This window comes from Oryctolagus cuniculus, chromosome 3, assembly GCF_051225735.1.
Source record: "Oryctolagus cuniculus isolate XC-2025 breed Fujian yellow rabbit chromosome 3, ASM5122573v1, whole genome shotgun sequence".
Classification (NCBI taxonomy): Eukaryota; Metazoa; Chordata; class Mammalia; order Lagomorpha; family Leporidae; genus Oryctolagus; species Oryctolagus cuniculus.
In genome coordinates this window covers 174,901,774-175,478,489 of record NC_142869.1, presented here as the reverse complement: position 1 = coordinate 175,478,489, position 576,716 = coordinate 174,901,774, and the positions used below count along the sequence as shown (strand labels likewise).

The 576,716-nt window shown below is 43.4% G+C and overlaps 3 protein-coding genes, 2 long non-coding RNA genes and 2 pseudogenes across 10 annotated transcripts in view; 4 read left to right on the top strand and 3 right to left on the bottom strand.

Moving 5' to 3' along the window:
- The window catches only part of CNTNAP2 (contactin associated protein 2), a 2,149,916-nt gene extending 1,935,276 nt beyond the window's left edge, over positions 1-214,640 (top strand). Inside the window, exons 15-19 of the mRNA XM_089329590.1 lie at positions 19,569-19,696; positions 164,140-164,310; positions 188,978-189,196; positions 212,744-212,980; positions 214,026-214,640. Coding sequence (XP_089185716.1) covers positions 19,569-19,696; positions 164,140-164,310; positions 188,978-189,196; positions 212,744-212,980; positions 214,026-214,039 — 769 coding nt within the window. The 3' untranslated portion in view covers positions 214,040-214,640. The remainder of the gene's footprint in view (positions 1-19,568; positions 19,697-164,139; positions 164,311-188,977; positions 189,197-212,743; positions 212,981-214,025) is intronic.
- On the top strand, positions 100,268-102,518 carry LOC103348627 (anoctamin-10 pseudogene; annotated as a pseudogene). Its single transcript, XR_016231788.1, has one exon. The product of XR_016231788.1 is annotated as an anoctamin-10 pseudogene (transcript).
- On the bottom strand, positions 102,155-121,389 carry LOC149127617 (uncharacterized). Its single transcript, XM_089329709.1, has 3 exons — positions 120,619-121,389; positions 115,652-115,744; positions 102,155-102,478 (listed from the first exon to the last, which is right to left on the bottom strand). The coding sequence occupies exons 1-3, from the start codon at positions 121,387-121,389 to the stop codon at positions 102,320-102,322; spliced, it is 1,023 nt and encodes a 340-aa protein (XP_089185835.1). The 3' UTR covers positions 102,155-102,319.
- LOC149127616 (uncharacterized) lies at positions 137,353-145,080 on the bottom strand. Its single transcript, XR_016231294.1, has 3 exons — positions 144,880-145,080; positions 142,153-142,325; positions 137,353-137,779 (listed from the first exon to the last, which is right to left on the bottom strand). It is a non-coding gene; the product is annotated as an uncharacterized LOC149127616 (long non-coding RNA).
- A 93,860-nt stretch (positions 214,641-308,500) lies between the features above and the next one.
- LOC149127615 (contactin-associated protein-like 2) lies at positions 308,501-480,392 on the top strand. Of its 4 annotated transcripts, none has more exons than XM_089329591.1 (5): positions 308,501-308,987; positions 310,781-310,874; positions 448,631-448,870; positions 470,896-470,976; positions 474,834-480,392. In XM_089329591.1, the coding sequence occupies exons 3-5, from the start codon at positions 448,825-448,827 to the stop codon at positions 475,031-475,033; spliced, it is 327 nt and encodes a 108-aa protein (XP_089185717.1). In that variant the 5' UTR covers positions 308,501-308,987; positions 310,781-310,874; positions 448,631-448,824; the 3' UTR covers positions 475,034-480,392. The 4 variants fall into 4 exon arrangements, with proteins under 4 accessions (XP_089185717.1, XP_089185718.1, XP_089185719.1 ...); XM_089329592.1 differs by lacking the exon at positions 308,501-308,987 and adding an exon at positions 310,080-310,281; XM_089329593.1 differs by lacking the exon at positions 308,501-308,987 and adding an exon at positions 310,208-310,361.
- Positions 480,393-481,528: 1,136 nt separating this feature from the next.
- LOC149127614 (uncharacterized) lies at positions 481,529-549,402 on the bottom strand. 2 transcript variants are annotated; one of them, XR_016231796.1, is made up of 4 exons: positions 548,943-549,402; positions 541,432-541,558; positions 540,772-541,118; positions 481,529-481,779 (listed from the first exon to the last, which is right to left on the bottom strand). It is a non-coding gene; the product is annotated as an uncharacterized LOC149127614 (long non-coding RNA). The 2 variants fall into 2 exon arrangements; XR_016231797.1 differs by lacking the exons at positions 540,772-541,118; positions 541,432-541,558 and adding an exon at positions 514,007-514,291.
- LOC127491826 (sal-like protein 4 pseudogene) lies at positions 537,851-538,982 on the top strand (annotated as a pseudogene).
- Positions 549,403-576,716: the final 27,314 nt, after the last annotated feature.

Genomic DNA, 576,716 nt, shown 5'->3' with positions numbered 1-576,716 from the left:
CTGTCAACACGGAACAGTTTATTTCTACTTCAAGAATAAAGTGAAGTCGTTTTAGAGCAATTTAGGTGAACAAAAATATGAGAGAAATTTTCCACGGAGTTGCTCTAAAGGAAGCACTAAAGGATATTATTTGGAGGAGAACACAGGGCGATGATGGTGCTACTGTTCTAAGTTCTTGCATGATTGAGATATCACTCCATCAGATTTAGGTTGGGATGATCCAAAGCTCAGCTGCAGGACCTATGGTGGCAGATGTGTTTCAGGTCTACCCTTAGCCCTACAGTGAAGCCCCTGGGGTTCCCAGTTAGAGCACAGGAGGTTACCAGAGAACCTGACCACCTACCCAAGCCCCTGGACTCAGACCCTGTTCTCTTAGTCCTTTTAAGCTCTCAAAGGCACCTTTTGGCCTCTCAGCTGTCATCTATCTTGATAGCTCTTATACTTGTCTATATTCATCCAGTTTCCTCATGGTCTTTAGCAGGAAGATTGGTCCAGTTCACCAGACTTGCTTTTCTGCTTCTCTGTTTTTTTTATTTTTGTTTGTTTGTTTGTTTGTTTTTTGGGTTTTTTGTTTTTAAGAAACAAGTATGGAGTACACACTTCAGGGATTTTTTTTTCTCTATAAGGAATCAAAGAGAAATGGGATAATAGATAGAGGGGGATAAGGCTCTATGAGAAATTTTTATTATGTTTCAAGATGAGAACTACTGTAATGTATTTTCATGCTGGGACTAATGAGCCAATATAAAGGGAAAATATAAAGACAAAATGACATAAGGTACATTGGCAAAAGTAAAGGACTCAATCAGGCAAGAGGTGATGGGGTCTGGTGAATGAATGGTAGGTTGACTCCACATAGGGAAAGGCTGAATACAGGGATCCAGATACAGATAGACACAAGGGCACAAAAAATGACAATTTTACTTGAATTGACCTTATTTATTATCCAGAAATAAGAGATGTGGTCATCTGTTCATCCTCAGATATAGAGAGCAAAAAGTATTGGCTACACATTTGTAGAGAATGAAGGGAAGTTGGAATTGACTACAGCAGGCATTGGTATTGTCCTGTAGGACTGAGGACCCAGTGGATACTTGTATTTGTAGTCTATGTGCAAAGTGCGTCAGGCCAGCACCTTCTGTTTGTTTCTCTCCAAGCTCTCTCAAGTTTTACTCTCTAGATAGATATAGGGAAAAAAAAAGGCAGCTTCTCTGAGTTGTATTTCCAGGTGATATTACCTACTGAAGTAGGAAGGAGAGAACATGTTTGAAGTTTTAGGTGAGAGGGAAAAGAGTCTCTTAAGAAAACAAAAGTGAGGGACAGGTGTGGAGCCTCGCAATTAAGACACCCATGTCTCACACTGAAGTACCTATACTGGATTGCCATTTCCAGCTCCTACTTCTACTTGCTGCTAATACAGACTCTAAGAGGCAGCAGTTCTGGCTCTAGTATGGGGTTCCTGCCACCCACATGGGAAATATGTTGACTTCCTGGAACCTGGATCCAGCCTGGCTCAGCCTCTTCCGTTTGGGGCATATAGGCAATAGGAGTACTCGCTTGTGCTTGTGCGCGCGCTCTCTCTCTCTCTCTCTCTCTCTCTGTGTATGTGTGTGTGTGTGTGTGTGTCCTCCTCTGTCTCTGTGCCTCTCTAATTAATTAATCAATTTTCAAAAGAGAATAGGAGTGAAAATTACTAGACTAAATTAGTGGATTGTCTCAGGAAACTAAAAGTCCTTGGATTAAAAGAGATTTAGATTTTAAGATGGACAGGGATTTACTGGAAAACACAATAGAAGGAGCTAAGGGTGTTTGTTTTTGCGAATGAGTGACGACAATGGCATTGGGATCCATGCTAGTAAAGAAAGAGAGTGAGGATAAGAGGGAATAATAGAGAGTGAAAAAGTGGTAGAACCAACAAATTGAAAGTCCCATTGAAAGAAATATTGGATTAAGGAACAAAGTAAGTGAACTGGAAAATTAAAAGCAGTGATCAGAGGTTGGGGTAATTAAAATAAAAATTTGAAAAAGATTGTCAGGTCAAGAGTATCACCAGAGGAGTAGCTGGTTGGAGAGTAGTTGGATGAAAATTGAAAAGGGGTTGAAAGTGAGAAGGTCAAGGAAATGTGAGGTTCATAAGTCATTCTGGCCCAAAATTGTAATGATTTTGTATTAAGTTTTAGTTAACAAAGATATTAAGCATTTTGTCATTCTAAAATTGTCACTAGAATTGTCACTATAATAAAAAAAGTCAAAATGTAACTAGCTTGTCTTATGTATACAGAATATTAAATTGAAGTCAAATCGGATATATAAAATATGTAGAAAGAATAAATATTAATTAATACTATGATCAAATTAAAGATTCTTTACCTTCCCTTGTCTGTACAATATGTAGTTTGAATTAGATTATCTAAAAATTCCTTCCTTTGTCTGGAATGTATTGTTTCTTTTACTCAGTACAACTCATTGATTTTAATGATCACCAGAAAAAAGGAGATAATTATTTGAATACTGTAGAGCAAGTACTGTTGAATTTTGGAAGTACAAGTCACTTCTTTGTAGAAACTATTTTGGTCTTGTTTATACATTTATTTACTAGGTTGGAGAGAAATAGTATCAATCATTTTTCTATTTGGCCATTGGGACTTTTATTTCCCCATGCCACATAAGTTTAATAATAATAATATAAAAATGCATTTCTCTGATTCCATCTGAAATAGCAAACTTGGAAATTTAAGCCACTCTCAGATTCTGTTCAACTATGTTAGAGTTCCCCAAAGTTGACTCAAGTGTTAGTGCAAACACAGATTCTCCACTTGCCTTGTAGCATCTGAGAATGCTCTTCTCTCCTATTAGAGCTGCAATGTGGATGTCTCTAGTATTGTCCTAGGACAGATATGGGATTGCCAATCCTCAGGATATTAGGTCTGCCCAAGTATCCATCATCACTTGAAGAAAATTACCTGAATCAACTTTTTTATTGCAACTTAACAATAATTTGAAACTATTTGCGTGGCATCTCATTGTATCGAAAATTACTCCCTTCATGAGTTTGATCCATTATCCTAAAAGCAAGCTTCAGCCCTCAACTCTCCTCTTCTGCTAGGCCCAGAAGATTGCCACTTTATGCAAATACAGCCTTGAAAAGCCCCCACCCCTGTGACCCACTTGTGTCACAACAAGCCAAGTCGAATCATCAGAACCATGGAGTGCTAAACTTTAGACTCTAAGTGATCATAGACCCTGTTACCTGGTGTTCCTGCATGAGTAAGGGAAAATAATAGCCAATTTTTATGGAGGCTAGAAGAGACAGATGTGTTGTATGGTGAGGTACATAAGTCAGCATCTGTCACTGAAGAGTGAGTAGGACAGTCAGGGTGTTTGAGCAAGCTTTGCACCACTACCACAAAATTTGAAGCAGTAGAGGGCAAAGAAAGCTGATGGTGAGATGATTAGCCACAAGGTGGCACTGGCTCCAGCAGTGTGTAATTAAAGGGTCAGCTGTATTCAACTTAAGCACGTAGCTAAATCTTGGATTGTAAGAATTAGCCTTCCAAATATGAGAAAATTCCAGATGGACCAGGAGAAAGAATACCATCCAACAGTGCTGGTAATGGGTCGTTTTGACCAGCATCAACTAGAGTATTATTTCCTACCCAAAGTAAGTTAAAAACTTAGGATTAGTCCAACATGGTGCGATACACCGCGGAGTGGGTAAGGGTGGGTTAAACTCTCCCTTAGAGGCACTCAGGGACTCTCTGCCAAAGATAATATATCCAAGGACCTTAGGTTCTTTCATAGTTGTGAAGCCTTGGAAGTAAGCCTTTCCTTTCTTCCCTAGAAATGAAGATGAAAAATAGCTGCCCATATGCAAGTAATTCTTGAGTATAACAAAAAAAAGCCTACTTGATGAGGTTAGCTAAGGACACAAATTACGTTCAAGGGGGTAACTAACTGCACATCCATTATAGAAGTCTGATGTATCCTCATTTGGAAAATTTCTTTTCACTCAAGTCCTTGGTTCTCTACACTTGTCTTCCTCTCAAACCTGACTTACTCATCTCAGAGACCTACTTGGTTCCTTGGGAAGTCTGGGTTTTCTGTCTTGCAATTATTTATGTTCCCTCTACTGAACTTCCGTTTCCTACCTACTGGAAACTAGCTTCTCGTTATCATTAGAACATACTGAATTAAAAGCCCCTTTTCTCTTTCTTCTGCTTTCTTCTAAATGATGTGCTTCCTTTTGATTCATTTTGCTTGCTACAGCAGAGATGTTTGATATCTCCTACAGAAGTAAAAGAGGTTCATCTCGTATGTCCATTTTAAATGAGTGAGAGTGATCATTTAACAGAAAAATCAACACTGCCCAGATGAGCAAATGATGCGCGTGGAGAAAGGTATTCTCCAACCGACAGGGCCGATTTATATCTGTGGGTTAATGCCATTTCCCACCTTTTCAAAGGACCATTGGGTCCAGGAATGCCATTATTAGTAATGTGTTTTACAGTCTTCCAATAAAAGACATAAGCAAAGGAGAGAATATTGATTTCCACATTCACTTGCTTTAACCTGCTTGAGTAAATTAGTTATTCCCAGTGGATTATTCTCATTGGCAATTCCATCATAAAGATTCTACATACTGTGTGTTATCATCACTGGCATTACAATTTTGTTTCAGAATCTCAGTAATTGAATATTCATTATTTAATGATAATTAAAATGCAAGGTTCATTTAAGAATGCTTACAATTATTGAAACACATATGAAGTTTATTAAAAGAATTAGGAGTTAAGATCATTTTCATTCTTAGAGAACTATGGAATTGCAATATTAAAAAATAAAGAATTGTGAAAAGCAAAAGGGAAAAAAACAGTAAAAGAAATAGAAACAAAATAGATCCCTGTTATACTATGGTGGGAGAACAGAGTATTAATTTAATGATTCAGTCATGAAAAAAAAATGCACAAGGCGTATAAAGTCTAGTAAATTTCACCCTCCTTGAATATTGAACATGGAATTTATTATTTCTTGCATCCCTCACAAGTCCAATGGCAGCACCTGGAACCTAGTGGACACTCCATAAATATTTGTTGGATAAATAAGGAAGCAAATTCTGTCTGTTATAACAAGTAAGGTCATGAATACCTTTTCTAGTCAGTGTAAAGCTGTAACATTTAAGGAAATTTGTATTTGGACATAGTTAGAATATGTGTGCTTTATTGGAGTGTTCTTTTATGTGCTGTGGTACTTAGTTGTCCTAATGAAGCTACTCAGGAGGCAGCCAGGCTCAGAGGAGGGGCAGGAGACCTGCTACCTTGTCCCTTTCTGTCCTCATCTCTTTCCCATTATTGGCTGAGATCATTGCTCATTACCTAAAAAGAAAACATGAGCCCAGAACAGAAATAGTCTTCTTTATAAGCACGTTGGATTTGTGTCCTCATATGAAGTACTAAAGCTAATAATCATGAACTGTTTATGGAGCATCATCAATGATGATTTTAGTAACAACTAACATTAAATTGAACCATATGAAATTGCCATTTTTGTAGGCTAAACACATAGGTAAATACTGACAATTTCATGTTTTTCAACCCAATATTTATTGAGTTCGTACTATGTGCTAGGCAGCTAAGTAATTTAGAGTCAGGTCACTTGTTTAGATTTTGCCAAAATAGAAGTGCTTTAACCGATGAAAAAATGGAGTTAAGGAGCTTACCCAGCACAGGAAGAAGACATAGAACTGAACAGAGTTTGACATCAGAACCTCTTTTCTTAACTGTTTAAGGATTATTCTCATTGGCAATTCCATCATAAAGATTCTACATACTGTGTGTTATCATCACTGGCATTACAATTTTGTTTCAGAATCTCAGTAATTGAATATTCATTATTTAATGATAATTAAAATGCAAGGTTCATTTAAGAATGCTTACAATTATTGAAACACATATGGGTACTATCTTACCCAGGAAAAATATGGGTGTTGTAAGTGATGCTAACAAAATCTTGCCTTATAATCTAATTATGTCGACAAAAAGGTGGCAGTAAAATATATTATTTTTAATTCTTAATACAAAGGTTCTGCCTTTAGAAAGGTGAAATTTACCTATAATACAGAGAGAATTACCACTGTAATGTCAAGATCAAGTTCTTTTTTTTAAAAAAAATATTTATTTATTTATTTGGGAGGCAGAGTTACAGGCAGAGGGAAAGATGGAGAGAGAGGTCTTCTATCTACTGGTTCATTCCCCAAATGGCTGCATTGGCCAGAGCTGGACAATACAAAGCAAGGAACCAAGAGCTTCTTCTGGGTCTGTCACATGGGTGCAGGTAACCAAGCAGTTGGGCCAACTTCCGCTGCTTTCCCAGGCCATCAGAAGGGACCTGGGTTGGAAGGGAAGTAACCTGGACTCTAACTGTTATCCTTAGGGGATGCCCACACCATAGACAGAGGCTTAGCCCGCTATGCCACAGCTCTGACCCCGAAGGTCAAGTTCTACGGCTATAAAAATGATGTCGTCTTTACTTAAGGAGGTCATATTGCAATAGGGAGGACAAAGAAATATAAACTTCTACCTCTACTATATGAAGATACTCAAAAAGTTCATTGAAATGTAATTAAAAGATAAGTTTATTATGGCACAAAAAATTCTGAATTCCATGCAGAGTTTTTCTGTAATACACATTTTCCAGAGTTTTTTGAAGACCCCTCATTTGCATGGATTTCAAAATTTGTTTCAAACCAAAATAAAATTTTCTTTTGATTCCATTTCCATGAACTTTGAAAGTACTTTCCTGTCATTGTAGTTGGATTTTTTTGTCCATTTTGTCCCAATCCACAAAGGAGAACACATGGTAGGAATATGAATGGAGATAAAGACATGAATAGATGCAACCAGGAGGATCCCATGAAATTTGCAATCTGTGTCAACCACAACTGGAATAGCCACGTAAGTCAGTCACTATGGGATCCCAGGAAAAAGTAATCAATCCACCTTTTAGGGATCAGGAAAAATTTCACAGAAGAAATGACAACTGCACAAGAACTTCAAGATGAGTAGAGCTGCATCAGTCAGGAGAAAGAAGAATATCCCAGAAAAGCCAATAGCAGAAGCTCAGGAGTTGTTCCCTCCCAGTTCACTAATCTGAGTGATGTGAGCAAGCACGCAACAGTAGACGTTGCATCCATAAGCAAGATGTTAAGGGCTCACCAGTACTCTGTACTTTTTTGTCTTTTGATCTCATTTATTACATTCCAAAGCTCTGGAAATGATTTCCCAATAAAGTTACGTGTGAGAAGCCATAGATTGCCAAGATTTATGCTTCATGGAATGGCTTAATGTGGAAGATTATTTAATTTATTGCACTAATATGTCTGCTGAACAAAAAAAAAAAAGTTTATTTTTCCAGGATGCTGTGTTAACAAAGTTAAATATCCAGTGCAAGGATCCCCATGGTATTTATAATGTAATTTGTTATCTTGGGTCTCCAAGAGTGAACTACAGAATGTATATAGCATCTCCCATACCTAGGAAGCCAAATATTCTTTCCCCTCAAGCTAAAACTAAACATAAAAATTATATATACCTCATACAAACTGAATTTTGAGTTATTTATATATGAATTTTGTACCCCTAAAATGTGTGTTAATTCTCTAATCCCTAATGTGGACTGTACTGGGAGACAGGGCCTGTAAGTAAGTAATTGCCATCAAATGAGGTCATAAGGTTAGGGCTGGAATCAGGTAAGACTGGTGCCCTTGTGAGAATAGGAGGAAACGTGAGAGCGCGCTCGCTCTCTCCATGTGTGCACATGAGAAAGAACATGTGAGGACACAGTAAAAAAGGAGTCATCTGTAAGTCAGGGAGAGAGGTCTCAGCAGGAGCCAACCCTCAGGGCACTCTCGACTCCGGAGCTAAGAGTAGGGTGTAGGCTGCCCAGTCTGTGGTGTCTTGCTATGGCAGCCCAAGCAGGCTAATGTGAGTGTACCTCGACAAAGTGGGGGAAACAATGAATTTGAAAGGTAATTTTATTTTGCTTCCAAAAACTTATGAGACCCATGTGCAGTTTGCTTCATAACATGCATTCTCCATGATCTTTTTGAACGCCTCTTCATACAACAATCTCTAAGTTATCAGTCATCCAAATGTTGTGCACTTCAAAGAGATGAAATGACTGCTCCTCCACAGGCTTGCTTGCATCGCTTCCCTTCTGTGTTCAGATTATTTGCAAACTGAAGACTGTGCCCTGAAAGAAGCATGTGGCAGTTTCCCCTTTTGGATCTTCAAGAGAAAAATGAATTCACACAAACAAGACACTCATACTGTATTCTCTCCATAAAACTGTTGCTAAATTGAGTTTTGCAGTGTTTGAGATTTGCATAGCTCTGTAATTCCTGGCCCTTCTTTTCTTTGCTGATATTTGCTATCCTTCAATTAATGATGATGGATTTTCATTGCTTCTCTTCAGAGGGGAGGATTTATATGTCTTTTAATTTATGTAGGTTGGACTGCCTCATAAATGGCTCCCCCTCTAAATTACTGAGTAAGCTTGCCAATAGAGATGACCTTGTTTATTAAAATCTAATTAACTGAAGTTTTAAAAAGCCCCTGAGTGCGTTACTGCATTTCTGATTTTCTCCAAACCCAGTGAAGATCAAAGATCCAGCTGGCTGTTGTTCACCAAAAAGCTCAACACCTCACTGGGCATTAGTTTGTTCCTCTTTAGTCATTTTCCTCAAGGCTACAGGCCCAAGAATCTCTTCTCAAAATATGTTGGTTATCGTATTTCAGAAAGCCCATGTGCTTGGTCATTTATGGTTTCAAGAAAAAAGCCCAAGTGCTATTTGTTCACTGTATCTGAAATAAGAGTATACAGAAATAAAATTGACACAAGTATCCCTAAGCAGTGGTCAGAAGGTTCCTGATTATGGGCCACTTAAATCAACCTCTGGACAAACTTGTATGTTATCCATATATAAAAGACAGTAATATTCATGACTTTTTACTGCCAAGCTTGGAAAATAATGTTGGCAAGTTGATTGGAGGCACATGTGATTAACCATAATGGATTCAGTTCCCAATCTGGACACAAAATCTCTGAGTGCTAAAACTCTTTTAGTTTCTCCCCTGATGTGTGTTTAATTTCTCATTCTAATTTTGAAACAAGAGCTTAAAGTTTATCTCTACTTTCTCATTTCCCATTTAATTATCAACCATTGAACTTTTCATTACCATGTTAGAACTTGTGATACATCCACCAATGATCTCCATATCAATGTACCTGGCACTCACTCTACTTTCCAACACGAGGGATTTTTGCAATACTGAACATACAAGTATTCATAATGAACTACCTTTTTCCTGCAGAAGTTCTGTATTCTCTTGGCTTACATTTCTCATGAATCCTTTGGCTGTCTACAAAAGTGTAGATTGTTTATTTTCAGTTTCCATGGTTCATCCTTCTCCCTTCATGCTTGGGACTGATAGCAATCTTGAGACTCTCATTATTCCCCATTATTAAGAAGTGGTTTGGAATTTTATTTTTATTTTGACCATCTCATCTCAAAGAGTAAGTGCTTGTCGTGATTGTAGCCGAGTCCGTGTGTCTTTTTCAGATGTTAACATTCTACAGCCTCTTCAAGATATTGATAACATAAAACCAAATATTGATCATCTTAAGGGCCTGACAGAGTTCATAGACTAGCAAAGGAAATGGCTTCCACCTTCAAACAAGGCTTTTGTGTCTACTAGGGGAGCAAAATGACCTGCTGAGAAGCAGTAGGTCTGACAAAGTACAGTGTGATGTTTGTAGAGAAGACTGCAGTGGTAACCAACGTGAGAATCATTTATATGGATTTGTGTTATATGGAGGGGGCTTTAGAAGTGGTAATAGGAAGAAAAAGCAATGTTTCTCAGTTAAAAGAATGCTTGTATCATTGAAAAATGGTACCTATTAGGACAGTCACGTCCATAAAATAAAAATGCAAGGCATATTGCACTCCTTTCTGAGGCCAAATGCATCAGGATTAATGCTCTTTTGAACAGACCACACTGTTTAAGGAAGTATATGGAGAGTGGAGAGTCTTTTGTTATCTTTCATAATTGTGGAGATCCATGGAAACAGAGAAGGAATACTTTACAGAGAATAAATTAGATAAAATTTTAATGTAACCAAAATAGACTATCTCTAGAATTATTTTTCATACCTGAGGAAAAGTCAAAAACAGTTTCTCCAGGCTGTGAGCCAGACTAAGGCATTGGTTCCCCTACATTCCCAATCTGAATGCCAGCCCTGCCTGTGTTAACTAATTAATAGCCTCCGGAAACAAGAGAAGCCCAACATTCCAGCAGAAGTCTAAGAGATAAGGGGGAAGATTCATCTGCTGAGTTGTGAACGCATTCTATCTGCCCCAATTGCCACCGCCATCATGAGAGTAGGGAGAGGGAACGTAAGGGTTATCAGTCAGAGAGCTTGGCCTGTATAACCTGAATTTTGAGAGACACAGGGGACCATCAGGATCACATCAGTCCAGAATATCCCCACCAACTTTCAAGATGAAGGTACATGGAGGTGTTGGCAATGGCCTCCCTTGTCAAGTCTTTGTGGGGAAAGATGCAGGGCTGTGCTTGGAGGGTAGACATAGGACCTATGGAATGAAGCCATCCAGGAGCAGCCTCGTGGATCCCACTTGAGAGCCCCCACGCCTTGAGAGAGAAAGGCAATGAACCCTGTGCAAGCAGAGAGGGGCTAGGTAAGCAGGCAGGTACGCTGTTCCAAATCCACACTTGTTTGTTGGTTGAAATAAAGCATCACAAACACACAAAAGCTCGAACTGTTCATCCTAATTTTTAGACATGTATTGGGCCAGTGTGAGGAAATGCTTGCCCTTTGAGTGTTGAGATGCCAGGGGTTGGCCATTAATTGCTAGAGATGAAAATACAGGGAAATGGCCAGGAGAGTACACATCAAGTACTCCCTCTTTGCTAATCATAAAATTTATGAGCCATGATTTACAAGAATATAAGGAACTCTTAGGGAAAATATGAATACAGAAGAGCAAACTAAAATAAAAATAGCCCTACCTAGTCTTTAATCCAGTCAATTTTCCTATTTGATAAAAATATTAGATTTTCATATCATTTAAAGAAAATCAATTGAAAGTATTTTAATAGAATTTGAGAAATGTAAACATCTTCTCTTCTTAAACTACAGAGCATTAAAAATTTGGTCAGTTTTTCCTAACTTAGCTACTAACTAGTTGCAAACATTAGTCCAAACATTCTTTTATTCATAGTCTATTACTTCTGAAAGATGACGATGGTAATCAGATAACCTTGCAAAATAAATGCTGGATTCTGTCATAACAGTTCCTGGGGAAACTATATAGGACCACAAAGTCCTATTCTCAAAAGGCTTGTGCCTTTTGGAGTCTCAATTAACTCCACTCCAGGAAAAATAGATCTCACACTTTTGGTATCTTATGCCACACTCAAGTTTGTCAAATTTTTTCAGTTGCTACTTCTTGCTCTAGAATTGAACACACACACACACACACACACACACACATGTAGAATCAAATAACCAAGACTTATCTGTGTGGAAAACAATGACTCAGATAAATTAACCAAATTATTCTTACATAGATACAAAACAGGTTTAGAATTTGTCTTTTAGATATAACTGTTATGGCCTTTTCACTGTGTTAATGATTTAACTATTGCTTTCTACAGAAAATAATAAAATGTCAATTACAAAAATATTTCAAAAATATTCAAATAACTCAGTGTAAGGAAGGTTTTCTTTCTCATCTCACTGATCGTGTGCACACTTTGATAACAACCGTAGAATGAGGCCTTAAAGCTTTGTTTATTCATATGTTTATTCCATCACAAAACATACTACGCAGTCACCAACTTTTAAATGCCTGCTTATGTTTATTTTATAAAGTTTTATAAAACTATATATCTGCCCTCAGGGAACTTGCATTCCAGGACACTTTGTATAAAATTTAAAAATGGTTCAGTGTAAACTGAACTGATAATTGTCTTACATTTATAAAAGGCCAGAGCTATTCCCACTGAAAAGGAGTAATTGAATATGTAATTACTACCATTTCATAGGGGACATAAGCATAGATTCGAAAGATCTAATTGTGATGGTTGTTTTCTTAATTACTCTAATTGCTTTGTAGGGAACTGTACCTTGTATCCGTTAAGGAAAGCTCAATAGTCAATGGTGACTTAGGATGCCATCAGATGAATTTATAAAGTTCTACCTTATTGAGTATCAGATGGCTCTGTTATTTATTTTACCTTCTGATGATGCAGCCTTTCTGAGATAACCCTTGTGTGTTCTGTGGACGGAAACATTGACTGCTGATAGAGAAGTGTCTTTTGTCATGATCACGGGGAACTGGCAAATTGATGGTGGCCATCCCTTACTTAGGGACACAGTCATCTCCGTACAGGCCTCTCAGTCATGCCAGCAACATTCCTCTTCCCAATCCAGTCTCCAGCATTCATGGACACCTGGATTCTGGAGCAACCCTTTGTCTTGTCAAAAGGCAAAATTACAACAAATTTAATTTAAAGACCTAATTGAATTTCATTGATTCTAAAATCAGGCAACATCTCATTCCATCAAATAGAACAGGCACATCACTGAAATGAGCAAAAAAGGGTGGCTTTATAGGCAGAAAAGGGTGTAAGAAAGCAGAAATAGAGAACAAAGATAGACTGGTGATCTTGAAGTTGCTTCCCTTAGGGGATCAAAACAGAGGACTTCTATGTGCCTACTCAGGTAAACTATGCCCCTTCTTATTGGTTGTTATGAATCTCTTGCATTTTGGTAAAATGACCCAATTCATGGGTCAGTTTGGTTACCTAGCACTTGGTACAGGTGACTCCAGTTCATTGTGCTGGGGTCTTAGCACAGCAGCCTTTTCTAAAACAATGGCCTCCCAAAAGCTTTGTTTAACAGTCTGAGTAGTATATTGCTTCCACTAAAGAAATGATTAGGAACAAACAATTTTCCTGATTATTTTCTGAGACTGGGTTTTAATAGGGACTAGGACAGATGACATTTGTGGGGCATTTGTTCCCTTTTTGGTGAAAAGCAGTGGGGTTATGTCCCAATTGCAGACAAAACACAGAAACAGAGAGGTGAGGAAAATAAATTAAAAATTCCTAATTTACTTAAAAAATTATTTAACTAGATCTAGCCTTAACTTCACTTTATGGTTTTGCTGGGTTTCTTTCCTCTTCATTTGAAAGAAAGAGCAAGGGAGAGAGCATACCCAAACTCTGATTCCAAATGCCTACACTGGCTAGGGCCAGGTTAGCTTAAAGCCAGTAGCAGGGTAGCAGGGAATACAGGTGACACTGTATTCCCAAACACTGTATTCCCAAACACTGGCAGCATCCCTGCTGCCTCCCAGGTACTCATTAGCTGAAAGTGGAACGGGGAATCAGACCCAGGCACTCCAACGTGGGATGTGGGTGTCCCAACTGGTGTTTTAATCATTAGGCCAAATGCCCACCCCATCCTTCCTTTTTAGATAACATTAGGTGCAAATTTTCAGTCAGTTAAGTAGTGTTTCATAATATACCATAAAGCAGGATCCCATTCCTAAGTAGAGGCTATCACTGTGTATAATGGATGTGCTCTGGATTAATTATTTGAGAATCAAAATTTGTTAAATTCAACTGCCTATTCCTATTCCCTTGTACCTCCAAAGCCTATTTACAAAGTTAGGAGGATAACTGAGATAATCTATGGGGAAATTTTGAATATTTTAAAACTTTGCAAGCTATTTATGTACATTTTAACTGAAGAGGTAGAAAGAATAATAATCTAAAGACCCCCTTAATAAAAATAACTATATACAAAACAAAAATCATTAGTGCAAGTTATTAGTAAAATAATAACTTTCCAGGATAGTTTTGTAGATTTTCACTTTTTAACTCATTTTTTATGAATCCTTGCCATGAAAATCTGTGTCTAGGAATGGCTATTAGAAGGCAGTAAATATGGAAAGAAAACACACAGATTTGTAAATAAATTCAACTTAATTATCTGAACTAAAAATCACACAAAAACTTCCAAAAAGTTTAGAAACCATCTTTGAGAGAAACATTTGATGCTGCAATTGTTGACATTTTTAGGATAACACAATTGCAAGTGCTGACAGTTGAATAGACTTGTACTGTTAAGCATGTCCTGGAAAACCAAGCATGCTTGATTTTCTTTCTTCTTTAAAAAATAAGATTTATATATTTATTTGACAGAGTTACAGAGGGAGAGGCAAGTGGGAGGTCGGGGGGCAGTGGAGTGAGGAAGAAAGATCTTCTGTTTGCTGCTATACTCCCTAGATGGGCAAGGCAAGCCAAAGCCAGGAGCCAGTAGTTTCATGCAGGTCTCTCTTGTGGGTAACAGGGGCCCAAACCCTTGGGTAATCTTCTGCCATTTTTTCCAGGCCATTAATAGGGAGCTGGATCAGAAGCATGGTAGCCAGGATATGAACTTGCACCCATATAGGATGCCGGCATTGAAGGAGACAGCTTTACCCACTGTGCCACAACCCCAGCCCCTAGATATTCGATTTTCTGTAAATTAGGTACAGCCCCTTTTATAGAGCTAGTTTAGGAATCTGAAAGCTGATACATGCAGGAATAAAGAAGGCAGGTTCTGAATGATGAGTGGAGAAGAAGCTGGGATGAGGGTGAAATTGGGGGAGTGTCTTGTGCCAGAATTCAGAGGCCAAGGGTGAGGAGAGAAGATTGAACAGGGGTGTTGTGGGATGCTATCAAGGAAGCAGTATCAGTGGAAGATGTACATATTGATGTCAACTTTAAAATGCAGGGACAAGTACCTTCTAAAAAAGGAATTAATGAACATTTAGTAATCCAAGGTTTACGTCACAAAGTGGATGACTCAAAACCAGGAAATATACTACCCCATAATTCCATACCCGAGTATCTTCAGTGACATATATGGAACAGAATTGTCTTCCCTGTTGCCAATAGACATTTATCTTTCTTCTTTTTAAAAATATGTATTGATCCATTGACATACTATAATATTGACTCACTTTAAGTGCACACTTCCAGGGATTTGTAGTAAATTCACTGTTTTGTCCAATAAATCACCACAATCCAGATATAGAATATTTCCATTATTCCTATGAGATTTAGTCTACTTTAATGTTTCCACCCCCAGTTCCAGGTAGCCTCTAATCCACTTCATGTCTGTAGATTGCCTGTTCTACTGGAGAGTTCATGTAATTGGAATTACAGAATTTGGAATCTACCAGGGCATGTTGGTTTTCCCATAGTGCCTTTGGATATTTCTTCATATTGTGATATGTATCCTTGTTTCATTGGTTATTATTACTGGAATAGTCCATTGTATGGATATGCCACATTTGTCTAGCCATTCATTAGTTGGTGGACATTTGTGTTGTTTGCACTTTGGAACTATATTATAAATAAAAGTGCTATAAACACATACCAAAAGTCTCTGTGTAGACATGTTTTTAAATTCACATTTCTTTTTGATGTATATCTAGGAGTGGAATTATTTATTGCATCATGCAGTAAATATATAGTTTAACTTTTCAAGGAACTACTAAATGGCTTGTAAGAATGACTCTATCAGTTTATATCCCCACCAGCAATGTGTCATGATTACAGTTCCTGCAGATCCTAGTGAATGTTTGTTACCAGGGTCAAACAAGCTCTCCTAAAACTTTGCAAAGAAAGCCTACCTACTCTGCTGAAATTAAAGGATGGATTCATAGTATGAACATTTCCATAGCATCTGGTAGAAGATCAGGCTCACAATTAAAGACGCTCGGGTGGTTCATGGTCCTTTAGGAGTGTTTTGTTTTTCACTGAGCTAAAGGCAAGGACCACCTAGAGGCTTGCTTGCTTTCTCAGCAGGATGGAGAAAGTAGGCAAGGGAACCACAGCAAAGACAGTTTCTCAAGAAAACGGTACAGAAGAAAAATAATAGTAGTGCCAGGTAGAGAAGCAAAATCTATAAAATCAAATTTTATTTTAGTAACAATGATGGTAGATTTAGGGAGAGTCTGAGTCTAGGACCTAGTTGAAATGGGTGGTGGAATTTCTAAAATCCAACCAACGGATAAATTTAATTAGATTTGTATGCTAACATGATAAATAGATAACAAATATCTCCCTAAATTAGATGGACCTCAGTATGTAAGGACCAGCACTTCCAAGGCTTGTTTTTCTTGCTGCAAAAACTTGAACAACATCCTAATATGGATAGCCTATAGGAACCTCCCCAGATCTCACTTGATCTTTCAAAAGTGGGGTGGCACAGGCGTTTAGAACAGTGATCAAGATGCCACTTGGGGCCGGCGCCGCGGCTCACTAGGCTAATCCTCCGCCTTGCGGCGCCGGCACACCGGGTTCTAGTCCCGGTCAGGGCGCCGGATTCTGTCCCGGTTGCCCCTCTTCCAGGCCAGCTCTCTGCTGTAGCCAGGGAGTGCAGTGGAGGATGGCCCAAGTGCTTGGGCCCTGCACCCCATGTGAGACCAGGATAAGTACCTGGCTCCTGCCATCGGATCGGCGTGGTGCGCTGGCAGCAGCGCGCCAGCCGCGGCGGCCATTGGAGGGTGAACCAACGGCAAAGGAAGACCTTTCTCTCTGTTTCTCTCTCTCACTATCCACTCTGCCTGTCAAAAAAAAAAAAAAAAAAAAAAAAAAGATGCCACTTGGGATGCTTACATCCCAGATAGGAATACCTAGATTTGGGTCCTGGCTCCACTCCTGATTCCACTTTCCTGCTAATGTGCACCACGTAGTTGGGTCCATGCCCCACATATAGGAGATCAAAACTGAGTTCTCAATCCCTGGTTTTGACCTAGCCCAGCCCCAGCTATTTTGGATATTTGGGGAGAACCCCCAGATGAAACATCCGTGTGTGTGTGTGTGTGTGTGTGTGTGTTTGTGTGTGTGTCTGCCTTTCTTATAAATAAAATATTTTTTTAAAAAGGAGGTGTGCTGTAAGAATACAGCAGAAAATTTGTGTCAACTAAGCCACTTTATTCCCACCAACACATTCATTTCTACAATCATAGAATTCAGTGCTTTGTGGGCATCAGACACAGTATTTTATGCAATGTCTAGAGACCTTTCTAGACCATTGATCAAATATTATTGAGAAAGAAACTTCTTGCTTTCTCTGCTGACAGTTTTTCCCTATTTTTCTTTTTTTGGTTTGATATGGAATATCTGAGTGTTATAACTATTAGCTATTCGGCACCATATTATAAATTTGAGTATATCATTAAAAATAATGGTTGCTTTGGGCATAAGGTAAGCCTCCAGCTCTCTTGCACTGTCTATTGTTTGTAGAGCAAGTGTAATTAAAACATTGAAGATACCTTTGAACTTGTGATTTACACATGACTTCAGCATTTTAGACTGGCTAAGTATGTCTTAAAAGGTACTTTTCCACCTCAACTGTCAGTGAGCATTAAGAGAAATAAGACTTTAAATTGATATTGTGGGTTTTTTGAGGTCTATCTCTGTTTTTTTGGTTTGTTTGTTTGTTTGTTTGTTTTGTGGAAAGCTTAAGGATGGGGTTCAGGTGGTCTGGATTTGAATCCAGACTCTACTCTTATGAGCTAGTGGTCTTGGTCAGAATAAATTCTTTGTTTCTCATTTCCCTCATCAGTAAAATGGGGATAATACATAAACCAGTAAGTACATCTAATGAAACATATTAGTTTTTCAGTTACTTTCAACCAATAATGGAAAGATTTTGATAAAATCTGAGTTTTTCTTGCAAAACCAATGAACAATGCCCAGTTTTAATTTTAAAAAAGCACAGAAGCTCTACATTTACAAAATACTCCAACAATTTAAGAATCTTATTTCCAAATTGTGAAAGTATGTAGATATGTGAATCCCAATAACGTTATGCCTGCATCAGTTTGGGTAATACAATTACATAATTGTTAAGGGAGTATTCACAAACATTTGTTTTTAAAATATCCTTACCTGAGTTCTAGTTCCGTTATAAAGCTCTTAACTTCCACTCATCCTAAATGGATCAGTAGCACCAAATATTGGCAAGGATCTTGAGTAACTTGAATTCTCATTCACTGAGGATAGGAACGTAATTTGTTACAAGCTCTTATGAAAGCTGTTTGTAAGTACCCACCAAAGTGAAGCGTAAGTGTACTTCACGAGGTGGCGTTTCTACTTTTGGGCAGATACTCAACAAAAATAATGCTAATAAGAAACTCAAGTATGAGAATGCTCATAAACAACATTATTTGCATTAGCCAAGAACTGGAAACAACAAAAGGACAACAGGAAAAGGTTCATTCTCATGTTCCTTCCTTTGCCCCTTCTTTAACCCCATGCTCAGCTCCTGGCTTCTGGCTTCAGATTGGTGCAGCTCTGACTATTACGTCCATTTGGGGAGTGAACCAGCAGATGAAAGACTCTCTCTCTCTCTCTCTCTCTCTCTGCCTCTCCTCTCTCTCTCTCTCTAACTCTTTCAAATAAATAAATCTTTAAAAAAAAAGAACTCTATCATTTTTATCATTACTTTTCTGTAATTAGTTCTATGTACAATTTCAAAATTTTTAATTTTTGAAACTTGACAGGATAAAAAAACACCTAAAAATATAAGGTGATAGAATGACTTCAGCCTGATTTGTGCCTCCCACCCATTCAGCCCCAAATGAGGGGACGCCTTACCTGTAAAGGCAGGAAAATAGGGGAGGGCCAATGATTTTTCACTAGCATGAAATCTGGGCTGCACACAACTCAATTTGCAGTCATCCCCAGGAACAGACCTTGGGCTTCTGTGTGCCACTCTAGAAGCAGAGCTTTGTGATTAGCCTTGTCCAGTTCTTCATTTAGGGTAGGCACAGAGTAGAGTCAGGAGACTCCAAATGAGGTAAGTGCAAACCGGGGAACAATTCTGGAATGAATAGCAATCTGGGCTTGAATCTCAGCACCGCCCCTATTACAGATGGAAAGAGACACTTGATGAACCTTGTGTTGGAAGCTTCACATGAACTATTTCACTCGTGCTACTAAGAAAACATGAAGAAACGAGATGTTCTTCATTTTGCTGATGCACAGTGAGGAAAAAAAGCTCCAAGAGAACTGCTTCAAAGCAATTAGGGAGACGAGGGGGTATTGGCAGGATTTTATGTCACATGTTATTGAGGTTGACTTTGTCGAACATTTGATTCCGTGACAACAGCAAGCTCTGCTTGTAAGCTCAGTGTTGAGTGTGTGCCCTGGTTTATGATGAAGCTAGAGTAGCCTGCACTGTGTGGGTGGTGCTCTCTGGAAATCACAGTGTCAGTTCTGCTTTCCAGAAGACAAGGGTGCCAGAGCTCTTCCTGAGTGATGTGCTGTGAGGCCACCTACGGAGGAGGGAGACCAATGCTGGTTTTATTTGGTGAATTTCTGAGCAATTACTGAAATGTCATCAATTATTAGACAACTTGAACAATGATCAGAAAAGACATGCTTCTAACCCCTCATTCTTTTCTGTGTTTCCCTATGATTCAGGAGGAAGGATGCTGGCTTCTTATCCTACAAAGATCACCTGCCCGTGAGCCAGGTGGTGGTTGGAGATACCGACCGGCAAGGCTCAGAAGCCAAACTGAGTGTGGGTCCCCTCCGCTGCCAAGGAGACAGTAAGTTTGCCCAACATCTGGGGCCATGCTTTCTTAATCACATTCAAGTGGCATTCCCAGGCTCCTCAGAGGATGACAGAAAACAGACATTTCTGTAGTTCCTGCCGAAATACACGACACAAGCACAGCCAGATGGAGAGTTAGATGGACATTAGTATGTAGAGGAGGGCAACAGTTCTAGTCTCCAGTACAGGAGCTAGATTTGGGAATAAGATGCAGAATAACCATCTTTCTCATATATCCACATGTAACAAGTTAGACTACCTAAGTTTACGGTAATATAAATAGCAATGCTTATAGCATACAAGCAGCAGTCAACAGCTGTGATTCAACTGAGTGCTGCTGTTAATGCCATTAGCATGACTATTTATATCACCATAAACTCAGTTTATGGTGATATAAATAGTAGCATTATGGCTTAATGTATCATTGTAAACTTGGATTATGGTCATATAAAGTTTGACATTATTACTATCAAACTTCATCATCATCAGAGCTTGATGGTCCCTAGGAAACCAAAGACTGTTTCTGCAACTGTGCCTTGCCTGAAGGACTGGGCATCACAGAGAGGACTTTGGGGCTGCTAGCTTGGACAGTGGGAGGTAAGGGAGTTGGCGTTATGGTCCCACCTAATTAAGGGTACCATTAGGGTTTATGTTTTTGATACCCTTCGGTGTGCTTTATGTGCAGTCAGAGGGAAACGGGTGACAGGTTGCCATGGGGACTCTGCAATGAGCATCCTGGGTATCATTTTCCCTCTTCTTTTCTGCACCGTGATTTGGGTGACTCTCCTGGGAGTTCTAGACTTTTGCGATTATGTGCTAGGCACCAGGAGCCCCAGATTCTGCTCCCTCAGTTGCTGGCTTGCTGGGAGACCTCAGGCAAACCTCTCCATTTTCTCAGCTGTGGTAACGAGAATACCACCTGCGTCCCAACTCCTCGTGGGGAGACCATAAAGATTTTAGTGCCTGGATTTGGATTCCTCCAAGCAAAGCATTGTGTGAGATGGGATATTATTGCCACTTCTGTAAATCAACATAGAATTAGACCTACTTGATAATAAATTATTGCATCGACTCAAAGAGGTGTCCTAAGGAATGTAATGATGCATGCTTAACAGTTCACAAGTTAGTAAATCGAGGCTGTCAGCAATTAAGCAATGCAATGTTCCTAATACTAAAGAGAGATGCTGTTTGTACTGATTTTTCTCATGTTGAGACAATGAAAGTGCTCTCAGCAAAACTAAGATGGGTCAAAAAAAATCTTTCTCATGCATTTAGTGAACAATAATGCTTCAGGTTGAATTCTGTACAACTATGCAGTCAGAAAATTAATTTCAACTGCTTAAGAAAAACATTGACATAAAGTAGTAATATATATGCATTTTTATTAATTTGAAATGCAGAGTTATAGGGAAAGAAGGAGACAGAAAGAGAGAGATCTTCCATCTGCTGCTTCACTCCTCAAATGGCATCAAGAGCCAGGGCTGGGCCAGGCTAAAGCTCGGAGCCAGGAGCTTCTTCCAGATCTCCCACATGGGTACCTGGGCCATCTTTCACTGCTTTCCCAGGCCATTAGCATGTAGCTGAATTAGAATGAACAGCAGGGACACACTGGTGCCCATATAGGATGCCGACTATGCAGGCATAGGTTTAACTACCTTGCCACAAAGCCAGTCCCTAAATATGCATTTTTGAACAACTATTCTGAGAGATGACCTATAACGTTGCTGTAAAGTTAGTCAGGCTTTCATGAGTTGTCAAATGAAAATCAGTGTTGATGTATGCGTGCAGCTTAGCAATTCTAATGTCAAAGTTAGCTTTTAATTAGATACAGGGTTTCATGAAGTAATTGGTTAACTTAAATATTTATAAAAATTCCACTTATTGCAAAATTTTATTACCATTCTTAAGAAGAAAATTATAGGCGCCAGCGCCATGGCTCACTTGGTTAATCCTCCACCTCCAGCGCCAGCATCCCATATGGGCGCTGGGTTCTAGTCCCAGTTGCTCCTCTTCCAGTCCAGCTCTCTGCTGTGGCCCGGGAAGGCAGTGGAGGATGGCCCAAGTGCTTGGGCGCCTGCACCCGTGGGGGAGACCAAGAAGAAGCACCTGGCTCCTGGCTTTGGATCTGCGTAGCTCAAGCCATAGCAGCCATTTGGGGGGTGAACCAACAGAAGGAAGAATTTCCCTCTCTCTCTCTCTCTCTCTCTCTCTCTCTGTCTATCTATCTCTATCTCTATCTCTATCTGTCAAATTAAAAAAAAGAAAATTGTAGCAAGATGAAATAGTATATGCTGGGTATATAGATGACTACGGTTAATATTAGGTTGTTGTCTTTTAATCAGTAAAACAGTACTCAGGAAGAATTTATTGTGGGCCCATAATTTGTCAAGGACTTTGTTAGATACTTTGGGGAATAAGGAAAAGATGCTCAAAGCAGGTTTAAGAAATGCACATTAAAAAAACTGGAAAACACAAAATGGCTTCTAGTTTAATATAATATTTTGTGTGATATAAAATGATTGCAACTGATGCTCAAGAAAAGAGAGATGGTGTATTTCTCTCACCCAGATTTTATTTTTAAAAAGAGAAAATAGGAGTAGTGACTGGTGCTGTATTTGTGTCTCTGTTCCAAGGCTGTTGCTCTAAGAATCAGTTATGAAACCCATTAATAGAACACACAGCAGCCTTACTCAACTGTCACTGTCTGATCTTGGTGTTCTCACAGTACTAGAGCTCCAGAGAACCTCTTCAGCACCGTCTTGCCTGATACTTCATAAAAACAAAACTTCTGTCCGTAATTGCCAGCAATTATGTGGAATACTTTTGTGTTTGTGAGACAGAGCAGTGACCTCTTTCCCCAGGCAGCTGAGAAAAGGTTTGACAGAGTGCTTGGACTGTCAGACAGCAGTCAGCACTTCGAGTCACAGGTTCCTTTTAAGAATGTTCTGACCTGGATGGATAATGTGACAGGTCTGCACCAGCAGCATTTCCAGTCATGCACAGTCCCCTGCAAGGCATAAGGCAAATATTAGCCTTTGTGTTTCACAAATGAACTCAATGCTCATTTGCAAATGGCATTTACCCAACAAGTTTCTGAGTACTCTTTTAGTCTTGGAAGGCTCCAGGGGCAGAGATGGAGCAGAGAAAAGAAATAGCTTTCTCTCCGCAAGGTTGGAGTTATTTTCCTGACTCATTGTCTTCCCTGAGTCACTTGCTGATTAAATTGAAATGTCTTAAAAAGAGCTCCTTGGAGTTTTAGCCCACCACGAGCCCCACCCACATCCATGACCAACAAAGCAATGATGAATAAAATTTTAAAAGCAGTATTAACGCATTGATCCTATTGTTTACAGAGATTGACTTACTTTGTATCATTGACTGGAATCTATTCATAACCATAGTTTCAAAAAAAATTCTATTGTTGAAAAATCTCTCTTTCTCTCCTTGAGGAGTTGAGTGATGACAGCTCTCAGAAGCTGTCTCTTGAATTAGGACCTCTCCTATCCCCTAGTTTCAGAGAATGAAACCATTTTTGTGGACTCTGCCCAACCATTTCGGTGGTTTCGGTTGATTTCATCATGCCTGCTGAGTTTCATTTTTACTTTGATTCATCTGAACTCATAGACCCATATAATCAAAATGCTAAAGAAAATCAGTGAGTTCCACTCAGGTCTACTGCCTCTGCCATATAGCACTGTGAAATGCTTATGCCTTTGCAGGGCTTTTGTGTGTGTTTTTTTCAAATCTGTCCAAATGGAAACCTCAGATCTAAATGAAACTGAAAGTGTGACTGATGATGGATGGTTTGCTAAGATAAAAAGTGCAGAGAAGTTACAAATTTCCCTTTAAAGCACAATGTACGTCTGTCCCTAGCAAGAAACAAAGAGTTATTTAAGGATCAAAAACCAACAGATATTGTTTCCAAATTTAAATATGTAATCATTCTGAAGGGGGCTATTACACTTTCATGGAATTAGTTCAAAAATAAAAGATTTCAATGTTTAGAGGGAGACATCATATTCATCCTATCTGTAAAGACTATGATTAATTGTAAGGATACAATATTTGCTAGATAATTGCTTTATTCTCAGCCATACACAGTAAGAATTTACCATAATCTCTCTTGGGTGATAGGGACTCTAAACAATTAATTAGGGGCAAGTTTGCTACAAAAGCAAATGATTTCAGGAAAGCTGGGTAGAAACGATTAGGAAAAATGTGTTACTCAAGACTTCTTCTGAGTCTTGCCAGAAGTCCACTCTGGCTGTCAGTGGTGCCAGGCAGAGCACTCAAGTCCCACTTCAAGTTTAAGATGTAAATTCAGTTTCTTAGAGCTTCAGTGGTAGCTCAGAGAAGCAGAAAAGAAAAGGCACAGAGGACGACACATGTGGTTCCTGAATATGTGGAGGGCAGCGGCAGCGGTGCGTGGGAAAGAAACAAAACTGGTGATGGCATTTTATCCAAATGGAGGTGGACATTGCATATTTGGGAAAGTGAACTTGTGTGCCACCGTAGTGGAAAGGCCAGGCTGTCTTCAGTTCAAGAACTGTACAAACAGGAGCACAGCCTGCCACTGGCTGCCAAGAAAGTCCAGGCAGTTCCCTGGGTCTACACAATCTCCTTTTTCCACACACCAAACACCTCCACTGCAAGTACAGATGAGTCCAAGGCCATGTCAGATATGCCCATGAGGACACCCAGGCCACACTATCTATGCACAAGCCTCTGAGTATGAAACACACAGAAGCTCTTAAAGGCTAGAGAAGGAGGGAGGAAGAGCTTCTCACCTGGGCTCGGGGTACAGCTTTCACTATGGAAAAGCAGGTACTCCCCAAGCTTTATTTCCTTTTTGCTTTACCACTTCAGGAATGGAAGAGACAAGAAAGGGATCAGGGACCCAGGCTGCAGGTGCTAAACCAGACCCCTTACATTCAGTTTGTCCCTGGATTCTTCCAACATCCCATGTGAGGTGGTGTCCTCAACTCCAGGGCATCTAGGAAGAAAGAAAAAACAGGGTTCCTGGAGGGATTTGCTGAAAAGTGTCAGGGATGCGGCTGCAGAGAGCCATGTGGCCCAGAGTCTTTGTTTTCCGCCACTCACTCAGAGTAGATGTTAGGGTTACAGTGCGAAAGAAAAACATCCTCTTTTGTTCTTATGAGACAGGTCTAGCCATTTGCTAAGAAGGATGAGATAGCCTAAAATAACCTCCCTCTTCTCAAAACCTTGAAATCTTTCTTCCCAGCTTCCCATGTCCCTGGGACTCTCTCCTTGGTTCTCATCTAGCCAAATCCCTCCACAAATCACCCACCCCATCTGGAGCCCACGCCCTGCTCAGAACACTGCGTGTTCCAAATATTGCTTCAACATCTCCAGATATCGCTTTCCCTCAGTACTAAAGTCTCAGTTCCTCAGAGCAGTTGTATGTAGCTGAGGAAGATGGTATTTAACCCTGGAGCTGGACTAACCGCATCTCAAGTATGAATGATGAACTTACACAGTGCTAATTGGACAGAGGTGGTCTTGGAGAAACATGGAAAACGAGGAAGGCGAGGTGGTGTGAGGGTCGCAAACTCTGAGATCTCAACAACTTAAGACAAAAAAGGGTTTGTATTTCACAAAGGCAAAGTCCCATTGGGGTTCAGTAGCCCTTGTCCATCTCATGGCCTGCCCTCTGAGCTCCAGGGTTGCCATCGTGAGAGTAGAGGGAAAACTGAAGTGTACAGTGGGGAGGGTGTCTTTAAGGGCTGACTTCCATGTGGCTTGGACCACTTATGTGCAGATTCAGTGTCCCAACCTCAGCCGCATGGCAACACTGTAACTGCGAGAAAGGCTGGGAAACTCAGGCTTCCATCCTGCCCTGCAGGCTGGAACAGTGGTGCCCAGTCAGTGTGGTTTCTGGCAAACTGCATCTTCTAACTTTACTGTCAAAAAACACATTAGGACAGCTCAGCTGAGTGATCTCACTTGGCTTTGTTTTTATAATTCTAGAATCAGGCAACACTGCATTCCACAAAGCAGAGAATGTATTCCAATGGGTTGAGTAGAAGAGGTCGGCTTCATAAACACAGGGCTGAAGAAAGCAAGAGCAAAGAACAATAATAGACAGCTTGCCGAAAGTTATTCTCTTGTTAAGGTGGGGACAGTGAAACAGAACAATGGAAAAATACCTGGTTGGTTAACCTTGGGTTACTTTCTGTGAGGATGAAGGGATGCAAACACAAAGCAGAGTATGCCCTTACAACACCATCCACCCAGGGAGAGAAACCTCAGAGCCTGCAGGCTTGTGATTCCTTGACAGAGTCACAGGTGGTAGACTGACTTTCCATGTGGCATCCTGATTCTAGAGCCTGTTTGCCCAAGACCCTCCACTCTACTCCTTCCTGGGTATAGTTTTCCTCTGCCCCTTTCTTTTCAAAGTTCTTTGCTGCATAGTGACCTCTGCTATCCAGCGCAGTTTGCCTCTCTACACCTCTGTTTAGTCCTACTCGGAAAAGAGATGGCTTCTGGGCAGCCCAGGAAGGCACACCCCAGGTTGCTTCTGTAGCATCCTGATCTGTTCAGAAATGATGAGGGAGCATTCATGCCACAAATCTCGGAAAGGATACAGTTTAATTGCAATCAATCATTATGTCTTGAAATGTTGCTCCAAATCCTTTTCCTTTCTCTACTTCTTACCACAACAGGTAGCCATATACTCAAGCGTAGCTCAAAGCGAGAACAAAGCGTAGTTTCCTATGGGTGGGAGCATCTCAGAGAGCACTAAGTGCAGACTCCTCATTTCACAGATGAGAGAACTGGGTCTAGGGAGGCTAAGTGACCAGCAAAGGATCTCACAGCTGCCTCTGGCAGATGAAGGGATCCTTTGACAAAAGCCTTCTTGAATAATTCCCAAGGGCCAAGATGAATGTTGAGACCTGGAGAGGAACCTTTGGTCCCAGGCCCTGACCTGAGGGCTCTGCCTATCAGCAGCTGAGTGGTGTGAGAGCCTGATACTAGAGCTCCTAATCTTACCCAGCCCCAAGATCATCCATCTGAAAACTTTGATAGAAAACCCATAGCCACAGGGGTCAGGGGTCAGTGGTGGAAAGTTGATGACTTCTGTTTTTTTATTCTTTTACTTCTAGCTCTAGCAGTTTTCTGGTGATAATAGAAGGCAGGGGGAAAACCTTGGAGCGATGTGTAGAAACCATTAACCTCTTTTTTTCTTAATGACCCTGTCTCCTTGCTAGTGCCATGGGCTCCTAACAACAGAGGAGCAGGAGTGGCTCTAAGAACAAGTGGAAATGGTGGCCTTTTCAGGATCACAACCTAGCCTGATTCCCATTAAAGGACTGAGCCCTCTGGGCATATCTGAGGTCAGCTCCAATTACAAAGGCAGCAACTTTTGCTAGAGAAAGGAGCCTCAAAAGACAAAAGTCTTCCGGAACAATTAGGAGAAATGGAAAATTCCCCAGGGAGGAAGCAGTCCTGGAGAATTATTTGGTCATTCAACTTTCACTACAACTTCACTGTTGAAATGGGAAATAAAATGGTTTACAATTTGAAAAAATAATGGTGCTTCTATTTTACAATTGGTATGGTATTTGTGTGTGTGTGTGTGACAATTTCTTACCCATCCTTTCAAATACCACTTGTATTTGGAGAAATCATCATATCCCACAGAGGAGATAATCAGTGTGAGGGAGATTGATGCCAAGATTTGATTTTGCAGGTCCCTCTGACAGGGTGAGTCCCACTTCTTCTTATTCTCTCTCTGGGCACTAGCCTCTTCCTGACCTTGGCACTCAGCAGAAGTAACAGCGTCCCCAGATACAGGAGGGAATATTTTCTGTAAATTGAATCTCTGTAGTTGTGTTCCTCTTCTGAACTCTCCAAGAGATCTTTCTTACTATTTGCAAGTCTTGTGATAGGCTAAATCTATTGGTTCTAAAAATTTCCACTGTGCAGCACCCTTGGAATTGAAAAAGCAGTAAGTGAAACAGATCTTAACCTCTTCCACCATCAGTGCCTAGAAAGAATTCATCCTTACAGCCTTTGCTAAGAAAAATAGAACAGGACCTCATCCTGCATCATTTTATACTTTAATGAGAGTGGAAATTTTAACAAAGTGAGGAGGATGAGGATGGAAGTTTGAATTTCTAGTAGGAATTTGAGTGTAAAGTTTGGAGGCTGCATATAGTAGTGCTTTTTTAACTGGAATTTGCTTAGAAGTCTCCTGGAATGGTTGTCAACATGCCGATTTTGGTTCAGGAAGTCTGGGGCAGGACTTGAAATGCCCTAACTGCTCTGTCCAGAAGCTCACACTTAGAGTGGCAAAGGTACATAGCAGGGTATTGAATAGCACCAGCTTTGGAATCACGCACACCTGGGTCCAAATGCCAACCCCTCCTGGAACATCATTCAAGTCCTTTGACCTCTCTAGGCCTCTACTTCCCACCCACAACCTTACCACAGCTGCAGGTGAGAATTCCTGTAACCACATACCTGAGGTTGCTCTTATAAAGCCTGATTCTCCTTAGCCATCCCATGTGGTCAGTGTTCTGTTAGCGTCATCATTTCATATTATATTAATTCAACATACAAAGAGTAGCAGATTGATACCAGAAAACTCTGTCCATCTCTCAGTTCTGTGTTCCACTACCTCTAACCTTTTCCCTTCACCCCATTTTTAGAGATGGAGAAGACTTTTAGCCACCCTCCTAATTTAACACCCTCCAAATTTGGAGTGATGGCTGGAATAATTGTCTAAAACTCAACTGCTAAAACTAGCTGTCCAGAGTTAACATGGCCTGCACAAGTTAAGAACAAAGTCTACAGGGCCAGCATTGTGGTATAGTGGGCAAAGTCTCTTGCCTCTAACACTGGCATCCCATATGGGTACCGGTTCATGTCACAGCTCCTCTACTTTTGATTCAGCTCCTTACTGATGGGCTGGGAAAAGCAGAAGAAGATGGCCCAACTGTTTAGGCCCCTGCCAACCATGTGGGAGTCCCAGAAGAAACTCCCGACTTTGTCCCAGTATAGCCTTGGCTGTTGCAGCTACCTGGGGAGTGAACCAGCAGATGGAATAACTCTCTCTCTCTCTCTCCCCCTGCTTCCTCCCTCCCTGTAACTCTTTCCAATAAATAATTATCCTTTTAAAAAAGAAAAAGTAAGTCCACAACCAGCTTGCCTTCACTTCAAACTCCAGCTGCAAACCACTCCTGCTTCCAATAATAGACTACAAATTTGGGGGTTCCCGCTATCCCTTCAGAGTCAGTAATTCACTAGATAGGAAAGTGCTTTAGTTACAATCACAGCTTTTCTGTGTAGACCCCAACTAATGTTAGACAAAGGAAGAGATACAAACTCTGGAAATCCCAGATGCAGTGCTTCCGTATCTTCTTCCTGCGAGGTAAATGTGTCCTTCTCCCATCCCATCAATGTGCAGCACCAACCAGTAAAGCCTTCTTGAACTTCAGGGGTCCACAGTTTTTACAGGGATTTCATTATATGCACTCAATTGATTCCAGCCTTGACCACATGATCCAACCCAATCTCTAAAGGCTTAGAAGCTAAGTCCCAAGAAGCTGGAGTGGATTAACTAAATACATAAGTAAATAAATAAATTTATTAGACACCAGCCTCATTTCTCTATTTGCATTATTATCACTCTTACTCCCAACAGTTCTTGGGAACCTCAAAGAGAGGTCTATATCCCAGTGCCAAAAATAGTGCCAGGCACGTTGAGACAGTTCAATATGTGTTCATTGTGGATACAAATAGTTAAATAGACACCAGATTTAAATAAGCATTCAGACTAACATTGGAGGCAGCCCCACCAAGTACTTTATGATAAATTGTAGAAAATTTATAGAGACAATAATTGAGAAGAGCTATCACTTGATTTATATGCACAACTATTTTTAACCTCCACAAGGTTTTGCACATTTGTTCTTTTTAACTAAATGAAAACTTTTTATTCCTTTGTACCTTGAAAATCCCTTGAATCTGATGATTATCTTCAAATTAAGGATTAAAAAAAACTCTTGCTATGTTTTTATACTTTCTCTGGAAGTTCTAAATTAAGATGCACATGAAGTATTAAATTTATAGAACTCATTGTTTAATCTAAATTAGATTAACCCCCTTGGCTCTTCACAGATCCGAGTGGAGTGTTCCACACTTTTGTTTATCCATGTCTCAAGGTTATTACTGACAAAATTACAATTAGTCAGTACTTCAAATCTATTGTTAGGGTGCTAAGCTGTGAGCTATAAACTACCTTACTCTGGCATAATTAAAACCGTGTTCCAGTTCACCTATTTTATGATGCCTACTTGGCTTTTCATCAAACTTCTTTTCACAATCTTCACTGCGTGCAAGACTTAGAAACTTGGAACAGCTGAAGAAGACTTTAAAAGTAATCCTCTTCTTAGGGTTTGCTGGCGGTTCTTGTCATAGCAATTTTAGTATTACCAGGATTTTTTTAAAGTGTACTAAACAATTATAAATATTATATAATATTTGAATTACTTTCTTTAAATCTTTTTTTTTTTTGACAGGCAGAGTGGACAGTGAGAGAGAGAGAGACAGAGAGAAAGGTCTTCCTTTTGCCGTTGGCTCACCCTCCAATGGCCGCCGCAGCCGGCGCACCGCGCTGATCCGATGGCAGGAGCCAGGTGCTTCTCCTGGTCTCCCATGGGGTGCAGGGCCCAAGGACTTGGGCCATCCTCCACTGCACTCCCTGGGCCATAGCAGAGAGCTGGCCTGGAAGAGGAGCAACCGGGACAGAATCCGGCGCCCTGACTGGGACTAGAACCCGGGGTGCCGGCGCCGCAAGGCGGAGGATTAGCCTAGTGAGCCGCGGCACCGGCGATCGGCCCACTTTCTTTAAATCTTAAGTCAAAACTCATCTAGTGTGTGTAGATAGGAAACAGTTCATTTGAATCGGTATCTACCTATTGGCATGTTATACTCATTTTCAGAGTAGATGTCCACTCCCAGATTCAGAGGAAAAGGGGATCCTGTGTCCTATTCCTGTGCTTCGTCTTTGAGTAAATCCAAGAGCTGGTTGTCTTAAAGTAAATGGAGGCCTCCAAGCTGCCTGATGTGAGGAATTACTAGTTGCTATAAAAAAACATGGGCAAGAATTTCTCTGTCCCCAAGAGGGAATAGAAAACAACAGACTTAGCAAGGATTACTTGGTGGTTGGTGCTAATGTTCCAATTCAGATTCTTGGCATGCTTCCTCCTCTCAGGGTTTTCTTGACTTCCTCTCAATTTTGACAATAAGTTGCTTGCCAATCATTTCTATCATCCCTACCTCTAAGCTTAAGTATTCTATGGTGCAGTTGGAACTGATTACCCTGATCAATTTTGTTGACAGTATTTTGACTTCAGTTTTGTTTTACTGAATAGGATGCATATTACCACTTGGGCTTAAAATGTGACCTGCAATTTTACAGAAATCAGATAGAAAAGTCTCAGCTACTCCACTCTGGTGCCTCAGAGAATGAGTGCCACCAGCTCAAGAAGTCAGGATTGCCAGAGATAATCCCATTTCATTTGGTTTATTCTCCCTGGTTTGACCAAGAGACTAAGTTATCTCTGCCTCATTGCTTCTCCAGACGGGGGAAAGATGGCACCTTTTATTAAATAACTTCATATCTTGGGATTAGATGTGTAGAGATAGGACATGATCTTAACATTAGAGCTGAGAAGATATTTAATGCATTTTATTTATTTTCTTAAGTGTCTTTATATGTTCTTTGCTTAAATATTTCAAAGACATATATAGTCTTCTTCTTAATCCTTCAAATTTATTTATGGAAAATTTCACATTATTTTTTAAGAAAAATATATATGTTATTGTTTAGTGCACCAAAATTATGTTGCAGTATGTTTTTTTTTTTTTTTTTTTTTTTGCCTGCAACACTGAGCCCAAAAAGAAGTTGCCTGTGTCTTGAGAAGCTACAGGAAGTAAGACCAGAGTTCAGGGTAGTATCTAGAATAAAAAAAAATTACAGCTTTCCTTTGGGGTAAAGGAGCTAGAATGAGCTGTTTAGCCCACCCTGGACCTTAGGTGGCTATAAATGTTAAACCTAGGTTTCATCTGATGACTGCAAAGCAGCAAGTTATGTTGTGGTGATGACAGAAGCCAACAGGATCCCAGCTTGGAACGCCAGTTCCTCAGACTTCATATTTGAGGACACTCCTAAACTACTCTTTTAACTCCTCTGTATTATCTAACTCCAGTGGCTAGGCATCCTTCCTACTTGTCTACTTCCCATTTCCCGAGGACTAGCTGTTATGAAATCAAGAAAAAAATGGGTGACACTAATTTTCAGAATAAAATAATACAGGCCCTATGATTTTTGTTCTTACAGATTTTCCTATCCTTCTATTAAACACACATACACACAGATACACATATACAGAGACACACACAGAGATACACATACACACACAAACATACACACAGAGACTCACACACATACAGACACACACAAACACACACACATGCTGAGACACACACACACACATATAGAGACACACACAGAGATACACAGAAACACACAAACATACACACACAGAGACTCACACACATACACACACATACAGACACACACACACATACACACACATACAGACACACACGCATACACACACATACATGCCTAGCCATGGAATTCAGCCTTTGTTACTACCACTCCTGAAGTCACCTCAACCCTGAATCTGTCTTTAGCCAAGGTAACCATAACCCCAGACTTCAAACTGCTTGAGACTGGTGTAGTTGGAAGCATCCTTGTTGGATGTGGATAGGAAGACAAAATGAAATGAGAATGACCTGTCCCATGTGTTCCGGCAGCAACAGGACCATGGAGATGCAGTGCCCTGTGCTCAGCTCTGAGAAAGCTCGGTGCCCCGATCGGTTTGTATGTACTACAGACTTAAACTCAAAGCTCAGGGCTTTATGCCAAGAGGGAAATCACCGTTCCCACTTAGAAGCTAAAACATTAAATTAACAATGAGGTAATCTTTTATTTATTTATTTATTTATTGACAGAGATAGGAAGACAGACGGAAAGGTCTTCCTTCCGTTGGTTCACTCCCCAAATGGCCACTATGGCTGGCACACTGCGCCAATCCGAAGCCAGGAGCCAGGTGCTTCTCCTGGTCTCCCATGGGGTGCAGGGCCCAAGCACTTGAGCCATCCTCCACTGCCCTCCCAGGCCACAGCAGAGAGCTGGACTGGAAGAGGAGCAACCGGTGCCCATATGGGATGATGGTGCCACAGGCGGAGGATTAGCCAAGTGAGCCACAGCGCCAGCCAGCCCCGATGAGGTAATCTTTAATTCAGAAAAGTTATATGTATGCTATGTCATGCCATTTCACCCCATAAGCCACTAAGAAGTTAAGACAGAGCTTCCATCTATGTGATCCACTCTCCACTGGGTGTGAGAGGCCACATTCAGAAGCCAGAACTGTGCTTTTCTGTTGGTTATAATTTCTAGGGTAGCACTGCCCAGTAGAATTTTTGATAATGATGGAAATGTTCTATCATCTGTGTTTTCCATGTGGCAGCCGCCAGGCGCATGTTTCTTGGGCACTTGAAATGTGAGTAGTGTGAATGAAGACCTGAATTTTATGTTTTTATTTAATTTTAATCATTTCAAATTTAAATAGCCATGTGTGACTGGTGACTACCTTATTGCACTGCGTGGCTCTAGAGCAATAGTGAGAGCCCACTTCAGAGAACCCAAGAATTTGTCCCTACCTAGAACTGAATCTTACTTGTCCACCTGCTCTGATCCCCTAGAGTAACAAGGAATTCAAGTTGAAGGGGGAAAAGAAGTGAGATTTTCCCTCGGGATTAAACCTTGGTTCAGACAAGGACGGAAAGTTTATGGGATAAATTTCACTCCCTGGAAGATACATAGAGTATTTTCTCAGGTATTCCATCAGGCATCATTTACATTAGCTAGGAAAATGGGACAGAATAGTAAATTATAACCATAGAACAAGATTTTTTTTATGAGAATTTCTATTTCCTTTATCTATTGACTCCTGGAATAACTTGTCTGCATGTGGGAATATGTTTAGAGCCTTACTAAATCAGTTTCATTTTTAAAAAATTCTGTTTTAATTTTAGATTGTATGAAGGTACTTCAAAGAGTTTGTGGAAAATAGGATTAAAAGCTAAGTTTATTTTGGTGCAAAAAATTTTTAAATCTATGCATAGCTTTTTCGTAGTATATTTTCCATGAACATTTTCGAAGACCCCTCATTTGCATGGATTTCACGCATTTCAAAAATGTTTTCACACCAAAGTAAACTTTATCATTTAATTCCATTTTCCATGAACTTTTTGAATTCTCATATTTTAAAATACAATAGAATCTCAATTTTTTTCACTGGCAAAAAATAATAGTCTTTTGAAAGGAGATACAGTTACACGCTGCATGCATACCTCACACGCTGCAAAATAAAAATAAAATGGGAGACTATAAGTAGTTCTCAGGTGGAACTACCTCCATGGGCGTTTGTGTTCATCTGCTCCATGGCTGGATTTAGCCAGTGAGAAACACAGAGGCAGTGAGCTTCGCTATCCCCACCAACTTTCCATTTCTGTGTCCTTCTCATCCTCAAGTCCCCCCCTCCTCCCGCCATGTTTTCCCCACCATCCATAGCTGTGGCTTCTTTCCAATGTACTAGTTAAGTGCCAGTCATCGACACTTACAGATGCCCTGAACATCACTCAGAGGGCTGTTAGGACACGGCTATCTTGATGCCTAACTGCTAAAGAACAGGTTAAGCCAATTGAGGAGAGGTTGGAGTTGGGAAGATAAAGTACCAAGATGGTAGTTCCCAGGACCCCCTGGGAATCAAGGACACATTGGAGGAATCATGGGACCAACTGAGAACTGGATTGGCAAACATGCTACCTTGGTAGAACTGAAAAATCAAGGAGCATTATGTGGTAGAAAGCAAACTATATATGTAACACAAAGCTTTCTTCTTTAATTAATTATTTTAGATTAATTAACTAGTTTTATTTGAAAGAGACAGATTTAGATGGGCAGGGGAGTGATCTTATATCCACTTGCTTGCCCCACAAATGCCACAGCAATCAGGATTGGCTCAGACCCAAGTCGGGAGCCAGGAGGTCAATCCAGGTGTCCCGAAAGGATGCTAGAGGTCCAAGCACTTGAGCCATCACTGCCGCCTCCCGTGGTGTGCACCCACAGGAGGCCAGATTGAAAGTAGCATCAGGATTTGAGGCTCGTAGTTTTGACCTGGGATGTGGGCGTCTTGACTATGGAGTCAGACACTCTCTGGGGCCTTCTTCTAAATACTGGCAAAGTACATCACATTGTTGAGTGTTTCTTAAGTTTGAGCATGAAAGTTACCTGAGGTGCCGATCAGTGTGTGGGTCTGTGTGCAGCTGCCTCCCTCAGGGATTTTGAATTGGAGCTTCCAGAAGTGGTGCCTAGGACTCTGCTTTTAAGAATTTTTCTAGGTTTTTGTGACCAGGAAATTACAGAAACTTTAGCTAAGAGCACAGCATTGAAAACAGGGAGACCTAGGCCCAAACTCTTTGCTTATCAGCTGTGTGACATTGGGAAAGTTACTTAGCTCACTAAGCTTCCAATTCCTCATCTGTAAAATAGAGATAATTATGCTTAGTACAAAAGGTTGCTATGGGAATAAAATGGGATAAATGGATGTAAAGAGCTTAAAACAGTGACTGGTGCAGTAAGTTCTCAATAATGATAGTTATAAATGTTAATCAAAAGGGTAGCACTTTTTTAAACCTGTAGTTTTGTAAAACTAGATGAATTATGCTTAAATACAGACTGCTAAAGGCGACCATTATTATTTCTGTCATATTAAACTCATTCAGAAATAATGAATTATAATCTGAAATGAGCAAAAGGATCAATCCGTTACCAATGGTAAACACGGCACTGCTAGGGTTTGCATGCTCCCAAGTTCATATACTGAAAGCTAACCCCCAAGGTGATGACATACACAGTGGAGCCTTGGAGAGTGACTTGGTCATGAGGGCAGAGTTCCTATGAGAGGTGCCAATATCATGAATCAAGGAGACCCCCAGGGAGGGCATTTCTCCATTCTGCCTTCCAATGATGCGGCTGGAAGGCTGCATCTCTGAGTCAGGAAGCAGCCCTTGCCAGCCACCAATTCTGCCTTGATCGTGGCCTACCAATCTGCAGAACTGTGAGAAGCTCTGTTGCTTATTAGCCACCCGGTCACAGTACTCTGTTACAGCAGCATGAACAGACTAAGACAGGTACCAGCTGTACATAGGGTATTCACAGGTTGCAGATACAAAAGCACCACCAGTGATTTTTCCAGTGGGGCAATTTATAGTCTAATCAGGGATGATAAACTGCATCTCTTTGGAAAGAACCACATGAAGGCAAGCACAGAAGGTGCAATCATTACCTTAGCAGTATCTTGAGAGGAAGAAAGAGAGAAGGAGGAAAAGACATTTTCTGTGGGGATCTGTAGAGTGGGAAGAAGGTTAGAGTTGGAGAATATGAGACAACAATTAGCCAGAGCTAAGCAAAAGGTTCCTGTAGGGAAATATGCACATAGGACATAGAAAGTATCTGGGTGAATAATTGAATCAGGAAAATGAGATGTGAGTTGGAATGAGAAGAAGCTACACATGCTGAGAACAGAACTGAAAACATTCTATAAATGGCAGAGAGTTTCCGAGCCAATAAAGGAAGAGGTGCATGGGCAATCTTTGAAGTCTCAATTTAATATGACATTAAACTAATCATTAATGGTTATTATGCAGAGGTCTGTGTTCTTGCAGTTTATCCTTCTCCAATGTGTTTTCAAAAGAAAAGGAAAACCAGTAAAAATGGGGAGGGAGTTTCTGATCCAGCAGTTAAGCTGCTGCTTGGGATGCCTGTGTCTCACGTCAGAGTATCTGGGTTTGTGCCTCGCCTCAGCTCTCTGTCTTCCTGATAATGCATCTGGGAGGCAGCAGATGATGGCTGAGATGGGATTCCTGGATCCTGGCTTTAGTCTGGCCCAGCTTCAGTTGTTGTGGGCATTTGGGGAATTAATTAATGGATAGGAGAGATATCCTCTCTCTCTCTCTCTCTCTCTCTCCTTTACTCATATATTCATGTGCACTCTACCTTTAACATAAGCAAATAAATAAAACTTATTTTAAAAAAAGAAGGAACATAGCTAGTGAACTCTTCACAATCAGTCCACATCCAGCAATGGTATAACATAAACATACATTTAAAGCGTATCGTCAGGTCCTTATAATACCTTTGCTTTCAAGACTTCTAAAAATAATTTTAGACAACCTGTTTTCCTGTGTTATAAGTGACTACCACAAGCTGAATAATTTATATAAAATCGAGGTTTATTTGGCTCAGCGTTCTGCAGCCTGGGAAGCTCAATGTCAGGTGGCTGCATCTGGCAGGGACCTTCTTGCTGGTGAGGACTCTGCAGCATCCTGGGGCAGTAGAGGACATCCCCTGGGAAGACAGGGCATCCAGCCCCAGTACCTCTTCCTCTGACTGTAAAGCCACAGTCCCCTTGGACTCAGGTCACACCCACATGCCCTTCCTACTTACCTACTAACCCTCCAAACATCCCATATCCCAATACCATAGTCAAGCAGTCCCCACCTTCCTAATACCTCACAGAGGGATTCAGTTTCAGCATGAGTTGTGGTGGGAACTCAACAGGGCATCGCATAGCATTTCTGAATTTGATGTGCACTCTCAGAAAAGATCATGTTACTCTTTGTAGTAAATATGTAAAATTGTTGGTGACTGGTGTCATTTCTGCTTTGTTTTGTTTAAACAGGATGATTGTTGTGGTGGAATCATGAATCGTGTGCACCCAAAAGGCATGTGAAGTCCTAACCCTCAGTGCCTGTGACTATGACATTATTGGGCGGTCGAGTCTTTGAGGATGTAAGCAAGCCAAGACGAGGTCATTAGTGCCATACGACTGGCATCCATGGGAGTGAGAAAACAAAAGCATAGACAGAATGGAGAGGAGGCCTTATGAGGATGGAGGTGGTGATTGGTGTTGCCCTGGCTTGAGCCAAGGAGTGAGTAAGATTGTCCGTACCAGGAGAAGCTGGGAGAGAGCATGATATGGACCCCCCCCCCCCGCCCACAACCCCAGATAGAACTTCTGCTGCCAATACCCGGAGTTGGTAATTCCAGGCTCAGCACACTGGGAGAATAAATGTCTGTTATGTTAAGCCAGTCAGTTGGCAGGACTTTGTTAAAGCAGCCTAGGAAGCTAGGCAGCAACTTCTTAATTGTAGAAAACAGGCACAGTTCAGGTAGTCCTTTCAACTCTGCCAGCAGTAGGCTGTGTTCCTCATTTAAAGGACAGTTGAAAATTGTCAGCCAAAATTCAGTTTAGAACTGTTGAAAGAACAAAGTGAAGTAGTGTGATCTGATACAGTCAGGGAGGACACTCACCTCCCCCTGTAGGGCAGTGCCCTTAAGAGAAGAGAGCTCCTTCTGCGAGCTCCCCAGTGTGATGAACCCACCTGCATGAGGAGGGAGCCCTTCATGGTGAGACCCTGGAATAACGACGAGAAGACTAATCATATAATAGTAATTTTATGATAGTGATTATAGGACCATCTGCTGTGTGTCGACTGTGTGTCAGGTGAAGTTAAACCCTTTACAGATTAACTCATTTCATCCTCACTAGTATTGTATGGAGAAAGTAATATCATTCCTTTCCCTTATTTTACAGATGGGAAATCTTAGAGGTTCTGTAATCTGTCCCAAATCACATTGTGAATGACAGAGCTAGAATTTCACCCAGGTAGACCGGCTGTCAGCCTTTATAGTTTAGCAAGCCTGCACCAGATCTATGCCAGAAAACCAGTCCTTTTGTGTAACAAGGGAAAGATTCCCTGGCTACATTCTAACAGACTCCAAGCTCTGGAGTGCTGTGGTAGCTGCAGATTTGGAAACATGAAAGATATTGGCTGCATTAGTTTCCCAGGGCCGACTTGACACATTAGCACAAACTGGGTGGATTGCACTACAGTGGTTTCACTCACTTGGGAGACCAGCAATTCCAATTCAAAGAAAGTGTCAGCAGGGCCATCTTTCCTCTGAAGACTTTGGCGGAGAATCTGTCCTTGAATTCTCTAGATTTCGTGGGCTCCTAGCAGTCTGTGGCTTTTGGAAGTGTAGTTCCTATCTCTACCTTCATCTTCACAGTGCATTCCTCACTGTGTATCCAGGTGTCCTTTTCCGTTTCATAAGGACACTCTTGTTGAATTTGGGGGCCATGCTAATTCAGTAAGAGCTCATCTTGATGCTTACCTAATCACTTTAGGTAAGACCCTATTTTCAGATGAGGTCGTGGTGCTCTGAGGTTCTGAGTAGACGTGAATTTGGGAGGCAGAGAGATGCTCTTCAACCTGCAGCAATGGCCACGGGGCATCTGGAAAGTGCAGCAGAAAACAGGATTTCCTGACAGCCTCTCTGCTGTTTCTCCTGCTTGACCTTCAGTCCAGTGCTCAGCACAGCTCTTTGCTCAGAACATCCTTCCAGCAGCATTTGCTCAGATTTAACAGGAGTGACCAGCTAGCCGGGGTTCTGTGTGGAAAATCCCATCACATCATTGTCACTGCGAACACCACATTCACCATTGTTAAGATTCACCATTTAGTGCCTTGTAATCCATGGGCTTTGGACTCTAACAAAATTTGGTAGTTACTGTTACAATTGCAGTGAGAGTTGCCAGTTAAGGAACAGCATAACACAAAAGAATCATATATGAAGGTAAATTGAGAGTTATATGTATTGGACTGTAGGCAAGCTATATGTTAATATGTATCTGGATTAATGAGAGTTTCCTCTATCTCTTTATAAGCAACGTATCTACTATGCCTTCTATTTAGGTGCTTGTTTTCAGAAAGATTTTTACATCTTTGCGTATACAGGGAATCTTCAACAAGTTCATGAAAATTGTATGTTATGAAAAATCCCTACATGAATTTCAAAAGCATGCATTAAAAAGAACTTAAATTTTTATTCCATTTTCCATGAACTTTTAAAAATACTGTCATCGAAGGTTACAATAATATTTTTGCAGATGGTCTGGCCTATCATTTTCAAGTTGGTATCGTTTTAACAGTTCAGCTACTAAATAAGGCTCATCCATTGGTTTTTGTTCAGAAATAAGCTTAATCATTCATCAAGTCACATTCACTTTATATTTCATAGTCTTCCCAATGAATGACATTATCTATGTCTGTACATTTTTTATTAAATGTAAGTCATTTTATGCCTATAAAGTCTACTCCTGAAAAAATAATTGTGCTACTAAAAAAGACCATTAAGTTCACAAATTCTCTCTCCATGGATTGATGCTATCTTTCTGCATTATAATTAGCTGCATGTATGATTCATCATTATGAGAAAAACAGAACATCTCCAAATTTCATCCAGGTACTGCTAATTGGAGGGTTTAACTATGTTTTTGCCTTCAGTTCACCATCTCACCCTTACCACGTGCCTTTCATGGTAGGAAAACAATAAACATATGTTTTTTCAAAATGACAGCAAAATTTTGATAAGAACTTCATAAAGCTTTGATAGACTGCATACATATTTAAATCAAGAATTTCAATGGCTCTTTACTTTTGCTTTAGTTAAGATTTCCCTTCTGTCTAATCTCTATTGCTAGAAAAATACACATTTTCATATAAGCACAAAATTTTACACATAATTTTAGAAAGAGTTGAAACACTCTGAAGGCCATCTATTGTCTCTAGACTAAGAATGCCAGCTTTGCAGACCAGCAATCAGGATCTTGTTATTATGATAATCATTTCTCTTAAAAAAAAAAAAAAAAAAAAACCTCAATCAGCTAGAAAATTTCAGCTAAATCACACAATTTTGCCCAACAAGTTTTTAGCAGAAAAAAATAATATAAAAATAAACAGTATTAGCTGGATCCTCAAATCCTCACACTAAACCCAGTACCAGTATGATTTCAGTTCATTCACTAGGCTGTGAGTGCTTTTGGAGCCTTGGAGGGGTTTAGTCATCTCTGTTTCTGTGATGGAGCCCAGAACAATGGTTTATCCATGGAGGGAACTCAGATAATGTTACTTTGTTATTTGACCTTAAAGTTTAGAAATTATTCTAATGTATGTAGACAAAAACTAAAGTGCATACTATAAAAAAAAAAGGTATTTGTTTCTAAGCAGCTATGAAACCTAATAAAGGTGAAATTAAGACTTGCACTAAACAAGGGAAGGTGTCAGTGGCCCCACCCTTAGATCCTTTAGAAAAAACAAAAGCCAGTTGACCGACCCATCACACAGTGCAGAAGGGTGATGAAGATGACCCAAAGCTCAGTGGCTACGTGGAAGAGCTCTGGAGAAGATTTTGCTTCACACGTCTTCCCCAAGAAAGCAAGGGCTCCAGACCAGAGGACGTCAGTACAAAGGGAGGTCAGATACTGTGACCATTTCTTGTCCCACTCATGTGCAAGGATGAGATCAGAATTGCCAGGAAGTAGGAGATGTGCTTCCAAGGCACAGTAGTCACTCTTATCCATGTTTTCATTGTCTGCAATCAAACTACCTATGTATCTCTGCATCTCCAATGCCTACATTAGTACCTAGCACAAATACTGAGCTCAGTCAAGATTATTACATGCACATTTCCTGAATGAAAGTAACAAAATATCTATTACGAAGCTAGATGATTTATTATTAATTGCTTCAATAAAGAATTTACAATAACATAGAAAAGTTCATTCAATCAGATATAACATAAAATTCTGAAGCCACTGCAAGAATGAATTAGAAATATGAAAAGCAAATTAAATGTTGTGCAGTTTACGAGTTTATACTTCTAGCAAATATACCATATCTCTCTGCACATAGTTTGTGTACTGCCAAAGTACCCATGTTTTAACCCATGATGGAGTAAATATTCCATTATCCCAAATTCTTCAGGTGTTATGCCAATCCTAGAACACATTTTTTTTTTTTTGACAGGCAGAGTGGACAGTGAGAGAGAGAGACAGAGAGGAAGGTCTTCCTTTGCCGTTGGTTCACCCTCCAATGGCCGCCGCAGCCAGCGTGCTGCGGCTGGCGCACCGCGCTGGTCCGATGGCAGGAGCCAGGTATTTCTCCTGGTCTCCCATGGGGTGCAGGGCCCAAGTACTTGGACCATCTTCTACTGCTTTCCCAGGCCACAGCAGAGAGCTGGACTGGAAGAGGAGCAACCGGGACTAGAACTGGCGCCCATATGGGATGCTGGTGCTGCAGGCGAAGGATTAACCTACTGAACCACGGCACCAGCCCCAAAATTGCCTTTTAAATCTTAAAAACATAAACAAGGAGAGCCCAGTTATGTGTGCACCATGTTCATCCTCTTAGTTGTGGAAGGTGGACACGTTTTTCGACACATGAGAAACCATTGATTGGCCCTTCCATACAGGCGCCTTAGCTCTGATACCAGGTGTTTCTTCTTTCCCTGTCATGTGGAACCTCCTAAAACAACAAATGACCAGTGGACCCTCTATGCTAAGCATTAGAAACAAACACAGTTTCCTTCTTACCCTTGTTCATTCAAATTTAATTATTGTGTTTCATCTTTCATCAGAAAAATGGTTAATGTTCTAACCTCTTCACCTCATTATCACAGTTTGGCTGATTTTGAAAAAGACCTCAAGTTTTCCCAGTGTTTCAGACAAGAAACAAGCACACCACATAGAAGATCTGTCAACCTGTACCAGGAATGAAGCTTTTTTTTCCCCCTAAGAAACCTTTTATTTAACGAGTACAAATTTCATAAATATAAATTTAGGAATATAGCAGTTCTTCCCACTACACATACCCACCCTCCCATACCCACTCCCACCCCTCCTCCTCCTCCCTCTCCCTCTCCCATTCCCAGTCCGGTTCTCCATTAAGAGTCATTTTTCAATTAACTTTATATACAGAAGACGAACTCTATACTAAGTAAAGATTTCATCAATTTGTAAATAAACACAAATTCACACACACAAAACTCTTTGATAACAAGTCTTATAGTTAATTCTCATAATACAACTCATTGAGGACAGAGGTCCTATATGGGAAGTAAGTGCACAGTGACTCCTGTTGTTAATTTAACAATTAACACTCTTATGTATGACATTAGTGATCAGCCAAGGCTCTTGACATGAGCTGCCAAGGCTATGGAAGCCTTTTGAATCCACAGTGTCTGTCAGTATGTATTTATTTATTTCTTTAACGATTTATTTATGTATTTGAAAGTCAAAGTTACACAGACAGAGAAGGAGAGGGAGAAGGGAGAGAGGAAAGGAGGGGGGAGAGAGAGAGAGAGTGTGTGTCTTCCATCTGCTGGTTCACTCCTTACTTGGCTTCAATAGTCGGAGCTGTGCTGATCAGGAGCCAGGAGTTTCTTCCAGGTCCTCCACATGGGTGCAGGGGTCCAAGCACTTGAGTCATCTACTGCTTTCCCAGGCCATAGCAGAAATCTGGATTGGAAGTAGAACAGCCGGGACTCAAACCAGTGTCCATATGGGATGCCGGCACTACAGGTGACGGCTTTACCCCCACTACACCCAGAGCTGGCCCTAGCCAGAGCTTTAACTCACTGTGCCACAATACTGGCTGCTCAAGTAATTTGTGTGTGTGTGTGTGTGTGTTGATTTTATATCCTGTTACTTTACCAAACTCTTCTATGAGTTCTAATAGCATCTGTCTGGTTCCAGATTTCAGTGGGAATGCTTCCAACTTTTCCACATTTAATAAGATGCTGGCCATGGGTTTGTCATAAATTACCTTGATTGTGTTGAGGAATGTTCCTTCTATACCCAATTTGCTTAGTTTTCATCATGAAAGGGTGTTGTATTTTATCAAATGTTTTTGCTGTATCTATTAAGACAATCCTATGGTTTTTGTTCTTCAAGTTGTTAATGTGGTGTATCACATTGATTGATTTGCAAATGTTGAACCATACCTGCATACCAGGGATGAATCCTACTTGGTCTGGATGGATGATCTTTCTGATGCGTTATTGGATTCAATTGGCGAGAATTTTGTTGAGGATTTTTGCTCAGGGAAATTGGTCTATAGTTATCTTTCTCTGTTGCATTTTTTCTATGTTTAGCAATTAAGGTGATGCTGGATTCATAGAAAGAATTTGGGATGATTCCTTCCCTTTAAATTGTTTTGAATAACTTGTGAAGAATTGGAGTTTAAATGTCTAGTAGAATTCAGCAGTGAAGCCATCTGGTCCCCGGGCTTTTCTTTGTTGGGAGGGTTTTTACTATTGATTCAATTCCTGTGCTGGTTATGAGTCTGTTTAGGTTTTCCAAGTCTTCATGGCTCAATTTAGGTAGGTTGCATGTGTCCAGGAATCTATCCATTTCTTCCAGGTTTCCCAGTTTGTTGACAGACAGCTCTCTGCAATAATATCTGATGATTCTTTTTATTTCTATGAAGTCTGTTGTTATATTTCCTTTTTCTTCTCTTATTTTATTAATTGGGGTCTTCTCCTTTTTTTCTTTAGTTCAGTCAATGGTGTGTCAATTTTGTTTATTTTTCAAAAATCTAGCTCTTCATTTTGCTGATCTTTCATATTTTCTTTTTGGTTGCAATTTTGTTGATTTCTTCTCTAATTTTAATTAGTTCCCCTCTAATAGTTTTGGCTTTGCTGTTGTTTTTCTAGATCCTTGAGATGCATTGATAGCTCATTTATTTGGTGCCTTTCCAAGTTCTTCATGTAGGCACCAATTACTATAAACTTAACACTGGTTTTTATATATTCCATAAGTTATGATATGTTTTATTGTCCCCTTTATTTGTTTCCAGAAAATTTTTTATTTCTCTTTTGTTTCTTCTGTGACCTACTGTTCATTCAGGAGCAAGCTGTTCACTCTCCATTTGTTTGTACATATTCTAGAGTTTCCTGAGTTGCTGATTTCCAGCTTCATTGCACTGTGGTCTGAGAAGATGCATGGTTTGATTTAGACTTTTTTGAATTTGCTGAAACTTGCTTTTTGCCCTAGTATGTTGTCAATCCTAGAAAAACTTCCATGCACTGGCAAGAAAAATTTGTATTTTGTGGCTGTAGGGTGGACAGCTCTGTAGATATCTATTAAGTCCATTTGGTATATAGTGTCAATTAATTCGGTTATTTCCTTGTTGATTTTCTGTCTGGTTGATCTATTGCTGAAAGTTGGGTTTTGAAGTCCCCCATTTCTATTGTATTTCAGTCTACATCTCTCTTTAAATCCATAAACATTTATTTTAGATAGCCAGATGCTCTGTAATTAGGTACATATAAATTTATAATAGTCACTTCTTCCTACTGAACTGATCCTTTAATCATTATATAGAGTCCTTCTTTGTCTATTTTAATAGTTTTTGTGTTAAAGTATACTTTGACATTAGAATGGCTACATCAGCTCTTTTTTTGGTTTCTGTTAGCATGGATTATCTTTTTCCATCCTTTCACTTCAGTCTGTGAGCATCTTTGTTGGTGAGATGTGTTTCTTATAGGCGCAAATAGATGGGCTTTCTTTTTTAATGCATTCAGCCAGTCTGTGTCTTGTAACTGGAGTGTTGAAACCATTCACATTCAGGGTGAGTATTGTTGAGTATTCACTTTGCCCTGCCATATTTGCGTTAATAGTCCTAATTTTTTACTTTGGCTTACCTTTGTACTTTCATTTGGTCATTTTCTGTGTTCATCCTCTTTCATAGTATGTTCATATTTCTGTGCTTCTGTGTGCAGCACTCCTTGAGCATCTTTTGTAGGGCTGGGAAGGTAGTTACAAATTCTTTCACTTTTTGTTTCTTGTGGAATATCTTTACTTCTCCATTCATAAGTGAGAGCTTTGAGGGGTACAGTATTCTGGGTTGACAGTTTTATTCTCTTAGGACTTGAAAATATTTTGCCATTCTCTCCTTGCCTGTAGGGTTTCTGATGACAAGGCTGTAATGAGTCTACTTGGGGTTCCTCTGAATGTGATTTGGTGTTTCTCTCATGCACATTTTAAGTTCATTTCTTTATGTTTTACTATGGAGAGTTTTACTACAATGTGTTGTGAAGATCTTTTCTGGTCACGTCTATTGGGAGGTCTGTGTGTACTTCCTGTACCTGGATGTCTCTTTCTTTCTCCAGATTGGGGAAATTTTCTGTCATTATTTCATTAAGAAGCCTTCTAATCCTTTCTCTCTTTCCTTGCCTCCCAGAAATCCTAGGATCCGTATGTTGGGATGTTTGATAGTATCTTGTAGATCTCCAACAGTGTTTTTAGTTTTCTAATTTCTTCTTTCTTTTGGTCTGACTATAATGCTTCCAGAAATGTGTCTTCTAGTTCTGGTATTCTTTCTTGTCTCACCTATTCTGTTGTTAAGGCTTTCCAAAAACTTCATTTTTTGTTTGATCTATTTAGTTCTTCATTTTTAGTATTTCATTGTGACTTCTCTTTAATATCTCAATTTCATGGGAGAACTTTTCAATTAGATTGTGAATTTGATTCTGATTACTTCTAAGTAATCTGATGACTAATTTGCTGAATTCTGTTTCTGACATATCCTTGATCTCTTCATCTTCACCTTCTATTATTTATGTGTTAAAGTATTCCTTTGGGGGCTTATCGTGTCTTCCTTATTCTTATTTAGGATTTTTCCTTTGTTTTTCGGCATTTGTGTATTTTTTTTGTCTGGTCGCCTTTCTCTTTAATTTGTGTCTTTGTGATTTAGTGGGACATTTATACCTTTGGTGAGTTCCAAGAGGTTCATACTGGATGTAGCCTGGGTGCTCTAATCAGTATTCCAGGGTGGCACAGGTATCCAATGTAAGGCCCCCATGGGGATTTGTAGTTTTCCTCTGGTTTTTTGGGTAGAAGAGGTTGTTCATTTTCTATTGATGTGACCTGTCCTTTTCCTCACAGTTGTGGGATGCCCTGGTGTTAGTCTCTGGCATGTTCAGGGTTATATCACCTTGCTTAACAAACTGCACCTCTAGCCTTTGGAGACTTTCTTGTGGTGAGGTTTCCATCTGTTATGAGCTGCTGTGGGTCTGTACATTGCAAGTGGAAGCACAGAGCCCTGCCTAACTGATCCTGGCTCACCGCTCAGTTGTGAAGGAGGCAGGTAACAGCTCCAGTGTATGGAGCCCTGCCTACTGGAGCCAAGCTCACTTCTGAATAGTGCTTGGAGCAGGCTCGAGTTTTTGATAGATAGGACTTCTCCCTGTTGTACAGCTTGTGTGGTGGGGAAGAAATTCTTCTGAAATGTTGTCATTTTTCCTGGGTGGGGGTGTGGTGAGGTGGCCCTTGCTATTGATAAATATGTGCAGAGGAGGCAAAGGTAGCAGTCCCCAGCTTACATTCAAAAATGTAAACAAACAAAATGACTTCTCCTAGCTGGCTACAGGTTCCTGTGTGGAGGGGGGAGAGGGAGGGAGAAGGGCAGAGGTTGCCTGGCCTCTCTATTTGTTCCTCTATACTTGCTCTTTTTTCTTTCATGGAACTTCAAAAGCAATTTGCCAAGTGCACCCTCCCACTGCTATTTGAAGCTCTGTGGACCTGCAATTTCCCATCTCACCTGGTCTGCGTGGGGGTGGTGCCAACCTCCCTGGTCCAATTCTCCGCCGCTTCCCTTTCTCATTTGCTCTTTCAGTGAAGACCTGCCCAGTCTCTGTTGCTCCCGTGGGCTTCCTTTCATGAATTTCCCATGGCTCTATCTCTAGGGTGTATCTTCTCCCCTTTTTAACTATCTACTTTGCCCCTCATGACTGACATCATCCCCTATTGCTATACCACCATCATCTGCACTGTTATAGATCCATTCCCAGCAACAAATCTTTAAGTGAACATCTATCTCCTCTTTCTTAGCTAATAGAGATAGCTACAAAAGCAGGTATATGTGCGTTGCAAACCCAAGTCCACTGAACTTAAAAAACCTGAATTCTGCATTCTCATCTTGAGAGAAAATATCCCTAAATGGACCAAGTTCTGGTCTTCCTTATGTATTATCTCCAAAGGAAAAATTGCAGATTTTCTTGATAACTTATTGTCTTCATTATTGTGGGTGGCTATAACAAAATGCCATGGACTAAGTGACTTATAAGCCACAGAAACTTCTCTCTTACAGTTTCAGAGGCTGGAAGTGCAAGGCCAGGGTGACAGCACCATCGGGTTCTGGTGAGGGTTCTCTTCCAGGTTGCAGATGACTTCTCCTGCATCTTCACATGGCAACTGATCTCTCTGGAGTTCCATTTCTAAATAAAATGTATATTTCATTTATTTTCATCTACTTGAAATGCAAAGAAAGAGAGAGAGAGAGAAGGAATTTCCCATTACTTGGCTTACCCAGAAAATACTAACAAACAGGGGATAGACCAGACCAAAGCCAGGAGCTTCTAAAAATCCATCCAGGTCTCCCATGTGAGTGTCAAGGCCCAAGTACTTGAGCTATCATCTACTACTTCCAAGGATGCATTAACAGGATTCTGGACTAGAAGCAGAGTAGCCAAGACTTGTGCTGGAACTCCAATAAGTGGCTTAACCTGCTGTACCAAGACAGCTGCACCTGGAGTCCCCTTCTCTTCAGGGCATTAATGCCAACCATGATGGCTCCACCTTCATAACCTAATCCCCTCCTACAGGTCCCACCTCATCTCACTGTCCCACTGGGGATTATGGTCCAGTGTGAATTTAGGGGGAACACACACATTTAATCCATAACAACAGAGAATAAGGGCTGTTGTGCCAACTTCCCAGGCTCCGTCCTGCCGTGTAATTGCTGCATCTCCTAAAGTGCGAACAAGTGCTGCTGCGCTCTCTTCCTGAAGCCCTGCTATGCAGCCTGCTCACTGGCCCTGCAGACAGTGGAGGAAGGGGTAGAAGCTGAAGGGCATTTGAATAGCTTAATGGCACCAAGAGGAATGTGTAGATGCCATAAACTGGAAAATTGGGGCTAAAGGTGAAGCAGCATCATACCAATATCTTCTCTCAAAAAGCTTAATCTTATTTTAGGAATATATGATCCATGGAGGACTTTATCACAAATTGATCTGAAAGAGCCGATAGCTTCTGAGGGTCCCTGTTTTCCAATGAGCGCAGTGTTCTGCTGCTTCGGTAGCCCAGCACGATTTAAAAGTATTATTGCTTCGCTACCGAAGAGACCTTTGTTTTAATCCAATTGCCACTGTTTTCAAAAATGGTTTAGAAGTATTATTGCTCTGCTACTGAAGAGACCTTTGCTTTAATCCAATTGCCACTGTTTTCAAAATGGTTTCACTTGAGCCTGCGCACTTAACTGTAATCCTATAGCTCTTCTTTTCCTGGGGTTCGTACTCCCTGGGAAACCATTGCTTTCAATAACTTCTCGCGAGAGTCCATGACCCTTCTAGACAGCACTGGCTTGAAGTCTGTATCACCTTTTTAAAATCCTATGACTACATCTGGTCTTGGAAAAAATGGACATAACATGGAGCACAAAATGATGAACCCATTTCTAATAAATCTGTGCATGTCCATTTTGAATAAATGATGCTCTCTAAGCAGTAAGTTTTATGAAAACTCTTGGTTGGGCCAAGGGACAGAACCAACAGTGTCATCAACCTGTGACAGCAAGACTATTTGTGTCACCAAATAAAGGATAATAATCTTTATGAGAAATAGCCTATGCTTTATGCAAATAAGCTTAATTGTAAATTTTATGTCCCAGAGAACTAAAGCCAGAGTTAGACTTCATAGACTAGATGCTACAAAGTTAATGGTAATGATTTTTATTTTTTGTCTTTGGTTTGTTTTTTATGGTATGTTCCAAGGAGGGGGAAGAATTGATGGAAATATTTAAATCATACTCTGCTCTTTCATGAAAGTGGGCAATTCAGATAATTTCACTCAGTGCTCTAGTAAGGTTTTCCAAGTAATTTTTTTAAAAATTTATTTGACAGATAGAGTTAAACAGTCAGAGAGAGAGAGAGACAGAGAAAAAGGTCTTCCTTCCATTGGTTCACCCCCCAAATGGCCACCGTACCTGGCACTACATGAATCCAAAGCCAGGAGCCAGGTGCTTCTTCCTGGTCTCCCATGCAGGGGTAGGGGCCCAAGCACTTGGGCCATCCTCCACTGCCTTCCTGGGCCACAGCAGAGAACTGGTCTAGTACCCAGTTCCCACATGGGATTCCAGCACCACAGGCGGAGGATTAACCAAGTGAGCCAGGGCGCCGACCCCATATTCCCAGTAATTTGTACATTCAAGTCAGGGATAAGCTTCATTGAGCACCAGGCTGTCATCATCATGGTAATACATGGAACATTCTAGCAAATATTTCTGAAGTGGTTACATTGTTGGCTCACACATTTGTGAAGATTCATCTGTACTTCTGATTTGCCATGAATAAACAGAAGGAAGCAGTCATTTCTAAGGACAGTTTTGCAGAAAAATATACTTGGAACAGCCTCTGAGACAAGCAGTTGAGTTGCTCTTGCAACATGGAATCAACAACATGCAGTACACGCTCACTACACATTTCATTATTTAATCTCTACTCCTTGTGAGCTTATTGATGGAAAATTGTGCCTGTCTTTTAACAAGTAAACACATTTCAAAAGACATCCAAATGCTATCAACAAAACAGAGTAAATTCAGAAAATATAGGGCTTTTTCATTGGACTTGGGGGATTGCTTCAATTGCCTCAATAGTCTAACACAGTCGAAATATCATATTTTTAAAGTTCAGATAAATAAATTGCACTGCTTCTGTAGGGAAGTATGATATTCTCCCCTGTAAGCAGTCTTTTACATTGACAATATAGAAACAATCTGTCTCATTATAAGCTAGACTGGATCCAAAGCCCTGAAACTACAGATTTATGTGCACTTCTGGCTGGAAATGATATTGAAATGTGAAAATGAAACTTCTCACCGAATCTCCAGGAACATAAATTTGAGGCTGGTTTTGGCAATGCACAAAGTTCATTTATTCTCAGTGTGGATTATGTACCACAAAAACTGACCATGAGACTTTACTGAGTTTGTGCTCTGGGGCGGATCATATTGATGGTGAGAAAGTGGTCATAGTGATTGCACTGCTCCACACTTTGTTTTAGGGTAAGATGCTGGCTTTCTTGATATCATCACTCAAAACACCAGAAAAAAGTAAAGAGTGAGTTTACTTGCCTTCTGCTCTCATTAGCTTCATGATACAATAAAACGTCTAGGTCTTGTGCTAGGATCCTGAATTCCTGCACAGCTGGTGGCTTGGAAAGATACCTGAAACAGAGTACTGTCAAAGATACCTCCTAATCTTCAAAGCCTGCGACTACATTACTCTATAGGACAAAAGGGATTTTTGCAGACGTGGTTAAATTAAGGATTTTTCAATGGGGGGATTATCCTTGTTTGCTGGGTATGTCCAATCAGATCTCATTGATCTTTACATGGAAGGGCGAGGTGGATGATGTAGATCAAAGGGATGTGATGTGAGTACTCAACCCATTCTTGCTGGCTTTGAAGAGGGACCCAAGACACCATGAGTACAGGATGAAGGTGGCCTCTGGAAGATGAAAAGACAAAGCAAGGGACTCTCCCCTGCAAATTGTTGTCACCTTAATTTTGAAACTCATGTCAGCTGACTTACACAACAGATGATCAATTTATATGGTTTTAAGCCACTGAAATTATAGTAATTAGTTACAGCAGCCATAGGAAAGGAATCCCAGGTCTACAATTTGTTTACCCCACTAAAGAAAATGACCATGCAACAGTGTTCCTTAGAATAACGGAAACTTGCCTCTGTTAGTGCATAAATTGGGGTGCTTTCAAGCTAGAAATACATGTTTTGTTTCTCATGTCTGAGATTCCTTTGTGACTTTCTTGTAACCCAGCAGCAGGATACTGAGATCTCCCTGGGGCATTCCTTCATGGTGAACATCTTAAAACCCATAAAGTCTGATGTGCTTCAAGAGTGGCTTCTGAGTTCAAGCAGAGTTAGTTCTTGAAATCACATTAGCAGCCTGTAAGTGGACCAGAAGGGGCTAGTTGAGCAGGTACTGTTTTATTTCCTCACTGTTAGTAGCTTATAATCAAAGAAACAGTGGGCTTTCTGGAGCTCATATTTTTTCCTTAAAGATTTTTCACTGAACTTGCAAGATAGACAGCCTAAGTCAAGAGGCTAGTTGCATTTTCCAGGATTCCTGTTATTACTCACATTTTCTAGAAAGGTTTGCTTCTTTTTTGACATGGCTATTATTTCTTTTTCTTGCACTAAAACATTTTGGACTTACAATAGCAATAATAAAAGAATTTTCAAATAGGAGCCACTACAAGATAAAACGTTAAAAACATTACAAAAGCTGGAATATTTTCAATGACTACCAATAGAATTTATGCTATGACTGTATAGCCACTGGCCTGAAAAGTTATCTGAGACAGAATAATGTTAAAGATCTCCCTCTCCCTTCCCTCTCTGTACCTAGTTCCTCTCTCCTCCCCCTTTTCCTCTCCTTTCTCTGAAAGTTAGTCCTCTCAGTGTTCCAACTTCTTCTCCTACTGTGTATATCTATGTTTTTTCTAAGTTTCCTATTGTCTTTAAGAAAGGACTGTCTCCATAATACTTGCCCTCTTCTGTAGAGAATTCTAAATCCGAGGAAATTAGAAACCCTGTTAAGACATCTGTGGCTGTGAAATGCACCCCTGTTTTCTTTGGATATTCCCGAAGCTTCTTCTTTAACATCATCTTTCTGGGATGTTTTCCTTGCTTTTGATCTGGGAGTTGGGCACTCTGCATCTGCTGGGCTCCTCTCCCTCTTTGATCTGGCTCAGGTAAGTTGCAGACTTCAACTCTTCTCCAGTATTTGTTTGGTTATTTTCTTTGAAGGTTGCTTTGGAGTTCAGTAGTTTCTGCCTCAGAGCCCTCAGATCTCAGTCTTTCCATTCTACAGATGCTCGTGGTGTTTGTCCATATTAAACTCTCTAGCCTAACAAAGCTGTCGTTTGTTTCATTCTACTTCACCTATATCTATTTTAAATATTTAAGACGTACTCAATGCCACTCTTAAAGCTAGGATGGGCATATCTTTCATGTTTCAGGAAATAGGCCAGGTTTTATTCAGAGTTCTTGAGAAACTGAAATATTGCAAGTAAGTTTTACTCTTTATAATACTGGATACATTTTTTAATTCTTTCTTTTATGGTACTGGACCTACTTCAATAGCTTTTGCTGCTTGTTCTTTTGTTTAAAATTCCACAAAGACAAATCCTTTTATATTTTCTGTAGATTTACAATGTTGGACTACTTATAAATAACATTACCCCATTTCCCAAATACTCTTTAAATTCAGCTGTGATTAACATTTTTCAGAAGCAGCTCCTAAATTAGAAGCTGTACCAAGTATATAAGGAATTAATAATTAGAGCCTAAGCTTTTCTCAATTCCTACACCTAACTCAAACTGTCAATACAAATTAACTTGAATGCTGAAAAAATTACAAATACAGTTGAAGCCCTCTGTGTATCTATCCTTAATCATGCTTTCTGTGTATTTCAAAGGGAATTGTAGTACACCAAACTGGTCATTTTTTATTCACGTGCATATTTAATATTTTATTATGTTTATATTATATGTCATATATGATAGTTCTTCAAAAGGCTCATGGAAGAGGGAAATAAAAGATTTTTTAGTAAAAAAATTTTTGAAATACATGCATAGCTTTTTCATAGCATATATTTTCCATGAACATTTTGAAGATCCCTGATATATGTGGATTTCAAAAGTTTTTTGGAGGGCAGACATTGTGGCACAGTGGGTTAAGCTGCTGCTAGCGAAGCCTGCATCCTGTATCAGAGTGCCAATTTGAGTCTTGGCTGCTTGATCTCTAATCTAGCTTCCTGTAAATGACAGTCCACACATTTGAGTCCCTGTCACCCACTTGGAAGACCAAAAAGGAGTTCCAGGCACCTGGAATTCCTGACTGTTGAAGTCATTTGAGGAGTGAACTAGTGGATGAATGAACTCTTTCTGTCACTCTGCCTTTCAAATACATACATATATCTTAAAAGATATTTCCCCCAAATAAACTTATATTTAATCTTTTAACTACATTTTCCATGAACTTTTGAAGTAACATGTACATATATATATATATATATATATATACATACATGTAGGCAATATATATAGATATATTCTCTTTGCTTTATACAAGTAGTAGGACATAAAATAGACGTGCAAGTTGCAACCATTCGAAGAAATATTAATAATCAGTGGCAAAAATTACAAATGTTCTGTGATCTTTAACATTTTGTCAAAATATTAAAAGCTCATCACCATGATGAATGTATAAGAAAAGAAAAACTGGGCCGGCGCCATGGCTCACTTGGTTAATCCTCCACCTGTGGCACCGGCATCCCATATGGGGGCCGGGTTCTAGTCCCAGTTGTACCTCTTCCATTCCAGCTCTCTGCTGTGGCCCGGGAAGGCAGTGGAGGATGGCCCAAGTGCTTGGGCCCCTGCACCCACATGGGAGACCAGGAGGAAGCACCTGGATCCTGGCTTCAGATCGGCGTGGCTCCAGCCATAGCAGCCATTTAGGGAGTAAACCAATGGAAGGAAGACCTTTTTCTGTGTCTCTCTCTCTCTCACTGTCTTAACTCTATCTGTCAAATAAATTAAAAAAAAAAAAAAAGAAAAGAAAAACTTAGTGAAGCTAATGTTTACTTGACACACTGTATTTTAAAACATTAGAAACATTGAGATTACGTTGCTTTATTTCTGGGTAACAAACCTACTAGTAGTAGTTGGAACAATGCCTCCCTTCCTTTTCTCAGCATGCAACTTATGATACAAATTAAGCATTATTTTTTCTTGTATTCCTGTCTAAGTTGGGATCAGCTTCCAACAACTTATCTTTTGTATTTTCAACATCATGAAGAATCCTTGAAAATTCCTTTTACACGTTGTATTGTACATTGCTGTCTCTGGGATATTGTTGTTTCATTCTGCTTTTTGTCACAAACTCTTTCTTCATTTATGGAGATCTGTTTGCATCCTTAAGTTTCTCTGAGTGCAGATCTAGAGTCCCTCAAACAACAGCACCGTCCTCCACTTCATCTGTATCTTCACTTATGTTCAGTTCACATTTCGTCACCAGCTTGTTTTTTGATGCACTTTTATTTTAATTGTCCACTTCCCTCTTGCCAGTGCCCCTTTTGTAAACCATCGTGTAGGTTTAATCCATGGGAATCAATAAGGCAGCACAACCACACACTTTGTTGGTCGGTGCCTACAAAGAATAATAGATGTACCATGATCATTCACACACAGATTTTGAAAGAAGTGATGTGACTGATCCCTGATAATGATGCACACCTATCACAGATGTGCTGTTTGTGAGTAGAAGAAGTAGCAATGAGACTGGAACATCATGCATCTACATAATGATGTTTATGCTTTATGTAATGAGTCTTAATGTGCCATGGTAACTGAAATTTGGATCATATTTTTGGGAGACTGATATAATTAACTAAATCAAGGTAACTGAAATTTGTGCTTATCAGAACTATGCAAAGCAAAGACAACCTATGTGTCAGTATAGATATATATGTATATAATGTATTTCATATATTTTTAAACTTTAAAAAATGCCATAGTATAATACATAATTTTCATTCAAAAATATTATGTTCTGAGTTACTCATATTAATGTATGCAACACTCAGTAAATTTTTGTGTTTTATGGTATTCTAGTCACATGATTATACTTCAAGTTATTTATATATTCTTTAATGAAGGGTTATATTGCCCCTAGTTTCTTGATTATTGCAAATATTACTCCTGTGAGAGTTTATTTACTGCTCCTGTAAAGTTATATCCAATATTTTCTCTAATGTAACTGTAACTGGGAGTAGATACAAGATCTTAAATCTTATTAGATATTTCCAAATCATTCAATCAACTTATACTTTAAAGTTTTTTGAAAGTATTTTGGTTCAACTTTCTCCATAACAATGCAGCCTCAAAAAAAAACTCAGTTTTATCAATGTTATCATTTAAGCTAATCAGAATAATCTGATACGATTTGGATTTTACTGATTAATAGTGAAATGGGCATATTTTCAAGGTTCTTCAAATATGAGTTGTTTGTATCTTCTGGTAATTATATTTTACATAGATAGTTATTAAGAGTTTTAATACATTATAGTTATCATCTCTAAGTCTCTGTCTCATCTTTTCACTTGGAGTACTCTTTTTTTCTTGTACAGCAGAGTTTGATGAGAATATGATAAAATTTACCAATTTTCCTTTTGCATTTAGACTCTATGGGTCACACAAATATTTCTTTTTGTGCCTCACGCCATGGAGATAACATCCTCACTTTTCTGAAAGTTTTAACTCTTGGGGCAGGCATTAGCCTAATGGTTGAGATGCCCACATCCCATAACGGAAAGCAGGGGTAGGGGTCCAATCTCCACTTTCAATTCCACTCTCAATGCCTGCTAATGTGCACCCTAGAAGGTAACAGGTGATGGTTCAACTAGTTAGATCCCTGCCATTAATGTGGGAGGATCTAGATTGGATTCCCAGATCACAGCTTTCACTTGATCCACCCTGAGCTGTTGTAGCTATTTGGGGAATAAACCAGCAGATGAGAGTTCTCTCTGTGTGTCACTCTCTCAAATAACTTTTTAAGAGTTTTAAAAGTTTTAATTCTTACTTATATTCTAGTCACTAGTATATATGGAGCTCATTTTTATTTTATTTTTTTAAAAGATTTATTTTATTTATTTGAATGACAGAGTTACAGAGAGAGGTAGAGACACAGAGAGAGGTCTTCCATCCACTGGTTCACTCCCCAGACGGCCACAACAACTGGAGTTGCGCAGATCCAAAGCCAGGATCCAGGGGCCTCTTCTGAGCCCCCCACGTGGGTGCAGGGGCCCGAGGACCTGGGCCATCCTCCACTGCCTTCCCAGGCCATAGCAGAGAGCTGGATTGGAAGAGGAGCAGCTGGGACTAGAACCGGTGCCCGTATGGGATGCTGGCATTTCAGGCTAGGGCTTTAACCCACTTTGCCTCAGTGCCGGCCCCATGGTATAAGATATTATCTTCTTTCTTATTTTTTATATATTCACAACCAAATTTCCCATCATCAAACATGTGAGAAAAAACATTCCTTCTCCACAGAACTGTAAAACCATTCTGTCGTTCATCAAGATTCTTTGTTGTTGTTGTTAGACTTTACTTTTCAGAGCAGTTTTAGACTCAGAATAATTCACCCCCTGAATGACCTCCTCCATTATCAGCATACAACAAATTTTTATGTGCACAGGGTCTCTTTGCAGTTCTAGTTCATTGCTCATATTGCCAGTGTTGCACAAATCTTGTATTAGTGAGACACATTTATAATGGGACTTGATGTTGACAGAGCTAGCCCCCACATCATTGATTTTTAATATAGTTCTTAAAATGTCTAGGTAAATTCATCCATATTTTGTTGGAATTTCCAAAGCCCTCAGCTGTGCATTAAAATAGTACTTGTTATTTTTATGCAACAACTGAAGAAATATTTTTGAGATGTTTCAGAACCCCTGGACTGTCATAATTCCATAAGTAGAAAATGCTATGTCTTCTTTAAAGAACTGAGACTAAACAGAATGGCATGGTAGTTGCTGGGAGCTGGAAGGAATGGGACATGGGGAGTTGCAGTTCAGTAGGTGTGAAGTTTCAGTACTGCAAGAGGAACAGGCTCTAGAGATTTGCCATACAGCGTTGTGCCCAGTGTCAACAGAACTGTGTCTTACAATAAAAAATTTACATCGGTAGATCTCATGTTAAGTGCCCTTACCACAATTAAAAATTTGTTTAAAGAACTGAAGGCTATCTTTTGACTAAAAACAAAACAGAACTTCACAAATGAGTTCATAGTTGCCTAGAGAAGTGAGTCACACTGCTTATAAATAGAAATGTAACAACATTCACAATCATTGCTTTCAGTTAGTTATCAAGAATTAATTAGACATTTATCTTTTTCATGAATTTCCAAGTTCTTGACATCTCATTTCCAAAGGTAAAAATATTATTGTCTTTAAACAAATAATAAGTAACTCTTAATATTAATATTGAGATCTTAAATAATAAATAAGCAACTGTTTTGCTACCATAAATAATAAGTACAGCAACACCTCAGTATGCACTCTGTGGATATGTAGAGTATGTCCATAGGAAACATTGCTGGAAGTAGAATTGCTGGGTTAAGAATAACAGGAATTTAATTTTCTAATTTTCAACTCATACCAATTCAGTTTCCTTTATGTAAACTGTAGCAATGCCTCTTTTCCCACACCCTCAACAATGGCCTTGTCAATAATAGCCTGAAAGGGGGAAATGGCCTCTCATTATAATTTGAATTTCCATTTTCCCTGCTGTGTACAAGAGACAATTATTATCCCAGTTAAATGAGCAAATGGCTGGAAGTGCTCACAGAGGTGAAAACCCACAGTGCATATGCGATTCAGGAGAAGTCTGTGCAGTGCACTCTCCTCTTCCTGCTCTCCTGCCCCAGCATGCTGACAAGAGACCCATTCACATACTGACCCTACTCAAGGTAACAGAGGAACTGTCCCAGTGTGTTAGTTTTGAGGACTTTCCTTCATGCTGAATAAATAGTGCAGCTAAAATATCACTAAAGCTCTAAGTAAGAAGATTATGTGCTGTCAACAGTGAATGCCCAATATATATACACACATTGCAAAAACTTAAGTAGATAGAGGTATTAACTACCATTATGTTTGAAAGAAGGCAAAATCCCAGCATTTTCCGTAATACCCTATCCTTCCAAAATGGCTGCCACAGTCCCAGGTACCTCATGACTATGGAGACACAATATGTTCCCAAAGAAAAGAGATTATTGCTTTATTTCTTCTCTATTTTTAAAGATGGGATGTGGGAGAGTTTCAAGAATCTCTAAATGGACCTCCTCTTAGGTGTGACTAGAATTGAATCATTGAGCTACATGCCAACCCCCAAGCCAATCAATTATTGGTGTGACTAATAGGGCTTCCTTCATTGTTTTAGATTCACCCTTTTCTATCCATTACTTCATGTTCTGCAACAAAGGAGAATGGAAGAATGGCTACTGGTTAGGGTTGCATAGCATCAGATACACAGCAAATATGCTTGGTTATATTGTTTCTAATAAAGTTAAGTAACATCATGAGTAAAATGTAATTATGTGGGATTACTTGGTGGTACTTTCTTGGAGGAGTATTCAAATTGCTTTAAAAAGAAGTGCTGTGAGGGTCCAGGCTGTGGCGCAGCAGGTTAAACCCGAGGCGCTAGCATCCCATGTGGATGCCCGCTGCTCCTCTTCTAATCCAGCTCTGCTGTGGCCTGGGATAGCAGTGGAGGATGGCCCAAGTCCTAGGGCCCCTGCACCCATGTGGGAGACCCAGGAGAAGCTCCTAGCTCCTTGGCCAAGGTATTCCATTTTATTAGCAGAGTTTGACATGTCGATTTAGGGAAATTAGCCAAAATTATGGCAAATGGTGATTAGGATCTCTGCCAGATATCTATTAAGAATCTACAATAAAAAATGATGGCATCAGGGCTAGTATTGTGGCATGGTGGGTTAATCCTCTGCCTGTGGTGCTGGCATCCCATATGGGCCCCGGTTCTAGTCCCGGCTGATCCTCTTCTGATCCAACTCTCTTGGGCCCCTACATCCATGTGGGAGACCCAGAAGAAGCTCCTGGCTCCTGGCTTCGGATCAGCTCGGCTGTAGCCACTGCAGACATTTAGGGAGTGAACCAGCAGATGGAAGACCTTTCTCAGTCTCTTCCTCTCACTGTCTGTAACTCTATCTCCCAAATAAATAAATAAAATCTTCAAAAAAAAAAAAAAAGATGATGACATCACATTCACCAATTGCCCTTCCTCTATTTGTCTGTGTGAAGTTTTATAGTTGCTTCTCATGTGAAATAAAACTATAGTACTGGGCCAGCACTGTGGCATAGCAGTGCCAGCATCCCATATAGGCACAGATTGAAGTACTGGTTACTCCACTTCCACTCCAGCTCCGTGCTAATGCACCTGGGAAAGCGGTGGATCATGGTCCAAGTCCTTGCGCCTTTGTCCATGTAGGAAACCTGGAAGAAGCTCCTGGTTCCTGGTTTCAGCCTGATCCAACCCAGGACATCAAAGCCATTTGGGGAGTGAAACAGTAAGTAGATGGAAGATATCTCTTTCTGTCTCTCCCTCACTCTGTAACTCTGCCTTTCAAATAAATAAATAAATCTTTTAAAAAAACCACATTAGTACAAAGCTCATTGCAAGATCACATCAGACAGGTGGGATTCTCTCGTATTTCCTTGCTTCTGTTTCTTTTTCCACTTACATTCAAGTATCAAGTTTAAAATCCAGAAACACAGGTCAGCACCCAGACATGAATGGGTTCTGTTTCAAATTTTTATTTGTGAACTTATTTGGAATTCAGAACCCCTTTTTCTATAAATGCTATAGTGATCAAGATCCAAGTGAGGATTTTAACATATTTAAGTCCATGGGAGGGAAACATGAAAATAATTTGTGCCAAGAATTCAGTCATTAGGGACATTAGATTATTATATATATTTCCGAGTACCTACAGTTCAAAATCTAAATCTAGGTTAGTTTCCTTATACCAGGCTGTATTAGCCAATCTTATTATGTTATCGTAATCATAGCACTTCTTTTTTCATTTTTAAAAATTTTTTTAAAGATTTATTTTACCTATTTGAAAGACAGAATTACAGAGAGAGGTAGAGACAGAGAGAGAGGTCTTCCATCTGCTGGTTCATTCCCCAGATGGCTGCAATGGCCGGAGCTGAGCCAATCCGAAGCCAGGAGCCAGGAGCTTCTTCTGGGTCTCCCACATGGATGTAGGGGCCCAAGCACTTGGGCCATCTTCTACTGCTTTCCCAGGCATAGCAGAGAGCTGTATTGGAAGAGGATCATCCGGGACTAGAACCGGAGCCCATATGGGATGCCAGTACCACAGGCAGAGGATTAACCCACTGTGCCACAGTGCCAGCCCTGATGCCATCATTTTTATTGTAGATTCTTAATAGATATCTGGCAGAGATCCTAATCACCATTTGCCATAATTTTGGCCAATTTCCCTAAATCGACATGTCAAACTCTGCTAATAAAATGGAATACCTTGGCCAAGAATGATAGCTCTGTTACTCCACAAATGGTAGCAAAACCTTGGAGCAGCCTTCTCCCATGTTCCTGTTTGAACACAGTTACCCACTGCCCCTTGTGGGTATAAAGACCTTGAGCGGCAAACATTTTTGAAATGTGCTGGTGAAACACTGAGAGTTCACCCAGCACAGCTTGCAGATCTCAACAGCAGCCCTAATTAAAGAAAGAAAAGCTGCAGGTAAAAGGAAAGCACCCCAGTGGAACCAACTAGAAAGTATCCGCCAACTAGACTGTGGCGCTGTGCTGGAACTGGGGCAGGCCACAGTCCAATGCCTGCTCACCTAATTGAAGGAAGCCCAACAGAGAGAGGAGCCTTCAGTAAAGAAAATTAGAGAAGAACTTGTGAAAGGGATCTTAGGACAAAACATTTTGTGTTATTCTTGATTATCATGGAGCACCATGAGCCTGCCTGTGAGTTTCTGCAAGCCCGGGTAGCATTTTCTTTTTTTTTTTTTTTCTAGGAGTAAGCACTTTTATTTCTAACAGCATTGTCCAGAGCTACCCATGTATCTGATGAGAAACGCCAGCCATCACAGGCAGAAAATCCATGGTGTTCCCCCTTTAATTTGCAGAACATTTAAAGCAGGGGGGAAAATGTGCATAGCACCTCCAGGTTCTTTGCTGTTACGGAATTTTCATGGCATTTGTCGCTTATCAAGTGCGGAGGGAGGGGCTGTGTCCTCCATGCTGAGCTGGCTCTCTGGGGTTCCCTGAGGCTTCTCTGTGTCACCTTCACCTCAGCGTGTAGAGGAAAAGGCTCTCCTACCTGCAAGCGGCACTGTGGGCCCTGTTTATAAGTCCAAGGACACAGAAGCCCCCAGGAGAGGAACATCTGCAGCAGGACAGAGATCATTACAAGATCCCACATCACAGAGGATGCATCTGTGTGCTGCTACTCTCAGGTGCAAATGCCCGCAGACTGCAGGGAGCACCTGATCCCCTGCATCCACACTTCTAAGCATCATTTCATCAGTAGCCACAGTGCCAACTGACCTGGAAATGCCAGGACCCCACTTCCCAGTTTCCTTCAGTTGTCCCCGTGCGAGCATGTAGCACTTTCTTCTTCACTTTGGAGACCAATCCTTCGGCGTGTGTTTTGCCTTACCGCCAGTGGGACAACTGACTTCTTTTCTTCAGGATTTCCATCCAGAAATCAAAGAGATTAATAAACACCTTCCAAAATGAAAGTTTCCAGGTGAGAGACTTCAGCATTTTGTAGATCTGGTGGATTAAGATACATATTTTCAGTATTTTAGAAACTCAAATGCTAATCTTTTCCAATTCACCAACTCACTTTATCCAAAAAACTGATAGCAAAATGAAAGGGAACATTTCCTCCCAAGTCCAAGCTTTCCTTACAACCACATTTATAAGAAGGTTTTTGAAACGTAGAAAATTGACAAGCCCTGTGACTGATCTATATATATATAGTTCTATCTTCTCTGAGCTCCAAATGAAAAAAAAAATTCTGTTATTCAGGAACTAGTTCTCTTTTTTAAAAAAAATTATTTGTTTGGAATGCAGAATTATAGAGAGAGAGGAGAGGAGAGACAGAAAGAGAGATCTTTCATCTACTGATGCACTCTACAAATGACTGCAATGTCCTGGGTTGGGCCAGCCAAAGCCAGGAAGCAGGAGCTTCTTCCAGGTCCCCAACGTGGGTGCAGGGGCCCAGGGACTTGGGCCATTTCCACTGCTTTCCCAGGCATGTTAGCATGGAGCTGGATGGGAAGTGAAGCATCTGGGACATGAACCAGCGCCCATGCAGGATGCTGGCATCACAGATGGCAGCCTTCCCCACTATACCGCAATGCTGGCCCCAACAGTTCTTTTGTTGAAAGGTTTATTCATTTTTTTGAGAGGCAGAGTTACAAAACGAGATGGAAAGAGACAGATTTTCTATCCTCTAGTTCAGTCTCCAAATGGCCACAACTGCCGGGGCTGGGCCAGGCTGCTGCAGTCAGGAGCCAAGAACTCCATCTGGGTCTCCAACATGGGTGGCAGTGGACCAAGCACTTGGGTCATCTTCAGCTACCTTCCCAGGTGCATTAGCAGGGAGATGGATCAGAAATGGAGCAGCAACTGTAAGCTGCACTCACACTGTGTGCTGGCATCGTGGGCACAGCTCTTTCACCTGCTTTTGAATCTCTGTGTCCTCTGCTGAGGAACAGGGCTAGTAAGTTTGTCCCCTCCTATGAAAGTCTGTTTATGCTGAGGGCTTTGCAGGCCCCACATGGAGTTGGTACTACGGCACCTGCCTGCCTGTGCTGACCCTGGAGCCTGATTTGTGGTGTTTGATCTAGTCTCATGGCTTTGACATGACCTTCCCCTGTGCGCTGCTTTCCACTGTGGCCGCCTGTTGCTATCTCTCCGAGCTGCTGTCACCTGGAAGCTCCAGGGACTCCAGTTCCTGCACATTATCACTCCCAAGCAGTGTTCACATCAAACTGTGGGTGTCTGGCTTATCTGGGAGAAGCGGTGAAGAGAGGCAGAGGTGGGGAGATAAAAGGCAACAGCAAAATCTCAAGGCTTCACAACAGAAACTGCTTGCTTAAAAAGAATTTCATTTCCTGATTACAAAAGTCATGCATACTTATTGTCAGAATTTTGGGACATAAGAAGTTGGAAGAAGGAAAATCACCATAATCAATTATACTATCTGGTTAATGATGTGGTGTGTTTGTAATAGCAAAATGCCCAGTTGTCAAGTAAGAAGGTATCTTTCCCTTAGTCGTGTGGATTTTTAAACACCCTTGGGTCCTAAGTTATAGCATTTCAAATGGGAGATTTCTGAGAAGGGATGTGTTTCAGAATATCATTCCTTCTCTTTCTTCAACAAATTTGTTGAATTATTCAGGTTTGTTGAAAACTGGATGTTAAGGATAGAACATTCCCCTTTCCAAAATTCTCAAAAAAAAAAGGCAACATATTCATTTGACTTGAAGAGAAATATTCAGGAAAGATACTGCATGGATCCCGAGTCACCTTGCATGTACTGTAATGATGCGAAACACATAGATGGTCAGAATAAATGACACTGGCAGCATTTATTCAGCAGCAGCCTGCCCTCAACTCAGTATCTTCACTTCTGGTCTGCATAAGGTTGCCCACCTTGGTCACTGAAACATACCAAAGGGAAATGAACATTTTCTGTAAATAATTAAATACTTTCCTAAATCTGTCACTATGTTATGAAACTGACTGATGTTTTCACAGTTCATCTAGTAAACAAAAGAACTACATTTAATACATATTTCAAAGTGAAGCAAATATAACACAGATAAGAAAATTATATTTGCATGTGACTTAGCCTTGTTAAGATGTTTCCGTATCTATAATATGAAAAGGTTGCTTGTACTGTTGGCATTGTGGCATAGTGGCTTAAGTTGCCAACTGCAACACTGGCATCCCATATTGGAGCACCTGTTCTGGTCCCAGCTGCTCTGCCTCTGATCCACTTCCTTGTTAATGGCCTAGGAAAGTAGTGGATAAGTACTTGAGCCCCTGCAACCTATTTGGGAAACACAGATAGAGTTCCTGGTTTCAGCCTGATTCCTGGTTTTAGCTTGGCCCAGCTTTGACTGTGGCAGCCATTTGGGGAATGAACCAGCAGATGGAAAATCTCTTTCTTCGTCTGTTCCTCCCTTTCTCTCACCCCATGCCCCTCCACACATACACACTGTGCCTTTCAACTAAATAAAATAAAACTATTTAAAAATGATTACTTTTGTTATAAAATTGATAATAACTAAATAGCTGATAAGATGAATTAAAATGAAATCTTAGGTTGGTCCTACAATCTATAAAATTTGGCTAAAATTCAATTTGTATACATGTTCTAGTTTTAGAACCTAAACTAGAACTGAAATCTAGTATCTCACTAGTAAAGTAGTTTAGATTCTAATACCATTGCAGCACGACTCAGAAAAGCATGTTGTCAAGCTCTGCCACTAGAAAGGTTAATAAGAAACGTCCATCTACATTAGAGTGAGCTGCAACCAACAGAGGTAGCATGCATTCCACCGAAGGGCATAGATTATCCTTTGTAACTCCTTCTAAATATCTATATTTGTGAAAAATATTGCTTCAGAACAGGTAAAAGATTGTCTGATAAAAATAAGACCATCTAACCAACATTCTAATGACCTGAGCCTTCCTTTTGGTTTTTGTTTTCCTTAAAAGGCACTGATAGATGGTTTTTAATCTTCCTGTGCGAGATTTTATAAGACATAAATGCTTTCTAGGAAAACTCACTGCAAAGAGAGAAAGGGAAAAGCATTCACAGATACATTCAGCTCCCAAGCACTCTTTGTGCATCTCAAGAGCACTTGCTGCTCCCGAGAGACTGTGTTTTTCATCATATTGGAAAAAATAATATGATTGGTACCTGCAATTTCTGACACCAATCTTGCACCTAATCTCTGTGGCTTTATGAATATCTACAAGGGACCCAAGGCCTAATTGAAACTGCTGCTAACTATTGATTTATTGAGCTGTTAGTACCAGGTAGTTTAGGAGGACTCTGTAAATATGAGCTGATGGTAGGAATGGTCAAGATCCCATGATTTCTTAATGTCAGTTTATTTATCTGTAATATTTATGGTTGTGAGATAGAATCTAGTGATTATCTGTGTTGCGGGCAGAAATTCACTTCTGAAGGATGACAGTAAATATAATATGTAATATATTTATATATATAAATATAATATTATGATATAATATAATATAATGATGTTTGTTGAAATTTCAAGAACCAAGTCCTAACAGCTAAGAAAAAAACAAAGACAATGAAACAGAATCATTCTAAACAAGGAAAAATGGAAGAGGGAAAGATAGGAGGGAGGGGTTGAGGATGTTACATTGTTTTTGAAATCGAACTGAACCTTCAGGGTGTGTTGGGGAGGAAAGCTGAAGAATTGCTTACATAGGAAACAAAGTGACCAAGTTCCAGGGGTGCTGGGACCCAGGTACATCCCCCACATTGATTTCCAGCCCAGACCTTTGCTACGAATGCAACCATGCACTTTGATTTTTGTCATGGAAAGAGTTTTATTCACCCAACAAAACATCAAACAGTATCACAGGCTGAGATTCCTAAGATTTTTATTGGTTGGCATAGTTCATTTTTCCTGAACTGAAAAGTTACGGAGAGACACAGTCATGTAGTATTCTTCTCCCTTTAAACTCATGCAGCGCTACCAGAATTCTGGAGATGAGAGAACTCCACATCCTTGCCAACCTTATGGTTGTCTGAAACTAGTGTTTCAGACAATGGCCTCCTGCCATCCTCATCCACTATTTCACTTTTCACACTTTCAATAACCCAGGGCCAACTGAGGTCTGAAAATACTAAAGGGCAAATTTTAGAAATAGACAACTCATAGATTTTAAAATGTGTGTGATTCCAAGTAGTGTTATGGACTCTCAAGCCATCCACTCCCTTAGCCCAGCGTATCCAAGTTCTGTTCACTCCCCACCCACTAGTCACTTGATGGCCTTCTCAGTTAGGAGATCTGCTATTGTTGTATTTCAGTGCTTGTGTTCAAGTAACCCTTATTTACATAACAACTGCCCCAATGCAGAAGAGTAGTGATGTTGGCAATTCAGAGAGACCAAAGAAAACCCGTGAAAGTACAATAAGATATTTTGAGAGAGAGACTACATTCACATAACATTTATTACAATATATTGTTAGAATTGTCCCATGTTATTATTGGTTAGGCTCTCACTGTGCCTACTTTATAAATTAAACTTTATCAAAGGTATGTACATACAGGAGGAAAAAACAGGTTGGGGTACACATGTGTAGAATCCAGTACTTTGGCAAGGTTCAGGCATCCACTGAGCTCTTGGGTCGTGTGGCCCCGTGGGGTGGGGTGGGGGGATGACTGCATTCCAGCAGCCCGTGTGCGTCCTCTTCTGGCTCTCCTTGCCTGATCCACCCTAGTGCAGTCTGCAACAGCATGCGGCTCTGCATACCTGCTGGATTTCAGCATGTCAGTGCATAAATTAATCTCTTATTGGTGTATAAATAACTTTACGATGAGTTCCCTCTGCATTCTTTTTAGTGTGACATTCACATTCCTCCTTGATGTGTCCCAGATCACCCCAGGTCTCCCTTTTTGGAGTTCCTTAGAATACACCTGCAGCATCACCCTGGGAATTCTCTCTCATTTCTGGGAGTCAGGACCTGCACAGTGATTGGTATCATCCTCCAAGGCCTGAAACTCTCCCACCGGGAGGCTTGCAGACCTTCCTCTGCATCCCCCTGATCTGCATCAGATTGTCCTGATTCTTCAGTGCCTCCTTGTGATCTCCCTCATTCCCAGTACTCTTTACCCACTTCTCTAGGCAAGCAGAAATCACAGTACACTGTTTGACCTTTAATGTCCCACACTCGAGGTTCCTGTTATAATTAGGAGTTTCTCTGCTGGATGCCCACACTAAATTACAAACCATTTGAAAACAAGGGCTAGTTTCATTCTACTTTAGATCTTTACCAGCACCTGGCATCCTAAAACAATGAAAAGAGAGTTCTGTATTCTGTACTAAAAACAAAGAAAAGCAAGAGCAATTCATCTTACTTTTATCGCTAGTCTCAGATAAGCAACATTTTCAAGTTTACTATATATCTGTGTGGTCTAAGCTGGCATATTTTCCCCCAAAATATATAAAAGAACACAATAAAAGTACAGGTTGTGCCTTGTGAAGATAAATGACTGGACTTCTGAACTTTTACTGTTATATCCTCTTTCTCTTGATAAATCATATTTGAAAATTCATATTAACTTTGGCCAAGAAATGCATTAAAGCCATTTGGTTAAACTCACTCAGTTATGTTAAATTGGAAAGATTAACTGAACAGAAAAGAGTGGGTTTTGTGATTGTATACCACATAATTTCAGCAGAACAATATTTTTTCCACCAATATATTTATTATTTGCTTTAAAGCCACAGAATCTGACTTCAGCCTAAGCAACTATATTTTCCTTTTTTTTTTAACAATAAACACCTTTAATTACCTTCCTTCAAACTACTTTGCTGTAACACACAATGTGTTCGTCTCCTGAGGTGAGCGTGAAAAAGAAGCCCAGCATGACTGAATGCTACCGTAATTAAAGAAAAACTAAAAAGGTCACATCCTAGGATGGGGTAAATCTCAGGCAGCTTCAGAGAATGAAAGCCAGCTACCACTATGTACTGAGACAGCCAAGCATTACATTGGTTATTGAGTAATTCCTTGCATTTCCTCTTTTCAGCCTTGTGCCCACATTAAGCAGGAAGGCATCCCATTTCAATTAGTACCTGTTTTATTTCTCAGCCTCTGTAGACTGTTGAGTGCATTTCTAACAAAAGAGTCAGAATGAAAATTAACGCCAATATGGTTGAGTGAGCAGTCTCAGATTCAAGGTAGGATGGTTGTTTGTTTGTTTGTTTGTTTTTCTGGATATAGTGTCCTGCATGTCAAGTACTGATACCAAGTCCTAAAAGATGAGAAGGATTTGGGGGATGTCTGTAGTGACTCATGAAGACCACTAGGGCCAAGGTCCACTCAGTTGATCAGATACTGCTAAGCAGCTCTCCATGTGGGTGAGTGAGCTAACCCAGGTCATGCAGTAGTGACTTGGAAGGGCACTGGTACCCTCAGAGATCTTAGTATAGAGAACAGAGCAGGGGACCAGGAAAGCTGGCACAATGCAGCAACAGGACTGCTCACTGAGCACAGCTTCCCCCAAAGACCCAAGACCCAGAGGACTCCTCCAAAGCCATAAAGAGTCAGGGATGGAATCTGGAATGAGGTTGAGGAGAAGACTATGCTTGCTCTACCTTTTTTTCTTCGTATTCGTTGTTGCTAGAGGTGTTATTTCACTGCCTCCTCTCCTTTGTGGAAGGGAAGGGTGGACCCAGAGCAGAACATGTTGTCATTCTACTCTCTCTCCCCACTCTCTTTCCATTCCTGCACCCTCCCTCTTCCCTCCCTGCTTTTATTACCTCTGCCCTAACCTGATTCAAATATTATTTGTAGACTTAACTTTAGAGTCCTGTACATTGGGGCTTTTGGATGACAATGTTTTTGATTTATTTATTTTAGAGCACTCCCATCTGCTGGTTCTCTCCCTAAATGCTTGCCATAGCCCTGACTGGGGCCAACGCCGGAGCCAGGAACTCAGTCCCAGTCTCCCGCTTGGGTGGCAGGGACCTAAGCACATGAGCCATCACCCCTGCCTTCCAGAATCTACATTAGCAAAAAGCTAGAGTCAGAATTTGGAGCCAAGAATTGAATGAAGGTGAGACACAGGCATCTTAAGTGGCACCTGAACACTAAAGCTAAATACTCACCCCCAATAGGTGCTTTTTAATGACAAATCATGCATTCCAAAATAAGAACTACATAACCCCATGTACAGGGTTATACCAGAATCTACAAAGGCTATCCAGTGTCACTGTTCCCTGTGAAATGGGTAATAGCCTTAATGACTGTAGCTGTGGGAATACTTGGATCCTGTCAGTGTGCCTTATGCTTATGTTTCTGTCTGGGCTATATATTGTATGTCTGTTCATCAAGCCCTTATTTCCACTTAGGGAGTGTGCTCGTCTTTTTTTATGAACTCTGGGAATGGCTGTGCAATGCTCTGTGTGCCTGTCATCAGGAGTCCCATGTCTGCAGTCTCTCTTGCAGCCATCATGCCTTCCAGGTCTTTGGTACAGGAGAAATGACTATGGGGGCAGACCTCTTTAAAGTCCAAGTGTCAGAGACTGGCTCTGTGGCACAGCAGGTTCAACTGCCACTTTGAACGTTGCCATTCTGTATTAGAGTGCCAGCTCCAGTCCAGGCTCCTGGGCTCCCAATACAGCTTCTTGCTAATGCCCTGGGAAAGCAGCCAAAGATAGTGCAAGTTCTTGGGCCTCTGCCACTCACCTGGGAGACCCAGATGGAGTTCCTGACTCCTGGTTTTAGCCTAGACCTGGCTGTTGTAGCCATTTGGGGAGTAGATCAACAGTTGAAAGATACCACTTCTCTCTGTGTGTTTCTACCTCTCTCTCTGTCACTCCTCCATTAAAATAATAAGTGATAAATACATCTAAAATAAATGAAGTGCGAGTGCCTGGAAGAGTTTCTTCATATTTGCAATCTGAACATAGAACACACTTGCCCAAAGTGTGGCACCATGACATTGGCCAGGTAGCACTGTTAACCACCCACAGGCAGGAACAGCTGAAGACTTTACTGCTCAGTCACTTCTTTGGGTTTCTCTTGTGCCAGTCCCATCCCTGCCATCATCATCATCACATGGCACTGCCACAGTGACTGTTACAAAGATATCAGAAAGCTGGGACAAGTTCTGAATAAATTTCAGCTCTGTGGTTTCTCTGGGATTATCTGTTCCCAATATCCCCATCACTCCTCTACCCCCGAGAGAAAAGAGGAGACAAAAGTCTCTTGAGTAGTGCACAGAATGCATCATAGGCTTGGGAATAATCAACATTAACTGTGTTCAGCAGAGAGAGATGCACTGTGACTAAGCTTCACCGAATTTTAATGGCATGATTTTTAGCCCAAAAAGCATACTCGTATGTGCCAAAGTGATTAATGATACAGTTTATGCAGCTCATTGGTCATACTTAGGTTAGTTTAAATATTCATCTGTTGTTTTGCTGTGATGAATCTCCCTGTGTTTCTTTTTATTTGTATTCCCCCCTGACTGCTTCCTCTTGTCTGGTTGGAAGATTTTTTGCCTGAATTTACAAAGAAATGCCAGTGTCCTTCTAGGTTACAGTGCATAGAGGCTGCCAAAGTGTAAGGTAGACAGGCAACACTCTTCATTGCAGGTGGTGAAGTACACACACAACTGCCCCATTTTTCTTGGGTAAGATGCCCTAATGGCCCCAGTGGGAGCCAGGTCAGGGGTTCAGTATTCTGATTTGTGGCAAATGAAGCCATTAGTGAAGTCGGAAGTTACTTAATGTTCTGAGAACTTCCCTTAAAACATTTTAATGTCATCCCTTATAAGTCCTCTTTCCTTTCTGTGTATTTGTAATTTAAATTTTGATTGGCAATTTCAGGAACTCTGCTTTCTAGAATTATATGAATTTTCCTCCCAAATGAGAAGCTCTCTAGATGTTGAAACTGCATTTATGGTGAAGAACAGAAAAGCTATAGAAGTGATATAAGAATAACATAATGAGACCTTTTATGGTAGAAGTCTATGATCTTTCAAATTTGATGCTTGCATTGGACACTGTCCTGATCTGACTATAGCCATACCCAGATGTAGGAAATGTTGCCTTTTTAAGCCATGATGTTGAGAGTACAATTTCCAAATTAGTCTACACCATTCTTCTATTTATGAGTCACCCATTCAGTCCAACCTTTCAAATGTAAGAATGGACTTCATGTCAGTTTGAGACCTTGGAGAGCTGGCTAGAAGTAAAATGGAAAATTCTAGACACTAAGATAGAGCTCAGCTTCCAGGATATTATGAGCTAATTTGGAAGTTGCGATCTCCCTGCCAGTGAGGCATGTGTCTTCATCTGTTGGTCTTCCCTCTTATCTCCCAATCCCAATTAGAGGAAACAAGGTGTAGTATATACATACCTCTAGTATACATGATACCAGAACCACAGTGTCTGTAAATTTTCCAATCCTGGGGGCTGCCTTCTCTCTTAATATCTGATTAATGACATCTTATATTAGGAAATCCAGTTTTGTTCCAAACACTATCAGTGATTCCCAAGAATGTTTGGGGAGGACATATATCCTCCTGGGGGTCAGCTGTCCTCCTATTCCCGAGGCTTCAATATTCAGCACTGAACATATTACCATCCCTCTAACCATTAGCTTTCTTCTACATTATTTAGCCCTAAACACAGACACTGTAACCCAACCCACCTGTTTCTGTTATAACATGTTAGAAGTTTATGCTGGTGGAAAGCCATGACATGGTGGCAAAAAACAATCTAAATGAAGGATCCTGGTGAACAACACTCCAGCAGAAGGATCAGGCCATCAAGGAGAGAGGCGCCTTTCTCTGAAGGGAGGAAGGAACCTCCACTGTGTTATGGCCTTGACTAAACAAATTCAGAGTTGGTGAACTCAAGGGGCTTCCATAGCCTAGACAGCTCATAGCAAGAGTCTCGGGTGATTGCTGACGTCATAAATAAGAGTGCCAATTGTTAAATCAACAACGGGAGTCACTGGGTTCATGCTCCCCTTGCAGGATCTCTGTCCTTAATATGTTTATCTATGAAACTCAAATACAACACTACTAGTCGAACAATACCCTATACCTGGTTCGGTTGTGTGAGTGCAACCTGTTGAAATCCCTGCTTAGTATATACTAAATTGATCTTCGGTATATGAAGGTAACCGAAAATGAAACGTGATGAAGGGGGGGGAGGGGAGAGGAAGTGGGTGAGTGGAGGGCCACGGGAGGGAGGGAGGTCGGGGGGAAGCCACAACAATGCAAAAGATGCATTTTGTATTCTACTTAAAACTATTGGTTGAGCTCTGTAATTAATACACAATTACTCTTAGGTGTTTAATTAATGCTATAACTAGTACTCAAATAGTATTTTACACTTTATGTTTCTGTTTGGGAGCAAAATGTGGTAATCTTTACTTAACATACGCTAAATTGATCTTCTGTATATAAAGATAATTGAAAATTAATTCTGATGTGAAGGGGAAGGGGAGAGGGAGTGGGAGAGGGGAGCGTTGTGGATGGGAGGGAAGACACGGCGGGGGAGGAGGCTATTGTGGTCCAGAAGCTGTACTTTGGAAATTTATGCTCATTAAATAAATTAAAAAAAAAAAAAGAAGAAGTTTATGCTGGAGATCAAAATAATTAAATTCCATGTGGGATATTATTATTATTTATCATCCATCAAGATATAGGATCAATCAAACAGATCCATCAAGTTCTGTTTCCTTGGACCACGCCATGAGCTGTACTCTTGCATTCTCTTTCTTCTGAGTACTAAGCATCCAACATTGCATCTTTGAAGCAGCCAGAGGGGAAGTGAAATAGTTCCTGTTATCCTATTACTCAAAACAATCTTGAGTCCCTCATCCAAAACTCTTTTCTTTTTAGGTTATTTCACCACTGTTACCTTTTTTACACTTACTTGCCGTTCTCTGCAATAGCCTGCAGGTTATAATTGAATTGTGAGTAACCTCTCCCCAAAATCCATTCTATCTCATTTTAACTCTAATGAATGAGGGTTTGTAATTATCCATAATGAGAGAAAAACAGCAGCATCCTTTTCATAAAGGGATATGTGAAAGCAAATGTTTTTGGAAATCATATTAAAATGTCTGTTTGCCTGTATGGCAGATTCGAATGTGTTCAGAGCCTTGCTAGTATGATTATGTGACAAGCTCCTTCTCAGAGTTGTCTTACTGTATTGTTTGCTCCACCCCAGAATGCGTAGCACTTTTTGACCTGGGAATAAGTGGAAATATAAAGGCAGAGCTTTGGGCCCACATTGCTTAGGACAAAACAAACAGTCATGTTCCATGTTACCACCTTGGTGGCTTACCTCAAGAAATAGAGGAAATGTCCACATATTCTCACATTTCTATTTCTGCCTAATTCTCAGTCGAGAAAACCACGGAAAACATTCTGTGTAGAAGACTAAAGTTGGAGTTTGAGCAGTATAAAGAGTACAGAATCTGGAATCCAGAGGGTCAATTGGGTTCCTGGCCAGTCTTTGATAATCTTTGCAATTTTGGAAATTTTTTTACATTTTCTGGGCTTCAGATTCCCCATTTTTAAGATTCAGAGTCTGGACCAGATACCCTCCTACCTCTTATACAGCTCTATAATTCTGTGAGACTAATGTTTAAAGCTCTAGAACCCTAATTGTTTGGAAATAATGACTGTATACATTCTTTAGTAACACTTATTTAGTAAACCTGAGGTGCACTAAAATTGCATGTTTGGTGGAAACTCCGTTGTTGTCTAACCACTTGAAACCCATCGTAGCTCCCTTCCCCAGTGTTCACGTCAAGTGCACCTCTGAGCAGAGGCAGCAGTCACTGTTGTTGAGCTTCCCCACTTACTGCAAGGGGCTTGGATGCAAAACAGAGAAGTTCTCAACCCCAAGAGTTTTGGACTAACAGAGAACTGCCCCAAGTCCTAATTTTCTCTCTGGGTTTTCACCCAACTGTCTGAAAAAAGCAAGGACTTTTGGGTTTAAGCAAGGCCTACTATAGGAACTGGTTTAAACAGCTCTGTGGCCTACTAACAAGTCTAAATCAGTACTTCTATCAAAGTTTTCTTTCTCCAAATGCCTATTCAGGTTAATATCTAATTTTCTCCATATTACAGCATATATGAAGGTTGTCATGGCAACCACATAATGTTTTTGCCAGTAGAATCTATGTAGCACTTTTAGGCTTCCCCTGCTGTCTGCATATTTTTCTTAGTCTACTTTCATTTTTTTATAAAAACAGATTTATTTATTTATTTGAAAGGCAGAGTTACAGAGAGAAGGAGAAAGAGAGAGATAGAGCGAGCTTCCATCTGCTGGTTCACTCCCCAAATGGCTGCAATGGCCAGGGCTGTGACAGGACAAACCCGGGAGCTTCACTGGGTCTCCCAGCTGGGTGCAGGGGCCCAAGTACTTGGGCCATCCTCCCCTGCTTTCTTAGACACATTAGCAGATAACTGGATCGTAAGTGGAGCACCCAGGACTTGAACTGCTGCCCATATGGGATGCCAGCACTGCAGGTGGAGGCTTAACCTTCTGTTCCACAGTGCTGGCCCTAGTCTACATTCAAATCTCATCTACCCAAAGTTTTGAGAATCCTGTTTATCAATCATGACAAGGTTTGGGGTTTTGTTTTTTTTTTTTTTTTTTTGTCTTAATGTGTCTTTTTTTTGCCATCCATTGTGGACAATGATTATAAATTTATAGAATGTTACAACCAGAAGAGTTTATAAGAATCATTTTAGTCTCTTAGTTTTCACTTGTCAGTAGAAAACAATTATCAGGGACCTTGCTAAAAACACAGTTTCTTAGTCTCCATACAAGCCACCAGATCAGAATTTCATCAGAGACAAGAGAATCTATATTTTCAACGAACATCCCCGTCAATCATACCATTGATTAATTTTGATAAAATCAAGCCTAATACCATGATTTCCTTTACAGACATGGATGTTCATTTTGGTTATGCATGTCACAAATGAAAATAAAGAAAAACATTATATAGCCTTGTCAGGATTAATAATTGAAACATGTCAATTATAAAACATATACTGGAAATTATAATAAGACTGAAATGCTCAACTTAGACCTCTCAGTCTCCAAACCTCTAGACTTTGCCAAGCTTTAAATAACCAGGATTATTTTATCTCCATCAGCGCAGTCACCTTCCGTGCTTCTAGAAGCTCAATAGCACTGTGTAGATAGATATCCAATCAAGAGATCTAGAGCCTTAGATTATTTTAGGAATGTGAGATTTCTTCACACTCATAAGCATTCTCTTATCCTTAAAGCAGAAAACAGTCTCCAAATCTTCACAAAGATGAGTGTCCACCTCCACTAAAGCTTGTGTACCTTTGAAAGTGTAACTGTGCTCTGTTCCTTCCACATAGACAAAATTAGAATCAGAAGGTGTCTTTCTGAAGCCAACTTCCATCAGCCTACAGCCATTGGAAAGTCACAGGAAGCAGAGGGAATGGTACTGTCAGGAACAAATTCACACTCCCCAAGAGAGGCCAGGGGCAAAGTCCATAGGGTACTGTTAGGAGAGCGGGGTCTAACAGTCAAAGCCACCACTAGGTGCATCTAATGTTCCACACATATGGACCGCTTGGCTGATTTCCGGGCTGTGGAGGAAGCCCGTTTGATCCAGGCTGTCTGAACCCGTGCCTTAGACCAGCCTTCTGACATCCTGGACAAAGCGAGAGAGATTGAGAATTAGGCTTAGCTATCACTTCATATGCCAAGACCAATGGAGTGAACCCTGTGCAGCCCAGGGTTAGGTTTAGCAAGGATTTGAGGCAAGAAGAAAAGAACACCAGTATCCCCAGCTCATTCCACACATCTGAAGCTGTGTAGCTATTACAGCTCTTGAAATTCCCCTGTTCCTGGATAATAAACCTCCCATTTTAAATCTGGGGAAAGAAGAATCATACTAGTATGATGATTGAAAGAAATTCATATGTTGGCTTTCATATTTCCCCAAATAAAATCTCAATTGTAATTTTAGGTAGTTTGCAGTTTTTATTATTAAAATTTTAGAATTTGGAGGCAGCCATAGAGGAAGACAGCACTCTGCTAGAAAGATTCGGGTCTCCTTTTGGGCAACACGTTTCACTTCTTTTAAAGGAAGATGCCGTTTATGGTGGATTTTTGTTGTTCTGTCTACCATGTTTGTTAAATTTTCCATTTTGATTATTCTAGTCAGGTAATGGTGAGCTCAGCAGAGTAAACACATGTGCAACTCCAAAGTTCTATGCTTAATGTCAGTTATAAATTTTACCAAGTAGCTAGAAAAGCAGCTATAATAAGGAATATTCTAATTAGCCTTAGAGGTTTTATGCTGTGGAAAATATGAGATTTTTTTTCTTTTGCAGAGTTTACTAATTGCCCCCAACAATAGGCATGAATCTCTCTTGTTGCACTTGCAGATAATATATGGATTTCACTTCCAGCTGTGACACAACAGAGGAATGGAGGAACTTGCATAAAATTTTCATGTCATAAACAACTAGAGAAAATAGTTACACGTCTGCTAAAATGAAAATCAATAACAATATTCTCTATGTGCACGCTAGCAATGCTTCAGCATTAATGAAGCTATTGTTGACACTCTACAATTGATGATTGCCATAAATATCAGTATGATATCTATCCTATGGTTTAATTACAATTTTAAACCTAAAAATATATGAGGAATACCTTGTCTTGAAAATAGTCTCAAGGAATATATCGAGATATTTTATTCAACCGTGTATACATTTGTAGAATAATTGTTAGTAGCTAGTGCCGTGAAAACTACATAACTGCTGGATAACAAAAATGAAGTGTGACCAAAATATGAAAATAAGGCCAATTGTCTGAAAATAGTCTTCAAACAGTGCTGTTTCATGTTTGGCAGAATTCTAGCAGGGAGGAGGAAGGAAAGGTTTTATGTGTTTGAAACAGTTTACATTCCAGAATCATGTCTCATGATTAATATTAATATTAATGTTGAGATCATGATACCTTTTGACTGGAAATCTTCAGAAAACAGACTCCCGTGCACAGCCTGTGGCTAACTGCTAACTCTTAAGTACACTAGGAAAATAGCATTTTCTTGGTTCTTTTCTAGGGGCTGATTTCCAGCTCCAGTAGCCCAGTCCAATTAGTAAGTCCTGCTAGTCTTCTTGAAGTTTTTCGTAATCCTCTTTTGACCTCCCTAATTTGAATTATTCTGTGCTATCAACAAAGATTTGACAGTTGGGCCTCAGTGAAGTCAAAAACTACAATCTCAATTAGAGTTTCTTAGTCATTGTGCATATTGTATTGTTGCATGGGGAAAATATTAGAATCTAATTAAAAGAAAGGGGAATTGTCAGTGTGCTTATTAAACTTGACTTAAAATAGAGTTAAAGAAAAGTTTGTCTTTAATTGTTGTGGATATCTACCAGTGCAGACCACTGAATAGACAACACTGATATTCATTGTAAAAGAATAACATGTGTTTCAGGAACACACATGGAGAATCACAGAATTTGAAATGGTCCAAGTATTTTAAAACATATTTTTATTTTTTCTGGCTCTTGGCCAAGACCTTTATTTGCAGTTACAAAAAACATGGTTACATATTTAATAATTTCCTTTATCCAACAATTTCCAGCATGTGGTAAAGCGTCTTATAATTTAATATGAAATAAACAGTGCATTTTCATGTGTTTGAAAACATACAAAAGTAAACAAATAGTTTAGGGTTGTAGTGAGTGATCAACTATAAAGAACATTAAAGAAATCCTACCTAGCAGAGAAATATCGTTTGATGGGGCAGAAATGGATAGGATCAGGTCAGAACCTACAGTATCAAAGATAAACTGAACAAGACACTTGTTAAAAGTGGCAAGAGAGTCTTTGTTCAAGGCTATTGTAATGTGTGGGTCAAGACTGTTGCATCAGGGGACAGAGACTCATCTCACTTCCATTGACAGTAAAGGTTGGAGAGTTTTTAATCACTAGGGTGAGCAAGGCACCAAGTTCTGCAGGACAGCACAGTATAATTAGGTCACGTGTGTTAAGTGGCATTTTTGGGAGTAAGACTCCTACCCTGTGACACAGACTAGGAGACAGGGGCCATACCTTTCCTAAAGATCAGATTTTGAAAGGATGACTTCCAGGTTCTGGAAAGAGACATTCATCAGCTATACTTGGTTCAAAAGTTTTGTGGAAAAATGGAATTTAGGAAATAGGCTTATTTTGGTATAAAATTACTTTGAAATTTATATGTAGGTTTTTCATTAGAAAAGTTCATGGAAATGCGTGTTATGGAAAAGTATGTATAAGTTTCAAATTTTTTTAACCAAAATAAGCTTTTAATTTTTGATTTCCATGAAGTTTTTGAAATGCCCTCCTAGAAGGAAAGACAGAGTAAGAATCCACAACATTGCTGCTTCTAAAGTAAATGCTCCAGGAAGAAGGATGTCAGGGCCTCGAGCCAGGAAGAAATTTGGCTTCTGGGCACGTGAGGGCCTCCTTGGTCAAACAGTGCCTCGGCGGCCGTGCTGAGGCAAGGTCAGGTGGGTAGAGAGCCTGGTCCTTGTATCCTTGCATCATGTTACCTTACATATATTAAACATTGTATTTTGTATTTAGTAAAGGCATAAATGGTATTACATACCACTTAATAGAAAGCAAATTAATAGTACTCACAGAACCAGGAATCGTACTCAACAATATTTAATAGAAATATTAATAATATCAATAGAAGTAGAAATGGTATTGGGCTCTGGCCAAGATGGGTGGTGTTGCCTGGTGGGATAGCCTTACTGGCTAACACATGGCAAGTTGCTGGGTGGACGATGCTTTTGCAAGAAGAGCAGGCACAGGTTCTTCTCTATCATTTCTGCTGTCTATACTTGGTCTTTCTGAAGGAAAGGACAATATTTTCACACTTGATTTATTGAGGAGACTCAGGCAGCGAGCTCATTAATTGCTTCTTCCTAATATCACCGTAAACCCTCATTCCCTAAGGCTACATCACTCCCTAGAACCAAGTCACCTACTTAAGGGAGATCATTCAACATTTTCAGGTCTCTGGGGTACCATTACCGACTTTATTGTTGCAAGTCGACAAATCGCCTCCCATCTGTCAGCTGTGTGACTGTAGCAGCAATGCCCTCGATGTCTCTTGAGTGGTCGGAAAGAATTAATGTGCCTCCCTAAGAATCTAACTTAATGCTAAGGAATGGCTCAAGCAAGGGAGACATCTGCCTGATGAAGAAGTGCTGGAATATAGAATACACTGTGCTTATCTGGCTGTGGCTGTGGCTCTGCCCAGGAAGATATTGATGCCCCTCTGTCTTGCTTAAATGTCCTGGTGACATCCATGGAGCTACTGGGAAGCTAACATTCAGAGAAAATAGCAAAGTCAGCAGGTACAGGTGGTCCTCAGAGAGAGCTTCTGGCCCCTCCATGAAGCTTGACATTACAAAATCAGAGTATGTGCGATGCTGTACGTGCTTGGTGAGTACAAGGGCAAGAGACAGAAAGAGGGGCCAGCCGGAGGGAGCTCCTGTACTGGATGGAGCTCAGTGGGAGGTGCCAGGAGAACTCACAGCTCCTCTGCTCAGAGAACACAGAAGAGCCAGCTGAACTAAGGTTGCAGGGGAGCAGGCATTTGGGAGGAGATAAGCAAGCGTAATGTGCAGAGGTCTCAGCATGACACCTCATTTGCAGAACATCTCCAAAAGCAAAGGGATACCCTGCATGCTCTCCCTCTCATCTTAGAGATGACTATGGCCAACTCACAGAAGCAGGAACCCTGAGGCACTAAGCAGAAGAGAGAACCACGAGGATCCAGTCTCCACCCACTGTTGTGGGACTGCTTGCCAGTGTTAGGAGTTCCTTCTGTTGGCAACCACTTTGGCTTTGTATAAGAAATGCCTCCTTGATATAAAGCCAAATCTTTTAAAGTATATTTTATTTATTTTTATTTATCTGAAAGGCAGAACCAAAGAGAGAAAGATCACTCAATTTTGCATTTGCTGGTTCACTCCCCAACTGCCTGCAACACCTGGGTCTGGCCATACTGAAGCCAAGAGCCAGGGACTCCAACTGGACCTGTCACATAAGTGGCAGGAATCCAAGTACTTAAGTCATCACCTCCTGCTTCCCAGGTGCATTAGCAGGAAGCTGGATTGGAAGCAGGGTCAGGAGTCAAACCCAGACACTCCAGTATGGTGTGCAGGCATCCCAAGGGGTGGTATAACTCACTGCACCACAATACCCACCCGTGTCACTTGTGAATTCATGGCAGACACTTGGTGGCCAGATGATGGATGTCAGTCAAGTTCTGTGTCATAGGCAGTGCAGGGCACAGTTGGATTCTGATGGATGCTTCATGAGCCTTGCATTTACCAAGCTCCATAGTAGTCTAGAGTCACACTTAGTCACAGACCTAGCAGTGTCTCCTACATAAATATATAGTACATATATACAATACATAATACATAAATAAATATATACTGTATAATAAATAATATATATGTAATATATTATTATATATAATATTATAAAATATATAATACATAAATATATGCAACTGAGGACACCTTTGTGTCTGTGTCGGCTGGCCTGCAAGCTTCCTTCTTCTTCTGAACCACTGATAGGAAATTTGAAAGTACCTCTAAGTCTAGATATGTTGAAATAGGATAAAAGGAATAAGAATTTATAATTTAGAATATAGTTGTTTCCCTCCTGCTTTCCTCTTACTGCACCCCAAACTCCCAGTAAGACATTTTTACCACCAAGGTTCTGAGCAAGACAATATAATTCAGGAGGTGTCTATTTCTCAGAATGCATTAATATGCTAGATTGTTTAAATACACATATTGGTTGTAGAAAATAGAATGAAACTTTGACATGTTTGTTTAGCTACTAATTTCTCCACTAATTATGTCAGATCGCATTTTTGACTGTGTGTGTGTGTGTGTCTGTACACATACATGCAAAGAGACTTTGACTTAAAGATAGAGGATTGCCCACATCTGTTTAAATCTCCTCCCTTGGCAGCCTCTATTAAAATGATAATAAAGGAATAAAATACACCTATAAATTCACAAGGACAAAATGAACATGCAAGAAGACAAAAGCAGGTTAGAGATTTCAGCTCATCTTTAGAAAGTCGAAAGCTGATTCTAGGAGAAGCAATAGATGCAGGAGTGTAGATAAAGAGTCTGCATAATGGGTTACAGAAAACAAGTCTGGCTCTTTGTCATGAAGACAGCACCTGGAGACACTAGGTATTTTAGAGGGAAGATATAGACAGCAGATGAACTAAAGGCTATTGAAGGTAAGCGTGCACAACTCTGCTTATCTTTTTGTATCCGATACCAAAAATGTGCTTATTCCCACATACCCAATATCTAGGCTATCCATAGAATATTGGGCTACTAAGAGTTGAAGAACCTGAATAAGGAGACCCAAGATAGAGAAGGTAGGCCCAGCTGAGGTCAAAATGCAGAGCTGCAAATGGAGGAATGTAGAGAAAGCCTATGTCTCATTCCAATAGCTGGACATACTGCCTCTCCTTGCCCCTCCTCCGATTGTCCTGCCAGGAAGGAAATTTCAGAGGTCTTTCATGGAAAAACAAAAATCCAAGGATTACTAAATATTACAGAAAAGCATTCAGTATTATAGGGAAAGAAGAAAAAAATTTAAAAAGAAAAAATCCTGGTATAAAGAAAGCTCTAGCAGGAAACAGAAGAAAACCTCTCTTACAAGCACTGCTGACATGTTTGTCTCTCATATCGTTATTAGCAGAGAAGCAGATGTAAGATCCTACACATATAAGGAGTCCTCAAAAGCTTATGAAAAAGTCATGCATGGATTTCAAACTTTTGCACCAAAATAAACCTATGTTTTAATTCTGTTTTTCCACAAACGTATCCAAGTACCATTGTATATGCACTAGACTCTGCCTGGGTTTTTTCTATAGTCTCCGGCTTCTCCACCCATGAGTTACTACCCACATGGGGTCTTTCCGCAAGTGCTAAGAGGTGCATGGAAGTGATCATGATAGCATTGCTGAGCACAACAGGGACACACCCCTAAAGTGAGGAATTTCCACCCCTCTTCTGGAGGACACTTTCTGGGACTGTTAACTTTTACATGTCAACTTGACTGGGCCATGTGATACTCAGACACCTGGCCAAACATTGCTCTGGGTGTGTCTGTGAGGGTATCCTTAGTCGAGATTAACATGGGAATTGGAAAACTGAGTAAGGCAGATTTCTCACACTGGTTGGAGGACAGCTTGGACTGGAAACCATGAGTCTGTTCCCACCCTCAGACTCCAGCTGAAACATTAGGCTCTTCTTGGGTATTGCATCTGCTGAGAGCTTTTGGATTGGAGCTACAATTATTGGAGCTCTTTGCTTCCTTCCAATTTAGCAGAATTTGTTGGCTTCTCTTCATTGAAGTTCCCATAACACTTTATCCAGACCTTTATGAGAGCATTTCTCATGGGTGTATCGTCTTTGATATGTCTGTCTCCCTCTCTAAATGGTCAGCTCTCCTGGGCCTCCAATCAGTGGACTGACGCTCTCGAGACTTCTCAGTCTCCATAAACACATGAGCCTTAATTTGAAACCAGATTACTGAACTTTCTTCTTAGAGGATGGAAAGTTGGTCTGAGTGATAGCAGAATTCTGAGATTACGTCACAGGAACACCAAATCTGGAAAACTTGAGAGTCCCTCTTTGAAGGGGAAGGAGGAGTGATCAGGAAACTGTAAGGAATAGTATTAGTTTCTCTTTTTAGAGTATCTCAGCATAGTCACTTATAGAATCAAAGAAACGGAACCCTTTTATTCATGTAGAATTCTGGGGAGAGGGATGTCCTAACATCTAGAAACTTCTTTTGTGGCAATAGCATCTGCAGAAGCAGATGAAACACTTTCCCCGCTCCATTTTCCTAACAATTGAGATGCCAGCCTGTGAGCATAGTTACCGATAGCAAAGCTGGATTCTGTTCTCCTAAGCTGATTTGTTGTTCTTTGTCTTCTCCTCCTCACCTCAGAATGAATTAGATTTACCGTTCACCAAACCAGAACCCAGAGCTGGAGGTGATTGGCTTGAAAGGAAGTGATTTCTCTGTGCTGCATTTTTGCATGTACTTCCTGAACCACCTTTTGTTCTAAAGCACTTTCTCTAATTCTCACTTCTCTGCACTATCATACCTTGTCCACCCGAACCTTATATGTCCACCTGTTACTTTGTGCATGTGATAAATCTTAATGGATCACATTGAGGTCAATGATGAAAAATGAACACAATGGTCATTCAGCTCCATGAACTCCAACTCCAGCTACTAGTGTTCCAACTTCTCTAAAATCTGTAATGACATAGAAACATAATTTTTAGAACTTCAAAATGTAATTAGAGAAAAAGGAAAATAAAAAAGTCTGCACTCATAAACTCAAGGTATCTTTTCAGTTCACATGTGTAAAGACTCAGCCATAGATGGTATTCTCCTATCAAAATGTTTCCATATATTTTATTAACTAGAAAAATACACTTCAAAGTATGGAGCATGATACTTGAGGCACTTCACAGTCTGAATCCTCATCTGTTCCACCCAACTCCACCAACAGCCATTGTTTCATTTCAGTCCCAGATGCCAAATGAGTCCAGCTCACCAGGGCTCCCTTGAACACTGCATGCATTTCATGCATCTCTACCCTTCCTAAGTTCAGTCTGCCAGTTAAAATTCCATGGCCCTTCCAGATTCAGTTCAGGTATCTAGGGTCCCAGGAAGTTTCTTCAATACCTCTCTTTGCTTCCTTCCAATTTAGCAGAATCTGTTGTCTTCATTGAAGTTCCCATAACACTATCCAGACCTTTATGAGAGCATTTCTCATGAGTGTATCTTCTTTGATATGTCTGTCTCCCTCTCTAAATGGTAAATCGCCAAAAGAATTTAGATATGTAGTAATGACCTAGCATACCAAGACTTTAACCTGCTTTTCCATATGGGAGTACCCATTAAATATTTCCTCAGTTGGACTTATACAAAAGCCTAAAGAGTGTTTCCATGATTTCATCTAGTTCCAATTGCAATTCTGTTAAGCAGGATGAAGAAATATCTATAACTAGCTCCAGTAGCTCAAGGAGGGCAACTGTATTATTCAAGATTCCCCAGAGAGACAGAAACAATAGCTGATAGGTAGGTAAGTAGGTAGGTAGATAGATAAGAGGGGATTTAGATTGGGAATTGACTCACATGATTGTGGAGCTGTGATGTCCCATAAGAGACCATCTGCAAGCTGGGGATCCTGAGATGAGAGTAGCATGTGTCAGCTCAAGTCCAAAACCCTCAGAAGGAAGATTAATGGCACAACTCTCACCCCAAGACCAAAGGCCTGATAACATAGGTAACCACTGATAACAGTTTCCAGAGTACAAAAACCAGAAAGCATGGGATTCTGATGTCTGAGGGCGTGAGAGAGAGAATGTCCCTGCTCCAGGAGAGACAGGAAAAAACCACAGTTCATCTGCCTTTTTGTTCTATCTGGGCTCCCAACCAATTGGGTGGTGCCTGCTCAGTCCACTGACCCACATATCAGTCTCCTCTGAAAAATCCCCCACAGTCCTTCCAGAAATGGTGCTTTACTGGGCCTCTAGACACTGCTTTACCTAGTCAAGCTGATACCAAAAATGAACCATTGTAGCAACTGAACACCAAACAGAGAGAAGTAATTTGCCTCACGATCATGTGGGCAATCAATGTCTGAGCCAGGATAAATCCTTGGGTTTCCAATCACCAGGCTCAGGCTGTCTACCATTGGCACTCAGCATCCACTGAAAACTGGGGACCTGATAAAGAACCAAGGATGTATAGTAGTCCACTTTTCAATATCTGAGAGGAGATTCTTGGAAGAAGACAAGTCTTGTTTCAGCTTATAGGTTGGAGAAGACAGTTCAGGATCAGGCAGCTGGTGTTTGTGGACAATCATAAGGTGAGCCAGGAAGGAAAAACAGAACCTAGGCCAAATGTGAGCTCAGAATAATCAGCTCTCTCATGAGAACCACCCTCCAAGGGCATGCCCCCAGTGATCTAAAGAATTCCACTGGTCCCACCTCCTAATACCACAATTAGATAAAATACTCACTTTCAGTCTATCAACCATTAACATTAATACATCAGGTTAAGCATTTTGCATGAGTTCTGGGGACACAAGTTCTCCTGTGTCCATAACATTCTGCACCTGACTCCCCAAAACTCAGGTTCATCTCACATACAACGTACAATCAATCAATTCCATCCCCCAAATTCCAAAAGCCTTGATTCAGCCCAACATTAACTTAAAAGTATTCCATGGTCTCATCCAAGACTCAAGGCACACTCTCTTAGCTATGAACCTGTAAAATCAAAAACAAGTTACACACTTCCAAGAGACAGTGGTGATCCAAACAGAACATACGAGGCCATTCCTAACTAGACAGATGGATTGGTTCAAAACAAATCACAATTGCAGAGGTCAAACATTATGCCCCATCATTCCACATCCAGCATCCTAGGCACTGACTGAATATAAGATCCTTGTTGTGACTCTGCCCCTGGAACTCATCTCTGTTGGGGCCCCTGATTTGTTGGAAATACCTTTATAGTGTAGGTGGAACCCTTGGTACTTCCTTGGCCCTAGTAGACTCTGTCTGTGTGGCTATTCTCTGAGGCCATATGCTGATGTCTGTGGCCTGCCCAGGATGACCTGCCATACTGCTTGCAGCTTTTCTTGGCAGGCGTCTCCCAGCTCTGGCAGCTCTACTATTTGGGGATTCCTTGGCAGCTCCACTCTCAGAAGAGCATAACTACACACTGCTGCATGCAGGGGCCATAGCTCCACTACACCATTCTGCCTGGCTCTGCAAGTGTTACTTTGAAATCTTTATGGAAGCTTCCCTGACCCCATAGCTGTTGCATTCTGTGTGCCTGCAGAGCTATCCTCGTGTGAATAATGCCTCTAGCAGGAGGCATGCCTGGATCTAGCAAGCCAGAATCCAGAGCTGGTCAGAGGCAGGAGAGGAGGGCACCCTGGGACTCCTTCATGAAAGGACTCCACCCTGAAATATCTTTGAAACAACATTCACTTCACCTGTTTGGGAAGGGCATCCTCTAATATCTCTGGAATGCCTTTGAGGACTTTCTCCCATTGTCCTGCTCATTAACAGCAGGCTTCCTTTTGTCTGAATTTCTCTCTCTGCTAGACAGGTTCTCTATGGCGGTTTCCTGCCCCAAACACACTTCTTTCTTTACATTCTTTTTTCTGTCCAGTCTACAAATCCTTTGCTGCAAATTCTCACTGTAAAACATTCTGAGAGCAGTCATGCACACCCACGCTGCAGCCTGAACACTTTGCTCCTTGAAATCTTCTCCACCAAACAACCCAGTCCACCATGTTTAACTTCATCTTCCCACACAGTCTCCAGATGGGGACACAATACAGCCAGGTTCCCCAACACAACTTAGCAAGGGTGGCCTTCAGTCCAATTCCCAAAAGTCCCCATTTCCATCTGAAACCTCATCAGCATGCCCTGCACAGTCCACATTTCTAGCAGCATTCTGGTCTTCTGAGCTCCTAATACTGAGCTAACCAGAGTCTACGTTTCCCCTACCCTGCACCTCCCAATTCTCCCATCCTTTCAATGCAAACCAATCCCAAATGCTCCTCCACACCTCCAGGTATAGTTAATAATAATGATCCTACACCTGATACCAGTTTTTCATATTAGTTTGCTGTTCATTTCTTTAATTAACTCATCTGAGAGGAGGTTCTTTGGGAATGAAAAGGTTTATTTCAGTGTACAGTTTAGAGACTACAGGTCAGGATTGGGTGGCCCCACAGTCTGGCATCTGTGGAGACTGGCCATGGCAGGTATGGGAAACACAATTATATTGTGAGCCAAGAAGAGGGAAAACTTGAACTCAAAACAATAATCAACTCTCTTGAGAACTACTTTCAGAGGACACACCTCCAATGCCTTAACCTACCACCTCCTAGCTGCCACAGCTAAATCTCCACTCTTAATCCATCAACCATTAATATTAGGACATCAGAGTTTAAACATCTTGTTGCATTCTTGGGAGACAAGTCTCGCTGCACTTATAGCAGGATGGCTGTAACCCAACATTTGTGTCGCCTTTCACAGTTTCAGCAACTCCAGAGCACACGTCGGCTTAGTCATTCACCTGCAAGAATCCTCAAGCTTTTTTTTCTTCCAAAAGAGTTTCAGAGATGCCAAAGCAACAGGACTAGAGGCCCAAAGATGCTTTCATTTCTAATATGTTTCTTTACAAACCAATTCAAACACCTTACCGTAGTGTCTGCCTCCTGAATTACTAAACAGAAGCTTTGTTAGGAAGGATCCTCTGTTCTTTTCACCAAAGCAGCTTTGTTCCTTAGGCATAAACAAAACTATCCCTTCTCTCTCTAAATTGGCCAGAGAGCCAACCTTGTATAAATAAAGACTTCTTAGCTTTGGTTTCAGATGCCGACTCCTTCTCTTGGATTTTTTTCTTCATCTACTTAAAATTCACTTGTTGCTCTTCAAATTCACATGTAGCTTAAGGCAAATGTTTGAATTTCTAAAATGAAACTATGTACCCAAAATAAGCATAGGGTTAAAAAAAAAGTCAAATAAATGGAAAATTTTCCAAAATAAGCAAATGTATTAAAATGATAATGCTTTAACTGCTTTAACGTTCTGAACTAACTTTGGGGGAAAAATGTGGCTCAAGATAAGCTTAAAACCATGGAGAAACTCTCATCTATGAATCCTGAAAGAAAAAGCAAAAAAGGACTTCCACTGAAATGTTATTATGTGTCATTTTCACTCCTAGGCTCCACCTTCAGATCTTCTGACTTAAGTGCCGTGGAATAGAGCCCCAACATCAGTGTTACTCAACTTTTTTCAACCAATTCTAATGTGCTGGCAGGACTAAGAAACCTACTTGAACAATACTCAGAACCTGTTCAAGAGGGCATTGATACAAGCCCCTCCCTTCCACAAATCCCGCCTTATATGTGCCCCTTCTCTCAAATAGACACAGAAGCAGTAGCGTGCGCACACACATGCACACACAGACCTTGTTTCACTCATTATTGTATTATTTCAATTTCAAATTTGAATTTTGTGCAAGGAAGTATGAGAATAAACACAAACAAGAAACTGGTTTTGACTCCAAAAAGCTCCCAGTGTAGATGTAGAGGACATGAGTAGGAAAATGGGAATCACTTGGCGGAGGGGGGAGATGGAAAGCAAGTAATTTTTTATGGATAATTTCTAATTTGCTCACAGTTCTGATCCTTCCATACACCACCATTAGTTAGGCTAATATAGATTGGATAGGCTCATATAGTGAGTAGGAAAATGAGAGGAAACATGGAAGCATTCTGGGGAAGCATTCTTCCCCAGTTTAGATAATGTATGTCTCATACTTCCACTTTCCACCATGACTTGTGTTCATAGTTTATAGGACATAAATGGAAATAATTCCTAAATCAACAGCATTTCTCTGATAGCCTACTGTGTCTCTGTACCCCTGCTAGCCTGTCTCATTACCTATCTGAAAACAAGATTGACACTACTACGATTAGTCTGTAGGAAGGGACGTTCATACTTATTTAGCCAACTACTATCTTTCAGGAAAAACAACCCCTTGGAAATCCCAGGCAGATGAATAGATGCATTTCATTAAAGGCATCTTGCAGAGATGGCCAGCCCACAACTGCAATTAACAGGGAGCAACTGATGCAGTGTGACAGCAAGTTTCCAAACCTTAATGGAAGGGTTGACCCTTAGCTGCACAGAGATATGGCTAGACAGGAGATAACATGGATTTTGATAGGACACTAGCTGGAAAGGCGTGAAAAGCCATGCTGGACCACAAATAAGGGGCCCTCTTGGAGTGGACGTTAGCAAGAAGAACAGAGGTCATGGCATCCCAACCTCAAATTAATCTGGGACTTCTTTTTATTGCTGTTCCCCAATAGGAAAAAGAATGCAGAGAGTAAAACATTTTCCTAAACTGTAATATTTCCTCTGTTCCCATTTTTCTCTTCGTATTAGATTGTTATAATTATGCAAAGTCCATGCAGGTGCCCACTTAACCTAGATTGTAAGAAACCTAGATTATAAAAAATTAGCCTAGATTATAAGCAATTATACAACCTATGATTAGGGGGAGAATATCATTGTATAATTCCAGATAATTCCTTGTCAATTATCTTGAGTTTAAAATAATCACACCAGTCAGCTAACAATCAACTAATGAACATTCTGTTTACCAAGAGTTATGTAGGTGCCAAGATGAAAAAGGTAAAATGAGACAGAAGCCCAGTTGTATATATACAGTTACAGATGATCAAAATCAATCTGGGATATACCTGGAGAAGCCCCTTGACAGATATTCTGGAGTGAGCTGCAGTTCATCATGTATTCAGAAATCCTCCTAAGCCAAGTATCAAGTTCTGCACTTGGCTTTGTAAACGCTGAACGACCAGCTCAAGATAGAAAGGGCCAAGGTGATCTCACAGCTGCAGCCTCTTATTTTCTCTGGTTACTTTTTTGTTTTGATTTGTTAATAGCGGTAAAAACACATAATACAAAAGTTACTATCTTAACATTTTTAAGCATACCACTCATTAGTGTTAAATATATTCACATTGTTTGGCAACAAATCTCCGTAGTATTCTTCATCCTGCAAAACTGAAATTCTGTACCCGCTAACTATCACTCACCTGAGATACCCAGAGTAGTCAAACCCATGGGCACAGAAATGGGTGTGGTTGCCAGGGTCCAGGGCAGGGAGGACTAAGGAGTCGGTGCCTGATTTCTTTTTACATCTCAGCCCTCCCTTCGGCTCCAGTTCTGAGTACGAGGACATCATGGCTCCCCTTCACTGCTTGGAAGGATGCCACCAGCCCCTGTTCCCAAAGTGTTGCTTTCTACCTGGTAGGGGCCCACATCCTACCTACACCCAGGTTCTACCCATTTGGATCTGCCCTCTGTTTTTCTGCTCAATCTTAGGCCTGCTGTAATTACTCAGCCAAACTGACTTGTTTCCAGCTTTCTCAGGCACACACCACTCCAGTCCTGGGATTCATTAGCTGTGCCTAGCCCGGCTGACTCTCTTCTTCTAGGCTGGCTGCTACTTACCTTACCCCTTTGCAGGAGCATACTGCATAATACACATCCATTTCCCCCAAATTAACAGCCTTAGACACCACACTTCCAAAAATGCCCCAAACCCCATCTTTACATTCCAGGAAGCAAGAAGCCATGAAAATGTAAACCACGAACAATCTCAAAAATCGGTGTGGCTCCTTATCCAATCTATAAGAATTTAGGGCTCCAACACAAGGCTGATCATATATCAAAGAAATGTCCTATAAAGTGTTGTTGAGGATTATGTGTAAATGTAAGGGCTCTCTAGACAATTCTAAATATCATTGTCAATGTGAGACTTTACCTGCTAAAAGCATCTATTTTTGGTTTGACACTACATCTCTGACATTTTGACATGATACATATTCCATCAGTCTGATACATTGCCACCTCCCAGTGAGTCACAGTGTCACTAACTCAGAATTAAACATGTTGCTAAACCACTTTACAGCCCTTGCAAAGCACATAAAGGCTGTTTGACAATTAGCTCCAGGAGGGTAAATAATCAGCACACCTCTGGTTCCCTTATTATTAACCATTATAAAATCATGTGCTGTGATAAACGTTCATAACAAAGACATTGATTTTTACAAGACTTCCCAAGAAGCAAATACATAGACTGGATATAAGAAACCCACAGGGGGCCTCCCCATTTTCCTTTGTGTCTTCAATTTACTGAGAGCTGTTCCTGGTGCTGACTTTCATCTGTCAAGCTATAACGTTGATTTCTGAGTTATGGGAAAACCGTTGTCCATTGTCTTAACTACAATATTAAGGGAGCTCTTACAAAGGAAAATAAATCTTTTTCATTGTGGTTGCTGCTTGGTAGTTAGATGACTAATTTCAACCTGAACATTTCTGTTTCTCTCCCTGATTTTCCCTTTCTTCCTGTTTAATTGTCGGTTACACAAGCAAGTATGCACCTGCCCTGCACCAAAAGGTGCTGGAGAAGTCCCTAGTGTTTTGCTTTACTTTGCTCTGTTTTGTTTACACACGCTATCGAGACCACTGTGCTAATTATTCTTTCCTTACTTGAAGTAGCTATTCAACCTTTCTTCCCTGGTTTCCTTCTGACCAGGCCAGGTACTTATTTTGGAGTCCCAAGGATGATTCTCTAGATATTTTCATGAGCCCTTCTAAGTCTTTACCTGATTTCTTGCATGTGGCCTCTGGTTGCACAAAAGGGTATATTTGACCATTGAGTGGCAAGTTTGATTTTGGAATTCATAAGGCATTTTTCATGCCCCAAATGTTTAAAGATATGTCTCACTTGAAGTTGCAACAAAGACAGTAAAATGACCCATGGTAAAGCTGTATGAAAAATTTAATCAACAAAAAACAAAAGGAGAATGCACAGCAAAAATGAAAAGAACACAGGCTTTAGATCCATGTGGATCTGAGTTCAAATCTAACTCAGTCCACTAATGGCTTACTAGTTCTATGGCCTTATATTGTCTTTTTCCCTTCAACTTGGCCTTGAGGTCTCTCCCTAAGAGTGACTGTAACTTCTAGCCCTGATGTAACAGGCCTTCAGTGGAAGTGGTTGTGGGTTTTACAGTGTTCCTTTCGTAGGATTCTTCTTCATCCTGGTGGACAGCCTAATGCCTAAGTGTTTGACGCATGACCAGGAATCCCTTTTGTGGGAAATGTATTTACACCAGCAGATGCCCCTATGTCTAGCTATAGTCTAAATGTTCTGTGCCCCAAAAAACTCACAAATTGAAACCTAAACTCTAATATGATGGCATTTTTAATTAAATTTTTTATATGAAGACTTCTTTAAAAATATTCATTTATTTATTTTTACAGGCAGAGTGACAGAGAGAGTTCTTCCTTTCTCTGGTGCACTCCACAAATGATCACAAGAGCCAAGGTTAGGCCAGAACAAAGCCAGGATCTAGGAACTCCATCCTGGTCTTCCACATGGATGGCAGAGACCAAACATTTGGGCCACCCTCCACTGCCCTCCCAGGTGCATTAGCAGGGAGCTGGACCAGAGGCAGAGCAGCTGGGACTTGAATCAGCATCCTGATAGAGGATCCTGACATTGCAATGTAGGATGCTGGCTTAACCCACTGGCCCACAACACTGGCCTCAATATGATGGTATAAAGAAGGGAAGCCTTTGGGAACTGATTCAGTCTTGAGGGCAGGACCTTTGTACATGGATTAGTATTCTTACCAAAGAGGAATGAAAGAGCTTACCCACCCCTCTGCCACATGAAGACACATCAGAAGGTACCATCTATGAAGCTGAGAGCAGTTCTCTCCAGACACCAAATCTGCTGGCGCCTTAATCTTGAACTTCCTAGCATCCAGAACAGTGAGCAGTAATTTTCTCTTGTTTATAAATTACCCAGCCTATGATATTTTGTTAAAGCAGCCCAGATGAACTAAGACAAAACTGTTGTCTGATATGTGTCCAGTTTATTTCTACCTAGATAGCCATTTCTAGGAGAGCCCTGACTGGAGACAATTAGGTCTCAGTCTGTTCAGGTGACACACAGAGAAAGGCATCGCAATAAAACACACAAAATAACAGAGCTTGAGTGGGCATTGGGCACAACAGTTAAACTGCTGCTTGAGATTCCTATATTTCATATCAGAGCCTGGTTCATTCCTCCCCTTCTGATCCAGCTACCCACTGATGTGCATCCTAGGAGGCAGCAGATGATGCATCAAGTACGTGGGGTCTCTGCTTTAAATGGGGGAGACCTGGACTGAGTTGCAGGCTCCTGGATTTACCCTGACAACCCCTGCTGTTGAAGACATTTGGGTATTGAACTAATAGATGGAAGATATCTGTCTCTCTGCTTTTCAAATAAAGTTAAAACAAATAAATAAAATTTTACAAGAGAAAGAACAGAGCTATGTATTACCGAAGGAAATAATCAAAGGGCCAAAAGAAAAGGGAGAGCCGTCTGGAACACAAATGCTCAACCAGAGGGTAGAGAACAAGAGAGACAGCAAGGGACCTGTGGGCCTATGCCTTTATTGTGTCAAAGGCATTGCTCAAATTTTCTGCAGGAAGTTCTGCCTGGTGGTTTATAGAAAGCAGGCACAACTTCTACAGAGTCCCTGCGTTACTTTGGTTACGGCAGCACAGCTGTGCAGTCTGATCAAATAAGCCATATCCAGCTGTCCCACAGGAAGGGAGCCACAAGGGCACCGATCTGTAAGATCGATATCAAAATCAAACACCTGCGGAACCAGGAGGAGGCAAAGAACTCAAAACTGTGCCAAGGGAGAGGAAGTCCTGTTTCTGGTATAAGAATGTCTGATTTATATTCCAAGTGGATACAAATGCAACACAAAATTATGAGAATTTGCCACACTTAAGTGAGGAAATTTAGTTTCAATATTCTAATTTATAAAAATAAAAGCTACATAGTAGCTGTCTTTGTCAACTTGAGCTGCTATAACAAAATATCACAGACTGGTAGCTTTTAACAACACACTTTTTTTTTTTGCCATTCTGAAGGCTGAGAGTCTGAGACCAAGGTGCCACCATGGCCAGGTTCAGGTGAGGGGCCTCTTCTGAGTCATGCAGTGGGAAGACAGTGAGTGCTCTCCCAGCGGCCCTGTGACAAGTACATCAACACGTTTATGGCTCCCCCACACCCACCCATGACCTAATTTTCTCCCCGAAGGCCCCAACTCCTCCATCTGTTGCATTGTGGGTTAGAGTTCCTACTTGTGAGTTGGCAGGGGACCCACACATTCAGTCCACAGCAGTAGCTCCACACACTGGATGTCTACTGCGGTACTGTGCTAAGTGCTTTCTGGGTATCAATGCTCTTCATCCTCACAGCAGTCCTACGTGATAGGTACAATTCCTGTTGGCATTTTACACAGAGAGGACAGGGAGTCACAGGGCAAGTGAGCACTGTTCTCAAGGGGACACAGTAAGCGCTGGAGCCAGGATTTTGAACCCAGGATATTTGTCCCAAAGCTTCTATTTTAACTACTAGGCAAAACCTCTCTTAAATAAGATAGTTCCTGAAAATCCATCGCACTGCATTTGGCAAACTGGAGGTGTTGTTAAGAGTTAATGTCCTTGTTAAAAACAGACAATAGTCTACTTACTCTACAAGAATAATGGTCTTTATATAACTTAATATATATTAAACAATATTACCAAATTTGCCAAAAATATCATCAAAGCATCATAATTGTGATAGCTACCTTTTATTGCATGCTTATTATGTTTACTACCTTATTTAACATTTAAAGCCTTACCAAGTAGTTATTATTGTACTTTTATTATAGAAAAAGAAACTGAAATTTAGATCCACAAGGCCAGCAAGTGATAGACAGAGACCATGATAATCTAACTACTGCACTATATTGTATCATGTACCATCAGAAGTATGGAAAAACTTATTATCAAATTCAGAAGCAAGACATATGGAATAACTTTTATAAAATTATTATAAATGATTGGTGTTCCTATTTAGTAATGACTTAGGTTGCTGTTGCATCTTATCAGTCTGAGACTGCCAGGGAATAGCCCCAACCACCTCTACAATTTGTACTTGAGAGCTCTTAGATGCACAGGCATTTCTCCTTGTTCTATAACTACATAGTGAGATGTCACCATAAAGTAATATGGCCGATATTTGGATGTTTACCAATGAAACCCCATAAAAAGAACAAATTTTTATGGCAAATATAAACAGTCTAGAAGTAGTTTCTAAACTAGACATTAGTAAATAAAAACAGTCCTCCTGTTGAGAGCATTGAATTCTGTTACATCAGCACTAATGTAGGACATGCAAGTGCACAATGGCACTTTATTTGATGTTATGGATGCTGTGGGGCCATATGAGATATGGTCTCTCCTGTTGAGAAACTTAAAAAGACCAAGGGAAGTTATTAGATAAGCACTTAAGTATTAAATAATATATCAAAGCAGTAAATTGAATAAATATGAACTCTACAATTGCAAATATACTTCCTTTAAGAAGTTCAGATGAAAAATCATTGTAGGCTGTCATGATCTTAGACAATACCATGGGAGATGTGGGGCTTAATTTGGAAGACACTTTAGATGGAAAGTATATTACCAAGCACATAGTCGAGAGACAGTAAAGAGATTGGCATGATTGAATTAGAACATTCATATTGTAGAAAATAATTCCAGATGGATCTGTATCTTCCCATTAGAAATGTTCTCAGTCTCTATCAATTGAAAATATTCACTTCCATAATGTATTACCCTGGACACATCTGGAATTTTGCTTGGTTTCTAGTTTTTTGGCTACAGTCCATTTTTTTCTCTCCTCCTCAAAGAATAGGAAAGTAGGTAGGTATAGCCTTTGCAGGAAACAGTAGGTTCTTTAATAAATTAAAAAGAACCTGATGATCCAGCCATCCTTCTTCTGGATACATAGCCAGAGAAAATGAGATCAGTAAGACCAAGAGCTATCTGCACTCCCATGTTCACTGCTCTTCATTGCTGCATTATTCACAATAGTCAAGAAATGGAATCAACCTAGGTGTCCACTGGCAGATCAGTGTATGAAGCCATTGTGGTAAATACAGCTGTTCTTGTGTAGGGTAGTCCTGTCATTTGTAACAACATGGATGAACACAGAGGATAGCATGCTAAGTAAAACGACAACAACAAAAAAAGCACAGCAAGCAAAATGCTATAGGAACTCACATATATGTGGTGTTGGCTTCCCAATCATTAGCAACTGGCCAGGAAGCCAACAAAGGGTTCAACAAAGGAGAATGAGAAGACTCAGGTACACACCTTAAAGCTCTTTATTAGGGCATCTAGAGGGAGAGACTACTCAGCCAAACTCCTGTGGGCACAAGGCGCTATGGACTGGGGAGAGAAGCTGAGCAACCTCTGCTTACAGAGGGTCCACTTACAGTTTTGAAAGGTCAGCCCCACCCAACCGCCGTCCTCCCAGGGTCTCGAGCTATGGTGATGAGATTTTGAGGTTTGGTGATTTCCTCTCGCAGGGCCGCTTAGAGTGCAGCTTCTTCTTTGTCTTAATTCCCTGACATGTGGAATCTTAAAATGTTGAACTCATAGAAACAGAAAGTAAAATTGTGGTTAACAGAGGCAGGACTGGGGAGGAGAAATGGGGAGATGTTAGAGAAGACAAAATCCCAGTTAATAGAGTGTATAAGCTCTTGAGAGGAAACATACAGCATGGTGACACTATTACCAATACTGTACTGGCTCCTTGAAATTTGCTAAAAGAATGTTCTCACCACACACACAAAAAGGTAACTATGTGAAGAGATAGTTATGTTAATTAGCTCCACTGTAGTAATAAATCCACTGTGTGTATGTACTAGGAAGCTTGAAAGGGTTTATGGGGAAATGGGATTAAAGGAAAATGCAAATTTCTCAAGAATTTAGGAAGTGGTTTCAGTGGTCAAAACATCATGTTGTACATCCTAGGTAAATTTCAGCATTTGCAACAAGATGGATGGAAGTGGAGGTCATTATGTTAAGTTCCATAAGCCAGTCAGAGACAAATGCCACGTGTTCCCTCTCACTTGTGGAAGTTAAAGAAGAAAAGTCGATCTGGACTGAGGCTAGTGATTTCTAGAGTGTGGGATGGGTGGCGGAAAATGTGCTGGAAGGAGGTGGGGTAATGAGTACCAACACCCAGTCACACAGAAGCAGCAAGTGCTAGTGTTCCACAGTACAATGGGGAACTAGAATCCACGACAGTGCATTATATTCTGTATAAAGAACTGAAGAGAGGAGCTGGTGGGTTCCAAACATGACAAAATGATACGGAGATAGAAAAACTAATTGCTTGATTTGATCAGCTAACTATGTAGAAGTGTGATGCAATATTATTACACTAGACCTGAATAATTCAATTCCTAGCTGTCATCCAGCCAAGAACAAATTCCAACAACAGAACCTCTTCTGATTCCTATGTTATTGTATTCTTTAAATGTTTTTATTTATTTGAAAGGAAAAGAGTCAGAGACAGAGATCGATCTTCCATCTGTTGCTCTACTCTCCAAATGCCCACAATAGCCAGGGATGGGCCAACTAAAAGCCAGGAGCCCAGAGTAGCAGGCACCCAGCTAATTGAGGAATCATCTCCTGCTCCCCAGGGTGTACATTAGGAGGAAGCTGGAACCAGGAGCAGAGCCTGGACTCAAATCCAATATGAGATGCAGGTGTCTCAAGTGGCACCTTACCCACTGTGCTAACCATGTGCTCTGATTCCTATTTTAAATGTCCTCACTTCTCCTTCCTCATTCTCCATCAATTTCTTTTTTATTTGTTAGGAATCTTAGTAGACAGCTCTCAGGACCAACCTGCCTTTTTCTTCTCTGAGTTTCATTTCCAAATGCTGATTTTTGCTTATGAAGTGTTGAATTTAAATATGATCATTCTTGTCTTGGTCAACATTGAGTATACTTGAAGGGGATGGTAGATATTTCATCACAGACCTTAGCATTTATGAATTTTATGGAAGTATTCTTCATAAATTTGAGTTGAAATACAGAGAATAATACTCTAAATATATAATTTCTTGGGAATAGCTCTGTAATCAGCATTAATAGACAAATTGCTGTTTTGACTTGAATATCCAGACTACAAGAATACTGTTCAGTTTTACATGGGTGAAACTGAATAGCCTGTTTGAAAAGAATATGCAATATATTTCATTTTATGAGTATGAGTCTTTAAAAAATGATTATACTAAAATTTAGATACAAGTGATGTAGTACCAAGTCTTTGTGCAGAATAGCTGTTAACTATGACAGTTGGTGAATTGGGAATAGACCTAAATGATGTTTCTCCTTGAGCCCCACCCTAACTCCCACCTGCCATGAAAGCTGGCTGTTTCTATCAGAACTTCCTTTTCTTATTTGTCAGTCCACACTATATAACTGTTTGCCACTGGGCATTAATTACAGTCAGTTCTCATTATTCACAGGAGTTATGTTCAATCAAGTCAGGAAAACACTGATTAGTGAACACTGAGCCATTGTATCCTGGGGAAATGTGCTGTTAGATTTCTGCAAACCTCTGATTGCATCATTTTCAACCCATCAGCACATTATATTGTTTTATGTGTGTTTCTGCTTTAAGGCACCCTATTTAGTATTTCTTTTTGGTTCAGTAACATTGAACTCATGGCCAACAGCACTATAACTCATGTCCAAACAAAGCTTATTTAATATATGTATTTTCTCCGTAAGGCATATCACAGCCTTCTTGTGCTTACAAACAATAAACAATACTTCAGCACTGTCATTTTAAACAGTGACATCACCAATAAAAAGCACAAAAATGTGAAAATGTGTGGCACTAGATGGACCATTAAAAGACACTGGTTTTCAGCATGGACTAAAACAAGGAGGCAGTCTGTCAGGTTGTTCTACCTCAACTGGAAACCTGCATGTCAAGTGACCCAAATTTTTTGCTACTCTGCTCATGCACACATCCTCAAATGACCATGAAAGCACAAAAAGTATTGATTTTATGACTATAAATAAGTTTTAGCAAGTAGGTGAGTTCATAAATATTGAATCCATAAAAAAATAATATCAACTGTTTTATTCTTTTACATAAAAATAAAAGCCACAATTCAACGTGGGATTGGTGGTAGATGGCAACTAGCATTTGTTGAGTACTTGCTGTGAGTTGTGTGCCCTACTTTTCGCAACACATTAATCAAGGACACGGTCAACTCACCACTGTCATGCAGTTGCATTGAGTTATGTTATTTGGCAGCCAAGGGTTTTAAGTCATGTATTAATTACATCTTTTATACATATTGAGTTTAAATACGAACAGCCCCTATCCCCATCAGCAGCTCTCTCCACACTTCTCCCTTGTTAGAATGAACCACCTGTGAAAAGAGGATTCACACTTCTTTGACATTTCTTTCTGGAATTCAATCCAAAGACAGGGAGATTAGATGAGGTTCAAGCCCAGCCAGTGATGAATTTATGGCATGGGGACATGGACAGAGCATCTCTTACTGAGAATAGCAGGTTCTCTGGAGGCAAGAGATGTGCAAAATTGAGCCAAGACATAGAGAGAAATCTGAGCATATCACCAGCATATCACTGCAAATCAGCAGTAGAAGGAAGTTCAGTTCTGACAGCCTGGGAGTCAAGAACTAAGAGAAACTGGTGAGCCTAATAACCAGAAGCAAATCTGGGGAACTGGCTGGGGATGGAGCTGTTGCCTGAGGCTGACTTTCTGGGATCTCTTTGATGTGAGTCTTAGTGGAGGACCTGACATATAACGTATTCCTTATATGTTCTATCTTATCAGTAAAGCGATGACTATAAAAATGTGGTTAGGTCAGTTTATAATACGATCAGGTGGTGAGGCTATGATACTCATGTTATCTTTCAACTTTTGAATTTTTAACAAGTCACTTATGGATACCTTTAAAAGGAAAAAGTTATGGACTGTCCTTGATAACCAACTAACATTACAAAACTAGCTAAAACCTGTATGAAAAGAATTCTTGATAGAAACTCATCAAGTTAATGGGCCTGTAAGATTTTTAAATTTTTATAACATATAAACTTGGAAAATTATGAAACCAAGAAACCAGTAATGTGAATTTAATGAAACAAATTACACATTAGTGAACTAGCCACTTTCAATGACACTGTTTGTGAAAGCTCAATTTTGTTATTACTTATTTCTAATCAAACTACCTTCCAAAATTTCACCCACAGAGTCTGCTTTGATGCGATTCACTTTCTCTTTGACCAAACATCTTTTCTCAATAGGTGATCAAAATTAAAGTAATGACAGTTGGCACCAAACACAAACAAAAATGAGACCGCTATGTCCTAGCAGAGCATGGTGGTTAGGGGATCAGCCAGAAGAAGTACCATCTGTTTTCTTTCTTTATTAATTTTTTTTAAAGATTGCCATTGAAATAAAAACACAAACTGCACTAGTTGAATAAAGAGAGAAATGCAAAGTTATCATCATTAAAATTGTGTTTCTAATTCAAGCATAGGTAGAAGGATCATTGGAACGGATTAGAATGTTAGAAAACTGTTTGCATAGGAATTTGTGCATACTAAAGCTAACAATTCAAATGAGTGTGAAAAGATAATTTTGCTTTTTAAAATTGCATGACTTGTTTAAAAAACTAAAGTGTTTATTGCACGTTAGACTAAAATAATTTCCGTAAAAGTAAAGACTTCAGTGTTCAAAGAGGAAGAATGCTTGGAAAAGTGATACTAAAACACTGAGTATTTCTTTGAGATCTACGTGAAAAAAGAAAACCTTGTAAATGTAAAGACAAAGAAATTTCAATAGCTGTTGACAGCATAACAATTAAAATTGCATGTAAGTAAAAAAAAAGTCAACAAATTAAAATAACAAATTGGAAAATGCATGCAACCTATTGACATAAAAGTCACGGTGATCCTGGAGGTGTGGAAGCGTGGCTGCGCCAGCATGACCTACAGGTGGGGCACTCTGGTCATGAAGAGGCAGTTTGAGGAGCCCCGGCCGGGATTCCACGGGGTCCTGGGTGTCAACTCTGTCACGGGCAGGGAGGAGCCCCTCTACTCCAGCTACAAGAGACAGTTGCGCATTTACCTGGTCTCCCTGCCATTCGTCTGCATCTGTCTCTATTTCTCCCTGTACGTCATGATGATTTACTTCGACATGGAGACCTGGGCCTTGGCTCTGCATGACAGCAGCGAGTCGGAGTGGACCAGCGTCTTGCTGTACGTGCCCAGCATCATCTATGCCATCGTGATCGAGATCATGAACCGCCTCTACCGCTACGCCGCCGAGTTCTTGACTTCCTGGGAGAGTCACAGATTGGAGTCTGCCTACCAGAATCATCTGGTTCTGAAAGTCTTGGTGTTCAACTTTCTCAATTGCTTCGCTTCGCTCTTCTACATTGCCTTTGTCCTGAAGGATATGAAGCTTTTGCGACAGAGTTTGGCCACTCTCCTGATCACCTCTCAGATCCTTAACCAGATTGTGGAATCGCTTCTCCCTTATTGGCTGCAAAGGAAGCACGGCGTGCGGGCGAGGAGGAAGGTGCAGGCTCTCAAGGCAGACGTCGATACCACCCTCTATGAACAAGTCATCCTGGAAAAAGAAATGGGAACTTACTTGGGCACCTTCAACGATTACTTGGAGCTGTTTCTGCAGTTTGGCTACGTGAGCCTTTTCTCCTGCGTCTACCCACTAGCAGCTGCCTTTGCTGTGTTAAATAACTTCACGGAAGTCAATTCAGATGCCTTAAAGATGTGCAGGGTCTTCAAACGTCCATTCGCAGAACCCTCGGCCAATATCGGCGTATGGCAGTTGGCTTTTGAGACCATGAGTGTTATCTCTGTGGTCACTAACTGTGCTCTGATTGGAATGTCGCCGCAAGTGAATGCCCTCTTCCCAGAGTCAAAGACGGACCTCATTTTGATTGTGGTGGCAGTGGAGCATGCCCTCCTGGCTTTGAAGTTCATACTCGCGTTTGCCATACCTGATAAGCCCCGGCATATCCAGATGAAACTGGCCAGGCTGGAATTCGAGTCGTTGGAGGCGCTCAAGCAGCAGCAAATGAAGCTCGTGGCCGAGAACCTGAAGGAGGAACCCCGGGAATCTGGGAAGGAGAAGCCGAGCTGAGCGCAGGCCGCCCCGTCTGCCCCAGGCCTCTGCCTGCGGTCAGCTGGTGCCTGTGAGGGCAGGGGTGGTCCCCAGGACAGCGTGGAGGCCAAGTGTGGCCACCACATGGCTGGCGCCCTCCGCACTCTGCCACGTCCTGGCTCAGAGCGGGTAGAAGAGGGCAGTCATCCCCCCTCCCCCACACCCCCACCCTGCACACCCCTCTCCTGCCGCGTCACTTTGTCCAAAGCCACTGCTGGGTCAGGGTCACCAGCTCTCCACGTTGTCCTCACAGAAGGCGATGGCTGCTCCCGACCCCACCACAGCCCAGGGATTGTGGCAAGGTGGTGCCTGTGTGCCATGCCCGTCACAGGAGCCATGGGGGCGGGGGGCCTGCCGACCCTGCGCCAAGAGTGACCGAGGTGTCCCCCGCGGCTCGGCCTCGGCGCGTTCTGTCCTGCGATGTGTTAACAGACTCCTCACCAGCACAAACGCTGGTGGCTGAGCCATTAAAGCCTGTGCCTCTCTGGAAAAAAAAAAAAAAACTAAACTTTAAAAAAAACAATAAAAAACTGAAAAATAATGAACAATTAACTCAAAAGAATATTCAAAACTGTTCAGTGAACAGATAAGATGGTTGTTTTCAACATAATAAATACAAACAAAATTAAGAAAACAACATTTTATTTCTATTTTTGATTAATAAAAATAGTAGGGCATTTCTGCTGGGCAGTTTTGCAAGACAATCAATAATCTTTCAAATGAATGTAGTTCTTGGGGCAGGAATTGTCTCAGCAGTTAAGACACCACTGGTGATGCTCACATCCCATATCAGGGTGCCTGAGGTAGAATCCTGGCTCAGCTCCCAATTCCAGCTTCCTGCAAATCACACCCTAGGAGACAGCAGTGATAAGTCAACTGATCGGGTCCTTGCTACCCATGTAGAAGACCCAGACAGCTCTAGGCACCTGGCTTCACCTGGCCCAACATAAGCTGTTGTGGGCATTTGTGTAGTGAAATAGCAGATGAGAGCTCTCTCTCTGTCTCTTGGTCTCAGCCTTTCAGATAAATAAAAAATAGAAATAAATTGTAGTTGTTGAAAAAGATTTTCACTTAGAAAAATCATATCCCAAGAAAATTATAGGTAACATGCAAATTCTTACAGATCATTCATCCTATGTAATTTTGAAAAATGTAAATCAATATCTTTTCCCCAAAAAGAAATAGTTAAATACATTTAAGTCTAGTCATACAATGCTGTTCCCCAAAAATAAATACCTTAAAAGTGTGTGTGAAGATTATTGACATGGAATCGTGATCATGTAAAATTTTAATGAGAAGTTATGATAGAAAACTCATTGAATATTATCCCCCATTTATAAGTATATATTTTCACATGTATTTACATGTTGCTGGGAAAAATAAGATGGAGATGTTAGCCAATGATATCTCATCAGTGAGTTCATGGGAACTTTATATTCATATATTCTTCTTTATAACTTTCTATCTATCCCAAATATTGTATAATGTACACTATTCATTTACTTAAAAAAAGTATGGAAGTTAAAAAATTCAACTCACAGATGTAGGGAGTGAAATCGTACCAGGTGTGGAGGAAGCAGGGTTAGGAGGGCAAGAAAAAGGAGAGGTTGCCCAATGGGTAAAAAAGAAAAAAGACAGGAGGACTGATTCCTGGGGTCCCATTGCACAGCAAGATGACCACCGTTAGCAATGATGTACTTTACATGATTCTCACCACAAAGAAATGATAGATGTTGGAGAAGGTAGATATATTTATTACCCTTCTAAGACCATCCCAACAATGTATTCTTCTATTAAAACAACACATTGTACCCTAAGCTTTATAATTATTTGTTAATTTTAAGATAAGTTTTTTAAACATAGACCTTAACTACTACTTTTTCCTTAATTTGCTTTTCACCTTTTCTAATCCAATAAATTTAAGATTGTCAAAACCATCAAACTGAATATTTAACATCATATAGAGTAATGTTTTATTTTCTTCCTACTAATAATTTATATGTTTAAATATTAGCAAATATTCAGCTACTGCTCTGCCTACTTAAAGCCAAAACTCCTTCCAATTTTTATAGAAATTTGAAGTTGTCTGAATTTTTGTTTCTGGTATGATAAATAAATATCTTGCCTGTGCTTCATCTGCTTTGTGAAAGACACATGACAGAAGAGGAAATTGAATAAATGACCAATAAACAACTAGAGAAAACCTGGGACATTTTTTGCTTTTTTTTTTTTAAATTACCTTTTAGAAAAAATGTGCTCTTCTAAGAGATTTGTTGTTTTATCACTCCAAATTTTAGGATTATATTAGAACTATAGAATAAGACATAATAAATGTATAGATCATCAGATAATCATGAACAAGATTCAATTTTCTTTATAATGAAGGGTAAATTATTTAGTCATGGAGACAGTTTTCATCCTACTGCTTTGCAACGTATCATTACAGAAGAGTACGATGATAAATAAATAAATAAATAAATAACTGCACCGGGAACTAGGGGGCTGAGTATGAGTCTTCAGCTCCACTTCTCATTAGCTCTGGGATTGTGCACAATGTCTCAGAGGCAGAGCGTCCTCACCCATGAACAGGTCTGTGTTTAGCAAAATGATTTCATCACAAAATGGGACTGCATTATATAGTCCTTAAAGAATCCATCCATCTAACTTGTCTCAGTGACCTCATTTTCAGAACTGGATGATAAAGGGCTCAGAATTTTATACTTAAAAAGAAATGAGACTGCTGAGCTGCCCACACTGCTGTTGAGGCTGTGCACGTGAGCTTTAGCAAGTACTCATCAGTGTTTGGAAAATCACCCTGTGTTCCCGAACTACAACTTAGCTGGCATGGGGAGACCTTTAAGATATGGACATGAGTGGACACTCAGATGTGTCCGTGTGGCCAGTGAGCTCCACTGTGCTATGAAAACTTTCAAATCTGGTCTGACAAGTTACAAACCACAAGCAGAAACAAAAAACTTCTCAAGTCAATGCCCGTTTTGTGCCATGTAAAGTCCAGGTAGGTCGGCCACGGTTAGTTAGGTACAAAATGCACTCCCCTGTCCATACATACACAGCCAGGGCTGGGCCAGGCTGAAGCCAGGAGTCATGAACCCCATCCAGGTCTCCCAGGGCTGTGGCAGGGACCAAAGTACTTGAGCCATCCCCAGCTCCCCATGCTCACATACCCTTGTGATTCCTGTGAGCCTTAAATGACTTTCAAAACACTTACTACGACATCTCCCACCTAACAAGAACCACGGCTGTTAGCACAGTCCTGAGTTAAGGGATTCAGGGAGAGGAGGACAAAGTCATAAGCCTTGAGGCAGTACTGGTCTTGAGGAAGCAGAAGCCATGAGGCGGTGACCAGGGCAAAAGTAAGAGCTGTTCCATTTCCCGGTCTCCTTGAGGACTCACTGTGGGCAATTCAAGTCATTTCAAGACTTCAATTGTGGGATAGTCTGCATATGGATAACACACTGGCAGAGAACAGAGACAACTCAGTAAAAAAGACTGAACATTGCTACGGTCAGAAGGTCCTAGCATAGTCTTTCATCTAATTCAAGACTTTCAATCAGCCTGAGAGGCACCCTGGGTAAAATAACACATGCCCCTTTTAACCTAAGTTATCATGTTTATGAATGTGAAGTGAGTTGCAAATGATAGTGCTCTCTGAGGATGTAAGATGGTAGCAAATTATAAATATTAATAGCCTTTCAAGTCAGATCGCATTATTTCAGTATGAATGAAAGAGAAGAAAAAGAGTATGGATGTGCAATACTGTACTTAAATGGCTGCAATGATCATATTCTTACTATTTTTGTTGTTTCTTCTAAGCTACAAAAGTAGATATTTTGAAATGAAACATGCACCATTTTGCTGTACACATATTACCTTAGCTTGATCAATAGAGTTTAAAAGTGATAATTTAATCTGTTACTTTTGGTTCAAAAAAGTGCCTCCTATCCTCAGTTAAAATTTCCTGAAGGTAGTGAAGGTTGTAGATTCTTTATTGTTAGCCATTATATTTCTGCAGGGTCTGGGAGTATTGCCTAGGGCATAAGCCTGAGTTTTAGAACATAGCTTACCTTAGCTTTAAATCAGTTCTGCCATTCACTGGCTGGTTGACCTTGGTGAAGTTATTTAACCTTTCTGGGTCTCAAATTCCTTGTCTCAAATCTTTCCTAAGAACTAAGTTAGGTAACATAGTAAAGCCAGTTTTAAGGTGTCTGTTCCTTGTAAGTACTCAATAAATGGATAGATGTTATCATTAACCTGACTACAATTTTGAACTGCACAGGACAGATCAAATGACTGCTTTCAAACTTTGTTAATCAATCTAAAGTACTACGTGTAAAGCAAAATGATCCTTAAAATGTGCTTGATTCATTTGAAACTCTCTTCTTAAGTAGCTTAAAATAAACTGCAAAAATAGCAACAATATGGTCATTGCGGCTATTCCAGAATTAAACTGTCCAGAAACGCCAAGTCGATGATGCATTTTGTTGTTCTCTAACATTCTGCATAATCAGTTACCACAAAGTCAAGTTCATTGGTATAATGATGCTGAGGAGTGCTTAACACAAACACTAGCCATTCACAAGACAAATTCAATCCATATCCTCTGGAGTGTATTAATGATGCTTCTTGATACACCTGCAGACAGCATAGCATTAAATTGTACAGTTCAGCGGAAGGCAGCCTTCTGCGCCACATCACTGGTAATAGATTCCCATGAAGAGCTGGCATGCCATCAGTGCTCAGGCACTCCTGGAGCAGGGAAAACAAGCCATGCAAATGTGCCTGCCCCAGTGGTGGGTGTTTATGCCAAGAGGGTGAAACACCCCCTCCACACATGGTTAAACAACTCAGTGTGCAGCCTCACTCTACAGGGCTTCTCTCTTGGCCTGGAAATGTCCTAGCTGGCCTATGCAACTTGAAGAGACAGCCAGAAGCAACCAAACCTGGAGCAGGTCCCAGGCAGGATAATTCATGTGGCACTCCCTGGCTTTTGCTGGCCTATATTTTCATACCTACCATTCTCCCCACACAGAAAACTTCAGCGCAAATGGAGCATGCACAAGCAGGTGTGTGTATCAGACAGAATGGCCGCTTCCTGCCAAAGTGTGCCATTAGGGTGGGAGGTGGCTAGGGGCTGCAGAGGGGTGGTCAATTTTAGGGACTTTGGTATAGGTACAATGCAAACAGATGTAAAATGGGAAGAAGAGGAGCAGGACCTCACCCAAATTTAAATTCCTGTGAAATGTTCTCTCTGTAGTGTCATACATCTAGTAGGATTAGAGTTATCACAACGCAGCCCAGGTGTTCACAGAAGCACCTCCTTACCCTGCAAAGGGGGGATGAATACATGGGACACAAGGGGGTGTCTGGGGGCAGTTGTGTTCTGAGTCCCCACTGGGCTCAGTCTCATGACTGTGCTCTCTTTGTGGAATTCATCATGCTGTAAACCCAGGAGGAGAGAGCATTTTTCTTCATGTAGGTTATCAACTTCAGTTGATATTGGAAAATAAATCCTTCTCTCAAAAGAAATTTTTAATATATATAGGTATATATTTAGGAAAGGAAGGGGATACGTACATCTAGGTACAAAGTCTATTCCACGTTAGAGTATTTTCATAAAAGTGAACATTCAACTGCCTATTAAAGTACATTGAAATTTAAAAGTTGGTTAGCAATAGTCATTGCTTAGGAAGTTACAGTAACAGTTAGAGTGAAATAACAGAATTATTATTGTCAGGTTCCATTTTATAATATACTTCCCGGAACACTCACTTCTCATACATAAGTTATATCCTTTATGGTTTCATTTATGGAGTGTTTGAACTAAGCTGTGACTGTACATGTTTGTCATAACACTCATTGACTGTTTCAACAAAGTATCTTCACTCAGGCATTAATACGATCCACTAGTTTTACTCCATTCGGAATACATCCATGTTCACTTTTTAAAGTCATCTTAAATAAGCTTGCTATTAAATAGAAATGTTTCTAAACTTTAAGATATTAAATTATTTTAAATAAATATGTTATATTTAGGTCTGATTGTATAACCGTCACTTTCTTATAGAAAGTTTGCTAATGGTTTTGAAGTGATTTATTTATATATATGGGTTTTTAGGCAACATGAAATTAAGAGTCAGACAGTGGTCTAGAACTTTTGAACAATCTGATGGGATGGATGACAGCAATCATCAGTTGGCACTCAGAAAACTGAACATTTTACAAGTACTCGATAAATACTTGCTAGTCAATAATTATACCTCAAACTCCCTTAGCCCTTAAATAATAGAATTTTCCAGACACCAGCGTTTTGTTATTTCTCCTTTGTCTTCCCTGAGAGGTATCAACATGGTAACCCCTATCATAAACATATTTCAAGGTTTAAAGCAGTTCTTCGATTAAAAATGTATGTTTGTATTTTATTGGTTAAAAACCAGGGTAAAAACAGCTTATTTAGTGTTTTCAGTACTTACTGACTGGAAATTAAGTTTAGAAATGAGAGTGTGTTTTGCTGCAGAGTCTCGGGACTGTTGGAAGTATTATTTGATGGTGACGTGCACACTGTTCTCAGACAGCAGGTTGTAAGTCAGGTTGCTTTTTGCCAGACTGGAGCTCTGAAGGGGGAGAGGGAGGCTTAAATGCAGGAAGAGAAAAAAGTACCAGTAGGTAAAATGGAAGCAGAATTCTCAGAAGCACAGTCGAAAGACAAGACTGCACAGTGATGCCTTCAAAGTGTTGAGCCAAAGACGAACAAACATGAGAGAGCTTGAGACCAAAAGGCTTTCACTAAAGGAACATCGGAAGGACTTAACTCACTGAAAACAAAGTGAAGAAGTAAAAATGATTCTTGAGCAAAGAAGCTGAAGAATGTATAGATAAAGCTTTAAAAGCTGTCTACTGAAATATTGATATCTAAATTAGTGCATTTTAAAAGCAAGGGAACAAGTTAAACAATTAAAAATGAAGCTGAAGTCAGGAAGGGACTAATCAGAGTTAAAGTTTTCTAAGACTCTTGTATTTTAAGAGATAATAAAAGACTGATTGAATTTAGACTTCTTAACTGCACATGATATGCTCCCAAAGGTGCCCACTTAATAATAAGTACTCTATCTCTTCAGAGCCAGGATGGGGAATTAAATGGAATAAGAAAACAAAAATAATAAATGTGGAAAGTAAGAATAAGGGAAAAAGCAATAAAAGAAAATTGGGCAGGGAAAAGCAACATAACACAGTATAAAGATGTCTGTCTCTCTCTCTCTCTGTCTCTCTCTCTCTCTCTCTCTCTCGTGTGTGTGTGTGTGTGTGTGTGTGTGTATGAGTGATGCCAGTAGGCTAAAACACATCAACTATAAATCATCATATTGAGATTAGAAAGAAGAAGCTAAATTGTTTATGAACCATATCTAAAAAAGGAGGACTCTGAAAGGCTGAATAAGAAAAAATGAAAAGAGACATAATATGCAAATAATAGTTAAAAACTGGGTAAATATATCATGCAACAGGCTTCAAAATAAAAGCCTTCAGAGGGACAGAGGGTGTCACCGTAATAAAAAAATCAACTTGTCAGAACCCCTACATAGCAACTCCAAAGTTGAATGCACTAAATAAAGGATCCTCAAAATATGTGAAGCAGAAATTGACAGAAGTACCGGGTCCCAGTATCATAGAAGGAAATTTTACATACTAATTTCAAAACTTATAATTTAAGCACATAGACACAAGTAAAAATAGAAGTTTCTGGAAACATAATTAACAAATTTGGGGGCTATAGACTGAACAAAGAAAATAAAGGTTACACAGTCTCCTAATACATAAATTATCACTTTCCATGGCAAAAAAATCTTAAAAGTACTTAGAAGTGAAGACAAATAAATAATCCTATAAAGACAAATTTATAAGAGGCAACACAAAGAGAGTTATAGTTTATTTTTATAGTTTAATGCTTAAATTAGAAATGGGTTAATGCTGGAAACCAACAGCTAAACTCAAACTTGAAGAATGAGATAAGAACAAAGCTTAATGAAATAAAATTTGACGTTTAAAAAGGGATGATCAACATAATCCAAAGTTAGTTCCTTGAAAATAGAAAAACTTTTGATCTGGCATTGTGACTTAGAAGTTAATGCTGCCAACTGTAGCGCTGGCATCGCATTTTGGCACCAGTTCAGGTCCTGGCTGCTCTACTTCTGACCCAGCTTTCTGCAAATGGCCTGGGGAAAGCAGCAGAAGATGACCCAAGTGCCTGGTCCCCTGTACCCATCTGGGATACCTGGAGGAAGCTCCTGGCTCCTGGCTTTGGCCTGGCTCAGCCCTGGTTGGTCTGGCCACTAGAGAGTGAACCAGCAGAAGGAAGATTCTCTCTCTCTCTGACTCTGACTTTCAAATAAAGAAGCAAATCTTTAAAAAATAGAAAAAAAATCTTTTAACATAATTGGTTGAGAAAAATGAGAGCACCACACAAAAAATTAAAAACTGGAATAATTATAGGCAGCAGACATTTTAAAACAATGAGAGAACACTAGAGAAAACTTGGTCAACACGTTTGGACCAAGTGTGTGCATGTCGTCAGGAAATGATTCTAAAGTTTTGAAAGCTGTTTTCACTGAGTAGAGAATTCGAGGTTGACGGATTTTTCTTTATTTTAAATATGACACCATACTGTCTTCCGGCTTGCATCACTCCCTATAAGAAATTTGCCTTCAGTTATTTATTTCTTTTTCCCTGTGTGCTTTGGGTCCTTTCCTGTACTGCTTTGAAGCAACGTGCTCATGATGTCACTCAGTATAGTTTCCTTTGGTTTGGGGTTTTGCTTGAGGTTCCTTGTTCTTGGGTTCTGCAGGCTTATCTATCGTGTTTCATCAAATACAATGTGAAGCCATTTTCTCTCATATTTTGTTACTTTTCTACTCTACAGTTTTGAATTCCATTGTTCATATTAGATCACAGTTCACTGATGCTTTCTTCACTTTTTTCAGTCATTGTTTCCTCTGTTTTTCTTTTTGGATAGTTTATATTGCTATTTCTTCAACTTAACTAATCTCATCTTCTATAGCATCTAATCTGCTGTTAGGCCTTTCCAGTATATTTTTAGTTAGAATTTGAGTCTCTACAATCTTTAATGTATACAAAATAATAACTGTTAACTATTCATTCTAGCATCTCTGTCAGTTCTGAATCTGTCTCCATTGATTTACTTTTCCCTTTATTAAGGATTTTATTTCTTTGCATGCCTAGTGAATTTTTATTGGATTCCAGGCAGTGTGAATTGCACCTCCTTAGGTGGAGACAGTTTTATATTCCTATAATACTCTTGAGCTTTGTTCTGGGATGCAGTTGTCTTACCTGGAAACAGTTGTCCTTTTGATATGTTTTAGACTTTGTCAAGTGAAACCAGAACAGCCTTTTTCTAGAGCTAGTTTTGCCCAAATTCTGATGCAATCTCATTTTGGGTGCTGGTACTTGATGCCTTGGATCACATGGTTTTTCACTCTGACTGGCAGGGATATGAACTATTGTTGGTCGCATGTGAGGAAACTGTTTCCTCATCTCCTTTCAAGAAACACTTTCCCCTGGCCCAGGCAGTGTCCATGCGCACATCAACTTACGTGTGCTCAGCTAAGGGACAATTTCTGCAGGGACCAAAGCTTGCTCTCTGAGCAGCTCTCTCCTCTCAGCATTCAGGGCTTTGAACCCAACCCCACCAACTCTGTATCCGCAAGTAATGGAGCCCTACAGTGCCTGAGTTTCCTGTCACGGCACTGAGGCCTGGAAAACCCTATCAGGCAGTAAGATGAGGCCATTGTTGGGGTCCCATTATTTGTGTCCATCTCTCAGATGTACCTGTCCTGCCCTATGTGATGGCCGATATCTTTCATTTTTTTTCTAGTTTTTTTGTTTGTTTCAAGCAGAACACATCATATCCCTGTTACTCCATCTTGGCTGGAAGAAGTCTCTAAATCTTGTGATTTTAAAATGCTAATGGCTAATTAAAATGTGAAGTCTCGTAAGGACTTTGTGAGTGTACACATATGCTTTTTTTTTTTTTTTTTTTGACAGGCAGAGTGGACAGTGAGAGAGAGAGACAGAGAGAAAGGTCTTCCTTTTGCCGTTGGTTCACCCTCCAATGGCCGCCCTGGCCGGTGCGCTGCAGCCGGCGCACCGCGCTGATCCAATGGCAGGAGCCAGGTACTTCTCCTGGTCTCCCATGGGGTGCAGGGCCCAAGCACTTGGGCCATCCTCCACTGCACTCCCTGGCCACAGCAGAGAGCTGGCCTGGAAGAGGGGCAACCGGGACAGAATCCGGCGCCCCGACAGGGAGTAGAACCCGGTGTGCCGGCGCCGCTAGGTGGAGGATTAGCCTAGTGAGCCGCGGCGCCGGCCACACATATGCTCTTAAGACTTTCCTGGATAACAGCTGAGACCCTCAGCCTTGAGGGGTAAATTTCGACCAGTATTCTCAGTGGAAACAAGGAAGAGAGGGTGCAGTTTTTGTGTTCTAAGCAATCTAATAGGTGATTTCTGGAGAAGGTGAGAGAAGAGTGGCACAGGAAATCAGCAAGGGAGGGGGGGAGTGAGAAGGGGAGGACATGTACGCACCACCAAAATCATCATCAGCTCTCTAATACTAAGCCTCAGAGAACTCAGTGAAAAGTATGTGTCTCATAAAGCCCTTCACTTTAACAATGAGATCCTAGTAGCTAGTGTCTGTGAGTCACCATTCAAAGCACTTCACATAGACTTAGTTAATTCCTTGTCAACTTCATGAAGTTGTTGGCAACCCCATTTTACAGATGAAGAAATAGAGTAAGCACATTACCCATGATCCCATAGCTAGAAAATGACATGACTTTAACCCTTCACTACGGATTTAAATCTAGGCTTCTAGATTTAAATCTAGGAAATGCATATTGTAAGGAGCCATGTATGAATTTCAGCAGTGTTTTGCACTAAATTAAACTTATATTTTTCACATCTGCACAAACTCTTTGAAGCCCCCATGTATTTTGTACTGCTAAGACTATCCATCTGATCAAGTTTGGTTCTCTGGTTTGAAGCACACAACATATTACCAACAGAACTATAGATGCTAAGGTGAAGATACTTTTGAAGATAGTTACAAATACTACAAATACAAGGAAAAAGTAAAATCTCAATCAGGTAAAAAGGGCAAAGGCATAGACTCCTGAGAGGTAGATATCACATTGAGAAGCTCATCACTAGCACATTATGGAATGAAGGGTCAAATAATGACCCAATCGTTAAATTAAAATACTTCAACCTATAATAACTTCCATTAAAGTTCTAAATATGGTTTAGAGTGTTTCCATATTAAAAATAATTATTTATTTGAATGATTTTACTCCAGGATAGACCATAGAAAAGATGCTTGGTAGAGGTAGATTTTGTTATACACAAAACTTATTCCTGAGCAGTGCCAGATTAATAAATTAGGAGTTATTTGTACACATTAAATGATCTCCTCACATCCCCAGTGTGCTAAAAGCAATACAACTTCAAATCCGATTTAATCATTTCTGGTTTTTCTTTCAAAATTCTTCCCAGCAAGTACAGGAGTAGAATTAGGTCTCTGATTTCAAAAATAAAGGATTTTGTAGCAATGCTCTTGGAAGCTTCTCGTGCCTCAACAGTAGTCATCCTTTTTGATGATTTTTCCATCCTTAGCCCCAAACATATTCCAATTCCAAGCAGGAGCAGATACATCTATCCTTATGCCATATGTCGTTGTGAGACTCTCACTTTGGTTTAGAATGCACATAAAATATCTGCTGTGAGAGAAGCAACACACAGAAAAATAATGATGGAGAAGATCAGCTGTGAGTACTTCTATTTGGACAGCTTCACGGGCAGCCTTGTGGCTCAGTACTGTTCACAACGCTCCCAACAGCGGAACAATAATAACGCTAACATCATTTCTGAAGGTGCGAATTATGGATTTGGATTCTTTTCCTTTAGATACTCACTATGTGAAAACTCCTCTGCAACCACCACTATCAGTGAGTTTGATAAATGCCACACACAAGCCTTTGATTCACCACTGCCTGCATGGGGTTGGTTTGTTTTTGAAAAGGAGAAGCTGGAAAAGTCATTTGAAAATTCATGGGCTGGTTCACTCGAAAAGATCATAGTTGCTCTTGGATTTGCTATAAAAACTTATGCGAGGGCCGGCGCCGCGGCTCACTAGGCTAAACCTCCACCTAGCGGCGCCGGCACACTGGGTTCTACTCCCTGTCGGGGCGCCGGATTCTGTCCCGGTTGCCCCTCTTCCAGGCCAGCTCTCTGCTGTGACCCAGGAGTGCAGTGGAGGATGGCCCAAGTGCTTGGGCCCTGCACCCCATGGGAGACCAGGAGAAGCACCTGGCTCCTGGCTTCGGATCAGCGCGGTGCGCTGGCTGCAGCACACAGGCTGCAGTGGCCATTGGAGGGTGAACCAACGGCAAAAGGAAGACCTTTCTCTTTGTCTCTCTCTCACTGTCCACTCTGCCTGTAAAAAAAAAATAAAAATAAAAAATAAAAATAAAAACTTCTGCGAGATTGCACATTGCCCTAGGTTTTCCCATCAAATGGCTTTGCTTATTCATAGTCTGAATCACATTTGTTAATCAGGTGAACAGTTATCTTTCTTGTTAAATATTTGAAGAGAAACAAATATATGCCCTGATTGGACATTACACAATGTATAAATATCAAAACATCACATAGTAGCCCATTAAAACGTATAATTTTTATATGCCCGTTATTTTTCTTTTTAAGACTAGGGACAGGTGTTTGGCCCTATGGTTAAGGGGCCACTTTGCTCACCTGCATTCCATAAGTGACTGCCTGGGTTCCAGTCCCAGCTCTGCTCCCAATTCCAGTTTCCTGCTAATGCACACCCTATGAGGAAGCAGCTGATGACTCAAGTACTTGGGTCCCTGCCACTGACTGACATGGGAAACCCGAACTGAGTTCCAGGCTCTTGCCTTCATCCTCACCCAGTCTGGGCTGAGATAAGCACTGAGGGAGTAAACCAGCAGATGAATGAATAAAACACTTCTGTTTCTTTTTGGATGTCACAGCATGCTGCACCTCACACACACACATCTATCAATGCAGACTGCTTTGTAATTGTGTTTCGGGATGTCCTATGTTCTCCCTCCCACCCTCACCTCTAAGTTTAGAGAATAACAACACTTTAAATCTCCAAATAATGGAAATCTTCCAAAGGCGAGCCAAAGTCTGCCATATCACCTTCTTTCCTGTATTAATGGTAGGCCGTCTGATGTCTTTACTGCAGGCTTCAGGGAACTTTTCTCTGTAAAGGGCCAGAGTCCGTATCTGAGGCTTTTCAGGCATTGTTGTCTCTGTGACAATTGCTCAAGTACACACCATGATGCCAAAGGAGCCACAGACAATCTCTGTAGAATAATGGGGATAGCTGTCCCCCCCCCAAAAAAAAAACACATGAAAACAAAACATTTTTTAAAGACACTAAAATTAAATTTCACATCCATCATGTGTCATGAAATAGTATTCTTTTGATATCTCTTCCTCAACCATTTAAAAGGGCAGATACCACTCTTAACTGTGGGCTGCATAAAACCAGGTGGCAGGTGGCTCTTAGCTGTGGGCAGTCGCTTACCTGGAGAGATGGTGAGATGAGATGGTGAGATGGCTCATCTAGGGCCTCTAGTGATGCCTCAGGACGGATCATTCCTTGCTGTGGGGCACTGCCCTGTGTATGGAAGTACATTTAGAAACATCACTGGCTTCTTCCCACCTGATGCCATGTGCACTCACACTCCCCCAGTTGTGACAACTAGAATGTCCCCAGACATCAAAAGACACCCTTCAGTGACAAAACTGCCCAACTGAGAACCGTTGACTGAATATCCTGGAATCTTATGCATCCTACACATGAGAGATGGGGTGTGTGGCTCTGAACAGGGACACTCAACACCGAGACTATCCATACAGTCCTTACGTGTTTCATATAGGAAAGACAACTCTACTGCTGCTCCTCCGCACGCGGAGGAGCCGCACCGGACCGGGCGCTTGTTGTTCCCTTTTTTTACAAGTCCTTTCTATAGTAAAGTAAGAATAAGTAAACAGCAAACTCCCAAAGCAAGAATGAGTAGAGAGAAATGAGAAAGAACGAAGTAACGAACTTCCCCGCGAACTCTCCAACGCACTCTCCAACCAACCCACACCACCATGCCGTCTCTCTCCTCCTATATAGTCCTCTCCACCAATCCCAACTCGGCTGCCCACACGCCGAGCACGCCGCTCTCCTCCAATCAGGAGCAGCTCCTGCAGCTTGTCAAGTTGGTGAGAGGCAGCTGGGTAGAAGCTGTTTACTTCTCTCCCAGCGCCATATTGTGGGAGAGCAGATGCATAGAATAAATCTTAATTCCAGTAACAGTATAGTCCGAATTGCTCCCCACAGATCCCCCTTTCTTTTTATTTTTTGGCGTTGATACGCGCCTGTGTACAGTTCAGTGTGATCTTCATGCTATTGACTCTTGTTTGTCGTGCTACTTCAGAGTTTGTTGAAAAAATGTCCCGTATTCCAAAGATTCCAGGGATTGGTTATTCATTGTTTTCTTCCTCAAATGGAGTTTTCTTCTTCTAGATCTTCTGCTGGCAGGTTTATCAACCGAATTCTTCTCTCAGGGGTCCATATTGGTTGTGCCGCACCCTGTGGAAAAAAACAAACGGCGCCTCGTACTCTTCTGAGTAAGGGGAACGGGCCTTTCCATTGGTTGTCCTGTAAATCCTTCCACATTACCCACTGTATTGATTCCTTATCAACTGATTGAGTATGCATTTCTGCAGGTGTTTTACCGTTCTTTTTCTTGTTCAAAAAATTAATTGTATAAAGAGCTAGGGCCAAGACATCCTTGTTGGATGTGGCTATTTCCCCTATTCCCCCTTTTTGTTTAATTATTAAATTTTTTAAATATAAGTGAGCGCGTTCTACCACAGCTTGCCCCTGTGGATTGTATGGAATACCGGTAATATGGGAGATTCCGAATTCTTTCAAAAATGCAGCAAAACGCTTTGATGTATACGCTGGGCCGTTATCCGTTTTGATCACATGAGGAACTCCCCAGGCTGCAAAAGCCTGCAAGCAGTGTTGGATTACTTGTTGTACTCCTTCTTTATTCATGGCTGTGGCCATAATTACACCTGAGTATGTATCTACAGTGACGTGAACACAGCTTTGTCGCCCAAAAGAGGGGATATGTGTAACGTCCATCTGCCAGATATGTCCTGGTTTAAGGCCACGGGGATTGGCTCCCGCAGGAATCTTTGGAACTATGGTAACAACGCACTTTTCACAGGATCTAATGATATCTTCTGCTTGCTTGCGGGGAATATTAAATTTAAAACTTAAAGTGTGGGTGTTAACATGCCATTTAGAGTGATATTCTTTAGCTTGTTCCAAAGCGGTGCATGCAAGCAAGAATCTTGAATAGTGATCTGCCATCATGTTTCCTCGAGTAAGTGGGCCAGGTAAATTAGAATGAGCTCTTATGTGGCCTATGTAAATAGCATGCTCTCTTTGATTTAATAACCCCTGAATTTCACTTAGATAAGAATAGACTGAGGAGGATTTAAGAATAAGGCACTGTGTAGCGAGCATCTGAACTGCATTCACCACATATGCACTATCAGACAAAATATTCATGGGTGCACTCTCTGCGTAGTACTGTTGCGATAATAGCTAATTCTGCATGTTGTGGAGAAGGGGATGCTGTTAAAACGAAATATCGTTGATTGTTAAATATAGCTGCTCCTGTTCCGCCTTTAGCTCCATCCGTAAATACGGTAACTGCCCCTTGAATTGGATCCCTTCGCACCTTCTGCACCCGTTTTATTGAAACCTGTGTGCAGAAGTTAACAAATGGATGGCGAGGGTAGTGATTGTCAATCTCTATTTGTAGAATGAGAACTATGTATGCCCATTGCCAGCATTCCCTTGTAAAGGCTTCTACTGCCTCTTGAGCAAAGGGAACTACACATCGCTTTGGAGTCTTCCCCGCCATTTCTGTCGCCTTTTTTATTGCTGTTAATATTAAATCAGCCACCGCAATGCCTTGGGTGTATAGTACACGTGGTGCATGTGAATGTGGGTATACAAACAACAAGGGTCCTCCTTGCCAAATGACTGCGAAGGGATACAGCTGTTCCATAAAAATTAATATTTCTAGGGCTTGTTGTGGATCACATCTTTCCATCTGCATTGCTTTAATTTGTTTTTCAATTTTCTGTAACGCCAAGCGGGCTTCTATTGTCAATCTACGAGGGGAATCAAGCTGGGCATCTCCTTCTAAAATATTGAATAATGGCATCATATCTTCGGTACTTAATTTACAATAGGGCCTCAACCAATTTAAATTGCCACATAATTTTTGGAAGTCATTAAGGGTCTGTAACCCATCTATTGCAATTTCAAATTCTAATGGGGTTACCTTTTCAGAAGTTACTTTAAGTCCTAAGTACTGTACTACTTCCCCTTTTTGTATCTTCTCTGGCGCTACTTGTAACCCAACTTTTTCCAAATATAATAGCAGCAGCTTATATGCTTCCATTAGGTGACTTTCACTTTCGGCCGTTATTAACAAGTCATCCATGTAGTGTAAAATTTGTACCTTTGGGCACTGTTGTCGAACCGGCTCTACTGCTTGGTCAACATATAGCTGGCATATGGCAGGACTGTTGGTCATTCCTTGGGGAAGCACCCTCCATTCATATCTTTTGTCGGGACCTTGATGATTAATGGAAGGTACGGTGAAAGCAAACCTCTGAGTGTCTTGTTCATGTAGAGGTATGCTAAAAAAGCAGCCCTTCAGATCGAGTACTATTAGTGGCCAATGCTTTGGGATCATAGTAGGAACCGGGAGTCCGGGTTGCAATGCCCCCATGGGTTGCATCTGCTGATTAACAGCCCGTAAATCATGCAACAACCGGTATTTCCCTGATTTTTTCTTTATCACGAATATTGGCGTATTCCATGGGGAGGTTGATGGTTGCAAATGGCCTGCCTCTAATTGTTGTGATACTATATCATTTACCGCAGCCAACTTTTCCTGGGTAAGGGGCCACTGTGGTATCCACTTTGGCTTGTTGTCCAGCCATGACAATGGCAGCGGCTGCATCTCAGTGGCCCCCACGAAAAACCCGTGTCCTGTCTTTTAAAATCGCCTTTGGGCTGGGCTAGGTCCCTTCTGCCTTCTCTGGAGCCTAATCCTCTCTCCTGATATCCCTTTTTATACATAATACGCCGTCCTGTAGAACTCTCCAATTGATCCTCATTTGTTAACGTCAGTCCCAATTGTTCTAAAATGTCTCTTCCCCATAATGTGATGGGGAGTGCACTAACATAAGGTTGCACATTTCCCTTGTTCCCTTCTTGATCCTGCCAATAAAGCACCTGAGCACTCCTTGATGGTGTCATGGCCGCACCTAGGCCTACTAAAGTATTATCTCCTGGCTGAAGGGGCCATGACTTCGGCCAATCATTTTCCGAAATTATACTTACATCCGCACCTGTGTCTAGCAGGCCCTGAATCGACTTTCCTCTAATGGTTAAGGTCCACAGAGGTCGATCTGCTAGAGATAGGGACAAGGCTGCAAATTTCTCCCCTTGGGGTCCATGAACGTCCTGCGCTCCAATCATGATCAGTATTTGAGCCACAGGTTCTTCTGGCTTGATTTGAATAATACCCTTTGTAGATTGTATTAGCACTTTTAACTTATCAAAAGGTAACTGAATGACTCCGGTGATGACCATTAGGCCTCTCAAAGCATTTGTTTCTTTTCCTACGATTATTCCAAGTCCGTTATGCTCTGCTGAAATTGCTTCTGCCCTCACCTCTATGGCTTGTGGCCCCATTTGAGGTGTTAGTACCGAATATTCGGTGGCTCGTAACTCTGCGCGGTAAATATTTGGTTTTGGGACCGTGGCACCCACCGATTGTTTTGGCCCCGGGGTGCAGGGGCCCACATTCCGTTTTTTTGCTGTTGACCATATACACCTGATCTTCTTATGGGGCCCGGCTCATTTGGCATCCTCTGGGGATTGCCTGCGCTGTTTATTTTAAAGTAACATTCGCTGACCCAATGATTTCCTCTTCTACAGCGTGGGCAAAGGCCTGGTCTTCTCGAGTTCTCTATGCCCTGCCGATCTCGGGCTGGAAATCTGGCCCTACATTCCCTCATTAGATGCCCTTCTCGACCACATCTAAAGCATATACGTCCCCTCATGTTCTGTCTAAATTGTCGGGTTACTGCTACTGCAGCATGTGATCCAGAAACTACATCATCCATGACATCCCTACAGATTTTCAAAAAGGTAGGGATGTCCTTATGCTGCCATGGTCTAAGAGCTTCCCGACATGTTTTATTGGCCTGTTCATACGCCAATCTTTTGACTAAGGGCATTGCTTCTTCCACGGTTTCGAAAATGTTTCCTGCTGCTTCCATTAATCGGTTCACGAAATCAGCGTAAGGTTCGGTAGGGCCCTGTACTATCTTAGTTAGGCTGTGTCTTACTTCTCCTTTTCTGGGTATCACCTTCCAGGCTCTTCTTGCTATCTCTCTCACCTGTAAGAGGACAGCTGTTGGTAATCGGGCCTGCTCATCGGGACAGGCAAATCGCCCTTCTCCATTTAACATTTCCTCATCCCATGCTTGATTCCCTGTTTGATAGTTCTGCTTTGAATATTCTCGCGCAAATTCTTTATAGGCAGCTAGCCACAAGAGGAAGTCACCCCCGCCTAACACCGCCTTTACTAAGTTTCTCCAATCCTCAGGTATTAGGCCTTGCTGCCCGATGTTATCAAGGATTGCCTGAGTGTAACTTGCATGGGGCCCATACAATTGTACTGATTGCTGCAACTCTTTAAGTAATTTATGGTCAAGAGGCGTCCATCCCCTGTTTCCCTGTGGATCCTGAATTACAGGAAACACCTGGCCTGGTTCCCGGTACTGCTCCCAAGCAGGTTTTCTATAAACAGCTCCCCTTTGCTTGTTTTCGGTTCTTGGCCTTTCTAGCTCCTCCTGCATACCTACTCCCTCCATCACTCCTTCTTCCTCCCACTCTTCTTCAATCTCATGGGGAAAAAAGGGGCTTTTCTTTACAGGAGGAAACTTTGGTAGTACCAATGGGCGATACCGGGGTGGTGATTCATCCTTTATGGTTGAATTTGCCAGCCTTGTATGGCCAGGCATCTCTCTCGGGGGCGAGGTTCCCTCCTCAGCTTCCTTCTCCCCCCCATAAGCTTCCTGGCTCTCTAAATCCTTCTTTGATTTTCTTCTCACTTGTTCGTTACAATAGTTGCTCGTCTGGCTGCCCTGCCATAATTCTTCCTGCATTTCACTCCCCTCATTAAGCAACAACTCGATCCCTTCCGTGGGGTTCTGAAGCACCTGATCAACGAGTTGCCACAGCTTCAGCACTTCTATCGGTTCCCCAGCCTCGCGCATTTTCCGTCCCACCTGCCTCCACTGCTGTGGAAACCAGGGGGACGTCTCTACGATTGCTCTTACGAATGCATGAATTTTCCTCCCCCCTCGTTTCCCTTGCTTAGAGGAAAAGCTGCGACGAGGTGGGGAGTAGGAAGAGAGAGAGAGAGAAACCATATTTAGCCCATAGATGATCTTTAGGGAGAAACAGAGGATGGTGCCCAGGAGGAGGAAGAGGTAGCCAGTGGGCAAAGAGTAGCCAAAGAACTCCATTGTCTGTACCGTCTGTGACATGTTGGAGCAGTGAGCGTAATGGAAGACCGAGTCTCCCAGACGTTCCCAGTTAATACCTCCTTCCTAGCTTCTAATTTTCTTCCCCCGCGGCTTTTTTCCTAGGTTCTGACTAGCTTTTTACCGGCACTCTTTCCGTCCGGCCTTCCCCTAGGCTCTTTGCTAGTCTCTCTCTCCAGTAATTTCCCACTTCTTCCCGGTCTTTCCCTCCTAGGTTTCCTATCCGAGTCACGGCACCACTTGCTGCTCCTCCGCACGCGGAGGAGCCGCACCGGACCGGGCGCTTGTTGTTCCCTTTTTTTACAAGTCCTTTCTATAGTAAAGTAAGAATAAGTAAACAGCAAACTCCCAAAGCAAGAATGAGTAGAGAGAAATGAGAAAGAACGAAGTAACGAACTTCCCCGCGAACTCTCCAACGCACTCTCCAACCAACCCACACCACCATGCCGTCTCTCTCCTCCTATATAGTCCTCTCCACCAATCCCAACTCGGCTGCCCACACGCCGAGCACGCCGCTCTCCTCCAATCAGGAGCAGCTCCTGCAGCTTGTCAAGTTGGTGAGAGGCAGCTGGGTAGAAGCTGTTTACTTCTCTCCCAGCGCCATATTGTGGGAGAGCAGATGCATAGAATAAATCTTAATTCCAGTAACAGTATAGTCCGAATTGCTCCCCACACTCTACTGACAAGTTAACAGCTGTGGAGGACATATAATACCCAAGGCAAAGCTTCATGTAACTCACATGGTAGGTTAGCGTGGTACCAGAGGGCTTTTTCTTTCTATACCCCTTTCCTATCTGCTTTCTACCTCCTCACACTCACACCATGCAGTATGTACCCAGCTGTAGACTACAGGGATGAATCTAATATTTTAGTAAAGGATTTCACCTGTTCAACCAGGATATCTGAGTGGGGATGGACATAGTCACAGATACATAGTTTATGTTAAATTAAAAGCCTAACTTAATCTATGGAAATTCTCTTCCCACATAAATTTCCATTCTCTCTAAGCTTCCTTATGATGGGTGAATTGTGAGAAGTCAAATCTTATTGTTTTAGATAGTTATTTTGGCCAAAGCAACACAGGAGACGTTGTTCTGACATAATGTCACAAAAGCAGTGTCATCTCTTAGTTTTCAATACCTTTTTTCATCCCCAGCTTTAAATTGTTGGTATCAACAAACTTCTATCCTCACTTTAGAATATAATTTTATAATTTTTATAATTAATCAAAATCAGTTTTTCTGGATTGGTTTTAAAGTCCGTCTTTAGAATATTAGACTATATATTCTTTTAAACTTTTTTATACTTTATTTTTCATGCTAATGTAATATTAATACAAAAAGCACAGATTCTGTGTAGTTCATAGATAGAGTTTTATGATAGTCCCTTCTTCCTTCACACTCTCCCCCCCCCCATCTACCCCTCTCTCTGTCTCTTTCTTCTTTGTTTTAGAGTATTTATTATTAAAAACATTGTTATCAGTCATTCTTTGCAACATTATAAATACCTATGCAGTATCCTGAAACTTTACTGAATTTATTTACCACTTGTAACAACTTTTTAGTGGACTATTTAGTTTTTTCTGGGGACAAAATCATGTCATCTGCTAACATGAATATTTTGGCTTCTTCCTTTCCAATTTTGATTCCATTATTTCTTTCTGTTCCCTAATTGCTCTTGCTAATCCTTCTGATGTTATATTGAATAAGGATGGTAAAGGTGGACATCCTCATCTTATTCCAGATCTGAGATGAAATGTTTTCGGTTTTTTCCCATTCAGTAAGATATTGACTGTGGGTTTGTCATATATAGCCTTTACAGTTTTGAGGTATGTTCCTTCTATCCATAATTTGTTGAGAGTTTTTATCATGAGGCATGCTGAATCTCATCAAGTGCTTTCTTCGCATATATTAAAATGATCGTATGGCTTTTGTTCTTCATTCTGTTGACATGATTTCTGCCATTTATTGATTTGTAACTATTGAGCCACCCTTGCATCATTGAGATAAATTTCACTTGATTTGGGTACATGATCTTTTTGATGTAGTGTTGGATTCAGTTTGCTTATATTTTGTTGAAAGTTTTATATCTATGTTCATCAAGGATGTTGGCCTGTAATTTTCCTCTGTGTTGTGTTTGGATTAGGTAATCCTGACCTCATGAAAAAAGTTTGGCAGATTTCCATCCCTTTCAATATATTAGAATATTTTGAGAAGTATTTGACTTAGTTTCTCTTTAAATGTTTTATGGAATTTTGTTATAAAGCTATTAGGTCCTGAACTTTTCTTTGATGGGACACTTTTAATACTGCTTAAATGTAGTTCCCTTTTATGGCTCTGTTTAAATGGTCTATATGCTCTTGGTTTAATTTCTATATGCTGTATATATCTAAGAATGTATCCATTTATTCAAGGCTTTCCAATTTGTTAGCATATAGTTGTCCATAGTAGTTTCTTTTAATCCTTTGTATTTCTGTCTTATCAGTTATAGTGTCTCTTTTTTCATCTCTAATTTTACTTATTTGAATTTTTAAACAACAACAAAAAAACCCTATTGATCCTTGCTCTTGCCACATGCACTTGGCCAGGAGAGAGTTCTTTAAACAATCATCTCTGTCCCCACATTCTCCAAAACTTCGGTGGGTCTGGTGAAAAGCGTGTCATACCCAATTATGAATCTTTACCTTTCTGAAAATTCCCGTGGATACTTAATCATTTGATATCCCCAGGTAAAAAAAATTGATGATGCTCCTTTTGCCTGAAATACATGATTCCTGGTGAGGGAAGGATAATTTGTTCAGCATGTGTGTTACCTCAGTGCAGCAACGGTGTAAGTATAACTTGTGAAGGGACAGAACAATGTGCTTTGAAAAGGATTTTCAATTTTAGCTTCTGGCTGCTTGGGCTGACCAGACAGTTTTTGCCTTTTGTGAACCTTAGTTTTTAATCCCCGAATTGAAAAGTTGGACTATGTAATTTCTAAAAATCCCTGGGTACAGTTTGTGAAAGCAATCACACAGTATCATCATGTAGCTATTCAAATGTTGGTATCAAGTGGTACCAAAATTCTGAATTAAAAGTTTGGAAGAATTTGTTAGTAAGTTGAAAGTAGCTTTTATGTCTGTGAATTCTTTAGTGTTTCCTAGTTTCCCCTTCTTCCCATAAACTATACACATATGGACCTCTAAAATGTAGGACATAAGAATGAATATAAATGCTAAATCACATAGTTTAACGTATTGACAGATTTAGTGTTATTATGGAAAACTTAGAAATAAACGGGAGTTCACAAACAATTTCTTAAGGAAGTGAACAGTTCAGATTCAAGCACACCAAATATTCTTTGTGTAGACCAGTTCTCCACTGGAGGGAGATTCTGCCCACTAGGGGGCATTTGACAATGACTGGAAACATGGTTGTCATCACAACTTGGGGGGGGGGGGTTGGGTGTGTTGAAAATATTCAATGAATAGAGATCAGGGATGCTACTGAACAACCAACAACACACAGGACAAAGCTCCACAAGGGGTTAAGTGGCCCAAAATGCCAACGTGGAAAGATCCTGGTGTAAACCTGTGAGAGTTTTGATTTCTAGATCCACACTGTTCAGCAGTTTCATATCCTGTCTCCCACTTTCCACCACCACAGAGCGGTAAATGTTAGTAGCGTCCTTGAAACAAGAGTTCTTGGTCTAAGTCTGCTGCACCTATCAAGTTTGACCAAGACAAACTCCATATGCTTGGGGTAGACTGGATCCAACAGAGCAATCGGTGCCACATATCTGGTGTTCTTGATGCCTGAGAAATATTACGCTGCGCACTAACAATGCGAAAGTTCTCATTTCTATTTAGAAAAAAAAAAAACCATGATATTGTACATATGTATCTGTCTGCATCCCTAAAGATGCATCCCGATTTTTATATGGTTATCAGTTTTCAGCCCTCTTTTTCTCTCCCCTCAGAAACTTTCAGCATTGTTGCTTGAGAGCTGGATCCCACAGGCCATCGATACAGTTCTTCCCATTTGGAGGACCACGGAGGAAATTTAAATAAATTCAGAACACTCCATCAGAGTCTCTCCCAGGCCAGGACTGGCACTCTGTTTGCTTGAAATCTTTCTTTCAGAGATAAAAGTGAATGCCCAAAACTAAATGGAGGTAGAATCATTACACATTTTGACTGAATTATCTCGTCAATAAAATATCACCTGGCTAATTGCATCTCATTAGAATTGGCCCAGAATAGAAAATAAACAAGTGCCTTATCCAAGTATTTTAATTTATGTTACACACATACTAACTCCCATTAGTTGACATACACCTTAATTTATTTAAAAATAAAATTCAACAAGCTGTGGATGATTTATTCTGATCTTGTTTTTCCTTTACGTTTTATTGCCAAAATAAATTCCTTCTCATGCAAAGCAGAGTTAGTAAGGTTGGGTTTAATTATAGCATACTTCAGAATATAGTTTCAGATATAAAAAGACTAAACAGTGCACCTAAAACCTAAGCATTTATATTTCTAATTGCATAATCTTCCTGGCCTTCATTTTATCCATCAGAAATAATGAAGAAAAAGTTTTAAATACTTATTTTTATTTTAAATACTTATTTGTAATATTCTTAACTAGATTTTCCAAGAAGAAAACATTATACTTTTCAAAAAATTCAGGTTTCAAAATATGTTTGCTTTCTCTCACATTTAATAGTCTTCTTTGGCAAATGTCTGTGTTTCTAGAAGGGAAAATAGAGATGGGCACATTTTTCCAGTCATTGGATATTGCTTTGAATACTTTGAATACTTCCCACTGGACGTTTGTCTTCCTGTTCATCAATATTCTGGTTTTCCTCCTTCCAAACAGCACGTGGTTGGATAACATTTTCCCTCTTGTATGAATCACAGTATGGCCATGTGACTTGCTTTGGTCTAGGATGTGGGAGCAGAAATCATATGGGTCACCTTTTTGCCAACGTCTTTAAGAGCCAGTGTGCAATTCACCCACCAGGTGAGCCCTTTCTGCACTAGCCATCGCAGTGGACTGCAGCACTCTGGGTGACAGCAGTTCTGCCAGCCTCACCATGCGTCCCAGAGAGGGCATGACGAATACCAAACCCTGTCGTGCTGTGGAAAAACAGCAGGCACAAGAAATAAGCATGCACTGTGTTCAGTCAGAGATGTCAGGGTTGTTTATTCTGCTGCAAACCCCAGCCCATCCTGACTGGTAAACTCCCCTTTCAAGACACTGACTTTCAGTATCATTGCCCTCAAGGAATTAGGGAAAGCCTGAGAAGAGATATTTTTAAAAAATTCTCTATCTGTGCCTCCCAAAGAGTAGCAATAATCCAAGAGTTATTTAATTGAAACCCTCTCAGTGCAAAGTATATTTTGCCAAAGCACTTGTTTACTGCTCTCAGTGATGAAAATTAAAGATCAGGAGCCGGCGCCGTGGCTCACTAGGCTAATCCTCCGCCTAGCGGCGCCGGCACACCGGGTTCTAGTCCCGGTCGGGGCGCCGGATTCTGTCCCGGTTGCCCCTCTTCCAGGCCAGCCCTCTGCTGTGGCCAGGGAGTGCAATGGAGGATGGCCCAGGTGCTTGGGCCCTGCACCCCATGGGGAGACCAGGAAAAGCACCTGGCTCCTGGCTCCTGCCATCGGATCAGCGCGGTGCGCCGGTCGCAGCGCGCTGGCCGCGGCGGCCATTGGAGGGTGAACCAACGGCAAAAGGAAGACCTTTCTCTCTGTCTCTCTCTCTCTCACTATCCACTCTGCCTGTCAAAAAAAAAAAAAAAAAAAAAAAAAAAAAAAAAAAAAAAAGAAAATTAAAGATCAGGAAAAAAAGAAACAAATCCACAGATGCCAACAGTTGTGGAGATCTGGGTTGTCCTCTCATCCATACACCTTGCTTTGCATATGGAGAAGTAGGTTCCCACATGGCTGTGTGAGTTGTCCTTATTTTCACTGTATTTTTCCACAGATATATGCATGAGCCTGGTACGTGTTTAGGGGTGACCCAGGAAGAGTAAAGAGGATCTAAGGCATAGATGGAAACCATGTATACATGTGGTATCTATTTATGTGTTGAGGATTTGTATCACATACAACTTCAACCTCTGAGGTTGCCTCCAGGACACGCATCCCTGAAAGGGCAGGCACATGCCCCAAGCACAGGATAAATGGGAATGCTTTTGGAAGACTTGATGGCCTGAATGCATGTGGGAAAGTGGGTTTGGCGGAGCAAGGCTGCAGGAGCCAGCTGTGGGAAGAGAAAGAAGCGGTGATAGGTCAGGAGAGTGAGCAGAGTGGGAAGTGTGTGGGCAACAATGAAAGGAAAAGATGAATGGAGAAAATGTGTGAGCCGCTCCAAAGCAGGATCCAGGCGTGGGAAAAGCTGCAGGAAGGCAATCAGGGTTGGGCCCAACAGGGCGAGAACAGTAATGGGTATTTTGGCCCAGGTGGCCAGGGCTGGAAGGTATCCAATGAACACCTGAAAGGCAAGGATGCTAGATTATAGCCCAGGAGAAGAATTAAAGCCCTTGATGTCTTTCTCTCATGAGCTGTAGAGGGGGCAGCTTGGAGGGAGGCATTATTGGCTGAATCTTTTGTAACTTACACAGCAAAGGAACATCAGGAAGGGCTAAGGGAGGAGCTGGAAGGAGGTGTGGCCACAGAGACAAAAGTCACCAAGGAAAATTGAGGGCCAGGAGGGCCAGGATACTCACATGATGCCAAGGTCTGGAGAGGCAGGGAGCCCGCAGGATGAAAGGGAACGAGGATGAAGACATGACACTGCCTCTGCACTTTGGGATTATCTTGGTGGATAGTGAAAGCCAAGTTACACAGGCCGGTGGGGAGGGGCAGTGCAGGACGCTGAGCCCTGGTGCATGCTGTCCATTTCAGAACTGTGGGAGGCAGCAGAGGCTCCAGCCCTGGGAGCAGTGGCTTGGCCAGGTGTTTCAGTGAGTGTGTGGTCAGGATGGGTGATCTCTGAAAGCAGAGGGACCACAGCTTAGAAAGACACTCGAATACAATGAATTTCTTACCTGCACCTAAGAATGTATGGTCTGCATCGACATTCTCTCGTTTACCATCCACTGTAAAGTCAGAGAGAAATCACGATGAATTGCAGGGTGAGGTTCCTTTCCTTTGCAGCAGGGACATGTGTGCAAGGAAGAAAACCATCTTGGAGAAGATACAACCCCTGACTCAGGGAGTTGGGGTTGGAGAGCCCAGGTGGGTTAGCATTACAAAGAAAAGCCAGCCGGGGGTAAGACTGGAGGCTAGCAAGGCTTACCTTTTACTCACTGAGGAGGAACAGCCCTTCTCCCACCCGCAGCAGAACCGTTCCAGCATTCTGCATCTCTGTCTCCCAGGCATGAAGCAAAATACCCTCACTTGAAGGAAAAGACAGCTTATGTTTATTTCCAAAAACATTCAAGCTTGGTGGCTGTGTGACTATTATCTCTGGAAACCCTCGGGAATCTTTTGTCAATATGCATGACAAATCCAGTTACCTAATGCAGACCTACTGTGTGCTTAGCACACCTTTGGTTAAACAGCTGTGTCAGTTCTCAAGTTACAGGATGAAGGGTCTTCTGTGAGTTGTACTAGTTATTTCTAGAAAAGAAAACAGAAAATAATCTCCACCTGTCCTTAGCTTATCATTTAGGCTGGCACTTTCTAAACCAAGGGGTCGATGCCTCTGGGGTGGCCACAGACGCAGTATCACAGAGCCACCCCTGTCCACAATGTACATTCCTACATTCCCACCTTAAGCCCATCCGAGAGTTGAAACTTCTCTTTTGTGGCAATAACTTACAGCTGAGGAACATTTTCACAAGGGACTTTATTTTCTTAAGGCAATGTTTCTTAATACGAATTCTCACAAGACTGGGAGAAGTTTTTCCTTTAATATATTCATTCCTCTAGCCCAAGAGCACAACATGTGTGCAAACCTTATTTCTTGCTGCCACCTGGTGGAAACCACATGAGAGTGTTAGGGAGGCAGGAGAGGGGCCAGGATCCCACACGGTGATCAAAGAGCAAGGCTTCTATTAAACTCCCTGGCAGTGAAACAGCAGAGGCTCGGCTCCCTGCCCCGGGACTGTGCAAAATGTCACATGTCGGACGCCTACAGCATTTTCTTCTTCTTTTATCTTTAGACTCCTGTGGTTCTCAGATCTTGAATGTAATTCTTTCTCGAAAATTCTTTAAAATCACAATTTGTTCTTTCTTTCTTACTTTCTCTTTTTGAGATGTACTGAAAGAGGGAAGGAAAGAACAGGCATTTTGTGTAAAGAAGATTGTGTGAAAATTATATTACTTGCTTAATTTCATTAACTCACTGCAATTGCAATTTAATGATATGACAGGTCATTTGTGTTTTACTCATCTGAGTCTCTTGTGCAGAGAAATCATGAGGAGAGGGCTTGGAAGTGCTTTTAGTATGATCATAAAGGATGTGCACTCACATAAAGGAGCAGTCATATACAGAAACGACATTGTTTTGTTTAATAAAGTTTCATTCAAGGCCATTTGGCTGGTTCTTCTATCAAGTGTAATGGGGGAAACAAGCCAGTCCTGATATTAAACACCCCAATGGTCCCTCAAGCCTTTTATTCTGTAATAAGTCAATGCACAGTTTTACAGCATTATGGGTTACTCACAACAGTCATTGAGTCACTCAATTTCAGACCAGTGATAAAACTTTGAGTAATAGGAAGGCAGGGTTGGTGCTCCATGCTCTCTGGGAGGAGATGTCAATAAATTAAAGTTCCCAGGTACACACTCAGTTTGTAGTTAACAGCCATTTCCGAAAGTAATATCTAAGTAAAAGTGGATTATGGCCTACATAGAAGGAAACGTAATTAGAGGTGGTGGAAGCCACCTGTTTCTCTTGGATTACTTATGAAAATACACTGAGATCTGAAAATGCAGTTCAAGTCAGGTATGTCTTTGTTGATGACTATGCCATAAAGTTAAGAACATTTATGAGGAAGATCGCAATTCTTTAGGATCGAGCTCTGTGAATTTTCCTGTTTTTATAAGGATATAACTTGCATTATTAAACATCAGTGCTTTCCAAAATTGCTTTTGATTCTCACAAAAAGGCCTTATAGAATCTTTTTTGTTAAGTATATAATTTGTGTTAATTGGTTAGCCCCTCTGCTCTGTGTGCCACATCCAGGCTAATCTTAAAAGAATGCCAGTGCCTCTTTGGGTCTCAGATGAGAGGATTATTAGCTAATACTGTGATTTCTCACCTTTTAATCAAATTTCTATTCATTTCAGAGTTTAAAAAATTGTGACAACCTGAGACTCTGCTAGGATTAAGCACTTTCTTCAAAAAGAAAGGAACCCTTTCTAGACAGAGTAGCATCTGTGTTCTCCATGTCTGGTCTGTGTTTACCCTGAAGCAGGAGGGCTGCCTGTGCCTCTGTGGGTGCTATGAGAAAGTGGGAGGAGCAAAGGATGAAAGCAAAACAACCAATTATGGAACTGACAGAGCAGATGGAGGGAGGCAGCAGCATGAGGGTGGGGTGAGGGAGATATGCACATCCTAGACTGGCCAGGCACTGGGTGCAGCAGGCTTTCTGCACGGCCTGATGCACGGTCAAGCTCCATGGGTGAGTGCCCACCCCAGGGATGGATGCAGTAGGGGACAATGGAGAGAACGTTAGTGTGCCTTCAGTTTGAACAATTCTCCAGAAATGCCTGCTTACTTTCACATAAGTATTTATTTTATTGTTGTTATTCATAATAAAATTAAACTTGGATATCCTGCAGCCACTACAGTTGGCAGGTCATCCAAGTGCATTTATTTTGGGGTGCTCCATATAAAAGTAGGAGGGGAGGAGGTGTAGAGAAGACTTGCGAGGTCTAAGAGAATTGAGTCTCTCTAACCCTCCTTGGTGTCTCTCACTCATTAGTCACACCCCTTAACATAGGGCACAGGCTAGTCTATTAGCAATTGCAGGAAATTGGGAAAATGTCATCAACTGACTCTGGAAGATACGCACGCCCACATTGGTATCTTCATAGGGTCACACCACACCCACTGTAACTTGAAGCTCTGGACTCACTCTGAAAAATCCAGTGCTAGAGCCCTTTGAAACCACGAACCTGTTAACTCCCTTGGCCACAGGAATCAAGGAGCCACAAGACCCCAAGTTCTGATGACGCTTTTGAGAAAGGAAATAGCCTGACCCAGACAGCCAGTTTCCAACCATACTAAATTTTCAATAAATTGTCTTTCTACTCTTGCATTTACTGAGTTTCTAATGAGTTACTAGCTCTAAGCTTGGGTCTGCCCCTATGAAATCATTAAATAGTGCTCAGAAGGGGTTTAGTTTGTCCAACCAGAAATTTGTCTTAATTGCTTGGATTGTTGAAGGGATCTAAAACTAGGTAGTTATGATGATGAATATTTTAATATCCAAAGAGTGTTACTTCTTAAGGTTTATTTGAAAGAGTTACAGAGAGAAAGAGAGAGGGAGGATAGAGAGCTCTTCCTTCTGCTGGTTTACTCACAAATGGCTGCAATGGCTGGGGCTGAGGCAGGCTGAAGCCAGGAGCCAGGCTCTCTCTCCATGTCTCCCACGTGGGTGGCTGGTTTCTAAGTACCTAGGCCATCATCTGTTGCTTTCCCAGGCACATTAGCAGGGTGCTGGATCATAAGTGGAACAGACAAGACTAGAAGCAGAGCTCATGGGTTGTGGGCAATGCAGGAAGTGACAACTCACTGTGTCATAATGCTGGCCTCTCCAAGGGTTTTTACATAGACCATTTATTTAGAAATAATACTAATTTCTCTTTGTGCTTTCCATAATGCCTATATTTAATGAATTAAACAGTATATATTTGTTTAAATAGAATTATCAACATTTCCCAAATCATCATAGATTATCCTCTATTTGTATAACTAACAATCAAACCTTAGAGATCTAACAGATCAAATTTCCCAAGCACTTAAACATGGATTACAAACTTCTTCCATCAAATGGTTATAAGCAGCGAAATAAAAAAATTCTAATATATAGTTTTCCTAAACATTTTAAATTACTTACAAGTATATAAAACTCTGACAAAAATATTACAAATATTATCAGATTAAAATTGGTTGTGAGGGGCCAATGTTGTGGCACATTAAGTTAAGCCACCACTTCCATCCCAAAGGGCAGTGCTGATTTGAGTTCCAAATTCTCTGCTTCAAATCCAGCTCCTGTTAATGCACAAAAAAAGCAAGCAAGAGATGGCCCAAGTGCTTGGGCCCTGCCACCTACATAGAAGAACTGGATGGAGTTCCAGGCTCCTGGCTGCTGGCCCAGCCCCAGGGGTTACAGCCTTGGGGAAGAGGATTTCTCTCTCTGTCACTGCCCCTACCTCCCTCTCTCTTGATCATTCTGCCTTTCAAGTAAATAAATACATTTAAAAAAAATTGGTCATGAATGTGATAATGTATAAATTTAAATTTTCCCTTTATCCTAATCCTGATGTATGTTTTTTTTCTTTTGCTTTTCCTGGGTTATACTGCTGATATATCAAATATGTTACTGTTTTTGTGGCTTTTTAGAATCAAAAAATATTTCTAGATGGAAAACAACCATCTCAGAGTAGTCAGGGATGACAGGATCTGGGTTAGGAACCAACTGATTGTAGATGAGAACACAGAACCTGGTTCCCAAGGAAATTTAGACCCCATTAGTAATCATCAGATTCACAGTTCATTAGTACCAGAGACCACACTGTGCAGAAAAAATAATGGCAATTTAAGAAGTGATAATGTGGACAGGGGTCTGGAAGGGGAAGTTTAAAGCACAAATTCAACACAAGTACAGGAAGGCAGTGCTTCCATGTAGCCCCAATAATCCTAACAAAATACCTAAATTCCCAAGGGGCTGTAAAACTTGCTTTTATTTTGACAACGATGTTTCCTCATAGTAGATTTGACCAGCATCACAAGTCCTATTTTATCCTCCCATCATTAGGAAATAGAGTATCCCCCTCTTACCTATGCTTCACTTTTTTTTTTTTAATATTTTTTTTGACAGGCAGAGTGGACAGTGAGAGAGAGAGAGACAGAGAGAAAGGTCTTCCTTTTGCCATTGGTTCACCCTCCAATGGCCGCCGCTGGCCAGCGCGCTGCGGCCAGCGCACCGCGCTGATCCGATGGCAGGAGCCAGGTACTTATCCCGGTCTCCCATGGGGTGCAGGGCCCAAGGACTTGGGCCATCCTCCACTGCACTCCCGGGCCACAGCAGAGAGCTGGCCTGGAAGAGGGGCAATCGGGACAGAATCCGTTGCCCTGACCGGGACTAGAACCCGGTGTGCCGGCGCCTCAAGGCAGCGGATTAGCCTAATGAGCCGCGGCGCCGGCCCTATGCTTCACTTTTACAGTTTCAATTCCCCGTGGTTAACTTCAGTCTGAAATATTAAATGGAAAATCCCAGAAGCAATTCATGAGCTGTAAATTGCATGCTGTTCTAAGTAGCATGATGAAATCTAATGCCGTCCCACTCCAGCCTGCATAGGATGCGAGTCATTCCTTTGCCCTTCGTGTCCACACTTGATACACCACCTGCCCATGATCCACTGAGCCATCTCAGTTATCAGATCCACTTCTCACAACATGGCTACGTGGTTATGATTGTTCTGCTTTATTTTTAGCTTTGTAGTTATTCTATCACGGTGCCTACTTTATCAATTAAAGCTCACCACAGCTAGGAATGTACAAGAGAAACAGAGGACTGTAACGTATACTCAATAGGATTCAGCAGCATCTGCTTGGGGTCTTGCCAACCAGCTCTGCAGATAACGGGGGACACCTGTATTGATTTGATCTGTCAGAACACCCCCTTCGGAATTCAAGTATTTTGTTAAGATTATTGGGGTTACATGGAAGCACTGCCTTCTAGTACTTGTTGTGTTGAATCTGTGCTTTAAACTTCCCCTTCCAGACCCCTGTCCACATTATCACTTCTTATTGCCATTATTTTTCCTGCACAGTGTGGTCACTGGTACTAATGAACTATAAGTCTCCAGCCCTGCACAGCCATCGTGTGGGGCTTCAGCTCCTACCTAGTCCTTTCTGCTCTCCTTATAAACTTGCCATCCTAGGGTCATTTGGCTACTGGTTTTGTGCCTGCTGACTAGCTACTACAGAAACTACATAACTTACAGTCAGGAATGTGGATTAGAATACAGAGGAAATGAAATTTCCACATAGGTTAACTTTTTCCCCATGAAACATTGCCCTTCTTTGTAATCAACTACCTTTTATGCCTCTTACGTTAACTTTTTAAAGTATCATTATAAGGCCTGTCCCGTGGCTCACTAGGCTAATCCTCCGCCTTGCAGCGCCGGCACACGGGGTTCTAGTCCCCGTCAGGGCAACGGATTCTGTCCCGATTGCCCCTCTTCCAGGCCAGCTCTCTGCTGTGGCCCGGGAGTGCAGTGCAGGATGGCCCAAGTCCTTGGGCCCTGCACCCCGTGGGAGACCAGGAGAAGCACCTGGCTCCTGCCATCGGATCAATGCGGTGCGCCGACTGCAGCACGCCAGCCGTGGCGGCCATTGGAGGGTGAACCAATGGCAAAAGGAAGACCTTTCTCTCTGTCTCTCTCTCTCACTGTCCACTCTGCCTGTCAAAAAAAAAAAAAAAAAGTATCATTATAAGCTGTGGTCTGTCATGGAATAGACTCAACTTTTTTTGTTCAACCATAATTCATCCTTTTTGAATTCTCTCTGCCTGCCTCGCTGCTCACTCTCTCTCCCTCCTTTCTCATAATCTCAAATCATCAAAACTTAGCCAGCAGGAATTCCTGTAACTTGACTTCATCCTTCTTTTTAGAATTTTATAATGACTTCCCACATTCTTTAAAAAAATGTTTGCCTTTTTTTAATAACAAGATGATCCAGGCTTATTCCAATTTGTTTTTGTTTTATTGCCTGCAAAATATGGAACCAGCTCCTCTCTCCACAAGTAGCAGAGAATAATATTGAAGTCCAAACTCTGGGCACTAGGAGTAACTAAGAGAATTCATGGTTAAGTAAATAATGCTGCTGTTTGATCATATTTACAATGACAGAGATGAGAAAAAAGTTTTTAATGTCATAGGTTCATGATGACTTTTTTCAAATAAAATTACATATTACTGAATTCTACTTTTCTCAGAATATGTGATTGCATTGGCTACTGAGACATTTTTAAATCATTTTTCCTAGCCTTTCTGATTAGAAAAATTACACTGGGAGATTTCTTATACCCAACTCTGTTAGAATCCCAACCCGTGTGTGCCTCACAGAAGGTGTATGTCCCAGTACATATGTACACAAGGGGATTTGTTTGAAGCAGTAGATTGTTTCCACTTACCTAGCACTGATGGTCATTATGTGTTGTATTTTGTTGTCCCACCCCAAATGAGTTAATAAAGCTGTGGCCCTTCATTGATTTTTTTTGTTTATACTTCTGAGTGAGGTACACTTATATAACAATTTATACCTTTTCAACAAATCCCAAAATTACTGGAAGGGATGAAATGATAAAGATCAGAGTGTAAGTACATTAAAAAGACAGTAATCAATCAACAGAAAAAATCGATAGAACTAGAAATTGGTTTTCTGAAAAACAAAAGCAACAAAAATTTAAGTAAATTAAGAAACAAAGAGGGAAGATTCAAATACATCATATATGATAGAGAAGACATTCCACTTAACATCCCAGAAATACAAAGAATCGGAAGAAACTGCTGTGAACAATTATGCACCACCCTACTGGATAACTGAGAAGAAATGGATAAATTCCTAAAAATGTACTGCCTGGTAAGAACTCAGCATGAAGAAATAGAAAGTCTGAGCAGGTCAATAAAAAGTAACAAGACTGAATCCGTAGTAAAAAGTCTCTCATCAAAAAAAAAAAGCTCAGGAGGCCAGCACTGTGGTGCAGTGCTGTGCAGCACTGTGGAGAACAGGATGGAGCTACTGCTGCCTTTGGCTTGGCTCAGCCCTGGCTGTTGCAACCATTAGGGAATGAACCTCCCTCTCCCTCTCCCCTCTCCCCTCTCCCCTCTGCCCTCTGCCCTCTCCCTCTCCCTCTCCCTCTCCCTCTCCCTCTCCCCTCTCCCCTCTCCCCTCTCCTCTCTCCCCTCTCCCTCTCCCTCTTCATATGTGTATGTATTTGTAACTCTGCCTTTCAAATTAATAAGAAAAAGAAAAGCTCAGGACCTGATAATTTTACTGCTGAATTCTACCAAACATTTAAATAACTAATGCAAAAAAAAAAAAAAGAACTAATGCCAGTCCTTTCCAAACGCTTCCAAAAAATTGAAGAGGATGGGATACTTCCAAGCTAATTTATGAGGCCAACATTACCTGAATACAAAAGTCAGACACCAACACTGCAAAAAAAGAAAACTACAGGTAAAATCCCTAATAAGCATAGATGTTAAACCCTCAACAAAATACCAGGAAACAGAATTGAACAGCATTTTTAATGGACAATTTACCATAATCAAGTGTAATTTATCCCAAGGATAAATGATTCCAATGATGATTCAATATACATAAATCAGTAAATGTGATAGATAACCATATGACCAAAATGAAGGACAAACACTATATGACCACCTTAGTAGGGGTAGAAAAGACACTTGACAAGATTGAACTTCCTTTCATGATAAAAGCTTTAGGGCAAGTGTTTAGTGCAATGGCTAAGATGCTGCTTGGGATGTCCACATCTCACATGAGAGTGCTGGGTTGACATCTGGCTCAGCTTCCAGTTCCAGCTTCCTGTGAATGTGCACGCTGGCCGCAGGCGATAGCTCGAGCACTTGATCTCCACCACTCATGTGAAAGACACAGATGGAGTTCTAGGTCGCTGGCTTTTGCATGGCCCAGCCCCAGCTACTGCAAGCCTTTCGGGAATGAAGCAGCAGGTCCAAGATCTCTGCCTATTTGTCTGTCTTTCTCTATTCCTGTGTGTGTGTGTGTATGTGTATGTGTGCGTGTCCCTCTGCCTGTCAAAAAAAATGAAAATTATTTTTAAAAGATAGCAAATTGGGTATAGAAAGTATGTACCTACACACAATAAAGGTCATATATGACAAGTTCAAAGCTAACATACTCAGTAAAAAGTTGAAAGGTTTTTCTCTAAAATCAGAAAGAACCTGAGGATGCCCAGTCTCACCACTTCCATTCCATGAGTACTGAATGTCTTCACCAGAACAATTAAGCAAAACAGACAGAAATGAAAGTCATACAAATTAGAAAGGAAGAAGTTAAACTGCCTCTGTTTGCAGACAATATAATCTTACATAGAGTAAATCCTAAAGACTCCACCAAATACTGTTTGAGTGTTTTTTTAAAGATTTATTTTATTTATTTGACAGGCAGAGTTAGAGACAGAGGTCTTCCATCTGCTGGTTCACTCCCCAGTTGGCTGCAATGTCAGGAGCCGCACTAATCCGAAGCCAGGAGCCAGGAGCTTCTTCCGGGTCCCCCATGTGGGTGCAGGGTCCCAAGGGCTTGGGCCATCTTTTACTGCTTTCCCAGGCCATAGCAGAGAGCTGGATTGGAAGAGGAACAGCCGGGACTATAACCAGCGCCCATATGTGATGCTGGCGCTTCAGGCCAGGGTGTTAACCCTCTGAGCCACAGCGCTGGCCCCTGTTTGAGTTTTTAAAAACATTTACCAAAATAGCAGGATACAAAGTCAGCAATGTTTCTATATAATAACAATGAATTTTCCAAAAAGGAAATCAAGAAACCAATCCCATTTACCATAGCTATAAAAGATAATAAAATACTTAGGAATAAATTCAACCCTCTTCAGTAAATGGTGCTGGGACAGCTAGATATCCACATGGAAAAGAATGAAATTAGACCTTTGTCTTGTATATATACAGAATCAACAAAATGAAGACACAGGGGCAGGCATTAGTCTTGGTATTTAAGGCCCAACTTGAGGGGCCAGTGTTGTGACATGACAGGCTAAGGTGCTGCCTGCAAGGCCGGCATCCCATCTGGCTGCTCCACTTCTGATCCAGCTCCCTGCTAATACACCAGGGAAAGCAGTGGAAGATGCCTCAAGTTCTTGGACCCCTGTACCCGTGTGGGAAACCAGGATGAAGCTCCTAACTCCTGGCTTCCGCCTGACCTAGCCCCAGCTGCTGTGGCCATTTGGGGAGTGAACTAGCAGATGGAAGATTCTCTCTCTCTCTCTCTCTCTCTCTCTCTCTCTCTCTCCCTTTCCAATAAAGTGAAATGCATTTTAAAAAAAAATCCAGCTTCATAACCCCACATTCCGTGTTAGTCTAATCCACTCCCAATTCCAGCTTCCTGCTACTGTGTACTCTGGGAGGAAGCAGGCGTTAGTTCAAGAAGTTGGGTACCTGTCATCCACATGAGTGATCTGAATTGAATTCCTAAATCCAGGATTCAACCTGACCCATCCCTAGCTGTGGCAGGTATTTGGGTAGTAACACTGTGAGTTGGAGATTCTCTCTCTCTCTCTCTCTCTCTCTCTAATAAATAAAAATTAATTAACTCAAATGAAGATACATATATGGCTAATAGGGTATATAAAAAATTCTGAAACTTGCTAAAAATCATCAGGAAAATACAAATTAAAACCACAGTGAGTACTACTTTATATCAGTTATAATGGCTAGCATCAAAAAAGACAAAAGATAAGTGTTGGTGAGAATATATGGAGAAAAGGGACTACTTATACATGATTGTTGGGGATATAAATTAATACAACCATTATGGAAAACAGTATGGAGTTTCCTGAAAAAATTAAAAATAGAACTACAATATGACCCAATCCCACTCCTGGGTATATATCCAGGAGAAATGTAGTCAGTGGGTTAGAGACATCTGCACTCCCGTGTTTGGTGCAACAGTATCCATAGTAGCCTAAGCATGGAATCAATCTAAGTGTCCATCAATGTATGAATGGATTTTTAAAATGTGCCATATGGTGTATTACTGAGCCCGGCTATTTGCACACCAAGAATGAACCTGGAGGAGATTATATTGTGAAATAATACAGGCACAGAAAGATAAACATGGCATGATTTCACTTTTGTGTGGAATGTAAAGAAGTTGAAATCATAGAAACAAACAGTACAGTGGTGGTTCAGAGGCTGGAGAGTGCTGGGATTGGAGAGGTTTTAGTCAAAAGACACAAAATTGGGGCCAGCGCTAAGGTGCAGTGGGTTAAAGTACGGTCACAAGGGTTGGCATCCCATAGGGGCGCCAGTTCAAATCCTGGCTGCTCCATTTAGGATCCAGCTCCCTGCTAATGTACCTGGGAAAGCAGTGGCAGGTGGTTCAAGTCGTTGGGCCCCTGCACCAACATGGGAGACCCAAAAGAAGCTCCTGGCTCCTGGCTTCAGCCTGTTCCAGCTCTGGCCACTGCTGCCATTTGGGAAGTGAACCTGCAGATGGAAGATCTCTCTCTCCCTCTTTCTCCTTCTCTCTCCCTCACTCTCCCTCTCTCTCTCCTCTGTAACTCTGACTTCCAAATAAAATAATAAATAAATCCTTAAAAAAGATACAAAATTTCAGCTAGACAAGAGGAATAAGTTCAAGAGATGCACTGCACAGCAGTGACTGTAGTTAACAATGAAATGTTATCTATATAAAACTGGCTGAGGGAAAATTTTAAGTGTTTTCACTAAAAAAACAAGTATGTGAAGTAATGCATATGTTAAATCGCCTGAGTTAGCATTCCACAATACACACGTGTGTGCATATATACATATATGTGTATACATACAATTATATGTGCACAATTACATATATGCACATAAATGTATATAGGTACACTCATAAATATTATATGTGTTTTGATAAGTAAAAATTATGAATGTATAAAAATTATATAAGTGGACTTATATATGTACAATTATGTAAGTATCATTTTTAGGATTTTTTAACTTTTATTTAATGAATATAAATTTCCAAAGTACAGCCTATAATTTTTACTTGTCAAAACACATTCTTATTATTCATTTATTTAGAGCAGAAATTTCTCTTTCAATGGTTTAGTTCAAAATGCCCTCAAGGGCTAAGGTTAAGCCAGGCCAAAGTTGAGAGCTGGAAAATCCATCCAGGTCTCCCACATGAGGGGCAGGACCCCAGCACCTGGGTCATCACTAGGATCTACACTAGCAGAGCTGACGGCAGAGCCAGTGCCAGGAATTGAACCAAAGCACTCCAAGGTAGGACACAGCGTCTTAACCACTGGGCCAAATGATTGCCCCTTTAATTAAAAAATGGAATGTTACTTTTCCATAACTTCTCTTTGGAATAGTGCCCTTGTTCTCAAAATTGACAAGCCATGAATTGAGGATGAAGTTATGTGATTTTGCATATGTGGTTCAGAGAAGGTAATACATACAAAACAAAAGCAGGATGTGTAAAAAAGAATTTTCTTTAGATTAAATAAAGTAAGAAATAGAAGTGCTTTCTCTTCTAAGGGAACATTGATATTTAAAGAAACAGAAAGGAACAAAGTTGGAAAGGGTTCGTTCTCCACCGTTTTTATGGTTTTCATCTTAAATGATTTTAACTCATCCCATTTGTTGGCATGTCTGTTGCATCTCACTTTGAATTGTTTCCACCGAACATCTCCATGGATCTGAGACACTACAAGCAAAGGAGAAAGTCTGAGCTAACTGGTGGGGAGGTGATGCATTATGGACACAGTGGAAGTAAAAGACTAGGCTTAAAGGCCCGGGATCCAGATCAGACAATTGCCCTCAGGTTCCAGAGACATAAAAATGAAGCATTTACATTTATCAGGTAGGAGGTAATTTGCTGAGATCCTACCACAAATTCAAAAGAAACGAGGCATAGGGGTTTCACATGGCAGTTAAGACACAACTGTGGATGCACACCTCCCACCTTAGAGTGTCTGGGTTCAAGCTCTAGCTCCAGCTCCTGATTCTGGATTTCTGCTGATGCACACCCTAGGAGGAGCAGGTGATAACTGCTTGGGTCCTTGCCTCCCACATGGGAAGCCTGGGTGGAGTTCCCAGCCCCGGGCTTCTGCCTCGCCCAGCCCCAACCATTGCTGGGATTTTGGAGTGAGCCAGCAGATTGGGGAGTTTCTGTCTGTCTGTCATCCATCTCTTGCTGTTTCTCTGCCTTTCAAATAAAGAAAATAAATAAACAAAAGATGCAGATGGATGCAGACATGTTAATAATCCCATCATGGCCTGGGAGTCTTAGTTTGCTAATATTTAACTGAAAATAGTACATGCACAAGAAAAACACAGTAAACTTGCACAGGCTCTGCTCTGGACCTGGAGACCCGGTCAGCTTAACTTCCTTGGGAAAATGGTTTTCCTAATTCTCACACGACATCTGCTTAAATACTGACCAATGAAAGCAAATGCTGTATTGTGTTTGACAGGAGAAGAATGTCCTTATTTTCCATTTAGCTTGGTGAACACAGACAGCATCCATCCACAAAGGAAATGCATCAGGTGTTTCCATCTTAACGAATGGCACAGTTCCAAGAAGGCAACGAGCCAGGAGAGCGCTACAGCCTCCCTGAAAAAAAAAATGGGGAAACTCATTGTGCTTTGCACTTGGCTTGGAAGGCTGAAAGCACAGGCAGGTGGTCTCCACAGAGGCTGCAAATCAAGAACACGTTGGAGCTCAAGAGAAGGCTGAGTGCACACGGAGTGAGCCAGCGACCCCTGCTCTCACGAGGCACTGAGGCCTCACCGCCCAGCCCCAAATCCAACAGCTGCAAGAAAAGAACTTTCAGAACATTTCACTGTGGTTTAAAAATTCTTCACTGCAAGTACGCCCAGCTATGTTCTCTTGATGTACCTCCAATTTCTCAAGAAGGCATAAACTGGCCATGCTGGGGCTGCTACTTCCCTGTGTGCTTTGATTAACACAGGGAGAAGAGAACAACAGAAGGCAGATTCAGTCCCTGCTGATGAAAGAGCTTGTTCAAGAGCCTGTGAATGATTTATTAGATATGCAAAGAGGGTCGCAAAGAAGAAAGACTCGCAGTATCAATTTTTTAAAAATCAAGCTCCGTTTCATGTGTCCACCTCCTGACAACACAGATAAACAGGTTAATTGATAATACTCCACATCTTCTTAAACTCAGCAATTTGTTCCAGTTATCATACTTTCTAAATAGAATAAAACACGGTGACACTCATTAATAACATACATGGTGTTTAGATAAAAAAAAATAAGTAGCACAGTCTACATGCTTCAAATACAAAGATGGAGGGTGTATGAACGGCAATGCTGGGTAGCTTTTTTGATGAAGCATTTTCCAGACTGGGATATCTTAGAGCTCCGTTAGGAAAAGAAGAAAAAGGAGAAGCCGAAGTTAAGTCCTGTGGTCAAGCGTGCACACCAACACCCATGATCTACTGCTTTCACAGAGTCTCTAGGCACCCTGGGTCTTGCTGGAGAGACACTTGGTTAACATTCTTCAATCTAGCATTTCTTATAAGTAAGTGACTACAAACACCTTTGTTGATATGCTAACCATTGGCATCTCCCAGGAATTAGTATTCTATGGAACATATTTAGTAAATAAAAAAATCTAACCAAACTATATACAGTGGGAAGAGTTCCAATGTCATGTGGCCTTTAACAGCTAATACATTTGAAAGACGTCCAGCATAAAAGGGAAAGTGAGATGTCAGGAACCCTGGGCCCTGGGTTCTGCCCTCTTGTTCATGCCTGGATTTCACGGGTGACGCAGAGACGAGCTCACCTGACCCAACTGATCAGCTCGACAAGTGGGTAGGAGAATGCAGGTGGGCTGCCTGATGCCCATCAATAGCTCCCATTCTCCATCTGGAGACAGTCACTGGAAATGTGTGTAGTAAAAATGCTTTCAATAAGATTATTTTAATTACACAGAAACTGGTTGTGGAGGGAAATGATTGAAAGTGCAGAGTTTGGATTCAGATAGACTTTCTCTGCGAAGGAATCCCTCTAAGTCTCAGCCACCTCAGCTGCACAGGGGAATAATAACAGCACCTTATGGGGGAGCTGGCTGAGTATGAAACTCAGAGAAATGCATGACTGCCTAGCACAGTGAATGACACACAGAAAACTGCTGATAAATATTGGCTGTTGTCCCATGTCATCACTTTCCTTACAAACGAAGATGAAAATGTCTCTTGCAGATGGGGGGAGTAATGAGTATGCCCACAAGATCTGTAGCTGGTGGAGCTCACTGGGTTGTGCTTAGAGAGCCCTCCAGGTGGCTGTGTGGACCATGACCTGCAAGGGCAGGAGTAGAGCCAAAGAGATGAGAGTAAGGGGGACAGAGAACAGGCCAGGACCTGAGTGACATTTGAGCTGGAATCCACAGGTTGGCACCTGATTTTACATAGGCATGCAAGGTATGGCTCAGACTAGACCCTACAGCATTATAGTGTGAATAGGATGCCACCGAGAGAAGCCAGCGTGGGGATACCGCGTTTGGTGTTGCTCTGTTATAAGCTCTGCAGCCTGACCCACTGGCAGGCCCTGGGGCATTTGGGCACCAGTTCTAGTAGAAGTGGGGTTGGAAGTCTGCGCTGGAGGCATGGATGGGATTACTAAATGGAAAACAGAGATCCCGCCGAGAGAGAATACCCATCCACAGACAAAAGGGCAGAGTGGCAGGCCGGGGCCCTGAGGAATGGAAGGCTGTAGAAAGGGGTCTGAGGCTGCCACCACTGAGCTGGACTAAGGCTAACGTGGCAAGAAGAGAACCAAAGATACTGCGCCCCGAGCTTGGGTAAACAGAGAAATCAAGGATAAAGGCCGCGGGCCAAGCCTCTGAATGCCCTCCCTCCCGCACCAAGGACTAAGCCCGAGGTCTCACTCCCCGCGGAGGACCAGGGAGAAGCCAGCTTGGCGGCCACTGTGCAGCCTCGGCTGCGGGAGGCGGCCGTGTCCTTCTGCATCAAAGCCCATGAGCCGGCTGGGCTCAGTGTCTGCGGGGTTCGCCAAGCCCTCCCTGCTCATCCAAACCTAAATGGGGAGCGAGGCGCGAAGCCTTGGCAGACGCTGTGCGCTGTCCTTGGGAAGCCTCTGATCTGGCTGCACCAGCGACAAGAAGGAATGTCATGTTTACCCTCCAAAAAGTGCGAAGTAACGCAGCTTCCACAATTAGCCAGGCTGCTCGTAAGCGATCCCAGAGGGACGCAGACTCCAAAACTGAGTTTACAAAGCGTCCGTGGAATAGATGATCTGCATCGAGAACAGCTGAGACGCGCGTTGAAAGGCTGCGATTCCTGGGCTCAGGACAGAGTGATCCGAAATAGCTGGGCTGGGGCTCGGCGAGCTGCACTTTAGCAAGCCCTGCAAATGATGCTAATGCTAACCAAAGTGTGCGAGCCATTGATTTCGCAAAAGAGTAGAGTATCAGACTGAAATGTGCAGAAAAGAGCACCACCTGGGAGACATAATCCACAGGAAAGCCTACGTTTTGACTCATGGTGAATAATCCTTAGCAGGACTGCTATGCTTTGCGAAGACTAATCAAGCCTGGTCTCTCCGTTTCCAAATGATTTCCGTGAAGCTGTGCCCCCTTCCTGCTCCGACTTTCTGATTAATACACAGCGGAATGCTTGATAGTACTTCAAGCGTGCGAAGCAGAGCAGGAGCAAATTTCCCGTGCATTTTCTTCAAAGAAAGATAGTTTGAAATCTAGTATTAAAAGGAAAAGTCACGAAATAGTTTAACCTTTTTTCATAGGAAGCAGTGAGTTGTTTTTGCACTGTTATTTTTATTAAGCACTTTTCAATTTATACTTCATTTTCCTCGAGGATAAAAATTGACCCTCTTTTCCACTTGAAAATATCAGTATCAAAATTCATTGTCACAGGAAACTTTAGGATTATCTGATTTCCATTAGAGGAGAAATGGCAACAATTTATGTTCCACTATGTTATCCTAACCTTGTCTCCTCGTTTATCAAGATTCCTAAACTGAACATCTTTCTACATGGATCTGCGTATGCTGGTAGTGAAATGGAAATTGTGGCTGAAAAGGTTACTACCAGATAATTATTATAGGATATATATGGACTATGGCTATACAGATAATTTGGGTATTATTTAGCCATAAGCAAGAATGAAATATTGGCATTTGCAGCAAAATGGATAGAAGTGAAGACTATTATGCCAAATGAAACAAACCAGACACAGAAAGACAAATGCCACATGTTCCCTTTCATCTATAGACGTTTTTTAAAAAGTCCATCTGAACTTAGAATAGTAATTCCTAGAGGCTAAGAAGGATGCAGGGAGGTGAAATAGAGTGAGGTTGCACAATGGATACCAAACGTTGCATGGTACCCTCCTAAGTGCACAGATATTACATGCTAACCAAACCTTTTGAAAATAAATATAGACCATAGATATTGATATAGTCACCCCCACTCTTTGTTGATACTCAAAATCGTACCTTTGGAGACTCATTAATTTGGATCTTAAAGGCATTTCAATCTTCAAGAAACCCTCATTAAAATAATTTTAAAAATAGGAGCAAGTATTCATTAATTCACTATCTGCCACCCTCCTAGGAAGGTTTGGTTGATAAATAGGTGACAGCAGCCTGGAGACAGGTGAAGCTGGAGGCACATCAAGGGAATGAGGGCTGTGAGAGGCAGAAGAGCATGCAAAGCAAACAGCACCTCTCACATTCCCCAAGACCCCAGGGGAGGTTCTCCCTTCATAGGACAGCCAGTGCTCAGAAGGCAAGCCAAACCGCCAAGGACTTATCCTCACTGAACACCGAGGCACACACCATACCAACACCCTGCCCTCCTGGAAAAGGTCAAGATCGTAATAGGACTAAAGTAATCCTTAGCCAACAGAGGACCAATCTGGTCCAATGCCTGACCTTCCTTTAATATGAAGCTACTGGTGATAACAAAGCTGGAGAATGCCATCCGCTGGCCAGATCCATGCTCCAAGAATTCAGAGCAGAGTTGCAAGCTACAGATCAATGGTTGATCATGATAAAATGTCTTCATGAGATATTGCAGCATGACCTTGATTCATATGGGAAAATTAAAATCTTGTCACATGATCCATGGACACCTGGATTGAACACATTGTGCTCAATTGCACATTTTCAGACAACTTTTTATGAGTCCAGGGCATTAGGAAGCTGAACCATCCCAATCAATTCAGAACAACTGGCCTCTCTAGCAGTTACACTCTACCTAAGAGCTGCTAAGCCCCTCTCAGTGTGTCACATGCAACCAGAAAATGTATGATTTAAACTCAGCTTGATGTCATTTGAAAAAAATAAGCAGGTGCTTTTGGGAAGGTATATCAGAGATTTTGAAATAAAAAATTCATAACAATATCTTGAGTGTTTTATCACATGAGATCATTTTTAAGCTACTTTTTCTAAACTGTATTAAATATTACTGATATAACAACAAGGAGCAACTGGTCAACCAGCAACTCTATCTCTGTGGAAATTAGCCTTTAGACATCTTCCTTTCCTGCTAGATGCACAGCTCCTAAATGGGTGGACCCAAGGTGGTAGGTTTCATTCATTCAACAATGTCTAGTGAGTCTAGGTGCCAGAAACAGTGAAGAAAGAAGCAAAGTGATTAGACATGTGCGGGTTACAGGCTAGTTCAAAATAAATAAGCCATGTATAAATAATGTATAAATAAACTTATGTATGAATAAATGTATAAATAAACTTGAAAATACATCAAACAAAAATGAAATTGATGTGTGACTGAGAGTGACTTCAGAATTTCTTCTTTGAGTAGCTGGCCTTGGCTCTTAGTGCTGCTCAAAGTTGACCATGCAGCCTATGGGTGTCATTCTAGGCAGAAGGAGCAGATCCTGAGGCCAGAACAAGCTTGAGACTTTGAGGAATGGAAAGAATATTGGTGTGCCTGTGGTCCAGAGAGCAAAAGGGCAAGCAGAGTAGGGTGAAATCAGAAGCAGAGTCAGAACTAGGAGATCATCGGATGCTATAACGTCTATGAAGTCCAGGGCTGTGCCTGACATATGGTAGGTTCTTAGTGAAGGTATGAGACACAGCGTGGCGACTGTCTTCCCCCAGGACTCCTGTGCCTTTCAGAAAACTCTTCTGAATTTCCATTAACTGAAATTTGAATAGAAGGATCAAGTACCATTTTCAGGTGCACTTTTGGCACCAGGAATGCCCAGAACACAAGGCTCAGAATGCTACAGCGGCACCAGTTTCCAGTGTGCCTTGGCCATCAGTGCCATAAGAGTGTTTTCTAATAGACAAGGATGGGGAATGGGAAGGGTGGAGAATTGCTTAAAGAAAGGAATGAGGGGGCCTGCACCATGGCTCACTTGATTAATCCTCCACCTGTGGCACTGGCATCCCATATGGGCTCTGGGTTCCAGTCCTGGTTGCTCCTCTTCCAGTCCAGCTCTCTGCTGTGGCCCAGGAGGGCAGCGGAGGATGTCCCAGGTGCTTGGGCCCCTGCACTCTCATGGGAGCCCAGGAAGAAGCACCTGGCTCCTGGCTTCGGAGCAGTGTAGCTCTGGCCATAGCGGCCATTTTGGTGGTGAACCAATAGAAAGAAGACCTTTCTCTCTGTCTCTCTCTCACTAACTCTGTCAAATAAATAAAAAAAGAAAGGAATGACAGCAGCATTTTTTATGGAAAGAGCCCTGGTGTTACAGCCATGAGACCTAAGCTTAAAATGAAAATTAAGTGTTCAAACTAACCTTTTTTTTTCTATTTTAAAATTTTATTTAAGGAATACAAATTTCATGTATTTAATATATACAAATCTGGGGACATGGTGATTCTTCCTCCCATCTCCCTCCCTCCCATAATCCCACTCTTCTTCCTCCTCCCTCTCCTTGTCCCATTCTTATTTTGTACAAAGTTCAGTTTTCAGTTAATTTTATACTCATAAGATTAACCCCACACTAAGAGAGTTTGCTGAATAGTAAAAAGAAAAAAGAAAAAACAGAAACAAGATAAACATTGTTCCTCAACAGTCAAGACAAGAGATGTTCAAAGAAATCACATCTCAAGGTGTCAGTTTTGCTCCTATAGATTACATTTTATGTACTATATTAGTTACCACAGATCAGAGAGACCATATGGTATTTGTCTTTTTGTGACTGGCTTATTTTACTGAGTATAATGGTTTCAAGTTGCATCCATTTTCTTGCAAATGACAGGACTTCTTTTTTTTACTGCTGTGTAGTATTCCATAGTGTATATATACCAGAATTTCTTTATCCAGTCTTCAGTGGATATCTGAGTTGATTCCGTATCTTAGCTATTGTAAATTGAGCTGAAGTGAACATGGGGGTACAGGTCAGTCTTCCACATGCTGATTTCATTTCCTTTGGATAAATTCCCAGGAGTGGGATGGCTGGGTCATATGGTATGTCTCCATTCAGCTTTCTGAGATATCTCCATACTATCCCCCACAGTGGCTGTACCACTTTGTGTTTCCACCAAGAGTGGGTTAGGGTACCTTTCTCCTATACAATAACCTTTTTGTGACTCAGTTTCCTCAAATGAAAAATGGGGATGATAACACTTCAAGGGAGGTGAGGATTAACTGAGATAAAACTGCTTAGAACACGGAAAGGGCTGGATAGATTTTCTTTTAATTTTTTGACAGGCAGAGTGGACAGTGAGAGAGAGAGACAGAGAGAAAGGTCTTCCTTTGCCGTTAGTTCCCCTCCAATGGCCGCCTCGGCCAGCGCGCTGCAGCCAGTGCACCGTGCTGATCCGATGGCAGGAGCCAGGTGCTTCTCCTGGTCTCCCGTGGTGTGTAGGGCCCAAGCACTTGGGCCATCCTCCACTGCACTCCCTGGCCACAGCAGAGAGCTGGCCTGGAAGAGGGGCAACCGGGACAGAATCCGGCGCTCCGACCGGGACTAGAACCCGGTGTGCCGGCGCCACAAGGCGGAGGATTAGCCTAGTGAGCCATGGTGCCGGCTTTAAAAGTTTTACAAGTCACCAAGGCCACTGAAGCACCAAACCAAAGTGGGGTGTGTGTGTGTGTGCATGCACACGTGGTATTCTACTTGAGATGGAAGGTGAAAGATTAAGGAGAAAGTCAAGTGGATTGAAATCAGCAATAAAGCGACCATTCTCCAATACTAAATGTACTTGAAATTTATTCCCCTGCATCTGTAGGTAAATGTCCTTCTGTTCTAGAAACAATAAATCCCCATAAACTTCCCATAAAGTTTTGCAGAGGTGAAATGTGAGATTGGTTCCGTCAGAATCTATTCGGCGCTTTGTTTGTGCACCTTCCCATCTGAATTTTAAAGCCCTCGTTCTTTCTCTGGAGCCCCTAGCCCAGGAAAAGGTCAGAATGCAACATGTTTCAAAGCTGCTGTGCTCTGGGCGGCTGCCAGACTGTTGGAAATAATTGCTTTCAAAACCCAGATTATGCCACCATCTACTCAGTTGCAAATTAGCATAACCTACAGCACCATGCTGTGGCAGTTGGAACTTTAGCTTTTGCTTTTTGTTATCATCTAAATTCACTTTTAAACATATTGGGATGCTCCAGCAGCTCAATTCTGAACATGCAATCTTCCCCGTTGCTCTCAGTAACCTCAAAGGCAAGACAAAGAGACCAAAACTCCATTTTACACCTTGAAATGTCAAAGCGGGAATTATGAGTCTAATCAGAAATCGGCCATCCCGAATTTCATTGTAATAATTTATTTGATAGTTCATTATCCAGATGTGTACTTTTATACCACATCATGCTCGGTAAACATGAAGTGAGTTTCTACCATTGGGTCTGCAGTACCTCTTTATGCAGAGGAAAGCTGCGTGGTGGCCCACACAGACCCTCAGAGCAGTTTGCACAGCTTCCCGGGTCTACCGCACCCTGGAAGCCATCCTCAAGCAACGTCTCCTGGTGAGCACACTGCTCCTTATTCAAGACAGTCCCACAACCAGTTGCCACACAGGCCATCTGTTCTTTCCTTGTACAAATTCTCAGCATCCCACGAAACTGACACTGATCTATGTCAACTTGCTGGCTATCATGTAGTCTGCCTTGTATCTGCTTGGGCATGTAACACAAAGTGTGAAGACTCTTCAGTCATGTACAGTCTTAGTAATTGAGACTAGTTGCACCTAACCACAGACCAGTGTATGTTCTTTGTAGTCACTTTGAACTCCATTTTTTCCATCTTTACCCCCAGGGTGCTCTGTATCACAGGGCAGAAGCAGCAACAAAGGAGAACAAAAGCAAAATGGAATCCATTTTGATGCACTATTTATTTTTCTATCATAAATTATTTTCACTAAGCAGCCCTATGGAATTTGTTTTCAGGCACTCTTTTGACAGTATTCTCTGCTTCCAGAGGATATGTGATTTGTAAAGAAACTGAAGCACATAAGAAAAATTCCAGATCAACTCCCTCACCCTGACATTCATAGAAGTCTCTGTTATTTTTCTGTTATTGTGGATAAATACAGGCTTTTTAAATCTTTTTAATAGTTATTTTATATTTTGAAATGCTTCTGAGTGATGGTGTTCCTTTAAGTCATTACAGCAGGGGTGGGCGTTTGTCTCAGCAGTGAAGTCACCACTTAGGACGCCCGCATCCCATATCAGAGATCTGGGTTCAGCTCCTGGGCTCTTTCTGATTCTAGCTTCCTGCTAATGTGTACCCTAGAAAGCATCAAGTAACAGCTCGAATGGTTGGATCCTTGACAGCCTTGTGGGAGACCATGATTGAGTTCCAGGCTTCTGTTTTCAGCCTGGCCCAGCCCAGGTTGTTGTGGGCACTTGTGAAGCAAACCAGCAGATGAGAGCTCTCTCTTCGCCTGTTTATCTGTCTCTGTCTCTCTGCCTTTTGAGTAAGTGTAATTCATTAATTAATATTTTTAAAATAATTACAACTAAGTGGAGAAGGACTGATTTTTTCCAATTTACAAATGAAAAAACAGAGGTTTTGAAAGGTTGCATCCATTTCCTCTGCTTGTGCACTTTGCCCCAATGGGTAGAATCCTGCTTTCCTGGTGCCCCTCTGAGACAGGGGAACAGGTTATTATCTCCAATAGGAAAACAACAGTAGCTATCAGGAGGATCCGTGGATCTTTATTTCCTGTAATGAAAAGAGCACGAAAAGGAAACTTTGATTTGTGTAACATAATTGTATGGAGCATATCAATCCATTACCCTGAGCGTAGAGCACTTTCTGATTCTCCCATGGGTCATTCTGCTACAATGGGTGGCTTTTTCCACAGCTTGCTCACCTAATGGATTTGATATAAAGTCTGTTTTTCTTTGGATGTGGGGCTCTGGCAGTTTTGTAGTCTATCAATACATAAAGGCTGCCTCCCGTTGCAGCCTGCCTTCTGTGCACGGCAGCTGAGGGTGCCTAAGTGCATCGCAGTCTTTAAAGTCGGCTATGACCATTCTTCATTACAACAGGACTGGCAATAAAGTGAGACTTAATGGCATTAGGCTATGAATTGCAATGATATGAAGAGAGGAAGGGATCAGAGGAAGCAGATCCACAGGGAGACATAGTAAAGATAGAAGTGATGTGCACAGGTTGGCAGTTGCCTGCCATTGTTGGTCCTGGCGGGGGACCCTGGGGCGGTAATGACAGCCACCTTATCAGATCTCGGAGAAGGGAAGTGTTGAAAATGCCTAAAAGCCAACATAATGCCAAACATAGGAAAACTTTGGTCTGTACCCTGTAAATAACTCTTCAACCCTACAGCCATCTAAGGTAGGCTTTGTAAATGGTCATGTCAGTGAATAATAATGGGTAGTGGGATTAGCAAACATCCCAATGATTTTAAGACACATTTTTTCACATCTTCAAAAGCACATATTGAATATCTGTGTTTCAAGATAGACATCATTGATAGAAGATGAAAAAAGCTATCTCTGCTCTCTGAAATATGCAGCCTAGCAAAGGAGAGGAACCCATGAAGCTAATTATAACATTGCAGTAAGTTGACTACAGTGATAAATTCAAGATGTGCTAGGGAAAGAGTACCACCCCTGGCCCACAGAGGGGTCGGAAGAGCTCTCCGGAGGTGGTAGTGCATGAACTGATTCTTAAATAATGAGTAGGAGAGGTGGATGGTGTGGCACAGCAGGTTAAGCTGCTGTCTGGGACACCTGAATCCCTGATCAGAATGCCTGGGTTCAAGTCCAACTCTACTGTGACCCAGCTTCCTGCTAATGCACACCCTAAGAGGCAGCAGATGATGACTCAAGTATTTGGGTCCCTGCCACCCACATGGGAGACCCAGATATAGTTTCTGGCTGCTGGCTTTGGTCAGGCTCAGCCCTAGCTATTGCAGGCTTTGGGAAAGTGAAGCAATGGATGGAAGATACCCTCTTGCTCCCCCTCCCCCTTCCCCCTCACTCCCTCCCCTCCCACTTCCCCTCCCCCCCTTACCCTCTCTCCCTCACCCACCCCCTCTCCCTCACCCCCCTCCCCCTACTCCCTCTCCCCCTACTCCCTCTCCCCATCCCTCTCCCTCTCCCTCTCTCCCTTTCTCACCCCAACCCCTCTCCTCCCCCTCCCCCACCCTCTTTCCCTTCCTCTCCCCTCCCCCTCCCCCTACTGCTCCCCCTCCTTCTCTCCCTCTCCCTCCCCTTCCCCCTTCTGCTCCCCCTCCCCCCTCCCTCTCTTTTATAAATAAAAATAATAAATAAACCTTTAAAAATGTTTAGGAATCAGGCCAAATGAGATGTGTAGAAGAAAAAGGTGAAGAAAAGAATAATCCAAAACATGAAGTAATGCAAATGAAGACATGGAATCCATGGTGGTAGCTGCAATTGCTGGAACAGCCACCAGGAGGCAGGCAGTGTGAGGAAATGAGACTGGTCTGGAAAGCAAACCTGGGGTTCCTGTGCCATGCCCAGAATCTAGCAATGTATGCTTCAGGCTCTTTGGAAGCACTGGAGGTTTGTGCAGGAAGGTGAAATGTGCAGTGTTGCATTTTAGATAGGTTCCTCTGTTGTCTTTGTGTAGGATGGGTGTAAGGTGGAAACAGAACCGTGTTAGGAGTCTGCTGTGGCACCTAGCCGTGAGAACATGGCCTGGGCCAAGGCAAGGAAAGCTAACAGAGAGCAAGGGACACTCTGTAGCATATTTAGGAAGTGCTGTAATCAGGCTGTGAGGATAGACTGGACACTGACAGATGTCTTCCAAGTTTCTGGCTTTAGGATGGGAAAACTTTACCTTCTAAAATGGAGAGTAGTGGAGAACACTGCAGGTAGAGTTAATTTGGAAGGAAAATATGTCCACTTTCAGACATTTAGAGTTTCAATGACCTATTAGGTAGCTGTCAAGCAAGAAATACATATTAAAACTTTAATGGTAGAGATATAATTATATGCATAAATTTGGAAATCACTAACCTGCTAGAAATCATGATATGGGTGAAATTACTCAGGAAAAGAGAGAAAAGTAGAACTATTCATTCCTGGGTCGCTGGAGCATTAAAAGACAAGCAGTCCCCAGAATGACCCTCCCATGGCAACCTCAGAGTAGTACAATATTTGTGAAATATGTTTAATATCGACCTGTATAGAGTGGACATAGATTTGTTCTACAGCCTCCACATGCAAGAAATATGACATAGTGGGTGTTTGTGGTTTTGGTTTTTGCTAAATCAAATACACCTTCCACACCTCCCTTCAATCTCATTTTTGTTGCAGCATGAGAATCAGTCTTATTGGTTCTTCTTTTTGAGAATCTGTCGCCTAGAAAGCTTCAGGACTTTCCTGAAAGAGAAATTTGAGTGAAGAACAGGAAGCCCCAAAGTTTTCATTCTACCTAGCTTTTCATTTCTCCACTTCTGGTGTTATTCGAATTATAAGGAACCTGGAACTGCTCATGACAGACTCAATAAAGAAAGCTTGAGGAATTAGGGACCTAATGTGGATGGCCAGAAGAGCTTTAGAAAAAAAGGTAGACTTGTTCCCCATCATGCAAACATGCAAACACACACAACTGTCCCAAGCACCCAAAGTAAAGTAAAATTACCCTCTTCGGTATCAATTATATATACCATTAACAGATTCAATATGTGTAGCCTCCATGATTAATTTGCACACCAGTTTACTCACACTCCTCCAGAACCAGGCTATCCATGGGCTCACACCAATACAAGAAGCTATCTAAGCACCAAAACTTCTAGGATTTCACCATCATATTCTTTTTGCTCACACACAGGCCCCATTCTATAATAAGGAAGCAACTCCCAGAGACACGCAGGTTGAAATATTTATATGGCTGGCTCCTCCCTGAAGTTTGTAATAATTATCCTTGGGGTTGCAATAGTGGAAAAGGCTTGCTGAGAGCAGCCAACTCAAATCCAAGGACAGTATCTAAACATGCAGCTCTTCATTTTGAGTTCAGCTTGCCCAGAAAAATGAGCCTTAACACCAAACAAAGCAACTCAAACCTAACCTGAATGTTCAAAAAGGTTTGATTAAAGAAGTAATTTTGTTCTATGCATAAAGAAACCTCTACAAATAAACTGAAATCTGCATGCAAATGAAGCCATCTGGCTTATTGATATAAATACCACCATCCCCTAATAAACAGTAGAATTCTTATTGCCTATGACTTAAATTTTAACCTTTGGATCACTAATAATGTCCAGAGTAATTAGTCTCTTCGAAGCTGGCGTTTACATTGGAAAGTGCTTATCATTTAAAGCACAAGCTATAGATGTGCTTCTCAGTGCTATGCCAGTTCCAAGCCCTTTGGTGGCCTAAGGAAAAGAGAGAGAGAATGGATAAGACCTTTTTGGCAACCAGAGCCACCTCAGGAGCCACACTCCTCACCAAACCACAGCTTAGAACACCCTCATATGGTCCTCTTCTTATGAGCCCAGTGAAAACCCCACCACCCGCTGTCTCCTCCCCTTTCTAACTACTGCTCCCCCATTTGGTGGAGGAGGAAGACAGCAGGGTTGAGGCTCAGCTTTCCCTCATACCTGTCTTTCACTCAGGCTGCTGTACAGGCAGCTGGGATGATGACCTGTTCAAAGGCAATGATTCCTATTGTTCGTGTAACTCTACCTTCTTAGCTTCCAGTCGCTCCTTTCATTAGATTTTCAGAATTTTATTTGATGGCCACTCTCCAAAACCATCTACCACTTTGCCAAGGCTCAACAATAATTCCCATTTGTGTTTCCTGAGTGGAATTATTTTTAAATATCAGTGAGGAGCTGAAGGAACAGGAATCAGACAGTAGGGAGCAGAAGAAAAAGGATGAACCAGTGATGGGCCAGCAGATTAAAGACATTGCCATCAGGAGCTTAGCTCAAGCCAACTGGGTGAGTCTTGCTGCTCCCAAGAAGAGCTCTGGTGGTCAAGCAGCCCCAGAAATAGACTCAGAGCTTGTATTCTGTTCTCTCTTTACAGAAAGAAGGCTCCTTTTCCATCCTTTCTTGCTAGCAGCCAAGTCTTTCCTTAGAGTGACTTCAAGTGATATCTAAAGCCATCCATTCAGTACTGATCTATAGCAGTTAATGATAATAATAATAATAATAGTGCTATTGCTCAGCACTCTGCCACATGCATGTTGTGGATTATCACCTGTGATCCTCACCACACCCTGGAAGAGAGGTTTCATTGTTGCTGCATTGAACAAATGAGGAATTGAGATTCTGGAAGATCAGGTCATCTGCCCTAAGTCACCCAACGGGTGGAAGTGGTCACACCGGAATGGAAACCAGATCCTGTGATTCCAGAGCCTGCCAGAGATTCAGTACAGCAGCTCTACCAAGAGACAAGCAGACCAGAGCAGCCCCCGGGACTCACTGCCTGCGCCCTGCGCCCCCACCCTGCCACCTCCCAACCCTGAGCCCTCATAGTACCACATCCACCAAGGCATCAGCGCTTCTTGCTCTGTTCAAGTTGCATCCTGGACTTCCTCATGTATCTGTGCCTCTTCCTTCCCCATGAGGAAATCCTAGCACATCACAACCTGAGATGCTACACGAATGACAAAGAAAATCTATAAACCTGACCACTGGTGGTGGTAGATGAGAAACAAGCTGTAAATTCCAAGAGGTGCAGAGCCTGCAGTCAGCAACAGGCAGCTGGGGGCGAGGCTCAGAACTGCAGGAGCTGTTGGAAGTCTGCGTGAGGGCAGTCAGATCCTCAGCTCCCTTGTCTGACCCTACTCTACCCAAGCAGAGGGCAGAAGATGCACCCTCCAGACACAGGACACCAACGAAAATGGGCACAACACAGAGTTAAGAAGTACAAATCTTCATAAGGATGAACCCTCCACTTAAGGTCCCTCCTCTCAGCTCCCAAAAGATGGGCCACCAGACATACATTCCTCATGAGGAAGCTGGAGCATTCTTTTCTCTAGAAATTAAATGATCTGTAAGCCAAGTTAGACACTGAAATTTGGGCAGCCTTTGTGTTGCAGGGAAGTGCAGTCATCAGCAACCATGCAGACACACACACACACACAAACCCCACCAGGCATCACAGTGCACCTTCTAGTTCACGATGAATACACAGGCAAGACTCACCAGGCATGCATTGTGATGTCACAGACCTCTCGGAAGAAGGAGTCTACACAGTCATGGGCACAGGGGATCTCAGGAGCAACAGACAGTGTGGGAGGAAGAGGAAAACTTGTGAAAATTAAATTCACATTCTCAGAGAGAGAAGAGTTATTGCACCCACAACACTAAAACAGAGTGTTATTTAAAAAAAAAAAAAAAGACTATCCGAAAACAAGAAATAAAAATATGGTAGATAAAATTAAGACATGATGGCAGTGTTGAAAATAAAACTAAGGAGATGTCCAAGGAAGGAAAATACAAAAAAAAATCAGAATGAGATGGAAAATGAGCAAGAGGAAAAATAGAAATAAAGATAAATCTATACTTAGTAAGTATTTGAGAGAGGTCAAAGAATTACTGAAATTTCAGACCTGATTTTGGGTGAAAAAAAATCCATACCTAGGCAACCATATGAAGTTTCAATTGAAAGAGTTACCAAAAAGATCCTAAAAGTTTCCAGAGGAAAAAAAAATACAAGGTCACATCCAAGGCACAGCCATCAGAAAGCATTAGCTGTCTCCACAGCAGCTCTGACAGCCTGGCAGTTTGTTTGTAGAGTTTCGTGGTTAAGTGTGAAGGTAGACTAATGTCGCGTCAGAAGAGTGAAGACTTAGCGAGTTAACCTTGAACACCCGTTTCTCAGGAAGTTATCTGAGGATGTGTTCCAGGGGAATTAGGTTATAAACCGAGGCAGAGGAGGTCATGGTGTCCTGAAACTTGGGGATATAATACTAAAGAGTGGCCAAGGAAGTCCTCGCAACCATGGCAGAAGGAGTTCCCAAGACCAGAGCTGTAGAACAGTGCTCAGGAGAAGCTGCCCAGGTCTGGAAAATACACCTCCAGGGGACAACAATGTGACTGCAGATTCTCTGATAGGTTCAACCTGGGGAAGAACTTACAGAGAGTTTTGAGGTCATGTTAGTTTGGTGAGAATTTGTGACAGATACATAGAAAATTAAGCAAATTAAAAAAGAAAAAAGTGCATATTACTGATTCTAGAGGAAAAAACAAAAAAAAAATACAAAAAATCAGCTCTAATTACATTTTACTACCTGGCTCATTCCTGAATAATACTTATATCACCCTAAAAATATACTGGACTCCTTTATAACTGAAAATCTGGATTTGGCTATTTGGGGAGAATATCAAAAAAGAGTGTAGGGAGGCAGGCTTGTACATGTGTTAAATCCTCACCTAGCATTCAGGAAGGTCGATAAAGGGTTATCTAAAAGGTACAAATTGGTGGATACCTACACAATTTTTAAATACAGAAGTATACCTGAAAGAGATAAAACTATTAGAAGGGGGACGGGGGAGTGGGGAACAGGGAGCTGCTCTTTGCTATAGCCCTTGTAGCACCACCAGACTTTCACAACCACGTCCATGTAATAGCTTGTCAGAAATGAACATTCAACAGATAATTAAATGTTGGCCGTCAGAAAACACACTTAGAAATTTTCAAGGGGAATCCCACAGCAAATAATCATGAGAGTTGATTCGCTGTGTGTCTCCAGCCCGTTCTCAGTCACTAGCTGGAGGTGCCTTCCTGGTCCCTCTCACCGTGCACGATGAGCCTTGGCTGTACTCAGCATGTGTTTACAAAGCTTCTCACACAACTGAGTCATGTTCAAGCTTGCAGACATTCCAGGGTCATCCCAGCCATCATGCCCAGCTTCCGAGGATTGTTGCTCTGGCTCCAACCTTGGTCCCTGGCCCTGTCTACCTCTCTCATCATTCCACCTCTGGTGATTGCTCCTTCCAGTCTCAGAGACTTATTTCTGTTGGTATCACACTTTCCCTCTCGGTTTCCAGCCTTGCCCTCCTCATCTGTCCACTGTGCCCAGTCCCTGCCGCTTACTCTGACTCTGTCCTTGCTGTACAGTAACTCTCTTATTTCCAACTTAGCATTCTCATAGAATGCCACTTCACCTTCCATAGCACTGACCTTGATAGCAAGTGCAAATGGCAGCTATTTCAATACCTTTCAGGTTATGAGACCATCAGTCTTGCAAATGGATGGCTTTGGTCAATGAAGTCTACAGGGAATAAGAGGAATAAATTCATGTATAAGGGAAATTACAGTGTGCTAGTGGAAGGTGTCCGGCCATCAGTAGGTGCTAAAGCAGCACTAACTTTTATTTATATTTATTTAGCCTCTTCAGTACTCAGGTTACCATGAAGTACATTTTAGCCCATAAGGAATTTGAGTTTGGAGTAGAATTGGACACAAATGAGAGCAGCAAATAAATACTTATTCATTGACTAAATTATTTATTCAATACTGACTATTTTCTGAAGCCAAGTGTTACAGAGATAGAATAATTTTATCCCACCCTTCATGGATCTTGTGATTAGTTGAGAGCGATATAAATGATAGGAATACTTTTTGTATCATGAAGTACAATGAGCACTAGCGGCAGCACTCAAGTGGTTTTGTCATAACCAAAAATTCCAGCTGGACAGCAGACCAGTCAAAGGCTGCCAGGCTGGCGTGGAAGCATCCCAACTTTTCATTTATGACCCTGTGTGCAAGTCTTTAAGTCCACACCCCATTAAGTGTGTTTATTTATAAATTCTACCCATGTGCCACTGGATTTATATTCCATGCATTATAAAGTTTCACTAAAATATGTGTCTAAAAGGATGAGATTTTAAAAATGAATGTAAACAGGAGCACTGATACCCTCTGCCTGGCCCCAGTGAGCTCACCTCCAGGATCTCCTTAGTAGATGACCACCAGCCAGGTCTAGAGGACAGTCCTTCCCGTTACTGGTCAAGAATCTGGATTTAATAAGCTCATGCAGAGATCTGGGGCAAGTCCAAGGAGTCATGCGATAATCTAGGCATTTCCAGAAAGATCCTAGTTACATACCATTTGCAGGAGGCATGATTTCCCTGTGATTAAGTCCACTCAAGAGACCAAATTAGATTGAAGTTGGTTAGTGAGCATAGAATTCGAACAAATGGAATCATGGTCTGTGGAGATATTTCATCAAACCAGAATGACTGATTGAACTGCCCGTCTCTTCTCCCAGGATAATTCTGTCTGAATAACCAGAGCTGGACCTCAAATAAATACTGACATGTTTTACTTTTTCTTTTCCTTTTTCCAAAATCATTTTAGACAACTGCCCTTCTGCTAATACATCACCACCCCAGAAAAATAAGAATGTACTTGATTGGATTGAGATTTTAAAATGTTAATTACATTCATGTCCTGAGGATACAGCTTAAAGAGACAGAATTGCTTTCCTTAAGGTTGAAGAATGGTTGGGGACTTTGATCTGTGCAAGCTCTTAGGATGCTAAAGGGCTCTCCCCCAGGTAGGATGAGCTCAATCCTTTTGGCTTCAGAGATTCATCTCCCTTTCCAGCTTCAGGGACCCCTGATGGGTGAGAGGGTTGCAACTTTTCATATGATTTAGGTTTTCCAACAAAAGTCCTTCATTTTCCTTAGCTGACCAAGGTGAGGCTTATCGCCTGCCACTGTGAGGTAGACCAGATGTTGAACCAGGAGGGGACTCTCCCTAAGATGATAGTAAGTTCAGTGGTACTAAAGATCTTCTTTTCCAGTATTATCCTACCCAGCATCACACAATATTTTTCTTCACAAAAAGAAACTAGCCTGTTTTTCTCCTACTGAAACCTATGGTTTTGCAATTCTTGTTCTTGTTGCTTAAAACTACGCTAAGACTTCCGGAGCCCCTAACAGATAGTCTATTTTCCATCACCACCTCCTCACAACTTTTACCTGAAGATATTTACAGGCAGATTTTGAACCAACTTACTGTTTATGCATCCCCTGTTAAAAATTAACAGGGAGGGACTGTGTTGTGGTGCCCCAAGTTAAGCTGCCACCTGTGACACTAGCCTCCCATATATAAGCACCAGTTTGAGTCTCAGCTGCTCGGCTTCTGATCCAGCTCCCTGCTAATGTGCCTGGGAGGGCAGGAGAAGATGGCCCAAGTGCTTGGGCCCCTGACACCCACATGGAAGTCCTGGCTCCTGGCCTTTGCCTGGCCCAGCCCTGACCATTGCGGCCAATTGGGGGAGTGAACAGTCAGATAGATGGAAGATATCTCCCTCTCCCCTCTCCCCTCTCCCCTCTCCCCTCTCACCTCTCCCCTCACCCCTCCCTCTACCTCTCTGTAACTCTGCCTTCCAAATAAATAAAATAAATCTTGAAAAAAATTAAAATTAATAGGGACACCATTAGATTGAGACAACTTCAGAGTTTAAGAAAATACTATGGATATCTCTATGTCCATATATTCAACAATTTAGCTGAACTATACAAATTCCTTACAAATCAAAACCCAATTCCTTGTAAAAAAAAATAAAATAAAAGGAAATGTAAGCTTAACCAATCAGAAACCACCAACTAACCTCTGACTAAAGACTTTCCACATTAACAAAATACTGCCTTTGTCTTGCTTCAACAAGAATTAAAGAATTTCTTCCCTTGTTTCCCTACGGCCCTAGTGAAGCACTGACCCTATATGGTCTGGTGCTTCCCAACTCATGATTCACCGAATGCTCAAATAAACATTAAAATTTGAATGTGCTTATCCTTTAACATGGCTTTGAGAACAAAGCCAATAGCATTAATTAAATAAGAAGGTCTTTGAATATTGAAAATACAGAAAATTGCATGTTTAATTTTAAATTATGCCTTAAGCATAGAAGTACCAACAGAAAGTCACTTTTATTTAAGCATAGTAGTTGAATTTAATATAGCATACATCTGAAATTTGCATAAGAGAAAAGAAAAGCTGATTTCTGTGTGAATAGAAACTAATCGAGTGAACTTGGTTCATTCATTGTGCACTCCGGATGAAAGAAATAGCAAATATTGTTCAAGAAGCATGTTTTGAGTTTGTAATTAAAGCTAAAGGCTTTAGTAATTGCTTTAAAACAGATTCATGTATTTTAGTCTTTGGCTGTGATAGTAAATGTATTCAGAAATATGCACATTAAGTAGAAATTTCTCCACTGGAGTTGAGAGCCAACTCTTGGTTTCATATAAAAATCTTGGTCTGCCTTCCTAGGGGAATCTGAATAATCAGGTTTGGTGTTTTTATTTTGTTCTGTGAACTACCTTTCTCCTGGGAACACTGACTACTCCGTGAAGCACTGGGTTGGGAGAGTGGGTACAAGGATGTGTCCCCCAGAGCTCAAGCAGGAGTGAGGCTCCTTAGCTTGGCCCATTTCATCACCATCCACCCCACAAAACAACCCCACAGGTCAGAGCTTCGCCTGGAGTCCCCAGAAAGGAAGTGTTTAGGAAGGAGACCCTCCCATTATGGCACCTCCCCTCTAGGGGCTTGAGCAGGAGAGGTGACAAACCACCGCCGTGGTTGTTATGCCCTACTCCCAGCTCCCTGCCTCACTCAGCTTCTGTCACATTCCTGAAATGCCTGCAGGGCAAGGGGAGGGAGGCACTGGTTACTCCAAGCCCAAGGTAGAGAAGAAAGAGAGAATACCAAAAACTCAGCTCCAGGTTTATCCTCCTGAGATCTAGCCCCGATGCTTCTATTACCAGACCAAAGCCACCAGTTCATATGCACAGGATCCAATCAGTCCTGTAACATGTGCACACCCATACAGGAACCCCGGTAGCTTCTTCCAATTGGCACCTCTCCTGGTACTTTCTCTCAGTGTTGTTACCAGTGGAGACGGGTTTGGGCTCGGTCTTTCTCACTAAGGCAGTGAAGAATTACAGATCAGCAAATCACAGTAGGCACAGCAAAGTGCACGGAGGTAGTTTCCACAGGAGGAGCAGGATGGTGCTACTTATAATGATTCTAGAATGAGGCAAGGTCATCTTAATGCCAGGCTCTGTTCTCACAGACCATGTGCCATAAACTAGATTCTTCTGCTTTGGCCGAGTTCCCATTTATCAGCATCTATTAACCTGAGCTAAGCTATAAAGTGGGTGAACTTGGGTGGCTCCCAGGTGCCCTGGGCTAGAGTATGGGCCCTTGGCTCCTCCTCCGGAGTAAGGTTTGGGGGCCCCCACTCAGTCACTCATGTCTACTTGCCTGACTAGCAGTATCAGTCCCTCCAAGGCTGCTCATAGGCAAAACCCCAACTATCAATCTTTAATAAAATATTTTCTATATAAAATAAATATTTTACATAGTCTATATAAATTTAAGCATTAATATTTAATTCATATAACTTCGTATATTAATATTTAAAATATGTATATACATAAATAAAGTATTTTATGAACTCAGACGTATAACTTTTGCAAAGTCAAGGTTAGGTTTGTGGTGATTTAGTGTAATGTGTTGAGCAGGATGAAAGGAAACAAGGGTTATTGCCAGTGGAGATAATCAGAAAATGGGTATGGCCATGGCAAGAGCCTCGAGTGATCACTGACATCATAAATCAGAGTGTTAATTGTTAAAGGAACAACAGAAGTCACTGTGCACTTACTCCCCAGGTAGGACCTCCATCCTTAATGAGTTGTGCTATGAGAATTGACTGCAAATCTTGTTCTCAAACTGTACTCTATATGTTGTGTGTGTGTGGATGGGTGCAAGCTGTTGAAGTCTATGCTTAACTTGGAGTGGGTCCTCTGTATATAAAATCAAACTAAAAATGAACCATAATGAAGAAGGAGATGGGAGAGGGGGAGGGAGGTGGGATGAAGTCGGGGTGGGAGGCTGGGTATGGGGGAAAGAACCACTATATTCCTAAAGTTGTATCTATGAAAAAAACACATTCATTAAATGAAAATTTAAAAAAAATAAAATGGGTATGTTTTCTGTAACGAGTGTGATCCAGATTGCATTGACCTAGTTTACTTCTTCCTCCAGGGAATTACTGGAATGCTGCCTCTTTCCCAAACCCGTCATCCTACCTGCACTTCTCTACTTTCCAAGGGGAAACCAGCGCTGACATTTCCTTCTACTTCAAAACATTAACCCCCAAGGGAGTGTTTCTTGAAAATCTGGGGAAAACAGATTTCATCAAGCTGGAACTGAAATGTGAGTACCAGTTTCATTTTGTTTTGCTTTCTAAGATTGATTGATTGATTTAAAGTCAGAGTTACAGAGAGAGAGGCAGACAGATCTTCCATCCACTGATTTATTCCACAGATGGCTGCAATGGCCAGGGATGAGCCAAGCCAAAGCGAGGAGCCAGGAGCTCCATCTGGGTCTTCCATGTGAGTGTAGGGGCCCGAGCACTTGGGTCATCTTCCACTGCTCTCCCAGGGGCCCAAACATTTGGACCATCCTTTGCAGCTTTTCTCAGGCCATTAGCAGGGAGCTGGATGGGAAGTGGAGCAGCTGGACACAAATTGGTGCCCATATGGCATCCCAGGTGGCAGATCTACCTGCTACGCCACCATGCCAGCCACTGAGTAGTTTTTGTCAAGTCCCAGTACTCTCTTTGTCATTCCTGGCTGGTTACATGACCCCATGTGGTTCAAAATGGATGGTCCTTTTGGCTGAGGAGCAGGAGGAGTAGTCCCTGTCCCAGGCACTGTCAAGGAAGCAGGTGCACACAGACATGCAGGCAACGTTATTCAAGGGAGACCAGGGGAAGGTACTGCCCCAAGAAGATGGGGGAAAAGCTGTTTCAGGTTTGGGGCACAGCTTGAGAAAGCGCAGCATCCCTGGGATCTGGCTTGCCTTGCCAGGGCCCTTGTATCTTCCAAGCCTAAATTCAGCTTTAGGAATTTACAATCCACAGACTTCTAGGTTAGGCCAGTGTTTGCAAATGCCAGGCTGCACTGGCTGTTGAGACAAAATCATAGTCGAGAGACACAACCGGGATCCCTGTGTCACTCAGGAATCGCAACCTCCGGGCTGCCTCCCGCATCCAGTCTGCCCTCTTTTAACCACGTGCCTGTGTTTCTGCATCTGGTCAGAAAATGATCCCAAATCCATTTCCTAGGAGTGTCTGCTGGTTTGCTTTTTGTGGTTATAATTACGCAACATGGTCTTTTAAAAAGGGCATCTCAGATATGTCTGGTTATGCTTGAATCCTGTTGTGTTCTTTTTGAATGGTATATTATGATTGTTCAAACTTCTGAGTTAGCTTCTTGGGTTCAGATCCAAATCTTCAGGTAAATTGTTTATCTCTTTGAATCCCAATTCCCTGATCTGTGACATGGAGGTGTTTATTTGTGGAGGATATTCACACGGTATTTATTTCAGTGTCTGGAAGTTGGTATCTATCCCATCTACCCAAGCATGCTCATTGTAGATCTGATCTGAGCCAGATCTAATTAAAAGGGAGACTTAGGATATTCTAGGCCCAAAATTAAAATTAATTAATTAAAATACTTGAATGAATTATGGATTTGAATGATTAAAAAGTGATTATTTTTACTCCCACCAGTTAAAATTAATGGAATCAAACTACTTTCTGACTACTGCATCAGTTGGGTAATATTTTAGTACTATTTTATGGCCATAAAAAGGAACTAGGCAATTCCATTTTTGAGTAATTTGGTTATCTATGAAGTTACTAGAATTCCAAACCTCCACCCCTGTTTTCTTTGTATTATATCCTCATGTTTTGTAAAACCATAGAGGAAGAAAGACAAATCGCATGCAGAGAGAATAGGTGTTTCTACTTAGCACTTGCATCAAAGAATTCCATGCAGTTATCTATTTTCTAAATTATTAGAGGGAGACAGAGAGGTATCTTCCATCTACTAGCTCACTCCCCAAATGCTTGCAACAGCCAAAGCTGGGCCAGGGTGAAGGCAGGGTGCCCAGAACTCAATCTGGTCTCCCATGTGAGTGACAGGGACCCAACCACTTGAGCCAGCATGTGTTGCTTCCTGGGGTGTACCTTAGCAAGAAGCTGAGAATTGGGAGCTGAGCTGGGACTCAAATCAAGCGCTGCTTGGGTGTCCCAAGTAGTATGTTAAGTGCTATGCCAAGCATCCTCCCTTCGCTGATTTCTGACCATGAAAAATCATCAGAGAGATTTTCAAAGTGTTCGGGTCCCTTCCACAATATGAGAACCTTGTGGCAGAGGTTGCATCATTGCCTCGTGTTGTCGGATGGCTTGCTCTGGCAAAAATACATGAGACATGCAAAGCACAAATCTGAAGCTCCTCAACTCTCCTCAAAGTCCCCTGGACCTGCTAATAACCACGTAGGGTGAAAACACCCTTTTCAGTTCCCCTAAATGGCAGGCCCCAGATGCCCTGCCTTGTGGGTCATCTATAGGGCATCCAAGAAGTCTAACTGGAGTGGGGCAGGGGACAGATGTCTACATTTGAGAAAAAACTTCTTCAGCGTCAGCACAAAGCAGTGCTCCTCTGAAGAACATGGAGAAAAACCCACTGGATTGAGGCTCGCTGCTCACTCTGGGTCACCTACTTTTCAGCCCGACTCCTCTCTGTCAGGGTTCCTGGGGCAGTGAGTAGAGAACCCGCTCAGGCCCATTCCTCCCTGTCCCTGAAGTCTGTGTATTCCTAACAGTTGTCACAGCCACAGTGGCTCCCAGCGGGGTGAGAGAAAGGTGGTTCCTGAAGCCAGACTTTGGAAAACCATCTCAGGGTTTGTTTTTCCCTTTAACTTGTTAGGCTTTCTGATCACTGTCTGATAGGAATTAAAGTTTTGTTTCTTTGCATGCATCTCAAAGGAATTTTGTCACAGTTCATGCTTATGCATTGCTTTCTGGAATAACAGTCCTGTTAATTAACTACATTGTGCCCTCTGTCAAGACTGGAAGATTCTTGATTCAGAAAGCAATGAGTCAGGGTACAGTAAATTAATGAGATACCATCATCATTTTTTGTGCAAGTAGAAACACACAGAAGATACAATTAAAGCAATGTTACTCTTTAGCATGCTTATATGGTAAGATTTAACTGTATTTTACTTATTTACTGCTCACATTTATTCATTTAATGAGTATTTACTGAGTGTCAACTGTGTCCCAGTGTTGTGCTGGGCGCGGAGGGACCAGAGATACTCAAGTCCAGCATGGCTTCTCTCTCTCAAAGATCTTTCTGTTTGTTCTGGAAAGCAGGCAAGTAGGTCAGAAGTTATGATCATAGTAAAAATGGCTCAGCTTTGTTCAGACTGTTGTGTCTCAGGTCTTGCTCCAGGCATTTTGCATAAATCATCTCACTCTGAATCACCCTGTGGAGTGGGTACCACAATTCATATCTCCATTTCACAAATGAGACAACTGAGGTACAGGGTAAGTTAGTTGCCTGATGAAAGTCACACAGCTTGGAAGTGACCCCAGACATTTTTTATCTGTCCCAGAGTCGTTGTTCTTAACATCAAACCACACTGACTCCCAGAGCAGACAGTGAGAGAGTGGCTGAGGGCTCCAAGAGGGAATATTTAAACCTGATTGGAGTGAACAAGGAGCACTTCCCAGGGAATAGAGTGCTTTAATTAAATTTTGATGGATGAGCAGGAGTCAGTTAGGTAAAGAAGGTGAAGGAAGAACTGGAATTGGGAAGAAAAGGATATTTCAGGATAATATCAAATGATTGAAAGTGTCAGAAAGTACACCATAGGGCTCAGGAAGGAGCAGGTGCACAGGGACCCTCCTGCATGGGCAAGGGACAGAACTGGAAGGAGAAATCTGGGCAGGGTCAAGCCCTTGGTGCACTCTGTGGGGAAGCAGTTGCCCCGACATGACCTTGAGAGCTGTGTGGCGAGCCAAGGCATGGCATGATCAGCTTTTCACTCACCAGAGAATAGACTGAAAGGTAGACAAGGAGCAAAGTGGGGGCTTGTATTACCCTAGCCGCAGAATGAATGGAAGGAGAGGAGGACAGCCATGAAGGTTATGGATATGAGAGATGCTAAGATAGATTCCACAGATTTTAAACAAAACAGTCATGATGATAAGTAGAAGGAAAAGTCCTAAAAAAGGCTACTGATTCTGGTTTTGATGGTGTGTGAGTGAGACACCTTCCATGAAGGAATATATTATTCAAGGGCAAAATACCAACTGTCTGGTGCATGCTTGGAGTTAAGGCATCTGCAGGTTGTAGGACTACCCAACCAAGTGGGAGCTTAGTACTCAAGACAGGAGCCCCATGGAGAGGCCCAAGTTAAAATACAATTTGGGTGTCATCATGACTTAGAAAATAATCAAGAAATGAATATTTGGCATCCTCATCATGAGTGAAATGGCCTAAAACAAATGGGTAGAGAGGAATAAGCTATTCAAGAATGAAAGCCAAATCCAAGTAATAGAAGGAGGCAAAACAGCTTGCAGTAGACTGACAGAGAAGTAAGAAAGCAATAGCATCCCAGAGACCAAACAAAAGAGGAATTTCAAGAAGGTTAAAGAAGTGTTAGCTACTGCTGGAAGATCAACCACACAAGGAGACATAGCAACCTTGAGTTTCACCTGCAGAAGTCGCTGTCAGAAATGAGGCAGTCACTGGAGTGAGTGGTAGTCAATCAGCTGAAGGACCGGTGATCAAAATGAACAGAAGCAATATGCTGAAAGGTGGAAGGACCTTTCACGGTTGGTGAAATTTTGGATGAATTACATGGATAAACTGGCCATGCAAGTGGGATTTTAGGTTGTATAGAAAGGCTGTGGAGAAAGTCACCACACTGGATGGTCAGAGTGTTGACTAATCGTCCATGCTGCTGGCTCTATGATGATGCCAAGAAATGAGGTAAATACACTCCTGTAACCAGTGCTGCTGTCAGGAGACAACAGCAGCAGAAATGGGGAGAGAGTGTGTCACAGGAAGACACATTGCTGAATGCAAACTCTGGTGCTTAACATGGTAGAAGTACTGAGAACTAAAGGGCAGACCAGCTCCTCTCCAGCTCCAAAATTAGGGACCACTGGGAAAGGGGTGGTGTTCCTGGTAGTTGTACATCTGGGTCTCCTTAAGTGGACTGTGGAGAAAGGACATGCTTGCAGGTGTTTGATGATAAATAATAGTCATACGGTCTTATTTATTTAACAATTCAAAAGAGATTTCAAAGGAAATTTGTGAAGGGGATTTGGTGGAGTGAATTTTGAAGGGAATGCTCCCCAAACAGGCAATGTTCAGGTAAAGCAACCAAAAACCTATTGTAATACTTTTTGCATAAGCCTCCATATTGGCCAAGTTTGAGCTTTTTCAGATGTCAGGGTGACTCAGAGGAAATTTTGCTCTTAGCAGCCATATCTCCCTCCACAAAAAGCGTGCATGCAGTAAACTCATGTCCTACTAATCTTAGGAAAGGTATTAAGGGAAAACTTTCATTTCCAAGATGTGGTCTTCTGAAATACACAGGCTCAAGAAAATCCCAGAAGAAAATGTTCCCAAACATATGAAAACTGATGAATCAGAAGAATTGAACTAATGGCAGTTTATCCTCCACTATTTCAGAACTGGAGCAACTTTTATCTTAAAGGAGATTTGCTCATGTAGGCATCAGGAAGGTCTAATTCACCTTACTGGGCTGTTGTGCGGTCACAGTGTTACTGAGCATATTTTTTTAAAAATATCATGAGTTATTAATTCAAATCAGGTATTAACACCTAGAATTTCCCTTCTAATTATCCAAGCCAATTTAGGTTATCAATATGAATCTGGGAAATGTTTTAGTGTCCTGCTATTTTACAAGTCAAATCATGGTTTCAATTTGTATTCAGTATTTTGGATCTGAAGCATGATTCTGTCTGGGTTATTACTATAAGAAAAACAAGAGCTGGAGACCAGGACTCTAAATGGACTGACCCAAGACCAGTGCCTGAACCTCTCCAGACTTTTTCATGTTCACTTGTAAAGTGGTTGAATGAGATAATTTTTAAGTTCTCTTCCACCATTAACAATTCCACAAACCTGTCAGAGACCATTAGAATCAAGTGTGCTTTATCTTCTCTCGTTCTGAGCGCACTCATAATTAAGCAGCACCTTAGCGTCTCATGCCATGGCAGGCTGTGTTCTTAATGATGGGGAGAGTGCTTTGCAAGAACAAGACACATCTGCTTCAAATAATTTGCGCCAACATACACTCCTGAAATAAATATAATCGGGAGATTTCCTAAAATTATTGACACCTCCTGGTGAACTCTAATTAAGAATCCATCAGAATGGCTCATAGGTACCTCACACTCAATATATCAAAACCAAAGTACATTTGCTTCACCCAAAATCCTCTCCTGTGCTCACCAGTTTGGTTAATGTCATCACCATCTTCTTCACTGTCCTGATTAGAAAACTCAGAATTACACTTAGCATTTCACTGGCTTTCCCATATAGGATAGACTGTTTATCTTGGTAGAACGCTGTATTCTTACTATGGAGAAATGCTAGTCTTCTAAATCATCATACCATACAATCCCACAGAAAGCACCAAGCTTGGCTAGACACACACACACACACACACACACACACACCAGATGGCACATATGAGGAAATTTCAATGAGTTTATGGAAAGTGGAATTAAAAGATAAAATCTATAAATTTTATAACTCAATGTAAGCTCCATCAAGTTCGATACACTTTTGAAAGTGGTCATTACCGATTATTTGGTGCATTTCTAAAGAACTGAGTGTCCTCAGAACTTAACTAAATCAATGTAGGCTTTTTTACATTATTAACTAAAGAAAACTGGGTGTGCTTTAAAGTTTTTTTAAGGTTAGAAAACAAAGAGAAGTCAGAGGAGCCAAAACAGAACTGTAATGTAGATGCCTATTGATTCTCATGAAAATTCTTACAATATTGCTCTTATTTGATGAGAAGAGGGAGCAGAAGAATTGTTGTGGTGGAGAAGGAGTCTGGTGAAGCTTTCCTGGGTGTTTTTCTGACAAAGCTTTGGCTAATTTTCTTGAAACATTTTCCTCATCGGCAGGTGTTATCATTCTTTGGCTCTCCAGGCTTTTGGGGAGTGAAGCAATGGATGGAAGATATTCTCTCTCTCCCTCTCCCCCTCCCCCTCGAGAACAGGGCATTCTCTCCCTCCCTCCCTCTCTCTCTCTCTCTCTCTCTCTCTCTCTCTCTCTCTCTTTCTCTTCCTCCCTCCCTTCCCCCATCTCTCAGAAAAAAAGAAAGGTAAGGAAGAACTTTAAAAGTCCAAAAGCAAAGTTCCTTGCTCATTTCCAAAACTATTGCCATGATGTTTCTTCATGACTGGTCTGCTTTTGCTCTGAATGGACCACACCTACCTCGTGGTGGCTGTTACTTTGTGGTTTCCCTTCAAGATCATATGGGGCCGGCGCCTTGGCTCACTAGGCTAATCCTCTGCCTTGCGGCGCCGGCACACCGGGTTCTAGTCCCTGTCGGGGTGCCGGATTCTGTCCCGGTTGCCCCTCTTCCAGGCCAGCTCTCTGCTGTGGCCAGGGAGTGCAGTGGAGGATGGCCCAAGTGCTTGTGCCCTGCACCCGCATGGGAGACCAGGAGAAGCACCTGGCTCCTGTCTTCAGATCAGCGTGGTGCCCCGGCCGCGGCGGCCATTGGAGGGTGAACCAACGGCAAAGGAAGACCTTTCTGTCTCTCACCGTCCACTCTGCCTGTAAAAAAAAAAAAAAAAAAAAAAAAAAAAAAAAAAAAAAAAAACATATGGGTAAAGCATGTGCTTCATCTCCCGTTCTAAATCTTCGAAGCAATACTTCAGGATCTTGATCCCTCTTGTTTCAAATTTCCATTGAAAGCTCTGCTCTTTATCTGAAGTTGAATAGGGTGCAACCATTTTGGCACCCATCAAACAGGAAGTTTGCTCCATTCTAATTTTTCAGTCAGAATTATGTAAACTGGACGAGATGAGATGTCTGTGGTGTCAGCTATTGTTTCCACTCTTCATTGCCCATGCTCTTCAACTGGACCTTGACCAAAGTTGTTTACTTGAAAATTCATGTGAATTACCTGCTGCTGTAGGCTTCATCTTCACCATCATCACATCCTTTTTAAAAACAAGTTATCCATTTGCAAACTGCTTATTCTGGGAGGGGGGGTTGTTGTCTCATGAACCTTTCCTAAAACATTAATAAGTTCACCATCCTTCCAAGATAAATTTGATGTTTGTTCTGTAATTTTACAAATTTCAGGTTGCTCTTCGAGGAGCTCTCTTCAAAGTGATGTGTTATCTTCGTTAATGTGTCAAACTAGATCTGTTCAGACATGTTGTAAAAAATTGGTGAGTTTTATTTTGGCACAAAAAAATTTTGAAATCCATGCACAGTTTTTTCATAATGCTCATGTTCCATGAACTTTCTGAAGACCTCATGCAGATGCAAAGATAATGAAATCTGCTCAATCATCTATCTCCTGTGATAGCGTGGCTCATTGAAATCTCTGGACTCTTGATTCAGACAGGTCCATGATTTGTCTCTCTAACCCCAATTCCTCTCTCTTGAAGTCTGTGTTCCCCAATGAGGCCAAATTTCCACAGATATCATCTTACTCCTTTCCTTTCTGTATTAGTCAAGTTTTCATTACTACAACAAAATTTCTGAAGCAGACCAACTCTATAAAAAAGGAAGATTATGTAGCTCCTGGTTTGGAGAGTTCAAGGGCACAGCACCAGCCTCACCTCAGCTTCAGTGAGGAACCTCTTGGTTCTATCATACCATGGTGGGAGCACATGCGGAAGGAAGAATCATGCATAGAAACAAGAAACCAGAGATGGTCTGAACCTCCCAACATATCCCAAGGCTGCACCCCTAATTGACCCAGCAGGCACCAACTCCCAAAGGTCCCACCACTTCCCACTGCCCCCACCCTGGGGACCAAGCTCCCAACAAATGAACCCTGGGGTACAGACTCGAACCACAGCCACACCACAGCATTTACAGCCCATAATCATGCTCAATGTCTTACAAGACAAAATGCAGATGCTTAAACTTAATAAGAGATTTTAGGCATTAACTTTTCAGTTTTCTTTCTACTTTGTACAATCATTGCCCTTCACCCAGTAGTACTGTGTTCCTGAGCTTCAGACACTTCCAAATACTGATATGCTCTGGAAAACACTGACCTTTCCTGAAGACTCACTGAGACTTTGCTTATTCTTGAATTTCCCTCCCTCACTGAAATTCTGCCCACAAAAATTTTTATCTCATTTTTATTTAAAATATAAAACATAATAAATAAGCAGATAGCTTTATTTTTCTAAAAATACACCACCAAAATTTCAGGACAATTAATTCTGGTGCACTGCCTAAGAAGAGTAGGCATCCTTATTTTTAAAACATTTAGGCCGGCGCCGTGGCTCACTAGGCTAATCCTCTGCCTTGCAGCGCCGGCACACCGGGTTCTAGTCCCGGTCGGGGCACCAGATTCTGTCCCGGTTGCCCCTCTTCCAGGCCAGCTCTCTGCTGTGGCCCAGGAGTGCAGTGGAGGATGGCCCAAGTGCTTGGGCCCTGCACCCCAGGGGAGACCAGGAGAAGCACCTGGCTCCTGGCTTCGGATCAGCGCGGTGTGCCGGCCGCAGCGGCCATTGGAGGGTGAACCAAAGGAAGACCTTTCTCTCTGTCTCTCTGTCTCTGTCCACTCTGCCTGTTAAAAAAAAAATTATCTATTTATTTATTTTTGTTTGATCCAGAGAGATCTTTCATCCATTGGTTCACTCCCAAACTATCCACAACAGTCAGGGCTGGGCAAGGCCAATGCCAGGAGCCAAGAACTCCATTTAGATCTCCCCCAAGTGTGGCAGGGACTTATGTATTTAAACCATCATTGGCTGCCTCCCGGGACGTGTTAGCAGGAAGCTAGATCAGAAGTGCTGGATCCAAACTTGAAACTGCTCTCCAGTATGGGACGTGGGCATCCACAGGAGGAGCTTACCCCTCTGTGCCCCAGCGCTGGCCCAAGGCATCCTGATTAAGTAGCATCTTCACATAGTGTTTGTTTGCTTGAATAATGCGTAAGCTGTACATCATCACCATAGAGAAATGCAGAAATTTCTTAACAGTATTTTTTCTGATGAGAGGCCACCAAATCTTTCCCTTCAAAACGATGTCACTTTAAAATGTCGAAAAGACCATCAACAAGAATTTGCCTGCTGAAGACTAGTTGGAAGACAACAGACCTCCAAAGGGGAGGAAGAAATCAAAGAAGTTGTAATTCACACATTCTGAGACAGAGATGGGAGAAAGATTGTGCTATTATTGCACTCCAATAAACAAGTGGTGTAGTGAGGAAACTAAAAATATATATGTGAAATTTAAGTTATAATAAGTTTAGAGACCTTACACCTGCCTTTCCAGGAGCTGACAGCTCAATATTTTCATAAAAACAATGCTTCAAGAAACGAGTTGGTGCCATAGACAGTCAGTGTGGTTACTAGCGCTAGAGAATTGATTGAGTCAAATATGACACTAGAGACCAATTAGTTCAAAGCCAGTTAAAAGAAAAAGAAGATATAATAAATCAATGAGTAGAGCTACATTTAAATATAGTGAGTGACTGGGGTAAATTACTTGAATAACACCAAACCAAAGGAAATCTCAGCCAAAAACAACTCTAAGTACAACAGTCCTGGGTTTCTACAAACCAGCAGACAAGTATCACGTCACTAAAACCATGCAAGAAAACAGTGGCCAGCTGGATGTCCACTGGAAAGCGTAGAAAAAAACATTTTTTTTACAAATGGAAAAATTCAGAGATTTATCTCTTTCAGGGTACATGTTGCTGAAATGACAAGATCATTTTTAATAACAATTAAGACAGGAGCTTTGAGGAGGGAAGGAGAAAGAAAAACTTACCTGAAATCTTATGAGGGATTAGGATGGTAGCTGAGATGTAGTCTTCTTCGATACTATTGGAAGAGGACCTGTTTCTATTTCTATCGCACTCCTGGTTTGTTTTTTTTTTTTTCTTTTTTTCATTTTCTAGTTTGGGTCCTTTGCAATTTATAAGGAGACTGTGTCCTAGAAGTGTCTGAGCTGGTTGTTCAGAACCTGGAATGTATTTTCCTATACACACATCATTGACTGTGGCATTCATATTTTGTACCTACCAAAGGAGCTTTGTTGTTTTTAAACACTGCTGATTTTAAGTGCTGTCTCAATGGCACAGGCCAACTTGGAGTTTTTGGGTCCTGAGGTCTGGAGGTCATTTGAATAGAATAGAAATGTTGAAGAACAAAGGGAATTGTCTCCCATGTTTCTGAATGTCAAGCCTGTCCCTGATACACTTAACAGAAAACATTTTTATTTGCTTTATGTTATTCAAAGGACAGCCCTGTAATACTGGGGCAGCTCAGACATATACAGGAGCATGTACCTGTCTAAAAGCTGCCCACAGGGCTTCCAACCACTTCTCTGCACTCTACATCAGTGAATTGGAGAATTCCACTAATTAACTCAAATACATGTAATGTTGCAATCTATCGTTTTTAAAAATATTACAATGTTCTGACACAGAACTGAGAATTGGACATCACAATCCATCCCTTTAAAATTCCAGTGACTCAAGAAGGAAGATCTTGGGCCGGCGCCGCGGCTCAATAGGCTAATCCTCCGCCTAGCGGCGCCGGCACACTGGGTTCTAGTCCCGGTCGGGGCGCTGGATTCTGTCCCGGTTGCCCCTCTTCCAGGCCAGCCCTCTGCTGTGGCCAAGGAGTGCAGTGGAGGATGGCCCAGGTGCTTGGGCCCTGCACCCCATGGGAGACCAGGAAAAGCACCTGGCTCCTGGCTCCTGCCATCGGATCAGCGCGGTGCGCCGGCCGCAGCGCGCCGGCCGCGGCGGCCATTGGAGGGTGAACCAACGGCAAAGGAAGACCTTTCTCTCTGTCTCTCTCTCTCACTGTCCACTCTGCCTGTCAAAAAAAAAAAAAAAAAAAAAAAAAAAAAGAAGGAAGATCTTCTGGTCAATTTTTTTTTAATTCTTTTTTTTTTTTTTTTTTTTTGACAGGCAGAGTTAGAGACAGAGAGAAAGAGAGAGAAAGGTCTTCCTTTCCCATTGGTTCACCCCCTAAATGGCCTCTACGGCCAGCGCACTGCGCCAATCCGAAGCCAGGAGCCAGGTGCTTCCTCCTGGTCTGCCATGAGGGTGCAGGGCCCAAGCACTTGAGCCATCCTCCACTGCCTTCCGGGGCCATAGCAGAGAGCTGAACTGGAAGAGGAGCAACAAGGACAGAATCCGGCGCCCCAACCAGGACTAGAACCCAGGGTACTGGTGCTGCAGGCGGAGGATTAGCCTAGTGAGCTGTGGCACCAGCCAATTTTTTGAATTCTTATAAATAAACAAAATAATTTGAAAAGGTCATAAGAGAGAGAATTACCAATAAGATGTATTCTTGTTCAGGATAAGATAAGCTGCTGTAACAAATGAGATCCCAGATGTGAGCTGCTGTATAACAATCTAATGTGCCTGCTACTGCTGGTCCGTGTAAATCTTCCACATGATGCTTTAGTGATCCAGGCTCTTTTGTCTGAGATTCCATCGTCTCCAAGAGCCTGGGAGCATCTGATTCCAGTTTGCAGAGAAGAAGAAGATGGGGGAGCATTCCTTCTTCTTAACCACATTGATCCAGAAGAGACACACGTGCCTTTTCTCTCATTCCATTGGTGAGACTGCTCACTTTGCTCCACCCAGAGCACTGCACCCTAATTGGACCTTCTACAATGTGTACATGTATTGAAGCATCACATAGTACCCCTCATAATATGTACAATTTTTATATGCTGAGATAAAGGCATTTTTCCAGAGAGAAAACAATGTAGGCAAATACAAGTAGAGGAAGTGAATCGTGGAGCAGGCAAGCTGTTGAAAACCATACTGCTGAAGCCCAAGGGCCATTGAGGTGTTTTCCTATACAGAAATGATCCACCTCGTATCTGTGCTACAGTTTGACAAAGGAAAGGGAGCTGGATGTACGTCCTCAGAGGAAATGATCCATTTCACTTGCCTTTGTGGACGATGTTAAAGTGATCAAATTTGGTTTTCTGCATCTCTGAATTTGATTCCTCTGATGAGAACTGAGGGGGAATGCCAAATGACTTCGAGTGAAGAGTGGTTGATATTTAGTATTCTGCAGGGTCTTGCTGGGTAAGTGCAACCAGAGCCAATGAATAATAGAAACAGTATATATCTGTCAAGTGTAATTATAACACTGAATTATGCTCATCTTGCATTCAGATTCCTGTATACATTAGCTTAAACATCAGAACATGCTGGCACTTCAGACCTGTGAGGATTTCACTTTGAAAAATAGCATGCCCTCATTTTCTAGCCATTTTAACCAGGAAAAAAACTCCACATCTTGTTCAAAATTATTTTGTGGTAAATTTTAACCACTTTTTTGTTAATCTCATTTCTAAAAACAGAAAAGAAGGAAGAATTTTTCAATGTAGTTTTAAATTCCCTCTAATTATCTGTATTTAAATGAAATCTCATTTTCCACATTTTGATTAACTAATCCCCCTAATTAACCACTTGATAAAATTATAGAATAGAGTTGCTTAAAATGTCAGCAATCTTTTTTAAAATAAAGTGGAAATCATCATATTGTAACATTAAAATTATACAAATATTGTTTACTGCTGAATGATTCAAAAATCCAGAGATGCAAAAAAGATAAAAATATGAGCCACTAATCCACCTTCTAACATCCTTACATTACCATATTGGTGTCTACAATTCCAAATATTTTCTATGCATTTATGTGTTTTTTATAAAAATGAGATCATATGTTACATTCTGTTTTGTAACCTACTTTTTCACATAATATTTTAAAAACATATTTCCAAGTCAATATTTTTGAAACTCTGCAGCATTTATTTTTTAACTGAAGGCAAAGACTGAATTAGAATCCCCAAGAAGACATTTATAGTTCGAAAATTTATAATTTTATATTTAAAAACAGACCCTACAAAAATGAATTCATTGTTTTTGTGATACAATCAATAGAATGTAAAACCAAATAAACTATTTTATTGGCTGGTGTGATATTGATCTGGGATTTTCTGGGGTTTCTTATATTACCTATTTGCCTCCTACGTGGGGTAGCAGATCAGTGCAGGTAGGGGATTTGAGATAGCGTTGTCATCAAGTGGGAACACGGAATAAAAGCAATCATGAAATCCAGGGCTTAACTGTTTAACCAACTACACCCCATGGTTGGGTTGAACCTTTGAATAGATTTTCACACAGTCTAATCTGACTGCCTGTTGCTAATTCTCCATCACACCCCATCATGTGATGGCATTTGTGTTAATTTAGTGTGCAGTGGCTATTGCTTTCTGAGCCTTGAGCACATCCCAAAGCCTCCAGCAGTAGAGCAGGCTTGAGTGATGACGCTGGAGGACTTCATCTGGGCCAGCCAAGCAAGAGCAGCAGGAGACTGTCACTCACAGATGGCCCCGTTCCCAATGCTGCTCCCATTCAGCCACCTTGCTGAATGCCAGACCATCCCAAGGCAGAGGCTGATGACCAGCTTATGCCAACTGCTCTAAAGAGAAACCATGTTCCCTTAGTTCACTAAATCACAAACGTTGCCCAAAAGGACTTGCACATGTTTTGTATGTGTGGTTTTAAGGAAGGAAAAATACTTACTTGTGCAATATATAAAGGAAATTTTAATTCAATTGATATAAATAGAAACAAAGGGAAAAGAAGAATACTTGTGATGAATCACTATCATCATTTAACATTATCCATTTGCAGAAGAGTGCTTTGTTCAAGTAAGAGGTGGTGGGCATGACCAACAGGACTGCCGGGAAGATTTCTGTACTTTCCAGACTTAGAAATATGTGACTTCAAGTGTTGTAGGGATGACTCTAGCTAGGCTGGGTCCAGATGCTTGTCACCATGAGAGAAAATTAAAGGAAGAGATATGGAAAAAGTTGATCAGGAAAGCAAGATTTACTTACAGGCAAAAGTACATATCCAAGGAATAAGTGCAGGTAAGGTTAAGAAAGAAAGGGCTGCAGTCAACAAGGTTCAGGGCCATCCTTATACTATTTGAAGGTGTAGAAGAAGGTAGTGTTTTGGGTGAGGCTTAATTGAATATTCAGATGAGGCAGTTTGGGGGTGAGGCTTGAGTACTGCCCACTTCCATGCCCCTTTTGGAAATATTCCAAGGGTACTGGCATTAGGTGCATAACGGGAGTGAGAGTTCCAGCCATGGTAACTTCACTACAATAGCATTAGAATGACCTAAAGGCCATCCTGGGAACGCAGCCTGCAGCCACACCAGATATTCTTAGCTGGTGCTGGTTCTAATGGGGGAGGGTTACAGCACCCCTGGCACCTGTGGTCTGCCTGCAAGGGGTGGCTTTTCCAGTGTACATGGGCCTGTAGCACATATGGGGCTACAGCCAGGTGTTATCAGTCTTCAGCTCCTATTTGCTACCAACCTCCCTGCCCACATCACAAGGTCTACTAATTTCCCTACAACTTTAACACAGCAACTATCCTAGGATACCTTTAACCCGGAGACCCTATTTGTATGTATGTATTTGTAATATTCAATCCTTAGATTCCTCATTGCTAATATTCATTACTAAGTGGAAGATAGAGAATAAATTAGTTGTAGCTAGAGAAAAACCAATAAAATTAGACCAGCTATGTCTGCTTTGCAAAGATTCCAAGATAAAAGGAATGCTTATAGAAGTCTTTCACACTTTCAAAAGCTTATTCTCTAAAAAAGAGATTGATTCTCCTTCCTCTCATATGTCTCTCCACTCCCACCCAAGGTCCCTGTCAACCTGGCAGGACAATTTCACCCTTTCTCCACTCTCTGTCCAATCATGAAAATGCATGATAGTTGAAGTGCATCTGGTGTTGTGGTGGAAAACAGAACAGATCTCTTCTTATAATCTGAATCCACAGCATGTAGGACATAGTTCTTCATTCAGCACTTTAAAATTTTCATTAGCGAGGTCTTATTTGAAGTTATTCCAAGGTGGCATTGAAAGGACTTGCTAGACAGAGATCATTTGCTACAAAACAAAGAAAAGCATGCCTGTGATGTGACCTGTATTTGGCTGGGCAGAAACTCAGTCTACAGTGACCTGGAAAGGGACATCTCCTTGGCTGTCTCGCCTCTGATAGACTCATCAGCTGGCTGTGACTTCCAAAGTCTCAGCCTTTCATCCTGCAATCCTGTCTTTGGTATTTCCTCATTATCAGTGTCCCCATCAAGACAGCCATCCATAGCTCAGTTGTTTAGTAGTTATAATTGATTAATTGACCAATATGTTGTCACCATATAAGCTTCAGATTAGTCCAAGTTACAACTTGTCAGCCTTTTTATTACCCCAGTTCAAACTCTCTCAGCCTCCAGCTGTACAAATATGACCTTGTGTAGGCCTCAGATCCCACCATCTCTTCTTGAATTCTCCAAAGTCACATATCTGGATGAACCTGTTCTTTGACATCACCCAAAACCAGCCACAGAAATCACCCCTGGTGCTCCACCAAAGTCCATTTCCTTCAATGAGTTTTTCTCATTTAGCTGTAAAACCTGGATATGGACCAAAAAAAAAATAGCTCCTTTGTCACCCATCCACCTCCTCCATGTGCCTTTTCTTCATCTCTGGAGAATCCTAATGCATCTAGTTTCAAGGTCTCTGTAAAGTAGTTTCTGTGTGTCCTTTCATCATGAGTACCCTGTCTCCAGAGTCACCATCTGGGACTTCCATCTTCTCTCCACACTGGGCACTCTCCCCCCAGGGCAGGAGTCCATCTCTGTTCATTCCAACTATGAGGGTGTTGAAAATACAATTCCATGACCTACATGAGGCACGGGGTGTTGTTTCAATCCATGTATCACTTTGGAATGAGTTTCTTGTCTTTTTCCTTTTTAAATCATAGGTCCATTAATATTCAAGGAGTTATTCTCAGAAGGTGGTTAGATGCATGGAGAAAACTAAAATTAGAAAAGCTTTGCATTTTAAAGATAGCTCTCTATTTTTGCATGGCCAGTGGTATCTCCCCTTTGCTTCCTTTTCTCTGTGGATGCCTTTGTTTGTGAAGTTATTTTTTAACCATAATAAAAAGCTTAAAGGCCAAAATGCATAAAGAGAAATATTTCTCATACTCAAGAGGTTATCAAGATACCAGAGATTTTAAATGAGTTCATAACATTGATTCTTAAGCTCCAGGCATTTCCTTGAAGAATTTCCAAAAGACTTCAAATAAATTTTCCCTGCCAATGTTCATTCTCAGATGTGTTTAACACCAAGTTTTCTGGTGTGAATATGTATATGTGGCCCAAGGAATGCCTACGTTCATGAACTAAGACTAAACTAGAAGAAAAATAGTTTGTTTTTTATTTCCTTCACAATAAGAAAGGCAATAAAATATAGTTAGGGGCACAAAAGGTCTCTACTTAGTCACTCCTGGATTTGGGTGTGTAACAGCATCAATTTCCCTATCCTGGCAATGAGAGTGAGCTTGAAGGTTGAAGTCCATTCTCGAAAGTCTTTAGCTGTTAAGATTTCTGGGTTCGATCACAATCTTCTAAAGTGACATGCTGGTTTTTGCTGTTTTGTAGACTTAAAACTAACTGAAAAATTAGAAAACCCGCAGTTCCCATAAGCCTCCATGCATTTCTGATACCAGTCACAATTTCAATTACCAAACCCTGAGGTGTCGCTCCCCGTCTTCGTGGAGGAACGACACAGGACCCTGCGCTGTTCTTTGTCTGCTCGGCCCTCCCCTGGTTTGCTGCTGGTTCTTCCCGGGTTGGCTACCGACCCTTCCACCTCCGTGGAAGGGCGGTTCCCCCTGCCACATTCCCCACTTCCGCAGGGGAGCGGCACACCGCCGGCCGGCTCTCTCGGGGGCTGCACAGGTGTTCCTTCAGCTAGATGTTCCCCTTAGATGTTCCAGGTGCATGTTGTCTCTCTCCTCCTTTATAGTCCTCTTCCACCAATCCCAACTCGGCTGCCCACACGCCGAGTACGCTGCTCTCCTCCAATCAGGAGCAGGTCCTACAGTTTATTGGTTGAACTGGAGGCAGCTGTGTAGAAGCTGTTTCTCCCTTCTCAGCGCCATATTGTGGGAGAGCAGATGCATAGAATAAGTCTTAATTCCAGTAACTTAGTCTAGTCCGAGTTGCTCCCCACACTGAGGTTTGGTAATTTCTAGAAGGGCTCACAGAACTCACTACAGGCTGCTATACTCATAGTCACAGTTGTTTTAGGGAAAGAATGCAGATGAAAATCAGACAAAGGAAGAGGCGCAGAGAGCAGAGTCCAGGGAAGCTACCAGATGCTGAGCTTCTAGTTCACTTCTCCCAGTAGAGTCATGAACACATTCTTTTCCTGGAAGGGAAGGGTGACCGTAGGTGTGGGGCATCCTCTACTCAAATTTTCCTGAGCCCAGGTGTTCAAAGTGTTTACGCTGGGATGGTTCACTGCCCACATGGCTACCCTCAGTTCCCAGTCCCTCTAGAAGTTGCATTGTGTAACTCGTAGAACCCAGACTACATCACATGGCTGGCGTCTCTGGTGTGCTTACTTAACTAACTGTGTAATTGAACTACGTGTACAACATCACATCATTGGACTATCTGGCATAACTAAATCACATTGTAGACTATTGGTGTAGCCCAAGGCTCCCAAGCAAACAAAGACACTATTCTCAAGCAGGATGGTACTTTTAAGATTTTATTTACTTATTTCAGAGGTAGAATTAGAGAGAGAGGGGTCTTCCATCCACTGGTTCACACCCTAAATGGTTGCAATGGCTAGAGCTGGCCTCTGATCTGAAGCCAGGAGCTTCTTCCAGGTCTTCCATGTGGGTGCAGGGGCCAAAGCACTTGGACCATCTTCTATCACTTTCCCTGGCCGTAAGCAGATAGCTTGATCGGTAGTAGAACAGCCGGGACACGAACCGGCATCCATATGGGATGCTGGTACCAGAGGCGGAGGATTAGTCTATTACACCACAGTGCCAGCCCCCCAGGCAGGGCAGTTCTAAGGACTTAGATATTACCTTCCCAAAGCTAAGGGTGAAGGTCAGGCCTCTTTGGGAGCAAGATTAAATGTTTCACTACACAAATCTTTCCATGGAGGACAAGGAAGCAAGATGCTCATTGGTTCTTACTGAAGGAAATTTGGCAATGCTAATGTTTGGTACAGTAGGATTCCAGGTGCACATGTATCAGAATCACCTGGTAATGACACCAGGCAGATCCAGGGCCCCGCACAGTGCATTTACTGAGTCAGCTGCTCTGTGAGCAGATAGGCATCTGAAGCATGTTCCTTCAGCAGTTTCAAATGTGGTGAAAGAGAAAGCCTTCCACGATGGAGTTGAAGAAAGACTAAGGGGAGCAGAAATGGACACAGAGGGTACAAGCGGTTCTTTCAAGGGATTTGCTAGCAAAGGGCAGCACAGGAATCAAACGGTAACTCATGGAGCAAGTAAGGGGAGGGGTCACCTTTTGTAGGGTGGTGGTGAAGGTGAGAAGCAGATTGAGATGTTCACGTGGGAAGACCCAGAAGTAAGACAGTCGTTGGTGTTATACAACAGGGAAGGAATCTCTGGAGTGGCGTCATTGAATGGAGGGGACAGCATGCAGTGTGCTGTCCCTTAGATAGGAAGAGAGAGAGGGAGAGAGAGAGAGCCTCTTTACTTCTTGTTCCTTTCCTTCTTCTTTTCCTTGTCTCTCCGGTTCCCATGGTGGCATTATTTCCAGCTATCCAGCTATTCTTCTCATAACCTCTTTGCTGTGAGGCCTCTTCAGAAAGTTTATGGAAAATACATATTATGAAGATACTGCATGGATTCCAACAATTTTACACCAAAATAAACATCTTTGAATTCTATTTTATTTCTTTAAAAAGATTTACTTATGTATTTGAAAGGCAGAATTATAGAGAGGCAGATAGAGAGAGAAATCTTCCATCTACTGGTTCACTCCCCAAATGGCCACAATGCCGGAGCTGGCCAATCTGAAGCCAGGAACCAGGAGCTTCTTCTGGGTCTCACATGCAGGTGCAGGGGCCCAAGGTCTTGGAGCATCTTCTTGCTTTCCTAGGCCATGACAGAGAGCTGGATTCAAAGTGGAGCAGCTGGGACTCGAACAAGTGCCCATATGGAATGCCAGCACTGCAGGCAGTGCTGCTACACCATAGTACCAGCCCTAATTCTATTTTCCACTAAGTCTTTGATGTACCTGCATATAAATTCTTTTGTCTTTTGATATAAACTTCTCCCTTTTGGAAAAACGAAAGAAAAAATATTCATTATACTCATCACCCTAGAGGAAGGTAGAAATATCTGTTCTACCAATGACTGATTTTGTTGTGTGGGTCAGATTTTGTTGTGTGGAAGAGCCCTTTGGAAAGGATCACTCCTTGAAGTTCGCTGTGTAAATGGAGAAGTAAATCATTAGCAATACTGCAACAGTGAGAGCTGGTATGCTCATCCCACTCACTGCACATACTTTCCTTTGTCTTTTTTCATTACTAATCTCTGTTGAATGGCCAAACTTCTCTGCTACCTCTAGCTGATACTTTCGGTGTAATGTCTAAATATTACCTCTCCTGCTGGGAGAACTTGGTGCCAAAAAGTCTGCTATTCTGGTCAATTGTTAAATGTACCACTCAAGGCATTCATCCTGGAGTCATTTGTTCAAAGAAATGTGACAAGATAGAATGAGAGCAAATAGTGCCACCTGCTGGAATTATACTTGAAAAAAGGAAAAATTTGCAGTCCGTGGTTCTGTCCATGGCTTTGTCCTATTCGTTGTTGTAAACCACTCAGATGAAGTCAGGATCCAACATTACTCATCTGTATTTCTGCCATATGTATTCTTTTCTGATGCCGATATGCCACACTGAGCATTTTTTTCTTCAATATTTCCCTTCTCTCCCTGTAATCATTCAGTATCTAAAACCTCCATGAAGACTCACTGTATTTCATTGCTATTTCTCTAAGACTCTCTTGGAAATTAGATTATAGGATGTTGTAAGTTGAAAGACATTATAAGTAATCTAATTCAGTGGTTGCAGACCAGTTTTGCACACAGCAACTCTTGGAGAACTAAATATATAGTCCTCATTTTGGAGACTGGTCAGCTGGGGCCCGAAAAAGAAAAGACACAGCTGAGACTAGAGTTCAGATAAACTGATAACAGTTCCAGGTCCCACATCAGTTAAGATGCTTGCAGTTGCAATAAAAGTGACTTAAACAATTAGGAATACCTCATGTAAGAAGTCCTAGAGAAAATGGATCCAGGAACAATTTTGGAATCAGACACTGTCACCAAGGATCAAGGATCATCCCACTACATGCTCTGTTCTCTGCAGTGTGTCTGATGTATGTGAGATGGCTCTGGCAACATAGGAACCACAAATTCCCACCCAACATCAAAGGGAAGAAGAGGGACTGTCTTTTCCTTAGGTATCTTATGAGCCAAGACGCCAGTCATGTCTGATTTATCCTAAATGGATTACTGGTAAAGAGCTTGGAATTTCCACGTTTGTCTTAGGTAAATCTGCATTTGCTCTCTGGCTCTGGGATATGGCTGTCCTTACTTGAACCGTAATGTTCTGGAGACACACAGATTCCTGAGCAAAATCAGCTTAACTCACAAGGGAGAAGGTGAAGGTAACTAAATTGCTGGGAGAAAATGCTTCATGGGCTTCCCACATTATTCTTTGGAGCAAGAACATTTGACAGCTTTGTTCCTACCTTTAGAAGGATAGCTAAGAGCCTTGAAAAACAGAGTGTCTTTCTCTGGACAGAATAATAAAGACATTGCCTCTATCCAGGGCAAAAATGAAAGGTTTGCTAGCAAATCTTTTAACAGATTGGAGTCTGTGAGTTCAGGCGTCTTCACCTGTGAAGAAACCTAGTAGTATCTACCTGACTGCTCCATGGTTGCCCCTTATTTGGGGAGAAGGGGGTAACAAGAAGCAACGTGAACCTGAAGCTCCTACGGCCTGCTCTGTTGTGAATGAGAAAGTCCTTTGTCTCTGACCCAGGAGTCTCTTGCCTTCTGCCAGCACCATGCAACTCTGGGCAGCGAACTCGCTAGCCTGGGGTGGCTCCGAATCGCAGACCTCTTCCCCGTCTTGACACTGTTGGAGAGGCAACCATTCTTGTCTGCTGCAGCAATCAGTCCTGCGAGCCAAGCTATATACATCCAATTTCCAACTTATTTTTGGAAATAAGAATATATTCGGTCTCTAAGAAATTCCCTTCTGCAGGCAGAGACAGGGCAACACTTTAGTCTCCAACCAAAGAAACACATTGAGTAAGGAGGGTGTCATTGGCTCTGGTGTCTTTTATGCTGCCTCCCTTTTATTCGCTCAGTGACTCTCACTGTAATTATCTCTTTTAAGATGTCAGTGGCTGTCACCCAGAAGACCAAGAGCAATCAGCCACAAACTGAACTTTAGAAGCTTTTAAAACACACTGGCTGGCTGACTGGGAGATGGGATTTTTCAAAGACATCCCTCAGCAATGTCAGGGGAGGGGACATTGAGTGACCGAGAGAGGGGAACTCTCCTGGTTTGCACAGTGGGCCTTGCAGCCCTTCCTTAAGAGGAAGCAGAAGGCAAGTGGGATGTGCTAAGCTGCGAACTGCTTCTTTAGCAGAGTCTGAGCCGAGGCTCTTTGGGGAGGAAGTTGCTTTTGGAGGCGCTCGGCTCGGAGCCCCCTTACTGCAACCAGTTGGGAAGAACAGGTCTGAGCTACAGCAGCACAGACTTTTTTTCTCTTATCCAGAGAAGAGGGTTGACGGCAAGAAGACCAGACCGTGGTCCACAGGAAGAAATAGGGGCTCAGTCATGATAAGTGGGGAGGCTGGTGTGGATATTTTCTAGTGATTGCTGGCACGCAGCATTTCTCCAAATGGTGACAATTTAAAGACCTGGCCAAGAATTCGTCATAGCAGAAGGAAAATAGTAGAGGAAATTAGAGTCACATTCATCCCTTGGAGTCAAAGCTTAGGGTTAAACTCAATTTGTCCCTAAATTCTATTTCCCTGATGGCAGTTGATGCCTTGAAAACGAAACAATCTTTCCTACTTAGCCCAGGAACCCTGTTCTCTTGCTATTCTGACAAGTTACATTTAAAAATGCATCTGCTAAAATGTAGCACTAGGAGAAAAGAGCAGATTTCCTCTGAAAGCAAGGCTACATTTCCCCGTCAACTGTATCAGAACTACAGAGAAAGATCATTCAGTCTGGGTGTCCTGTTATCCTCTACCTGATCATACTTCCATAGGAACCTTGATGGAGGTCACTGGCCTGCAAGTTCAATCTAGTTGCAATGATGCCTAGAGGCAGAGCCTTCTAATTTAGCTGAGATAGTTTACTGGAGACGGTGTGGAATCACCCACAGGTGTTAAAATTAAAGTTCTCTTTCTAATGACATGAAGGATCAAATGCCTTGGTACAATTAGGTTGATTGAATTGAGCTGTATATGTAATAGCATGGTAGCTCAATAAAGTTAATGCAGCTTTCCGAGGGGCCACAGAGGCAGGGAACAGTACAGATCCTAAGAGAATCTGGCCCACTGAGCTTTTTAAATTAGAAGTTTGATTGCTTGTGACACCATCTCCAAATGGTACCAGGCCAAAGAAGCTGAATTTTCCATTAGCCCAGGAAAAAGAAAAATGACAGATATTTAATTAAAATGCTTAGAGATTAGGCAGAAGGCTTATTGATGGATGGGGAGGCTGAATATCTTTATAAAGCAAAGTCAGGAAATGCATTGGTGTGCCACATCTTTAATGTTGAAAAGAATTTACCAAGCCTAAGGGGCCTCAAGACCTGTGTGCTGCTTTAGCAGTAAGCTGCCTCTCCTGCCAATTGCAAGAAAAATATATATTTTAAAATGTGTTTATAGAGCTGGTCACCTGGGACCTTAATATAAAACTGAGAAGGTGAATAAGGAAACCACTGCTAACTAAAGCTGATGGAGCACCACCCTGGCTGCCTGCTTATTGTTGAGAGGTGATTTATTACAGAAAGAGGTTGATTTGGAGAAGATTTCTGAAAAGGACAAAGGTTTGCAGTTGGGTCACTTAGGGGAAGGAACCAGCACCCCAGATGGGGAATAACCAGGATTTGCAACACAGGAGACAGGAAAAGGATTCTTTGGCAGGAATGTGGTGCTGCCCTTTGTGGTCCCAACTAAATGCAACTCACCCTTATGGCCTCAAGAATTCATAGGTCCCTCCCTTTCAATAGGAACTATAAGAATTCATGAGAAAGTCTTGTGAATTCCCTAAGGCGGTAGCTCTCAGCTGTAGCTACATATTAATATTTCCTGGGGAGCTTTTGGAAGATCTCTGTCTACTCCAGACCAGCTCAGTCAGAATGTGCATCCAGGTGTTGCAAAACCTCTCTCCCTAACTGCAAATCACTGACCCTGGAGCAATGGAGGAGATCAGCTGTGGGCGGAGTCAAATGCTGGCAGGCTGTGAAATCTGACAGACCTGGGTTCCGATCCTGACTCCTCGGGCTCACACAGTTTAAAACGTTCCGTGTGTGCTGACTTCTCCAGGCCTCGGTTTCTTCGGAAGACTTATGGAACGATTAAGTAAGGAAACAAATCGGTATCTGGCTCAAAGACCACCTCCCTCCCCAGAACAAATTTATTTTGCTTCATTTGGTTGTTTTTGGTCAATAATGGATTCTGGTTCAGACCCTCCTCATATGATTTTGCAGGGGAACTTTGTAGCAAGCAGCAGATCGCTTTTCCCTTTGCTTTCTTTTTCCCCAGGAATCCACTGCTGTTTGGGTATCAGGGAGGAGAGAAAAAAATACACTGATGTACCTTTCACGCTTTCTGCTCCTCCAGCTGCCACCGAAGTGTCCTTCTCATTTGATGTCGGAAATGGGCCCGTGGAGATTGTGGTGCGGTCGCCCTCCCCTCTCAATGACGACCAGTGGCACAGGGTCACCGCAGAGCGGAACGTGAAGCAGGCCAGTCTGCAGGTGGATCGGCTGCCCCAGCAGATCCGCAAGGCCCCGACAGAAGGTCACACTCGCCTGGAACTCTACAGCCAGCTCTTCGTCGGTGAGTAACTGGCTGAGGGCAATCGGATTCCCTCAGCTGCTGGTAAGAACTTTCAGGACACAAAACACCCAGCCTAGGGAGGGCTTGCTAGAAATCCTTCCACAGTAAGAGCCTAGGCCTCCTATGTGCAGATTGAATGACTGAGGAGACCCCGCTGCGGTCCCGCTACGTGGTGTTCGTGATCCTCAGGGATAAAATCAGAGCCTTCATTGGGATGCCTCTCATGTCTCCCTGACCTCTGATCTGTTAGGTTTCTGGCTTTAGAGCCGTTTAAAACTATTAGATCTGGAAGGAAAAAAAGAGAGGGGAGGAGAGAAAGAATGGGCTAAATCCAGGTTTGCTCTAAATGACTCATAGCAGCCCTTCCCCTTCTCTGCTCATCCTCAAAGTTCCAGGCAGAGGAAGATGGTGATTTCTCCCGACAGGGCATCCCTCTACGTAGAAAACAGATCAGCACCAGAAAGAAATTTAAACAGAAAAAGTGAAGCAGCCTATGCAGGGAGTGGGCCAGCCACACAAGCTAATTTTCTTCACCAATATTTTGCTCTTAACATATTCAAGATGAACCTAAAATGGCTTAAAAACAATACTGGCTTCCATGGTTAGTTGAATTTTAAATTTTTTCCGGAATGTTAATATTTTAGAAAATTAACAACTCTTCCTTTGTTGAATGGAAAGAAAGTGAGTTTGGAGGACTTTGTGGAGATGAACACTTTGAGACCCCCACCCCACAACTCTGGGTTTCTGGGGCAAAGTGATCAATTCAGTCAACCGTGGCAGTCTCGGGCCAAGCTGTGATCTGGTTGCTGTTTGTATGTGTACCCCTGCCACTCAGACCACCATATGGTAGAACTCACTAGGGGTAGGGGGGAGGGCCAGTTCATTTTAACAAGGGTTGGCGTGTCTATGGTGTCTTCCCTGGTTATCTTGGGATGTTTGAAGAATATTAGAAAGTCATTAAAAAGAAAGGTACAATTGAGAATCCACTCCCTTTGTGTGATGCGGGAAAACTACAAAACAACAGTGTTGGTCCAAGTGCTTTGAAAAGACAACTGACTCGTTCAAAAGCTATACCAGCCAAGGGGACATGAGAGAGTCCTAGATTTTGCAATAAAATACCTCCCAACCCCAAATAGAGCACAGCCCTTTCTAAATCCTAAGCTCAAATTATAGATCACAAAGTTACACATTGCATTCTTAGCTAAATATCAAGTCCCCTGATTCCTGCTGAACACGAGTGAGCAAATTTCACTTCATCAATATGTCTTGCCCACATTTCTGAGAACAAGTCTCGCCTGAATTCTGTTCATCCCAAACCTGATGGGTAGGTTGTACTTGGCTTTCATCCTAGCAGACGACTCTACTGGAATTAACTTCTCATTCCCTGACCTTGCTTCTGCATGTAGAAGTCCAACTTTAGTTTTGTATTCCCGTTCACTGAACATAGTTGTCCCCAGGAACTCTGGAAGCCCCGTAAGATTGCAAAACGAAGAGAGACAGGAGCACTGTTTGTTGTAGACTTGGAAAGAAAGTTGATTTATTTTAAAGATAACCAAAGAATAGGACAGAATTCTATGGCCAATGAAATCTATGGAGAGGCAGAAAAGGAACATCTTGGAAAGAAGAATGAAAAGAGTTCATGAAAGGAAATCAGGAGAGGGACTGTCACAGGAGAGAGTCTGTGAATAAACCGGTAGCAACTGATAGCAGGTGCTATGATTCAACTAAGGCCAGAACAATTTTTTTTTTAATTCAGAAGGTATGAAACCACTGGTGAGCTCAGAAAGAGAAATTTCAGAACAGTAGGCTGGCGTAACAAGTCAGCAGCTTCTTAAGCCCAAGTTTTTAATTTCCTGTTCTCTTAGAAGTAGGCAGGATTCACATATCTCAGATGTGACCAATCTGAGAAATGTTGTTCTGCATAGAAGTCTATCCCAGGGGCAAAGGCAAGGGAAGCTGCTTCCAGGAAAATAATTTCCTCAGCTATGAAACCCTAGAGCCAGTTTTCCCAAACTCTTCAATATTCAGGAAGCTAAGTTGTTGGTCTCATTTTAGCTCTAATAAAAGTGTTTTCTTGACCAAAAATTAATCCTTTCCTACTTTCAGACTCTTTTCTCATCTGTCTAGTAAAGGAGTTGGATTCCTTGTTCCCCCAAATTTCATCCAATCTTAGACATTTATGATCATGTGCTTATTAATGATTGAGCAAGATCTGGATTGTCAAGTGACCAACATTTGTACGGTCTTAGTGCTGTGTGTTTAACAGTGTGGGCTTGGAATCCCATCTCTGGCACTTGCCAACTGGAAGACCACTGGCAAGTCATTTAACATTTCTGTGTTAAATAAGAACACATTCAGTTCCTACATCTCAGCTTTAAATGAGATATTACATGCTCAGCACCCAACAGAGTTCTTGGCATAGAGTCAATGTTCATTAAATATGAGTTATTTTTTCTTTATTAGCCTTTACCTTTTTCTTTCTTCTTCTTCCATGTAATACCTCATCCTAATGAAACCTCCCTCAACTGGCTCATTTCCTCCTTTTCAAATACTGACCTGAAATGTGAACACTTTAACCCATGAGCCCTAAAAGAAAGCTCACCTCCAAAAATGCCTCTCAGCATCCAAAGGCATTCTAACAGTGCTCTGCTCACCTGTCACAGTGGCTACAGAGCAGCGAGCCAGGACCTGGGGATTTTCTTACAGTCAGCCCAGGAAGCAAGTAAGAGACGTCTGAAAAGATGACGCCAGCACCATGGTCAGCTGCTAATACTTGGGGCAGAGTTGCCCAGGGGCTCCATAGGCTGGTAGAGAAGGAATGCCCTGGACACATCTTCTAGTTAAAATGCTGAAAATTGTTCCTGACTTTGTCCCCTGAGTGGACTCCAGGGAGGGCTGGCTTCTCTGCTCACTTCCTGTGTCAGTGAGACCATGTTCACATCTTTTCCATAGTAACTGAAAACAAAAATCAGAAAATATAGTTCTTCTTACTCTGTGTCTAAAATATAATTAGAAGCTGTCATCCAAAAGAAGCAAACAGGTCATTTGGAAGTAATAAGAATCCAGCTATGATTCTGGTTTAGCAGAAAAGTAACAAACCAGCTTTAAAATTAAAAGTGACACAAGAAGAAAAATATCAATTGCTGGTATTTGTCTGCAAAGTATAGAATGATTTTCCACATTTTTGATCCAAAGCCAGTGACTGTCCTATGACCAGCTCCCTAGATGGGCTCAGCAGAGGCACTCAGACCATATGGTGTCCCTGTAGCCTTGGCCAGGCCAGGTGCTCAGACCTGAGTTCTCTGTGCAGCCATGAGCCAGACTTTCTTAGATGGTAAAGCACAGTGAACATGCGCTCATGATCAAGCACGAACACCACCAGGCTGACTCGGCCAAAGCCCTCTATGGCACAGACACACCAGGGAGGCTGGAGTCCTGGCAGCTGATGCCCTGAGAGGAGGAAAGCTATCAGTTGGGCCCACAGCCCAGAACCCGGCTGTCAGCCCAGGCCACAATCAATGACTTGATGAACATAAGCCACAGAAGGGAACAGAGCAGGCTGTTCGTGGCATGGGGCTGATATAGGGTTCCACTTGCAGCAAGCTAGACACAGACCAGAGAACGTAAGGGTTTGGGGCAGTTACTTAAAGAGGAGGTCAGAGATCAAGAGATCTGGAGGATGCTTTCATAAGCTTTAAGAGGCCACCAAGTTCCTATGTGACTCCTTGAGGGAGAAGGTTAACCACCAATATCCTGGCTCAACTCATCTGGCTCACACCTTTGCTGAAAGCTCTTTGGAGACTAAAAGGGGCCATATTTTTTGTGCAAGATGTAGCCTAGAAACTAAAAAATTCCTGATTGGTTCTTCCTGTTCTTTGTGTTGCATGAGAAGACCACCTGGAGAATCAATGGGAGAACCACTGTCCTTAGGGGACCTCAGACTCATGGGGACCAGGGAAGCCTGCAGCCTCTTCTTCCTCTGACAGTTTGTCTCTCAGGACACCTTTTCTTCATGGGTGACAACCTGAGTTTGTAGAAGAGTTGAGATTTGTTAAATGAATTGATTAACCAATTCGGATTAGAATGCCATGACTGTTCTCTGGGCTACATTTGATTGGCAACCCCATAAAAGAGTCCAACATCCCCAAACTCCATAATATGACTTGTTTGGACAGTTGCTGCCCATGCTGTCTGTATTCCAACATTGTCGATGGAAAACTTGAGGGCCATCTTAAAAGCAATGTCACTGAGGAAGCAAAAAGAAAATCAACATTTGTGTGCAAGCAGGAAAAATGGAATTTCTGTTATGAATTGCACCCAAATCTGTGTATAAATAAAATGGTCACTTCCTGTATCTAAAAAGTTTGTGATTTAAAGACTATTCAACCAAATCATAAGAATTACAACATAGAAAAATGTGTGCTTTCCCGTTTCCAACAAACATGAGTCAATAGCAACAACATGAGTGGTAGCTAAGATGTTTAGGCAAATGCTTCATATAATTTATCTCATTTAATCCACACAAGAATCCTATAAAACAGATACTATTATAACTCCTGTGCTGTTTGCGTAGCAAAGAAACTGAAGTTAAAAATTAGTCGACTCACCCAAGTTCATCCAGCTGGTAAGACAATGAATGATGCGATCGGATCCCAGACAATCTGATTCCAGAGACTCAACATTGAACCACTCATCTTGTCAAACATGGAACCTCACAGAGTTAATCAGGAAAATAAGACCTCACTCAAGATTATTACAATAGGGCAGAGAAACCAGAACTCAATCTAGCTCAACTTCACTTCAACTAAGAGCTGGAGTTGTTGTTTTGTTTGTTTCTTTTTCATTATTAAAAAAAAAAGCTTCTAAACGTTGAGACATGCAGAATCACAGGTTCTTTGTGTTGGCTTTACCCAAAGGAAAAGAAACCTTGCATCGTCATGACAGGAGAAAATTTCGCAACTTACAGCAAGGCACGCTTCAGAAGTCAGGTTCCCACCCATCTACGGAGACAGGGAGATGGGGTACTTTCTTCCTTGATGTTTGCGTTTCGAAGAAGTAGTTCTTTAAAGAATATATTCATTTATTTGAAAGAGGAAAAGAGAGAACTTCCGTCTACTGGTTTACTCCCCAAATGCCCACAACAGCTGCTGCTGGCCAGGTTGAAACCAGGAGTTTGAAAATCCTTCCTGGTCTGCCACAAGAGTGGCAAGAACCCAGGTACATAAGCCATCACCCTCTGCCTTCCCAGGTGCATTAGCAGGAAGCTGGATCAGAAGCAGGGGAGCTGGAACTCCAACAGGCACTCCAATATGAGATAAAGACCTCCCAAGCAGCTGCTGAACCCACTGTGCCATGGCTCTCGGATCCTTACACACACACATACACACACACACACACACATTCTGAAGTTATAAAATTAGCAAAAGGGCAGGGGTTGATGGTCAGGAAGAAGCCTGGCTGAGTTTAGTCAATCTGCTGGGAATGTGAGGCCCAAGGCCATCTTATACCAAGGTCCCTACTCCGGGTGATACTGTATCTAGGGGGCATCTAGGAAAGTGCAGTGAAATGAGGTGCTTCTCATACCATGTGCAGGAAAATCCATCCCAAAGCAAGAGTGGCACAGTCCCAGTCACAGCAGTGCCCCATTGGGAAGCCCGGCTCTTGGTCATGAGATCTAGAATGGGAGACAGAGGGTGTTCTGTGAATTACAAAGTCTCCAGGGCAAATACCAAGGCAGCCAGAGGATCACTGTCACACACAATGGGTTTGGATTAACAAGAGAATTTCATGCAAGACAGGGAATGAAGCTCCTTCCTGACTTGAGAGTCTCTAAGATGTGGAAATCGCTGTATTTGTTTTCCCTGGAGCTCTCATGACAAAGCCCTGAGGTCAACAGGGCTTTCTCTGTCTCCAACACTTTTTCTGGTCTTCTTTCCCTGATCTCTCAGCACCTGCACGCTTTCCTTGCTGCACCTTCAGACTCCGTGGCAGTAACTCTCACCTTTGCCTCCTGCCCCACTGGCCACTTCTTCAGACCCCTGTGTGCTCCTCCTCGGCTTGACAACTAGACATTGCAGCATCTCAGAGCCGTCCTCTCGTCTCTCTCCATGCATTGCCATGGAGAATCCAATCCAGTCCAACCTCCAATGGCTTTTACCATGACCTCCTGTTCTCACTTCTCGCAGGAACTCCATACCCACTGTCTACTGGGGGTCCCAACTTGTATGTTAACGAGCATCTCAGAATAAACACGGTAGAAAAGACCTCTTGGTGCCCACCCCACTCTGGGCCTCCCTCTTACCTCCCCGTCTCAGTAAATGACACCAGCATGTACTCGAATTTTGCTCCAACCTAAAACTTGGAGCAGTTCTTGATTCACCTCTTTCCTTCTCCACTCCACATCCATACTAAGCCATGTGACTACCTCTACGCTGTGCCCCAAATGTACTCCTTGCCTTCCAGTGCTCAGTCTCACCCTAGTCTAAGTTTCACTTGTTCTTGGCTTGGTCTTCTACAACTACTGTCCCGGTCTCCAACTGTCTGAGTGTGTTGCTTGACATACCAAGCTTAGTCCTGCTAGGTAGTATTTGCACTGGGCATGCCTTGTGCCTGGAAGACTTCCCCAGATGTTGGCAGGGGCTCTCGTCATTCATATCACAGCTTCTCTTACCTTCTTAGAGAGGCTGTCCCTTGCCACTCAACCTAGACTGGCCTGTCACTTATTGTTTTCAATTCCCCTTAGATATTATGATATGTTCATTTATTTTTGTGTCCTCTCCCAGAAGATAAGCTGCTTAACAGCAGGCACCTAAGACAATAGAAACCAACCAGGGGCCGGTGCCGTGGCACAGGTTAATTCTCTGCCTGTGGTGCCAGTATCCCCTATGAGCCCCTGTTCTAGTCCCAACTGCTCCTCTTCTGATCCAGCCCTCTGCTGTGGCCTGGAAAAGCAGTGGAAGATGTCCCAAGTGCTTGGGCCTCTGCACCTAAGTAGGAGGCCCTGAAGAAGCTCCAGGCTCCTGGCTCTGGATCAGCCTGGTTCCATCCATTGCAGCCATCTGGGAAGTGAACCAGAGAATGGAAGACCTTTCTATCTGTCTCTCCCTCTCACTGTCTATGATTCTACTTCTCAAATAAATAAAATCTTAAAAAAAAAAAAAAAAAAAAAAGATTAAACAGGGACCAACCAACCCTTGAGCAGGGTTGCCCAAGCACACTTGCCGAGTTAACAGTTTAACAAATGAATAAATGAATTTTATCATTTTGGTTACTTCTCTGAGTTAGCATTCATTACTTCTTTGCTGCTTCTCTGAGTTAATATTCATATTTAAAGCTAAATTACCCAGTTCCCAAAATAAGAAGGTATTTTCTAAGCAATCTTTCTCTGAAATTCTTTTCTTAAAAATTGGTATTTGCCATCTTTGGAAATATCTTTTCTACTAAGAACCACCAAATGAAATAAAGCGTGACAGATTTGAAAAAAAAAAGAAGAACCACCTTATGAAAGACGTCATTTCAGATCAGTGTAGACCCCAAATGTAGTTTTCAGTCACCCTGATAGCAAATTGAGATCTTGTCTTGCCAGCACCTGAGACATTAGCTGGGAATTTAATGCAAAGAGTTTCTCTCCCAACCCTACAACTGGTCCCTGGTTCTTTCCCTGATATAGAGAGTGATGCCTTGATTAGAGACCATTGCTGTAAGTTTAAAAGTAAAATAATTTGCTAGATAAAATCTAGCTTTAAAAAGCACTAATTTGAATCAGTAATCTGTATGCAAAGCAAAAATGCAAATGCAGTACAGAAGCTCCTGCATGGAGGCTCACTCCTCCATGTTTCGGCACAAGCGCCTTGGTGCTGCTGTTCTCTTAACCTGACCACATTTCATGAGGCTCTGCCTGGCTGGCCCACTTGAGTCGGCTGCTCTCTTGAAAGTAGAGCAGCGCCATCCCCCTGCCCTACAACAGGCAAAGGGCAGCCACTCATAGTTGCCATACGTGTTTCCTGTCCTTTCATGATGAAAACAAATTCGCTTTTGCAATTCCAGGGTTTTTTTTTTTATTTATTTTTATTTACTTGAATGGCAGAGTTAGAGAGTTGGAGACACACAGAGAGATCCTCCATCCTCTGGTTCAATCCCCAAATGGCCGTAACAGCTGAGACTGGGCCAGGCCAAAGCCAGGAGTCAGGAGCTTTTTCCAGGTCTCCCACATGGGTGCAGGGACTCACGCACTTGGGCCACCTTTCATTGCTTTTCCAGGCACATTAGCAGGGAGCTGGATCGGAAGTGGACCAGCCAGGACTCAAAATGGCACTCATACGGGATGCCAGCATTGCAGCAGGTGAATTTATCCATTATGCCACAGCGCTGGCTCCAACTCCAGCTATTTTTCAGTTGGTTTTAACATATGAAATGGGTGATGATAGACACATTTTCCCTTTCGCTTTCCATATGCTCCATGTAGAATCATACTGACTGTGCGGTTCTAAACTCATTTGAGGGCTCAAGTGAAAGCTGGTCTCTGGGCCACCTCTTTCCACGGGTGCTCAGCTGCTCATTTCTAGGGCAAAGACTACAAATGCCAAGGCTTTTAGAGAAAAATTTTGAACCCAGAAAGGGGTCATTGCTGTGTTTCCTGCTCTGTATAAAACCGCTCCTATAGCACATGGGCAAATGCCTCAGGGTCCATGTGGTCTTCCATTCCAGTTTTCCATTGCAGTTGAAGTGTGCTGGTCCAGAGGAGACATTTTAATATAAACTACCAATTCGGCAGCAAATCTGGAAAATTTTTTCAGCACATTTATCAAATAATCTCACATTTTTTTTCATTCTTCCGAAAGACAACTAAATTTCATGCTAGTAAATACTGTCAGAAAAAGGATGTTTTTTGTTTTTTTAGCAAAAAAAAAAAAAAAAAGGGAGGGGGTCACAACACAAATGACAAAAAGGATAGATGCTACATGGTAACGAATGCTTCCTGTGGTTCCAGGAAAGTGAGAGGAAAATATACCCATTTTAGTAGTTCTGAGTCCAAGTCCACAGGGTTGTTTCCCATCAAATCTTTCCCTCTATTCTGTCTTCTTTCACTGGCCTGGTTTTCAGTCCTGTTGTGCAAGATTTCTTGGTACTGTTGTCACAAGTGGCAGGCTTCCTCATTTTATTTTCACTTTGTTATTTTTCTTCACCATTTCATTCCCTCACCCTCACTGGCTCCCGTTTGAATGTGTTTTATGTATGGCTTCTAATCTCACCACCTGATATATATATATATATATATATATATATATATATATATATATATAATCATTATTTCCACCTGTATGCTTATTCTAAATAGGTGTGTTTTTAAAAATCTATGCCATTGCCTTTCATGTGTCATACTTTATATAAATGGTATTGTGTTGCAGATTCCATTGTTTCTCATTCTTTTCATTCAGCCTTGTGTTTTAAGATCTATTTGTGTAGTTTGATGAACAGGTGTATAGTGTTCTATTATGTGTATATACCACATGTCATTTATTCCATTCCCTAGTGATGTATACCCAGTTTTCTTCCAATTCTGCTGAAACTTTCAGTGAATGTATGCATGGGTTTCTCATGTGTGTGTGTGTATGTGTGTGTCCAGCAGAATTACTGGGTCAAAGGTTATGTTTGTATCTAACGCTCTTAAGTACTGCTTGTCCTCTCAGTTTCTGAGTATAAATCTCAAACATCATCCACTGGGGGCCAGTGTTGTGGCACAGCAAGTTAAGCTGCCACTTACAACACCTGCATCCTGTATTGGAGTGACAATTTGAGTCCTGGCTGCTCTGCTTCTGACCCAATTCCCTGCTAATGTTCCTGGGGAAGCAGCGGGAGATGGTCCAAGTGCATGGGTGCCTGCAACCCCCATGAGAGATCCAGAAGGAGTTCCAGGCTCCTAGTCTTCAGCCTGGCTTAGTCCTAGCCATTGCAGTTATTTAAGGAGTAAACCAGCAGATGAAAGATTTCTCTCTCTCTCTCTCTTCCCCACCCTGCCCTCTGTCACTCTACCTTTCAAATAAACAAATAATATTTTAAATCACTCATTGGATTATGCTTAACAGTTCTACCAGTGGTAGCACTGCATACTGCAAGGCTATTTCGCCATTTTTTGTGTTCATGATCTCCTTAATTTATTTCTTATACAGTATGTAATTTCCATCTCTCCCCCTTATTATGTTTTTCATCGCAAATTTTGTCTGCTCTGAAAACTATACTAGCCTTCTTATAGTTGTTCATATTTGCCTGTTGTTTTTGCATGCATTTGTATCCTTTTGTCAAAACATATCTCTTAGACATCTTATTGCTGAATCTTTTAAAATTCCAACTTGAGAATCTTTTTTTATCCTTATATTGTAGCTGCAGTTATATGGGGAAATATTTCTGTAGTTGGGCTTCACTTACATTTCTTATGTTTTGTTTGTCTATTCCAGTCCACTTTGTGTTGATAAACTCTTATTCTACTGATTTGAAAGTTGGACTTCTATGTTCATTCCTCTGGCAGCTACCCCGAACATTAAGACCCACACTTATATTCTTTTCCTGTCATCCATGAAACCATATCAATGTCTATGCTCTTCTTTTTTTTTTTAAAGATTTACTATGTATTTGAAAGGCAGAGTTACAGAGAGGCAGAGAAAGAGATCTTCCATCAGCTGGTTCACTCCTCAGATGGCTGCAATAGCCAGAACTGGGCCTACCTGATGCCAGGAGCTTCTTCTGGGTCTCCCACATGGGTGTAGGGGTCCAAGGACTTGGGCCATCTTCCTCTGCTTTCTCAGGCCATAACAGAGAGATGGATTGGAAGTAGAGTAGCCGGGACTCAAACCAGTGCCTATATGGGATGCTGGCACTGCAGGCGGCAGCTTTACCTGCTACACCGTGGTGCCAGCCCCAAATCTGTGTTCTTCTGAGTAAAACACAAGTCCAAGCACATGCTGATCTGCCCCCACCACACACTACCTGCCACGATCATCCGTCACTTTATCTGGTGCATCGTATGACTAAATTTATAAATCTTATTAAAAACATTAGTGTTTGTGAAATTTTTCTTTTCACTTATTCTAATTGCTTATATCTTATTACCTCCTCCTGGTTTGAATTTCCTTTTTATTCAAGAACATTTTTTATTGATGCCAGGCCTAATAAATTAGAATCTCTTGGAGTAGAGCCTGGACATCAGTATATTTTATTTATTTCATTTATTTTTTGAAAAGCAGAGAAACAGAGACAGAGAGCTCTTCAATTCCCTGATTCATTCCCCAAATGTCTACATATCCAGAGTTGGCCAGGCCAAAGCCTGGAACTCAATCGAAGCCTCCACATTGGTGGCAGGGCCCCAAGAACTTGTGCCAGTAGCAGCTGCATCCCAGGAGTGAGCCAAGAGAAACTGGGAATCAGAAGCAGAGCAGGACTCAAACCCAGGCGCTTTCCAGTTTGGGCTGCAGGTGTTGCTAACAGCATCCCAAATGAAGAGCACATTTTTAAGACTTCCGAGTGGAATCCTCTGAGACCTTGGTCCCTAGAAATCTCTTCACTGCGTCTTGTATTTAAATCAACCCTCTAAAGAAATGAGTTGATTGTCTTTAGTAGCCAGAGTTACTTTGAAAAGTTTGGTGTACTTCTTACTCCTGTGTCTTGTCTCTGTAAACCTTTGGGACTCTCTCCTTATTTCCTGTGTCTGGACTTGATCCTGACACAGGGTTCTTAATCCTTTTGGGGCCATGGATCTCTCTGCAGTCTGGGGAAGTCTTTGTCCCTCTTTCCAGAATAATGTTTTATTTGGTTAGAATAAAAGATACAATGTAATGTTCTTCCATCCTGTTGTCAAGTCTGATTCCTAGATGTGGGTTCCAGGGGCTGTGGGTCTCAGGTTAAGATCCAAAGCTGTAAATGTTGGTGTTGTTTTAGTTCCTATTTCTGTTTCTTTTTTTTTTCCTATCTACACTGTGTAGCACTTTCCATACATCTGTTATTCCTTATTCTAGAAAATTCTGACTCATTATTTCTTTTAAAAAATAGTTATTGATTTGAAAGGCAGAGTGATAGAGAGGAGGAGAGACACATGTGAGACAGGGATCTTCTTTCCACTGGTTCACACCTCAAATGGCCACAATGGGCAGGGCTGGGCCAGGCCAAAGCATAGGAGCCCAAAACACGATAAGGACTCCCACATGGGTGGCAGAGACACAAGTACTTGGGCCACCATCCACTGCCTTCCTAGATAAATTAGCAGGGAGCTGGATTCAGTGCAAACCAGCTGGGTTTCAAACCAGTTCTTTGATAAAGTATGCAGACAACATCACAAGCAGTGACTTAACCCACTGGGCCACATGCAGGCCCTCAGCCATTACTTATCCAAACAGTCCCTTGCCTGTGACTCTTCTGTTGACACCTCTGCGTGATTCTCCATAGCTCTAGACTTTCCTCTTGTTCTTTTAACCCCTTCATCCTTTCCTGGTGCCTTCAGGGAGGGTTTGTTGGCACCAGATTGCAACCCACAGGATGTTCTTTGTCTCTATATATTCTGTTATTCAGTTCTTCCAGGAAAATCCTCATTTCAACAGTCAGGGTTATTTTTATCTTGGTGTCTCCAACCAGTTCATATTCCTAATAGTTTGTCAGCACCCCATGATTGCAATGTCACAAAAGTGTCATGGTATCCGTGTTTCTGTTACTTCCTGTCAGCACTGCGGTTATGATGTCCACTGCGTGAATGTTGCACTTTTTCTGCTCTTTCCTTTATGCTGCCCTTCCAGACACCGATTGGGCTGTCTGTTGCTGTTCTTTCCTGGTGTTGCTGTCCTTGGAGGTCTTGTCATCTGGACTCGTGAGCACATGCTCATTCTCTTGAGATCACCACATGCTTTCTCCACTATTTTCTACCCAAGAGGAAGACAGAAAAGCTTGGGACCCAAACTGTGCTTCTCTCAGGAGGTTGAGGATACAAATATTCCTGTGTTAGGATGTGGAACCTCTGCTGCTACCATACATCTCAGACTTTTACTACGCTAAGTGTCCCTTAACCCCTCACGCCATACACAGGATTTCCAAATGCTTCCCTCCCACCCAGAGAGCACACATCTTCTGTTGAAGATGCTCCGTAAATCCTGATATGTCTATACTCACTGACTCTATTATCTCACTGCTTACTTCCTCATTAGTAAGTGTCTGGGGTGGATGTTTGGACCAGCAGATAAGATGCCTGCATCCCACTTAGTGCTTGGGTTCAAGGCCTAGCTCTAGCTCCTGACTCCAGCTTCCTGCTAATGCACCCCTTGGGAGGCAGCATGATGGCTCAGGTTATTGGAGCCCTGCCAAACCTGGGGGAGATCTGGATTGAATTGAGTTCCCAGCTCCTGGGTTCATCTCCTCACCAATTTGTCATCTGTGGGCATTTGAGGAGTGAATTAGTAGAAAGGAATGTTGCTCTCTCTCCCCCAGCACATGCTTCCCTCTCAGATAAATAAATTTAAAAAATGCAAGCCTCAATTTTTTTTAAATAAATATCTCATTTCTACATTAAAGTGTTTGTCTCAAAAATAATCAAATCCAATGGCCTTTCACTGCTATCTTATCTTCCTTGGCCCCCAGTATTATTTAACATTTGTAAGCACGCACTCCTCAAGATCCTGACCCCAAAACACGCCACCGTTCTTCTCTCTCAGGCTCGCTGCTAATTGTCCTCCTTCCCCATCTTCTCAGTCTCGAAGCTTCTGTTATTTTTCCCTACCCTTTGGCCTTGGAGAGTCCATATGTCTGGGAGGGTTGGTTATCAGAGCTGTGCTAATCGCTCCCAGCCTCATCAATCCAACCTTCTGTCTAATGCTCTCCCAACTGAGCTATTTCGGCTGCCCCCATCATCAGTCCAGCCTTGATCTGGAGTTTATACCTACAAAGGCTGTTGTGAAGTGCAGAGTCTGAGCAACAGAGAACAAGGTTCCAAAGGAGCAACAGCACTGGGGACTCCTGACTCTGGGTGAAAGAGATTGGGTACAGTAGTTTGAAAAAAAACATACCTCAAAAGACAGGTAGTTCTATTTATTAAATAAAAGTTTAAAAAAAGGTAGTAAGAGAGCGGGCAGGAAGGGAAGTCTTAAGACCAGCAGAAAGATGTTTATTTTGCTTCAAAGATGAACTCACCAGCAGGATATATAATCTGATCAACAACATACAGACATTTGTAAAAGAAATATTTGGAATTCTAAGCTTATGTATTCAAAGTTTGAGTTTGCATTGCAGTTTACTAAGGTACCTGTGAATAATTTATCATTTGGATCTGAAATAGGTTTGTGAATCATAATACACATTTGCCATGGGCTTCTAGAAGTAGCTTGGCACTGTTTTCTCTCACACCGCTGCTTTGAGGGTCTTGGAGGGAGCTGTAGGTCCCACTGCCTACAGCTGAAATCAGTGCTATTGAACTGAGCGTAGGATCAACCGCCCACCACCTAGTGGCAAAGTTGATGACTGTGTTGCCTTCTCAGTTGTAATGTGAAGCTTTTGCCCTAAAAAAATATATTACTTCAGTGATAGTATCAAAGAAATGTCTCCTCTTTATTGGCCCAGAGAGCAGTTTAGGCATCCATGTCCCCCTGAAATGGTGAACGCCTTGTCTCAGGTACTAATCAGCCTACCCTCATTTTCCATAATGAAGCACAGCAATGATTGGAAACACGTTATATGTAGGAGAAGAAGGAAGCTCATCTGATGCGTGTCCAGAAATCCGATTGGCAGCAATAGCATTGTAGGGCTGCAGACTTAAAAGTCAGAGAGTCTGGCTGAATTCTGGCCACTCACTAGCAACACTGAGCATATTATCTCTCTGGGTCTAAGTTTCCTCATGGGGAAAATAGAGGTCACGGTAAGCTCTGAAAGTTAAAACACATGAGGTTTTGGAATAATGGTTTGTATGCCCAGAAGACAATTAATATTAGCTTTTGAAATAGCTAATATTTATCATGTTGTTCTATTTTTAAAATTTTTTATTTATTTATTTGACAGGCAGAGTTACAGAGAGAGAGAGACAGAGAGAAAGGTCTTTCTTCCATTGGTTCGCTCCCCAAGTGGCCACGATGGCCAAAGCTGCGCCCATCCGAAGCCAGGAGCCAGGTGCCTCCTCCTGGTCTCCCATGTGGGTGCAGGGGCCCAAAGACTTGGGTCATCCTCCATTGCTTTCCCAGGCCACAGCAGAGGGCTGAACTGGAAGAGGAGCAACCGGGACTAGAACCGGCGCCCATAAGGGATGCCGGTGCCACAAGTGGAGGATTAACCTAGTGTGCCACAGTGCCAGCCCCATGCTTGCCCTATTGTAAAGTTTTCTTCTAGTTTTTGTAGTTTGGATTCATGTAACTCTGCATGTCCTTTACTCTGGCAATATAAGAAAATCCAAGCATGATGATGAACTTAAAAAGAAATCCATCCTATTGAATCAAGTTATGAAGGATCACTCATGAACATTATATGAAGGCAATTTCCCAAACCCCAGTTCCCTGAGTGTGTTAGTTTTTTTTTTTTTCAGTATGTGCCCTCCAATATCTTGCTGACAAAAGTATCACTGATCAATAGTTGTCAACCACACAGCTGTGCACTGAAGAATGGGGACCGATCTCCTTTAGCTCCCTCTACCACTGAAGACTTCAGGCCATTTTGAGGTTCTCAGTTATCCAGATAACGGGGTTTTATTTTTACACACCTGCACTGACGTCAGAGGTTTTCCAAAATAAGTTCAAGTTGATAATCAAGATCTAAAAGACAATATTAGCAAATAGAGCAGGAGGAACAGCAAACTCAGTACCTGCAACTCTGGGAGGACAAACCTAGCTGACACACGCAAGGGATCTTCACAAAATTTATGGAAAAAATGCTGCGCATGGGTTTCAAAATTATTTTTTGAATCTGTTAACTCCAGTTTTTCTGAACTTTTGAAGCACCCTCGTATTGGTCAGCTTTATGTCACTATAACAAATACCTGAGAGAAACTACTTATGAAGGAAGAAGGTTTACTTTGGCTCAGAGTTTCAGAGGTTTATAGCCCAAAATAGCGAAGCCTCACCGGTCTGGCATCTGATAAGCCAGTGGATGGTGTATTAGTGCAAGGTAGTTTCCCATGGTAAGCCAAGAAGAGAGAGAGAGAATGGCTGGGCCCACTCAGGCTTTAAAACCAACTCTTTCATGATAACTACCTTGTAGGGAGTGCCCCCGGGACTCAGTGGCTTCCCAGAAAGTCCAGTGCCCCATCACCATAATTGGTGCCATTAACTTATTTGACTGTGGGGTTTAAATGTCTGTCTGAGCTGGAGACTGAAATCTTATTCAAACTCTAGCACCCCTTGTAGCTGCCTTTGCCCCCTCACCTACCCAGGACAGTTATGGTTGCCATACAGAAAAGCTAAGGTAGGGATAGGCTACCTAGACACAGAGAAGCAGTATTTCTGTTTCCCACCGATGTTTCATGCCATTCTTAGTCGCAAGTTCAAGGCCCCTATTCCCTCTCATAGCTCCCCCAATCCAGAAACAGTCCTCCACAGCAGGCAAGAAAGAGACATCACCTATCCTCACTCTGTACTTTCCAAGGAAATAATAAAGTCCATAACATTCATGATACCTCTGGCATCAGCTTTGTGTACACTCATTGTCTTAGCTGTGTTAACTTACTCTGTGCTTCTGTAGAATCTTGCTTATACTCAATAATAGTCATCAACATAACAGCTATCATTAACTGAGCATTAGTGCAAAGAGGTGTATTATTGCCTGTTATTACTATGCCCCTGCAAGGTGCATATTCTTATAACAGTATTACACATAAGAAGACCGAGCCCCCAGGAGGACCTGGGAAGACCACACAGGCAGCGAGCAGCAAAGCTAATGTGCAAAATTAGAGCTTTAGGACTGCAGTTCATGCCTTCCTCATTCCTGCTTGTTGCCTCCCATATGTCAAGTGTGCCTTGCATCACAGTGTGGCTTTTCGTGCTGACATCTGTATTAACCTGCAGGCACGAAGCATGTCTCATCCATCGTAGAAATGCCTTTTGCAACACCTTACACTTAAGCACTGATCAGAGGTTTTGTCCTTCTGAGCCTCCTGCAGCCATTCTCATCACTGCCCGTCCCTCTGCCTCCTATCTGCCGGGCAGTGCCCCCTCTCTGTAAAATGCTCTTATATTTTCTTTCTGTCTGTTTCCCAGTGGAGCTTGTCCTAACCGCCCTACTTAAAATGGCAACTCCCCCTCCCCAGTATAACTCTAAATCCCACCTAACCTGCTTGACTTTTTTGTTCCCTTATAATAGTCTCTACCTTTTAACACCCAACATAGTTGATCTACTTGTTGAGTTTATTGTCAAATTGATCTCTCCCCTGTGAAACAACAAGCTCTGCAAGAGCAGAGAGCTATTTTAAAGGTAGATAGGTAGGTAAGGAGTTAGATAGATGAGAGAGAGAGAGAAAGATGGTAGATAGATGATAGAGAGATGATAGAGGATAGATAGAGGATAGATGATAGATAGATGATAGAGATAGATAGGTGATAGATAGAGGATAGAGGAAAGAAAGAAAGAAAGAAAGAAAGAAAGAAAGAAAGAAAGAAAGAAAGAAAGAAAGAAAGAAAGAAAGAAAGAAAGAAAGAAAGGGAAAGGGAAAAGAGGGAGGGGGAGAGGAGAGGAGAGGCAGAGTGACAGAGTGACAGAGTGACAGAGTGAGATCATCCATCTGGTGGTTTACTTGGGCTGATGCAAGGAGCTTAGAACTCCATCCTGTTTCCCCTCGTGGGTGACAGGCATCCAAGCACTTGGAGAATCATCTGGTGCCTTCCCAGGCATAGCAGCAGGGAGCCGGATTGGAAGTAGAGCAGCTGATACTTGAACCAGCACTCATATATGAAATGTGAGCCTCACAAGTGGAAACCTAGTCAACTGCCCCACAACCCTGGACCCAAGGGCAGAGACTTTTTGTGTGTTCCTCCATTACCATAAAACAAACATACAAAACATCTAAAGCAATATTTTGTGAGTAGAAAAGTTAGTTGCATCTGTGTGGGTTTTAGTGTAATTCTTTTCCATGGCAAATGAGTGGCTGGTCTCTCTGGCCAAAGATGCTACCTAGAAAGCTCCTTAGAAGGAACAGGCATTTGGTGCAGTGGTTGAGACATCCAAATCCCATGCCGCGTGCCCACGTTCAAGTCCTGGCTCTACTTCCAATCCAGTTTCCTGCTGATGTCTACCCTGGGAGGCAGCAGGTGATGTCTCAAGTGCTTGGCTCCCTGCAACCTACATTAGATACTAGGATAAAGTTTTGAGGTCCTGAATTTAGCCTGGCACAGCCCCAGCTGTTGTGAGCAGTTGAGAAATGAATCAGCAGATAGAAGAGTTCTCTTTCTCTCTCTGACTCTCTGCTTTTCAAATAAAATCAAAATAAATAAACAACTTTTAATTTTTTTAGAGAAACAAAATCTCCTTAGGAAGCATATGAAGATCTGAGTCTAAAGACAGTATAGTTTTTGTAACTTCTCTCCATCACTGTTTTCACCCTTATTGTTTAGTGGAACACCTGATTATTTTTTCCCAATCCTCTGTGCACTTGAGGATTGTGTTATTCATTATAGGTTGTTACAGCACTTTCATAATTAATCTTTAATTGCAATACTTGCATAGCATTTCACATACAAAAATGATTTACAAATTAAACCTACACCTCATGTTGCTAATCATCGCAGGTCTGACTAATGTGCATGAAGCCCTGGCGTGGCAGGGGTCCTCCCCAATGACAATATGTTGATTTTCTAATTAACAAAGGTTAAATGGCATTTTTGCTTGAAGACCTATTATTTAAACTTATGACACTTGTCACCAAGAAAGATTTCTCTAGAGCACAAAAGTTGAACTCAAATAATTATCACTGGTTCTAGTGTGTTAACATCTTTTGCATAATATATAATGACCATTTTCAGGACAAAAGATTTTTTATTCATATTGACTAGCTCAGGGAAAGTTCTTTCTAGCTCACTGACCCATTTAAATAAATCAAAGTCAGAAAAGAGCTTAATTTATTTAGGTTGCATTTATATAAAAAGAAATGGCATCCCACTCAACTACTATAAAAATTAAGAAGAGGGAATACACTTGATTTAATGAATGCAAGAAATACAAATTAGAAATACAAATCTGTTATAGCCAGTTTTTTTAAAAATAAATCACATAGTAATATGAAAAAGGAAAAAGAAATGAGAAATAAATTGAGAGTATTAAACTATCTATACAGAGGGAAACACATGTGTGGGCATACGGTGCAGGGTCTAAGTTGCCACTTGGAACACCCACATCCTTTATTGCACACACTACATGGTTCAGGTCCTGGCTCCTCCATTCCAATTCCAACTTCCTGCTAATGTACATCCTTGGAGGTGGTACATGGTGGCTCAAGTATCCCTGCCACTCACATAAAACACTTGGATTGAATTCTGAGTTCCTGGCTTGAGCCTATCCCAGGCCTGGCTGTTGCAGAAATTTAACAGTTTGAACATTTTCCTCCATCTCTCTCTCCTCTCTCCTCTCTCCCTCTCTCTCCCCATTTTATATAAATTAATTAAATATTTTTTCAAAAGAGAGACAAATGTGTGTGTATATGTGTATATGTGTGTGTGTGTGTGTATATATATATATATATATATATATATATACATGAAAAGGGAGATGTTGTAAATCATAGGCCCCAGGCATTAGAACTAGGAGGAACTGGAGATACCATCTAATTCAACCTCCTTTGGTATGGGTAGGAAAACTGATACTGAGAAAGATTAAATTATTTGATGAAAGCCACATGACTAACTAGGATCAAAATACGAGAGGGAGACACATGCATGCAAAACCTTGGAAGGACCGAAGAACCAAGACAGATTGAGAGTCAGATAGCTCTGTCCCCTAAATTCCTTTCTGGAATGACTCCTGTATGCACATACACGTAAGCACACATGCATGGATCTAAATGTGTGCCTTTGTAATCTAATAAAAGAATGAGCTAATCTAGATTCATTTGATCTACCAGTTGACCCTTTTAAAAACTCTATTCTTTGTCATAGTGACATTTACTTACAGAGTCCAGAAATATCTCTTCTTCAAACTCTCAATGGGTACTGAATATCCATTAGATACAAATTATTTCCAAATTTAAATATATCCCAGATAGGTTAAAATTTCAAATGTTAAGAGAAGTAAAATCACAAAAGTAGTAGAATATATAATTGAGTAATTATATTATTTTGAGCAAGAGAATGTCTTTATGACCCTGGTATCAAAGGCTGTAATCACATATGTAAGGTCAATGAATGTGGCTACATAACCATACAAATAACTCATAGGGACATAGAAGCACCATAAATAAGTCGAAAGACACAGACTGAAAGGGTATAGCTGCAAAATGTATAACAATGAGTTAAAGCCAAAAAATCACCAATTAATAAGAAATATACTTTATCCTTTTCTCCCCAAAGGCAACGGACATAAAGAAACAGTAATAAAGAAAACATAAAAACCATCCAACTTACAGTACTTGAAGCAATGCAGAGTAAAACAGTGAGCTCTTTTGTCCACAGTCAACTGAAATGGTATAAACTCAAAAAGATGGGGCCAAGTATTAGAATTGGTGTAGAGAAGAAGGCAATCTTACACCCTACTGGTGAAATATTTATCAGTAAATTCTTCTTAGAGGAAAATGAACTTCACATGCTCTTGAAATGTTTACACCTTTGTAGCCAGTAAATATACTTTGAATGTAATTAATAAATGCCAAGGAAAAAGCTGACAGATCTGCAAAGGCCTTTACAAGCACAAGCATCGTATTCTTTTTTTTTTTTTTTTTTTTTTTTTTTTTTGGACAGGCAGAGTGGACAGTGAGAGAGAGAGACAGAGAGAAAGGTCTTCCTTTGCCGTTGGTTCACCCTCCAATGGCCGCTGCGGCCGGCGCACCGCGCTGATCCGATGGCAGGAGCCAGGAGCCAGGTGCTTTTCCTGGTCTCCCATGGGGTGCAGGGCCCAAGCACCTGGGCCATCCTCCACTGCACTCCCTGGCCACAGCAGAGAGCTGGCCTGGAAGAGGGGCAACCGGGACAGAATCCGGCGCCCCGACCGGGACTAGAACCCGGTGTGCCGGCGCCGCTAGGCGGAGGATTAGCCTAGTGAGCCGCGGCGCCGGCCTAGCATCGTATTCTTACAATATCATGTAAGATGGAAATCAGACGGACTTCAGTGTGTGATGACAGAGGAAGGGCAGAATAAGTGACAGTGCATTTAGAGAATGGGGTGCAATGCAGATGTTCCACAGGACGTCCTGTTCTACAAGTGTTGTTTGGAAAATGTCTCATGATTTTAAGAGCAAAAAAACAAGTTTTAAAACTATATGTGTATTATGATTTAATTTCTTCTTTTATGTTTTTACACGTATGCATGTTCTTAGGTTAAAGTAGAAGAGATTGTTCCCTAAAAGGAAAGTAGTTTTAAATAATATTACAGATTCCCTTTTTTATTTTGTTTCTCAGTGTGTTTGTGGCCTCCGCAGTAAAAAATTATTACCGTGGTAATCAGGCAAAGGAGAGGGAGCTATCTAAAAATAATTATTTAGAAATCTCAGCATATTTTGATAGGATTTAATTGTCTTAAGTGACTAGTGATAAAAATTCAAATAGCTAGGCACTTATTTAATAAAAGACCTTTGGAAATCCCTTCTTGCAAGAACAAAAGCCACAGCAGCTAAAATGATAGAAGCCAAATTGAAATTCTAACACACAGTGCATGAGTAATGGGTTGAAATTCTTCCAGATCAGGCGAAGGTGCTAATTCTTGTCAGCACAGAGGTGTGAAGCTTGACTGAGCGGCAGATGGCAAAATGGAAAAACCTTCAAAGTGGTTGTTTGAACAACTTCTTTTGCCATCTACTACCTTATAACTTTGATCAAAAAGGGCATTGGACTCCCTTCAATTAATCTTGTAGTCAAATGCTTTATAAAAATAAAATAGTCCCTGGAGAATCATCATTCAAATGGATATACTACCAAACAAGAGAATTGCAGGCTTGGGTTTAAAAAGACAATAGAACAAGTTATTTGCCATGTCATGGAGGAGGATTTACAGACATAAGGTGATGCTAATCCATCCCCACCACGGAAGCCTTGCTCAGCCAGTCCTGTCTGATGAGTCTGCTAGATTGCATGCGTCTTCTCTGGATAACAGAATAAGTGATTGGAATCAATCCCCAGCCTACCAGTCTTACCCAACCCTATCATTTTTTAAGACACCCAAATCTATATCTCAGAAATACACACATCTAACAACCCTTGACCCAAAAGTTCTTTGTGTGTATTAGGTGGTTAGCACAGAACAAGTGTGAGCTCTTAGGCTGGGGAATAGACACACCTGATGCAACTTTGCTACTTGGGAGCTGTGAGTCCTTGGGTAGACTTCTCTAAGCCTCATCTTCTCCATATGTACAATGGGAATAATATGATACTTGCCTTGACAGATTGTTGCAAGGACCATATGAGTGCTTAGTAAAGCACCTGGATCAGAACCTCAATCAGAGAGCATCTTGGGCTTCATTTTTATAAATAGTACCTTTTTTTCTAAATCCTTATCAAATACTTCCTTCAGTAATTCTGCCTACTGTTCACTTTAGATTAGTTTCCAGAAAAATTATAACTCTAATATATAGACATATCTATAAATTTTATATTAGCTGCTTTAAAATCATAGCTAAGAAGATTATAGACACAATTAAATCCACTTGCTATATAATGCTCCAATGAATATTTCCATGAAATTTGTTAGGAACATTTTAGTATTTTCATGCTCATGAACCTCAGCCTAACTCTATAACTTACTCCAAAAAAATCATAGCAAATGTGCTCCCAGTGCTATATGTCTTCCAGTGACATTTAGACAAAGGCAATGAAATCTAACCTGACCTGGTAATAAATATGGTGTAGTGACCTCTGTGTGAAATTATTAATTCCAACTTCTAACCCCACCCCCAGACAAGATGCTCTGGATAGAAGACCCTCAATGTGAACTTCAAAGCATTTCATGAGACAACAACCAAGATGTACAATCACATTCCGAATGGATTTATGTCTTCTGACTAATTGACTTGTTAACCATGCTAATATATTCAAGTCTCTCTGCCTTTTTATATTTCTTTTAATAGATAATAGTATAGAACTGAGTGTCATGAGAATAAAGAGCAAAAAAACTAGGGATTTCTGTAAACCTCTTTTCTTAGAGGAATCCAAATTAAACTTCCAAAACAGCTGATTCAATTTTCGAGTATCTCCAAACATTTTATTTCTGTAGCAAATGTATTACTTCTTGGAAGAGAGTCTATTTTAATTAGGCATTATTACCTAAAGGAGAAAGCTTCAACTTTCTCTGTTTAAACAGGCCCGACTCAAACATGACAGTACCAGATGCACTTGGCAGTCTTATCTCAGAAGCCATGGTCAAGTTTGCTTTGTGTGAACTCCGTGCCCCTGTTGTCGTTCCCAGGTGGCGCTGGAGGGCAACAAGGCTTCCTGGGCTGCATTCGCTCCCTGAGGATGAATGGGGTGACCCTTGACCTGGAGGAAAGAGCCAAAGTCACATCCGGCTTCAAATCGGGATGCTCCGGCCACTGCACCAGTTATGGAACAAACTGTGAAAATGGAGGCAAATGCATAGAGAAATACCACGGGTACTCCTGCGATTGCACTAATACAGCCTATGATGGGACATTTTGCAACAAAGGTAAGTACCAATTTCCAGAACAAATTTTACAGATCTTTTTGTGACGAAATTATCTATTTAATAATTTTAAGTTACTTTATTCTGAGGCTAAGGTGACCAGAATTCCTCTCCCACCTTAGGTAGGAAGCTTCCTGATTCACTAATCTTCTTTGTGTAATAACATGAGAGGAGACTTGAGTGAAATACAGACTTTTCTTCAGAGTCAAACAAGTTATTCACTGACTGATGCATTACAAAGTAAACAGGCTTGTGGAATTCTCATGAGTGACAAAATAATGGTCTTGGGGCGAGGTTGGGGGTGGCATTAGCTGCTACTTGGGAATCCTGCTTCTATATTAGAACACCTGTATTAGGGGCCAGCATTGTTGCATGACAGGTTAAGCTGCTTCCTGCAATGTTGGCATTGCCATTCCGAGTCCCAGCCACCACACTTCTGATCCAGCTCCCTACCAATGGCCTGGAAAAGCAGCAGAGGACGGTCTAAGTGTTTGGTCCTTGCTACCCATGTGGCAGACCAGGCTGAAGTTCCTTGCTCCTGGCTTTGGCCTCACTCCACCCTGGCCATTGCAGCCATGTCTGAAATGAACCAGCAAATGGAGCTCAGTTTCTCTCTCTCTCTCTCTCTCTCTCTCTCTCTCTCTCTCATTGTCTCTCTGCCTTTCAAATAAAATGAGAATAAATAAATAACTAGTTTCTGAAAGGGGCCACAGGCCAGACCCTCCCAAATCAGGATCCTTGATCAATTGCTACAGTGCTTCAGCCAATGCAACCAGTTGCTAAGGAACTGGATTCAAGCTATATTCACAAAACAGCTTCTTTGGTCAGTTATTGGCATTACTATCACCATTTTTACTTTTACTCGGGATGCCTTGGTAAGTGGTTCTCAGCCTAAGCTAAGCTGAAATACCACATCAATTTGTCAGCTTTGAGCATTTTTCATTACTGTGTTATTTTAATTTTGAAATGTTCCTTTAATTCCCAATGAATTCTGCAGAGCCAGTGAGCAGAATCCAAGAGCCCAACACATATGCATATTGTCTTTTAGGATATACCCTGTGATCCTGCAAGACTAAGAGAAATCCACTCTATTGTTCAGTTGGCTTAATTTCCCATATGTAAACAAGAGGCATGAAGAGAAAAGAAATTGGCACTTTTCCCAAGCTGCAATTGAAATGCATGTAAATCACTCTTCTCGTTCTAAATGAATGTATAGCATTTGGGTAAAGTTTTCTGTAAATGGTCGATGCATCTCTTAATGAGAAGCTTTACATAAGTGGCCTACTCACACTCTCATGAATAAATGGAGGGTTGTTTGCACCGGCATTATTCACACAGGATGGCACACACAGAAGAAGGAATTGTTCCATCACATTCTCTGTACATTCAGGCTACTGTCTGGCAGTGCTGTCATACGAGCATACAAATTGGATTGGGCAGGGTTTGAAGAATGAGCACAAGACAACAACAAAGGTAGAAGGGTACTCCATTGCTCAATAGCACCATGGCATATTAACAGTTCTATGACAGTACGTTTTTCTGCCCAGAACAACACGGTTCCCTGATTTTCCTGTAGCATACAATGGAATGGGTTTGCAGGACACATTAATTTTGCTCTTGTAGAAATGACAGTCTTGCAATTACCAGTCATTGTGCTTGATGCTAATTTAATGCAGTCATTCCTTTGCTAAAGTAACGTCTGAATGCAATCAAGTAAGCACTATTGCCTGGAACATTCCACTACAGAAGCAGCAATTTAAAGGAAATCACAGCCCTCTTATTTTTGGACAGTAAGGTTAAGCACGAGAGCTCACAAAACCTCCGGGGTTAATAGGCAATATACACAAGTAGAAAGGCATGAGTATAGACCCTTCAGTTCAGCTAGTATTGGAGCTAAGACTAAATAATTCCTGTGGTGTTTCCTTTGACATTGTTTCAAAAGACTTACATGAAAAGTCTAAATTTTCTTTTAATATATGTGGCTGGGTGAATTTGCATTTGATTCAATTAGTAGCTTTAATCAAAAATTAAAATTAGTAACTGCAAAATGTGCTTGAAAAGCATTTCTGAGCATCTTTCTGAGTCAAAGTATCTTCCTAACTTGGGGGAAGGACTGTGCTTCAGAGGAGTGGTGTAGCCATCCAGGAAGGCTCCCTGTGCGCCAAGGCAGGCTCCTTCGTGGACCAGGGGGACCTCCCCTCCAGCTTTCCCAGCCTGGTGCTTCCTCTACTTTTGATCTCACCACCTAGGAACTCAGCGCCTGCACAGCAGTCCCCGTGACCCTGCCTGCACACTGGTACTGCGGCAAAACAGCTCAGTCTCTGGGGAGGGCAGCCACAGTTACTGGCCAATGAAAGCCCTGTTAAAGTTCTCTCTGGCCTCCCTTTTGTTAGTTGGATCCATGCATGTGGATGCGAAAAAGTGTTCCCAGTATTGTGCTAAGTGAATGAAACACGTCCCACCCTTTCACACACAGCCTAATATCATGTTCGTTAAAAATTAAAACACACACACATGTGCTCACACACAGAGATGACGAAAACAAATTGTGAGAATATACACCAAAACATTAACTGGAGGATAAAAATAGCCATATTTTAAAAATCTGTGTTCTGCTTTCCTGTGTTTTCTAATCTTTACACAATAATGTATTTATTCTAACTTAATCATCTTTTCTTCTTTGAAAAAGCAAAAGTAGGAGGTGAACTTCTTTCTCTAGGCATTTGAGGATTAACTATCTCTGTTCAGAAGATAACTAGCTATTAACTAGAAATTATTGTACAAGCTAATTAAACTATCTGGAAAGGAGAAGCATGTCAGGTGAAAATTGCATTTAATTAAATTACCCTTGAAAATCCATCTCTCTGAATGCACTTAACAGAGCCCATTTTTCCACAAGCATCTGTAGCAGTCGCCCTCAGGTGGGCAATGGAACTGGGGCCACCTTCAAAAATGAGAACATGGGACACTTGTGAGACGCTCACACACTAGGACAGGCTGAGACCCAACACAGCCCAGCGGGACAGATCATACAGGTCTCTCCCCTGCATGGGATTAGTCCATTAGGAGAATGGCAGTCAAACAGTGCACACTGTTACATTCTCTGTTTCTTCCTCCCCATGCTGTTCCTCCTTCTATTCCTCCTCCACCTACCTCTCCTTTCTCTTCTCCCTTCCTCTCACCAGGAACACATTCTATCTCTGCATCTGTCTTTATCTCTGTTTCTGGCTCTCTGTATTCCATACTTACTCCCTTTATTTTGCTTCAGTACATGGTTGAATTTGTAAATCCAGTCACCATGGGCTGCCACTTCACTGAATTCGGGACGACAGGACTGAATTCCAGTAGGTCTCTCATGATGGTTCTCTTGCTTAATAGATGATGCATTTATAGTCACTATCACTCTCCCCACCCCCAGCAAAATGATATGAAGATACATCAAAAAGTTCATGGAAAGTGCATATTATGAAAAACCTATGCATGGATTTCAAAAATTTTTGCACAAAAATAATCATCTTTCAAATCCATTTTCCACAAACTTTTTGAGTCACTTTGATATATCCTAGAAACTCCTGCCTGCTGTCCAAATTTTTTATCAAAAATTTCTCTCAGAGCCCTTTTTCAACTGGATCCATACAGATTTTTATTGCCAGTTAAGGTGTTAGTTCTCTCATAACTATTTGCATCTTAAACAGGAGTGCAGACTGGGGAACATTTCATGTTTTGAAGACAGCACAAGAATATTCTGGAAACCTTCTAGTTAGATCCCACATCCCGTCCCTTCCTCCATCTACAGATACGTGGGCAATGTCCCATCTTCCCAGGATGTGCACCAACTAGCAGTCATGTAACCCAGCTGACACAGGTCCATTTCATGGCAGAATTCCTTGGCAGACCTTTGGTAACACCACAGATGTTTCCAGGTGAGAGGATTAGACCAATCTAAACTGAGGGGCCATCATCCCCAGGATTACTGTGGAACTCCACTGAGGACCAAATGAAGAGCTGTCAACAGGCTCTTCCCTCACCAAACCTGTTCCTTCTTGGGTAGTCAAACCCCCAAACACTCAATAGTTTTATCATTATCGATGTGACTTTTATTACTACCTGGATGATAGCAACATCGTTTTAGACGTTTTCTGTGCTTTTAAAGAAGGAAACTAAGAAATGCAGCAGCTACAGCAGTTACTGTGTTTAACTTTTGTAGTTGAATGCTGCAGTGGGTCAGATGGTGTCCCCCCAAAATCCATGTCTGCCTGGAACCTCAGGATATGATCTTGTTGGAAATACAGGCTCTGGCTATGTAATAAAGTGGAGGTCACACTAGATGGGGGAGGAGGCCCCAACTCTAATCAAAACTCTGCAAAAGGAGAGAAGACACAGGGAGGCACAGGCACATACAGAAAAGAACTGGATGTGAGGATGGAGTTACGTTACCACAATGCAAGGGGTGCCTGGGGCTGCCAGAGGCTTGAACAGGCAAAGGAGGGTCCTTCCCTAGAGACATAGAAGGAGTATGGCCCTGATGACCCTTGTATTTCACACTTTGGGTCTCCCAATCAGTGAGAGAATAAATGGTATAGAAGCCGGGAGAATAGGACAAGTGCTAAAAGAATCTGCGGTCTTCTGAATCCCTGTACTTAGCAATGGTAACAGCTGACACTTCTGGGAAACTTCTCATGCTCCAGGCAGGGAGCCATGGTCTCTCATCACATCAGCCTCATTCCATCCTCATCACAACCTGGTGAGAGAATTGCTGTTGTTATCATCCCTACTTTACAGAGAAGGAAACTAAGACACAACTAGATGTAGTACCTTTCCCCATGGTTTGCCTGCTAGTGAGTGGTAGGACGCCTCTCTTCATTCATGTTTAATTTAATCAGTTATGAGAGGCAGAGAGACAGTGATCTCTCCCATCCACTGATTCATATCCCCAGATGCCCACGACAGCCAGGACAGGACCAGGATGAAGCTGGCGTCTAGGAATTCAATCCAGGTCTCCCATATGGGTGACAAGGATTCAATTACTTGAGCCGTTACCACTGCCTCCCTGGAAACTGGAGTGAGGAGTCAAGCCCGGGTCCTGCAGTATGGGATGCAGGTACCCAAGCTGGCCAGCACCTTAGCCACGAGGCTGAATGCCTGCCTCATTCTCCTTTCCTTTAGCTTTGTATCTACAAAGTTCACAATCCCCAGTGTTAAAGCTTTGGGGTTATTGCGATTGATATAAAAATTGGTACGTTATTGGATGCAGAGTTTATCACAAAAAATAGGATACAAGAGATAAACAGGGACTTTTGCCATATTTACGCATAAGATATTCATTCATTGATTTACTTATTTAATAAACATTTATTGAAGGCTGCCTTATTTCTTTTTATTCCATAACAGACTACCACAGACTGAGTAATTTATAAGGAAAGGCTAGGAAGTCCCAGGACAAAGGGCCCACATTGAGCCAAGGCCTTCTTGCTGTGTTTCGTCATGGGATAAGACAGAAGGGGGGCACAGCATGAGAAAGCAAGGGGGCACAGGTCATCCTTTCACCAGGAATCCACACCCACAATAACTAGCCCACTCCATGGGAGCCACATTTTAATGTGGCTAACCCACTCACCATTACAGCCCTCCTGACCTCATCACCTCATGAAGTCCCCCCCCCCCCATCAATGCTACAACACTGGGGATCAAGTGCCCGGCACATGTACTTTGGTGACCACATTCAAACCATAGCAAATGGCCTAATGTTTCTGGATGTCCTGAATGTGGTGTTGAGCCTGACTATGCTATTTTCAAAATATTTCCATGGTTCATAGACATGAAATCAGAAAAGACAGAGTATATGATAGCAATGAGTGTGAATGTCACCCAAGCTACTGCAAATGGTGGTGCTTCATGATCTCTTTACAGAGCTAAGTTTAGCAAGAACTTATCATCAAGAGGCACAAAAATATCCATTGATTCCATTGTCTGCATAATTTTTTCTGTAATAATTTGTAAGTTCATCTGCCAAACCAGGACTGCAATTTAAAAATGCATATCTTTAAACACTTGAAAACATTTTCTGAATTTCAGAAGTTCTGTTTCCTTAAGCATTCATTCATTGCTTAGATAATGGCCAGAATATGAAGGACCAAGGCCACAGGACTGGCAAGTGACAGAAAGATGGGGAGTGGCTTAACTACTCTGGGGCTGCCATCATTGATAGTCAGACATGTACACGTCACTCTTACTCTGGCCACGCTAAATCCCTTCCTGTCCCTCTGGGTGTTGGAATTAACTAATATTTTATTATTGCTATTCTGACATGGTAGAAGAAGCTGTTTATGTACAATATATCTCCTTACCTAGAAAGCAGATGATGGGCCGGTGCCGCCGCTCACTAGGCTAATCCTCCGCCTTGCGGCACTGGCACACCGGGTTCTAGTCCCAGTCAGGGCGCTGGATTCTGTCCTGGTTGCCCCTCTTCCAGGCCAGCTCTCTGCTGTGGCCAGGGAGTACAGTGGAGGATGGCCCAAGTCCTTGGGCCCTGCACCCCATTGGAGACCAGGATGAGCACCTGGCTCCTGCCATCGGATCAGCGCGGTGCGCCGGCTGCAGTGCGCCAGCCGAGGCGGCCATTGGAGGGTGAACCAACGGTAAAGGAAGACCTTTCTCTCTGTCTCTCTCTCTCACTGTCCACTCTGACTGTCAAAAAAAAAAAAAAAAGCAGATGATGAAGTAAGATGTGGGTTTGAATCCCACTTCCCCACTTGCATGTTGTACAACTTTGAGAAAGTCGTCAGGAATACATACTTGCTGCTGAAGGCCCCTGTATGGCTCCCATGGGAAAGCAGGAACACGTTCCCAGAGAACCTGGCACACCTCAGTCCAACACTGTGTCACTCTTCATTCTCAGGACTCCTTTGACTTTCATTTGTGTTTTTGTTTTTACTTTAAAGCATCTCCTCCTTTTATCCTTCATTTGAAAGCTGTGAATGTCAGATGCCTACTGCAGTCTTTCACGGACCACTGTCTGCTAGGTTGTCACTCTGGTACTTTAGGAGCGAAGGCACCATCATAAAACGTCATCTCTACTTAATCTTGGCCATAGTAATGGTATTCTTTTAAGTAATAGCAATAAGAATAAGATGGCTTATTTATTTGGAAGTCCAAGTTACAGAGAGAGTGGGAGAGATCTTCCTTCCTTTGGTTCACTCGCCAGATGACCGCTGGGCCAAGCTGAAGGCAGGAGCCAAGAGCTTCATCCAGGTCTCAAACATGGGTAGCAAGGACCCAAGTCCTTGGAACATATTCTACTGCTTTTCCCAGGATATGAATGAGGAGCTGGATTGGAAGTAGTGCAGCGAGGACTTGAACCAGTGCTCACGTGGCATGCAGCATGGCAGGTGGAAGCTTTAGCTCCTATGCCACAACACAGTCAGAGTATTCTGAAGGTGAAATGAAGTCTCTAAAGCCTAAACCCTGATGCACTGTAGAGTGTGCAGCAACTCTGGATGATATCAGTGAAGACAGCATCCACCCCATGTCAAGGGTTACGTCTAGTAGTGGGATTCCTAGTGTCTATCCTATCAAGAGCCAAGATGGCTCCACTTAGCAACTCCCACATCCCTTTCCTTCTGCTGGAAGGAGACTCAGACTCAAGCCCAGATTAAACCTGTAGGGGAGAGATTTTCCGTGTGGCTCCCGGTGGAGGCCATATACTGAATGAAAGGAGAAGGAGTTGCCAACATCAGTTTGGAGGCTGAATTCTGCTTCTCTGTGGCTCCAGGTGGGGAACAGGCCTACACTGTTAGACTGAACTGAAAGATGTTAGGAAAATTAGTTAATACAAAATATTATAAAGAAGTGGAGGAGGAAAAGAAAAGAAATGTTGGAGTTGTGCCTCCTGGAATTTCATTCGTACATGAAACCAGTTGAACTGTTGGCAACAGTGGTCATTTTTTCTCAGGTCTGCCTTCTGGTCTTACTAATTCCAGCTTAGAGGAAAGTCTCACTCCAGTGGGGAGACGTCCTTTTCACTTACTTCTTTTTCATTTCCAGTTGGAACAGGAACCGTGACATATTTGGAAGAGGGCCAAAGGAACAAAAACTTTCCTTAATATTTTCCTCTTAGAGTGTTATTCAAGAAAGTGAAATATCCCTTCTCTATTAATATGTTTCTTAAACCTTCAGACCTTAAGATACTGCTAAAAAGTGTTATAGTAACTCATGAAATTAATCTGCTTCAAAGCTTTTTTAAAAAGAAGAAAAGTAAGAAAGTACTTATGAACCAAAAAAAATGCTTTTGACTTGCTTCCAAAATGTCCAAAGAATAGCCAAGAAGTGTAACTGATTTCATTGTAGAATTTTGTAGTGGTAAAGTAACATCTTCTTTAGACAGATTCTCTTCGGGCTCCCAGGGATTAAAGAAAAATTGGTCAGTTAACTTTCCCAGAGGAAAGGATTTAAAACTGCAGTGGGTAACAGTTGAACCCTTTAAAAAACTTTCTACATGTATTGGAGTACAAAATTTTTGGACTTTGCCTTGGCTTAAGGATAAAGAATATTTTTTCAATTTTCCACCATTTTCTAATCCTCATTAAGTTTTTTAATAGAACTGATTTTCCCTGTGTTTTATCTATATATGTTGCTGAGGGTATTTATTGCCTGTTCTTCAGCAATGATCAGCACTCAAAAGCTGTTAAGTTCACAGAAGCCCCGTTTGTTCTCTTACATGAGCTCCATGATTTCAGCTGAAACTCTATACAGTTCTTTCCTTTCATGAGGAACCAGTTTGAAAAGTTGTTCTGAGGCTTTGCTCACATGTTTGGCTGCTCTGCCAGAGGGTCTGTTCACCGATGCCGTGTTTCCCTTGAGTGCCCTCTCACATCTATGGACCACAAAAAACTGCCTCAGGCACACACCTCCGCTGTGCCACAACCATTTGGTGCGCTCATCATTTCCAACAGGCAGCTCTGACCTCAAAAAGTGGGCCCTCCATTCATCAGCTTTTTATTACTGCAATGAAATACCTGAGGCGACTAACTTTATAAGGAGAAAAGATTTATTATTTCCTTAAATGCCTGCTCCTGGTTGGCATTGTAAATGTGTTGCCTGGGGAGTAGGTGTTCAGCTTAGCAGTCAGGTCATCTGCCACTATTTTGGAGGATCTGGGTTCAGTGCCTGCCTCCAGCTTCCTGCTAGTTCAGACTCAGGGACAGTAGCAGTGGTGGCTCAAGGAGCTGAGTCCCTGCCACCCTGTGGGAGACCTGGATTGCATTCCCAGCTCCGGGATTTAGCTCCAGCCACGACTATTGCAAGCATTTGGGGAATGAACCATCAGGAGGCAATCTCTCTCTCTTTCTTTCTCTCAAATAAGTAAATACTTTTTAAATGTATTGTCTCCTGAGGACTGGAGACTAGGAACAGGATATAGTGAAATGTTTAACTTGGCCCCATAATATTCTTCAGCCAATCTTTCCAAGGGATACATTTACTAAATATAAAGAGGCTTCTAAAGTATTCAAATTCTATGGGGCAAAGAATATCAATTACATTAAATGAAATTATTGGCAGTGAAGTTTGTTACTATGTTCTATGAATGAAGTAAGAAGTAGTGGTTTGGTCAGAAATAAAAATTCATTTCCTCATATATTCTGGGCATAAGTTTAGTGCAATATGGGAATGCTCACTGCAAGCCTACTAGTGGGAAGCAGTGGATTGCCAGTGAGGAAGGGCAAATTAAATGATAGGAGGCTTAGGATGAAGTGAGGGTCATAAACCCAACTGCAATATAGAGGGGAGGAGACAGAATGGTGAGTGAGACAACCCGTTCTGATGGAAGGCTCTTTCAAAATCTTACCCAAGGGAAGCAAGGCTGTGAAAGGCAAAGAAAATTGCCCTCTTTCCTCTAAATATTCACTAAAATTAATTGACAATAGTTATACTAGCAGGAGCAAAAGGCGCACAAATTTACTAGTGTGCATAAGCATGGAAGCCATACAAAATAGAAAACTCACAAAAGGTTCTGGGGATTGAAGCTTAAATACTGTCTTCCTAGGGGAGAAGAGTATGGGATGTAGGCGATTTTAAGGAGTAATTGATGATTTTCTGGGAAAATGACTGGACAGTGGCTTAGGACAAAGTTGCTATGGACCGTGGGGGAAGTTACAGGAGGATGGGAGCAGAACTTCACTATAAACATGGATTTGTCTTACGATGGAGGTGAAGGTCATCTATGGGTGGATGTGGGGACTTCTAGATTCTTCCCTCTCCATTATCTGATGAGATTTCTAGGGAGGGTGTTTAAGACAGTGCATTGCATTAGGAAGAAGTTGTCTTAGATAAGAGACTTCAGAGAAAGTTTCTGTCCCATTTTGGTAGAGAAGGCAGATGGGAAGAGGGAGTTGCTAAGCCACCTCAGGGCCGTGACTGCTGCTTTGGCTCAGCACAGCAGGTAAAGGCCACACTTTGGGCATCATTTTCTGTACCGCAACATCTGATGATGCTGGGTAAGACACTGAAAAACATTTATCACAAGTCTAAAGATGGAAGAAGCTCTGTGAACCTCAAGATGATAATGAGAACAGATGCACCATTAAGATCAAGACAGAATTTATTAAACATGATTTTTAAAAGAATCATTGCTGAAATAGTATTTACAGTAGCTATGTATTTGTTTTTAACATTACAAAACTGGATTATTTTTAAAAATTAATAGTGAACAAAATATTTTAGGACTCAGATCAATTTAACTCTTTTCAACTTATACCCCAACAGTCAATGTTTTGTGAAGATTTTGTCTTTTAGTTTCTAATGTGAAACAAAACCTGAAATGTTTTTCATTTTCCATATTTTATTGTAATTATGACTATGCTCTTTTAAAATACATATGCCTTCCAAGTTTGTTTTCTTATCCCCACTTCCAAAATTTTTTTCTTTGAAGATTTATTTTATTTATTTGATAGGCAGAGTTACAGAGAGAGTGACAGACAGGCAGACAGAGAGATCTTCCATCTGATGGTTCACTCCCCAAATGGCCACAACAGTCGGGGATGGGCCAGGCCTAATCCAGGAGCCAGGAGCTTCATCCAGGTCTCCCATATGGGTGCAGGGGCCCAAGCAATTGGGCCAACTTCCACTGATTTCCCAGCACATTAGCAGGAAGCCAGATCAGAAGTGGAGCAGGGGATGCCAGCAGAAATTCAGATAGTGGCTTTACCCTCTGTGTCACAAAGCTGACCCCTCTGAAGAATTTTATATGAGACCAGATGGACACCTTCAAGATGTCATTTCAAAGACAGATAAACAATTGTATGTAAATAACAATTGATCTTTGTTAAAGATTTTTTAAGAACTTCTTTATTAATTTTTTGTTAATAAATTTTAGTTTCCAATTACTTATTTCAGACTTAACTAAACCAAATTTGCTTCCTTCCCATTTGTGCCAGTGACTTGCTGTTTATCTTCTACAGTGGCCAATTTTACTCCTATTTTTCTGCCCAGAGAGTTGGGTCAAGTACAGCTTTAAAAAGCATCCCAAACTCTAGCCCAAATGTTAATTGTTCTTTCAGCAATCCTCACAGGTATCAAAACAGTCTTTCAAATCTTCTGTTTCTATTTCATCCTGAAATAAATCTTCTGTCCTCTCTCTATGGCCGGCAACACAGCAACACTATTCTAAACTAACTTTGTTTTGGGAAAAAAAAAAAAAGAAAAAGAAAAATTTCTACTTTTTTAGTTCATTCCAGATGAGGAAGAATATAATAACATGAATTGTGATTTCAATAAAAAGGTAGACAATCAGATTGGGGACACAGATGATTATCTTAGCATTTAGTTTGCTTATAAGCTGCTTGATTTATAGAAAATGCATTATTCCTGGGATCCTAAGAATCACATGAGCTGTTGCATGTGAAAGTGCTTTGAAAATCATTTCTGTTATGAAGAACAAGTTACTGTTAAGGTCATTGATCACCAAGTCAGAGGGTTGAGGGTGTCTTTATCAGAATCCTGCAAAGTATACAAAAACTTGTCATTTGAAATCCTGCATAGAACTTTGCTTTCTCCATTGCTAGAGTTACTGTAACTGACAGCAAAATGCTGTACTTCTCCAACTGTTTATGTTAATGTCACAGTAGAGAAATGAGATGCTTTATCTAGAAACTCCAAGGTTACAAAGTCCAAAAAGACTGTGTGCCACAGAGGCGCACTTGCTCACGGCATGCAGACCCGATTAAATTCCCAGCTCTGTCATGACATTGTCATGAATTATTTTGCCTGTAACATCACAAAGCAACAAACATACTTGAAGTTAAGTAAGAATGGATTGTGTAGCATTAGCATCCTCTTGGAGTTATTACTGAGACCATTAACAAGTGACACTGATTGCTTGAATATCTTATAGAGTTTGATAAAAAAGGGGGGGGATTATATTCTAGAAACCTCATCCCAAAGTCTCCTCTGATCCTATGACTCCAGCTTTGTGAGTGCAGCTGTTCTCAGATCTACGCCAAACATAGCACAAATATTTGCACAAGTTCATTGATAGCCATTTCTTAGTTTTCTGTATCAGATTCATAAGGCAGTAAGTAAAATGCTTGCCAAAGTTTTACTCTTGAAGCAATCTAATTTAAATCCCCTTGAAATAGGTCTATTTTAGCCTATTGATTTTTATATTCCCTTAATAAATGCCTCTTATAATGGAACCTTGTAAATTCAGTTAAGATATAAATTAAGTCATGTACATCAAATTAAAACAGTAGACCAAGTTATAAATTTCAAACAAGGTCCCTGTTAACTAAGCTAAAAGGTTATCTTCCACGGCTTTGTAGACTGTGTTCTCCTGACTCATATGGCACATGGGGTTATTACAGCACCACACAACTTCTTTGAAAATACCAAGGACTATTTCAAAAAGCTTTATTTCTGTTGCCACAATGAATTTGTCATTATTCAGACTTTCGGCTTTTGCCCTAACATTCAAATGTCATTGGGTTATTTCACCACTTCTTCAATTAATGTAAATTGTTAAGAGTGCATGAAGCTCTTTTTGTCACAAAATCAAAGCGTCTGCTGGTTGAAAAGGATATTACATTCTTTCACATGCAGCTGACATTTTCTTGAACATCTCCTTTTATGCTGCGTACTGAGCGAAGTCTGTTCACATCTCACCTTACTTAATCACCACAGCAATTTTAAGATGAAGGTTCACCCCTTCTATTATGGAATGGAGAACCTGACACTTCTTGAGGTTCACTTTATTATCCAAAGTCACATGGCTATATGGGGTTTGGAGTCCTAGGATCCTGTTTTGAGCCTGGCTTTTTCACCATATACCCTAGCATCTTTACAAAGTACTCGCTGAATCAGACCAAGGAAATGAGAGCCAAATGAGGCAGCTCCCTCTGTAACAACCGGCAAGTTTTCCTGTGTCCTGCACCAACGGTTGGCATCAGGCACTAGGCTCAAATTCCAGGGCCTTTAATCACTCAGGGACATCCATGATCCTTCAAAGTCCCCAGTTCTATGGAGACAAGTAAAATCACCTAACCTAAGCTTGGCCCACGGAGGTATTCAGTAGCTGTAAATTCCATACTCTTCTTTCCTTTAGTGGACCCTGAAGCTGCTATCTCAGGGGAAGTGGATAATGCATATCCACTGGTTCAACTTGCAGGAACTGTTCCTCCAACACCCCAGAAGGCTCTGAAAGAATCTTGATTGGTCATGTTAGTTGTCCAGTGTATAATGGCAAATTAGTGAGATCTGTACATATTAGGTAATGTATCTCACCCAACTTGTCCTTGTTTATCATCTCACCCTGGTGATGGAGGGCAGGCTCAAGTCTGGAAACTTCAAAATATTTTTTCCTTTTCTCTTTGTCTTCTTTCTTGGGACTCTCTGTGTGGGTGGCTGAGTAAGAAAACACACACACACACACACACACACACACACGAAGGAAGAACAGAACTAAATATGAGCTGGATCTGTCAGTTTCCAACTGTGAGTCTCAGATTACAAGATATTTCTTTGTGTTTGTAGGGTACCACCCATTCATCCATGACTTTGTGTTAACAGTGGAGGAAGCCTCTCTCCCAAATACATAAGGAGAGAAATGAAACCAGGGACGTGGGGAGTCTGAACAAATCAATTCCTAGGACATGAGAGGCCACTTCAGTTTGCTTTATAACAAAGTAGGTGATTTGCAGGGTAAATACAGGCCATACCCTATGAGTTTTCTTATTGATGAAATTCATGCTTTGAATTACTGATTGATGACCACCAAAGGACTGCAGGATCCGTGTGCAACTCTGGAGACAGCTCTATGTGAAATAAGTTTCCAATGATGGACATTCCAAAATCCAAACAAAACATGGACGTAATCAAAATAAATTTCTATGCCCATTTTTGTGAGGACATGGGAGAGCAGAGGCAACTGGTCAACTACAACTGATTGCTTGAGTTGTTGCTCAACTGATACCTTGAGGAATTCGGTCTGCACCTAGGAGCTCCAGTTCCTTCATTACCTCCATACAGCAGTGCTCTGATCACAGCATGTACTCGCCTGCCTCTGACCGCAGGATAATGTAAAAATTATGACACAAATAAAATATTTATCCTCTACATAACAGTAAAAGAATCATAAACCAGGACACAGCCTGCAAGCACAGTAGATTCCAGAGCTGGCTCCCTTCCCTTTTATAAAGGTAAACTCTGAAGAGCTGCCCCTGGTCAGCTTCTCCCCTGCCTCTCACAGACACTACCCTCACCCCAACACTTCCTCTCCCTCTCCCCGTTTTTCCCTCTCCCTTCTTTTCCCTCTCCCTCTTTTTCCCAGAGTGGACTACTACCATTAAAATGGTGGGAATTGCTGATTTCATGAATTTTTACATTTATTTGAGAGAGAAGAGAGATTTGAGACAGAGACAGATAGACAGATGTCCCATCTGCTGGTTCACTCCCCTAAATGCCTACAGCAGCTGGGGCTGAACCAGTGCCAACACCTGGGATCCAAATACTTGAGCCATCACTTGTTGCCTTCCCCCAGAGTCTCCATTGGCAGGAAGCTAGAATCAAAAGCCTGAATCTGACACTGAACCCAGGCATCCTGAAATAGGTTACGGGTATCCTACCTGTCACTTTAACCACTGGGCCAAATGTCTGTCTGTGTTGATATCTTTAAATTAACATTTGGAGTATCCAAGAGTTCACATGGAAGAAACTGTAGTGGTGTAGGAATGGTTTAAGAAAGGTGCTTGATCTCTCTGTCTCTCTCTCTCACTGTCCACTCTGCCTGTCAAAAAAGAAAAGAAAGGTACTTGAAGATCAGGCACTCTCCACCCACAATGCTTTGAGTCACCTGACTTGCTCACCTTATTTCCCGTGACCTGTTATCTCACACTTAGAGCTTCCTCTGGGTTAGCAGGAGCAGTTCTCCTTGATACCTAAGGGAGGGTTGAGTAGGGGAGGGTGCACAGTTGTTCTGAAGGAGTCAGGTGTCATTTGGGGGAGAGGAAGCTGCTGGACAAGATCTGAGAAGGGGGCCAAGGTGATATTGGTGAGTAGAGTTGAAACTCTTTAGTAAGAGTCTGGAGGGACCATCAAAGGAAAAAGAAGGCAATCCAAGATGCCCACTGTCTTTCATGATCTTGTCCGAGGCCATCCCTGTGCTGGCAAAAGAGAGAGGAAACTTTTTACTTTCTCTTTCTGACAGTTTCCCATGCTCTAAGATGCAGAATCCAAGCTAACTATTAGTGCTGTAACTTAGCTACATTACCAAATAAACCATCTTTAGTTATTGATCCACATGAGAATAATTGTACTGTAGAAAAATGTATTCTGAGTTCCTAAAATCAATTTATATTATTATAATATACTATGCATCAGCCGGCGCCGTGGCTCAATAGGCTAATCCTCCACCTTGCGGCGCCGGCACACCGGGTTCTAGTCCCGGTTGGGGCGCCGGATTCTGTCCCGGTTGCCCCTCTTCCAGGCCAGCTCTCTGCTATGGCCAGGGAGTGCAGTGGAGGATGGCCCAGGTGCTTGGGCCCTGCACCCCATGGGAGACCAGGAAAAAGCACCTGGCTCCTGGCTCCTGCCAGGATCAGCGCGGTGCGCCAGCTGCAGCGGCGGCCATTGGAGGGTGAACCAACGGCAAAGGAAGACCTTTCTCTCTCTGTCTCTCTCTCTCACTGTCCACTCTGCCTGTCAAAAAAAAAAAATAATAATATACTATGCATCGTTATGTATATAGTATTAGCATATATAGCATGAACATTTTTCCTTGAAATATTTGGTCTTCATTCCCATCATTAAACACGCTGCTTAATATTCTAACCAGTGGGCTTACCAGAATTTATTTAACCTAAATATCTCACAAAAGGGAAATGGTGGCTTCAATTTCTGTTCTTGAAATGGTTTCTGATTTTTTTATTGTAACAAATACTGCAGTAAATGTTTTCTGCAAATGGCATTTCAATATTGCACATTACTTGCTTAGGCTAGATTGCTGTATGTGGAGAGGCAGAGTTGAGGGGAAAAAATGCCTATGGTCATTCGTACCTCAAGCCCATCTATCACCTAAAACACAGGGAGTATATGGTGAGAATGCCTGCCTCTCTGAACACTATCAGCAATGGTTTCCCTTGTTTAATTATTGTGAAAAAAATAGGCAAAAAAAAAATGGTTCTTTACCATTTGGATTTGTGCTTTTCAATTACAGAGGAAAAAAAAGAATTAAAAAAAAGTTCTGGTAAGATTGATGTGTTGCTAAGGAAAGTCCACTGAAGCATTGCCAAGAGCTCTCCCAGGAGGCACATGTGTAATGGTGAAATCACCTTCTAGCTTCAAAAGTTCCTCTTGCTGACATCACAGTGTGGACAGGAATGGAGACTGTTAACTGAGAGTAACAAATCTCATAAGCAATTGTGTAAAAATGAACTTCTAGAGGTCAGCTGAATATGTAAACTATGTGTGTGCTATTTAGCCCAATTATTATACTCAAGAAATCTATCTTAGAGAAATACTAGTATTAGAGGAATATGTATATATGCACAAGAAATTTTTGTATGATGATGAAATGTAGGGGAAAAACTAAATATCTCTTAAAAGAGGAATTACTGTTTAATTGTACTATTTAAGCATTAGAAAAAAAGACATTTATTCATTTGTCTATGATCATTAAGCTTAAGAAAGCAGAATAGCATGCAAAATATGATTTGTCTAATTAAAACCAGTGCATATATGCCTGTGTTATAAAATACATCATACACACACAAAATAGGGTTATCTTTATTTATTTATTAAGATTTATTTATTTTATTTGAAAGGCATAGTTACAGAGAGAGAGAGAGAGAAACAGAGAGAGAGAATCTTCTATCTACAGAATCACTCCCCAGATGGCCACATTGGCTGGGGCTGGGCCAGGCTAAACCCAAGAAGTTACTCCATCTGGGTCTCCTAAAATACGTGGGCCATCTGCTGCTGCCTTCTCAGGCTCAACAGCAGGGAACTGAACCAGAAGCATAGCGGCAGGAACTTCAACTTGCATTCATAAAGGATGCCGACATTGCAGGGGGCACCTTAATCTGCTTTGCCACAATGCTGGCCCCAAAACAGGATTATTTTCAGCATGAAAGGAATAGCATTGAATATGTATCAAGAATGCAGATAATACTTTCAGGTTTTTTTGTATGATTTTGTAAACTATCAGCACTGTTATTTCGGAAGATAGCATTATGGGTTAGAATATAGTAGAAGGTGGAATAATTTTGACATTTTACTCTACAAAAGTTTTGGTTTGTTTGCTTTTTTACAATAAATATCGGAGGTTTTTGAAAGCAAAAGTAGAAAGAATAGGCATATTTTAGCTTTCAGAGGTCATCATTGTCCCATTCCAAAGTGAAGAAAGGAGTTGGGTTCTTCACCTGTTCCTTACTACATCAAATGAAGATAAAATCGAACAATTTTCAATTTCTTAATTATTTTCAATGGATCTTTCATAAATTATCCACTTATGCTCATTGACCACATATGTTTTATGATCTATTGGCTCATGAAGATATCAGAAGTTCCAATTTCAGTTAAACATGACAGATGAATCATACCATTTACTTTTACTTTCTCTAAAATACCTGGAAAGAATTTTATTTTATTAATTAATTAATTTCATTTATGTACATGGCAGAGAAAGAGGCAAGGAAAGAAATATCTCTGGTGTAATTGCCAATAGCTGTGGGGAGCAACTCGGACTAGACTAAGTTACTGGAATTAAGACTTATTCTATGCATCTGCTCTCCCACAATATGGCGCTGAGAAGGGAGTAAACAACTTCTACGCAGCTGCCTCTTGCCAAATTGACTGATAAGCTGCAGGAGCTGATCCTGCTCCTGATTGGAGGAGAGCAGCGTGCTTGGCGTGTGGGTAGCAGAGTTGGGATTGGTGGAAGAGGACTATAAAGGAGGAGAGAGACAACATGCACCAGGAACATCCGGATAACATCTGAGCAGCCCCAGAGAGAGCCGGCCGGCGGTGTGCCACTTCTCCACGGAAGTGGGGAAAGTGGCAGGGGGAGCCGCCCCTCCACGGAAGTGGAGGGGTCGGTAGCCAACCCGGGAAGGACGAGCAGCAAACCCGGGAAGGGCCGAGCAGACAAAAGAACAGCGCAGGGTCCGGTGTCATTCCTCCGCGAATGGGGGAGCGACAAATGGCCACAATAGCAGGGAGGCCAAAGTCAGGTGACAGGAACTCAATCATGGTCTCCCATGTGGGAGGCAGGGACCCAGTTACTGAAGCCATCACCTACTGCCTCCCAGGATGTGCGTTAGCAAGAAGCTGGAATCAGGAGCAAAGCCAGGATGCAAACCCAGGCTTCTGATATAGGATGTGGGCACCCAGAGTGGTGTCTTAACTGCTGTGCTGAACACCCACCGCTTAATTTTTTTTAAATATGCAAGTCAACCTGAACAAAGAGGACAGCAACATTTAGAAAGGCAGCAAACAAAGGGAGGAATAACACCTTTAGTAGACAAAGGGAAACCAGGAACCCTAAACCACTGAAGGTGAAGCTGGTGAGCAAGCCGATTAGTGCTCCTTTCCCTTAGAAGGCTCAGAAGTGGGAGGCTGCTGGCACTTCAGAAAGATGAAGGTGAAAACGGGAGTGTCAGCTAAAAGTTCCTCTAAGAAGCTTGTCTTCTCCCCACCCCACTGGGAAACTGCCACAATGCCAAATAGGGCAGAAGACCAGAGACTTCAGGACAGCCCACAGTGGGAATGTCCTATAAATGCTGTGGAAATTCAGTGAAAGTTTTCCTACAGGCTTACAGAGTCCCGGCTGGAACTTTCCTGAGAGAAGAATCTAGATTCCCCTTTGGGAAAAATTGTCATCCCTAGAAAGAAGACCAGCAGGTGCACATGAACAGGTCCCATCACCATACTGTGAAAGCTCCCCATTTGTTAGCAAGCTTCTGATCAAAATATAATGCTTCACTCTCATGCATCACTGGTCATTTGATTCAAGTCTCTAAAATTACAAAGACAAAATACACAAAAAGGCCAGTTTTAGATGTCAGCTTGACTGGATTAAAGGCAACCCAACCAGCTGAGGAATCAATAATTCTGGGCATGTCTGTGAAGATGTTTCCAGAAGACATTGGCATCGGAATCAATAGACTGAATAAGGAAGATCCACCCTCACCAATGTGGGCAGGCACCTCCAGTAGACTGAGAGCTCAGATAGGTCAAAAAAGGAAAGGATACCCGCCCTGCCGCTGGCCTGAATTTGCCCATCTTCTCCCCCCTTGGACATCAGAGCTCCAGATTCATCTCTGAACTCTAAGACTTGCACGATAGCCTATTATTTTCTCAGGCCTTCAGCCTCAGGCTGACAGTTACACAACAGGCTTCCATGATTCTTTGGTCTTGGACTGAGCTGTGAACCAACTTCCCTGGTTTTCCAGCTACAAGACAGCCTTCAGTGGAACTTTGCAGTCCCCATAACCACATGAGCCAATTTCCCTAATAAATACCCCTTCAGAGATAAGTGTATTGATACGGGCGTTGTGGTGCAGCACATTAAGCCACTTTTTGCAATGCTAGCATTCCATATCTAACCACCATACCTAACATCCCGGCTATTCCACTTCCCATCCAGCTTCCCACTAACGACCCGTGGAAGGCAGCCAATGATGGCCCAAGGACTCGGGCCCCTGACATCCACATGGGAAGCCAGGATGCCAGGATGGAATTCCTGGCTCCTGGCTTTAGCGTGGCACAGCTCCATCTGTTGCATCCGCTTGGGGATTCAACCAGAGATGGAAGATGTCTGTCTGCCTGCCTGCCTGCCTGTCTCTCTCTCTCCCTCTCCCTCCCCACCCCTCCTTGCCTTTCACATAAATAAAATTAATTAACTTTTTAAATAAAATTTTTAAAGCAAATACAATATGGTAGAATGAAGTTTATTCCCCTCCTCCAAAGCCAACTGTTATCAAAAAGAGGAAATGGAACACAAAATGAATTCCTCTTCAGTGAAACATGGAACATCCTCATTGCTACAAACCACAAATCAGGAAAGATACCTGCTAACTACTTTGAAATTTGCATTAGAATGAGAAGAGGGAGAAGTAAAAAGTTTTCAAAGCTTTATTTGGCTAAAAGTCCAGCAATTTCTTTACTTCTTTTTCAATTTCTTCTTCCTATTATTTTCTTGTGAAAAGTTAGTTTATTTTTCTCCTGTATAGCATTACTATAGATTCTGAATTCTTTGCATACACTAGTGCTGTTTGTAAGTTTTATAATGAGTCTTATAATGTCTTTTAAAAATTGATCTAGTTTTCTTTAAATTTTTTTTAAATGAGCACATTTTGGGGGTACGAGAATTTTCACCCCGTATTCTAATATGACAAAAAAGTCATTTTCTTTCCTTATTTGTGAATACTTTCCCATGCTACAGTTTTCAGATACAATATTAATATATTGAAAATACCATCCCAACTATACTGTACAGATTGAGAGATTTGGAACTGAATTACAGAATTTTAGAAGAAGGTAAACGCATTAGAGTCCAATTCCACTCTGCCCCCTAATGGCACAGATGAGGATCTGGGCCAAATTAGCCAACAGAGGGGAAGAAAACAATGCCCACAAAAATGAGTAGGAAATTTCTTTAAAAATCAAAAGAAAAAAGAATGGACTTTGGGGTCAAATAAAACATTTTTATATGTTGTACCAACAAAGTCATACAATATAATACTTCACAAATTTTTTATGGAGAAAAGGGGCCACAAAGACAGCTGTGCCTATGGTCCAAGAACATCTTACTATGGCCCTAATGAGGATTTGGGGACCTGCAAAGACCTGGTGGCAGAAGCAGGACGTGAAACTCAGGTCTTCCGCTCCATGGCATTTGCTACCAAGCGTCTTTGCTCAGCTGTTCCATGCTTTCCTCATCTGACCCATACTCTCCATCAACCGTGCCTCTTGCTGTTAGTCCAAATGTATCTTCTGCTTTGCCTAGATTGTCATCGCAACCCTGTTCCCACCCAGACCAATCAACCCTCTCATTGTTCTAAGCCCAGTACTGTTTATTCTCTGCTCTATTCTCATTCCTACCACTCTGCCCTCATGGAGTATCCTCCCCATTTCCTCCTACCCACTCAAGGGCAACTTCATCTCCAGGGGCTCTGTCCCAGTCTGCCTTTCTCAAGCTGTCATTAAGACTACTTACTGCCGGCGCCGCGGCTCACTAGGCTAATCCTCCGCCTTGCGGCACTGACACACCAGGTTCTAGTCCCAGTCGGGGCGCCGGATTCTGTCCCTGTTGCCCCTCTTCCAGGCCAGCTTTCTGCTGTGGCCAGGGAGTGCAGTGGAGGATGGCCCAAGTGCTTGGGCCCTGAACCCCATGGGAGACCAGGAGAAGCACCTGGCTCCTGCCTTCGGATCAGCGTGGTGCGCCGGCTGCAGCGCACCGGCCGCGGCGGCCATTGCAGGGTGAACCAACGGGAAAGGAAGACCTTTCTCTCTGTCTCTCTCTCTCTCACTGTCCACTCTGCCTGTCAAAAAAAAAAAATACTACTTACTGTAGCCTTGAATGCTCTGTGCTATGTATAAAAGCATTTTCCATTTCCATTTAATGACAAACTATCTTATTTGGTTCTTACTCAGTTCATATATTTTAGTTTCTCTCCTCAACTACCTTTTAGGGTCTTGGAGTCTGAAGCTGTGCCAGTCAAGGTTATTTACAGAGGCAAAATCAGTGGCATATATGTGGACACATGAGTGGAAATATTATGGGACATAGCTCGTGCAGTTACAGAGGCCGAGAAGCCCCATGATCTGCCTTCTGCAAGCTGGACACCAGGAAAGCCAGTGGTGTGACTGAGAAACAGGACAGCTAATGGTGTAACTCCTATCCAAGATCAGAGGCCTGAGAATATGAGAAGAGGGGAGGAGGGAGTTCCAGAGCATGAGTAGGAAGATGCCCCAGCTCAGGAAGTCAGAGAGAATTCACCCTTCTTCCTTCTTTGTATCCTGTCTGGGCCCCCAGTGTCTGTATGACGCCCACCCACACTGGTGACGATGGATCTTCTTTACTTAGTCTGCAGACTCAGGTGTGGATCCCTTCCAGAAATACTCTCACCAACACACCCAAAAAAATGTTTTGTGAGTTGCCTGGGCATCCCTTATCCCAGCCAAGTTGACACACAAAATTGAACATCACAGAGACCATATTTTATATCCTCACTGACCATATGATGAATGCTCAATAGACAGCCATTGGAGGGCCACTGTTTTGGCATGATGCCTGCGACAATGGCATCCAGTATTCCCATATCAGGGCACCAATTGCAGTGCCAGCTGCTCCAATTCCAATCCAGCTCCTTGCTTATGTGCCTGGGAAAACAGTGGAAGATGGCTCAAGTACCTAGACACCTGTCAGCCGTATGTGAGACCTGGGTAGAATGCTGGCTCCTGGCTTCAACCTGGTCCACTGTGGCCATTTTGGCCATTTAAGGAATGAATCAGTGAATGGAAGAGCAATCAGTCCTTCTCTTTCTCTGCTGCAATGCCTTTCAAGTCAACAGAAATAAGTCAGATTGGGAGAAGTCTCTGACAACTCTCCCTATAGTGATAAGGTCAACCACAGCTTTCCCTGCGTCCCTGTGATAGATTTGACTGCCTTTCTCTTTCTTACATTTGTAGCTTCTGTGGTCAGATACTGTGTCAGTTCCTCCTAGGCAGGGCTGCTGATGTTTCTCATCTCTATCCCCAGACCTCAGCACAGTGCCTGCTACCACGTTGTGTTTAGTAAATATTTGATGAATGAGCATTTCCAGGAACCAGCTTTTAAATGGGATTTCTTAGTTCTGGAGATGTCTATTTTTACTGTGAATTTCCCATCCCTGGAAAAATAACAGGAAAAAAAAAAACCCACATGAAACAAACTTAAAAACAGAATGAAATTGGTGAAAGTTATTTCTATCAAATTTTTGGTGGCCTTTCCCATGGCATTAAATTCCTTCCCTGTAGCTTTTCATCCACACCCTAAACTGTTACTAGCTTTCCAAACTGGACAAGCATCCCATACAATACAGCACATCTCCGTTCACTGTGTGTCTGTGGGAAATTAAATACTGCAGACTTCTACCTTTTACTCTGATGCTGTTTTAAATTTTTTCTATTTATTTGAATGAGAGAGAGAGGGAGGGAGGGAGGGAGGGATATCAGTCTTCCATCTGTTGGTTCATTTCCCAAATGGCTGCAAGGGCCTGGGCTTGGCCAGGCCAAAGCCAGGAGCCAAGAACTCTTTCTGGGTCTCCCACGCAGGTGCAGGGTCCAAGCACCTGGGCCATCTTCTGCTGCTTTCCCAGGTGCACTAGCAGAGAGTTTGGAAGTGCAGCAGGCAGGACTCAAATCAGCACCCATATGGGATGCTGGCACTGTAGATGGCAGCTTAACGTGCTGCGCCATAGCATCAGCCCTGTGTGTTTTAAATTTTTGTAATGAATTTTAAAATGCACAATGACAGGATGACTTCATTACTATCATATCTATCAAATATTCATTCAGAATTTAATATATCCTGTAATTGACACTCTAAGATTATTCTGAGCACCCGGAGATCACTTATTTTTCCATTTTGTTGGTGTCTCAAGCACCTCCTTTCTGAGAAATTACCAATATTTCCTGAGCAACCAAACCACAACAAAGACCATGGGGGAGAGACAAGTGTCTGCTCAGGCATTCAGAGCACGCATCCTCACCAATCATCCCACTGACCTGAAGAATGTTAGTGGGAGCTAAGAAATGCCTACAAAACACAGATCCAAGTCAATATTTGACCTGCCAAATCCAATCAGTTTTATTTTGATCATTGCACCAGGTCACTGTTAGCTTTGCAAACACCAGTTCAAAGCAAAAAGCAGAAACAGCATTTTTAAAGAGCTTCTAGGAGAACATCCCATTTGCACACGATTTTTAAGATTAATTTTCCTCAGAGCTCACCGATTGCAGGATCAATTGATCGCTGATCCCAAGGAGCAATCATAAAAGAAATTCTCTTTAAAAGAGGGGGGGGGGACATCAAGATACAGCAAGGAAAACTGTCTCCTGAAGGTGCAGTTCAGATGCCTCATTTCTTAATCTCAACTGGAATAAATCAACCATCAATTAGACGTTTCTACTCAGCGTAGGCAGGGCATGGAAGAGTTCACTGCAGCAGGATTAGGATGAACTAGGAAAGCTGGGTCTAGAAATTCACCCTATCAGGAGATTGGGGCAGGGGGCGAGGAGGGGAGTTTGCCCCAAAGCTGTAGCAGAAGGAGGAGGAAGCTGGGTTGGGCACGGAGTGATGGTTGGCAGGCTTTAGGCTGGGATCAGGGAAGTCTCCCAGGGATATGAGCTCCTGGCACTTTCCTCAGCATTCTCGGTGCATTAATTAACTCCTTGACTCATGTAATAATCCAATGAGAGAGTGTACGAGACCTGTTTTGCTATCGTGAAAACTGAGGCATACAGACATTAAGTAGCTTGTCCAAAGTGATCCATCCAAGTGGCAAAGTTAGAATATGAACATCGAGAATTCCCTGCTGACACCCATCACCTTAACCACTGAGTGGTGGTCCTCCCGGGAGGTGCTGACCTTCCCTATCAGGCAGCAGGACAGAGGCAATGGGAGAGCCAGCAATCGGCCATGAGCACATTCGGAGAGACACCGGACATAGGTCCTTGCAGGAGCTCCAACACTTGCACCAGGATTGGGCTCCAGGGAGGGAAGTGGGGAACAAGCAGCCTCTGCCCCTGGGACTGCCTCTTTCTAGACTCTGCTTCCCTAACTCCCTATCTGCCCATTCCTAAAGGGAAAGAAAAATGTTGAACCCAAGTCCCAATTTGTGAACCTTTATAAATACAGTTACAATGTGTAAGTATGCTAGCACATTAATGTACATCATAAAATATACACCAAGGGAAGAAAACCATTCGTTTATACCAAAAGTTCACTGTGAATTCACTTCAAATAGAATTCATTCATACTAGCAGTGGGAATGTGTGTCCCTGACCAAAAAAAAAAAAAAAAATTAGTAAGGTAGATCTGGCTTTACTTAGAACTTTATCAGAATTTCTTGATCTAGACCTCAACTTTCTGAGAGTCATTGCCTAGTTGTTTAAAATTATTTGTCCATCATGTATTTTTACGATTACATGAAAAAATGCAAAGCACGATCCTTGATGTGTAACCCTGAAACTCTATATTAAACACGAACAAAGTAAATAGCCTTTTAAAAAGCTTGCAACAATACCTCCTCCCCCCAAAAAAGGTCACCCAAAGAAAAATTCTCTCTAGAATAATTCCTTTAAATGCCAGAAACAAAGCCAAAGTGTCAATCCATTCTTCTTAACATTTTTCACAAAAACACAACAGCCAATGTATAAAATAAGGCATGGAGTTCAAAGACTCTAAGCTACTGTGGTGACAGAATCTGTCTCATTCAGGACAAAGATTTGGTTTTCTGGTGACAGCCAACACACACACACATATACAGAAAGAAAAATTAAAAGAAAGCATTTCAGCAAAGCTGACAGGCCCTCTGCCAGCTCCGTGCCTTCCACCGGCCATCACAGTGGCCACTGCCCCCTTGAAACCTTCTCTAATGGAAAGAGGGGGAATTGGCGAAGCTGCGGAACATCTCGCCTTAAATCCTGCTCTAACCCAGGATCCCTGTCAGCCACGTCTCAAAGGTTCCCCTCATCCTGCCCAGGAGGGATCAGTTCTTCAAGTTCCATTTGTGTGGGCTTCACCTGATTTTCCCTGAAGCTCTGGAAAGGCAGAAAGGTTATTCTCAGCTGGAATCACTGGAGCCTGAATCTACAGATCCTGCCCCTGGCAGGAACTGTAAAATGAGACTCCCGACTTCCACATAAAGGGAGCACTATCAAGTTGGAGAAGATTGATGGCGGTTGGATTCCAAAGGGTTTGACCCAAGCCTGTAGCAACCAAGGCTTCTGTCTGCTACACAGAGCCTCCACCCCTGAGTGGCAGCCACAGCCTCTGTTCTGGTTCTTTGAAGCTTCAGGTTAGGGATGGGCAGCATGCAGCAATCGGTCTTTAGGGTGAAAGGTTTGGGGTGATAGGGCCTGATCCAGGAGGTAGAAAATCTGCAAGCCGGCATCGCGGCTCAACAGGCTAACCCTCCACCTAGCGGCGCCGGCACACCGGGTTCTAGTCCCAGTCGGGGCGCCGGATTCTGTCCCGGCTGCCCGTCTTCCAGGCCAGCTCTCTGCTGTGGCCCAGGAGTGCAGTGGAGGATGGCCCAAGTACTTGGGCCCTGCACCCCATGGGAGACCAGGAGAAGCACCTGGCTCCTGCCTTCGGATCAGCGCGGTGCACCGGCCGCAGCATGCTGGCCGCGACGGCCATTGGAGGGTGAACCAATGGCAAAAGGAAGACCTTTCTCTCTGTCACTCTCTCTCACTGTCCACTCTGCCTGTCAAAAAAAAAAAAAAAAAGAAAAGAAAATCTGGGAAATGTTTTACAAAGGATTCTTCTGGTTGTGAATATGAGACCTGTGGGGTTCTTAACTCACCAAGTTTCTAATAGAGATTATTAATTGCCTGAAATGCTCAAAGTGCCTTAGTGTGATGTTTTCCCAATGGCTGGTGTAAGCAAATGTCTGCCTCAGCCCCTTTAAAATCTCCCAGGCTGAAACAATGGCATCCCTGCTCATGGCTATCAGGACCAAGACCATCTCTGTCCTCCGCAGGTGGTAGCACATCTGAAGTTTTGGGGCACATTTTGTTTTGTTCTTCTTTTACTCTGTGTCTGGGCCATTATTTCAGATGTGTTCTTTCAAAAATGGTCATCTTTGCAGATATGTCCTTGGTAGGCACTTGAACTGTCACATGCATCTTTCAGCCCAAGCTTTGTATTCCTAGATGGCTACAACTTCCCAGGGTGTTGTTTCCAAGGTGCTAGTCAGAAATGTGATCTTGAACTCATAGCTGTTTAGTGAAGAGCAGAAGCTCGATTGAGAGAAACCAGATTTGGAGAGGAAGGAATTGCATATTTCCTGCATGCGTGTTTCTCATTCTGGTAGATAGAACTTTTTAAAAGTATGGCTAAAAATTGGTCTTGATAAAAATTGGCTTGATGTGCATGTTCAGAGAACACAAAGAGGTCATTGAGGGTAGAGTGGAAAGAGCAGCAATTGAAAGAAGAGAGTGAAAGAAATCAATGGTGCGGTGGTGGATCTGTGGCTCACTTGGTTAATCCTCCGCCTGCAGCACTGGCATCCCATATTGGCGCTGGTTCTAGTCCTGGTTGCTCCTCTTCCAGTCCAGCTCTCTGCTGTGGCCCGGGAGTGCAGTGGAGGATGGCCCGGGTGCTTGGGCCCCTGTACCCACATGGGAGACCAGGAGGAAGCACCTGGCTCCTAGCTTCGGATCGGCGCAGCGCCGGCCGTAGCGGCCATTTGGGGAGTGAACCAACCGAAGGAAAACCTTTCTCTCTGTCTCTCTCTTTCACTGTCTATAACTCTACCTGTCAAAAAAAAAAAAAAAAAAGATATCACATGGTGTCCCAGATTGTGAGCGTGGTGAGCCATGGTCAGAGCTTGGCTTTTGCTCAAAGGGAGATGGAGATATGTTTGAAGGGTGTTTAGCAAAGGAATGCTGCCATGTAACGTACTTTATAAAATGATCACCGTAGTTAAATTAATTTCTTTTGTCATTGTACCACATAACTTAAATGTAGAAAACTTCAAAACAAGAAATGACCTTCCAAGCCCTTACCCAAATGTCTGCTGAAAAGAAATGGCTAGGATCCTACATGACCAAAAAAAATCTTCTGTATATCATATTCTTATATTCATGATAGAGATATGTAGAAGCATATTTCAGACACGTTCATGTTGGTTTTTATTCTAAGAGAGTTGAACTGAAAACATGAAGTTTCAAATCCTTCTGTGCCTTAGGGGTATCTAGAGACCATTCTCCAAAATTCCAGTGTAGTCACTCAGGACAGAATACAGGCATCCATCAAGAATGTTAAAACCATTCTAGAATGATGCCAGTGCCCACATAGAAACTACCTCTACCGAGGTTAGCTAAACAACTGGCACTGGCAAATGCATTTATTTTTTTCTTTCTTTTATTCTGCATTTCTTCACTGTCCAGTATGGCAGCCACTAGCTATCTGTGGCCATTGAGCCCTTGAAATGGGACTAGTTCAAATTGAAATTTACTATAAGCAAAAAAATAAAAATAAAAATAAATTTTAAATACTTAGGATATAACAATAAATATATGTATCAATCAGTGTTCTACAAAGAAACAAACCTGATAAGGTACACACATAAAAAGAGGTAGATAGAGAGGATGTGTTATGGAAATTGGCTCACAAGGTTTTGGGGGCTGAGAAGTTCCATGATGTAACATCTGTAGCTGGAGAATAGGAAAGCCAGTGATGTACTTCAATCTGATGTCAGAGACCTAAAATCCAGCACCACTGATGTCTGTGGGCAGAAGAAGATGATGTCCCATCTGACAGAGCAAGAACAAATTCATCCTTCCTCTACCTTGTTATACTGCCAATGCATTCCAAGATTGGACAATGTCTGCCCACGTTGGAGATCCTGCTGACTCATACTACTGATTCAAATGCTAATCTCTCCAAAAAATGCCCTCATAGACACACCCAAAAATAATGTCCTCCCAGTTTTGGGTATCCTCTAGCTCAGCCAAGTTGACACATAAAATACCATCATGGTGTTCAATGTCTCATTAGTTACATTAACAATTATTATACTGAATGTACTAAATCAAATATAACATCTTGTTAAAATTTATTTCACTTTTTAAACATTCTTTAAGATGCATTTATTTATTTGGAAGGTAGATTTACAGAGGGAGAGACAGAAAGAAAAGTCTTCCATCTGTTGGGTCACTCCCCATATGGCCACAATGGCCTGAGCTGGGCTGATCCAAAGCCAGGAACCAGGAGCTTCTTCCAGGTCTCCCACACAGGTACAGGGGCCCAAGTACTTGGACCATCACCTATTTATTTCCCAGGCCATATCAGAGACTTGGATAAGAAATGGAGCAGCCAGGACACGAACCAGCGCCCATAGGGATGCCAGCACCACAGGCAGAGGCTTAGTCTATTCCACCACAATTTTAAACATTTTTAATATGGCTACAAGAAAGTTTAAAATTCCAGATGGGGCTCACATTATATTTCTACTAAATATCACTGAAGTAGAATGTTTCAAAGGCTCATCTTACTTAGGAACTGTAGTCCTCTGTCTCCCAAACCTTCAAAATACACCACCATGCAACTTTTCTCCAAGGTAATTTTTTTTTAACAAAAATGCTAAATTGTTATGTTGGCTCTTTCTTCCACAGAAGTATAGATAGAAAGCACTGTAAGGCAATGCAAATAACATTTAACAGTAAGAGCTTGCTAGGTATGGGGCTGTAAGCCAGTTTTTCATCTCCTCTGAGTTTCTGTTTCCTCGTCTACAACATGCGAATACTAACATGTACCTCATAGTGTTATAAGGCTAAATAACATAGCCCCTGATGCTCCAGACAAGATATATGCTTCATAATTAGCACCAAGCTTTAGAGAAAGTGGGGAGGCACCTTGGATTGGGATGAGGTGATTTGGTGCCAACAGTAACGTCCCAGTTCCCCTGCATCAAGAGAGATGGACAAATTCATCACCTGCCCAATGGCTGCTGACTCTTTTTTACATTACATTTCCATCACTGGACCTCAGAATGCCGTTTTCATATCCAGAAATCAGAATCCAAATAATTAAAAAAACAAGGTGTCATTTGGGAAGGGCGTGTTTGGTGGTCAGAACCTTAGTTGCCCTTGTACCTTTGCAAAATGTGCTAACTAAAAGTGAAAGGCACACAAATATTTGCCAAGAAGGCAAGAGAACAAAGAGGTGGCCGTGAGTCTTAAAACACCTGCTGCTCCAGAGGAACGTTTGCGAGTTTGCCTTAACTTGCCTCTTATGCCTGACCTTCAGTTTTTCCGTCTGTGACCTCATAACTTTGGCTTGATACTGCTTATCAGCTTCAAAATCTTTCACTATCAGCTGTCAAGCACAAAACTTACTTTTTTCAACTTTACGACTGAATTCATTATACCAGTTTGTCTTCAAAGATTTTGCTTTTTCCATAGATGTGGGCAGACTCACATGGTTGGTTTCCGTAATTCTCAGGAGACAAACCACTTCAGCCGAAGCTGGAGCATGTGTTGCCAGGCTTCGCAGCCCCTCTGATGGGTCGCCAATTAGGAGGAGATCGGGGATGGGCAGGCTGCCTGCATGTTAAATCTCCATCCATGGGCACCATCAGAAAAGGGATTCTGTACAGACATTTCTTTATACTTTACCAGGGGTGGGGAACATTTTTTTTCAGCCAAGGACCATTTGGATATTTATCACATCATTCGCAGGCTGTACAAAATTATCAACTTAAAATTTAGTCTGCTGTAGATTTATTGAATTTCGAGTGCCACCTGTGGTTGCCTTGCAGTACCAGGCCAAACAATTTCATGGAACTTACATCACCCTCAGACCAGACATTCCCCACCTCTGCTTTAGGCTGAAGAAAAATGACAAATTATAAGGCAGTGAGTGTTTTAAACCTTCCTTTCATAAACTATGGAACACAAGAAATAAAAACAGGCAGGGAAACATGGTAGAAAAAACTGATGTGTGCAGTTGTTAAGCTATGTATGTGAAGGAGAATGCTACAAGAAAAGACAAATGAGTAAGTTGAGGACAATCTTATTTTCTGAGCCAGGAGCCGTTATATTACACATAAGACCAAGCCTTGAAATACTAGAACTCGTGGCTTCAGATTGTTTCTTGGAATGATTGGCCTGGGTGCTGAAAATAGCATTCATGGAGCTTCTGGGAGAATCCCCTATGTATTCCGGCCTTCCCTGGATTGGCCTTGCTCTTGCCACTGATTTTGCTTTTGCAGTTCTTCAGTGTCAAAGGACAGGTGAGAGTACAAACCCTTGGGCAATTTGAGTGTGGCACATCAATCAGAAACAGATGCCTTCTGAAAAGCCATTCAGCAATGTTCCAGAAAGAGATGTGTGTGTGTGTGCACACGCACGCGTGTGCGCATGTGTGGGAAGGGGGGAGAGGGGGAGAAGAGAGAGAGGAGAAAGAGAGAGAGAAACTGGTTCAGCCTCCCTAATCCAAAAATCCAAAACACCAAGTGCACCCAAATTAGAAGCTTTTTAAGCACTAACATGTTGTCACAAGTAGAAAATTCCAGCTAAATGTTTAAGGAATATATGAAGCAAATGAATTTCATGTTTACTCCAGGTCTCATCCCCAAGACATCTCACTATGTACATACAAATAGCCCAAAAGTGTCCATCTGAGATCGAAAACATTTCTGGTCCCTAGCATTTCAGATAGGGGATACTCGACCTATATCTAATTTCTGGAGAAAAATATTTACACATGTATATACACATTTTCTGAAAACCATACACATTTTCCAGAAAACCATTTTAAGGTTAATTTTATGTTTGTGGAAAGAGAGAACCCTATATATCCACACAGAAAAATTTTTGCAAGTGTTTTTAATGTATTTCATAGACGATGAATTTATTTCACACGACACTGAATAAATCTATCCTTTTCCCACAGATGGGGTGACAAAGAGGGGCATGCTTGAGGAGTGTACAAAGGGAACAACTTTCTAAATGTGTAGGGAAAAAAATTCAAGTAAACTGTTAGTTGTCACTTTTGTGCTTTAAGCTGTGTCTCCACTCAGAAATAATGTTTTCTTTGAAGTAGAAGGAAGAGGAGATCAGGCAAATGCTGCAGTGTGTTGGATGTGGGGAGCAACTCGGACTAGACTAAGTTACTGGAATTAAGACTTATTCTATGCATCTGCTCTCCCACAATATGGCGCTGGGAGAGGAGGAAACAGCTTCTACGCAGCTGCCTCTGGCCAACTTGAGTGATGACCTCCAGGAGCTGATCCTGCTCCTGATTGGAGGAGAGCAGGGTACTCGGCGTGTGGGCAACCGAGCACGGATTGGCGGAAGAGGACTATAAAGGAGGAGAGAGACAACATGCACCGGGAACATCTAAGAGGAACACCTGTGCAGCCCCCGAGAGAGCCGGCCGGCGGTGTGCCGCTCCCCCGCGAAAGTGAGGAAAGTGGCTAGGGGGAACCGCCCTTCCACGGAGGTGGAAGGGTCGGTAGCCAACCCGGGAAGAACCAGCAGCAAACCCGGGGAGGGCCGAGCAGACAAAAGAACAGCGCAGGGTCCTGTGTCGTTCCTCCACGAAGACGGGGAGCGACAGTTGGATTCCACAGTGATTACAAGAGGTTCTTGCTGTGCTGGGGGTGCAGAGAGTCGTGTTGTTCAAGGCCATGTGCAGTGATGGGGTGAAGGAGAAGCCTGATTCTTTCCTTTCCTTTTCTGCTTTTCCCTTTCTCTTCTCATTTTTACTCCTTTTCTCCTTCCTCCACCAAAAGACAGACAACATATAACTTTAATGACAGCTTCATTTTCAACAACTCTGGATAATTCATAAGCCTGAACTTATTTTCCCCTGAATTTTATTCCATCCTTTATTTTGTGAATATAAAGTAATTTTGAACTTTTTGGGGAAATGTGCTGATGGGCAATTATCTCTTGATTTCTTTGAGGTGAATCTTTACTTTTTACCCCGTATTTGATCTTTGAAGAAACTCTGTGGAGGAGCCCCCCCCATCTACACTTGGTCCAGATTCTCACAGTTTATGTTTTGGGGGTGACCTCTGGCTAGGTTGGGTCCAGGCTCTTATCTCCATGTGTGAAAGAATTCAAGGAGCCCTGGTTGAAGGTGAGCAGGAAATCAAGATTTGTTTAAAGACCATGGGAAAGCAAACTCAGGATGGAAAGAGCTTCACTTAACAAAGTTTGGGTAGGGGGTGGAGTCTGTGGTAGGGCTTAATTGAATACCCAAGTGAGGCGGGGCTTGAGTGCCACCCATTTCCATGCCCGTTTTTAGAAATCTCAGAGCTGGTGTACAAAGGGCTGAAGTGCACATGTTGAAATCTAGTGTCACAGCTAGTGCATCGTGGGGAATAGATGCATGGAGCCTGCGGCCATGTTGGATGTTTCTAGCCAGCACCAGCTATGAAGCAGCAAAACCCTGGCTGCTGCCGCTGGCACTGAAGGCTGGGGAGGGGTGAGGCTTGGTGATGCAGGGCAGTTGCTGCAGGTGTTGCTAGCAGTTCTCGGCTCCTCACTACCTGCCTGCCTACATCATTTCCCCCATCCAAAATGGTGATAGAAACGTATCACCAAACATGTCTTGGATCCAGACCCCACCCCCTCCACAGGCGTGTACAGTCTGAAAAAATACTACAATGGCCATATGCCATTACCTGTTCACCAATTCAAGAAGCATACATGAAATGCCCAATATCTGCCAGAAGTTGTATAGAACACTTGAGATACAAAATCAAACAACCTACAGGGTTTGCCCCCCAACAACCTGTGCTCTTCCGTATATGGGTATAGAAACTCCTAATTGCGGTTCAGCCTGAGAAAGTCGCAGGAGGTATTATTATCATTTGAATTTATTTCATAGAAAAATGGATGTTTAAATGTAGTTGTCAGAGAAATAAGTGATGTCCCATGCCAAACTAAGGCATGAAAGTCATTGCCAATGTAAAGTCCAGTGCTGGGATATGTGGGCTCAGTGTGAGGACTGGCCTCAATGTCAGCTCCTGGCCCGGGGGGCGGGGGGGCAGTGTTCTCTGACCTGCCCACTTCTCGAACCCAGTCTGGCATCCAAAACAGCTTTCAGTCAACAATTTTTTTTTTCAAAAGGTATAGTAAAGAACTACATACCAGAGTATAAAATTGTGTGGGGCCTCAGGAACTTTCCTGGACAGTCACCAAATTTCTGAGTTGTGTGATGTAGAATGCCTTTATCTTCCAATACGCCTGCATTCATGCCCCACTTAAGACAGCAACTCCGAAGAACTTCTTTAAATCATGGAGCTATCAAAACTGCCTAGCTTGCCAGCGCCGCCATAGCTCACTAGGCTAATCCTCCGCCTTGCGGCACTGGCACACCGGGTTCTAGTCCCGGTCGGGGCGCCAGATTCTGTCCCGGTTGCTCCTCTTCCAGGCCAGCTCTCTGCTGTGGCCCAGGAGTGCAGTGGAGGATGGCCCAGGTGCTTGGGCCATGCACCCCATGGGAGACCAGGAGAAGCACCTGGCTCCTGGCTTCGGATCAGTGCGGTGCACCAGCCGCAGCAGCCATTGGGGGGTGAACCAATGGAAAAAGGAAGACCTTTCTCTCTCTCTCTCTCTCTCTCTCTCTCTCTCTCTCTCTCTCTCACTGTTCACTCTGCCTGTAAAAAAAATAAAATAAAATAAAAAAAAAACTGCCCAGCTGGAGTCCATCTCCCATTCAGTGAGTGGGAGCTCAGTTGTGGTCAGGTACCAACATGAAAACTACCTATGCAGTGTGGTACATCCTTCAGAGCCGACAGCCTTGCGATCCACTTGTGCTGAATGAAGAACTGTTCAATGCTGAGTTTGAACATTTCAGCAAATCACAAGGCTTAACTTATATCCCAAGTAAATTAGGCACATAGACAAAATGAAAGAAGTAACAAGTAAACGTATAATCCATAGTTCTATTTACCTTCCTTGTCAGGGCTAAGATTTTGAAATCTTATTTCAAAAGATTTACCTGCTATCATTAAAATTATCAGCCAATGAAAATGACTTTGGATCTCAGGGAAGCCCAGTGAATATCTCAAATCTTTCAGTCTATCATGATTTTCAGCAGTGAATTTTTTTTTATCAGAAGATAAATCATTTTAATATTAACAAAAGATTATAAGTAATAAGATAATTGTGAATTTTTCTGGAACTCTTTCCTATTAAAGTCTTCACTGGTGGAGAAAATAGAAATTTATCACTTAAAGAAGCAACTGTGTTTTTAGGTTTTGGGGTAATAAGCAATCAGAGATGGCCTGGGATCTAGTTTCAATTTCCACAGAATTAACCGGTAAACAAAGGACTTTGGGGGCTTCTGTGAAAGCATTGGGACATGCACAAGCACAGTCTAGAGGGAGGAAAGACCTGCATTTGGTTCTTAGCTTTCAGACAGGTGGGATGACCTTGGGCAAATGATTACCACAAGCCGCCATTATCATGTCTATATATTAGGGATGATAACACCTGCTTCAAAGTATTGCTGTGAGTAGTTAAGAAAACACATGTAAAGTGCCTATTGAGACAGACACAGCAGAAATTCAACAGCAGCCCCTGTCCAAGCGAAGTATAAATGTGTTATCTGGCTTTGATTCCAAAGTGTCCTCACTGACTCTACAAACTCCCCTTCTGTCGCTCCCCGTCTTCGTGGAGGAACGACACAGGACCCTGCGCTGTTCTTTTGTCTGCTCGGCCCTCCCCGGGTTTGCTGCTGGTTCTTCCCGGGTTGGCTACCATTCCTCCACCTCCGTGGAGGGGCGGGCCCCCTGCCACTTTCCCCGCTTCTGCGGGGGAGCGGCACACCGCCGGCCGGCTCTCTCGGGGGCTGCACAGGTGTTCCTTCAGATAGATGTTCCTGGTGCATGTTGTCTCTCTCCTCCTTTATAGTCCTCTTCCACCAATCCCAACTCTGCTACCCACACACCGAGTACGCTGCTCTCCTCCAATCAGGAGCAGGTCCTACAGTTTATTGGTTGAACTGGAGGCAGCTGTGTAGAAGCTGTTTCCTCCTCTCCCAGCGCCATATTGTGGGAGAGCAGATATATAGAATAAGTCTTAATTCCAGTAACTTAGTCTAGTCCGAGTTGCTCCCAGTTGCTCCCCACAGATCCCCCTTTCTTTTTATTTTTGGCGTTGATACTCACCTGTCTTTGGTGCCCTGCGGCACACACTCTGCTCTGCTTGCTAGAGTTGCCCACAGGTGCTTACAAGCCCTATCAATCAGGCAAACTGAATCCGGGTCCTCTCTTCGCCATGTTGTGAGGAGGTTTTTAGGCGCTGATGCGTGCCTGTGTTCGGTGCCCTGCAGCGCATTCTCTGCTCTGCTAGAACTGCCTGCAGGTGCTTACAAGCCCTACCAATCAGGCAAACCGAATCCAAGCCCTCTCATTGCCGTCTTGTGGGGAGACTTATTGGTGTTGATAACATGCCTGTCTTCGGTGACCTGCAGCGGGTAAGCTGCTAGCCGCCAGCAGGTGCTTATCGTCTTACTAATCAGGCAGACCGAATCCAAGCTCTCTCATTGCCGTGTTGTGGGGAGGCCTTATTTTTCTCTATTTCTCTATCTCCGGGCATTCCTATTTCTCCTATTTTACTTCTATCTGCCAGCATTCCTATTTCTCTCATTTTACTTCTAAACTTCTGTTTCTCTTATCCCTGCGGCTTCCTGGCGCCCGCCCCGAGGCTGCTTCTCGGCACCTCCCCCGCGGCGCCTGCCCTGCGGCGGCTGCCCAGCTCTGCGCGCACCGCGGTCTCGGCACCCTTTGCGCCCGCACGACGGCCTTCAGGCCAGCCCCGCATTTCCTACTGGCGCCCCGTGCGCTCTCCCCGTTTGTGCCCCGTGCGCTCTCTCTGCGCGCGGCGGCTTCCGCGAGTTACACAGCCCAGCTCACGTTTCTGCCACCGGTATTCAGTCTAAGTTCCCTGGGCTAACCTGGCGAATTCAACCTAGCTTACGTCTGTGCCTTTCAGTTTGGCTTCCCGTCTTTTGCTCCCTGGGCTAATCTGACGGATTCCAACCTGGCTTACGCATCCGCCTCTAGTTTTAGCTTTTCGCCTTTTGCTCCCCGGGCTGACTTGAAGAATCCCAAGCTGGCTTACGTCTCCGCCTCGGCCTGCCCCCGCGGCTTCATCCTCCCTAACATATTTCTCTACCCAGTATGTTTCCCTAAGTTTTCTTCCAACAATATTCCCCTCTCATTTCTCCTGGCTTCTCCCCACAGTCCTTATCCGAGTCTAAGTTTCTTCTAGGTTTCACTTTCGCTTTCAATCTCCTAGCTTCCCCGCCATAGTCCGCATCCGAGTCTAAGTTTCTTCTAGGTTTCACTTTCGCTCTCGACCTTAGAGATTTCTCCCAGCTTCCCCCCGTAGTCCATGTCCGAGTCTATGCCTAGGCTTTCAATAGCTTCTTCCAGCACCTTTTCCATCCGGCTTTTCCCTAGGCTCTTTGCTAGTCTCTCTCTCCGGTATTTTCCCACTTCTTCCCACTTCTTCCCTCCTAAGTTTCCTATCCGAGTCACGGCACCATTATGTCGCTCCCCGTCTTCGTGGAGGAACGACACAGGACCCTGCGCTGTTCTTTTGTCTGCTCGGCCCTCCCCGGGTTTGCTGCTGGTTCTTCCCGGGTTGGCTACCGTCCCTCCACCTCCGTGGAGGGGCGGGCCCCCTGCCACTTTCCCCGCTTCTGCGGGGGAGCGGCACACCGCCGGCCGGCTCTCTCGGGGGCTGCACAGGTGTTCCTTCAGATAGATGTTCCTGGTGCATGTTGTCTCTCTCCTCCTTTATAGTCCTCTTCCACCAATCCCAACTCTGCTACCCACACGCCGAGTACGCTGCTCTCCTCCAATCAGGAGCAGGTCCTACAGTTTATTGGTTGAACTGGAGGCAGCTGTGTAGAAGCTATTTCTTCCTCTCCCAGCGCCATATTGTGGGAGAGCAGATGCATAGAATAAGTCTTAATTCCAGTAACTTAGTCTAGTCCGAGTTGCTCCCAGTTGCTCCCCACACCCTTCTACTGGACTGGGGCTACAGCAGAGAATTAAAGTTGGCGCTTGTCCTCAATTATTCTTATGGTCAAGAATTCTGTTTGCTCTGGCAGATCTGAGCAAGAGAGAAAATTTGTAATACTGAATGCTAAAAATGGAGCACATAAGTATTTTGCTACTTAATACCAGAATGGAAAGAAGCAGCCTGGGATGTGGAACAGGCACAAACTAAGTCATTAAATAAGTCTATGAATAAATAAACAAATAATATAATTCCCAAAAGCAGCAGCTTTGAAGCAAACTGTAAGGTTTGTAGATCAGAGGTAAAATGAGGCAGAGACACTGGATTGGGATGATTTTACTTGTTAAAGGTGTTGAAGCAACTGACCAAACTCTGTCTAAGTATATTCCACCTTAATAAGCCAACAGAGAAAGCAATGAACGTCAAGAACATCTGTTCAACTGTAAGGTGTTTCATTCTTTTGGATATATTGTTCTAAATGCATCTTAGACCATTTCCATGAGTAAACGGCTCTTTCAATTAATGATGATGTCTCAGTTGTTGGAATGACATTTCTGTCAAGAAGCCCATTTTACAAAGGGAATGAAGCCAAAAGTTACAACAAACAAAGGTCAGTGTGGACCTACTAGTTGAAGGATGTACTGTTGCTATCAAAAATTTCAGATTTTATTCAGCTCAACTAAACATTTCTTAGTACCTGCTGGAATTCAGGGGCTGGCTGAAGTTACAAGATAGTTCTTCCCCTTAGAAGTTCAGTCTCATAGACCAGATACATGAAGAAAGTGTTCAGCTCCCAACATCCTCGTCTGCTCCTGTGTCTTCTTTCCATGCCCAACATGGGACAGTTGATGGTGGACACTCTGTATTGTCCGCTCATTTGCATAAGTCTTCCTACATGTAAATATATATATGTATGTATGTATGTGTTCCAAAATTATTTTTAGAAGCATGAAATATTTGTGTGTGCTTATATATTTCCTTGTAGAATGGACAATAATGTTGTGTTAACATTGGTTTCCTGACAAATGATTTGAGAATTGTATATCTTTTTTATTAATAATTTATTAATCAATATATTAATGTAATAAATATTAAATATAACATACAAGAACATTTTAAGAACTTCATGGAAAATATATATTATGAGAAATTATGCATGGATTTTAAAGGTTTTTGCACCAAAATAGACTTTAATTCCATGTCTACATGAACTTTTTCAGATTTACTCATATTTAATATAAAAGAAAAAAATTATGGTGAAGTGTTGTAAGTTAGGGAATCTAGGTATAAGTGTTATATATACTATTTTTGCCACTTTTAAAATTCTGGATGATTTCCAAATCTTTTATTCTTCTAAAAATTCAAGAAACAAGGGTTTCCAGAACCTTCACAACGTCAGTCCTGCCTCGTCTTCCAGCAGCACCTCCTGCTCTGCGTCACTCCCATGCTTGATGGCAAGTCATGATCCCTTAGCCATCTCACAAGTTCTCAACCCTCGCTGTACACTGGATGTATCTAAGGAAACGTTACAATATACCAGTAGGCAGACTTTTCCCCAGACCAATTCAATCAGAATCTCTGGGAGTTTGCCCCAGCTAGGATCAAGAGTTGTAATTTCCAGAAATCCGTGCTGTTTCACTTCTCCTTGCACTTGTCCATGCTGTTTTCCATGCGTGGAGTGCCCTTATCCACATCGTCTGTCTTGCAGAAACCTGTCCATTTGTCATTGCCTGACTCAGATGTCACTTTCTTAGTGAAGCAGTCCAGGCATCCCACACCTCACCCACAGAGAGAGCTGATCCTTCTCTCCTCTTGTGATTTATTTCTACATCCTTTCTAACTACAGATCTCACAAGCTGCTGTAATGATGTGTTTACTCTATCCCCCAACCAACTACGAACTCCTTTAGGGAGAAGTCCTCATCGTGTTTGCTTTTGTTATCAGTATGGGCCTTGCATACAGTTGGCTTCCAAGAAATGCTAGTTACTAAATTAAATGCAAACAAGGTCATGCTTGTTAGAATAAAGTTATAACAAGGAGCTATGGGGGTACTTAAGAAGGCGCTCATGACACTGAGTATGCATGTAGGGAAGGAGATGGAGCTTACACCAAATCAAAGAGTGAATAAAGGGGAGTAGGGCAGGGCCAGTGAGAGCAGGGAAGGACGGAGCAGTGGGGTAAGCCAGCAGCCCAGTCTGGCGAGACCATGTGCAGGGTGTGGAGACAGGGAGCTGAGAAAGGAGCAAGTCCACTAATGGAGATGACAGTGGCCTTCGGTCATTCTGGAAGTAGAGTCAGCACCTAGCACAGTTCTAGCACACAGGAGATTCTCAGTGAATCTGTTTTAAAGGAATAATGAATGAGTTCACTTTTCTTCTTTTTCCTTAAAATTTGATAGGGAGAGGGGATCATGGAATCTGACTATAACTACTAACTATCTCCCTCTCCCTTGAAAAATGCAGATGTACTTATTTTTGCCTGAAATTTCAGCATATTTGCAGGTTCTCTGACATGCATCAGGTGACCACAGCCCCCTGCCACCTTTTAAGAAAAGGGTTACGTTTTTGGATTAGGAGTGACATGTTCATTCTAGTGCATGAGAAAGGAAGATGATAAAGAATGGATCATAGGATCCCATCAGAGGATACCCCTTAAGAAGTCATTGTGTGAAACCTCTGTGCCTAAACTTGAGGCACAGCAGGGAGATTCTGAGCAGAGACCAGAGATGGTTATGAGGCAGTGGAGACAGGCAGCTCAGGGTGACTGGAATTTTTGCCTATGAGTGACCACACAGATGGGGTGTTGTTTGTCAAACTAGAAAATTCAGGGAGAGGGACCAACTAGCAGAAAATGATGCAATGCATTGTGTATGTCATGAGTTTGAGTCTCCCAGGAGAACCAGGTGGAGTCTTCCTACGGGAAGTTGCAGGTTGGGAGCAATGAGGATAAGACTTTCTCTGGGAGTGGGTTCAGAGTGACGTGGAAGAGGTTGAAGGCAAGGCCCCAGTGCTACAGTGCTTTCAGGATACACCGAAGAGAAAAAGGCCATGGACAAGGCAAAGTGGAAAGAGGTGAAAGGAAAACCAAAGAGTCTGAAAATTCAGAAAGAAGGGTAGCAGTTGTCTGCTCACTTGTAACTAGGAAGCTCCCGGTGACCTCAGTGAGAGCAACATCAGTGAAGGGAAGCCGAGCTGGAGCCATTGACTTGGGAAGTGAAAGTGCAGAGGTGAAAGATTTCTAGGGTTTTCCTTCTGAAGGAAAAGCTGACTGGATCTCTAAGCAGCACCCTGCCCTGTTGACCAGTTCCTCTTTCTTACAACAACAGAATCAACTTCATTAGTTCCTTGTGGTTTAGTTGTTTCCCCTGGTTCTTCCCTCCTTGAACAATGTCACTGACCTCTCCAAGCTCAGTCCTAAGTCTACCTTTCTTCTCTCTCTGTACACTTCCCCCAGGGGAGCCCGTGTTTGAGGAGTTCAGTACCTCCTCTAACGATGATCGGAAATGGTTCTTTCTGGCCCAGACCTCTTTGACGTCACTTCTCCAACTAAAAGGCACCTCGAACTTCGCTTGTTCAGAGCTAAACTCCTGATACCTGTTAAACCCCAACCCCACCAGGGCCACCTCTGTGTTCCCAGCGTCGGAGGTTGTCACCACCATCCATCCAGACGCCAGGAATCTTCTTCACCTCCCCACTTCTGAGGTTTTGTCAGAGCCCCCAGTTTTTCCTTTAAATGTCTCTATCTTCTAACTACTAGCCCAAGTTGTACTTTGTCCCATGCAATGGCCTCTTCGGTGATCTGTCTACATCATCTCTCCTCTGCCTCTAATTCATGCACCAAACTGCAGCCAGAATGATCTTGGGAAATTGAAAATCAGATTCGGTCATCTTTGCTCAAAACCTTTCAGAGGTTACCCATGGCTTTCTGTATAAAGACTAAAATTCTCAATATGTCACTGTCTTTCTCCCTCGCCTCCCTTCCTCCCATTTCCCCTGAATTTTAGCTATCATGGCCTTCCTTGCATGGCCTCAATATTGTCTCTCTCCTCAGAGCCTTCCTCTCTCTTCCCTACCCAGGATGCCTTCTCCACTCCAAATGCTGCTTGAAATTCTCTTACCTTCAGTTATTAACTTATATGTAATTGACTCCCTGCTAAATCGGTAACAGCTCATAGAAGACACTTATAAAATATTTGAGAGTATATATGAAAAAGGCTAATTGCCATATAGAGGAAGATACAGGTATCTTTGTTCTGGGAATGATGATATTCCCGACCAATGTCACACAGCTAGTTGTTGGCACAGCCAGACTAAAGCCCACATCTGTTAATTTCTGCCTCCATGCACCACATTAATCCTCTGTTATACTTCCCAAATGAATATGCTCTAATGAAGCCTTCACTTCACTGCTGTAGATAAGTGGTCTTTAGAAAGTTCATGGAAAATATATATCATAAAAAGCATCATGCATGTATTTCAAAAATGTTTAGCACTGGAATAAACTTGAACTGACTTGTTATAACATATCTGAAGGGACCTGGTTTGAGACACTATGAAGGATAAGATATCAAAAAAAAATCATGTCTAAGCAACATGAATTATGTTAAAATTGAAGCAAGAGGGGCTGGCGCTATGGTGCAGCAGGTTAAAGCCACGGCCTGCAGTGCCAGCATCCCATATGAATGCCATTTAAGTCCCAGCTGCTCCACTTATGATCCAGGTCCCTGCTGTGGCTGGGAAAGCAGCAGAAGATGGCCCAAGTACTTGGGCCCCTGCATGTGCATGGGAGACCCACAAGAAGCTCCTGGCTCCTGGCTTTGGATCAGCACAACTCTGGCCATTGTAGCCATTTGGAAAGTGAACCAGTGGATGGAAGACTCTCTCTCTCTCTCTCTCTCTGTGTGTGTCTCTGGTTCTACCTGTATCTATAACTCTTTCTTTCAAATAAATAAAATAAATCTTTAAAAAATTTAAAAGACAATTGAAGCAAGAACAAACATCAGATTTATCATGAAACTTGTGTGGAAGAATAATGAACTCATTGATGCTTTATGAAAAGTTGATGGGGACCTGCCCCAAACAAATGAGCAGTTTACAAATTAATAACTCATTTCTAAGAAGAGATGTGACAGTGTTAAAGAGGGAACCCACAGCAGCAGGCTTTTCACGTAACTGTGCAAGGAAAGGTTGATTTTGTTCATGCCCTAAATGAGAACTGATGATTAACAGAAGAAACAATAACCAATACCACACAGTATTTCCACTTACACAATTATGACTGAAAATTTAAAGTGGCGGGAAATTTCTGCTCAACGAGTCTTAAAATTGCTGCACCCAGAACAGCTGCAGAGAGGAGCGGAGCTTCCAATGGGAGTTTCTACAAGTGGGATCAAGATCCTGAAGCATGTATTTGAAGAATTGCAACGAGAGAAGAAACAAAGCTTGTCCAGTAGGATGTTGAAGAAAAAACACTCAAGTCAAGAGCAACCAAGAAGTGAAAGTGGTCCAGTCAAAGTAAAAATCGACCAGTCAAGAACAAAGGTCAAGACAGCAGTTTTGGGGAGGCTGAAGATGTTTCCCAAGCTGGTGTGGAGGAGGACCCAAGAATGACAACATCTGCTTATTATGAGAGGTTTTGAGAAAGTTAACCAAAGCAACAGGGAAAAAAACACCCAGGGAAGCTTCTCGGGAATGCTTCCCCTCCAACACAATGTTCCTGCTCACTCCTCTCCTAAAGAAAGGCAATTTTGTGAGTTTTATGAGAAGTCACCAGGCATCCACCCAACAGTCCTGGCTCCTTCTGACTTCTTTTTGTGTGCTTATCTTACAGAAGAGAGCTCATCTTTCTCCAGTTAATATGTAATAAAGACTGTATTGGCAGGGTTCCATTCTCAGGACCCTCAGTTCCTTAGTCATGGACTAAATGGCTGGCACCATCACTTATAAAATTGTCTTAAACTTCTACTTAATACTTTTGGTTGAATACTGTAATAAATACACAATTCTTCTTAAGTGCTGAAACTTAACTGAAAAGTGATCGCTGTTAAATATAAGAGTGGGAATAAGAGAGGGAAGAGATGTGCAGTTTGGGACATGCTCAAGCTGACTTGCCCCAAACGGCAGAGTTAGAAACATACCAGGGGATTCCAATTCAATCCCATCAAAGTGGCATGTACCAATGCCATCTCACTAGTCCCAGTGATCAATTTCTGTTCACAATTGATCATAATGATAGGACTAAGAACCAAAGGGATCATATAAACAAGAACAGTGTCTGCAAATACTAGCTGATAGAATAAAAAAGGGGAGAGAACAATCCAACATGGGAAGTGAGCAGACCCATAGAATGGCAGATGTCCTAAACAGCACTCTGGCCTCAGAATCAGCCCTTAAGGCATGCGGATCTGGCTGAAAAGCCCATGAGAGTATTTCAGACATGGAAAGCCAAGACACTATGGCAAAAAAAAAAAAAAAAAAAAAAAAAAAAAAAAAAAAAAAAAACACTAAATGAAAGATCTCCGCGAGTGAGATCCCAGTGGAAAGAATGGGTCATCAAAGAAGGAGGTACTTTTCTCTGAAGGGAGGAGAGAACTTCCACTTTGACCATGGCCTTGTCTAAATATGATCAGAGTCGGTGAACTCAGGGGGCTTCCATAGCCTTGGCAGCTCATGACAAGAGCCTAGGGTGATTACTGATGCCATAAACAAGAGTGTCAATTTGTTAAGTCAACAACAGGAGTCACTGTGCACTTAGTCCTCATGTAGGATCTCTGTCCTTACTGTACTATACATTGTGATTTAATGCTATAACTAGTACTCAAACAGTATTTTTCACTTTATGTTTCTGTGTGGGAGCAAACTGTTGAAATCTTTACTTAATGTATGCTAAACTGATCTTCTGTAAATAAAGAGAATCGAAAATGAATCTTGATGTGAATGGAAGGGGAGAGGGAGTGGGAAAGGGGAGGGTTGCGGGTGTGAGGGACGTTATGGGGGGGAAGCCATTGTAATCCATAAGCTGTATTTTGGAAATTTATATTCATTAAATAAAAATTTAAAAAAATAAAAAAATAAAATTGTCTTAAACTTGATGAAGCCAATATTGAGAAAGTTTATAAATTTATTATTTTTTCACTTTTCCATGAAGTTTTTGAAGTTCTTTCATGTGTCATTTATACTTTCTTATTTTTTTATTTTATTTTATTTTTTTTGACAGAGTTAGACAATGAGAGAGAGAGAGACAGAGAGAAAGGTCTTCCTTCCATTGATTCACCCCCCAAATGGCCACTACAGCTGGCGTGCTGTGCTGATCTGAAGCCAGGAGCCAGGTGCTTCCTCCTGGTCTCCCATGTGGGTGCAGGGCCCAAGGACTTGGGCCATCCTCCACTGCACTCCCTGGCCACAGCAGAGAGCTGGACTGGAAGAGGAGCAACCGGGACAGAATCTGGCGCCCCGACCAGGACTAGAACCCAGTGTGCCGGCGCTGCAGGCAGAGGATTAGCCTAGTGAGCCGGGGCACCAGCTATGCCATTTACACTTAACACAGCTTCAGGATAATGGCTTTGGAAATAGTAGATGCAAACTATCTTCATGGTTACGATCCTAGTAAAGTTACTCAAACTTTAACCAGGAAGGCTCCCTGGCTCCTACACAGTTAAGTCATAGCCTATTGATGTGTTTAAAGTAATATCCTTCAACTTGTCTCATTGGCAGGACATGCTGTTCAGGCTAAACTGAAGAGATTTTTCTTGGATATTTTTTCTCCATCATATAGATTTTTATTATATAGAAACTGACCTGGAAGTGACCAGGCCCTTAGAGAGCATGGTGGGAAATTGGTTACAATAGATACATATCTACCTGGAGAAACAAAACTAGTTGAGGGAGACATTAACCCATCCCAGGTCCAATGGTTTAGTCCAAAATGATTATAGTAAATTGAAGACAACATCAAACAAGCAGAAGAAAACATTCAGGAGGGAAACTGAGTAGTGCACTTGGGGAGAAAAAGCAGATTTTAACAGTGTAAAGCCAGGAGAGAAACGGTTGTGTTTCAGGGTAGCAAGGCCTTGGGAGAACCACTGGAAATGAATTTAAACAGAGCCGTGTTGTGCACAGTGTCCTGAAAGGAACCGAGTCTAATGCAGAATCATGATGTGCGCAGAAGGTGATGGCCCAGGTCTCCTGGAGCAGAACTGCATGAAATTCACTTAACTCCTTCCCTAGATGACTAATTAAAAAGCAGTTAATGAGAATGATTATTCTGGGCAATGGAATTCAGCCATGGAAGAGGTTAATGACCCTAAGGCTGTGGCTCAGGCCTGTGCTTTCTCAAATACAAACGCTGCTCCCCAGAAGCTCTCATAGGATTTTTTTTTTTTTTTTTTGAGAAGCAGAGAGAGAGACTTCCCATCTGCTGGCTGGCTCCCCAAAGGCCTGCAATGGCCAGGGCTGGGCTGGGCTGAAACCAGGAGCCCAGGACTCAATCCAGGTCTCCCACTTGGGTGGCAAGGACTCAGTTACTTGCACCATCATGGAAGCCTCCCAGGGTCCACATTAGCAGGAAGCTGGAGCCAAGAGCCACAGCCAGCTGTCAGACTCACTCCAGCATGAGACCTAGGCAACCTCGCTGGCACCTTCACCACAGCTTTTCTATTTTAATTACAAATACACAGTGGCACTCCTTTCTCTCTGTATCTAGTGTGGCTCAGCATTTGTGGATTCTACTGGCAAGCTCGCCATCATTTCTATGGCGAAATATTTCCAAGTTGTAAGTTTCTGACTTTCAAATAAATCTTTGGGGGAAAAAGTGTTTAAGTTGGGGACTTTCAATTCTGTGTCCTCATAGGAAAGTTAGAGAACAAAAAGAATCGTGTTGGCTTTTAAAAATATATGTTAAAATATATCATAAATGAGAAGGCAAAAGGACTAGAATTACTTACCTTGGAGAAGAAAAACAAGAAGCACAATTTAATAATGCGGTGAATGCCAACTGTTTGGTTTTGGTTTTTGTTAGTGGGGTTTTTCCCCCCGCCGTCGTAAACTTCAGGACTTTGGATAGAGAAGGGAGTGAATGAATAACTTCAGGGTATTATTCTGAAATGAATGATTTGTTGATTTTATTCCAAACATTTGCCAACTTCTTTTTGTCCATCAGGAATAATTTACATATGATCTATGTTGGAGATCTATCCAGGTCACTTATTCAGGGTTACTGCCTCCTTTATAAACTTAAGACTATCGATAGAATGATGTGTTTCAAAATTTTTAGAAGCATAATATAATTCAATAGGTCTCTTTTATAATACAGCTTAGAGTACTAAACCCAAAATCTCATTTTCTATTAAAAATGAATATTATAAAACTTAGACTGTTATTAGTATAAAATCTTAAGTATTCTACATTAGTACTTTTTGATAATTTAATGAAGGAAATAATGTTATCTGGTGCTTGTTAAATTAGTGTTATTTTAGTTATTCATTCAGAAGAGATGAAAGTGTTACTTCCCTAAAAGATATTCCAGTACCCTGATTTGGCATTTCTTTAAAATGATCTGAAACAGTGAAATGACAGCTATAAATCTGCCACTTGGAACTTTAAACGATTCGCATCACTCCCAGGCCTTGCTTTAACAGTTGGTTTATGATGCAGTTTCAGAATAACACGTTTAAGCATGGCGTATCCCTCCCTCCAAAACCAACATAAATCCGTAAAGCTTTTTAATGACAACTCTAAAACACAACAAAAGGATTCTCCAAGGCATATTTTTGGATTGTTTATCTAAAATCCTTAGATTTCTGAATTTCCCTTCATGTTCTGCCTTGGAATGGCTATCTCTAGTTCAGCTAATAAACACAATCTCTCACTGTGATGGGGACCATTCAGTTACTCACTCCATGGGGCACCAGTTAGTACCACATCCCGCCTCATCTCCAACTCTCAGATCTCACATCCTCCTGTTACACAGCACCTGGGAGCCCATTCAAAATGCTGGTTCCCAAGAGACTGATTCAGACCTCCAAACTCAGTTCTAGGGCCAGGCTGAGGACCAGGATCTTAACAGGCTCCCAGGCAAGTGGTCTGAAAATGATGTTGGGGAGAGGTGTAGCATTGTGTGTGGTGTACTAGATAAACCTGCAGCCCATGATGCCAGCATCCCATATAGGCACTGGTTCAAGTCCTGGCTGCTCTACTTCCAATCCAGGTCCCTGCTAATGCACCTGGGAAAGCAGCGGAAGATGGCCCAAGTCCTTGGGCCCCCACGCCCACGTGGGAAACCTGGAAGAAGGTCCTGGCTCCTGGCTTCAGACCAGCCCAGTTCCAGCCATTGTGGCCATTTGTGGAGTGAACCAACAGATGGAAGATCTCTCTCTCTCTCTCTCTCTCTCTCTCTCTCTCTCTGCATCACTCGGTAACTCACTCTGTAACTCTTTCAAGTAAATAAATAGATTTTTTTAAAAATTGATGTCAGGGATTCAGTTCTGTTCACTCTCTGACTGCAGAGAGAGCCTGATCTATGGGAAACGCTGGTGCATTGTCCCCGAAACTCAGATGCTTCAGAGCTTCTGCCGCCTGGAGCCCTCGTCCATGCTCCTGCCTGGGCCCTGGATCTGTGCTCCTCACTCTTGAACGTCAAGTGCCTGGTGTGCTTGTCTGTTCCTGTCTGCTAACACCTGATTGGTTTGAGTTCTCTGACCTTGATCTCTAGCCTCCCTCTTACTCTCCCCACAAGACCCAATTTGACCTCTTCTTTCTTGGAAAATGGCCCCCACATTCTCTGGTAGAACCTCTGTGTGACAAAGTGGACCAATGGCTGACACTGTGGTGTACCAGGTAAAGCCACCGCCTGGGATGCCAGGATTCCTTATGGGCACCAGTTCGAGTCCCGGCTGCCCCACTTCTGATCCAGCTCTCTGTTAATAGCCTGAGAAAAGCAGCAGAAGATGGCCTGAGTGCTTGGGCCCCTGCACCCATGTGGGAGACCCATATGAGGCTCCTGACTCCTGGCTTCAGTCTGGCTCAGCCCTGATCATTACAGCCATCTGGGGACTCTCTCTGCCTCTCTCCCTCTCTCCCTCCCTCCCTCCCTCCCCCTCTCTTTCCCTCTCTCTCCCTCTCTCCCCCTCCCTCCCTCTCTCTCTCTCCCCCTCTCTCCCTCCCCCTCCCTCTCTCCCCCTCCCCCTACCTTTCCCCGCTCTCTCCCCCTCCCCCTCCTCCCTCTCCTTCTGTAACTCTTTCAAATAATAAATCTTTTTTAAAAATCACCAAAAAAAAAAAAAGTGGCCCCTTGCTGCAGAGTTCCAGGTGAGCTGGCTGTGCTCCCTGTGCCCAGCATTTTGTCCGGAGCGCAGTCAGAGCTCAGTAGACACCTGCTGAAAGCCTGGGAAGCTGACTCGGGCTATTCGGGCAGTGAGGTGAGGGTCTGGTCACGTCCCTGATGAGTGAGCACCACAGCCCTCCCCATGCTGTCCTCGGGTGGTGGGCAGGCCACCTGCTCCGTGCACTCCAGAGGAAAGCTCCTCACTGCAGGAAGTGAATTTTCTTCATCTGCACATTCCAGGAAGTGAAGCAGCAAGCTTGGATTCAGTGTTTGTTCAGTCCTGTGCTTCCACCAAAGGGTCCTTCTGTTCTGGCACTTGGATCAGGGCAATTCATTTTATATAAAGTTTATTTACTGACTTTCATCCACTTGAAAGGCAAAGTGAGACACACACACACACACACACACACAGATACTTTCTGTCCACTAGTTCATTCTCCACAAGGCCATCACAGCCAGGCCTGGGCTAGGCTGAAGCCAGGAGCCAAGAACTCCATCTAAGCCTCCCAGCAGGGACCCAAGCACTTGAGCCATCCCTGCGGCCTCCCAAACGTCCATTGGCAGGAAGCTGGATCAGATGTGGAGGATCTGGGATCCAAACTGGCACTTCAATATGAGATGTGGGCAACCCAGGCAGTGGCTTAACTCACTGTGCTACAATGCCAAAGGACATTCCCAGTTGTATAAGACAGCCTGACACATTGCAAGACACTCAGCTGTCCTCACCCTACCCACTAAATGCCGTCAGAACCCAGCCGATCATCTGGACAACCAACCCCCACCCCACATAGAAAACATACATTTGCAAATGTCCTTGTGGTGAGAGGCACAGGAGGGAAATAGAATTGCCCGTAGTTGAGAACCTGCAGTTAACTGAACTCCGTTCACCACACTCATTGAGAAGCACAGGACTCTGTGTCAGTACCATGGTGAATCACTGAAGTTTCACATGTGGGTTGTGGCATGGCACTAGAAGGTGCCATCTGTCACCCTCAATGATAATGGTAACCTGCCTTTGTAATAATGGTTGAGTCATCTCTTTCAAGCCCTTATATATTCCGAGCACTAGGCTAGGTATTGTATGCATAAGTTACTTAACCCTCAAAACCACCTGTGAGGCCCCATCTTTCAGAGGAAGAAATGGAATAAGACAGTTGTAAGCCATTGATGGTTCAAAAGAGCATAGTTAGATATTGGTAAGGTAAGTTCAAAATTCAGCCCCAGGCATTGGACACCACTACTCGAAGCCAACTTGCTTAACAAGAACAAATGTTGGCCGGCACCATGGCTCAATAGGCTAATCCTCCACCTTGCAGCACCGGCATACCAGGTTCTAGTCCCTGTCGGGGCACCGGATTCTGTCCTGGTTACCCCTCTTCCAGGCCAGCTCTCTGCTATGGCCCAGGAGTGCAGTGGAGGATGGCCCAAGTGCTTGGGCCCTGCACCCGCATGGGAGACCAGGAGAAGCACCTGGCTCCTGGCTTCGGATCAGCGTGATGCGCTGGCCGCAACGCGCCGGCCGCGGTGGCCATTGGAGGGTGAACCAATGGGAAAGGAAGACCTTTCTCTCTGTCTCTCTCTCTCTCTCACTGTCCACTCTGCCTGTAAAAAAAAAAAAAAAAAAAACACAAATGTTGAAGTCCCCAGATGAAAGAATCCTATTAGCAGTTGGGCTCTCCTACTAATTATAATGTAGAGCAGTGTTTCACAAACTGTATCCTGCATAATGTTCATTTAGCGGGATGTCAAGTGTTACGAGAGTAACAACTTCCACGGGCAATGAAGTTTGAGAAATGCTTCCGGAAAGGCACCTGCTGAGGGCTGTGAAGCAGTGACCATGAAGACCAAGCACATCTTCACAGGGAGACTTGCCTTTCAGAGAGAGTCAGGGCGTGACTGGTGAGCACACAGTGGGGACCTACCACGAGAATGTGTCTGCCAGGCAATGATGAAAGCCAGTTAGCACTGAGTAGGCACAGGAAAAAGGTTTGGAGAAAGGATTCATGGCCTTGCTGCTTCTCTCTCTCTGTTGTATAACTGACAAAATTTGTTTATATTTAAGGTGTATGATTTGATGTCTTGATATAGTTGTACAATGTGATATGATTGCCAAAATAAAGACAGTTAACGTATGTTAGGGGCCGGCGTTGTGGCACAGTGGATTATGACACTGCCTGTGACACCAGCATCCCATATAGGCACCAGTTTGAATCCCAGCTGCTCCATTTCCAATCCAGCTCCTTGCTAATGTGCCTGGAACAACCCAAGTGCCTTGGGACCCTGCACTCACAAGGAAGACGGAATGAAGCTCTCTGCTTCAGCCTGGCCCAGCCCCAGCTCTTGCAGCCATTTGGGAAGTGAATAAGCAGATGGAAGATATCTCTCTCCCCCTCCCTCCCTCTGTAACTCTGCCTTGCAAATAAATAAATCTAAAAACAAAACAAAAATCTTTAATATATCCATCACGTCAAATAGCTACCTTTGATTTTTTTTAGAAATTCTGTTTAACCACAGATATACGTATGTCTCTGATCATTTAATAATAATAATAGGGACTATTTTTTGAGTGCTAATTTCTCTCCATAGATGAAATTCTGAACGCAAGAGATGAGAAAAGTTAAGAAACCTCCCCCAAAGGCCACACAGCTAATGAATAGCAGAGGCAAATTTTGAACCCAATTCTCTCCAGCTTCACCTCTTATGATTTTCCAAAGCATCCAAAGACGCAGAGTTTATCAAAGGCTTTCCTGTGTGAATGTCCACAGCAAATCCACTCTCAAAAAGGATGTAGCTATGAACTCCTTAAATCAGGGGTTTATGTTATAACATTGCCTTCATTTTCAGTGTATCTCTCCAATCTAAAACTGTTGGATCTGAGTAATATACATGATATTTTTTCCTGCTGATTTAAGTTTCTTAATTTTTACTATTGGTTTAGTGTTACAGATTTCCACACTCTATTGCACACTCTTTTTTTTTTTTTTTTTTTTTTTTGATAGTGTTGTGTTGTTGAAATAACATCCATCTGCAGAGAAGTTTACTCAGTCTGATTGATCCCCTCCCTGGGCCAATGTCTGCCTTCGTGGACTGCTTGAGAGGTCATCATGGAATCAACAGTCCTCTCAAGTTTAAAATGTTGCGGGTATCAGCATCGGGATCCCAGCCCCTTAATCTTCAACTCTCTCCTCTCTGACAGATGTTGGCGCATTTTTTGAAGAAGGGATGTGGCTGCGGTATAACTTCCAGGCCCCAGTAGTCAGCGCGAGAGACTCAGGCAGCCGGGCCGAGAACTCTCTGGAGCAGCAGAACTCGCCCCCGGACCTGGCCCAGGAGGAGATCCGCTTCAGCTTCAGCACCACCAAGGCGCCCTGCATCCTCCTCTACGTCAGCTCCCTCACCACAGACTTCCTGGCAGTCGTCGTCAAACCCACTGGTAAGGAACCGGATACCTCGCCTCCTGCTCTTTAACGCTGGGTGCACAGAATGTTCTAGGAGGGGCCTGCGTGGTTCTTGGCTTGCCTTTAATTCCCCACAGGGCGTTGGGCAAGTCACATAACTTCTTAACACTCATTTCTCCGAAAGTCAGGTGAAGAACTTCTCAGCTGAGTGCTTTATAGCAGTGTGCTGTACCAATAACATTGACGGGGTGTGTCGACTTCTGTACAAGAACAGTATCACATAATGTGAGGCATTTTTCTGGGTATAATGGTTATTTTTTACTCCTATTACTACTGTCCTAAATAGAGATGGCTTTGAAGTACTAAAATCAACTATGTAAATCAGTGAATTATCCTGATTTATGGCAGCACATCATATATGAGCTTTCAATAGAATACAAAATCAGAGATGTACTCATAGCTAAACTCTCTAATGATTCCCCATTCACAAAATATATCCCCAGTGTGAGGGTTATGTTAAAGCAGGGATGCATTTTCGCCTATAAAATTAAGATGACCCTAGGGCATCTGGAGCTTCAGCTATGCATTGAGCCACTGTTGATGATGTGAATGACAGTGAATGGGGCGGAGTGGGCGGGTCTAGGGAGGGAGGGACCATTCTGGTGGGGATATTCAACCGGCCTTGTGGACAGGAAGTCTGTACTGTGCTGAAGTGTGTAAACATGCCAAGGAGTCCATTTCCTCTCTGAAAGCTTGAATTCTAACTCCGTCTCTGGGTAATGCGTGGCTGGTGAAAAAGATGGGGAAGAAAATATGTTCGCTAAGATTTCCCCTTTCAGAAATTATTCCTAATGAAATAAGCCAAAAATTAGAGAAAGATACTACCTGAAAATGTTCATCATGGTGTCTTTTATGAAAAGAAGCACTGGGGGTCTGGCATTGTGGCGGAGCAGGTGAAGCCGCCACCTGCAACGCCAGCATCCCATATGGGTGCTGCTTCAAGTCCCGGCTGCCCCACTTCCTATCCAGCTCCCTTCCAATGGCCTGGGAAAAGCAAAGGAAGATGGTCCAATGGTTTGCATTCCTGCCATCCAAATGGGAGACCCATATTGAAGCTCCTAGCTCCTGGCTTCATCCAGGCTCAGCCATGGCCATTGCAGCCTTCTGGGGAGTGAACCAGCAAATGATCAGACTCCCTCCACCTCCGCCTCCGCCTCCGCCTCTCCCTCCCCCCTCCCCCTCTCCTTCTCCTTCTCCTTCTCCCTCCACCTCTGCTCTGCCTCTGCCTCTGCCTCTCCTCCTCCCTCCCCCCCCTTCCTCTCCCTCGCCCTCTCCCTCTCTCTGCAACTCTGACTTTCAAATGAATAAATACATATTTTTTAAAAAATGTAAAAGGGGTTGACATTGTGGCATAACATGTTAACCTACCTCCTGTGAAGCCAGCATCGCATCAGGGCACCAGTTAGACTCAGCTGCTTCACTTCAGATCCAGCTCCCTACTGGTGCACCTGGGAAAGCAGAGGAAAATGGCCCAAGTGCTGGAGTCCCTGCACCCACATGGGAGACCTGGAAGAAGCTCTGGGCTCCTGGCTTCAGCCTGGCACAGCCCCAGCCACCAAAGCCATTTGGGGAGTGAAGCAGCAGATGGAAGATGTCTCTTTTACTATCTGTATCTTCCGTTTTCTATAACTCTGACTTTCAAATAAATAATAATTATTTAAAAAGATTGGAAATAATTGGAAAGAACCTAGAAGTTCAATTTTAGTAAGAGGGAATCATCATTTTTTTGGATATTCTGTGTGCATTAAAATAACTGCAGAGTAATGACAGGGAGAAATCCTATGTAATATAATGCTAAACAAACAAAAATGCAAGATACAGCCTTAAATTTATATCAGCTTAGCTCTGCAAAACAACTAGGGATAGAAAAAAAATAATGTGAGCTCACAATGTTTGGCTGGATTCGGGAGGATTGGTTTCTCCGAGCAGAGTCTTCTATACATGTCAGATGCTGACATTGAGCAAACGTCCCTTTTTAATCAGAAAACAGAGTAGGTAAAGATGGCAAGAAGACGATTTCCCCTGCTTTTCAGGATCTTGCCTGTTTATTTCTCCTGGACCAGATGCAGATGGTTCCTAATCCATGGATGTTCTCCACCCACATGCACCAGCCTTGCAGTGGACGCATGCCCTCTCCTTACTTCTCCCATTCCTCCACAGAAGGACAGTTTTCCCTTGATATGGTCAAGAATTTGACAAGAGTGCCCCCAGGGTGCCTTGGTATGTGCCACACTAGCATTTGGTCCCAGCTGTATTCAGCAGCCCACATGCCCACTGCCAAATGCCCACGTCCCGTGTTGCATGCGTTGAGGTGTACATGTGTGTAGGCATCCCACGTGTGCCAGGGCTTTGACTAATCAGTTCCATAATTACAGCCAACATGTAACGATGCTCACTTTGTACTCAACACTGTCCTAAGTGCTTTGTATGCATTAATTCCTAGCAGCCACACAACTCCACATGGTAGTTACTCTCATCTCCTTTCTGCAGATGGAAAAACTGGAGTGCAGAGTGGATAAGTGACTTGTACACTCAGCTGGTGACGGGCAGATCTAAGGTTTCTAAGCCCAGGAATCCGAGCTCTCAGCCAGCCGCCGTCTCTACCGCAGGCAACCCTGGAACACTCTCAGTGCATTTGGAAAACCAGACCAGGCAGTTTCTTTCTAGTTATTGCAAGGCCATCGTCATTACTGCTGGGAAAAATTCAGTCTCAGAGACTGGATTTCTTTAATTCATTGTTTTCTAGCTTTAAATTAATAGTGAAATTATTAATTCCAATAGGAATTCATTCAGGAAGTAAACATCTAATAAAGTCTACACCAAAATATCAGGGAACAAACAAAAACACAAGACAGTCTTAAGTAAAAGCCCTAGTGTCCCTCCAACTTCACAGACTGACAGCTGTTGTTACTGTTCCCCAGAGCCAACAACCCTAGGCCCTCCTTGCCCTCACAGAGCCACCACCTCCTCTCTTTTCCTTGCCTTTCCAAGAGTCATTCCTGAACACCCCAACTTTCCCCTTGTTGGCACCATCCAGGCCAAGAAGCCCTGCAGAGTCTAGGTCTCGGCCTGCACTTTGCCTGCCTGCTGCTGCTCTGTAAGACAAACATCTTTCTAATCTAGTGCTTGCCAGCGATGTCCATGGCATGGCACCCACAGAGAGCTGTTGAATTTGAATAGCACATGGGTAGATGTAGTTGTATTTCAAGGCCCCTTGCCTGGTCACTCCACTTGCCCTGTCTCCTGTAGGTCTGCCGAGGTCTGAGGGGAGCTGTGTCCTTGACATTCACGTGACCCTGATGGGGGAACAGCTGTGCACCTCTGCACATCACTGGGAAGCTCTGCCCAGTCGTCTCTCTGCTTCCATTTGCTGCCACTCCAGCCTTTCCCATCACAGCCAGAGCTGTCCTACTTCATGGGGATAGTATATAACATCCCTGGTAAACACACCACAAGGCCCCTGCCCCACAGTTAAAAGAGGAGAGATCCCTAAGCCCCTAATTCTACAATCAAAAGCCACCAGCTTCCTGTATAGGTGCTTGGACTGCCCAAGTGTGGATTCCGGTTCTGCATTTTACCAGTTGCCTCGGGCAATCAGTTAGAGGCTCCGTACCTCGGTTGCTCGCCCAGGATAGTGTCTCCCTCCTAACAGCATCGTGAAAAATCATGTATGTTAATAGGTCTAAAGCAGTGTGCAATACAGACAGTGCTGTGCTGCATACCAGTGCTTCAGTTAATGCTCGATTGCTTACAGGAAGGTGATCGGGTAAGATTGCATCCTCTAGGGATGCTGCAGCCTCTGAGTGTGTATAAGCACTCTAGGACGCTTGCACAACGGCAACATCGCTGAAAGACAGGGCACAGCTGTGCATGAGCAATGCACAATTCTGCATAGATAATGAGTCCATAATGACAGCATGTAAGTGTTAGCTGTAATCACTACCCAGAATCCAGTGATGTAATCTACTTGTTGCCACATACTCAGCAGCCCCTACTCTTCATTTTTGAAAAACTCGGTACTCCCCATCCCTCCGTGGAACCTGAGCCCCTAACCTGATGCCCACGGAGCTGCCTCACCTCGGAAGGCTCCACCTTCCTCTCCGGCCTGGCACCTGCCTTCCATTCCAGCCCGGATCACGCCTTGCCTCCTTTCTTCTTGCTTTGAAGTCCTGTTACCCTTATTTTCCATGTCATTTGTTTGGCACTGACTGTACTGTAGAGTTATCTGTCTCTGTTATAAATATGCCCTGTCTCCTCAGAGAAATGAAAGGTTCCAAGCACATCTCTCGCCTGCAGTAGGTGCCCTGCAAGTGTTTGCTGATGATAATGATGATGACCAGGAGAGGATAAATCTGCTCAGAGCATTATTTGCTGCAGCCAATAAAAGAGTGGTCCCTCATAACAGCCTTAATGATGAGCATGAGATAGAGGAAGTGGAGTATCTCTCCATTTGAGTAATAGTTTACTTTCATGGACAAATAGTAACATTATCCCTATCGTCATTTAATGATCCTCTTCTGCTATTATTTGAAAGGAATAAATATACCATTTAAATTTTATTTTTCAGGAATATTGTCATAAGTATTTATACATATATATATTCACTAGATATAAATTTATAGTTCAACTCTTATTTTTCTCAAAGCAAATGATTTTTGCTACCATGAAGTGAAACACCTATAGGAATTTTAAATCATGTTTATGAAGTCCAAGAAAGCTGGAAGAGGGAAGAAACAATGAAAACAACTTAAAGGTGATTTGAATAGAACTGGGGACCAGAAAGAGGTCAATGGCAAAGAGACGGTAGGGAGGATAATGACAGGTTTCTGAATAATGACCTGTTCCTCTGCCCACCAGCCCTCTCTTTCTTGTCTTTGTGTGCCCAGATCCCGGCACAGCATGGACTGGGATGGTTGTAGGTGTTAGAAGTGGGCCTCACACTTGTAACCAGCCAGCCAGCCTACTTTCAGTCCTTGAGAAAAAGCTGTGCTTTGCACAGGAACTAAATAAACCTACTCAGAAGAAACGAATAAATGATGAATCAGTGCAGCTGTATGTCTAAGAAAACTAGCTGTGATTGCACATGAAGTCCAAGCACCAAAAGTGAGGCAGAAAATCAAAACCGAAGGCAGTCCACTTGTTTGTGCATGTTGCCAAACAACCGCCTAAGCATCTCCTTCATTTCCAAACAAGGATTATTTTTAATGTTATTGGGGTAAAGAGACACAGTAGTGAGCAGTGGGGAGAGAGGTGGCTCCAGAAGAAGCAGCAGCACATTCAGAGGTCTTGAGGGAGGAAGGGAGGAGAACTGCATTTCTAGGCAGTAAGAGAAGTCTAAGGTAGCTTGAATGTAAAAAGTGAGATGGCAAGTGGTATGATTTGAAAATAAGGTATTAAGCAGAAGCCAACTCAGTATCAGAGGCTATGTTTAGAATATACATTTTAATTCAAGAGGCAGGGGGATAGGCAGACAGATGAATAGAGTGCCATCCGTTCCGCAGTTGTCCACAACAGCCAAGACTAGGCCAAGCCAAAGCTTGGAGTCAGGAACTCGGTGCAGGTCTCCCATGTCTGTGGAAAAGACCCAGCTGCTTGAGCAACCACCTGCTGCCTCCCAGGGTCTACAGTAGCAGGAAGCTGGAGCCAGGAATCGAACCCAGACACTCAACATCTTAACTGCTAGGCCAAGCACCCACTCCAGATTATACATTTTTATCCAATGATACACTGGAAGGTTTTGATGCGTTTTCAGTGAGTGAGTGAAATCATCAGTCATGCGTTTTGAAAAGAGAGCATTTGGAAGTAGAAAGCAGAGGATCATTCAATCAACAAATAGTACGTGTGTTAGGTTTTAGGATTTGGGGGTTCAAAGGCAATGAGGAGATAGCCAGTTAAAGTAGGAGGACAGCACAGTGGAGTTTGAGGTGAGGTTATAAGCCACCTGCAGGGCACGGGGAGGCTGAGTGCTCAGCTCCTCCACGCCCCCCCTTCCTCTCCTCCCCTCCCCTCCCCAGGCAATTGTATTTATATGACCTTTGCCTGGGAAAGGGCCGTGTATTCACAGAGACTCACATGCACCATGATGAATTAGGCCTGGATGAGCAAAAGGCCACCTTGGCAGGTGTTTATCAGGGTCAACCATGTACATTGTGTGGTTTTGTCAGCCCAGAAGGTCATGGCAAGAAACTGTAAAACTCACGGTGAAGCCGGAAGAATCAGGCAATGGAATACCATCATGCTGTCTTCCAGGGGCATTGTGCTTCTGTTCAATTTTACCAGATGCTGAGTTGGCCATTTGGGTCCCAAGCGCCTAGCAACTCCTAACAGTAGGTGCCTACTGTGGCTCAGGCACCACTGTGAACGCAAAGATATAAGAAGTCCTTGCTGTCGTGGGCTTGCTTTGAGCAGAAGAGAGACAACAAACAAATTAAGTACAATCAGTAGAATTTTGTTTGGTAAGAACTGTTATGGGAGGAAATATACGGCAACGAAGGGAGGGCCTGGCTAAGGGAGTGAGTAGATTCCACTTTCACTGAGAAAGTCACAGAGAAAAAGACCACCAAGAAGTAGACATCAGAACAAAGACCCGAAAGCGTAAGTGCCAAGCCATGCAGGCAACAGGGGAAGACCATCCTAGATGGAAGAACCAGCTGTGTGAAGGTCCTGGGGCAGGCACCTGCTCACTTCCAAGGAGGCCAAGGTGGGCTGGTGAGGAGGACACAAGGAGGAGAGCAACAAGAAACAGGGCCGAGAAGATGTGGGGAGATCCCGGGGGGTCTGGTGAACCACTGTACAGACTCAGCGTTTCACCTTGAATGAGATAGGAAGGCCCTGAGGATTCTGCACAGAGGCTCACTCTGGCCACCTTGGGGAGGGGAGACAGCACGCCGGAGGGGCAGAGGCGAAGCTGGAGTTTGAGAGGTTGAGGTGGGGGCAGAAGCAAGAGGTAAACGTGAAGGCTGATACAGCAATTCAGGCAACAGATGGTCGAGACGGAGGAGCTGAAAAGCTGTACTATTCAGAGCATATTTTGAAAGTCAAGCCGAGAAGATTTGCTGACAGCTCACAAGGGAACTATAGGAGAAAGAGGAGAGTCGAAGCTTTGGGCAAGAATGGGAGAATTATTGACTGCTTCCAAAAATGTGGAAAACCGCCATGGAAACCTCTTTTGGAGAGAAGATCAGTGCTGTGCTGCATCTGTCGTGTTTGAGACGCCAAGAAGACATCCAAGTGGACGTTCCAGGAGACGACTGGTGGAGCGAAGCTTTGTCCAGTTTCATTCAAAAAGCGAGAATAGGGGCCAGCACTGCACATGGTGGGCTAAGCCTCCGCCTGCAGTGCTGCTGTCTTTCATGGGCACTGATTGTAGTCCTGGCTGCTCCACTTCCGATCCAGCTCTCTGCTGATAGCCTGGAAGATGGCCCAATTGCTTGGGCCCCTGCACCCACGCAGGAGACCTGGAGGAAGCTCCTGGCTCCTGGCTTGGGATAGGCTCAGTTCCGGCCTTTGCAGCCATCTGGGAAGTGAACCAGCAGATGAAAGATGTTTCTCTCTGTCTCTCCCTCTCTCCATCTGTAACTCTACCCCTAAAAATCTTAAAAATAAAGAATGAACGAATGGAAGGAAGGAAGGAAGGAAGGAAGGAAGGAAGGAAGGAAGGAAGGAAGGAAGGAAGGAAGGAAAGAAGGATAGAACGTATAACGAATTCTCAATTATGGTAACAAATTTGTCTTTCAAGGCCAGGCACATGCTGCTACGTTTAAAATGTCATCTTCATGCTGGAATGCCTAAATAAAGAAGGGCAACATTTCTAAAGTACTGCATTTATTTACATGTGTGTGTTCACACATATCTATACATATAGCCATACACGAGAGATGTCTGGAAGGAGATCCTGCCAAGATACTTCGACTAGTTATCTCTGCATGGAGGGATTTCAGACGACTCTGTTTTTGTTTACTTTCTAGGCTTTAACTATCATGTTTTATTTTGTAACTTAAAAATCAGAACATCAATTTTGTTCCTCTGGAAGGAAAAAGAAAGAGGCAATACAGAATCTACTGGGTTATTTATGGCTGGTCAAACTCTTGCAAGATTGCTAGCTCCATTTTGAAGCTCTGAGATGCCAAAGCCTATTAACAAAACCAAGACTCCAATTTGAGTAAAAAATGAGATAAAAAATTGATGCCTTTCAAATCATAAATAAGAAATAAAAGTTATGCTTGCTGTGCAGATTAACTAAAAGCAGTCTCTACATGTCATATTGTTTTTTTTTAAGATTTTTTTTTATTTATTTGAGAGGCAGAGTTACAGATGAAAAGAGAGAGACAGAGAGAAAGGTCTTCCATCTGCTGGTTCACTCCCCAAATGGCCTAGCCGGGACTGGGCCAGGCTGAAGCTAGGAGCCAAGAGCTTTGCTCGGGTCTCGCATGTGGGTGCAGGGGCCCCAGCACTTGGGCCATCTTCCACTGTTTTCCCAGGCTGTCAGCAGAGAGCTGGATCCGAAAAGGAGCATCTGGGACACGAAGCAGTACCCATACAGGATGCTGGTGCCACAGGCAGAAGCTTAGCCTACTACACAGTGCCAGCCCCACGTTAGTCTATTAAATATTGTCATTCTTAGGAAGAATCAAGGAGCAAAAAAAAAAAAAAGAAGAAGAAGAAGAAGAACAAAAACAAGTTGGGAAGTTGGGAAGTTGGGAAGGCAAAGTGAACTATCATGGAATAGACTCAGGGGACTTGGGAACCCCATCTTTTCCTTTAATTTTCATTTGGAAACAAAACTTATTGTTCTGTTTTCTTAGTCTCATTGAGCCACCGAAAATCCCATGTCTTTATCTTTGGTAAATTATGTTTATGTTTAATATTGTATGCTCATGTTTCTATGCTATGCCGAATGTCACACTTCACTGATGGAGTGAGACCATTGCTGCTCTCTGCTCTTATTTTTTATTTCATGTAATATTCTGTGGGCCTTTAGGCATCTCTACTGTCCTTCATCATGTATGTTCTCACTCTGCATTTTCAGCCACAGTCCCGACTTGGACCATTTATACCATTTGCTACTTGCACTTTGAGATGATGGTCATTGAAGTTCATGGTTAGCAGATTGTGAATATATGCGGGTCTGGTGTTGTAAACCCTTATGAAGGTCTGGTGTTGTAAATCCTTATGAATTAGTATGCCCCTGAGCTCATGAATCTGAATTCAAAGCTATAATGGTGTCAAGGACATCAACGCAGGGAGCAGAGCTTAATGGAAACCCAAGCTGCAGAGTTGGGGGGTGGGGGGCAGGGGGAGAGGAGCAATAAAACAGAACCTGAAGCAAGGCTGGTCCAAGTGAAGTGGTGTTTACAGAACCTGAAGCAAGGAAATGATGAGTTTCTGTTCTTCTCATACAGGAAGCTTACAGATTCGGTACAACCTGGGAGGCACCAAAGAGCCCTATAACATTGACCCAGACCAAAGGAATATGGCCAATGGGCAGCCCCACAGTGTGAATATCACCCGTCGTGAGAAGACCATCATTCTCAAGGTACGCACTTGTGTTCAGATCCATTTTCCATGGTATGGTGCTATGATGTCTATGCTGCAGATTTGCTTTTGCGGGTTGGGGCAGGTGGAAGGGATACCAATACCCACACAAGTGCTTAACTAGTGAAGCAGAATGACAGGGAGCAATCGTCCTTGGGTTTCCTTGAAGGAGTGATTCCAGGACCTCCACAGATACCAGCCTCAGAGGATGCTCAGGTCCCTTATGCAAGATTTCTTAAAAAAAAAACAATCATGGGCAAGTGAAATTTAAAAATGATGTGCATTTTCCATGAATTTTTTGGGGAGCCCCTGCATAAAACGGGGCATTTCCTTATAAGCTGCCTACACCTACACCCCCCCCCCGTATATTTTAAATCATCTCCAGACTACTTACAATACCTAATAACCATACATGCTGTGTGAACAGTGGTTATGCTGCATCGTCAGGGGATGACTGACAGGTGGAGAAAGATCCTCATGTATTCACTACAGATGTGGTTTCCTTCTCCAATGGTTTCCATCTGTGGCTGGTTGATCCTGAGCTTTGCAGAACACAGAGAGCCAACTGTAATTCATGCAAGAAAAGAAGTGACAGAGGTGCTGGTGAAGAAAGAGGTGGAAACTGTTTACTCCGGATCTTCCCGGTGGCTTCCCTGGTCTTAGGGACTGGGATCTCAGTCCTCCACTTTCAACCGTCGCACTGTACTTCTCTGCCACACTCACAGAGGCCCAAAGCTTCTCGCCCAGCAAAGGTTATTTCTGTCCATCTGACCTACTTCTTCCACTGCTCCAATGCAATATGAATAACTGTATTTTTCTGCTTTGCACAGGCTTTGCCTTAAAAACCCTCAAAACACAGTCTTTCCCAGAATCTCAGGCTCTGGTTAGAGGCTTTCCCAATACCTGGGGATGGTTTGATTATGACACTCGAGCTTCATTTCAGGTTCATTTATTGCCCCTACCCCATACCACCAATATCCACAATGAAGAAAGCAGCCCGGGAGACACCATGAATAAAACATGAGGTGGGGAGGTCTCCCTGGGAACTAAGCCAAAAGATCAAGGCTGGGAGCTGTCAGTGGCTTCTCTAGGAGTTCAGAATAGATACCTGTCAGGACCAGAAGCAGCAGGAGGACGCTGCTTTGTCAGTGGAGTGGAATGTCATTTGGCAGGAGCTCAGCTGCCTCCCAGACCTCATCTGGATTCGGCTGGTTGCTGTGGGATGTTCAGGTTGCACAGAAAAGCCCCTGTCTCTTTTGAGCACTGGTGGATGTCAGATTCATAACTTGATATAGAGTTCGCACATGGCCTTTAGCAACAAATGCCACGGGGCATTTTAAGGAGAGATCTTTCCTAGGAAAATGACAGCGTGCTGCTCCAGCTCATCGTCCCATCCCTCAGAGGTGGGGTACAGAAGGCCCCTGTTCAGGGACTGACTTTGTGCCTGGGCCCAGCACAGTACTGGGCACACCTTAGGTGCCACCAACCACATGTTGAGTAAGCCACGCCCATCTGTCACCATGACTCAGGTTTTTTTCAGAAAGGAAGCAAGTCCAGGAGATGGAAGGTTTCATACCATTTTTTGACAATGTGGTCATTAGCTTTTGATAAGACGTCTTGTTTTCAACCACCCAATCTGTTGCCTCTTTTAAAGAAAATGACTTGTGCTGTTATTTCACCATGGCAAAATAATATCAAAAGTTACAAAGGCTAAACAATTGTTTCTAATGATAGTATAATAAGAGACCCACTGTAGCCACAGAACCTTACGGATTAACCCTGACTCTGCCACAATGTACTGAATATTTATCTGAAGAAGGGGCGGGAGTAAGCTCTCTGATGTGCTTGGGGCTTTGCAGTGCAGACAGCCAAAGATCCTGAGAGATGGGCAGAGAACCTAGGGGATGCAGGAGGCTGAGGTAAGTCTTGTTCTGTTGATCTGGGTTCTTTGGGTTACCAATGACAGAAAATCGGTTCAGAGCTAATTCGTTGGGGAAAATTCCTAGGGTAGGTCATAGCATTACAGAATTTAAGAGAGATAAAGCCGAAACTTCAGAAGGAAATCCAAGGAACTTTGGAGAGTTAAAACTATGGACAACAATACTATTGAGTCTCCCTCTATCTCTCTCTTATTCTCTGTCCCTCCCTGAATGACCCATTGATCCTTTCTCATCTCTGCTTCTCCACCAAACTGAGGACTGGGTGATTATCTCTTCAGCTCCACCTTCCACTATCATGGGACACAGGGGCTTGTCTACTGAGCTCAAGTCTTCCTGGCTTTGCTATCAGGGGGGAGGGTCCTAGTTTCTTGATCCTCATTTTATCCTCCCAGAGCTTCTCTGATTGGCCATTCAGGAGGAGAGGGAACACTGGCCCTTAATCCCCAGTCCATCTTACAGTGCAGTGGAGAATTGGTTAAACACCCCCTCCAAGGGGCAGTGGGACCAGGCTCCAGGAAAAGGAGGGAGACAGGATGGGTATAAGAGGCATTAAGTGTGTGAGGCTCCAAGGGAGAAGAAAAAGGCAGTCATGGGAAACACTGCCACAAGCGAGGAGAAAGGCTACCCTGACAATTCCACCCACAGGGGCTGGAAACCCGGTCCCTCTGTCTTCTGTCTGCGCAACGCAACTGTGCTGAGATTTATGGACATGTCTGGAAAGCCAGATGCCTCAGCCCACTCTGGTACAGCTGGGAGAGCCTTGAGGGTCTGAGGCGCTCTTGTCTTTCTCAATCCAGCCTCTCCCAGCAGTCCAGGGTCTCCCCAGCAGCCTTACCCTCCTCTGATGGGAGAAGGGAATAAAGTAGAGGGAGGCAGAGGAAGAAAGGATGTGACTTCTCCTGATGGAAAAGTGGCTCCCAACCCTGTAGGTCCTCTTGCCCTGCTTTGTCTTCAGGCAGGGAGACCCTGCAGAGCAAGGCAGTAATTCTGAGAGTAGCTTTAGAACCCAGGACACACTCAAAACGATCAACCCATCCATTCTGAGAACTTCTACAACCTCAACCCCATGTGGAAAGAGATACGGCAAAAATCTTCAATAGTGCTTGTTTCTGTCTGAAGAGATTATAAATGGTTTGCTTTCCTCTAGAGTTTTCTCTATTTCTTCATTTTCTGTTATAAGCATGCATTGCATTTTTATAATGGAACAGAAATATTAAATATACATATATCCTCAACCTTTTCTTATCCTCCCCACTTATAATAAAATATAATGGAAAATAATTTCAATTTAAAATTTACTTAAAAGCAAAGAACAAAAATAAAGCTTATTCAAAGATGAGTTGAAAAGTGCTGTGGAATAATGCCTTTGGAATTAAGAGGAAATTTTATGCATTTATACAAGCTCAAACATCATACAATTTGGATGATGTTTATCAGTGTTTATGGTGTTTTTAAGAGCAGGTTTACCTTCCTAGCTGGGTTTGGCTAAAGCTAACATTAAATTAATTTGCATTCCCTGAGCGCACACTGTCTGAAACGGTGCTGAGCACTTGAGGGAAACTGACCTTGGATGAAACATTTGCTGCCAAAAAACAAAGTGCCCAGTCTCCACGTAGATAATGAAGAACTGACTGTAGCACTCATCAGACACCAGAGTGAACCAGAGCCCATGACAACCCTCAAGTGGTGTCATTTAGGAAAACTCACAGTAGCATCAGAGATGATAGCTTAAGGCTTACTGCCAGTCAAAATGCAAACACACTGCATGCAGGCACGGAGCACCAGAACAAGTCCTAGATGGGATGAAACTCATGCCAATTAGCATAAATCCAAAAACTGAACATTATGCTCAATAATTCCAGAGTCTCTTGCGACTGATCCTTTTTTCCTCTTTCCTTCCCTCCTGTCGTCCATGGGTTTTTTTCTTACTACTTCTTTGCTTTCTTTTATCCCAACCACAGGGCATGAAGGACCCGAGGGGACTCCCAGGGGTCCACCGAATGAAGCAGGAAATTCAAGTGAGATTATAATGTCCTGCACACGAGCATAAATTTGGCTCTGAACTTTTAAATTTTTCTTCATTCATTTTATTTATTGGAGAGCTAGAGAGACAAAGGCAGAGAAGGACAGCTCCTATCTCTGCTTCACTCCCCAAGTGCCCACAACATCGCTCTCTGGGCCTGGCCAAAGGCAGGAGCCTGGGAACTCAGTCCAGCCTCCCACGTGTGTATCTGGGACCCAGGCACCTGAGTCATGACCGACCACCTCCCAGGGTTCGAGCCTTAGAAGGAAGCTGGCATTGGAAGCAGAGCTAGAACTTAATCCAGTATGAGACATGGGCGTCCCAAGAGGCATCTTGCCTGCTGCACCAAATGCCTGCCCCTGCTTTGATCTTCTTGGAAGCTTTACTATAGAAAGAAACAGTCAGGCCATAGGATAAAATACACCTATTCCCCCAGAAAATTGAGACAGTTGTTACTGTAGCATTCATTTTGCTTAATGCTGTGCATGTTTGTTTTCAGAACATGCCCACAGCATGGTCCACTTGCGCATTACCTCCACGACAGCTCACGTGCATTGATGCATCCTGTGCTGTAGGCACTGTGCTAAGCTCTGTACACACATCTGCTCACTTAACCCTCACAAAACGTGTGCACCACTGCTATTCCCACCTGTTTAGAAATTGTGACATAACCCACCCAAAGTCAGAAAACAGGAAGTAATGAAAGCGTAGTTGAACCAAGGCCTCTCACACTTCAGTGTGAATGCACACTCTCACCATTATTTAATAAAGAGGTATCTGGAAACAGATTCACAAAATTTAGCAAGTAGACAATCCGGTAAGAAATTGAGTTGTATTGTTATTGTTAGTATTGTTATAGAACAATCCAAAAAGTGCAAAAGCACAGACACTAATAAAACATGTAACTATGCACCTGCCATCCAAACATTACAGATTTTCATGTTTCTATATTTATTTAGGCTTTTTTATTTTCTTAATACAGGTAGAGTTGAAGGCCCATGGTCCTCCTTGTTATATAGTAAGCCCTGAGAAAAGTATTTGGCAATGACTTCCACAGCATTTCTGCAATAAAAGTGTTTTTTTACATACTGTTTTATGTAGCATTTCCTTAGGATAGTCAAGCCTGACTTCAAAATGGAACTCAGCCCAAACAAGCCTGCAGAGCATGGGGTAGAAGACACGATAGGCCGCTGAAAGGGACCAGGGCTAAAATGAGGCGGCTGTCTGGTTTTCTGGGCTGGTCCAAGGATAAAACTAACGAGAACACCAAAGTGGATGAGCTACATGTTCTTTGAACAATGGTCTTTAACTATCATGTATTTCTGAGTTTTGATGGAACGTAGGCAATAGGCAGTTCCAGGATATATTCTCTGGCACACTCACTCAGAAGCCATATTTCAGGAATCAGATGAACAGATGGTAAGGATGTATCATTTTGGCTTTCGTCTAACTGAAGGGCCAACCTATCTTTGCCAAGAAGACGCCAACAGAATTCCTATAAGCAAAATAAAGCCTTCCTTAAAAAATAATTCTCAGTCCTCTGAAACAAACAATGGTTAGCCCCCAAGCTCTTATACCTCAAAGATCATGACTCCAATTATTTGCTAAACAAGTGTTCCAAAAGAAAATCACTGAATTATATTTCCTAAAATGAAGTAGAGATGAAAATTTCTTAAATGCTATTAATCAGATTTCAGCCAAATTGCATCAATGGATAATTGAATTATTTATTGAATGTGCATCCCCAAAATTGTCAGTGAGGTGTTAAAAAAAAAACAGCTAGAAACAAGTGATATGTGCTAAATGCTAAGTTTAGAGTGAGCATTGCAAATAACTAGATAGCTCCAGTTGCCATATAAATTAAACTCAAAATCTGTTTCTTAACTAAATAAGTCTATCTTACATCAGATATATTGTTAGAAAGAAAAGTCCCATGGACTCTAGCGGTGATGAAATCACTCCGGATAGGAATTAGGAACCCACCATTGCTATCAACCCCTAATTTCCTCTGCCTTTGCCAATAGAGGACTCCCTTGATTCAGCCAAACCCGTGCCCACTCTTATCAGGGCCCTTCATGGTTCCATGTTTTGGGAAGCCCTTCCTGCCTGTGGTCCGCCACAGCCACCTCTGAATTAAGCACTGAGGATAACATCATCCTTGCAGCTGCGCATCTTTGGGGTCCATTTCCTGCCACTGCAAAGAATCGTTTTACTTTAATAAGCGTTTACCAATACAATTCCCTCAAAACCCGAGTGGGTTTCTGATATATTTGCTTCTACTCAATTTCATGTGCCTCTCAGTACACCCTAAGCACTTAGATTTCTTTCAGCCTCCTCTCACATCCATTTCTGCAACACCTGCCATCCACACATACACCTTGGACTTACTTAATCATTTGCTGCTGGGTGCCCATGGACAAAAGGACTGCATGGGAAGTGAAGACCTGTAATTTGGACTTTGCCCAGCCTGCTAATGCTTACTGTGACTTTGTTGGTCAGATTTTTTTTATTTCTTAAAGATTTAGGCAGAGTTACAAAGAGGAAGAGGCAGGAGAGAGAGAAAGAGAGGTCTTCCATCCATTGGTTCACTCCCCAAATGGCTTCAATGGCCAGTGCTGCACCAATCCAAAGTCAGGAGCCAGGAGTTTCTTCCGGGTCTCCCATGTGGGTGCAGGGACCCAAGGACTTGGGCCATCTTCCACTGCTTTCCTGGGCCATAGCAGAGAGCTGGTTTGGAAATGGAGCAGCCAGGTCTTGAACCAATGTCCATATGGGATGCCAACACTACAGGCGGTGACTTTACCCACTATGGCCCCAGTCACAGCTTTTATCAGGCTTACTTCCTATGCTGGTCCACGGCTCTAAGTTTCTGAGCTTCTTTCTATTCCCTTTCATTGATGTTTGGCAGCTGATTAGCTCTTTCTTGAATTCATCTGCTCCTTGATCTAGAGAGCAAGAAGCAACTGGTATCCATCATCATTCCATTGCTTTCAAAGCATTTTCCCTAGAGCTATGGATGATGGACACTTACTCTGCCTTCCAAGTCACATATGAGGTGGCAATTTACAAAATATTTTATTGCATGAAGTAGTCCCTCCTTATCCATGTGGTACACTCCATGACCCCAGTGGATGGCTGAGACCATGGGTGGTACCAAACCCTACATATACTACTATTTTTTCCTATACTTATGACAAAGTTTAGTTTATAAATTAGTCAAGTAAGAGAATGACAATAATGGCTACTACTAATATAGAATAGTTATGGGATAGAGATTTAGCCTAGTGGTCAAGAGGCCAGTCAGCATGCCTGCATCCCATATTTGAGTATCTGAGTTGATTCCTGGCTCCAGCTCTTGACTCCAGCTTCCTCCTAAAGCAAACGCTGGGAGACAGCAGTGAAGGCTCAAGTAATTTGGCTCCTGACATCTGCATTGGAGACCTGAATTGAGTTGCCAGCTCCTCACTTTGGCCTTGCCCAGCCCTAACTATTTCAGGCATTTGGGGAGTTAATAAGAAGATGGAGTAATCTTCCCCCCCCCCTTAATATTTGATCATCCTATCATCACCCTTCTTTTGTGATGATGTGAGATGATCGATACTTATGTGGTGGAATGAAGTAAGATGAATAATACAAGCATGGAGACACAATAGCCTACTACCTAAGGCTTGTTTGAACACATGTACTCTAATACTCTGACAGTCAATCTGATAACCAAGACAGCTACTAAGTGACTAGCAGGTGGGCAGCATGTACCACATGGGTACACCAGACAAGGGGATGACTCACATCCTGGGTGGGATGGAGAAGGATGATGCAGAAGTTCATCACACTAATCAGGGCAGCATAAATTAAAACTCATCAACTACATTTCTGGAATTTTCCATTTAATCTTTTCAGACCATGGTTGACTACAGATAATTGAAACTGAAGACAGCAAAACCACAGATAGGGGATGATACCGTACCACTGTGTTCCATCATTCCTGCCTCTCATACCCATTTCTGCACTACCTACCACCTGGCCACAAAGCCAGTGCTATGTATTTGATGTTTCTGTGGTAGCAGCACCCTATTTCAGAGTATCAGCTTATGCAGTAGTTGGTGTTATATTAACTGCTACAACAGAACACAGCAGGGGCTTACGCAGATAGCTTTCTTCTTCACCCATGGCACAGTACAACACAAATGTTCCAAACTGGAAGAAAGTGCCCTCCACCCACTGATGTTATCTCTGGGACTAATGAAAGAAGTTGTGCATGATATGTAAATAGGGTGACAAAAGGTTGTTCATAGCAAATGCTGGAATCATGAGGTATTATTATTTCAAGGTCTTGAAGGATGTGTAGGATGTTCACCGGGGGGGGGGTGGTGGTGAAGGAGGAGATGGAGGAATATTTATCATGGGGGCAGATTCTGTGTGTCTGAAAGAGAACATAAAGGTAAATGAAGACACTAGGGGAGTGAATGCTTTGTAGGCTTAATTCTCTTCCTATCCCATGAATTAAAAACCCCCACTGGAGAAGACTCCGTAAAAAATATTTCCTGTAGAAATACTAACATCCTGTAGAAATAGGTAACATCATAGGATCTGAAGTCCTGTGCAGGTGCTATACAGATCAGATGCAGTAAAATCAGTCATCTGGGGCGCATGCAGAATTCTGTCAAAAATGGTTGCAGGGATTTTATTAGCAATAAGTTGAAAACTAATTCAACTGCAGACTTAGAGGGCAGCTGTAGCTGTTAATTGACGTGAAACATTGAGGGGTGGGAGGGAACAACATCACCACTCTCTGTATATGGAAAAGTGTTCAATTACAAGGAATTTCAAGAAACCTCAAGCCCAGAAAGAAAAAAAAAAAAAACCTCTATACTTGGGAGGGCCTTAGTAATCTAGTTATGTGGTGCTCAAAATACCTTCATGCATAAAAAAATACTTTCTTCCAGTCACCCTGTCACCCTTCCGAGTCGGGAAAGGCTGGTGCTATTAGCCCCATTACATGGAACAGAAAACAGGGATTAAGATGTGCAGGTGACTGATAAGGTCCCCAGTACTCAGAGGACACAAGGTCTGACCTACAACCCAGGTGGCATGTTCTCCAGGGAGCCCTCACTCCCACAATAGCCTCTTCTGCTGTCTTGGCAAGCAGGCAAGAGAATCAAGCTCCCTTCTACAAGACTGCCTTAGAAACTTGTGAAAATTTTTATACAAAAAAGGTTTATACAAAACTGAGTCCTTTGGGGGGTCAATGTTTTCTTGGTAGTCTAATTAGAACAGCAGTGGGAGATACTAATATGCTGGCACTGATAAACTGTTTTGATGTTTGTTTTGTTTAGAGACAGGAAGGATGATGAAATCAACCTATAAGGAGATAAGACACTGCTCTGGGAATGCCCCCTATGGGTGGAAGTTAAAAATTGCATGTGAAACATCTAGGAAAACAAGTTGGTAGAGTAGCTTTGCTTTTTTTTTAAGAATTGTTAGATCAAATGAAGATTCTTTTGTCTAAAATTTTTCTAAATAATATTAATTAATAAATATGACAGGAAATCCACTTCAACTCAATGCAGGACAACCCCATTAAGGCAATAATAATGATTATCCTATTGACAGTACTAGTAGTAGTAGGAAAAGCAATCACTATTTCTTGGTTGTCCCATGTACCAGTCTCTTTTCTTAGTGCTTTTTTTTTTTTTTTTATTTTTTTTTTTTTTATTTTTGACAGGCAGAGTGGACAGTGAGAGAGAGAGACAGAGAGACAGAGAGAAAGGTCTTCCTTTGCCGTTGGTTCACCCTCCAATGGCCGCCGCGGCTGGCGCGCTGCGGCCGGCGCACCGCGCTGATCCGATGGCAGGAGCCAGGAGCCAGGTGCTTATCCTGGTCTCCCATGGGGTGCAGGGCCCAAGCACCTGGGCCATCCTCCACTGCACTCCCTGGCCACAGCAGAGGGCTGGCTTGGAAGAGGGACAACCGGGACAGAATCCGGCGCCCCGACCGGGACTAGAACCCGGTGTGCCGGCGCCGCTAGGCGGAGGATTAGCCTAGTGAGCCGCGGCGCCGGCCTTCTTAGTGCTTTTTAAAAAGATTTATTTATTTATTTGAAAGGAAGAATGACCTACAGAGAGGGAGAAAAGGAGGGAGGGAGGGAAAGAGAGATCTTCCATCCACGGGTTCACTCCCCAGATGGCCACAATGACCACGGCTGTTCAGGCTGAGGCTGGGAACTTGGAACTCCATCCAGGTCTCCAAGATGGGTAGCAGGGGCCCAAGCACTTGGGCCATCTTCCATCGCTTTCACAGGTGGATTGGAAGGGAGTGGATTGGAAGCAGAGCAGCCTAACAATGCAATATGGGATGCCAGTGTCTCGAGCAGCAGATTAACATATTGCACTATTCCACTGCCTCTTTATACTATTTTACAGGCTGTAACTTATGCAAAAAACACCCCTGTGTGATAAAGCAGAGACAGAGAGATCAATAAGAAATACAGTTGGCTGGCGCCGCGGCTCACTAGGCTAACCCTCCGCCTTGCGGCGCCGGCACACCGGGTTCTAGTCCCGGTCGGGGCACCGGATTCTGTCCCGGTTGCCCCTCTTCCAGGCCAGCTCTCTGCTGTGGCCAGGGAGTGCAGTGGAGGATGGCCCAAGTACTTGGGCCCTGCACCCGCATGGGAGACCAGGATAAGTACCTGGCTCCTGCCTTCGGATCAGCGCGGTGCGCCGGCCGCGGCGGCCATTGAAGGGTGAACCAACGGCAAAGGAAGACCTTTCTCTCTGCCTCTCTCTCTCTCTCTCACTGTCCACTCTGCCTGTCAAAAAAAAAAAAAAGAAAAAAAGAAAGAGAGAAAGAAATACAGTTGACATATAAACCCATGTCTACATGATTCCCAAACCCATACTTTTTTAACACTATACTAGAACTGGCTTTAAATAGAACATGGATTAGTTGGTCTGGTCAGATGCCATAGAGACTCCTTCCTCAAATAAGCCGGTACACCATCTTACATAGAAAGTGGAGTTGGAAAACTAACTCAGCCAGGTTTCTACAACATCTTGTTAGGGAACACATGAAAGGTGCAGAAAGTAAAGTGTATGCCATGTGATCTCAGATTTACAAAACCTGTGATGCAAAACCTTTAAAAAAACTATGGATAGAGTTATGCCAAACAGGAATCAAAACACATAACCTACTGCAATTTTGAGAAAAGTTACATTCATTTTTGAAATATCACATAAGATGATAGTCTCCTTAGAAAAAAAAATGATGGAATGTTCTGGGGAGAAAACACTCATTTTTTACATGACCCAATGGCATTTCCTGGGTGTCATGAAATCCTTACTTTTGGAATCAAAGAGAACTAAGAGGTCCAACTTGAAATCCAGTATTTTTTGGAGCACACACTATCATATACCAGTGAAAGTTCCCCTTATATTATTTAAGTAAATATGAACACAACCTCCTGTCTTTCTGTGTTATCATCCTTCCCTGCGGTAGCATGGAGCCCAGTCTGAAATTCACTGAAGCACAGATGAATTATTTAAAAGTGTGTGTCTTTATTACCCTTGAACTTTCTGCCAATAAAGAGTAATCTGAAAAAGCATCTAGATGTAAACACTCCTGAAATTTTTAATATCAGAGGTTGTTCAAGCCTTTATTAAAGAGAACACTGTTGGGAAGCATTAACTCTTTTTAGGGATGTCAGAACAAATAAAGAAAGTTGACCTCACTAGCCTAGGGCCCTGCTCTTGAAATTGCATCTACTGTAACTTCTTCCCTTTGGCTAATTGGGTTTTTATACACTCTGGGTGATAAGCTCAGTCTTGGCTGTGCACTACAAGCATACTCCACAGAAGGGAGGGGATCACGAGAATGATGATGAGCCATTTGATCTCTCCAGCATCTTCCCTCCCAGAACCACTTTGCCCATTTACAGGCTCTCTACTGGATTCTCAGCAATTCGATGATGGCCTAAATTTCCACTTTAATGGAAGACCAGCTTATGCTTAATTCTATGAAGAGTATAGGTCAATATTTTATTAGACTCTTATATCATTGCAATGCTTTGATTTCTTGAAAGTATGTGAGTGGAGGAGAGGCCTCCATATTTTGGAAACTTGCCCCATGAATTTGATCTGTTATGAGTCAGGGTTGAGTTGTATTTTGTCTTTTTCTTTCACAATCCCATGTATCCAGAGAAGCCATTGGTATACACATCAAAATCTCATTAACTCATTAGTTTTTGCAATCTCTCCTCTGGTTTTTAGGTCAGGCTATGAGACATTGACCTTTGGAAATGTATTTTAGAAGGTTTTCATTATTTGATTTTGAGCAAAAAGCAGGAATATTTGAGTTGTTGCCAAAAAAAAAGTAGAAATAAAATATCAAAGCCTCCTAGTCCTCACCCTTACCATTGTCTTCAAGCCTGCCTGTAGCTCAGCACTCAGCCCACCACTACCCTCCAAGTCCAGGCAGCTCTTATGTAAGGGCCTGGTTCCTCGGAGTACAGTAGAAGTGTGTGCTAAAGAACCCACCTAAGGAAAAAGTCTTCAAGAGGATTTAAGACTGTTCCCTTCACAATGCACTTTCCTTCTACTTAAAGCCATAAAAGGGTCACTAAGAATTTAACATGATGGCATCCAATGGACATTATCTCTTATCCTTGCCCACAGCCCAGCCCACTGCTTGGTGGGAAAGGCGCGAGAGGCAACCATTCCTTAAACCTGACAGTGAAATCAGGTGGTCCCATCTCCCATTCCATAAGCTCACTTAATGATGTGGAGCACAATTGAAACTGGTTCAACTGTAACCAAAATAAGTTTGAGGGCAATAAATATGTACTGAGTATCCACCATATGAAAGAAGTTTGGGTAGACAATGATGAATTGGTGTGCCTTTTTCCTTCAAGGAGCTTATTTTTTGGAAGAGGAGAAAGGAAGTAGACACACATACATATTACTTCAGATAGTAAAAACCTATTCCACCTAATTCTCCTTTAGCAAAGACTTAAATAAGTTGGTTTCCCCTTCAATGTGTACATAATATAAAGGGGATAGAGCAGGAGAAAATATTAGCAGTTGGGGTTAACAATAAAGCTATAGCCCATAAAGCAAGATTTCCCTTTGAGGATGATCTAAGAGACCCCTGAATGTTGAGATTGTTGAATTCAAAAATTCTTACTAAGACATAAAAATAAAAAGGAATTCTTATTACCCATGCCCTCCACTTAATAGCTCTGTGTTTCCTAGCAAGTTACTGAAATATACTTTTTTATTTCTAAAATAAAAATAAGTCCATCTATTTTAATGAGGTATGTGTGCATGTGTGAGAAGTAAAAATATATATGAAAAAAATATCCAGCAATCTATAGTCCAATAAAATGCTAGCTTCCTTCCCAATTCCCTTTTCTGTCTTAGAAAGCAAAAGAATAAGAAACAACTGTCAGGGCCATCATCAACAAGGTCTTTAGGACTAAGGTTTCTTGCCACTGATTCGCAGTTCAAACCATTAAGTGTGTGCTCAGCACCTGTCTATTTGCAGTGTGCAGCATGGCTATTGCCTCCATGAGCCCCCTGCAGAAGAGGCTATCAGTCATACAGATATGTACCAAGTGCCAGTCCAAGTATGAGCTTGTGCTGTGGAAGCAGGGAAGAAGGGGGAACGAGTCACCCTGGGGAAGGAGGAATCGAGCAGATGCACAGTGGTATTTGAGCTGTACCTCAGAGATTTTCCATGGGCCACTGGGAAGAGCACATTGTCTTATCTGTTTTTCACTACAGGGATCTGATATTTGCTTTTAAGGCATTCATAAAAAATATACAGAAGATCAGAAAAAAAAAGTCCTAGCCCATCAAACCCATCTGATCTGAAGCAGAAAAAGACTCATAATGAATATGTCAACACGTCCAAGTTTCTCATCTGTTTTCTAAAGCAATTTCATCTGCAAATGAATTATGTACTCCAGTGCTGGCTAGGACCCCCATTCCTACTCTTCGCAAAAATATGTTTACTTCACTTTACATTTCTTACAGCTCAGTGGGAAGGCAGTTGTAATGTAATATCTGATCCAGTTTAGAGTTTGAGATGTCAGCTCTCTCTCGTTCTCTCACTCTCACTTTCTGCTCTCTCTCCTTTTCCAGTTTACCTTTTTCCAGTTTACACCCAAAGCTTCTAAGCCCAATGTTGGGAGTTCACTTTTTATTTTTATTTTTTTTTTTATTTTGCTAAGCACATTAAGTACATAAGTCATCTCTCAAGAAAGAAGATAAGGTTCTTGGATTTCTATTTTGTCTAGAGTAAAAACTGAAGTCCAGTCTGGGAGGCATTATATTGTTATAGCCATCTGCAGTGCACTCAAATCACTCTCAAAGACTGTAATTCTCAAAGCTATTTTTTAGTACAATAGGCAGAGCAGGTTGTTTCTTATGCACGGGTAACTGAAAGCAGGTTCCTATCTCACATAAATTTATCTTCCCTCTGAAAAGTAAATGTAACTCAACATGTGGTCTGCGGTTTTGAAGGGTTGTGCAGTGCCCTTCCACTCAGGGGAGGGAGAAGTCAGCAATGGTATTGAGTGAGAGGATTTTGATGGACAGTATCCTGCCTGGAGCGACTCTGGAGCTAGTGTTAAAACGCCCTCTAGTGGTCAATAGCTATAACCAGTGAGCGTGGAGAGTAGAACCTTCCTGGTGAAGTTAGCCTGGATGTGATTTTGAACCAACACTTACCTAACCCAGAGTCATAGGTTACAGTGCATTGTTAAGCATCTAACTTAAAATACTGTGGTGGCAGCGGGGGGGCGGGGGGGAAGCTCACTGCTGTGTTCAAAGGATACAAGGATTTTTTTCTGACACTTGCTCATCTCACTTCTCTATCTCTGAGCTCTGAATACACAGGAGAGACTCAAGAAGTGTTTGCTGAGTGACTGACTAAATAAATGAGTCTAGTTTCTAAATCAGAGATGCTGTGCACAGTCATGAGCTTGGCCTGTCTGAGGGAGCAGAGAGTCCATCTGCTTTCTGAGATATTTGCTTCCCAGTCTTCCCCACTTATCGCCAAGCAAGCTAAAAGAATTCACCCTTCTCTGATATCTTTGAGATGAGGAAATATGATTGTAATGTTGGAGAGCATGGTAGTGGAAGCCCCCTGTGTGGGTAGAAGGCAGAGTCTGGGGCTGGTGGTTCAAAAGAGAAGAGAAGAAAGGACATCCCAAAGGAAGTGGAAGTGAAAGACTCAATACAACCGCTGAGTAAATGCCTGCAGCCCCATGCGAGCATTCCCCGCCCCCCCCCCAGGATTGCCACCCAGGGCCACCAGCAGAAGCTAAACTGTGAGAAAGGGCAGGAGAAATCAGCCTGTTCGGCCAGCTTGACTGCGATGCCCTGTGAAGTGTCTGAAGGACCTGGATTACAGCCCCATTGTATCTACCATTGCTTGTGTGCATTAACCCCAACAGGTGCACCTCGCAGATGCACAGTGGGGTCACCAGGAAGTAGTCGACAGGTGTCAGTAGTCTCTGACACCCAGGCAATCTCTGAAAATGTGTCCTGCAAATGGGGTAGATGCAAAGGGGAACAGGGGCCACAGACAGAGAAGACATTGAGGGAGATGGGGTCACAGTGGGAGAGGGGAGGTACCCCACGCTCCACTCCTGCCCAGGACTGTCTGTGAAAGTGCTGGGCACTATGCCAGACGAGCTCTCGGGGTCACAGGACCTGAGGAACACAGTGAAGAAGCCTGGCCTCTGCACACCCCCAGGCCCCCGGGCCATCCTGCTCGGTAGCTGAGTGCCCTCTTCCACAATGCAACCTAATGGCTGGGCCTCAGCTTCCTCAACTGTAACTAGAATATGTGCCCACAGACATGTGTGCAGGATCATTGGAATAGTATGTGTAAAGTCCCTAAGGTGGGCTCCGACCAGGCTTCCAGGCTGAGAAGCCCGTCTTGTGACAGCTTTACACACACAGTACACACTCGCACAGGGCCAAGTCCCGAGAGACGTGAACGGATGCTGCCCTTGCCTCTCAGCCCTTCTCCTGCCTCTCTGTTTCCCACTCCTCACCACGTCTCCTGAATTCTCCCAGCCCTCCCCACGTTCCGCTTCTAGGAACAGGCTCCAAGGGCAGTGTTAAAAGGCATTGGTGTTTCGAGGGAGCTGAGCTCTGCTGATCTCTGTAAGTCAGCAGAACTGGGCATCAAGTCGAGCCTTCAGGCCCATGGCATGTCCTCCATATTCTGAAGCGACTCTCTCTAAGATGATTTTCCTGATACACCTTTCTGCTCTCTCACCTGGAACATAATATGGAGGTTATCAGTCCTCAGATGATGCCAGCTTCGACTCCAGCCTGAATATCCCTATTGCTGCCAAAACCTACTGGCAAAGTAATATTTATAGAGTCAATACACTAAAAGGGATGTGTTTGCTGAGTTGCTTTTCTGTATCAAGGACTTTAGCTATATTATAGTTAAAATCAATAGGAATGTAACCTTTTCAACCGCATAAAATGAATTCATTTTTATTATTAGTCTCTTTCTGCCATTACAGTGTCATGATTATAAGAGGAGCCGGGTCAACTTATGCTTCATTGAGAGACCATGAAAGAAACAAACTCAAAGTCATTTAAATACTGACACCAGTACATTAAAAAGATCAATAAACTAAAAGCACCCAGGTTGCTTTACTTAAGCACTCCACATATGAGAACATTTTGTAACCATGATTTGAGCAAACCTACAAACCTATAAGATTAGCCAATAAAGAAGAAAATGAAATATGTTTAGAAGTGCATGGCCCTTAACTTTAGTCTGATCAGAGATACTGCATTTCCATTTTCTCCCAGTATTTTGCAACATCCTCAGACAAAGACTCATTGATCGTGAATACCATTTACCTGGGGAAACCACTAGGTCCCTGAGTTGGGGAATGAGGGTGATAGAAAGCACAGCTGCACATCTATAAAAATAAGAAGCACAGATCGGGACACAGTGAGGGGAGTCGAGACTGAAGGGGGGCAGGGATCAGGACGTTTTCTTTCTCATGACAGATACTGGGGTATCTCACTCAGAGATTATTAAAGCGAATATTTACTACTGCCTCCTGGGGCCTGGAGTACATAAAACTTCTATGTGCATCAGGGTCACCAAACCTGAATATGAGAACATCCTTTTCTATCTCCTTGCCTGAATATGAGAATAAAGATGATTGGCACAAACCTCTTCAAGTCCTTTCCTAAAAACTACAATGTAATTTGCAGACTGTCATCTTAATGTCTACTCAGAGAAATGTTCAGGTCAGCATGGTCTTTACTGGCTGTGAGTCGGGCCCCTGCTTCTATCACCAGGATATGTGAAACACATGATTTTTCTCCTTTTTTAAATTTTCATTTTTTTTAATTTGCAATGCAGACAGCAAGACAGAAACAGAGATCTTCCATCCACTGGTTCATTCCACAAAGGACTGCACGAGCCAGGGCTGGGCCAGGCCAAAGCCAGAAGGCAGGAAGTACTTCCGACTCTCCCGTGTGGATGGCAGGAACACAAGTACTTGAGGCATCACTGCCACTTCCCACAGTGTGTGTTAGCAGGAAGCTGGAATCTGAAGTGGAGCCCAGACTCAAACCCAGGCACTCAGATATAGGATGTCGCCATACCAAGTGGTGTCATCACCACTATGCCAAACACAGATCCCTCTTCTTGTCAAACATGATTTATTGTTTTTTATAAGTACAAAATTAAATGTACTTACTGTAACAAGTTCAGGAAAGAACATAAAGGAAAATTATTTATTTGAGATTCCCACTGACAGCCAGGCCGTCCATTCTTTCACAAAACCCATGTCACCTAGTAGGGACATCGCTACTACAGTGCTCTGTCCTCACTCTCTGCCGGTTTGTTCCCATGCAGGCATTTTCTTTTGCCTTAAAATGAAATTCCCTCCTAACCTGGAAATAGTTACCTATGCCTGCTGTCAGCTTCTCCCATTCTCTCTCTTTAATTTTGTTGAAGCGCAAATTGCGTTCAGTGAAACGTACACACTTTATGTAGGTGGAGGGGTTTTGACAAACATACATACCCCTGGAACCACCACCACAGGCCAAATATAAAACATTTCCAACCCCAGAGAGCCCCTTCCAACCATTCCTGCAAGCAACCACTGACCAAGTCTCTATTTCTATCCCTATAAAACCACAGATCAGTCCTGCGTGTTCTACAACTTCACACAAATGGGATTGCAGGGCCTGTAGTCTTTCGCCTGGCTCCTTTCCCTCTGCCTAATGATTCTGAGAGTCATCCTTCCTCTGAGTTTCTGCACTTGTTTCAACTGCTGAGTGTGGCTACAAGAATGAATATACCATCACCTGCTTACTCCAGTCACGTTTGGATAGATGGATGAGCATTTCCGTTTTGGAGATATCATGAATGAGATTGTTGTAAACATTTGTACACATAAGTAAATTTTGACCTTTTTTTCATTTCTGCGGGGTTATTGTCTAGGAAAGGAATTCTTTCCAGCAAAGCAGAATTCCAGTTGCTCCATGTGTCTCCCAGCACGTGACACTGTTGGTCTATTTAATGATAATTATCCAAGTGTGTCGATAGTAGTATCTCATTTTGGTTTTAATTTTCAGTTCGCTGCTGACCAGTGATGTTGAGCAAATTTTCTTGTACTAATTGACCATTGGTAAATCTCCCTCATGGAGTCTGTCCGAGTCTTTCTTGTTCTCTTACCTGCCTCCTTTTCCTAAGTTTTAAGAGATTTGTATAGCTCCTGGGTACAATTCCTTTGCTAGATGCATGTATCCTGAAGAATTTCTCCTCCATTTTCCCTGGTATCTTCTCCCTATCCAGCTATGCGCTGCACTCCCCTAACGCTCTGGTCAGCAAGATCCCTACTAAACTCTGTTGCTGATTTGCAGCCTTGTATTACCCTGGGTAAAGGCACAGATGACCCCGTGACTGCGAGAGCACCACCTCCTCCTGTCTCTTTCTACCTAAGCACTGCTTCTGCTCAGCCCCCTTTGCCTGCTGCACTTCATCCTTGCCATCTTCCCTTGGCGGACTTCTGGGCTCAGTAATCTGTCTTCTATTTCTTTCAGTCCCTTGGTGATCTCGTCCAGTGTACATTCTCACATCTTATTTATATGTCCCAAACTCCCAAATGATTAACTCAACCCAAACTTCTCCATGAACTCCAGATTCATACACCAAACTGGCTACTGGATTTCTAATGGACAACTTGATGGCTATTAAATCTTTCAAACACAACATCTTCAAATCTTGATGTGCCTGGCTTAATTATTTTCATGTTTCATTATTTTCACCAGGAATGAAATAGTTAACTGCCATAACCAATGATACTGATGCATCCACCTGTGTTGTCTTCATTGTGTTTGATTGTGTTGTGATGGTGTAGCGTTGTCAGACTAAGAAAGCTCGGGAAAAAAAATGTTTCTAGTTTTGCTGAAGATTGGCTTGTTAATGGACAACTTTTCCAACAAGCCATCATTAGCTGTTATCAGGTGTTAACATCTGTTTCAGGAATATGGCCATATATTTACATGTCAGAAGATTTTTTTTTAATTTTAGAGTACTTCTAACTTAGTTTGTTTAAATTATTTAGCAATTTAAAAAAATCTCAAATCTGATATCCCAATCTGTCACATCCCCATAACCTGCCTTATCTGTTAATTTTTCCAATTGTAGTTGACAGGTACTCCATCCTTCCAACTCCTCAGCTCTCGTGCCTTGGAATACCCTGGAATATCCCTCACTTCCTCTCATGTGTCATACCCCATCTGTCAGATTGGCTCTACCCTGAAAACACCCCAATTCTGACCAGTCTCCCCCTCGCCCAGCTGTTGCATGAGCCTGTGCCACCATGTGCACTAAGTAGTCAACTAACAGGCTCTGAACTTTCTCTGTGGCCCTTGCGTGTGTGTCTCTGCTCATCAACTACCCATTCTTTTAAACTATGAGTCAGATTATGTTACTCCTACACTCAAAACCCTCTCACAGTTCTCATTTCTCCCAGGAAAAGCCCAAGTCTTTGCAATGGCCTCCAAGACCCCACATGAGTTAGCCTGCAGTCCTCTCTCTGACCTCACTTTGTACAGCTCTAGCTCTTCTCCTTGTTATTCCCTCTGGCTTCATGCCAAGAAGTCTCCCACCTTCAGGGCACTTTTACCTGGAGTGTTCTGGGCATCTGCAGAGCTACCTCCTTGCATAAAGACCCTGCTCAAATCTCCTTTTTCAATAAGGCTACTCTGATCACCTATTATAACACTGCAATCTGGCCCACCCCTCTCTTCAAGTCCAGTCCCTCTGACAATGCTCTAAGTTTAGAGGAAAGGCGAAGTTTTATCACTTTCTAGTATGGTGGATATTCACCTCTTTTCTGATGTTGCCTCGTGTTCAAAAGAAAGCTACATGAGACCGAGGATTTTTATTTTCTGGTGGTGTTATTATTGTTGTTGTTCCTTGAGTATATCAGTCAGCTTTCCATCACTGTAACAAATACCTGAGAGAAGCTACTTGTGAAGGAAAGTTCTATCTTGGTTCACAGTTTTGGAAGTTCATAGTCTGAGACCGGGGAGTCCCGTTGGTGCAGTTTCTGATGAGGGCAGTGGATAGCAGAACATGTGCAGGGGGAAGATCCCATGGTAAGCCATCAAGCAGTCAGAACAACTGAGCCCAGCTCCAGCTTATACAACCAGCCTTCTTATAAAACCTACCTTCTGGGGGCAAACCTCCAGTGACCCAAGGGTGTTCACTAGGCCAGCTCCGAAGCACCCTAATTGGAGCAGGTGTTCACACTCTCCCAGTAGCGGCACACTGAGCCTGATCCTTTAACACATGGGCCTCTGGGGGACACAAAAGCTAACATCCAAACTATAGCTCTGATGTGTCTCAAGTACCTGGAACAGTGCACAGCACATAATAGGTACTTAATAAAGATGTATTAAGGGAAAAAATGAACCTACGGTATTACTAGGGATTCCTTCTCACATGATAAGCTCTCAAGCAAATTTTCTCCCATCCCTGCACTGGTCCTGCTCTGTTGTTCTGACTCTCTGGCCATGGAGGCCATTGTCTTTGGTTCCCTGGCAACTGGCTCTTGGTTGGGTTTGGCAGTGAGGCTCTGCCAGGAAGATGAAAGCTGCAGACAGGAGAGGCCCGGGTCGGTGTTGTCCCCTTCTCTCTCCTCTTTCCTTTCTGTCTATGCCCGACTCTAGCCCTCTGCTTGCAGACACTGATCCTTCTCATCCCCAGCCCCAACCTTACAGCTCCATCCTCCGGTCTCTCAGGTCTAGGGATGATAACACCTTCCTGCCAGTGGGAGTCCCTGGGTACTCACATTGCCTCAGACAGCCCCTTACCCCTGCCTGTTTCTTGATAGACACATCCTCCACTAGTCACCTTCCACTGAACAGGGTTTGGGTGAACCATCTCCCTGTCATGACCATGACTGACATGCCAGGATTGTCTTAAACCTGAACCCAGCCCTGTCAAGATGCTGTTGAGTCTCATTTCATTCACTCTAGCCACAGCTTCTAATCAGTTTGTAATTTTTTAACCCTTGTTCTGTTATTAACTCATCCCTTGAAAAGACATCCAGAACCAACTACCAAGAGTTGGGCCACCCTTCACAGGTGGAGGGCACACTCCCCGTAAGACTGCCTCACCCCTGCAAGCTCAGGGGTCTCCAGGCCACCTTCACTTCCAACTGGCTGGCTGCAAAGTCTTCCCTCTACCCCCAGGTTTTGCAGGACTTAGGATTTGGGAGAGCATGATGCTTACTATCACAGTTTTGTTACAAAGGATGCAAGGAGGTATCCCAAAGGGAGAGATGCTGGAAACAAGATTTGAGAAGGTTCCAAGTACAAAAGCTTCCTTGCCCTCGGGACATGCATCAACACACAACACGCAACACGCAACAGTATATGGAGTATCACAAACAAGGGAAGCTTTCCTGACCTTCATGGTCCAGAGTTTTATGGTGGTTTCATCATGTAGGCATGACTGATTGAATCATTGCTGACCTCCAGCCCCTCTGCCTTCTCTGGAGGTCAAGCTTAAAGCTCCAACTCTTTAATCCCATGTTTGATGAAAAGACAGACACATCCTTATATGAAGACCCTAATAAGGTAGCCCTTCTCTCCTGGGTCTAACCATTCTTCTCTCCAGCTTTATTTTGGCCCAACGTAGACACGTTAGCTTCAACCAGTTCCCTATTCCTGGATGTGTTCACTTCTAAGCATCAGTCTAAATCCTGTATTCTGCCTGAATTCTGCCTCAATGTCCCTATGTTGCATTATTCGGTTGCTCTGACCTGCAGAGGTCCCCAACCCTGCTGCTGCAAACCCAAGCCTACCACAGCCACCAACACAGGGGTCTGTGGGGCGTGGGCAGGGCCCATCTTGTCCACCTGTTGGGATCAACAGTGCAGTCAAGTTCTCCCCCAGACACCTTGTCAGAGTTTCTCTCTGTAACACACCCTCCCCTATTCATGTTTGCTGCTGTTGCTAGTTGGCAGGCCTTGTGGCTGAGCAGACATCTAATTTGGGAATTCAGCATTAATTGCCTCCCACTCTGGAGCCTAACATCATCCTACTCTTGCCCCATGTCTTAGAACGCATTTCCCATACCCAGGTCCTCTCATCAGTCTCATATTCTCAAGCTCCTGGGATTCCTCCAGCCATCTCCATGAGTGAACTGCAGGTCTCGAGCTCCCCAGGGTCTCGATCAGATCATGTTGGGCCACAGTCTTTCCTGTCTGGTGGAAATCTACCCCCTCCCCAGGATTTCCAAAGGCACTTCTGCTTCTTGGCTATTTCCTCTCTGGATACTCTCTGATCTACAACATAGCCACCCAAAATGTAATGGCACCTTCTCTGAGCTATGAGACAGACAATCGCCTGAGACTGAAGCATTCACTGAGGTGTCACCTTGCCAGAACAATTCAGAGTCGTGGGGAGAATACAACGTACTGAAGAACAAATCACTGAGCGCTGTGTACTAGGTAGTCTCGCCCTCAGAAGTTCTGTTAGCTTTGTTAAAGGCTTCTCCCCTGCACTGCTGGGCCTTCTGCTTTCGGATTCCTTCTGCTTGTCTCACCACCATCTCCCCCACTGCTAAGGACAGCACGTCGGCTCTTCCAGGATAGTGTCAACATTGCAGGCCCAGAGCAAGCACCAAACCTTGAATTTGATCTCTTTATAAGGAAGCTGTGGTTACAAATCGCATCAACAATAAACCTCTGGGAGTGGTGCAATAGATAGATAGATAGGTGCATACATACATACACACACACAGACAGGAGAGAGAGGAAGAAAGGAAGGAAACAAGGAAGGGGAGGGAGGAAGAGAGAGAGAGGAAAAGGGGGAGAAAAGAAGGAAGGCAAGGGGAGGAGTGGAGGAAAGGAGGAAGGGAACTAGCCGAGCCACATATGGATCAAATCCAAACTTTGCATCCTGGTAGTCAAAGTCTTCCCCAATCTATCTTCCGTTTACCTCCCCTTGTCTTCTACCATTTCTTTCCAAAACACATCCTAAGGACCATTGAGACTGGAGACCACAAGAGCTCAGAGAGAATTAGTTTATTAATTGTTCCTTCTAAATGCTTCCGCTAAGAACTGAACCAGGGTGACAGTTATCCTCTATAGTATACATTTAAGAATTTGGGGTAACATTTTGCATTTTGTTTTCATGTATTGTGTTCTAACATTATTCCCTAGTTGTCTTATAAATCACATTTCTCAAACATGAAAGCACAGCCTTTGAACCCAGCTGCAAATACCTCCTAAGGCTCATCATCAGCTCAAGTCCAGTCCCAGGGCATAGGCAGCCAGAGAGCGGAATCTTGGGAAAATCCCTGCCTAGCAGGAAGGGGTTCCAGGAGTCACATGGTGAATTGGAAGTGGGTGTGGTCAGACAGGTCTCTGGGCCTTACGCTGAGGTTCTCCTCTTCCTGCAGGGGGTCTGACCCTCTGTGGTCAGATCACTCAGGCCCTGGTGGCCTATGGGGTGGGTGCATTGCTGGGCAGAGGTAACCGTTTCAGGACCGTCACAGCTGCGGCTGCTCGCTGCTCGCTGCTCCAGGTCTGAATAACCATGTACTTCCGTGAGGGTTCATCTGAAAAGGGAGCCCTGAGTCTGGGCAGTCTCAGTGAGCACCTGCTTTGGAAGGGTACGGAGGGGTCACCCCCTTGAACACTGACTGTCCCAACCTCAGCAGGGCAACACCACCGACAGCACTCACCTCACCAGGCAGAGCAGCTCCCTACCCACAGTTTCAATTTTGTCTAGGGCCTTATGAACTTCTCCCATAAAGCTCATCCGGGAATTCACCAGGAACCAAACTCAATAACCCCTGGAAACATGTGCTTGACACTTCAAGATTACAGAGGCAGATAAAGAATAAAGTCACAAAGGCCTCAGTCATTCTTGTCTCCTCTACATTGTTTCCGACAACTCTTCCTATTCAAGTTTCCTTCTTCTTTTGTCAGTTAAAATAGCCATAATGATACCGCAATTTCAGCAGTATGTGTTAATATCAATTCTCAAAAGCAATTCCTCCTAATTTTGTTTTTCATTCCTCTGTGTTTTCTTCCTTCCTTTCCCCCACACATGTATCTGTTTTATTCTTACACCTGGGAAGCCTTTTTACAAATTATCAAAATGTGTCTTGCTTTGAGCTCTTCAGAGGACGCATACCATATAAAATTAATTCATTAGTGCTTATTATGTAAATTATTTTCCACAGTAGCCCTATGTGTTAGGACTAAAGTTGATGATTATTGAAATGATTATAAATACTAAAATGTATCAAAACCATGAACTATTCTAACACTAGATCTCTAAGAAGAAAATATGAGATCAAATTCCTAGATACTACTTCAGACATTGTCTCTTTTTAAAAAAGATTTATTTATTTTTTGAAAGGCAGAGTTATAGAGAGGCAGAGAGAGAGGTCTTCCATCTATTAGTTCATTCCCCAGATGGCTGCAATGGCTGGAGCTGGCCCTATGCAAAGCCAGGAGCCAGGAGCTTCTTCTAGGTCTCCCACACGGATGCAGGGGCCCAAGGACTTGGGCTATCTTCTACTGTTTTCCCAGGCCATAGCAGAGAGCTGGATTGGAAGTGGAGCAGCTGGGACTAGAACTGGCACCCATAAGGGATGCTGGCACTGCAGGCAGTGGCTTTATCTACTACACCACAGCACCAGCCCCCAGACATTGTCTTTTAAAGCTTTATATGCATCTTCTGAATTTTTATTTGCAAGTCAAAGACACAAACCAGAAAAGTGCTAAATTTTTTCTAACCAGATCCCTTGAAACAATTATGTAGGAATTGGGCCAGCATGCTATAAATGTCTTTGAAATTAATGCTATTAAAGAAATGCTATATCAGCTGTGAAATGAGAATTTCTCCTCCCATTCATTAATGTTAAAAAAAAATACAGATTGAGGCCGGCGCCGCGGCTCACTAGGCTAATCCTCCGCCTTGTGGCACTGGCACACCAGGTTCTAGTCCGGGTCGGGGCGCCGGATTCTGTCCGGGTTGCCCCTCTTCCAGGCCAGCTCTCTGCTGTGGCCTGGGAGTGCAGTGGAGGATGGCCCAAGTGCTTGGGCCCTGCACCCCATGGGAGACCAGGAGAAGCACCTGGCTCCTGGCTCCTGCCATCGGATCAGCGTGGTGCGCCGGGCGCAGCGGCCATTGGAGGGTGAACCAACAGCAAAGGAAGACCTTTTTCTCTGTCTCTCTCTCTTACTGTCCACTCTTCCTGTCAAAAAAAAAATACAGATTGATAAAAAAGCAGTTTTCTAGTTTTCTTGTTTCTTTTCTTACTTGTCTGCTTTTTATTTATTTTTTAATGGACATATCATAATGTCTTGATTTTTTTCTTTTTCTTTAAACACATCATGCTGTCAGTAATGTTCAGTGCTTTTCCAGTAGGTGGAGTGTTAGACTAGAGGAAGTAGATGAGAGGGTGAAGGTTAATTTTTCTCTCTATTATTTTGAGAATTTTTTGATATAAAACATAAATCACCTAATGGGTTCACTAATTCTTTTAATTGCATCAATACAGAAAGATTTCAATTGCACTAGACCTTAAGAGGCAGATATATTGTACTGATTACATTACCATAATAATGATAGCATAATGACAATAGTAATAAGTACTTATAATACCTCCCATTTCAAAATTGCTTATCAAGCTATACGAGAAACCTCCTGGCATCTTTGAAAGAGCAATCATGCATGTGTACAGCAGAGAAAGATCTGTCTCATGAAGCCTTTATTTCTTGAGTCTCTAGTTTCTAGAAAAGAGCGCCCCCGTGAGTGTAACATTGGTCAAGGCTGATGCCACCACTGCTAGTCTGGGAAACTGAGCAGGTCACTAATTGCCCTAGGACCCCATTTCCTCTTCTGTGTCTGTGAGCAGAAGGTGATAAACTAGCTGTCCCTATGGCCCCGCCCTGCTTGAAGCTCAAGAATGAACCTGACCATTGTTTAAGCATCTCCCTACAGCCAGATGTCAGGAGCCCAACTTGCTGAGATGTTTAGGTATCCTTGGCAAAAGCAGCAATGTTATACGAGCTGGGTCTCAAAACTGGAAGTGGGAGGATGTTGCCCCTAAAAGGCGAGTGACCCTCCTTCCTCACTCCCTCCGTCCCCGAGACGCCACAGCAGAGTAGTGTCCTGGGCGGGCCCCTTGCAAGTGGTCTCCCACGCTGGATCTCAACAGGAGATTCTGCTCAAAGGCCTGGAGGCCTGGGAAAATCGTATACTTGTTTTCAACAAAACCTTCAGTATCATCCGGCCCGACCTCTTTGCTTTAGGAACAGGGAGGCTGAAATCCAAGGAGGAGACACAGCTTACTCAACGGCAGAGCCGGGCCTGTCTCCCAGCCCCACACTCCCTTCCCCAGACCATCGCTCCTCTCTGAGGCTAGAACTCTTAGGTTGGTTTGCAGGAGCCTCCGCAAGACCCTTGCAAGGAGAGCAAGAAGTCACAGTCCTGCTGTGTCTCTGTGGAGCCAGATGTGCTAGACGAATGTGTGTTAACACCAACCACTTTTTCTCCTCCTTCCATTCCCATAACTGGTGATACATGTTTGAAGAGAGCTCCCAGCTCCCATTTATAAGGTGTTTTCTTTTTTAAAAAAAATATTGTTTATTTGTGAGGCAGAGTTATAGACAGGAGGAGAGACAGAGAGAGAGGTCTTCCATCCGCTGGTTCATTCCCAAATGGCGACAATGGCTGGAGCTGGGCCAATCGGAAACCGGGAGCTTCCTCCGAGTCTCCCACGTGCATGTAGGGGCCCAAGCACTTGGACCATCTTCACTGCTTTCCCAGATCATTAGCAGGAGCTGGATTGGAAGTGGAGCAGCCAGAACTTGAACTGGTGTCTCTCCTGACAAAGGCCAAGGTCATATCTATGTGCAGTTAACTGCAGCTTGCCCTTCACTGCTCACACACCTCCACGGCATGCCATCATTACCAACCCAAGTATGAAAGCCTGGCTGTTTCTCATCTGGTGCATGGCTCTTCTACAGGATAGAGTGTTTCTTGAGCTCTTTATCATCCTGAAGTGTCTCTGTATGTCAGCAGATCTACAAGCAGCCTGGACCCAAAGCAGGCTAAGGTACAAAGCAGCGTGACTTCTAACTGGGCAGCCTCCCACAGGGTGACCCCTCATTGGCATCCTTGGTTGCTCTTGGGGTCGGAGGGACAATCAAAGCCCTGGCTGGCTGGCTGGCCCCCACCAGAGTGAGCTTGTGCTTCTGAGCCCTGTGGTGCCCAGGAACAGGTGAGGCTGAATTCAGGCCTCAGAGCTGTCGGAAGTATCCCAGGCACACCCGTTCAGGGTCCAAGACTAATGCCCAGACAGGCAGTCCCCTTCACGCAGTCCCCAAGGATGGAGTCAACCTCACCCAAACCTGTGGCCGCACAACTCTCTGGGAGCTTCAGCCAACTGAGTGCTTCTCAGGGCGACCTCCTTCTGAGAACAGAAGTTCTAGTGGAAGGAAGAGCTAGGGCTCCCATATGTTACACTCACACACACGCACGCACAGAGACAGACAGAGCCCAGATGTGGCTCAGCCGTGACGACTCATTTAATAATGAAATGTATGCGAATGCCTGACATGTTACAGGCCTGTGGCATGTGGATCACAGGTCGACAGGAGATTCACTAGTGATGTGGCAGAAAAAGACAGCCATAAGGCCAGTGGCGAGGTGCCATCCCCCTGCTTCCGGTGTCTGGGTCCAGTTTCCTGCTGCCCACTTAGCCCCTGAGCGTCACCTGATGGTCCTGCCTGCTGTCAAGCACTGTGCTAGCTCCTGGGGCTGGAGAGGCAGCTGCTCCGGGTCCCCGCTGAGTTACACTCTTGGCTGGGGCGGAGAAAAGGCAGGGCTGCGGCACTAGACCTGGTGACACACCCACAGCGCACCCTGCTCTGTCTCCCACTGCCACCAGCCTTCATTCTTTGTCCTCTTCATTCATGGGAACAAAGTGACTTGGAAGTCGGGAAGAAGCAGAAAAGATTTAGCTGAGTTTACCTTTGATCCTGGGGCTGGGCCCTGCTCCATCCTGCTCTCAGTGCCGAATGGCCCTGGGTGTGGGGCTACCCTCGTCTCCTCAGCCCTGGCTAGAGATGAAGGTGGAAGGGAGAGATACAGCCTCTCCTCCGACAGGCTTGGCTGTGATGGGGAGACATGGACGAAAGACATGAGTTGATCTGATCATCGCTTCTCCTACCTGACATCTGTCCGCATCAGCCTCTCCGGGGCTTCAACCCGGAATGAAAACACTCATCAAGGTGACGTGCTCTAATTGCAAAAATCTCCAAGCTAATTCTGAGCATCCCCAGCAAGACAACTTGGGCCTTTGGAGCCTCGGCCGGAGCAGGGCCTGACCCGGACCCATGTCCCTTCATCTCGGGACGTGGGGTCCAGCTCCTCCTCTGGTCCCAGGTCATCCGCACTGAGTGGTTCTTCTTCACTCCTTCCCCCTCCTCTGCGTTTCCTCCCCCACACAGAAGCCGACTGGTGAATTCCCTTCAAAGTCTGCCATCGCAAACTGTGGCTCAAAAGCAGACGTGAACTGAAATTGCAAAATAACACCTGAGCAGTCATTAAAGCTTTCGATTCAGTGTGTAGGACACAAGGCCCATCCTGAATCAGTTTGCTTTTAATGGCTTAATGGCCAATGTTGAACAAATTAGTGTTCCCTTAAGGTTGTCCTGGGGCACATGGAGTCACAGTGTTTAATTTTAATCACACAATCTCTTATTGCCTCTTAACTGCTGGCGAAATGACCACCAGCTAAATGTACAGCAAAATAGCTCACTTGGACCCCAAAGAAATTACCTTGAAATGATTACACTTCACCGTGGCTAATGCACCAGGGCTCATTTGAGAAGTGATGGCCACCTGGCTATGCCAGTGGAATTCTACTTGGAGAAGATGCTGTTTCCTTGGGCGCTTCCCAGGAGCCCCTCTGGCCATATCTGATTGATGGCATTGTATCTTGAGTGTAACGAGTCCAAGTGTAGGACTTACTCCAGTGAAGTATGCCTGTGAGATGGGAGGAAGAGGAAGGCACTACAGAATTCCCTGGAGGCACCTGCCTTGGGGGCGGGGGGAGGTCATGTCCACAGAAGGACAAACTCAAGGGTCTCGGGCTGCATGGGAGGCAGAACTTTTCCTGTACCCTCTGAGGGGCTCCAGCGGCCCCTGCGAATTGAGCTTCCATGAGAGGAGGCTCGGGGGGGAAATGCAGACACACTGTCACAGCAGCTGTGCAAAAGCAGCTAACACACGGGGAGGCCGGAGATGCACTTCCCAAGGCTGGCTTGTGCAGAATCCTGTGCGCCTCCAGCCCCATCTGCGGTCCCAGCGATGCTGTTTCCTTCCTGGGAGGGGAGGGCGTCCCTCACCTGGGATTTGCTGTTTGTCCTAATTTCTGCAGAGAAAGGGCAGGTCAGGGTCACTTTGCCTCTGTTATTTTTCAAGTGCCTTTAGCTCAGAACAGTCCGCATGCCATTGGGAAGGCGTGCTTGGAACCCCTGCAAGACCTCCCTGGCCTGGAGCTGCCGCGGGAGCAGCAGACCACCTGGGCATGCGGGCGGGCAGAGACACCTTCCGAACATGTGGGCATGCAGGGACATACAGCCACTCAGCTGACAACTGACACGAGGGGACCCACATACCTTGATGTGCCATGGGTGACTTTAAGAGTGAGGAAGGGCTTATTTCAGGAACTGGGCTGGTAGGGGGTGGGTTTAAAGAAGGGGGCATCTCTACTTGAGAGATGCAAGGCAATTGAGAGACTGAGTCTCGCCGTCTGGGAGGTGGGAAGAATGGAGGAGCCTAGAGCTGCTACGGAGACGGAGAAGCTGTTGGGAGAAGGTGACAGTGATGTTGGATGAGCAACTGCTCGCACTGTTGGTTTCCCTTCGCTGCTGCTATCACAGATAACCACAAACAACACATATGTGTGACCTGGCAGTTCTGGTGGTCAGCAGTCCACGCACAGCGTGAAACCACTGAAGTCAAGGCGTCCCAAGGGCTGCTTTCGCCGGGGCCCCTGGGAGGAGCTGCAGTTTCTGGTCCTTTTCCAGCTTCTAGACAGGGCCTCATTCCTCCATCTCATCCCCACGTCACTCCAGCCGCTTGATTCTAACCTCGTATCTCCTGCTCCTCTCTCTGACCTGCATCCTGCAAGGGCCCATCAGATAATCCCCATCTCAAGGTCCCTGCCTTATTCACATCTGCAGTGGCTGTGGCCACGACAGGTGACATCCCCCCACGATCTGGGAAGAGGACACGGTTATCTTCGGGTGGCCATTGTACTGCCCACCACATTTCCACTCAGGTGGTTGTAAGCTGTCTTGGCGGCGGCTATGGAGAGACGCTGTCTGATGTTGCTAGTCTTTGTCTTTGGCAGAGGACACCGCCACCTGGTGGTGACACCAGGCAAACTATCAGCTCTAGATCTTTTTCCTTCACTGTCCGTTTCAACCAGCTTTCCAGGGCTAAGCCTGCTCTAGCCCTCTCTGGTCACAGCCCTCCTTCTTGGGCACAAAACAGGCAGGAGCAGGAGAGAGAGAGGGAGTATGGAGGTCAGGGAAAGTGAGGGACTCCTCTGCCCTCTCAGCGCCCACTCCATGGTACTGTTTCCCCTTGTACTGTAAAATCGCTTTGTGTTCTCATGGTTAAGCTCTGTGACTATTGCAGGCTTTCTGTGTGTCGTTAGCATTGTTATGCTTTCCATTTCAACTGCTAAGAAACACTTTTCTCACTAAACAATTCAGATTAGAATTATATATCATTACCCACTTAGACTCCTACTCAAGGTTTTTTAAATTAATGACTTAATTATTAAGGAATTAAGACTAGGAATGCTTATCATATTTTTAAATAAGTCCAAACCAAGCACATCACTGACACACTTTATGGCAGAATCAAGACTCAAAAACTGAGCAGCCATTATTGTGTTTAAAAAAAGGAATAACATTTTTGGTAAAGATTATTCTGTTTTATTTGAAAGGCAGAGTTACAGAGAGAGAGAGTTTCCATCCACTGATTCACTCCCCAGATGGCCACAACAGCCAGAGCTAGACTGATCCAAAGCCAGGAGCCAGGAGCTCCTTCCGGGTCTCCTACATGGGTGCAGGGGCCCAAGGACTTGGGCCATCTTCCACTGACTTCCCAGGCACATTAGCAGGGAGCTGGTTTGGAAGTGACACAGCCGGGTCTTGAACCAGTGCCCACATGGGATGCCAGCATCACAGACAGAGGCTTAACCTACTATGCCACAACACCAGCCCCAAGAATAAAATTTTAATATAAATACGTGTAAAAGGCAGTATTTTGGTCCAAGCCATTAACTGCATAGATTTAGGAAGGAGGGAGGGGGATAAACAAGGAATTTTATTTGACTGTGTGCTCAGTACAAATAATGTAAAATGGCTGCCAGGCCTGGACCCACAGAAGCAGTCCAGGAGAGGGACAGGGGCTGCTCCACCGTCAGCCCACTCCTGGGCTGGGCACCACTTGGTGGCATTCACAAAGTCCACACGTGTGGCACTGCACTGGACCTGAGGACACGACACATCTAAAAGTCTAAACACAGGAACTTTAAGTTTGTTAAGTACCATGTTAAATACCACAGATCCGTCCAACAGAGCACTGATCAGCTGTGGCAAGTGGTAACTCAGTTGTATTCCATTGACACAAAAAGAGGCTCATGGCACCTCATTAAGTTAAAAAAAAAGAAAACATTTATTAATTGGATTCCGTCCCATTTTTTATTAAAAGAACGTGCATACAAAATTGACAATTATTAGCAAGTGTTATATTCCTGCAAATGCCTATTATTTTTTCTACACTGAAAATATGTCGTATATATTAACTTTTAAAGTTCTTTAACACAAAGGAACATGGTCATGAAATGTAGGAGGGTTTCCAGGAGACCATCACAGGGAGGCCTGGCTAGGTGGCCATTGGTGAGTGTGGCCTTGTGCTGTTGGCCATTTCTACGGCTGAAGTGGAGAGGGAGCGGTAGTGACCCACGTGTGCCACCAGATGGCGCCAAAGCAGCTTGAGGCGGTTCAGCGGCAGAAACAGCCGCCTTTGTGCAGACGGAAATTCGCGAGATGCAAAGTATTTATGGTTCTCCAGTGACATAAGCATTTTGTCGTGATGCGTTAGACTTTGTAGAAAAGTTTATGGAAAGTTTATGTAGAAAAGTGTATGGAAAATATCATGGAAAAACTGCAGAGATTCCAATTTTTTCTGTGCCCAAATAAGCGTATCTTTGAATTCCATGCTCTGCTGACTCTTTGACGTGCCCTGTGTACAGGACAGAGGCTGTGACCGAAGTTTCCGGGCCCCCCTTCCCCGCCCCCTGGATTTTATCTTAAACACTCACGCACAAAGACTTCCCAGTGCCAGCTGCGCAGGTCAGACTCCCAAGTCCCTGGGCTGCGCCGGCGCCTGGACTCCTAACCGCGGCCCTGCAGTGCCAAGTTCCTGGCAAGCGGTAGGCGCAGGAGCTGGCGCTCACTTCCCCCTCGCCTTCCTGCCCCTGTGCGCTCGGGGGTCCCGGCCTCCTAAGGCCCCGCAGTCCACCAGGCAGGAGCGCCCACGCTGGCCTCCTCGCGCGCCTGAGCAGGTGGGAGACTCCAGAAAACCGAAGCGGCCACTAGTGAACGGAGAAAAGGCCCGGGACCGTGCAGGAGCTCGGAGTTGGGGGAAAGACTGGGCGCCTGCACCTGCTGTTGACCGACAGCTCCGGGAGCGCCGCGCGGGCACACACAGGGCCGCACAGGCCGCGGGTTCCGCGGCACCGCGGTTGCCGCTGGTTCCTGGGAGACGCGGTCTGCAACGCGGACTTCCATCCGCGGCTCTTCCCTGGAGCCCCGCGGAGCGCCCACCGCGCCAGCCTTTGTCTCCCGCGGCGCCCACGGCCGCCCCCTGCCCGTGGTAAGGAGGAACCACCCTGGTTGAGAAGCGCCCGGGACTTCCATCTCAGCCTCTGTCCTGTATACAGGGCCCTCCAGAGGGTCAGCAGGAAGTGGAATTCAAAGACCTTGATTGGGGCGCAGACAACTTTGGAATCTGCAGTTTTTCCATGATGTTTTCCATACACCTTTGAAGACCCCTTGTTTGCAAGGATTTCACTCAGCTTTCCATTCCGTTGTCCGTGAATGTCTTGTGCCGTGGTGTGTGTGTGTACATCCAGTGGCTACATTGCTGCCAGCTGGTTTGTACCTAAAAGTGGAGAAAACTGCTCAGGGGAAGGGTCTTGAAGAAGACTATGCTAAGACCAGCATTGAGCACAGGCAGGCATTGCACATGAGGGCTGGTTCAAGTCCCAGCTGCTCCACTTCCAACTCAGCTTCCTGCCAATGCGATAATGGGAAAACAGTCGGTCCAAGTGTTAGGGCCCCTTCCTCCCACCTGGGAGGCCAGGATAGGGTTCTAGGATCCTGGCTTCAGCCTGGCCCAGCCTAAGCCATTGCAGCCATTTGGGGGGTGAATCAGCAGTCAGCCGATCTTTTTGTCTCTTCCCCTCTTTCTGTATCTCAGCTTTTCAAATTAATTTTCCAAAAAAGAAAAGGAAACTCGTTGCTATAGATGTGCCATTTTCCATCTCAGAGACCAATACTCAAGATTGAGTCAGGCAACTTTTACGACACTTACGTGGAGGATCTTAATCCAGCAAGTGAATGAGCCCCAGAAATGCGCACCAGCTGGGGAAGGTTGGCACAGTTTTCACTTACTAAGCTCATGCACGTTGTTCTCAGAGCCCTGGTGAAGGAGACGCCCCCCCCCCCCTTTTCTCAGGCTGGTATTTCACAGTCCCTGCTGCTGAAGGAGATGTCCCAAAACCGGGGTTCTGGCATCATCCCCCAGCGAAAACCTGATTCTGCTAGCAGAGACGGCTAGGATAGGGGTCCTTGTCTTCGCACAGCAAAGAATCCAGGCATGAGACAGCACAGTGGTGGGCAGAGTAGCAGGGTTTAAGGGGCGGGGTGTCAGTCAGAGCGGACGGGCCCCTCTCCAGATGGAATCGGGATGCGCAGCCAGCCATTCAGCCGGGGGAAGCCACGTTATGCTAGGCAGGCATCTCGGCAAAAGCCCAGGACCCGAGAGGCCTGAAGGCAGTGCCCTGGTAGACGGCGTGGGTGTCTGCAAAGGCTGAGAGCTGAGGGCGGAAGGCGTGCGCCTGGCGAACTGGGCGTGCATCTCGGAAAAGGGCTGAAAACAGTTTGCTGTAAGACTGGGGCTTCCTGTTGTTTGTTCTTCCCGCTCAGTCTCTTCCCCCCGACAAGCGGTTTGCTGGGTGTGAAACAGGTAGAATTCCTCCCAAGGTTTTATCACCTGATCTTAGCAGACTGGGGAGCCCACTTGGCACTGGGCAGAGGGTTGTCCTGGTGTGCCTTCCTCGGGGGGAGACTGTGAAGGTATTATTAGACTGGGTAGCCCACTTGGTGCTGGGCAGAGACAATTCTGGGGACTTTGTTGCCATAGGTTGGGGTGGAGGGAGGCTGGGACCTCTTACAAAGTTATTGGGGTGCGTACAGGGCTTTGTAGCGTAAAATACTGTCTTGCTTGCAAGGTGTGCTTCTGAGGCTGCTAGGGGCCGCTAGGTTCCCCTCCGTGGGCACTCTGTTTTCCTCAGGCCCCTCTCACACCTAAGCTGATTTCCAACTGCCTGCCTAAGCAATCCAGCGCAGGATAGCTAAAACGTGTCTCTTGTTTTCTTCCTGCAGCTTGACCACTATCCCACACAGAGTTACCATCTGCCAAGTTCATCTGACACACTCTTCAATTCTCCCAAGTCGCTCTTTCTTGGAAAAGTTATCGGTAAGCATGTGGTTCTTGGGATATTAGTGTGTACTGAGAATGTGTTTTGTATCAGAATTACGTTAGATTTGCTTTCTGAAAGTACCAGGTTAATTCCCCTCGCTGGGTCAGAATATCTTCTCCATGCGAGAAAAGTTGTGCTGCTGTTCTCAGTGAGGAACAGGAGAAGGGTTAACAGATCGTCTTTGTGGTGAATGGTTCATGTGATACATTTTAAAGCCACCCGTTCACCTTTGAAACACGTTGTGATTGGTCTAGGGACTTCTCAGCCAACACAGAACCAATGTGACTTGGGATGTGCAGTATAAACAAGACCACAACTCTCTCTCCATGGTTGCTCTTTATATATATATATAAATAAGAATTATTATTTAATTACAAGGCAGAGTGACAGAGAAAAACAAGTATTGAAAGGGATTTTGCACCCACTGGTTCACTCTCCAATTACCCACAACAGCCAGAGCTGAGCCAGGCTGAAATCAGTAGCCAGGGTCTCTATCGTGGTCTTTCACCTGGGTGTCCGGACCCAAGTACTGGAGTCATCAGCTGCTGCCTCCCAGGGGCGTCAGCCGGAAGCTGGATTGGAAGGGGAGACGGGACTTGATCCCAGGTGCCCCCGTATGGGATGTGGGCATCCCAAACAGCAGCTTAACCCACTGAGCCACCATACCTGCCTCTACTCTGGAGTTCTTTATGCAGTTTGTTCTTTGGTTTCTTCAAGACATCTCCCTGCTAGCAATATGTAATGTAATTTCTCTAGGCGCATCACGTGTTCTCTCTTCCTCTCGCAAAGTTACCTGCTGTTCACACATCGGAGGACGGATAGGAATGAGGCAGTCGAGAGAGACCACCCTTCCCTATGTGTGCTTGTGAACTTGGGAGTCACCTTTGCCCTGCTCCTCTATAGGCAATTAGTAGACAGATGGAAGCAGTTAAAGATATTTAAGTGTTTAATGTGAAGCCAGTGAATTATTTTTTAGTATATATTGTGAACCCAAAATGGAAAGACAATGGTATTGTGCAGGCTGGGCTGTCAGTCTTTGTCCAGTGCATGTTAGTGATCAGCATAGCATTAATGCTGAAAAAAAACAATTAAAAAAGATGGGGTGTGGAGTTAGAGAAAATGAGGAGCAAGAAACAAGAGATTGAACACATTATTTTCATTATAGATGAAAATAATAATGTGCACTTGTGAGGCGGAGCCAAGATGGCGGAAGAGTGAGGGCGCGTGCCAATAGTCCGGGAAAATTTAGTTTAATAAAAGGGGAGTTACGGTAGCCTCAGAAAAAAGAACCAGGAAAATATTGCAGAGGAAACCCTTCTGGATACAGTGGCCGTGAATCAGAGGACCTACTGGGAGAACAAGGTCGCCCACCGCGCGGAAGCCGAGCCGCGGGACCGAGCCACGGGACCGAGCCACGGGACCGAGCCGCGGAAGCCGAGCCGCGGGACCGAGCTGCGCAAGCTGCAGGGTCTGCACGCCAGTGCTCGAAGGGGAGTGCGTGACACACAACAGCGGGGAGACTTGGGACGTCCAGGGCTCCGAGTCCACACATCGGCGCTGGAAGGGGAGCGGACCTGCGTGGAGAGCGTGGGAGCCCACAGTTTGGGACACCAGCGGCAGACTCAACACACCAGCGCTGGAACGCGAGGTGAGCCAAACCTCAATAGCCCGAGACACCGGCAGGCAAGCAGAGAGAGGAGACTAGAGGGAACGACCCCCGGGGTGGGGGGGAACTTCACCAGGCTACCTGGAAGAGAGAGAGAGGAAAAAAAAAAAGGTGACTGGTACGGACACGGGTTTCTCTCTCTCCGCTCACCTCTCAAGGGCGAGCAAGACAAAGAGCAGGCACCATCTTGGACATACGTCATAAGCAGAGCAACCTCAGGTCTGCACCAGCCCTGAGCCTAGCAGAAAAACCTGACTCTGGGCGGGGCAAATTAACAGGAGATTAGGACCTAGTAAATTTGTGGTGCTACTGAACTGAGACTGTGAAAAAAGAGACGGTGGGGGAGAGAACTCACGGAATTCACGTGAGCACTCTCCAGAGACGCTACAATTCCATAACTTTGGCAACCCAGTGGGAGACTGAAGGAGAATCTGAGCCCACTCTGAGGGCAGAACAGATTCCCTGTGTGGTCCTTGGGAAAGAGCTTCCGATCTCTGGCTCCTGCGGGTATATCGTTTGCCTGCTAACTACCTCCAACTTCGTTCAGCTGTGCAGAATAACTTCCCTTTTGAATCAAAAAAAAAAGAGAGAGAGAGAGAGAGGTTTACCACGCCTAACCTGGGAGTGTCACCTTTGGCACACCAAACAGAGCTCTCAGGCCACACCCATCTCAAGCCCTAAGGCTCCATCAAAAACAGATAGTCCACTTAATCTAGAGTCATAGTATAACAAGAAAAAGCACCACAGTGAAGAAACCAAATATCTCCAATATGCCAAATAACAAACGCAAAAACCAAGGTTATAAAAACAAGGAAGTCACCATGAAGCCCTCAAATGAAAAAGACACCCCAATTCAAGATTATGAGGATGATGACATAGAAGAAATGCAAGAAGCAGATCTCAAAAAATTGATAAGAACATTAAGAAGTTCTCAAAAAAAATTCTTGAACTACAGAAATCCTTAATGGACAAGATAGAAAATCTCTCTCGTGAAAATGAAATATTAAGGAGGAATCAAAATGAAACAAAACAACTAGTACAACAGGAAACTGGGATAGTGACTGAAGTGAAGAATTCAATAGATCAAATGAAAAACACAATAGAGAGCCTTACAAACAGAATGGGTGAAGCAGAAGAGAGAATATCGGACTTAGAAGACAGAGAACAGGAAAGGATACAGTCAAACCAAAGAAAAGAAGAGGAAATTAGAAATCTAAAACATATTGTCGGGAATCTTCAGGATACTGTTAAAAAACCCAACATTCGGGTTCTAGGAGTTCCTGAAGGCATGGAGAGGGAGAAAGGATTAGAAGGCCTTTTTAGTGAGATATTAGCAGAAAATTTCCCAGGTTTGGAGAAGGACAGAGAAATACTAGTACAGGAGGCTCACAGAACCCCTAATAAACACGACCAAAAGAGATCCTCACCACGACACGTTGTAATTAAACTCTCCACAGTGAAACATAAAGAAAAGATCCTAAAATGTGCAAGAGAGAAACGTCAGATTACTCTCAGAGGATCTCCAATCAGACTCACAGCTGACTTCTCATCAGAAACTCTACAAGCTAGGAGGGAATGGCGAGATATAGCCCAGGTACTAAGAGAGAACAACTGCCAGCCCAGAATATTATATCCTGCAAAGCTATCATTTGTGAATGAAGGTGAAATAAAGACTTTTCATAACAAACAGAAATTGAAAGAATTTGTTGCCACTCGTCCAGCCCTACAAAAGATGCTTAAAGATGTGTTACACACAGAAACAAAGAAACACGGTCATCAATATGAAAGAAGGTAAAGGAAGGAAACCAAGGAAGGAAAGCTCACAGCAAAAGATCACAGGGAATTCAAAGCATATATTAGAACTTATCTTTGGCAAATGGCAGGGCAAAGTTACCACTTATCATTAGTCACATTGAACGTGAATGGCCTGAACTGTCCAGTTAAAAGACACCGATTGGCTGATTGGGTTAAGGAACAAAACCCATCTATTTGCTGCTTATAAGAAACACATCTTTCCAACAAAGATCCATACAGACTGAAAGTGAAAGGCTGGAAAAAGATATACCATGCCAACAGAAATGAAAAAAGAGCGGGCGTAGCCATCTTAATATCAGACACCATAAACTTTACCACAAAAACTGTTAAGAGAGACAAAGAGGGACACTACATAATGATTAAGGGATCAATTCAACAGGAAGATATAACAATTATCAATGTATATGCACCTAACTACAGGGCACCGGTTTATCTAAAAGATTTGTTAAGGAACTTAAAGGGAGACTTAGACCCCAATACAATAGTACTGGGGGACTTCAATACTCCACTCTCAGAAATAGACAGATCAATAGGACAGAAGATCAACAAGGATACAGTAGATTTAAACGACACTATAGCCCAAATGGATCTAACAGATATCTACAGAACTTTCAATCCTACAGCTAAAGATTTTACATTCTCAGCAGTACATGGAACCTTCTCTAGGATTGACCACATACTAGGCCATAAAGCAAGTCTCAGCAAATTCAAAAGAATTAGAATCATACCATGCAGCTTCTCAGACCATAAAGGAATGAAGTTGGAAATTAGCAACTCAGGAATCCCTAGAGCATACGCAAACACATGGAGATTGAACAACATGCTCCTGAATGAACAATGGGTCATAGAAGAAATCAAAAGAGAAATCAAAAACTTTCTGGAAGTAAATGAGGATAACAGCACAACATACCAAAACTTATGGGAAGCAGCAAAAGCAGTGTTAAGAGGGAAGTTTATATCAATAGGTGCCTACATCAAGAAATTGGAAAGGCACCAAATAGATGAGCTTTCAATTCACCTCAAGGATCTAGAAAACCTACAGCAAACCAGACCCAAATCTAGTAGGAGAAGAGAAATAATTAAAATCAGAGAAGAAATCAACAGGATTGAATCAAGAAAAACATTCCAAAAAATCAGCCAAACGAGGAGCTGGTTTTTTGAAAAAATAAACAAAATTGACACCCCATTGGCCCAACTAACTAAAAAAAGAAAAGACCCAAATCAATAAAATCAGAGATGAAAAAGGAAACGTAACAACAGACACCACAGAAATAAAAAGAATCATCAGAAATTACTACAAGGACTTGTATGCCAGCAAACAGGGAAACCTATCAGAAATGAATAGATTCCTGGACACATGCAACCTACCTAAATTGAACCAGGAAGACATCGAAAACCTAAACAGACCCATAACTGAGACAGAAATTGAAACAGTAATAAAGGCCCTCCCAACAAAGAAAAGCCCAGGACCAGATGGATTCACTGCTGAATTCTACCAGACATTTAAAGAAGAACTAACTCCAATTCTTCTCAAACTATTCAGAACAATCGAAAAATTCTTTCTATGAAGCCAGCATCACCTTAATTCCTAAGCCGGAAAAAGATGCAGCACTGAAAGAGAATTACAGACCAATATCCCTGATGAACATAGATGCAAAAATCCTCAATAAAATTCTCGCCAATAGAATGCAACAACACATCAGAAAGATCATCCACCCAGACCAAGTGGGATTTATCCCTGGTATGCAGGGATGGTTTAATGTGCGCAAGACAATCAATGTGATACACCACATTAACAGACTGCAGAAGAAAAACCATATGATTATCTCAATAGATGCCGAGAAAGCATTTGATAAAATACAACACCCGTTCATGATGAAAACTCTAAGCAAACTGGGTTTGGAAGGAACATTCCTCAATACAATCAAAGCAATCTATGAAAAACCCACAGCCAACATCCTATTGAATGGGGAAAAGTTGGAAGCATTTCCACTGAGATCTGGTACCAGACAGGGATGTCCACTCTCACCACTGCTATTCAATATATTTCTGGAATTTCTAGCCAGAGCTATTAGGCAAGAAAAAGAAATTAAAGGGATACAAATTGGGAAGGAAGAACTCAAACTATCCCTCTTTGCAGATGACATGATTCTTTATTTAGGGGACCCAAAGAACTCTACTAAGAGACTATTGGAACTCATAGAAGATTTTGGCAAAGTAGCAGGGTATAAAATCAATGCACAAAAATCAACAGCCTTTGTATACACAGACAATGCCATGGCTGAGGAAGAACTTCTAAGATCAATCCCATTCACAATAGCTACAAAAACAATCAAATACCTTGGAATAAACTTAACTAAGGATGTTCAAGATCTCTACGATGAAAATTACAAAACCTTAAAGAAAGAAATAGAAGAGGATACCAAGAAATGGAAGAATCTTCCATGCTCATGGATTGGAAGAATCAATATCATCAAAATGTCCATTCTCCCAAAAGCAATTTATAAATTCAATGCAATACCAATCAAGATACCAAAGACCTTCTTCTCAGATCTGGAAAAATTGGTACTGAAATTTATATGGAGGCACAAGAGACCTCGAATAGCTAAAGCAATCTTGTACAACAAAAACAAAGCCGGAGGCATCACAATACCAGATTTCAGGACATACTACAGGGCAGTTGTAATCAAAACAGCATGGTACTGGTACAGAAACAGATGGATAGACCAATGGAACAGAATTGAAACACCAGAAATCAACCCAAACATCTACAGCCAACTTATATTTGATCAAGGATCTAAAACTAATTCCTGGAGCAAGGACAGTCTATTCAATAAATGGTGCTGGGAAAATTGGATTTCCACGTGCAGAATCATGAAGCAAGACCCCTACCTTACACCTTACACAAAAATCCACTCAACATGGATTAAAGACCTAAATCTACGACCTGACACCATCAAGTTACTAGAGAAATTGGAGAAACCCTTCAAGACATTGGCACAGGCAAAGAGTTTCTGGAAAAGACCCGGGAGGCCCAGGCAGTCAAAGCCAAAATTAACTATTGGGATTGCATCAAATTGAGAAGTTTCTGTACTGCAAAAGAAACAGTCAGGAGAGTGAAGAGACAACCGACAGAATGGGAAAAAATATTTGCAAACTATGCAACAGATAAAGGGTTAATAACCAGAATCTACAAAGAGATCAAGAAACTCCACAAAAACAAAACCAAAAACCCAATTAAGAGATGGGCCAAGGACCTCAATAGACATTTTTCAAAAGAGGAAATCCAAATGGCCAACAGGCACATGAAAAAATGTTCAAGGTCATTAGCAATCAGGGAAATGCAAATCAAAACCACAATGAGGTTTCACCTCACCCCGGTTAGAATGGCTCACATTCAGAAATCTACCAACAACAGATGCTGGCGAGGATGTGGGGAAAAAGGGACACTAACCCACTGTTGGTGGGAATGCAAATTGGTCAAGCCACTATGGAAGTCAGTTTGGAGATTCCTCAGAAACCTGAAGATAATCCTACCATTCGACCCAGCCATCCCACTCCTTGGAATTTACCCAAAGGAATTTAAATTGGCAAACAAAAAAGCGGTCTGCAGCCTAATGTTTATTGCAGCTCAATTCACAATAGCTAAGACCTGGAACCAACCTGAATGCCCATCAACGGTAGACTGGATAAAGAAATTATGGGATATGTACTCTTTAGAATACTATACCGCAGTAAGAAACAACGAAATCCAGTCATTTGCAACAAAATGGAGGAATCTGGAACACATCATGCTGAGTGAAATAAGCCAGTCCCAAAGGGACTAATACCATATGTTCTCCCTGATCGGTGACAACTGACTGAACACCAAAAAGGAAACCTCCTGAAGTGAAATGGACACTATGGGAAACGGTGACTTGATCAGCATAGCCCTGACTGTTAATGAACAACTTAATACATTATCCCTCTTAGTAGTTTTTTTTGTCTGTTCTACTTAATATGACTGGTTTAATTCTGTAATTAATACACAGTTATTCTTAAGTGTTAAAAATTAACTGAAATGTGATCCCTGTTAAACATAAGAGTGGGAATAAGAGAGGGAAGAGATGTATAATTTGGGACATGCTCAAGCTGACTTGCCCCAAATGGTAGAGTTAAAAACATAACAGGGGATTCCAATTCAATCCCATCAGGGTGGCATGTACCAATGCCATCTCACTATTCCAAGTGATCAATTTCAGTTCACAATTGATCATAATGAAAGGACTAAGAGTCAAAGGGAGCACATAAACAAGTCTAGTACCTGCTAACACTAACCGATGGAAGTGAGATACTCAGCAGACTCATAGAATGGCAGATGTCCTAAATAGCACTCTGGCCTCAGAATCAGCCCTAAAGGCATTCGGATCTGGCTGAAAAGCCCATGGGAGTATTTCAGGCATGGAAAGCCAAGACACTCTGGCAAAAGATCTCTGCGAGTGAGATCCCAGTGGAAAGAACAGGTCTTCAAAGAAGGAGGTACCTTTCTCTGAAGGGAGGAGAGAACCTCCACTTTGACTATGAGCTTGTCTAAACAAGATAAGAATCGGAGAACTCAGAGGGCTTCCATAGCCTTGGAAACTCATGACCGGAGCATAGGGAGACTACTGATGCCATAGACAGGAGTGTCAATTGGTAAAGTCAACAACAGGAGTCACTGTGCACTTACTCCTCATGTAGGATCTCTGTCCTCAATGTGCTGTGTATTGAGATTTAATGCTATAACGAGTACTCAAACAATATATTTCACTTTGTGTTTTTATGGGGGTGCAAACTGTTGAAATCTTTACTTAATGTATACTAAACTGATCCTCTGTAAAAAAAAAAAAAAAAGAAATTATCAACTCCCAACTTGACTCTCACTGGGATTAAACATGACAATAGGTCTGATCTGATTTCATCATCATTTAAAAAAATCATCTATTATTTTTCACTTTATGTTTCTGTGTGAGAGCAAACTGTTGAAATCCTTACTTAATGTATACTAAGCTGATCTTCTGTATATTAAGATAATCGAAAATGAATCTTGATGTGAATGGAAGGGGAGAGGGAGTGGGAAAGGGGAGGGTAGTGAGTGGGAGGGACGGTATGTGGGGGAAGCCATTGTAATCCATAAATCGTACTTTGGAAATTTATATTCATTAAATAAAACTTAAAAAAAAAAGAAAATAATAATGTGCACTTGTGTAGGACTTCCTGTAGGCCAGGTTCATTTTAAACACTTTAGGTATATTAATGCATTGAATCTTCAGAACGATACCGTGAGGTAGTTATGATTATTGTCTCCAGTTTATAGAGAAGAAAACTAAAGCATAAAGGAGTATTAGCTAAGTGGCTCTAGCAGCTGATCCAAGTGGCAGAACCGCAACATGAAGCCAGGCAGTTAGTGACTGTCGTAGCTATTAACTTCTTTGCTCTCATCTCCGTGTTGGTTAACTTGGAATTGAGAAAGAGAGGAAGGTTCTGGCAAGAGGTACAAGAGCTCTTCAAAGAGCTCATGGAAATATGCATTATGGAAACACTATGTGTGGATTGTGAAACTTTTCGTACCAAAATAAGCTTATTTTTTAATTCCATTTTTCCACACACTTTTTGAAGTGCCCTTGGGTAAGTGCTAAGGCAGACCAGCTGAGGGATGAGGCCTATACCAGAGGCCAGAAAGCAGCTAAGAACTAGAGTATTCCTGAAATTAGAACCAGGAACCCACCTGTCTCGTTGATGTGGTGGTGGTGGTGGGGAATCTGGAAGACATAGACAAGTAGGCCTCTACTTAAAGGCCCAGAAGAAAAGACCGCTTAGCAGTAAATAAGAGAGCAGACAGTGGCAAGTGATCAAAGGGGGACATTGGAAACAGAATGAGAATGCTTTGATCACTGGGCCTTGGTATCCCAGCACATGGAAAAGCAATTAAACAGCTATTCCTTAACCCTTTGCATCCTAAAAATTATAGCCGTGCGTCCTCTCAAATCTAGCGTTGTGTTATCCAACCGCAGTGTCCTAGGCATTTTCTCCAGTATTTCCCATGGTCGCTGCATTTGTAAAGTCCTATCCTAGCCGGCGCCGTGGCTCACTAGGCTAATCCTCCGCCTTGTGGCACTGGCACACCGGGTTCTAGTCCCGGTCGGGGCACCGGATTCTGTCCCGGTTGCCCCTCTTCCAGGCCAGCTCTCTGCTGTGGCCAGGGAGTGCAGTGGAGGATGGCCCAAGTGCTTGGGTCCTGCACCCCATGGGAGACCAGGAGAAGCACCTGGCTCCTGCCATCGGATCAGCGCGGTGCGCAGGCCGCAGCGCGCCGGCCGCGGTGGCCATTGGAGGGTGAACCAACGGCAAAGGAAGACCTTTCTCTCTGTCTCTCTCTCTCACTGTCCACTCTGCCTGTCAAAAAAAAAAAAAAAATCCTATCCTGAGTTTTATTGTCTGTGAACAAGAATAGAAGACAGAGACCTCGTGCCACCACATAATACGTGTGTAACAGTGACAGCCACATGTCACAACAATCCAGTGAAACCAACCTATGAGTGGTGTCTCCATCTCAGAGACGAGGACCCTGAGGCTGCAGGAGGTCTTGGTGACAAAAGTCGTTCAGCCGATCGGTTGGGGCTTTGGGTCTAGGCCTCTGTGATGAGTCCTTGGCCTGAATAGATGAGAAGAATTTGTCACTGATGACAAGCTCTGAAGATACAGATGCGGCTGGAAGTTGACTGATGCCACCATCAGCAACGCAAAGCGGCTGTTGAGTGGAGCTGGGCCCTGGCGTGCAGATCATCCTCAGACATGGGCACTCCTGCGGTCAGTCCAGAAAAACTGAAAGTGTCAAGTGCTCCCTCGGGGCCACAGGGAGGCCCTGAAAACAAACTCCACACCATGAGGTTGTGGTATTCCTCAGGACACTGCACTGTGATCCTGTACATCCTGGAAACGGGGGCTTCATTACTTCATGAAACCCACCAAGTGGCATTTTCCTGGGGGTGTTGGGTGCTGGCACTTCCTTGCTGTGAACGGTGCTCTGTGACTGAATTTGCAATGCAGCGAAAGTACAGCATACAATATGGCATGGAACCTCAAGGCCATAAGCAAATAACATCCGAGAGGCAACACCCCCTGCAGCCAAGAACTTACTGTGCTGTAAACGTGTGCGGAGCCAACAGCATGCGTGTTACACCTAGAATTGTTTGAATACCAAACAAAAATGTGGCTGTGCACATCAACTAACTGCCTATGATGTGGACTTGGGGAAAAACAAATTGAAGCCGGGAAGGAGCTCCATGATCCCAAGACAAATGGCACCACACACAGGAGAGGATCAGGCTTCTGCCGCAGATTTTCAGGGCACCAACTTCTAGCAGAGACTGACTCATAGCGCCACTACCTGGTGAGCTGCCCTACAGACCAAGATGGTGTCTTGCAGTTCCATTGCATCCTCACAAGAATAACAAGTCTTTGTCGAATTGTCACGGAGTAGAAGAAAGAAAGAAAGAGAGAAAGAGAGAAAGAGAGAAAGAGAGAAAGAGAGAAAGAGAGAAAGAGAGAGAGAGAGAAAGAGAGAAAGAGAGAAAGAGAGAAAGAGAGAGAGAGAGAGAGAGAGAGAGAAAGAGAGAAAGAGAGAAAGAGAGAAAGAGAGAGAGAGAGAGAGAGAGAAAGAAAGAGAGAAAGAAAGAGAGAAAGAAAGAGAGAGAGAGAAAGAGAGAGAGAGAGAGAAAAAGAGAGAGAGAAAGAAAGAAAAAGAAAGAAAGAAAAAGAGAGAAAGAGAGGAAGGAAGGAAGGAAGGAAGGAAGGAAGGAAGGAAGGAAGGAAGGAAGGAAGGAAGGAAGGGAGAGAAGAAAATCATTGTAGATAGGAACTGCAGCGTGAGAGGTTGTGGATGATAACAGCATAATACGACCAGCACGGAGGAGAGGTCCAAAATCCTCACGTACCTCACAGCGCAGCAGCCAGGGTCTGACAATGACAGAATAGGAAAAAACACAGGTTTAGGATTAGAGCAGAGCTGCTTAGACTTGCTCTGGCCCGGCCTCCCCTTGGGTGGAAATCCTGGAGGTGTTATTTTAACCCCTTCCAGCTTGAGTTCTCTTAGCTGCAAAATAGGGGACACTGCAGGTGGTGCCTTCCTTGTGGTAGACTAGTTGTCCTTTATTTTTTATTTATTTATTTATTTATTTATTTTATTTTTTTAAACTTTTATTTAATGAATATAAATTTCCAAAGTACGGCTTATGGATTACAATGGCTTCCCCCCCATAACTTCCCTCCCACCCGCAACCCTCCCCTCTCCCACTCCCTCTCCCCTTCCATTCACATCAAGATTCATTTTCGATTCTCTTTATATACAGAAGATCAGTTTAGCATACATTAAGTCAAGATTTCAACAGTTTGCTCCCACACAGAAACATAAAGTGAAAAATAACAGATGATTTTTTAAATGATGATGAAATCAGATCAGACCTATTGTCATGTTTAATCCCAGTGAGAGTCAAGTTGGGAATTGATAATTTCTTCTTCTTTTTTTTTTAACAGAAGATCAGTTTAGTATACATTAAGTAAAGATTTCAACACTTTGCACCCCCATAGAAACACAAAGTGAAATATACTGTTTGAGTACTCGTTATAGCATTAAATCTCAATACACAGCACATTGAGGACAGAGATCCTACATGAAGAGTAAGTGCACAGTGACTCCTGTTGTTGACTTTACAAATTGACACTCCTGTCTATGGCATCAGTAATCTCCCTATGCACCAGTCATGAGTTTCCAAGGCTATGGAAGCCCCTTGAGTTCTCCGACTCTTATCTTGTTTAGACAAGGTCATAGTCAAAGTGGAGGTTCTCTCCTCCCTTCAGAGAAAGGTACCTCCTTCTTTGAAGACCTGTTCTTTCCACTGGGATCTCACTCACAGAGATCTTTCATTTAGGTGTGTGTTAGTTGTCCTTTATTTAACAGACCCATTTGTGGCAGCCAGATTATTGCCTAGCATATAGGGCTCAGAGTTATTTTGTGGAATACATATGCTACTCTTTTAATAGTGAGCTAACAACACCTTAGGACCTACCCACATAATACCTGATGCACACATACAGAAAATCATTACTGTCTTTTGACGTGAGCTATGGGCCCGTCACTGTGTTGCCAGCTACACATGTAAGACTAATTCTCACAGCATTGCTTGACTTCTGTCACCTTCCTTGTACAGAAGTGGGAACCAAGGCTCAGAATGGGGATGCTTTTTGCTGAAAGCAGTTTCCCAACAGCAACAACGAATGACATCTGGTTATCAGCAACAACCTGAGGAGTCTCAAGAAGTCTTTAGGTCCAAAAAGAGAAACATATCTGAAGGCTGAACCAGGACCCTTTCTTTACTCGTGTCTTTTCCAGCATGTCTCTCTACCTTGGGTAAAGACACACATAACTTGTTTATTATGTTTGCAAATGACATAAAGCCGAGAGGGGTGGCTTAATATACTGGAAAATTAAAAACACCTGAGAATATCTTGACAGGCTAGAAAGATGGGATAAAAATGAGATAAAATATAAATTCAGGGGCAAGGGTAAAAAAAAGCAAGCACTTGAGTAGACAATGTGAGACTAAATATCATGGGGAATAAAAAAAACTTGGGTTGGTCTGACAGAGTTTGTTATGAGCCGATGTTATGTGCTGACTGATTCTTAAGTGAATATTGAGCTACAGGAATAGGAAAGATGTATCCGTAACAAGGACATTAATCTGTTGAGAAAACCAGATACACACAAGGCACATTAAGGAAAGATCCAAAGACTTGAGGATATTTTCCCAGAAAAAGATACGAAAAGAGAACCAATTTTCATCTTTGACAACTGTTACAGGAAGGGAAGGTTAGCCTTGGTCAAGGCTTACTCCACAGGATGGAAGTCGACCAGGGAGTGTGAGTTGTGAAGGGAGAACTTCCTAATAATTAAAGGTCTAGGGTGGGAGTTTGCCTAGTGGCTGAGACGCTGGTTGAGATGTCCACGTCCCACACTGGAGTGGCTGGTTTGGTACCCAGCCCTGGCTCCCTATTCCAGCTTCCTGCTAATGCAGACCAGGAAGGCAGTGGTCATGGCTGAAGTTACTGGGTTCCTGCCACCCATGTGGGAGACACAGATAGAGTTCCCAGCTCTGGCCCTGGCCCTGGCTCAGCCCCAGACATTGTGGACATTTGGAAAGTAAATCAGTGGATGACAGCTCTATCTGCCTCCATAATAATAATAATAATAATATCTTTTAAGGTAGTAAACTATATTACTGAGAGCATTCAACAAAGGCTAAATGAAAATGTGTCGTGTACATTGAGGAGGGCTTTTTTTCTTTATTAGGTAAAACCAGATTAGATAAATCCCAAATGCACTTGAACTCTCAAGATTTATGGTGGGAGCACAGCTCTCTGCTGTGGCCAGGGAGTGCAGTGGAGGATGGCTCAAGTGCTTGGGCCCTGCACCCCATGGGAGACCAGGAGAAGCACCTGGCTCCTGCCTTCAGATCAGCGCGGTGCGCCGGCCGCGGCGGCCATTGGAGGGTGAACCAACAGCAAAGGAAGACCTTTCTCTCTGTCTCTCTCTCTCACTGTCCACTCTGCCTGTCAATAAAATAAAAAAAAAAAAATTTTTTTTAAAAAAAGACCTTTCTCTCTGTCTCTCTCTCACTGTCCACTCTGCCTGTAAAAAAAAAAAAAAAAAGAGAAGTTCAGTATTAAGATAGAGGGTCTCCTGTTTGACTTGAGAAAGAACACAGTTATGCTCAGGATGTCTTACAGCAGACACTGTGGTGTGTGCATTATAGATATGAATCCAGAATGCCAATCTATTCCGCTCCTGACTTCACTATGCATTCTGTCACTAAGGAAACACCCCTGTTTTCAGGATGGTGGTATTCGTTTTAATTCTGCAAAGTTATTTCTGAGCCCTCTTTTATTAATTTCCCTCAAATTAACTATTTATACCATTGTTACAAATTATAGTAATATAAAATCGTAATGAGGTAGATCTTTTCTGTAATAAAATGGCAAGAACTCCTCTGTACAAATTCGAGAAGCTATGCTTAGAAAGAAGTTACATACAGATGCAGTCATTGTTGCTTTACCGACCACTGTCACAGACTGTCTGGGGCGGCAAAATTAAAGGCGAACAACTACTTATTTGAATTTAATGTAGTTTATGAGTCCTATTGATCCCACTTCCTAATATCTGTCAAACCATTTCATTATCCAACTCCAAAAGATGTCCCTACTAGTAGCCATTATATGATTTCTATTGTAATCCAGATTGTGACTATTATGGCCCGACACTCCTTCCTCTTGATGAGAGTCCTCATTCTAGAACTTTCCAAAACTTTCTGGTTTTGCCAAAGCTGCTTCATGCAATGGGAGAGGCACACTCAGGTCTTCAGTTGTTGGTTAAGTGATACGCTGTGAGAGTCCTTACGTGGCGTGCTGAGTGGGATCGGCTGTGAGAGTCCTTACGTGGCGTGCTGAGTGGGATCGTGTGATCAAGGTTGTCAGCAGAAGAGAAGTGTGTGGCTGTCAGGCTGGAAGGGTTCCCTGCTGCTGCAAGTGGGGCCCTTTTACAACCTTTTCAGCGTGGTGACTGGCAAGCCTCAGGCAGTGGTGTTCCGTCAACCAGGGTCTCTGCGACCACAATGAACAGAGAACCCTGTTGAGTTGAGGCATCCAAGAAAAAAACCTTTGCTTCCTAAGCCTCAAAGACTGTGGGGAAATTTGTTGAAGTGGCACAACCTAGCACCCTGACTGATATCTATGAAATGCAGTTAAGAGCTTGGCAGCTCCTCACCTTTCTGCCTGTGTCTGCTCCCTGCCCACAGCCTTTGTGCTGCTGTCCAGGGTCTCCACGCTCACCACCACCCATTCTCTCAGCACCGTTTTGTGTCCCACAAAGACATGCGTAAGGCTAGGGTTGCACAGTTGGCCCCTGTGCTCACTCAGAGGCCAGGGAGAGTCACACAGCTGTGCCCCACCAGTGTAGAGATGCACCCCCTTTGACGTTAGAGGGCATCAAGGACTGAGTTCTTACATTGTGAACCTCTCAGTAAATTCCCATGTTATGGGCCTAGACTGGATCAAGTTTAGATTATCATGGCCATCGAGATGAGTTTGGGCTTGAAATCCCCGATGTAGATGTGGAAAAGCTGATGTGTCCACAAGAAATTTTAGATTACGTTGCAGGTGAGAAGGCCGTTTGGAAGTAAAATACCCGATCCCTTTCCTCATGGAGAGAGGACCTGGGAGATTGTGGGAAGGGTTTGTAAAAGTGAAGACATTTTGGAATTCCTGCTGGCTTTGATGAAGTGATTAGGTCAGACTTATATTTAAATTAAGTGCTTTGCCCTTTGTAAATAAATTCATTTCACCAAAAAGATAATAAAATCTCAATAAATGGAGTTAAGTCAGTGCTTCCCCCACCTGAGCTTGAACTCTTGTTCTAACACTTACCAACTGCCTGACTTGAGCAAGTTACTTAAAACCTTCTGTTTCTGTTTCCTTGTGTGTAAAACAGGGATAGTAATGGTTCCTACTTCCTGAGATTCACAAAAATAATACATGTTTTAAAGCACCGCGGCATCCACTATGTTGTATGTGTGTAACAGGCAGTAGTTGATTTTGTTGGATCCCAGTGAAATAAAGATGCACTCCTTGTCTGTCAGATGCCAGGCACTGTGGAAGCCACAGGTCTGTCAGTTCTGTCGGACACAGGCACGGTGTCTGCCTTTGGAGGGCCTCAATTCTAGCTAGAAGAAGGATAACAAACAGCAGGGATGGGTATTTGGTGCAGCAGTTTAGACACCACTTGAGATACCTGTATCCCACGTTGGAGTGCTTGAGTTGAAGTTCCCGCTGGGCTTCTGATGGAGATTCCTGCTGGTACCTGCTGGGAAGGCAGCAGGTAATGGCTCAAGTGCTTGGGAGACCCAGGTTGATTCTGGCTTCAGCTTGGCCCAGCCTTCACTGTTAGACATTTGAAGAGTGAATGAATCAGTGGATATAAGAAATCTCCCCTGCTCCCCCTCCCCCCTCCCCCCTCTCCCCCTCTCCCCCACTCCCCCCTCTCCCCTTCTCTCCCTCTCTCCCTCTCTCCCTTTCTCCCTCTCCCCCTCTCTTCTTCTCCCCCTCCCGACAAAATTTTAAATAATTTTCAAAAAAGAAATAGAGGGCAAGAAGTAGAGCAAATGGAAGATGGGAGGATAGGATACTTTGGGAGAAGCAGCAGGGATGCTTATCTGAGTCCAGGAATGAAGGAAGCTGTGCCAGAGGACAGGACGTGTCAGCTGATGCCTGGATGACAAGTTGGAACTATCCTGGCAAAGGAGCAGGGTGAAGTGGAGGGCAGGAAGAGGAATTCATCCGTTCTCTATTGCTGTACAACAATCCGTCTGAAACCATGGGGCTTGAAACAACAACTTACTATATTTAGCAATGTTGTGCTATGACAAGGTTGTGATTCTGCCTCATGTGGTTTCAGCTGGGGCATAAGGATGGCTGGATAGTTCAAAGTGGAGTCACATAGCTGGTAACAAGTATCGGCTGCCCAGGAGTTTGGGGGGGCTGCCAGCCAGGGACCACAGCATGGCTGTTTGGGATACCTCCCAGCATAGCCACTGGGCTTCAAGAAGGAACACTCAAAAAAGCAGAGGTGAGAACTGGAAGTCTTTAAGACCCAGCCTCAGAATGTACATCTGTAACTGTTGCCACCTGCTACTGGTCAAAATCTAAGCTCCAGCCCACGTTCCGGATTCCACTTCTCCATGGCATAGTGGTAAGGTCACATTGCAAAGGAACATAGAGGGTGGGAAGCATGGGGACCATCTTTGGAAACACAGTGTACAATGAGGGGAATTTAAGGAACCACAAGTTTCATTCAGAATGGTAGAAACTAGATAGTGGTGGGGTTAGTCATAAAAATGCAACACCAGCAAGTAGGGCTGCCATTAAAGCAGGTTTTATAAGCAAGGATCAATGTTCTGATTTTCCCAGGACAGTCCCAATTTACTCCCGCCAGGACAGGGACAAACACGAGCAGTGCTCACTTTGATGCTAAAAATGTGACCCTGTGTGGATTGGTAGATTGTGTGATTACCTGTCTTGTCTTGGGTTCTCCCCCATCTCCGTGAAGCTAGGATTTGGATATAAGAAGTCTCTCTGGGGGACAATGCTGTACAGTAACACAAGTAGGGGAGCAGAGAAATGAAACAGGAAAAGGGGTGGAGCAGTATCAAGCCACACATCATGGTAGACATTCAAGGCACAGTTCTTGTAGGGGAACTCCTGGGGACAGCCCAGAATGGGCCCAGCAGCAGAGGGGCGCAGTGGAAACCAGGGTGTCTCTCCACCTCCTCCCCATCCTGCACAGGTGAGCCCTGCTTCCAGACTCTGGGCTTGCCTGCAGCCCCCACCACTTCACACTCACCCTGTGTACCCAGTGTGCTCAGGGAAAATACAGAGAGCAGGGACTCAGAGCCAACGGGTTGTGAAGATGACAGGTGACTGCACGATGCTGACCGTGTCTACCATGTAACAGGTTTATTTATAAGCCATGTCAGGGTTTCAAAGTTATCCCAGGGGTGGAAGAGAATCAAGAAAGAATTAGTTTTTAATCAGGATAATAGCCTGATCAGATTGATACTTTAGACAGATAACACCATCTGCAGAGTAGAAAACGCATGATGGAGTGAGAGTAAACTGGAGGTTGCTGTGGTTATAAATGCCATTGTTTTATCGGAGTTGCATGCTGGAATGCGTGTACAACTTGGATATGCAGAGAAAATGCAATGTCTTTTTGTCTATGACAAGTTCATATTCCATTTGGATAGCAAGGGCAAATAAACTAAATGTCTAATCTCATTTAAAGCTGAGCACAACTTAATCTCTAAGCATTTCCCCACCCTACACCCCTCCCTGCTTGTCCCTCTACAGTCTCTGAACTGGCCTTCCTCTCCACTGCTTCTGTCTGTAAGGTGGTGACCAGATGTATGGAAGTTAGAAGGAGCTGGGAAGCAAAGTGTAGCCCAAGTGTTCTCATGACACCTTGACAGGGAGGGTCCTGGATGCACCCTGGGCCTCGAGTTTCACAGTCTGGCATCTCCGGGCCTCCAGCCAGAGTCCTGCATCTGCCTTGGAGGTTGGCATCTGGGGTTGATGAACTGAGTTCCCAGAGCATCTGCCATCACTGCCTTTCCCTTTGACTTGCTGTCCCCTCAGCTCTCAAGTGAAGACACACCTGCGGGGCTCAGTCATGCCTCCACCCTCCCCATAGCGCAGCCAGGACCCCCCCGGGGAGCCCCCGTAGGAGAACCATTGGCTGTCATCTCAGAGTTACAGGATAATTAGAGCTTTGTGAGGACCAGAGGGTCTTCTGCTCATGGGTCTGGGCTGCACCGTGTTGATGCAGGATCCTCCTACTTAGCAGTCTCCCCCTGGGGCCCCAGACTGGGAAGCAAGGCAAAACCCTTGTCCCTCTGTCTTCTCCTTCACCCTTTGCAAACTCATACTTTGCTCTCTGGGCCAACATTTAGCTCTCTTCTCTTCGTTCATGTCTCTTCTTTTCCTCATACTCTTCTTGGGCATAGGGGAAAAAAGTTTGCATCAGTAGTCAGCTTGAAATAAGAGCAAAAAGATTGACCTAGTGTCAGCCAACTATTGACCCAAAAACAAAAGATGCATCCAACAAATAGCTGCAAAACTCAATGGCTTAAAACAACAGTCACATTTTTCTCACTAATGTGTGGATTGGCTAGGGGTCAAATGGCCCTGTTGTACATCTTTCTTCTTCCTCCTGGGACCAGAGAGTGAGCACAGGCACATCTTCTCATGGCAATGGCAGGGAAACGGAGAGTGTGAGCCCATATAAAACACACCTGCATTGCTCAAGCCACTAATGTCCCATGATCTAAAGAAGTTATGTGGCCGTGGGGGCTCCATGGCTCACTTGGTTAATCCTCTGCCTGCAGCGCCAGTACCCCATGTGGGTGCTGGGTTCTAGTCCCGGTTGCTCATCTTCCAGTCCAGCTCTCTGCTGTGGCCTGGGAGGGCAGTGGAGGATGGCCCGAGTGCTGGGGCCCCTGCACCCACGTGGGAGACTGGGAGGAGGCTCCAGGCTTCGGCCCGGCGCAGCTCCTGCCGTTGTAGCCATCAGAGGAGTGAGCCAGTGGAGGGAAGACCTTTCTCTGTCTCTCCCTCTCACTGTCTGTAACCCTACCTGTCACATAAATAAAATCTTCAAAAAAAAAAAAAAAAGTCATGTGGCCAAAGGCAGGATCAAGGAGGAGGAAACTACTCTGCCTCTTCAGTGGGAGAAACAGCAAAGGCACAGACGCAGGCAGTGGTGATGAATCAGGGGGAGGGGCCGCCATGCATCCCGTTTTCTGAGAAAAGGGATGCTGACTCATGGTGCAAGAGAACCCAAGACCTCTGTCCTCCAAGCTTGGTCCTTGATGTATTAGAATAAATGAGAGAAGAAATCTGGGGAAATCATTTATGTACTCGAGTAGATTGAGTTCTTCTATGTACCAGGTGCTGGGGATAGAACCATGGATAAAAGGCCCTATCTATTCTAGTGGGCATAGACAAAGAAGCAGAGAACTGTGTAACAGAAACGTTAGCTGGTAATGAGTGCTGTGAAGGAATACAAAGGAGGCTTAGGGCATGAGGGACATTAGGATGTCCCGGGGGGTTCTCCCTGAGGAGGCAACATCTGATTGGTGGCATCAGTGAGGTCAGACAGGAAATGGGTGCATGGACATCTGGAGGTAGCTTCTAGAGAGAGTGAACAGCAACACAGAGGTGGGTAGGCATACAGACTCAGCCTGTTCAAGGGCCAGCTGGAACCCAATGGTCAAGGCACCAGTAGTAGGGGGCAGGTGAGGGCCAGCCAGCCACCAGATTGTACAGAGGTAGATCATTGTAGAGAACCTGCATTTTGTTCTTAATTGCTATACCAGACACCTACCCCAGTGTTACATTCTGAGATGAGAAACAGCAGGCAGCTTTGTGCCCTAAGTGAAATGATCTGGTTTATATATAAGAAAGGTCACTGTAGCTGCCATATGCTACATTACAAAAAGGGTAGACAGAGCTGGGGGTGGGATGGACATAGGATATCAGCAAAGGTATAGAGTCCAAAATGAGATACAGCAGTGCTTGCGCTAGAATAGTAGTAGTGATGATGGAGGAGAAATATTGGGAATAGGAAAGGGTTGAAGTTCGAGCTAATGGTATTTGGTGATGGCTTGGATGTGGTGGATGAAATAAGGAAATGTCCTGTGATTTTCCAAGGTTTGGCTTGAATTTCTGGGTAAATGGTGGTGCCATTTACTGAGATGATGGATGCAGGTGGAACAGTACTTAGGGACTGGGGGATAAAAGTTAACACTTCTTTTTGGACTGTTCATTGAGGCATGACACTGTGGTATATATCAGAAAGTGAATACCACTGTTCAAGAATCCATCTTCCAGCTCTACCCTGCACGGGCAGATGGATGTCCAGGGTGACAAGGACATCAGTCATTACTCAGGAAAACGTAACAAGTTTCAGAATACAACTCCATGGCTGAGTTATGCAAGTAATGCATCCAAACCATGGAATACTACTCAGTGACGAGAGGTAATGAATTACTGATGCCTGAAACAACTTCAATGAATCCTTGGAGGGTTGTGTTGAACAAAAAAAGTCTCAAAAGTTTTCGTATGTAATGATACCATTTATGTAACATTTTTGAAATGACAACTTTTTCGAAACGGAAGATAAATTAGTGGTGTCCAGGAATTGGTTTTGAATAGGAGGGTGAGGGAGGGAAGGAAAGTGTAATAATAAAAGGGAAACATGAGGGACTGTATAGTGTTGGAACTGTGAAGTTTTTCATTATCTTGACTGTGGTGTAGACACACAGACATACACAGGTGATACCGTTGTTCAGAATTAAAAACACACAGAGGCAAATGAGTAAAAATCAGAATAGGACCAGTGGATTGTATCAATGTCAATGTGTTGAGTGTGATACACTATAGATTGGCTAAATGTTTCCATTGGGTGAAGCTGAGCAAAGTATACAAGAGATCTCTTTGTAGGATTTGTTACAACTGCCTGAGATGCTACAATGGCTCATTAAAAATTTCAATTGGAAAAAGTAATAAGAGACGATCTAGTCCACACTGTGGGGAGCAACTGGGAGCAACTCGGACTAGACTAAGTTACTGGAATTAAGACTTATTCTATGCATCTGCTCTCCCACAATATGGCGCTGGGAGAGGAGGAAACAGCTTCTACACAGCTGCCTCCAGTTCAACCAATAAACAGCAGGACCTGCTCCTGATTGGAGGAGAGCAGCGTACTCGGCTTGTGGGTAGCAGAGTTGGGATTGGTGGAAGAGGACTATAAAGGAGGAGAGAGACAACATGCACTGGGAACATCTATCTGAAGGAACACCTGTGCAGCCCCTGAGAGAGCCGGCCGGCGGTGTGCCGCTCCCCCGTGGAAGTGGGGAAAGTGGCTAGGGGGAACCGCCCTTCCACGGAGGTGGAAGGGTCAGTAGCCAACCCGGGAAGAACCAGCAGCAAACCTGGGGAGGGCCGAGCAGACGAAAGAACAACGCAGGGTCCTGTGTCGTTCCTCCACGAAGACGGGGAGCGACACCACACTATTCCATGGAGTCATCCATGGGATGATGTTTATTCTTGGTCTCCCCAGACACTAGAGGAGTGTGTTAGACAAGGAAAAGAACACAGAATAATGAACCCACAATCTTGGTCTGGTTCACTCTAGACTTTTCTGCCTTAACCAGTAGAGATTAGGAAACATGCAGGAATTAAGTATTTACGGTGTAGAATTTTGTAGTTCTTCTACAGTTATTATCAAAGAGAATGATTCATGTAATGCATTTCTAGAAATGGGGATAGAGAATAGGGAGCAGACCGAACTACCTGCTGTGACTTTGGGGGAGCGTCCCTGATGGCAGAGTACTGCTTGTGATTTATCTCTACCTCCTAGGAGTAGAATGCCGCGAGATTGATAAATGAGCAAATGGCAAAGAGTTAATTGAAATTTCTGGTCAGTTGCCTTTGGATTTTATTATAATGACAATGGCAGTAGTAAAACACTGATACGAAAGCTTATTTAAGTGATAGGCAAGACATAATATTAAACTGAAGAGGAGAAATTATGTCAAATTTTTCATATCCTAAAGAAAATACAGCACAGTTTTAATATCCAAAATCTTCTCAAGGTTTAGAGAAATCTACTTAAAAAGAATGTGCACCATGAGTTATAGTTCAAGGTTGGCTTTTTAATTACATTAACTTTGATTCTTAGGAGATTATTTAATTTTACTAATATTATTATTACCTTCACAGACTCACAGGAGGCCATAAGAAATAATCTATCGAGACCTTGTCATATCACAGCTGAGGACAAGAGTCACAGAGGTTAAATAACCAGGCCAAGGTCACATAACCAGGAGAGCAGCATCAGTTCTAGTACAGCACACTGTCAGTGGCATCATAATTTTTTTCGTCACCCAAATATGCCTTTAACAAGTACAGCATCATGATCCAAAACCTCACTCTCGCCATGTAGATGGACCAGTTGCAGTAACAAATCTTCCCATCCAGTTTCGGCTAAAAGAGGAAATTGTAAGTGAATTAAGGACTGGGCTCAGTGCAGGCTCTTGTGTCACAACACTTGGAATTCCAGCTGTCCCTTTACCGGCTCAGCTAGAGCCCGGTTGAGCTTCATTTACTGTCATAGGCTGATTTGGGGAGATGAAAAATGGCACCATGAATGTCAAGCACATCTCCTAATACACAATACGTGTTCAATGCATCATAGGATCGTTACATCTGACCTTTCACTTTTAATTTATACAATAAAAGGAAGGGTTGACCCCACTATAAAGACACTCTAAAAAGGGAAATCCAATAAATACTGTAAAACTTGGGGAACCTTTGAAAACAAATCGTTAACATCTCTCCCTCCACCTGTTTTCCTAAATTAAATCAGTTTCCATTAACAAAAGCAACCCCTCCCCCCCAAAAAAGCATGTATCCTTAAAATGCAGTGAGAGAGAGAACACAAGTTTTATTTTAATGACATCTTGAGTATTTGATTAAACCAGATTGTCAGAAGCAGGAAACCTATTTCTGTCCCAAATGTTCAGCTCACCTGTCTGACATACAGCACACATTTGTATGCCCAATTGTTTTGAAATAAACATTTTGAAAGCCAACATATCTCTTCTTGCGATGCCAGAAGACATGGAAAGTTTTTAAATTTCTTATGTACATGCCATCCCCACTATTGTAGATTGCACATTTGTGAATTCGTCTACTTGATAATACTCATCTGTAATAACCCCAAAAGTATTAGTGTTCCTAGTGCTTACGTGGTCATTTGCTGGCATTGCAGAGCAGAAAAACGGGTGAGCAGCGTGTGTGCTCCACTGAGATCAGACAAGGCAGCTGGGTGTCCTCTATTTCAGCTCTCACTGTAAACAAGGTTCCTTTGTGCGGTGTATTTAGTGCTTTTGTTTTGCGTACTTCCTCTTTTTGTTGATAACTACACTGTTTCAAATGCCCCCTAATGGAGTATTGAAATAGTGCCTATTGTTGCTAAGCACAAGAAGGCTATTATGATGTGCACGGTGGAGAAAATAAAACAGTGTGTCAGGTGAGCTTTGTTCAGGCAGGAGTTACAGTGCTGTTGGTTGTGAGCTCAGCGTTAATGAATTAAACAGACATCTCTAAACAGAAACAGAAGCACACATGAAGCACATTTTATGTATTGCTTACTTGATGAAATGCTATGAACTGCAAGAACCAAGCCCTGCATTTCTTTTAGGAGCAGTGGTCCTATATTTACTGATTTGGTGTTTGCAGCAACTATGCAAAAACATAACTACTGCCAAGCTGAGAATTAACCATAATATTTTAACCCCATCACATAAACATGCTAATACAATATATTTGCATATTAGGTTGCAGGGAAATAGCCCACTCACGGCTATTGTCATGACATTCATAGAGATAAGAGAGTCATTTTGCTCAATGAAGTAAAAACTCCAAGCAAGGTTACCCAGGTAGAATGTGATCCCTTCCCAGTTTGTAGCATCTCACTGCGCCTCCTGCACCAGGATGAGCTGCTCGCCCCAGCACCACTGCATGCTCGCATCCAGGGAAGGAGAACATGGCACGCTTGAGGGAACAGAGTCTGGGCTGCAGAGACTCTGCAGAATACCGCCAGTGGCCTGCCGTGTCAACCTGAGAGGCCTCGAGGGTGCGAGAAGAAACCGAGTCACTCTTCGTTTGAACATGCCAAAAGACACAGTGAAAAACCCAGCGAGAGGGAAGGCAGAAGAAGCAGACGGAGCTCAGGAAGTGAGCACTCTGAGCGTTCGTTCCTCCGTGGCCTCGTGGCGGGCTGGGATGACCACCTCCCCACGGATGTCTCTGTGGCCGTCTGAAGGAAGGTTAGGACAGCTACGAAGGAAAATAAATGTGTTCCTGAAAGAGGTCTGCATCTATTAAACACCTGTAGAGTGTGAATAATCTTGCTATGAAAAGCACTAAATGTTTACTGCCAGTGTTTCATGGGACTGTGTGTCTTCTGGCAGCAAGCGAGGCTGGGTTTTGAATGGGAAACTGCTTACTCTGCTAACAGGATGGACCCCTTGGTGTTAAGTAAGGGTTTTTTTTCCTGCTTTTATTTATGCTTGTTAAAAATGATGAGGTATAGTTATCTAAGGAAGCTATGCTTCTAAAGGAAACGTTCAATAATTTTAATTCATAATTCATACTACTTCTGCCAAGTAAATTCATTCTGAGACTGTGATCCCCTCTTTGTTGTCCCTGAGAGTGAGCTCAGAGGATAAAGCAAAGCCATGAATCAGAAGTGAGTTTTGTTGGGGCCAGCGCTGAGGTGCAGCAGGTTAACGCCCTGGTCGGAAGTGCTGGCATCCAATATGGGCGCCGGTTCTAGTCCCGGTTGCTCCTCTTCCAATCCAGCTCTCTGCTATGGCCTGGGATAGCAGTAGAAGATGGCCCAAGTCCTTGGGCCCTGCACCGGCGTGGAAGACCCAGAAGAAGCTCCTGGCTCCTGGCTTCAGATCGGCGCAGCTCCATCCATTACAGTCATCTGGAAAGTGGACCAGCGGATGGAAGACCTCTCTCTCTCTAACCCTTTTAAAAAAAATTATTTCATTTGAAAGACAAAGTGTGTTTTGCTCCATATGCCCTGGCCTCGGGCATCACGTTCATGTAACAGTCAGCCCCTCAGTCTCACCTACAGTAACCAGGCAGACAGAAGGGAGGATCCTATATGTGGAATGCCTACAGAGTACAAAGCATTTGTCTGGCACGACATTCTCATTAGCCCTAACCATGCCAGTGGGTACCTACTTAAATCTCTTCCTGGTTATTTTTTTTTCTAAGATTTATTTGAAAGTCAAAGTTACACAGCAAGAGGAGAGGAGAGAGAGAGGTCTCCCATCAGATGGTTCACTCCCAATTGGCCTCAACAGCCAGAGCTGTGCTAATCTGAAGTCAGGAGTCAGGAGCTTCTTCCAGCTCTCCCAGATGCATGCAGGGGCCCAAGACTTGGGCCTTCTTCTACTGCTATCCCAGGACTCAGCAGAGAGTTGGATCGGAAGAGGAGCAGCCACGTCTTGAACCAGTGCCCATGTGGGATGACAGTGCTTCAGGCCAGGGTGTTAACCCGCTGCGTCACAGTGCTACCCCCTCTTCCTGGTTATTTGAGGAGCAAAAGGCAGAGTGTTAAAAGTGATGTGCATCAAGTTATATAGCTAGTAAGTAGTGGAACCAAGTTTCTAGAGAATGGCTTTCTGTGCTTGTTGGTTTCTTTATTTGTTCTATAGAAGGGAAAAGATCCTGGGAGAGACATGTAGACTATCCTTTGTTACTTAGAGAAAGGAATCCTATCAGTCTCTGGTAACATTCTCCCACCTCTGTCCTTTCTCTCCACCTTCTCCCTGCCTCCTGGCCCCAGTGTCTCCATCAGATTTGAGCCAATAGATGTCTCCAAGCCATCTGCAGCCTTAGCATAGTGGCAGCAGGGGCTCCCTGCATAAGAAAGACCTGGCTTCAAAATCCTAGTTAAGGGCTGGGCACTTGACCTCATAGTTCAGACTCCATCTGGAATCCCACATCCCATATACGAGTATTTAAATTCAAATCCTGATACTATCCCTGATCCAGTTTCCTATAATGCAGGCTCTGGGAGGAAACAGGTGATGGTTCAAGCACTTTGGTCTTGGACACCTGTGGGGAGCAACTCGGACTAGACTGTTACTGGAATTAAGACTTATTCTATGCATCTGCTCTCCCACAATATGGCGCTGAGAAGGGAGTAACAGCTTCTACACAGCTGCCTCCAGTTCAACCAATAAACTGTAGGACCTGCTCCTGATTGGCGGAGAGCAGCGTACTTGGCGTGTGGGTAGCAGAGTTGGGATTGGTGGAAGAGGACTATAAAGGAGGAGAGAGACAACATGCACCAGGAACATCTATCTGAAGGAACACCTGTGCAGCCCCCGAGAGAGCCGGCCGGCGGTGTGCCGCTCCCCTGCAGAAGTGGGGAAAGTGGCCAGGGGGAACCGCCCTTCCACGGAGGTGGAAGGGACGGCAGCCAACCTGGGAAGAACCAGCAGCAAACCCGGGGAGGGCCGAGCAGACGAAAGAACAGCGCAGGGCTTAGTGTCGTTCCTCCACGAAGAGGGGGAGCGACAGACACCCACATGGGAGACCCAGGTTGGGCTCCTGGCTCCTGGCTTTGGCCTGACCCAACCGAGGCTGTTGTGCGCAGATCCAAACCAATAGAGGGGAGATTCTTATACATCTTATACATATTCTTTCTCTCTCTCTCTCTCCTGCCCCATCAAATAAAACAAATAAGTATTTTAAACCCTAGCTAATGTGGAATTTAGGAAATAAGGAGAAGAAATCAAAGACAAGATGAGCACAAATACGTACATAAATTAATTTTTATGGGCCTAATGCTGATTATTTAAAGCACTGTCACATTTTAATTTTTACTATTACTCAATTAAACCCTAAAATATGTACAGCCTTTCAGTTCTTCTTTAGATTAAGGTTAATTAAAATGAATAATTACCAAATTAATGACAATATATTTTACAGTTGGAGTCCCATTATCAATTTAAAGCAGAGTGACCTGGTTTTGCAAAGAACTTTCTGCCGTGTGGCTTAACCGTCTGAAAGTTCAGCTTAGCAGACTTCGCACACGTTTTAATTAATTGACTTTATTCTTCAGAACTAATTCAGGTTTACAGAAAAGTTAAGCAGGAAGCTCCCATGTGGCCCTCCCCTTCTCCCCTATTATTGGAATACCTTGCCACATGATAATTATTTTGCTATTCTGCACTTGCCACGTGTAATACACTTGTTACAGTCTTGGTGCTGTACACTCTCTGGGTTTGCACAAATGTATAAGGCACTGTTTCCAGCCTGATGGCATCACGCACCAGGATTTCCCTGCACTAAATTCCCTTGTGCTTCACCTCTTCGTACCTCCCTCCTGCCAGCCCCCAAGCAATATTTTTTACACACAGTTCTGCCTTTTTTAGAAGATGCTAGAGTTGGAATCATACACAATGTAGCCTTTTCAAAATAGCTTCTTATTAATATGCATCCAGGTTTCCTCCAAGTCTTCCTGGCTTGGTAGCTCATTTCTTTTTATTGCTAAATAATATTGCTGCCTTATATTTCTGAGATTTAAAAAAAATCAGGAAGCTAAGTTTGAACAGGCATTATAGGAAAAATAGGAGATGTCCCTACAGAACCGCGACTGTTCAGCCTGACTCAAAATTGTGCGCCACCTAGCTCTTTGATTGGTCAACATCAGCAGCAGGCTGGATGCCTCCCCTAAGTGATGGTGTCATTCCATCCTCCATGCTGGGTTACTCCTCCTATTCCTGAGTCAGTTACAATCCTCCGAATCCCCAAGCGCCTGTTCTAATACATATGCATATATCCTCTTTAAGATAATGTGATACTATTAAGTTACGGGGGAGAAATCACACTGATAATTAACTTGGGTTTGTATATTCTGTATACAAAGTCTGTTTGGGTTATGTTACCTAGTGGTCCTTACCTATTTTTGAAAATCGTTGCGATCATTTCCCTTCTCCCTTTCCAAAAAACTCATAGCTCGTTCACTTGAGGCGTCTGCAAAACCTTTCCACCAAGACTTCTAATGTGCAGAGAAATGACTCATAAGCTACAATTCAGTTAAATTTAGCAACTATTTCTTGTACACCCTTATGCTTGATTCTGGCATGAGGACCGGTTTTGAGACTTCTTGCTCATTTTGACTTCTTCATGAGAACAGATTTAAGTATCTAATATTGGGAAAGAAAGCAAGCCAACCTTGGAGAGTGAATATAGGAGACCTGAAGTCAGGGTGACGGGGTCCCTGTCTCCCTCTGCTCTCTGCATCTTCTGACAGTGCAGCTTTACCACACCAGCTGCCCAAACCAAGCCTTACCAGCTCAGCATGTTCAAAACTTTAAGTTGTTCCTCAGCCCCAGAAGATCACAGCACCCCCAATTCACAGCTGTGCTTCAAGGATCATCATAGGATTTGGAGGAGCAAGGATTGTTTCCTGTGAAGACAAGGATAGGAAAACTGCAATGTGGAAGAAGGAAGGTAGAGGCGACTCAAAGTTGCATTTGTAGCCGCACAAGTGGTGAGCTGGAGGCGCCCAAGTCCCAGCTCCCTTCCTGACTCCAGCTTCCCTCCAGGAAGCAATGACCTGGGTCCCTGCCACCCATGTGGGAGATCTGGATGGGCTTCCCTTTATTTGGATTTACTTAATTACTTACTTGAAATGCAGACTTTCGGGAGGGGAGGGGAGAGATTTCCAGTCCTGGATCAAGTGGAAGCCAGGAATTTCAATGGGGTCTCCCACCTAAACTGCATTCCAGGCACATTAGCGGGGCAGTGGATTGAAAGTGCAGCAGCCAGGACTGGAATCGGTGCTCATGTGGGATGCCAGCATCGCAGATAGTGACTTAATCCACTGTGCCACAGCTCTGGCCCCTGGATGGAGCTCTGTGCTCCTGGCTTTAGACTAGCCTTGCCCTGGCTGCTGCAGGTGTCAGGGGGAGTGAACCAGCAAATGGGAGGCCTTGATCAGGGTCCTCCTCTCCCCCTCTCCCCCTTCTCCCCTCTTCCCCTCTCTCCCTCAATTCCTCTATCCCTCTTTCCCTCTCCCCCTCTGCCCCTTCCTCTCTCTCTCCAAGCACCCCCTAGTCAAATAAGAAGTAAAAAGAGCAGAGCAAGTGTATTCTTTGCGTAAGAGGCAACCTGATGGAAGACTCCATGGCCCTGTGACATATACACAGGTCTAGGCCTGCTGAGTTTCCTGATCACTCTTCTCCCAAGGTGTGAAATAGCAGAGATTTGAGTTGAAGCAGTCCTCAATAGCCAATAAATAACAACTGATGGTCTCACCCATTCTCATTCACCCTTACAAACATTCAGATGCATGTTAAATTTGCCTTTCTTCCACTCTCTCCTTTTTTCCTGTGTCCAAGAAGCAAAATGATGAATTAAATGAACACCCACACACCGCAGAGAGGTCAAGAGAACAGAAGTGCTCTCGGCAAAGACCATTAGCACCAACAACACCCCATTCGTTCCGATGGCAGCCTCATGGTTGGCTGGCTGGGCTGCCAGCCTGGTTTCTTGCCTCGCTGCAGGACCAGGCACTGCAGAGACCAGTGCAGCTGGGGGAGACGATGATGGAGGAGCAGGCGTTGTCTCTGCACACACACATAGTGTTGTCATGGAAATATTTACATTTTTTAACTCAAACTTTTTTCAGAGACGTTTCTTCTTTTAATGACCAACCCCACTGGTTTTCATGATAAGCTCTTTAGTAATGATGGAAACCCAGGAAGCACTAAGGAAAACTGTAAGAAGCTGAAAACGAGAACAAGCTACTGTCAGTGTTATGTAGAGTGTTAATAGATTTCTCAGTCAATGGAAAGAACATGTCAAGTGTTCGCAGCATCCAAGATGTTTATAAAGTAACAAAATTGAGTAATATATTTTGATTTGTCTGGTTTTGGGATTTAAGAAGATACAATGTGAAATTTAAGCTTAAAGTAGAGGAAAAATCAAATAATTTTAACTGAGATGAAAATAGTTCTTGATTTAAAAAAATTGTACTTAATTTTCACCTCCAGTTTAGAAATCAAAACTCAATCTTCTGTCATGTGATAGAGAAAAGAATCTGTCACTCAGAAAAGCTGATTGCTTGCTCTATTTATGTGAAATTCTAACCCTACAATATTTTTCTTTAATGCTTTCAAGAAAGAAAATAAAGCTGCAAAACAGTGTTGTTGTTGTTGTTTTAATTTTAGAATCTTTCTTTATTTTGATTCCTTCTGTGATAGTCAGGGTCAGTAATGTTAAAACCAAATGCAGTTTCTGAAAAGAATTCACCTTCTCTTTCATGCTGTTGTTTGTGTGCACAGAGATCAGGTTGTAAAGAATGCATTCCACAGGTAGGAGCCCTGGCCCCAGCCCTTCCTTCCTATTCTGCAAGTGGCCGTGCCCACAGCACAGAATAGCCATTGCAGACTCATTAATGCAGTTGCTCATTTCCCACTGTAATTAGGCCGCCCGTTTCAGGTTTTGACATTGAACCTATCACTCAGTCTGGTGCTCCAGCTCCCTTCTCTGCAAGGCCCTCCCCAGGGCATTCATGGTGCCTCCAAATGCAGGAGGTAAATGCACTGGTATGGGGTGCTTTTTCAGTCGCTGAAATCTCTGAACCTCGGCCTGCAGCCCTCTCGGCATGAGACCCAGGAGAGGACTATTTTTTTGTGGCTGCACGAAGGAGAATTATTACTTGAAATGGCTGTTGTACCAGTGTAGTGTTGATGTGTCTTTTGTTCCTTTTTTAGCTTATTTTCATAAAACTGGTCTGCACATGCTAGATTTTAGATGGAGGCGAGTGTAGACCCCGGGCAGAGGCCTTCTGATGGTGCTCAGTCCCACAGGGAGGAGGATTTGAGACCATGCTGTATTCAGAGACCCCACCATGTTCCAGGTGCTGCAGGCCTCACTCAATCCAGCCTGAGGCTAAACTGCTAGGGGGAGTTAACAGTAATAAAAGAAGCATGTAAGTGATAAGTACGTGAGATATTGTGTATGTTAACTGACTTGATCTTGCCATTCCACAATTATCAGTATATCATGATGTATATCAGAAAATATATAGAACTTCTGTCAACCTAAAAATTATTCAAATTATGTAAATTACTGCATTCAGGTAGAAAATCCTAAAGGCCAGGGAAAAGGCACCAAACATAATAGCACTTTCCATCTCAGAGGAAGAAGACAGTAATTGTACTTTATGCTCCTGGTTTCCATGGAATGGTGCTTGGGTGGTGAAATGAGTTCTGCCAGCAGTACTGTTAACATTTCATATTTTGTCCCTAGAAGAAAACGTACAACAGGTCCCAGATCAGCACTTAGCTGGCCAGAAGCTCAGTTCTTTCCTTGCAAGAGGCAGCATTTGACAAAAGGAAGTTTTCCAAATCCCATCCAAGGATGTAAGAGAATTGGACAGGGAGGTATTTTCTCTCTTAGCCAGCAGGACAAAGGGAAGAGCACACAATTAGGCTACAAGGATAAAACTCAGTTTGTTGAATGGTGCAAACTGGAATAAAAGTGCTAGAATGTTAAGCCAATTTAGATATTTAAATTAATGGTGGACACAATGTAGAAAGCCCACATTTCTGCAAGGTTTGTATTTCTTTTGAAGCCCAAAGGAGGTTGAAACTGATGGAAACATGTGACTCTGTTAAAATGTTTACAGCCATAAACCTGGATGCTAGAGTTGCAATGTAGAGCATGTTGAAGCCACCAGCACAGTTTAGGTAACAAAAGATGGTTGGGAAAAGAAATGGTGTAGGGGCCAGCGCCGCGGCTCACTAGGTTAATCCTCCGCCTTGCGGTGCCGGCACACCGGGTTCTAGTCCCGGTCGGGGCGCCGGATTCTGTCCTGGTTGCCCCTCTTCCAGGCCAGCTCTCTGCTGTGGCCAGGGAGTGCAGTGGAGGATGGCCCAAGTACTTGGGCCCTGCACCCCATGGGAGACCAGGATAAGCACCTGGCTCCTGCCATCGGATCAGCGCGGTGCGCCGGCTGCAGCGCGCCGGCCGCAGCGGCCATTGGAGGGTGAACCAACGGCAAAGGAAGACCTTTCTCTCTGTCTCTCTCTCTCTCACTGTCCACTCTGCCTGTCAAAAAAAAAAAAAGAAAGAAAAAAAGAAAAGAAATGGTGTAGAGCCTTAAGCCTGGGGAAGGGAGCCGAGGGACGTCACCACGCTCCTGAGACTCACTGGCGTGACTGCCTGCCACTGGAGTCCTCGCCCGGGAGCTTGCGAACAGTCGGCCTCATCTGAGGGTGAGCCAGCAGGTGCAGGCGCTGAGACACTGGGACAGAGAGACCTGTGGAGGCACTTGTCCTCCTTCCCTGCCACCCCAACACCTAGCCTCAGTGACCTTGTCTACCCTGCGCTTGGGGTTCCCTCTCACACTGATCTGAACCGTGCAGCAGATGGAACACGTTGGGCAAACGAGTAACAGATGGCTGCAACTGCCTGAGTCAGCGCCACTGGCAGACTTTCCGTTCTAACTTGCGTATGAATGGGATTTCTTCCAGTGTTAAACGGTGATGTGAGTAGAGATCATTTGAGGATCGTTGTATAGCCACTATGGTTAATAACTGGATCTTTAAAAAATGAACCAAATTCATTAGCTATTCCACAACGTATACAATTGAGCCAACGTATAAAAATTGAGCCAAGTACTTGCATGTGCAGATGCTTCCACAAACACTAACATATATATTTTATTTGAAAGGCAGATTTACAGATGGAGGGAGAGAAAGAGGTCTTCCATCTGCTGGTTCACTCCCCAGTCAGCTGCAACTGCCAGGGCTGGGCTAGACCAAAGCCAGGAGCTTCCTCCAGGACTTGCACATGGGTCTAGAGGCCCAAACACTTGGGCTGGACTTGGCTGCTTTTCCTAGGCCATTAGCAGAGAACTGGATTGGAAGTGGCGCAGCCAGGATGCAAGCCGGTGCCCATATGGGATGTTAGCATTGCAGGCAGCAGCTTAACCCACTACACCACAATGGCAGCCCCATCAACCTGTCTTTAATAGGGTGTTTTCCTCTGTGACATTGAAAGCAGCATAATATGGATGTGGGTTTGGGGACAGAATTGCAGTTATTAAAATTAGATAAAATTTAGTTTGTCTTGCAGATCAACTGCCTGACTAGCAAGATGAGTTGTGGTGTATGGCTATGTCTCTGAGCTTTGGCAGCTTGTTTTTGAGATAATAGTGATAGGTATAGAGAACTGGGCACAGTAAAGGCGCCAAACTATTCAGCAAATTGAGGATAAACAAGGAAAATGGGCTGGAAATGGGTCTATAGCTGATCTCAGAAATGTTTTATTAACCTTTAAAAGACAGCACCCCAAATTAAAATACCAAGTACAAAATGTGAACCAAGACTGAAACTGGGGATAGCAACTCCCATCTAACATTTTGTCTCTGGCAACATCTTGCCTCTGGCGTTCCTTACGCATTCTGAATTGGCCTAAAGGAAGGTGAGATGCAGGCATGGAAAGCCAAGACACTGTGGCAAAAACAACCTAAATGAAAGATCCTGGTGAACAAGACCCCAGCAGAAGGAACAGGCCATCAAGGAGGGAGGCGCCTTTCTCCGAAGGGAGGAAGGAACCTCCACTGTGATATGGTCTTGACTAAACAAGTTCGGAGTTGGTGAACTCAAGGGGCTTCCATAGCCTCAACAGCTCATGGCAAGAGCCTCGGGTGATTGCTGACATCATAAATAAGAGTGCCAATTGTTAAATCAACAACGGGAGTCACTGGGTACATGCTCCCCACGTAGGATCTCTGTCCTTAATGTGTTCTACTATGAAACTTAAAAACAACACTACTAGTCGAACAAAACCCTATACCTTGTGCAGTTGTGTGAGGGCAGCCTGTTGAAATCCTTGCTTAGTATATACTAAGTTGATCTTCTGTGTATGAAGGTGATTGAAAATGAAACTCGATGAAGGGCAGGATGGGAGAGGGAGTGGGAGAGGGGAGGGCCGCGGGAGGGAGGGAGGTTGAGTGGGGGGGAGCCACAACAATACAAAAGTTGCACTTTGTAAATTCACGTTTATTAAATTTTTAAAAAAATGGAAAAAAAGAAGGAAGGTGAGACGTTGGCAAGGGAGAAGCCCTGGCTCCAGCACGTTTGAAGGCCGTGCTGCCGTTCCCCGAGCTCTCAGATTCAAGCTCGAGACTGAAACCCATTGGATTTTGAGATGGAAGGGGAGAGCAGAGGGACTTCCTACCACTAGAGTTTGTGCTGTGCCTCATCCGTGGATGAAATCCTATCACCTCCATCCTCAGAAGGCACAGTGGTACTCACCTCTGCCAAAATGCCTTAAAATAGTTTGAAGTCAAAAATACCATTACATTTTATGCATTTAAAATATATTCTTTAAGCAGCTACCTAATTAGACATTACCAAGTTTGTGTATAATGAACCTCAAACTAATAATTAAGCATTATTACTGTAAGGTACAATTAATCTAGGGAATAAACTCTAGGTACCACTTTTGGAAAATAAAACATCTATACAATTTTGGAATGATTAAAAATTGAGGAATTCGATACCAACCTGTTATCCTTCTCTTTTTAGGATAAAGAAGCAAATCTTCATGCTTCGCCACAGCACTGGCCCCAGTATTGTTTTTGTTTGAAGCACCTGTTATTCCTAGGGGAGGGAAAATAAAAACAAAGGAAGACAGGTTGGAGAGAGGAAGAGAGAGAGAGCGGAAGAAGACAGGGCAGGGAACTCCCCAAGACAGAAGGAGCTCAACAAAACGTCAGAGCTCAGTTCAGCAAGAACTCGCGGCAGCCGTGGGCAGCGTGACTGAGGGCAGAGGTGCGTGCTGAGATCAGTGAGTGAGGGTTCGCTCCGGGATGGCAGGGCTGTCTGCTCCACAGGTGTACCACTGCCCGCTAGCAACCCAACCGCAGCAGAACACATAGGGTGACGGACTCAGAGCTGCAAGGGAGATGGCAGGCCACCGAGAACCCCGGGGCATCTCAGAGGGCACTGAGTGGGACTTTGTGTAGGACTTGAGTCTGTGTGAGGCGACTGGAAGAGGGTTCAAAGAAGCAGGGTTTACTCTGGATCCAGTGGTGTCAGGAGGCAGGGGTAATTCTGTGACTGGGCATCCAAACCGTTTTATCTAGAAGAAGTAAGAAGCAAGCAGGGCTTAGGCTGTAGGTGGCAAAGCAGTAGCAGCCATGGTGCTGGGCTGCAAGGAGTAATTTGATCATTTTTATTTCTGGACATTTTTCTGTTTTGTCTGAGCTGAGACATGGCTGTGGAATGACCTCATCTTTGCCTTACCCCATAAAGGTCGCGGAGTGGCCTTGCTGGATGTGCTCTATGAAATGATTTGTTACGAAATGAATAAATAAGACTCTAGGGAAAAGAAACTACAGGAAAGGAAAAGCAGTCACAGGGAACAGTATGACCCAGCCATAAATAACATTTACTTCTCCTTTTTTTTTTTTTTCAGTTTTTGAGATAACATGTTTAATTAACTTTATAATCAATGGCTTAATGCTCCACTAAATAAAGAGATGTACAAGTAAAAACACTCTAGTTCAGCAGTCACATAGGAAAGCACTATAAACAGTAATCAAATGGACAGATGACCATGTCACCCACATACAGGCAATTCTAAAATAGTCACAGACCATGAAAACTATAGTAGGATAACATTCTGAACCACTGGCTTGACAAAGACAGAAAACAAAGTTTGACAAAAGTATATTTGCAGCAGTACTGATAAACACAAACATTACTTTTTGTGCTGCTTTTTTTTTTCCTTTTTAATTTGCACTCCCACACAGAAGGGAGGGCATGTGGTATTTGTCTTTTTTGTGTAAAGCATATTTCACTCAACATGTCTTCCAGTCACATCCATTTTTGGTACAAATGGTAAAATTTCATTCTTTATAGTGAATAATTTTCCATTCTGTATACCACATTTTTGTTATCCACTTACCTGATGAAAGCCATCTTGGTTAATTCCATGTTTTAGCTGTTGTGAACTATAAACATGGTGGTACAGGCATCTCTTTGATACAGTGTGTTCATGTCTTTAGGGTGTATACCCAGTACTGGGATTGCTAGATCATATGGCAAATCTATTTCTAGTTTTTAAGAAATCTCCATACTGTTAGCCACAGTGCTGCACTAATTTACATCCCCACCAACAATGTATAAGTGTTCTCTTTCTACATATCCTTGCCAGCACCTGTTACTCTCTGCATTTTGGATTTTAGCCATACTGACAGGAGTGAGATGGTATCTCATTGTGGTTTAGATTTGCATTTCCCTGATGGCTGGTTTGTATTTCTTCTTTTGAAAACTATTTAGGCTCTTTACCTATTCCCTAACTGGATCAGTCAGAGTTGTGTGTGTGTGTGTGTGTGTGTGTGTGTTTAAAGGTTTGTTTATTTATTTGCAAGAGTTAGAGAGGTCTTCCATCCACTGGCTCACTCCCCAGATGGCTGCAACAGCCAAAGCTGGGTCCAGGGCAAAGCCAGGAGCCAGGAGCTTCCTCTAGGTCTCCCACAAGGGTAACAGGAGCCCAAGCATTTAGGCCATCTGCTGCTGCTTTACCCAGGCCATTAGTGGGGAGCTGGGTTAGAAGTGGAGCAGCCAGGGTCGCAATGGAGAAACCAAATGGGATGCCAGCATGGCAAGTGGTGGCGTTAATCACTACGCCACAACACCGGCCCCTTTGAGTTTTTTGAGTTGCTGGTATATTCTGGATATTAATCCTTCGCCAGATAGGCAGCTAGCAAATATATTTTTTCCTATTCTTTCGGATGTCTCTTCACTCTATTGATCATTTCCTTTGCTGTGCAAAAGCTTCTGAGATTGGTGTAGTTCGATTTCTTTAGTTTTGCTTTTGTTGCCTGTGCTTGGGGGGTCTTATCCAAGAAATCATCCACTACACTAGAGTCTTGGAGTGTTTCCCCCTACATTTTTTTCCAACAGCTTAATAGCCTTAGGTCTTAAATTTGGTCTTTGATCCATCTTGAGTTGATTTTTGTATATGGTGAGAGCCATAGATCTAATTTCATTCATGTATATTTATATGTATATGTATATGTATATGTATACACACACATCCAGTTTTGCCAGAACTATTTATTTAAGAGATTATGCTTACTCCAGTGTATGGTCTGGGCACTTTTGTCAAAAATCAGTTGCCTGTATGTACATGGATTAATTTCTGTGCTCTCTGTTCTGTTCTGTGAATCTATGTGTTCGTTTTTATGTCAGTACCATGCTGTTTTAATTACAATAGCTTTGTGGTATGCTTTGAAGTTAGGTACTGTGATGCCTCTCGCTTCGATTCTGGGTCTTTTGTGATGCCATGTGAATTTTAGGATTATTTTTCTCTAATCCTGTAAAGAATGTCATTGGTATTTTGATAGGGATTGCATTGAATCTGCAGACCGCTTTAGGAAGTTCAGACATTTTAATGATACTGATTATTCCAGTCCATGAGCAAGGAATATGTTGGTCACTTCTTTCCTCAATGTTTTAGAATTTTCGGTGTAGAGATCTTTTACTTCTTTGGTTAAATTTATTCCGAAATACTTGACTATTTTTGTGGCTATTGTGAATGGGATTTCTTTCCCAATTTCTCTTTCAGTGAGTTCATCATTAGTGTATTTAAAAAAAAAAAGTTACCTTTTAAATTTTTACTTTGCAACCTGCAAGTTTACTAAATGGGTTTATTGATTCTAATAACTATTTGGTGGAGTGTTTAGGTTTTCCATATACTTGTTCCTAATCATGTAAAAATTTAAGAGGGACATAACCAAAATTACAGTCCCCCTATCTTAGAAGGATACATGAATGGTGCTTGTGAGTGGTGGGACAGGAGAATAGAGGCTAGACCGTTACCTTCCTTGGCGGCAAGACAATAGGTAATGCCTAAGAATGACCTGTCATGAAGTTGTAATGTGACCACATCTTTTAGCGATAGAGAAGCAAATTTACAAAACAGCCTAGAGGGTTGAAAATGCTTCTTAGGAAGGAAGTGGAAGGCACAGTGTAGAAAACAAGCAGTATTCCTGCCTACCCTTGAAGAGCTATTTGCTTTCATCTTGTGTGTCTAACTTAGGTGAAGACATAAAAATGAAACATTCCTTTATTTTTTAAAGAATGGGTAGAAATAGCCATGAGAAGAGGTAGAAATGAAAGGGCAGCAGAGCTGGGGGTAGATGTGTTGCGTTAGGAAATAAAGGAGGCTGTTTATTCTGGAGTGGAGTGAGATAAAATGAACGTGGAGGCACAGTCGGGGCCAGACCGGTCCCAGCATATTTCTGCACAGGACGGGCAGTACCTCTGCGGATCACTTGTTTCTAGATGTGGACAGTGGTGAACACATATGCCGATGAAACTTTTTTTCTGATGACTACCATCATGAGTACCACCGTGTGTGGTTCCCAATATTTTACTTTCCTCAGGCCTCGGTTTCTGCCTCCTTCCACTACCCTAACGGTGATCTGGGTTTTGTTTGCCCAATGTGATTGTTTCATAGATCAAAAAAAAAAAAAAATGCTGGATGGAAGGCATGATTTGAAAAGTGGAATGGGCGTTAGAAATGCACAAAGTTGAGTATTAGTCTTTGCCCAGTAATTTTTCAGCTTAACAAGCTCCTGACGAGTAAAGAAATCATTGTAAGCAACTGGCACAGGAATGTTTTTCCATTTAGTAACTAAGAAAAGAAATTTAAGTATATTTTGGAGAACAAACACTAAATGATCATCACCACCTAAGAAACTGATTTGCTGCTGAATGCAGGCTAGTGTGAGGAGGTTAAAAATCCACCCTAAGCTTAATGCTCTTGCTAAAACTATCTGTCCTTGGATTCACCTTGAGAGGGCCCTGTAGAAACAGAGGATTTCTTCAGACACACATCCATAGGAAAGGGGTGAGAGGAAGTGGAAAGGGGGAAAGCTATGTTTTTGCTGAACTGTCTGGTTTTGCTAATCCTACAGGAGAGGTGGTAAATGAGATTTGCCCAAGGGGAATTAGAGTTTTTAAAACCTTATGGTTTTCATAATATGGCCATGTTCCAAGGATTCCCAGATAACAACCTTACTTTACTGAGAAATGAAGTTCTGAATTAGATTTCTTACTCTCTTGAAAATACATACAGATACAGGAAAGAAGATGAATGGACATGTGAAAAGAAAATCTATCCTTTCATGCTCATTGTAAACTTTGATGAGATATTGATTACATTTGGAAAGCAACATCGTCTCAACTAAATGACAGAATGGACAGTCTTCTTTTGTGGGCTCAAATCTTCTTTCCCAACTAAGATTGAGGGGCAAGCTAAGATTATTATTATCATTTTTTTTTACTGAAATTCCGTTCTGTGAAGGGTATTATGCTAGGTAGGACACAGATGTTATCACAAGAGTGGGCCATTTGCACACCAGTGTTCATAGCGGCAGCATTTTCAATAGCTGAAAGGTAGAGACAACCCAACTCACGGATGAATAGGTAAGCAAAATGTGGTATCAAACACAGAACATTTTCTGGCCCAAAGGAAGGAAATTCTACAACATAGATGAGCACTGGGGATTCTATGCTTGGTGTTGGAGGGTCCTCACTCCCTCCCGTGTTCTCCAACACTCCCCTGCCACTCATTCCCTCTCTCCCCGACATCCTGTGACCTCTGTTTCCTCTGAGTATAGCCATGTTGTGGATTCTCTTGTTTTTTTCCTTTGTTTCTGACTTTTGGTGATCCTTTTACTTCTAATTCATATCCAAATGTATAATTCAATTTTCAGATTATCAATACATCTGTCTTTTTAGTGATGTATTCATTTATATACTTATGTATTTATTTATTTATTTGAAAAGTAAAGAGGGAGAGGGAGTGGGAGACGAGAGAAAGAGATCTTTCATCTGCTGCTTTAGTTCCCAGATGGCCACATCAATCAGGTCTGGGTCGGGCTGAAGCCAGACACTGAGAATTCCATCTTGGTGTCCCATGTGAGTGTCAGGGGCCCAATGCTAGGACCATCACCCACTCCCTTCCCAAGTGCGTTAGCAGAGATGGATTGGCAGCAGAGCTGCTGAGACTTGAACTTGCACTCTAATATGGGGTGCCAGTGTTGCGAATTGCAGCCTAAACCACTGTGCCACAATGCCAGCCCCCACAGTTTCTCTCCAGACCCCAAATATGTTTCTAGTTACTGCCCCTCATTTGCTTCTATAAGAGCTATCTGCACTTCCTTACTTCCCAACCACTCTTCAATCCTGAACAGTGTTGTGTTTTCCCTACCAATCCACTAAAAATCGCTCTCATGACTGTCCCCAGTGACCTTAGATTTGCTTACCACAAACTACACTTTCCCACTTTATCTTTACCTCTCTTCAGCCCTGTGTGCTGCGTGTCACCATGTTGGATGACATCAGGAGACACCAGCCGCATCTACTGGGATCCAAGTGATAGACTCTGGAGTTGACACTGTATTGACATATTGAAAATATCTCGTTATCCAAGGCTGCTCATCGCTGGTTTATCCACGTCTCTGACTGCCCTTTCTTTGTACAGGTATAGAATCTTCTTCCCTTGCCCACACATAAAGTCTGGTCTGACTATGGGCTCTCTCCTTGGCTTTCTTTTTCTTTCACTCCACACAGTCCGTGGGAAGTCACATCCACCGATGGCCATAGCCACCCCTGTTCTCCCTGCACACCAGAGCCTCCTCAGGCCTTATCTTCAGTGCTACCCTCCCTCGTGGCCTCAAAAGCATCATTCAGAACCCTCTCGTTGTCTAATCTTACAGCTGTAGGTGCAGCGTTCTCATGTCATAACAACCAAAACTGAATTTACTTTCTCTCCTACACCTGCTCCTCCTCCGCATTTACCTGCTCTAGTCTGTGGCACAACACTCTCTACCCAGTTCCACATCACCAACCTGAGTGATGGGCAGGATGATACAGACACAGATTCTGAGGTCAGGTAGCCCTGAACACAGAGCTGCCTTCTCCACCATGTGTGACCTTGGAGAAGCCACTTAATTGCTCTATGTCTTCCTTCACCCATAAAGTGGAGAACTTGTACCCATTCTGCAAGGGTTTTTATAAGGATTAAATGAGATGCTGCATGTGAAAGACTTAGTTCCATGCCTGTGACAGAAAGCACCTGACGTGTGGTAGTTATCTTCTTCTCACTCTTAATCCTAACCCACCGCTTGTCAAGGTAGCTCTGTAATAGCTCTTGAATCTGTCCCCTCTTCTCATGCCCAGGGCCATTGCCTAGAGTTGGAAGATCTAAGTTCTTGTCTGGGTTGCTACAGTAGCCCGTTTATTAACTACCCATCTTCTCCACGCTGCTGCTAGGGTCGGTTACCTAAAACATGAATCTGATTCTGTGCTTTCTCTCTTTAAAATATTTTGCCACTGCTTCACTGCCCTTCCTATATATAAGTGTAGTCTGGCCCCTGCCAGCTTCTCTCACCTTCTCCACAGCAGCCTCTCGATTGTATTCTGCATTTTAGCTCTACCAAACCATTTGCAATACCTGTCACCTCTTTTGGAAACCCTCCATAACCCCATGGGCTAAGACAAGTGTCTTTCTGGTTCCTGAAGCACCATGATCAACTGTTTAGCACAGCACTATAGGCTGTAAACTCCACACAGGAGGCCCATGACTTTCATTTCTCCATCCCTTATATTATTCACCAAACTTTGCATATGGTAGATAAATACTCCACACATACTTGGTAAATAAATAAATAACTGCACTTCAATGGATATGTGGATTAATAAGAAAATACACAAATGGATAAAGATGGCTATGTTGAGGTGATACAGTTGGATGTGCATGTAATATGAATACTGAATGCTATTGCAGGTTACTTCTTCTTCTAATTGTACAAACCCTACTGATTCTTTAGGGCCCATTCCAAGACTCGCCTCTTTCAAGGAAGCTTCCTAGAAAATGTCAGGCTTTGGATCTTGTGCTAACCTCCTAGGATTCATTTTTTGCCTCAATGCCTAAAAGATTGTGTTGAATATTGCAAATGATACTGCTGCTCCTCCGCACACGGAGGAGCCGCACCGGACCGGACGCTTGTTGTTCCCCTTTTTTACAAGTCTTTTCTATAGTAAAGTAAGAATGAGCAAACAGCGAACTCCCAAAGCAAGAATGAGTAGAGAGAAATGAGAAAGAATGAAGCAATGAACTTCCCTGCGAACTCTCCAACCAACCCACCCCACCGTGCGTCTCTCTTCTCCTTTATAGTCCTCTCCACCAATCCGTGCTCCGCCTATCCACGTGTCGAGCATGCTGTTCTCTTCTACTGAGAGGATGAATCGGCTCCTGCGGCTTCTAGTAGTCAAGATGAATCAGCAGTGTAAAAGCTGGTCACTCCTTATCAGCGCCATATCATGGGAGGCGGGCTTCACCTCCCGCAGGTGACGGATTCTGCCTCCCACAGATACAGTCTTTATGGCAAGTCAGAACAAAGATTGAATCCAGCTACCATCTTTGTAAGTTGTGTAACCTTGGTCAGGTCACTTAGTGTCTGTCAGATTTGTTTGCCAAATGAAAACACTAGAACCCATCTTGCTAGAGTGTTACAAGGTTGAAGAGGTAATGGTGTGCAGCATGGACATAGACAGGGACAGCAGCCACATAACAAATTATAGTTGCTGCCTTAAGTTGCTAGCCCGGTCCTTCCTGCTCTGTACACTTCTCTGAACCTCTCCTCTCCCTTGCTGGACCCAAGATGCCTGCCAGACTTGCCTCAGCGAGGCCCCTGGTCCTGACCTTTCGAGGCAGATCTATCTATCATGGACCCGTCTAAACTGTGGACTAACATCTAACCATGGACTGCAGCAAAGGCTCAGCCCCACAGCTTTCAGGTCCTTGTGCCCCTGGAAGAAACCTTGCTTCCATTATTTGCACATTGTTCCTTCTTTTGGTTGTTGACCTACTAGTAAATATTAATGAACAAAGTCAGACTTATCAATTCAATACAGGAGTGTTTGATACCAAATACTTAACTCTGGGATAACCTCTTATATTAACTGCAGACTTCTCAGTCCTGTGTTAATTGCAAACTTGCCAAGCGGCTGAGACAGTTTGGTAACTGCCCTGTATTCACACATGGACAACTATGAATATGACGGAGAGGCAGAAGTGTTGGAAGACCTTAGAGTTCAGACCTACCGCTGGACATGGAGTTTGGGCAGAAAGCTCCATCTCTGGTGTGTTAGTGACTTGGACTACTGCACTATAAGAAAATACTGTAGACTGGACAGTTTATAACCGACAGAGATTTGTTTCTCCCAGTTCTGGCAGCTGGGAAGCCTGAGCGCGAGGCAGCTGCAGACTTGGTGTCTGGGGAGGGCTGGTTCCCACAGATGCCTCTTCCTGGCCCATGCATATCCTCGTGTGGTCGTAGGGCACCGAATCCCATCCTCACGACCTGATCGCCTCCCATCACCATCACTTTGGGGCTAGGATTTCAGCATGTGAAAGACACCTCCTTCCTCGGTCAGGATTCATGGGCCTGCTGGTGTGCCCCACTCACTTTTGCCTCCATGCCTTTTTTCTCCAACAGAAAACACGTCCTTTTCTTTACTCACTCACAGAGTGCTCTCTGGGTCTCAGTTCCCACCTTGGAAACTGTCTCCTGTCTTAGCCATTGCTATCTACTGGAACACGGGTCTTTCATCCACTCATGCTATCGCTTGATCCCTGGGACCTTACATTGTCACTTAATATATGTCCCTGTCGTGTCTTCCCATATCTGCATTCTCTACAGGGGTTCACACAGAGCTGAGCACGTAGCAGATACTCGGTAAACACTTGCTGAAAACACTAAAGCGACATAGCTGGGCAGAGAATCGACACATTGTGAGACTTAGAAGAGGGAACGTCCTTCTCCAGGAGCTTGGAGAGCTGGCCAGCTGACTCAGCCGCAAGCCCTCCAAGCGTGTGCCTCCCTCTGGGCCTATAAACTTCAGTAATTGGCAGTGTCGAGATTTAAATTTCTGCTGAGTAAGGCCATAAATATTAACTTGAGAATATAATACGCAGTGAGAATGACTCCTTCTTTTTCACATCCCAAACCCAAGAGCAGAAATATCTGACCTCCTGTCTAGAGTATGATGTCAACCTCATTACCAGACATTGTATGTATGAGAAAGGTACAGTTTCCAGAAAGCGTCCTTATTGTTTTTCTTGGAAGCAGAGGATAGAAAATGACATTTAAGATGGCTGGGACAAAGACCAAAGTGCTACTAAATTGGAAACCTGTTTAATGGCTAAGACAGCTTACTTCGAGATTAATTATGGATGCTCTACATTTCAATGGTACATTAGAAAGGAAGTCTGTCACCAACCGTGATCAATGGATGGAATGTGAGTTGCAGCTGCAATCTTTTAAAATAAATAAGTTGAGGTTGGAAGAAAATTTGATATGACTTTTGATTGAGTAAAATAAAATCTGCTTAGCTAACTTTTTGGAGTTGTAGATTGCCTGGGAGTCTAAAAGTCTATAACCTCACTTGCCCTAGACACATTCAGAATGTAGAAGGGAAGCCATTTAAACCTAATGCTTGGCCTCTTGCCTTGGTTTCTAACCAAAACTAAAAAAGGCAGACAAGAGGATGTTGATGCAGAGAAGGAAGTTGGATTGTAAGCAACTGTGTTGTCCAAAAATCAAGAGGGGGCATCAGACAGAGAATGGAGGTAAATTTTGAAGTTTCTGTCATCACCTTTGTCGCTCCCCCTCTTCGTGGAGGAACGACACAGGACCCTGCGCTGTTCTTTCGTCTGCTCGGCCCTCCCCGGGTTTGCTGCTGGTTCTTCCCGGGTTGGCTGCCGTCCCTTCCACCTCCGTGGAAGGGCGGTTCCCCCTGCCACATTCCCCACTTCCGTGGGGGAGCGGCACATCGCCGGCCGGCTTTCTCGGGGGCTGCACGGGTTCCCTTAGATGTTCCCCATAGATGTTCCTGGTGAATGCCGTCTCTCTCCTCCTTTATAGTCCTCCTCCGCCAATCCTAACTCGGCTGCCCACACGCCGAGTACGCTGCTCTCCTCCAATCAGGAGCAAGTCCTACAGTTTATTAGTTGAACTGGAGGCAGCTGTGCGGAAGCTGTTTACTTCTCTCCCAGCGCCATATTGTGGGAGAGCAGATGCATAGAATAAGTCTTAATTCCAGTAACTCAGTCTAGTCCGGGCTGCTCCCCACAACCTTGGATGCCTCAGATAATTCGGATTGACACTCATATTTAGCTTTTATTTTTATCAAAGTAATATAAGTACTTTGTTGAGTGTCAAATAGCCCTACACGACTTATTAGGAAAAACAGCCAGCAGACGCCATGGCTCGCTAGGCTAATCCTCTGCCTGTGGCGCCGGTACCCCGAGTTCTAGTCCCGGTTGCTCCTCTTCCAGTCCAGCTCTCTGCTCTGGCCCAGGAAGGAAGTGGAGGATGGCCCAAGTGCTTGGGCCCTGCACCCTCATGGGAGACCAGGAGGAAGCACCTGGCTCCTGGCTTCAGTTCGGCGCAGTGCGCCAGCCGTAGCAGCCATTTGGGGGGTGAACCAACAGAAAAGGAAGACCTTTTCTCTCTCTCTCTCTTTCTCTCTTTCTCACTAACTCTGCCTGTCAAAAAAAAAAAAAAAAAAAGGAAAAACAGCCTCCCAGTTTTTTCTTTAAATATGTTCACCTGCTGCTCGAGGGGCCAGCAAACTCTTCCTGTGAAGAGAAAAATAGTAAAGATTTCGGGCTTTGAGAACCATATGGTCTCTTGTAATTATTCGGCTCTGTTCCTGTGCCATGGAAAATGGAAACATCTATAGATGATATATAAGCAAATGGGCGTGGTTGTGTTGCAATAAAACTATATTTGCAAATACTGATGGCTCGAAGTAAGCATTCGACCTAATGGCTACGATGTCAGGATGCCTACATCCCAGAGCAGAGTACCTGGGCTCAGTCACAGTTCTGACTCCCGATTCCAACTTCGTGCTAGTGTGGACTCAGGAAGCAGCCATATGGCTTGAGGAGTAGGTGGGCCCCTGCCACCCACGTGGGAAAACGAGATTGAATCCCAGCTCCTGGCTTCAGCCCCCTTGCTACTGCAGATACTAGGATGGTGAACAGGTGCATGGGACTCCATCTCCCTGCCTGCCTGTCTCCATCTGACTTTCAAACAAAGAAATAAAATAAAAGTTAAAAAAAAAAAAAACTGAAGACTGGTCTATGAACTATCGTTTACCAACCCTTGCACTTCTCCTGGAATTTCTGTTTTTAGTCACTATCAGCTGTCTTTTGTTTTTTCAGATTTATTTATTTGAGAGAGAGAGAGCATCTACTGGTGCGCTCCCCAGATGGTTGCAATGGCCAGGGCCCAGCAAGGCTAAAGCCAGGAGCTTCATCTGGGTCTCCCACATGGGTCGCAGGGGTCCAAACATTTGGGCCCTCCTCTGCTGCTTTTCTGAGGCCATTGGCAGGGAACTGCGTCAGAAATGGAACAGCAGGGACACAAAAAGGCGCCCTTATGAGATGCTGGCATCAAGCTGTGGCTTTACCTGCTGTGCCACAAACACCAGCCACTGGGCTGCCGACCTTAATGTAGAAGATGAGGATGAGGCTCTTACGTGAGCGATAACTCCTCTCCACAACTCCATCTGCCCCACATGCCGCCACCACCCTTCCCATGGGACGGTTTTCTAGCTTTTGTTACTAGCAGCATATGCAATGTTCGCATTATTATTATTTGATTCATGCTATTCATAGCTGAACCATATAATAGAATTGCATGTCCTTTCTTGCGCAATCTTTTTTCCTTAGAGGTAATTATTATCTTGCTTTTCTATTTGCTTAATTTCCGATGTACCAACTATAAATTCAAACTCGAATTCTCCCCCAAGTTATAAATCTGTGAATGTGCTTTCACAGTATAGAAGGTAGTCTCTGCCTCCCATTTATGTAAAGACATCCATCCCATGGCATCATGACTAGAAGGGCCACTGGCATCCTCCTGTCCATCATCTTCATCTCTGAATGAGAGTCCCTCCTATACTTGGCTCCCATGGCCTCCTCTTTCTTGCTCTAGTTCCTTAAACAAAAAAGAAACCATCTTTCTATAGCTTCCTGATAAAGGATATTTGGAAGTGACAGTTTGTGAAACATAACAAGTCTGAAAATGTCTTTATTTGCCCCCTGACTCAAGTGAGGTCAAACTGAACATAGAATTCCTGCTATGAAATCGCTTCCCTTCACAATTTTGAAGGCATTTTTCCATGTCAGTGGTGTTCCTCTCGATGTTCCGTGTCATTCCAGGCTTGACCCTTTGTTAATTACAGTGTCTCTCTCGAAGCACTCGCATCCCTATAATTTCCCCCGTTTTCTGTAATCTCGAGCACATGACTTGATGCAGCTCAACTCTGACACCTTGTACTGGAGCGCTCAGTAATCCTTTCAATCTGCAAAGCCATTGTCCTCGGCACTGGGACACTTCCTTGAATTCTTTGGGACACTTTCCAGTCATTTTCTGTCCTCTCTTCTGGGAACTTAGAGTGTTCAGATGTCAGAACCCATGGACTGGTCCTCTGATTTTCTTACCTTTTCTCTCACTTGTTCAACTTTTTTGTCTGCTGTTTCTCCCGATCTCTGAGTGATGTCCTCAGGTTTTCAAGAGCTTTCTATGTGTGTGACTTGAATGCTCCTTTTTCGCATCCTATGTTCTTGTTTCACAGATGGGAAACGTTATTCTGCAGAAGATATCAGTGATGGTTTTCTCTCGAGGGTTTTGCCCTGATCAGCCACTCTTTGATTCAAGTAGCTTTCGTTGTGTTGCTTGGTTGGTTTGCAAGGTTGGATGTACATCTGTTTTTCTCCGGCTGTCTCCTATGTTTGAGACCGTTTCTTTCTCTGTCTGCTGACCCGTTAGCTGGCACTCGCGTTTCAGAGGGAAGCACTAGAGATGCGACAGGAAGTTTGCACCAGTGGATGTCTCATCCTTGGCCTGCCCTAGCTGAGGCATTTCACAGGAGCCCACACATCAGCATGCCCAAGGCTTTTCTCTTGAGTGGATCAAAAGCTCCAGGAAGGAATTTCCTTCTCTCTGACATGGAGGGCTGCCATTTGGCTCGCAGCTAAGAAAGAGGGCAGTAGGATTTCAACACTCGCTGTGCAAACTTTGCCCTCCTAGCCTTGTTTTCAGCGAAGAACTCTGCCTTGCCTTTCCTGGAGGCTCATTTCTATCTCTGCAGAAGAAACCTGTCTCCTGCTAGGTAAAGCTGCCCGGGGTGAGGTCCTGGGGACGTGGCTGCTCTCAGACATCCAGTGACTGCTGCATTCAGCTCCACAGTCACGCCCATACCTACTCTTGCTATCAGTTGCTTAACCTGAGGTTGTGGGCGAGGTGTCACAGAGCACATTGGGTCACTTCTCAGCTTTCTCCATGGAGCCTTAAGTTTGTGAGTCCTTGGATGGGCTGCCACTTAAGATGGGTTTGTCATTTCTCAACTCCCAAAATGTTTCTTTCCTCATCTTTGTCTTTGGGTTTCCATATATATATATATATATGTTTCAGTACTAGTTACAGAATTAATTCATATTGTACAACACATTAAGGAATTCTACATGGGGAGTAAGTACACAGTGACTCCTGTTGTTGACTTAACAATTGACACTCTTGTTTATGGTGTCAGTAGTCACCCTAGGCTCTTGTCATGAGTTGCCAAGACTATGGAAGCCTTTTGAGTTCGCCAACTCTGATCTTATTTAGACAAGTTCATAGTCAAATTGGAAGTTCTCTCTTCTCTTCAGAGAAAGTACCTCCTTCTTTGATGGCCCATTCTTTCCACTGGGATCTCACTCGCGGAGATCTTTCATTTAGGTCATTTTTTTTTTGCCTGAGTGTCTTGGCTTTCCATGCCTGAAATACTCTCATGGGCTTTTCAGCCAGCTCAGAATGCCTTAAGGGCTGATTCTGAAGCCAGAGTGCTGTTCAGGACATCTCCCCATCTATGAGTCTGCTGTGTATCCCGCTTCCCATGTTGGATCATTCTCTCCTTTTTAATTCTATCAGTTAGTATTAGCAGACACTAGTCTTGTTTATGTGATTTCTTTGACTCTTAATCCTATCATTATGATCAATTGTGAACTGAAACTGATCACTTTGACTAGCGAGATGGCATTGGTATATGCCACCTTGATGGGATTGAAATGGAATCCCCTGGCCTGTTTTGTTTGGGGCAAGTCCGATTGAGCATGTCCCAAACTGTACATCTCTCTCTCTTATTCCCACTCTTATATTTAATAGGGATCACTTTTCAGTTAAATTTAAACTCCTAAAAATAATTGTGTGTTAATTAAATAGTTCAATCAATAGCATTAAGTAGGACAAAAAATACTAAAAGGGATAAAGTATTAAGTTGTTTATCGACAGTTAGGACAAGGGCTGATCAAGTCACTGTTTCTCATAGTGTGCATTTCACATCAGTGGGTTTCCTTTTTGGTGATCGGTTAGTTGTCGCCGATCAGGGAGAACATATGATATTTGTCCCTCTGGGACTGGCTTAATTCACTCAGCATGATGTTTTCCAGATTCCTCCATTTTGTTGCAAATGACCAGATTTCATTTTTTTTTACTGCTGTATAATATTCTATAGAGTACATATCCCATAATTTCTTTATCCAGTCTACTGTTGATGGGCATTTAGGTTGATTCCAAGTCTTAGCTATTGTGAATTGAGCTGCAATAAACATTAAGGTGCAGACCGTTTTTTTGTTTGCCAATTTAATTTCTTTTGGGTAAATTCCAAGGTGTGGGATGGCTGGGTCATGTGGTAGGGCTATATTCAGGTTTCTGAGGAATCTCCAAACTGACTTCCATAGTGGCTTGACCAGTTTGCATTCCCACCAACAGTGGGTTAGTGTCCCTTTTTCCCCACATCCTCGCCAGCATCTGTTGTTGGTAGATTTCTGTATGTGAGCCATTCTAACCAGGGTGAGGTGGGGTTTCCATATATTTTAATGCTTTACTCTACTAGTCATGGACTGATGGAGAAGCCAAGGTGGATGTCAGAGTTCAATCTGCTGTCTGCACCAGGAAGGCTCCCACACTTCCATTTTGGAGAAAGCTCTAAGTGTACTTAAAAGGAGTCATTGAAAAAAATACCCTGGTTTTTTAAAAACTTGAGTCACAGCATTATTTTACTTTACTTTTCAAAAGGATTATTTGGTTCTTTAAGGCATTTGTCAAGAAAGTTTTCAAATAGTCAGGTCACTTGCTATGAAAATTTCCTGTTTTAAAGTTAGGTGGTCTCTTGTCGTGGCCACGGTGAATTTTTTTCATGCTTTAAAAGGAAGCTCAGGAGAGAACATAAACTTTTAAATAGTTGGGTATGAAATTTGTCATAGGATTATCTATAACTATACAAAAATTATAATTATTAATACTCTATTGCAGGAAACTTAGAAAAAATTAGAAGTATAAAAGAAGTTTAATTAGCTTTATTTTCAAAAATCACAGAAAGCTCAACAGCTTGATGTATTGTGTATGTGTTATACATACTTGGTTTGAAACTAATGGACCTCCAAAACTGTAACTTTTTTTAACGATTGATTGCATTTATTTAAAGGCAGAGTTACAGAGAAAGAGAAAGGGAAAGACAGATCTTCTGTCTGCTAGTTCACTCCCCTCATGGCTGGGGCTGGGCCAGGCCAAAGCCAGGAGCCAGGAGCTTCTTGCAGGTCTCCCATCTGGGTGCAGGAGCCCATTTGCCGCTTCCCCAGGCCATAAGCAGGGAGCTAGATTGGAAGTGGAGCAGCTGGGACTCGAACCGCTCCCATATGGGAACTGGTGCTGCAGGCAGTGGCTTAATCTGCTGTGCCACAGTGCCAGCCCCCAAAACTGTACTTTTTTATACATTTAATTTACTGATTTATTTTTCTATGAATGGCCAAGAGAAAGAATCACAGAGGATGATCCCCCATCTTCTGGGTCACTCCCCATGTACTCACAACAGTTCTGAGTGTGCCAGGCCAGGCTGAAGCCAGGAGCCAGCAACGCAGCCCAGGTCTCCCACATGAGTGGCAGGAACCCAGCTATTTGCTTTAACACCTCTCTCTTCTGCGATGCACATTAGCAGGAAGCTGCTATCAGGAGTAAAGCCAGAACTTGAACTAAAGCACTCAAAAATGGGGTGTGGGCATTTTTACTGCTGCACCAAACACCCACCCCTCTTATTTTTAAGATTTATTTATCTCTTGGAAAGAGTTACAGAGAAGTCAGAGAAAGAGATTGTCCATCTGCTGGTTCACACCTCAAATGGCTGCAATGGTCAGGTCTGGGCCAGGCCTAAACCAGGAGCCAGCACCTTCATCTGGTTTCCTACGTGGGTGCAGGGGCCCAAGGACCTGGGCCATCTTGCGCTGCATTCCCAGGTGCATTAACAGGGAGCTGGGTTGGAAGTGGAGCAGGTGGGACTCAAACTGATGCCCATATAGGATGCCGGCACTGCATGTGGCAGCTTTACCTACTACACCAGAGTGCTGGAACCACCCCTCATTTTGAAATTGAAAATGTTTTTGGCTGGCACTGTGGCATAGTGGGTAAAGCCGCTGCCTGTTCAAATCCAGCTGTTCCACTTCCAATTCCGCTCTCTGCTATGGCCTGTGAATGCAGTGTAAGATGGCCCAAGTCCTTGGGCCCCTGCACCCAAATGGGAGACCTGGAAGAAGCTCCTGGCTCCTGGCTTCGGATTGGCACAGCTCCAGCTGTTGCAGCCAAATGGGGAGTGAACCAGCGGATAGAAGACCTTTCTCTCTCTGCCTCTGCCTCTGCCCCTCTGTAACTCTGCCTTTCAAATACATAACAATAAATCTTTTAAAAAAAGAAACTAAATTTTTAGTAGGTCTAATTTTAAAAGTTTGACACATGTATACATAGATTTTCCAGCAGCCATGCATTGCATAAAGGGAAACATTGCAGGAATCCGATGAAAACTATAATTATTCTTTTAGCGTATTTGTTTGTTGAAGAATGATAGGTCTACCATGTATAGTTAAAATTCAGCCCCCACACACAGACTTCAGGGACAATTCACTTTGTAGTGATTCTTACACAGCGTTGCCTTTTATTTTATTTATTTATTTATTTATTTTGACAGGCAGAGTAGACAGTGAGACAGAGAGAAAGGTCTTCCTTTGCCGTTGGTTCACCCTCCAATGGCCACCACACCGCGCTGATCCGATGGCAGGAGCCAGGAGCCAGGTGCTTTTCCTGGTCTCCCATGGGGTGCAGGGCCCAAGCACCTAGACCATCCTCCACTGCACTCCCTGGCCACAGCAGAGAGCTGGCCTGGAAGAGGGGCAACCGGGACAGAATCCGGCGCCCCGACCGGGACTAGAACCCGGTGTGCCGGCGCCTCAAGGCGGAGGATTAGCCTAGTGAGCCGCGGCGCCGGCCCACAGTGTTGCTTTTTTACGTTGGGAAATCACTTTATCTGACCTGAAAGCGTCAGTGGAGATGGAAGTCCTAATTGCTCTGGTTACAGACAGAAAAGTAGCAGTAGTAAACAATCAGAAAATAATGAGTTTTATCTTTTTTGATCTTTTAAACCTGTTATCTTTCTAGCCTAACAAGAATGCATAGATACAGCAGCAATCTTGGAAGCTTTGAATTTCATAATTGTGCTTGGATTTTTTTTTTGAAATATTTATTTATTTATTTATTTATTTGAAAGGCAAAGCTACAGAGAGATGGGGTCGGTGCTGTGGCGCAGCAGGTTAAAGCCCTGGCCTGAAGTGCCAGCATCCTACGTGGGTGCTGGTTCTAGTCCCGGCTGCTCCTCTTCCAATCTGGCTCTCTGCTATGGCCTGGGAAAACAGTAGAGGATGGCCCAAGTCCTTGGGCCCCTGCACCCACTTGGGAGACCTGGAAGAAGCTCCAGGCTCCTGGCTTCAGATCAGTGCAGCTCCAGCCGTTGCAGCCATCTGGAGAGTGAACCAGCGGATGGAAGACCTCTCTCTCTGTCTCTACCTCTCTCTGTAACTCTTTCAAATAAATAAAATAAATCTTAAAAAAAAAAAAAGGCAGAGAGAGAGAGAGAAAAAGAGAGAGAGATTGATTGATTCCCCATCTGCTGACGCCTGCGACAGCCCAGGCTGGGCCAGGCTGAAGCCAGGAGTCTGGAGCTCCATCCACATTTCCCACATGGGTGACAGTGGCCTCCTAACTTGAACTATCTTCCACTGCTCTGCCAGGCCATCATCAGGGAGCCTAATGGGAAACGAAGCAGTTGGGATGTGAACTGGAGCTGAATGGGAAATGGAGCAGTTGGGATGTGAACTGGAGCTGAATGGGAAATGGAGCAGTTGGGATGTGAACTGGAACTGAATGGGAAATGGAGCAGTTGGGATGTGAACTGGTGGCCATATGGGGTGCCGGCATTGCAGGCTCCGGCTTCACCCACTTTGCCACAATGCTGGCCCCTGTGCTTGGGTTTTATAGGTCTGCTTTGCCTACCCCCCAAACAAGTTCACATATAAAAATCGGTGGTAGGGAGCCGAGCATTGTATAGCAGTTAAGCGGCCACTTGGAATGCCCACATCCAAGCATCATTTTTTTCTATGCCTGAGAAGAAGTGTCCTTGGTCGTATGATTGGTATTGCATTGAAATCTCTAAATTGGTAGTATGTACATTTTGATGATATTGATGCTTCCAATCCATGAACATGGAAGATTTTTCCATTTTTTTTCTGTCTTCTGTTTCTTTAATGCTTTGTCATTCTCATTATAGAGCTATTTGATGTCCTTGGTTAAATTTATTCCAAGTTATTTAATTTTTTGCAGCTATTGTGAATGGGGTTTATCTTAGAAGTTCTTTCTCAGCCATGGCATTGTCTGTGTGTGCAAAGGCTATTGATTTTTGTGTGTTGATTTTATATGCTGTGACTTTACTAAACTCTTCTATGAGTTCCAGTAGTCTCTTAGTGGAGTCTTTTGGATACTGTATATATACAATCATGTCATCTGCAAATAGGATAGTTTGATTTCTTCCTTCCCAGTTTGTATCCCTTTAATTTCTTTTTCTTGGTTAATGGCTCTGGCTAAAACTTTCAGGACTATATTGTATACCAGAGGTGAGAGTAGGCATTATTGTCTGGTTCCGGATCTTAGTGAGAATGCTCTCAACCTTCCCCCATTCAGTATGATACTGGCCATGGGTTTGTCATAAATTAGCTTGATTGTGTTGATGAATGTTCCTTCTAAGCCCAATTTGCTTAAGGTTTTCAAAATGTAAGGATGTTCTATTTTATCAAATGCTTTCTCTGCATCTATTGAGATAATCATATGGTTTTTATTCTTCCATTTGTTAATACAATGTATCACATTGATTTGTGAATGTTGATCCAACCCTGCATACCATGAATACATCCCACTTGGTTGGCGTGAATGATTTTTTTTGACGTTTTGCTGAATTCAATTGGCTATTTTTTTTTTTTTTGAGAATTTTTGCATCTATGTTCCTCAGGGAAACTGGTCTATGGTTTTCTTTCTCTGTTGTGTCTTTTTCAGGTTTAGGTGTCAAGGTGATGCAGGCTTCATAGATGGAGTTGGGGAAGACTCCTTGCCTTTCAATTGTTTTGAATAGCTTAAGAATTGTAGCTAGTTCTTCTCTAAATGTCTGGTAGATTTCGGCAGTGAAGCCATCCAGTCCTGGGTTTTTTCTTGTTGTTGTTGTTGGGAGAGTATTTATTACTGATTCAATTTCTGTCTTGGTAATGGGTCTGTTTAGGTTTTCTGTGTCTTCATAGCTCAATTTAGGTAGGTTGTATAAGTCCAGCAATCTATCCATTTCTTCTAGGTTTCCCAGTTGGTTGACATACAGCTCCTTGTAGTAATTTCTGATGAATCTTTTTATTTCTGTGGTGTCTTGCATTTTCTTTTTGATCTCTAATTTTATTGATATGGGTTTTGTCCCTCTTTGTTTTGGTTATGGACCAGTGGTGTCAATTTTGTTTATCTTTTTTAAAAAATTAGCTCTTTGTTTCACTGATATTTTGTATTTTTTTTTTGCTTCAATTTTGGTTATTCTCTCTCATTTTGGGTTTGGTTTTCTGTTTTTCTAGATCCTTGAGATGCAATGATAGCTCATTTAATTGGGTCTTTTCCAATTTCTTGACATAAGCACCAATTGCTATAAACTTTCTTCTTAACACTGCTTTTGCTGTACTCCATAAGTTTTGACATGTTGTATTATTGCCTCAATTTGTTTCCAGAAATTTTTTTTTATTTCTCTTTTGATTTCTTCTGTGACTCATTGTTCATTCAGAACCGTGTTGTTCAGTCTCCATGTGTTTGCATATGATCTAGAGATTCCTGAATTGTTGATTTCCAGCTTCATTCCTTTGTGGTCAGAGAAGATGCGTGGTATGATTTCAGATTTTTTAAATTTGCTTACACTTGCCTTGTGGCCTAGCATGTGTTCAGTCCTAGAGAAAGTTCCATGCACTGCTGAGAAGAATGTGTCTCTTAACAGTTTTTGTACTAAAGTCTGTTTGGTCTGATATTAGGATAGCTACACCAGCTCTTTTTTGATTTCTCTTAGCATGGAATATCTTCTTCCATCCTTTCACTTTCAGTCTGTGTGGATCTTTGTTGGTGAGATATGTTTCTTGTAGGCAGCAATTAAATGGGTATTGTTTTGTCATGCATTCAGCCAGTCTGTATCTTTTAACTGGAGAGTAGAAATCATTTACATTCAAGGTGACTATTGATAACTTATGACCTGGCCTGCCATTTTTCCATAAATATTCCTATTGTTTAACTTGGACTTTCTTTGTACTTTTACAAAGATTTTTCTGCCTTCACCTACTTTCATAATGATGACCATGTTTCTGTATGTAGCACATCCTTAAGCATCTTTGGTAAAGCTGGGCATGTGGTGACCATTTTTTTCAATTTCTGTTTGTTATGGAAGGTCCTTATTTTACTTTCTTTCATAAATGAGAGCTTTGCAGGGTACACTATTCTGGGTTGACAGTTTTTTTCTCTTAAGACTTGGAATATACCGCACCATTCTCTCCTAGCCTATAGGGTTTCTGATAAGAAATATGCTGTGAGTCTAATTGGAGATCCTCTGAAAGTAATATGGCTTTCCCTTGTGTACATTTTAGAATCTTTTCTTTATGTTTTACTGTGGAGAGTTTGACTACAGTGTGTCGTGATGAAGATCTTTTCTGATCAGTCTATTAGGAGGTCTGTGCACTTCCTGTACTTAGGTGTCCCTTTCTTTCTCCAAACTGGGGAAGTTTTCTATAATTATTTCACTAAAAAGGTCTTCTAATCCATTTTCTCTATCCACAACTTTAAGAACACCTAAGTGGCCGGCGCCGCGGCTCACTAGGCTAATCCTCCGCCTAGCAGTGCTGGCACACCGGGTTCTAGTCCCGGTCGGGGTGCCGGATTCTGTCCCGGTTGCCCCTCTTCCAGGCCAGCTCTCTGCTGTGGCCAGGGAGTGCAGTGGAGGATGGCCCAAGTCTTTGGGCCCTGCACCCATGGGAGACCAGGATAAGTACCTGGCTCCTGCCATCAGATCAGCGCAGTGTGCCAGCCGCAGCACGCTGGCCACAGCAGCCATTGCAGGGTGAACCAACGGCAAAAGGAAGACCTTTCTCTCTGTCTCTCTCTCTCACTGTCCACTCTGCCTGTCAAAAAATAAAATAAAATAAAAAAACACCTAAGACCAGTATGTTGGATCATTTGATTGTATCCCATGGATCTTCAACACTGTTTTTTAGTTTTCAGTTTTCTACTTTTTTTTTTTATCTGACTGTAAAATTTCCAGAGATTTGTCTTCTAACTCAGATATTCTTTCTTCTGCCTTACCAAGTCTGCTATTAAGTCTTTCTACCTCATTTTTTAATTTGTTCTATTGATTTCTTCATTTCCAATATATCATTTTGATTTTTATTTAAACCCTATCTCATGGGAAAACTTTTCATGCATATCATGTATGAATTTCTTTAATTCATTGATTTGCTTCTGATTACTTCTAAGTAATTCTATGATCAGGTTTTTTTTAATTCTGTTTCTGGCATTTTTTCAGTCTCTTCATCTTCACATTCTAGTATTGAGTTGTTGTGTTCCAAAAAAAGAAAAAGAAAAAAAAAAGGGTTGTTGTGTTCCTTTGGGGGCATTATGTTGTCTTCCTTATTCTTGTTTCTTGAATTTCTGTGTTTATTTTTAGGCATTTGTGAAGATACTTGTTTTTTGTTGTTTTATTTTTCCCGTGCTGGCTTTTATCCTTAGCCTATGCCTCTGTGGCTTAGTGGAGTGTATGCTGTTTCAGTGACTACCCAGAGGCATGTGCTAGTTGTGGCCTGGGAGCTCTGTTCTGTGTTCCAGGGTGAGGAGAGTGTCCAAGGTGGCACTCAAGTTAGGCATGGTAAATCTTTTTTTTTAATCAGAGGGGAAGATTTGATCAGCTCTGTTGGCTTAGTCTCACATTTGCCTCCTCTCCTCTCCAAGGAGATCATTGTCCAGGTGCTAGCCCCAGTGGGTGCAATACTCATGTGTGCTGCTCTAAGAACCACACAAAGGATCCTTGCAGTCCTCAATGTGACTTATGCAGAATTCTAATAAGCAATATTATCTGGTTTCCTAGCCCTTGTAAGACCCAGTGAAAATTAGCAAGGAATACTAGAGGCAAGAACACTGAAAACAGTAATAACAGACAGCTAGAAGCCCACAGCAAGAGGGTGTAGACACAGCAAGATATGAGAAGTCAGGAATCCTGTGGCAATCTCATTTTTCAGAACGAAGAACGTAAATAGCTCTGGAAACACCAGGATGTATATTATTTGGAGTCATCAGTAAAAGACAAATCACAGAAAGGCAGCAAATAAACAACAACCTGGGACAGCCATTCCCACCCAGAATAAGTCTGGTGCTTAAGGGCTACATTTCCTTTATAAGGAACAATCCCATTCATCCCAAGTAGTTCTGCCTCATTTGGCAGCCCTGTGTTTTTTTTCTGAAGCAGCAAGGGGGTAATTAAATGACTCTACAGATACAAATGAATTTGCATAATGACAGATGTCTTTTACTTGTGTGAGAATAGAGGAACAGCAATTTTTAAATCATGGTGTCATTCTGATCATGGGTACATGGAAATAAAAACTGACTGCTGTTGGGGCAGGTGTTGGAGTACAGCCGGTCAAGCTGTTGCTTAGGAACAACTGCAACCCAAATGGGAGTGTTAGTTCCAGTTCTGGTTATTCCACTTCAGATCCAGTTTCCTGCTAATATGTACTGGGATGATGGCCCAAGTGCTTGGGTTTCTGCCATCCATGTGGGAGACCTGGATGGAGTTCTGGTCTCCTGTCATAAGCTGGGCCCAGTCCTGGCTGTTGCAGGCATTTGGATACTGAACCAGCAAATCAAAGATTCTCATTCATTCATTCATTCATTCTGTGTGTGTGTGTGTGTCTGTGTGTGCTTTTCAAATCAATAAACACTTTGTAAACCAGCATTATTAAGACAAAGTCCAATCCTGTCACTGATCTATGTGTCAAAGCAATTTCAGAGCCCACATGTGACTTACACTGCCTGGCATTCAAGACACAGGCTGCTGTAACAGTCAGGCTTGGGTTGTCCTAGGCCCCTTTCTAAATTTCTTTTGCTTTAAGGCATGGCAAGAATGCTTCTTTGTCCAGGAGGGATGCTCCTTCCATCAAAGTCCCATTCAGACCTTCAGCTTTTGGAATGCCTTCTTGGGAGAGTGACCGAAAGGGCCCCTCTCTGAGGATCCATCTTCCATGGAACCTAACTTAGAGAATCAGAATTGCTTGCCAACCAATTGGTTGCAAAAGATACCTGAGTGAGTTGGCTCAAACTCCACATCCATCAGATCACCACACAGGTCTGCTCCCCACAGGGACGTCACCCTTCTGTTGCCTGCTGACAGCTTTCCCCACCCCTCTCCATTCTCATTTCGTTAGCAATGTGAGTGTTCACACCCTTTAATGTGAACATGATGGGTGTTAATGAACGTAATCCATCTGTGTAGCTCCTGTGATTGTTTTCCCCAGTAAATCTAGTGACGAGTGATGTCCAAGAGGAAAGGGGAGAGCTGTCTGGAGGCATCTGAGAAGACAAAAAGCAGGCAGGGTCAGAGTGGTCAGTGAATATGAAAGGATCAGAAACGCCCTCAACTGGTTGTGTGTGCATGCCTGGGTGTCTGGGCTGGGCACTTGTGACCCTGGGTAGTCCTGCCTACTCCAAAACACTCAGATTAGTCAAGCAAGTTTAACAAAGCAGATGGCACAGCATGTGAATTGCAGGAACACTGCTAACCTTCGCAAATGAGCAGCGTGGTCTGCATGGGTAATTACGACTCTGCATCAAGAGCTACAAACTCACCCAGATTCTACCTCCCACTCTCTAGTGAATCTCCATCTGACAAGGGATTTGCTGAGAGGGGTGGGAGAAAGAGGAACATCTTTTGTCTGAAACAGAATGCTGGTCAGGAAAGAACAGATCAAAAGAATTAAATCTCTCTCCAATGAACTCAGCTTTCCTGATCTGTGCTACGTTTTTCAAATCATCTATAGTCAAGCATTGGGAAAGGAACTATAACCTCTTCTCCTGGAGGATTTGTTTTAACAGCTTCCCAATAAGGCACTGCCTTTGATTGCATTACAAGCTATTCCCAAAGAATCTGTGTTTGAGGACATTATTTACCAATGTGGACCATTTGTCAGTGAGTGGAGAGACTGATGAATTGACAATTCACAAAGATGAGAAAATGCATTGATTAAGTTGACTTTGTGAATATGCTAGACAGCAACAATGCCTGGAAAATGCATTCTGACTTGTATATTTTATCCTGGCAAAATGTCATGGCTGTAATCCCATGGAAAAGATCATCATGTTGTGACTATTTTATATCATTATCACAAAAGTGAATTAGAGGAGCCGGTGCTGTGATGCAGCGAGGGAGGCTGCCACCTGCAGTGCCGGCAGCTCATGTAGGTGCTGGTTCGAGTCCCAGCTGCTCCACTTCCTATTCAAAATCTTCACTGTGGTCTGGGAAAGCAATGGAAGATGGCCCAAGTCCTGGGGCTCATGTACCTTTGGGGAGACCCTGGAGCAGGTTCCTGGCTTCAGATCAGTGCAGCCCCAGCCATTGCGGCCATCTGGAGAGTGAACCAGCAGATGAAAGATCTCTCTCCCTCTCTCTGCCTCTGCCTCTCTGTAGCTCTGCCTTTCAAACAAATAGAGGGAAATTTGGATAACTTTGCAATGCAAAAATAATCATGCTACCAAAGCCATGTGTGTTTTCAGTATCTCCAAGGTTCATTTCCTTGTCATCTAAGCCTGGTAAGAAAAATCAGCAAGGAGGAACTGCACCTGTGATTTTTCATATAAAGGAGCAGTCTCCTCTAATCCTGAGAAGGCAGCGCATTGCCTTCGTTCTCCAACTGCAGTCCTAAAGTTTTCTTCACCAAGCCAGCTGCATTTGAGGCACAGAAGATTGTGCTGACCTCCTATGGGCTGGTGTGCAATTTTCCCCTGGGCTGTGTCACCAGCAGCGGGGGCTCAGGAGACCGTCGTCAGACATCACAGAATGGATAAGCGTCATCATTTGTTGGTTAGACCTTTCTGGTTGGCACTGGACATTGGATGGCAGCAGTGGTGGGTCCAGGCGTAGAGCTTGTGTGGAGGAACAGGAGGCTGTCAGTAGGCAACAGAAGAGTGACATCCTTGTCAGGGAGCAGATCTGTGTGGCGATTTGTTGGATGTGGAGTTTGAGCCGACTCTCATGCCTATCTTTCTAACTGATCAGTTAGCTGTCTACCATCCAGCATAGCTGTACCAGAGCTGGCAGTGACGGCAGAAGAGAATCAGACCTGCTGACTGCCAGTGAACCACTTTCACTCTAGACTAAGACACGTGCAGAAGTTAATACCTGGTAGAAGGTAAGCAGGGCTCATTTGGACAGCACTTGCAAGTTGATGCTTTTTATTATCTGCTTAGCTATTCCCAAACAATTGGTGATTAAACACACCACTTGTCAATGTAGGTATGTATCAGTGAGTAGAGAGAAGTAGGAGGTTATGTGGCTTACAGAATACATTTTCAGAGTCAGGAGAGGTCTCTGCTAGTGACAGGAGGAGAATCTGGCCAGAGGGACACAGGAAACTGACACAGCAAGCCAGAAACAAGGAGCAAGTATGGCAATGACTGGTTCACAGAACCGAGGAGGAAGGCGAGATCAGGAAGACGTAAAATCCCAGGCTAAGGAATTCGGAGACTTACTTGGTAGGCAGTGAACGGAGCACAACAGGAAAGCTAGGAAAAGTGGAAGGAGCCAGGAATTGCAATCAACATGTGTAGGGCTCAGGATAATCCAGAAAGAGAAGCCTATCAAAGCAGCAAGGAAAGGGCTCGGCTCCCTGTGGTCGTAGTGCCAGTGGGACCACAGTGCAGCCTAATGGAAGCTGGGGGCGAGGAGCAGAGCAGAGCTTCCTAAAGATTTACTTTCCTGAAGCAGAAGAGATTGTTTTTAGCCTATCCCGTCATCATGGTTGGCTTCATAAAACAAGATTATTAGTTCACAGACCTTAATTATTTCCAGTTTACAGGAAGTGATACACACACTGGTGCTGTATTCAAAATAGCTTCCCACAGTAAAGTTGGGCTCATATGCACGTTGGATCTATTTCTCCCAGAGAAGGAGCAAAGACTATTGACTTCCCAGGTCAAGGGGATTCACTCATATAACAACATGTGTCCAATGCAGTCATCACACAATGAATCTTTTTTTTTTTTTTTTTGACAGGCAGAGTGGACAGTGAGAGAGAGAGACAGAGAGAAAGGTCTTCCTTTTGCCGTTGGTTCACCCTCCAATGGCCGCCGCGGCCAGCGCGCTATGGCCGGCGCACCGCGCTGATCCGATGGCAGGAGCCAGGTGCTTTTCCTGGTCTCCATGGGGTGCAGGGCCCAAGCACCTGGGCCATCCTCCACTGCACTCCCTGGCCACAGCAGAGGGCTGGCCTGGAAGAGGGGCAACCGGGACAGAATCCGGCGCCCCGACCGGGACTAGAACCCGGTGTGCCAGCGCCGCTAGGCGGAGGATTAGCCTAGTGAGCCGTGGCGCGCACACAATGAATCTTAATACTTTCTTGACATGCTAAGAATAAACTCCCCTAGTTGTTAAATGCAGTATCTCATTCTAGGTACAATGCTCCAGAATAAGAGGAGAAAGCAAAGAGACAGAGGGAAGAAAATATATGCAATCATGTATAAACCACAATGGAATTCTAGCTGAGGTTCATCAGGAGAGCTATAAATTCTTGAAAATTGTAGAGAAGCCATCAAAAACGAAACCTGGGTAGGCACTTGGGACACCTGCATCCCATATTGGAGTCTGGGTCCAAGTCCAGCTCCACTTCTCATTCCAGCTTCCTACGAATGGTGCACCCTGGGGGCAGCAGGTGATGGCTCAAGTGCTTGAGTCCTGGCCACCCACACAGGAGACCTGGACTGAGTTCCTGGCTCTTGATTTTGGCCTGGCCCAGCCCAACTGTTGCAGGATTAACCAGAGGATGGGACCCTTCTCTCCTTTTCTCTCTCCCTGTCTGTCTCTCTCTCTCCCTTTCATACAAATAAGATTAATAAACACAAAGTAAAAAAGACTCCCTAAGCCTTATGATTTTATACCATGCTAATTTCTGCCAAACTAAATATTTCATACCTTGTGTAATTTGAGGAAAACCCAGGAAACAGATGTAATAAGAAGTACACCTGCTAAAATATGGCAGCCAAAACCTGCTAAATATGGGGTATAAAATAGAAAAACACTTCCAGATATATACAGTTATATGCTTATTTCGAACCTCTCAAGAAGGACAGTTTTGTAAATAATTTTATTATAGTTCTAAAGCTAGGTGATAAAGAAATGGATTTCTCTCAGAGTTGTACTTGGGTCTATCCCTTATAGCTGTGTCTGGGCTTAAGCAGTTAATTGGCTGCTGCAATATATTTACCTCTGCTGACATTCTTTTGAGGTTTCTACAACCTGAGTATGTATCAGCTTCTCCAACCTTCTCTCTCCTTTCCTTCTCTCAGTACCTCCATCCATGCCATTCACTCTCCCTACCCTTCCATCTCCACTGTCTTTCTCTTTTCCTAGTCTCTCTGTTCATCAAAGCCCAGGTTAAAACAGACCTCGTTCCTGAAATCTTCCCCAAAATGGGTCAAATCATTCTGATCGCTCTATGTCTGAATCTTACAAACCAAATCATTTGATACTGATAATGCCATTCTTGTTACAATCATTACAACGCCTGGTGCTTACATGCCTTCTCTCTTACCAACCTTGTCCTATAACCTCATTTTACTGGGGGGGGGGGGGAGACTGAGGTTCAGAAAGCTGAATAACTTGCCCGAAGTCACATGGGAAACAAGTGAAATAGCCATAGTTCAAGCTCAGCACCCACCGGCTTGAAAACCCATGATCCTTCCACGCCATGTGGCTCCCCTAATCACAGATTTCTGGTATTACTGTGTCACAAATCCATTCTCTGCATGATTCTAGGTAATTTTAAAATTAACCCACAGCACCTGCTTTTCCCTTTGCTGAGCCCATAAAATTGTCTGGTTAATGTGAGAGAAACCAAATTAAATCGAGTTGAGTTGAATTCAGTCTCTTACCTCAACTGCCTCTTTTTAAATCTACAAATGAGTCACCACCACCACATCGCATTTTAGTTGAGGAATTGCCTCTTCATCTGTTAGGGGTGAACTGTTTTCAATCCGCTCTACTAAAATCTAGGTAGTAGCCCTCTGTGTCTGAACTCTTGAAAAACACTAGTCTTTGTGGAGCAGAGTTTAGAGGGAACGAAGTTTTCATGGCCATTCCCCTCTCTGCTGTGCGTGGGACCTACCTTTGTCACCTGGACTATTTCTTAAGGCTAGAGGAAGAGTTAGATGCCTCTGCAGCCCCATATACTCTTCCAACTGAAGGTGCTGCATTAGAAGCATCAGACATATGCAGGAAACAGAAGAGGGTCCTAGCACACCGTGAGGATCCGCTTGTACTTCCTTGCTCCAACATCGCCTTCTCAAGCCTTCCCTGACCACTGTTTGTAAAATTGCAAATTCCACCACAGCATTCCCTGCGCCTCTCGTTCTCGTAACGCACTATGTATTTCACAACGTTGCTTGTATCCCTTCTCTCTTCCACTAGAATGTGAAGTCCATGAGAACAGGGATGGGGGACTGTTTTGTTCTGTGACATATGCCCAGCACCTGCGACAGTGCCAGACGTTCAGGAGTGCCTAATGATACTTGTCAGGTGAAGGGAATGGATTGTAAGCAGACTCTTTAAGGGTGTTGAGAAGCTATTCCCATTCTAATGAGGCAGAGAAGAAGGTTAGTATTTTGCATCACTCAGTCCTGATTTAGGCTGAAACCACAGAAAATATCTGCTATTATTGGTTGAGAATCAGCTTTTAACATGCATAGCAAATTCTGTATGCAGGCCACACTTTTTTTTAATTTTTTTTAACTTTTATTTAATGAATATAAATTTCCAAAGTACGATTTATGGATTACAATGGCTTCCCCCACATACCGTCCCTCCCACCCACTACCCTCCCCTTTCCCACTCCCTCTCCCCTTCCATTCACATCAAGATTTATTTTCGATTATCTTAATATACAGAAGATCAGCTTAGTATACATTAAGTAAGGATTTCAACAGTTTGCTCTCACACAGAAACATAAAGTGAAAAATAATAGATGATTTTTTTAAATGATGATGAAATCAGATCAGACCTATTGTCATGTTTAATCCCAGTGAGAGTCAAGTTGGGAGTTGATAATTTCTTTTTTCTTTTTTTTTTTTTTTTTTACAGAGGATCAGTTTAGTATACATTAAGTAAAGATTTCAACAGTTTGCACCCCCATAAAAACACAAAGTGAAATATATTGTTTGAGTACTCGTTATAGCATTAAATCTCAATACACAGCACATTGAGGACAGAGATCCTACATGAGGAGTAAGTGCACAGTGACTCCTGTTGTTGACTTTACCAATTGACACTCCTGTCTATGGCATCAGTAGTCTCCCTATGCTCCGGTCATGAGTTTCCAAGGCTATGGAAGCCCTCTGAGTTCTCCGATTCTTATCTTGTTTAGACAAGGTCATAGTCAAAGTGGAGGTTCTCTCCTCCCTTCAGAGAAAGGTACCTCCTTCTTTGAAGACCTGTTCTTTCCACTGGGATCTCACTCACAGAGATCTTTTGCCAGAGTGTCTTGGCTTTCCATGCCTGAAATACTCCCATGGGCTTTTCAGCCAGATCCGAATGCCTTTAGGGCTGATTCTGAGGCCAGAGTGCTATTTAGGGCATCTGCCATTCTATGAGTCTGCTGAGTATCTCACTTCCGATGTTGGATCACTCTCCCCTTTATTCCATCGGTTAGTGTTAGCAGGTACTAGACTTGTTTATGTGCTCCCTTTGACTCTTAGTCCTTTCATTATGATCAATTGTGAACTGAAATTGATCACTTGGAATAGTGAGATGGCATTGGTACATGCCACCTTGATGGGATTGAATTGGAATCCCCTGGTATGTTTTTAACTCTACCATTTGGGGCAAGTCAGCTTGAGCATGTCCCAAATTATACATCTCTTCCCTCTCTTATTCCCACTCTTATGTTTAACAGGAATCACATTTCAGTTAATTTTTAACACTTAAGAATAACTGTGTATTAATTACAGAATTAAACCAGTCATATTAAGTAGAACAGACAAAAAAAACTACTAAGAGGGATAATGTATTAAGTTGTTCATTAACAGTCAGGGCTATGCTGATCAAGTCACCGTTTCCCATAGTGTCCGTTTCACTTCAGGAGGTTTCCTTTTTGGTGTTCAGTCAGTTGTCACCGATCAGGGAGAACATATGGTATTTGTCCCTTTGGGACTGGCTTATTTCACTCAGCATGATGTGTTCCAGATTCCTCCATTTTGTTGCAAATGACTGGATTTCGTTGTTTCTTACTGCGGTATAGTATTCTAAAGAGTACATATCCCATAATTTCTTTATCCAGTCTACCGTTGATGGGCATTTAGGTCGGTTCCAGGTCTTAGCTATTGTGAATTGAGCTGCAATAAACATTAAGGTGCAGACCGTTTTTTTGTTTGCCAATTTAATTTCCTTTGGGTAAATTCCAAGGAGTGGGATGGCTGGGTTGAATGGTAGGGTTATATTCAGGTTTCTGAGGAATCTCCAGACTGACTTCCATAGTGGCTTAACCAATTTGCATTCCCACCAACAGTGGGTTAGTGTCCCTTTTTCCCCACATCCTCGCCAGCATCTGTTGTTGGTAGATTTCTGAATGTGAGCCATTTTCACCGGGGTGAGGTGAAACCTCATTGTGGTTTTGATTTGCATTTCCCTGACTACTAATGACCTTGAACATTTTTTCATGTGCCTGTTGGCCATTTGGATTTCCTCTTTTGAAAAATGTCTATTGAGGTCCTTGGCCCATCTCTTAAGTGGGTTGTTGGTTTTGTTTTTGTGGAGTTTCTTGATCTCTTTGTAGATTCTGGTTATTAACCCTTTATCTGTTGCATAGTTTGCAAATATTTTTTCCCATTCTGTCGGTTGTCTCTTCACTCTCCTGACTGTTTCTTTTGCAGTACAGAAACTTCTCAATTTGATGCAATCCCAATAGTTAATTTTGGCTTTGACTGCCTGTGCCTCCCGGGTCTTTTCCAGAAACTCTTTGCCTGTGCCAATATCTTGAAGGGTTTCTCCAATGTTCTCTAGTAACTTGATGGTGTCAGGTCGTAGATTTAGGTCTTTAATCCATGCTGAGTGGATTTTTGTGTAAGGCGTAAGGTAGGGGTCTTGCTTCATGCTTCTGCACGTGGAAATCCAGTTTTCCCAGCACCATTTATTGAATAGACTGTCCTTGCTCCAGGAATTGGTTTTAGATCCTTGATCAAATATAAGTTAGGCCACACTTTGAATAGGACCATTCTTATCAAATAAGTGGCCTTTTTTGTCTTTTGTGTGATTTTCCAGATCTTCCTTAAACACAAATTTTAAGTATATTTTCACTTCTATCGCCTCATTGCCCACTGGTAGGAATTGTTTATAAGAAAAGCCCTGTACTTTTGATGTTGTAGGAGTCCATAAAGAATACTGGTCATGGTACAACCTTCAGAAATAGGATAGGTTTACTCTGAGGTTCAGAACCCAACCAATTTTGGACTGCATTCGTGTAACGTAAGAACTGAAGTCATGGGTAGTGTGACCATTCTGTACTGAGCTGGCCTGCCTTCCTGGCAGAATGTTTCTGGAAGTGGATTGGTGAGAATGGTCCCTGTGCAAGCTACTCTCAGTTCCAGCAGCCATTCCAGTATCTAGTTAAGATTACCCAGGAGATGCTCAAAGGCTCTGACTGTCCCCTGTGTGCCTGCCTCTCTGACTCCAAACCCACAGATCAATTTCAGGACAGCAGCATGCAAACATAGAGCTTTCTAACCCAGCAAGCTGGGGGAGCCTCATGATTAGCAAATCTGCTGGAGTAGAGCAAGAGCTGATGGGTGCCTGGCCAGCAGCCTGCTCCCCTTCTCCCTCACAACACCCCAGTTTGTCTCAAAATAGGCATCTACTCTCCTCCTCACAGCCAGAGCTCCCCCAGCCCCAGGAAGCACAGAATGGAAAGCGAAAGAGACAGGTGTATGGATGGATCCCACCAAGAAGCGTACCGCCACTGGGAAGCTTCCTCTGGCCCTCTGAGAATGCCCTGGGTGGAAATGACCTCTGGTTACTCTCCTGGGACTTTCGGGCTTCTCTGTAACCCTGCCCCACCCTGAACACTCTCTATCCACCCTGCACATTACTGACTCCTGAAGAGCTTTCAAAACCCTACAGATGGCCAAGCGAACCCCTAGTCTTTCTATGGGACCAACACATCCAGCTTTCTTTTGAGTTCTCTGGGTGATGATCTCATTAGCTGATCCTGTCTGAGACACTTGGGAGAGCCTGGGGCAAGGGACTGTCTTTAGGGGGCCTTTTCTGTCACCCGTAGTGAAGCTGGATCCAGGGGCTGGCCTCTCAGCTCTGGGTCTGCTGGTTTCATTCTATGTGGCCTTCGAGGCCTGTCCTCTCCAATAGAATAGCCCCTTTTCTCCGAGATGTAATTCTTTCCCCACCAGGCCTCTTTTCATAAGGATCCACACTGCTCTCGTGCTCCTCCACTCTTGTAATGCGGGGCAAACCAACCAGCATTGCTAATCTGTGCATCTCGGGAGGATTTGAAGCGAGGGAAGCATCTGTGTAGGAGAGGAAATAAATGGAGCCAACAGAGTTAAGAGTCCTTGCAGGGTTGTGTTGATTTGTGGCTGATATGGGCTGTAGTTTTAGCATTCACTCCTGCGTAAACAGGACAGCTTCTTCCCCCACTACCTGTACTGCCGTCCAGGGACTCAGATGCGCCATGGGCTGCTTTCTGACCATCACAGCATCCAGTGGGGTGGAGACAGTATCTCCGATGGATGTTGCTCTATCCCAGTCTTCCAACAGATGACCCAAGAGGATGAAACTCTAACACCAATTAGATTTGAGGAGGCGAGGTAGCGGCTGCTGCTGTGGGCTGACCTGCATGTGCCCAACCCAGTGAAGGCTTCGTTTGAATGCTCCCCTCTCTACTTTGTTATCAGAGGGGGATCCAGCACAATACAGCGCTTGCCTATTGATTTCTTAAAAAAAATAGACCAAAATTGCTTCAGCATTCTAAACTTCAGCTTAAGTGCCTGCCAGTTCCTCCCGGTGCTTTGGCAACTGTTTGCCTGTAGGCTCCTCTTAGCATGCTCTATTTCAAACTTTCTCGCTGATTTCTTTTTCCTGTTCTCACCATGTGATTAGAGAACAAAACTGTATAGTGATATGTAACACACCATGTTGTAAATCGCCTCATTATCCTGCTGTTGCATGGACAGTTAAATCACACCCCCATATAAATAGTGACAAAGACCCATCTCTCCACTTCAAATTCCAGACACCTGTATCACAGATGCTACCACTGTCCCAAACGCAACCAGGGGAGTATGTGTCTCCTGGAACTGGTATGATAACAGATACTAACTGTGTTGGCTTTTGTTTTGCAAATTGCACCTAACTTTGGTAGAATATTTTGTATTTATTACTTCTCAAAGTCCGTGGGCATCCATTGTTCGGAAACTGAATCCACAGGGCTTCCCCTGCACTGCCTCCTGCCAGCCTTTCTCGCAGAGACCTCATTAACACCACCCGGGGTCCACACACACAGATCTTCCAATGCTAGTTCAGAGTTTAAGGGGGAAATATTTATTTGAGGACACTTGTATCTGTTTTGCAAGAGATATTGAGGGCCTTGAAAAGCTGTGAATGATGACATGGTCTCCCTTAACTGACTTCTTATCAACATCCTATGTCAGATAATGAGAAGAGAACTTCCAGAGCACAAGTGGGGCTATCGACAAAGGCCACTCGGATGAGAACACACAGAGGCTGTTTGTTCAGTCTGCTGTAGCAAGAGTGTCAGCCACCATCACGTGGGTGTGGCAGACACACTGATCCAAGCTGGGGCGTGGGAAAGCTGTGTAATGGAAACGTTGGAAGGCTCCAGGTGTGCCTTGAGCACAGCTTGTTGACAAGAGGAATCTGGAAGTGACCTACCTAGAAGCCAGGCACCCTGTGTGTGATTGGTTAGGGAAATACATTTGAGTTTCTCTGGTTGTTCCAACATTGGTGGTGAAGACAAAAATGAGGAGAGCAGTTACTGAAGTTCTGGTGGCTGGGGGCCGAGTGCAGCAGAGCGTGTGGCTTGGCATCCTGGCCTAGAGGCTGCGGGCTATGGGCCAGTGCGCTGTTGTCATGTGTGATCTGACTACTGTGCATCTGTCTGTTCATCCTCTCAGTGTTCAGTGGGCTCCTGGGACTTGGACTCCCAGGGAGCATTTTCTCAGTACCTGAGTGACAGAAGCAGCTTTGAGGTTCAAGGGGTCACATCGACCCTTGAACAGGGCTGGGTCTAAGAGATTTTACTCAAATACCCTAGGCAGCACGCCCAGGGTCACTTTTCCTAGAATGGTCCCAATCACCCACCTCTGCTACTGTATTCTCCACACGAGGCTAATTAGGGTCTCCCTGGAACTCTTGGTCTCTTCTCTGTCAGTGACAGACCTGGAACCCTGACCCTGGATGAGCCTGGATCAGGAAACCTTCCAAGCTCTTAGGACAATGGATTCTTTTTTTTGTAACTTTTATTTAATGAATATAAATTTCCAAAGTAAAGCTTATGGATTACAATGGCTTCCCCCCCCCCATAACTTCCCTCCCACCCTCAACCCTCCCCTTTCTCACTCCTTCTTCCCTTCCATTCACATCAAGATTCATATTCATTTCTCTTACATATAGAAGATCAGTTTAGTATATATTAAGTAAAGATTTCAACAGTTTGCACCCACATAGAAACACAAAATGCAAAATACTGTTTGAGTACTAGTTAAATTACAATGTACAGCACATTAAGGACAGAGATACTACATGAGGAGTAAGTGCACAGTGACTCCTGTTGTTGACTTTACAAATTGACACTCCTGTTTATGGCATCAGTAATCTCCCTATGCTCCAGTCATGAGTTGCCAAGGCTATGGAAGCCTTTTGAGTTCGCCAACTCTGATCTTATTTAGACAAGGTCATAGTCAAAGTGGAAGTTCTCTCCTTCCTTCAGAGAAAGGTACCTCCTTCTTTGATGACCCGTTCTTTCCACTGGGATCTCACTCACGGAGATCTTTCATTTAGGTAATTTTTTTTGCCACAGTGTCTTGGCTTTCCAGTATTCTCATGGGCTTTTCAGCCGGATCCGAATGCCCTAAGGGCTGATTCTGAGGCCAGAGTGCTATTTAGGACATCTGCCATTCTATGGGTCTGCTGTGTATCCCGCATCCCATGTTGGATCGTTCTCTCCCTTTTTTGTTCTATCGGTTAGTATATCAGACACTAGTCTTGTTTATGTGATCCCTTTGATTCTTAGTCCTATCATTATGATCAATTGTGAACTGAAACTGATCACTTGGAATAGTGAGATGGCATTGGTACATGCCTCCTTGATGGAATTGAATTGGAATCCCCTGGTATGTTTCTAACTCTGCTGTTTGGGGCAAGTCAGCTTGTGCATGTCCCAAATTGTACATCTCTTCCTTCTCTTATTCCCACTCTTATATTTAACAGGGATCACTTTTCAGTTAAGTTTCAACACTTAAGAATAACTGTGTATGAATTACAGAATTAAACCAATAATATTAAGTAGAACAGACAAAAAAATACTAAGAGGGAGAACATATTAAGTTGTTCATCAACAGTCAGGGCAAGGGCTGATCAAGTCACTGTTTCTCATAGTGTCCATTTCACTTTAACAGGTTTCCTTTTTGGTGATTGGTTAGTTGTCACCGATCAGGGAGAACATATGATATTTGTCCCTTTAGGACTGGCTTATTTCACTCAGCATAATGTTTTCCAGGTTCCTCCATTTTGTTGCAAATGACCGGGTTTCATTGTTTTTGACTGCTGTATAGTATTCTATAGAGTACATATCCCATAATTTCTTTATCCAGTCTACCGTTGATGGGCATTTAGGTTGATTCCAGGTCTTAGCTATTGTGAATTGAGCTGCAATAAACATTAAGGTGCAGACCGTTTTGTTTTGTTTCCCAATTTAATTTCCTTTGGGTAAATTCCAAGGAGTAGGATGGCTGGGTTGAATGGTAGGTTATATTCAGGTTTCTGAGGAATCTCCAGACTGACTTCCATAGTGGCTTAACCAATTTGCATTCCCACCAACAATGGGTTAGTGTCCCTTTTTCCCCACATCCTCGCCAGCATCTGTTGTTGGTAGATTTCTGTATGTGAGCCATTTTCACCGGGGTGAAGTGAAACCTCATTGTGGTTTTGATTTGCATTTGCCTTATTGATAGTGATTTTGAACATTTTTTCATGTGCCTGTTGGCCATTTGGATTTCCTCTTTTGAAAAATGTCTATTGAGGTCCTTGGCCCATCTCTTAAGTGGGTTGTTTGTTTTGTTGTTGTGGAGTTTCTTGATCTCTTTGTATATTCTTGTTATTAATCCTTTATCTGTAGCGTAGTTTGAAAATATTTTTTCCCATTCTGTCAGTTGCCTCTTCACTCTCCTGACTGTTTCTTTTGAAGTACAGAAACTTCTCAATTTGATGCAATCCCAATAGTTAATTTTGGCTTTGTGCCTGGGCCTCCAGGGTCTTTTCCAGGAAGTCTTTGCTGGTCCCAATATCTTGCAGGGTTTCTCCAATGCTCTCTAATAATTTGATGGTGTCGGGTCGTAGATTTAGGTCTTTAATCCATGTTGAGTGGATTTTTGTGTAAGGTGTAAGGTAGGGGTCTTGCTTCATGATTCTGCACGTGGAAATCCAGTTTTCCCAGCACCGTTTATTGAATAGACTGTCCTTACTCCAGGAATTGGTTTTAGATCCTTGATCAAATATAAGTTGGCTGTAGATGTTTGGGTTGATTTCTGGTGTTTCAATTCTGTTCCATTGGTCTATCCATCTGTTTCTGTACCAGTACCATGCTGTTTTGATAACAACTGCCCTGTAGTATATCCTGAAATCTGGTATTGTGATGCCTCCAGCTTTGTTTTTGTTGTACAAGATTGCTTTAGCTATTCGAGGTCTCCTGCGTCTCCATATGAATTTCAGCATCATTTTTTCTAGATCTGAGAAGAATGTCTTTGGTATCTTGATTGGTATTGCATTGAATCTATAAATGGCTTTGGGAGAATGGACATTTTGATGATATTGATTCTTCCAATCCATGAGCTTGGAAGATTTTTCCATTTTTTGGTATCCTCTTCTATTTCTTTCTTTAAAATTTTGTAATTCTCATCGTAGAGATCTTTGACATCCTTGGTTAAGTTTATTCCAAGGTATTTGATTGTTTTTGTAGCTATTGTGAATGGGATTGATCTTAGCAGTTCTTTCTCAGCCATGGCATTGCCTGTGTATACAAAGGCTGTTGATTTTTGTGCATTGATTTTATATCCTGTTACTTTGCCAAACTCTTCTATGAGTTCCAATAGTCTCTTAGTAGAGTTCTTTGGATCCCCTAAATAAAGAATCATATCATCTGCAAAGAGGGATAATTTGACTACTTCCTTCCCAATTTGTATTCTTTTAATTTCTATTTCTTGCCTGATGGCTCTGGCTAAAACTTCCAGAACTATGCTGAATAGCAGTGGTAAGAGTGGGCATCCCTGTCTGGTACCAGATCTCAATGGAAATGCTTCCAACTTTTCCCCATTCAATAGGATGCTGGCAATCGGTTTTTCATAAATTGCTTTGATTATATTGAGGAATGTTCCTTCCAAACCCAGTTTGCTTAGTGTTTTCATCATGAAAGTGTGATGTATTTTATTGAATGCTTTGTCTGCATCTATTGAGATAACCATATGGTTTTTCTTCTGCAGTCTGTTAATGTGGTGTATCACATTGATTGATTTGCGAACATTGAACCATCCCTGCATACCAGGGATAAATCCCACTTGGTCTGGGTGGATGGTCTATCTGATGTGTTGTTGTATTCTATTGGGGAGAATTTTATTGAGGGTTTTTGTGTCTATGTTCATCAGGGATATTGGTCTGTAATTCTCTTTCAGTGCTGCATCTTTTTCCGGCTTAGGAATTAAGGTGATGCTGGCTTCATAGAAAGAATTTGGGAGGATTCCATCTTTTTCAATTGTTCTGAATAGTTTGAGAAGAAATGGAGTTAGTTCTTCTTTAAGTGTCTGGTAGAATTCAGCAGTGAATCCATCTGGCCCTGGGCTTTTCTTTATTGGGAGGGCCTATATTACTATTTCAATTTCTTTCTCGGTTATGGGTCTATTTAGGTTTTCTACGTCTTCCTGGTTCAATTTAGGTAGATTGCATGTGTCCAGGAATCTGTCCATTTCTGATAGATTTCCCTGTTTGCTGGCATACAACTCTTTGTAGTAATTTCTGATAATTCTTTTTATTTCTGTGATGTCTGTTGTTACGTTTCCTTTTTCATCTCTGATTTTATTTATTTGGGTCTTTTCTTTTTTTAGTTAGTTGAGCCAATGGTGTGTCAATTTTATTCATTTTTTCAAAAAACCAGCTCTTTGCTTGCCTGATTTTTTGTAACTTTTTTGATTCAATCCTGTTGATTTCTTCTCTGTTTTTAATTATTTCTCTTCTCCTACTAGATTTGGGTCTGGTTTGCTGTAGATTTTCTAGATCCTTGAGGTGAATTGAAAGCTCATTTATTTGGTGTCTTTCCAATCTGTTGATGTAGGCACCTATTGCTATAAACTTTCCTCTCAACACTGATTTTGCTGTATCCCATAAGTTTTGATATGTTGTGTTGTTATCCTCATTTACTTCCAGAAAGTTTTTTATTTCTCTTTTGATTCTTCTATGACCCAGTGTTCATTCAGGAGCATGTTGCTCAGTCTCCGTGTGTTTGCATACTCTCTAGGGATTCCTGAGTTGCTAATTTCCACCTTCATTCCGCTGTGGTCTGAGAAGCTGCATGGTATGATTCTAATTCTTTTAAATTTGCTGAGACTTGCTTTATGGCCTAGTATGTGTTCAATCCTAGAGTAGGTTCCATGCACTGCTGAGAAGAATGTAAAATCTTTAGCTGTAGGATTGAAAGTTCTGTAGATATCTGTCAGATCCATTTGGGCAACAGTGTCAATTAAATCTACTGTATCCTTGTTGATCTTCTGTCCTGTTGATCTGTCTATTTCTGAGAGTGGAGTATTGAAGTCCCCAGTACTATTGTATTGGAATCTAAGTCTCTCTTTAAGTCCCTTAGCATATCTTTTAAATAAACCGGTGCCCTGTAATTAGGCGCATATACATTTATAACAGTTACATCTTCCTGTTGAATTGAACCCTTAATCATTATATAGTGCCCCTCTTTGTCTCTCTTAACAGTTTTTGTATTAAAGTTTATTTTGTCTGAGATTAATATGGCTACACCTGCTTTTTTTTTTTTGTTTCTGTTGGCATGGAACATCTTTTTCCAGCCTTTCACTTTCAGTCTGTATGCATCTATGTTGGAAAGATGTGTTTCTTGTAGGCAGCAAATAGATGGGTTTTGTTCCTTAATCCATTCAGCCAGTCTGTGCCTTTTAACTTTAGAGTTCAATCCATTAACGTTCAATGTGACTATTGATAGGTAGTGACTTTGCCCTGCCATTTTCCCAAGTTATTTTCTAGTATATGCTTTGAGCTTCCTGTGATCTTTTACTGGTAGGTTTTCTTCCTTTACCTTCTTTCATATAGATGGCCGTGTTTCTGTGTTTCTGAGTGTAACACATCTTTAAGCATCTTTTGCAGGGCCAGACGAGTGGCAACAAATTCTTTCAATTTCTGTTTGCTATGAAAGGTCTTTATTTCACCTTCATTCACAAATGAGAGCTTCGCAGGATATAATATTCTGGGCTGGCAGTTTTTCTCTCTTAGCACCTGGGCTATGTCTCGCCATTCCCTCCTAGCCTGTAGGGTTTCTGATGAGAAGTCTGCTGTGAGTCTAATTGGAGATCCTCTGAGAGTAATCTGACGTTTCTCTCTTGCACATTTTAGAATCTTTTCTTTATGTTTCACTGTGGTGAGTTTAATTACAACGTGTCATGGTGAGGATCTCTTTTGGTCATGTTTATTGGGGGTTTTATGAGCTTCCTGTACTAGGATGTTTCTGTCCTTCTCCAAACCCGGAAAGTTCTCTGCTAGTATCTCACTAAAAAGGCCTTCTAATCCTTTCTCCCTCTCCATGCCTTCAGGAACTCCTAGACCCCGAATGTTGGGTTTTTTAATAGTATCCTGAAGATTCCCAACAATATGTTTTAGATTTCTAATTTCCTCTTCTTTTCTTTGGTCTGACTGTATCCTTTCCTGTTCTCTGTCTTCTAAGTCCGATATTCTCTCTTCTGTTTCACTGACTCTGTTCTTAAGGCTCACTAATGTGTTTGTCATTTGATCTGTTGAGTTCTTCATTTCATTCTGATTTCTCTCACTATCACACTTTCCTGTTCTACTAGTTTCTGCAATTCATTTTGGTTCCTCCTTAAGATTTCATTTTCACAAGAGAGATTTTCTGTCCTGTCCATTAAGGATTTCTGTAGTTCAAGAATTTGCTTTTGAAAATTTCTAAATGTTCTTATAATTTTTTTGAAATCCATATCTTGCATTTCTTCTATCTCATCATCTTCATAATCTTGGCTTGGGGTGTTTTGTTCATTTGGGGGCGTCGTAATGTGTTCGTTGATCTTGTTCCCTTGGTTTCTGTGTTTATTGCTTGGCATTTTGGAGGAAGTCTTTGAATTCTTTCCTTACTGTGGTGTTTTTTTTTTTCTTGTTATACTGTGACTGTGTTAAGTGGACTGTCTGTTGTTGGAGGAGCCTTGGAGGCTTGAGATGGGTGTGGCCAGAGAGCTCTGCTTAGTTCTTCAGGGTTAAGGGTGTGCCAAAGGTGACACACTCAGGTTAGGCGTCATAGATCTCTCTCTCTTTTTTTTATTATTTTTTTTTTCAGGAGGGAAGTAATACCACACAGCTGAGCAGAATTGATGGTAGTTAGCTTCCAATCTCTGGCTTCTGTGTGTATAGCATTCGTCTGCTTTTTTTTCCACAGACCACCCAAAGAATCTGTTCTGCCCTCAATGTGGGTTCCATTTCTCCTGCAGTGTCCCACCAGGTGGCCAAGGTTACTGAATTGTAGCATCTCTGGAGAGTACTCACGTGACCTCCATGAGTTCTCTCACCCACCGTCTCTTCCCCCCCCCGCCCAGTTCATTAGCTCCACCCTTTCACTAAATCCTAACCTCCTCATATTTCACCCCCCCCCCCAGAGTAAGGTTTTTCTGTTTGACTGAGTTCGCATACAGGCCTGATGTCACGCACAGCCCTGGTGTCGCGCACAGCCCTGACGTCATGCACAGCCCTGAGGATGCGCACCTTTTACGTATATCTAGAATGGCGCCTGCTCTTTGTCTCTTGCTCGCCTTTGCAAGGTGGGCAGAGAGAGAAACTCGTCCATACTGGTCCCCCCCACCCTTTTTTTCTTCTCTCCTGAAGTTAGTCTGGTGAACTCTCTCCCGTGGGCCTTCAAGCCTAGTTCCCTTTCTGTCTGCTGTTTCCCCAGCCAGCGTCTTGGGTTACTGAGCTCACCTCCCCTTCCAGCGCGGATGTGTAGACCCAGAGCTGTGAGCGTCCTTGCTCTCCCCGCAGGTCGACTGTGTCACCTCTACTAGATCCAGAAGAGTTTCCTCTGCATTTTTTTCCCTGGGCTTTTCCCTGTATTTACTGTAATTCCTCTTTTATCAACCTATCTTTTCCCAGACTATCAGTGCGCGTCCTCACTATTCCACCATCTTGGCTCTTTCCCTGGACAATGGATTCTGATTAACACTGGGACTCCCTGGTGTTTCTGGAAACTGCTGGAAGCTTCCAATGGCCATTGTTAAATCATTTTCCATTAAAAAAAAAAAAAAAACTCTTCTTATATGTTCTAGATTGCATGGGAGGAAGAAAGACTTTACAGGTATCAGAAGCCCAAGAAAATGTCTAGAAGGAAGCTAGGACTGTCAGGAAGTCCTGGGTGGTTCAAGTACCTGCATGCTTTACTCCTTTACAGTGACTGAGAACCCACTGCAGACCAGATACTGTGGCGAGCAGTGGGCATTCTTTTACTTAGACAGTGGAGGAGAAGACCCGGGGAATGGTGCAAGAAATGAATACACAGGCAGTGGGTCACAGTACAATGGGGACACAGGGCAGGAGTTGAAAGACCAGAGTCCCAGGATCCAGGAGGTGAGACTTCAGTGTTGTGCTGTTAGCAACCAAGAGGACCTGGAAGAGGATTTGGAGGGGAAGGTCATGAGGTGAGGCTCCCAGTGGGTTGTTGGGTGATCAGCGATCCTGCTAAGCAGCACCACTAGACAATGGCAGGTAAAAATGCCAAGAGTTAGAGTTCTGGCTATGCTACTTCCTTCCCTCACACTCTGAGCCCTGGAGTGTGCTGCTGTCAGTTACTGGAATGCTCTCCTTCTGCTTTATGGCTCACTAAACCATTTCACCCAGGAAGCTTGTCCTGGTGTCCCCAGGCTGGGTGTGGGCTCCCCCCTAGCTCTCCCTGCCACCACCTCATCCTCTCCAGTGGATGCCTTTGTCCTCTGCCCAGTGGGAGCCATGTTGATTGAGGAACCACTGCCCTCCCAGGGCCAACCAGCACCTGCCTCGCCCTGGGCACTCAACAAGTACAGACTGAAAAATGGATGGATGGAATGGCCTCCTTCCTTAGCTAAAACCCCAGTAGACACACATTCTCCAGATGCTTCCACACTGCCTGGTACATGGTAGTGTCCCATAAATAGGGTGGGAGGACAGGAGGGAGAAAAATGGAATGGCCACCCACGTCACAGCCATCCTTTGAGTGTTCTCACTCCAATTCCAGCCTCACCACAACCCTCTGGGCTCTCACCTGTCCTCCCTGACCAAAGAAGGGTCTGACAGTGGTTCTTGTGGGAAAATTGCGATCATAGTTCTATCAAATCCCAAGTCTCCGTGTTTTAAAATACTTACACAACAAGATCATGCGTTTCATGGTAAGATCATGACAAAGAAAATAATCTATAAACATTTTGTTCAACTGAGTAAAAGATCTTCCAGTAATTATTTTTATTTTTTATTTTTTAATTATTATTTTTTGACAGGCAGAGTGGACAGAGAGAGAGACAGAGAGAAAGGTCTTCCTTTTTGCCGTTGGTTCACCCTCCAATGGCCACCGCAGCAGGCGCACTGCGGCCGGTGCACCGCGCTGATCCGATGGCAGGAGCCAGGTGCTTCTCCTGGTCTCCCATGGGGTGCAGGGCCCAAGCACTTGGGCCATCCTCCACTGCCCTCCCTGGCCACAGCAGAGAGCTGGCCTGGAAGAGGGCAACTGGGACAGAATCCGGCGCCCCGACCGGGACTAGAACCCGGTGTGCCGGCGCCGCAAGGTGGAGGATTAGCCTAGTGAGTCGCCGCGCCGGCCCCAGTAATTATTTTTAAACTACATCATTATGCATAGCATTCAATCTATAAATACTTAAGCCATTTAAATTTTATTTGCCAATGACATAAAATCCCAATTTTAGTATGCTCCACCTTCATTATTTTGTTCCTCAGATAATAGGATATGATGTAGTGCTTTGTTCATAATTACCAGGACCATTGGTTGGGAACAGGCAGTGCAGAGAGCAGACATTATTTGCTCAGCCAGGACAGGGGCTTCTGACTGTTCTAGAAGAACGAATTGAGTCTCAGATTGCTTTGTAAAATCCTGTTCTGGAGGGAGCCCTTCTGGGTTCCTGACATGTGCATATCAAAAGCTAGACTTCGCTAGTGGCAAAACAGTGCTGTGTTCTGGATGCTAAAACTAATTCTCCCCGTTAAACAAGAAAAATTTCACACATTATTGTCAATCAGACATTGAAATAGATTCTCCGGGGAAGAGAAAGAAGCAACATTATTCATGTCATTTAGAATGAAACCAGGCCATCAGTTTATCTTCTCCCAGGCTGTTTGTCCTTTTTTGAATGAAGCTTCAGGGCTCAGTACTAGAAACAGGGTGGAGGACAGACATTCACAATTGTTTTGTTGCTTTCTTTTAATCTGCAGAAAAAGAAATTCAGGCCCTAAATCAAGTATGAAATCAGATCACAGAATCTCCTAAGAGCATTTGTGTAGTATTGTGCAATTCCACTTACTTGAGTTGCATATGCTCCACACAAAAAAAAATTTAATGAAATTATAAAAATCATTTAGGGAACAATGCATGTGTCTAGAAGTCATTGAAATTCTGCTCTGCTACCACTGGTTCTGTGTTCCTGGGTTTCCAAACCCACAAAATGCGGAATAGTAATAGACCTGCCTGATGGCACTGTTGAGAAACTTGACTGTAACCAGGTATGCGATGCCTCCAGTGTGGATGCCTCCAGTGTGTGGAATCACAGTTCACGGCCACGTTCCGCAGATCTATGAAGCATGGGCCAGGTCTCTTTCACCCATCTTTGTACTTCAGGACCAAACATGGTGCGTGGCACATGGCAGTTGCCCCATAAATATTTCTTAAATGGGTTAATTCATGAGTGGTGGCCAATCTACTTTTATCCTTTCATACCCTTTTATATCCTAACATCTATCCCATGGAAATAATTCTTTTAACCTTTTGTCCCTGGGTGTTCGATGTTTTTCTGTAATTGTCACTGTGATTGGCATCTCTCTCCAAAGAGCCTTGTGTGAAGAGCATTGTAAAGAATGCATAATCATCTCCTAAAATCAAGGAAATTTACAAAATTGGTTCCAAATTCTTCATGTGAGCCATAGAGAGGCTAAGGCTTTGGAAGCCAGTGCAGCCATCAGCATCAGCCCTTCGACCAGAATCCAGGTGCTAACTCCTCGTCCAAGACATCTTTGCTGTAGACCAGTGTTTGTTTATTGCTCGTGTACATGTGGATGTGTGGATGTGGATATATTTAGCATACGTGCTGTACTTGCAGTACAAAGTTGATACAACTGATGATATTTAACCTGTATTTAACACAGAATATTGATAGGTAGAGTCTGTGCCATCAAACCTCATTTTCCGGGGAGGTGAAGTGACTGGGGGAACTTTATAGAACATTTCAGTTGTCCATTCGTACTACTAAAAATTGAATAGAGGGACATGAGTTGAGTTCACAGGGCCACGTTGCAAAGGCTGCTGGGAATGCCAGAAAACCTCACCAGCATCAACTACCTGGGGGACTTCCATCTGAGCTCTGGAAAAGCAGTTCAATAATGTCCCTGAGTTCACCAGACGTAGGGAAAGTGATTCATATTAAGACAGTTGTAAAAATATTGAGCCTAACCTGGGAAGAGTCCACTGCAGCCAGAAGAGAGAGCACCAAGTCGGGCCCCAAGTGCTCAGGGAGCCGCCTCCTCATTGTGCAAAAACGCGTGCTCATCCAGCTCCCCAGTCTGTGCAATGTCCCCTGCCCACCAGACGAGAAGCACAGTGCAAACACGGGGAGAACCACACTGTTGCTCCCTGAGTGTGCTGTGGGATACCCTCAACAAGCCCTCCACAGAGAGTGCCAGCAACCTTAGCGATCAGAAGTCAAAGCCCTTCCTCTACATGTGAGGAAACTGGACCCCAAGAAAGAATCCGACTTGCTCAAATCCTGTAACTGGTTAGTGCCTAGTGCCTCCCCGGTTTGTGCCCCAGACCACCCCCCACTGCATCAGAGGGTTGCTTGTTCAGTTATTCTTCTCAGCAGGACAAGTGTTGGCTGGGGATTGTGTCATTTTCAGAATCACAGGTCTCATGACCCACAGCAAGAGTTCCCGCGACAAGGGTGCCCTGTCTATCATCACAGTCCCTAAGCAGTAGAGATTCTGGTTTGATCTGAGTTGCGCATGACCTAGCACTCAGGAATGTCTGTTAGAAGGAAAGTCTTGGGTGTGTTTCCGTGAGGGACCCTAGGATCTCTTGGAAAGAGCTCCTTCAAGGGAGGACAGAGGCGAGGTAACAAGCACAGCCCACTCTGGTGGCCGAAGGCAGCGCGGAGACAGCTGATCAAGTGGCCTGACAGTGATGACGTTCCAGCAGCTACAAAGCCTAGAAATCAAGATCTGCTGCACAACAACTCAGCAAGACAAAGAGCATCAGGAATGCATTGTGGACCTGGACAGAGAAAAGTCAGGGAAATGATTGTCCCAGGTCGGAGTGAGCCAGCGTGTGCTACTGGGGGCCAAAGTTTTGTAGCAATGAGAAGTAGCACAAGCAACCGCTGTGAGGACCACAGAGAGCACTGAGCGCCAAGGCTGGCACACCGTTGTGAGGCCCCAAAAGTGCTGCTGCTGCTGCCTGGATACCCGGTGACAGAGAACCCAAGCACCAAAAGCCAGAAGAGAGGGCTTTCCACTCAAGGCCCTGCCTGGGGACCCGCAGTGATTATTGGGGGGAGACTTTGGGCAACTAAACAGAAGGGCCCCCTGAGAAGACACAGCCAGGAAATCTTGCTTTATTGGCATTGAGACACTTGCTTTATCCCAGGCCCGTGTTTGCAGACTCCCGCCAGGCTCCTTGTCCTGACATCTGTGTTGGAGGTGAAAGACATTCAGAGTCGTGCAAGAGGCAGGGTCAGGAGCCAGGTGCCTCCTCTTTGTGCCTGCACTTAGCCACCCTCACCCCCAGCTGCATTGTGTCTGGAGGAAAGAGAAGCATGACTACACTGCTGTGCATTCTGCCTACCTAGGGAAATTATAATTCACACGGCAGCTACTCTCGGCAAAGCCGCTGGGAAAGTCCCAGAAGGAAAGGGTCCCCGCAGCTCAAGGGGACGTGGAAGCAAAGGCAAGGCCACTTTGCCCTAATCCCCCAGCGTGGCCCCTCTCTAATGCCTACAGTTAAAGGGCAAAGCAGTGAAATCCCGCCTGGGGGGTCCTTGCAAAGAACCCCCTGCCTCCAGAAGTGACTGCGGGGGTCTCCCAGACCAGGAGGGGAGTTTTCCAACTCCTGCTGCTGAATTCTGCCAATCACGCTGCACCTGCAGCAGGGGCGGGGCCTCTAACTGCCCACACATAATTGACCGGGCTCCTGTGACACCACCTTCTAGCAGACACCAGGAAGGAGCGAGGCCAACTGCTGCAGCCTGCAAATTCCCCTCGCTCATAATTACGTGTCAAGAGAGGAAGGCTCGGGCAGCAATGAGAACTGCATCATGAGGGCTGCCATCCGCCTTCCGCCTGCCCCACACTTAATCGCCTCCTGAAAGGAATGCAGGGCCACTGCCTGCTAATGCGTTTAATTGGCACTTCCATTCCCTCTGGTGGCTCCCGCTGGTATTTAGAGACTGTTTGCTAAGCTTTATAGATTTTTATCGACTTGGCATTTCCTTTGTTTTTGATACATTCAGCTGTGCTATTCGGGTATTCTCTAGTTTTAAATTGTTTTACCTCTTTTTTTTTTGCAACTTTAACCAATTAGTGCTCAGCTTCTCCTAACTTCAAACTCCCACATCTGCCTAGTAGCTGCCCAAACTGAGTCTTGGGAAGATGGTCCCATGCCTCCCTCCCTCCCCTCTGGCCCATAGGTGAGCAGGTGTGTCTTCCTACCCTCATGTCTGTATATCCATGCCTTACTACAGTATTTGTTTATAGTCATTCTGAGACTAAGTTCATTGATTCCTTTTTACAAAAACATAAAGAACCTTGACATTAGGTAATATCAGGTTACTCTGGTCATCAGAATCATCTGGGATGGTTACTTATTTCCCCGATTTAGTGTTTAATGAAGCTAGCATATAAACATAATTTTGTACCAGATAAGAGCATAATTTCAGTCTTCAATATTAATGAAATGATCAGATCCAGTATATCACAGTTGCATCTAGAGAAATACAGAAGGCGGAACATGCAAGAGTAGAAAAGCCACAATGCAGACAGAAGGCTAGGTGCACGCAGAGATTGACACACTTCTCAGACTCATCTTTTATTAATGAGTTGCGGTGGTAATGGTTTTATAGAAGAAAATTCAGTAGCTTTTAAGATGAGATTATCCAGTGGGAAGCCTATGAGTGCTAACCCGCTCCTGTCTAACTCACACTTCCTGTTTGCTTGACAAAAGAGAAAGAAAATAAAAAGAATAGGTATATTCCAAAACAAGTGTTAAAATTTAAATAACAAGAGGTAAGAAACTGCAGACAGAGGCTGGTGCTGTGGCATAGTAGGCTAAGCCTCTGCCTGTGGCGCCGATTCTAATATGGGTACCAGTTTGAGTCCTGACTCCTCCAATTCCAGTCCAGCTCCCTGCTAATGGCCGGGGAAAGCAGTGAAAGATGGTCCAGGTGCTTGGGCCCCTGCACCCATGTGGGAGACCTGGAAGAAGATCTTGGCTTTGGTTCGGCCCAGCCCCAGCTGTTGCAGCCATTTGAGGAATGAACCAGTGGATGGAAGACCTCTCTCTGTGTCTGTAACTCTGTTTCTCAGATAAATAACAAAAAAGAAAATGCAGACAAATTTCCTATTGTTCCCCAGTGTGGAGCCAACATTAAGAACCTTAATGTCATAGATTTTGGGTATTAAATGGAACCGCATTCATTAGGGGACATCTAAAAATTACTGGTTTTAACTTTAAAATGTAGCAATTCATTAGGAAATCTGGCTTCATAGGTTTTTGCATATAAAACACTCAAGCCCATTGCCGGCATCCCAAGTCAGGAAAGGACTGCTCCTGGCTGATCTTTGCCCAGGCTTCGCTAGGCTACCTGTTGCCTGCAGTAACTCTGAGACTTCAGGCAAATCGCTTCACTGCCCTGAGCCCTGAAAATGCACCAGGAAAAAGGACAACAGTCTCTCTCCCACTAGGGGGCGCCTAAAGGAGGAGACGCGATCATGGATTCATTTGTGGAAGAACTGACAGACACCACAGTGACCAGGCCCCGTGCTCAGTGCAGGAGATAGTTTGGCAAACAACTCAGGAGCACACCTCCTGTCCCCCTCCTCCTTCCTTGAGCTGCAGCCCGGTCCCCATCAAACCTGGCACACTCCCCTGCTGGACACGCATCTGGCTGGTGCTCCCTCTCCTTCTCCTGGCTCCCTGAGTCTCTGGGGATGACTCCAGTCCCTAGGCAAAGCCCTCCCCACCCATATCCAAGTGGCTCCCTCTCAACCTGAAGCCCTATCTGCCTCCCCACGAGGGGCACCAGGCCACTTCCTCCCTGAGCCTGTAGGACTCCGCTTCCCAGCTAGGAAACGGTATGTCGCATGGGGTTTGGTTCTCCCCAAACCCATAGTCCCAGCATTGCCCCAGGCAGCTGCAAAGAAGGATCAGGGAAGCTCCCTAAATGTGCAGGTTCACCAGCCCAGCCCTGCACCAACCGGGCATCAAATGACGTCTGTGAGAAGCCAAGTTTGGAATCCACTGCTTTCAGTCCCAAGATCTCTGTTGCTTGGTTTTCTCAGATGAGCAGGCATTCCCTCTGCTACTTGACCCAAGGCCTGGCCCTCTAACCTCCTCCTAGCTCATCTCTCTCCTCCCTGGCCTTTCCAGTTCCTGCCAGGAAATCTGTACTCTCCACCGTGCGGAATGAAAAGCAGTGTCTCTGAATTCCAGCCAGCCCTTGGCCCTGCACCGTGCAGAGCGGGCGCAGTGCAGTGGACTTCACAGACTCTGTTCCAGGCGATTGATTAATGTGATCTTCATTATGGCTACAGCTGTTTCTTCAGCTGCATACACACAGTAAAATTCAGCCTTTCTAAGGTACAGTTAGGTGAGTTTTGACAAACACATATATTCAGGAAACCACCAGTGTATTCAACACAGAGAACAATTCTATCACCCCAAATGTCTTTCGTTCCATTGTACACTCTCTGCTCCCAAGCCCCTGATAGGTTTTCTGTTCCTACAGATTTTTACATTTCCCAGAATGTCATGCCATACAAACGGAAACATAGAATGTATTGGTCTGAGACTTTAGAAAGGTCATATATTTAAACAAATATTATGGGCTGACTCTTTTTTTAAAAAAAAAGATTTAGTTTTTATGTATTTGAGAGGTAGAGACAGGGAGAAAGAGAGGGTTCATCCACTGGTTTACTCCCGAAATGTGCACAGCAGGCCCGGGCTAGGAGCTCGGAATCCACTCCGAGTCTCCCATGCGGGTGGCAGGGACCCGGTGACTTGAGCCCTCCCAGGGTGCACATTAGCAAGAAGCTGGAATCAGGAGTGGAGCTGGGTATCAACCACGGGCACTCCAATGCGGGATGCCAGTGTCCTAAGCAGCATCTTAACCACCAGGCTAAACGCTGGCCCCTGACTGTTGCTTCATAACGCTTTGGTTTTCTGGCATTTATAATCTGATTTGAATGATACTATTCTGTGGGTCACGGTGCTTATTGTACTGCATGTGACTTATGAGAAAATCTAGATGTGGTGGGCCTCTCATCTTGTTCTTCAGGTGAGAGACAGAATAGCAGAGCCCTTTGTACAGATCAGTTGCAGCTTCCTAATTCTCTTCCCCCATGGTTAAAATTTTCCCCTCTGCACTTCTCCCACCTCTCCCACTCCCCTGGCCAAATCCTGTCTCTGATATTGCCCAGTTACCTAGAGGAGAGAGGTGGGGGCTTCAGTGCTGCTGGACCAGGGAGCTTCTGCCTTGAGCTCAGCAAGTTCCTTCTAGCCTCTCCTGCCATTCCCATCTTTCCTTTCCTTGAGAAGCAACAGAGAGATGATGAAGAAAAATGCTTGATTCTATGGGCTGCCAGACTGCCAAGATGCCCCCCCCCCCAAAATATGGGATCAGTAAACTCTCCCTAAAGGAGAACAGAGCGGGAAGAGGAGGGAAGGCACAGGCAGAGCTTCCACACAGTGGGAAATGAGCAGGAGCCAGGAGGTGACCTGCGCCCTGAGCGGGAAAGAGACCCACAGCTGCAGGAGATCACCCAACAGACGCAAGCAAAACGGGGGACTGAGAGCAAATCCCTTGTGTGCCAGGAAAATCGGCAAAGGGTGTATTTTTACCCAGTCCTAAAGTACCGCATGCTCCCTTGAGAAGTAATCCCTACTGAACAGTCTCTGTGTCTTTCCCCGCCTGTAGCATCACACAACAACCCTTTCCATACTAACCCTACTATTAGATCCGTGTCATCCACAATGAGAATAGTATCGTCTCCATTTAGGTGAAGGAAAAACAAACAAACAAAAAAACCTCTGAAGGTTTTCTTCCCCAACAGCCAGGTTCTCCAACCCTCTGTGAGGATGAGCAGCTCTCTGACCCAGATGTGCTATGAGGCTCAGAGCCCAAACCTGGAAAGAGACACACTCTCCTGTCCTGCGTGCATTGTCAACCTGGGGGAGGCTGCGAGGAAAAACACGCTTCTAAAAGGCAAACTCCAGTCCATATATTCGGCTTTTCCTTGAACGCTCTCGCGCTGCAGTCCACACAGTGGGATCTGCTGCCTCAGCGTGGGACTCCACTCCGTGTTTTCCAGCCTCCTTTCACCTGCTTTTCAGTAGATCAGGGTTTGATCCTGAGCGGTTGGCTAAAAGCAGCCAGCAGGAATTCCTGCTGCCGGTCCACAAAGGCTGGTCCAGAGGCTGCTGGAGTCTGCTGGGCAGTGAGAAATCCACCTGCACCACAAAGGCGGGAGGCACACCTGAGTGGGACTGGCAGGACGGACCAGGCAAGTATCGCAAGCTGGTGGGCTCCTACTTTGAGGTGCTGTCTCCACTGCGGGGTGTGCGGCTCCAGTCTGCGGGAGGGAGAGGCAGAGAGAGAGGTGTGACACTGGATTTACCGCCTCTGCCAGCAATGCTTTTGGTAAAGGGAATTCTCTCTCTCTTGATCTTGTCTCTGCAAGGTCAGGTGCTCTTTGGGGAGCAAATCACTTAGATGGTTTAGGTTTGCTGCATTAGAAGCATGACCAGTGCTACCCTGCAAGGAGCAAGTAAAAGATAATCTGATAGAGTATTGCCACACGCAGTGTGCGGGGTGGGATGCATGTGTGTGTGTGTGTGTGTGTGTGTGTGTGTGGCGGAGCTGATTTATTTGGCGTGAACTGTTAAACGTGTGAGGACTATTTAAAGAGGGGGGCTTCTTTTTACATTTAGAACAGAGGAGCTTGTTATAACAGGGATACTAATATATAATAATACTACAAGGCAACGCTTTCTGTAAGCACACACGCACTTCCCAGGCTGATCACCAAAGGGGAGCCTGCTTTCCACGCGCTTGCAAAATAAATCAGAACCGAAGCAAAGTGAACTGAGCGATGTCTGGAAGGAAGACAGCATAGAGGCTCTCGATATTGGAATACTTAGATTAAATGTAAAGTAATAGGTTCTGTGTATTTAAAGTGTTAAACTGCCTGCTTGGGTTTTCCCTTCTGAAACTTCCCGTAGCATTCGGTTATCCCTGAAGAAGTCTGATTTGCACCCTCGTGGTTGGCAATCTTCAGAACTTTGCTGCACCTCCCCGGGAGGAAAGAGGCTCACTGGCACTCTGTAGAGAGTAGAATTGACTCTCGCCTTTTCTGTGCGTAATACCTGATCATCACCATTAGCACAGCCTTCCCAGTGGGTGTTTCTTCCCACTGCTCTATTGATTTGCATCATTAACAATTGATAGGGAGCTCTTGGTTTGATTAAGAAGCCAAAGAATGAAGAAATCATGGATTCCTTCTGTTTGTTTTCCAGGGACTTTTCCACCTGATCTAGCTGTGTGTAACAGGATGAGGGAGAATGGGAAAGAACCTGAAGTGTAATTACTGCTTCTCAGGCCCCTCTTTGCTTTTGCCGGAGCCAGAGAATTCTAAAATCCTTTGTAAGCTTACAGGCAAACTTTGAGCTCCTCTAGTTCACGTGCAGTTCCCTTCTTAAAATTAGAGCTCTAGACGGTTGTGGGACGGATCATTTCTCCTGAGCTCACTGGGCAAGTTCCGAGTGCTGGCTCACGGTAACAGCTGATCCAGGAATTCCGTGCACACATGACGTGCAGTTAGCCTTGATCCTGAAGAAATGCCATGGTGACCAATCAGGATCTGAATGAGCACAAAGCTCTTTCCTCGTGTTCTTTCCAATGCCGTGTGTTATAAGAGTAGCCCTTGTGAGACAATACCTACTCACTTGAAACGTTCAACTTGGAAGTCCACTGCATTTGATCTAGTCAGAAGAATTTCTTTCTCTTTAAATTGGTGTCTCAGCTGTACCACTAACTCCCAATCTGTAGTAGTGTATTTGAAAGGCTATCTTTTATGTGGAGCTGCTGGCTATTATAGAGATCCAGGGCTGCTGAAAATTAGAAAGAAAACTAAGAGTAACAACCATTTCTCAAAAGTCTACTGTTTGCCATTAACTATCCTAAGGGCTCTATCGCTATTGTCCCCATTAATTCTCACTGCATTCTGATATATCCTCACTTTACTGCCCAAGAGACTGTTTGGAAAGATGGGGTTCCTAGCCTAATGTTACCTTCTGAGTGGGGAGCAGAAGCCAGGTGCGTCTGCTCCTAAAGTCATGGTCTTTCTCTACTAGTCCATTGCTCCAGTCTCAGAATCCCAGGCTTCGGGGTTCAAGATTCAGTCGGAATAAGTGAATGTGGCCTTAGTAGTCTCTTGCTAGTGAATTGCGCTGGAGTTCTATGAAACCTGTAGACATTGTCAATAAAGCCTGACTCCCCAAAAACCTTAATCCACATGTGGCAGGGTCTCTAATTTAATGATTGAATGGGTGGAAAGAAGGAAGAGGAGAGTCCCCAGGAGCCGCCTAGAAGAGGGGCTGTCTTCCTTCCAGAGGCCTGATACTGAACCGAGAGAGAGCAGGGGGTTGACTGAGCAGAGGCTGAGCCAGTGCATCTAAACGGGAAGAGTGTTTTATGTTTTTAATTTCTTCTCCTTGTTGCAAGCAGCCTAGCCTGGAGCTGTTCCTGTGGGGAGAGGCTGGGTCCCCCATGGAGAGGCTTTCCAAGGGCCCTCGCCCGGCTTGGAGCACTGGTTCATTCAACATATCTTCAGAGCTGACTACAATTCCTTCAGTGGGACACTCTTGTCCTCAGTAAACCAGAAATGACAGCCGTTCTCATTTCCAGAGTCCACATCCCTGATAACTAGCCTCTAATTTCTTTCTTTATAACCCAAGGGATTGACTACAGAGTGAGAGGTTGGTCTGGAGACCAACACATCTCAATTGTTTAAATTCCTGAAACGTACTGCTTTGTGTTTGTGATGTTCCCAGTAACGCGCCATCTGAGCACTTCTTGTTAACGTCTGGCTGTGTAATTTTGGGGATTCAGGGAACCGTCTCCATTATCATCCTCCTTCCTTCTAAAATCTTGCCCCATATCTGCACAGACAGGCACGAGATTTCAATGATTATCCTGCTTTTACAAATACTTGTAGCCAAAGCACTTTTTACCCTGCTAACCCAGTTCTCATCTTTTACTGTTTGGATTGCTGAGCCTTTGGACAGGGACTAACCCAGAAACCCGGAGCTCACCACTGACCTTAACTGTAGCCACACTAGACAGCGTCTGATAAATAAAGGAGGAAGGTGATCAGTGTTATGCAATGGCGGGGGGGGGGGGGGTGTTTTAACACTTCAAGGGAGCACTTTAGAAGCAAAAAACTGTTTCAATCAAAATGCTAGACTGAAGCTTCAGCAAGGCAAATCCATCTCTTTTTTGTTTTTTAATTTATTTGACAGAGAGTAACAGACACAGAGAGAGAGAGAGAGAAAGGTCTTCCTTCTCTTGGTTCACTCCCCAAATAGCTGCTAAGGCCTGCGCTGCCAGGAGCCACGCTCTTCCTCCTGGTCTCCCATGGGGTGCAGGGCCCAAGCACTTGGGCCATCCTGCACTGCCCTCCCGGGCCACAGCAGAGAGCAGGACTGGAAGACGAGCAACTGCAAATAGAACCCGGCACCCATATGGGATGCGGATGCCGCAGGCGGAGGATTAACCAAGTGAGCCACGGCACCGGCTCTTTACAATGGACAAACACGGAAGTGTTCTCCAGCATACAGAGCAGAATTCCGCCTGGAAATGGCGAGGCTGGCAGTGCCTCTAGGCTCCAGTCCCACCCACCCTCATCTCCAGTTAACTCACCACCAATCGAAAGACATTCTCTCTTACAGTGGGAGGTGACGTAAGGCTCACAACAAGGAACCCTGTGTGTCCATCAGTGCTTAGAGACCTGGTTCTCTGCTGTACTCACTGGGCATGGGGCACCTGCCTGCATCACAGCACTACTCGTTCTGCATTTCCAGATCTGGTGGAGCAGTTCACTTATCAGCGTCAAGTCTGGCCGTCTTCACACTGAGACGGGTCGTAGTCTCCTGCCCATCCTCTCCCTCATCCACCTCCCTTTCTTCTACTTGAGGACTTCCTAGCCCACAGTAGTTGCTCTGTAACTCAGTAAATAAGTCTAAGAACTGATTTCTCCAGGCTCAGATAAATCACACCTCAGAATGCTAAAAGTGCTTGTGGAAAAGATCAATCAGTAATTGTGGGAGGGAAGCTTTGCAAATCCAGAGGGCTGCTGAGAAGTGAAGACACAGAAATGCCAACTTTCAAAAGTGTGTTTTTTAGCTGTAGTTTCCCAAAAAGCAAAGACAGGTAAAACGATAACTGGCAAAATTCTGGAATGCATCACTAAATGGGTGCTATGTGAGGACTTAAGAGAGGGATCGTGTGATTTGTACAAGCCAGCGTGCATTCCCCAGAATGGAGCCGTCCCGAGTGAGCCATAGTTCTGTTTTATACGTAGGTTCTAAGCTCAGTGAAACGGGGAATACTCGAGACTGGAGATTCATAGCTCAGTGGCATGCTCTGATCAGTCTCTGTTGTGGTTTCTACGCCAGCAGCTGCACGTCCTTGGCTACAGCACATTGATCTTAACTGGGCTATAGCCGATTGATCACAACCTAATTATGCCCCCAGGAGTGCCTTGGGTGAGAGAACTGTCCCAGGACAAATGCTACAAAGCCTCGTCAAATGGTGTCTAGCATTTCTTAGTTTTAGCATAGCCCTTGACACAATCTGCCATGGTGTATTTTTTCACTTAACAAATATACTTATTTAAGTGTGTATTCTGTGCCAAGCATTGCTATTAAGCGTTTAATCAGTGCTTCTGGCTCCGAAGCAAATTTCAAATTAGCTGATGGTGAGAAGAGCAAAGCTAAGTCAATAATTGATTACCCGAAATTCTCTTTGAAACAGCAGGAAGTTGATTGGTGGATTAATCCATGTGTGTCCGGGTCTCCGGGGGCCACCTTGCCTGGTCCCCTGCTCTCTCTGGTGAGCTCAGAAAGTCCTCCTCGGACCACCTTCTCTATACAAGCAGGTGCCCCGTCGCTTTCTGCTCCCTTATGCTTCCTTTTCCTTACTGTACTTTCATTCTTCGCTGTTACCGTGTTCATGTAGTTCTCGTGTCATGACCTGTTGTCTCTGCCTGCCTTAGAGTGATGTGAATGAAGAGCAGCATTTCACAGGGCTGGGTCTTTTGTTCTTGCTGTTCAACATGTTTATCAGTGACAACTGTCGCCATTCCTGGAAATCAAATTTCCAGATGATGGAAAGCACCCCCGGGACAGCTGACATCGTGAATGAGGGAATAAAAATGCACCATAAGCATATGTGGAACAACCTTGATCATTGGAAAAGTATAATTAAATGGAAGTTATCGTTATTTTAAGTGGGTATAAATCCATGTCAACGCCAGTAAAATGGAATTATCAAGGCTAGAATAAGCTCATGCGTGTAGGTTCAGAGACTCAATTACACGGTGGAAGATGAAGGAGTCTTGAGAGGGCAGCACCGTGCATGTAGAGATTCAGCCAGGAGAAGGTGGCTGTGCTGAGTGCTCAGCCCGGGTGCTGAGCAGGGCATCCCCACCCGTGAGGGTGTCACGGTGTGAGGTGGACACGGGCGAATCACCAGGTGGCCGGCCGAGGGGCACATTCAGAACTGCAGCGGGAATTTGGGGTGTCTAGCCTGAATGCAAGAGGTCTTGGCCAGGTGGGGGGAACTGTCCGTCACTCTCTGGGGTGCTCACATGGAAGAGAGGAGCTGGTTGTGTGCATGGGGGTGGTTGTGTGCTAAGTTAGAACCACGTGGTCCTACGGGCAGATGTCCATTCAGGGTAAAGAGGATGATGGGGGCCCATAGTGGAAACCTGGGAATCTGCAGCCTCTGGGCAAGGCTGGAGTTCATGGTCACTAGAGATGCTCAGAGAGGCTTGACACCACTGGGGTCAGCAGGGATCAGCTGGACAAGAGAGCCTGGCTTTCGGGTGGCGGCTGAGCCAGGAGGTCTCTGTTGTTCCAACCCTGATATCTTCTGAAGGTTGGTATTTTCACTCTGTCTGGACTGATTCTCTTTGTAGTAGTCTGACACTTGACTGAAATGGTACTTAGCACACTCAGCAACCCCTGGAGGAAAGAGCTTTGAGATCTGCGGGGCTTGGGCGTCTCTGTGACTGCTGTTCCTTAAGTAATTCCCTCCCAGCTCTCCGCTGGGTGTTCTTCCCGTTCTCTGTCAACCAGCCCTTTCAGTAATCCAGAGTTTGACAGCTTTGGTCCTTGGACAGCCCTCTGAACGCCATTATCACACTCTGCGTTGTGAATGGGAGTATATGCAGCGACTCTTTGGCCTTTTGCAGTCATGTGCATGAGCCTGAGCCCTCCCCAGAGGGCCTGGGTAGCACCTGGACTCCGGCTGACAAGCCAATGTATTTTAACGTGAAAAACTGAAAGAGTGCTGAAGACTGCAACTTGCATAGGCTTTTTATCAGGAATGCCCTCTTTCTCTTTTACACACTTCTATAGCATTTTAACTTTTTCAGAATATGTGGGTTAGGTTCTATTTTTTTACGTGAAATGTAAGAAAATTATGATTAGTCCTAGCCCATATATTTGTGACGAATATTACATTTTCTTAATTAAGAAAGTCTTATTCCCAGGGGAAAATTGTCTATGCACACAAGGACCCAGTGACACCAGATTTCCACTGTTAATTTACAGTTTTCAAGTTTCACAGAAACAAGGGCAAACCCAGTAGTGCTTCACCCACTGTGCCTCCCATACATGACAAACAGAAAAGCCCGTCATCCCAGACACAGTAATAGACACCTGCCTCAGTGAAGCTTCCAGTAGAAAATCAATAACAAGACCTCAACTGCAGACTAACCTTGAAATACGGTAAAAGCACATTTGGCTACGCAACAAGGATTGACACCCAATCCATTGCCTTCCTCCTCCCCAGCATTTGCACAGCACTTAGGTGCTACCTAAACAACTATCTATTTTTTTAGAGATTGATTTATTTATTTGAAAGGCAGAGTTACATACAGAGAGAGGGAGAGACAGAGAGAAAGGTCTTCCATCTGCTGGTTCACTCCCCAAATGGCCACAACAGCCAGAGCTGGACCAAGCTGAAGCCAAGAACCAGGTGTTTCTTTCCAGTCTGCCATGCAGGTGCAGGGGCCCAAGCACTTGGGCCATCTTCTGCTGCTTTCCCAGGCCATCAGCAGGGAGCTGGATTGGAAGTGGAACAGCTGGGACTCGAACCAGCGCCCATATTGGATGCCAATATTGCAGGTGGATGCTTAACCTACTATGCCACATCGCTGACCTCAACAAGTATCTATTTGAAAACCATGAAATTGTTACTATTTTTTACTGAAGTGATAAGTCATTTGATTGTTGGGATGTTGAGTGACACTAAGGAAATAAATTAGGTTTTTCCGGGTCAAAATTTAATTACCTAGGGTACTGTAGTGAATATAGACTTGAATAATTATAGTCTCCTAAAAACATCTATTAGGAGACAGAACACCCTATCTGTGGTGAAGAACACCCTATCAGTGGAGAAGTGAGAGATGTTCACGTATCAGAACAGAGAGAAGCAGGGGAAGCAGTAAACAGAATGGGGAGCAGGCGTGTTCATGGTAGTTGGTAGCTACTAAGCAGCCCGGCCAGATTCCCTCAAGAAAGCCAGGAGCACTGAAGCTGAATTGAATCTTCACAGCTCTGGCATTTGACTGAGATAATACCTAGCACACTCAGAAACCCCTGGATGAAAGAGCTACTTGCTGCAAACATTATGAAGCTGTCGTCAAGTCACACAGCACCCCTAACTTCTTCTTTTCTGCGTTACCTGGTGCATTGGTCTCTGGCTGAATTTCAGAGAATCTCTCTTGTGCTTCCTTGCAAAACTCTCTGGCTGATTGTATCTTAAAGTATTTCCTTCTAGCTACTCATTCACTTTCCTCCTGGAGCACTTGAAGTCTAAGACTGCCTCTGCCCTTGCAGAGAGATCAGACAAGAAAGAGCTCTGCTCCCATGTTCATTCCAGACCCCTTTTTTTTTCCTCTTCAATGAAGAAATATTGAAAGTCCCGGTGCTAAGAAGCTGACTGGTGAGAGGAAAGAGAATAAATACATTAATGATGAAAATCATTGACAGATGCCATGAGAAAAATAAAAACAGCGGGATGATAGTGATCGGGGAGGAGGTGAGATCTGAAAGGACCCAGAGGAGCCAGATGCAAGGGAGGATCTTCGGGTATTGGTAACAGCAGAAGGAAAGACAGAAGGAAATCTGATGTGGCTGCATATGGTGCGTGAGGAGGAGAGAAGCAGGAGCTGAGGTCAGGAGGAGGAGGCAGTGGTCTGGTGCTAGCTGGCCTTGTGGGCCATGCCGTGCCAAATAGTTGGAATTGTATTGTGAGTTGAATCAGAAGTCACAGAAGCATTATTACAATCATATTGGCCACTAGGTAGATAATGGGTGGTGGGGAAAACATAAGTGGAGGGATTGAGGATGTATTTTGGAAATATAGCTAATAGTACCTGCTGATGGATTGGATATAGGGAATGGAGAAAAGAGAGGCACAAATTCTCCATTTATATGTCAAAACAGAGGCTCCAAGAGATTAAGGAACTTTTGTTTAAGGCAACCAAGCTGTACACGGCACAGCTAGGACTCTAATCCGGCTTTCTAATCTAAAACAACAGCCCTTCTCATTCTTGCAGAGTGGCGTGAGATCTGCATAGAGAAAGGATCAATAAGAATTAAGTCCTATGATGCAGTGCTTTTGATTTGAGGCTGTGTATGGTAGACAATGTGTAACATTCATTCAACCAGTTGGTCAACTTACGGTTACTTGCCTTAAGTCATTGTACTCAGCGGAATCAATATGCTGTCTCTGACACTAGGCGTCTGTGACCACAAAGTGTACTTCAGCTAACTTCCTTTCAGAGGTAGTCTTGTTTTCAGAACCAACGTTTCCTCATCCCAGCATAAATTATTAGAGGGATACCAGAGAACAGAACAAATCTGTCATTGCTGGTCACGTTCCACAACTTTATTTAATTGGCCTTGATAGATAGGCTATTCTTTAACTCTTTGTGAGCCATGAACTCTACAAATTTAGTTTTATGTTCTCCAGCTGATTTACTAAGTAATGCGGAAGAGTCCTTCACCTCTAAACTGTGAGCTGTCCCCAGCCCTTTTATACAAGATCAAAGAAATAATTTTTTTGTTTATTTGCATGCTTTTCAAAAATACAACTTTAGGAACATAATAATTCTTCCCACTGCACCCGCCTTCCCACTCACACCCCCACCCCTCTTCCTCTTCCCTCTCCTGTTCTCAGTCTCGTTTTTTACTAAGATCTATTTTCATTTAGCTTTATGCACAAAAGATTAACTCTATTCTAAGAGTTCAACACTTTATATGAGGAACAAAAAGAAAATTAGAGAAAAAACATAAAAACAAAAACAAAAACAGTTCCTCAACAGTCCAGAAAAGGACTGTTCAAATTCATTGCATCTCGAAGGTAATTTGGCATTTTTTTTGCAATTTAATTATCTTTAAAGAAAAACCTAAGAATGACACATCTTTTTGTGGGCACTTAGACATAACTGTAACTTATGAGACACTAAAATGAAGTAATTCTTTGGAAACAAGTTTTACTATTAAGTCTCATAATACAACTCTTTGAGGAGAGAGGTCCTGTGTGGGAAATTAGAGCACAGTGACCTCTGTTGTTTATTTAACAAGTAACACTATTATGTATGACATCAATGATCACCCGAGGCTTTTGACATGAGCTGCCTAGGCTATGAAAGACTTTGGATTCACAAACTCCTTCAGTATTTCAACAAGGCCATAAGCAAAGTAGAAGTTTTCTCCTCCATTCAGAGGAAAATACATCCTTCTTTGGTGGCCACTTCTTTTCACTGGAGTCTCACCCACAGAGGTCATTCATGTAGAGCATTGTTTGCCACAGTGCATTGGCTTTTCATGCCTGAAATGCTCCCCTGGGCTTTTCAATCAAACCAGAATGCCTTAAGGGTTGACTCTGAGGTCAGAGTGCTACTTAAGGTAATGGTCATTCTATGATTATCTGTATGGACTGCTTCCCACATTTGGAGAATTCAGTCCTTTTTAATTCTATTATTACCAAACACATAGTCCTATTTATATGATCACTTTAACACTTGATCATATCTATATGATCACTTTAACATTTGATTCTATCCATAGGATCTCTATAATACTTAAAATGCTATCTTTACAAGCCAGCTTGAGGAGGGTTGGGGGATCCCATGGCAAGTTTTTAAGCTATACCCTTAGAAGTAAGTCTGTAGAAATGTATGCAGAAATATACTGCTTTATGATTACAAACTTCATACATTTCACAATTACAACTTTAGGATCATGGTGATTCTTCCCTCCATTCCCACCCTCCCACCTGCACTCCCAGCCCACTTCCTCTATCCTCTCTTATTTTCTTATTTTTAGCTAAGATCTATTTTCAATTAACTTTATACACATATGGTTAATTCTATGTTAAGTAAAGAGTTCAATGATTAATATGAAAGAAAAAGATGAATAAGATAATTTTTTCCTTCCATTTCTTTTATTTTTTTAATTTTAAAAAAATGGTCCTCAGCAGTTAACGCAAGGACTGTTCGAAGTCGTTGCTTCTCAAATTATCAATTTCACTTCTACAGGTTGCCTCTGGGGTGTGCTATTAGTTATCACAGTTCAGGGAGAACATACTGTATTTATCTCTTTGGGACTGGCTTATATCACTAAGAATGGTGTTTTCTAGATTCATCCATTTTGTTGTAAATGATTGGATTTTATTTTAACTGCTGTGTAATATTCCATGGTGTACATATTCCATAATCTTTATCTAGTCTTCAGCTGACAGGCATTTGGGTTGATTCCTATGTCTTAGCTATTGTGAATTGAGCTGTGATAAATATGGAGGTACAGGTAACTCTTTCATATGCTGATTTTATTTCCCTAGGGTCAATTCCCAGGAGTGGGATGGCTGGGTCATATGGTAGGTCTACATTCAGATTCCTGAGATAACTCCATGTTGTCTTCCATAGTGGCTTTACCAGCTTACATTCCCACCAACAGTGAAGAAGGGTACCTTTTTCCTCACATCCTCACCAGTATTTGTTTTTATTGATTTCTGTATGAAAACCATTCTAACAGGGGTGAGATGAAATGTCATTGTGGTTTTGATTTCCATTTCCCTGACAGCTAGTGATCCTGAGCATTTTTTCATGTGTCTGTTAGATATTTGGATTTCCTCTTTTGAGGAAATTTTAAGTCCTTTGCCCATTACTTGACTGAGTTGTTTGTTTTGTTGTTGTGGAGTTTCTTGGTCTCTTTATATATTCTGGTTATTAATCCTTTATCAGTTGCATAGTTTGCAAATATTTTCTCTAATTCTGTGAGATGTCTCTTCACTTTCCTGAGTGTTTCTTTTGCAGTGCAGAAGTTTTTCAATTTGGTATAATCCCATTTGTCGATTTTTGCTTTTATTGCCTGTGCCTCTGGGGTCTGTTCCAAGAACTCTTTGTCTATGCCAATGTCTTGTAGGGTTTCCCAAGGTTCTCTAATAATTTGATGGTACTGGGTCATAGATTTAAGTCTTTATTCCATTTTGAGTGGATTTCAGTGAAAGGTGTAAGGTAGGGGTCTCACCTCAAGTTTCTGCATGTGGAGATCCTGTTTTCCCAGCACCATTTGCTGAAGAGGCTGTCCTTGCTCCAGGGATTGATTTTAGCTCCTTTGTCAACTGTAAGTTGGTTGTAGATCCTTGAGTTGATTTCTGCCATATGTATTCTGTTCCTTTGGTCTATCCATCTGTTTTTGTACCAGTACCAAACTGTTTTGATTTTAACTGCCCTGTAGTATGTCTTAAAATCTAATATTGTGATGCTTCTACTTGTTTGTAATGTATAAGACTCCACTAGCTATTCAGGGTACCTGTGTTTCTATATTAATTTTAGCATTGTTTTTTCTATATCTGAAAAGAATGTCTTTGGTATTTTGATTGGTATTGCATTAAATCTGTAAATTACTTTTGGTACTATGGACATTTTGATGATATTGATTCTTCTAATCCATGAACATGGAAGTTTTTTTCCATTTTTTAATCTTCTATTTCCTTCTTTAATGTTTTGTAATTGTCATCTTAGAGATCTTTGACATCATTGGTTAAATTTATTCCAAGGGATTTGATTTTTTTGTAGCTATTGTGAATGGGATTGATCTCAGAAGTTATTTTAGGCCATGGCATTGTCTGGTTATACAAAGGCTGTTGATTTTTGTGTATATTGACTTTACATCCTGCTACTTTTCCAAACTCTGCTTGACTTCTAATAGTCTCTTAGTGGAGTCTTTTGGATCCCCTATATATACAATCATGTCATCTGCAAATGAGGATAGTTTGACTTCCTCCTTTCCAATTTTTATCCCTTTGATTTCTTTTTCTTGCCTAGCAGCTCTGGATAAACTTCCAGGACTATATTGAATAGCAGTGGTGAGAGTGGGCATCCTTGTCTGGTTCCAGATCTCAGTAGGAACACTTCCAACTTCCCCCTGTTCAATAGGATGCTGGCCATAGATTTTTCAAAAATTTCCTTGATTTTTTTGAGAAATGTTCCTTCTATTCCCAATTTGCTTAGAGTTTTCATCATGAAAGGGTGTTGTACTTTGTCAAATGTGTTTACTGCATATATTGAGATAATCATATGGTTTTAGTTCTTCAAGTTGTTGATGTGATGTATCACATTGACTTATTTGCAAATGTTGAACCATCCCCGCATACCAAAGATAATTCCCACTTCGTCCTGGTGAATGATCTTTCTGATGTGTTGTTGGATTCAACAGGCTAGTATTTTGTTGAGGATTTTTCCATCTACATTCATCAGGGAAATTGGTCTGTAGTTCTCTTTCTCTGGTGCATCTTTTTCAGCTTTAGGTATTCAGGTGATGCAGGTTTCATAGAAGGAGTTTTGGAGGATTCCATCACTTTCAACTTTTTTGAATAGCTTGAGAAGAATTGGAGTTAGTTCTTCTTTAAATATATGGTAGAATTCAGCAATGAAGCCATCTGGTCCATGAATTTGTTGGGAAACTTTTTATTACTGATTTGATTTCTGTCTTGGTTTTTGGTCTGTTTGTATGTCTTAATGGCTCATTGTAGGTTGTATGTTTCCAGGAATCTATCCATTTCTTCTAGGTTTCTCGTTTTATAGACATACAGCTCTTTGTAGTAATTTCTTATGATTTTTTTATTTCTATGGAGTCTGTTGTTACATTTCCTTTTTCATCTCTAATTTTATTAATTTGGGTGTTATCCTCCCTTTTTCTGATTTGTTGGGCCAATAGTGTGTTAGTTATGTTTATTTTTTCAGGAAACCAGCTCTTTGTTTTCCTGATCTTTTGTATTGTTTTTTGGATTCAATTTTGTTGATATCTTCTCTAATTTTAATCAATTCATTTCTCCTCCTAGTTTTTGGTTTGGTTTGCTGTTGTTTTTGTAGGTCCTTGAGATACATTAATAGCTCATTTATTTGGTGCCTTTCTAATTTCTTGATGTATGCAACGATAGCTATAAATTTTCCTCTTAACACTGCCTTTGCTGTATCCCATAAGTTTTGATATATTTTACTGTCATATTAATTAGTTTCCAGAAATTTTTTTTTATTTCTTCAGTGACCCAGTGTTTGTTCGGGAGCATGTTGTTCAGTCTCCATGTGTTTGCATTTATTCTGGAGATTCCTGAGTTGTTGGTTATCAACTTCATTCCATTGTGGTCTGAGAAGATGCATGGTATGATTTTGATTTTTTTGAATTTGCTGAAACTTGCTTTATGGCCTAGCATGTATTCAATCCTAGAGAAAGTTCTGTGCACAGGTGAGAGGAATGTGTGTTCAGAAACTATAGGATGGAAAGTTCTATAGATACCTGTTAAGTCCATTTGGTCTATAGTGTTGATTAACTCTGTTTCCTTGCTAATTTTCTGTCTGATTGATCTGTCCATTGTTGAAAGTGGGGTATTGAAGTCTCCCATTGCTACTATATTTGAATCTATGTTTCCCTTTAGATTCCTTAACATTTCTTTTAAATAGTCAGATGCCATGTAATTTGGTGTATATACGTTTATAATAGTTACATTTTCCTGTTAAATTGATCCCTTTAATCATTATATAGTGCCCTTCTTTGTCTCTTTTGACAGTTTTTGTGTTAAAGTCTCTTCTGTCTGATATTAGGATGCCTATACCATCTCTTTTATAGTTTGTGTTAGCATGGAATATCTTTTTCCATCCTTTCACTTTCTGTCTGTATCATTTTTGGTGGCAGGTGTTTCTTGTAGGTAGCAAATAGATGGGTTTTCTTTTTTAATCCATTCAGCCAGTCTTTGTCTTTAAACTGGAGCATTAAGGCCATTTACATTCAAGGTGACTATTAATAAGTAATGAATTGCTCTGCTTTTTTTCCTTCTATGTTCCTATTTTTTACTTTGGTTTTCCTTTGTACTTTTACTGGGAATTTTTCTGCTTTCACCTCCTTTTGTAGTGATGACCTTGTTTCTGTGTTTCTGTTTGTAGCATATCCTTAAGCATCTTTTGTAAGGCTGCTAGGTGGTGACAAATCCTTTTGGTTTCTATTTGTTATGGAAGGATTTTATTTCACCTTCATTTATAAATGAGATCTTTGCATGGTACAGATTCTGGGTTTACATTTTTTCTTAAGACTTGCAATATATCTTGCCATTCTCTCCTAACATATAGGGCTTCTGAGGAAAAGTCCACTGTGAGTCTAATTGGAATTCCCCTGAAAATGATGTCATTTCTCTTATGCACTTTTCAGATTTCCTTATGTTTTACTGTGGAGAGTTTTACTACAATGTGTTGAGGTGAAGATCTATTCTAGTCACGTCTATTGGGAGTTATATGTGCTTCCTGTACTAGGACGTCCCTTTCTTTCTCCAAATTAGGGAAGTTTTCTGTTATTTTACTGAAAAGGTTTCTAATCCTTTCTCTTTCCAAGCCTTCATAGTTTCCTAAGACCCGTATGTTGGGTCACTTTATAGTATCCTGTAGATCTCCAACCAAGTGTTTTTTAGTTCTCTGATTTATTCTTCTGTTTTTGGTCTGACTCTAAAATTTCCAGAAGTTTATCTTCTATCTTGGATATTCTTTATTCTGCCTCACCAATCCATTATTAAGACTTTCTTCTGCATTTAATTCTTCATTTCTAGTATTGTATTTTGATTTCTCTCTTTTTTAAAAGATTTATTTATTCATTTGAAAGAGTTATACAGGAGAGGAGAATTATAAGGAGAGGCAGAGAGAGAGAGAGAGAATGAATCTTCCATCTGCTGGTTCACTCCCCAGATGGCCACAATGGCTGGAGCTGCATCAATCTGAAGCCCAGAGCCAGGAGCTACTTCCGGGTCTCCCACATGGGCACAGGGGCTCAAGGACTTGGGCCATCTTCTACTGCTTTCCCAGGCCATAGCAGAGAGCTGAATTTGAAGTGGAGCAGCTGGGACATGAACTGGTGCCCATGTGAGATACTGGCACTGCAGGTGGCATCTTTACCTGCTACACCACAGCAATGACCCCATGATTTCCCTTTAAGATCTTAATTTCATGGGAAAAATTTTCATTCATATCATGTATAGCTTTCTTTAGTTTGTAAATTTGCTTCTGATTGCTTCTAAGTAATCCAATGATTAATTTTTTAATTGTTTCCGGCATTTTTTTCCTCAATCTCTTCAACTTCTAATATTGAAATTTTGTAGTGTTCCTTGGGGGTGGGGGGATCATAGTGACTTCCTTATTCTTATTTCTTGAATATTTTCCTTTATTCTTTGGCATTTGTAGAATTTTTTCTGGTGGCTTTTGTCTTTGGTATCTGTCTCTGTGGCTTAGTGGGATGTCTACACTTTCAGTGAATACCAAGAGGTGTGTGCTGGGTGTGGCAAGGGTGCTCTGTTCAGTATTCCAGGGTTGGGCAAGTATTCAGGATAAGACCCCTGCTGGGCGCTGTAGCTCTCCTCTGAGATGATGGATGCCCTGGTGTTAGTTTCCAGTGTGCTCAGCACTCGTCCACTCTGCTTAATGAACTACACATTGATCTGTGGAGTCTTTAATGTGAGCACGATTCCCTCTGTTATGAGCTGTTGTAGGTAACTGAGGAGCTTAGAGAGTGTGGAGAAGCGCCCTGTGGTTGCCCAGGACCTAGCCACACTCTGTCTCCTCTTACACAGTCACTGTTTCCTCAGACTCAGCCTCCAAGGCTCTCTGGGTCATAGATTGTCAGTGGGGCCACTCTGCTCCACTAGCCAGTCCTGTCTGTAAGGAAACTCAGGTGTTCCCAGAGCCGCTGTCTGTGTATGGTCCTCCCAATCAGCTTAAATGTTGGTGAGGGAGTGGGTTTTATAACCTCTGGTTAGGTCTGTGCATAAAGTACCTGCCCACTGCAGCCCTACTCACTTCTCAATGGTGCTGTGAGGGTAGCAGAGTCCCACAGGTGGCACTTCTCCTCCTGTTGTGAGGCAACTGGTGCAGTGCAACTGCCATGCACAAGGAAGGAATTCTTCTGAATTGTTGTGGCCCTTTTGATTGGGTGGAGTGCAACCCCTGTTATTTATTGTTGGGCACATGCACAGGAGGTGGGGTGGCAGCTACCTGCCTGTGTCCAAAAAACAAACAACAACAAAAAATGTTGTGAGCCCGTGAACCCTCCCACCTGCTGGTTGCAGGTCTCTGCTGTAGCAGGGGAGGTGGGGAAGAGAGGGACACACAGTCTCTCTCAGTATTTTTTCTTCCTCTGCTGTCTTAGGGGTTCATGAGGAACTTTAAAAGCAGTTCCCCAAGCTCTCCCTCCTGCTGTATCAGCAGGGCTGTGGGACCATGGATTCCCCCTCTCACCTGGTTTGCCAGGCAGGTGTCTTCCTCCCTGGATCCAAGCTTCCATTGTTTTCTGTTGTTTGCTCCTTCTGCGTGGGTCTGGACCATTTCTATTGCATGTACTGGGTCTGCTGCTGGGGTTCTCCCAGAGTGCTATCCTGTGAGTGTACTTTCTCCCCTTTGTAAACATTCTTTTTGCCCCATGTAAGTCAGACTGTCCTGTTGCTATCTTGGAACTCCCAAGAACTAATATAATAAACTGGGAATACAGATCCCACTACTGTGGTTACATTTGTTCCTTCACTCCTTCAGTACTTACTGAGTTCCCAACACTCATACACACCAAGTATTATTCTAGGTATTGGAGAGTTACAACTGTGCAAGAGGCCAAGTTGCTACCTTCAGGGAGCTTCTGCCTTGCAGGTGAAACATGCATGACAAATGGACAAACAAGATGATCACAGATTTTTTTCCTTTTTGGATGATTCTCTTATTTATTTGAAAGGCAGAATTACAGAAAGGGAGAAGGAGAGAGACAGAGAGAGAGACCTTTCATCTACTGGTTCACTCCCCAAATGACCACAATCATCAGGGCTGTGCCAGGCCAAAGCCAGGAGCTTCATCCCATGTGATGGCAGAGACACACGCACTTGGGCCATCTTCTGCTTTCCCAGGCACATTAGTAGGCTGCTGGATAAGAAGTGGAGTAGCCAGGACTTGAATAAAATGTCTCTTCATCATCTTAGAGCCATAACTGGAATTTGCACATACCTTATCCATTCACATCCTGTCAGGCAGAACTTAGTTCATGACCACAGGTAGGTGCAGAGGAGGCTGGGACATATTGTCTTCATCTGCATGGTAATGTGCCCAGGTAAAAATTCTGTTACAAGTCAGAAGGGAAAGTAGATATTAAAGGGCAAATGGCATCCATGCCCTGGTTGTGTACAAGGGATAAAGAGATCGGTTTGTCTGCAACCTTGTGAACAAGAAACGAGTAAAAGGAGATCAAGTTGGATAAGTGTGTGAGAGACAGGTCATTTGGGGCCACTTAGACCACAGAAAGTTGTTTACATTTTATTCCAAGAGCAATTGGATGACACTGAAGGATTTTCAGCAGTGGAGTGGCATGGTCCAATCTGCCTTTCTGAAAGAACTCTCTCGATGCTATGTGGAGAATGAATGAGAGAAGTGCAAAAGTGGAAACAGGACAACATGTGGTGAGGGGCTACTGTTCTCCACAATCTGAATGAGCCAGGCAGACTCAGACACAGAGCACAGTGATACAGTCATAGAATCAGGGTATCAGTTAAAGAGACAAGGAGCAAAAACTCAGTGTTGCTATCCTTCTCTCTAAAAACATGGGGAAATTCATTGCACAAACAACTTAACTAGATGAGCATGTCCTTTGTAAAAGTTCAGTGAAATCAAACCTGGTTTTACTTGTGGGGACCCTTGGCTCCTTAAAAGGATAGAAAGCACCTGTCATGTTGGAGCCTCTGTGGGCTCTCAGATGGTAGTGCTGGAGGAACTGTGAGCTCATATAAATCCACCTGATTGTGCTTCAGTGTCCCATGGGTGGGACAAGTGGCTTGCCAAGGCCAAGTTGAAGCAGTTGCAGAGTAAGTACAGGAAGCCGGGCTTTTCTGCCCACATCCACGAAGGGTTATCTTTGATCTCCTACTTTGTCCTGAGTCACATACAGTCAGGCAAGGTTCTGGACCCTTTGCAAGCAACTGCCTCCTTTACCTCTCCCCAAAGGCATTTGCACTGTTTCTGAAGCCATTGCATCCATCTTCTCAACTACTGAGTGGGACTGGCCAGATCTCAAAGGTAGATGACGTGATTTTGAAGGATTGCATTTCAAATTGGCTGAAATGATTTGATGTTTGAAGAGGGGGTCCAAAGATGGTAACCTTAAGTTTGAATGCAAATGCTAATGAAAACCCTCAGCAGAGCTCTGAATGCTGAAGCCCTGGGAGCTTCACCAGAGAGAACCCCAGCCTTATTTGGGGGCCATTCTCACATTCTTCATGTAATTAATTCTTGGTTCCTCTGAGAATACCTGCTAAAGTGCTCTCTGCTCAGAATGCTTTGAAAACAATGGGAGAGAGGGAGCCAATGAAGATTTAATTATTACAAATACACTTTTACATAACCATGGATCCATATTTGATTGTGCAGAAGTATAGATTCTGGAATGACTCATTCCCTGCCAGAACCTGGAAATCAAGTATAGCACAGTGTCTTATTGTCTATAAAGGGATCTCAGAAGGGTTCCTAATTAAATAGAAACAAGCCCTAGTATAGCAAAAACTCATCTAAAAATCAGTGCTGTTTGACTGGATTTGAAGTGCAATGCTAGCTTGGTCTACTTGTTCTTATACAAATGATAGTATCATCACAAATCTCTAATAGAATTAGACTCTAATAGAGTCTTCCACCCTGAAATTGAAAGTATATCCTCATTTTCCGGAATGAATTTCACATGCACATGAACATGCATACACACATAGATATACAAAAAGGAAATTTGTACGAACATCAAATGTACTACATCTGGCAAAAACTGAGTAGACTAGACTTTTTAAATTTTTTTATTTTTCCACCTGAAGAAAACTTTTATTTAAGAACTACAGACTTCATGCATTTCATAAGTACAAGTTTAGGAATAGTGATTCTTCCCACCATATTCGCCCTCCCACCCACTGTCTCCCACCCCTCCACTTCCTCTCTCTCCCATTCCCTTTTCCATTCTCCACTAAGATCCATTTAGTATTAACTTTATACACAGCGGACCAACTCTATACTAAGTAAGAGTTAAACAATTTGCACGGTATAAAAAAAAAAAAACTGTTCCTCAACAGTTGAGACAAGGGATGTTCAAAATCATTGCATCTTGAAGTTGATTTCACTTTTTTTTAAGAACTTAATTAACTTTAACAAAGCAACCAAGAATGATACATCTTTTGGGAGCACTTAGGCATAGTTATAATACAACTCATGGAGGACAGAGGTCCTACATGAGAAGTTAGTGCACAGTGACTCTTGTTAATTTATTAATTAATATTCTTATGAATGACCTCAGTGATCACCCGAGGCTCTTGATATGAGATGCCTAGGCTATGGAAGCTTTCTGAGAAACAAACTCCATCAGTATTTAGACAAGGCCATAAGCAAAGTGGAAGTTCTCTCTTCCCTTCAGAGAAAAGTACCTCCTCCTTAGATGACCACTTCTTTCCATTTGGGTCTCACCCCCTGAGATCCTTCATGTAGGACATTTTTTGCTTCAGTGTCTTGGCTTTCCATGCCTGAAATGATCTCGGGGGCTTTTTAGCCAGACCAGAAATCCTTAAGGGCTGATTGATAGGTGAGAATGCTATTTAAAGTGATTGTCATTCTGTGAATCTGCTGTGAGGACTGCCTCCCATGTTGGCGCATTCACTCCTTTTTAATTCAATCTATCATTATTACCAGACTCCTAATCCTATCCATATTAAGATGGTATTTTTACCACCCACCTTAAGGGGATTTGGGGTCCCATGGCAAGTTTTTAAACTGTACCATTAGAAGTAAGTCCATAGGAATGTATGCAGAACTATACAGCTTTATAGTTACTAACTTCATAATACAACTTCAAGAACATGGTGATTCTTCCCACCATGGCCACCCAGACTCCCAACCCCTGTTCCTCCTAAGTCTCTTATTCCCACTCTTATTATTTACTGGTATCTATTTTTAATTGACTTTATACACGTTTAACTCTGTGTTAATTAAAAAGTACAACAAACAGTATTAAAAACTGTTCCTCAACAGTCAAGACAAGGGCTGTGCAAGTAATTGCTTTTGAAAGTGTCATTTTCACTTCTACAGATTGCCTTTTAGGTGTTCTGTTAGTTATCACAGGTCAGGGAGAACATGTGATATGTATCCCTTTGAGACTGGCTTCTTTCACTGAGTATGATGTTCTCCAGATTCATCTATTTTGTTGTAAATGACCAAATTTCATTTTTTTAGCACTGGGTAATATTCCATAGTGTGCAAATCCAATAATTTATCCAGTCTTCAGTTGACAAGCATTTGGTTTGATTACATGTCTTAGCTATTATGAATTGAGCTGCAATAAACATGGGGTTGCAGATAACTCTTTCATATGCTGATTTTATTTCCCTTGGGTCAATTCCCAGGAGTGGGATGGCTGGCTCATATGGTAGGTCTATATTCAGATTCCTGAGATAACTCCATGTTGTCTTCCATAGTGGTTTTATCAGTTTACATTCCCACCAACAATGGATTAGGGTTCCTTTTTCTCCACATCCTCACCAGCATTTACTGTTTGTTGATTTCTGTATGAAAGCCATTTTAACTGAGGTGAAGTGAAACCTCATTGGAGTTTTGACTTGCATTTCCCTAATGGCTACTGAGCCTGAACATTTTTTCATGTGTCTGTTAGATATTTGGATTTCCTCTTTTGAGGAAATTTTAAGTCCTTTTCCATTTCTTCCCAGGGTTGTTTGTTTTGTTGTTGTGGAGTTTCTTGGTTTCTATATATTCTGGTTATTAATCCTTTATCAGTTGCATAGTTTGCAAATATTTTCTCTAATTCTGTGAGATGTCTCTTCACTTTCCTGGGTGTTTCTTTTGCAGTGCAGAAGCTTTTCAATTTGGTATAATCTCATTTGTCAATTTTTGCTTTGATTGCCTGTGCCACAGGGGTCTGTTCCAAGAACTCTTTGTCTATACCAATGTCTTGTAGGGTTTCCCAAGGTTCTCTAATAATTTGATGGTACTGGGTCATAGATTTAAGTCTTTATTCCATTTTGAGTGGATTTCAGTGAAAGGTGTAAGGTAGGGGTCTCACCTCAAGCTTCTGCATGTGGAGATCCTGTTTTCCCAGCACCATTTGCTGAAGAGGCTGTCCTTGCTCCAGGGATTGATTCCTTTGTCAACAGTAAGTTGGTTGTAGATCCTTGAGTTGATTTCTGCCATATGTATTATGTTCCTTTGGTCTATCCATCTGTTTTTGTACCAGTACCAAGCTGTTTTGATTTTAACTGCCCTGTAGTATGTCTTAAAATCTAATATTGTGATGCCTCCAGCTTTGTTTTTATTGTATAAGATTGCATTAGCTATTCGTGGCCTCCTGTATTTCCATATAAATTTCAGCATCGTTTCTTCTGTATCTGAGAAGAATGTCTGATATTTTGATTCGTATTGCATTGAATCTGTAAATTGCTTTTTGTACTATGGACATTTCGATGATATTCTTCCAATCCATGAACATGGAAGATTTTTCCATATTTTTTATCTGTTTCTATTTCCTTCTTTAATGTTTGTAGTTGTCATCATAGAGATCTTTGACATCCTTGGTTAACTTTATTCCAAGGTATTTGATTTTTTTTTTTTTGTAGCTATTGTGAATGGGATTGATTAGAAGTTCTTTCTCAGTGATGGCAATGTCTGGGTATACAAAGGCTGTTGATTTCTGTGTATTGATTTTATATACTGTAATTTTACCAAACTCTTCTATGAGTTCCAATAGTCTCTTAGTGAAATCTTTTGAATCCCCTATATATACAATCATGTCATCTGCAAATAGGGATAATTTAACTCCCTCCTTCCCAACTTTGTATCCCTTTGATTTCGTTTTCTTGCCTAGAGGCTCTGGATAATCCTCCAGGACTATCTTGAATAGCAGTGGTGACAGTGGGCATCCTTGTCTGGTTCCGGATCTCAGTGGGAATGCTTCCAACTTTGCCCCATTCAATAAGATGCTGACCGTGGGTTTGTTGTAAATTACCTTAATTGTATTGAGGAATGTTCCTTCTATACCTAATTTGCCTAGAGTTTTCATCATGAAAGAGTATTATATTTTATCAAATGCTTTCTCTGAATCTATTGAGATAGTTTTTAATCATACAATTTTTGTTCTTCAGTTCTTCACTGTAATGTATCACATTGATTTGCAAATGTTGAACAACCCCTGCATACCAGGGATAAATCCCACTTCATCTGGGTGAAAGATCTTTCTGATGTGTTAAATTCAATTTTCTGGAATTTTGAGGATTTTTGCATCTATGTTCATCATGGAAATTGGTCTGTAGTTCTCTCTCAGTTGCATCTTTTTTTTTTTTTTTTTTTGGACAGGCAGAGTGGACAGTGAGAGAGAGAGACAGAGAGAAAGGTCTTCCTTTGCCATTGGTTCACCCTCCAATGGCCTGCGCTGCGGCCGGCGCACCGCGCTGATCCGATGGCAGGAGCCAGGAGCCAGGTGCTTTTCCTGGTCTCCCATGGGGTGCAGGGCCCAAGCACTTGGGCCATCCTCCACTGCACTCCCTGGCCACAGCACAGAGCTGGCCTGGAAGAGGGGCAACTGGGAGAGAATCCGGCGCCCCGACCGGGACTAGAACCCGGTGTGCCGGCGCCGCTAGGCGGAGGATTAGCCTAGTGAGCCGCGGCGCCGGCCCTCAGTTGCATCTTTTTAAGGTTTAGGAATTAAGGTAGTGCTGGCATCATAGAAAGAATTTGGGAGGATTCCCTCCTTTTGAGTTGTTTTGAAGAGCTTGAGGAGAATTCATAAATGAGAGTTTTATGGACTACAGTATTTGTGATTGTTCTTCTCTTAAGACTTGGAAAATATCTCGCCATTCTCTCTTAGCCTGTAGGGTTTCTGCTGAGAAATCCTCTGCGAGTCTGATTGGAGATCCCCTGAAAGTAATCTGGCATTTCTCTCATGAACATTTTAGAGTGTTTTCTTTATGTTTTACTATGGATGGTTTGATTACATTGTGTTGCAGTACAGATCTTTTCTGGTCGTGTCTATTAGGAGTTCTGTGTACTTCAGGTACTGAGATGTCTCTAACTTTCTCCTAATTGGATAAGTTTTCTGTTGTTATTTCACTACAAAGGCCTTCTAATCCTTTCCCTTTCCACGCCTTCAGGAACTCCTAGAACCTGTATGTTGGGTAGTTTGATAGTATCCTGTAGGTTCTCAACAATGTTTTTTAGTTTTCTAATTTCTTAATATTTTTTGTCTGTATAATTTCCTGTGATTTGTCTTCTAAGTCAGATATTGTCTTCAACTTCATGGATTCTGTTGTTAAGGCTTTCCACTGCATTTTTTATTTGTTCTATTGAATTCTTCATTTCTAAGATTTCATTTTGCTTTCTTTTTAAGATCTGAATTTCATAGGAGAACTTTTCTTTCATGTAATGTATAAGTTTCATTACTCCATGCATTTTGTTCTTTTTACTTCTATGTAATCTTATGCTCAATTATTTGAATTCCATTTCTTGGAATTCTTCAGACTCTTCATCTTCACAATCTAGTATTGAAGTGTTGTATTCTTTTGGGGGTGTCATGTTCCTTATTGTTTCTTGAATTGGTGCATTTTTTATTTGATATTTGTGGAGACACTCATTGGTTTCATCTTTTTTGTTGCTGTGGGTGGCTTTTATCTTTGGACTATGTGTGGATTAGTGCAGTGTCCACTTTCAGGAATTCATAGAGGTGTGTGATGGGTGTGGCCAGGAAGCTCTGTTCAGTGCTCCAGAGTGAAGAGAGTGTTAAGGTGACACCCAGGTTGGGTATGGTAAATATATATTTTTTAAATATATTTTAATCAGAGGGGAGGTTTTTCTTCTGGCATAGACTCAGCTCATTTCCTCTCCTCAAAGGATTCCAGGGCCTGGGCACTAGCTCCAATGGGTATAATATTCATCCGCTTCCACAAGAACCATACAAAGGATCTGTGCAGTCCTCCATGTAAGCAGATTCCCCCACAAAGTTCCTCACCAGGGAACCAGTGAGCCCTGAGTGTGTGGAGCCTCCCACAGTGACCACCAAAGTCCCAGCCACACCCTGAGTCCTCCCATGAAGCCTCAGTGTTTTCACAGTCCTGGCACACAAGCCTCCCACAGTCACGAGCACTCAGTCTCCCCACCAGACTCGGGAGACTCTGCTCAGCTGTTTGCTGGGCTCGGACACAAGCTTGTGCAGCTGTTATGTACATGAAAAATGGTGCCCACCCTATATCAGCTTGTTACAGGATGCCATTACAGGGTGACCAGGGAAAGAGAAACGTGCCCCCCCTTTTTCCTCCTCTAGTTTGGCAGGTATACTATCCTCCGCAGGGCTCCAAGCCAGAATCCTTTTTTTGATTTTCCTGCAGCTTTATCACCAGTAGCTTGGGCTGCTGCAGCTTGGTCTCACCTCTCCAAAGCTGGTGTGGAGGCTCTTGGCACTGGAGTCCTGATTTGTGTGTGTCCACACCCTCCACGCAGGTCTGCTCTGTTCCTCTAATTTGCAAGGAGTTTCCTCTGCCGTTTTCTATCTAACTCTTCCTTGAGACTGTACTCTCTCCTTTTTTAAAACTATCTTCTCTTTGCCTAGAGCAGTAAGTTCCCTTCCTACTCTGCCATCTTAATCTAATCTCTGGACATTTAAATAGATACTTTTCAGGGTCAGCGCTGTGGCATGGTGGGTAAAGCCGCCATCTGCAGTGCTGGCGTCCCATATGGGTGCAGGTTTGAGTCCCAACAGCTCCACTTCCTATCCAGCTCTCTGCTGTGGCCTGGGAAAGCAGTAGAAGATGGCCCAAGTCCTAAGGCCCCTGCACTCCTGTGGGAAACTCAGAGGAAGCTCCTAGCTTTGGATTGGCACAGCTCTGGCTGTTGTTGTCATCTAGGGAGTGAATCATTGGATGGACGATCTCTCTCTCTCTCTCTCTCTCTCTCTCTCTCTCTTTCTCTCTCTCTCTCCTTTTGCTTCTCTGTAAATCTGCCTTCCAAATATATAAATAAATTTTAAAAATAAACAAAGAAATAGATACTTTTCTACATACAAATTAAACCTCAGTGAAGTTGATTTGAAAACCCAAAGTACACCATAAATTTCAACATTATATTCCATTATATTTTGGGGTCATCAACCTCAGATATTAGCAAGGATTTTTAGTTGAATACAATCAGGATGCAGCAGCACTCTCATCAAAAACCTTCTGTATTGGGACTAATGTTTATCAGGAAATTGCCTTTTCACCCTAATTCATGTCCTTTTGAGATAAAAGAAATGTATTCCTCAGAATAACAAGGTTATGCAGCACCTAACAGCCCTGTACAATCTGAAAATGCAGATAAACCCAGGAAATCAGTATTTTCAGTGGCAAGCCTTAGCAGGTGCTGAGAAGTATTCAAGGAGAGTATTGAGAGAGATTTTTAATAAAGCAGGAGGGGAAATCTGGCTTTAAGCCTGTCATGCAAATGCCAGCAGCCAATATTTTGAAGCAAATCTTAGTTCCAAGTCATTTCTTTTCTGTCATATTTTTCTGGTTCCTCTTGATAACCCAGATAACAGTTTCTAAAAAAAAAAAAAATATTGACATGGCCAAATTGTCTAGCAGTACTGGGATTAGAACATTCCAGAAAGGGTCCAGGACAGCTGTAATGGTCCCTCCCTTAGCTTGATCCCCACTTTGTGCCTCCTTTCACCCCACCTACCAGTGCCAAATGGATCTGACTTACAGACATGTCTGTTAAGCTTCTCCCATGCTTGGAAATGTCATGGGTTTTTTTAAAAAAAATTTTTAGCCATGATTTTTTAAAAATCCTCAAAGATGCTCCTGTACTTACCAAATCAGGAATACACTGCTTGAGAGGTGAAGGTCTTGCAATATCTCCCCCATGATGCTTTCCAGGGATCGCCAGTGCCATCCCTGCTGCTTTGCAGTCCTGCAACATTCCCATCAGTTTCCTTCAGGCCTCTGTTTCTCTCCCTTCTTCCTTCTCCTTCCAGATTGTAGCCTGGTTCCATGATCACGTCAGCTGTCAGTCCCTGCAGGCTCCCCTTGATGTTTCTACCACAGTTTAAAACATCAGCCCTCTGTCCTGGATGTCACCCCATAAGGGAACATCGTGGCCTTTATCTCGTTTTCTCTGGGTTAATGCTTGTTCTAGACCTTGAGATCCCTGCAGGGGATTGTGGCTTACTTGTTTCTCTCTGCCTCCCAGTGCCAAGCACAGGGCCTTTTATCAAAGTATTAGTTACTGCTCCTGATTTCAACATACTGCTGTGCACATCGAATGTATGTATATGCAATCAGAACGACCACGTTTTAGTCAGCATGTGCATTTAGTATTCATGCAGAAAATTCAAAAACAGTCTCCAGACTACAGGAAGTGGACTTGTATGAAAAACACATCCCCTTCACTTGGCCTAAGGACCCCAGGTTCTAGGCGACTATGCCATGTGACAAACACACAAGATGAGAAGAGCCGAGTGCCTTCTTGGGAAAGCTTCCAGTCTCATAAGGAGAAAAATCTGTGATGGCACATATGCAACAAGCCCTGATACTCCTGATGACATTGGGACGCTGAAAGGAGTGATTCAGCCTGGGGATAGTTTAAGGCGTTTTCACCACTGAGTGAGCAGAGGAGGAGGGGACCGCGCAGGTAAGGAGGCTGGCAGAGGCGGGGTCAGCGCCTGGAGAGGGTGACTGATCATTATGTTTTCCACCAGAGGCAGCCAAGGAAGGGGAACAGAGGAGAGTTTTTCTGTATGAGAAACACTTTGTTCCATGAAAGAGAGACCAGAAGCAAGATGGCGGGCAGCCACTGCTATTGCGAGAAGTCAAATGGCAAACAGGGCAGGCTTAAGTAAAAAACGCGAGCAAGCGGGTTATTTGAGAACTTGGTGGCTGAGCGTGTGAGAAGGGGCAGCTCTTGGGAGAGAGACAAGGCTGGCTGCCCCTTTACCCACCAGGAACCTAGGGAGGTCCCATCCACCTCCAAGGCTGCCCAGGCTGCAGAGAGGCAGCTCTGGTGGAAACACGATTAGGGCACTCTACTTTTGTTTAACTTTCCACAAATAGAAGTAACCTCCCCTCCCAGTGGATTACTACACTCTCGGATATTCTGCTTTCAAGCACATGATCAGGAATACATCAGAGCAGAGTAACAAAGGGTGAAATAATAATAGCACCTGTTTCACAGAGGTGCTGCCATAATTAGAAGTTAATGCATGTAAATTGCTCAGCCTGGAACCTGCAGGGGATATGTGCCTCTGATGTCAGTTACTCCTGGTGTTGTTTTCCTGTGTGAGCTCACTGGTAAGGGGGGTGGGGAAGAGAGAAGGCCCACTGGCCCTTCTAAAACATCCGTACAGTTTCAGCATTGGCAAGTCCTTCCTCCCGAAATAAGCATAAGGATGCTTTCTCATTTAGATGCAGATTCTATACAAAATGTGAAAATTCGTCTTTTTAGAGGGAGCTCTGGAAATTCTGCTCTTACAGCACATGTGGTTTGCACATGACACTCCCTCATTCTTTGTGTGCCAATCACCTGTGGGTCGTTGTCAGATTAGAAAAATTAAAGGTGCAGTTACCCTGCTAGAGTAAAGTGAATAATTGAGTCTGCCAGTTTTCTTTTGAGGAAAATAGCTTTTCTTGTGGAAATGCCACTTGGAAAACTCAGTAGTGCAGTTTCAATGTGTTAAATTTTCTGGCATATTTTTAGTGCTCTCTCTTGGTGAATAAATTTTAACAGAACAGGGTAAATAGAGGGGCATTCTTGAATTCCACTATCTGCAGAAAAGAATATTTCTTCTTTTTTAAGATTTATTTATTTATTTCAAAGGCAGAGTTACAGAAAAAGAGGGAGAGACAGGGCTGGGCCAGGCCAAAACCACGAGCCAGGAGCTTCCTCCGGTTCTCCCACATGGGTGGGAAGGGCCCAAGTACGTGGGCCATCTTCTACTTTGCACAGTGCCTTAACAGAGAGCTGGAAGTGAACTCGAACCAGTAATTATTCATTTTTTGATGTTTAGTTGAGATCAAGCGCAGATACAATACTTTTTGATTTGCCATTCCTTTAAACAATTTTTAATCATTGAGAACTTTTCTCCAGATATGAAAAATAAAATGGAATTTTCTGACAATGAGGATCTTAAGAAATAGTGGCCTATATATCAGTAGTTTCTTTTTTAACTTTCATTTAATAAATATAAATTTCCAAAGTACAACTTATAGATTATAGAGGCTTTTCCCCCCCATAACCTCCCTCCCACCCACAACCATACCATCTCCCAATCCCTTTCCAATCCCATTCACATCAAGATTCATTTTCAATTATCTTTGTAAACAGAAGATCAACTTAGTGTATACTAAGTAAAGATTTCAACCGTTTGCACCCACACAGAAACACAAAGTGTAAAGTACTGTTTGAGTACTAGTTATACAACTAATTCACATAGTACAACACATTAAGGACAGAGATCCTACATGGGGAGTAAGTGCATAAGTGCACAGTGACCCCCATTGTTGATTTAACAATTGACACTCTTATTTATGGCGTCAGTAATCACCCAAGGTTCTTGTCATGAGCTCCCAAGGCTATAGAAGCCTCTTGAGTTTGTCGACTCTGATCATATTTAGACAAGGCCATAGTCAAAGTGGAAGTTCTCTCCTCCCTTCAGAGAAAGTACTTCCTTCTTTGATGGCCCGTTCTTTACGCTGGGATCTCACTCACAGAGATCTTTCATTTAGGTCATTTTTTTTTTTTGCCACAGTGTCTTGGCTTTCCATGCCTGAAATACTCTGATGGGCTTTTTAGCCAGATCTGAATGCCTTAAGGGCTGATTCTGAGGCCAGAGTGCTGTTTAGGACATCTGCCATTCTATGAGTCTGCTGTGTATCCCATTTCCCATGTTGGATTGTACTCTCCTTTTTAATTCTGTCAGTATTAGCAGACACTATTCTTTATGTGATCCTTTTGACTTAATCCTATCATTATGATCAATTATGAAATGAAACTGATCACTTTAACAAGTAAGATGGCATTGGTACATGCCACCTTAATGGATTAAATTGGAATCCCCTGGTACGTTTATAGCTCTACCATTAGGGGTAAGTCCGATTGAGCCAAACTATACATCTCCTCCCTCTCTTATTCCCACTCTTTTATTTAACAGGGATTACTTTTCAGTTAAATTTAAACTCCCAAGAATAATTGTGTGTTAATTAAAGAGTTCAACCAATGGTATTAAGTAGAACAAAAAAATACTAAAAGGAATAAAATACTAAGTTGTTCCTCGACAGGACAAGGGCTGATCAAGTCACTGTTTCTCATAGTGTCCATTTCACATCAACAGGTTTCCTTTTTGGTGCTCAGTTAGTTGTCACTGATCAGGGAGAACATATATTTGTCCCTTTGAGACTGGCATATTTCACTCAGCATGATGTTTTCCACATTCCTCCATTTTGTTGCAAATGAGAAGATTTCATTGTTTTTTGCTGATGTATAGTATTCTATAGAGTACATATCCCATAATTTCTTTATCCAGAATACTGTTAATGGGCATTTAGGTAGATTCCATGACTTAGCTATTGTGAATTGAGCTGCAATAAATATTGAGGTGCAGACAGCTCTTTTATTTACCAATTTAATTAACTTGGTAAATTGGTAATTGCCTTGGTACATTCCAAGGAGTGGAATGGCTGGGTTGTATGGTAGGGTTATATTCAGGTTTCTGAGGAATCTCCAAACTGTCTTCCATAGTAGCTTTACAAGTTTGCATTCCCTCCAACAGTGGATTAGAGTCCCTTTTTCCCCACATCCTCACCAGCATCTGTTGTTACTTGATTTCCATATGTAAGCCATTCTAACTGGGGTGAGGTGAAACCTCATTGTGGTTTTGATTTGCATTTTCCTGATTGCTGGTGATCTTGAACATTTTTTTCAAGTGTCTGTTGGTCATCTGAATTTCCTCTTTTGAAAACTGTCTATTTAGGTCCTTGGCCCATCTCTTAAGTGGGTTGTTTGTTGTGATATTGTTAAGTTTCTTGATTTCTTTGTAGACTCTGGTTATTAACTATTTATCTGTTGCATAGTTTGCAAATATTTTTTCCCATTCTGTCGGTTGCCTCTTCACTTTCCTGACTGTTTCTTTTGCAGTACAGAAACTTCTCAATTTGATGTAATCCCAATTGTTAATTTTGGCTTTGACTGCCTGTGCTTCCCGGGTCTCTTCCAAGAAGTCTTTGCCTGTGTCAATATCTTGAAGGGTTTCTCCAATGGTCTCTAATAATTTGATGGTGTTGGGTCGTAGATTTAGATCTTTAATCCATGTTGAGTGGATTTTTGTGTAAGGTGTAAGGTAAGGGTCTTGTTTCATGCTTCTGCATGTGGAAATCCAGTTTTCCCAGCACCATTTATTGAATAGACTGTCCTTGCTCCAGGGATTTGATTTAGATCCTTGATCAAATATAAGTTGGCTGTAGATGTTTGGGTTGATTTCTGGTGTTTCTATTCTGTTCCATTGGTCTATCCATCTGTTTCTGTACCAGTACCATGCTGTTTTGATAACAACGGCCCTGTAGTATGTCTTGAAATCTGGTATTGTGATGCCTCTGGCTTTGTTTTTGCAGTATAAGATTGCTTTAGTTATTCAAGGTCTCCTGGGCCTCTATATGAATTTCAGCATCATTTTTTCTAGATCTGAGAAGAATGTCTTTGGTATTTTGATTGGTATTGCATTGAATCTGTAAATTGCTTTTGGGAGAATGGACATTTTGATGATATTGATTCTTCCAATCCATGAGCATGGAGGATTTTTCCATTTTTTGGTTTCCTCTTCTATTTCTTTCTTTAAAATTTTGTAATTCTCATCATAGAGATCTTCAACATCCTTGGTTAAGCTTATTCCAGGGTATTTGATTGTTTTTGTGGCTATTGTGAATGGGATTGATCTTGGCAGTTCTTTCTCAGCTGTGGCATTGCCTGTGTATACAAAGGCTGTTGATTTTTTTGCATTGATTTTATATCCTGTTACTTTGCCTAACTCTTTTATGAGTTCCAATAGTCTCTTAGTAGAGTTCTTTGGATCCCCTAAAGAAAGAATCATATCATCTGCAAAGAGGGATAGTTTGAGTTCTTCCTTCCCAATTTGTATCCCTTTAATTTCTTTTTCTTGTCTGATGGCTCTGGCTAAAACGTCCAGAACTATATTGAATAGCAGTGGTAAGAGTAGGCATCCCTGTCTGGTACCAGATCTCAATGGAAATGCTTCCAACTTTTCCCCATTCAATAGGATGTTGGCAGTGGGTTTTTCATAAATTGCTTTGATTGTATTTAGGAATGTTCCTTCCATACCCAATTTGCTTACAGTTTTCATCATGAAAGTGTGTTGTATTTTATCGAATGCTTTGTCTGCATCTGTTGAGATAATCATATGGTTTTTCTTCTGCAGTCTGTTAATGTGGTGTATCTCATTGATTTGCTAATATTGAACCATCCCTGCATACCAGGGATAAATCCCAGTTTGTCTGGGTGGATGATCTTTCTGATGTGTTGTTGCATTCTATTGGCCAGAATTTTATTGAGGATTTTTGTGTCCATGTTCATCAAGGAAATTGGCCTGTAATTCTTTCTCTGCTGCATCTTCCTCAGGTTTAGAAGTTAAGATGATGCTGGCTTCATAGAAAGAATTTGGGAGGATTCCCTCTTTTTGAGAAGGATTGAAGCTATTTCTTCTTTAAATGTCTGGTAGAATTCAGCAGTGAAGCCATCTGGTCCTGGGAGTTTCCTTGTTGGGAGGGCCTTTATTACTGAATCAGTTTCTTACTCGGTTATGGGTCTGTTTAGGTATTCTATGTCTTCATGGCTCAATTTAGGTAGGTTGTATGTTTCTAGGAATTATCCATTCTGATAGTTGTTTGCTGGCATACAACTGTTTATAGTAACTTTTGATGACTCCTTTTATTTATGTGGTGTCTGTTGTTACTTTCCCTTTTTCATATCTGATTTTATTGGTTTGGGTCTTTAGTTAGTTGTGCCAACAGTGTGTCAATTTTGATTATTTTTTCAAAAAACCAGCTCTTCATTTTGCTGATCCATTGTAATGTTTTTTGCATTAAATTCTGTTGATTTCTTCTCTAATTTTAAATGTTTCTCATCTCCTGCTAGTTTTGGGTCTGCTTTGCTGCAGTTTTTCTAGATTCTTGAGATGCATTGATGGCTCATTTATTTGGTGCCTTTCCAATTTCTTGATGTAGGTGCCTATTGCTATAAACTGTCCTCTTAACACTGCTTTTCTTGTATCCCATAAGTTTTGATATGTTGTGGTTTTTTTATTTATTTATTTTTTGACAGGCAGAGTGGACAATGAGAGAGAGAGACAGAGAGAAAGGTCTTCTTTTGCCGTTGGTTCACCCTCCAATGGCCGCCATGGCAGGCGCGCTGTGGCTGGCGCACCGCGCTGATCCAATGGCAGGAGCCAGGTACTTATCCTGGTCTCCCATGGGGTGCAGGGCCCAAGCACTTGGGCCATCCTCCACTGCACTCCCTGGCCACAGCAGAGAGCTGGCCTGGAAGAGGGGCAACCGGGACAGAATCCGGCGCCCGACCGGGACTAGAACCTGGTGCGCCGGCGCCGCAAGGCGGAGGATTAGCCTAGTGAGCCGGGGCACCGGCCAATATGTTGTGTTTTAGCTTCATTTACTTCCAGAAAGTTTTTTGATTTCTCTTTTGATTTCCTCTCTAACCCACTGTTCATTCAGAAGCATGTTGTTCAGTCTCCATGTGTTTGCATATGGTTTAGGGATTCCTGGGTTGCTAATTTACAGCTTCATTCCATGGTGGTCTGAGAAGCTGCATGATATGATACTAATTCTTTTGAATTTGCTGAGACTTGCTTTATGGCTTAGTATGTAGTCAGTCCTAGAGTAGGTTCCATGTACTACTGAGAAGAATGTGTATTCTTTAAGTGTATATATCTGTTAGATCCATTTGAGCTATAATGTCAATTAAATGTGCTGTTTCCTTGTCGATCTTTGGTCTGGTTGATCTGTCTATTGCTGAAAGTGGAGTATTGAAGTCCCCCAATACTATTATATTGGAGTCTAAGTCTCCCTTTAAGTCCCTTAACATATCTTAAATAAACTGGTGCCCTGTAACTAGGTGCATATACGTTTATAATTGTTACATCTTCCTGTTGAATTGATCCCTTAATCATTAGATAGTGCCCCTCTTTGTCTCTCTTAACATTTTTTGTGTTAAAGTTTATTTTGTCTGATATTAATATGGCTACACCAGCTCTTTTTTGGTTTCTGTTGGCATGGAATATCTTTTTCCAACCTTTCACTTTCAGTCTGCATGTATCTTTGTTGGAAAGAGGTGTTTCTTGTAAGAGCAAATAGATGGGTTTTGTTTTTTAATCCATTCAGCCAGTCTGTGTCTTTTAACTGGAGAGTTGAGGCCATTTATATTCAATGTGACTATTGATAAGCAGTGACTTTGCCCTGCCATCTTCCCAAAGATATTTCTAATATATGCTTTGAACCTCCTGTGATGTTTTAGTGGGAGATTTTCTTCCTTACCGTCTTTCATATTGATGGCCATATTTCTGTGTGTAACACATCTTTAAGCATCTTTTGCAGGGCCAGACGAGTGGCAACAAATTCTTTCAATTTCTGTTTGCTATGAAAGGTCTTTATTTCACCTTCATTCACAAATGAGAGCTTAGCAGGATATAATATTCTGGGCTGGCAGTTTTTTTCTGTTAGTACTTGGGCTATATCTCACCATTCCCTCCTAGCCTGTAGGGTTTCTGATGAGAAGTCTGCTGTGAGTCTAATTGGAGATCCTCTGAGAGTAATCTGACATTTCTCTGTTGCACATTTTAGAATCTTTTCTTTATGTCTCACTGTGGTGAGTTTGATTACAATCTGTCATGGTGAGGATCTCTTTTGGTCATGTTTATTGGGGGTTCTATGTGCTTCCTGTACATGGATGTCTTTTTCCTTCTCGAAACCTGGGAAGTTTTCCAGTATCTCACTTATAAAGCTTTCTAATCTTTCTCTCTCTCCATGCCTTCAGGAACTCCTAGAACCCGAATGTTGAGTTTCTTAATAGTATCCTGTAGATTCCCAACAATATTTTTTAGATTTCTAATTTCTTCTTCCTTTCTTTGGTTTGACTGTATACTTTCCTGTTCTCTGTCTTCTAAGTCCCATATTCTCCCTTCTGCTTCACTGATTCTGTCTTTAAGGCTCTCAAATGTGTTTATTTGTTCTACTGAATTCTTCATTTCATTTTGATTTCTCTTCAGTATCTCAATTTCATGTACTACTAAATTCCTCATTTCATTTTGATTCCTCCTTAAGATTTCATTTTCACAAGAGAGATTTTCTGTCCTGTCGTGTATGGATTTCTGTATTTCATACATTTTTTGATAACTTCTAAATGTTCTTATCATAAATTTTTTGAATTCCATATCTTGCAGTTCTTCTGTCTCATCATCTTCATAATCTTGTATTGGAGTGTCACGTTTATTTGGGTGTGTCATGATATGTCTTCCTTGTTGTTTCCTCGGTTTTTGTGTTTGCTGTTTGGCATTGTGGAGATTTTCTTTGGTTTATTCTTTTTTTTCCTACTGTGGTGGCTTTTCTTGTTATACCATGACTCTAGATTAAGTGGACTGTCTGCTTTTGGTGAATCTCTAGAGGCTTGTGGTGGATGTGGCCAGAGAGCTGTGTTCAGTTCTTCAGGGTTAAGGTGTGCCAAAGGTGACACACCCAGGTTTGGTGTGGTAAATCTTCTCTCTCTCTTTTTTTTTTATTCAGAAGGGGAGTAATTCTGCTCAGCTGAGCTCTTCTCCTTGATGCCAATCAGTGCCTGAACACTAGCCCCAGTGGGTACAATATTTGTCTGCTCTGTCCCAAGGACCACACAAAGGATCTGTGCAGTCCTCAGTGTAAACTCAGATTCCCCTGCAATGTCTCTCACCGGGTAGCCAAGGCTACCGAGTTTGTGGCATCTTCCCCCGAGACTACTCATGTCTCAGCCACACTGTGAGTTCTCCCACACACCCTCTTTTTTTTTTTTTTTTTCACAGTCCCGGTTCATAAGCTCCACAGATTCACTAGGACTTAGTCTCCTGTTATTACTCCCAACCAGAGTCAAGCTTTTTGCTTGGTTGAGGGTGGGCACAGCCCCGAGCTGGTGCAGCTGTTACATATGTCCAAAATGGCACCTGCTCTATTGTCTCGCACACCTTTGTTAGGTGTGTGGAGAGAGTGAATCGTGTCCATACCATCCCTTTTATTTTTTTCTTCTGTCCTCTAGTTAGGCTGGTGTACTTTCCCCCATGGGGCTTCAAGCCTCATTCCCTCTAGGCTCTTCCTGCCGCTTTTCCACCAGTGTCTTGGGCTACTGCGATTTCACCTCACCTCTCTTTCCAGCGCTGGTGCGGAGGAAACTCTCAGCAGCTGGGCTCCCGAGCCATAGGCACCCGTGTCCTTCACATAGATCCACCGTGTCCCTCTAATTCTGGAAGAGTTTCCTCTGCAGTTTTTTCCCTAACTCTTCCCTGAGACTTCACTATCTCCACTTTTATTAAACTACCTTTTCCGGGACTATCAGTGAGCTCCCTCCCTATTCTGCTATTTTGGAGCCCCTCTCCAGAGCTCTATATCAGTAGTTTCTAAGAGAACCCATGAACCCTTTTGGAACTGCAGGTTGGTAACCATGGGAGGGTACTAGAGATACAATTAAGGCATAAGGATAAGCTAATCTACAATGCAATGAAAAATAATTTCACAAGCAACAACACCTCATTTTCTGCTCTAAAGTAATCACAGGGATTCCAGGCCTCATCTAGACCTGCATACGTTCTTCAACTTAGATTGACCATTTTTGGTGTGCAAGCCTGATGAGATATGGAGAAAAGTTGGAAGCAGGGAGAGGAGGAGGAGGTAGAGAAGAAAAAGGAACTCAGAGAATACCAAGCAGTTGGGTGGTGGAGAGAACAGGCACAGAGCAATGGAAGAAATTGCTTCTCCAAAACAAGAATTTAGAGGAAGACATGGCCCTCATTAACCTCAGAAAGGCTCTAATTTTGAAACAGGAATATAACATGAGAGATTTGTTTTGTACTTTGAGAAGCAGAGAGCAAGAGAGGTAGAGAGACAGAGCTTCCATCCATTGATTTACACCCCAAATGCTCACAGCAGCCAGCACTGGGCCAGGTTGAAGTTGAGAGCTGGGAATTCAATCCAGGTTTTACATGGGTGAAAGGAGCCCAATTACTTGAGCCATTACTCTTTACTGCCAGGCTGGGGTCAGGAGCCAGAGCTGGGAAGCCAAGGCAGACATCGCAATATAGGATGCAGGCGTCTCTACTGCCAGGCTGAACACCTGCCCAACATGCAGAATACTAGCACAGCCTTGTAACTACTGGATCAATTTCTTTGTATGATTTCTAAACTCAGCAGTGAATACTTCAAAGATGGTGAGTCACCTGGAGGGTTGAAGCGGTGTAGACTGGATACGGCTGAGTGGGAGCCACAAGCATACAGGAGAAGTAACTCCAGCGAAGACCACAATGATCCATTTCTAAGTACCGGCACTCATGGGAATAATGATTTTTGTGTGTTCATAAAGGATGTAACAAATTGCACACTAAATTCAGGTGCACAGAGAGCTGTGGTGGTGGCTGCGGCTGCGGCTGTGGTGGTTTCCATTTCCATGGCAGGTCTCACCTTGCTGTGCAGCACCCACCTCTGTGTCCTTGGTGTGGGTGCGCGGGAGACTTAAGCCTGCACGTATCTGTGGCCAAGGCTGTCATCTGCAAAGTGTTTCTTGGGGGAGGGGGGGCTCAATCCCCTTTTCCCTGTCTCCCTCCCAAAATGGCCAGGGACCTGGGTGGCATGCAGTCCCCGGGGCCTGCCCTGCTGTCCATGGGCTGCTCTGACGAAGCACCATGAGCTGGGAGGCTTACAGCCAGAACATTAAGACATCCGGGTCACCAGTGTCTGGCCCTTTCTGGGAACTCCGAGGGAGACACTGCTCTGCCCTTTGCGCTTCTGGGAGTTGCCAGCCATCCTTGGCATTTGTGGGTTTGTGCAAGCAAAACCTCATTCCCTGCCTCCCTGTGTGTGGCTGTCTGTTTCCTCTTCTAAGGACTTCAGTGGCTGGATTATGACCCACCCTAATCAAACATAACTTCGTCTTAAGTGGATTACATCTGCAAGATACCCTGTTTCCACAGAGGGTCCCAGTCACATGTGCTGCGGTTCAGGAGCTCAACCTGTGTTTCCAGGGGGCACAACTCAGCCTGTGACAGGATCCTTCTATGTCTTTGGCCACTGGCTGGGCACTGCACATGCATTATTTGCTGAAGGGCAGCAACTCTGGTGGGTGTCACACTGTACATTACTAAAGGGCCTGGTCCCGCCGTTTTCTGTCCTTTCGACATCTGGACTGTGCACAGGGCACTGTGGTGCGCCTCAGCCCCATCCCATGGACACACATAGCTGCCTCACCTACCAGGACTCCTCAGGGCTCTCAGGCCAAACTGAATGCAGAGCTGCTGAGCGGAAGCTTGCAAGCCAGCCAGTCTATGCCTGGGTGAGAGCAGGATGCACCCTGGCTGCAGCCCCAGCTTTGAGTCTTCCAGGGGAAGCCAAGAAACACACACGTGTGCTTCCCTGGGGCCCCTGCGGTGGTTGTTCCCTCTGCCAGGCATGCTTCTCCCCTGGGCAAAGGTGGGCTTTCCCTCCGTTGATGCAGAACTCAAGCGGACATCTGTAGACTCCCTGCCCTTCCTACCTAAAGCAGTGTCTCCCCTCCATCCCTTTCTCTGCTTGTCTTCCTGAAGTAGCATTTCAGAGGCCTGCCCTAAGGAAAGGACAGATGTTCTGCTTCCTGCTGTACTGGTTTGTGAGCTCTCCCTTATAAAACAGCCCTCCCCTCTTCCACTAATTCAGTCACTAATTCCTTCCACAAATAACGTCACTGTCCAGCATACGGTCAGAATACCCAATAGGATATTATGCAGTCTTGAAAACAGAGCCTGTCCTTTTTTTTTCAGTATTGAATCCTGACACCTGGCATAGAATAGCTACTCAGTGAGTCCCTGTAGGAATGAATGAGTTAGCGAATGAGATTCCGCGAGAAAGTTGGCCTATGCAAGACTTTGCTTTGCTAATACTGCCAAAAATGCAATGCACAGTTGTTTCATGCAACTGTATCCAAGGCCAAACATTGCAAAGAATAGGTAGTAGATAGCCTCATAGCTAAGGAATATCATCTTTTGAAGGCAATGATTATTTTGCTTTTAAAATTGCATACAGATTAGCCGGTGCCGCGGCTCACTAGGCTAATCCTCCGCCTTGCAGCGCCGGCACACCGGGTTCTAGTCCCGGTCGGGGCGCCGGATTCTGTCCCGGTTGCCCCTCTTCCAGGCCAGCTCTCTGCTGTGGCCAGGGATTGCAGTGGAGGATGGCCCAAGTGCTTGGGCCCTGCACCCCATGGGAGACCAGGAGAAGCACCTGGCTCCTGCCATCAGATCAGTGCGGTGCGCCGGCGGCAGTGCACCAGCCGCAGCAGCCATTGGAGGGTGAACCAACGGCAAAGGAAGACCTTTCTCTCTGTCTCTCTCTCTCACTGTCCACTCTGCCTGTCAAAAAATTAAAAAAAAATTGCATACAGATTAAATAATGCTGGGTGGGATGGTAGAGGTAATTTTCAGGAGTGAGAAAACCTCAAGAATGATGCGCTAAATTCCGATGCAGCAGAAGGCAGCCGTGCTCCATAGCATACAGGAGCACAGTCTTTATTCCACCCGGGGAAAACAGAGGCAAATGACCCAAAAGAAAGATTTCCTCTGGCCCTTTTTCAAAAATTTAAATTCCGGGAATAGCTTCTTGCTGTGTCCACAGCATAATAAAGCGACTCTCTCACCCAGGCCTCCAGCCCCAAGCCATCCAATACAGACTGACACACTCCTTAGGCTCAGCAGGTCCATATTAATTTTAAGGTCTCACAAAAAATATTTTTTTTTAAATCAGAAGTCAAGAATGAGAATTTAGGTCAGAGGAAACATAATATCTTATATACCATCACGGTTCTCATATACCATTTTTTTTTTAATGGAGGAAAGAATACTTAAAAGTAAAAATGCCTGGGATGTGTGAAAATCATAGCATGACCTTGATTTGGGTTTTCTTTGGTTAAGGAAGTGTTCTGTACAAATAATAAGCTAGAAAAACTTAAATGTGCTCATGCTCAAAGAATGCAACCCCAGTCATCCAAAAAAACATCTTCCAGGTGGATTCATTTCCCCAGGATGCCCAGGCTTCACAATAACATGTTTGAGAGGAGTGATTAACACAATTGCCTACTAAAATATTTTAAGCTCTGATCTGCTCTGAAAAAATAAAAAAAAGCACACAGCATGACACCAAGAGAAAATGAGTGCAGTGTGGGAAAATGCATTTTCTTTAAGGTGCTGCAGCCGCTGTAATTTGCGCCTTCTGAAGTGCAGAGAGAAGCATCATCAACATGTACAGACAGAAGAGGAGAAATAATGACAGGACGGCGGCATGTGCCCCGCTGGGAAAATAAGAAAGCAGCTCGCACCGGCAGAGCTGAAAGAAAGGCCCCCGAGCAAACATTTCAGAAAGAGCCCCTTGCCTTTTGTGAAAAGGAAAAGCAGCAGACATCTAAACCCCACCTGAGTCTTGGCAGTCCCTCGATTTAGGTAAATTAGAGGTGCCGCAGGAGCAGCACCTGGCTCCGATTCCCTTCTGTCTTCCTTGTCTTTTGTGTTCATACTTAGAATACTTCTATCCTCATAAGGCGGGATTAATGGTTCGCGGGGGATTATGAGGGGATACATTTTCAGTTTAAGTGGATTATCTGAAAGCTGTGGTAGAGAGGGGATGCTCTAGTGGCTGGGTTAGGTGCAAGGTATGTATGTGTGTATGCATGTGTGTAATGTGAGAGGAAGAAGGAAAGAGAGACATTTCCATCTGCTGGTTTACTCCCCAAATGGCTACAATAGTCAAGGGTGGGCCAGGCAAGAGCTAGGATCCCAGAATTCCATCTGGTCTCTTAGTGGATGGCAAGAACCCAAATACTACGGCCATCCTCTGCTGCTTTTCCAGGCACATTAGTAGGGGGCACGAATTGGAAACAGAGCAGCCCAGACTTGAACCGGCACTCCAGGATAGGATGCTGGTGCTGCAAGTGGCAGCTTAACCCACAGCCAAACACTGGCCCTAGTGCAAGGCACCATCTGCAAGCTTGGAGAGGGTTCCATAAAGCCCAAGGCAGCCTCTCACTTCCTAGGAGTAACTCCCAGGTGAACTTCCTGGAGGCCTCCTGTGGTATCCAGACATCTGGGTTATATCCTAATTGGCACGATTAGGGTTAAGAGAGGGGGCTTTGGACACACGAGCTGTCACTCTCTAGCTAATGTGATTCTGGGCGAGTCACTTCAGTAGGTGGCGATCAAAATGGGTGGGGAATTGTATCTGTCTTAGCAAGTGGCTGTGAATTTTAATAAAATGTCCTATTTAGAATACTAAGCATGTATCTAATACATGGTAAGGCCTCCATGAATCTTTAGCTATTATTGTTATTAAGTATTCATTTAGGCCAAGACCCAACGTTAGCAGATCTGCTACAAATCACGGAATGGATCTGGGGAAAATGTCACTGCTCCTTTTTGTTATTACATTCACCATGAGGCACCATTTGTTTCAGAAATCCTAGAGAGGCATGAGAATTGCTGAGAGGAGGCAGAGAAGAGCAGGCCACCCTGTTCAGGCTTTGAGCCCAAGCACTTAAACAGGTCGCCCAACTTTTGCAGTGCTAGCTGATTTGAGCGGTTTTCAGCCAAGTCACCAGACCACTCAGAATCTCATTTTATATGAAGGGTATTATAATGCCCCCCAGTTTCATGGCCTCTGATTTAAAGGGTTGTGGATTCTTGAGAGAATTCACCTGATCTCCTGGGATTTTTGGTGGAGACTTCATTTTAGGAATGAGGAATCGTTCCCCTCTTCCTCATCATGCACAAATAACTAGGCCGGAGAACCTACCTTCTGCCCTGGGTGGCCTGTCCCCTGATCTCCAAGTTCCTGCTCAACCCGACACCTCTCTGGGCTTAATCTGACCACTCCAGGGGACAGTCTCAGAATGCACTTCCTACAGCGGAATCTAGACTCTTTTCTTGACCCCACCACACTTCTCTCTCAAATCCTCAATCACGTATAATTCAACAAAATACCCCAGCCCTGGGGCACAGGGTACATGATCTCAAGTCCAGTTTGGTCCTGAAGGTAAGCAGAAAACAGGGGGTATTTCCAACTACACAACTTAGGCATCTGTTTCTGTTAAACCATTTGTGCCTCTGAAAGTCCCTCTGGCTTGGAGCCTGTCGTCTTGTGGGGAACTGCTAAATGCCACATGACACATTGGTCGATGTGCCACCGGTGCTCTTATCCAAATCAGTAATACAATGTGAACCTGGAGTCATGCCCCTGGAGTGAGTTGTCCCTTCACCAATGTCCACCTGCTGATCAAATTCAGCCCACTGTTTATATCATAGATCTACCCTGAAAATGTGGCTTATGTGAGAATTGAGCTTGGCAGTTACCATGCCCTGTTCCACATCAGAGCATCTGGGTTCAAGCCTCAGCTCTGGCTCTTGACTCCAGCTTCCTGCTGAGGGAGACCTTGGGAGACATTGGTGATGACAGCCATCGCGTTCCTGGCACCCATGAGGCATTGCATTCCCAGCTGCTGGCTTCAGTCCTGGCCCACTCTCAGCTGTCATGGGCATTTGGGGAGTGGACCAGTGGATGGGAGCACCCCCTGCCTCTCTCTGCCTCTCAAATAAAATTTAAAGTAAAATAAAATAGTGCGCTATCAATAACCCATGTGCGAGTACGTCTGTCTCAACCATGAATATCTCATGAGATTTACTTTACTGGCGTTTAGATGGCTCCTCCCAGCCTCGTCGCTCTTACCCAATTGGACAAGAATGTGTTGGTTTCAGAGGTAGTGAGGGAGAAACACATGTGCACTGTGATCTCAGCTCGATTCCTTGGCAGCACACGAGGTGGTTGCAGTCATGATGTTTAAATTTGTGTGATGACCCCGGGGAGCTTCAGGGTCAGCCTCAAAGCATGTCGGCTTTGTCTTTTGGATGTCACTTCTGAGGGCAAGGTCCCACGGTGTGAATTCAGATAAGCTGCAGTGCAAATTCAGGGAACCCCGGGATGCTTTCTAGAAACCATGCTCCCCCTGCCTTCCCAAGTGTGCCTGACAGTTCCCACAGCCCCGGGAAAGCAATGCTTTCAATCCCTGTTCCAGCGGCCACTTCCCTGTAGTCTTAGTCCTCAAGGGGGTTTTCTCCTTGGTAAGGTGGCTTTATAGACCTCCTGGGAGAGGATTACAGTACAAGTGAGAACAAAGGAAAAAAACGACTTTTTATTTCCCTGAATCTCTCAATTACATGTCATCTGGAAATACAAAAAAACTGCCTACCAGGCTTTGCTCACCCACACTTCCTGATGCTGTCGGTGAAAAATACGAGGTTAGCACCCTTCTCTCTGCCTTTTCCCTTTGCCCCCAGTTCCCCTGTCCCCCAGGCTGACCCTCTGCTAGTGTTGGCGGGAATACTCCTCGTCACTGACTTGCAGGGGAATTAAAAGGAAAAACTGAAAATGGAGACTCGCTCTCCTTTGTTGCTGCCTACAGTGTAATATAGATCTCCGAAGCCCAGAGAACAGAAAAACAGAAAAAAGTTCTGGCAGAAGGAAGGCGCACACACAGAGAGAGATTAGCTTCCTGTGCTGCACTTCAGATCGACAGATTTGTACTTCGGAGTCCATTTCTGCTGCTAGGAAGTTGAAATGCACAAGCTGAAGTGTAGTAAGTCTCAGTGAGTAGGAAGCGGGTCTGTTCATTTCCAGCTCACAGGAATCGCAAGTTGCCAGTATTTGGTTTTGCAGCAGCAAAAAGCTAGGACACAGAGCTTCTATTTTCTAAGCATCTAAGAGGTAAACTCAGAAGCTGCGTTTCTCGTGCTGTAAGTCACAGCACCTGCAGTGTGGCTGAGTGACAGGTGCATCATTTTTCTGAAAGGCTGTGTTACTTTCAGCAGAGCCTGTTATTCTTAGCTCTGAAAAATTGTGCCATGCAGCAGGGCACCTGAGGCTGCGGAACAGGGAGGCCAGCACCTTGCAGGCTGCCTTATGTCTGACAACTTGAAACAATCCACGAAAAAGGCAGAAAAATCCGTCTTTCAGAGGTGTGTTCTGGATGATGTGAAATGTCTAGGACTTGGGAGACAGGTGATCACGTCTTCTCCTGTGTATCCGTGGTTTTGATACTGTGAAATCACAGTTGTATTGTAAAAGTAACCAGAAATCGTAAGGAGTGTTCCCTGTTGAGGATTCTCAAAAGCTCAGGATGTTTGATTAGCTGAAACAAAGAAATATCATACTTTTACCTTCTTGTAAAATAGTGTAGGAGGCTAGCGTCTTCATGTGAAGACATTTCTTTTACAGTTGTCTCTAGGGAAAAAAATCATCCACTTAATTTTTCCCAGTCCTTAGAAAAGATACATAAATTTAAAATGTAGCAGACCTAGTGTGTAAAAGGGGGAAAAACTGCTTCTCCCAGCATTCTGCTGCTTTGCAATTAGCTGTGCTGGTGCATGTGAGTCAGGTCATTACACCTACATATTTTGGTCCTGCCTTCCTTCATACGAGAAAAACATCTCATAATTACCATGAAATTTCATCAGTGTCTTTAAGAGAGTAATACAATGCCACAGTGCATAACAATATACATCTGTATGTGTATGGATTTATTTCTGGTTTGTGTCATTTAAAAGGCAGCTGGTCGGTGCGACATGACTGGTCGCAAACCGCAGTCTGAGCAGGAGGTGGCACAGACCAACATCCATGCCCTGCCGAGTGTCTGTAATTTTGTGGTGTTGGAACGGAAGAGCTGGGTTTGTTAAATTTTGCCTTCTGTAAGATTTGTACTCTTGCATCGTTGTTCTAGTTGTTATGGTTATTTCTCATGTATTTACTCTGCTGACCGATTCAGTCTACACAACCCTGGCCCAAAGTGAGTAGAATGGAAAAACTGGCTCTGAACCCAGCCAGGTCTCTGTGGGGGCCAGATGCTCAGCCCTAACATGGAGAGCCCACACTGATGGTGCCAGCCTCACCGGACCTGAGCCATGGTTTCAAGTGCACTGCCGGTGACCGCTCACCAATCTCAGTCTGAATTCTCAGGACCTAGTGAAGCCTTCACCCAGGCAGTCATGTCAAAACCGATTTGCTGCTGACTGCGGTGGGGCCAGGGGACGGCTGCTCCCTGCTGGAGGCCTGGGCAGGGTTTAGATAGTGGTGGACTTTCGGCATTCATAGACGAGCGTCAGTGTAAGAGCAATGCAACTGTTTTGCAAAGTATGTGCATTTATGTTGAGATGGGTTTCTAGGCATTAGTGCTTCTGGGAATAATACAGGAGTGTGATGATCTATTGCACCTAAAGCACTACTCCTTTCTGGTTTTGAGGCTACATACTTACTCCTGCATGAAGCGGAAAGCCAGCCTTTGACCACAGTGAACCCTGTCTACCTCTCCACAATTCTTGGTTGTATCCCACACAACCAGACCCTGGACGGGGAGGGGAAAAGGGAGGGGAAGGATGAGAGACTGCACACACCAAAACAGGGGCTCCTAAGGCAGGACATCCAAGGGTTTTGGAAGGGCATCGAGTTCCCCCAGGTAGGGTCATTTAAGGAGCGATTGACAACTGTCAATCATCCCATACCTGGTAACCCTTTGGCCATTTTTCAGTGATCTCTACTATTATTTTTCCTTAAATAGACACATCGTGTTCACAAAAAAATTTATATTAAAATCAAAAAGTTTACCCTAAAGGGAAATCTTGTATCACAATCATAAAATGAGAAGGTCGTGGTAAAAATACATGGTGTGGAGATAGGATGGAAATCAGTACTTCTGCATACTGAAGCATCCGTCTAAATTAAAAGAGAAAAGAGCAGCTACTGACATGGTGACAGGGCCAGCCTGGCCCCAACCGAGCTGACCTGAGACTCTCCCCGGCTGAGAGGGCACTGACAGGACGGCAGGCTAAGCTGCTGCCTGTGACACCGGCCTCCTATGTCACAGTGCTAGTCAGGCCAGGCAATTCCACTTCCGATCCAGCTCCCTGCTAATGCACCTGGGAAGGCAGCAGCAGATGGCCCAAGTGCTGGGGCCCCTGCCACCCACGAGAGAGACCTCAATGGAACTCCTAGTTCCTGGCTTCAGCCTGGCCCAGCCCTGGGCCCTGGCAGCCATTTTGGAGTGTGAAGCAGCAGCTGGAAGTGCTCTCTTTATCTCTCCCACTCTACCTGTCAAATAAGCAAAATAAATCTTAAGGAAGGGAGGAGGGAAGGAGAGAACTGAGGCGGCAGTAACTTCCTCACCATATAATTTAATGTTATTTAACTCCTCATCTGCAAATTACCTAAAATGCCCCCAGCAGGAAGGAACCAAGGGCAGACAGTGCTTGGACCAGCTGTCCCCCTCAGCCCCTGTGGAGCAATGCCGAGCCCCGTGGATTCTAAGCCGGGTGACTTCCACAGCCCCCAGCACAGCGAGGGGCACACAAGAGACACTAATCAAAAGCCCTAAATCAGAGCTCATTGATGTTCTACAATCTTTTGGCTCCATTTCATAAAAAGTAAAAAATTAACAGTGATATTTTATATTTCCTAATATCCCATTCCTCCCCCTTGGGAGAAAAGACTGTTGATAAGAAACTAAAAAAACATAACCCCAAACTCTCAAAAATGAGCTGCTGAATAGCTCCCACGGGATGTCTAAGAATGCATAGGTGAACTTAGTGTCAAAGGACAAAGAAATCTCTCTCACGAAGTGGGCACACAGAGAACTGTTCGGTTGCAGAGGAGGTGCTCAGGGATGTCCATGCAGCCTCCAGCGAATCCTGGCCCCCGGGAGCTGGCTTTGTGCTCTGTTCCCCATCCAGGTGCTCTTTGCTCTTCCTTCCTTGTAAGGCCCCTGCCTGTCACTCACATTCAGCAAGGGGGTGGGTGTGAGCGGGGAGAGCGCGCAGGGGCTGCCGATGCAGGGCTGCACCTGCTCGAAGGCGCCGTCATGAGCATTCGTGGGGTGCTTTTACCCGGAGTCGTGTCAGCCTTGTGGAGGGCTATTTTCTCTAATCGGTGTCACTGGGACTAGAAGACGTGACAGTACTGGTTGTAGCTTGAGAATTTAATTTCAGGAGTGACGGCTCTGCATTTCTACAATTTGCATTCTTTAGAGGTTTCTTCCAAATAGTGCTTTGGCCGGCATCGTCGCCCTGCAGGAAGTAGTTTCTTCGGTAAATGCTCTGTTAGTATTGGATTTCAGTATAAGACCAGCACAATCAATTCTACAGATTAACCTAATTTACGTGTAATGAATTCACATGTGCTGAAGTGACAGCTATGCTGCTATTTGTAGGTGCACTTATGAAACGTGGCCTCCTATTCCGAACAAGCACTCGCTGCTGCTTTAGATGCCGTTGGCAAAGCTTTGACAGCAGGTCACTGCATTTTTAAAATCACAATGTTGGCTCAGGCTGTAATGAAACATGGTCTTAAAGCGGTATCTAATAACCATTAAAATACTTTTAGAAACCTCACCATGCCATTTCTGTAGAGTCTCTGGTTAGAAATGCCAGAAATCCACATGAATATAAAAACAACATGATACAGTATTGCAGAGAAATTGAGACTAATACATTTGGCTTTCTTTTTCAGAACTTTGTTGCATTATTTGAAGTAAGAGATTTTCCATCTGCTGGTTCACTCCCCAGATGATTTCAATGGCTGGGGCTGGACCAATCAAAGTCAGGAGCCTGGAACTCCATCTGGGTCTCCCCCGTTTCGGGAGTGGCCCAAGCATTTGGACCACTGTCTACTGCTTTCCCAGCATATTAGCAGAGAGCTGGATAGAAATTAGAGCAGCTGGGACTCAAACCAGCGCTCATATGGTATGCCAGGGTCACAGGCAGCAGTTGAACTTGCTGTGCTGAAGTTTTGGGTTTTTGTTTTGTTGTTTTTTGACAGGCAGAGTGGACAGTGAGAGAGAGAGACAGAGAGAAAGGTCTTCCTTTGCCGTTGGTTCACCCTCCAATGGCCGCCACAGCCGGCGCGCTGCAGCCAGTGCACCGCGCTGATCCGAAGGCAGCAGCCAGGTGCTCCTCCTGGTCTCCCATGGGGTACAGGGCCCAAGCACTTGGGCCATCCTCCACTGCCTTCCCGGGCCACAGCAGAGAGCTGGCCTGGAAGAGGGCAACCGGGACAGAATCCGGCGCCCCGACTGGGACTAGAACCCGGTGTGCTAGCGCTGCAAGGCTGAGGATTAGCCTATTGAGCTGCGGCGCCAGCCATGTGCTAAAGTTTTTTATGCAAAATATAAGCGTTTCTTCATTGCCAAAGTCCTAACTTCTGTAAGCGTCAGTGTAGCCATTCATGAAGTGGGGAAGATTGTGTCTAGCTCAGAGGGTGGTTAGAAGACTGAGACACCGCGTGGAAAGTACTCAGCACAGTGTGACAGTCCTGGGTTTGTAGTAGATGCTGTTAGTGTTACTATCACATGGCCTCCTCCCGGAACCATCAGATTCTCAGAAAGCAACAGGGTCTGCCGCAGACTTGGCCCCAGGAGGATGGGTCTCAGCCTAGAGAGGAAGAGGCAGGTTGACCAGATGTGGAAATACTGGTTCAGCTCTCCCCAGCATCAGACCCCTGTTTTTGTGACCCAGACCCTGCAGGAAAGAAACAATACCAGAAACATGAGGGATTTTCTCCAACATGGAAAACACTGAAAGGGGGAAGCTAACGAGGGGAGTGAGCAGGGTTCAGGAGAATGGAATTGTGGAAGCAGGTCGTCCACCCAGGGTGGCTCCTGCCCGCCGTGTTGACATTTCAACCAAGGCCACAGCTCTGGTCCCTGATCCGCCCTGGGAAGCTGACTTCTACCTAGTGCTACCTCTCCTGCAAGACATTCCAGAAGCTCAGGAAAATGTGCGTTCCTGGCTCACCACAGACCTTCATAATTTCATCAAATATATGATTTGAGTCTCAGCTCAGAAAGTCTTGGTGGTCAAGCAGCTCTGGGCTCAGTGGGCTCCCGGTTCGCTCTGGGCTCGCACCAGCTGAGCACAGGCGTGGAAGGACTCCTGTGGGTTGGTGTCTGCTGGAACTTGGGTCTGCAGGCCAAAAAGACCCCGGCTGACCCAACCGGTGTGAGGACAAGGCCTTGTACTGCTCACCGGTAGACTGCAGAGGCCTCTGCTCAGGTTGAGCCCCGAGGTGAGGGCAAGTCTGGGAAGACGATGAGCTTACACACTGAGGGGACGTGGCAGTTCCTAAACCCACGTGTCAACTTTCCTGACTTCCAAAGCTCCAAACCATCCCTCCAGGGATGCTGTAAACCCTGGCACCCCAAAGGGGCTGGACTCCAGAGAAAGGCGACGTCCACTTGTAGGCTGTGGGACTCTCTTCCTGCCTCCTCCCCCGCCCCATCCTCTGCGTTTCTTCCCTTTTTCCCTCCTCGATTCCTTTTTCTCTTCCTTTCTTCTCTTTCCTTTCCTTCCTTCTCTTCTTTCAATAAAGAACCATGATAAGAAAATAGAGGTACAAAGCAGACCCACAGTCTACCAAGAGGGCTGCTCAGAAAGGGGGCCCTTTTCAATGTCTAAGAGGCTCTGGGAGGAGCCAGTGCCGTGGTGTAGTGGGCTAATCCTCTGCCTGTGGTGCCTGCATCCCGTATGGGTGCTGGTTCGTGTCCCGGCTGCTCCTCTTCCGATCCCGCTCTCTGCTATGGCCTGGGGAAGCAGTAGAAGATGGCCTAACTGCTCAGGCTCCTGCACCCACATGGGAGACACAGACGATCAGCCTGGCTCTGGCTGTTGCGGCTATTTGGGGAGTGAACTAGCAGATGAAAAACCCTTCTGTCTTTCTCTCTCTCTCTGACTATAACTCTACCTCTAAAATAAATAAATAAAATCTTAAAGGAAACATCAGAAAAGGGGAAAAGCCAACCAGAACCAAGTGACAGCTGTGAGTTTCAGCCAGATCTCAAGCATCTGGAAGGCAATCACGCAGGTATTTTATCAGATACACCTCACGCTCACCCTCCGATGTTCTCATGTACACGGGGTTCTCTTAGTCTGCAGCTCTACATCTTCTCCAGCCATTAACACTTCATCTACAAGAACTGAATGTCTGAAACTGAAACCTCTGAGTAAGTTTGTGCAGTATCTTGCAGCTGGAACAGAGTGGATGTTCTCTTTTTCTTTCAGAAACAGGGAAGATTGACCAAGAGATCCACAAATACAACACGCCAGGATTCACCGGTTGCCTCTCCAGAGTCCAGTTCAACCAGATCGCCCCTCTCAAGGCCGCCTTGAGGCAGACGAACGCCTCGGCCCACGTGCACATCCAGGGCGAGCTGGTGGAATCCAACTGCGGTGCCTCCCCGCTGACGCTGTCCCCCATGTCGTCTGCTACAGACCCCTGGCACTTGGATCACTTGGATTCAGGTACAGTCCAGAGCAGCCTTGCACAGACTGCTTTATTTCTTTGAACCTCAGTTTCCCCAGCTGTAAAGTGGGTTAATACCAAACCTCACTGGCAGTGTCTTTGGAGGATTAAGGAAGAGAGCAAAGGAAGGAGTGAGCATGGAGTCCGTAGCACACACGTGAAAGAACCCAAAACTTACACGTGACCTGGTTGTGCAGTGCCTGGGTAAGACAAAGGTGAAGAGTGTAGGAGTGAATGACTTCATCTAAGATGATAGATGCCTACACTGGTGACTGGTGTGGCTGGGATGATTTGATCAAATCGCCTTCTCACTGTTGCCTCTTGGGACTCTGTGACTTGCTGCCACATGGTTCAAGTTCTGATATCAGAAAAGACGTTTTCCTAAAGTAGTAGAGATTTGTCTCTCAACCCTGCATTTATACAAATAGTATTGTAGCCTTCCAAATCTTTAAGAGCTGCATTTAGGCTTATAAAGTCTAGTGTATTTGGTCCCACTAAGATGATAAGATGATAAGATGTGTCATTTGAATGTACAGGACCCAAATGAAAAGATGTGGCTATTGGCTGCAAAACTAACTGGAGGAAAAGCCAATGTCTGCGTAACCCTGAGGGAGGGAGGGTCCAGTAAGCTGCATTTCAGGAGACTCAGCTCCTACTCCTTGCTCTGCCCAACTCAAGTATTCTTTTTTTACAAAGATTTATTTGAAAGGCAGATTAGAGGGAGGGATGGAGGAAGGAACAAAGCGATGCTCCATTCTCTGGTTCACTCGCCAATTGGCCTCAAGGGCTACTAGCACTGAACCAGGAGGCTGAAACTCCATCCAGGTCTCCATGTGGATGCAGGGACCCACGCACTTGGACCATCTTCTGCTGCTTTCCCAGTGCACTAGCAGAGAGCCGGATCCAAAGTGAAACAGCCAGAACTCAGAACCCACACTCACACGGGATACCAAGGGCACTTATAAAGAATGAAGCAGCTTAATCCACAGCGTCATGATGCCAGCCTCTCAAGCATACTTTCTTCAAAAGAAAAAAGGGAGGAGGGGCTGGCACTGTGGCACAGCGGGTTAAAGCCCTGGCCTGCAGCACCAGCATCCCATATGGGCACAGGTTCAAGTTCCTGCTGCCCCACTTCTGATACAGCTCCCTGTCTAATGTGCCTGGGAAAGCAGCAGGGGATGGCCCAAGTTGTTGGGCCCCTATACCCTTGTGGGAGACCAGGAAAAATCTCCTGGCTTCAGCTGTTGCAGCCATCTGGGGAGTGAACCAGCAGATGGAAGATTCTCTCTCTCTCTAACTCTTTCAAATAAATAAAAAATAATTTATGTACTTGAAAGGCAGTGTTAAAGCAAGCTCTTCCATCTGCTGCTTTACTCCCCAAATGGCCCCAATAGCCAGGGCTGGGCCAGACAGAGCCCAGGAGCTTCTTCTGAGTCTCCCATTTGGGTTCAGGGGCCCAAGCACTTGGGCTATCCCCTGCTGCTTTCCCAGGCACATTAGCAGAGAGCTGGATGAGCAGTGGAGCAACCAGGACTCGAACCTGTGTCCCTGTGGGATGCTGGCATTGGAGGCAGCAGGTTTACCCACAATGCCAGCCCCCTCAAGTATACTTTCTAAGCCTCCGCCTTTTCACCTACATGGTGAAGTGGGTACAATCTCTAAGTGACCCCCAAATGTGACATTCAGTAGGTCTTCCAGCAACGTGAGATGTTGCTGACGTGAAAGACAGGAAGGGGTGGGGCCGGCATCACTGCCCCTCAGCAGATTTCAGAATCCCAGGCCTCAGTTTTTCTATTTCCAAAGTGGAGATAATTCATAGAATTCTGTGTGAGCCACATTCAGCACAACCCTCTACATGGAGCAGGCTTTATTCCAAGCTGAGCTGCAATAACTAGGGGATTGTATTAGACACTATTTGCTAGAATGGCCACCAACTCCTCCCCCCACTCCGTCTTCAGTTTGTTCACATACACAGTGTGCATTTGATTGCTTGAATCATATTCCAGCCCTGCACACTGCATTTATCAGCTCCAGTGCAGCTCTCGCCATCCTAATTCCTTGCCAGGGTTGTTCGGTGAAGCAGCCAAAACTGCCCCATTGTCAGAGTAGCCACTTTACAGATGAAACAGTGCTCTAGGTTCCTGTAACATGCGGAGGGGCACCGTGTGCCAAGGGCACTGATAAAGAATTCCCTTTTATGAATGCTGTTAGGATTACACAGCAGGCTAGCTTTTCCTCCTGGGCTGGCTTGAACAAAGGAACACACATTCCTAATGCTGAAAGGAGAAAAGACACATGTCAGGGCCACGGAGGAAGAGAGATCTCTCAGATAAATTCCTCCAAGTGCCAGAGTGGACACACACAAGTTATCTGGTGCAAGAACTCAATGCATGCAGCTGTGAGCATGTGTGGTCTAAGCCAGCTGCCCAGGAACCAGTTTTAGTTCATTTTTTTTAATCATGCTTCATGCAAGACACCTTCATTCTTTTGATTGACTCATGAGAATGTACACGGGAACCGTTTCTGTGAGTAGTCCCTATTCAACTCAAAAGGCTGCAGCCCGGATAGTACAGAGGGCTTTTTGCAGAAAATTTTCTACTCGCATTCGGACAACAAGTTCATACCTGGTGTCAGCCAGATGCCAGTCATGTCAAAATTTGGGAAGTGCTTATGTCAAGCATGAATCTGGCCATGAACTCCATTAAAAGGACCGCACACAGCGTACCAACTACGAAGCAGAAGCTCTTTCAAATGACATGATCTGAGTTTCCTCTTAGGTGAAGGGGCGCAGAGAGCAGATGTGGACCGGAGGGAAGGTCACCTCCCAGCAGCCTCCAGCCTCCTGTGGCTCTGGTCAAGGAGGAAAACAGGTTCCTCTACCCTCTTTTGTTCTGTGCCTGGAGGCCTGCGAATTAAGCTGATAAAAGTCAGGTTAACAGGAGGGAAAAAACTCTATACATATGCATTTAGGAGCTGAGAAAAGGAGTTCAGCACATAGTTCAAGGCAGAAGCTTAGAACCTAATTAGTAGGAGAAGAGGCCTCTGTGGGGAGGACACAGGGTTGAGAGGTCAGACAGTGATGCATGCACCTGGGGGTGGTCTGGTCCTCTCCTTCAAAGCCAGTAAACCACCAGAGAGGGTTTAGGGAAGGTGTAAAAGCCACACCAGCGAGGGACGCTTGGCAGCCTCATTTCACAGAGGTTTCTGCTTTTTGATAAGGGACTAACAGGGAAGGTCAAAGCAGGTCTGGGGTCCTCACATCAGCAACTGCGCTCTGGTGTTGGAGGACCTACTTTTCTCATTTGAATTCTGACTTGCAAGCTTTGCCTGTTTCAGATAATCTTTTGTGTTTGAATAGAACAAGAATCTTTACTGTAAGACATTCACAAGCCCAACAACAGTGTACCCACAGAAATGCCATTTCTCACATGCACACTGAAGGGCCCCTGAGTCTGCGCATAGTTAGGACAGGAGAGGATGAGAATGAGTGGGTGCTGGCTGCAAAGGTCGGAAGTGGATTATTTCATCAAGTGCCTTGGATACCTGCAGCTTCGGCCCACCTGGAGTTTTCTCAGCAATGCAGAATGCCAGGCCCACCCAGTGCGCTTGTCAGGTGTAGGGCTTCTCATTCTCAGAGACACCTTAGAATTACCCCAGGAGCTTCTAAAAATCCCACTGCCCGCCCTGCACCTCTGACCAGTTAAATCAGACCCTGTGTGGCGGGTCCCTGGGTATCCTTAGGTGTGGCATCTCCCCAGTGTGTAGCCAAGGTGGAGATACACTCAGCCAATGAAAGTGGGAGAAGATGTCAGCGCGCCTGGGTTCCGCCCTTGCTCCACTTCCCACCCTGGGAGGCAGTAGTGATGGTTCAGTACTTGGGTGGATGCCTGCCAGGTGTGTAGGAGAACTGGATTGAGTTTCCAGCTCCTGGCTTTGGCCTGGCTCAGCCCCAAGTGTTGTGGAAGCTGGGGAAGGGACCCGCATAGAGAAGACCTCACTGTCTCTGCATTAAATTTTTAAACATTTTAAAAACTTATTTAAGCTCTTTGAAAAGGATTCATTTAGTTATTCGAAAGTCAGAGTTACACAGAGGAGAGGTTCAGAGAGAGACAGAGGTCTTCCATCCGATGGTTCACTCCCCAATGGGCCACAACAGCTGCAGCTGCGCCTATCAGGAGCCAGGGGCCCAAGGACTTGGGCCTCTTCCACTGCTTTCCCAGGCCATAGCAGGGAGCTGGATGGGAAGTAGAGCAGCCAGGACTCAAACCAGCACCCATAGGGGATGCTGGTGCTTCAGCGCCAGCCCCTGGTCAATCTCTTAAAGTTAAGCTAGAAAAAAAAAGACCCAAATAATGCAAAACAAAATTAAAAATCCATTTTAGGCAAAAAAAGTGAAGGTTGAGGCGGTGGAATCAAACAGGCTGTAGTGGGGCTGAGATTTTTGTACCCCAGTTACAACACCACATGAGATGCCTGCATCCCGTATCGGAGGGCCTGCGTGGAGGCCCGGCTCAGTTCCCAGTGCCAGCTTCCTGCTAATGCTCACCCTGGGAGGCAGCAGCTGATGGCTCAAGTAGCTGGGCCCCTGTCTGCCATGTGGGAGACCTGGACAGAGTTCTCTACGCCTGGTTCCCAACCCCAGCTGTTGTGGGCACTGGGGGTGGGAGCCAGCAGATATAACACCTGTGACTCTGCTTTTCAAATCAAACCAGATAAAAATATGTTTAGAAAGGAATGGGAGTGCTCGGTCTGCAGCATGGCCTCCAGTGAAGATACACCCATACCAGGAACAGCCGCAGTTCAAGGAAACTGTCAGATGGTTCTCCAGTTTTCTGAACAGGGTTCAAACCTCAGACTTCATCTGAAGGTTACCTGAAGATGATGCTGGGTGTGTGCATTTATGAAAATAAAGCAGGTACATTGTGGTGTCCAAAAGACCTCAGCAATCAACCAGGATGACCTACTTGCAGCAGGATAGCTTTTGCAGACACCTGGCATTAGGATGGAAATGACAACATAAGACGTCTCCCAACAGGTCTGTGATCTTTCTGCTCCCTTGAATGATATCAAATATGAATATAGGAAACATCTCCTAAGGGATGCTGGCTTCATGGGATGAGATACTTTTTCTCCTCTGTAGCACTACGAACTGAGCACCTCCCTACCTCGGCAGTGCCCTTGGGCTGTCGGGAGCGACGCTTATGGTTGGCTAGGCTGTGTACTGCACAGGTCCAGGCTATGCCATTTGCAACGCACTCTGTTCCCTCTGGAGCAGGGGTCACCAGACCACTAGGAGCAGGAAGTAGACATGGTATCATCTAACATGGCAAGAAAGGTATTTCCTGTTCATTTCTTTTTTCAAAGAGAAAGCTTGCATGCCATTACCACTTCCCACACCTGATATTCACCCTGTAATAGACAACAGGCCTCTGGCTAGAGCCTTCACAGGCAATAAAATAACTGAGTAGAGATACAAAGTTTTACCAGTGCAGAGACTTAAATAAGAAATTGAGTCGATTTAGTGAAAATAATTTGATAATTTTTCAGAGCTATAACAGAGCCTAGCATGGAGCTGTAATAACACATTTTTCGTAGGGGGAAATGATAGATGAAATCCTTCCTAATCATAATTTGGTCTGATTTGAACCAATTTACCTCTGTTAATCCTTGTTTTCCTCCTCTGAGAATAGGTACAGCCTGTTTCTAAAACATCATTGTATGGTCCTTAGAACTATTTTTAGAGCACTGGTTACCAGGCAGAGTTCAGGTTTATTTTGAGGTCACAGAACTGTCACAAAGTGCTACGGTTCACCTTTAGAATTTTCGGCCCTGGTCTTATTCTCTTTATCAAAATTCAAGCAGTCCTGTTTCCGTGGATTGGAATGGACTTGCCAGCAGGAAGACAACCACAGATGGTCACGCACATTCTGTGAAGCATAAAAACAAAACAAACATCAGAAAAAATAAATCCAAGAGTCTGGTGCCATCAGCTCGGCACTGCAGAATAACCCAAGCTGCTTTAGAAGGCGTTGAGCTGCAGGGTGTTTATCACATCATGACATTTGATACAATATACACAGACCAAATGCTGTTAAAATAGATAAGGCCAAGAAATGGAAATAAGCTAAGTGTCCATCAACTGTTGAATAAAGAAAATGTGGTATATGGGCACAGTGGAATACTATTCCACAATTTAAAAAGATGAAAATCTTGTCATCTGTGACAACATGGATGGAACTGGAGGTCATTATTTTAATGAAATGAGCCCGGTGAGAAAGTCAAATACCATATTATCTCATTCATGGGGGTCTAAAAAGAGTTGATCTCTTAGAGGCTGACCACAGGCTGCCCTGGGCAGGTAGGCAGGAGGAGGGATGGGAAAAGGCTGATTAACAGGCTCTCAGTAACCATTAAAGCAGACATAAACTATGGTGTCCTGCACAGGAGGGTGACTACAGACAACAGCAGTGGACAGTACATTAAAAACACAGAAGGGAGGATTTTTAAATGTTTTCATCTTACAACAATGTTGCAGGAGATGGACACATGAACATGACACAGAGTATCCTATAAACATAATTTTTACGTATCATTAAGGAAAGGAAAGTAAGCAAAGCACTTTGAAACACAAGGAAATCTAAAGATTGTGACCAGTTACTGCTTTACAGAGCTCTAGAACCTCCACACACGTTGAGTAGGAGGAGGTGGTACATCTCACCCCAGAGGGACCGTGGAAGTTGCCAGCAGTGGATTCAGAGTACCCACTGTAGCTTTGAGTTATCTGGTGCCCTGCCCTAAAGCTAAGCTGCATCTGATACTCAGAGGTCCTTGAACAGAAACTCGCAAAGCCCACTCCCACCCCAAGGGAAGTGGCAGGGACACGAGCATATAGAAGATACTTCTTGTCACTGGCTCTGTCTCCCAGATCCAGGGTGAGGATCCAAAGCCAGACTTGTCCAGTGGGTTTCCACAGATGTGTGTCCGTTGAGAAGTCAGCCCTCCCAGGGATGGGAATCTTCTCCCAGACAAATGGGAACTACTTGGTGTTGCTCGCGCTGCACTGGGTCCCAGAATATCTGGTCTGCTCAGACACTGAATTGAAATCTCAGACTTGCACTCACCACTTGTGAACAGTGAGTCTGATGTCTGAAGGCATAGACCCTCATTGCTAGGATTTTAAATGAGCTGATTTCTTGTTTATATTCCAAATTTCCTTTCTACTGTATGATAAATTTTTATATCTTCATGTGCAAAAGAGTTTTAAAACTGTATACATCTATTCAGTTTCCTTCATAAATACAAGCTGCCAGGTTTTTTACCACCTGCAAGCACTCTCAAGTAATCGTTCCAGCTCTTATAATTACACATTTCTAGCAAATCCCTTTTCTCATTCTTACACTCAGATTGCCTGATTAGTGCATTTGATCTGTTCTACTTAATCTTTTATCACCTTCAGTCACCAGCACAGTACACATTTATTCAAGTGTAAAGGAAAGTTATCCCCATTTGCCAATGTATGCTTTCCTGCAACAGCACCAAACACGTTTATATACATAGCAATTAAAATATGCTAGAGTTAGATTTTTTATCTGTTGGGCATTCTAGTTGCATCCCATCTTTTGTTCCTACAGTGCCTCCATAATAAGTAGCCTTGTACACATGATTTTTTTGGTTCAAAGGAGACTGCATTTCTGTCACTCTCATGAGATGTTCCATTTGATAGTATTTCTTGGCCTTTCTCCCCCACACCCTCACAATGCATTTTTCTAAATTTTACAGTTTCATTTGTATTTAATTGTGAGATTAAATATCTTTGTATGTGCTCTTATCATTTGTATTCACTTCCCCATGTACTGCCTGTTTATATATACCATTTATGTTCTTTTCTGTTGGTTTGTGGGCCATTTACTAACTGATTTATAACCATTCCTTAGATATTAAGTAAATTCATATTTTAATACATTGTTCAATGTTTGCCCAGTTAAACTTTTTTTTTATTTATGGGCATGTTCTCCACCTACGTGTAAAAGTTTCTGAATTTTACATGGTGAAATGAAGTACTTGGTGGCTTTGGGGTTTTGCACAGTACCTTCTCAAATTATTCCACATTTTTTCTAAAGATTATGTGTTTTATTTGGAAGATGTACGTATTTACTCCACTGGAAACTTATTTTGGTGGCAGGAGTAAGAATCCAACTTTTCTAAATGGTTGAATGGTCCAGTACTGATGCCTGAGCCTTCGCCTGCCCCACCTTTGACATTGTCTAAATGGCCTGTGTGCTGGCATCTACTTCTGGACTCCCTGGTCTGTCACACCGCTGGGACCCTTCAGGACACAGGAGCAAGCAGTCACAATGACGGAGCTTCTGTAAGGACACTATGGACCTCACAGAGCTGATTTCCCTTCTATTGAGTTGCTTTGTTTTTCAGAATTTTCCTAACCTTCCACATTGACTTTTCCCATGTGAATTCGAGAATTCCAAGGAGGTTACTGGGATTGTCTACAATTTCTGTATAATTGCCACCGGCTACCCAGTCATACCACAATGGACTTCTCCATCTCTTTCTCAAGTTGCGAGATGATTTGAATATGCTCCAAACATGTATGTCCTTAGAACTACCTAGGGAAATTAGAGACTGCAGATTAACAGATATTAGAAATGGGATTTTGTATTTCTAGCCAGCTCCCAGGCGATACTTACAGCCCTTGGATCACTCTGAGTGACAAGGATATAAACCTGGAAGCATTACCCTGAATGCTGAGTAAGTTTCACCTCTAAAGCCACTTGCTCCTACTGCTTTTTGTGCGTGTAGCTCTTTATCAACTTTCTCATTTTATGGTACTTGACCTAATTAAATTTTTCTTTCTAATCCAGGATCGTTTGCTATTTTATCTAAAAATTCATGCATTTAATCTAGGTTTCCAAATTCATTTCAATAGAGTTGAACAAAATAAGTTTTTCTTATAATTTCAAGAAATTTTCTTATCCATAATTTTTATATTATGTTCCCATTTCTTAATTAGATTATCTAACAATTTTTTTTTTTTTTTTTTTGCTTGCTTGCTTTCAAAGACCCAGCTCTTACATTGTTCTTACATTGTTGGTTTATCCTAACATTTTCGGTTTTCTTTTATCTTGAATTTCTTAAGTTCATAGTTGCTGTCCTTTTTAATTTGAATATTTAATTCTCTTATTTCCTCTACTGATGTGTGTGTGCCCATGGGTGTGCCATCCACTTAAACAGGAATGTGGGCCAAAGTCAACACATCTGAGCTCTTAGCCAAGGCCCTCTCTTCTGACTGCACTTCTGCTGCCCCAGCCCCACCTCCAGGACTGCACCCTGCAGGTGCAGTGTCTGCGCCTGGATGTTTTAACTACTTTTATCTAAGAGACCCAAAAAGAACTCAGAGACGGGCTGAAGTTGCCGCAGACTTGTGTCCAGCAAAGCTGGGAGGCCATGTGCTCTTCCAGGGCTGAGCCATGAGGCAGAAATGATCCAGAAGCAAAGCAGCACGGATGTGGCTGCCCCTGCAGCACTGCACACCTCACTGGCTGCCCCCTTTCCATGAGCTGCGTTCCAGGGGCTCCACATGCCTGCACGGGCGGGGGCTGTCTTCCTCCAAGGGACGAAACACTCAAACTGTTCTGCTATAAAAGGCAGAAGGGGTACGGACATCCAGCCTGGGACGGTTCCTCAGGTCATGGCCTCCTCCCTTCTGTGGATGTCACTTCCTTCCCAGTTCTCCTCCTCCTCTCTCGCCTGACCCCTTACGACAGAATCTGAACTGCATCCAGGTTGGGACCCTGCCCCTCCCACCCCACAGTGCCTGGCACTACACTCAGCGGTGCTTTTTCCCCAGGTCTGTGCCTGGCAATCATTTCGGCATTAGCCTCTGCAGGGTGATACAGCTGTATGTGTTGCCATGGCGACTTCTCTGTGGATGGCAGAAGCACGGACACCCGCAAGCCACAGTATTCATTTCTGTCTGTTTCCTGTGCCACATGGATGCTGTGAGAAGCCCAGGTCACACATGGATGCTGTGAGAAGCCCAGGTCACTGAAGGAAATGTGAGCTCAGTGTTGTCCGAGGACATCTCGCTGCTTGCCTCGATCAGTCCCCTCTCTACTTTTGCCCGCTGCGCCATGTCTTTGGGTATCCTTGTGTGTCACTCAGGCATCTCACAATACCATGTCACAGAGCTGTGGGGCCCCTCGAGGGAGCACCACACCTTCCAAATTACCCAGCATCATTTCTTTCACTGACTCATCATTTCAAAACTATTATCGACATCCAGGGTACAAATTCTTCCCAAAGGAATCCCTGCTGATCAGCACCTGGAAATGCTGGTTCCACCTTAGCTGGCAACCTGGGACCTGTGTCCCTGCCTGAGGCCTCCAAGGCTACAGAAACATCACCCAGATGAAGCTCATGACCCACCAGCACATGCTCTCTAGATGAAAGTCCACACGTAAACACTGCCAACAAATAAACGGTAGATTGCTTCACTCACTCACACATCACCTTGGGTTGGCGGGGCATGCCGCACCTGGACCACTCAGCAAACGTTCCTGATTTGGCTCTGGAGTTTTTCCTGGGAAAAATGGAAAATGCTCTGTAAAAACTTTATTTCCATTTAAACATAAAATTGATTTTAACAAAAATTCATATAATATGGAGTAAAGTTATTTTAAACATAATGAGTTGAATTGCTTTGAAAATTCTTCCTTTTAAAAAGGTTTAAAACGAGTTTTGGTCATTTACTGGGAATTCTTTCAGAGAACTGAAAAAGGATACAGATGAAAATTATCAATTTATAAAATATTTGAATTGCTGAAATGCTTCCAATGCCTGTGTTTTATCCTGACCATAGCTGCGCATGGACATCAGTAGCCATCTTTTAAAGAGAAGAAAACGTTGATCTCAGACAATAAATGCATTCATCCCCTCTGCTGTCTCTGAGTGAGCGCCGCACGCTCACCTGGCTGCACGCCTGGTCCCCAGCCCAAGAGTACCTTTCAGCAGGGTCGGAGCTGTGAAACTATGAGCTACTGTGCCTATAGCACTTTGCTCAGACCTCCACAGACAGCAGCACCATCTAAACACGGGCACAGACACTTCAGACTAGATGATTCTTCCAACAGTTTGAATTTAAACAAAGAATTCCAGTGCTGAAATGTTTTACTGTTTTCCATCACCTTCTAAATAGAAAGCAAACATCTGAAATGTGATCTGCATACCTATAGGTGAAGTCTCTGCTACTCAATACACCTTCCTTTTTCCCCACTTTGTTTGTTTTAGTATGGAATTGTTTGGCCCCCAGGCTGCTAGAGCCAGTTAAATTTATTTCTTCACGCACTGTGGACATGAGTAAGAAGCAGAGCTAGGCAAAAGTGCCTGGCTTTGTGAGAGAAGTTTATCGCATCACCTCCATAATGATGGGAGCCAGCGCCAGGGAGCAAACAAGAGGACGCTCCCGTGGTCAGGGCCCACGTGGGTCGCAAGGCTCCCAGATGACCAGGGGCCACTCCACCCACCAGCAAGCAAGGCCAGTTCTCTTCTGAGATCTCAAATTAATTCAAGAGGAAAAAAGTTCAAAAGATAATGGAAATCTGCTTAGCGGAAGGCTATTATATTCACTTTTCTGAAGTCAGCTGTCTGGAAGAAAAGACACTGTCTTGAGGTTGGAATTATAAATTTTCACTTGCGCTAATGCAGCTGAAAAGAGTATTTCAAAACCAATAGCCCAACTGGGCATTGAGAAAAGACTTAAAATATAGGCAGAATTAATTTTTAAAAGCACATTAGGTTTGCTCACTCCCACCTTCTAGCAGACCACACAGTGGAGCCAGAAGCCATCAGCAGTCTGTGACCTGGGTGTACTCCACACGTCTAAGGCAACCCGCATCGAGACTACTTTCTGAAAACTTGGGAATGCAAAGGGTCCACATCGCACCCTGATGGACCACAGCCACAACTCACACACCTCGCAAACGTTGGCAGAGGCAGTGCAGGTGCAGAGAGGAGCACATTCCTCACGTAAAACCCCAGACAGCGTTTTCTGCACATTGAGATGAAGTTTGCAGCAGAAGAGTAATGCTTCCTTAAGTGCCCTTTTGTATTCACTGTACTCCTTGAAAGACACACGATGATGCAAAAGGACAAGCAGTTATCTCACCGTTCCCCAAGGATTCATCTGGTTCAAGACATTCCCACATAGGAGGAGCGAAGGGAGGCCCTGCGTCCTCCCCTGTTCCCCAAAACTGTGACACAAACAAAACTCATCTCTTGATTGCGTCTTAGGTGATGAACACACAATCTCCATGAAGCTCCCAAACCACAAATCCTGGAAGTCCGCAGCCTTTACTGATACTCAGCTCCCAGTGACGTGTTCTCCGAAGTCCCAAAGACAACGGGTCCAGGGTCTCCACAGTACCTGCACCTATGGAGCCCTGCCAGTCCCTGGCCACTGCCTGGGAGCAACAGTGAAATTCATCAGGCAATGCAATGGCCTGAAAACAGGCACTTGTGCCTTATTCGTTAGGAGGGGTTGCTTCTCCCTTTTCCTACCATGATTTTCTAAAGCCCCATCTCCTTAGAAACTGACGTTATTTCCACAATCCGTGGATGACCAATTCTTGCTGAGACAGCTCTGCTAATAAGGAAACCAGACTCCATGAGCTGGGATCCCTGTATAACAGATCTGTTCAGGTAAATATCCAAGTCTGTGGCCCAGCGCGTCACACAATCCTCGTCAGTTACTCTGCTGTTTTGGGATATTTGACGTGCCGCAGTACGGCCAGGACACTTCAGCATGTCCACCCTGAGCTGGGGAATTCTACTGCCGCACAGTAGCACCCACGCAGGAACATGCAGCAAGGAGACGGGACTTCTTTCCAAAAACCAACCAACAGACTCCAGAGCAATGAACAACCCAGTGTTTTCTTTCTTTGTCTGTTCACTCTCATGTATGGCCTTGCATGCCTCGACAACAATGGCGTAGTGCCAACGTCATATTTCCCCTCCCAGCACACATGCTTCAGAGAACTAGTACTTTTGTTCTGAAGCAGGGAAGTATCCAAGGACATACCTAACATAACCACTTATTATACTGCGTTATGGTTTGTGTTTAAGCTGCTCTTAGTATGAATTAATAATAGACTTCCAGCCTACACTGAAAATACTAAAGAATTATAATCAGAAATTAAAGGATTGCTGCTATTATTGCTTCCAAACATTGAAAAGAAATTGAGCTAAAAGAATGGAACCGTGGGGCCTTCCGTCACAAAGATCATTAGAAGCACAAAACGATTCAGCCAAGGAAAAAAGTTGAGGTTCTCAGAATGCATTATTTCAATTCCCTCTCAGGCACCACATTAAATTAAAACACACACAAGGACAGCTGGAGGTGTGGGTCACCAAGGGTGACTTAAATTCTGTGACCCAGAGGGAGGTATGTACTCAGGCACTCTGGAGCCTACCAGAAATGCAGGCTCCCAAGTGCCCACCCCAACTCCATCAGGATCTGCATTTTAACAAGACTCCAAGTGACCTGCATGCACCTCACCATTCAGAAGCTCTGAACCAGCACACTCAGGAATCAATTTGCTTGCTTTTCCCCAAAGACACATCAGAATGAGACAAGAGGGGGAAGAAAACACCTCTAAAGGTACAGTAATTTTTCAAGACTAAAGGACCCATCATTCAAACCGTGCAGGGACACTTTAGTCGCAACCTCCAAAGCCCTATTTATATAGGAAGTGACAGCAGTCCAGAAAGCGCGCAGTGGACAATGTAGAAAGCAGCAGTTTCCCTCGGACACGGCTTTGATGATTCCTCCCAAACCTGTTACGTTCCCCCAGATCTGGGGCTTCTCCATCCCTGCAGTCTTGCTCACCTCATTTTAAACCTCCTGAAGCAGAGAGGGAAAGAAGTGATGACAAACCTCAACCAAGAGGACTGCGACCTTGTGATGAGTAAAGCACAGCCCCACACAGCGGGGCGCCCTGGCCCTGAGGCTCTCTGACCTTGAATTGTCTGTATCGATTCGTGCTCATCTGAGAACCACGGCAAGAGTCTGGAATGAGGAGTTCCAAGACCTGGTCCTCGTACTCCCGTCGCTGGCACCTCCTAGGCAATGTGGCTTGGACCCAGCCCCCACCCATTCTGCCTCCTCGTCACAGAAAGAGGTGTGGGGCTAAATAATCTATAAAAGCCAGATGTGAGCACCTAGAATCCACAAGTGCTCACATGATCCAACAATAACTTTGACAGCTGATTCATAAAGTTACAGCTAAACATTAACGAAGAACCAGTCCATCTGTCTGAGCAGTAAAGAGACATTTGTCTAACATGAAAATGGACACCATATAGCTTAGTGTTTATTTAGTAGAATACAAAGCCTGGGTATCTGTTGATAATGAGCTATCTGCAATTAATATACCTCTCTCTAGTTTATCAGGCAGAAGTCTGCAACAACAGCCTCGTCCAGGAGCATCAGTGTATCTTTTTCCTAAAAGGCAATGACACAATGCAGAAGTCAGCTTAGACTGACAGGAGGAGGGATTACAATGAAATCAACTGCTCATTCTATTCTTCCTTGTAAAGGCTGGCATGTTTTAAATAGGATGCACAGCAGAGGACGGCAAGGTCATTCATTCTGTTTCTTTTCACCTCATTATCTTTTCTGGTCATTGGATCTTGGACTATCACGCTCATGCCAGCAGTTACCACTTCCTCTAAGAACCTGGAAATGGGGCAGGCATCTGGCCTAGTGCTTAAGACACCTGTGTCTGTGTTCCAGTCCCAGCTCTGTTCACGACACCAGCTTCCCACTACTGCAGTCCCTGGGAGCACAGGTGCCGACTCAAGTAGCTGGATCCTTGCCACCCACATGGGAGACCTGCACTACGTACTCAGCTCCTGACTTGGGTCCAGCCAAGTTCCAGCTGTTGCAGGCATTGGAATAGGGAACCAGTAAATGGGATCTCTCTCTCTCTCTCTCTCTGCCTCTCAAATATTTGTTTTAAAAAACTGAAGATGTACAGCTTGTTTTGTTTCTTAAGTCACAGGCCAAAAATTCATATCCCTTTCTCATTGGAAATCAGAAATTCTAGCCGCCTGGCTTTCTTCAGAAACTGAGGCGAGGGTACGGATGCAAACCGAGACTCAGGATCACAGAAGCGCAGGCTGCGTCCTGTCTGCTGGACAGAACCCTGCTGCTCCAGAGAAGTCTCAGTCTCCACCAGTGACCTTATATCTTCAGCTTCTTAGTCAGTCACCATTTGTTTTCAGATCTATGTATGAAATACCAGTCAAAAGTGAAGGCTAAAACAAATTATTTGAGAACATTATTTTCTTCTGTGAACCTCAGATTTGAAAAGAAATTAAAGTGAAAATGAAACAAAGAAGCCAGAAGGACAGAGCATATATAAATCGTCTACCCCAGACTCTGCTGCAAAATAATGTTGTATTTAAATTAAATTAATAGCAGCAGTTTCGTTGAAGTGTCTCAAATTATCATTTAGATGCTGAAGCTCTAGTGGTTTCCATGGAGATCTTTTCTCTAGGAGATGTCAGATCCCATCTGATTTTTTTTGTCTCTAATAGAGGACAACCTGAGGCTTTTCATGCCTTTCATTTCGAAGGGGAACAGGGGAGGGGGATGGATTATGTTAGATAATCTTGATTGACTCTCATATGGACTGAAATGTACTTTATTTACAATTGGTTTCTGAGCCTAAAATCTACAATTTTACATATTTTGAAATTTCGTTAAATGAGAATCACAATCATCAAATTTAGTTTCTGTCATTAACCTACCTACTCAATGGGACAGACGAGCAATTGGATGCTAAAGAACTCAAATCTCTTTTGAATATTCTGTTCTTAAAAGTGTCTGGTTAATCAGTTTCTAGTACTTAAGCACCTGCCTTGAAGCCTCTATTTTTCACATTCTGTGCATGCAATCAAAAATTATAATCTGACAGTAATGATCTAAAGCACAACTGGCACTATCCAGGCTTCTTGAGTGCTTTTATAATAGTGGTGGCCATCTTCTCTGTGCTGTTTTGGCCCTAAAGGGATTCGTAGCAGTTACCAAGGCAATGGGATGTCTGTACTCCTCCTCTATCAGTTCAGGTTTCCTGGTTTACCCATATTGCTCGATGGATGCTGCCATCATGCAGAGTTAGCCTTTGTCAGCTAAGTGTCTCACACGTGCACACAGAAGCCTTCCCACATTGTTGCCCTCCTCTCACTGTCCTCCAACCATAGGGAAAACAAATGGGCTAACTTGGTGGATTGCCTTAGACCATCCAGTGATGGTGACCACTGCTAGCACCAGTGTGGACTGATGCCTTCTCACCACAGACAGCCCGGTTTAGTTTTAGGTGGTTTCTGGAACCAGCTTCCTGGGTTCAACTCCTGGCTATCCTATGACCTGGCCATATAACCTAAAGCACAGGTATATTCATCCAATTTTGTAGGAATAAAACAATCTCAGGAGGTTCACATGAGGAATAAGACAGTGGATAGATAGAACACTGCCTGACTTGCATTGTTTCCCAAACAGCATGTTCCTGAAATTTGAAATTCATGTTAACTTACTTTTAAAACTCCTCCAAAGAAGAAAAGTATTTCTAGATTGGTTACACCACAACTAACTACTTGATATTCTGCATTTGTCCAATTTTGCCTTTGAAAGTTGCTCCATGCTCACAGTATCTCAAGTATGAACTGGGGTCTTAAGAGTTTTATGTGAGAGGAAACTATAGTCTAATTGATGACTCATTCCATGTAGCCCTAGAATTCAGGAAATCCATCATATATGAACAACCTCTATGGTGATTTAGGGCCATTTTGTTTAATGTTGGAATCTAGGACTTGTCACTGGCACAAAAGGGTCCCAGCTGTCTCAGCTGCTAAGAGAACCTGCCAGCACATAGATTCAGGGATGCTAATTAGATTTTTGTAATAAAACCTTTCATGAACACAGTACAGAGAGCAAAACACCTCTAGAAGGGGAATAGAACACTTATATTGTCTATTCTATTTCTGGGGAAGGAAAGTATGCTTTTGTTTACCTTCTTCCATCCATGTCCCTTCAGTGTTCATTATGAGAAGCAACCTCCTCGAGGCCTGACCTTACAAAGTAGGTTTGTTTGTTATTATTTCCTTTTCAATATAAAAAAGAGAAAGGGGAAAAGCAAAACTGCATCAGGGGCTGGCGCCGCGGCTCAACAGGCTAATCCTCCACCTAGCGGCGCCGGCACACCGGGTTCTAGTCTTGGTCAGGGCGCCGGATTCTGTCCCGGTTGCCCCCCTTCCAGGCCAGCTCTCTGCTGTGGCCAGGGAGTGCAGTGGAGGATGGCCCAAGTGCTTGGGCCCTGCACCCCGTGGGAGACCAGGAGAAGCACCTGGCTCCTGCCTTCAGATCAGCGCGGTGCGCCGGCCGCAGCGTGCCAGCCATGGCGGCCATTGGAGGGTGAACCAACGGCAAAAAGGAAGACCTTTCTCTCTCTCTCTCTCTCTCTCTCTCTCTCTCTCTTACTATCCACTCTGCCTGTCAAAAAAAATTAAAAAAAATAAAAATAAAAAAAAACTGCACCAGTAGTAGGTTCTCAAACTGCTTCTCCCGTGAAAGACAAAGACAATGGAGGGGAAGGATGTCTGTGTTCAAGTGTGAATGTGAGTGATCGGAATATGTTTGGGAACCTAGAAGGTGTCTGCCTTCACTGAGGGCGAGCAGAGAGTACAGCCAGGCTCTGAAGCCTCCTCTGGGTTGCTGACTGACAAAGCTCCTGGGAGAAGAATCCCCCTTCATCAGTTCTTCCAGCACTGTGCCCTGCCTGGTCTACGCTGGGTAGAGAAGTGGGAGGGAACTAATCTCTGGGTGATACAAAGGAAACACAGTCTGTGGGGCTGACTGGACAGATCAGAAGGTTGTGTACGAGGGATATACCAGAAATACATGCACTTCTGAGAGACCCTAAAAAGTCAAAGCTAGGCTGGCACCACACTTTGGGGGTTATCCTCATGTAGAGTCATTTGACAATCCAGAAGAAAAGTATATTAATATAGTTTTGCTTATTTCATGCAAGTATGGTTTGAGATTGTTAATATCAAATCTATTCTGAACTAATACTCCAACCTTGGACCCACTCAACAATGTTTTCTAAAAGATGAGGGTACTTCATGGAAAATAGAATTAAAAGATAAATCTATTTTGGGGCTGGCATTATGGCCAAGCAGAGAAAGCCTCTACCTATGATGCCAGCATCCCCTGTTGAAGTGTTGGCTCTGGTCCTGTCTTCCGTCACTCTGCCATTCGAATAAATAAATCTTGAAAAAAAATTTAAAGTCCTTGCAAAATTTAATAATACACATTTTCCTTGAACTTTCTGAATACCCCTCGTGCCCCATCACTCTGCCTTTCTTGATACTCCAGCATCATTAAAATTGCTCAGCTCTGTAAGAAAACTGGATGGGAGTCATATGGATGTTAGCAGAATAGAACGTGTGCCATGAATGAGTTTTTAAAAATTTATTGATTTTCACTTTATATGAAAGGCAGAAAGAGACAGAAATCATCTATTTACTTGTTCACTTCCCCAAATGTCCATTACAACTAGGTTTAGGCAGGCCCAAGTCAGGAGCCCACAACGCAATCAGGGCCTCCCATAGGGAGTACTGTGCCATCCCCTGCTGCCTCCCGGGGCGCACATGGACAGGCAACTGAATCAGAAGTGGAGGATTCAGGACTCAAACCAGGCACTCAGAAACGGGCTGTGGGAATCCCAACAGCAATGGTAACCTGTGCACCACAACCTCCAGCCCCATGGAACAGCTCCGTCATCCACATCGCAATCTTGTGTAGTTGTCTCTCCGTGGTACCAGGAAAAAGTTACAATTAACTATCTATCAAAATAGTAGTTTCTCTGACTGCCAAAATCAAATGGCTTTGCCTCAAAGGAGCACGGACATGCATCAGGATGACTGTTTAAATTATAAATAAGAACATGAAAATAGAAATGTCACACACACATACATACACACACACCAGAATTCTGTCCTTGAATTTCATGAGACTTTCTGGTGATCTGAGGGTTTTTACTAATAGTTTTCTAACAGTAACCAAAATTTGGTGGACTAGGAACCATTAATATCTTTTCTGTAGTTAATATGTTCGTGTCCTTTAATGGGAAGAATAAGAGTGTTATCTTGCTTTAAGGGTTTGGTTGACAGTAAGCCGCTGACTTTAAAATTTTACCTGTATGGAACACGTTATTAGAAGCAGCTACACAAATGTTGACACATCCTTAATCCACTGATTTTCAGGATGCCACTCAACATTCACTTGGCCCTTGCCACTGCATTATTAGTCACTGAAACAGCAAACATAATTAAGATTGGGCCCTGCCTTTATGAGGATGACTACTGTGTAAGGAGAGACAAGAATTAAGATGGGGGGTGGGGGGAGGCTGGCGCTGTAGCATGGCAGGGTAAGCCTACGCCTGCAGTGCCAGCATACCATATGGGTGCTGGTTCGAGACCTGGCTGCTCTACTTCCAATCCAGCTCCCTGTTAATTGCCTGGGAAAGCAGTGGAAGATGGCCCAAGTGCTTGGGCCCCTGCCTCCATGTGGGAGACCTGGAAGAAGCTCCTGGCTTCAGCTGGGTCCAGCTCCAGCCATTGTAGTCATTTGGGGAGTAAACCAGCAGATGGAAGACCTCTGTCTTTGTCTCTCCCTCTCTGTGTATGTAACTCTTACTCTCAAATAAAATAAATCTTCTTTAAAAAAATTAAGAGTTGGGGCTGGTGTTGTGGTGCAGGTTAAGCCACCACATGCAACCAAATGGGCACCAGTTTGAGTCCTAACTGCTCCACTTCTGATCCAGCTCCCTGATAATGCACCCAGGAAAGCAGCAGAAAATGGCCCAAGTATGTGTGACCCTATCACCAACGTGGGAGACCTGTATGGAGTTCCAGGTTTCTGACCTTAGCCTGCCCCAGCCCTAGCCATTGTGGCAACTGAACCAGCAGATGGGAGTCTTCTCTCCTTCTCCCCTTGCCCCATCACTCTGCCTTTCAAAGAAATAAATCTCTTATAAAACATTATGATTATACCTATTGAAAAGAGAACCAACTGCTTAGCCTGAGGTGGCGAAGGATACCTTCAGAAAAGAGGTAAGATATGATGGACAAAGAAAGGAAAAGTAAACCAGATGTCCAGAGAGCATCTCAATTAGCAAAATCATGCCAAGCTGAAGCTCTAGGAATCCATGTGCCCAGAATGCCGAGTTAAAAAGGTGGTCCCTAAGGGAAGACAGAAGAGAAATTCAGCCCAAGGGAGACCTTCCTCCCCAAGCCAAGAGTTCACATTTAGACCAAAGGCAATCCTGGAATATTTCCCAATGTTATCCTCCAGCTCTTGTCATTCTCCTGGAGTTTCTCAGGTCACCACTTCTCCCACTTCCACAGCTTCCACTATTGTCATAATGATAGCCTCAGGGGAATGGGGGAGAGGCCTCCCATTAGCTCTAAGCACCTGTGTTTTTCTGCAGTTTTGTGGCCAAGGATGCAATGATAGGTAGATTTTAGAACACAGAGAAACCATGCTTAACCTACCAGTCATATGACCTTTGTAACTCTGACTTTCAAATAAATCAATCTTTTAAAAAAGAATAGATTCAACTTTGTATACTGACAGAATCCATAATCTCCTTTTTTGGATGCTACATTTCCATGAGAATATAAAGAGAAAGGACTGTATTCATTTTTTTTTTCATTATCTTGAAGATTCTTAGGAGCTTCTAGCTTGAAAATAAATTAGAAAACTTGGAGCTTAACAAGGTCCTCCCGAATCATACCACCACCCTATTTCAGTGCTGTGTACACATTTAATTATCCCAAAGCACCACTCTGAAAATATTCCGTACACTGAACTGGTGCTGCCAGCCAGCAGCAGTAGCTCTGGTTGGTCTGCTTCTGTCAGGTTGACCTTAACTTCGCAAACAGAAGTCCAACACACTTGAAATCATTTGAGTTGAAGTACCTTTCATGAGTTATATAAGAAAGACCTGCGGATTTGCGTTTTGGGTACATTTATTTTAGCAAAACATCTAAATTTGATACAACTGATTGTTATTTTCTGTGATAGGGAAAGAAATAGAAAATTTATAAGACTGCTAATAAGTCTTCTCAACTGTTCTAAAACACGGTCCCCTTACAAATTCCTGAAGTATACGGTATTCTATTAAAGCATGTAAAATACCAGGTTCACAAAATGATCACTTTTTCAACTACTGCTGTCAGCGGCAAAGGGCTTATGTACAAATATATCCAGTGCCACCAGCTGAGAGTGGACAAAGGTGAAGGGGAGGCGCATTTCAGTTAGTGGAACTGCAGGTCAGCTCGTGGAGTTCTAGAATTCTCTACGACTCCTCCAAATGAGCAACAGTGCTTGGCCAGGCCTCCTGCAAAGAGGAATGGCTGGAATGAGGACAGAGGAGTCTGCGTTTCCTTATGGGAAACAATGGTAACGTGGGTCCATCCACAAATGGAGATTTCATTTAGAAAAAGCAGCGGGGCCGGCGCCACGGCTCACTAGGCTAATCCTCCACCTTGCGGCGCTGGCATACCGGGTTCTAGTCCCAGTCGGGGTGCTGGATTCTGTCCCGGTTGCCCCTCTTCCAGGCCAGCTCTCTGCTGTAGCCAGGGAGTGCAGTGGAGGACGGCCCAAGTCCTTGGGCCCTGCACCCCACGGGAGACCAGGATAAATACCTGGCTCCTGCCATCAGATCAACGCAGTGTGCCGGCCACAGCGCGCCAGTGGCGGCCATTTGAGGGTGAACCAACGGCAAAGGAAGACCTTTCTCTCTGTCTCTCTCACTGTCCACTCTGCCTGTCAAAAAAAAAAAAAAAAAAAAAAAAAAGAGCAGCGAAGAACTGTTTGAAGAAATAGGTATCAGATTGCTTGAGATCGATGGTCTATTTACTTGACTCCTCATTTCTTTCTGTGCAGCCAGTGCTGATTTTCCATACAATCCAGGACAAGGGCAAGCTATAAGAAACGGCGTCAACAGAAACTCAGCTATCATTGGAGGTAAGTGATGCACACAACAAGCTTTCCTGTGGCTCCCCACCTGTAGAAAGTGATTCTTTTCAATACCATGATAGTCTAGGACAAAAAAAGTCAAATAGATGCTTATATCATGCATTTTGCAGTTTTAATACAGCATCAGATTATGAAGTACATGGAAGGAACAGTGGTAAATTTAACCTGGTTACTCTTAATGCTGGTTCTTAAAAAAAGAAAAAGAAAAAGAAAAAAAGAATGGTAGTGGTAAGCTAAGCAAGCAAGGTCTGAATATGCCAGTAGGCAGCAGTGACAATAGCCAGGACATTTCTTTATCACCCCCTATCTTTTTCGCTCTCATTCTCTTGCATCCTAAGTGATCCAGGTTAGTATAAACTGGGAAGGGGGTTCAGATTCTCCCATCCCACAGCAGATACTGGATTCAGTATCCAGCTCCTACTCCTGTCTCAGGCTTCCTGCTAATGCAGACCTTGGAGGGCAGTGGTGAAAACTCACTGCTTGAGTTCTTGCCATCCACACGGGAGACCTAGATTGAGTTCCAGGCATCATCCCAGCCCAGTCCTTCACTGCAGGCATTTGGAGAGTTAATCAGTGAATGGAAGCGCTAGAGATCTGCATGTCTATCTCCCTGTCTCTCATTCCTGTCACTCTGCCTCTCAAATAATTTTAATTATTTTAAATGAGAAGGAATTTGAAGCCTGGTTTCAGTTATCTTAATAAAAATTATCAGATAATAAACCAGAATATCTAGAATATTCCAGGCTTTTCTTCTCACCATGGACAACTGCAGGATAATCGGACTCTGCTAGCGTCATCCCACATTTGGGATAATGCTAGCCTTGTTGCCCACTGCCTAGTCTCCCTGTTCCTTCAGTCTCCCATTCCAGGAAGTCCTTTCCTCCCTAACTACATACAGCTAATACTGTAAACATATCAAGGGTTTTAAACTCTGCCAACCAACATGGCTTAGACAGTAAAATTCTTTTCCACAGGAAGAAGGTAGATACCCACAAATGAACTTCAAAAAGTTTGTGAAACAATAGAATCAAAAGATAAGCTTATTTTGCAAATGTTTTTCAATCCATGCATATAAGAAGCTTGTGGAAAACATGTATTATGAAAAAAACTATACATGGATTTCCAAATTTTTGCACCAAAAGTCTTTTATTTTTCACAAAAATTTTTGAAGTACCTTTATATGAGTATAAAATGAGTATATATTCAGAAAGGGGCTTAAATCACATTGTCCAAAGTTCTGGTATATTCTTATCACGCTCCCTATCATTGCTGCTTTCTGCTGTAAAGTCAACTTTATTGAAGAATATTGTGCAGTGACCTTGACAAATGTATTCACTCATAACCACCACAAGATACAGAACATTTCCATCCCTCTCAATGCTCTCTCAATTCTTTTCATAGTAAAATCCTTCCCTTGTCCCACTCCCAACCAAGGCAACTGCTGATTTGATCTCGCTATAGATTCATTTTTGCTTTTAGAATTTGTTACCTGGAAGCATGTAGTCCATAGTCTACGGTACCTTATTTCCTTCACTCAGTGTAACACTGCTGAGATCTGTGCACACTGATACATGTCTCAATAGGCCATTTATTTTTATTGCCAAGTTGTTTCATGGAATGAGTGTACTGTAATTTGTTTTACCCACTTACCTATTGATAAATGCTTGGTGTGTTTCCAGATTTGAGCTATTATGAGTAAAGCTACTATGAATATTCTTGTATAAGTCTTACAAGTGTACCTTCTCTTTAGTAATTTTCAGCAATGCAATTCCTGTTAATATAGAAAATTGATATTTAAAATAAACTGCCATACAAGTTTCCAAAATGATTGAAACTTTTACAGTCCCATGATGAATGTCTGAGAGGCCAGTTTATTCCAGCTATTTCTAACACTTGGAATAGTCAATTGCCTTAATTTTAGCCACTTGAGTGGATCAATAATGGTATCTCCATGGTTTTTATGTGCAATCATCCAATTACTAGAAACACTAAGCATCTTATGTTTCCTCTGATTTTACTATCAGGATAATGCTTGCCCATAAAATGAGCTGAGTAGTGGGTTTTCTTCCTCTAAGACAGACAAGTAAAGGATTAGTAGTATTCCCTTAGGCTAAATTTGTTAATAGTGCAATTCAAGCCTTGTAAATTGTTACTGATTTTCAGTTTAATTGTTCTATCGGTTATTGACAGAAGAGTATGAAATCTCCAAGTATAATTGTGAATTGGTCTAATTCAGCCAATTCACATCACTTTTTGCTTCAATTTGTAGTACTGTTGGAGATAGATAATATACATATATATATATATCTCATAATGTAACTGTTATGTCTTCTTGATGAATTTACCCTTCTGTCATTATCACTGTATACTGCCTCCTTGTTATAACTACTCCAGTTATGATTAGTGTTTGTTTCACTCATTTACTTTTGTTTCTTTAATGTTTGTCTTATAATCATCATATAGTTGGTTACTCTTATCTACTCTGTCTCTCCTTTTAAATTGAAGTTTTTTAATTTTTTTAAAGATTTTATATGAGCGCCTGTTTGAGTCCCAGCTGCTCCACTTCTGATCCAGCTCCCTGCTAATGCACCTGGGAAAGCAGCAGAGGATGGTCCAAGTTCTTGGGCCCCTGCATCCATGTGTGAGACCCAGAAGCTCCTAGCTCCTAGCTCCAGATTGGCTCAGCTTCGACACTTGCAGCTGTTTGGGGAGTGAATCAGCAGATGGAAAGACCAACCTCTCTATCAAATAAATAAAATAAATCTTAAGAAACAAAAAAGATTTGACAGAGTTGCAGTGACAGGAAGAGACAGAGAGATCTTCCATCCACTGGTTCACTCCCCAGACAACCACAAAGGCTTCCTCCAGTTCTCCCACGTGGGTGCAGGGACCCAAGGACTGGGGCCATCTGCTGCTCCTTTCCCAGGGGCATTAGCAAGGAGCTGGATTGGAAGTAGAGCATCCAGGACTTGAACTGACACCTACATGAGATACAGGCATTGCATGCTTTGTCTATTACACCACAACACCAGCCCCTAATCAGAGGATTTCTATCCATTATATTTACTTAGACTTGCCCTAATCTGTATTGTTCCATCCGGTAATGTTTTTCACAAGTCCTCTTTGGTTTCATTTTTAAACTTCCATTGTTATTCTGTTTCCCTTCAAATCTCTAAACATATTTATAGCAGCTATTTTCATGTCCTTAACTGCTCATTCCATTATCTCTGTCACTTCTGGATATCCTTCTAATTGACTGACTTTCCCTCCAGTTGGGTGACATTTTTCCCATCTTTGTTTCTTTGCATGTTTGGTTATTTCTTGTTAGATGCCAGACATTATCAATGTTACACTGGGTTTTTTGGTATTATTGCTTTCCTTGAGAAGTACTGAAGTTTGCTTTGGCAGGCCATTAAGTTTCTCACCACTTGATATTTTTTAGTCTCATTTTAAAGCTTTTTAGGGGTAGATCGAGGGTAGCCTTTACTTTCATCCTGTTTTAGCGAAGCACCTGCAGTACAACTCTTCTAGAGCCTGTACTGAATGCCCTAGTTGTTCAATGCAGTCTCCACTATCATCTGTTGGAACATGAACATCTCCTAGCCCTGTGTTGTTCTGGGAATTTTTCTACTTAATATTGGTCTTTACCTGACTTTGTGGAATTTTACCATCTACATACACTCGTGCCAGAAACAGAAGTCTGATTGCATTTTTGTCATTGTTGTCTTGGAATTTGTCTTACATAGAAAGCAAGGTTTCAGAGAACTGTGGTCAGTGGGCAGGAAGTGTTGGGGGAATAGTCTAAGTTTTTTTTTTTTAACCTCTGGCACTTCTGTCTCCACCAGGGGTCATTGCTGTGGTGATTTTCACCATCCTGTGCACCTTGGTCTTCCTCATTCGGTACATGTTTCGTCACAAGGGCACCTACCACACCAATGAAGCGAAGGGAGCAGAGTCCGCAGAGAGCGCAGATGCTGCCATCATGAACAACGACCCCAACTTCACAGAGACCATTGATGAAAGCAAAAAGGAGTGGCTCATTTGAGGGGCGGCTTATTTGGCTATGGGCTAGGGAGGGGGGAACGCTGAGGGAGGAGGGAAAGGGACAATAGCACCCTGCTTCATATTCTTGAGCACATCCTTAAAATATCAGCACAAGCTGGGGAGGCAAGCAACAGAATATTCTTGAGACTGATCACCATACACAAAAAAACTTTTTAATATTTCTTTATAGCCAAGTTTCCCCTTCTATATCAAAACAAAATAATACAAAAACTGCTTTTAGAGTTTAAGCAATGGTTGAAATTTGTAGGTAATACCTGTCTTATTTTGTGTGTGCTTAGAGGTGTTCTAAAAACCCGTGGTAACAGGGCAAGTTTTCTACATTTTTAAGAGCCCTTAGGATGTGGATATTTTTTCTTGAGAAAAGCCGATGCACATACGTATGGCCTCCAACATTCTCTTCCTTTTGCATATAGTCAACTTTTAATGGGCTATTGTAGTAACTACTTCGTGTTCATATGATATTTCTTTTGATGTTCTATAAACTGGAAAAAGAGAGGGGCAAAAAGAACCTGTTTGCCAGTTTTCAAAGAGGTCTCAATCCGTGCTGGCTGAGGGTTCCTGCCTGAAACCAGCAGTTGAAAGAGAGAGTGTGTCACACCTGTGTGTGACAACATCCTCAACACAAGTGGAGAGAAGTGCGAAAAAGCCAGGGAAAGTAGTGTACAGTGGGATTGTTGGTTTTATTTTTCATTGAATTCTACAGATAATATTGTTCCATGTATGTAGTCTTAGACTTACTCAATATCTGTAACTATCAACTATAATACTGTGGTAACCAGCTGTTACAAAAGACTTTTCCTCTGTTTTACTTGCAACATACTGGACTACATTATATGTGTATATGCACCTCCATGGAGAATTAGAGCCAGATGTTATGATTTGTTTGCTGTTTCTTTTTATAGTCGTAGCAAAACTATGGACACTTTCTAATGAATGCATAACCTAGTTGTTTTTATTTTGTTTTAAATCCCAAATTTTTACGTCCCTGTAACAAAGTCCTACCAGGGACATAATAAAGTCACGTTATTGCCCCTACTCTGGAATCATATGGAAAACACTGCCATATTTTAAATCAACTTCTCCACGTGTTGTTCCATCCAAAACAGACACTGCCGTGATTCAGGGATCTTCAACAGACACATTTGAACCTCAAGTTCATCTCAAACCTGGTAACTGATTGTTGCTTCTCAGAGAATGGACATGTCTAGTTAATCACACCTCTTAGCTTAAACAGGAACCTTGATCAACAAATAAGTCATTTATTCCAACAAATAAGTCATTGATTTTATTTTTAAAGAATAGACTTTGTGTAAACAAATGGGGACAGCGTTCCCTATTGGAGCATCCCAAAACATTAAGTTTGTTTATTAAAAAGAGATTACATCAACATTACTTCTAGAATGACTACCATTATGACCACTATACTTGATGCCTCTTATTTGATAAGAATTTTTAGGCTCCAAATTTCAGGAAGTGAGTATGAACTCCCCTTCCTTCTCCTATAGGGAGATGAGATTAAAAAGATATGAAAGCTTCATGAAATTGGAATTCTATTTGTGAGAACTGTGTACGCATACTATCCAAGATTCTCAGCATGCCTAACTTATTGAGGATCTCAATTTCTTGAGCAATGGCAAACATCATCCCAAGCTGCCAATGGCCCATTGCGACAGTGCATGACACATCCCAAAGGAGACGTCAGACCAGGTCCTCTCCATTGAGGTCAAGGGAACAGAACAAAAGGAGTCTGATACCTTTACAAATGCTGGCTGACCTCGGGCTCTCATGAACACCCTTACTTTAAACACGCTTTGGTTATTCTTCCATTCAATACCTTTAAAAAGGCAAAGTATTTAATATGACAAAACTATCAAAAAATGTAGGATTCACATGACTCACAGAAAGCAAAGACTACGACTCTCACAGCAAAGCCATATAGACACAGAAAGCAAAGCAAGATGACTCTCACTAAGGGTTCTTTTAAGCATTGTCAAATTGGAGAGGCAAATTTTAAAAATTATGATTTAGATGTGGCTCCGATTTTTCAAACCTAGTTTGCCAGTATTATTTTGCACATAACAAATGATGATGCTAGATAGAAATTTATCATTTCTTGAATTTCTCATGATAGCCTTAGCCTTGATGCATTATCCCAACACGTTTCCTTTCTTCCCCAAATGATTACAGGATTAAAACTACCAAAGCACAGCCGCTGACACTAAAATGTTCTCATCCTTTTTCTTCCCTCTACTCTTGCCTCCTCCCTGCCACAACAGGGGAGAAGTAAGCTTCCACTTTTCTTTCATCATTTTTCATATCTGGGGCCCAAGAAGACCACATGGTCAGCAGTGATCCCACATCACCGTCAATTAAGACAGAGAGGTCTGACATCCCCTTTTCCCCTAAAAAGGTTACAACGTGGCCAGCAGAACAAGACACAAAAAGAGGGATTAGACAGGAAGTAACTAAGTGCCAAATGAGTGCTGGAAATCTTGGTCTGCCAACTGGGATTATGGGCTTCACCAACGTTCCTCTACCTGTTTATCCAGGCCCTACCTACTACATCCTAAATGCTAAATAATTTATGCAAACAAGAAGGAATAACTTTTCCCCTGCTCCCTCCTCCAACGGCAGGGCGCAATCAGCCTCGGTAGCCATGACGTTATTATCCAAGCTCCATGCCTAAACATGCTTTGTCATTCATACCCCACAAATCGTGACATCCTACATCCAAATACATTATCAAGCAAGCACAGAAAGTGACTGGTAGCCCCTTGAAATAAGAAGAGTAAATTAAAAAATAAAACAACAAAATCCTGGAGGCTACTTTAAGCCTTAAGGAATGCCGGTGGCCAATTGAGTTTTTTTTGTGCAGGAAGAATTCTCTGCACATAAAACAAACATCAGAAGACCTCTCTTTGTCTCTCCCTAACTTTGCCTTTCAAAACAACAAAAAACAAAAAACAAACAACAAACATCTGTGTTCCTAGAAGCAGGGAGTAGAGGACTTGAAACACGAAATGAGTGCCATTATAAACATTCAAAATAGCATATTTCCTAGAGCTCAAGGAAAGCAGCTCAGGAGGTAGTCATTTTATTGTGAAGTATTAAGAAGCACCAGAAAATAGCTTAAGAATTTCCCCTAGTGCCGGCGCCGCAGCTCAATAGGCTAATCCTCCGCCTTGCGGCACCGGCACACCGGGTTCTAGTCCTGGTCGGGGCGCCAGATTCTGTCCCGGTTGCCCCTCTTCCAGGCCAGCTCTCTGCTGTGGCCAGGGAGTGCAGTGGAGGATGGCCCAAGTGCTTGGGCCCTGCACCCACATGGGAAACCAGGAGAAGCACCTGGCTCCTGCCATCGGATCAGCACGGTGCACCGGCCGCAGCGGCCATTGGAGGGTGAACCAACGGCAAAGGAAGACCTTTCTCTCTGCCTGTCAAAAAAAAAAAAAAAAAAAAAAGAATTTCCCCTAGTGGCTTTCAACCAACTGCTCCAAAAAGAGAGAGAGAGAAAGAGAGAGAGACAGCGAGAGCGAGAGAGACAGACTTATGTCAAAGTATTCATTGAAAGTTGATAACAAAGCTTTGTCAGCAAACTTCCTATTGCTCTGCATTTGACCAGAAGGAAACTTTTACTAACAAGAGCAGGAATTCAGAAGCACCAGAAAAAACACTGGCACAAGCCAAAGGGTAGCTCTTCATGGTATTGTTGAACATTTGTTGGGCAGCCATTCCAAGGAAAAGCACGCAGCTACCGGACATGAAAACCCAAGTGTTTGGGTACTGCCAGAAGAAAAATTTAATTCCTTCTATGATACAGTCCTTTCTTCTCTCCATACCATATTGTTCTCTTGGGGTGTGACCATTTAATGAGCCCTTTAAATCTCAAAAAATTAACACTCAATTTGAATCTCTTAATACTTTCCCTTTCACCATCTTGTTAATAAGTAATTTTCAAAAAAAAAAAAAGCTACATTTATTAAACTGAATTCCAGTTTGCCAGCCACCAATAGGTCCGAATTTGCTAGTCTCTGTACAATCAGCTGATCCTGAAATAGGTGAGAAATGAACAGTAACAGGGCACCCAGCTGATTTGGGCTAAAAACCAATGGGTACCTCTTTTACAGGATGTTTTCATGAGTGGGCCCCAAGAGTCATTTACAGAGTCTTAACCCTTGCTCTCTCTCCCAGAATCGCCAGGTGACCTTGGTCAAGCCTCTGTTCCTCTTTGCCTGGTACTTAGAATCAAAGTGTGCCATCTACTTTGTAAGATGCTTGGGCTTGGGAGTTGTCACTGATTCTTGACTGCAGAATACTTTGAACAAGTGGAGCCCAGTGGAAGACTTACTCCATGACTGTGGGCATAAGTCACATCCAAAGGGACAGTGAGGCCACGACCCGGAACACGGAGACTTGAGGCTGTACAGCTGCTAGACTATGAATCAAGTACCTGCGTGGAGCGAACTTGTCAATTTGAGGAGATGGAACACAGCCAGAGGCAGAGCAATCAGAATTTTTTATGCCCAAAGCCCCACATTCCCATCTGGATGTGACTTATAACTCACCTTACCTATTCTCACACGTTTCGCAATGCGATCAGGCTGGCTTGTAAATCAGCCAACACAGAAGGCAAACGCGCACCACTCCTGTGTGGCCTGGTGACTTGGGGCCTACACCATGCTGACTCTGCATGGCAATGCTGCAAACGTTACTAAGGACCATTTCTCTCACAGCAGCTATTTTTTAAATATGAGTGGTATATGCAGCTCATTGACACTGAAATGGGGAGCTCTTGTTGGCAAACAAGTTCATCTCCCATTGAGCAAAGACTCTAAGAAGGTAATAAAGACATAAACGGACACATGTATGAATATACAAGTCGCACTTACAACTTTATTTTCTAGATGAAAACATGCTGTAGGAACAGGTCTACTAAGGCAGTCTGCACCGTTTCCAAGTCTGTTTATTTACAGTCACTGCTGGTTTCTGATAGGGCTGTGGAAAATAAAGACCCCTCTCAGGCCAGGAAACAGTGCTAGACGTTACTGATTCCAAGTTTTGTTTGGTCAGCTTTTCAATTTGTTTAGGTGGGCCTGGTAACTGCAGAGGTTAGAGTTGTGAAGAGCTGGACAAAATGTTCTTTCTGTAAGATCAATTAGGATTCCATCCCTGGGAAATAAAAATTTCACTCTCTAAAAGCAACAGCATGTAAACTAGAATGAAAGAAGGAAATTATGTATGTATGCCTAATATTCTTTGTGAATGTCTTTCATTTAACTGAAATTATATTAGAAGCCAGATTGATAAATAAAAAATTCAAAATAGTTTTAATTATCCTAAAAGTGATTCTTTGTTGTTTCATACCACTCCATTTCCGACCTTTGGCCAATGTCAGTTCCCAGCACTAAAGCATACATCAGGTGGGAATATAATGTTTTCCAAAGCTGTGGCAATACAATCCCTCCTCAAAGAAAGGTCTTATTTGGATACATCTATGGTTAATCTTCTTTTCCTACATAACTCTCCCTACCACCCCATTTTTCTTAAAGTAGTTTAATGGATATTGACTCCACATCTTGGATTAATTTACACACAGCTTGATAAAAATGTGGTTAGATTTAAGTGAATGCCAGAATATATTCGAATCCTTATTTAGAAAGGGAGAACGGTGCATAATGGGCAAATGGCTCAAGGCCAGTGAACCAGCTGACAAGGACTCAGAATTCATCTGAGGGTGCGACTCTGTCTAAGTGTGTTCCCAGTGCATTAAGAGCTAAGTCATTACTCCCACTTTCTGGTCTTCTATTGCCATTGGGAAGCCATTTCCTTTTAATCAATTCTCAGTGAAGCATTTAAACGTACACCAAATAAGTGTGAATTCCAGTTAAAAGCCCAGCTTCTCTGTTCTTGAACAATCCCCAAGGCCAATCAATATCAACAGCACTCCAGTATATTTAGAAAGCATTATGCCATGGTTCTATTTTGCAAATGTGACCCAACAGGTGTAGAGGGAATGTCACAAAGTGCCTTGAGACAAAAAAACACTATGCTAGTTCATAACAAAAAATCTTTAAAAGGATTAGCTGGCAAGTTTAGGGATCCACACCCCCCACTGTGAGCTTTTGAGCCACAGCATGCCTGTTTCCTTCCCAGGAGCCCCAAGCACAAACCATGAATACACAGAGATCAGTAAGATACAAGACATGGACTGCACTTTGTATAAGGGAATATACGGTATGTGACCAACGCATGGCATATGGGAGAAAAGAGTAGAGTTGCAGGGGAAGTGCTACATTGAAAAAACTTATCTGATTTTATACACCGTATGGTGTGGTATGGCACCGAGGACTTACTAGAGGAAAGGGAAAATCATGGTTATTATTTTCAAGAAATGATCTGTGTCTTTCCAAATGGATTTATGTATGAAAGCCAACTCTACAGAGTGCTTTGAGCCATCACTAGCTCGCCTTTCCATGAACTGGAAGATGCCTTTCCCTATCAGCACCCTCTTCCCTTCCCCACAAACACATTCGACGTCCTGCAAAGGACCACAGCTCAAAGTAGTCTTGCCAGGAAAAGTTTTCTGATCACGTTTCCACGATCTTTCCATTCGTCTTAACTCATCCTCCAGGTACATGGTGAGTAAAGCGATTTACTGAGATGGTAAGGAAGCAAGTCTGTATACCAAAGTCTTCAAGGAAAGAATCAAACCCTCATGTAGACAATCACCTGAACCAAAGCAAGCGAGAATTAGCCATGTCTTCTAAAAACACAAGTTCAAAATTATAATACTTACACAAGACAGAGGGGCAGGCAATTGGCGTAGTGGGTGAGATGCCAATTCATACAGTCATATCCCATAGCAGAGCATCTAGGTTCAATGTCTGGCTCCAGCTTCCAATTCCCTCTGCTGCCAGTGCAAACCCTGGGAAGCAGCATGTGAGAGCTCAAGGGGCTGAGTTCCCATCAACTATATGAGACCTAGATTGGATTCCTAGATCCTGGCTTTGACCTTGTCCAGTGCTGGTGGTTGATGGTAGGCATTTAGGGAGTCAATCAACAGATGGGAGTGCTTGCTCTGTCTCTAGAGTATATAAAAATATTTTCAGAAATTATAAAAAGATAAAGACATGACATAATCAAAGCTGAGAAATAAACTTATTTTGTATTCACAAATTGGGAGTTGGAAGACAAAATTCTTAAATCTAGGAAGGCAACAGCTAAAATAGGATATGAGGGCAATCTTTAAAGTCTTGAAAGTACAGTTTGCTCCCAAAGATCTAACACAAGGGTGGGAAGCCATTTAGCTATCTAGAACATCATTCATAGGACATAAAAATTATAGACTTAGAAATCAGCCTGCTACAGATTTGTTGAATTTCAAGTCCTGCCTGTCATTCCTTGACGGTGACAGACCAGATGACTCTGCAGACCTTAAACGGCCCATGGACTGACACTCCTCATCCCTGACAGCACACCAAGGCTAGGAACAACCTCTGAAGCTAGACACAATGCAAATGTAAGGGAAAAAAAAGGAAAGAAATACTTCACAGAGAAGTTAGTAAGAACTGCTGCAGGCCCATATATTATACATACACAAACACACACACACACACACACACGTATACACACACTCATATACACATAGAATCATCTTCCAAAAACATTATTTTAGCACATCCCATACCAGGTGCATTTTTAAAGTAAAACCAAGACGACAGAATTTGTTCACTTAATAAATATTTATGGAGGGCCTCCTAGATGTTTAACGCCATTCTAGACATTGGAGGTAGTCCAGAGAATAAGACAGTTCTCACCAACTTCCATTCTGGTGGGAGGAGACAGATGAAGAGCATATCAATAAATAATAAGCCAGAGAACGTGTCTTCTAGCCAGGGAATTAAAATGGGTGATATAACCGGGTGTCTGCTTCAGACAGGGTAGGGAGGTCGGTGCCGTCCAGAACTGAAAGAGAGGCAAGAGCCTTGCAGAGAGGAGAGGGAGGCCGGTTGTAGACACAGGAACTGCAGATATAGGAGCCCAGAGGAAGAAGGTGCTTGGAGGCTCAGAGAGAGGGAGACAGTGAGGACGCCTGCAGGGAGGCAGGGAGGAGACCCCACCCAGCAGCTCGACTGTGATGTTGATGCCAGAGACCCAGTGCTAATTCCAGATTCCAAACCACAACTTCGAAGAGTCGAGAGGTCGTGTCAATCAGAGTTCTCTAAAGCGACAGCACCCATAGGTGGGATGGGAGGAGGGAGAGGCGAGGGAGACAGGGAGCACACCTGGGTCCTGCGGTAAGGCAGCACCCACTAAATCTGGGGCCACACACTGCCAAGGGTGGCTGCGTGGCAAGAAAAGCAACAGACAATACATATTAGTGAAAGCCATGGACAGCAGAGCTTCCCCGTTCTTTCAAATGCAGCCATGGTCCTCACGTTAAGAGTGGACGGAAACTGAAGGAAAATGGTCCAAGTCGCTCCCTCCCATGCTGCAGACTGACACACACCAAACCCTCTCTAATGACGGGGAAGCCGGAGCCGCGTGCTGTTGTCTGCAGTTTCAGAAAAACTATCCCTCGTGCAGACTGGTCTGCACGTGACTGTGCTAACGGCTCAACTTCTAATTTGTGGATGAAGAACATTCATCCAGTGGGAAATCACTGTTTCTACGTAATGTCGAGTGAGCCCAAACCTCACTTCCACTGGGGGTGGTGTTTCTGAAGCTGGGCCAGTGGGTAGATGCCGCCTATTATTTACCGCATTGTAAATAAAATGCCCCTGGTTAAATCACAGATCTTGCTAGAAGCACATCCAGGCCTTTGTCAGAAATACAAGAAACTTGTGTAATATATTTCTGGGTGATCAAGTTATAACTCCTCCAAATTAAATTTACGGAGCTCATTCGCTTTTATTCCAAGCCGTAACCATGGCGTTTGCTTTAAATCATTCCAAGTGTCGCAGATATATTGATTACTGCCAGGCCTGTCATTAGCAATCTCAGTTTAAGCACTACTGGAACGGGCCCTGAAGTTTAATTAGTATCCCCGTCTGGTGTTGTAAAATACAAGCCTGGGACACATGGGAAAGAAAAATTAGCTAATATGAATCATCTTCAAAACACAGAGCCGGCAGATAAGGAAGCAGATAGTCGAATTTGCTCTGAATCAAAGTTCTTTGCCTTGGCGCCTGTACTGTATTGTGTGGTTAATTTAAGGGGAAAATATTTATTTACTCTCTCAAGAAGACAACTACTTTCTGAGATCATTGAGAAGAAACAAATGGCAGACATTGGTCCTCAAGGATACTGGGAAGCACGTGGGTTGCTGGGGTCAACATCCCATGACAACAATCACCCGCAGAAGCCATGGGGAACCGCTCCTAGGGACACCAGCTCCCAAAGGGGGTACAGGGGATGTCTCACAGGTGCACCCAGGATCACAGATGCCAAGTCCTTGATAAACCAGTCCGAAGCTTCACAAACGCAACTCTGCTTTCTGTTCTCACAGCCCACAGGCTGTTGTCAACGCTTTTTTTTTCTTTTTTCTTTTTTTTTTCTTTTTTTTTTTTTTTTTTTTGACAGGCAGAGTGGGCAGTGAGAGACAGAGAAAAAGGTCTTCCTTTGCCGTTGGTTCACCCTCCAATGGCCGCCGCAGCCGGCGCACCGTGCTGATCCGATGGCAGGAGCTAGGTGCCTCTCCTGGTCTCCCATGGGGTGCAGGGCCCAAGCACTTGGGCCATCCTCCACCGCACTCCCGAGCCACAGCAGAGAGTTGGCCTGGAAGAGGGGCAACCAGGAGAGAATCCGGCACCCCGACCGGGACTAAAACCTGGTGTGCCAGCGCTGCTAGGCAGAGGATTAGCCTAGTGAGCTGCGGCGCCGGCCGTCAACGCTATCTTGATGCATTTCAGCCTCTGGTTTGACGACTGCTCCTCCAAGCTCTCATGCACCTGTGCATTCCCCCGCATCCTGGCCTACCAGCGCCAGGCAGCCCAAACTTTACCTTTTGCAAACTTCCCATCTCCCACAGCCACTGGTTGTTCCCCTGTTGGAGCCCCATCTACGAATCTTGCTTAATGCTATCCAGGCTGGACAATTTGCAGGGCCCAGTCCAACATGAGAAACTGAGCCTGGACAAGGACAGGGAACTCGCTGTCACTTTCCAGGGCTTGCTAGCCTGACCAATGTGGACAGCAGACCCCGAGGGACTGCGACCTCTACAATGGGTGCCTGGACTAGGGATGAGTGAGAACACCTGCCAGCACACAGCCAGTGTGGGGTGACGCGGTGTCACTGGTTCACCGCGAGATGGCGAGGGGAACACGCCTGGCCCTGGCCTCCCCCCCAGCCCATGGGGCAGACAGCCAGGGCAGACTCTGAAATCATGCTAAGGAAAGGGCCGCCACACAGGGCAGAGTTCCGGGCTCAGGAGCCCTCCTGCCCCGAGGAGGCCTAGCAGATGCTGCTCCTTTCCCTCTGCGACCCCTCCTGGGATGCTGCCCCTCCCCTGCTGCGCCTAAACCTGCCCTTCACCATCAGCCATGGATGCTCACCCCTGCAAGTCCTCCAGCCTGGCAGCCACCTCCGTCTCCCAGGTCCTGGGAAAGCAGCACTTCAGGGACAAGCGCATCAGCTGGGGGTGGGGGAGCGCCTCTCCTTCCCTCTCCCCCTGCAGCCCCAGTGCTGGGCCAGCAATGAGTCTTGGGACTTCATGCAGGCTCCAGAATGGTATGAGCCAGTTCCTGCTGGCTCAAGACCTGATGCCTCAGGAATTCCCCAGGGGAATTTCCTGGGGGGTGGGGGGGGCAGCACTCTGATCTCTGACCATCAGGAAAACAAATCCTTGATGAGTTGAAATAAATATAAAGCAAGAGCTAGCAAGAAGCAGGCTTTGCTATAAACACTGCGTAGCTATTTGCACAAAAATGCAATCGACATCTTGGAGAAGCTGGAGTGTTAGGTGCCAGCTTCCGCGCGCCTAGTCTCGCTCCCTTTTCCCAACGAGGCAGAGAATTCCATCGATGTCGGCACCGTGCATTTACAGAAAAGGGAGAAGCTAGATTTTCACAGTGCTATGTGCTTTCACCGCAGACTACTTCTGACCTCTAAGTCCAGTGACATCTTTCCCCACATCAGTTCCCTGGCTTTTCCCTATCCCTGTGTGCCTGTAGGCAGGGCCCACGGCTCTGTGCCTAGGACTGAGAACGGAGACAGGCGCCTGCCATCCCCAGGTGCTGCTGTTTGCAGCTGCATCTGCAAAGTAGGAGCCTGGAGAGCACGAGTCGGAGTCACCCCAGGTGAGCCAGGCCCTCCGGAGAGCCTAGTGCAGAAACCAGCACTCAGAGCACTAAGATTTCTGCAGCTCTGCTATGGTTTAGTAGCAGCAACACCTGGCATTCATGAGTGCTTAGCCTGTGCCAGACTCTGTGCCAAATCTTTAGTAAACTCCCAGGAGGCCACTGATGTAGACGGAGATCCTGCACGAGGCCCTCGCGCTAAAGTTCCACATCACCGCACTGAGACTGGCTTGTTCATCCGACCTTCAGAGGGAGCGAGAACTGCCAATTCCCACACAGGCCAATTTTAGCTGGCATGAGGGGGAAGTCTCTGCCTTAGCCCTTAAGGGGTAAATCACCCAAAGTTGATCTGTTAAGGTAGACATCAGCCTATGTTTGCAAGAGGGGCCCACGAAAATGCAGTGGAATGAGGGAAAATGCAGAAGCTAGCCTGGCCAGCAAGTTCATCTCTGAAGTCTTGCTCTTGTTCAACAACCCTGTCAGGTGGGATCCAGCCCTTCCCGGAGGCAGCTCAGGGGGCTCTCAGCTCTAACACTGTGCCCATGGGGCCTGGGAGGATCTGGGGGAATTCCACTCAAAAAGCCCTCCACCCAACAATTTCTCCAAAGACAGGGGGAGGGGAAGAGCAACAGGGGGACCCACATTCACATCCACACAAACTCCAGTCTGAGTGCGGCGTGGGCTCTCGGTCCTTACCTGAGCCGCCCACCTGCTCTGTCACGTGTATTTCTCTGGTTCAACTTTGCCGCCTCACTCACCAGCACTCTCACAGTGAATCCATTCTCGCGCCAAGACAAGAGCCGCCAAGCAGCCATCTCCTGTAACAGGTCGACTCCGCGTATCAGGCCATCTCCTTGCTCGTCCTCAAGCTGCTGACACCCAATTGTTCCCTCTTTCCATACGCGACGCTGCGTGATTCATGAAGCACCACCGAAACCCGTTAGTTCATTTTACTGCACGTTGAAACTTTGTGTTTCAACACTTAGGTGGATAAACTACAGCTGATAGACGATTTTGCAGCATTCCCTTCTTTTTGGTTGATGGGGGAAAAAAAAAGGTCTCTCTTCTTCCTGACAGGGAGTCCTGACATCAGTTGCAATCCTGCATTTCTAGCAAGTAGAACGGTCCCTACGAGGGAGGGAGGGAGTGAGCGAGCAAACGAGCGAGGGGAATCATCAGCACCACCTATGCAGACAGGAACAAGCAGCCACACACAGGCCTGCACTAAGAGTGCTTTCCAACACTTGAACCCAGTGGCTCTCAGGTTTATTTGACCATGGAGTGAGGGTTTTTGTTTGTGCATCATAGAAATCTTCCCTTCACTTGGAAGAACAGTGATGTGGGCCAAAAGACAGGTGCCTGCCTCAGGCTGAGCCGAGAGCCTGGATTTCACTCTGTCCCTCTGCCACTCTTTGCCCTTGGAAAGCTACAAGGCTTTGTGTCCTTATCTGGGAAACCTGGGGTAATGTGACCAACGTGTGAGCTCAGAGTAACTGACATTCGAGGCATCTGCAATTCTCGGCACACACAGGCTTCCGGGAATCGGCAGCTATTTTTACCATTTCTCAAGAAACAGCACTAGCACAGTTCTACACCGCCTCAGGATACCTCAGATCCCACCCCAAACACTCTAAACGCCTTACTCACTAAATCATTAATAACTCCAACTCGATCCCTTCCAGGCATGAGGCTGCGGCAAAAGGATTGGCCAAGGTGAAGATCTCTAAAGAACCATCCAACTCTCACAATCTGGGGCAAGAGCGAGGCAGGGCGGGCCCAGCCCTCCAGCCCAGCTCCTGGGTGGTCCTAGCTGTGTCTTTGGCTCTCAGGATAGGGCAGAGGGCCTTGGGGAGACCGGGTCGAGTCTTAGGAGAATATAAAAGGAAAACAAAACAGTGGAGAAGTGCATTGTAGACCCTAGTGGAAATCCCTCCACGAGGAGTAATCTGGTTCCAAACCCACGGCAGCTGCTGTAGGACCCCAGCTAGGGGACAGCACAGCAGAGCCAGCTCTTGGCTGCAGCCAACTCTGTCCTCTCCTGGAGCAGGAGCTGCCCCTTCCCCACCTGTGGAAAACCCTGCTTGGCTTCCATCTGTGCGTTCAGCCCCATGCGCCTCATCTATAATCGCGCCTGGAACTTTCTAGAACATCTGCCCAGTTTCCTTGCTAACAGGCAGAGAAGATGCTTCAACACATTTTTCTATCTGTATGAGAAATGTGATTTTCCCTTTTGTGAAAATGACCTTTTAACAGGACAAAGGCAGGATTTTTATCTCCAGGACTATACTTTGTGGTCACTTGTTTGATAAATTAACCGTGGGGTGAAGTGTGCATGATGAGAGAGGACACAGCTCTAAGACTTGGGAAAATCGGGCCAGCACTGTGGCAAAGTGGGCTAAAGTTGCTTCTTGTGACTCCAGCCTCCCATATCCAAGTGCCAGTTGGAGTCCTGCCTGCTCTGTTTCTGATCCAACTCCCTGCTAATATGCCTGAGAAAGTAGCCGGAAATGGCCCAAGTGTTTAGGCTCCTGACATCCACGTGGGAGACCCAGATGGAGTTTCTGGCTCCTGGCCCAGAGCAGGCCGTTGCAGCCATTTGGAGAGTGAACCAGGGAGGAAACGTTTCTCTCTCTCTCATTCTGATACGGACAATGAACATATCATTCCCAATCCAGGTTCTTGTCTCCACAGAGGTAAAAACACTAAGTGAAGACTGGTATCATATGCAAACAGAAACAGTTTATTTAATAGTGAGGAAATAAAACACACAGTCAAGCACCAGTGTGGACTGCTCCACACAGAGAAATATTCAACGCGGGTGCCAAAGAGCTGCCCATAAATGTGAGAGAAAGAAAAACCAAAAACAGTAAGCCAGAATGGAAGAAATTAGTCTGAAACTGGTCCATGGTACAAAAAGGGAAAATGAGAATAATATGTCCAAGTGCATTCCACAGTGCAAAGAGAGCCGTCTTCTGCCTTCCACTTGCTTTTATAAAGATGGGAATGGTAACCCACCAGATCAGATACACAACCGGGGTGGGATATGAGCATGACCCACAGACCTGGATGAAACAGGTGCATCCTGGGAAGGTGGGCATAGCAAAGAGATAGGGTTAAATTTTACAGAGGTACAAGAATTCCAGAGTACCAACTCACCTAAACTTTTTTCTCTGAACATTTATATATTTATTTAATAAAGTCAGAGTTACAGTGGGAGAGGGAGAAACAGAGCGAGAGCAAGAGCGAGCGAGGACACTCTTCTGTCTATTGGTTCACTCCCCAAGGGCCACAACAACCAGAGCTGGGCCAGGCTGAAGCCAGGAGCCAGGAGCTTCATCCAAGACTCCCATGTGGGTGCTGGGACCAAAGCATGTAGTTCATCCCCTGATACTTTCCCAGGTGCATTAACAGGGAGCTGGATTGGAAGTGGAGCAGCTGGGACTCGAACTGTTGCCCACATGGGACGCCAGAGCTGCAGATGGCAGCTTAACGTGTTGTGCCACACACAGGTCCCTCACCTACACTTTAACTGCCAAGTTACACCATGTCTATTCTGTCTTTCAAATATATAAATAAATCTTTTTTAAAAAGATTAAGTTTGAAAGCCAGAGTTACAGAAGGGGGTAGAGAGAGAGAGAGAAGGAGGGAGGGAGGGAGGGAGGGAGAGAGGGAGGGAAACATGTAACTTCTTTTCCTCTGTACTATCCATGCCAATGATCATTTAAGATCATTCTGAGAACTACATATTTACATATATGAACCTTGACCTACCAATATCCCTAATACAGGTATAATCATATTAATGTTCCATAAAAACCACTTATTATTTCCACAAAGAAAAAAATCACTGAAAAAAGTCAATGTCACTCTACTCTAGCTACACTAACAACTGTGGTTGGTAAGCCATCATCAGAGACTCCAACAGACCTAGAGACCTGGTCATCAGTGTATGTGAAGACCTTGGCTTTTAACTCATTTAAAATTCTATTTCTTTCATTTATCTTAGGAACTGACCCTGTAAACTGCTCCATATCAAATAATTCCCAACCACAGGGGCCAACATATCAAGGCAGAAAGTAAAACAGTGGTTGCTTTGTGATAAAAATAATATTAGAGGGGGTCCTAAGATGGCAATATAGCAACAGGACGATTTAAGTCACACAGGGCAAAATGGATAGTTAAAAAGGAGAGAAGATACACAGCGTTACAGCCATGGGAAATTCACGACAGGAAGCCAGGAGACCAGAGACTGGGCAGGCCCATGCTTTAAGAGTAAATAAGAAAGGGAAGCAGTGGAGGCTCAGACTAGGGAGGTTGGCACCAGCCCCCAGCAGCCCAGGTGAGACTGGAAATTGTGGGTCCACGGAGCTGCAATTAGCAGCAGGAGGGAAAGCTTGGTGAACTGCTTTTGAATATCCATGCGGGAAAAAATAGAAAGTACAGAACAAAGAGGTTGGGCACCGCCCTGCCCACATCCCTCTCCCTGCCACTGGGACCTGCAGCCAGCTGGGAGAAGCCATTTTGTCTGTCTACATTTTCCAAAGTACGCGGGGGACTGCCGCCTTCGCCTCCCACATACACACCCATCGATTCCGGGGGACACCTCACCACATCCCCCACCCAAACAAGAACCACAACATTTCAGAAGAATTTCTTCCCACCACACAAGCTGTACGACAAAGAGAAGTCCTGAATATTGAAAACTCGAGCCCGCTCTATCCACCATTGAGAGGCAAGCAGGACTCCGTGCACCGGAGCGCACACCTGACTTCACCAGGATTCAGAAGTGAGCCAGGCCTAAGCATGCAGGCCTCTGTGCTTCCGCCTGCAATGCAGACACATAGCAGCTCACAATAGAGGGAAACCTCACCACAAGAAAATCTCCACAGATTAGAGGTGCAGGGAGATATAACCCTGCACACCAGAGACTAACACAGGGGCATCCCGCAACTGTGAGGAAACGGGCAGGTCACACCAACAAAAGTGAACAGCCTCCTCTAACCAAAACTCCAGAGGAAAGCTACCAAGCTGCACGGAGGCCTTACATTGAATACCCCCTCCACCCTGGAATACTGAAAAGAGATCCAGGTCAAATCAAGTACACACCTCTTGGAACTCACTAAAGTACAGATGTCCCATTAAATCACAAAGACACAAGTTAAAGAGAAAAGCAACAAAACAAAAACAGAAAAAATATACAAATGCCAAAAAAAACAAAGGAAAAACTGTACATAAGAATAAAAAGGGCGGAGCCAGAATGGTGGTATAGCAACAAAACGTTTGGAGTCAAGGGGTGGGGGTGGTGGAATAGATAGTTAATAAGGAAAGGGGACATGGGCTGGTGACAGAGCCATGAGAATTTCCAGCAGAGAAGCCCAGGAGTCCAGCAGAGACTTAGCAGGACCACACAGAGGGAGCAAAGAGTCACAGAGATACAGCAGAGGTGTGACGGAGAAGCCAAACAGCGCGACTGATGCCATCCCCTCCCCAGGAGGGCCAGGTGAGGCGTGAAGTCACAAGTCCACGGAGCTGCGGTTAGCAGCAGGCAGGAGAGCCCGTGAACTGTGCCTGAAATTCCAAGAAGGAAGAATAGGGCAATAGACAGAGAACTCGGGCACATCCCTGTCCATCCACATCTCCCCCTCCCCACAACCAGACCTGCAGGGAGAAGCCATATTGTCTGTTTACCAAATTTGCCTGCTGTGCACACACCCATCAATTGTTGGAGCCACTTCACCACAATAGAGGATCGCAACATTTCAGAGTAACTTCCTCCCACCACCACATGAACTGTACAACGGGGACAAATACTAAACATGGAACTCCCTAGCTCCTTTCACACACCAGAGCCTAGTAAAACCGCGTGGGGCTAGCACACCAGTGCTCTCCTATCAGCCCCATCACCATCCAGAGGTGAGCAGGACTTCCAGAGGTGGGGCTACATGTTTCCACTAGCAACGCACAGACACACAGCAGCTCACAGCAGAGGGAAATCTCCCCACGAGCACCAAGACACATACTAAAGATAAAAGGAACCAGAAATGTTGAAAAACAAGGGGGAAAATTTTAATAAGACTAAGGAAGACAGTATTAGCCCCAGAATGGAACACTACGCCACCTCTTCAATAACAGAAGCAGAAGAAGAGATTGAGGATATGCCATAAAGGGAATTCAGAAAATTAATCTTCAGGTTACTCAGAAGAAATCAGAAACAAATTCATGACCTAAATGAAAAGTGTTCCCAATAAACAGAGATATTGAAGAGAAATCAGAATGAAATTCTAGATATGAAGACTTCAAAAAGCAAATAAAAAATACAGTGGGCCAGCGCCACAGCTCAACAGGCTAATCCTCTGCCTGCGGCACTGGCACTCCGGGTTCTAGTCCCAGTAGGGGCGCCGGATTCTGTCCTGGTTGCCCCTCTTCCAGGCCAGCTCTGTGCTGTGGCCAGGGAGTGCAGTGGAGAATGGCCCAAGTGCTTGGCCCCTGCACCCCATGGGAGACCAGGAGAAGCACCTGGCTCCTGGTTTCGGATCAGCACAGTGCGCTGGCCGCAGCGGCCATTGGGGGGGTGAACCAACGGCAAAAGGAAGACCTTTCTTTCTGTTTCTCTCTCTCACTGTCCACTCTGCCTGTCAAAAATAAAAATAAAAATACAGTGGATAGTCTCAAAAATAGAATGAATGAAACAGAAAAATTTCAGAACTAAAAGACAAATTTCTGGAAATAACTCAGTCAGACCAAACAAAATATGAAATCAGGAAATTGAAAAACACGGTTGGAGATCTGCAAGATTCTATCAAACAATCCAACATACAGATCCTAGGAGTTCCAGAAGGCATCAAAATAGAGAAAGTATTATAAAGCCTTCTAAATGAAATAATAGCAGAGAACTTCTCCCTTCTGGAGAAAGAAAGAGACATCAAGTTCAGGAAGTCCACAGAACTCCAAACAGACACAACCAGAAAAGATCCTCACCTTGACACATATTGGCAAAGCTCTCCTCAGTAACACATAACGAAAAGATCCTAAAATGTACACAACAGAAATGCCAAATTACATTCAGAAGAAACCTGATTAAACTCACCCCAGACTTCTTTTCACAAACCCTAAGGCAAGGAAAGAATGGCAAGACAGACTCCAAGTCCTAAGAGAAAAGAACTGTCAACCCAGATTACTGTACCCTGCAAAATCTCATTTATGAATGAAGGAGAAATAAGAATCTTCCACAGCAAACAGAAATTCAAAGATTTTATGAGTACTCACCCAGCCCTAGGAAACAAGCTCAAACACCTGTTACATACAGAAACATACCAACAGGAACATCACTGGAAAAGTAGATAATTACCCAGCAAAAGAACAAATGAAATCCAAAGTACATAAACAGAACTATTTACAGAAATATGGCAGGGCAAATTCAGTACTTAACAATAGTAACACTGACTGTAAATGGTCTCAACTCCCCAGTTAAAACACACAGATTGGCTGAATGGATTAAAAAAGAAAACCCATCTATTTGCTGCCTATTAGAAACACATCTTACCAACAAAGCTGTGCAAAGACTGAAAGTGAAAGGATGGAAAAAGATAATCTAGGCTAACAGAAACCAAAAAAGAGCTGATGTGGCCATCCTAAAATCAGACAAAATAGACTTTAACACAAAAACCATCAAGAAAGACAAGAAGGACACTATATAATGATCAAAGGATTCAACAGGAAGATGTGACCATTATAAATGTATATGCACTCAACCACAGGGCACCTGGCTATTTAAAAGAAATGTTAAAGGATTTAAAGGGAGATATAGATCCAAATACAATAGTGATGGGGGACTTCAACATTCCACTCTCAGAATGGACAGATCAACAAAACAGAAAATTAATAAGCAAACAAAAGAGTTAATAGACACCACAGACCAATTAAACCTAGTAGATATCTATAGAACTGTCCACCCTACAGTCAAAGAGTACACATATTTCTCTCCCGTACATGGAACTTTTTCTAGGATTGACCACATGCTAGGCCATAAAGCAAATCTCAGCAAATTCAAAAAAATTGAAGTCATACCATGCATCTTCTTGGACCACAATGCAATGAAGCTGGAAATCAACTCAAGAATCCCTACATCATATGGAAACATATGGAGAATGAACAACATTTTAGTGAATGAATAGTGGATCAAAGAAGAAATCAAAAGAAGAATCAAAAAATTTCTAAAAAACAAAGATTACAATACAACATACCAAAATTTGTGGGATACAGCAAAAGCAATGTTAAGAGGAAAGTTTATAGCAATTGCTGCCTACATCAAGAAACTGGAAAGACACAAAATAAATGAGCTATCTATGCACTTCAAGGGTCTAGAAAAAAAAACAGCAAACTAAGCCCAAAACCAGTATGAGGGAAAATATAATTAAAATTAGAGATGAAATCAACAAAATTGAAATAAAAAAAGGACACACCATTGGCCAATTAACTAAAAATGGAGAGAGAAGACCAATTCAATAAAATTAGAGAATAAAAAGAAAATGTAACAACAGACACCACAGAAATAAAAAAAAAATCATCAGAATTTACTACAGAGTTGTATGCCAACAAACTGGGAAATCTAGAAGAAACCGCTAGATTCCTGGAGATATACAACCTACCTAAATTGAGCCACGAAGACATAGAAAACCTAAATAGACCCATAAACAAGACAGAAATTGAGTCAGTAACAAAGGCCCTCCCAACAAAGAAAAGCCTGGGACCAGATGGCTTCACTGCTGATTCTACCAAATATTTAAGGAAGAACTAACTACAATTCTTCTCAAGCTATTCAAAACAATTGAAAGGGAGGGAATCCTCCCAAATTCCTTCTATGAAGCCAGCATCACTTTAATCCCTAAATCCAGAAAATATACAACAGAGAAAGAAAACTACAGACTAATTTCCTTGATAATCATAGATGCAAAAATCCTCAACAAAATTCTGGCCAACCGAATTCAACAACACATCAGGAAGATCACTCACCGGGACCAAGTGGGATTTATCCCTGTTATGCAGGGATGGTTCAACATTCACAAGTCAATCAGTGTGACACATCACACTAACAAATTGAAGAAAAAAAAAAAAAAACACATGATTATCTCAACAGATGCAGAGAAAGCATTTGATAAAATACAACATCCTTTCATGATGAAAACTCTAACCAAACTGGGTATAGACAGAACATTCCTCAACATAATCAAGGTAATTTATGACAAACCCACAGCCAGCATCCTATTGAATGGGGAAAAGCGGAAGCATTCCCATTGAGATCCAGAACCAGAAAAAGATGCCCACTCTCCACTGCTATTCAATATATAGTCCTAGAAGTTTTAGCCAGAGCCATTAGGCAAGAAAAAGAAATCAAAGGGATTCAGACTGATAAGGATGAAGTCAAACTATCTTTATTTGCAGAAGATATTATTATACATATAGGGGCACCAAAAGAGTCCATTAGGAGACTCTTGGAACTCATAGACGATTTTGGTAAAATAGCAGGATATAAAATCAACTCACACACAAAAACAGCCTTTATATACACATACAATGCCATGGCTGAGAAAGAACTTCTAAGACCAACCTCATTCATAATAGTTACAAAAAAAATTAAATACCTAGGAATAAATTTAACCAAGGAGGTCAAAGATCTCTACAATGAGAATTACAAAACTCTAAAGAAACAGAAGAGGACATAAAAAAATGGAAAATGGATCAGAAGATGTTCAATATAATCAAAATGTCCATTCTTCCAAAAATAATTTACAGATTCAAATGCAATACCAATCAAAATGCCAAAGACATTCTTCTCAAATATAGAAAAAATGATGCTGAAATTCATCTGGAAACACAAGAGACCTCAGATAGCTAAAGCAATGTTATACAACAAAAACAAAGCCAGAGGCATCACAATACCAGATTTCGAGACATACTACAAGGCATTTATATTCAAAACAGCCTATTACTGGTACAAAAATAGATGAATAGACCAATGGAACAGAATAGAAATGCCAGAAATCAATCCAACCATCTACAACCAACTTATATTCAATCAAGGAACTAAAACCATTTTCTGTAACAAGGACAATCTCTTCAACAAATGATGCTGGGAAAACTGGATTTGCACATGCAGAAATATAAGCAGGACTCCTTCCTTACACCTTACACAAAAATCCATTCAAAGTGGATTAAAGACCTAAATCTATATACTAATACCTTCAAACTACTAGAAAGCATTGGGAAAACCCTGCAAGACATCGGTTTAGGCACAGAGTTCCTGGAAAAGACCCCAGAGGCACAGTCAATAAAAACCAAGGTTAACAGGTGGGATCATATCCAATTGAAAAGCTTCTCTACAGCAAAAGAAATAGGAAAGTAAAGAGGCAACCGCTGGCGCCGCAGCTCACTAGGCTAATCCTCTGCCTGCGGCACCGGCACCTCGGGTTCTAATCCCAGTTGGGGCACTGGTTCTGTACCAGTTGCTCCTCTTCCTGTCCAGCTCTCTGCTGTGGCCCGGGAAGGCAGTGGAGGATGGCCCAAGTGCTTGGGCCCTGCACCCGCATGGGAGACCAGGAGGAAGCACCTGGCTCCTGGCTTCGGATTGGCACAGTATGCTGGCCATGGTGGCCATTTGGGGGGTGAACCAACAGAAAAAGGAAGACCTTTCTCTCTGTCTCTCTCTCTCTCTGTCTAACTCTGCCTGTCCAAAAAAAAAAGAGGCAACCAACAGAATGGGAGAAATTATTTGCAAACTATGCAACTGATAAAGGATTAATAATCAGAATATATAAAGTGATCAGAAAACTCAATAATAGCAAAGCAAACAACCCAATCAGGAAGTGAAGAAGTTGGCAAAGGACTTAAACAGACATTTCTCAAAAAGGGAAATCCAAATGGCCTACAGACACTTGAAAAAATGCTCAGGATCACTAGCTATCAGAGAAATGCAAATTAAAACCACAGTGAGGTTTCACCTCACCCCAGTTAGAATGGTTTTCATACAGAAATAAACAAACAACAAATGCTGGTGAGGATATGGGGGAAAAAGGTACCGTAATCCATTTTTGGTGGGAATGCAAACTGGTAAAGTCACTATGGAAGACAGTTTGGTGATACCTCAGAAATCTGAATCTAGACCTACCATAAGACCTAGCCATCCCACTCCTCAGAATTTACGCAAAGGAAATGAAATCAGCAAATAAAAGTGTCATCTGTATATGGAATCAACCTAAATGCCCATCAATGGAAGACTGGATAAAGAAACTATGGGATATGTACTCTATGGAATACTACACAGCAGTTAAAAAAATGAAATCAGGCCATTTGCAACTAAATGGATGAATCTAGAATCACCATACTGAGTGAAATAAGCCAGTCCCAAAGGGACAACTACCGTATGTTCTCCCTGATCTGTGATAAATAACAGAGCACCTAAAAGGTAACCTGTAGAAGTGAAACTGACACTACGAGAAGCAATTACTTGAACAGCCTTTGTCTTGACTGTCAAGAAGAGTTTATTATTTCATTTTATTTTTTATTCTTTTTTTTCTACTTAACACCATTGGTTAAACTCTATGTAACATAGAATTAATCATAGATATATTAAGTCAATTGAAAATAGATCCCAGTTAAAAATAAGAGTTGAAATGACAGAGGGAGGAGCTGTACAGATTGGCACACATTCCCACAGACTTACCCCTCAGGGTGAAGCTAATGGGACTCCAAATCCCATTAGCACCTATCCCATCTTATATGATAAAGTGATCATATTAAGTGTTAAATTTATGACATAGATAAGATTAAGTGTTAAATGGATAACATAAATAAGAGCAAGTGTCTGGTAATAATAATAGATAGAATTAAAAAGGAGAGACCACTCCAACACGGGAAGCAGTCCACAGGGCAGACTCATAGAATGACAATCACTGTAAAAAGCACTCTGACCTCAGAATCAACCCTTAAGGCATTCTGGTCTAGCTTTAAAGCCCACAGAGCATTTCAGGTATGGAAAGCCAAGACATAGTGGCAAAAACCGTTCTGCATAAAATATCCTTGTGAGTGAGACCCCAGTGGAAAGAAGGGTCCATCAAAGGAGGATGTAATTTTCTCTGAAGGGAGGAGAGAACTTCCACTTTGCTTATGGCTTTATCTGAATACTGACGGAGATTGTAGACTCAAAGGTTTCCATAACCTTGGCAACTCATGGCAAGAGCCTCAGACGATCATTGATGTCATACATAAGAGTGTTAACTGTTAAATTAACAATATGAGTCACTGTGCACTTGCTCCCCATGCAGGACCTCTGTCCTCAATGAGTTTCACTATGAGAATTAACTGTAAAACTTGTTCTAAAACAATTTTTGTGTTTGTGTGCAAATTGCGGAAATCTTTACTCAGTATAGAGTTGGTCTTCTGTGTATAAAGTTAATTGAAAATGAATCTCAATGGAGAATGGGACTGGGAATGGGAGAGGGAGGAGGTGATGGGGTGGGAGTAGGAGTAGGAGTGGGAAGATGAATATGGTGAGAAGAATCACTATATTCCTAAAGTTCTACTTATGAAATTTGTACTCATTAAATAAAAGGCTTCTTTGGGAAAAAGATAAAGTAATATCTGGAAACTATATATACAATGCAATAGTGATAATATAAAATCCTGTTATTTTCCTTATTATAAAGTTCATCCATTCTGATTGTTGGAATCACAGATAATACACTCAAAAGATAGAAAAAAATAATATTAGAAGTCCTGAATTTGCATAACATTTAAACGTTTAGGCAGAGAACTTCCATGCACATTTTAAGCTTACTGGACAGATCTAAGCCTATTGCAAAGATTCAGAGACAGTGCACAAATGAGTAAATATTTTAGAGCAAACTATCAAAATAAATTTTCAAATTAAATACTTGATTCTCATTATTCATATTTGTTATGTTCTATAAAGTCACCTGAACACTGAATTAGCAAATAGTGAACTATTACTCCCAGAGAAACACAGGGCTAGATTCTTGCTAATCCCTGGTTGTATTTCTGTTGGTTGATTATATTTTACCTTGTTATGTGTCTATTTCTGTATAAAGTCACCTTGTTAAATGTACATCTTTGATTCACTACATTGAACTCATGGCTGATGCAAAATTTCCTGTCAGGCACATCACAGCCTTTTGGGATCAGAAACAGCAGAACTCCACTTTAACACTATGACTGGAGCCAGTGTAAGCATAGAAGTCAAAACCCTCAAAAATGTAAAAAATGTAACAGCAAAAAGACCAGCAAAGACCCCTCTTGGGCTGGTGAGGACCTGCGCTGTGGCACAGCCTAAGCAATGGAGCACCCTGTGTCCCTGATGCTCGGCTTCTGGTCCAGCTCCCTGCCGACATAGCTGGGAAGACCAGGATGGAGCTCCTAGCTCCTGGCTTCCACATGGCTCATCCCAAGCTGTGTCCATGTAGGGAGTAACACAGCAGATGGAAGATATTTCTCTTCTCTCTGTCTCTCTCCCTCCCCCTCTACCCCCTCTCTGTGTAACTCTGCACCTCAAATAAACAAACACTTTTAAACAAAGAAAAAATAAGCCTAACCCCCAGTGTGTGACTATTAGGAGGCAGGGATTTGGGGAAGTGATCTCATGAGTTGGATTCTCCCCCTTAGAAAAGAGACCCCAGAGACTGCCCCTATGCCTGCCATCTGTGAACTAGGAAGCAGGCCCTCACCAGACACAGGACCTGCCAGTGCCCTCATCTTAGCCTTCCCAGCCCACAGAGCTGTGAGAAATTAATTTCTGCTGTTTCCAGGCCATCTGGGTCATGGTTCTTGTTACAGCAGCACCAAGGGACTAAGAACGGACACGAGAAGGCAGGCATCTCCTCGTGTGGCCTCAGCTGTGGAAACACAGGTGAAGAAGCTGTGGTTTTTCACCACTCTGTGTAGGTTGGGAATAACCTTCAGAACATCACAAGTATTGATTTTGGGGTTGACTACATTTGAACATTCAAATCTGCCAGTATGGAGCACCACCTGTATTCTCACAGCTGGGACAGTCACACCTAGGACAACAGGTGCAGAGCTCTTTGCTTGTGTCTTGTTTTCTGTGCTTTCCCTTCCATTCCTGTTATTTATCTTTTTGATAATTTTTTAAACCGCAATGACAACAAAAAAAAAATCTGGTAACCAGCAGGAGAGTGAGGTTTCCCAGTAAGAGATGAAGAAAATAAGGCTTTCTCTGGCCAGCTTTGAAAATTTCTCTGCTTGTGAAAAACAAATTCTTTTTCTACCTCATGAACCTTTGTCTTGTCCAACTTGGGGCCCACATAGTCTTTGAACTTCATCTTTCCTTGACTGATTTATTAATTAATTTTTTGTTTTGAAGTCAGAGTTATGGGTTGGGGCAAAGAGAGAAGGACAGAGACAGAGAGACCTTCCATCTTCTGGTTGACTCTCCCTGGGCCCCAACAGCCAGCACTGGGCCAGGCAGAAGACAGGAGCTTCAAATGGGTCTCCCACATGGTGGCAGGGGCCCAAACACTGCTGCCTTCCTGGGCCATTACCAGACAGCTGGACTGGAAGTAGAGCAGCTGGTCATGAACTGGCACCCATATGGGTTACCAGCATCGCAGGCAGCAGCGTGATCTGCTATGCCACAACACCAGCTCCTCATCTTTTCTTTTTGATACCAAATTTCTTTGCTGAATTATTCCAAATCTTTGTCTTTCAAAAAAAAAAAAAAACTGGAACATCCCATTCCATTTTAGCAACACTGAACCCCTCTTTTCTCAGTAACCTGAAATGATTTTCCATCCCATAACCCAAGAAAGCGTAAATTCACGTTTATGGTTCTCTTCCTCTCTGTGCATGTATATACACTTATTTCAGTGACAAACAGCTCTTCACAAGCAACACTGGTGCAGCTGAAAGAACAAGTCGTCCCAGTCTCTTCCTCATGAAATGTCTAAGTAACAAAAAAAGCAAAGTTTTTTTTAACTAGAAATCTAGTTTATCATGGGAGAAAAACCCCATTATAGCCCCAGGCCCCATCAAAGACACTTGAGTTTGTTGGCTTTTGGGAGACCTCTCCACATTCTGCTTCTAACATCACCTGTCAGGAATCCCAGGTGAGGGTAAACAAGTTTTCTAATCTTCACCACCCCAGATTAATGCCTTCTTCTCTGCAAGAGAGAGGACTTTGTTCTAATGTAGAATGTTTGAGGATTTCTTTAAAAAGTGCTCCAAGGCCCATGGGGCAGACATAAAACGTTTCTAGGGCTGAATTTCTAAGAGTGTGTGCTTTGACTCCCACATCTACCGGAAACTCTCAAGGGAATAAACCGATCCTACACAAGATTGAGAAGGACTGAATATTACAGCAGGGCTTAACGATCTGGATGCAAATCAGCATAGCAAAGGTTCTGCATAAAACAAAACTACTTGTCTTTCCATGTTGAAGCCAGTATTTCCCAGCTTTGATGTTGCACCATCCCAAGAGGTGCACTTCGGGTAAGGCTGCTCTGTGGTGATCCAGCTGAGAATGGTTTCCTTTGGTGGGGGGGGGGGGGGTTGCCACAGCCAGCTGGGGAAAAGGAGAATAAATTGGAGTACAGAGGTGGGTTGAGGTCCTGCCAGCCTTTGTGCCATTTTCTAGAGGTGTTATCAGGGCAGAGTCCACACTGATGGCCATGGTGGGAAGCAGGGCAGAGACAAGTGGGATCATCAGCTGTCCTCCGGGTGTCTGTCTGCACTCACTCACCACTCACTCCCTTGTGCCTGACCTGAAGTTCAAGGCAAAAAGGCTAGGGGTTCCCAGAAGCAGAAAGAGAAACAGGGGCTTTCAAGAGAGTATGGCCATGTCGACACCTTGATTTCAAACTTGCAGCCTCTCAAACTGACAAAATAAACATCCCCCATGGGGCTATTTTAAATACTTAGTTCTTAGAGCCCATGCAAAACTTTTAAATCCTTTTGTATATTGATTTTATATCCTTCTACTTTACCAAACTCTTCTATAAGTTCCAATAGTCTCTCAGTGGAGTTCTTTGGATCCCCTGAATAAAGAATCCTATCATCTGCAAAGAGGGATAGTTTGACTTCTTCATTCCCCATTTGTATCCCTTTGATTTTTTTTTCTTGCCTAACGGCTCTGGCTAAAACTTACAGGATTATATTGAATAGCAGTGGTCAGAGTGTGGGCATCCCTGTCTTGTACCAGATCTCAGTGGAAATGCTTCCAACTTTTCCCCTTCAATAGGATGCTGGTCATGGGTTTGTCATAAATGGCCTTGATTCTGTTGAGGAATGTTCCTTCTATACCCAATTTGCTTAGAGTTTTCATCTTGAAAGGGTGTTGTATTTTATCAAATGTTTTCTCAGCAACTACTGAGATAATCATATGGTTTTTGTCCAGCAGTCTGTTAATGTGGTACATCATACTGACTGATTTGTGAACGTTGAACCATCCATGCATACCAGCGATAAATCCCACTTGGTCTGGGTGGATGATTTTCTGATGTGTTGTTGGATTCTACTGGCTAAAATTTTGTTGAGGATTTTTACGTCTATGCTCATCAGGGAAACTGGTCTGTAATTCTCTCTGTTGCATCTTTTTCAGGTTTAGGAATTAAGTTGATACAAAGAATTATGGAGGATTCCCTCTTTCAATTGTTTTTGACTAACTTGAGAATAACTGGAGTTAGTTCTTCTTTAAATGTCTGGTAGAATTCAGTGGTGGCCGGCGCCATGGCTCAATAGGCTAATCCTCCGCCTGTGGCACCTGCACACCGGGTTCTAGTCCTGGTCGGGGTGCCGGATTCTGTCCTGGTTGCCCCTCTTCCAGGCCAGCTCTCTGCTATGGCCCGGGAGTGCAGTGTAGGATGGCCCAAGCGCTTGGGCCATGCACCCGCATGGAGACCAGGAGAAGCACCTGGCTCCTGGCTTCGGATCAGCACGATGCACCGGTCGTGGCGGCCGCCATTGGAGGATGAACCAATGGCAAAAGGAAGACCTTTCTCTCTCTCTCTCTCACTGTCCACTCTGCCTGTCAAAAAAAAAAAAAAAAAAAAAAAAAAAAAAAAAAAAAAAAAAAAAAAGAATTCAGCGGTGATGCCATCTGGTCCTGGGCTTTTCTTTGTTTGGAGGGCCTTTATTACCAATTCAATTTCAGTCTGTTTAGGTTTTCTATGTTTTCATGGCCCAATTTAAGTAGACTGTATGTGTCCAGCAATCTATCCATTTCTGCTAGGTTTCCCAGTTTGTTGGCATACAACTCTTTGTAGTAATTTTTGATGATTCTTTTTATTTCTGTGGTGTCTGTTGTTACAGTTCCAAAAATCAACCACCTTTGTATACACAGACAATGCCACAGCTGAGAAAGAACTTCTAAGATCAATCCCATTCACAATAGTTACCAAAAAAAAAAAATCAAATACCTTGTAATGAACTTAATCAAGGATGTCAAAGATCTCTATGAGAATTTAAAAACACTGCATAGAAGATACAAAAAAAATAGAAAAATCTTCCATGTTCATGGATTAGAAGAATCAGTATCATCAAAATCCATTCTGTCAAAAGCAATTTACAGATTCAATGTGATTCCAATCAAAATACCGAAGACATTCTTCTCAGATCTGGAAAAAATTATGCTGAAATTCATAGAAAGCACAGCAGACCTCAAATAGCAAAAGCAATCTTGTACAACAAAAACAAAAATGGAGGCATCACAATACCAGATTTCAAGACATACTACAGGGCAGTTATAATCAAAACAGCCTGGTACTGGTACAAAAACAGATGGATAGACCAATGGAACAGAACAAAAACACCAGAAATCAATCCAAACATCTACAGCCAACTTATATTTGATCAAGGAGCTAAAACCAATTCCTGAAGTAAGGACAGTCTATTCAACAAATGGTGCTGGGAAAACTGGATTTCCATGTGCAGAAGTATGAAGCAAGGCACCTACCTTACACCTTACACAAAAATCTACTCAACGTGGATTAAAGATCTAAATCTACAACCTGACACCGTCAAATTATTAGACAACATTGGAGAAACCCTGCAAGATATTGGCACAAAGATTTCTTGGAAAAGACCCCAGAGGTACAGGCAACCAAAGCCAAAATTAACAAACGGGGTTACATCAAATTGAGAAGTTTCTGTAAGGCAAAAGACACAGTCAGGAAAGTGAAGAGGCAACTGGCAGAATGGGAGAAATCATTTACAAACTATGCAACTGATAAAGGATTAATAACCAGAATACATAAAGAGATCAAGAAACTCCACAACAACAAAACAAACAACTCAGTTAAGAGATGGGCAAAGGACTTAAACAGACATTTTTCAAAAGAGGAAATCCAGATGGCCAACAGACACATGAAAAAATGTTCAGGATCTCTGGCTGTCAGGGAAATGCAAATCAAAACCATAATGAGGTTTCACCTCACCCCAGTTAGAATGGCTTTCATACAGAAATCCACAAACAACAAATGCTGGTGAAGATGTGGGGGAAAAGGTACCCCAATCCATTGTTCGTGGAAATGCAGACTGGTAAAGCCACTATGGAAGACAGTTTGGAGATACCTTAGGAATCCAAATAATAGTCCTACTGTATGACCCCACCATTCCACTCCTTGAAGGGAAATTAAATTGGCAAATAATGAACCATCTACACATCCATTTTTATTGCAGCTCAATTCACAATAGCTAAGACATGCAATCATCCTAAATTCCTGTCAACAGAAGGCTGGATAAAGAAATTATGGGATATGTACTCTATGGAATACTACACAGCAATTAAAAGAAATCCAGTCATTTGCAACAAAATGGAGGAATCTGGAAAATATACTGAGTGAAATAAGTCAATCCCAAAGGGACAAATATCATATGTTCTCCCTGATCTGTATAACTGAGCACCTAAAAAGAAACTGTAGAAGTGTGACACTATGAGAAGCAATGACTTGATCAGCCTTTGTCCTGACGGTCAAGGAACTGCTTATTATTTTATTCTTTTTAGTATTTTTTTCTACTTAATACCATTGGTTGAACCCTTTACTTAACACAAAATCATTCATAGGTGTTTAAATCCAATTGAAAATTTATCCCTGTGAAAACTAAGAGTGGAAATAAGAGAGGGAGGAGATGTACAGTTCGGCACATGTTCCCAAGGACTTACACCTAAGGGTAAAGCTAAAAACTTGCTATGGGACTCCAAATCCCATTAAGTTGGCAGATACTAATGCTGTCTTACTAGCTAAAATGATCATTTTAAGTGCATAACTGATAATAAAGATAGGAATAAGTGTCAAAGGGATCACATAAATAAAACCAAGTGTCTATTAATAACAATAGATAGAATTAAAAAGGAGACTATGATCCAACATGGGAAGCAGGCCACACAGCAGACTCATAAAATGACAAATGCAGTAAACCACTCTGGCCTCAGGATCAGCCCTTAAGGCATTCGGATCTGGCTAAAAAGCCCATAAGAGCATTGCAGGCATGGAAAGCCAAGACACTGTGGCAAAAAATGGCCTACATAAAAGATCTCTGAATGAGATCCCAGTGGAATGAAGGGGCCATCAAAGAAGGAGGTACTTTTCTTTGAAGGGAGGAGAGAACTTCCGCTTTGGACTATAGCCATGTCTAAATAAGGTCGGAGTTTGTGGACTCAAAAGGCTTCCATAGCCTTAGCTGCTCATGACAAGAACCTCAGGTCATCACTGACGTCATAAATAAGAGTGTCAGTTGTTAAATCAACAACAGGATTCACTGTACACTTGCTCCTCATGTGGGACCTCTGTCCTTAATGAGTTATACTATGAAAATTAACAGTAAAATTTGTCTTCAAACAGTACTTTATACTTTGTGTGTCTGTATGAGTGCAAACTGTTGAAATATTTACTTCGCATAGAGTTTATCTTCTGTATATAAAGATAATTGAAAATGAATCTTAATGAAGAATGGGATGGGAGAGGGAGTAGGAGGTGGGACGGGAGTGGGGGTGGGAGGGTGGGTATGGAGGAAGAACTGCTATATTCCAAAAGCTGTACCCATGAAATTTATATTTATTAAATAAAAGCTTTCTTAAAATAAATAATAAACATTTTAAAATCAGGTTTTTCTAGCCATTGAGTTAAATATTCTGAATTTTTAAAATTCCCGAGGTTTCTGGTTTTCACAAGCACCAATCTACCCAGAGGCAGGGAACAGACAAGAGACCTCAGAGTCCTGTCACAGCAGGAGAGGCTTTGGTAAAACAGCCAAGTGATCACGAAGCTGCTCATTTGCTCATGCAAGCCTAAGAGGGGAAGATGCCTTCATTTAGGGTTCAAAGCACAGCTCTTACTCTTGAAAATGACTTGATTTTTCAAGGATCTCAGAAGCTGGAGCAGCCAGAGCTTAAACTAGACTACAGGTAAGTTTGGTCCTTTGTGCCCAGCTCCTGGGAGGTAAATTCTAAGCCAATGGAATGCCCTCCCTGGTAAGAATGCCTTTGTTTACCTGGGGGCCTTGCACCATGCTGGAGTATGCTAAAATGGAGATTATGGAGCAGGCTTTGAGCCACGTGGCATCACCTTGATCTTTTGAGGGGTTGGAGAATGAAGTCAGCTATGTCTGGGGGGCCAAAATGTCCAGTAAAAACTCTGGAATCCAGGATCAGGCTGACAATATTCCATTCCTAATGTCACACCTTGTTGCTGGCAGAAGCAAGTGCTCTCCACATGACCCCCCTGAGAGAGGACATCGAGATGCTCCGTGCTTTCTCTCTCCCGGGCCACTCCCTGTGTGCCTTTTCCCATTGCTGATTTTTATTCATTCACTTTAACCAGAAATACAGCAGCTTGCTGAGCTCTTTGAATATCCTAGCAAATGACTGGAACTGAGGATGGTCTTAAAGATACCCAAATCATAATCGGACATCATAGTCATGATCATTATTGATCCAGCGTTTTTTCGTTTTGTTTTTGCTCAGTGGCTGCATGGTATTCCAATATATGGCTGTTTTACTATCAGTTATTGCATTATGTTACTTTATTACTGAACCTTTACATAGTATCTGACTTTTCTCTCTTGAAATACTGCTGTACATAGAATGATCAGAAATAGAGGTACTTGTTTATCATTACTATTTTATGGTAAATCCCTAGACGTGGGCTACTCTGTGGTATGTATATTTGATTCACGTTGCCAAAGCATCTCTCTAGAAATCTCATCAATTTGTATCCCTCACACCCTTGACAACTATGTCTATTAGCATTTTTCCATTTCTGTCAATTTAAAAGCTATAAAATGCTGCCCGAATGCTAATTTAATTTGCTTTAATTTGCATTTCATTGACTACTAATGAGGACGGACAGCTTTTTCAGATGTGTTTATTAGACCTTTGAGAACTCCCTGTTGGATTGGATTTTTTTTTCCCAATTTGAACCAATCTAGTGTTTGAGAATGCCTGATTGCAGAAAAGGGGTGCATCCGTGTGAGCAGGACTCACTGGGGAAGCCCTAACAAGAGACCACTTGGGCTGGGCAGGCTGTGGAGGAGAAGAGCAGCCTCATAAAGGAAACCCGTATGTAAGTGAGCACGAGGCATGTGTGAAGACCTGAAGACAACAGCTTGGCTGGGAGCAGAGGACGAGTTGAATAAAGCTGAACAGATACCAGCAGAGAGGGAAAGGGGTCTTAAGGTAGAGAAATTTAACTCAGAGCCGGACTGGTCATCCTGTGAACAGCAATAACCCACGACAGATCCTAAAGCAGGGGAAAGATTTACAACTATCGATTTTCCTTCTTGACCAAATATTTAAAATCTCAACACGTATGTTCATATAAAAATCTATTTTCATTTTTGGGTTTATTTTCTGCCCACCCAATCTCCAATCACCTATCTGTTCAACTTTGCTCTTTATACACAAATCCATTTCCCAATACCTATACCAACACAATCATTATACATACTACATGCACACACATGTATTCCCACCCACCCCCCTTTGCCATCCAGTGGTGCCTCCTGGCTTTGAATATTCTTGTTTTACTTCTTCACCTGATAAATTGTCATCAAACCTTTAAAACCAAAACTCTTTGTTCATATCTTTGGAATCTCAATTACCAAGCTACCCTGCAGTTGGTCTCCTTAACGGTCTACCTGCCGGTCAAAGATTGAGAGAGTTCTCTTGCTTGTTGCAACCATTATCAATTATCCTACCCCTAAGTGGTCTGACGTGAGACTCCTACCTGAGGCCCTAGGAAAGTTCTCCCCCTATGAACTCCATGCAGATACACCTGCCAAGAATCCAGAAATCACATTTTTGAGCAGCAGTGAGTTTTCATTCTTCTAGCTTCTCCTAAAACATTGAAAATGTCCTTATCTGCCAATCTCTCATCAGCCAATATTTTGATTATTAATTCATATCCGAGAGGTACTTGGGTGACAGCTCTGCCTAACGTAGATGAAGAGGGCAGAGAACAAGAAGGCTAACCGCCTCCTGACAAGGAAGAAGAAAACGGGTAACTAGGATCTGACCTCTGCTTCTGCCTCCCAGGGGGAGACTCTGGAGAGAGAGCAACAGATGCCAACAGCTGGAATCAAAATTTAATTTGGAAAACAGCCTCAGAAGCAGCTCTATAGTACAGACTGGTTCCTGGGCTTTAATTCTTAATATATCATAATAAACTTATCCATCCTCTTTGCATTAACCAGGATAGAGAAGAGTAGAAATGACAGCAACTTGTGCAAAAACCTTAAGATGTATTTATTCAGGGATGAGTATTTGTGTGGTGGTCTGCCTCCCGTATCAGAGTGCCTAGGTCCCAGTGGCAGCTGACTTCTGATTCCAGCTCCCTGCTAATGTGAACTCTGAGAGGTAACAGGTTATGGCTCAAGTGGACGCACCCCTGCCACCCACATGGGAGAGCCAGACTGAGTTCTCAGCTCCTGGTCTCAGCCTGGCCCAGATCTGGCTGCTGCAGGCATTCAGGGAGTAAACCATCAGGACGAAGATTTTTTTTTTTTTAATTTTTTGACAGGCAGAGTGGACAGTGAGAGAGAGAGACAGAGAGAAAGGTCCTCCTTTTGCCATTGGTTCACCCTCCAATGGCCGCCGTGGCCAGCGCGCTGCAGCCAGCGCACCACGCTGATCCGAAGGCAGGAGCCAGGAGCTTCTCCTGGTCTCCCATGGGGTGCAAGGCCCAAGTACTTGGGCCATCCTCCACTGCACTCCCGGGCCACAGCAGAAAGCTGGCCTGGAAGAGGGGCAACCAGGACAGAATCCGGCGCCCCAACCAGGACTAGAACCTGGTGTACCGGCGCCGCAAGGCAGAGGATTAGACTAGTGAGCTGCGGCGCTGGCCGAAGATTTTTTTTTCTCTCTCTCTCTCTCTCTCATTAATCAATTAAATACATAATTTTTTTTAAGATTTATTTATTTATTTTAAAGTCAGAGTTATACAGAGAGAGGAGAAGCAGAGAGAGAGGTCTTCCATGTGCTGGTTCACTCCCCAGTTGGCAGCAATGGCCAGAGCTGCGCCGATCTGAAGCCAGGAGCCAGGAGCCTCCTCTGGGTCTTCCAAGGGGGTGCAGGGGCCCAAGGACTTGGGCCAGCTTCTACTGCTTTCCCAGGCCATAGCAGAGAGCTGGATTGGAAATGGAGCAGCTGGGACTTGAATCTGTGCCTGTATGGGAAGACAGCACTGTCGGCAGCAGCTTTACCCACTACGCCACAGCACCAGCCCCAAATAAATAAAATTTTCAAAGAGATAGTTATTCATAAGACCAAGCCTCCCAGTGAACCCACTGGACCATTTTTTAATAACTTCCATGTCCTTGTCTTTTTAAAAGATATTTATTTTGTTTATTTTGCATATTTGAAAGGCAGAATAACAGAGAGGGAGAGAGGGATCTTCCATCCACTGGTTCACTCGCCAATGGCTGCAATGGCCAAGCTGGACCAGTCTGGGCCAGGAGTTCAAACTCCACCTGAGTCTCCCATGTGGGTGGCAGGGACCCAAGTACTTGGGCCATCAATTACTGCTCTCCCAGATGTATCAGCAGGGAGCTGGAACAGAAGTGGAGCAGCTGGGACTTAAACATATACTTCAATATTAGATGCCAGAGACACAAGTGGTACTTAACCCACTGCACCAAAACATGGCCCCTCACATCCTTACCTTGAGTAAAATGCACTCCACAGTTTCTTCCACCCTCCGCTGTATTCCCACCTCTGTGTTATTCATGTACAACCTCCTACCCAGCCCAAGAGACAAAAAGGAAAAGTGCCCCCCACCCCCACACAGTCGCCCAGCACCTCCCTCTCACAACCTCAGGGTAGTGCCCTTCTCGTGGTTCTATGAGAGGGTGTGGGTGTTACTCCATGAAAACACACACACAGCAAGAGTGGAGTCTACTAACCATACTTGTTTGTTAGAGCGGTCGGCCTTTTTGCAGCTCTCCTCTGGCTTACAGGAAAGACATAAATATGAAAAATGTGCTTTTAATCATATTTTCTTGGGCTCCTGTTCAAGTCCATGCTTAAAAGCTGGACGAAGGAAGCTCTAACAGTAACCACAGGCCCTTAGCCAGTACTGAGAAAACAATAAGGACCTGTGGTTCTACTTTTGCTTCCTAAGACCTCTGGAGTGGGTGATGGAGATGATAATGGAGATGGCAGAGCAGGATACAGCAGGGGGCGGGTGTGATTAATCTTCAGGCAACAAGCCAACAGGTTGCTTTGTGGTTTAAGACAAAAATCTGGATTAACTAATAAGGGTCTCAGGGGCCCTGGTGCCCCAAGCCTAACTCCATGGCCTTCCTATGAAGATATTTTGATTCGAGTTGCAAATATGCATTGAGAATCTGCTACATGCCAAGCACAGTGCTGGGCTTGGAGCTGAAGATGGACAATTGTCTCTTCTTGCTAGAAATTCATCCTGGCAGGCAGTCAGGACACTCTGGAAGAAGCTCTAATACTCAGGAATCTGCAGTAGATGCCAAGTTAACAGTGCAAACAGAGATGCACTGAGGAAAGAGAGAGGGGAGTAAGCAGAAAAGCACCGGAGCTTCAGAGGACAGAATCCGAGCCCAGAGCCACCTGACTAACTCACTAACTCTCAGCTTACTCAACTGTAACAGGAGAATGGTCACTTGGTGTGTGTGTGTGTGTGTATATATGACAGAGTTAGACAGTGAGAGAGACAAAGGTCTTCCTTCCATTGGTTCACTCCCCAAATGGCTGCTACGGCCGGGGCTACGCCGATCCAAAGCCAGGAACCAGGTGCTTCCTCCTGGTCTCCGGTGCAGGTGCAGGGCCCAAGCACTTGGGCCATCCTCCACTACCCTCCCGGGCCACATCAGAGAGCTGGACTGGAAGAGGAGCAGCTGGGGCTAGAACCCAGTGCCCATATGGGATGCCGGCACCGCAGGCGGAGGATTAGCCAAGTGAGCCATACTGCCAGCACCCACAATATATTTTTTTTAATTATTTATTTTTAAAAAGAGGGGTGGGGAGATTGATTCTATCTACTAATTCATTTCCTTAAAGATGCCCACAACATCTGGAGCTGGGCCACACTGAGGTCAGGGGCTGGAACTCAATCCGGATCTCCCACATGGGTGGCAGTGACCGAAGTACTTGGGAGTCATGGGATGTCGCCTCCTGTGGGGTACAGGGAAAGACAGAGTACAGAAAATGTGCTTTCGGCCGGCGCCGCGGCTCACTAGGCTAATCCTCCGCCTAGCGGCGCCGGCACATCGGGTTCTAGTCCCAGTTGGGGTGCCGGATTCTGTCCCGGCGCGGTGCGCCGGCCGCAGCGCACCAGCCGCGGCAGCCATTGGAGGGTGAACCAACGGCAAAGGAAGACCTTTCTCTCTGTCTCTCTCTCTCACTGTCCACTCTGCCTGTCAAAAAATATAAAAAATAAAAAAAGAAAACGTGCTTTCGATCACACCTGTCTGGACTCCTGATGTAGTAGTTCCCCTTGAGTGCTGTGATGGCTAATTTTATGTGTCAACTTGACTGAGCCACATGGTACCCAGACACGCAAACACTCTGAGTGTACCTGTCAGAGTGTTCTGAATGAGACTAACATCTGCATTGAACACTGAATGAAGCAGATTTTTTCCTTTAGTTATTATTAACATCTTGAGACTAAATGAGTTAGGATATTGCAAACGGTGGTTTTCGTGTCTGAGCAGCCCAGAGATAGGTATGAGGTTACTATGGGGTATATTTGGTTAACAGTAATCAGGTGCTGCACGACAAGGCCTCTGGGGGAGCAGAACACGCGCCCCCCCACCAGGGAGCAGAGCAGGCACCCGAGTTCCTGCCCACGCCACCCCACAGGAGCCCTGACACCACGTGGTCCTCCAGGACGCACAACCCTCTGCGGAGGACTCGACTCTGAGCTCCAGCTCTGCAGTTCTGAGGAACAGGTTGTTTAATTCCTACTAACCAGAAATATTGGTGATCACCTCTGTGTGGCTGTGCGTGACTTTCCGGATGCCTGGGGTCCTCACCCAAAGTGGGTGTGTTGCCTGCGCTGTAGCATGGTAGGCTAATCCTCTGCCTGTGGCGCTGGCATCCTATCTGGCCCTGATTCTGTCCCTGCTGCTCCTCTTCAATTGAGCTCTCTATTGATGGCCTGAGAAAGCACTGGAAGATGGCTGAGGAGCTTGGGCCCCTGCACTCCCATGGGAGACCCTGAAGAAAGTCCTGGTTCCTGGCTTCAGATCCGCCCAGCTCCAACCATTGCACCCATTTGGGGAGTGAACCAGCAGATGGAAGACCTTTATCTCTGTCTCTCCCTCTATCATTCTACCTCTCAAATAAATACATAAAATGAAATAAATGAATGAAAAGCTGGTGTGTCCTGAAAACCCTGCTATTGGTGAGAACAGACGTCAGGTAGCAGCAGGCACCTGGCTTCCTGACCCTGGCTACAAAGCTTTTGTGCTTGACATGAGATCAGATCATAATTGTGAATTTCCGTATCTTCCTTCTTTTTTTTCCAAATGCTCTTGAGAAAAGAGAGATAACTGCAGAACCTTCTCTCAATAGATTAGCAATGAGTTATTTTGGTTTAATTTCATGCTAATCTTATCCTCAAATCAGATGGCAATGTTTCATTCAAACCCTGTCTGACTTACACCTCTCCCAGCATGGCGTGTGAATTCTCATGTTCAGACTCACTTTCCCTCTGGGACCAGGATAAGGGTTCTTAGAGAAGCCCAAGATTCACCACTGAGGCAAATGTGAACACACAAAAGCTAGGGAAGATGTCTTCATACAAAAGTCCCCAGCAAGCAGCTCAACAAGGTCAAGTGAAGACCTTGACTCCCCTGTGGGCAAATGGAAGCAATTCCGTAAATTACTGGTGAGAATGTGATGGGACTTCTCCACACACTGACAGGCAGGGGCAGGAGACCACCACATTTATCCTGGCAATGTGTGAGCCTGGGCTTCCATGGGGAGTGCCTTTCGTAACAGGGAACTTAGCTATTATCATTGACGTGAACTACAGCCCACCACAAAGGTAGTCCAAAAGGGTCAGCTGGCAAAATGCAGGTCCTCTTTAAGCTGCCGGGACACCCCACGCCCACCTCTGGCTGAAAAGTTGACAGTCACCATCAGCCGACCCATGACCCCAAGATACCTCAGGAGACGCAAGCGAAGACCACACCGGAAATGACATGAGGTAAAGGTGAGATTTGCACTCCAGAGAACAGGACACCTGCCTGTTGCCAGTAGGAATTTGCACATGCCATAGACTCACGTGCGGAAGGAGGAGACTCCATTTCTAGCAGGAACTCTGGGTGTTAGCTGGCAGCAGTAATGTGATCCAGTCAGTTCCTAGTAAGCTTGGCCACTTCAGTTGTATACTCAGTCAGATTAAGGGTTCTGTCTCTCTCTGCCATTCTCCCAACGTGCAGTCTAAATTCTGGGAGCACAAAATGGCATTTGGGGGTCAGTGGGGCAGGAACGTCTGCTTCACAGCCATCTCCTGTCCCCTGCTGGCCTCTGCTAGTGATGTGCCATGTCCCCCCAGGCCCCTGCACTGGTTGGTATGGAACCATGGTCTAATCAGATCCCACACTGGACAGAATTCCTCATCTCTGCCACTGCACTCCCTTGGGCCCAAATACCTTGCATAGTTAACCATGTGCCCTTACTTGGGCACACATGGAAGACTGGAAGCTTATCCCACTCTCACCCTGAGGCCACAGGAGGCTTGGCAGTCAACAGTTACTCAGTCCTCCCTGCCATGCCAACAGTCATGGGTAGAATGTGTTTCCAGGCCACAGTGGTACAAAAACATCAACAAGACTGCTTCCTCCAACTTCCTGTCCGAGCAAACATGGGAGTTTCCCACCAGACGTTCCTCCCTGTTGGGCAATACTTGAACCAGGCATCATGGGTGCCCTCTGCTCTCAGATGTCCACCTGACCAGGGGCTCTCTTATCAGCTGCAATGACTGAATACCACAACTGGGTGCTAAAGCAATCGAATCATGTTTCCTCACAGTTGCAAAGCTTAAGGTGCCAGCAGGGTCAATGTGTAGAGAGGGCTCTCTCCTTGGGTTACAGATGGCACCTTCTTGCCATGTCCTCACAGGGTAGAGATAGAAACACGCATGTACTCTTTCCTTTCTCTGAGGCTTCCAATTCTGCCAGATAAGGATCCCAACCTTACACGTTCCTAACTGCCCTACACTCCCATTGTGGGTCACAGTTTCAGCGTGTAAAGTCTGGGGCTATGCCACTTACTACACAGCAGAGTCCCATCACTCTCCTCGGGAGCGAGGTCCAGGTGCAGGAATAACCAGGGTCCAAGTCAAGGTTCCTCCTCTAGCCTAGGGGCCTGGACTGACCCTAGCTAGAAGTGTAAATAGTGCACTGCTGGCACGCTGCCAGGAGCGCTCATTTACGAATAGCGGGCGGCATCTGAGGAGCAGCAGTAGCAGTGCGTCCCTGCCAACCCTCAGCTGCTGACTCGAAGCTGACACAGCGTGCAGGCCCAGTGCTCAGGCCAGGACGCGGTGCATGGCCACACATCCTTTGCTAAACTTACGTCTCTGATCTGATCTTCCAATGCGTCTTATGCGCAGGACTTTTCAAAGGCAGCAGAGCCAAGGACCCCATGAAAACTGGGCAGTGAGAAAGAGGTTCCTTTGCATAATACTTGTGATTTGGAGTCCATATGAAGACATTATTGCAGGCCGGCGCCGCGGCTCACTAGGCTAATCCTCCACCTAGCAGCGCCGGCACACCGGGTTCTAGTCCCAGTCGGGGTGCCGGATTCTGTCCTGGTTGCCCCTCTTCCAGGCCAGCTCTCTGCTATGGCCCAGGAGTTTAGTGGAGGATGGCCCAAGTACTTGGGCCCTGCACCCACATGGGAGACCAGGAGAAGCACCTGGCTCCTGGCTTCGGATCAGTGTGATGCGCCGGCTGCAGTGCGCCGGCTGCAGTGCGCCAGCCGCGGCAGCCATTGGAGGGTGAACCAACAGCAAAAGGAAGACCTTTCTCTCTCTCTCTCTCTCTCTCTCTCTGTCTACTCTGACTGTCAATAAATAAATAAATATAAAAATAATAAAAAAAGACATTATTACTTTCCTTTTTAAAGTTTTATTTGTTTGAAAGGTAGCTACCCAAAGTAAGAGAGAGAAAGAGAGAGAGATCTTCCATCTGCTGGTTCACTTCCCAAATGGCCACAATGGCCGGGGCTGGCCAAGCAGAAGCCAGAAGTATGGGTCTCCCCTGTGTGTGGCAATGGCCCCAGTACTTGCGCCACCTTCTTGCTGCCTGCCCTGGTGCATTAGCAGAGAGCTGAACTGGAAATGGAGCATCTGGGACTCAAACCAGTGTTCCAGTATGGGATGAGAGCATTGCAGGAGGCATCTTAACCTGCTGTACCACAGGCCTGCCCCGGTTTTTTTTGTTTGTTTGTTTTGTTTTTGTTTTGTTTTGTTTTGTTTTGTTTTAGATCTGCCACTAGGGACAGGCATTTGGCACAGTGGTTAAGTGGCCCCTTGAGACGTCCACATCCCAAATCTCACTGCCTGGTTTGAGTCTCAGATCTTCCATTTCTGAGACAGGAAGGCAGAGGGAGTAGTTGTGCCTCCTGGGGGTCATTCCTGATATCTCAAGGCCTACAGGACATGGGTTTGGTTCCCCTTGCGCTGAAGATAAACAAACACATGCCTGGACCAGGTTTATATCAGTTTAGGGGTCCAAGGCTGACCTAAGTTGACTTATGGCTCATCAAATGCTCATTGTAATGCTAAATGACACAGCTACCAGCCACCATGACAGGAAGCATCAGGCCATATAAGGAGGAAAAACGCACAGTAGCTAGATTCTTGGAAATATCTCCCTACTTCCCAGAAAATCCATCAATATCCTCCCACCTTATGAGAATAATTCTCTTATTAAAAATTACCTCCTCTTTCATTAAGTGACCCACACAATGTTAACACAGTTCAGAGACAGGGTCACTACCCTCCAAATAGGCCTCACTCTGTCTGTAGAATGTGTTTCTGCTTGCGCTGACTGTTCACTATCCTATTCTCACTGATACTCTTCTTCGACTCACTGCTGAATTCCTACTTGAAGCAAAGTCAAGGACCTGGGTGAGTCCTGGAAAGCCCTCAGTGCCCAGCCACAATCCACCTTTCTACTAATATTCACCATGGGAGGCAGTTCAAGTACTTGGTCCTCTGCCACCCACGTAGAAGAGACCCAGACTGAGTTCTGGGCTCCTAGCTTCAGCCTGGTCGAACCCTGGCTGCTGTAGGCATTTGGAGAGTGAACTAGCAGATGTAAGATTTCCATCTATCTCTTTATCTCTCTGTGTCTCTCTGGCTTTCAAATAAAACCAAAATAAATATATATTTTTAAAATCTACAGTTATTACATGAAAATAAAAAGGGAACAGAGCACACTAAAAACAAAATCAATGAGACTAAAAAGAGAGCTCATGAAGAACTGTCTGGCGTGGGTCAAAATCAGTCAGTAACCTTGGACTCAAACTTGATACTCACCAACTCACAAGAGGCCAAACCACTCTACCACACACCACAGAAGAAGGTGTGCACACACCACCCAAGAAGGGATGAGGATTCTCACCCGAGGGTGGGGAAACCCTGCGTCTACCACCTGGCTCCGTGGGGATGTTCCAGTATGCTCAATGGCTCTTGGAGGTTCAGAGGCCACGGGGTAGGAGAGGAAGAAGATGCAGGGCAGAAAGAGTGGATCAAGGATTCCAAGAGGGCAGATTAGGAAGCGACATGCTTCACTGGGATAAGGATAAATAGCGAAGAAAAAATTGTAGGAAGTGCACTGTCGGGGGAGAACTGGAGAGAAAAGCGCACTGGTAGTCCTACGGGAGGAGGTGAAAAGGCCTGGAGCTGTATGAGGGTGCAGACAGGGAGCAGGAGCAGGAGCACAGCTGTAGCGCCCAGCAGTTTGAGACAGAGATGAGACCGGACTGCAGCAGCCCATGGTACACAGCCAGAGGGAGCGCATGGTATGGCTCTGGCTCTGAGTCCTGGGGTTGGGTGCTTCCTGGCGGTTGCCCACAAACCCAGGGGAAGTAGAGGGAGATGTATGTTTCCCTGCAATTTCCCCAAAACAGCGCCCGCTGCTTGGCTGAGAGAGCGTGGGTGCCATTTTGGATTAGGGAAGCAGCCACAGAAGGCTCTGGCTGCACACATAGCAGATGACTGAGACAGGACAACTAATCGGCAGTGTGGCAGCAGTGGCAGGCAGGCAGCATCGTTCAGCCAGAGGCTCTTGTGTGCACATGTGATACAGATTCTAGCAGAGAGAACGGGCTGCAGTCCCCACTGACTTTAAGCCTGGCTGGGAGATAGCAAGATGCCTAGGTGGAGCTTCTCAGGGGAGTATCTGCCTGGACAGGCTAGCTCAACAAAGAGAAACCTCTGGACACAGTTACTGTAGAAGCCTTGTGTGCCGAGTCCTTGGGAACTCCATGGTTTCATGAAAAAACGCAGAGTGTAGCTGGGTGTTGATATCTACCCCACCCAAATTAGGTATTACCCTGGAAACTCACCTCACCCTGGAGCACTGACCAGAACTCCCTGGCCACACCCATCACACATCTCTTAGTATTTGCTGAAAAAGCAGACATTCCACTAAGCCACAGATTCATAACTCAAAGATAAAAGCCAACAGAAGAAAAAAACAAATCAACTTCACAAATGCCTAAAAGTAAATGCAGAAATTCAAGAAACAAGAATAAGGAAGACACTATGACCCCTGCACCCCCACAAAGGAACACAACATTTCAATACTCGAATGTGAAGATGAAGGATTGAGGAAATGCCTGAAATGGAATTCAAAAAATAACTGATAGTATTACTCAAACTAATACTAAAGAAAACCATACATGACACAAATGAAAAATTTTCCCATGAAATTGAGATTTTAAAGAGAAATAAAAATGAAATATCTGAAATTAAGAATTCAATAGATCAAATAAAAAATGTGGAGGAAAGCCTCAACAACAAACTTGGTGAGGCAGAAGAAAGAATATCCAAACCAGAAGACAAATCTTTGGAAATCTTATAGTCAGACCAAAAAAAAAAATAGAAAACATAAAAAGATAGTGTTGGAGATCTATGGGATACTATCAAACAACCTAACATATGGGTCTTAGGAGTTCCTGAAGGTGTGGAAAAAGACAATGAACAAGAAAGCATTTTTAATGAAATAATTACAGAAAACTTCCTAATTGGGAGAAAGAAAGGGGCATCCAAGTACAGAAGCACTCCTTATAGTCATGAACTTATAGTATAGAACTCCTTATAGTCATGAAAAGAAAAGATCTTCACTACAACAATTGTAATCAAACTTTCAGCAATAAAACTGAAAAAAGGAAAGGTTTTAAAATATACATGAGAAAAATACCAGATAACTTTGAGAGGATCTCCAATTAGAATGACAGCAGATTTCTCATCAGAAACCCTACAGGCTAGGAGAGAATGACGAGATATAGCCCAAGTCTTAAGAGAAAAGAAATGTCAACCCAGAATATTACACCCTGCAAAGCTCTCAATTTGACTTAAGGTACAATAAAGATCTTTTATAACAAACAGAAATTGAAAGAATTTGTCATCACTCACACAACCTTACAAAAAATGCTCAAGGATCTGCCACACACAGAAACACAGAAAGACGGCCATCATTATGAAATGATGAGAAGGTAGAAAATCCCCCAGTAGAAGTACACAAGAAATCCAAAGTAAACAATAGGAATACTTATGAAAAATAGCAGGGCTAAGTCATTACTTATCAATAGTCACCTTGAATGTAAATGACTCCAACTCTCCAATTAAAAGATATAGACTGGCTGAATGGATTAAAAAACAAAACCCATCTATTCGCTGCCTACAAGAAATACATCTCACCAACAAAGATATGTGCAGACTGAAAATAAAAGGACAGAAAAAGATATTCCATACTAACAGAAACCAAAAAAGAAGTGGTGTTGTCATTTAATAGCAGGCAAAATAAACTGTAACACAAAAACTTAAAAGCAACAAAGAAGGGCACTATGTAATGATTAAAGGATCAACTCAACAGGAAGATGTGACTATAATAAATGCATATGCACCCAGTTACAGGGCACCTGGCTATTTAAAAGAAACTAAAGGGAACTAAAGGGAGACATAGACTCCAATACAATAGAAACAGAGGACTTTAATACCCCACTTTCAGCAATGGACAGTTCAACCAGACAGAAAATCACCAAGGAAACAGCGTTAATTGACACTACAGAACAAATGGATCAAATGGATATCTACAGAACCTTACACCCTACAGTGGCAGAATACACATTCTTCTCATCAGTGCATGGAACTTTCTCTAGGATAGACCATATGCTAGGTCATAAAGCAAGTCTCAGCAAATTCAAAAAAGTTGAAATCATGCCATGCATTTTCTCTGACCACAACGGAATAAAGCTGGAAATCAACAAGTCAAGAATCTTTAGATCATATGAAAATACAGGGAGACTGAACAACATGCTCCTGAATGCACAGTGGGTCACTCGAGAAATCAAAAAATTTCTGGAAACAAATGAGCACGAAAATACAGCATATTAAAACCTATGGGATATGGCAAAAGTAGTATTAAGAGGGTAATTTATAGCATTGGGTGCCTACATGAAGAAATTGGAAAGGTACCAAATAAATGATCAATGTGTTTCAAGGATCTAGAAAAACAACAATTCAAACCCAAAATTAGTAGGAAGAAAGAAATGATTAAAATTAGAGAATAAACAAAATTTAAACAAAAAAATCAGTGAAATAAAGACCCAGTTTTTAAAAAAAAAAAAATTGATATACCATTAGACCAATTAACCAAAAAAATTAGAAAGAAGACCCAAATCAATAAAATTAGAGATGAAAAAGGACATGTAAAAACAGACACCACAGAAAAAAAAAAGAATCATAAGAAATTACTACAAAGAGCTGTATGCCAACAAACCAGGAAACCTAAAAGAAATAGATAGATTGCTGAACACACATACCTACCTAAACTGAGTCATGTAGACAGAGAAAACCTAAACAGACCAGTAACCAAGACAGAAACTGAGCCAATAAAGATCCTCCCAAACAAAGAAAAGCCCAGGACCAGATAGCCTCATGGCTGAATTCTACCAGATATTTAAAGAAATAATTCCAATTCCTTTCATGCTATTCAAAACAACTAAAAGGTGGGGTGGAATCCTCCCAAACTCCTTCTATGAAGTCTGTATCACTTTAATACCTAAACCTGAAAAAGATGCAACAGAGAATGATAACTGTAGAACAATATCCCCATTGAACATAGATGCAAAAATCATCAACAAAATATTACCTAATGGAATCCAACAACATATCAGAAAGATCATTCACCGGGACCAAGTGGGATTTATCCCTGTCATGCAGGGATGGTTCAGCATTCGCAAATCAATAAATGTAATACACCACATTAACAAATGGAAGAACAAAACCATATGGTTATCTTAATAGTTGCAGAGAAAGCATTTGATAACATACAATATCCTTTAAGATGAAAACCTGAAATCCATGGAGCAAGGACAGTCTCTTTAACAAATGGTGCTGGGGAAACTGGATCTTCATGTGCAGAAGGATGAAACTTTACCCCTACCTTATACCTCACACACTCAAAATGGATCAAAGACCTAAATCTGTAACCTGACACCATCAAATCATTAGAGAACACTGGGGAAACTCTGCAAGATATTGGCATAGGCAAAGAGTTCTTGGAAAAGACCCCAGAGGCACAGGCAATCAAAATCAAAATAGACATTTGGGATTACATCAAGCCAAGAAGCTTCTGCACTACAAAAGAAACACTCAGCAAAATGAAGAGGCAACCAACAGAATGGGAGAAATTATCTCCAAGCTACACAACTGATAAAGGGTTAACATCCAGAATCTATAAAGAGCTCAAGAAATTCAACAACAACAAAATAAACAATCCACTTAAAAAATGAGCAAAGCACTTGAACAGGCATTTTTCAAGAGAGGAAATTCAAATGGCCAACAGACACTTGAGAAAATGCTCAGGATCACTAGCCATCAGAGAAATGCAAATCAAAAACACAATAAGGTGTCCCCTCACTCCAGTTAGAATGGCTCTCATACAGAAATTAAATGACAAATGCTGATGAGGATGTGGGAAAAGAGTTACCCTGGTCCATTGTAGTTGGGAATGTAAACTGGTGCAGCCACTGTGGAAGACAGTATGGAGACACCTCAGAAACCTGAATATAGACCTACCGTATGATCCAGCCATCCCACTCTTGGGGATTTACCCAAACTAAAAGAAATCGGCATCTGAAAGTGTTATCTGTACTCCCATGCTCACTGCAACGCAATTCACAATAGCTAAGCTATGGAATCAACCCAGATGTCCATCAACTGTTGACTAGATAAAGAAATTATGGTATATATACAATATGGAGTACCACTCAGCTGTAAAAATAAAATTGAAATCCTGTCTTTTGCAGCAAGATGGATGCATCTGGAAACCATTATATTTAGTGAAATAAGCTACTCCCAAAAAGGCTAATATCATATGTTTTTCCTCATCTGATGTACCTAACAGAGTACTGAAATATAATGCACTGGAGTGAAATAGGCATTTTGAGAATCAATGGCTGCTTATAGCCCTTGTCTCTTCCACTGAGGAACAGTGTTTTGTGTTCTTTCTCTTCATACTATTTGTTGAAATTTTTAACATAGAATAGGGTTAGCTACATGATAATTAAGTATACTGAAAATATATCATTGCAAAAACTAAGAGTGGGACACCAAGAGGGAGGCATAGGAAGTGTTAGAGTGTGTGGGTGGGAGCGAAGAGAGGGGGGAAGTGCCACTATGTTACTAAATCTGTATATATGAAACTTGTATAACTTACATAAAATTATAAATAAAATGTAAGGGAGACTGCTTCCTAGGGCTGCTGTAACAAAGCACCCTAAACCAAGGGCCTCACAACAACAGAAATAATGTTGCCCCACGGGTATGGAGTCTGGGAAGCCCAGCACCAAGCTGTCTTAGGGGCTGGTTCTTTCTGAGAGCCAAGAGGAAGAATCTGCTGCTCTCCTCGTGGCTCCCTTAGTGTCTTCAGCTTGGAGATGAGGCTTCTGCCCTCATCCTCACACGGCCTTCTCCTCGTGTGTCCATGTTCCCCTCTTCATAAGGACATCAGGAATGCTGGCTGCACCCTCATGACCTCATCATAACTACAGCCTCATTTCCAAATGAGGGCCTTTTCTGAGCTGCTGACAGAGTGGCAGTGGATGACATCATTTAATGCCGAGCATTTGCCAGTTTCAAAGCCCCTTGGACTACATAAAGTCCATTATTTTTCAAGCACCACAATTTTATCTAATCAAAGTTTTATGAGCTGCAAGACCCTTGATGAAGATCCAAAGATCCAAAAAAGCTGTCTATTTCTATGCCTGAGTTCCATGAAGAATGAACAGCCATGTAGCAGTGTGACTGGGCAAAGGGCTGTGATCTCATAGGAAGGGGCTGAGGGTGACACCTGTCATGCAGGTTCTTCTGGGCCTCTGTGACACTCCTGGCCCCCTATGCCCAGGTCGCAGGCAAGACACCTCTGGAAGGAAAGTCTTCAAGGGATCCAGGAGAGAGAGCAACATTTCAAGGCTTTATGGCTTGTTTAGTTTCCATGGCCTGCCTTGGGGAAGGGGAATTCTGGTTTCTGGGTGGCTTCCAGGGAGGGAAGAGGGTGAAACACAGGAAGAAGGCCCAAAAGCCCTTGCTTCAGAGGCCTTCCAATCTCCTTCCATTCAAAGGGCCCAGCATGCCAGTGCATCCTCCTTTGAGGTATCCAGGTCTGTGCCCCAACATGAATACAACCCTCTCTCCCTGGCTCCAGCTTGCCTGAGAGTGTTCTGGCATTGATTCATGGTACTGGCCTGCATTCCACAATCCGGCTCAGTCACACCTACACTGCTACCAATTCTGTCTTGCTACAGACTGATCTGTTATGGTTCTTTTCTCATTGTGATAAATAAATGATAGCCATCTTCTCTAAAAGAAAACTAGCAGCACTCGAAAACTACAACCAACCTCAGTGCAACACTGAGCATAAAGCATATCTGGGATTTCTGGAACTCCCATTCCATGTGTGCTCATGTATCACGGACTGACAGCCAAAATTTTTGTGTAAAATGGAATTGATAATGTGGGGTTTTTTTTTACAATAAATGCTAGCTTTATTACCCTTTGATGACTGACATTACAGATTATTGAGAAGTATTTCTGGAGGTTAAGATGGCAGAGTAGGAAGGGAGCTTACTGCTCTAGTCTAGGAGAAAATAGTTTTTAAAAAATGGAGAGAGTACAGTCTCAGGGAAGAGTTAGGGAGAAAACAGCAGAGGAAACCCCACGCAATTTAGGACACTGTGGACCTATGTGGAGGGTGTGGCTGTGCACAACTAAGGACCCCAGCAGCCAAGAGTCTCTGCAACAGCTTTAGAGAGTGAGGCAAGACCAGTCTGCAGCAGCCCAAGCCACTGGTGATTAAGCCACAGGAAAGAGCCTGGAGGGAATCCCCATGGGGGATAGTATACCTGCCAAACTAGAGGAAAAATAAAAGGGGGAGTGGGTACATGTCTCTATCCTCAATCACTCTGCAACAGCACCCTGAAACAAGCTGACCGAGAGGGGCACCATGTTGGACATATGTTAACACTTGCACCAGCTCATGTCCACAACCAACAACCAGCCAAGCAAATTCTTGACTCTGGTGGGGAGAACTGACAGGGGCTGGGTGCTCTTGACTGCGTGAGGCTTGTGTGCCAGAACTGTGAGAATAATGAGGTTGCATGAGGCCTCAGGGCGTAGCTGGGACTTTGGTAGTCATTGTGGGAAGCTCCACACCCTCAGGGCTCCCTGGTTCCCTGGTGAGGGACATTGCTGTGGAATCTGTACTTACACCAAGGACTGCACAGATCCTTTGTATGGTTCCTGTGGCAGCATGGATGAATATTATACCCACTGGGGCTAGCACCCAGGGAATGGTCTCCTTTGAGGAGAGGAGTCTACACCAACAGAGCAAAACAAACCTCCCCTCTGATTAAAAAAAAAGAAAGAAAAATATTTGTCATGCCAAACCTGGGTGTCATCTTGGATACTCCCTTCACCCTAGAGCACTGAACAGAGCTCCCTGACCACATGCACCACATGTCTCCAGGTATTCACTGCAAAAGTAGACACTCCACTAATCCACAGAGGCATACTCCAAAGACAAAAGCTGCCACAGTGAAAACACAAAGAAACCAACGAGTATGTCCACAATTGCCAAATAAACATGCCAATTCAAGAAATAAGATTAAGGAAGACAACATGACGTACCAAGAAGAACACAACACTTCAATGCTAGATTCTGAAGACGAAGAGATTGAAGAAATGCCAGAAATGGAATTCAAAAAATTGATCGTAGGATAACTCAGAAGTAAGCAAAAGCAAATGCAGGGAAGTTTCCAAGATAGCAGAGGGAGGGGGGATGGAGCTTACTGCTCTGGTCTAGGAGAGGGCAGCTTAAAAAAAGTGGAGAGTACAGTCTCAGGGAAGAGTTAGGGAGAAAACGGGGAAGGAAATCCTACCCAAATAGGAGAGACACATGGAGGTCATGATGTCCATGGCTCAGGATTCCAGCAGCTGAGAGCTTCCACACCAGCATGAGAGAGGGAGGTGAGATCACACAGCAGCAGCCCAAGCCACTGGCGATATAGCTGCAGGAAGAGCCTAGAGGGAACCCGGCTTGGAGTCCTGTGGGGTATATTGTACCTACCAAAATAGAGGGAAAAATAGGAGAGACATGTTTCTCTCCTCCATCACCTTACAACAGTGTCCTGTAACAAGCTGATAGAGTGGGCGCCATTTGGAACATACTTAACAGCTGTACCAGCTTGTGTCTGTGCCCAGCAACCAGCCAAGTAAAACTCCTGACTCTGGTGAGGAAAACTAACAGGGGGTGAGTGCTCATGAATGTAGGAGGCTTATGTACCAGAACTGTAAAAAAAATAAAAATAAAAAACTGAGGCCGAGGCTGTGTAGAAGGACTCACAGTGTGGCTGGGACTTTGAGCAGTCACTGTGCTCAAATGTTCAGCATTCCCCGGTTCACCTGGTAAGGGACATTGCTGGGGAATTTGAGCTTATACTGAAGACTGCACAGATCCTTTGTGTGGTCCTAGGGACAGAGCAGACGAATGTTATACCCACTGGGGAAAGCGCTCAGGCACTGGTCTCCTTTGAGGAGAAGAGCTCAGCTGAGCAGAATAAATCTCCCTTCTGATAAAAAGAGAGAGATTGGTTTACCATACCAAACCTGGGTGTGTCACTTAGGCATGCCATTCACCCTGGAGAACTGAGCAGAGCTCCCTGGCCACATCCACTACAAGCCTATAGATATTCACTGAAAACAGACACTCCACATATCCACAGAGGGATAGTACAAAGATAAAAGCTGACACAATGGAAAAAACAAAGAAGAAACCAACAAGTATCTCCACAAATGCCAAATAATAAATGCACCAATTCAAGAAACAAGAATAAGGAAGATAATGTGACATCCCGAAAAGAACACTTAAGTACTAGATTGTGAAGATGATGAGATGGAAGAAATGCCAGAAATGGAATTCAACAAACTGATCACAAGATTACACAGAAGTAATCAAGAGCAAATGCATGGGCTACTGAATTCTGTATATGACATAAAAGAAGATTTCGCCCATGAAACTGAGATCTTAAAGAGAAATCAAAATCAAGAATTCAATAAAACAAATAAAAAATGCAGTGGAAAGCCTCAACAACAGAATCAGTGAAGCAGAAGAAAGAATAACCGACTTAGAAGATAAATGATGGGAAATTACACAGTCAAACCAAAAACAAGAAGAGGAAATTAGAAACTAAAACACTGTTGGGAATCTACAGGATACTATCAAATGACCCAACATATGGCCTCTAGGAGTTCCTGAAGCCATGGAAAGAGAAAGGATTAGAAGGCCTTTCTGGTGAAATAACAACAGAAAACTTCCTTAATTTGGAGAAAGAAAGTGACATCCAAGTACAGTAGGCACATAGAATTCCTAATAGACATGACCAGAAAAGATCTTCACCATGAACACTGTCAAACTCACCACAGCAAAACAAAACGAAAAAAGATTCTAAAATTTTCACAAGAGAAATGCCAGATTACTTTCAGAGGATCTCCAATTAGACTCACAGAAGACTTCTCATCAGAAACCCTATAGGCTAGGAGAGAATGGCAAGATATATTTCAAGTCTTACAAGAAAAGAACTGTCAACCCAAAATACTATACCCTGCAAAGCTCTCAATTATGAATTAAGGTGAAATAAAGACCTTCCATAACAGAAATTGAAAGAACTTGTCACCACCCATCTGGCAGTACAGAAGATGCTTAAGGATGTGCTACACACAGAAACAAAGAAACATGGTCATCACTATGAAAGAGGGTAAAGGAAAGAAATCCCCCAGTAAAAGTTCAAAGGAAATTCAAAGTAAAAAATAAGAATATATTTGGGAAAATGGCAGGGCAAAGTCGTAACTTATATAAATAGTCACCTGGAATGTAAATGGCTTCAACTCTCCAGTTAAAAGACACAGGCTGGCTGAATAGATTAAAAAAGGAAACCAATCTGTTTTCTGCCTGCAAGAAACATATTTCAGCAACAAAGATGCACACAGACTGAAAGTGAAAGGATGGAAAGATATTCCATGCCAACAGAAACCAAAAAAGAGCTGGTGTATCAATCCTAATATCAGATAAAATAGACTTTAACACAAAAACTTTAAAGAGATGAAGAAGGTTACTATGTAATGATTAAGGGATCAATCCAACAAGAAGATGTAACTATTATAAACATATATGCACCTAATTACAGGGCACCTGGCTATTTAAAAGAAATATTAAGGGATCTAAAGGAAGACACAGACTTCAATACAATAGTAAAGGGGGACTTCAATACCCCACTTTCAGCAAGAGACCGATCAACGAGACAGAAGATCAGCAAGGAGACAAAAGAGTTGATCAACACTACAGACCAAATGGACCTACCAGATAGCTACAGAACTTTTCATCCTACATTTGCAGAATACATATTATTCTCAGCAGTGCATGAAACTTTCTCTAGGACTGACCACATGCTAGGCCATAAAGCAGGTCTCAACAATTCAAAATCATACCATGCATCTTCTCAGACCACAATGAATGAAGCTGGAAATCAGCAACTCAGGAAGCTCTAGAACATATGCAAACACATGGAGACTGAAAAACATGCTCCTGAATGAAGAGTGGATCATAGGAGGAATCAAAAGAGAAATCAAAAAATTTCTGGAAACAAATCAAGATGACAATACAACATATCAAGATTTATGGGGTACAGCAAAAGCAGTATTAAGAGGAAAGTTTATAAAAATTGGTACCTACATTGAGAAATTGGAAAGGCACCAAATAAATTAGCTATCAAGACATCTCAAGGATATAGAAAAACAGCAAACCAAACTCAAAACTAGTAAGATAAAAGAAATAATTAAAATTAGAGAAGAAATCAACAAAACTGAATCAAAAAACAACACAAAAGATCAGCAAAACAAAGATCTGGTTTTCTGAAAAAAATAAAACTGATAGAAAATTGATATAAAACTGGTCCAACAAACCAGAAAAAGAGAGAGAAGACTCATATCAATAAAATTAGAGATGAAAAAGGAAATGTAACAAAACACCACAGAAAAAAAACAATAATCAGAAATCACTACAAAGAGCTGTATGCCAACAAACTGAGAAAACTAGCAGAAATGGATAGATTCCTGGACACATACAACCTACCTAAATTGAGCCATGAAGACATAGAAAACCTAAAACAGACCCATTACTAAGATGGAAATTAAATCAGTAATAAAGACACTCCCCACAAAGAAAAATCCAGAAGCAGATGGATTCACTGCTGAATTCTACCAGACATTTAAAAAAGAACTAACTCCAATTCTCCTCAAGTTTTTCAAAATAATTGAAAGGGAGGGAATCCTCCCAAATTCTTTCTCTGAGCCAACATCACTTTAATTCCTATACCTTAAAAAGATGCAACTGAGAAAGAGAACTACTGACCAATTTCCCTCATGAACATAGATGCAAAAATCCTCAACAAATTATTAGCTAATCAAATCCAGCAACACATCAGAAAGAATATTCACCAAGACCCAGTGGGATTTATCCCTGTCATGCAGGAATTGTTCAACATTCACAAATCAATGTGACACATTACACTAACAAACTGAACACAAATCATGATTATCTCAACAGAGGCAGAGAAAACATTTGATAAAATACAACACCCTTTCATGATCAAAACTCTAAGCAAAGTGGGTAAAGAAAGAACATTCCTCGACAAAATCAAGGCAATTTACAACAAATCCATGGCCAGCATCCTATTGAATGGGGAAAAGTTGGAAACATTCCCAATGAGATCCAGTACCAGACAGGGATTCCCACTCTCACCATTGCTATTCAATATAGTCCTGGAAGTTTTAGCCCAAGCCATTGGGCAAGAAAAAGAAATTAAAGGGATACAAATTTGGAAGGAGGAAGTCAAACTATCCCTATTTGCAGATGACATTATTCTACATATAGGGTATCTAAAAGACTCCACTAAGATTATTCGAACTCATAGAAGAGTTCGGTAAAGTGGCAGGACATAAAATTAACACACAAAAATCAACAGCCTTTGTATACACAGGCAATGCCACAGTTTTGAAGAAAGAACAAACTTCTAAAATGAATCCCATTCACAATAGCTACCAAAATAGGTTGGAATAAATTTAATCAAGAATGTCAAAAATCCCTGCGATGAGAACTACAAAACATTAAAGAATGAAATAGAAGAAGATACCCAAAAAATGGTAAAATCTTCCATGTTCATGGATTGGAAGAATCAATATCATAATATCCATACTTCCAAAAGCAATTTAGAGATTCAATGTGATACCAATCAAAATACAAAGGATATTCTCCTCAGATATAGAAGAAATGATGCTGAAGTTCATATGGAAACACAGGAGATGCCAAATAGCTAAAGCAATCTTATATAACAAAAACAAAGCCAGAGGCATTACAATACCAGATTTCAAGACATACTACATGGCAGTTATAATCAAAACAACCTGGTATTGATACAAGAACAGATGGATATATGAATGGAATAGAATAAAAATGCCAGAAATCAATCTAATCATCTGCAACCAACTTATATTTGACCAAGGAGTTAAAATCAACCCCTGGAGCAAGTACAGTCTCTTCAACAAATGGTGCTAGGAAAACTATCTCCACATGCAGAAATATGAAGCAAGACTCCTACCTTACATCTTACACAAAAATCCACTCAAAATGGATTAAAGACCTAAATCTATGACCTGATACCATCAAATTAGAGAGCATTGAGGAAACCTTGCAAGGCATTGGCCAGACAAGAGTACTTAAAGCAATCAAAGCCAAAATTAACAAATGGGATTACATAAAATTGAGAAGCCTCTGTACTGCAAAACAAACAATCAGCAAAGTGAAGAGGCAACTGACAGAATGGGAGAAATTATTTGCAAACTGTACAACTGATAAAGGATTAATAACCAGAATATAGAAAATCAACAACAAAAAACAACCAACCCAGTGAAGAAATGGGCAAAAAACTTGAACAGACATTTTTCAAAAGAGGAAATTCAAATGGCCAACAGACACATGAAAAAATGTTCAGGATCACTAGGTGATAGGGAGATGCAAATCAAAACCACAATGAGATTTCCTTTCACCCCAGTTAGAACGGCTTCCATACATAAATCAAGAAACAACAAATGCTGGTGTGGGGAAAAAGGTACCCTAATCCAATGCTGGTGGCAACGTAAACTGATAAAGCCACTGTGGAAGTCAGTTTGGAGATATCCAGAAATCTGAATATAGGCCTGCCATATGGCCAGCCATCCCACTCTTGTGAATTTACTCATAGAAATAAAATCAGTATAAAAAAGAATAATCCTCACCTCCATGTTTGTTGCAGCTCAATTCACAATAACTAAGACATGGAATCAATTCAAATGCCTGTTAACTGAAGACAGGATAAAGAAATTATTGGCTATATACACCACAGAATATTACAGTGTTAAAAAAGATAAGAGTCAGAGACTCATGACTGGTGCATAGGGAGATTACTGATGCCATAAACAGGAGTGTCAATTTGTAAAGTCAACAACAGGAGTCACTGTGCACTTACTCCTCATGTAGGATCTCTGTCCTTAATGTGCTGTACATTGAGATTTAATGCTATAACGAGTACTCAAACAGTATATTTCACTTTGTGTTTCTATGGGGGTGCAAACTGTTGAAATCTTTACTTAATGTATACTAAACTGATCTTCTGTTAAAAAAAAAAAAGAAGAAGAAGAAATTAGCAATTCCCAGCTTGACTCTCGCTGGGATTAAACATGACAATAGGTCTGATCTGATTTCATCATCATTTAAAAAATCATCTATTATTTTTCACTTTATGTTTCTGTGTGGGAGCAAACTGTTGAAATCTTTACTTAATGTATGCTAAACTGATCTTCTGTATATAAAGAGAATTGAAAATGAATCCTCATGTGAATGGAAGGGGAGAGGGAATGGGAAAGGGGAGGGTTGCGGGTGGGAGGGATGTTATGGGGGGGAAGCCATTGTAATCCATAAGCCGTACTTTGGAAATTTATATTCATTAAATAAAAGTTAAAAAAATAAATAAAATAAAATCTGGTCATTTGCAAAAAAAAGGGGGGGGGGGCAAATGTGGAATCCACATTTAGTGAAATATGCCTGTCCCAAAGGGACAAATACCACTTGTTCTGACTTGTGGTAACTCAAAGCACCTAAAAGCCAATCTGTAGAAGTGAAATTGACACTTTCAGAAGCAATGACTTGAATAGGCCTTGTCTTAACTGTTGACAAGCAGGGTTTTGCTTTTTTTTTTTTTTCATAATATTTGTTCAACTCTACTTAACATAGAGTTAATTGTTTGTATATAAAGTCAATTGAAAATAGATCTCAGTAAAAAATAAGAGTGGGAATAATACAGGGAGAAGGAAAAGGGGTGCCAGGTGGGGTGGGAGGGCAGGTATGGTGGGAAGAATCAACATGTTCCTAAAGTTTTAATTATGAAGTATATGAAGTTTGTCACTGTAAAGCTGTATATCTCTGCATACATTCCTATGGACTTACTTCTAAGGGTACAGTTTAAAAATTTGCCATGGTACTCCAAATCCCCTTTAGCTGGGTATAGAAATACCTTCTTGAGCGTTAAAATGATCATATGGATAGGAGTGTTGAAGTGATCATATAAACAGAATTAAGTGTCTGGTAATAATAATAGAATCAAAAAGGAGTGAATGCTCCAACATGGGAAGCAGTCCACACAGCAGACAGAATTAAAATCACTAAGTGGCACTCTCAACTCTGAATCAGCCCTCAAGGCTTTCTGGTCTGGCCGAAAAGTCCACGAGAGCATTTCAGGCACAAAAAGCCAAGACACTGAGGCAAAAAAATATGAAGGATCTCAGTGGGTGAGATCATCAAAGAAGGAGGTACTTTTCTATGAAGGGAGGAGAGAACTTCCACTTTGCTTATGGCCTGGCCTAAATACTGATGGAGTTTGTTGTTTCAGAAGGCTTCCATAGCCTAGGCAGCTCATGTCAAGAGCCTCAGGTGTTTGCTGACATCATACCTAAGAATGTAAATTGTTGAATTAACAACAGGAGTCACTGTGCACTAATTTCGCATGCAGGATCTCTGTCCTCAAAGAACTGTATTATGAGAGTTAACAGTAAAACTTGCTCTCCAAGATTTATTTCATTTTAGTTAAATTTATTTATTTTAGTATTAAGTGGAGGATATTCTTATGTCTCCTATGTTTGTTTTGCCCAAGTGTCCAACTCCACTGCTTGTTTTCCTAGGTGCTTCCTTAATTAATGATAAAACCCCTTTTTAAGGACTTACTTTCTTTTAATGTATTAACTGAAGGATATTCTTATGTCTCATAGTTATATCTCAGTTCTCACAAAAGATGTATCATTCTTGGGTGCTTCTTTAAAGTTAACTAAATTTCTAAAAAGGAAAAAAAAGAAGTGAAATTAACTTTGAGATGCCCTTATCTCCACTGTTGAACAGTTCTGCGGTTTTTCGTGTATGCAAATTGTTGAACTCTTTACTCAGTATAAAGTTGGTCTTCTGTGTATAAATGTTATTGAAAATGGATTTTAGTGGACAATGAGACTGGGAATGGGAAGAGGAGGTGGAAGAGAGGTGGGAAGGTGGGTATGGTGGGAAGAATCACTGTATTCCTAAAGCAGTACTTAAAATTACATAAAGTTTGTATTCCTTAAATAAAAGGCTTCTAAATAAAAGGGGAAAAAATTTTAAAAATAAGTATTTGATAAGTTATGAAAATAAATTTCCTTAGAATTATTATAGGTTAAAAATACAGAAAAAAATAAATTTGTTCAGTTGCCCTAAAGTCTTCAGCTAGTACATTATATACAACTGTGTACAGAGGATTTCAGGGGTGATGGACCTCCAGCAGGCATGGCAGCAGTAATCAAGATCCCCACAAGATGGCACTCTTCTTTTTTTTTTTATGTATCTTAACAAAAAAAATTGACTTTTGCAGTCTCAGAATAAACAGAATTTGTAATTGGAGGAGTGAATTTAAAAGTTCACTGAAAAGAGAATTTAAAGATTAGTTTTGGAGAAAAAAATTGAAATGAATGTATAGTTTTCATAATACACATTTCCCATGAACATTTTGAAAACCCCTTTTATGCATGGACTTCAACCTTTTTTGTACCAAAATTAACATCTTTTTATTTTCTGAGAAGTGATATATAGAGAGAAACAGAGCTCCCATCTGCAGTTTCATTCCCCAAATGCCCTCAACAGTCTGGACTGGGTCAGGGCTGAAACTGAGAGTTGGGAACACAATCCAGGTCTCCCACATGGACTTGAGCAATCTCCACTGCCCACTAAGATCTGCATTAAGGAAGCTGGAATCAGGGGCCAAACCTTGAGCCCAGGTCTCCAATATGGGAGGTGGGCGTCTTAACTGCTAAACTAAATTTCCTACTCCCTAAGCTTATCTTTTAATTTCATTTTTCAGGTACCTTTTTTGAAGTCCCCTTTTGTATGTGGAAGACTTCAGATGCTGCTACATGCAGTGTAGCAAGTTGATTCATGGTTATTAAAATCTGACCCCCACTTTGCTGATGACAAAGTACGTGATAAGGGAGGCTTCCACCTGGCTCCCGCAAGACTGGGGAGGTGTTGACAGCGCTCTTGAGGAATAGCAGGCTTTGGGAGAAAGGTTGTGTATGTGTGTGTGCATGTGTGTGCATGTTTGTATCTGTGTGTACATGTATGCATGTGTGTTATATAGGTGGATGCATGTGCATCTGTGTGTTTGTATGTGTGCATATGCATGTGTGTATTATGTATATGTGATTGCAAGATTCTATATTGCAAGATTCTGTATCACCATAAAAGGTGAATTAAGTCTCAAAAGCATGCTAATTACATTTCCTGTACAGCCCCCTCCTCACACATAGCACATGTCCCCCGACCCTGCCACAGCAGTTCCTCCCCTGTGCCAGCGAGGTATCATAGCCTTTATGTTCTCTTCAGGAGGTAGCTGACAACATATGATTTGGCAGAAAATCGGTAAAAAGAAAACAACACTTGAGGATTATTAGAAAACCTCAGGGCCTGGGCTGGATTCTCAATGTTTGCTTCTATAGCACTCCAGTTCCATAAAGTGGACAGGACTATTTTACTAATTTGCATAAACTCACTTTGTAAAATACAGTTTTATTTTGAAATTGTGTGAAACTCATATGAAATTGTAAAAATAGTGCAAGGAGTTCTCACATACCCTTCACTCAAGGATTCCTTACATAACTCTAGCACATGGTAGGAACCAGGAAACTGACAGAGGCATGACTATTAACTGTGGTGTGCAGCTTGTTCATCGGTTTTTACCAATGAAGTTCTAAATCCATTTTTATGTCCAACAACAACAAAAACCAGCAACTACATCAGGTTTCAGATACAATATAAGGGGTGGGCATTTGGTCTAGCTCCTAAGATGCCCCTGTCCCACAATGCAGCACCAGGCAGACCCTGGGAGGTAGTGGTGATGTCTTAAGTAGTCAGGTTCCTGCCACCCACAAGCCCAGAGTATGTCCTTGGCTCCCAGCTCTGGTCGTGCTCCCGAGTGCAAGAGTGGCATGGTAGGCATCTGGGGAGCGAACCAGCAGATGGGAGTTCTTCCTCCATCTACTCCATCTGTATACTGTGTGTGTGTACATGTGTGTGTATCTCAATAAAAAATATCAAGATACAATATAAGAAACACAGTTTCTTAATGTGAAAGATCAAAATACAATGACAGTGTCAAGAGTAGCAAAGCGTGGCATTTTAGCTACTTGATTTGGGTTTATAAAATGTTAGCAGGCTATCAAGTCAGAGAGCTAGCAGATGAAATATTTTCCCATTATTTCATTGGATCAATACATTCTGTGCCACGTTCAAAGGCACTCAGTGCAGTCCTTTGCAACAATGGCCCCCTTTCACTTCCTCTCCAGCAACCAGCATCCTCTGCCCCTACTCCGTCTCGGCAGCTAATCTCACAGATAGGAGAGGTATGGGTTTTGGTCACTGATCCGTGTTCACTAACTTTGAAGGCTGCAACATGGTGGGGAGAGGGGCACCTCTCAAAACCTCTGAAACTGACTTAGACCTGAGAGTGCAAATGCTCCCATGAGGCTGAGAAAGCAGGGTTTGTGACCATCTTAGTGTGCAGATTTTACTAAAGCTGCTCCTTCCCAAAGAACTCACGCCCGGGAACAAACAATTCAAGGAACAGAAGCCTCAAGTTCCATAAAGGAAAAAGGATTGCCACATGGCAAGAGGTCAGGCAGCCAGAAGATAATAAAGATGGGGGGTGCAGGGAACCGAGCTTCAGAGGGCAAGGCAGGACAAAACCTGCAGAGCATGGCCTTCCCACTCTAGACCAGGTGCATGGGCACAGGAAGACTAGACAGATGGACAGGAGAGAGCCATGGTGAGAGAACATGGCTGCCTTCTGCAGTTCTGCCTCCAGGTTGACAACCCCCTCCCCAAGTGACAACAGACCTTCCTATACCCAGAGCCCACTCCAGGTAACCACTTAGCCGTAACTGTTCCCAGGACAGTTTACAGGGAAAATTGTGATTTGGCCGAAGTCACCATCAATACCACTCCATTGTACAATACCGTTGAAAATCTTGAGTGTATGCCAGTATTTTTAGCACTGGGGAGACAGTGAACAGCCCACCTTATGGGGAGAAGGCAACACTTCTCTTGACAAGTTGGGAGGCTACATGGGGCATGGATGGTACACATTTCAACTTAAATCTAAGCAAATAAAAACTTTCACTGGGATACACTGAACCAGGGCCACATGTGAGGCTGTACTCCAGGCCCCGGGCACAAGGCAGTGAACGAGGCAATGTTCTTGGCTTTACAGACCTTACATTCTATAAGAGAAAAAGACAACACATGAAGGTATAGCATGTCAGACATGGAGAGTCATGAAGAAAAATAAAGCAATGTAAAGAGATCAAGAGAGGCTGGCGCCGCAGCTCACTAGGCTAATCCTCCACCTTGCGGCGCCGGCACACCGGGTTCTAGTCCCGGTCGGGGTGCCGGATTCTGTCCCAGTTGCCCCTCTTCCAGGCCAGCTCTCTGCTATGGCCAGGGAGTGCAGTGAAGGATAGCCCAAATGCTTGGGCCCTGCACCCCATGGGAGACCAGGAGAAGCACCTGGCTCCTGCCATCGGATCAGCGCGGTGCGCCGGCTGCAGCGTGACGGCCGCGGCGGCCATTGGAGGGTGAACCAACGGCAAAGGAAGACCTTTCTCTCTGTCTCTCTGTCTCTCTCTCACTGTCCACTCTGCCTGTCGACAAAAAAAAAAAAAGAGAGAGAGAGAGAGAGATCAAGAGAAAAGGAAGAAGGGGTGCTGTCTTAGGTAGGGCGGCCATGAAAGCTCTCTTGGAGCAAGAAGGAGTCGTCTGATCAGGGAAGAGCAAAGGGAAAAGCCCTGAGGCAGAAACAAGCACATGTAGGAAACCAGAGAGACTGGCAGAGTGACTGAACGTATTTAAAAAAATCCCCAAGGTCTTGGACGCAGGCCAATCAGCTGTCAGGGCTCATGACAAATCACAATGCATTATTGATAATAATAATTACTGGGACATACACGCTTTGGCCGGAAGGGTAAACTTCCCAGCTCTAGGGATACACGGTGGAGACAGCAAATACGTTCAGCTGTCCTGGAGCACAGATGCCTGCACCAAGTCGAGGCACAGCATGGGATGCACCCCTACTCCCTTACCCTTCCCCCACACTGACTCAGAAGTGGACCAGGGTGGGGAGATGCGGCCCCAGTGGCACCAGCTGAGTGGGAGTAGGGCCCTCCCATGAACCAAGCAGGCAATGGCGCTGAAGCAAATGGGGACAAAGTGATGATAAAGCAGCTTGTCCAGAGGATACGCTCGCCTGTGAGAAGTGCTGTGCGTAGTTCTTCAGCATCTGAGTTCTTGGGACATAAGGAAAATTGCATTGGAAATCCACCTGTCTTTATCATGAACAATAGCGAGGGGCCAGGGCTTTCAGAGTTCTCCTGACCTGAGCCACTAGACACCCCATCCATGAGAACAGCCACAGGGAGAATGAAGGAGAAGGCTGCAGTATACTTTAAGGCAGACTGCCTGCCCTGCCAACTGGGACAAAAACACAATGTCCAACACCATAGTGTGACACGCCGAGGCACGAAGGTGGCAGCGAACCAGGCAGCAGAGCCAAGGGGATGGTGGAGCCTGGCACCAATAGCACCCCGAGGGCACTGGAGCAGGTCCTGTGTCTGCAGCAGCGGCAGCTCCGGCACATCCAGCTCACCGAGCAGACTGGCAGCCAGGCGAGCACGTGGGCTCCCACACCCTGCACTCTGGCTTCGTCAGTATGCATACCCTGGAAACCTTAGGAAGCCACGTGTCCTGGTAGGTTTCCAGGACTGTGGCTTTGCTCAGCCAGAAAGCTGGAAGCGAAGATCTGTCTCTGGATACCTAGAAATAAGGCAAGCCACCTCATGCCAGCATCCCTTCCACCACCAGCTCTCTATCCCCAGGACTGACACCCTTTGCTTTAAAGCCAGATGGGACCAGGTGCTCCAAAGTGCTTTGTGACCCTGGGCCCTCAATCTAAGCTCTTTGAGAGTCCTTTCTCCACATGGTGCTAGACCCATCCAACAAAGGGAGAGGGAAGCCACCGGACTTCTCCAAGGTGGATGTCAAACCCAAAGAAAAAGGGCCAGCACTGTGGTATAATGGGGTAAGCCACCGCCCACAACACCAACATCCCATATGGGTGCCATTTTGAGACCTGACTGTTCGACTTCCAATCCAGCTCCCTGCTAATGCACTTGGGAAAGCAGTGGAGGATGGCCCAAGTCCTTGGGCCCCTTCACCCATGTGGAAGACTCAGAAAAATCCTGGCTCCTGGCTGGGTCTGCCCACCCTGGCCATTGTGGCCATTTGGGGAGTGAACCAAAGGATGGAAGATCTGTGTGTGTGTGTGTGTGTGTGTGTGTGTGTTTCAAATGGATAAAATAAATCTTTAAACAAACAAACCCAAAGACAAGACCATTCTCTACAAGCCAAGTGTCAGAGCAGTCTCCCATCAATGTTCATCCGAGCCTAGCCCACTTATATCTAAGTTGAAGTTGCTGGCGCATTTGTGAGTTCCTCAACTGTGTCCCGGTGTGACACCTGGCCCAGCCCCACCAAGAGGCCAAGCAACATGGCTGCACATGGTGTGGGAAGAACTCCTCATCTGCTAGAGCCCTGCAGATTCTTTTTGTGTGCAAGATCTGGGGGTCAACTTTCACCATCAAGGACAACCTGAAAGTCCACTTCATGATGCACCAGGCAAAAAATAACTGAGCCTGCCAAGGAAGCAAGCTGGCCATCAGGAAATTGACAGCTCATCAGGTACAGACGGGAAAACAGTCTGAGAAATGTTTCCTAAGGAAATCCCAGCCTCTCAGTGAGCATGAACAGGCAGGTGAACGTGGAGCAGCCTGCACCACCCAGACCGGCCCAGCTAACGCAACCACACATCCGGGCTGGTTCTGCATTTCAGCCTTCCTGGCCAGGATGCCGAGTCCTGCCTGCCTATCTTCCAGGATCTGCCCCTGCAGATGACAGGCCCTATCCCCAAGCAGCTAGCGGCAGTCCTATTCCAAAAGGACAAGACCTCCAGAAGCCAAGAAATCTGTGCTTCCACAAACCAGGTTGAATCTCCCTTGGAACTTAAACAAGACTCAATCAGACTTAAGTTAATGTCCCTCTGGGCAGCCAGCAACCACCCACCCTACCTCTCCCAGAGCCACCGCATCTCACTGGTCCCTGGAAAAGCACTGAGTCTCAGCTACCCCATACTGAGCCTGACATCCAACACTACAGCTTCTTCAAACATTTGGAACAATTAAAATAAAGATTAATTTGTTTTTTTAATATTCATCTTATTTATTTGAAAGACAGAATGACAGGGAAAGAGAGAGACAGAGAAAGATCAATATTCGATTGACTAATTCACACTGGAAATGGCCAGAACAGCCAGTGTTGGGCCAGGTCAAAGCCAGAAACCTAGAACTCCATCCTGGTCTCCCACGTGGGCACAGAGGCCCAAGTGCTTGTGATTGGGCCATCTTCCACTTCCTTCCCAAGCACATCAGCAAGGAGCTGGATCAGAAACGGAGCAGCTAGGACCCTCACCAGCACTCATTTGGGAAGCTGGCGTTACAAGCAGCAGCTTGATCTGCTGTGCCACAATGCCGATCCCAGAGGTTCAATTTCTGAAAGCAATGTTCACACAGCTAGTCAAGTCACATGTGCTGTGACACGACTCAACTTGTAGCGGAATGATTTTGTGTATATGCTAAAAAAGAACTGCAGAAAAACAAATTGATTTCGGAATTTCTTGGGAAAGAAACTTGTCCCAGTAAGTTAGATAAACGACTGACACTTAGATAACAAACATGTTTCTGATGATTAACTGACAGTGAAAAATAAAGGCCTTACTACTTGTGATCTGAACCAAACTCCACGCCCTGGTAGAGACTGTAACGTGCAGCTGCTAAGCCAGCCAGCAGAACTTGAGGGACTCCAAGCAATTTGCTACGTTTGCTTCTCATTCACTAGATGAATTCCCCCGACTCTCAAAATGGAAGACTCCAGAGGACGTTTATTTTACCACATTCTGCAGGAGAAGGGACACCCTCTGTCCCTGGGCTCCTTGTGGCTTCCTCCAAAGTCGGATGGAATCAGAGCGGGGTAGGGCTCTTCCAAGAAAACAACGAGGTCTTTCCTAAATGCTTGGAGAGGCTTCCTTGTGCAAAGTGACAGGCCTAGGACATGCAATGAAGCTGCTATCAGGACAGGAGTTAGCACAGGGACTTTGTGAGTGTGACCTTCATCCACCTCGATTATTCAACCTGACCTGGACCCGGACCTACACCATCTTTTCAAGAGCCATATCCCTACTTAACATTCTCTAGGTACACCACCCAGCATAGTTTTATTTTAGTTCTATGTACAGAGACAAACTTAGAAGCACTCTTACTAGAATATATATATGGTTATACATTTTAGTTACTTCCTGTTTAATTGCCTCCAGAATGCTTTTCTGAATTTATTTAAAGTCCACTTTTTCTGTTTCTTTTGCACAAACCTTTTCCATTAGAAGCCACAGAGCACTGACAGTTAAATCACGCCTTCTCGAGTGAAGGAACATGCTTGCATTTCCCCGGGACCACCAAGCATGTTGAATGTTGTACAGAAAGAGCTCGCAGCTTTTCTTTCCAGCTTCCCCACCCAACAGAAGGGACTCTGCATTCAGAGACCCTCTCTCCAGGCAGCTTCAGTGACAGCCACGTTTCTAGTGCCACGTTTCTAGTGCAGAGAGATCAGCATGGTGGGAACACATCCGAGGGGCTCAAAGCTCAGCAAGGCCTCCTGTCTGTCTCCCCAGACACGGGCTTGAAGACTGCAGCCACCTGCCAGCTGCTTCTCTCAAACCTGAAATGTGAGAACATGCATTGCAAGAGCTTCCTGGAAAAAGGTATTGCCCAACTCCAGGGTGCCTGGTATTTACGGCCTCCCAGAAACTGTGTGATCTGTAGGGATATGTCTTAGCTTTCCTGTGTCCTTCCATGGCCATAAAACCCAGTTTCTCACGATTGGAGCTGAATGAAAGAGGACTCTTGTGAAAAGAGGGAAGACTGGAGTGGACTCGCGGCCCCGGGGCGGTGATGAGCTGTCTTCATTCCCGATAGAGGAGGGGGACAGAGCAGCATCCACAGCGGGCTGCTTAGGGGACCAGATTACTCACCCAAATGCTCAGAGCCTGTTGTTATAAGATGAGGCAATGAATCAGAAATGAATGGGCATCGCAGGGTACCCTTAATTAGCTACATGACCTGGCATAATCACTCAATCTCTCAGGCCTCTTCTCTTATCTGACAAATAGGAAGAATTAAATCCATCAATATCTGTAAAGTGACTTTCAAAATGTCTTTGAAAGCAATGACAAGCCATTATTCATATTAAAAATAAATGTCTGGGGGTCAGCACAGTTAAAGCCACCACCTACAGTGCCAGCATCCCATTTGGAAGACGGTTCGATTCCCAGCTGCTCCACTTCCTATCCAGCTCTCTGATATGGCTTAGGAAAGCAGTAGAGAATGGCCCAAGTCCTTGGGCCCCTGCACCCACGTGGGAGACCTGGAAGAAGCTCCTGGCCCCTGGCTTTGGATCAGCCCAGGTCTAGCCATTGCAGCCACTTGGGGAGTGAACCAGCAGATGGAAGACCTCTCTCTCTCTCTCTCTCTCTCTCTGCCTCTGCCTCTGCCTCTGCCTCTGCCTCTCTGTAACTCTGCCTTTCAGGTAAATAAATAAATCTTTAAATAACTAAATAAGTGTCTTGCAGTCTCATAGTGAGGTACTGGAATTCAAAGGCAGGATTTTCTTTAGCATATTCCATAATGATTTCATAGACAAGGTTTTGTTGGTGTTTTCAAACAGATCCTTGAAGGATCTGTAGAGTTTCACCAGGCAAATATGAAGAAAGGGCATTGGTACTGACACGAGGGCAGGGAACGGTGCAGTCTGAGTAGGCAAGAGTAGGGACTGTTCCTCAATAGGGTCTGAGTTCTTCACATGATCATTTCTAAGTGAGGCCCTAAATCAGCCTTTCACTGCAGGTTACTCTGCTCCACTCTCTGTGCCACGGCCTTGACCCTCAGACAAGGAAATGGAAGCTTCATTTCCCAAGGTCACACTTTTAGCCTGTGGTGGAATCGAATTTTGAAACCAGTTGTTTTGGCTGGCAGAGCATGTGTGTTTACATAGAATCCACAAGAAAGCTAATTGCAAGAACAGTGTTACAGGCTAAGTCATGTCTCCATGCACACACCATCACCCCTACGTTGAAGTCATAACCCAGCACCTCAGATGTGACTGCATTTGGAGAGAGCACCTTTAAATAGACACTTAAGGTAAAATGACGTCATAGGACTCGGACTTTACCCAATGCAACTGATGTCTTTACAAGAGGAGATCCGGACACAACACAACGAAGGCTGTGATGTGAGGACGTGGGGAGAAGACAGCCTTCTGCAAGCCAAGGAAAGAAGAAACCAGCTCTGTCAACACTTTGACCTTGGACTTCCGCCTCCAGACTGTGAGAAAGCAAGGTTCTCTACTTGCACCACCCAGTCCGTGTAACTGATTATGGCTGCCCCAGAAAGCGGAGAGCCAGTCACAGGATGAATCACACATCTGCAAACGAGGGTGGGGCCCAGGGCACTCCAACCCTGACTACTGAGCAGGACCCGGAGCACAGCAAGGTCAGCTGCAAATCAGCAATCAAAGCACCCTGACTCTGCCACAACCCCAGCTGCAGACAGCAAAGTGCACACTTCCTGCACATGTGGAGCCATGAGTTCCCACTGGGGGCAGGTGGAATCCTTTGTAATGGTTTTGCTAGGGTCAGGCACCTGTCTTGGTGGTTAAAATGCCACAGCCCCACTTTGGAGCACCTGGGTTCAATACTTGGCTCTGGCTCCTGAGTCCAGCACACTGCCAGTGCAGACCATGGGATGGGAGACCTGGGCTTGCAGCTTTAGCCCCTCAGCTATGTGGGCATTTGGAGAGTAACCCAGAAGGAAGGATCTATCTACCTCAAGCTCTCCACCTCTCAACTGAATAAATTTTAAAATAAAAATAAGCAACTGCTATAATAATGAGATTTCAGAACTGCATGCAACTGACGCTTGTTCCTGCTGGGAACAAGGAAGCAGACTTCTATCCTCGCTGATTTCACAAACCGCAGTACTTCGGGTTCCCATCTTCAGACTCCTGCATTTTTCCAAGAGTAACAGGTACAACTTGAACATGTCATGGAGTAGATTATTACGAGACGAAGTCCTGGCCCTCAAAGGATTCACCTCTTCTTTAGAAACTACTTCATCATTCAGCCAACAAATACACCCACCACCGGGGCTTTCCTCTGCTGTTGCCTGGCAGCGGATTCTACGAACAGTGAGACCACCCCCAGGTGACCATCCTGTACTGCCTTTGTATATTACAAAGCATTAAAAGCTGGGAGTGCCTTCCTCTTGCAGATGGTTAAACTGAGACCCAGAGAGTGAAGTAGTCTGCCTAGAGTCATTCATTCTTTCGCAGACTTTCTGTCCACTGGCAACAAACAACATCTCGGGCTGGATTCCTGGGAAGCAGATGCTGAAATGGGGATTTTTGTGCCTAGAACGTATTACGCTCATGCTTGGGGGAGAACAGGAAAGAGGCAGGGAAAGCAGAACGGATAGGGGGAAAGGTCAGTCACGGCTGGCATCCCCCACAAAACTTGCAGGGGGCGCTTCTAAACCAGTCATTTCCAGTTGGAGTAATTGTGCCCCCAGGGAACATGTGACAGTGGCTGGAGATTCTCTACTTTTTTGACAGAGACATAGACAGGGAGACAAACAGCTCCTATCCACTGGTTCACTCTCCAAATGCCTGAAATGTTTTTTGGTGGGGCAGAGTGGAGAGTGGGTAGGTAAGCAGAGTCAAAGCCAAGAACTCAATCTAGGTCTCCAACATGGAGCCACCATCACTGCCTCCCAGGGTGTGCATTAGCAGGAATTCACCTGTGCCAAGACTCACACCCAGCTCCTCGGATAGGAGACTCAGGCCTCATAACCAACAGCTTACATGTTGGATCAAATGTCTGTCCTAGAGACACTTTGATCATCATGACTAGAGGATCAAATCAGTCATGGCATTTGATTCAAAAAGTCAAACAACATGTTTATTAATAGAGTTATTGGGTAGTTCTCTAGGAAATTCTTTAGAAAAAATTTCCAAGTTTGAGCCAGCTTTGGGACACCACAGGTTAAGCCACCACCTGCTATGCTGGCATCACATATGAGCACTGGTTCTAGTCCCGGCTGTTCCACTTCCCATCCAATTCCCTGCTAACGTGCCTCAGAGGGCAGCAGAACATGGCCCAAGCATTTGGGCCCCTGCCACCCACATGGGAGACCCACATATAGTCTCTTGGCTTCAGCTGACCCAGCCCCAGCTGTTGCAGCCATTTGGGGAGTGAACCAGTGAGTGGAAAATCTGTCTCCCTCTCTCTGTGTCTCTCCTTCTTCTGTAATTCTGCCTTTCAAATGAATAAATAAATCTTTAAAGAAAATTCCAAGTTTGATCTAAAATGAGGGTGGCTTGCTATTGTAGAAAGCTGCTCAGAACTCACTTTGAATTTCAAATTCATTATCAACTCAATAGCATGTCTTCAGACAGCCACTTAAACTCCCCATGTCTCCATTTCCTGGAACTAAGAAATGGAGGTCACACTTATTTTACAGGGTTACTGTGAAAGCTAAGATGAAACAAGGAGTGAAAAGAATCTGGGATGTAGCTGGAATTAATGACAGCTACTTCTAATGTAACATTTGACTAGGAATTGGTTAAATAAAACTATTGGCCTCCAGGGCTCTGACAACCCTGCATAGTAGTCTGTCCCAGGAGGGTGCCTGAGAGAGATCACCCACAAAGGCCCCATTCTCAGCTCTACCTACTAAACAAAGCATTGCATTTTTCTGTGGTTTTTGTCTATCTAAAGCCAAACCTGATGGCTGACAGGGGCTATGTAGCCTGGTACCTGAGGGAGGCAGAGCTGTCAGTCCCAGGCACATCCCCAGGCACTCTTGTATTCCAGACACTGTAATTACTCAACCTTTCCCTTGGCCGTAGGGCTTCCTCCAACCTGTAACAAACACAGAGCCATCAGCAAACAGGGGTCTGTCCTTTCTCTCTGAGGCTTCTGAACACATCCAAAGAAATTGCCAAGCAGCCCAGTCATGGGGCTCTGCAAGGAGAGAACATTGCTGGCGCTCACAGTCTGAAGGGATTCGAGATGACAGATGCAGCCCCCATGATCTATGACAGATACAGCTTTGGAAAATGTCGGCGTTAATATTTAATATCATTTGAATAACTGCCCTGTTGTCTCACTTAGCATGGCAGGCGCCGGTGGGCTGGCAGCAAGTCTCCCTGGGTGCTCAATGGGAGCGAAGCTTGTAGAAAACGCGCAGTCAGCAAGATGTTCAATAATTCAGACGTGAGATTCAGATTTGCTTAGAGAAATGACATTAAACTTGTTAAACAGGACTTTGGGAGACCCCAAAGCACTGGGTACACAGAATTCACTCTGTGCAAGAGTAGTTGGAAGTGTTTGGAAATTTACCAATGGGGTTGGAAGGCACTGGTGATGACAAGTAAGAGACGGCACGGCATTTACAGAAACTGTAATAAACAAGGCTTGCATTGGTCTGTTTTTCATTACCGCATGGAAATCACAGAGGCAGGCTACCTGACAAGGAAAAAGCTTTATTGTGTCTAGGGGCTTCACCTGGTGGTGGCCTGTCCTGCAGCGTCCTGAGGCAGCACACGGCATCTCACAGCAAGAGATGGGAACATGCGTGTCTATGCGTCTTGGTCTCTCTCCCTCCTTAGGAAGCATGGGTGGGAAAATTTTTTTCTGCCAAGGGCTACCTGGTTATTTATAGCATCATTCACGGCTCATACAAAATCATCAACATAAAAATTAGCCTGCTATAGATTTAATGGATTTTGAGTCCTGCCTGCAGTTGCCTTGCCAGGACAAGACCCAATGACTTTCTGGAATTTATAGGGCCTGTTGTTGGCCAGATGTTCCCCATCCCTGTAGGAAGCTCTCAGGATCCTGATCCTGGCCCTCATTCTGGCTCTGATGACCTTATCTAAACCTGATCACCCTACAAAGGCCTCCCCTCTGAACACCACAGTTGGATTAAGTTTCTACCCTCTGAATACCTCAGGATGGGGATCACATTTCAACACCTAAAGCCTCAGCATATCCCAATCACAGGAAGTATTTTTATTGAAATGTGGCAGTGAGTTCTCAGTCCAGGTTTGAAGGGCAGGAGTGGACAGCATCTTCTTTATCTTCATATCCCCTGCCCATGCTCCTGGATCCTCCCCCACCACTGTACTTGTATGGAACCCAGGGCTACAGAACCTCAGTAAATATTTTTTTTTTATCTTTTATTTAATGAATATAAATTTCCAAAGTACGACTCATGGGTTACAATGGCTTTCCCCCCCATACCGTCCCTCCCACCCACAACCCTCCCCTTTCCCACTCCCTCTCCCCTTCCATTCACATCAAGATTCATTTTCGATTATCTTAATATACAGAAGATCAGCTTAGTATACCTTAAGTAAGGATTTCAACAGTTTGTTCCCACACAGAAACATAAAGTGAAAAATAATAGATGATTTTTTTTTTAAATCATGATGAAATCAGATCAGACCTATTGTCATGTTTAATCCCAGTGAGAGTCAAGTTGGGAATTGATAATTTCTTTTTTTTTTTTTTTTTTTTTTTACAGAAGATCAGTTTAGTGTACATTAAGTAAAGATTTCAATCGTTTGCACCCCCATAGAAGCACAAAGTGAAATATACTGTTTGAGTACTCGTTATAGCATTAAGCCTCAGTGTACAGCACATTAAGGACAGAGATCCTACATGAGGAGTAAGTGCACAGTGACTCCTGTTGTTGACTTTACAAATTGACACTCCTGTTTATGGCATCAATAATCTCCCTATGCACCAGTCATGAGTTTCCAAGGCTATGGAAGCCCCTTGAGTTCTCCAACTCTTATCTTGTTTAGACAAGGTCATAGTCAAAGTGGAGGTTCTCTCCTCCCTTCAGAGAAAGGCACCTCCCTCTTTGAAGACCTGTTCTTTCCACTGGGATCTCACTCACAGAGATCTTTTTGCCAGAGTGCCTTGGCTTTCCATGCCTGAAATACTCTCATGGGCTTTTCAGCCAGATCCGAGTGCCTTTAGGGCTGATTCTGAGGCCAGAGTGCTATTTAGGACATCCGCCATTCTATGAGTCTGCTGAGTATCTCACTTCCCATGTTGGATCACTCTCCCCTTTATTTATTCTATCGGTTAGTGTTAGCAGATACTAGACTTGTTTATGTGCTCCCTTTGACTCTTAGTCCTTTCATTATGATCAATTGTGAACTGAAATTGATCACTTGGAATAGTGAGATGGCATTGGCACATGCCACCTTGATGGGATTGAATTGGAATCCCCTGGTATGTTTCCAACTCTACCAATTGGGGCAAGTCAGCCCGAGCATGCCCCAAATTATACATCTCTTCCCTCTCTTATTCCCACTTTTATGTTTAACAGGGATCACAATGCTGCTCAACTCTTAAATCCCACAGTTCACACATTCTTCTTGAAATCCTTTCCAAGGAGTCACCCGCATGAAGGCTGTAGCTACCTTCTACGGACCCCGCATTTAAAGGTTCCTTAGAGAGGCTGGAACCAACTGCAACTGCCCTGAAACCACGTTCTAGGAATATGCTGAGCTCTGTTGATGGGAAGGAGGAGCAGCCACCTGGAGCAGTTTAAGGTAAAGGGAGGGACCATTAAGCCAACTCCTCAGCCCTGGGCATGGGGGGAGGGGGTGGGAGCTATGCTGAGCACCACCCAGAGTTCACAGACTGCAAGATGAGTTACTGCGACCAAGGGGTAGTGGCAAAGCCTGGTGGAGGCCTGTGGAAGGGATCCCCGGCCACGGGAAGGGAATGAACGTTCAGCAGACTTTGCTACCTCCTTCCCTCAGCCCACCCTTGTATCACTCCAGGCACAGCTGGAGCTGGGGCCAAGATGTGGCAAGCAAGACCTAGGACATGGGGCGCAAACCCAGGGAGTGCTGGTGCTCAGGACTGCAAGTGCAGGGCCAGCACAGCCCTGGGTTCCTTTCTTGCCTGATCCTGATCCTGACCCTCGTTCTGGCTCAGCCACTCCTTTTTTTTTTTTTTTTTTTTTTGACAGGCAGAGTTAGACTAACAGAAAAGTCTTCCTTCCGTTGGTCCACCCCACAAATGGCCGCTACGGCTGGTGCACTGCGCCGATCCAAAGCCAGGAACCAGGTGCTTTTTCCAGGTCTCCCATGCGGGTGCAGGGCCCAAGCACCTGGTCCATCCTCCACTGCACTCCAGGGCCACAGCAGAGAGCTGGCCTGGAAGAGGAGCAACTGGGACAGAATGCGGCACCCCACCCGGGACTAGAACCCAGAATACTGGCGCCGCAGGTGGAGGATTAGCCTAGTGAGCCGCGGCGCCAGCAATAGCCACTCTTCTCTATCCCTCCCCTTTCACTCTGATAGCATCATTTCAGGATTTTTTTTTTTTTCAGGAAAAGTCCTGAGAAAATCACAAACAGGTCCCAAGGATGCACTAGATCTAGGAGGCCAACTGTAATATCTTACCTGTTCACAGACTGCAAGATGTGTTACTGTGACCCAATGCAAGCATTATGTTTTTTTAATGTTTCTGCATTTGAAGGGATTTTTCTACCCTGCTGGAGGATTCCAAAATACATGAGGAGTCCTGGCCCCAGCAAAGCTCACGCTGAGGAATGAAGGTGCCCCCAGGTGAGGCTTGTGGGAATGCACGAAGGGAACTGCGCGCAGTCAGCATCTATCACCAGGTCCCAGGTGCAGCTGGCTCTCACCTGTAAGCACTCGAGCCACAACATGGTACCATGGGCAAGTCATGGGGCCAGCATTGTCACTCTACCTTAATGACTGTGTGTTAATTAGTATGGGTTCTCCAGAGAAACAGAATCAATGGGATATATATTGATGCACTGTGAGAGTGAGAGAGAGGTTTTTTTTTTCTTTGAGCAACAGATTCACATGATTAGGAAAGCCAAGAAGTCCTACAGTTTGCCATTGGCAATGGAGTCCCAGGAAAACTGACAGTGAAGGCCTGGGAGCCACGGAAGCCAATGGGGTAAGTTCCAGATGCCAAACGCCTAAGGTCAGGAGCACCAGTGTCTGAAGGCAGCAGGAGATGATGGCCCAGCTCCAGAGAGCACATGTGCCCTTCCTCTGCTTTTGGGTTCTCTTCAGGCCCTCATCAGCTAGGACGATGCCCACCTTCCCTGGTCAGAGTGGATCTCCCTTTCTCCGTTTACCAATTCCTCTACCAGTCTCTCACAGAAACACCCTCCGAGACATGCCTTAAACAATATCTTATCAGCTATTTGGCCATCCCTTAGTCAAGCTGACACATAAAATTAACCACTGTGTTCTCTCTTCTGAAATGTAAGACAAGATATTCTTATTGAAGCTCAAAATCTATTCAATTTTGTTTAATATATTAACATGGTGACGTTCCCCCACAGACCCCATAACTTCCAAGTTGTTCCATCACCCAGAGAAGCGTGACAATTACTAGAAAAAGAGCACTTTCTTCCACTGGTCTGAGGCCTACTGGAGTGGCTGGGTTCTGGCAGGCTCCTGCCCATCCTGTCTTAATACTGAAGACAACCTTCAAAGGACACAACTGCTCAAAACCTGATCACACTGGTTTCCACTGGAACAAGGGTAATACTCATCCCCGAGCCTGCAGCTAGAATATCCTAACTTCCACTAGAATCTAAAAACAGATGAGCAATTCTCTGGGTTGCTTTGTGAGTCTCTGGATGCAGTCCCTTGGGGAAGGGACACCCACTTTTACTAGGCAGAGAATACAAGGACACCCAGGTTGAACTGATTCTTCAGTTCCTACGTCTGCAATCAATATGCAATAAGATTCAGCCATTTGTTTGTTTTAGACTTTTCTTAAGCGATATTAAGGTGGTAGACAAGAGAACTGAAAATACAACATAATGAATCTGCTTAGATTCTTTTCCGACTTCTTGTTTAACTTTGCTTTATCATACAATGAACCGCTATGTTCTTTACGAAAATTTTAAAGAGTGGCACTTTAAAAGTGAGAACCATCAACTGATCATGTGTTCCCTTTCTAAACTCAATAAATTTTACATCTCCATGGTGGACACTTCTGCGAGTGCACAGTTACACTGTTGGACATTTTTCACTTACATGAACCTAGGGGCACACATCTTTTCTGTGCCTGATGAAGTGCCTGTATGAATAGAAGTAAAATTACAGTGCCATCTTCAGGAAACTAAAAGTCTTTCTTTATAAAGCACCACATCTACAGCTCTAAGTCACCTCGCAATGTTCTCAGGCTAGAAGATAAATCTCCTCTTCACGTTATGACAAGAAGAGGTGAGGCAAAGGAGAAGCAAGGAGCAGCTCTTCGCAGCGCAATGTAATAAAATCCTTCAGATAACTGCGCAGACACCAAGGATTTAGTGCTCCTGCAGCCAGACAGGGTGCGACTCCCTTGTTTCGTGGGTGTATTTTATTGCAGACGGCTAGAGGAGAGGAAAAACTTAAAAGCAGGAATCAAAGTTGCCTGTGTTGCAAGTGAACCGCCTCCATTTTCTTTCATCTGTGAAAGCTACCAGAGAACCTGCATGGTTCAGGGGGCTGGTTCCTGTCTGAGAGGCGTCTACCCAGAGAATCCTTGGTAGGCAAGAGGAAGACACAAACACGTCATTGGATAAAGCACTGATCATTATTACAGACCAAGAGAGGCGGGCGAGGTGCAGGCCACGAGTGGTTAAAATGCAAGGCCTGGTTTCAGAGAACCATGGAAGGCTGGAGCCAGAAAGGAGCTCGCTTCAGCCATGAGAACCGAGGCTTGGAGAGGACACTCGCCTGGCCGAGGTCACTCAGCCTGGTCTTGCGCCCCTCAGCAAAAGGGCGTACACACTGGCGCAATCCGGGAAAGCAGCTGGGAACAGGGCCGCGTGCTTAGGACGTGGGCAATGCATGTATCAATTCGAGTCCCGCTTCTCGTCTCCCGCAGACATGAGACTACTAAACGAAGGCTGGTATCACGAACAAAGTCCGGCGAGGGACACGTGCACGTACATGCACCTGCGAGCGTGGGCCGCCCGCACTGAGAAACACCGCACAGGCGCGGGCCAAAGAGCTGCCCGCAAACTCGGGGGAAAAGAAACACCGCGAACGCCACCTGCGATCGCGAAGGTCCCTCCGAGAGAGGAACCGGCCTGTCCGGAGTCCACACCGCAGCAGCTCTCTTCCGCCTTCCAACTCCCTTTATAAGGAAGCGGGTGGCGTGGGCGTGGATATGCAAATAGGGCGGAGTCTGAGCATGCGCGCTGGTCCCGGATGCCGCAGGTGCACCCTGGGAAGGTGGGCGTATCCAGTTAACAGGTACAGAGGTAGGGTTCACCTTGCCGGAGTGCAGGGGTCCAGCTCGCCTCGAGTCGCTTCCTGCCTACTTTTTCCAGGTCTCTTGGACAGGACTTCCTCTCCGTCTGTGCTGGGCGCTGCAGAGGAAAGACTTCGCCTGTTCAGGCTGTGCATCGCCTCGCTGAGCGTCCGAGAGGACTAAGGGCCATGGTCAAACCCCCCCACACCCTTCTAGACCTGAAACTCGCTGCCTCCACAGCCCTAAGCCGGCGTCCAGGACCTGAGCAGACCACCGAGAGGGGCTCAGGAGTGAGTGCTGGAGTGTGCACACACTCGTGTCTAGTGTGCAGGCCCACGCGCACCAGCCTGTCCCAGCAGGAAACAAACAGGGGGCGGACAGAAGTGGGTGGGGCCAGCACCTGGGGGGATTCTCCCCATGCCGGTATTTTCTAGAACTCCAAGAAATGTAAAAACTCTAAATTTGAACATAGCATTTCAGTTCATTATGAAAGTAAACAGCTTTTTTTGCACTAAACCTTCCTTTTCGTTTTGTCCATGAACTTATGGAAGCGCCCTCACGTTTGTCGAGGCAGAGAACAAGAACATGTTGTATCTAAGTTCTCTCTTTGTTTGCTTCATTTATAATTTGTAAACATTCAGACACGTTTGTACTTTGACCCTGGGCCCAGAAAATTAGGAATAGCCTGATTCTTCTAGCTATCTATTCAGAAGTCAGAATCAAAAATGAAAACAAAACTTTATGCACAAGATGATATTTAAAGTTATTTTGCAAAGCAAAACCAAGGTCCCAGGCGAAACACCATAATCCCTTTGAAAGCCGCACCCCCGACTGACCTAGAGACGTCCCACTAGGCCCCACTTCCAAGTGACCCACACCTTTTCTCAGTACCAGCACCCTGGGAACCAAGCCTGCACATCTCTGGGGGCCACTCAGACCAGACCCAAACCACAGAGGCTCCAATGGAGACATATTCTGTTTGAGATGCCTGTAGCCATGCAGGTCGGCAGTCATACAAACTGGGAACACAGGCTGGAGATAAGATTTGGGAGTCCTAGAAAGAGAATTATGGCCGGTGCCATGGCTCACTAGGCTAATCCTCCGCCTTGCGGTGCCGGCACACCGGGTTCTAGTCCCAGTCGGGGCGCCAGATTCTGTCCCGGTTGCCCCTCTTCCAGGCCAGCTCTCTGCTGTGGCCAGGGAGTGCAGTGGAGGATGGTCCAAGTGCTTGAGCCCTGCACCCCATGGGAGACCAGGAGAAGCACCTGGCTCCTGCCATCGGATCAGCGCGGTGCGCCGGCCGCAGCACACCGGCCACGGCAGCCATTGGAGGGTGAACCAGCGGCAAAGGAAGACCTTTCTCTCTCTCTCTCACTGTCCACTCTGCCTGTCAAAAAAAAAAAGAGAGAGAGAGAGAGAATTATATATAATACAGTGCTATTATTTCAGAAACCTGGGGTGGGAAACTCCCTTCGTTGAAACACGCACCAGAGACAGTGGGGGATCCAGAGCAGTTTATTAACACCAACAGGCTCAGCTGGAATCATTTCCTGAGAACTGAGCTACAATCCCAAGTTTCTTACAGTGTTTATAGTTCATCAGTGTCATACCTTAGCTGTAACAGCACTGGTGGGTTTGAATTGCGGCCTACGTGACTTAGGAACACACTTCCAATGGTTGGTGCATCGGGTATGCTTGTAAAAGAGGTACCAGGGGAAGGTTTATGACTGGAGTTACAGAAGCAGAACTTAGGACATCTCCCCTCCCTAGACAAGGTACCCACGCATAGCTGTGTCACTAGGAGCAGCCACTTTTCAAGGTTTTCGGGGGTCTACTTTCCTCCTTTGTCTCTGGTTGTGGCGTTTTTCTGCTACATTATGATTATATATGAAACCACTGATGTGGAGAGTAGTACTGTCCATTTGGCTAAATCTGGGGTGTAGTGGTGGCTCCAGAAGAGAAGAGGGTCATCTGCAATGGTCCTATGTCTGCAGGCCTGGGAGAGAAAGGATAGGCAGTGTATGGACACTAAGAGAGAATCTAGAGTCTGCAGTTCCAGCAAAGCCAAAAGAAAAGAGAGTTTGCGGGAAAAAGAGCAGCTGACTGTGTCAAATGATAGTGAGAAACTAAATAAGATGAGGACAGGATAATGCTGCAGGCATGGGAGTGGGGAGGGGAGACAAGTACTGACGATCTTGACTCTGGCTAATGATGGCCTGCTTCTGTGTTTTGTAATTTGGTACCATGGCCTCATATATAGAAATCTATAGGAATATGAAGGAGCCTGGAAAACAGGTGCATTCCTCCAGCGAGAATTTGATTTTGCTCTTTCTGAAAATCCCCTGAGACCAACCTACCCAGGGTTTCCAAGACCTTGAAGCTTAAATTACAACCCCAAAAGTGTGTGAAGTTACACCCGTGCTTACTAAGTCCACGGATAATTTTCTTCCCCCATCTTTATTCCCCAACCCAAATCTAAGACCCAGGCAAACAGCTTGCCGATTGTCTCCCTTGCCAGCACATAGATTCTTTGTTTCCTAGTTCACCGTTTGACTGAGGGTGAGCACAGGTCTTTCTTCCAACTCCTTCCCTGGCTCAGAACCAAGACTGCGACTCCTGTGGCGCACATGTCCACTCCCACTCGGAGCTCCGGGTTTCCAGCACTGACAGTTGTCATCCCTGGTGGAGTCCAGCATGAGCTCAGACTTGCTGTTCTGCACCCCAGCTTTCTCTTCATTTATAGCCCAGAATATTTTCCCAAGGTTCAGCTATCCCTTTGAAAGTGTGTTTATTGAGCCTTGTGTAGTTTTTTTTTTTTTTTGGGGGGGGGGGGGTTCTGCAGATAGAAGTCATTTATTCATGTGTATTCTTGTCACATTTCCAGAAACAAAAGTCTGTATGGTGGGATTTCTTTCTGAAAAAAGAGAAACTTCTGACTTCCAACATTTAAAAGCCTAGAAGCTGTCGCTCCAACCCTTTCAACAAGAGAAAAGCTGACCAAACTGAAAACCTAGGACCTATGGGAGAACTAAAGTCTCAGGGGAAGCCCCACCCCAAAATCAGGAGACCCAGAGGATCCAGAGTCACAGCTGAGCTCTGCTTACCTGGGGCAGAAGCAGCTGGCACCATGGACTGACAGAAACATCGAAATGGGCGTGTTGATCATCGCTGGAGGCTGGAAGGGAGAAGCTCCAGGAAGCTGCAGTCTTAGATTCAAAATGGCTAAAAGTACGCGTGATTGGCTACACTTAAAGCAATTGGATGTGAGGAATTTGAGAGTGGCACCCTGAGCAGTTGACCTAATGGTCCCAACTGGCTGTGTAGAAGCAACAACCCAGGGGCAACCTGCGGCGCCCCCCCCAACACACACTCAGCTGCCTTAACTATATACAATAGAGCTCCCTACCAGGCTCTCTCAGGTTTCACCTCTGAATAAAACTGCTTTGGCTACGAGTTCATGGTCTGCCTTCTCTTTTTCTCACTCTTCTAACCTTGTACTTGGATCCCTGCCCTGCATGTAGGAGATCCAGATGAAGCTCCTGGCTGCTGGCTGCTGGCTGCTGGCTTTGGCCTGGCCCAGCCCTGAACATTGCAACCATCTGGGACTGAATCAGTGGATGGAAAATCTCTCTCCCTCCCTCCCTCCCTTCCTTTCTCTCTTCTCCCTCTCCCTCCCTCTCTCTCTCTCTCTCTCTCTCTGTATGTGTAACTCTTTCAAAATAAATCAAAAAAAAAAAAAAAAAATTAAGCCTTTTTCAGTGGCAATATTGCAGAAATACCAACAGATGTCTCTAGAATTGTACATAGAGCCTGTATTTCCCTTGACACCATACGATCAGGATGACTGATGGTGACCAAGACAGGACCACTTCTTTATCTCAGTGGTAGGGAAGAAATTTAGAGAAATTAAAAGGGACCTGTTACAGAAACCTGGGGTGGGAAAACTCATCCATTAAAACAGGCACCAGAGACAGTGGAGGATCACACAAGCGGACTCAGCTGGAATCATTTCCTGAGACCTGAGCAACAATCCCAATTTTCTTACAATATTTACAGGTTCATCCGCATCATACCTTAGCTGTTACAGCATTGGTGGGTCTAAATTGCACCTCCATGACTTAGGACCACACTTCCAATGGTCGGTGTGCCCAGTATGTTTGTAGAAGAGTTACCAGGGGCAGATTTACTGGGCAGGTTTATGACTGCCGTTTACAGAAGCAGAACTTAGGACTTCTTTGCTCCTAGACAAGATAACAGTGGGCAGCTGCTTCACTAGTTCATTGCCAGTAGCCACTTTCCAAGGTCTGTGTTGGAAGGAGGGGACCACTTTTCTTTCTTTGTCTCTGCTTGCAGCCATATTTCCTCTACAGATCCTCCACAGAAAAAGAAAACTTTAATTTATAACATTGTCAAGAATTAAAACATTATTTATAAATTCTCCTTTAAAATCCATCTTTAGTATTATTATCACTGTCATTATTATTTGAAAGACAGAGAGAGAGAGAGAGATCGATCTTCCATCTGCTGGTTCACTCCCACAATGCCTACTGAAGTCAGGGCTGCGCCAAGCTAAAGCCAAAAACCCAGAACTCGATCCAGGTCTCCCACATGGGTGGCAGGGACCCCTGCTGCCTCCCAGGGTGTGCATTATCAGGAAGCTACAACACAGATGAGCTATACTCAAGCCCTGGGACTCCAAAAGGAGATACAGGCGTCCCAGGCAGCAACTTAACCACTTCTCTTTGTCTCTATCTTGAATTAGTTAATACCCACTTAACAATTCCAATGCATAAAAACTCATTTCTTTTTAATATACTTCCATTATGAAAATATCCAAAAACAAGTCTTCCATTCAAATTCAAATGAAATTAGAAGCTATAAATAAAGTCCAACCTAATTGATTAAAAGAAGCAACATAAAACAAGGCACCAAAATGCCATGGAAACCAATGTATTCTTTGTAGCTGATCCTCAGTGAATCAAGACAGATTGCAAAGCAAAGCAGACATTTCAGTTTATAAAGCTCTCGTTGTTTCTGGAAGAGCTTTTCAAGTCCCCTGGTTTTTCCTTTTGGGCTCCACGGCCCTTTGTGGTGTGTCCCATTTGTATAGAAATTGGCCATCACGTGTTAGCTTGCACAAGGCTTCGACAACATTTCTCCTCCTAAGTACTTGGCACTGGCCGGCTCCCAGCCTTTCCAGGCAGCAACTCAGGGGTGGGATTCATTTCCATACGTCTGAAGCTATTACTTCAAAAGCACCAAACCCAATCCACCCTCATTGAAATTCAGATCCCCTTCCCCTGCTGCGGGGCGAAGCTTTAGGTACCCCAACAGGCACGCACCTGTTGGTCTGAGCAGTTCTAACAGGCTGGAGCCAAGGCCAAGGGCCTGGGGAGGTGGGGGAGGGAGCGTCCCCTTTGAAGCCTCACGCCCAGAACACTTGGTGCCTTTTGAACACATCCGGCCTTGCTCCATTAAGGCACCTTCTGTCTCCTTCCCTTTCGTCGTAGGTTTGAGTGTTTCGGGCCTATTGATCGGCTGCAGCATTCAGTGTGGGCTTTGGAACAGAGCCAGTAATGGATTAACCCCTTTCGAAGCGCTGCTCTGAGACAGACGCCCCAGAAAGGGCTCACGGAACCCTCCTCGCTCGGCATCTCACTGAGCATCAGAAAGAGCGGCAGCTGCAGAATCACCATGGGGTCTCCCGGCGACTTGAGACGCCTTCCTTTTTCGGTGTTGGGTCCTTGATGCCGACAAAGCAGCACCGAGCAACTAGCCTGCAGGGTGTTTTTTGTCCCGGACACAGGGCCAGTCTGTGCCCTTCCATGGGGTACAAATTCACAGCAACGCTACAAAGACAAACGCTATATGAAGGAGCCTCAAAAAGCCTGTGGAAATTGCGTGTGGTGAAAAAGCTACGCATGGATTTCAAAGTTTGGGGTATGGAAATAAACTTACCATTCAAATCCATTTTCCCACAAACTTTTTCAAGTACCCTCAAGTGGACTATGGCTACAGAATTCAGTTTCAGTTCAGGAGAGAGTTCTAAAAATATCTTGGTCATGGGATTGTTTTTCTTTCTGGCAAAGATGTTCCTAGTGATACAGGCAGGCATTTAGGATGAAATTGATTAATTTGTGAGCTGGAAAACCGTGCCTTCACCCTGCCCCTGTGCCATCTCCTACCCCTACCTGACCACACCTGTATGCCTACCTGCCAGTCAGACTAATTAGCCACTCCCCATTGGAAGTGGATTAAAGGCCTGGAGCACAGTGGGCCCGGACCTTCTTTTTCCTCCCTGCCCTTGATCCCTGTGCTGCCCGGCACCTTCAGGCATGTGACCCTCAGGCCACCCACTCCACACTTTCTGGCCTGCGTGCTCCTCCACGTGGCTGGCTCCTGGCCTGCTCTCTGCTCGGTATGAATCTAGATTTCCCTTTTCTCTTAGATACGGCCCTCACTGTCCTACGCATTTCTCTCATTAAATAAAAAGCTTAAAAACTTACCATGTTGCCCGGTTTATCTGAGCCAGTATTCAGAATTCTTCTCTGAATTCATGGCAAGAGCCTGCACAGCTTATTAATTTGGGAAAATGTTGATAAGCAATTGGTGTCACTAACAGGTAAGTAACAATGCAGTGAACAAATTTTCACGTCCCCTTTTCAAAAAGAGAAAAATCATGTGAGATGAGTGTTTCTTCTGGTCCCCTTTCTCACATAGGTGATTGTGATTTCAATGTAATCAACATTTAAAAAATGGAGAAACAAAGAACTCAGAGTAGTGCCCGCGCCGTGGCTCAATAGGCTAATCCTCCGCCTGCGGCACTGGCACACCTGGTTCTAGTCCCAGTCGGGGCGCTGGATTCTGTCCTGGTTGCCCCTCTTCCAGGCCAGCTCTCTGCTATGGCCCGGGAGGGCAGTGGAGGATGGCCCAGGTGCTTGGGCCCTGCACCCCATGGGAGACCGGGAGAAGCACCTGGCTCCTGCCTTCGGATCAGCGTGATGCGCCGGCCGCGGCAGCCATTGGAGGATGAACCAACGGCAAAAGGAAGACCTTTCTCTCTGTCTCTCTCTCTCACTGTCCACTCTGCCTGTCAAAGAAAAAAAAAAAAACTCAGAGTAGAAATGGAAACATAGTTGGCATATCATGTAAATACAAACAAATCAGATAAGCCTAAGATTGAGGAGTGAAAGACAGGAATAAAACCAGAAAGGCCAACAAAGAAAGAGTAATACAGATCTAACACTGCCTGGGTGGAAAATGTGGCTGCCACTGATTTCAAGAAACGCAATCTCAGGGCAGGGGTTGGGAGGCTGGCTGAGACACCCTGTTCCATGTAGGAGTACTCGTGTTCAGGTTCCTGCTCTGGCTCTTGACGCCAGCTTTCTGCTGATGTAGACCCTGGGGAGGCAGCAAGTGACGGCTCAAGTAACTGGATTTCTGCCGTGTGGTGGACCCAGTCTGAGTTCCCAGACGCCACGTTCAGCCTAGCCCAATCCCAGCCATTTTGTGCATTTGGGGAGTGAACCAAGGAATGGGATCTCTCTCTTGCTCGCTGTTTCTTTGCCTCTCAAAAAGCAAATTCCATCTCTTTATGCTGTATGTGTGTGTCTATAAACACAAATGCATGAACTTCAAAAATTCTTGCACCCAAATAAACTGATTAAACTGATTATTTAATTCTAATTGACACAGACTTTTTTTTTTTTTTTTTTTTTTTTGGACAGGCAGAGTTATACAGTGAGAGAGATAGAGAGAGAGAGAGAAAGGTCTTCCTTTTTCCGTTGGTTCACCCCCAAAGTGGCCGCTACGGCCAGCACGTTGCGCTGTTCTGAAGCCAGGAGCCAGGTGCTTCCTCCTGGTCTCCCATGCAGGTGCAGGGCCCAAGGACCTGGGCCATCCTCCACTGCACTCCCTGGCCACAGCAGAGAGCTGGCCTGGAAGAGGGGCAACCAGGACAGAATCCGGCACCCCAACCGGACTAGAACCAGGGTGCTGGCGCCACAGGCAGAGGATTAGCCTAGTGAGCCGCGGCGCCGGCCGACACAGACTTTTCGAAGTGCTCTTACAAGCCTGTGTATCTTTTTCGATCTCTAGCCTATTTATCCAGCACCTTCTAACCCACCTGGGAGTCAGGGATCAGGAGAGCAGCTTCAGGTGAAAGTTTAAAGGCTTACCCATCCTCTTCTCACGACATTCCACAGTCCCCACCCTGGGACACCCTCCCTTTCCTCTGAGCCATCTTCCCACCCACTTTAGGCAGCCACTGTCCGTGACTCGCCTCCTGTGCCTGCAGTCTCTGCTCCACAGTCCACCTGCCCCAGTGGACACTCTGCCTCGCAGCTTGTTCTTGCCAGTCCTTCACTGTGAAATTTTGAATATCAGCATTTCTGCATCCTTGTGACCTTGGGGAATGTACTGCGTCTCAGTTTCCCCATCTGTAAAATGGAATTAGTACTCGTGCCTACTGAACACTTTTGTTGCTGTGAAGGTACCACATGAAAATCACTTATGGGGACCAGTGCAGGGCATAGGGGGCTAAGCCTCCACCTGTGGTGCTGGCATCCCATATGAGCGCCGGTTCTAGTCCCATGCGGGAGCAGGGCCCAAGCATCTGGGCCATCCTCCACTGCCTTCCCGGGCCACAGCAGAGAGCTGGACTGGAAGGAGCAACCGGGACAGAATCCGGCGCCCCGACCGGGACTAGAACCCGGTGTGCCGGCGCCGAAGGTGGAGGATTAGCCTACTGAGCCATGGCAGCGCCAGCCTTGTTGAGACTTTCATGATGAACCTCTAGGTTGACTCCAAAACGGAAGACCAGTAAATGCCGCCTAGCACAGCTGTGGAAGTGTTACCACTGCAAAATCAAGTCAGCCGTGACCACGCTTCCTTCCACACCATACCAAGGAGGTGACACCCACTTCAAGTCCCAGTGCATTCTCCTTTGGTATGCGGTGGGATTCTAGCCTGGTACTTTTGCACCAGAAACATCTGGGCCAAGGACACCAACAGCTTTGAAGAATATTCACCTACCAGACAGCATTAGAATCGAAAGGCCATGTCTCCATCCAGGGCAGAGGGCAGATGTGTTCAAGAAAGCAGTGACTGGCTGGCACCGCGGCTCACTAGGCTAATCCTCTGCCTTGCAGCGCCGGCACACCAGGTTCTAGTCCCGGTCGGGGCACCAGATTCTGTCCCGGTTGCCCCTCTTCCAGGCCAGCCCTCTGCTGTGGCCAGGGAGTGCAGTGGAGGATGGCCCAAGTGCTTGGGCCCTGCACCCCATGGGAGACCAGGATAAGCACCTGGCTGCTGCCTTCGGATCAGCGCGGTACACCGGCCGCGGCGGCCATTGGAGGGTGAACCAAAGGAAAAGGAAGACCTTTCTCTCTGTCTCTCTCTCTCTCTCACTGTCCACTCTGCCTGAGAAAGAAAAGAAAAGAAAAGAAAAGAAAAGAAAAGAAAAGAAAAGAAAAGAAAAGAAAAGAAAAGAAAAGAAAAGAAAAGCAGTGAGTGCCCCCGTTTGATTTAGAGACGTCTCTCCCCAGGGAAATCCCAGGGTAATGAAGCTGATCCCCCCACCCACCCACACACACACACACACACACTTCCCTCTCCTGAGATAGGGCAGCTCCGATGGTTCCTCCCAAGCAAAAGCCGCCACGCTCCCTGCTCCTGCGCTGTGCACCAGCCTGTTGTGTGTGCGGCTTCCACCTGAGCCTGCTTCTCTTGTCCCCAAGACACGCAGGGGCAAAGGGAACACTGCGAACCTGGACTTGGGCAGGCTGCTGTGCCCACATTCCCTTGGGCTCCCTGTCTGCTCTGGGCTGAATCTCCAGAAGTACAGCAAGCCAGGCAGCTCGCCAGCTGCAGTAACAGCGGCTGCTTGAGGGGCGCCTGGCCGCTTGGCAGTTTCCTCAAGTATTCAGACGCATCGGGCTACACTTTGGTTTTCTTTTTATTTGATTTGTGCCTCTCTTATATCATTTCTTCTTGTTGTTTCCTGGAACTGTTGCCTTTTTTCTTCATTCTGTGACTTGATCTTATTCTCAGACTTTTCCAAGCTATTAATCATACATTTATCCTATCAAATTCTCCCCTCTCCTTTTTTCTTTCTAGAAGACAGTCCTCTAGTGGTCTCCATGCTCCTCTTCTAATCTCATTACCTTTTTGTCCTGCATTATGAATATATTTCCTATCAATTCAATCATTAGGATCTGACAGGAAACAGCGCACTCAAAAATGTGACTGGAGAAAATTTAATCAAGAAACTATTTGCAGAGGTATGGTCAGTGTTAAAGATCCAACAAGGAGTGGATGTTTACCTTAGGGTTAAGATGCCCGCAGTGGGGCTGGCTGGCACTGCGGCACGGCAGGTAAAGCTGCTGCCTGTGCCACCACCCCATGTGACTGCCAGTCCAGGTCCCGGCTGCTCCACTTCTGCTCTGGTTCCCTGTTAATGTGCCTAGGAAAGCAGTAGAAGATGGCCCAAGTCCTTGGGCCCCTGCAATCATGTGAGAGACCTGGAAGAAGCTCCTGGCTCCTGGTTTCTGATTGGCACAGCTCCAGCCATTGTGGCCAATTGGGGAGTGAACCAGTGGATGGAAGACCTCTCTCTCTCTCTCTCTCTCTCTCTCTCTCTCTGCCTTTCTTTCTCTGTGTGTGTGTAACTCTGACTTTCAATAAATAAATAAATCTTTAAAAATGAAAGAAAATGTCTGCATCCCATTTCAGAGCACCTGGGCTTGACACCTGCTCCTGGCTCCCAATTCTAGATTCCTGCTAATGCGAACCCTGGGACAGCCATGGTGATGGCCCCAGTGACTGGGTTCCTGCCACCCACATGGGAGACCTGGCTTCAGTTCCCAGCTTAGAGTTCCCAGCTTAGAGTCCCCAGCTTCTGCTCAGCCCAATCCCACCAGATGGGCATTTGGAGAGTGAATCGGTGCATGAGGGTCCTCATTCTTGAAAAAAAGGAAGAAAGCAGCTGTGCCAATCTATGACCTTCTGAGTCTGCAAACATCCAAGGAGGAAGTGAAGTCCTTCCCACTCCCAGTGAACGAGGTTTTGAGAGAGAACACAGAGAGCTGAAGTTGAGGTCATGCAGGGGCTGGGACACAGGAAGATCAGAGAGGCAGCCTGTGTTGCATTAGGGGCCCCCTGCAGGCTCAGGAATTCACAGACCAAGCCCCTGTGGCAACAGCAGGCAGAGTAAGGATAAGTCTACTTACCGACCATGGAGTTCAGTGCCTGCAGCCTAGACCCTCCCACCCCAGATTCCTTCCTTGACTCAGCTCCCAGAGGCCAGCAGCCAGATGCGTGCTTGCCCAGGCAGAGAGCTGGGAGGAAATCTTCCCAGAACTGAGGAACCTGAGCTTCTAGACGCCTGTATCCATCTTACGATGCGCAGAAGAGCTGACAGCGAGCCGCACAAAGGCACCTCACATGGCAGAACAGCTGGGCCAAAGAGGGTCCTTCAAGCTTGCAGACAGGAGCGAAAAATATGGCACGTACAACAGAGGTGGAACTCACGATGGCTTCAGAGTTCTCAGACATAACCCTTGAAGGCTGCCTTCAAATGTGGGAGGGAAAGTCACCTGCAACCGAGACCCGTGCACCAGCTAGATCAACTAAGTGTAAGAGTACACTGAGGACCACTTCAGTCCCAGAGTAACTATTCTTCCACCATCAGCACTTCCTTATGCTTGTGCTTTGAGCAGGGCACAGCAATGAGGCAGAGAGTGGCTCCCACACATCACAGACGACACAAGCACACTGCGTGTCCACCAGAGTCATCTCGCCCCGACTTCCTCTGTGCAGTACACATAGGGACCAAGCCTTCTTGGCTTTTCCTGATCCTGGCCTTGCACATTACCCAATAAACACATTGAGAGAGAGGAAAATAACTTGTACCTCTACCCTCCCAGGTTCTTGAGCTGGGATCCCGAAAATTGAACTAACAAGAGATACACAAGAGAAAAACAGCACATGCCTGCAGCAATATACAGGCAGAGAAATTCAGTGATGAATCACTCAAAGGGGTGGATGGAACTAGAACTTATATAGTATCTAACAAAGAACAATAAAGCATACAGAAGCAACAGACAAAGGGTTTAGGCTTTAGGGGCTGCCAGCGAGGAACAAGAATACATAGGGAAACTAATGGAGAGTGCAGGTTATTTTAGTAAGGTTTGTTGGATACATTCCTCTTATACTGTCTTAGGGATGATAATTTTAAAAAAGATTGTGGGGAGTAGGGAGAGTAGAACTAGAAGATGAGTTTATTTTGTTGCAGAGAAATTTCAAAATCCATGCATACAAAGGCTCTTCAAAGAGTTCAGGGAAAATGTGGATTATGAAAACACCATGCATGGATTTCACAATGTGTTTGCAACAAAATAAACGTATCTTTCTTCAGTGCACTTTTTAAAATATTTATTTGAAAGGCAAAGTTAGAGAGAGAGGAGAGACATAGAGAGAGATCTTCCATCTGCTAGTCACTCCCTGAGACGGCTACAAAGGCCAGCTCTGGGCCAGGCTGAAGCCAGGAGTTCCATCTAGCTCTCTCACTTGGGTAACAGGCCACCCAACCATGTGGGCCATCTTCCACTGCTTTTCACAGGCCACTAGCAGGGAGCTGGATAAGAAGACGATCAGCTCGGACTTGAACTGGCAAGTGGCTCAACCTGCTAAGCCACAATGGTGCTATGCCACATCTTGTTTTCCACAAGATTTTTTGAAGTAGTATTCTTGTATGTATGTATATGAGTGTTTTTCTGTAATAAAGAATAATCTTTCTTTAATCCATCAATTTTTTATTCCTGTTAGAAGACAAACAATCTTTTTAGGATACATTTTACCCTTTTGGTATTTCCATAAATATTATCATTACTAAGAAGTAATCTCTTTAATGATGTTTTGTGTTAAGATACAAATGTCCAATTATCTAATTTACTATTTTTCGTTAAAATATTTTACATGTAGAAAAACTCTAAACCTACTTTGAGGCAAATTGGTGGGGAAGAGCAGAGAGCTCCTTTTGGCATCTGCTGTTTATCATTTGTCTTCAGCTCGAAATAATCTTTATGCCACAATAGCATATGTTGGGGTGGCGTATTCTGATTCCCTGCAGTATGATCCTCCAAGCCCTATGCCCTTCACTTGACCTTCCCAGCCTAATAAAAATAGCACTTCCTAACACTGCAAGGTGCGGTGGGAGGGGAGGACAAAAATCTCCATTCTCCAGTTATGTCCCTTTTCTGTAAGATATGAACAATAGTATCTGTTTTTCCAGAGATCTGTGAAAATCAGAGATAACATTTATGAGGAACTTAGTATATTACTTTGCTCTGGTTGGGCACAATCAACTATTTTTATTTTATTCTCAATTTCTCCAGCTCTTCAATACTCTTCTTAAAATACAGTGGCTGGGGCCAGCGCCATGGCACAGTAGGTTAATTCTCCGCTTGCGGCGCCGGCATCCCATATGGGCACCAGTTCTAGTCCTGGTTGCTCCTCTTCCAATCTAGCTCTCTGCTATGGCCTGGGAAAGCAGTAGAAGATGGCCTAAGTCCTTGGGCCCCTGCACCCACGTGGGAGACCGGGAAGAAGCACCTGGCTCCTGGCTTCGGATCAGTGCAGTTCCGGCAGTTGCAGCTCTTTGGGGAGTGAATCAATGAAAGGAAGTCCTTTCTCCCTGTCTCTCCCTCTCACTGTCTGTAACTCTACCTCTCAAATTAAACCTTTAAAAAAAAAAACAAAACTACAGCGGGCAAGTATCACCTGAGTGGTGCCCAATACAGGACCTGGACTCGCCACTTCCATTTATGCTGACTCAGAGTAGACTTAAGGCAAGCTACAAATCAAGTCTCTTTCCTCTATTTCCTAAAATTTTAAAATTAACTGTGGAACTACCTCTTTTGAAGCTCAGTTTATTGGTTTCAGTGTAGCATTATACATGAACTTGAAATCCTTTTTGTTCTTAAGACTGTAAAGATGCATAGACTCTATCTCTCTACCATCAGCTCTTTCTTCCTGTCATTGTTTCACAAGCCACATTTGACAATCATTTCTTCTATAAGCTTATCCAATCATCAAAAGGAAAGTTAAGACAAAGGCAAAGCTCCACTGAAAATGTCATAAGTTGGTAGCAGGAAGTCATTTTTCAGATTCAAAGTTTTGCACTATACCAATTGTCAGTTGCAAAAAAAAATGTAGAAAAATTGCAGGCTTATCATATGGAAAAGAAAATGTCTGAAAATGGGGATATCTGATTTCATTATCTATTTTTTTCAATATTGTAGATAACTACAACATTTTCCAGTTGGGGGGAGTACTGATGGATCAACACCCTAAACAGATGCCCCCACATGAATTCTAAACAAAAATGATACTAACCCATGGAACAGTATTTTTGCAAATAACACAGCAATGCTGATGCAAAAAGAGCCTTTTCCTAGATTTTTCTCACCTCGGTTGGTAAAAGGTTTTGTTGGTAATGGTGCAGGTGATTTTATTTTGTTTTGTTTTTTGCTGCTGTCATATTTGTGCCCCAAACATGGAACTAGTTGGTATTGTGACCCAACAGCATTCTCAGATACAATTAGAAGAATCATCAGGACAGTAGAAATAGCTATTATTTGAGAATTTATAAAAAGAGAGTTGGGGGTGGGGGAAGTTGTGGCATAGCTGGGTAAGCCACAGCTTGGGACATTGCACTCCATACTATAGTATCAGTGCAAGTCCCAGCTGCTCAACTTCTGATAGAGCTTCCTGCCAATAAAAGCTGGCGTCCACGAGGGAGGCCTGGATAGAGTCTGGGCTGCTGGCTTTGGCCTAGCTCAGCCCTGGCTGTTGTAGGCATTTGGGGAATGTACAACAACTAGAAAATCTCTCACTTTCTTTCTCCCCCATCTCCCACTCTGTCTTTCAAGTAAAATTTTTTTTAAAAAAATACAGAATTGGGAAGAACATTAGCTATAGCTAATCCTAACCCCCATAGTTAAAATACTTGAATGTTAAGATTCATGAAGCAAATATGTTCACTTACATCATCTTAGTCTTAGCCTCACTCTGTCAAGCAGCCAGCCCCTCCTCACTCTGAACTCATCCCACTAATTTTTGTCCATTTTCCCACCAAGTCTACAGAGCTAAGGGCTTCCATGGCCACAGACTGCACTCTGGGCTCCGGAAGTGAATGTTAATTAGTCCATACCTTTTGCCAGCCAGAAGAAATCTTCTGGGAAAATTTCCTCCATCCTAAAAAAATATAAAAACAGGAGAGCAATGGAGATTGTCATGGCAGGATGTGAAGCGAGTCCTGCAGGAACTCCCTCACGGGAAATGCTTCATGTACTGCTAGCAGTTTGAGTCAGATTTCCTGTTTCTGCAGCAAAAACAATCCTAACCAATACAGGTGGGCATCTGAGTTCCATTGATCGTTCCTCTGCAGCCTTCCCTGGTCTGCTAGTGGGCGCCATCTCAAGGCCACAGCTATGCGGCCATCTGTCAGATATGCAGGCCGAAGACTAGCAAGTTGTCTGGAGTGTGGACACAGGTACAATGTCTGTCAGCATCCTCTTGAGAGTCCTGGCTTGAAAGGCCTGTCGTGGGGCTGGTGCTGTAGTGCAGTGGGTTAAAGCCACTGCCTGCAATGCCAGTCTCCCATATGGGCGTGCTGGTTCAAGTCCGAGCTGTTCCGCTTCCAATCCAACTCCCTGCTAATGTGCCCCCTGGGAAAGCAACAGAGGATGGCCCAAGTGCTTGGGCCCCTGCACCCATGCATGATACCCAGAAGTTGCTGGCTGACTTCAGCCTGGCACAGCTCTGGCCATTGCACCCATTTGGGGAGTGGACCAGCAGATGGAAGTGCGCTCTTTCTCTCTCTCTGTTACTCTGCCTTTCAAATAAATCAAGGAAGGAAGGAAGGAAGAGAAGGAGGGAGGAAGGGAGGGAGGGAGGGAGGAAGGCCTGTTATTTATCAGCCCAGGCTTTGGTTCCAAGAGGTCAGACACAGTCTCACCTGGTGACTTCATGCCATAGGTGACACGCATGAGCCCTGACTGGTTAAAGCCAGGGAGGCAAGTTATTCATGGCACTGAGGCCACAACTCAGTTCCCCTGCTCCAAACCCAGGGCACTTCCTGGGCCAATCTGCAATGATGATGGTGACAATGCAGGTTTTTTAATGACCTGTTTCTTGTGCTTTTCCTTGTTATGGACTTGCCAGCTTAGGTCTCCCCAGGATTCAGTCCAGCCTGGAGGACCCATAGGGTTGGAGCTCCACAGCCTTGTTGTGTTGGAACCCAAGAAGCTCCTGGGCAAGTGCTGTCCTGAGAGAGAGCCGACCACTGGCATGTGTGACCACAGGAGGAGCTCCTGTTCTAACACCAGGCATGTGGGAGTGCTTGCTTCCCATTCCCTATCTTCAGCCAGCCTAGGAGACAGCATGGATAATTCCCGTCTTATTTATAAACAAACCAAGACCACCACAAGTGGCAGAGCTTCCCCCAAAGTCGCACAGCCGGGAAGTGTTGGAGCCAGGTCCCCACCCCTAGCCTCTCAACCACCAAGCTCTTACCCACTATGCTACAAGGCATCCAAAGGAATCGCAGCTGGCAATGCAGATGGCAAAGAGCAGTTTTCAGTTCTCATCTGCAGTCATTTATTTTACCCGGGTAACCTCCTCATCCATTTCCTAGAAACACAATAACAGGTCACCACAAACTCGGTGGCTCAAAACCACAGGAGGGTGCTCGCTCCCAGCTCGGAGCCCAGAGTCGGAGCATGGACAGAGCCCTGCTCCCTCCGAAGGCTCTCGGGAGAAACCCTGGAGCTGCTGGCTTTTGATGGCTCCTGGCTTTGCTTGGCTTTGGCAGCCCCACTCCAGTCTCTCCCCGCATTTTCACATTGGCCTTCCCATGGCTGCCTGCCTTGTGTCTCTGCTTTTCTCCCTTCTCATCAGGGCCTCTGTCACTGGAAGGAGAGCCCACCCTAAAAGTGGGAGGACTGCATTTATGGCATCTGTAAAGACCCAATTTCCCAATAAAGTCACACTCTGAGTTTCTGGATGAATACGAATTTTGGGAATACGACGCCCAGCCCACAAGACCTCTTTATAAGAAAACTGTGGATTTTTATCTCCACCTTACAGATGAAGGAACTGAGGCCCGGAGTCAGGTGCCTGCTGTTCCACCGATCATACACAGCGGCGGTCTGAGTCCATGTGGAACACCTGCCAAGACCACGTTCCAGAACACCGTGCCACACCACCTCTAAATCAGACGCTTTGCATGTGTCGGCTCCTTTCTTCTCCCCAACAACTCTGTGACAAGTGAGGAAACTGAGGCACAGCAAATCCAGTAACTTGCCCAAGGTCCATGCCAGGCAGTGGGGCTCTGAAACCTAGTGTGCTACACAAAGGCCTGTGATCATAAGCACAAGAGACAACTTTTTGCTAACTCTCAGGCTCACTTGGGGCGAAGAAGGGGATCAGGGGGAAACTCGAGGTCTCACCACAGTGGATGGGAGATGTGTAGAAAAATGCTTTTTAAAAAAATATTAATGAGGTATCAATGATGTGGCGCAGCAGGTTAAACCACCCAGCTGCAATGCCAACATCCCATATGCACACCCATTATGTCCCAGCTGCTCCACTTCTAACCCAGCTCCCTGCTAATGAGCTTGGGAGAGCAGTGGAAGAGGACCCAAGTGCTTGAGCCCCCACTTCCATGTGGGAGACCTGGGAGAAGCTCCTGGCTCCTGGCTTTGGATCTGCGCAGCTCTGGCCGTCATGGTCAATTGGGGAGTGAACCATAGGATGGAAGATCTCTCTCTCTCTCCCTCTCCTCTCTCTGTGTAACTCTTTCAAATAAACAAATAAATCTTTTAAAAAAATATTAATGAGGCCTCAGTGATGTGGCATAGCAGGTTAAACCATCCATCTGCAATGCCAGCATCCCATATGCACATCTGTTATGTCCCAGCTGCTCCACTTCTAATCCAGCTCCCTGCTAATGAGCTTGGGAAAGCAGTGGAAGAGGGCCCAAGTGGTTCGTTCCCTGCCACCCACACAAGAGACTTGGATGGAGTTCCTGGCAGCTGGTATCAGCCTGCACCAGCCCTGGCTGTTACAGCTATCTGGGGAGATAACTAGCAGATGGAAGATATCTTCTTCCTCTCCCTCCCTCCCTCCCTCTCTCCCTCTCTTCCCCTCCCTTCCTCTCTCCCTCCCTCTTTCTTGCTCTCTCTCTCTCCTCCCTCCTCCCCCTTTCTCTCTCTCTGGCGTTGTGGTGTAGTGGGTAAAGCTGCCACCTGAGATAATGACATCCCATATGGGCTTCCTGGTTCGTGTCCCCATTGCCCCACTTCCAACCTGGATCCTTGCTAATGGCCTGGAAAGCAGAAGAGGATGGCCTCAGTCCTTGGGCCCCTGCACCCACGTGGGAAACCTGGAAGAAGTTCCTGGCTCCAGGCTTCGGCCTGGCTCAGCCCCACTCTTTGCGGTCATTTGGGAAGGGAACCAGCAGATGGGAAACCTTTCTCTCTTTATGCCCCTCTCCATCTGAAGCTCTGCCTTTCAAATAAATAAATAAATCTTTAAAAAAATCAATAAAAATATTAATGAAGACCAGTTTATCCCTAAACCTGTGCTACTTGAGAAACACTGTCCATGCTTTAAGTAGGAGGAATTTAAACCAAGAGTTGTGTAAGCAAGTCTTCCTATGGTTGAAATGTACTGAGCATTCAGTACCTCTGCACTCACTCTTCCAGTTACTTAAATGTTTTGAGAAAAGCACGGACAATTTCGTCAGTAGAGGTTTAGTAACATCTGGAAATTTGCTCTTAAATTACTAATTCACCTATAACTGTTCTCCCTATGCATGTAGAATTCCTATTCAAGATCATATTTTTATAGAGAAATATGACTTATTTGCATAACTTTTAGACAACATTCTGAAATTCATTACCAAACATGGACTTACAAGGAAAAAATAATTTCAGCATTAAGCCACTAGATGGCAGTTTCCCACAGTTTGAGGCACAAATACTGAACAAAACAACAATCAAGAATGCTTTTTTTATGGGTTTAAAATAAAATGCTAGATTTCTATGGAATCGAGAAAATATTCATGATGATGACTGATTCTTTATGGCAGAAAGTGATGAGATAAAAATGTAACCCCCACCTATGCCTAACCCTTACCCCGTTAATGATCAATAAAAATTAGTGGCACCCAAGAGGATTCAGAGAAAGGAAATAGATGATCTATAAGCTTCCTGCTGAGCTCTGGGAATCAATTTCCTTGCATCAGCAGGAGGGAGCTTTATGATATCCCCACAGCTCCAACGGATGTCCTCCTAGAGAGTTCAACAGCGTGGGCACCTTGGCTCCCAGGAGCTCAACCTGGGGTCAGACTTTTGCTGCAGATAGAAAGAGCGCATGATAGAGAACTGGGTTTGACCCTGGCTCTGCCCCTAACCATGTGCTTGTCCTGGGCAGATCACTCCACCTCTCTGAGGCTCAGTGCCATGTCTGTCTTTAAAATCTACTTTATGAAAATATGTATGTGGGGGGGAGTAGAATGTAAGAGGATGGGTATGTTCATTAGTTTGATTGTGTGTGTAATTTTACACTATATACATATGTTGAATCATCACATGTATACTACAAATATGTAGAATTCTGTCATACTTAAAGGAAACTAAAATATATATAATTATAATATATAATATTAATACTTATTTGATAGGGTTAATATAATGGTTTTCTAGTTTTTGAAAATTTATTTATTTTATTATTTGAGAGACAGATGGAGAAAGAGAGATTTCCCATGTAGTGGCTCACTCCTCAAATGCCCACAAAGGTCAGCTCTGGGTCAGGCCAAAGCCAAAAGCCAGGAACTCCACCTGGATCTCTCCCCACATGGCTGGAAGGGACGTTACTGCTTGGGCCATCGCTTGCTGCCTCCCAGGGTGCACAAGATTAGGAAGTTGGTTCCAGAGTGGAGCCCCGACTCAAACTCGGGCACTCTGATGAAGGGCATCCCTAACAGTACCTTAACCACTAGGGCAAACACCTGCTTGAACCAACAGAAACTCATTTCTCACCTTTCTGGAGACCAGAAGCCTGCACTCAGGGGCTCTGCTACCCCCAGAGGCTCCAGATGAGCATTCTCGCTTGCCACTTCCAGCTACTGATAGCTTCTGCTATCCCTTGCCTGTGGTAGCATGGCTCCAGTCTCTGTCTCTGTCTTCACACGGCCTCTGGATCTCTCCCCTTTGTGTCTCCTGTAACACCTGTGATTGGATTGAAGGCCCACTCAGACAATCCAGCATGAGCTCATCTCCAGAGCCCTAACTTAATTACATTTACAAAGACCCTATTTCCAAATAAGGTCACCATCGCAAATATCCGGATTAGGACGTGGACATATATTTGGGGGGCACGGGCTGCTAGGAAACCTGCTACACACATCCTTTAATAACTGTTATTTCAAGAAACCTAAGGAACACTGGAAAGCTTAAGCCCTCTGCATTTGCTATTCACAAAGAGTAAGAGGCAGCGTCACAGACAGTGGCTGTCAGACTTGGGAAGCCTCCGACTCCTGCCTCTACCAAGGTCTCTGACCTACAAATGGGCAGCTTTCCAAGCAGCGTTTGTAATTCAAAATGTGTTTTCCCAAAGAAACAGTGTCATAGTGGATGCTACGTTCTCGGACACATCAATCTACCAAAGCTGATGCGCCCTGCAGCACAGCCGAAGTCACATACAAGTACATTTTTCAACCATGGTGACTATCATCCCAGTTCTGATGATTAAAACTGATAAAGTTCAATAGGAAGGAATTCTGTGTCTCACATACAAGTTCATACTTACTTAGAAGAGATGATGAGGTAGAATTCTAGATGGTTCTAAGGACTTGAAAGAGTCTTTGCCTAATTTAGTGTCCTGTTGTGTGAGCTGCTTTTTCCTAATGCTGCAGCCATCTAACTGGTGGTACTCTTGTACCGTAAGTTGATTTTGAATCAAGCTGGTAGAAGAAAAGAGAGACTTTCCTGAAATGATTTATTAAACTCCCCCACACAGAACACTGTCTGTAAAATCCTTAAATTTTCTGCAGAGGCAATGATAACACTTAAGCATGATGACAGTTTTGTTTCTTTCCAATGCCTGCCTGTGTCATCTTCCTGTTTTACTAGGTTTAGTAGGCTCTTCAACACAACGTTGACTAGAAGTAAAGATTGTCAAAATCCTTATCTGGATTCTGATTTAAAAGGAGATGTTTTAAATATTGTATCAATAACTATGAACTTTACTATAGTCTTGTGGGAGTATTTTATCAATGACCTTTATCAAATAAATTGATTTAATAGCCAGGAATGCTAAAAGTTTTACTTTTGTTTTTGTGTTCTACTTGACTTGATGAAATTTTTCAACTTTTTGAAATAAGTCCACAAGTAGTTGTGAGATGCAACACAGATCTCAAATCTCTTTTATTACATTTCCCCCAGTGGTCTCAGCTTGCGTGACCACAGTGCAATACCTCAACCAGGAGATCAACGTTGACATAATTCTTTGATCTGATTCATATTTCACCGACTTTACTAACATTGTGTAGGTGATTCTCTGCAGCTTTCCTAGATGTGCACATTCATGCAATCCTTACACTGTCCGGATACAAAACATTCCAACCATGAGAACTCCTGGCACAACCTTTTCATGGCCACAGCCAACTCCCTTCTAACCTCCGACTTCTGGCAATCCTGAATCTCTTCTCCATCTCTTCCATTTTGTCATTTCAAGAATGTGACTAAATGGAATCATGAAGTATGCAATGTTTGCTATTGGCTTTTTTTCATTCAGAATAATTCCCTTAAGATCCATCCAAGTTGTTGCATGTATCAATAATTTGTCCCTTTGTATTCCTGAGTAGTATTCCATGCAAGGACTGTATCATTGTATTGTTTCTGGTTTGAGACGAATGTGATTGAAATCCGCTTTGAACATTCATGCAAAGTTTTTTTGGAACATAAGTTTTATTTCTCTGGGAAAAAAAATGTCCAAGATTATTATTATTTATGGTTGTCTGGTAAATACATGGTTAGCTGTGTAAGAAATTGGCGAACTGTTTCCAGAGTGCCTGAACCACTTTACAGTCCTAAGAACAAAGTATATGTGATTCTCGTTCTCCACATCCTCACCACTGTTTGGTGTTATCATTATTTTATTTCACGGTGGGGGAGGGGTGGTATTGGGTATTTTTGAGCCATCATGGTGGGTGCGTAGTAAAATCTGATTACAGTGTTAGTTTGATTTCCCTAATGGTTAACGACGATAAACACCTTTTCATGTACCTATCTGCATCTGTACATCTTCTTCAGTGAAATGTCTTTTGTCTTTTACCCATTTTCTAATTGGATTGTCTATTTATCATTGAGTTCTGGGAGTTCGTCACATGTCCTAAATATCTGCTATATATTTATGTAAGCCTTTTGTCTGATATGTTGCCTGCAAATATCTCAACTTCCCATCTTCTTCACGGGATCTCTTCCACAGCAAAGTTTTGACTTCGATGAGGTCTGATTTATCAGTTTATCCCTTTTCTAGCCTGAGCTTTTCAAGCTTGAGAACTCTTTGTCTAGCTTTGCTTTCCAAAGATTTTAAGCTGGAATTTTTTCCTGGTAACTCATATTTTACATTTAAATAAATGCATAAAATGAGACTTATCCAGGGTATCAGGCTTCTTTTTACAGCTATGGGTGTCCAGTTGAAAGGCTCTCCTTCCTCCACCAAATGGCTTTTGTATTTCTGCCAAAAATAAATTGGTCACATTTGTGGGGTTATTTTTGTAGACCTCTTCTGGTCTACACATCTGCCAATTCTACACTGTCTTGATTACTACAGGAACACAATAAGCCTTAATATCGGGTAAAGTCATTCTCTCTTTGGTCTTCATTTTCAAGATTGTTTAGGGCCTTTGCCTTTCCATAATACAAAGATTGCTCCTGGGATCTTGAGAGGAATTGCATTAAACCTATAGATCAATTTGGGAAAAATTAACACCTTTACTATGCTGACTCTGCAATCCAACCAGATGTTGGGTTTTATCAGATTTTTAAAATATATTGAGATGATGAGGCCACCACCGTGGCTCACCAGGCTAATCCTCCGCCTGCAGCACTGGCACACCAGGTTCTAGTCCCAGTCGGGGCACCGGATTCTGTCCCAGTTGCCCCTCTTCCAGGCCAGCTCTCTGCTGTGGCCCAGGAGTGCAGTGGAGGATGGCCCAAGTGCTTGGGCCCTGCACCCCATGGGAGACCAGGAGAAGCACCTGGCTCCTGCCATCGGATCAACACGGTGCGCTGGCCGCAGCGCGCCAGCTGTGGCAGCCATTGGAGGGTGAACCAATGACAAAGGAAGACCTTTCTCTCTCTCTCTCTCTCACTGTCCACTCTGCCTGTCAAAAAAAAAAAAAATATTGAGATGATTGTTGTTTAAAATATACAAATGAAGATTTTCTGTTGCCTAACAGACAATGAACCATGCACAACTGGGATAAAATTTTGGTTGTATTTTTCACATGCACTGTGTAAGTGTGTACACACAGATCTATACATGATTGTAACACTGATGGATTGGGAGTGTTAAAATATTGTTTAGGATCAAGTTCTAAACCAATCCCTAATTTTTCTCTCTCCTACTATCTTCACTGTTTTGGTTTCAAAACTACATTATGCTCAGTGACAGAAGATGCTGGGTGTTTTTCCTTCTATTTTTTATAAGAGTTTCTTTAAAACTAAAAAATTTTTTTTGAATTTTTGTAAAATTCCTCTGTGAAACAGTCTTGGTTTGGTGTTTCCTTTGTGCGAAGATTATTAAGTATTAATTCAAGTTCTTTCCTCTCAAGTTCAATGGGTACATATTTTTCTAAAGACTTGTCAATTCGTTTGAGTTTTCAAGTATATTGGCAAAAGTTGTTCACGAAAATCTCTTCTCTTTGTCACCAACCACATCTACAGTTGGCTCCCTTTTTAGCAGAGGTGTTTTTGTCTTCTCTGATCTTTTTTCAGTTCACCCTGGCAGAGGTTTTTCAATTTTATTAACCTGAACAAATAATCAACTTGGACTTTATACCACTTTGTATTACATGCAATTTATTTCTTTAATTTCTGCTTATATTTAAATATTTATTTATTTATTTGAAAGGCAGGATTACAGAGAGGTGGGGGCGGGGGAGAGGAAGAAAGAGAGGTCTTCCATCCACTGGTTCACCTCTCAGCTGGCCGCAATCGCCAGAGCGGGGCCAATCCAAAGCCAGGAGCCAGGAGTTTCTTCACTTTCAAGTTTCCCACGTGGGTACAGGGGCCCAAGGACTTGGGCCATCTTCCACTGTTTTCCCAGGCCACAGCAGAGAGCTGGATCAGAAGTGGTACAGCTAGGGCTGGAATTGGCATCCATATGGGATGCTGGCACTGCAGGTGGCGGCTTTACCTGCTATGCCACAGTGTTGGCCCCTAATTTCTGCTCTTACATGTCTATTTTTACCCCTCTTTCATTGTTTTTAAACCCATTTTATTGCTATCATTCCTACTTCCAAAGGCAAATGCTTAGCTTATTAACTTTAGGCTTTCTGCTTTTTGCTTTGGAGGGAACTCAGGATTTAAGATGGAAATATTGGGGGCTGGTGTTGAGGTACAACAGGTTACGCTGCACTTGCAATGTCAACATCCCGTATCAGAGCACCAGATGGAGTTTCAGCTGCTCCACATAGGATCCAGCTCCCTGTTAAGACGGCAGATAATGGCCCAAGTGTAGGGCCCTGCCACCCACGTGGAAGACCCAGATGGAGTTCCTGGATTCTGGCTTCAGCCTGGCCCATCCATAGCTGCTGCAGCCTTTTGGGTTATAAGTCAGCAGGTGGAAGTGCTCGCTCGCGCTCTCTGTCTTTC

Bases quoted from the DNA above. Each gene is read 5' to 3' on its own strand.
- LOC149127617 (XM_089329709.1), bottom strand. From the start codon at position 121,389: ATGCAGGAAGAATTATGGCAGGGCAGCCAGACGAGCAACTATTGTAAC. The intron at 115,745-120,618 runs GTGAGAGAGATA...TTCCATACACAG, and splicing joins CAACAGCTGTCCTCTTACAG to GGCAGTGCCCCACAGCAAGG. The intron at 102,479-115,651 runs GTAAGCGACTGC...TTTTTTTTCCAG, and splicing joins TCATCTCACCATCTCTCCAG to AGAGGCACAGGCTTTAATGG.
- LOC149127615 (XM_089329591.1), top strand. From the start codon at position 448,825: ATGTCGTCTGCTACAGACCCCTGGCACTTGGATCACTTGGATTCAG. The intron at 448,871-470,895 runs GTACAGTCCAGA...CTTTCTGTGCAG, and splicing joins CTTGGATCACTTGGATTCAG to CCAGTGCTGATTTTCCATAC. The intron at 470,977-474,833 runs GTAAGTGATGCA...TGTCTCCACCAG, and splicing joins AAACTCAGCTATCATTGGAG to GGGTCATTGCTGTGGTGATT.